This window comes from Vulpes lagopus, chromosome 5 (genome assembly GCF_018345385.1).
Source record: "Vulpes lagopus strain Blue_001 chromosome 5, ASM1834538v1, whole genome shotgun sequence".
Classification (NCBI taxonomy): domain Eukaryota; kingdom Metazoa; phylum Chordata; class Mammalia; order Carnivora; family Canidae; genus Vulpes; species Vulpes lagopus.
The window spans coordinates 29,513,431-29,994,186 of record NC_054828.1 but is presented as its reverse complement, the minus strand read 5'-3'; the positions used below and the strand labels follow the sequence as shown (position 1 = coordinate 29,994,186).

Here is a 480,756-nt window from a genome sequence, read left to right as displayed (position 1 = left end):
AGTTCCAGAGACACAAAGCTAGTAAGCCTTATTCTTATAAACCATTCCATCCTCAGAGGTTTTTCTCAATATAAAACTGAGTCTCTTCCAAATGACACACCTGCTGCCTTCGTGTTTTCTTTTTACATGCTAACTTATACCCTTAACTTTCTTACTGGCACAGTTTCACTAGGGACAGTTTGGAATGCAGTGGCCAATTTGGGGAAATTTTGACTTGAGTGAGGCTGTTCATTCGAGAAGTGCCTTAGAACAAAAAGAAGAAAGAAACTTTCTTAAGGAAATTGACTCGTTTGTCCAAAAGAGAGAATATTCTGTTTAATGGTAGAAACATCGCTTTCTTTGTTTTCATACTTCAAGAATTAATGAGACCTCATTTTTTGATTTATGGCTTGATAAAGTTGTCAAGGAGTCAAGTTTTGTCAAAACCAACTACATATCACTCTCTTTTGTGTGTATATATCTAAAATTTATTTTTTCTCTATCTAAGCTTTCTTTCCTTTCCTTGCAAAGGGAACATAATTAGCTTTTTACGAGAACAATTTTATATTTGTCTGAAGCTGGTTCCCTCATGTTTTTTCTGTTTCTTTTCTTCTCTCTTCCCTCTCTTGGGATACTTTAAAGATTAATTAACTTTAAAGAAGCAGTCAGTGGTTGATGTGCTCACTTGAAGAATATAGTCCAGATAGGCAGTCAAAAGTATCTAAAAGAAAGAAAAAAGTTATTAAACTATGTTTCTTCTTATTGACACTGAAACAGTATGTTTATACACTCGCCTGCATAACAGCTGTGAGATAAGAACAAAAGCCTTTAATTTTAAAAGAATAATTTTTGTCATAGCTTTTTTTTCCTAAAGATTTTATTTATTTATTCATAAGAGACAGAGAGAGAGAGGGAGAGAGAGAGAGGCAGAGACATAGGCAGAGGGAGAAGCAGGCTCCATGCAGGGAGCCCGACGTGTCATGGCTTTAAAAATTAGTTTACCACATAAAAATGTCAGCCCAACAGTTTGATTTGTTTAAGACCAGAGTTAAATTTCTTGTGATTCAAACTTCTTAAAATTTTTTTATACTGGTTTTATGAATTAATTTAATTACCACTATTTCTACAACTTGCTTTAAGTAAAAAGTTATATTATAAAATTATATTCAACTAAATGGAATGATAATGAATGTTCAAAGGTTTAATTTTATGAAATTCTTGCAATACTACAAATGATAGGGATTTAATGTATTAGCTATGTTATATTTCCAGATTTTTAAACTAACTTTAAAACCTTAAGCAAATCATTAATTGAATTAATAAATAATCTTTGGATGCACAGGTAGTCTCTAAAAGAACAAACAGACAAGGGTGCTCCAGTGGCTCAGTTGTTTAAGCCTCTGGCTTTAGCTCAGGTCACAATTTCAGGGTCCTGGGATGGAGCCCTGCATTCGGCTCCCTGCTCAGTGGGGAATCTGCTGTTCCCTCTGTCCCTCTCCCAGCTTGTTCTCTCTCTCTCTCAAATAAATATTTTTTAAAAATAAAAAAATAGAAGAAACACATACAAAACATTGGTCACTAAACATAATATTTTTATCTTTATTGCTGAAATTGACAATAGATTAACAAAATATGCAAATACATTTAGATGATACAGACACACAATTTATTTTTGCCTCCTCAAATTTGTTAAAATTAAATGAAATAAATAGAATTAAATGAAATAAATTTGTTTCTTCTTAAGAAGAAACAAATAGCTAAACAGCACTTGTTTTTCAATTCTCTAGTTTTGTGTCTGAAGAAAAGGTTACCTTGATTAAGTGTGACAATATAAATGTTTAATTACACTAGATACAATATTATTTTTTAAAGTTTTTTTCTTTTTAAGAGTTTATTTATTCATTTCAGATAGAGAGAGCATGTGCATGAATAGAGGCAGAGGCAGAGGGAGGGAGAAGCAGACTCCCAGCAGAGTACGGAGCCCAAGCGAGGTTCAATCCCAGGACCCAGAGATCGCGACCTGAGTCGAAGGCAGACACTTAACCATCTGAGCCACCCAAATGCCCCTAATATTATTTTAAAATATAAATAGACACAATGATAATGCATATGCTTTTCTGTTTTTTAAGGAAGTTATAGTTTATTTAGGTGGTAAATTTATTATGATATATTTACTTTATTATTGTTAATTATATTTTAAAACTATAGTAAAAGGCTTCGAGTGAATACTTGAATATTTGCATATTTATATATGAATGTGAGAATGAATACATATAAAGATGTAACAATAAGTCCTTTACTGCAGACCATTATGTAATAATATACAAAAGGAGTAATAGAATTTGGATCTTTTTTCCTACAAAATGTTGTTTTATGTACAGAACAATAGAGGTCACCAAATTATTCTGCTCAATTTAATGCTTCCTGATGTAGTCTTAAATCGTTTTTTAAGAGTCCCTCCTGGGATGCCTGGGTGGCTCAGCAGTTTAGTGCCTGCCTTCAGCCCAGGGTGTGATCCTGGGATGGAGTCCCACATCAGGCCCCCTGCATGGAGCCTGCTTCTGCCTGTGTCTCTGCCTTTCTCTCTCTCTGGGTCTCTCATGAATAAATAAATAGAATCTTAAAAAAAAAAAAAAAGAGTCCCTCCTTTTGGGGTGCCTGGTTGGCTCAGTCAGGAAAGCATATGACTCTTGATCTTAAGGTTGTAAGTTCAACCCCTGTTGGGTAGAGAGTTTACTTAAAACTAAAATCTTAAAAAAAAAATCCTTACTTCTAAAAAAAGGTAAATTCCTAGCAATTGTTCATTACTGTGTTTTTACAAATTTGCTGTAAATTGTTAGCCTTTAGTTATTTATTAATCTGCCTCTTTTAATGATTCTTGATGTTACCTTTTCTAAATTCAAACCTCAAATTCTGAATAATAAAACTGGTAAGATGCCTTATGATGAACTATCTTTCAGGTTCCTAAAAAACTACTAGGTAAGAGAAAGAGTTGCTCCATTCCTCTGTAAAAGAAAGGAAAATAGGAATAATCAAGTTTGCCTAAAATTGTCCAAATTGTATTTAATTGGAAACCTATATGAGAATTCCTTTTTTTTTTTTGACAAATTTAGGATTAAGAAAACCCTAATAATAAAAAGAGAATTTATCTTCTTAGGCAAATTATCCTTAAGTAAAATATGTTTCTTAAATACAAGTATGTATATGACTGTACTTTCTAGGATTGTATATTTTTCAAATTTTTATTTGTAAAACATGCTTCTGTATAATAAGCCCAAAGACTGGTACAATAATTATCTATTGAAATGTGTTTTCTAGGATTCTAGATTCATAATTTGTATTTCCCTTTTTGTTTTTTTGTTTTTAAGATTTTATTTATTTATTCATGAGAGACACAGAGAGAGAGAGGCAGAGACCTAGGCAGAGGGAGAAGCAGGCTCCCTGAGGGGAGCCTGATGTGGAACTTGATCCCAAGACCCCAGGATCATGACCTCAACCAAAGGCAGACACTCAGCCACTGAGCCACCCAGGTGCCCCTCCCTTTTTGTTCATGCAAAGTTTGAATAGACACTAGCGATATGAACTCAAATACCTGGTAATTTTCAGAGATCTATTGCTTATTTCAGCATTTCTCCAAGTAACCAAAACATAGATGCCTTGTTTGAAAATGTGACAGGAAAAAAAAAAAAAAAAAAAAGAAAAGCAAAGAAAAAAAATATGACGGCAATAGCAAAATGTGTAAAAGATTCAATTATTTTGTTTTAAGGTCTCCAGTAAACATAATGTTTCCCATGCTATTACAGACTCTTTTTTTTTTTTTAGATTCTTCTGTTAATGGAAAATGTTCATCACTTTTCAGCTAGTCACCACCTATTCTTTATACAAAATTGTATTGCCCTTTCCATCACTGCAACACTAACATAGCCACCATCCTTCCTTTCCACGAAAAAAAAAAAAAAAAACAAGAACTCTGTGATGACTTAATTCCTACCAGGGAACTCTCCTTGTCCCTTACATACCTCGTAGAGACTTCTTTGTGTATCCCTGACATACTTTTGTAATTGTCTATGCTCAAACTAAAAATTGCCTAACAGGTGAGGCTATCACAGACTCAAATTTACCCTGGGAATAGAAGCTTCTCACAGAAATTAAATCAGTTCAGTGACCATGTTAATTGCTCTTGCCCTAGCCTGCCAACGAACAAATGATAAAATATTTGGACTGATAGTAGATATTATTTGGGTTAGTCTATGATTTCAAAATACCTTAGAAACAAAGAAATACCCTGACCACTACAGGAATCCTTATCAAATGGACTGTGAAAGAAAAAACCTTGAAATGTTTTGCTAAAACCTAAAGAGACAGCCACAATAAAAGGGATAATTTAACAAAAATCCTTCATGGAGTTACAATAGCTGAGAGAAATTAGCTGTGGTATAGAGCCAGCATTACTGGGGTAATTTTAAGAAGTACTGCGAATGTATCTAACATACATGCTATTTGTCAAGTATTTATAGCTCATCCCTTCATTTCCTTCAGGACTTTACTCAAATATAACCTCATGAGTGAGGTCTTGCCTGACTACCTTATATGAAATAAGAAACTTCTCCTTCCCCATCCTGTTTTGTATTACTTTATACCAGTTTGTCTATGGCTTTTCTTTCCCAGTATAATGTAATCTCTGGGAGGTTCTTTGTTCTACTTAGTCTCATTTTATTCTCTGCCTGGAGATGTCTAGTACAGAATGGGCACGGAAATAGTGTTTATTAAATAAATAAAATATACCTTCCTAAAATGTATTGCCCTTAGCAGCTTTCATTAAGTCATTCAACAAATAGTACCTTTTATCTTTTAGTCACTATGCTGTGATCTGATGATGAACAGTGAGTAACCTCTGCCTTCAGTCTAGTTAGAGGCAAATGACAAGTAAATTGGCCATTTAAAGCACAGTATAATAAAGGCTGTGATAGGTGGAAGTACTAGACCCTGTGGGACCATGTAGCAGTCTCACGTAGCCCAGACTTAAGGGAATCAAGGAAGAATTCCTGGAGGAAGTACAGCTCTAAGACATAAAAGACAAGGAGCTAATCCAGGTGGGAAATTAGGAGAGTCACGAGTGTTTCCATTCTTGGAAAAGGGTGAACAGTGAGAGGAGATGTTGCCAGACTGAAGACTCACCCTCCCCAAAGGCATGGATTCGTTCATGTGTTCAAGTCTTTGCATGTGTTGTTCCCTCTGCTGGGAATGGCTGGAATGCTACCTATTTACCGCGCAGTCACTTCTGCATCTTGAAAACCTTTTGGCTGTGTGGCTTCTCTTGCCTCCCATAAGCCAAAATAATCACTTTCTCCTTTGTCCCATCTCTATAACCAGTGAGTGTTTCCTCTGTTCCAGCCCTTGGCAATGTTTTTCTTCAATTCTAATTCTAGATGGAATTCCTTAGAGAACAGAAAATATGTCTTTGTATCATTCGGCACTGGAACGTAAAGGGCCTGGCACAGAGTAAGGCACTCACTAAATATTTGTTGAATGGATGAGTGAATAATTAGTTCTGCTTCTGAAGGTCATTTCCTGATTCTATTACTTTGAGGAGTAATGACTGGAAAATCCATGACTATCCTACATCAAAAAAAGAATGACTGCAGAGTGAAAGCTAATATAAATATAGACATCGATAGATCTACTGGTATATCTATTTTGCCTATCTATCTATCTATCTATCTATCTATCTATCTATCTATCTATCATCTCTCTATTTATCCATCTGTTCATTCATCTGTCCATCCATCCATCCATCCATCCATCCATCCATTATTCATGTACTGCTCTTGCTTAATTAGTAAAAAGAGGTGAAGAACTACAAATATGTCTTACCCCATAAACTTGTTAATATATGCCTTCAATTAGTTCTGTGAAAACATCTGTGTTCTGTGAGATGGGGCTTGTATTCAGGATATTTATTAGGGGCCACTTTTCTTTCTTCTTTTTTTAGAAGATTTTATTATTTATTTGAGAGAGAGAGAGAGAGCACACTTGAGCATGAGCAGAGGGGAGGGGCAGAAAGAGAGAGGGAGAAACAGATTCCTCACTCTGCAGGGAGCCCTACTCGGGGCTGGATCTGAGGACCCTGAGATCCTGACCTGAACGGAAGGCAGATGCTTAGCCTACTGAGCTACCAGACATCCCAGAGATAACCTTTCTGATGGAGGTGAGACTCCCCAAAGCCTCAGGAAACACCATGGGGAGTACTTGAGTGCACATAGGACCTCAACTGGAGTTGTCTCACAAGGACCTGAAATACATCAAGAATGCTATCAGTTTATCAGTAGTTGGATGGAAGGGTGTGTTAGGGAAACCCTGAAAGGATAGCTAGAGGTTAATTCTGAGCAGCCAGGGCAGCAAGTCCTTCCCTGAAGTAAGATCTCTGTGTCTACTGCAGGGTTATTTCATAACTCCCAGTTACAGTTTCAAATGAGGTAGATTATGTTCAAATTTCCCTAACAATGTGTCTATTTAAAAAGGTGTGGAAAGCAATAAAGATGGATGATGGAAATCAGTATATTGGAAATAGACTACAAACACATTTTTCTCAGAGACATTATTAGAATTTGAAGCATTGCTGTGTAGCTTCCTTTCTTAAAGTTTCATGGTCAATACTTTTATCCCAGAATTTTGGTTTACTTTATCCCAAAAGACATCTAACATTTTCCATGGTAGATTACAGATCACTCTCTCCTTTGAGGTGCTGTGAATTTCATATTTTCCATCCCCTTTCCATGACATCAGGAGCCAAGTATCCAAACAAATTTCACTTAAACTGATTCATATGGTAACTCTGTACTTTGAAGGGCAGTGTTAATCTTTCATATTATAATTCTTCAAACCTATTTTAAAGCAATGAAACCAACTGGTCTCTTGGAACTTTTTAATATAATAGATATTATTGAAGAATTTTAACATTATAAGAATTATCTCTTAGTGGAGGAAAAAAAAAACCCACTTTCCCTCTGACTGTAAGAATTTTTTTCTTTTGTGCTGTTTTCCTACCTGTGTTATCCTAGACCATTCTGTTCTGTTGCTCTTTCTTCTTGGCTGCATTTCCTATTAGTTCGAACCAATGCTTCACATTTTTCTTTCTTAGCTGTTTTCTTTCATGGCTTGTACGGATACTGTTAACCATATGATCTAGAGGTCATCAATAACACATTAAGGGTAAATACTACATTAAAAAGCATTAGAAAAAAATAAAAAATAAAAAGCATTAGATTCTCACAAACAACTAAAAAACCATCTGCCAGATCCATAAGCTTCAAGACTCTCAAGACTCAGCTGTGTTCTCCTTATGCATTTATGTCTCTAGCTGTCACTCAAGATTGTATTCTTTTTCTCTATTTTTACTGAGCTGTAACACAGAATGGTGTTCAGGTCAGTTCAGCTCAGTTCATTAGATGCTACTTGGAGGACTTCTTTGTCACAGAAGGTAAACAGTGACTAGAAGAATAAAGGTAACCCCTCCAGGATCCTGCCATCTGATGGGGTAGGAATTCACACAAACAGATAATTTCAGTACAAAGTTAAATGCTAACAAAAAGGTATATTCACTATGCAGTAGGAGGACGAAGGAAAGGCACTTAGCTCAACCTAGAGGCTTTAGAAAGGCTTCCAGGGATGATGACAGATGATTTGAGTAAGAGTCATTCAGTCCCATCATACTAGAGCACCGAGTGAGATACAAGAAGGGACTGGAAAGGTGGACTGCAGGCCAAGGAGCATCTAGTGTATTCTAGAGGCCATGAGATCCATGAAGAGTTTAGCAGAGAGGTGCCTTGTATTTTGGAAACATGGCTCTCGCTGGCACATGAAGGATGGCTTGAAAGCAGTGGTTCTCAATGTGCTCTGGACTAGCAGCTGCAACATTATCTGGGGACTTGTTAGAAATGCAAATCCCCAGTCCCCACCCCAGACCTACTGAATCAGAAACTGGGTGAGGGGCCCACCAGGCTGTGTCTTAACATGCTTCCCAGGAAATGTTCATACCAGCCAGAGTTTGAGAACCACTCCTCTAAATCAGCAGGGAGCATCTGACAAAGTCTCTGATTAGGGTGCAGCAAGTGAGAAAGTCAGGTACAAAATTTAAAAGCGTGCCCAAATCATCAGGAATCAAGGGGCACCTGGGTGGCTTAGCCAGTTAAGTGTCTGACTCTTGGTTTCCACTCAAGTCATCATCTCAGTCAAGGTCATAAGCTCAGGGTCGTGTGCTAAGCATCCTGATCTCAGGGTCATGAGACAGAGCCTTGCATGGGGCTCCATGCTCGGTGGGGAGTCCGCCTAAGATCTCTGTCTCCCTCTTCCCCTCTCTCCCCACATAAATAAATATTTTTTAAAATCCTCAGTAATCAAGATAAATCATATTTTAATGCAATATTTGTAAAATAAAAATTAATGCCAAAAATTCACAACGCTATTTGTTCCAGGATGCTGTGTTATTGTGCAATGGGAACAGTTGTTCCCAATCAGCTTGGGGTTCCCAGGCCTCACATAGTGTCACATTCCCCATCAGGCAGATTGGGTAACATGGGATTCAGGCTGAGCTTCATGGATATGAGAACTATGCAGTTGAATAGGGCCCCACATTCAGAAGGACCCTACACTTAGGAAGGCCCCACACTTGGTTTAACATTCTTCTGTCACTGTTTTAAAATTCCTCATCATTTTTAAAGAAGGGGCCCTGTATTTTCATTTTGTGCCGGGCCTTACAAAATTTCCTCTGTAGTGGTTTCTGGATGTCGTTTTGTGTTTGTTTTCTGCCTTTCAAATTTTACATCAGTGTAGAGTGAATTTAGTCTTTTTGTTGTTGTTTCAAAACTTTCATTAACTTTTCACACTTGGTTCAGACTATGAGAGGACATTTTGCTAAGTGTACACAGGGCACACATTTTTCCTTTTACCTCAGGCTCCAATATGGCTTGGCACAGCAGTGGTTTGAAGACATTTTTGATTGCCACGACTAAGGGGTGCTACTGACATCTAGTGGGTAGTAGCCAGGGATGCTGCTCAACATCCTACGATGCAGAGGACACTTCCACAAGGAATGATCCAAACCCAAATGTCAATAGTGCTGAGGTCAAGAAACTCTGCTCTACAGGGACACATAAAGAGGTTGTTAGCAGTGTCTAGCTAGGGCAGTGACAGCAAATGTACAACTATCTAGAATCTGATGATTAATCATCAAGGGGGCAGAGAGGGAGTAGTGTTTGAGGGAAAGAAAGATTCGTGCTTATGTAGGGCATGAGCTCACAAAGGGAATCCAGAAGGAGGAGCTAGTTGGGTGGAAGTGAGGAAAACAGAGAGGAGTTTGTGGCAGGACATCAAATGAGGATGTTTGAGGGGTAGCACCCGGAGCTCTGAAAAGACATTTTAGAACTGTCAGCAGTACCTGTTGTAGTCCTCTGTTTCAGCCAAACCTCTGAGACAGTTCCCTCCCTCTTGCATCAGAGATTAGATACCACAACTAAACCAGGGGACAAGGAGGTGAATTTTGGCTTTGTAAGTCTCACATAATTTCTCCGAAACTCATGGCAAAGAAATAGTTTCGTGTATTTCAAGAATGTAAGCCCTAATGAGCTCCAGGTATAGAGAGCATCATCCTGCTGCACGTAGCAGCCTGGGATAATAGGCAAGTCCAAGTACTTCTTCTCAGAGATGAAATAAAGATGCCACAAGTGGGGAGGAGGAAGGACAAGGGGATGTGGAGGAGGAAGAGACAATAGTATCCGGTGGGACTCAATGGACAGGAGCAGAATCAGCCTCAGGACTGCCCTGGCTCTGCCTAAGCAGGCACCAAGGAACTGCCTTTCCTGACTGTACCAAAGTGCTATGTCTGGGGAGAACAACCCCAAATCAGCAGCCCCACCCCCACCCTGCCACCCAGGAATGACATCTGCCTATGGGCAGCCTTCTTACCAATAGCTCAGAACACTTGCAGGCCCCAGCATAGAGGGAAAACGCCATCACCCATTCTTGGGTAGAGCTGGAGGGATCCACCGTTGCTGCAGAGGAATGCCAAAGTGATCTCCCACTGCTCTAGTTGCATTTCATAGGCAAGTTTCTCTAGAACTGTTTTTGCACAAACTTCTTCCTTCATCATTAATTTTTACATTGTCAGAGAGTGAATTCACTTTGCATCCTAAATATTTTCAACTTTCATTATTGCCATCCCTAAGAAGCAAGGATTTTTCCTTGTTGTTCACTTAAGCTTATGGGATACATTTTCTAGCTACAAGATAATTTTCTAGTTCCTGGATTTTTTTTACGTTTATTTTATTTTATTTTATTTTATTTTTTTAACTCCACACTCCTGGGTGCCTTTGAAGGCAAGGATGTTGTTTTGTTCAATATCACATCCCTAGACCACGGCACGATGCCCAGGATATAGCAGGGATCTGCAGTAGATGGGGTGGTGTGCTTCCCAGATCCCCCATTCAAGACCAAGGCCCTCACTCCCCTAGATGTGGCTAGTGTTAGTGATATAGCTCACTGATCAAATAACTGGTCGATGCAGAAGGACAGAGGCTCTGTCCCTTGGCAAGCCAACTCCAGAGCTCCTGGTAGGATTGGCTAAAGTCCTTTGTGGCAAATTCATTTCCGTTCAACCTTCTCTGATCAGTTGTTTCCCCCAACCCTTCCTGGGGTTTATTCTTAAGAGTACTCCCCAGAAACCCTCTTTTCCACAAACCTCTGTCTAGAATCTGTTTCCTGGGAAACAGACTTAAGACCATGTTTAATAAATATTTGTTGAACAAATGGATGAATGGGCTCTTCCATTGTAAACTATGAGGTTCCTGATCCTGAGCGGAGATTATTGTGGAAAACATCTGACCTTTATCTGTATATTTAACATTTTACTTTGTCATCTCAGGCCCTAAAAGTCAGAGTCCACACTCAAAATCATTCACCCAGCCTTAGGGGCATGCACACTTCTATGTGATGATAATATCAATACCCACTTGTTTTAGTTATATTGTCATTTGACCAGCAGATGGCAGAGGTGACACTTGGAAAGGCACTCTTTCTGGACCTAGGTCACATACTCCAGGATTTAACATTAAATCCAAATTACCCATTTAATACCATCAATTCCCAAGCCTTCGTAATTATGACATTGTTTCATTTTGTAGGAAAGTGTCACCGACACAATTGGCCTCATTTGCATATAAAAAGGAGTGCTCGGAATATAATGGAAAGAGCCCTGGACAGAGTAAGCATCTAAGCATCAGAACCACCGCACACTGGCCACTTTACTCCATTTGAACTGTTTTTTTCTCCAGTAAAATGAGAATGGCACTTCACAGTCTGTTGTGAGGAATACATGAAAATTACTGGGGCCTGGTTGAAGGGAGTGTTTGTGTTCTTCCCTAGTCCATAAGGTGGAGGGACTTTCCTGGCTCCCAGGCTGAGGGCTGGGGGTGGGGTGGGGTGTGATGTCCTGCGAGGAGGTCCTGGCTCCTGATACTCACGCTCCAGTCCAAGCCAGGCTCCTAGGAGCCGCAGAGCAGCTATTCCTGGGCCTGTGCCCCCACCCCTCTGAGGTTCCTGCACCCTGGGGTATGGACAGTTTGGTGTACTTCTTCCAAGGATCCCCAACTACTGCCCTGGCCTGTGTATGTGCTGTGAGACCAAGGAGGGAGAGTGGGGTGTGGCTGGATTTTTCACATTGTGATGGGATGGTCACCTCACTGCCTGGATTCACCCATTGCCACACTGGTGGCAGGCGTTAGGAAGAGGCCAGGGCCAGCCAAGCCAGGGCAGTTTGGGGCAGGTTTAGAACCACGTGCCACTGAAAGTAGGGGATCAAAGAGGCAGACGTGACTGGACAGGCCACCGTACTCCTGGAGCCTGTCACTCAGGGGCCGAGAGGTACCACTTAGAGGAGGATGCTGTCCCCCAAGGGGAGGAGCTTCGGCAGTCTTGTGACACATGAATCCAACCACTTCTGCTGCATGGTCCTCTGTTCAAATCCGGCTTAAAGCAGGGACCCTGCCAGGGATCCAGTGATCCACCCCAAAACAAGGACTGTAGCCTAAATTCCAAAGACCTATCTGTGCTAAAGGAACACCAACGTCCTTGAAACTTGTGATGTTTGTACCGGTTATTCTCTGTACCAGTTTGCTGTGGTTATAAAACAACTAGTAAAAACAGCCTGCATTTGTATTTTCTATTTCCGACTTCTCTGTCCCATGTTTCTTCTCTCCTCAAAATCTGTCCCTTAATTAAAAAAAGAGAAATCTTTTGGAGAATAAGCCCAAAACTCAAAAACTCCAGCAGCATAGGTTTAGTTTCACCAGCTGTGATGGGGACAGTCAGCCAGGCGAGGACCGCTCCCGGATACTGACCTCAGTGGAGGTATGCAGCCTGGCATCCACTCGCTCCTTTTTCAGTTAGGGAAAGTATTAATTTCTTATTGTTACTGCAACAAATACCACAAACATAGTACCTTAAAATACACATTTATTATATTGTAGTTCTGGAGCTCAGAAGCCGCAAATGGGTCTTACCCCGTTAGAAATCAAGGTGTCAGCTAGACTGTGCTCCTTGGCTGGTGACCCTTCCTTCCATCCTCCGAGCACATCACTGTAACCCCTGCTTCTGTTACCGCATTTCTTTTTTCTGATGCTGGTCCCCCTGCCTCTTTCTCATAAGGATCCCTCTGATTACAATGGACCACCCAGGTAATCCAGGATAATCTCACCTCAAAATCCTTAATATAATCCCATCTGCAAAACTCCTTTTTCCATGTTAGGTAAAATATTCACAGGTCCCTATATTACCACATGGGCATCTTTGGAAAGACTTGATGCAGTTTACCAGAGAGAGTTCTGAAAATTGAGAGTGAGTTGGAGAGGTTACAGGTCTAGGGTCAAATGTGAATGAGAAAAATAGCAGATCATTTGTTGAATTTGTATTATGTTCCAGGAACTAGGATAGGCACCTTACATGTGCTATCTCATTTAATTCTCACAGCAATGTAGCAAAGTAGGCATTATTACAGCTGTTTCTTACTTATAAAAATTTTTAAAGATTTTCTTGATTTATTTGAGAGACTGAGAAAGCACAAGTAGGGAAAGGAGCAGAGAGGGAGGGCAAGGGACAAGCAGACTCTCTGCTCAGCGAGGAACCTGATGTAAGCTCCACCCCAGGACCCAGGATTATGACCTGAGCTGAAGACAGGTGCTTAATTGACTGAGCCACTCAGTCTGTTTTTTAAAAAGTGAGAAAATTGAGGCTCAGAGAAGTCAAATAGTTTATAGGTTGGTGGTAAAGCTTCACACTTGGCTCTCTCTGATTCAACCCTTTCCCTTAATCTCTAGGAAAATCAGTTTTCTCATTTGTGAAATGGAGACAGTAACTAGCCATAGGTTTGTGTGAGAATTGACTGACCTGACAGTGTAAAGGACTGAGATGATGTGGCTCCTGCTGAATGCTCCAGGAGTGACAGCCATTGTTGCTACGGTCTGTCAGCCCTAACTGTCCCATCCCTCCCAGCTCAAGTGCTCCCTCTCTCTGGCGGGCAGAGCCTCACCCTGTTCTAAGTTAACTTCGACCAAGGTAGGCAGGAGCCCTGGCATAGTAGTTCTAGGCAAGTAGGCTGTAAGCTCTAAATTTCTATGCTGCCACAGAGGTGGTACCATGCAATACTAGGGCAGAGCATTCAGTTGAAGGAAAATACTATTTTTTTGTGTGTAGTATTTTGTGTATTACTTTAAAATAAAGTTGAGGGGCGACTGGGTGGTTCAGTTGGTTAAACGTCTGCTTTCAGCTCAGGTCATGATCCCAGGGTCCTGGGATTGAACCTGTCGGGCTCCCTGCTCAGCAAGAAGCTTTGGATCTGGCCTTTTAATCATCTTCTAAATCCACTTAGGTACCTTTCATGCCTATGGCCTGCATGTACAGCAGCTGAACATGAGTATTTGGGTTATTAAACTTTGTATCTCCAAAAAAATGACCCCAAACTGATCAGCTCTTGTCCTCAAGGCTGAAAGAACTTGCCCAGGGCTTCTCATTACAGAGAAAATAAGAATATGGAATAGCACGCAGATAAATGGATAGACGGTATGTGTCAGGATCCCCAGCCATGGTCTGACTTACCTGAAGGCTGAGGGATGTTGATCTTGGTGTATTGTTGACCATTTGTAACACCACCAGTCAGCTAAGCATACCATTTGAAATGTTCAGACCTAGTTCATTCCTTTTGTGGCTGGGCCACTCGGATTTGAGATAGACCAATATCTGGCTGTTAGGAGTGAGTTCTGGATTCCCCTGGCTGTCTACTGAGAAGCACAGTCTTTATTTCTATTGGGCTACTGCTTTATGAGCCTAGATCCCTGCCCTGAAGTCCTGCCTACCATTCCCTTGGCACACTCTTCACCCCAGTGGCCAGGCCCTGTTCCTATATATTCATGTGCCTGCTGAGAGCTGCTGTGAATGGAGAGGTCGGGATAAGGTTGCTTATGCCCACTTGGTATTACTGCTATTGGAGTTCTTGTGTCCCTGATTATCACCTAGGTATGATATCATCAATGTGCATTAAGCCCAAGTAACCAGTATTGGATTAGCTAGCTACCTTTATGGTGTCTTAGGGCAAAAGAAAGGTATTACAGCAGCTCCTAGAGTGCAACAGTATAGATATTAGAAAAATAATATTCCATTCATTTGTAGTGAACAGTCCATTCACTTGTAGGCAAGATTTACTTCATAGGTTACCTTCAAAAGTTAAGGATTAATGCTAGTGACAAGCCAGGATCAGAACACACCTTTATGTTTCTTATAAAAAGCTGTGTGAATTAAAAAATAAAATATATATATATAGAGAGAGAGCAGCATGGAACTTACATATCCAAATGAGAATAGTCCCCACTAGAGAAATCACCTTGGGAGGCCATATACTTGTTTCTTCTTTTGGTATAGCTCATAGTTTTGAAATCTTTTTGGATGTTTCTATTTAAGATTTTGACATACAGAGAGCAATAGAGCACAGAGGGAGCAGCAGAGGGAGAGGGAGAGGCAGACTCTCCATTGAGCAGGGAGCCCGATGTGGGGCTGGGATCATGGGATCATGACCTGAGCTGAAGGCAGACACTTAACCAACTGAGCCACTCAGGCACTCCTGGGTGTTCTTTTTAGAACATTTTTCTCAGGATATCCAGTGGTATAGAAATCTTTATCCCTTGTAATTGGATTTGAGTTTGGGGAACCATTAAAAGTAACTGTAAGACATGGCAGATATGATCAAAAAGAGTGATCAATTGATCATCAGCCAAAAGCAAAGTCAGTCCATAAACAGCAAGGCTGATTTTCTTATGCATTCAAAATAACACAAAAAGAATGATAGGAGTTTCAGAAATTTTAAGTAATTGCAGCAAGATTGATATAAAAGTAAAAGGTCTCACCAACTTAGACATACGAGTTTTGGGATGTTCTAACCAATCTGTGGAACAATAAAGGAAATATTTTTATCTTTTTGCACAGTTAGGGCTATCTAAGCAAATTTTACTGGGGACTTGGACTAAAATCAAGTCTTGGAAGGTTAATTTATGATTGACTAGTGGGAGAACTCTGTGACACATGCAGAAAAGATTTACTATACATACATAAAATTGATACAACATTCATTCTGTAACACCTACAGGAGGTAAATTACAGAGATTCACCTCTTGGATATGTGTTTTGTGTTTACACTTCTCGGGAGGAATGAGACTTGTAGGTGCATCTCTGGGTAGTAAAGCTGGAGACAGACACTAGGTTTAACTTTTCCCTGGAAAAATTTATTTATACTCCAAAGGGTTAAGAGAACCCAGGATTTCTCCTATTATATCTCCAAGGACACTCTCTGAGGATAGCTGTCTCTCCCTTCTATTTAAGTGCCGAGATTCATGTTGGGGGGATCCTCACCTATAATACACATTGTTCATATGTAGAGTTTTATTCAATTGGTTCTCAGGTCATCTGAGGGACAAGGATTTGAGCACTGGGGAACCATGCAACTGTTGTTTGCTGGAAGTAAATAATAGCAATCTGCTCTGCTCCAGAAACCTAAAGCAGAGTCAGGATAAGTATGGGTATCAAAAATTCAACACAATCTTTACCTTTTTTCTTAAAAAGATTTTATTTACTCATGAGAGACATAGAGAGAGAGAGAGAGAGAGAAAGAGAGAGAGAGAGAGAGGCAGAGACACAGGCAGAGGGAGAAGCAGGCTCCCCGCAAGGCAGCCTGATGAGGGACTCGATCCTGGGACCGGGATCACGCCCCCAGCAAAGGCAGATGCCCAACCACTGAGCCACCCAGGTGTTCCAGGATTGCTTTTTGAAACAAGAATGAAAAACATTTATTTTCTTTTCAAAAGCATTTTAGTCAAGGATGGTGCTATGTATTTAAAATTTTTGTTTTTTTCTATCTGCGCCCTACACAATTGTTGCCTTTCTTTAAAGGCAGTAACACGGGCACCTGGGTGGCTCAGGAGGTTGAGCGGCTGACTCTTGATTTCTGCTCAGGTAGTGATCTTAGGGTTGTGAGATGCAGCCCTATGTCAGCCTTCCTACTCAGCGCAGAGTCTGCTTGTCCCTCTCCTTCCCCTTCTGCCCTTCTCTACTCACTCCCCACCAAAAAAATAAATAAATCTAAATAAAATAAAATGACAGTAACATAATTCAAATAGTAAAAAATGTTAACTTTTTGGTGATTACAAAAACAGGCCTTAAAAGAAAAGTTTATTAACCCAGTGTTACAACATTAAAGACAGTTTAAGAAGAAAAAATGTTCACTCAATCTTACCAGCTTAATAAACTACTTTTCCAAACACATTCTCTTCCAACCCTTATTCACAGCATCTATATTTTTACAACATTAAAGACAGTTTAAGAAGAAAAAATGTTCACTCAATCTTACCAGCTTAATAAACTACTTTTCCAAACACATTCTCTTTCAACCCTTATTCACAGTATCTATATTTTTATGAAGTTGTAAACATAATGTATAATTTTCTGTTCCAATATTTTTAGGTCATATTATTTTATAAATATTTTTCCTTATTACTTCATTTCTGACTTACTTAAATTTTCTTTTAAATATTTGGTTTTTCGATGTAAAAGGCATAAGCAGCAATAATGATGAATTTTAAAAACACGACATTGAAAACAATTCCATTTATGATTACACCAAAAATAATACCTATGAATAAACTTAGCTAAGGAAAGACCTGTACTCTGAAAACTATAAAACACTGATAAAAGAAACTAAAGATGACACAAATAGATAGATATTCCATGCTAATGGATTGGAAAAGTCAATATTATTAAAATGTCCATACCACCCAAGCAATCTATAGATTTAATGCAATCCCTATCAAAATACCAACATTTTCCACAGAGTTGGATTACTGCCTAGTGCAGTACTGAGCACTGTGTGAATAAAATTGCTCAATTTTCACAAAGTAATCTTCTATTTGAATGTTATATTTCATAGTATATTAACTAATCTGAGTCAACAAGTTATTCTAACATACTTTTGGGTAGGAAGTTAATAAGCTAAAATTTCTTTGTAAATACTTATTTCCTGTATGAGTGCTATATTCCACATGAAAAAACATACAATTATTCAAACAATGCCGAAATAGCATGGAAAATGAGGGCCTCCTGTAATTCTATTCCCCAAAAAAACCACAGACTACAATTTGGTGAATATTCATCCTGGCTGAACTCCTTATTCAAAGGTAGAAATAATTCCATAGTTTGTTGCCACATGGTAGTAAAATAAGCACCACTGCCCATTAACACTGTAAAGAACACGATAGCCATTACCCTAACCCAACAAATATTTGCTGAGCTATTTACGCTCAGCACTGCGCTAGGCACTGTGTAAAGACGGTCCCTGTCTTGGAAGGACTCTTGTAGGAAGACTGACAAGCATACAAATAACTAGCATGTACTGACAAAATGACATTGTTATAACCGAGACAAAAATCTAATTATGACAGAACAGGGATTTCTTGTCAGGTTTCATTGAGGAGGTGACATTTGAGACGGGTCTTCAAGTGTGCTGCAGTTTCTCAGGTGAGAATAAGAAAGGCCCTCTCAGCAGAGGGCACAGCACATGGATGGAGCAGTGCTTTCAGGGACTACTGAGAAGGCCACTCAAGCTGGAGCCTGGTGTATGGGGAAGGAAAAGGAGTGTCACATGGAAGACAAGCCGCTATGTGTGCTCTTAATTCGGGAAGGGATCAGAACAGCTGAAAAAGAGTAAGTTGGAAGAGCATCTAAAATTTTCCTTCCTGGGACGCCTGCGCGGCTCAGCGGTTGAGCGCCTGCCTTCCGCCCAGGGCCTGATCCTGGAGTCCCGGGATCAAGTCCCACGTCGGCCTCCCTTCGTGGAGCCTGCTTCTCCCTCTGCCTGTGTCTCTGCCTCTCTTTCGCTCCCTCTCTGTCTTTCATGAATAAATAAAAAAATCTTAAAAAAAAATTATTTCGTAGTTGTGATTCCTTAGCTAGTACATTTCAAGAATTGAGGAAAACCCAGCAGATGTGTTCTAATACTGTGGTAGCCAGCCTCCAAAATGGCACTCCCCAGTTACATTGGCCTCCTGATCCACTTCTCTGTCAACCCTTCTCACAATGAATAGAGCTAACCTGTGTGACCACAGAATGTTGTTGAAATGGTGTGTAACTTCCGTGGCTGGGCCATCAATGACATCGAAGCTTCTACCTTGCTCTCCTGTGCTCATTCTGGGGAAGGCCTGACACCATGTTATGAGACTGTTTAAGCAGCCTGAGGAGAAGCCCACATGGAAGGGATTGAGGCCCCCTGTCAACAACCAGAGACGCTGGATTAAGTCATCTTGGAAGTGGTTCCTCTTGCCCCAGCCAGATCTTCCGGTGACTGCAGGCTCATGGGAGACTCCTGGCCAGTAGCACTCAGCCACTCACAATGCTGCTAAATTTCTGACCCAGATAAACTGTAAAAAGTAAAAATGTAGTGTTTGAAGACATTAAGTTTTGGGGTAATTTATTATACAGCAAGATAAATAACAGAAGAACTTTGCTTTCTTTTATAGACTAGGAGACAAACAATAACATTTATTAACAAGCAGCAAGATTTCATCTTATATTAAAAAATGATACAATATTCATATTCATAGCTCTAGTATATGCTTTTGGACTTCATTTTAGACATGAAAATATGAAATAAGGCTTTTTATGAGGGACTCTTTATGTAAATCATGTATTGCTTGCAGACTACAAAAACTATTTTTTTTAGGAGGTAATGGGACTATAAAACTGACAGACTATATTATGTTTTTCAGTTATGCAAAACAGTACTTACAAAAGAAACTTAGCTTGGGTTGGTAAGTAGTTTGGCTTGTACAGAGACTTTTATGGATAAGTAATAAATGAGTAAGCAACTAAAGCCTTTTTTGGGCACCCGGGTGGCTCAGTGGTTTAGCATCTGCCTTTGGCTGAGGTCATGATCACAGGGTCCTGGGATCGAATCCCGCATTGGGCTTCCTGCAGGGAGCCTGCTTCTCCCTCTGCCTATGTTTCTGCCTCTCGCTAGGTCTCCCATGAATAAATAAAATCTTAAATAAAAATATCCTTATTTTGTGGCTTTCAGAGATCAAATTTTAATCAAATGTGCTGTCAAGTGTCAAAAATTTTAAAAATCATTATCTGTGAAAATGTGTCATTAAATAAGTATAAAAAAATCCATTCCATAATTTTTTTTTAAATAACTTTTATTTTTTATTTATTTATGATAGTCACAGAGAGATAGAGAGAGAGGCAGAGACACAGGCAGAGGAAGAAGCAGGCTCCATGCACCGTGAGCCTGACGTGGGATTTGATCCCGGGTCTCGAGGATCGCGCCCTGGGCCAAAGGCAGGCGCTAAACCGCTGCGCCACCCAGGGATCCCTCCATTCCATAATTGAGGGGACAATGCTGCTTCAACAGGTGCTTATTTCCAAAGCTAAACTACACTTAACAAAACATGGACATATTATTTTTCATGATTTTATGTAGTCCACTTTTACAATAAGATGTCATTTAAGTGTTTCTACGCTTTTATATACTAAGGATTATGGACTCTTTAAAAATTCCCTAGGAATACGTTTTTACAAATAAATAGCTACTTAAAAGTTCATGGCTTAAATTCATGCTGTAGTCTAGAAAACCTCAAGCAGAGAAGTTAATTTAGTTTCAAGTTGGTAGCTTAAGTGGCTTTGCAAAAACGAAAGGCTATCTTCTCGTTACTATTTGAACCTTTTTTTAAAATTAAAACATTTTTTTTTTCTATTTGAACCTTTATTTTTTTTATTTATGATAGTCACAGAGAGAGAGAGAGAGAGAGGCAGAGACACAGGCAGAGGGAGAAGCAGGCTCCATGCACCGGGAGCCCGACGTGGGATTCGATCCCGGGTCTCCAGGATCGCGCCCTGGGGCAAAGGCAGGCGCCAAACCGCTGCGCCACCCAGGGATCCCCTATTTGAACCTTTAAAACCTAAACCTTCATTGCCTCTAATTCCCACAGTTACTGCTCCATTTATTTGACCCTAATGGAAGTACTAGAGTTGTTTCTACTTGATCTTGACATTTCCTCTCCCAGTGTGTTTTACACCCATTCAAATACACTCCAAATTCTTGCCCCATCACTCCATAATGGCAATTTCATCCTCCCCTTGCTCAAATCAGAAATCTTGGGATCCTCATTGACTCCTCTTTCTTCATCCCCCATAGCTCATCCTTCAAAAAATCCGGTTAGCTTACTTTTCAAGTCATAGTCCAGAACCTGTCCACCCCTCATACCTTCTTTCCACTGCTATCACCCTGGTTTGAGTCACTGGCATCTTACGAGTTTCCAAGAATAGCTTCCTCACTTACTGGTCGTCCAGCTTCCACTACAAAGTAGCTCCAGTGATTCTTTTGAAATATAAACAACCCTATCACTCTTCGGCTCAAAATGACTCCCCATTTCACGGAGTTAGAAGCCCTGACATAGGGCAATGGGGCTTTACATCACTTAACTTCCCCGGCCCCACTGCCCTATGTCAGGGCTTCCCTACAACCTCCCCCGTTGGCTCCAGCCACACTGGCCACCTTGCACAGCATCCGTCTCTATGTCCTGACCTTACCCCGACCCTCTGTCCCAGCTCCCAGCGTAGTGTCCCGCACCTGGTTTCTTTCTAAGGTAATGAATCATCTGATGACTTCTGGGCCACCCGCCTGGCAGGAGCTCGGACAGTTCGCGCTCATTCACCATCTGACGAACGAACAAACGCACTCGGGACACGACACACGTTAGTTCATTTTGGCGCTTCTCGTTTTAGCCAAAACTCTCGGCGTGGCTTCAGCCTAAGGCCCGAAGGATCCCATCTCGCTGCCCCTACGGTCGCCGGTTCTCACAGCCCTGGGGCGGTTTTCTCCCCTTCTCCCGGCTGGGCGGGCCGCGTGGGAGGAGGGTGGAATGCCCGGATGGAGGCTAAAGTGCTGCCCAGGTACTCCAGGTCTACACTGCCCTAAGGCGACCGAGCCCGGAGGGCCTCCCAGCGGCGGGCTCGCCCCGCGCCGCGAGCGTACCCCGCGCGCTCTATTTACAGCCGCCGTCTACCCAAACCCGCTCGCTGACACCCGCTCCCGGTGACGTCACACCGCCCCGGACTCCTGATTGGAAGAGCGCAGCCGCTCAGTTCTCGCGATGACGCCTGTTCGGGTCTCCCCTGCCTCCCTCCCATTGCGCAGACCCGGTAGTCAACAGACCACGTTGCGAGCCACGGAGGCATCGTAGAACTAGACCAGCTTCGGTACTCGTCCAGACGGCAGCGACTCTTCCTAGACGCTCACGGGCACAAGGTTTGGCTCTCAGGCGTCCCGTGTGCCAGACTCGCGGCAGCGCGCGCGACTCGGCACTGCTCGCCTCCGCCACTTTCCTGGGGCAGCCGGGGGATTCGCACCAATTCTCGTCCTTTGCTATCGCGAGGTCTTGGCGGTTGCTATACCGATTTCCGGTCGCTTAGGTCTCCATGGAGACAGCACTTGAACCAGTGTTTTGGGTCGCCTGTCATTCTCCGGACTCCACGTGGTCCGGAAACTGCGCAAAGAACGTTTGTGGGAGTCAGCCAGGAAGGTGTAGATGGGAGCGAAGCACCGGTCCAAAGCGAGGCAGCCAGTGGGAGTACGATTTGCGGAGCATCTTCTGGTCAATGAAGCACTGTTGTAGGGTGGGCACGGGATTTTCCCCGATTGGGGAAGCCCAGTTCATCAGGACAAAGGTTCAGGCGCCTGTTGAGCACGCATAAGCACCGAACCTATTTTTGTGTAGTCTTTAGGGTTCCACGATCGTATCCTGCTGTAAACTTAGCATTTATGAGAGAGTAGTCTCCTCAGTTATCTGTCTCTAGCTCTTCTTAAGTTTCTGTATTGGCCACTTTCCTAGGAAGCGATCCCCAATTATTATTATTATTTTTTGATCCCCCGTTATTACGCTAGACCTCATCATGTCACTTTGCAAATTCTTCCCTTGTCCTTGCCATTCTGGCAGTGTCCGTTTTTATTACTATTTTCTGTTAAATGGTTTTTCACATTCCAGTGCCCTATCGATTTCTTACTTTGCAGACGGACCACAGGTTCTTCAGTGTCAGGACTGGCTTGTCACTTAGATACAGAATATACATAACTGGGTAGTGCACTTTTCTGTTGTTAAAGGCATGCATCGCTGACAATGTTTGTTAATTAATTTATTTGCTTATTCATCAGATATTTATTAAGCACTGGATATATGCCAGGTACTGTTTTAGGAATTGAGAATTAAAATAGTGGGTGAAACAGATGAAAGTTGCTGCCTTCGTGGAGTTTATTACCGGGGGAGACAGACAATATAGAAATAAACAAGTTATTGCGATCTTGGGTAGTAGTAGTACTATGGAGAAAATAGAGTAATGGAAATGATCTGTGAGTTGGAGTGCTGGCATTTGATATAGTTTGAGTGGTCATGGAAGGCTTCTCATTGGAGGTGCTATTTGAGAAGAGACCTGAAAGAGGGGAAAAAGATCTTGCAAAGATCTGGTGGAACAAGCATTAACAGGCAGAGGTATGAGGAAAGGCAAAGCCCCTCGGATGGTGAAGAGAAGATTGATTTGAGATGAAATGCAGAGGAAGACAGGACCAAATTCCTTGGTGCCTCGAAGGCCAAGGTCTCAATTATCAAGTTGGATTTAATTCTAAGTATAATTGGAATCCCTTGCAGAGTTTTAAGCAAGTGAGTAATTAGATTTCATTAGAGTTTTAAAAAGATTGCTATGATGCCTGTGAAAAGCGGGGAGTCCTCAGAATCAAGAGAGAAGAGAATAGACCAGCTGTGAGGCTATTGCAAGGGTCCAGCTGCAGAGGGCTCATACAACTTCTGGTGGGATATTTCCAGGGTGGGGAAATTCTCTGCTTACAAGGCAGTCCGTGCCATACATAGGTGGATTAGAGAGTTCTTTCTTTACTTTTTTTTTTTTTTTTTTTAGATTTATTTATTTATTTATGATAGACACAGAGAGAGAGAGAGAGGCAGAGACACAGGAGGAGGGAGAAGCAGGCTCCATGCCGGGAGCCCGACGCAGGACTCGATCCTGGGACTTCAGGATCGTGCTCTGGGCCAAAGACGGGCGCTAAACCGCTGAGCCACCCAGGGATCTGAGTTCTTTCTTTACATTAAGCAGGGATCTGCCTCATTGAAACTTGCACTGACTTTTCCTAATTCTTTAGCAAGACAGAAAATATCTCCTCTTTTTCTGACAGTCCAAAAACAACAACAGCTGCTTTATAGCACTTGTCCCATCCTTTTGTCTCCAGGCCAAACACCTCTGGTTAACTGGGAAGGCACTGAGGTTAGTTGGGCCCAGTTTACTTTTAGAAAGATCATGCCGGTTTTTTTATTGTTATTTATTACTAAAATGAAGGTTGGCTGTATTTTATTTTTTATTGTAAAATTTTCCTAAAAAGATTTTATTTATTTATTTGACAGAGTGCGAGAGAGCACAAGCAGGGGGAGAAGCAGGCTCCCCATGGGAGCCTGACACAGGACTCCATTCCAGAATCCTGGGACCACGACCTGAACCAAAGGTAGACGTTTAACCAACTGAGCCACCCAGGTGCCTGAAGGTTGGCTGTCTTTTAAAATACAAAGACTGGGTCATAATAGGTAATAGTAACTTTAGACAATAATAAACTTGTTGAGCTTAAAAAATGTTTTTCTTTTTTGGAGCAAAAATCCTTAGACCAGTAATTCTCAACCTGGGGCCACTTTGGTCTCCAGGAAACATTTGGCATTTTTCGATTGTCATAACTTGCTGGGAAGGGGATGCTGCTGGCATCTAATGGGCAGAGGCCAGGAACCTGTTCAATATCCTACAATACATAGAATGATACCCCATGGCAAAAAAATTATCTTGCTCCAAATGCCAATAGTACTGAGGTTCAGAAATCCTGAATTAGACAATGCTTTAAACTCTTCTTTTTTTTTTAAAAAATAAAAAAATAAACTCTTCTTTTTTTGCAGTGACTACCATTAATTCTGTTTAAAATGGGTGTAAAGAAGAAAAAAGAAATGCAAATAACTGCACTGACTATTTGCCATCAAGACCTTGAAACTTTGAGATGTAAGTGATTTCTGACTTCATTACTTTCTTTCCTGGGTTGCAGGGTATTTTTATCTCTGAGACTAAATATCTTGTTCAGACTCTTGCTATTTAATTTTTTCCTTGTTCCTTACATTTAATTTTGCATGTAAAATGGTTTCCTAAAAATTCTGTCTTCAGACTAAGTTCTGCTTGCTTTTTTTTTTTTTTTTTGGCAAACTCATGTGCGTATGTTGTTAGATCCTTGAAGAAATTTTTGTTTGTGTGTTATCTAGTTTTGGCTGATGTGGAAGGAAAGAATTTAGCTTCTTTGCTGTTATACTGTGTACAACTCACTGATGGAGTGTCACAAATCCATTATGTTAAACAGGTAAGACTGGATTGATATTCATGGAATCATCTTGAAGATTATCATGCTGCTATGGACTTTTAAAATTAACTGACAGTTTTTGGCACCCGATTATTTAATATCAATGTGTCATTAAAGAATAGAGGTTTTTCCTTTCCTTTTCTGTTTGTTGTATAATCTCATTTTATTCAGAGTATCAGTAGATGCCATATTCAGCCTTCCACCAACATTGGAGCTAGAAAGCTATAGGATAATGAGACAATTGTGCATATCTTTTCTGTGGAGATAAATTTTTAAAAATTATCTCTATTTGAACCTTTCAAACTTTTTAGCAGACATATTAAAAAGTTAATTTAAAATATAAAGACTCTCCTTACCAGTATTTCAGTATTAGGGTTTACCTTTTGAACTTGCATAATTTTGGGGGGAAGCAATTATATATATTACTGGTTTTTCAGTATTGCAACAGAATTCCTATACCTTAAGCCATTAATAAGTCTAATTCTTAATAGAGGTCGGTCTGGAGAGTAAAATGGGAGTTGGAGATATGGGTTAAAAAGTTAAAAACTACTAAAATAGGTATTTAAATCGGTATCCTCAACAATGCAGTATAGAATATATTTCACAAAAAAAAAAAAAAAAAAAAGAATATATTTCACATTATAATTGAGACTTAAGAGTATTTGGCTATGTTACTTTGCTCTATATACTTGATTTTAGAAAAAATTACTGTGATTTTGAATTTTTTGGATTGTAGATTGTGCCTTTACTGGAGAAGGCAGATAAGAATGGTACATGTGATCCCATTATTCGAAGCTGTTTGGATATTTTAGCAGGCATCTATCTTTCTCTGAGTGTAAAGAATCCCTTGAAGAAAGTCTTAGCAAGGTAAGGATAAAAAAGAAAGGAAGTTAAACATTACAAATGTTCAATTTGACCAAAAGTAATCAGTATTTAAAGTTCTCCTGGCTTGGTAAAACTGAACTGAAATACGTCACTAACAGTTTATATGGTCTCTGTTTTGTTTACTTCTTACAACTTTTTATTTATTTATTTTTTAATTAAAAATTTTTAAAATAAGATTTTATTTATTTATTCATGAGAGACAGAGAGAGAGGCAGAGACATAGGCAGAGGGAGAAGCAGGCTGTCTGTGGGGAGCATGATGTGGGACTCGATACCAGGACCCTGGGACCACGCCCTGAACCAAAGGCAGATGCTCAACCACTGAGCCACCCAGGTGTCTATACTTATTACAACTTTTTAAAAACGTGGAATGGCTTTTTTTAGGTCACAGGCCTTAATAAAACAGGCTATGGGCTGTAGTTTGCTGACTCCTGGTTTAGTCAATTTACATTAATGCTATTATTGGTTAAGTTTAATCTGTCATCTTGCTATTTCTTTTTCCTCTTTTTCCATTTGTTCTTGGTTTATTATTATTTTTTAAAGATTTTTTAATTTATTTATGAGAGACACAGAGACAGAGAGAGGCAGAGACACACAGGTAGAGGGAGAAGGCAGGCTCCATGCAGGGAGCCCAACATGGGACTCGATCCTGGCTCTCCAGGATTACACCCTGGGCTGAAGGTGGTGTCAAGCGGCTGAGCCACCTGGGCTGCCATTGTTCTTGGTTTAAACATACTTTTAGGGCAGCCTGGGTGGCGCAGCAGTTTAGCGCCGCCTGCAGCCTGGGGTGTGATCCTGGAGAGCCAGGATCGAGTCCCACATCGGGCTTCCTGCATGGAGCCTGCTTCTCCCTCTGCCTGTGTCTCTGCCTCTCTCTTCGCTCTCTCTGAATGAATAAATAAATAAATCTTAAAAAACAAAACAAAACAAATATTTTTAATTATACAGGTAATACAGCAATATATGCTTGATGTAAAGGCTTCAAGCAATATAGAAGTGAACAAAATAAGTGAGCCTTCTGGTTTGTTGTTTCTGGCATATCTTACTTTCTTTAGTAAAGGTCATGACTTAACATTTTGGTGTCTACTTCCTGAGGCCTTTTCTTTGGGTTTAGTGTGGGTATTGTATTATAGTTTTCTTATTTTTACATAAATGGGGTTATACTCTACTCACTGCTCTGTAGCCTGTTTTTTTTTTTCACTGAAGAAGGTCTTAGAGAAACTTTCATGTCAGTATAATCCTTATTTTTTTTTAATGGTGTTAAAAAATACACAACATAAAATTTGCCATCTTAATCATTTTTGAGTATTAAGTATATTTACATTGTCTTGCAGTGTATCTCCAGAATTTTTTCATCTTGCAAAACTGAAACTCTATAAACAGTATTATCGGGGCACCTGAGTGGCTCAGTGGTTGAGTGTCTACCTTTGGCTCAGGGCATGATCCTGGGGTCCTGGGATCAAGTCCCACATTGGGCTCCCCACATGGAGCCTGCTTCTCCCTCTGCCTATGTCTATGCCTCTTTGTGTCTCTCAGAATAAATAAGTAAAATCTTTATTTATTTTTTTAAGTAAAATTTTACTTAAAAAAACCCAAACCCAGTATTATTATTATTGTTATTATTTTATTTAAAATAATTTTATTTATTCATGAGAGACACAGAGAGAGAGAGGCAGAGACACAGGCAGAGGGAGAAGCAGACTCTTTGCAGGAGCCCGATGTGGGACTCGATCCCAGCATACCCCGATCATGACCTGAGCCAAAGGCGGCTGCCCAACTGCTGAGCCAGCCAGGCGTCCCCAAACCCAGTATTATTAAATAGTAAATCCTCATTTGCTCCTCTGCCGAGCTCCTGGTTACTACAGTTCTACTTTCTGCTTCTATGAATTAAATTACTTTAGTTACCACATATAAGTGGAATAACTGTGTTTGTCTTTTTTTTTTTTCTTTGATGTTTGTCTTTTTTTTTTGATTGGCTTATTTACTTAGCATAATGTTCTCAAGGTTCATCCATGTGATAGCATGTGGCAAGATATTTGTCCTTTTTTAAGGCTGAATTATATTTCATTGTCCATATGCACCGCATTATATTCATTCATTATTCTGTTGATAGACATCAGGGTTGCTTCTTCCTCTTGACTATCGTGAACAATGCTGCTATGCACATGAGTATGTAAATATCTATTTGAGGTCCTGCTCAGTTCTTTTGGATACATATCCAGAAGTGAATTACTAGATCATATGGTAATTCTATTACTAATTTTCTGAGGAACCTCCTTTATTTTCCATCATGTCTGCATTATTTTATGTTCCCACCAAAAGTCCTTATATTTTCTTACAGCTATAAATATTCCATAATATGGATAATGCCAACAATTTTATGTATATATTTGTTGGTGTTTAGTTAGTTTTGTTTTCATTATTCTAACAATGATGCGTGATATTCTTAATTATGTCTATAATTGTTATGTGTATTTCCCTGAGATAAATTCCTATAGGTGGAATTTCTTCACCAAAGATGTTACTAAACTGTACTCCCCAAAAGCTATTCCAAGTTTATACTCTTACTAACAATGAATGAGAGTGCCAGTGTCTTCATATCTTTATCACACTAGATATCAATCTTTAAACTATTTAAGATCTAATAGATAAAAAAAACCTTATGTTTTACTTTTCACTTCCAGATTACTAGTGAGATTGAACATTTTTTAATATGTAGAGTTTGACTAGTTGTGATTATGTATCTTTTGTGTTTCCTTGTTAGAATGTCTTTTCTTTCATTTATTTATTTATTTATTTATTTATTTATTTACTTATTTATTTTTAAGATTTTATTTATTTTAGAGAGAGAGAGCACAAGCAGGGGGAGCAGTAGGCAGGTGGAGTGAGAAAAGCAGGCTTTCTGCCGAGCAGGGAGCCGGATGTGGGACTTCATCCCAGGACCCTGGGATCATGACTTGAGCTGAAGGCAGACACTTAACCAACTGAGCCACTCAGGCACTCTCTTTTTCTTATATAAGTAAATGTATTTAATGTGTCAAAGAGCAAATGATCAAATAACTGGCCGGTTCTAGGGTTGTGGGGGAAGTAGTCGACAATGTCATAGAGCTTGATATTTTCCATTTTTTCTCCCAAGTGTTGGCCATATATTCCTTCAGAATTACAAGGGGCTGTAGCAGTTACTGGCACCTTATGAGGACATGACAGCATCCAGAAAAAAATAAAGAAAATTTCCTCTTCTCTATTTCTTTTTATTGGAGAGAAAAACACTTTGCACAAGGTTCCAGGACACTTTCCATCACTTTCTGTTGTCAAGATTGGGTCATTTACCCTTCTGGTTGTAAGAAGGGCTGAGAAGTGGAAACTCTCACACCTTTAGCCTCTTTAGTGAGAGGTGGGTTTTGCCAATAAAGAAAACATGGCATGGGTATAAGAGCTCTAAATATATTTCTTTGGTGTTTTTTTAAGGATCTTTCCATTTTGTTTTTAAGCTTTGTATTTTTAATTTAAAGAAAGCATGAGTGGGAGGGTCAGAGGGAGAGAGAGAATAGACTCTGTGCTGAACAGAGAGCCCCATGTGGGGCCCAATCTCACAACCCTGAGATCATGATCTGAGCCAAAACTAAGAGTTGGATCTCAACTGACTATGCTACACAGGTGCCCCATTCCTTTGTTTTATTACTTGTCTTTAAACTTTCTTTATGATCTGTTTGCCTTATAAAAATTACAAAACCTTTCTTAGTAATCAGTCCCACTAATGTTTTTCTTTGTATAGATTTCTGAGTTTCGGGGCACCTGGGTGGCACAGTTGGTGAGAGTCTGCCTTTGGCTTAGGTCATGATCCCAGAGTTCTGGGATCAAGCGCCTCATCGGGCTCCCTGCTCAACTGGGATCCTGCTTCTCCCTCTGCCCCTCAGGCTCACCCTGCTCATGCTCTCTCACTCTCTCAGAATAAAATCTTAAAAAAAAAAAAATTCTGAGTTTTATGCCTTCCTTATTTATGCTTTCTCTACTATAAGATGGTATAAAATTACCTGCTTCTCTGAAAATACTTCATCTGGAGAGCACCTGGGTGGCTTAGGTCATGATCTCAGGGATGAGAGAATGATTGTTGGGTCTATTTGAAGGAAGAGTGTCAGGTGGAGGAAATAGCAAGAGCAAAGGCTTTGGTTTATTGTCACAACAAGGAAGGCCACGTAGCTAGAGCTAAATGAACAAGGTTTGAGATGAGGCTGGTGAGATGATGGTGGGGCTAGAGTGTCTAGACTCTGGTAAGTCATTGTCAACATTATGGTTACTAATTTGAGAGGGACATTGTTGGACGATTTTAGTAGAAGACTACTATGGTATTTTTATAATATCACTCTGGCTACTCTCTTGAGGATGGAAGCAAGATGGAAGCAGGGAGTTTCAGTGATTGGGGCATGTAGTTAAATTTTTCTGGCTGTATTTTGAAGGGGTAGTTCAGAATTCCTTCATTTGTAGGATTCCCTTCCCACTCCATATATCTACTTATCACACGGTTGTCAGATTTTTAATACTTGATTCTTTTTCTAGCTCACTAAATGGCCTACCTGAATTTTTTCTAACTGAGGCTATACAAAGTTTTACTTCTCGTCTTCAGGAAGAATTGAATACTACTGATCTATACTCTTATAGGAAAGTAATTGACAATATATCTTCTTGTATGGAGAACTTTGACTTGGGTAAGCCAGCTTTTTTGTGTATTTTTTTCTGTCATTACATCATTCTTTTTAAATGATGTTAATTTTGGTTCTGAGGCTCCTTACCAGTGTTAATGTTTTTATCCCTACAGGTAGAGCAGGTGTTAATAATCTTCTTAAAAATGGTAAGTCCTGTTATTTTGTTTTATTCTGAGGGGGTAACTGCTTGTATGAGTCATTTTGGAGCTGGTTCTTTTAAGTTTCTTGGCAGTGGGTAGAGTCCTGCAGATTACTAAGATGCATCATGCCCCTTCCTTTTTAATTTCTACTACTATACCATGATATCATTATAGGTAACAGTGACTTAAAATATTTTCTTATACTGACATTAAATTTTACAGTTGTAGGTTCTGCTTTGTCATGATACATTCTTTTTTGTTTCAGTGCTTCATTTTCTGCAGAAGAGTTTAATTGAAATCTCAGAAGAAAATCGGCAAGTATCTGTTTGCATGCTTGTGCATGTGTGGGTGTACACTTGAGGTTGTACACAAAGCCTGTTGTCTTTGTACAAAGGAAATTTAAAGAAAGTTTCCAGAATGTGCTTCATTGTATCCCTCACTGATAATATTGGACCTGATTATTGAAATTTACTTTTTTAGAGGTTTGATAGTTAATTTAAAAAATAAAATAAATTATTACAAGAATATGAGAATGAGCTTCTTCCTCCCTGAGTGTTCCTTACTCATAGTATCATTTTATGAATGAAATATCTGGATATCTTTCTGAGGATATTAATGATAGTTTTTTTTTTTAATAGTTTTCTCATCTTTACATAGTCCTCTTTCTTCTAAGTTGCTTTTTTTCCTGTTTGATGCTTCTAGTCACTGTATTTGTTGCTAGAAGCTTTCATCAGAAGTGATTTTTGGCCAAATGCTTATATTTAAGGATGAGGCACTGAGAGTTGATTTGAATCTGTGCATATTGATGGGGTTTATTTCAGGTTTTTTTATAGGCTACTTTAGGCAGGCTATTTCTTTGGAAAACCTATGATGTCAATATTGTTAGGTCTTTTTGCATGGGTAACAGATTCACCATGGAACCAAACTATTGGCTTAAAATTCTGATTGCTGAAGGAGTGAAGAAAGCTGAGGTTGTGGCATTTGGCATTCATTGTTCATTGTTCATATATTTACCTAATTTTCTTGTTTGTACTATGGTGTTCATGCCTTATCTGTGCATGTTGTTTTACCTTCTCTAGGTAAGCCAGTTGTTTGCTGGTTCTTATTCTTCAACAGACTTGTAGCCAGTCTTCCTATTTTCAGCCTTACATTTATTTCCTTATCAAGGAGTACCTGGTACCAACAGTTTCTTAGCCTTTTGGGGCTGCAAATCAGGTTGTTTTGGGGATGATTCTCTGGCTTACCTATTTACCTTTTAATTTTTAAAGATTTTTATTTATTTAGAGATGAGAGACACACAGAGAGAGGCAGAGACATAGGCAGAGGGAGAAGCAGGCTCCTCATGGGGTTTGATGCGGGACTTGATCCCTGGACCAGGATCATGCCCTGTGCTGAAGGCAGACTCTGCTCAATTGTTGAGCCACCCAGGCATCCCAATATTTACCTTTTAAAAAAAAATTTAATTAATTAATTGATTTTATGGGGGGACAGGAACAGAGGGGGAAGGAGAAGGAGGGGGAAGAATCTCAAGCAGCCTCCACGCTGAACACATAGCCTGATGCGGGCTTAGTCTCATGACCTGACCTGAGCCAAAACCAAGAGTTGGATACTTAATCAACTGAGCCACTCAGGTGCCCCAGTATTTACCTTTTTGGTTTCTGCCGAATCAGTTTTCTGTCTGCTTCCAAAATTTTATTGTTATTGTTTGTTTGTTGCTCTTCATATTTTGTCTTTTTATGTTTTCAATCCTGTGGCTGTTGGTTTACTGAGGTTCTGGGAGAGAATATAGGTAGTATCTGTGTGCTATTCTTTTTTTTTTTTTTTTTTTAATTAGTTTTTATTTTATTCCAGTGTGGTGGTTAACATACAGCATTATATTAGTGTCAGGTGTACAATAGAGTGATTCAACAATTCTATACATTACTCAGTGTTTGTCACAATAAATGTACTCACCTATTTATGCACCTATCCCCCTGCTACCTCCCCTCTGGAAACCATCTGTTCTCTATAGATAAGAGTCCTTTTTCATTTGTTTCTTTTTTTTTTTTTTTTACTTTGGTCATTTGTTTCTTAAATTCCACATATGAGTGAAATCATATGGTATTTGTCTTTCTCTGACTGCCTTACTTCATTTAGCATTATATCCTCTAGATCTATCCCTGTTGTTGCAAAAAGATTTCATTCTTTTGAAATTCTTTTGGCTGAATAATATTCCATTACACACACACAATACACACACCACATCTTCTTTATCCATTTATATATTTGTGGATACTTGGATTGCTTCCATATCTTGGCTATTGTTGCAGTAAACAGAGAGGTGCATATATCCTTTCAAATTAATGTTTTCATATATTTGGGTAAATATCCAATAGTGTGATTACTGGATCACATGGTAATTCTATTTTTAATTTTTTGAGGAATCTCCATGTTTTCTGCAGTAGTTGTACCAATTTGCATTTCTGCCAGGTATACAGTAGGGTTCCTTTTTCTCCACATCTTCACCAACACTTATTGTCTCTTGTGTTTTTTATTTTAGCCTCTGTGTGCCATCTTTAACATGGGGCCTCCCTTTCTCTTTCCAGTAGTGCCTTCTCTGTCTCTTTTTAGATTCTTCTTCTGTTAAATATGGGTTCTATTCTTTTTATTCTATTTGTTTTTACTGCTTAATACCATCTACTTCTGTGTATTCAGGATTCCCAGTACAAAAAATTTGTCATCTATATATTCAGGATTCCCAGATTTCTCACTCCAGGTTAGATCTCTTCTCTGAAGTGGTAGATTCATATAGTCATTTGCCTCTTGGACATCTCAACTTGGATGTTTTATAAGTGCATCAAATTCATTGTGTCTAAAAGAAAATTCACTGCCTTTTTCCTCCTACTTGCTGGTAACTTCTCTTCTTTCTGTTTCTTTGACTTTGCCTATTCTAAATATGTCACATAAATGGAATGCAATATTTGTTCTTTTGTGTGTTTTCAGGGTTAATCCATGTTGTAGCATGTATCAGAACTTTTTTTTGTCTGAATAACATTCCATTGTAATGTATGTACCACATTTTGCTTATCCATTCTTATGCTGATGTACATTTGGGTTGTTTCTACCTTTTGGCTAATATAAATAATGCTGCTATAAACATCGGTATGCAAATACCTGTTGGGGCCCTTCATTCAGTTCTTTTGGGTATATACCTAGAGCAGAATTAGTGGATCATAATTTTATGAGGGACTCAAACTGTTTTCCCTGACTTCTGTTTTAATGTCATCACTCTGTGTTCTGTTATGTTGAGAACAGACTGGGGATGGGGGCAAGGATAGAAGCTGGGAGACCAGTTAGGAGACCATTGCAGTAATCCAAGGGAGAGATGTGAGTGACTCAGACCAAGAGTAGCAGTGGAGGTGGTCTGATTCTGGATATATTTTGAAGGTAGGACCAGCAGGATTTTCTTACAGTGGAGTAGGGAAGGGAGAAGTCAAGGATGATAACAAAGTTTTTGTAGGGTAGAGATCTCAGCAAGTGGAACAGATTTGGAGTTGAAGATGAGTTCATGTAGTTTGAGATGTCTGTTGGACATTGAAATCAAGATATTGAGTAAGAAGTTGCATATATAAGTCTGGGATTAGAAAGAAGTTGAGGCTGGAGATAAAAATTTGGGAATTGTCAGCATACAGATTATAATTTAAAGTTTATACTTATATGAAATCAGCATCAAGGGAATGAAGTAACTGGACCAAAGAGGGAGAGTAAAGACTGAGTTGTGGAGAGCTGTAACATAAAGAGATTGGGGAAAAGTGGATGAACTAGCTGAGGTATATAGGAAGGAGCAGTGGTGAAGTGGGAGGAAATGGAGGAGAGCTTAGTGTCTTGGAAAACAAGTGAAGAAAGTGGATCAAGGTTGAGGGAGTGTTCAAGTTTAGAAATTGTGGCATTCATTTTACCTGTTATTTTTACTATAAAAGAAGAAATGAGATTAGTTGTTAGCAGAGAAGGAGGGATATTTTGAGGTAAGAGCGTTGAAAGTTTGCAATAAATGTCCATGTAATTGGAATGTTATGGGAGTGGAAGGGAGAGGTATAGATGTCTAACATAATCTAAAACAAATTTTGGCCCTTTGACTGAGGAATATTTCTTTTGCAGAGGGATAGAAATGGTGGCATTTTCATGTGACTTCTTTTGGAATAACGTCTTTTTTTCATTATAGAAAATTTGCTGGAAATCGTATAGTTCAGACACAGTTGATGAATGACTTACTGGTAGGCACTAGAGTTTCAGTGATGTTGGTGCAGAAAATACAAGACATTCAGAGAATTCATTTGAAGACTTCCAATTCTCCCACATGGCAAAGTATGTGTGGATTGCTGAGTATTTTCACCAAGTTTTTAAGTGATGGTAAGTAGAAGACCATAAAAATGATGATTATAATTGAGTGTCACTCAGCTTTTGCTAATAATGGTATGAAATGTTTGATACTTACCTGAGATGGAGAACTTCTTTTCCCCCAGCTCCTTAAAATGGGGAAAGGCCCTGGGTTATAAGGTTTTTTAATGCTTTTTCTTTCAAATGTACCAATTCTGCAAGGAATAATGTTGAAGGACTTTTCTAAATGTGTGTGTTTTGTAAAAAACGAAAACCTAACAGTCTTAGGGTTGAAAAACCCCAGACTTTAAAGGGCAAAAGAAAGTTCTCAATAAGAAGAGTCCGTACTTGGAAGGAAGGTCTGGAAAGGTGAACATAAACCATACAGTTCTCCTTAGGAGCAGGCTTCATCCTCAAGTAATGACAGTAGTCCTTGTGGGGGTGGTCATCATTCCCCCTTATATGTCTCATGTGTTACTTCTATTCATGTGATCTGTGTTATCGGGAAGCCAAATAGTAAATGAGAGGAAGTCCCTCTTTCTAAAAGCATTTCAAACTATAAATTAAAATGGCATTACCATTTTGTAACCTGATGAATTGATGTAGGCATTAAGCATCAGCAACTACTAACATTAAAGAACAGACAGCCAGACAGCATGTGCCCTTTTAGAGTCTTGCTTTTACCACCTATACACTCTTTGCAAAGGGGCTGAGCTTGAGACTGATCTTTAGGTCACCTGCCAATTTACAGGAATTACAGAAGACAGAAGAATATGCTGAACTGCATTAGGACAAAGCAGACCCACATCCAGACTGTGGGAAACTGCAGATCAAGGCCAGAGCTCTTGAGTAGAGAAATTGTAATGAAATGAAAGGGGTGGAGAGGGCACCTGTAGATTGAAAGGCACTTAAAAGGTATATCAGATTTTTGAAAAATGGACAGGATTAAACTGTAGTGTCTAGGGATGCACATTTGATTAATAAAACCATTTAAAAATCAGAAAGCCATTACTTTGCAAGTCACGATAATGCTTACTCAGGGTGAGAAAAGGGTTTATGTTTGGGAAGAGACATATGGATGAGCCTTATGGGTTGGGTGCCTGAGTTCGATTTTTCACCTTGGATGCTGGGTACAAGGGTGTTCACTTTCAAATAATTTGTTAAGCTACACAATTGTTGTGGCTATTTTCCTGTATCAGTGTGTTACATTACAATATGATTAATGGAAAAATGATACTTAACACATGAGTATTTATAAAAAGTTAATTACATTTTTACCCTTTACCTCACGTTCTATATGGTCATATATGCATAAATATTAACTTAATTAAAAAATAAATGGTATTGATTTAGAACTTTTGTTGATAAAGAGCAGTAATTCACTCTGGTTTTGCTAGTCTAATGGGAAAAAATAGTACCTCATTGTTTATATGTTTTGAGTCCTAGTAACTAGTAAAAGTGCTAGATATATTGTCAAAATAGCATTATTTATTCATTTATTTATTTTGGCTAGGATCTCAGGTAGTTATAAAAGGAAAGGAGGGGCACCTGGGTGGCTCAGATCGATTAAGCAACTGCATTTGGCTCAGGTCATGATCCCAGAGTCCTGGGATCAAGCCTCAAATGGGACTCCCTGCTCACCTGAGAGCCTGCTTCTCCCTCTCCTTCGGCCTGTTCCCCGTGCTTGTGCATGCTCTCTTTCAAATAAATAAAACCTTACAAAAAAAATGAAAGTGTTATTCTAAGATACAATTTACAGATCTGTTTTAAAAGAGGACATTGTTATCTTAAAAAAAAAAAAACACAACTGATAAAATACAGAGAAGACCTGATTTTAATATGAGGCGGCCTCTTTTCTGGGTGGTTGAGGGGCCTATCCACTGCTGTTCTTCCCCAAGGTTTTAAAGCTTCATCTGTCAGTAAAATGTTTGGCTGCAAGTAACAGAAAACCAAATTTCAGAGACTTAAGCAAATGTGCCTCCCCTCACCCCCACATAACATGAAGTTCAGAGGCAGATGATCCCAAACTGCTGTATGCAGTCTAGGACCTAAACATTTCTGCCTTTCTATTCAGCTATCTTCAGCATGTTGGCTTTCACTCCCATGTTTGTACCTTGTGGCTGCCATTTGACTGCTGTAGTTCTGGAATTATGACTATGTGTAAGGCAGGAAGGAAGGCCAGTTGCATCTTTACCTTTAATCAGGAGAAACAAAAATACCCAAGTACCTACTTACATCCCATTGGCCTGAACCCTCATGGCTACCTTTAGTTGCAGGGAAGATTGAGGAAGCAAGTATACTGTCTTTGGCTGAGCACATTGGTGCCCCAATCAAAGTCACAGTTCTGTTAGCAGGGATAAATGGCAGAATGGATGTTTATTAGGTAGTTTATGGTAGGTATTTATGATTCTTAGCTCAGGTTGAATAATTCACCATATTTGGTAAACTTTCTCACAAACCAGAGGCTGATAGAAAACAAAGAGAAGATAGCAAGCCAAGATTGGCTGCATTGGGTACAGTGCCAGTGATAGCAAAATTTGCAGTTAGCACTTATCCAGGCTCTTTACACAAGCCCTGAAATCACGTTAAAAAAAAAGTAGTATATGTGGGAGTTGGGATGGAGAGGCTGATCAGTGTAGAGGAGACAAATGGTGTTGCTCCTAGATGTGCTGGGGGGAGAGGAAGAGTGAGTGGTTGTTAAGAGGAGAGAGGAAAGAATCACATTTATTTATAAGTATTTATGTGCTGGCCGTAAAGCCTTATGTTAATTATGCATTTAAACATTATAATAATGGTCAGATAGGAGTTACATTTTTTCATTTTACAGAAGAGAAAGCTGGGCTCCTAGGAGGGTAAATAACTTGCCCAAGGTCTACTCAACCTAGGAAGCGGTCATGCTAGAAATTGTACCCAGGACTGTCTGACTCTGTGCTATGTGCTTTTTCCACTGGACCAAAATATCCATTGTCATTTAATACCTGCTCTCTACTTTTTTGCCATATAGATGACCTCTTACAGACAATTCAGAGTACGTCTGGATTAGCTGTTATTCTTTTTATTAAGGCTATGTTTCATCCACCTGAGAAGATTCCTGATTTGGTGAGTGCATCTCCTTTGGAGAATTGTGCTTTATTTATTGAATTAAACACATGTTTTAAAGATATTTTTAGGGCCAACCCCAGGTGGCTCAGTGGTTTAGCACTGCTTTCTGCCCAGGGTGTGATCCTGGAGACCCAGGATAAGTCCCACGTCGGGCTCCCTGTGTGGAGCCAGCTTCTTCCTCTGCCTGTGTCTCTGCCTCTCTCTGTGTGTCTGTCATGAATAAAGAAATAAAATCTTAAAAAAATAATAAATAAAAAAAATAAATAAAAATATTTTTAGAGCAGCCCGGGTGGCTTAGTGGTTTAGCGCCACCGTCAGCCCAGGGCATGATTTGGGATCGAGTCCCACGTCAGGCTCCTTGCACAGAGCCTGCTTCTCCCTATGCCTGTGTCTCTGCCTCTCTCTCTCTCTCTCTCTCTCTCTCTGTGTGTGTGTCTCTCATGAATAAATAAACAAAACTTAAAAAATAAATAAATAAATAAATAAATAAATAAAATATTTTTAAAGAAGTGGATTAAAAATTTCTACATAAAATCCTTCTGATGATCTTTTTCTTTTACAATAAGAGACAATCCAAAAATGCAGAAAAAGCAGAAGACGATAGCAATCACCTATAAATTCATCTCACAAAGATAATCACTATCAATGTCTTTTGGGGTATATCCTTTTAGTTTGTTTCTTGTACTGTTGGTTCAATTCCGTCTCTCAGTATTATAAAAGATAGTTATATTAAAGTTATGCAGAGATTAATGTATAGATAGAAGAAGTCATTACTTTTTGATAAATATGTCCTTTTTATTAGGAATAACCCAGGGACGCCTGGGTGGCTTAGTCAATTAAGCATCCAACTCTTGATTTCAGCTTAAATCTTGATCTCAGGGTCATGAATCTTCAAGCCCCGTGTTGGGTTTCATGTAGGCATGGAGCCTATTTAGAGAAAAAAAACAATAATCCAAATATTGTACTTTATTATTTATTTATTAATTTATCAAAGATTTATTTAATTTAAAGAGAGAGAAGGAACAGGAGGAGCAGAGGAAGAGAGAGAGAGAGAATCCTAAGTGGGCTCAGCGCTGAGCATGGAGCCTGACACCAGACTGGATCCCACAACCCTGAGATCATGACAACCCTGAGATCATGACCTGAACTGAAACCAGGAGTTGGATGCTCAGCTGACTGTGTCACCCAGGCCTCCCCTGACCCCCAAATATTATACTTTTGATGAGAAGTATGTTAGAATCATTTTTTCTGTGCATTTGGTTAGATGGAAAGTATAATTGATAATCTGGGCTAGAATTCTTGTATTCAGTACTAGTAGATTTATTCTCCCTTACTATGTTATCTAGAAACTTATTTTAGTTATTTACCTGACTTTATACAAAATAGATGTATACTTTACTATGAGATCACACAAAGTATTTACCGCTGAATAAAATTTAGCAATCTGATTTCTAAAATCACATCTAAAAAGCATTAGTTAAGTTCATCCACCTGCAGGTGGCGATACGTTTTGCTCTACAAATACATTCAGCCCAGCAGAATTGTTCACGTGCTTAGATTTAATTTTTTTCCCTTTTGATAAAATAATTTTAACGCTTGTGGCTTCTCATCTTTAGGTTCAGTTATTTTCCCCAGTAAGTTTCAGGGGAAAGGGATTTTTGGATTTACATTTTGAAATATCTGAGACGTTTTAGAGGCTTTATAAATGTTAGCTCTGTTATGTTTTTCCAGATTAGCAGTTTGCTTCTCCATTCAGTGGACTGCACCAGCATTCCCGACTGGTTTTTGAACTGCTGCAGGAGCCTTTGTTGTACTGATGTCTCGCAGTCAACCCTCTTATTCCTGTGTCAGGGGACACTCACCATGTTGGACTGGCAGAATGGGAGTATGGGCCTGAGCGGGGAGGCCCTGCTCCTGAATATTGTACATATTTTGTTCACCTTGAGTTCACAGTGAGTTTTCATGCTACTGTCTCATATTTTGTTTTGTCAGACATTTAAAAGACAGCTGAACAGTAGCATACTTAGTAATTCAATGAAAACTGCTCAGGATAATGCTGAATTAAAAGGGAGATAATGAAGTGAGTATGAAGTAGAGAAAATGCGATGATGAGGGGGGAGAGAGTTATAGGTATTATTGATACAAGTGAACCTGTACTGAACATTTCTAATGTTAACATTAACAGTCTCTAATGCTTGCATTTTGGAGTTTATGAACAACATCAACATAAGTAATTCAGTATGAGCCTCATGTGTTTGGTAGATGGAATAGGAAATCTATTATGTCGAGTGTGGAAAGTGAAGTTAGAAAAGTAAATGTTAAAACTTAAGTGTATTGCTATAAGCACCTGAGGCAGAACTGTAACCAGCTCTTTTCGATTTCATGGGATTGTGTTTTGTGTTTTTTTTCCGGTGTTTTATTCATGATGCCTGAAAGTGATCATGTAGTTAAAATGTTAAACCATAGGTACAGCTTGATAGTAATTTACATGTAGGTAAAGGACAAAAGGTACCCTGTTCTAAAATAATTCTTACATGTTTTTCAGTTTATATAGGAAAATTATGCATATTTCAAAAGAATATAAAAATTATTGTTACTATTATTTTTAGACAAGGAATGGGGTGGGTAGAAGGAAAAGGAGAGAGAATCTTTTTTTTTTTTTTTTTTTTTTTAAGATTTTATCTATTTATTCATGATAGACATAGGGGGAGAGAGAGGCAGAGACACAGGCAGAGGGAGAAGCAGGCTCCATGCAGGGAGCCTGATGCGGGACTTGATCCCGGAACTCCAGGATCGCGCCCTGGGCCAAAGGCAGGCGCTAAACCACTGAGCCACCCAGGGATCCCCAAGGAGAGAGAATCTTAAGCAGGCTCCACACCCAGCGCAGATCCCGATGTGGGGCTTGATCTCATGACCCTGAGATCATGACCTGAGCTGAAACGAAGAGTCCATCGCTTAACCAGCTGAGCCACCCAGGTGCCCCTCTTGGTATATTTTAAAACACATGGAACCTGATCAAAATCAAAATAATGAACATTTCCATCACCCAAAAGTTTTCTTGTGTCCTTTTTGGATTATTTCTATAAGATAAAAAGATTCACTAATAAATTTGAGATCTGTTTTGGCATTGTTTGTAATTTTTTGTTGTAAATTTAATAATTATTGAATTTTCTGATCATTCTTTATCTTTTATATTTTTAAAGTCTAGATGATTATAAAATGAGAATTCTGGGTGCTTGAGTGGCTCAGTCAGTTAGGTATCTTTGTTCGGCTCAGGTCATGATCCCAGGATCCTGGGATTGAGCTCTGCATCAGACTCCCAGCTCAGCAGGGAGACTGCTTCTCCCTTTCCCTCTGCCTGCTGCTCCCCCCTGCTTGTGCTCTCTGTCTCTCTCTGTCAAATAGATAAATAAAATCTTTATAAATAAATAAATAAATAAATAAAGTTTCTGCTACTAATCAGTTGATAATAACATGACTCATTTTTCTTCAGGATCAAGGAATCAACTCTGGAATTGTTTCTGTCTAGAATTTTGGCATCCTGGACTAACTCAGCCATACATGTCCTTAAATCAAGTTCCCCAAGCCTAAAGAACAGTCTGAATGGGAAATCAAGTGTAGTTGGGAGACTTTTGGAATATGTGTATACCCACTGGGAGCATCCACTGGATGCTTTGAGACACCAAACCAAAATTATATTCAGAAATATTCTCCAAATGCACCAGCTCACTAAAGAAAAGTCAAACTCAGAAGTGTCAGGTTTGGCTGCCGATCATTTCATCTGTGATTTGACTGAAGGTCTTCTGCGATTGGAATGGCATGTTAAAGGGAAGTACATGTGCCTTGGTTGTTTAGTAGATTACATAGGAATTGGACATATTTTGGCTCTAGCTAAAACTATTCCATCACAAATCTTAGAGGTGATGGGAGACCAGTCATTGGTACCTTATGCAAGTGACCTCTTGGAAACCATGTTCAGAAGTCACAAGAATCATTTGAAGTCCCAGGCTCTTGACAGTACCTGGATTGATGAGTGGCATGAGACTTGGGTTTCTCCTCTCCTTTTTATACTATGTGAAGGAAATTTGGATCAAAAATCTTATGTGATTGATTATTACTTGCCAAAATTATTGAATTGCAGTCCTGAAAGCTTAAGCTACATGGTAAAGATTCTTCAAACTTCTGCTGATGCTAAAACTGGTAAGAAAATGAATCATTCTTTTAGTAATTTCTAGTTAGGATGTTTAAGGGTAGGTACCTAGGCAGATGTGGACCATATTCAAATATAAATACTACCACTTCTGTAAAAAGTGAAAGAGGGTTTTAACAATAGAGATTTCAGATTGAAACTAATGTTCCTGTCAAGAGCAGAATAAAGTTTTTTGGCTGATGTCATTTCTATAAGCTAAGGATTGATTCCAGCTATGATTATAAGGTTCCCTTTATTACTAGTTTTAATTCATTTACCTAGTTCTTATTTGTTCAGTTGTCAGACTGGAATAAAAGTTTGAGTGTTTTATAGAAGTTGCTAAGTGATCAAAACAGTAATTAAAAATTGTTTTAGGCAAGGATAAAGACAAGTAAAAACTAGAGTAGCAAATTTTTGTCTCTGGGAAAGAGACAAAAAATGTAGATGTATTAACCTAAGAAACAACTCTTTATAGTCATTTAGAATAGGGGTAAAGATGCCACTGAAACTTAGTAGCACTGAAGGAATCACTGCATTAAAGCATAATTCAATAATTAATATATAAAGGATGATCCTGACTTATGTGAATCTTAAAATGACTGTATTCTGCTTAACAAAATAGGAATATGGTACCCTACATCACAATTTAAGAATATTTACAGCAAGGGGCACCTGGGTGGCTCAGTTGGTTAAATCTGACTCTTGATTTCAGCTCAGGTCATGATCTCTGGGTTGTGAGATCGAGCCCTGCATCAGGCTCTGTGCTGAGTGCAGAGTCTCCTTAAGATTATCTCTTTGTCTCCCTCTGCCCCTTCCCCAACCCATGTGCACACAGGTACTCTCTTTCTCTCAAAAAAAAAAAAAAAAAAATTTACAATTAAAAATAACTTAAAGGGATCCCTGGGTGGCGCAGCGGTTTAGCGCCTGCCTTTGGCCCAGGGCGTGATCCTGGAGACCCGGGATCGAATCCCACGTCGGGCTCCCGGTGCATGGAGCCTGCTTCTCCCTCTGCCTGTCTCTGCCTCTCTCTCTCTCTCTCTCTGTGTGACTATCATAAATAAATAAAAAATTAAAAAAAAAAAGAATTAAAAATAACTTAAAACTTTCAATACTTCAAAGAGTAACCATGAGATAGCTGGAAAAATCTGATTCCTGTACATAAAAATAAGCCATTATTTGTAGTTGGTTTCTTTTTCATTGTAGTTTTTAACAATAATCGTTCTTAGCTTGGGATGCCTGGATGGCTCAGTGGTTGAACGTCTGCCTTTGGCTCGGGGCGTGATTCCAGAGTCCCGAGGATTAAGTCCCGCATCGGACTCCCTGCATGGAGCCTGCTTCTCCCTCTCCCTGTGTCTCTGCCTCTCTCTCTCTCTTTCTTTCTGTGTCTCTCATAAATAAATAAAATCTTAAAAAAAAAAAGATTTTATTTTGTTTTTCATGAGAGACACAGAGAAAGGGGCAGAGACACAGGCAGAGGGAGAAGCAGGCTCTATGCAGGGAGCCCGACGTGGGACTTGATCCCAGGTCTCCAGAATCAACCCTGGGCTGAAGGCGGTGCTAAACCGCTGAGCCACCTGGGCTGCCCACAAAATAAAATCTTTTAAAAAAAAATTGTTCTTGCCTTTTTGAGAAGCCATCTAAAATTGAAGATTCATGAATCTGTTCTCAAGGCAGTCTCTTTTTTTTTTTAAAGATTTTATTTATTTATTAGAGAGAGAGGCAGATAATGAGAGAGAGCATGAGTGGGGAGGAGAGGGAGAAGCAGGCTCCCTGCTAAAGGCAAGGAACCCAACACACGGCTCTATCCCAGGACCTGGGCATCATGACCTGAGCCAAAGGCAGATGCTTAACTGACTGAGCCACCTACATATCCTAAGCAGTCTCTGTTTTTATATCAGTGTTCCCTTTGAGCCAGCGTTCCCTGTCCTGTTAGTAAAGGCTGATGTCCTAGCCTTCAAAAGCATCAGGTTCCTTGTAATCCTCCTTTTTATCTTTTTTACTAGGGAGAAATAATAACTCCAAGATATACAGAGAGGTTTAGTATTTATTTTTAGAGAAATACTTATATTTAGCCACTAAACACTAAAGTGTTTTTCCTGATTTTGGCTGAAAATCATTTTAGTTATTCTTACTGTTTTTTTTTTTTTTTTTTTTTTTATTCTTACTGTTTTAAATATTTCTCTGCCTGACCTTTCCCCCGCTGAATCATTTCCTGGCTCGTTTCTAAGTGTCAAGGAAAAGATTTAAATAGCAAAAAATAATGATTTCTTTAACCTTAGGGGATTCTGCTTTCTTGAAATTATTGACACAAGAACTATTAAATCCTTTTCAGCAATGGTTATTTTATAATAGAAACTTTAATTTGTGTTAGAATTTAAAAGATGATTTTTATTTCTTAAAATACAATGTTAGTTGCAAAATGAAAATTATAACAGTTGTTACATAGCACAGTAGTTGTCTTTGTTACTGTGCTGTTGAGACAAGAACAGTCTTTTCCATCCTTAGGGTCTTATAACAGTAGAGGGGCTCTGGGAGCTTTGATGGCATGTCTGCGAACGGCTAGAGCTCATGGACATCTTCAGTCTGCAACTGATACCTGGAGGAACCTTGTGTCCAGTGCAAGAATAAAACAAGGCTTAATTCATCAGCACTGCCAAGTAAGTAAAATACCTGGACATTTTATACATACAGTAGAGTTAGCAGTATAATATAGAGGCCCCTATGTCAAGGTCAGCACTGTTTTAAGGGTCCATAAGGATGATGAATGGAAAATGAAAAATGTAGACCTTGTATTTGGGCTATTTCAATTTTAGTTGAAGGAATAAGAAAACCTACATAAAACAACTGGAAACCCTTAGAAGTCAATATAGATATAAGTGCGCCTTTATGCATATGGACTTGGGGGCTCAGAACTGAGTAGGTAGTGGTTGATTAGGAATGTATTAAATGTGATTAAAGGAGAGGAGACATTGGAGCAGCACACAGAATGAGAGAACACTACTGATAAATGAATTCAGTACAGTAGCAGGGTGGAAAATCAATGTACAGAATTCTGTTGCTTACCTATACACTAATAATGAAGCAGCAGAGATGAAAGATCTCTACTCCAAAAACAATAAAACATTGATGAAAGGAATTCAAGACAATGCAAAGAAATGGAAAGATATTTCATGCTCATGGGTTGGAAGAACAAATATTGTTAAAATGTCTATACTACTCAAACCAATCTACACATTTAGTGCAGTCCCTATCAAAATACCAATGGCTTTTCTCACAGAAGTAGAAAAAACAATCCTAAAATTTGTATGGAGCCCACAAAAGACCTCAAATAGTCAAAGTGATCTTGAAAAAGAAGAACAAAACTGGAGGCATCACAATTCTACATTTCAAGTTATATTATCGTGTGGTATTAATTAAAACAGTATGGTGCTGGCAGAAAAATAGACACATAGGTCAATGGGATAGAATGGAAAATCCAGAAATAAACCCACAATTATATGATCAATTCATCTTTGGCAAAGGAGGGTTGAATATACAGTGGGAAAAAGGCAAGTGTCTTCAACAAATGGTGCTGGGGAAACTGGACAGCCACAAGCAAAAGAATGAAACTGGACCACTTTCTTTCACCTTACATAAAAGTAAACTACAAAATGGATTAAAAAAATGGATTAAAGACCTAAATGTAAGACCTAAATCCATAAAAATACTTGAAGAACAGGCAGTAATCTCTCTGACATAACTGGTAGCAACATTTTTCTAGATATGCTTCCTGAGGCAAGGGAAACAAGAGCAAAAATAAACTGTTGGGACTACATCAAAATAAAAAGCTTCTGTACACCAAAGGAAATAATCAAGAAAACTAAAAGGCAGCCTACTGAATGGGAGAAGATATTTGCAAATAACATATCCAATAAAGGGATAGTATTCCAAAATATATAGAGAACTGATATAACTCAATATCCAAAAAAACAATCTGATTAAAATTGGGCAGAAGACATGAACAGACATTTCTCCAAGGAACACAGCTAGATGGCCAACAGACATGAAAAGATGCTCACCATTACTCATCACATCAGGGAAATGCAGATCAAAACTATAATGACCTATCACCTCATACCTGTCAGAATGGCTAAAATCAAAACCATAAGAAACAAGTGTTGGAGAGGATGAAAATAAAAAGGAACCCTTGTGAGCTGTTGGTAGGATTGCACTAGTGCAGCCAATGTGGAAAACACAGAGGTTCCACAAAATATTAAAAATAGAATTACCCTATGATCCAGCTATTTACACTATTATTTACCCCCCAAAATTCAAAAACACTCATTCAAAGGGTACACACACCCCTATGTTTATTGCAACATTATATATAATAGCCAAACTATGGAAGCAGCTGTAGGGTCCATGGATAGATGAATGGATAAAGAGGAGGTGGTATGTATATGTACATACATATATACATACACACACACAGTGGAACATTACTCAGCCATAAAAATGAAATCTTGCCATTTGCAACAACATGTATAGAGCTAGAGAGGCAGCCCTGGTGGTGCAGCACTTTGACGCCACCTGCAGCCTGGGGTGTGATCCTGGAGACCCTGGATCGAGTCCCACATCGAGCTCCCTGCATGGAGCCTGCTTTTTCCTCCGTGTCTCTGCCTCTCTCTCTGTGTCTAGAATAAATAAATAAAATCTTAAAAAAAAAAAAAAAAAGTATAGAGCTAGAGAGTATGATGCTAAGCAGACTAAGTTAGAAAAAGACAAATACCATGTGATCTCACTCATGTGTGATTTAAGAAATAAAAAGGGACGCCTGGGTGGCTCAGTGGTTGAGTGTCTGCCTTCAACTCACGGTCGTGATCCCAGGGTCCTGGGATCGAGGCTCACATCAGGCTTCCCGCAGGGAGACTGCTTCTCCCTCTGCCTATGTCTCTGCCTCTCTCTCTGTGTCTCTCATGAATATATAAATAAAATCTTAAAAAAAAAAAAAAAAAAGCAAAGGAAAAAAAGACAAATGAAGAAACAGACCCTTAACTATAGAGAACAAACAGATGGTTACCAGAGGGGGAGGTGGTTGGGGGGAAGGGGAAAATAGGGGATAAGAATTAAAAAGTACTATTGTAATGATGAAGAAAAAATAAATAAAATGACTTTAAAAACAAACAAATGAAAACCCCAAATGGGAGAATATAAAACAAGGTCTGGAGGATAATTCAGGATGTTGTTTGGTGGGAGTAGAGAGGCCTCCAATGCTAGGTTGAAGACTTCAGATTTCATTCAGTTGATAACTGGACACAAGCTATTCTGCATTCTGCAAGGAAGTAGAATTAATGGCAACAGAGATGAGTTTCCAGTGTGAGAGCAAAAAGAAACCAGGAGACTGTTTAGATGTGTATGACAGTGACCTAAGAGTGAGATGATGAGGTCCTGAGGTAAAGTAGAGAAAAAAGAATGAACTTGAGCATTACCATGGAATAAGAATTTTTAAGATTGTTGACTTACAAATACCCAGTTTACACATTTAATAAAATAATTCTGTATCATGTAACCCCAGGATCTTTGGGATTAGGGAACTTTTCTGAAGTATACATGGCTAAACTGAGGTTTACTGGTTTTTCCTCCTTTGGTAGCTTTTGTAAATAAACATGTCAAATGGTTTACAATTTGCCTATTTCATTGAAAAATTAACATTTTATTGCTTGATGTGTTTTAGGTACGGATAGATACCTTAGGCTTGCTTTGTGAGAGTAATCGAAGTACAGAAATCGTTTCCACAGAAGAAATGCAGTGGATTCAATTCTTTATCACCTACAATCTTAACAGTCAGTCCCCAGGAGTCCGACAACAGATTTGTTCTCTTCTTAAAAAGGTAGAATTTCTCATCAGAAAATGCAGGATAGTGGTGAACTCTGCTCTGCAAATCAATTTTGAAAAGAGCTAAAAAAAAAAAAAAAAAAAGAAAAAGAGCTAAGATTTTGGGAGAGTATAGGAATAATGATCGTGGGATTGGACTGCCACATTCCTTCATGGCCTTTCTGTGAACCATTCTATGATTCCCATAAAGTTTACATTTGAGATTCAAGCCTAGGGTATAAAGTCCTTTCATTCTGGTGTAAAATAAATTGAACTTGAACTTTTTTTTTTTTTTTTCTGAAAGAAAAAAATGTAATGATGGATCTTTCATATTTCAAGAAAACTTTGATGAGAGAAGGAAAGATGCCCTTGTAGTTTTAGCATTTAAGGGTCTCATGAAATGGTCATTGTAAGATTAATTCAACTCAAATTAATCACATGGCCTCATTTACAGGATGAAGAATTTGGAGAGAATAGGAGTGAGTATATCTCTAGCTTCATGCCAACCTAAAGGAAATAGAACCATGATTTAATGACTGTATTCTGGTTTGCAGTAATATTTTGTTTTTGATTTTTAAAAATATATGTTAATTTTCTGTCAGAGAAACTGTATAAATATTAAGAGTTTAGAAACCAGTACTCTCCTTGCCTGAAGCTCTAGTCTAAAGAATTTAGAAAATTTCTCCTTTGCTTTTTTTTTTTTTAGGCGGACAGTGAAGATTAATATGGCTTACATATGCTTCATTTTTCTTTTTCTCAAAAGTTGTTCTGTAGGATACAGGAAAGTTCTCAGGTGCTTTATAAACAGGAGCAAAGTAGATCCAAACATGAGCCAGAGAATGAGTTAACCAAACAGCACCCTTCTGTTTCTTTACAACAGTATAAGGTAGGTGATCTATTTCTAGCCATACGAATATTTAAGAAGCATAGGACAATTGTGAATAAACAATAGAGGGAAATAAATGGAAGTCTTGTAGTGAATGGTGTTTCTGTGCTTTTTTCCTTCAAGCTGAGTTTTACATATTCCTTCTTGTGCTTTGGTACTTCTCTTGAGGTATCCTGAGCTGCAGAATTGGTGCTGGACTTAAGGCCTGTTTCAGAATAACAAGAATGGGTTAACCTCAGTTGTTCACAGCTTCCTGTGGGCCACATTAATTTAGTACTTTAACAAAAAGGTACTTGCTGGCCCTGAACTCCTCCACCCCTCCTCAGAGTGGAAGATTGCTGTATCTGGGCCTGCTTCCCCTTTAGACTAATATGACTTATAGTGGCTTGATATTGGTGCCTCCTGGTCTGTGGTCCAGTGATGCAGGTTCCTGTCCATCCCATTTTGGAGAAGAGTAAGGGTAGGTTTCGGGGCACTGTATTAATGGGATGGATGTGGCACCAGTCTGGGGCCAGAGCTCAAGTTGACAGCCTTCCATTTCTGTCCATCAGAACAGAATGAGTTTTTCACTGGTTTCTTAATCCAGACCTAGCCTCTCAGAAGCAGAAATCTTACTGTCTTCTAAGACTCAGATAGTGAACAGAGCTCATCTATTGTATTTCATTTAGGGAAACAATTGTAATCAAGTAATGATACATTAGAGCCATATTAAACTCCCTACCTACTCTAATCATTAGTATAGATGGCCCTTAGTTTTCAGTTTTATAATTAAAAGACAGAAAATCATCTAAAGAAGACTATTCCTTTACCAAGGCTGAAGTTAGCTTCCTCTTTGTAAAATACCAAAGTGAAGTTTGGAAAGGAATGACCTAAACTTGCAGGACATGGGTTTAGTCCCATTTCGGCCACAGACTGGTTGGCTTACTTGATGTCTCCTGGACTCTAAGAGAGATGAGTAACCTCTCTGAAAAAGCTGAGGATTTGAGGATTAAATGAGAAAGCTGATTGTAAATTCTGAATCATCCTACAAAAAGCCTTGCTGGAAGTCATTAAAAATGACTGGAGTGTATTCTGAGCACTTGCGTTGTGTGTGGAACAGGTTTTTTTTTTTTTTTTTTTAGCCTTTCTTAGATCATTTTTAGATGATCTAAGAAAACACAGCCCTTTTGCTGCTTTTTGCAAGGGATAAAATGACATTTGTGAAAACTGAGGTACTTAGAACACAAAACCCATGTAGTGGATTGACGTTCTGAATTTTCATGTATGTATGGTTTCTTACTTGTCCTTGCGAATATTTGTGTTTTTGAAAATTAGCCCTTTAGAGTCTTAATCTGAGTCTATCTCATGGTTTTGATAGTTCCTCCCAACTGTAGTCACCTGTGGCTTTTGGAGACGTGACTTTGGCACTAAATTACTTATCATCATCTTTATAACAGTGGGTGTCATGCAGTATGTGGTAGGCTTGGTGCCAATCAACAGTCCTGGGGGAGAAGAGGAAGCTGTTAGTTAGAAAAGATGTCTTCTAGTCTAGTGAAAGAGATTATTTCATACCTAAATAACTAGTATTATTAGCTAGAGTACTTTTGACAAAATACTTTGTACTCACATTCTCATTTAAATCTTTAATAACAAAGCTGTGATATAGGCATTAATTATCCTCACTTAACATATGTGAAAATTAGGGCACCTGGCTGGCTCAGTCAGTGAAGCATGCAACTCTTGGTCTCAGGGTTGTGAGTTCAAGCCCCATGTTGGGTGTAGAGCTTACTTGAAAATAGGAAACTGAAGCTTGGAAAAGTTGAGTAACCTGCCCAAGGCCCCACAGCTACTGAGTGATAGGGGCAGCCTCCTATCTGAATCTGCTCTCGCTTCTAAAATCTAAATAGTTTTTTCCAAGTCCCTGCTTAATTGAAAGCTTGGAGGTAAGAAAGTACAGGGAGAATTTGGGGAACAGTGAATTCACTGTTGTGAATGACATATAAGATACTTGGAGCAACAAAGGAGGTGAGTAAAAAGAAATGAGTTAGAAAATCAAGTTGGAGCTGGGAGTTGGAATTTTTTTTCTTTTTTTCTTTGCTATGATAAAACAGCTTAACTAAAAAAAAAAAAAAAACAGCTTAACTAACACACATGTATTTACAAATAAATAAAGTTTGTTACCCTAAGAATACAAGTAAAGTATTTTTATTTTGATCTATGAGGTAGCTGCTGTGGAAATTTCAGGAATTTCATATTGTAGTTACATAGCTAACAAGTGACAGAGCTGAAGTAGAAACCAATTTCATATCTGTAGTTGGGTTCCCTCTCTGCTAGCCTAATTATTTCATCTCCTATGTTTGAAAATGTAGTGTAACAATAGAATTAAGGGTATCTGCAATTTGAAATCTATCACTTTTAACAATTTTAAGGTCACTTTTTGATAGCTTAAGCTATAACATGTCAAAAAACCTTAAGGGCAAGTAGAGAAAATGCCTGAGTTATCCAGAGAGATTTTGAATGCTAGCCTAAGGTATTTGGAAGCCTCACTAGGAGCTGTTGAAAATGACGAGAGCATATTATCGAGCCTGTTCTGTATGTCTAGGACAGTATGCTTAGGACTAGGGATATAAATGTATGAACTGTGGTCCCTGCCTCCACTGTGGTTACAGTGTGGTGGAGGGAAAGAACTACTTCTAAAAATATAAATGATACTGCAGACAGGATAAGATCATTCCTAAAGGATGAACTTGTTGCCCTTTCATGTGAATACTGTACTACTCATTTATATTTAATATGAGTTTAACTAGAATATTTTCAATAACTATTCCCTTGAAACCCAATAGATTTAATAAAATAACAAACTCTTAATGAGGGCTTGTAAGGGCCTATAGGATAAATCCTCAAGATTGTGTGTCATTGACCAAAGAAATGAATGCTGAGATCCTTTCTAGAATCAGGACTAGAACTGCTTTTGTGCTGCTCAGTTAAAAACAGACGTTAGGGCATAGCAGTATATGTAAGATGCTTGAGGATCACAGCTTTTTCCTTCTAAGTTTTCTGTTTGGTTTTATACAGGAGCAATGATAATAATTATTATTTTAACTAGAGGAAGAAGACTTTATCTTGGGTAAACTATTTCCTATTCTTTTTTTAAATTACATTTTACTAAGTTTCTATTTTTTAAAAAATCGTTTCTATACATAGAATGGTAGAGCAAGAGTCTCAAAGGGGAATATAGAGGACAGGAAGACAGTGGAATAATTGGATCTTTTTATGAATTATGTCAGCCACATTTATCAAGTATTATACTTACCATATTTATCAAGTAGTCTGTATTGGATTTTTGTTGTTGTTATTTAAAAACTTTGAAGCCTGAATATCCCTGGTGAAGAAAACCAATATTCATACAGCTTTAGAACAGATCTTGCTTTCACCAAAAATGGGTTCTGAGTGTTGTATTTTCTTTTATGGACCAGGAATTATACTTCCTGTTGACCCTAGAAACATAGGGTTCATTGAAGTCATAATATAACTTATGGTGAGGGATACCAGTCTGAATTGTCAAGCGAAGTGAACAACTAGTATTGTTTTAAAAAATCTTTTCCTTGTTAATTAAAAAAGAACCCCATCCTTCCAGGTGGGGGTTACTTTGAAAATAACCTATTATAACTCAATTATACTTACGTAATTTTTTTTTTTTTTTTTTTTAAGAATTTCATGTCATCCATTTGCAGTCATCTTTTTGAAGCACTGTTTCCTGGGTCTTCCTACCCAACTAGGTTTTCAGCTTTAACGATTTTAGGCTCAATAGCCGAAGTTTTTCCTGTCACAGAGGGTAAGCTTTCAGTAATGTTTGGGGAAAGTGTTTTTTTTTCCTATAAAACACATGCTTTTTCAACATTTTATTTTACTTACGTTTTAGTTTTGTTGTCTTTTGTTTACATTCTTATGGAAGATTTTATTCTCAATATGTAGTTCTTACTTGGACATAATTAAATTTGTCAGTAAAAGACACAAGGCTGAGAAGTTGTTTTCAGTGCTCATTGTTTCCCGACCCAAAACTCCAGGTTTCATGGATTAATGCTTATTACGAGAAGAGTTGCTTTTCTTAACCCCCAGTTCATGTGTTGCTGTTTGAAGATAGTGTAAATCTGTTCTTTAAGTTTTAAAAATTAAAAAAATAATAGTTTCTTTATGTATAGCATTTCTTAATGAGTCTTTGTGGTTAAAATGTGGTTTCCCTTATATGCTGTCAGTTTCATAAGTCTCAGTCTGGTTTCAGGAAGACAAAATGAGGATGTCATTTCCAGGCATTCTGGTTTAGTGATACCCTTTATTTCTCCTTTAGGGTACTCAAGAGGATGAACATTTAACTTCCTTTTGAGTCGTTTTTTTTTTCCTTTTTGACAACAAATAGTTCTTTTTATATCTGTTTTGAGTGTGTATGTTTTGATGTGGATTTCTTGTTTGTGCTCAGTTTTCCTTGACTGTGGTCAAATAGAAAAATATCCTGCTCAGCTGTTTTGTTGGAGGTCCACGAAGAGGACCAGAGAGTTTTACACTATAGTTGCCTTATTTATTATTATTATTACTATTTTTGGTTTAAATTTGTAGACAAAGTGTAATTTCTTGGCAGGAAGAAAGACAGTTTTTGCTGCTAATACAGCCTTCCTTCATTTGAAGGATTCAAAGATTCAAACCAATAGCAGAGTTTTAAGGATATTCATGAACAGTCATATACCTTCTACCTAGATTCATCAGTTGTTAATATTTTACTATATTTGGTTTATCTCCCTTTCATTAATTTTTTAACCATGACACAGTGATCAAATTCAGGAAATTTACTGTTGACATGATGCTATTATCTAATATATAATCCATAACAAAATTTGCCAGTTGTCCCAATTAGTGGCCTTTTTTAGAAAAAGGAATTTTTTACTGTGATCTGGGTACCAATCCAAGATTACACATTGTGTTTCATTGTTATGCCTCTTTAGCCTCCTTTAATTTGAAAAATTTTTAATTTCATGATATTAGCATTTTGGGAGAATGTGTCTCCATTTGGGTTTTCCTTACTGTTTCCTCATGATTGATTAAGGTTGTGCATTTGGGGTAGGGATATTGCATGGGTAATGTGGTGTTCTCAGGGCATCATATCAGGAGATACGAGTTTGGTTTGTCCTGTTACTCTTGATAAATTTGATCGCCTGATTAAGATAAATGTGGTAGGTCGAAAAGCAACCTTTCCTTAGAATCTATGAATGTGAACCTTTCGTAGAAAGGGGGCCTTTGGGGATCCCTGGGTGGCGCAGCGGCTTGGCGCCTGCCTTTGGCCCAGGGCGCGATCCTGGAGACCCGGGATCGAATCCCACGTCGGGCTCCCGGTGCATGGAGCCTGCTTCTCCCTCTGCCTGTGTCTCTGCCTCTCTCTCTATCTCTCTGTGACTATCATAATTAAATTTTAAAAAAAATTAAAAAAAAAAGGGGGGGGGGCCTTTGCAGATATGATTAAGGTAAGGATCTCAAAAATCAGATAATCCAGGATTATCTGGATGGGCCTAAATGCCACCACAGCTCTTATTAGAGAGGAACAGAGGGAGATGTGACACACAGAAAAGGAGTTGTCACTTTGCCAGTGGTTGTGGAGATTGGAGTGATATGGCTTTAAGCCATGGGATGCTGGCAGCCACCAGAAGTGGAACAAGGCAAAGAATGAGTTTTCCCTTAGAACCTCTAGAGTGTGCATGGCTCCACTAGCACTTTCGTATTGGATTAATTGAACATTAGGCAAAATGGTTTCCAGTACTGTGAAAACATAGATTTCTGTGGTTTTAAGCCACCAGGTTTATGGTAATATGTTACAGCATGCGCAGAAAATGATTACAGTGATATCTCTCAGGTAAGGGAATTTTAATCAGACTACAACTGAATTTAGAAAATAAGGTTTTAACCGAGAGTGTTTGATTATCCATTTAACAAAAATTTTTCTGTATGTTTAGTGTAGTTATGGTTGTACCTAGGTGTATGGGAAATAACACTAGGCTGAGTTGTACTGGTAATTTTTAATTTTTATTTATTTTTTTTCTGGTAATTTTTTAATTAGAGTAGTTTAAGTATACTTAAGTGTACTTTAAAAAATGAAAAACCTGAGTCATCTTCCAAATGAATAAGTCACATATAATTTGGCAGTGACTGATATCACAGTAATTATGTTAATTAAACAACTGGGAGGTAATGCAAATGGAGCAAGCCATACTTTACCCATTAACTTTATTTACTTATTATTATTTTTTTTTTTAGAGAGGAAAAGAGGTGGGAAGGAGTAGAGGGGAGGGGGTAGAGAGAAAGAGAATCTAAAACAGGCTCCATACTAGGTGTGGAGCCTGATGCAGGTCTCGCTCTCACAACCCTGAGATCATAACCTGAGTGGAAATCAAGAATTGGACACTTTACCAACTGAGCCACCCAGCTGCCCCCTTAGCCATTAACTTTCAAGGAAACTAAGGATGCATGATCATGAATTACAGGATGGAAAATAAATTCATGGGATCCCTGGGTGGCGCAGCGGTTTGGCGCCTGCCTTTGGCTCAGGGCGCGATCCTGGAGACTCGGGATCGAATCCCACATCAGGCTCCCGGTGCATGGAGCCTGCTTCTCCCTCTGCCTGTGTCTCTGCCTCTCTCTCTCTCTCACTGTGTGCCTATCATAAATAAATCAAAATAAAAAATAAAAAAAAAATTTAGAAAATAAATTCATTCTTCACCTTTATCTCAAGAACTTGAATGTGGGTTTTTATTTTATTGAAGGACTGTGGTTTGGGATTAGTCAACATGGTTTCTCCCTTAAGTATATTCTAGTGCAAGAAGAATAAGCTGCATATACCTTTTTCACTTAGAATAAATGTCACAGTATTCACGGTTAGAAATTGGATTCCACAATTACTTTAAAAGGGTTTGCCCAACAAATACTTATTTAATGCTTATTATATGTCAAGCAGCCAACAATATGCAGTATACAAAACCAAATGCTTCCTATTTTTGAGCTTAGATATTTTAGTGAAGGGAGACAGACAATAAATTAACAAGTAATACATAGAATATCAGATGGAGATAAGTATTATGAAAAAATATTTCAGGAAGGAAAGTGGTGAGAATATAGTGTCTACCTAGGAGCATGGGGAGCTATTTCATACAGTCTTGTCAGAGAAGGTTTCAGATTGGAGCAGAGCTATTAAACAGCTGGTGGGTCATAGAAGAAATCATAAAGGAGGTTAGAAAATACTTTAAGAAGAGTGAAAACAAGAGCACAAGTTACCAGAACTCATGTGTTGAAGCAAAAGCAGTGCTCATAGGGAGCTTTAGAGCTGTAATACCTAATTAAAAAGGAGGAAAGATCTCAAATCAATAAGCTAACTTTACCCCTCAAGGAATTCGAAAAAGAAGTGCAAACCTTACCCCAAGTTAGCAGAAGGAAGGAAATAATAAAGATTAAAAACAGAGATAAACGAAATGGGAAATAGGAAAGCATTATAGAGAATCAACGAAAACAAAAGTTGGCTTTTTTAAAAGGTCAACAAAATTGACAAAATCTTTGCTATACTAAGAATAGAACGAAGGAAAGTGCAAATGACTAAGATCAGAAATACAAGCAGGGACATTTCTACTGACCTTATAGGAATAAAAAGGATTGTAAGACAGTATTATGAACAATTGTATTTTCAATAAATTAGATAACTTAGATGAAATGAACATCTAGATGCCTAGAAACATACAAATTACTGATTTAACAAATAGAAAATTTGTTATCTATAGCAAATAAGAAGTGGGGTCGTAGTCAAAAGCCTCTCAGCAAAGGAATGTCCAGAGGGAGGGGCTTCACTGGTGAAGTCTACCAAACATTTAAAGAATTAACATCAGTCCTTCACAAACTCTACTAAAAAATTGTACGGGAGGGAACATTTCCGAACTCATCCTTTGAAGCCAGCATCACCCTGATACTAAAGCCAGAGAGAGACACCACAAGAAAACTATAGGCCAGTATCCCTTACGAACATAAATGCAAACGTTCTCAACCGAATACTAGCAAAACAAACCCAACAGCATATTAAAAGTATTATACCCATGACTAAGTGAAATTTATCCCAGGAATGCAAGGATGGTTCAATGTAAGAAAAAAATAGTCAATGTAATACACACATTAAAATGTTGAGGAAAAAAGCCCCATGATAATATCAATTGATGCAGAAAAGCTGTTGACAAAATTCAACATCCTGTTATAATAATAAACACTCAAGAAACTAGGAATAGAAGGGAGCTTCCTTAGTAGGATAAAGGACATTCATGAAACACGCACAGTTGACACCCTACTCAATGATAAAAGACCAAAAGCCTTACCTTTATGATCAGGAACAGGACACAGATACTCACTTTGACCTCTGCTGATCACCATCTTACTGAAAACTTTAGCCAGAGCAGTAAGGCACGAAAAAGGAATTAAAAGCATCTGAGTTGGAAAAGAAGCAAATTTAAGCAGAGGTGCAAATGAAGTGACAAAAACTTCATTTATTTGCTCTACAGGGTTTCACTAACTTGTGAGTTAAGATTAAATAAGAAACGCATATCATATTGAACATCATTCCTCAAATTAGCATAGGAATGTTTTCAGGTGTTACCAGAATGGTAAATTTATTAAATGTTGTTAAATGTTCTTTGCATTCTGCTATGAAACCTGTTGCCATTTTTGTTTAGTCTTAATCTCAGAGTTAAGTAGATTTGATAACTACTGTCCTTCTTTTGTGATAGTTTTGTTTATTTATTGGTTTGCTGAAATTTATCTTTTTTTTTGAGAAGAGTTTTTGGGGAAATTTAGTTCTTAATTTCTTACTATTCAAAAATGCTGTGTTTTGCATTTGATGTTGGAGTAGGATTTTTTTTTTTAAGATTTATTTATTATTCAAGAGAGAGTCAGACAGAGTATGGGGCGGGAGGGAGGGCGGGAGAGAATCCTCAAGCAGCACCCTCCAACCCCCTGAGTGTAGAGCCCAACATAGAGCTGGATCTTATGACATTGAGATCATGACCTGAGCCGAAATTAAGGGTTGGTTGCTTAACCAACTAAGCTACCCAGGCACCTCTAGAGTAGGATTGATGTATAATTTTTCACCACAACTTTCTCTGAGGATGTTCTAAGCATTGCTCCAGTATCTTATAGCACTACATGTTGCTAAGGTGAAGAGTTAAGCCAGCTTAATTTTTTCCATTTTGGAGATGTCACTTGAGCTTTGTGTTTGAATGGCCAGAAGATCCCTTTATCTTTGATGCCAAATAATAATATTAGGATAAATCATTGTATCAATTATTCTGTATAGGTTTAACTAAGACGTTGTAGGACTTTAGATTCTAGGACAAGACATTTTACGAAGATTTTTTTAAAAGACGTATTCCTAAATTTATTTCTTTTCATTTATTTAGAAACTAACTTAGGGGGGCACCTGGGTGGCTCAGTGGTTGAGCATCTGCCTTGGCTCAAGTCATGATCCCAGGGTCCTGGGATAGGGTCCTACATCAGGCTCCCTGTAGGGAGCCTCTCCCTCTGCCTAAGTATCTGCCTCTCTCTTTCTCTGTCTCTGTCTCTCATGAATAAATAAATAAAATCTTAAAAAAAAGAAACTGGGATGCCTGGATGGCTCAGCGGTTGAGCATCTATCTGCCTTTGGCTCAGGGCCCAATCCCGGATTCCCAGGATTGAGTCCCACATCAGGCTACCTGCATGGAGTCTGCTTCTCCCTCTGCCTGTGTCTCTGCCTTTCTCTGTCTCTCATGAATAAACCAATAAAATCTTAAAAAAAAAAAAAAAAGAAACTAACTTAGGAATCTCTTGTATAAAATACAGTCTTTTGAAAGAGAATGAAGTGGTTTTAAACAAAATTTTAGGAATATTTTTTATTTGGGGAACTTTAATACTTATCATTTTAGGAAATAAATTAAGGAAAAATTATTATTTTAATGCTAGTGTGGGTGAACTATGAAGTGTAACTCTTTGCACCAGTTTTCTGTAAATGTGGTCAGATAACTTCAACATGTTGATTTCCTTTTTCTTTTATTAACTTTTTAAAAATTTTTATTTATTTATTTATTTAAATAGGCTCCATGCCCAATGTGAACTTGAATTCATGACTCTGAGATCAAGAGTCACATGCTCTACGAACTGAGCCAGCCAGGCGCCTCCTTTTGTATTCACTTTTATTTATTTTAAAGATTTTATTTATTTGAGAGAGAGAGAGGACAAATGGTGGGGAGGGGCAGAGGGAGAGAGAGAAGCAGACTCCCTGCTCAGCAGGGACGAGGGACTCCATCCCAGGACCCTAGGATCATGACTGAGCTGAAAGCAGATGTTTGACTGAGCCAGGTACCCCTTGTATTCATTTTTAAATCTTTTTCTTTTTTTTTTTAAATTATTCTTTTTTTAAGATTTTATTTATTTATTCATGATAGACATAGAGAGAACGGCAGAGACACAGGCAGAGGGAGAAGCAGGCTCCGCGCAGGGAGCCCGACACGGGACTCAATCCCGGGACTCCAGGATTGCGCCCCGGGCCAAAGGCAGGCGCTAAATCACTGAGCCACCCAGGGATCCCCTCTTTTTCTTTTTTTAGGTCAAGTCCAAGCAGTGTATCAGCTGAGTCATGATATTGATGTTGGTCGTTTCCAAACACTGATGGAATGTTTTACCAGCACTTTTGAAGAAGTGAAGATTTTAGCATTTGATCTTCTAATGAAGTTACCAAAGACAGTTGTACAAATTCAGGTATTTGGACTTTTCCTGTATAAATGTGAATGTGGTATATATGCATGAAAACTTTCAATTTTAGCAGCAAATCAAGCAATCTGTGGACTATGCAGGTTTTTTGCACCTACCTTCTTACGTCTTCTGTTTTAGTTACTAATACTTCTGTTGCAGGGAGGAAGGTTGGAGGAGGTAGGGCTGGGTGATATAGAAGGAGGAAATATCATAAAAGAAAACAAAGCTCAAATCCGCCAGCTTTGCTTTTCTTACTGTTTTAGACAAAAAGGGAGGTGCATGAAGCAGTAGTTTTACTGCTCACAAGGTTATTGGTAGCTTTCAGTTACCAGCAGTCTCCCCAGTTCCCGTGGACATGGTAATATTCTGTCAAAACACACCACTTACAGTAACTTGCATTTTTTTTTTTTTTGAGATAAGATCCTTGCTAAGTTGACGAGGAAGCTGAGTGTAAGTGAGGCAGAGAGCAGGTTTCTGATCTTCCAACAAGCAATAGCTAAACTGAGACTGAAACTCTGAGTACTTGAGGTTAACAGCGGTTTTCTCCTCCAGCCTTCTCCCCCATCCCCAGCCCCTACTCTCTTCCTGACAGCTGGCACTGCCAACCGTGGGGTGGGAAGCAAAGGTGGGCTTGGGAGTGAGGGCACAGCATGGGGATGGAAGCAGCCACCCCCTCCCCTTGAGGTATGTTCTGGGGCTGTGAGATCACCAGCAGCTGTGGGTTTACTGGTTGCAGAGCCTTTCTGTGGCTTTCTTTTAGAGCTACATAGAGGTCAAAGGCACCTACTAGGGCTGCAGCTGAGCTATGGTCTGTTCTCTGGCCTTGAGGCTCTATTTCGGGCAGGACAGTTTGTAGGTACAGTGGGATTCTGTAGGAGTACATGTCAGAGAGCACAAGGTGTCTGGTTCCATGGCTTCCAAATGGCACTGCCAAGATCCTAGAGCATTTTTTCTAACTTGGGTCCCTATTAGGAGTTGTTCTCTAGCGTCCATTTATCCTTGTGGGTGTTTCAGGTGCCATGGTAAGCAGAAGCTTCTTTTGGTACTTAGGCTTCTAACTTTTGTACCATATAGAGTTTTTAAAGGAGATCCTTTCTCTTCCTTTCTCCTCTTCCACTTTCCCATCCTCCTTGCCCCTTGTATTATATTTATATATAATATATATTATATATAAATATATTGTATATAATATATATAATATAATAATTTAAACATATATATATATATATATATATATCTGACACATTCCTGGCAAACATTTTGGGAATATCTCAAATATAGAGGGGTATATTATAGCACCTATATGAAAGACTTAGTCCTTTGAGATAACTTTAAAACATTTTTGAATCTTAACTACTCTCTCAAAGGACCTGTGTATATACATTTTTTTTTTAATTTATTTATTTATGATAGTCACAGAGAGAGGGGCAGAGGCATAGGCAGAGGGAGAAGCAGGCTCCATGCACCGGGAGCCCGACGTGGGACTCGATTCCGGGTCTCCAGGATCGCGCCCCGGGCCAAAGGCAGGCGCCAAACCGCTGCGCCACCCAGGGATCCCATGTATATACATTTTTGATGGCATATCTTTGTAGTACATAACTTTATTTCTCACATAGTCTGTTGGCCTTTTTTCTCGTGGAACTACATATCCAAGGTCTTTATATTATATTTTTACTGACCTCAGATGATAGAACAAATGTATTTTAAACTTCAAAGGCTATTTATTGTGTTTCTTAGTAATTGTTAGTTAAGCAGTTCAGGGATTTAACTATTAGTTACCAAAAAATGGCTTTTAGTTGTTTCGTTCTAATATTTATTTAGATTTAAAATTTTGACCACTATTTTTTAAGTTTTTTAGGTCACAGAAAATTAAACATATCAAATGGCAAAGAATTTAAACTAAAAGAAACTGGTATTTGAATCAATATGTTTGATAACTATTAGAAATGAATAGATTCCCAATTAAAGTAAACATTGATGTACCTATAACCAAATTAAAAATTAAGCTTAGAGTGATCTTTTCCCTTGTATTATACAATTTTGGAGCAATCCTAATAGAATTAATATTATTGAGCAGTGAAACCCTGAGACCCAGTGTACTGAACATGCAGTTTGACAACTGTGGAATTGGGATGAGGACCCATGTCTCCTGACCTCAGCCTAGTGCCGTTCTATGTGTGTTACAGTGAACTTCCTTTGTTCTGTCTTTAGGACATGCATGTGGGTAGGTACAGGTGTGGGAGATACATGAGATACAGGTGTGGGAGCTCTGATGCAGAATTTCTGAGACTGATGTGATCACTTTATTTTCCACACATATACATGGATTTTCACCAGGAATAGCCTGGTGGATTTGTACTTTTGTGTGAATTTGTATTTTTTTTTTCCATTGAATTAGCTGAATGGAAAGGGGATGGGGAAAGTACAGGACTATGCTGCCCAGGTAAAATAAGCTTCAATGTACAAAAAGACCTCTGGTCTATATGGAAGTAACAAAGATGATCTGGCCATAGTTATAGCAGAATTTCTACAGGAAAAAGCATACTTTTGCTGGAGAAAGAGGTACTTAAAAAAAAAAAAAGCTTGGGCAGCCCCCGTGGCGCAGCGGTTTAGTACCACCTGCAGCCCAGGGCGTGATCCTGGAGATTCTGGATCGAGTCCCACGTTGGGCTCTCTGAATGGTGCCTGCTTCTCCCTCTGCCTGTGTCTCTGCCTCTCTCTCTCTCTCTCTCTCTCTCTCTGCGTCTCTATGAATAAATAAATAAAATCTTAAAAAAAAAAAAAAGCTTTATCAATGTGGAATTTCCCAACTGAAATTATTTTCAAGATCCTCATTACTGGAGCTGAGTAATAATAATCAGTAATTATTATTAAAAAAAAGTCTAACCTATATTCTGGGAATAAGGGAATTGAATTAATATTTATATTGAGTTATACTTATGTGGCAGGCTCTCTTTTTAAATATGTACTATTACTTCAAATTGAACTATTTCAGTGACAGTTACTGAGTCTGTGCTTTTTCTAGGATTCAGAGAAACTACAAGGCTTATTCCAAGCAGCATTGGAGCTCAGCTCAAGCACTAAACCATACGACTGTGTGACAGCTTCCTACCTGTTGAACTTCTTAATCTGGCAGGATGTCCTGCCCTCATCTCTGTCTGACTCCTTAAAAACTCAGCAGACTGCATGCGGAGATGGCGATAAGTCTGCTATTATGGTGGAAAGGAACACGTTAATGGGTTTGTATTGAATAAATGACCTTTTGCTGTTGCTTATCAAAACCAGTATCTTATTCCCTCACTACTCATTTAGTTAGCACAGCTAGTGGTTAAACGTTTATTTTTTTATTTATTTTTTATCGAAGGGTTTACCAGCATATAAGAATACTGTGAATTTCTCTTTTGCAGGTAAATAGTGTACTCAGCTATAACACTGTTCCTAAACAGAGGGTTCATGTTAAATAAGTAGATTATACAAATGTACATTAATAAAGCTCTTATTTAAATAGGACCTCTTTCTCTACCAAAAATGTAGTGGTTTTTTGGCAAAAATTTTACTATGACTATAACCAGATAATCTTTGCTATTTCTATAAAGAGCAGAGTTCCTTTGTCTATCAGGTTTATGTTTTAACTGACTGTTAACACCCCTGCCTTTTATTCTTCGCACACAGCCAGTTCTAAAATCTAGTTGGTTGGCTTAGGTTTAGTGATTTCCAACAAATATTTGTTGGGGATTCATGTGCTTAATTTTGTGCTAGTACGGATGCCTGGGTGGCTCAGTGGTTGAGCGTCTGCCTTTGGCTCATGGCATGATCCCAGAGTCCCGGGATTGAGTCCTGCTTCGGGCTCCTTGTGGGGAGATTACTTCTGTCTCTGCCTCTCTCTCTGTGTCTCTCATGAATAAAAAAATAAAATCTTAAAAAAAAAATTTGTGCTAGTAAATCTTCATTTTGTAGTTGGGTTTTTGCATGAATTTTGATAATGGACTTTTATTTAAGAAAAAAGAGAGAGCGAGGTCAGATGCAGGGAGAGTGTTAAACACTGTTCTCTCCAAGATGGTAAAAAATGCCCCAAGAAAGACAACTAATAATGGGAGAAAATTAGGAGGCCATGGGTAGTTTTGGTGGAAATGGGGTTAGAGAGGTGACAGTGCCATGGAAGATGGCACTTGTCCACTCTAGTTGCTTCAGGGCTAGATTTAAAAGGAGATCCTGATACTTGACAGGAAGAGGTTTGCACTTAGGGTAAACTGTTCATGTACAGGCTTTCAAATTCAAGTCATTTAAAAACTCCATGAAATATTTCAAGCATTCAAAAATAATTAAATATTTATAAGATTTAAATGGTAAGAGTATAAATATGTCACAAGTTTTATTCCCAAGCCAGATGATAATATTAAGAAGTACAACAGCACCCATATTTTTTTTTTAGCACCCATACTTATCTTCTATCCTAGCTCCCTCTCCCCGCCATATAATTACTGTCCTGTGTTTTATCAGTCTTTCATTTTGTTTTTACCAAGATTTTTATCACCCATGTATATATCGTTAAACAATATGTTATTTACTTTTACTTGATTTTTGAATTTTATATAAATAATACCATAGGTATTTTACAAATTTACTATATTTTTTCAATATATTCTCCTGTTGATTGACTTTTTTCTAAATAAATAATGCTGATGTGAATATTCTCGTATATATTTCTTCTAATAGATATGTCTAAGAGTTTATGGTAAACAAAAAAAGTAGAATAGTCTAGTCATAAAGTATGTGCATCTTCAACCTAACTAGACAATGCCAAATTTTTAAATTACATTCCCACCAATAAATTTTGAGAGTTGTGGTGTGTTACATCATCATCATGACTTGCTATTGTCATATTTTAAATATTTGCGGAATATAAAGGTATCTTGTGGTTTCATCTTGCATTTTTCCAATTGCTAATGTAATTGAGCATCTTTTTTACGTGCTTATAAGCCATTCATTTCTCCCCTTCTGTGAAATGCTTGTTCATGTTCTTTGTTTGGTCTTCTGTAGGGTTGTTTGTCTTTTTCCTATTGATTTTTAGGACTTCTTTGTATATATTAAATGTTAGTAATTTACTGGTTATACACAGTTCTAAAATTTATAACTCTTGAGTGGTGAGAGGAGACATTGACTATGCTGGGATAATTGGATAGTTACATGCAAAAGAATGAAGTTAACTCACCTACTTAATGCCATATACAAAAATTAGTTTAAGATGGATCAAAGACCTAAATGCAAAAACTAAAAACAATAAAACTCTTAGAAGAAAACATGAGTATAAATCTTTGTGATCTTAGATTAGGTAGTTTTTTCTTAGATCTGACACCCAAAGCACAAGCAAAGAAAAAATAGATAAATAGGACCTAATGAAAATTTGAAACTTGTGTTTGTCAAGGGTGCCATTAAGAAAGTGAAAAGACAACCTTTTGAAAGGTTGGGAAATAGGGAAACCTTTTGGAAAGAATGAGAAATATATTTGTGGTTCCTTTATCTGATAAGGGACCTGTATCTAGAATATATAAAGAATTTTTACAACTCACTAGTAAAAAATGTATAACCAAATTTTAAAATGGACAAGGAATCTGAATAGGTATTTCTCCATAAAAGGTAAATGTGAAAAATAATCACAGGAAAAGACGCTCAGCATCATTAGCCAGTAGGGAAATGCAAGTCAAAATAACAGTGAGGAGGGATGCCTGGGTGGTTCAGTGGTTAAGCATCTGCCTTGGGTTCAGGGCGTGATCCTGGAGTCCTGGGATCAAGTCCCGCATCGGGCTCCCAGCATGGAGCCTGCTTCTCCCTCTGCCTCTCTCTCTTTCTCACAAATAAATAAATAAAATCTTAAAAAAAAATTACAGTGAGGAAGCACTTCACACCCAGTAGGGTGGCTATAAACAAGAAAATAGACAACAGATGTTGGGATGTGGGAAGAGTACAGCCCTTGCACACTGCTGGAAGGAATGTAAAATGGTGCATTGGAAAACAGTCGGGCAGTTCCTTGAAAAGTTAAACATGGTGTTACCATAAGACCCCATAGTTCCATGCTCAGGCTGCTGTAACAAGACACCATAGCCTGGGCAACTTAAACAATAAACATTTATCTGTCAGGGTTCTAGAGGCGGGGAAGTTCAAGATTAAGGTGTAAGCAATTTCTGTTCCTGGTGAGAACCCTCTCCCTGGCTTCAAACAACGCCTTCTTGCTGTGTGCTCACATGAAGGAGTGAAAGCAAGCTCTGATCTCTCTTCTTATAAGGACTATAATCCTGACATGAGAGTCCTACTCTCTCATGACCTCATCTAAATGTAATTTCTTTCTAAAAACTCCACTTTCAAATATGGGCTTGGGGCTTCAAATAGGAGTTTTGAGAAGGACAGAAACATTTAGTCCATACTGGGCACATACTAAGAAATGAAAACTATGCCCAAACGAAAACTTGTATGTGAATGTTCACAGCAGCATTATTCATAATAGCCAAAAAATGGAAACCACTCCCTTATCCATCAACTGATAAATGGATAAATGAAATGTAGTATATTCATATGATGAATATAATCAGCCATAAAAAGGAATGAAATAGTTGTACATGCCATAATTTGGATGAACTTTGAAAACACTAAGTGAAAGAAGCCAAGTATTTTATGATTCTGTTTATGTATATCTCGAATAGGCAAATCTATGGAGACAAAAAATAGATAAATATTTGCTTGGGGCTGGAGAAGGTAAGAGGTGCAGGGAGGGGAGTGACTGACAAAGAGTGAGGGTTTTTGAGGTGGGGAGGATTAATATTCTAAAATTCATGGTAGTGGGATCTCTGGGTGGCGCAGCGGTTTACCGCCTGCCTTTGGCCCAGGGCACGATCCTGGAGACACGGGATCGAATCCCACGTTGGGTTCCCGGTGCATGGAGCCTGCTTCTCCCTCTGCCTGTGTCTCTGCCTCTCTCTCTCTCACTGTGTGCCTATCATAAATAAATAAAAATTAAAAAAAAATAAAATTCATGGTAGTGATGATTGCATAGTGTGTGAATATATTAAAAACCATTGACTTGTACACTTTAAATGTATAAATTACATGGTATGTGAATTCTATCTCAAGGAAGCCATTTAAAAACAAAACAAAACAACAACTGTTCAAATAGCACATGACACATGGGCCTGTATCTGATACTCAGAGTATATCTAGGAGGACTGATTCAGAGTAAATGATGAAAATGGATCCAGGAAGTTAGAGACAGACACAATCTGTCTTAACTGGAAATGCCTAACAGGCTAGATAACTTTGAAAGATCTCTTTTTAATATAAAACCTCCAACATGGGTGCCTGGATGGCTCAGTCAGTTGGGTATCTGCCTTCAGCTCAGGTCATGATCCTGGGATCCTGGGATTGAGTCCTGCATCGGGCTCCCTGCTCAGTAGGGAGCCTGCTTATTCATCTCCCTCTCCTCCCCTTCCTGTGCTTGCTCTCTCTCTGTGTGTCAAATAAATAAATAAAATCTTAAAAAAAAACCAAAACTCTGACAAAGTTTGGTTGATATTGGATGTTTTGTGAGGACGTGTAGCTACTCCCAAATTTACAACTGTGTTTTTAAGCTGGCATTACTTTGGATTTTTGTTTGCTTTTTTTAGTTATCAAATGCTTGTTGGAAAATCTTGAGGAAGAAGTATCTCAGGCTGAAAATTCTCTGCTTCAGGCAGCAGCATCATTTCCACTGTATGGGCGAGTCCACTGTGTAACAGGAGCTTTGCAGAGGTTATCTCTAAAGTAAGTATAGCCACAGCTCTCTCCTGAGCACACATTTGAGCTTTAAACTCTTATTGGAATGTGTCCTAGGAAAGGAATGGATTGCCTTAAAGGTAATTAAAAATTAGATTTTAAAATGTACCTATATACACATATTTTTTAAATTTTAAATAATGCATAGATTGTACAAATTTGAAACAGATTTACCTTCTTTGATGTATTCGTTTCCATTTAAGGATTTTGAATTTTGCTTTTAATGTAAATTTCCTTACTGCTCTTATTGCAGCAACCTGCAGTTGGTGAGTGAATGGAGACCTGTGATCGAGAAGCTCCTTTTGATGTCATACAGGCTTTCTGCTGTGGTGTCTCCGGTCATTCAGAGTTCCTCTCCAGAGGGTCTCATCCCAATGGACACTGATTCAGGTCAGCAAATGAAACAAGCTAGAATTTCTGTATTTTTTTGTTTATTACCCTCCTTCTCCTGCAAATCTTTCCTTTGGGAAGATACAGTAGCTAACTAGGTGGATCAAGAAATTATTTATTCTGACTAGTGATAATTCTACCACTTTAGTAATGTCTTTAACTCTTAAAAAAAGAACCAAAACAAATAAGTAAACCAGGTGGTCAGCAAGGTACTTCCTTTTCTGGAGTAAATTGGATTTTCTAATATTGTCATTTCAGAGCACCACCTACCAGGTAGCTGCTGGGGCTGGGAGTGTGGGCACTATAAATTAGGGAGTTGGGGTTTAGTCAGAGATGGCAGCTTGTTAGGAATCAGGAATTGGCAAAGAGCATTTGACATACAAAGACCATTTAATTAAAAAAAAAAAAAATAGAAGGAGATACTCAAAATGCCCTAAATTGAACTCATGAACTTTCATCTGCCTTTTCCCTCCCAACCCCTGTGTCTTTGCAAATGGGCCTCCTGTTTGTTTAAGTCAGGATCCTAGAACTGTTTTTTTTTTTTTTAATTTTTATTTATTTATTTATTTATTTATTTATTTATTTATTTACTTACTTATGATAGTCACAGAGAGAGAGAGAGAGGCAGAGACACAGGCGGAGGGAGAAGCAGGCTCCATGCACCGGGAGCCTGATGTGGGATTCGATCCCGGGTCTCCAGGATCGCGCCCTGGGCCAAAGGCAGGCGCCAAACCGCTGCGCCACCCAGGGATCCCGGGATCCTAGAACTGTTTGACATCTCTCTTTTGTTTCTTATATCTTGCCTGTCCTCATGTTCTTTCAGTGGTACCCCTTAAATATCTTTCAAATATGTTTTCTTTTTATCTGCATCATCTTACCTTACTCCAGGCTTTTATCTCTCTTGTCTGGATGACTCCAGGGGCCTCCCAACTGGTTTCCCCCCATCTACTTTTAGCTCCTTCCATTTTCTTTTTATACTGTATTCGCAGCAATCTTTTCTACTTATGTAATTCATGTTACACATAATCTCTACTTAACCCTTGTGCTCTATGCCACCCCATGCCCCTTTTTAAAAATACTTGAGTGACCTCAGACCAGGTCCTGTAGTAGTTGGGCTTTTTGCCAGTCTTGTCTCTTTTTCTTCCCGAAGTGTTTTTCATGGAGTTGTTGCAATTTAAGAGAGATTTTATCAATATTTTCCTCCCTTGTCCTTAGCAAGTGCCTGGTAGAAATAGGTACACAATAAATATTTGTTATAATGAATAAATCAATGAATGAGCAATTACTGAAAGTGATCCCACTCAGTGCGTGGGATGTCATAGGTGGCATATATATACCTGCACTGTAACAGCCAGAAGGGATTGGTTGTGAAAAGTACACATTTGGTGTTGAAACAAAGTTTGTGAATGCATTTTGGAGTACAAATGAGAGGCTTGTATTGAAAACACTCTGAGCATATCATAAATACCCAACTAAGTAACCTGGAGTTGTATGTTTGCACAGAATGTTTTGTTCGTTACCAAAAATGAATTGGCAGATTGGTGATGGTTCATGATACTAAGACACAGTTACTTGTTTATTTTAGCTGGTAGTCCACCGAAATTTGGTGATTTAGTTTTCCTACTTAAACAGTACTTGAGAAAAAGGAACATCCAATCTGAAAGCTAAGATTTGGATCAGGCAAGTACCAGTATATTCTGGATGAGAAATCTTGAGTATTTGTCACCTACAGAGTATGCTAAAATTCTGTTTATGGTTAAAGTTTTAAAATATCTGTTGGTCTCAAAAACAGTCTGTGGCCCACAGACTTTTCCTTGATTTTGCTTTTCTTTTCTCTTCTGGTTGTCTCCATTTCTGTTTCTGTCCCACATTATCCACCATGCATTCTGAATTCCTTGAAATCTTTCCTGAAAGCCATAAAAATGAATGGGTAAAATTTTACTCTGATCATCCTTTTTTTCTTAGTCTTTCCATGGTTTGTATTTGGAGCCAGTGTTACTTTTTCATGGCTGTCAAAATTTGTTTTGGCAATATTTCTTGGAAGCCACAAGTGAACATAAGATGTTGGTTGAATCATCATGACAGCACTTTGGGTCTTTGTATCTCCTATAAGACCTAAAATGTAAGTGTATTTAATAGTTGTTCTTTGATTTGTTAATTGATTTCAGGTGACTAGCCGTTTTTTGTTTTTTTGTTTTTTTTTCTTAAGCCGTCTGAGCCTGGCTAGCTCTTTATTACCTTGTTAGCTGTTCATTCCCTTAGTCCATGTTACTGAACCTCTGCCGTGAGCCAGTTTCTGTTGTAGGCTCTGGAGACTCAGCAGTAAACAAAATGCTGCATTTGCAAAGCTTAACATTTCCTAATCCATTGAGTGCTTAAGGAATAAAAATGAAGTTCAATATAATACTAGGACTTATAAATCATACTTAGAAAGCAGTATATTACCTAATGCATTTCAAAGTCAGATTTGAAGTCTGTATAACATTCCTGGGCTATAAAAGATTTTTTTTTAATTTTTAATTGAAGTATAATTGACAGTCCAATATTGTATTAAAGATTGTTTTTGTTGTGGTGGTTTCTTACCTCTTCATACAAAATTGCCTGAAGTTTAGTGTTCCTTTTTCACATGCTTGAGCACCATATTTGAGATTCTTGGAAAACACTAAGAAAAGCAACATAAATGAGATGGTGGTCTTTGTCCTATGAAGAGTTTCTGGTGGTTGTTTTGTCCTGTCTTTAGCCAATGTAAAATTTTTACTGCATTTTAAAAGCACACTCAAGTGTCATGAAGACCATATGTAAATAATTTTCTCATTATCTACCCCATGAGTCCCTTCTAATAGACCTGATTATCAAGTGTTAAAAATTATAAAATTTGGGCAGGCGCAAGCCCAGAAGATGGCGGTGGCTGGAGCTGGCTGTCTGAGGCAGGCAGCGTTGGCCTTGCTGCTCCGGAGCCCACGCCTGCCTGCCCGGGAACTGTTGGCTCCGGCCCGGCTCTGTCACAAGAAGGTTGTTGATCATTATGAAAATCCTAGAAATGTGGGTCCCTTGACAAGACATCAAAAAATGTTGGAACTGGATTGGTGGGGGCTCCAGCATGTGGTGACGTAATGAAATTACAGATTCAAGTGGATGAAAAGGGGAAGATTGTGGATGCCAGGTTTAAAACATTTGGCTGTGGGTCTGCAATTGCCTCCAGCTCCTTAGCCACTGACTGGGTAAAAGGCAAGACGGTGGAGGAAGCCTTGACCATCAAGAACACGGACATCGCCAAGGAGCTCTGCCTTCCCCTCGTGAAACAGCACTGCTCCATGCTGGCCGAAGATGCAATCAAGGCTGCCCTGGCTGATTACAAACTGAAACAAGAACCTAAGAAAGAAGAGGCAGAGAAGAAATGAACCCTCAATGAAGTGTCTGACACCTGCCACGCAGTGTCTGTCCACCCGCCACGCGGTCACTGTAGGTGTTCAGAAGCCTCACACTACAGTAAAACAGCTCTGAGATGCACAAAGCATTTGCTGGTCACATGGTGGCTCCAATGCAAGCAAAATACAGTTTATTTGTTCCAAGTCCTGTGCTTTCTTTCAGCCCACTTTATCGCCTTAATCCAGTTTGTGTATATTTTGAATTGTGTGCATGGCCTCAAAACTGAAATCAATCACGAAGCCCCAAGTGTGGTTAATCCACAAAGTGCACAAATACCTAATCTCACCTGAATCTATCTTGAGGAAGATTACTAGTAGAAGGCCTTGGTATGATTATTTGATAGAACCAATTATTGTACATAAAACATTTACATATATAATATATATAATAAAGGAACGTAAGATCAAAAAAAATTATCAAATTTGGAGCACCTGGGTGGCTTAGTAGGTTAAGTGTGGGACTCTTTTGATTTTGGGTCATGTCATGATTTCGGGGTTGTGAGATGGAGCCCCGATGAGCATGGAGCCTACTTAAGATTCTCCCTTTTCGGGATCCCTGGGTGGCGCAGCGGTTTGGCGCCTGCCTTTGGCCCAGGGCGCGATCCTGGAGACCCGGGATCGAATCCCACGTCAGGCTCCCGGTGCATGGAGCCTGCTTCTCCCTCTGCCTGTGTCTCTGCCTCTCTCTCTCTCTCTCTGTATGACTACATAAAAAAAAAAATAAAAAAAAAAATAAAAAAAAAAAATAAAAAAAGATTCTCCCTTTTCCTCTCCTTCCTCCTCTTCCTCTCAAAAAAAAAAAAAAAAAAAAAAAAAAAAAATCCCAAGGGCCAATACTCCAAAGGGAAATCTGCATGGGCTGTGGAACCGGGGTTTATGCACTCCTTTCTCTCTCCCTCAGAGTCAGCAAGCCGCTTACAGACGATTCTAAATGAGATTCAGCCACGAGATACTAATGATTACTTCACTCAAGCCAAAATACTCAAAGAACATGATAGCTTTGATTTGGAAGACTTGAATGTCAGTGTGCAGAATATTGGTGCTTCCGCAGAGGTCAAAGGTAGCATGTATAAAGTAAATATTGTAATATTGTAATGGGGATTTCAGTGACATAATGTACAAAATGTGCTTTTTATATATTAAATCAGGCTGCAGATGTTTGCAGAACATTTCTAGAAAGTAAAGTCTTTGAGCTGATCAATGATTTATTTTGGAGAATAAGTTCTAAGACTTTTCCCAGGAAATGGTGCACCCTAGTGCAGTATATAAGGTGCTACAACAGAAAGCCTTTGAGTGCTAACACCTGTCTTGGCAGTCAGGTGATGGAAGAGCAGTGACGCTCCGTCAGCTTGGGTGACGTGCTCTGTCAGCTTGGGTTCCAGCCCCGGTCAGCTTTTCCCAGTGGTGTGCTTCATTGTCTGCAGTGAGGGTCCTTATAGTCAAGCAGCCTTGACTTAAGGGAGATCAGCCTTATTACCCAGTAAAATGTGAACTGCTCTGTTGTATCAAGCCTCCAGAAGTTGTGTTCTTATTGCTTGTTTTCTCATTATTTTATTATTTTCTATAATGTTATAAGAAGTCATCAGCAGTAATATCTTAGTGACTTATTACATATTCTACAGTCTCCACTAGATGGAGATATTGTCATAAAAGTTTCTCTGTGATTTTTTTTTTTAAATTACACACTATAACATCTAAATACATGCTTGTTGTAATAGTTTCAAGCAACCCAGAGGTAAATTTGAATTAAAAACAACTTAGAGCCTTAATTAAAATTTCAGTTCAGTGTTTACATTTTATCTTTAAATAAAGAACAAAAAAATAAAATCATTTACTCCCTATCCCACTTCTTCTCTTTTGAGTGTTGTATGTGCTTTTAGGTCTGTTCTGTGTATTGATGTATATGTACATTTATTCTCTTAGTTTAGTGGGCTCTTAACACAAATGGTATTATAAATATTGGTTTGTTAACTTGCCTTTTAAATTGTCTTGGATTTTTTTTATGTTAATACCAAAATATTCTAAAAGCTAGAAAAAGAGAGTAAGCATAATTGGTGCTTATTGGCTGTGGAGCTTAAATATATTTTGAAAGAGAATTTATATTTTCTTTTGATTTTAAAAGTTTTATCCTGCCCCTTTACTGATATAACAGCCACCTTCACCAAGATGTATAATGAAGTATATTTATTATAGTCATAATGTATGGATGACTAAGAGGCAGAAAGAGTTTGTGTCATTAATTTCTGAAAATTAGAAATTAATTTTGAAATGGTATTGTGTTTTATTTTAAAATTTATTTTGAAAATAGTATATCAAATACTTAGCATGATTCTTACTTGGAGCACATGCTCAACAAATGTTAGTTGTTTTCTCATGAATAAATGTAACAATTGGTTTGTTTGAACAGGTTATTCTTGGAGAAATCATGAATAATCTTATTCTAAGAAACGTGGAATGTGAGTAATCAAGTGTCTAGTGTTGCAATCAATTTTTTTTTTTTTAAGGTAAAGAAAGAAAAACATGTGATGTAACTGCTCAGATGGTGCTGGTATGTTGTTGGCGAAGTATGAAGGAAGTTGCTTTACTTTTAGGCACACTGTGCCAGCTTCTCCCCATGCAGTCTGTGCCAGAATCTTCCAATGGATTATTGACAGAGGAGCAGGTAGGGTAGATGTTTATTCCACCTGCTATAACATCGGTCATATAACTCAATTTAAAAAAAGATGAGTTTTGAATTTTTCTTTAATACAATCATACAGATGTCAACTGAAGAAAATTCATGGTGGTATAGAAGTTAGACCTCGTAGTACGTTTCACAATTGTGGCATTTTTAGAACTATTTTTATTTTCCTAAATTATAAATATTGTAGACTTTACCTTCTAACTTCAGTATGGTCATTTAATTTTTTCTCCATTTAGCGCATATAAATTTAAATGACATTGTCTAGTTAGTAATATCCCACAAACCTCTTAAATTTCACGAAGGAAAAAATGTAATATATTGGTTGATTATGGATTCTTGTTTCCCACTACATTGAAATAAAGTTGTAGTCGCTTTGGTTTTTTGGCTGACTTTTATTTTAAGACCACAAAGTCAGTTCACCATCTGGGACTGTTCAAGTGACTTGAGTGCAGTGTTTACAAGAAATTAGCTTACCACAAGCATTTCATTTGGAAATATTTTAGATTTATTAGATTTCTGTTTTTAATTGATTCCCTCTTCCTTTCCATATGGTTTCAACAAATCTATTTCCCACCATTTTCCAGCAAAGATATATAACAAATACTTTCATTTTTAACCTTTTTCAAATAAAGATAATTTTTCCCCTAGGGAGTTACAACATTTAGGAACAAAACAAATATTGTAGTACGCTAAATGCTGATTATTTCTATAATAACCATGTGACTAGTTCCATGGAAATAATGCTAATATTTTTATTCTCACACTCTCTGCAGCCATGTGCTTGCATCTGGTTAACAGCTGGGCCTGTGATGTTGCAAGGCCCTGAGACCAGCCGAGGGGAACAGTACACTGCCGGCATCATTGTGTTCCTTATTCTCTTCCAAATCAAATAGGCGTCAGTGTTCTAGAGTTACTTGTAGTCATTGCTGGTGACTAGCTGGGGTGCCAATGCCAACATCTTTGCTGAGGAATCCAGCTATGATTAATGATTACTTCACTGATGTTCACCATCTTACTAAGAAGTAAACATGTGCTAGAATCTCTTTAGTGTTCAACTCTTCTTTTCAAGGACAAGTTTAAAAACATTTAGTTTTTTGGGATTTGTTGAATAGTGTTTAAAACAAAAATTCAGGGAAACATATTTTGCTTTTACTGTAGTTGAGAAAGACCTGAAAGCTTCCTGTGAAAACCATCTGGCCTTGAGATCTTTTACATAGCATCCAAGTCCTCTGAATTTATGTAGGATAACCTTGTTGGAATTGAGAATTTATATAAAATAAAAGAGATGTTTGTAAACAAAACAAAACAAAACCCCCAAAACTGAACAGCAACAATAACAAAGCAGAGAACTCTTCTATTGGCTGTTTTCTTGAATAAAAAAAAGAATCTCGTTTTTTTCTGTAAAATATTAATTTCTTTCCCTAGTGAGATTCAGTCATTTTTCCATGTTGCTGTTCATGTGGTGCCATCACATTTTTGGTTTGCGAAGAAATTAACTGCTGAATGAGCAATCAAGAGTGTACTGTTCCAACCTTGAAACCCTGCCGCCTATGGAAGACTTTATTCTGGTGTCTGATGTAACTAGAAGAAATGCCTCCGTTTAGGAGCATTTAGTCAAAATCAGTCATCAAGAAATTAGTGTTATTCATATAGCTTGAGAATTCCTACTTTCAAACCTCAGATTTTTTTCCGTGAAATCCTTTTAAATTAAAAATACTCCCTTGCACTTAAAACTTTGAAGAGTTAAAAATATGTACATGACAGAGAAGAACATAATTTGCATTGGAGTGGCTGGGCCATCCTGAGGTCCACTATCCTTCCCAGAGCACAGTCACTCTTACCACACTGCAGCTTGTGTGCACCTAGCAGCAAAACTAAGAATTTAGGAGTCAGTATCTTAGGTGATGGTGACTACAACAGATGTGCACAGACAGAGGCAGCAAAGTGACGTAGAGGCAAAAGTCACTTTGGGGAAGAATCTGGGACTTGCATTTCTTATTCCCAAGAATAATAACAACTGTGCTCTGCTTTTCTCTCAATGGTTGAAGGAGGCTGTTCCATACCTAACCTAAAATATTGATAGTCAGCTTCATGCTTCTTTTACTCTCCATTTGCCCTTCACTCTTGAAAAAGCAATGTGATTCTACTAAAATGTGAAATCGGATGTCTCAAATGTAGACAGCCGGGAGAATTTCTTTTGTAGCCTGGTGCCTTTAATCCCATCCTAGTTTTAGGGCCACTTGTTGAAGGGATGACCACTGAAATCCTGCATACATGAGGGTGGTTTCTAACCAGCTCACAGACCGTGAGATACATTTTGAAGATTACAATTTGCTGCAATAGGAGAAGGACTGGTGCCCATTTGCAACCGAGTATTCCTCGCTGTATTCACAGACTATTAGAGCTGGAAGAATCACAGGGATGATAGGATCCAGCCCTCCTGTACAGGGCCAGGCTGAAGCCCTCAGGTGTTACCTGGTTTTCCCAAGATCACAAAGCTGGTTTGTGGCAGTTAGGGGACAGGAACCCAGCTCTCCTTTCCAGCCTGTGTTCAGATACGGCACAGTACTGCCTTTGTTCTGAGCTGCTCATTTAATTTTTCTTTAAATTTAATTTTCCCTGCTCCCCATACCAACCAGACTTTTACAAGCAACAGGACAGTAAGGTAACTTGCTACTGAGCTTTTTAGCAAATGATTCATTTCCCTAAATCACTTCTTGTGAAGCAGTGTGTCCTCCACGGCTTCAGCAAGAGGAAAATGTGTTCATTCAGAGGCGTGTCTAACTTTCCTCCTGCAAGGTAATCACCTAATGAAAGGTTCTTTCATAATGTCCCTGTATAAGAGGCAGAGATAAAACCAACTTTGAGGGATGTAAGTTGAGACCCTTAAAGAGTGGGCAGTAGGAGCAACCTTATCTCACAACTTCCTGGCTGATGTGTGTTGTCTAGGTTTCAAGCTGGATATTTTGCTGATGGAGAGCTTTTACTTGACACATTTTGTTGGTCCTCTTTCCAAGGGATATTGGATACCCAGTGCCTACTGACTTTTTTAAGCAATTTCCTCTGTCTAGAGTATCAACTCATATATATTTCCTCTAATATTCTTAAAAAAGAAGCTTTGGGGTAGATTTTTCATATTTGCTTTCCCCTTCCTAGTAATTATCACCACAGAAATCACCTGAATAAAAATAATTGCCAATGGTTAGAAGTTAGCTACTTTTTAAAAATTCCTACTGTAGGGATCCTTGGGTGGCGCAGCGGTTTGGCGCCTGCCTTTGGCCCAGGGCGCGATCCTGGAGACCCGGGATCGAATCCCACATCGGGCTCCCGGTGCATGGAGCCTGCTTCTCCCTCTGCCTGTGTCTCTGCCTCTCTCTCTGTGTGACTATCATAAATAAATAAAAATAAAATAAAAATAAAATAAAATAAAACCAACAATGAGTTTTAAAAAATAAATAAATAAAAATTCCTACTGTAGATTTTGTTATAATTTTTATGATGTGCATGGCTAAATGGGTTTACACATTTTCTCAGTGTCTTTCATTACTGTGTTAAATTTTCTATAATGGGCTGCAACAGGGGATATGTGTATTAGCATCTATAAGTCTTAAACTGCCTTTTTTATTTTGCCAAGTTTTATTTTTTAGAAATTATGAGTAAGTATTCATTGAATTGTACTAAATGCAGGTTACCAGTTTTAAGCTGTGAAATGGATTTTTTTTTAAAAGATTTTATTTATTCATGAGAGACACAGAGAGAGAGAGGCAGAGACATAGGCAGTGGGAGCAGGAGGCTCCCTGCGGGGAGCCTAATGTGGGACTTGATCCCAGGACCTTGGGATCACGAGCTGAGCTGAAGGCAGACATTCAACCACTGAGCCACCCAGGTGCCCCCGAAATGGAATTAGACACATCTTTTAGTCACCTGTTTATTGACTATTGTACTACAAGGGTGTTGTGGGAACATAAAGAAATGTAATATGTGGTTCTCTGACCTGGAAGGGCTTAGAAATGTAGTAAGGGATACTATCCAAGACAGATTCATTTAAAAAAGTAAAGGTCATCAGTTAAAATGACATATGGCTAAGAATTTGCTAGAAAGCAAAGAATAAACTGCTGGTAAGAAGATGTATAAAAACCAGAAAACTATTTTTTTTTAAGATTTTATTTATTTATTTATTTTAAAGAGAGAAGGAAGGGGGAGCAGGGCAGAGAGAAAGGGAGAAGCAGCCCTGCTGAGCAGGGAGCCGATGGTAAGGGAGGGGGCTCCATACCAGGACCCTGGGATCATGACCTAAGCCTAAGGCAGACGTTTAACCAACTGAACCACTCAGGTACCCCTCAATACCAGAAAACTATTATCTCTGTTGTTATTACATAGGGGAGCAATGTTTGGGCTTTGAAGAATCCTCACTATTAGTAAGGAATACCTGTTGTAGAGAGTGTACAGTTTGAAACATTAATTATCTTACTGTTATGTAAACTTTTATAAACTGTTCTATTTAACCAAAGTGGAATTAGTGACATTCCTAAGTTTATAAGAAGTGGTTGTGTCCTAAAGTCAAAATTAAGGTTAATTTTGGGGATCCCTGGGTGGCTCAGCAGTTTAGCACCTGCCTTTGGGCCAGGGTGCAATCCTGGAGTCCCGGGATTGAGTCCCATATCAGGCTCCCTGCATGGAGCCTGCTTCTCCCTCTGCCTGTGTCTCTGCCTCTCTCTCTCGCTCTCTCTCAGTCTCTCATGAATAAATAAATAAAATCTTTTAAAAAAAGAGATTAAGTCTCACTACTTGATGATACAAAATAAAAACAAAAATGGACATTTATTGTTGGCTAGTCTGCCAGGTACTCTGCTAAATGCTTATATGTGTAATCTAACTTATTTCTCAGAATAATCCTTTGAAATAGGTTCTAATTTTATCCCCATTTTACAGATGAAGGAACTGGTTTAATTAGCTTATATTAGTAAGGTAGCTGAGTAGAGTTCCTGCACTTAGCCCTCCCGGCTCCAGAGTATCACAGCTTGACTACCACATGTGCTTTTTGTAGAAACATTCCACCAGTACTTAAAGCCTCATGGGTTGATCTAACTTTATAATGAGTGGAATTAGCTTTGATTTTTCAGCTGTATTTCTCTCAATAGATAGAGGACAAATTTTTAAAAATGCATTTGCATTTGCCCTTTGTGGGTTTTAGGCCCTAGATGAGCATTTAGCTCCTCTAATTTGTCCACTGGTGAATTACAGATGCCTAGAGACATGGCAGGTAGCTCTTTTCCCCTGTGGAAATGTATGCCCTGGACACCTAGAAAGCATGTTAATTGGCCTTAGAAATAGGTTTTGGGACGCCTGTGTGGCTCAGCGGTTTAGCGCCGCCTTCAGCCCAGGGCCTCATCCTGGAGTCCCCAGGGTCAAGTCCCACATCGGGCTCCCTGCATGGAGCCTGCTTCTCCCTCTGCCTATGTCTCTTCCTCTCTCTCTCTCTCTCATGAATAAATAAATTTTTAAAAATATTTTAAAAAATAGGTTGTATGAAAATTTAGAACGAGGATCTGCAAATTTAAAATGATAGTGACTAGAATTTAATTTTAAGAATAGAAATCGGTGCCCTTTTTTTTTTGGCATTTTTACCTTAATTCCCTTTTAAAAATCTCCAGATGTGTGTTATTCATTAAGAAAATACTTTGTGAAAACCTCATCCATGTTTTTGTGAACTTTAGATTGGACCTGAGTGGCATCTAATAAAAAGACGATTGGGTCAGAGTTTTTAGAGCATTTTTACATTTTAAAAATAAATTTTAAAATTCTATTTCTGATTCTAACTATTGTCATTAATTTTCTAAGTTGTTTGGACCAGATCTGTTGCTTGTAGTCTGATTATCCAGTGGGAGGTGTTAGCATGGCTCTTTTTCCTGTCCAATTACACACTGCCCTGCTGACTCCTCCTACCCTTGTTAATGGGGTCCATCCCCAACTTGCAACCATCTCTTCCACTGTTTTCTAGTATGAAACCTTACAGTCATTCAGCCAGGCCTGCTAAACTTCTATATATTCTGTGTTCATTCATAGAAAGATCTCGTAAAGTGTCTGGCAGATAGCAGGTACTTAATAAATGTTTATTCATTCCTTCTAGTCACCCAGCCCCTTCTCATGTTAGTTACCCTCTTCCATTTTGGTTCACCCACGTGTATCCGGTTCGTCTGAACATGAAGCTTTTGAAGCTTCTTGTAATAATTATATTCCGGGGCAGAAGGATCTTTCATTTATTTTTTTAAAAGACTTTATTTATTCGTGAGAGAGAGAGAGAGAGAGAGAGAGAGAGAGAGAGAGACACACAGACAGACAGACAGGCACAGACACAGGCAGAAGTAGGCTCCATACAGGGAGCCTGATGCGGGACTTGATCTAGGTCGCCAGGATCACACCCTCGGCTGAAGGCGGCGCTAAACTGCTGAGCTATGTGGGCTGCCCGGATCTTTCATTTCTTGGAGCTGTTAGGTGTCTGATGGGTACCACTCAACATATTGGTTTTGTCTGAACTGAAAGCCTCTTGAAGACAGTTGTCTTGTTTTGTTCTTCCCTATCTACCCTGGTGCTAAGCTGCTAAGCATTTGATTAGGTGCTAAAGAAATATTTACTGTCTGATTAATAGACATTGTATATTCTCTTCAAAGGCAAAAATTCATAGTATTACCTAGATGAGTTTGTTGGGAGATTATGTCCAAAATGAAATGAGGGAAAACTATCTACTTTTCACTTGTGTCTTTAGAACCTCATTCTGTTTCCTGAGGCTAGGATTACCTAAAATTCAGGCCCACCCTTAAGAAGACCATCTACTGGTCACACCTCTGAGATCCTTGATTTTATTATATGCTTTTTGGTGTAGGACCCTTTAAGCAGTTAGGATAAAGGAATCTGAAAATCAAATTTTTGCTTAAGAACTAGATGGTGAAAAAAAAAAAAAAAAAGAACTAGATGGTGGGGCAGCCCCGGTGGCTCAGCGGTTTAGTGCTGCCTTCGGCCCAGGGCCTGATCCTGGAGACCTGGGATCAAGTCCCACGTCAGGCTCCCTGCATGGAGCCTGCTTCTCCCTCTGCCTGTGTCTCTGCCTCTCTCTCTCTCTCTCTGTGTGTCTCTCATGAATATATAAATAAATCTTAAAAAAAAAAAAAAAAAGAACTAGATGGTGAACTCTAGTAAGTTCACAGAGAAGCACTTTAATAGCTAACATTTGTGTTTTCTTGCAGTATGTTTTACTATCTAACATTTTAGAAAAAAAGAATTGAAGAAGTTAGACCCATCTTTAGGGCTTCCTGTTTTTATTTTCTGTGGCTTAAAAATACCTTACTGGAAATCTTCTTTTATTTCTCTAATAGAAATGATTTGCTAAGTGGAGTTTTTTCTGGTCCCCATTTTTGTAAGATTATTGAGCATTAGATCTAGCTTAGGGATTAAATTCAGATTTAAGGCTTGATAATTCTGGTCAAAATATGCTCTGAAATTACTGGATTGAAGAGAAAATAATAAAGCTTGCCCTGACTGTGGTTTTGATAGCTAGTAGTATGTGGCTCTTAAAAAATATGAAAAATTAGAAGTATCATCAGATCTTTACCTGAAAACTTGAGCTGAAGAACCTGACCTGGCATTCTTGGGTTATTTAAAGTGTTAGGTTTTTAAAAATCCTATTATGTATTGCTTTTCTGATTCTTTGTTGTTTTATGTCTGATTTTTATCTCTCTAAATGTATCACTTGTTACCTCTCTATAATCAAATATATTTTGAGTATGGAGTACATCTTTACTTATCCTCTATTTGGAAACCTAGAGACTGAATTGGATTATAGGTTATGGGCCTGTTCTGAACTTTTAGGTTTATTAACTTATTTTAGTATGCAACATTCGTGACAAGTACTATTGTTATTCCTAGTTTATAGATGAGGAAACAAAGACACTTGCCAATGGCCAAATGTTTAACTATACCTTGTACTGTGTAGTATCTCTAATGTGTGCAGAGCACTAGCCTATTCACTGTGCTGAGGGAGAAGGTGTTCTAGGTAAGCATATCTGAGCTGTCTTAGGACAGCTTGCCTTTCTACCGTACTGTGATCTGCTGGGGAGACTTGAATCAATAGAGCCAGTTACAGCTTTGGTTCTGAGCTTTATACAAAATTTGGATTTTCTAAAGTTGATAGCCACCAAATATTCCTGGTATAAAAATATAATTAGCCCAGTTTACCAGTTAATTCTGTGCAAAATCTCAACAACTAATTGTTAGTCATGCCTTCTTTAAAATAAATTGTCACGTTTGTTAATTTGTCTGAACTTGCATGCAGAAAGCAACATGTAAGAAAGTAATTAGGTAGCATTCTGGAAAATTCCATAGTTCTGACTCAGAGTGAAGCCTGTCAATTTTCAATTTTCAGGAGTCCCTTTGCACAAATCTTGCATTGCCATTAATAATTATATGTTTCTAAAAGGTGATTACTAGGAGTTATTGTTTAATGGACTGGAGTTTCTGTTTGGGAAGGTAAAAAAGTTCTGTAGATGGGTAGTGCTGATGATTACACAATAATATGAATAGCCTGAGTGCCACGAAACCGTACACCTAAAAATGGTAACAATGGTAAATCTTGAGTATATTTTAACCACAATAGAACAAGATTTTTTTTTTAACACAAAAAGGTAATTATTTCACCCAGGCCCAGATGAGTGAGGGTTGTCACTTTGTGTGATTTGCTGTTGATGTCGGGTGATACAAGCTAACAGAGAAAACAGCAAGGTTTGTGAAGCTGGCATAGGGAGGCAGTTCTAGTTTAGTAGTAAAAAACGGTCAACTGGAGCCAAACTGCCTGGTTGTATGTACCGGCTCTACTACATACTTGCTGTGTGACCTTGAATAAATTACTTGGCCTTTCTGGGCTTTGTCCCAATTGAAAAGTGGGGATGGTAAGAGTGCTTATTTTGTGGAATTACTGTGAGGATTAAATGTGATAATAAAAACACTTAAAATACTACTGGTCACAAAGTAAGTGCTAAATAGATAAAGAAAGATCTAGTTCTGAGTTCTACATGATATTACTGACATAAATATATCTATAAATGTAAGTAAGTATAAATCACACATTTATTTTTTATTTTGTTTTAAAGGTAAAAGAAATAGGGGATTACTTTAAACAACACCTCTTACAGTCCAGGCACAGAGGAGCATTTGAACTGGCTTACACTGGCTTTGTGAAACTCACTGAAATACTAAACAGGTAAACAAAACAAATATCCTTTTGTGTATGTATTTAAAAGACTAAGTGTATGAACCATGAGTCTTTTGATGTTTAAAAGAATAAGAGTTAGTTGGCTTCAAACTCTTGGAAGAAATTGTTTTCTTAGGTTTCATTGTATGATTTACTGCAGATGATTGAGTGAAATGTCCAAACCAAGTTGTTCTCTCATTGAAAGGTGATTTGAAGCAAACTCAAAGATTTTGCTAAAAATAGTTTTGAAGTTACCATTTCATTTCATTGAATGAAATGACTGTTTTGTATGTTTGAAAATTACTTGGCATTTGGAATAAAATAAGCCTTCCAGTTTTTTGGATTTGTGTATATTACAGACAGAGAAACACTTAAGGATTTTGTATTTTTCTTCATAATTTTATCTTATAGAAAATTGTAAAAGAAAAGTAAACAGACCAAAACCGATCAAGGGTTTTTCCCCCTTAGCTGGAAAAATACTTAGGTAGATTTCATATATTTAGCCAAATGTATTTTTTTGACGTTATAGGTGCTGATAATTTCATTCATTCATGTAATAGATTTCCTCCAAAGAGCTTGTAAGGAAACCTTAAATTACTTAATGACTAAGTGTTCATGGCAAGTGTTCTCTAAATAAAAGGTAGTATTTTCCAGGAAAACATTTCCATTGCCTGGAAACTTTTTGAAATGAAGCAGAGTTCTGCCAGTCTTGTAGCCTCAGCAAACATTTTATTTTGGGCTGGTAAGACATCTACTCCCTGAATATTTTTGAAACATTTTTTTCACACTCCTGGTAAAAACATTTATAGAGCATTTTGCAGTTATGGACTGCACAGAACATCTTTAAATGATACATTATAAAATGTCCCTGAGGTTAAAATGCTGATCTTGAAAATATTTTATTATCTTTTCAATTCTTTCTTTCCAGTGTAGACGTGACTTAGGAATATTTTTTTCTCGTAACACAGCACACTTCATTCCCTTCAAATCAGTTGTCAAATATATTTTGGATGCTAGTTGTGTGCTTAGTACTGTGTTTGGTTTGAAGGATATAGGACTTCTTTATAAGACAAGGGTCCTGTTATTTTTCTTTTTTTTTTTTAGGGGTCGTGTTCTTAAAGAGCGTATTGTTTAGTGTAGGAAATAAACAGGGATGAAATTCAAAATATTTAATAGATGGTGCGTCATGAGTACTGACTGACCAGAACAGACACTGGCTGTCAGCACCCAACATTGCTATACGTATGGATGTGTGTTAGCTAAATACCAGCCTGGAAAGTAAGACCAACACACTTGGGCAGCCCTGGTGGCTCAGCGGTTTAGCGCCGCCTTCGGCTGGGGGTGTGATCCTGGTGACCCGGGATGGAGTCCCATATTGGGCTCCCTGCATGGAGCCTGCTTCTCACTCTGCCTGTGTCTCTGCCTCTCTCTATGTCTGTCATGAATAAGTAAATAAAATATTAAAAAAAAAAAGACCAACACACTTGAGCAAGATAAACAATCCAATGTAATTGTCAAAATTTGACTGAAATTTACAAATTCTGTAGGAATATAGTGAGAGAAAGCAACAGAGGCTGGTAGGGCTTCATGGAGGAGGTGGCATTTATGCTAATGCATGATCAAGGTTTAAGTAGATATCAGGAGAAAGGAAGAAACTTTTGAGCAGATGTACAGAGGCTAGAATCAGAATGGCATATTGTTAGGGGAGTGAATAAGCCATCCTTATTGTGGTGGTGGTGGTGGTGGTAGTGCTGGTGGTGATGGTGATGGTGATGGTGATGGTGTTAGTAGCCAATACCAAATAACTGGATAGATTGAGACCAAATCAAGGATGTTTAGAAAGTAGGTTTGCTGTAGTGGGGAGGGAAAAAGACATTGACCATTTTTTATCTGAAATAGATGATAGGAAGCATTGTAGAACAGAGAAATAGTAAATTTTGACACAGCGTCTTAGTTCTGTTTATATTCATTCCATTTATTGGCAGTGAGATTGTTTAAAAGTTAATCTCCTTAGCTCTGATCTCTCTCTCTTAAAGTAAGGAAAAGAGGAAAAGAATAAGGAAAAGAATATTTTCCCTATTGACAGCTCTCTGGCTGTTGTTATATAGATGAAGTTTGCATTATAAAACTTTCTACAAGTGGAAAACATCAGTGAGATTGGTGCTGATTGTGGTGTTGGTGTGTAAAAGTAGTTTTCCAGTTGGAACTACTGGGTTAGATAGATTGTAATGGCAGATTATAGTGAGGAGAGCCTGGAATCAGTTATAATGATCTAGGTCTAGGGTGACAAGAGCTTCCTCTCTGGTGATGGCCTTGGGAATGGAGGGAAAGAACTGGTATGTCAGTTAACATTTAGCCCCACATAGTAACAACTCTACTTACAACTTACTGATGCTTTGAAGGAAGCTGTGGATTTTATTATATTTATAATATACATTTATATAATGTATTTCATGATTTTATGTGTCAAGAATTAGGGGCATGGCTCAGTTGGGTGAATCTGCCAGCATACACTAAATACAGTATGGTGGCATAGGGCTGGCAGATGAACTGGTCAAGAGGATCCAGGATGGCTTTATTCATATTATGGCACCTTGGTGGGATAGCTGGAAGATTGGGCCAGGTTGGGACTACATGTGGTCTCTGAGCAGGACAGTGTTAAGGTAGTTGGCATTCATGTGTGCAGCTGGCTTCCCCCAGAAAGAGTTCTGAGAGAACTAGGCAGGAGAGGCACAGGGTTTTCTTTTCTTTTCTTTTTTTCATGGTCTTTTCTGACATAACCTCAGGAGTCTGATAGCATTGCTTCAGTCACATTCTTCTGGTTGTAGGTGAATCTTAAGGCCAGTCCAGATTCAGGGAGAGAGGAATTAGACTCCACTATGTGTTTGATGCTGAAGTGGCAAGATTGTGTTGCTGAAATACATGTGGGATGGGAGATACTGTGGTGGCCATCTTTGAAAAATGCAATCTGCCACATGAACCAACTGAATGTGAGTGATGGAAGGCACCAGGGAGTCCATGATTGTTTCTATGGTTTGATTGATGGTGACCAGAACAATGGGATTAATGTTAACAAAGACAGGGAAACTGAAAGAGGGAATTAGTTTGATAAAGATGAATAAATTTGTTTCGTATGTGTTGTATGTGAGATAATAATGGCATATCCTGGTGGAGATATTTAAGTCAAACTTGGAGATAGGAGATTAAGTTTGGGAGATATAACAGAAACAGAAATGTAGGTTTAGGAGCTGTCACTGTAACCATCATAGTTAGGAGGATTGTAGTCTTTAGGGGATGGTGTAAAAGGAGAAAAGAACAGAGGACCAAGGACAGAGGCTTTTGAACAGCTGTATGTTGGGTGGTTGAATGGTACAGTTGAAGGTATTCCAAATAAATGGAACAGAGAGACTAGGCAAGGCCCAGTGCCCAGTATCTCAGGCACTCCTAATCTGCTTTAAAAAATCGCTTCATGGTTGTCACTCTTGGCTTTTAACCTGTTACAAGTTCTCAACTGTTGCTTCCAAACCAAGTGGTTCTTGGTCCCTTTGGAGACATTTCAGATCTGCTGAACAGAATGTTTTGCAAAGAACATCTTTACAATGTGTGTGGCTTCCTTTTGTTTGGTTTTTATTTTTAAAAGAAAATGTGTTTCTTTTGGATCCTTTTGAAAGCTTTTTATAACCTCTTAAGTTATGAAAAAGTTATTTTTCATACAACTTTTTAGAAGTTTGCAAAAAGAAATCTGGGCTTTCATGAAAATCCACTGATATGGAGGCCAACTGCTGGCCACCTCTTGAACTACAGCTGTGTTGGGAAGGAAGCACTTAAAGAGATTAATGGATAAATAACTGAAGAGTTAAACATGAGCCACATTGTTTGAATTGGTTTTTAATAGGATTATTCAAAATGTCTTCAGATGTAAACTGACTTCACTATTAAACAATCATCTAAGAATAAATGGGAATGGGAGATGCTATTTTTCTTTTTCTGGAAACTTTTCAAAAGCAACATTTGCACATATACACACATAAACAGTATATTATTTTTTTAAAATATGATTTTTGTATATTGTGCTTTCTATTTAGAATTTGATGAAACATGTATACTCTGAAAACGTAAGTACGTGCCTACATATTTGATTGAAGTGGTTAGGAGCATTCAAGTCATAACTCGAAGCTTAAGTTTCTGATGAAAGTTATATTTGCTTGTTTACCCTTTATGACCTTTGTATTTTAAGTTGTTTTTTCAGTGAAAATGAATAGACTCTTAAAGTAGGGTGTTAGGCCAGGGACCCTGGCTTTCATTTGTACAACCATGAATTAATCTTAACTAAGGGGACTAAATTATTGACTACAATTCTTAATGTAGAAGGGAGATTCATGAATGCTTAATACTGTCTTCTGCATATATGTGAATTGTTCTGTGTATTGAAATGTAACTTAACCTACAACCATTTACTGCAATAATTACAATCATTAATAATTATTGGCCTGAAAATATGAACTACTGACATTTAGCAGAGTTTGTCATAAAATGGTAATGCTAACTCGTGGACGTCAACAATGATGGTAGACAGAAGTAATTTAAATATGTATTTAAAATTTCATCAATTAATTATAGCTACTATAATTTAAACTCAATAGAAGACTTCTTATGAACAATTGAATTATAATAATGAAAATATAATTTCCTTTACTTCACTGGAGAATGAAAGACTGAGTCTCTATGGAATATGTGATTGAGAAAGAAATAAATGTAGACTGTACTGTATGAGATTTGGTTAAAAAGTCATTCAACTCATGATATACAATCTTGTCTAAACTTTTATTCACATCTGCTTTGGCAAATGTGTCTAAATAAAACACTTTTATTTCTTAGTGCCCTATGAATTTTATTTAAAACATTAATAATTAAATAAAGAATAAGGTACAGTCTACTCTGGAAAACCATATTTAATCTTTATATAGAGAGGAAATCCTTTAAATTTCCCATTTCTGTAGCAGATTGAAAGGATTTGTGGAAAACTAGGGTGTTTTAACATTTAAATTCTAAATCTTGGTGTCTTTGGTTTTCGGCCTCTGAATTTTTATTTTTAAGCCCACTCCATAGTTGAGTCAGGTATTACCTTCTTTCTGGAACTTTGAATAACTTGTTTTTAAAGTTCTTATAGTAATACTGAGTCATTTATACATAATCACAGAGAACTCTTGTTCTCAGTGAGTAACCTCTATCTCAGCTCTGTTAGTAAAGTCCCAAAGTTTTCAATATTCATTTTTCTCCTTGATCTCAGAGAATGGTTATCTTAAATATTAAGGGAACCAACAATCTAATCTGCCCTTCTAACCACTTTTTAAAATCCACTGTATCTTGCCCTTTCCCTATGGCCTTCTTATTGGTAATTCAATTTAGATTTGGTCACTGTTGTTACTGCTTGTGCCTGAAGCTCAGTCTTCAAAATAGCCCCCTGATGTTTTAGCCTGCAGTAAACCTCAACAATATTTGATGATGGTGAGGGAGGTTAAGATGACTTCTGTTGATATGTAGCTTTCTCACTGGGTCTCATTTGGGCAAATCATTTTTCAGGCTTAAAGTTTCTCCATGCTTCAGGGTTATGTTACCTTTTTAAAATGTGTGTGCACATGCACACAACCTTCACAGACATCTGTCACTGTTTAGTTTAATTGAAATAATAAACATGAACCTTGAAATAATAAACATAATACTTGACCAGAGAATGAATGGGAATTTAGCTTATGAAATAATTGGAGATTGGGAAAAATCTCTAAGTTAGGAAAAATAACCATACTGAAAGAGTTTGAGGAAATGAAGATAACATTTCTCAATTAACAATAGTAATAAAACTAATCAGAACTCAACAAAAAATAACTGTGTTAGCATACTTAGGTGGACGGATGAAGCCATCGGAAAGCCACTTTGTAGCCAGGGAACCTGATTTACTGGCACAAAATAGTCTAATGACCAATTAGTTGGGTATACAGCATATATAATTTGATTTCAGTCTGCGGGTTTTATGCTTATCTTAGAATACTTATCCACTATGAGTGAGATAGCCTTGTGGATAGAAAGTGGACTAATCTGCTTATGGAACAATAATTTGCTCCAGTGATTTGTTCAAGACAACACAAAGGCCTAAACAGTAGTGATGGCCTGCCCTCTTCATTTCTCTTACTTTTAGTAGAGATTCAGGCCATAGCCCCTTAACATAGGAAAAACAAAAACCAAAAAACATCTCCTACCCACGGCAGTCTTTTTTTTTTTTTTTTGGACACTGTTGAACAGGATAATCAGAATGATCTGATTCCTCCCACCCCATGCTCTCAACCACCACCTTCTTCTGTGTTTAGAAGAAAGAATATTGAGGTATGAATTGGAGCTGAGCTCCATCTACCAGCTTTGTTGACAAGAGGAAAGCTATTTAACCTCTTTGGGTCCTCTGTCCTCTCTGATGAAATGAGAGGGTTCAGCTTTCTCGGGTGTCTTTTAGCTCTGAGTGTACTACTCATTGTACAGTGCTGCTCTAGTTTCTGATTGGGAAAGTCTAGTTTGATAGAGGGCATGAAAGATTGGGGGAAGTTGGATCATTTTTAGTAAACATCCTTTAGAACTGGTAAACCATCTCTTAGGAGTATTTTGTGGATTAATGACATTTAATGAGAGGTTTTTATGAAGAACCTTGAATCCCTTGTAAGAATGTTACAATTTGTATGATGTACTCAAGACTTAAAGACATTGTGTATTTTGTATTAAGTTGACATGGAAGTGAAATAAAACAAATGATCCTTCAGAGGAAGAGGATGCCGTTCTTTGAGTGGAGAGGCCTTTGCTAGCAAACGCTGGATTGGAATTCCCCATGGCCGTGGCTGGGATTGCATAGAGCTGGCTGGCACAGAGAACCAAGGACTGCTTCACTCAGGAACCTTTCCCTTTTCCTTGCTGACCTCTGGAGGGTATAATGAGGAACCAAAACAAATAACTAGAGTTGTTGCATTGTTCTTGGGAGCCTTGCATGGTTCCATTTGTACCTCTCAATTCCTTCATTATCATAGGACCAGCAACTCTGGAGTTTTGAAATCACTTCCTTAGAAAGTCATCTTTCCTTGCTGGGGAGTAGACAGAAGGTTCATTGACTATTCAGAGCTCTAGTTTAGGCTGTTGTGTTTTTATAGGCACAGTGGCTTCACCATTAGAAGCTTTAAACTTCCAGCCCTCCTTTTCTACACCTGTTTTGTTTTGTTCCAATTATCTGCCTAACTGAAGGCACAGCTAATGTGCAGCCTCTGGCATCAACATTAGTTGTCTTTGCTTAATCGTTGGATAAAAGATTTTTTGAATCTCTACTGTGTACCAGATGTTGTGTTAGAAACTCTCTGTTTGACCATTGAGAGTATGATGTGGTGGGCCAGAGAGTTGCTGTGAACTTAGAGAAAATTACTAGAATCTGAAGTCAAAACATTTAACTCTGTAGAATTAAGACCTGAACAAAGGACTAAGGCCATGATGGGGCTGTGTTTTAGGGGGAATTCTTTTTTTTTTTTTTTTTTTTTAGTTGGTGGACATTCTTATCAGGAGCTTTGGGTACTTAATGTAATTTAGAGTCAGTTCTTGCTTTTATTTGGAACAGGAACCCAGGTAATAATGTCTCATTGAATTTCAAAGCAATTTTTTAATTCTTTTATTTTCATTTTTAGGCACTAAAAAATCAGGCGCTTTGTCCGTAGCCACACAACTAGTTAGTGACCAGTTGAACTAGCACTAGAATCCAACCTTTTTTGTAACTTCATATTGCTTCAGGGTGTAGCAGTTCAACAAAAGCTTCATTGATCACCTGTTATATATAAGAAATCGTGATGGGCAAACATCATAGAAAAAATGTTGATAAGACATGGTTCTCGTTCTTAGAGGAACTTGGAGCCCAGCATTGGAATCTTTGGGATTAGAGAAGTAAACTAGATGATCTACAAGGCAGAAATGAAAGGGTCAAGAAAACATTGTACTTGCTGAGCTTTCTGTCCCAGGTGATGAGAAGAATAATCAGGGTTACCTCTGGCTTTAATGGTGGCACCTCTTATCATTGGAAAACACTTTTGTTCATAATTTCCTTTCCAGTTACCATACCCCTCCTTTCTTTGTCAACCTGTTTTTTTAGAATGGCACCCTTAACAGAGTTGCTAAGTTATGGGTCGTTCATTTCTTCAAAAGGTATTTATTGAGTTCCTAATTGGGTGGCAGGCAGAGACAAGTAGAGAAGACAGAGAGTGTCCCTGGTATGATGGAGTTTATAGATAACTCCATGTTAAAGGACATTTAGAAATTAGTAAGAAAACTATCAGACAGTAATAGGTAATTTGATGTGATAAAGTTTGGTGGTAAGGAAAAATATCTCTTTCCTTTATGCTAAGGAAGCATGTCTTCCTTTTTTTTTTTTAATTTTTATTTATTTATGATAGTCACAGAGAGAGAGAGAGAGAGAGAGAGAGAGAGAGAGGCAGAGACATAGGCAGAGGGAGAAGCAGGCTCCATGCACCGGGAGCCCGATGTGGGATTCGATCCTGGGTCTCCAGGATTGCGCCCTGGGCCAAAGGCAGGCGCCAAACCGCTGCGCCACCCAGGGATCCCCCGCATGTCTTCCTTTATGGAAAGGAACCATTTAAGGAAAGGAAGCATGTCTTTTCCTTTATGCAAGGCTTGAAGGACAAGCAGCAGCAGCTTTCTGGGAAGAGCTTTCTCAGCAGTAAGATGAAGTTGAATGAGCTTATTCCAAATATTTAGGATTTTGTGAATCCTAGGATAAGGACTCTGGATTTTATGCCCTGGAATTTTTTTTTTTTTTTTTCTGAGAGTCTCCAGTCACATGGATATAAAAATAAAAGGTATCTTGAGAATTGTGCAAACATTAATATATATGGATCCCAGTAAGTAGTTTTAAGATCATCAACAAATAAGATACATAGTGTGTGTTGTGGGGTTATATATAGAAAAAGACAGAGGAGCTAGGATAGGACATGTGAGAAACAACATGAATGTGTAAAATAAATGGAGATAACGTTTTTGTTGCCAGAAAGTAAAGTATGCTATATCTCTCGATGCTGTTTTTATTCTCCTCTTGACTCTTTTCTTACCCTGTACTTGGAATCTTAGATCCGTTTGTTCGGTGTCATCAGTGGATGATTTTTGGCTAGTGCATGGAATATTTATTTATTTATTATTAAAAAAATATTTTATTCATTTATTTGAGAGAGAGCATGAGTGGGGAGAGGAGCAGAGGGAGAAGAAGATTGAGCAGGGAGCCCGACTCAGGGCTCAATCCCAGGACCCTGGGATCATGACCTGGGCTGAAGGCAGATGTTTAATCGACTGAACCACCCAGGCTCCCCAGTACATGGAATATTTAAAGCATGAAGCTTGTGAAAGGAAAAATTTCCTTTTACATTGTGGGTAATTTTTCTCTTCTAAACCTAAATGGTATGCTGCCCCAAGTGTAAGGGTGTAGCGCCCCAACTCCAGTTCAAAGTCAACAGTCAAACTGGTTTTATATTGTAAGCAGCTAAAGCTTTGCTTTACAAAACTTAGAACTTGAGTGAGTGAGAAAACTGGCATTGCTCATGACAGCATTAATATGGTAGACATTTGGAGATGATTCTAAATTATCAGATTATCCTTCTACTTTCCCTGAAATCCTCACTCTATTTTTGTTTGTTTAAGTGTAATTAGGTACGTGTTTTTCAGTTTCCTTTGTTTTCATCTGTATGAAGGAATCAAAGTCTTATGTCTTTATTTTGGATATCAGACTAGTACCAGTTATTACCTCCATGGTTGCCTGTGTATCATTTACTCTGATGTGATATGCACTATTCGAGGATTCTAAGTGTGCTGTTTTCAATAGCCAGGCTAAGAGTGTTATTTTTTGAAATTATTGTTCGTAACTGTTTTCAGATGGTGGTTATGACTGATGATGTTCAACTTGAGTAAACATGCATCATTGGCTTTGTATCAGGATTGGGAACAAATTCTGGTTTTGACCCCCCAAATAAACTCCTTTTTTTTTCATTATTTAGAATTATTTAAATTATTAGCAAATAAAAATAAAGTGTAATGAGGAAGCATAGTAGGGTAAAAGTTTATTAACAATCAGTAAATAAATAGCTTTATTTTCATTGACACTCATTTTTCTCAAGCCAGTAACTTATTTAGTTGAATGAAGTTTCATTTGGAGTTGCTCTTACACCTGGCAAAATGGAAGTCTATGTTTATGGGAAAAGGAAAGGATTTTCTTCCTTCTTGTGCCCTTAGTGATAACAGCTTGGTAAATAAAGTATTATTTGGGAAATGAAGATATTGTCAAAGGCTTGACCTTTACTCAGTTGAGGTTACATATAATTACTTTCCTGGCAATTGAGTCTTGATAATTTTCTGGGAATTTTGTTGTATATTGGATTTAAATGTACTTTGCATTTAAAATGTGAAATTAGTTGCTTTGTGTTTGCAGGTGAAATAATTTCTTTAAGCCAGTGGTGAGTCATTCAGTTAATGTAGGAAAGTTTATTAACAGTCATAAACGTTCCCAGTTGTCCAAGGGAATTGGAATACTTCCAGAATGAGTGAGACAGAGCTCGCGTCAAGTCAGTTACAAATAGTTATCTCCTGTGGTTTTTCTGTGGGATGTTTTAATTCTCCAGCTAGCTTTCCATCCATATCACTCAGTTTGTTTAAAAACAACTCTAACCCCCACCCTGATAGTATATGTTCAGGGATTCAAATCAATCTGAAGGATAACCTGAATAAAACGTGATTAGGAAGGTAAATTTCTTAAAATCCATATACTCTGATAATACATTCCAAAGTCACAGGAACATGCTTTCTGAATTAGTGTGTGATTTGGAATTTTTATTTTCTTTTCCCTTTCCTGAGCATAGCATAGTGCCAGGCAAACTACTAGATACTTAGTAGATCTTTTTTCCAAATGAATGAATGAAATCCACTGAAGCAAAGAATAGAGGGTTTATAGTATATCTGTCATGGGCAGATTGCGGCAGATACAGAACTGAATATAGGACAAGCACCTTCAAGTAAGGGCTTTGGTGTCAATCTACATTTTAATTCTCCCTCTGTCACTTACAAGCCTTTTAATGTTGGAGAAATTATTTAATTTCTTTTTTTTTAAACTTGATTTTAAAAACTAGGATTAAAGATTTGAATGTACTGGTAAGTATGGTGAACTAATCAACAATTGTATAGCTGGAGGACGACTGTTCCAGGTAGAGAGAAGGTCAGGTGCCAAGGTCTTGAGAGGCATGAACTTAGAGTATTTAAGGAACAGCAGGCAAACAATTTGTGACCAGAGTAGAATAAGAAAAAGAATTGTAGAGGATAAGATCAAAGAGGTAATGAGGACTAGATACTATAAGATGTAGTAAGGACTTTGGCTTTTATTCTGAGTAAAATAGAGCCTTTGGAGGGTTTGTGAACAGAGGAGTGTTATGATCTGGCCTTTTAAAAGGATTACTTTGATTGCTGGGTTGAGAATAGACTATAAAAATAAAAGCAGAGTTAGGAGGTTACAGTTTTATTGTAATTTAAGAAAGAGGTGATGATGGCTTTTGAAGACTGGTGGGGATGGGAAACAGTGATCTGAATCTGGATGTAATTTGAAGGTAGAACAGAATAGACAGGATATATTGACCGATTGGATTTGGTATTTGAGAGAGAGAAAGAAAAAAAAAGAGAAAGGATGATCCTGAAACTTTTGACCTAGATGTATCTTTCATATGATATGATGGGGAAGACTGTCAGAGTAGATTTTTCGAGGAAGACCATCAGTTTAGTCTGGGGTATGTTGAGCTTGAGGTGTGTCTAATAGATACCTCAAGATTGAGACTGCTCTGGGTCTACTTAATTTTGCAGAAGCATGTTCTTTAGAATTTTCTTTTCATGAGGATCTCTGGGAGGCCAACTTACTATTTGTCTCAAATTGTCTTTATCTTACCTTCACTTTTTTTTTTTTTTAAGATTTTATTTATTTATTCATGAGGGACAGAGAGAGAGAGAGAGGCAGAGACACAGGCAGAGGGAAAAGCAGGCTCCATGCAGGGAGCCCGATGTGGGACTCGATCCTGGGACTCTAGGATCACACCCTGGGCTGAAGGCAAACACTAAACCGCTGAGCCACCCAGGGATCCCTTACCTCTACTTTTTTTTTTTTTTTTTTTTAAACAATGATTACCTACTATTCAGCTGAACAATCTATTTTTTTATTTTTATTTATTTATGATAGTCACAGAGAGAGAGAGAGAGAGAGAGAGAGGCAGAGACACAGGCGGAGGGAGAAGCAGGCTCCATGCACCGGGAGCCTGATGTGGGATTCGATCCCAGGTCTCCAGGATCGCGCCCTGGGCCAAAGGCAGGCGCCAAACCGCTGCGCCACCCAGGGATCCCCGCTTACCTCTACTTTTGAATGTAGTTTAGCTGGTTATAGAATTCTGGTTAACAGTTATTTTCTCTCAGTGCTTTGAAGATACTATGTCTTTTATTATTGCCAGTGAGAAACTTGTCTTTGGTAAAATTGATTTCCTTTGTAAGGTATCCTATTTTTTCTTTCATCTTCTGTGGCTTTTAAGGTTTTCTTAATCACAATTTCACTGTGACATGCCTAGGTATGGGTTTATTTACTTGGAATGAGTACTTGGAATATACTTGGAATCTAAGACCTTGTGACTTTCTTCAATTCTGGAAATTTTCTAGATATTTCTTAGAGTATTTTTCTTCTAGACATTCCCACTTTATGTAACCTTGCTTAAAGTATATTTGTTTCTCTGGAGCTATCATGTGTATGTATGTACACACATACATATATGTGTGCACATATATGTTTTGTGTTTTTGTCTTCTTTCTCTGTAATGTTCTGGGTATATTTCCTGGAAAACTGTTGTCTGAGTCATTAATTCTCTAGACTTTATCTTATCTGTTACCTTTTTTGGAAGTACATTTTTATTTCCAGTGTTTCCTGTATCTTTTTCTTTTATAAAGATTTTATTTAGTTAGTTAGAGAGAGTAAGTATGAGCAGGGGAGAGACAGAGGAAGAGAGAGAGAAAATCTCAAACAGACTCTGCACTGAGCCTGACTTAGGACTCCATCTTACAACCCTGAGATTATGACCTGAGTTGAAATCAGGAGTCAGATACTTAACCAACTGAGCCACCCAGGCATCCCCCAACCCCATTTTTCATAATTTCTTCCTCTTTTTAAATAGAAGTTATTCCTTATCTCTTGAGTATTCTTAACAGTTATTTTAAGGTCTTTGTCAGACTGTTCCATAAAAATAAGTTTCATATGGAATGACTTTATGTTCAAATTACTGCTTTTTAAAATTGATTTTCTTAATATAAAACATCTCTGTGTTTTAAATTTTGATTTACTGACTATCTAATTGGGAGTCTTTTTGGTCTCTATTTATTTTCCTTTGGCTCATTCTTCTCCATCAGAGAAACTAGATTAGATAGTGGCATTTTGGGTCTCATCTCCCACCCAAAGTTATACTGGGAATATTACAGATCTGGTCATCAAGCTAGTAGTCAGCCTGGTTTGGGGTTTCCCTGGGCCCGTGACTTTTCCTACTGTTGCAGTTCTGGCAATAGCCTTTCTCCAACTTCCTTTCATGGGAGAGGAAGCCCTAAAATTTCCCACTTCCTGGGCCTGAGGTGAGTTACCCTTCAGGAACTGACTTCTTGGCCATCATTGCTGCTTTCAGAGCTGTAACCCCAACAGATCTCTGGTATCAGCACTCTTGCTTCTTTGCATTTCTATTCTGTTTTACTCAGAGAATTACCTTGTTTTTGACCTCAGTTGGTTTTGGGGTTCTATTTGAATATTTTGGTTATTATTAATATGTTTTGGGGGGGCATGCCTTGTTAAAAAGTAAACCAACTGTTCCATCTCTATCAGTTCAAGTGAAATTCTTTAAAGCTTGCTTTTCTCATAATAATAATTTTATTTTTTTAAGATCTTACTTTTTAAAGTAATCTCTACATCCAAAGTGGGGCTCAAACTTATAACTCCAAGATCAAGAGTCACATGTTCCAATGGCTAAGCCAGCCAGTCACCCCACTAATAGGTAATAATTTTAGAAAACCTGTTCAGTACATATTAAATACTTCACCAGGACAAACTCATTTAATCTCACCCCCCCCCCCAAAAAAAACCCTTTCATTTTATAAAAGAGGAAAGTAAAAAATGGGGAGGTTTCATAACTTGTCCTGGATCACACAACTATTAAGTGGCAGAGTGAGGATTCTAAACTAAATAACTTGGATCTGTAGTCTGTCTTCCTAGCCACTGTCATGTACTCTCCCACCTGGCAGTTGGGGAAAATCAGACCTTTTCACAGACTTGTTTGTTGCAAAGTAAGATAAGATGTGAAAAGTCTAGTGTTGTATCTGATGTATAATAACATTGAGTAAATGTTTATTTTTCTTTCCTTAGTGGCAGGCAAATATATTTTCGGTGTGACAATTTAAACAAAACTTGTAAGTTCATTTAGTTTAAAATATAGCATGTTTCATTTTAGTAAGAAGGGTAGGAATTCTATTATTGGACTAATTTTCTTGTGTGGCTGTGGGGACAGGACTGGCCTGAGAGAGATGCAGAGCTAGGAAGCTAGGGAATCAGAGAAATAGGGTACAGTGCAAAGTCTAAATTGAAAACCAGACAACTGAAGGATTCTACAGAAAAGCTGGTGATCCTAGGGAATTCCAGATCAAGATACTGTGTGGACTAGATGGGAGGAGCTGGTGCCTTGAGCATTTCCCAGAGCTCCTGAGGTTCCTGTATCCTTGGGAGTGAGCCAGAGAGGACTTTGGTGAGGGTACTTTGCCAGCCTTGACCTCTTTGAGTGTTCACTAACCTTTGTTTTCAATTCCCCAAATTAACAAGGAGCATTTAGTCTTAGTGTGCAACACTCAAGGGAATAAATCAATTGGTTAGCTGTTTATAGGTATGATAGCCAAGAATCTAAATTAGGGAATTGCCTCTGGGCCCTGAAACAACTATTTCTTCCTCTCCTGCTTCGCCAAGCCTACACATCTGGGCCTTCCACCATTCTGCCTACACATCCTCCGAGCCCAGCTCAAATCCACCCCTGTACTGACCCCCTGCATACCTTGTGTCTAGTTCCTTGAAATACATTAGAGACTTTAAGAAAGGAAATGTCCTTGTGAGATATAATATTTGGAGTAAGTTTTATTGATTTGTATGAATAGGGATAAGTTTGGAGATCGTAAACAAATGCTTAGTTGGGAATATGGAGTGTGTGTGTGTGTGTGTGTGTGTGTGTGTGTGTAGCATGTGTGTTAGAATGGGGACCGGCAAAGTATACAGCCTTGCTAGAACAGAAGGCTATAGGAATGTGGAAAAAATTTTAAGGTTAGACTCACGCTGGAATATTTGATTAAGATGGAAAAGGAATTAGATCAAGATTTGTTAACAGTCATGAGCCCTTGTAAATTCAGGCAAGGAAGGATGATGCATGGTGAGGTGGCCTGGTCTCATCTCAGACCTGCCTACCCTTTTCAGATTGGTTGGTTTTGCTAGAACCTCTGTGTGCTAGGTCAAGCAGGCTCAGGCGAGGCTCATGGGCAGTGTTGAGGAGCATTACTGAGCTAGTATTTATTGTACTCGTATTTCAGTCACTTGAAAAGAAAATAAGGAAATAGGAAAATACCCCTTCTTTCTTACAGTTCCTTTTCCCTCTTAGTTTTTCCTATATAGTCAATCCCTATAGAAGACTTGACCATAGACTGCAACATTATCTATAAGCCAGTCCTACATTGCCAATGGCCCTGTGGTGGGGAAAAGAACAGGTAAATGAAATCTATATGTAATCTTAGATCAAGTAGTTTTTACTTTATTTACGTCTGTGACTCCAATTTTTTGGATGGATTATATCACAAAAGATGTCTTTTGCTTTGATTTTCCTTTTCTTTTCTCTGTTTACCCATTGCGGAGTAAATTAACCCAAATATACTTAAAAGACTGTGAAGAATGAGCAAAGGAAGATTATAATCTATAATCTTCCATATCATCAGCATTTAAGAGCTCTGGGAAATTTGGATTTCAGTTTTTGATTGAGTAACTGTATGAGAATTATACCATGCTGGCAATGTTAGTAATAAACTAGATGATTCCATGAAACTCAAGGCATTTATCTTAATTTTTAAAAGATACAAATCCAACAATAGTAACTTCAATTCTTATGAATATAAAAATGCAGGAGGACTATTTTTATTATAAAAATTTCAAATATTACACACATGGATTTTTATTATGAGAAGTTTCAAATGTAAATTTTAGATATACATAATATATAAATATATAAAGCATATAATTTCAAACATACATATATATATAAATATATAAAAGTAGAGAGAATAATAAAATGAACCACCTTTGCCCATCACCCAGACTCAACATTTATCAGAATTTTTTGGCACACTTGCTTCATCTATACCTTTCATTATGGCTTACTGAAGTGTTATAAAGTACATTCCTCATTTATTATTTTCCCTCCTAGACACTTTTTAGTATGGATCTCTAAACAATATGGACACTTTCTCTTATGTCCTGACACAGCCTATAAATAATTCCTTGGTGTCGTATAATATCTAGTACATGTAAATTTCCTCTGTTATTTGAAAATATCTTTTTTACATTGGTTTTGTGCGAGTTAGAATCTAAACAAGGTTCACACTTTGCATTTAGTTCTTATGCCTTTGGATCTCTTTTATTTCTGTAGTTCAGATTGTTGATGGCTGGTTTTGGCGGCTGAATGGGATGAAGCACAGGTGGGATGAATTTTGTAAGCCATGTGAGAAGAAAACTTGAAATCACAAAGCTTGGTGGGAGTGGGGAGATTGATTGTAACATTTATGGCTGAAATAATATTTTTAGGCCCATGCCAAACTTAGAAAAAAGTCTTTCAGAGTAGTAGTATTTACATATATTTTGTTTTATGCAACTAAATTGAATTGCTATTTGGAATATTTAATTAGAAACTGAAGTTGTCTATCTTATATCAAACTAGAATAAGAAAAAAAATCCCACATGTGTTTCTGAGAGATCTAATTCTCACTGCAAATTAGAAATCAGTTATCTTTCTACAGAATGTCTTCCACAATGTAAGAAAATATTTTTTCTTTGGACTTTATCGCTTTATTTTCATGTATTAATTTTAGTTAAATCTAATTACAATCCTCCTAAAATAATTGTCCATCTACCACTGGATATACGGTTTCTTAAGGTAATGTTATAAAATCTAGTAAGGCCTAAGGTTAAAATTTTTTTTTAAATAAAATGTTCTTAAGCACTCTAGAATAAAAATATAATAGAGCAGAATCTAACAGGAATGTCCAAATAACCTCAAATTGTTTATGCCAACTTGCTTTATTGATTCTCCATAGGATCTTGTTGAAAATTTTGTAGTAGGCCACATCATTTTGAAAGACATGGAAGTGATTATTAAAATATACCTTAAAATATACCTTAATATGTGTTTTCTTTTAATATAAATAATCTTTATAAAGATAGAACATAAATTATAACAAAGTTATATTCTCTTTGTTGGAAATCTTGAGTTTTGCAGTATAGATTATAAAAATTTAATTAATGTCAGAACACCAAAACATTTTGACTGGGTATAAGCCATGGTATTAAAGCTTATTTTGCAGACAAGACACATGCTTTATATGCTTTTGTAGGAGGTGGAATCTTTAGTAGCTTCAAATCTTAAGACTTGTAATAAAGAGGAAAGGGAGTGAAAAGTAGAAAGAGACAATTTTTAGTTTCCCTCCTTCTAAATGTTAAGAATATTTCTTCCTTTCTAACAGTGTTGATGTGTATCAATAGTTTGTTATACTAACATACAATAGTATGTTATACTAAACTATAAATAGTTTTTACCTTCTGGTACTTGATTATTCCAAATGTTTGCTTTATATATGCCTTTTAGGTGCCCCAATGTGAGTTTGCAAAAGCTACCAGAACAGTGGTTATGGAATGTTTTAGAGGAAATTAAATGCAGTGATCCTTCATCTAAACTCTGTGCTACAAGGCGCAGTGCTGGAATTCCTTTCTACATACAGGTACCTATTCATGGGATATAGCTGTTTGTCTTTTGATAATTTGTTTTGTCTTTTGACAATCTCCTTGATGTGTGAGTTAGCATATTGTATAAGGGACAGCTCTGTCTTTTAAGTGCTATAGCATTTGTGGCTTTGTTGTATGTGTGAACAATGTGTTCCCATGAGAGATTTGTTCTTGGAACAAATCCTCTACAAGATCAGTCTTGTAATATGAACAGAGAGTGGTATAGATTTCCGCCTGTGTATTAAGTAGGCAGACATCACTGTGGCACATTCACTGCTCACTTCTAGGAAATATACATGTTGCCTTTTTTGTTGAATTAGAAAAAATAGTCTTTCTGTTATTTCAGGACCCTTAAGACTCTGTAAGCAACCAGTATTAACAGTTTCTTTTTAATCCCTCCATAAAATGTCCCATGTGCAAAATAATTTTAATCCTAGTAGTAGCTAGCAATTATAAGTGGTTATTTCACATATAATATCTTATGTAATCCTTTTCAAGCCCTATGGGATATGTCCTTTGATCATCCATATATTGTAGAAGAAGCTTAGGAAAGTCAAGTTAACTTTCTAAAAGCCCCAGAGATAGTGTGAGCAGAGTTAAGACTTACTTGAAGCCCAGGCAGCCTGATTGAATGGGTATGTGTGAGTGTGTTTTCTTTTTTTAATGCAGAAGAAAACATTATACACACTGTTTTGTCCTTGCTTTTTTTTCATTTAACATTATACCTTAAAGAATACTACATATCAGCATGCCCAGATATTACTAGTTGATACAAAAACATTTTATTTCCACAGTGTTGAAATTAAGAGGCTGTCACTCTCATAAATGCAATGAATAAAAACCAGAGCCCTCATATACTAAATCAGACCTGAACCTAAAAGGTCTTTGTTTAATATTCAGTAAGATATAGTCCAGGAATGGGGGCAGTATAAAAAAAGCAAAAAAATAAGTGAAATGAAGTCTTTTTTTTTTTTTTTAATGCCCCTACCTACGTTTTTTTCCTTCTTTTTCTTATTCCTTCCTCAAATTTCCAAAGTCATTGTTGTCTGGTAACAATGGACAGCACTTACAGAGGTGGTTGATTTGATCCAGAGATCATTGAGGTAGTTCTGCTGGATGAATTTTGGTGACCTTCAGGAATGAACTCCTCTCTGATCTGATATCAGTTTGGTTCATGTTCTTCCTGTAATTCATTCTGACCTCATTCGTGTTTTTGCATCATTCGTCTGAGGACAAATGTTAATACAGTAGCAAGGTCTAGTTGCATGTTTGTGCTATATTTATTCCACTTCTGGTTCCCATTTCGCACTAAATATTAGTCACAGTGACAGAGCAGTCAGGACATGCACTTTCTTAGCCCATCCTTGTGAAGAGCGTTATAACTATGCACACAGTTCTTGACAGAAAAAAAAACATGATTCCAAGGAGACATTTTAGTAATTGCATATACCTTTATTTATGTTAGTTGAGTAAAATCTAAATTATAAGAAAAATCAGAGAGGTCCTATTCCTTATAGTATAACCTACCTGTAAGTTATGTTCTCATGGAAACCTCTACTTACTGTTAACTATGGAGAAAAACTGCCCTACTTAATGAACTTATCTTTTGTGCAGATAATGAAGTTTTTTTGAGTGATCATTAGAAAAATAGTGTATATGTTTTCTAAACTTAAACATACTATGATAAAATTCTTTTAAATTTATCTATTTTGGGTATTCTTCTTTCATGGGTTATAAAAACCTCCAAAGATGCAGAGTAGCTTGAAACTTTCACTCTTGGGAGCTAGTAGCTACGTACAAATGAAATAATCACTGCTACTCCTACTCTTAGTTCTGTACAACCACTAATCTATTTTCTGTTTCTATAGATTTGCCTATTCTGGACATTTCATATAAATGGAATCATAATGTGTGGCCTTCATGTCTGGTTTCTTTTACTTAGCATGTTTCAAAATCCATCCATGTTGCTTCATTCCTTTTTATTACCTCAGGTAGTTTAATATCCTATTTCTATGTTATCGTATACTGAAAAAATGTTACACACAAAGTAAACAAGCAGCTCTTAGAAATACAAATATAGGACTCCTTTGGAGTTTGTAGTATATTTTTTTTAGCTCCATGGAAGCTTCCTGTGCTACAATTTGATAGTACTCCAAGATGGAGAAGAGACTCTTTAGTAAAGAATTAAAATTTTATTTATTTATTTTTTTTATTTATGATAGTCACAGAGAGAGAGAGAGAGGCAGAGACACAGGCGGAGGGAGAAGCAGGCTCCATGCACCGGGAGCCTGATATGGGATTCGATCCCGGGTCTCCAGGATCACGCCCTGGGCCAAAGGCAGGCGCCAAACCGCTGCGCCACCCAGGGATCCCTTTAGTAAAGAATTAAATAATTGATCAGTCTCCAGGGAGTTTCCAAATTCTTGCTAGAAATTTAATCCACAGGTTTTGTGTGTGTGTGTGTGTGTTTTTTGTCTTTTAAATAAAGGAGAATTTTCTTGTTGGTAAATATATTATAAAAATGGGGATGCCTGGGTGGCTCAGTGGTTGGGTGGTTGCCTTCAGTTCAGGTTGTGATCCTGGGATCTAGGATCGAGTCCTGCATCTGTCTCCCTGGGAAGAGCCTGCCTTTCCCTCTGCCTATGTCTCTGCCTCTCTCTTTCTCTGTGTCTCTCATGAATGAATGAATAAATAAATAAATAAATCTATCTTTAAAAAAATAAAAAATAAAAACAGATTTGCTTATTGTATCTGAGACCTGCCACCTAGTTATGGTCCTAAAAGAGTTGTCAATAAGAGCTATTCCCTCAACCTCTTAAAATTATACAGTTAACCAGCAAACCTGGAAATGATCTTAGAGATTCCATGATATCAGTCTCATTGAATTCTACAGATGAAGAATCTAAGGGATGGAGAGGTTAAGCTACTTGCCCAAGGCCACGTGGCTTAATTAACTTACTTGATACCTCCTGTTTTTATAGGGGGATTTTGCACTTTGGGATTGATGCTGGGAAATAGCAAATAGGTATATGTAAAATAAGAGCCCCATTAATTTTTGCCTTATTTTTCCATAGGCGCTATTGGCATCTGAACCTAAGAAAGGCAAAATGGATTTGTTAAAAATAACAATGAAAGAGTTAATCTCCTTGGCTGGACCTACAGATGACTCACAGAGCACAGTCCCCCAGGTAATAATGGAAATATACAAAGCCTGCTAAGAAGGAAGTGATTTTAAATCTTTGTTGTACAAAAAAAAAAAAAAAAAGTATCTGCTAAAGATACAGAATTCTCGAAAATAGGACAGGCATTTGAAGCTTGATCTGGATTGTTTTGATTTGTTTTGTTGGCCTTTCTTGTCCACAAAATAAACCATTGCTTTACTTGATATATATTAACCAAAATGAACTATTTTTAAACTCTGGTAAAAACATCCAACTTAGATAAGGTATTTTATAATACTATTCTTGCATCTAAAAGTTTTTAAGGGGCAGCTCCGGTGGCGCAGCGGTTTAGCGCCGCCTGTGGCCCAGGGCGTGATCCTGGAGACCCTGGATCGAGTCCCACGTCAGGCTCTCTGTATGATGCCTGCTTCTCCCTCTGCCTGTGTCTCTGCCTCTCTCTCTGTCTCTATGAATAAATAAATAAAATCTTTAAAAAAAATAAAATAAAAGTTTTTAAATGAATGTGCTATCACTTTTAAATTTCCCATGTGCTTCTTTGAGTTGCTGTACATGTTGTAATTCAGTACCTGATCTTTCCCTAAAATGAAGTATCTAACTTTTGGTATATTCATATTTTAATTTTAGCTTATATTCAGTCTCTTTTAATCACTGCTACAGCTGGGTTAAGTGTGTGTGGGGGGGTGTATGTGTATATGAGTGAGAAATTGAGGTAGGTATCCTTGCAGCTCCCCTCCACTCCGTGATGGTGAATATCCTCAAGGACACCTTGTCTAAGTTTTCTTAGTAAATGCTTTGTAGTAGGACTTTCCTACCCAACTGTAGGAGGCCCAGACTAGGTCAGGGAACAGAAGAGCTGACGTGTCAATCAAGCATAATACGTACATACATACGTGTGGTTTTACTTAAAGAGCCTGTGGGAGGTGTTAAAGGGGAGCCCATGGGCCAGAGTGTGACTAGTGGGAAAGAATGGGGTTTATTAGCATATGCCACTTTCTGGCCTATGACTATAAGATGGAAAATATCCTCATTTCTCTACAACTTTTAAAATGTTGCTAATCACCTTTCAGAAATTATTAATTTTAGATTTTTTTTCCCCAGCAAAATGTGAAAAATATAATTTGGTTCCATTTTCCTAGACTCTCACTTAAAAAGAGAAGTGCTGTTTTTTTTTTTTTTTTATGAGAACATATGAAAATAATGGAATTTTATTTTATTTTTATTTTTTATTTTTTTTTAAATTTTTATTTATTTATGATAGTCACACGCAGAGAGAAAGAGAGAGGCAGAGACATAGGCAGAGAGAGAAGCAGGCTCCATGTACTGGGACATGTACAGTACGTGGGACTCGATCCCAGGTCTCCAGGATCGCGCCCCAGGCCAAAGGCAGGCGCTAAACCGCTGCGCCATCCAGGGATCCCTGGAATTTGATTTTAAAGAGTGTTGGATGATTATTGTCCTACCCTGCTTCAAGATCATTCATGGCATTTTAGTGGTCATTTTTATTAAGTTGGTAAGATTTAAAAATTTCATCTCTAACCAGCCTTCTAGGCATTAGTTGATAACTTGCTTTCCTTCTCCCCTTTTGTGTTGTATTTCTTGTTATTTTTATTAGGTATCTGTGAAACATTTCAGCATATAAAAATGTACAGTGAACAGTGAACATCTATAAAACCACTTCTAAGCTAAAGAAGTAAAACATTGCACATAGAATCATATGTGCTGTGGGGTCCTCCACAATTTGTGCCCCTTTCTTCCCCCTCAGCTATAATCACTAAAACAAGTTTTTCCATTTTGCATTCTTTTATGACCCTTTTTTTTTAAAACATAAATGGTATCATCCGTACATCTTTTTATAGTTGGGGTGTTTACAATGAACATTATTTTTCAATGAATGAGCTGTAAATCCATAAGTTCATTATAATTTTTTTTTTTTTTAAGATCGATTGATTTTAGAGAGAACATGGGGGAGGGAGGGGCATAGGAGAGGAAGAGGGATTGAGAATCTGAAGCAAACTCCGTGCTGAGCATGGAGCCTGTCAAGGGGCCTGATCCCGTGTTTGGGAGATTATGACCTGAACCAAAACCAAGAGTCAGACACTTAATTCCAAGTTTATTATAATTTGGCATTCCAAGTTTATTATAATTTCTGAATGGTGTTACACTGTACATAATTTCTACCTGGATTCTGCTTCATGTGAAATGGCGCTTCCCAGTTTTATTTCACATTTCTCTGATACCTGGCTAGCTTTAACATCTTTTCCTGTATTAATTAGTCTTCTGGATTACTTCTGTGAATTGCCTATTTAAAGACTTTTGGCTACCTTAAACTGGTTATTTGTCTTTGTTTTGTAGGAGTTGGGTTTTTTCTGTTTTAAAATGATTTTCCTGGGGCCCCTGGGTAGTTCAGTCGGTTTAACGTCTGCTTTCAGCTAAGGTGATAATCTCAGGGTCCTGGGATCAAGCCCTGCATGGGTTCCCTGCTCAGCGGAGCGACTGCTTCTCCTTCTCAACACCCACTATCCCTTGATCCCTGCTCCTGCTCTCTCTCTCTCTTTCAAATAAATAAATAAATAAATCTTTAAAAAATGATTTTCCTGATAACTGTATTCCTTTCTGGTTATTTGAGTTACACATACCTTCTCCCAATCTGTGACTTCTCCTTTCACTTTGCTTATGCTGTCTATTATTGCATGAAAGTTTTAAATTTTATTATTATTTTTTATTTAAGTTCAATTTATAGTACATCATATTTATAGTATTCAAATGTAGTGTTCAGTGTTTTATCAGTTATGTATAACATCCATTGTTCATCACATCATGTGCCCTCCTTAATACCTATCACCCAGTTATCTCATCCTCCTACTTACCTCCCATGCAGCAACCCTCAGTTTGTTTCCTATAGTTAACTAAGAGTCTCTCAAGGTTTTTCTCCCTCTCTGATGACTTCTCATTCAGTTTCAGATTTTAACGAAATGGAATATGTCAGCTTTTTCTTTTATGGCTTGTGCATTTGGGTCTTGATTAATAAATACCCCAAGGTCAGAATGATATTTTTTTATTTCTTTTTAAAGTTTTAGAGTTTTACTTCTCACATTTCTGTCTTTATACCACCTGTAATTTGATTTTGTTTGTGTATAAGATAAGAAAATAATTTTATTATTTTCTACTTAATTAATATACAAGCATTTTTGATACAGTATATCCTTTCCCCTTAATTTATAACACTGTTCTATCTTTCATGTACTGTTTTTTTTTTTTTTAAGGCATATCTGTTTGTGTGCTGTATTTTATTGGTCTATTAGTCTGTCTGTTCCTGAGCCAATATCATTATTTTAATTACTGTCTTTTTAATGAGTTTTGGTATCTGGTAGTATGAATCTCCCTTTTTTCCCTTTGGAATTGTTTTGGCTCTGTTTGTTCAACTGCATTTCCATATAAGTATAGAATCAGCTTGGTCAGTTCAACCCCTTTTAGAATTTTGGTTGGAATTTAAATTTATTGATTTGTTTGGGAAAGGTGACTTTATATTGAATATAAGCACAACGATAACCAAAAAAATTAATTGTATTTATACACACCAGCAACATACAATATAATCTTTAAAATACCATTTGTAATCACTACAAACATTATAAAATATATGGAATTAAATCTCACAAAAGATCTATAAGATTTCTAGAAAATTATTTTTAAAAACAATGAAAGACATAGAGGAAGATCTGAATAAATGGAGAAAAAAGTCATGCTCATGAACTGGAAAATTCAATATCCAAAAAGATACTGGGGTTGACTCGTTCGGGTGTCTGCCTTCCTTTCCGCTCATGATCTCAGGGTTCTGGGATTGAGCCCTGCATGGGGCTCCCTCCTGGCTGGGAAGCTTGCCTCTCCCTCTCCCACTCCCCTTGCTTGTGCACTCTCTTAAAAAAAAAAAAGTCATGCCAACAATTGCTATACTACAACTAATGTTATGTAAATTCTTTTGGATTTTAGATTTTCTTTGTGGATAACAATATCCTCAGTGAATAATGCTAAATGTGTTTTATCTTTCTAATTTTTGGTCATAGAACATTTTTCTTATTCTGCTACCTGGAACTTATAGTATGGTTTGTATAGAAATAGATTTAGCAATTGGCCTTGTGTTGTTTCTGATGTTTGCTGTAGGTTTAAAATCTGTCTTATATCTGATTAAGGAAATCAAATTTAATTGAATCCTTTCAAGTATCTTTTGAGATAAATGTTTTCTTCTCGAATTTGTGAATATGAATATAGTGATTTTTCATACAATACCATCTTTCCATACAGAGACCAAACCCACAACTTTCACATGATGAATATTTTTTACACATTGATAGATTCACTTAAAGGCTCTTTAAAAATATTTTTTACATATTTTCACTGGATTCATAAATGAGGTTGGCCTATGGATTCTCTTTTTTGTGCTGTACCTGTCCTTTTTTTTTTTTTTTAAGATTTTATTTATTTATTCATGACAGAGAGAGAGACAGACAGACAGACACAGGCAGAGGGAGAAGCAGGCTCCATGCAAAGAGCCCGATGTGGAACTCAATGCCCTTACCCCAGGGTCACGCCCTGAGCCGAAGGCAGATGCTCAACCACTGAGCCATCCAGGCATCCCTGTCCTTATTTTTTATGTAAAATTTTTATTGGATTATAACCTTACAAAGTTGTGTTTAAATCACATGTATACTGCAGTAAATTTCCACAGGTGAATACACTTCTGTAACTAGCAAGAGACAGAACATTTTAGTACCTCTAAGTTTCCTCATGTTCCCTTCTCATCAGTACCTTTTCCCCAAGGGTAACCACTATTCTAACTTTAACACCTTAGTTTTAGTTTTACCTGTTTTTTAAAAATTTTAAATAAATGAAACCATCCATTATATACTTTTTTGATATGGCTTCTTTTGACCAATGTTATGTTTATGGTATCTATCCAAGTTGTAATTTATTCATTTTCATTGCTATATAATATTATATAACTTCTTCATTCTTCTGTTGACGAGCATTTGTGTAGTTTTTTTTTTTTTTTTTTTTTCATTTGTGTAGTTTTTTAATCTGGATTATTAATCCAGGACTTTTAAGAACATTCTTGTACATACCTAATGGTAAAGATACATGTACCTTTCTTTTCAGTAGATACCTAGGAGCGGTTATTTGGTATGTTGTATATTAGCTTTAGTAGATATTACTGTTTTCCCAAAGTGGTTGTCCTTACTTTATTTTTGGACTGATAAAATAAATTTGGGAGTCTTTTCTTCTAGTAGTTTATATAAATTGGGATTATGTGTTCTTTGAATATTTGGCAGAACTTACACATAAAATGACATGGGTCTGGTTTTTTTGGTAATTAATAGGTTGGGTTTGTTTTTCTGTTTTTGGTGTCTGGGTAGGATTTTTATCTATTGATTTCCTTTATGTAATAATAGCCTCTATCCAATTTTTAAATTTCTCCTTGAATTTGTTTTGATAAATTCTGTTTTCTGGGAAATTTTTCATTTTGACTTAATTCTTCAAACTGATTTAGGGTAGTATTATAGTAGTTTTGCTTTATTCTCTGGTATATCTGTAGTCATGTCATTTGGTATTCCCATGATACTGCTTATTTTCTTCTTTGTTCTTGGTTAGTCAGAGGTTTGTTTTTATTTTAAAGAATCAGCTTTGGGTTTTGTTAATGATCTTGCTTATGTTGTTGCTTTTTTCAAATTTTCTGCTCTTTTAAATTTTCTCTCTTTTGAATTTATTGTTTTCTCTATCATCTTAATTGGACACTTAGCATATTTATTTTTAGTCTTTTTAAAAAATAGAAACATGTAGGATATGCATTTCTTTTAAGTTCTACTTACAGTGTATCTCACAAATGTTCATGTGTAGCATCTTGGTTGTTATTCACCTCTAAATATAAACAATTTTTTTCCTTTGACCAGTGTATTTTAAAAGTGTCAGTTTTAATGGTATTTAAAGAAATCAGTTTCTAATTTAATTATACTATAATCAGAGCATAATCTGTGAGATTTTAATTATGTGGTATTTGTTGAGGTTTTATTTGTAGATAGATTTAAGTCATTTTAAAAAATAGATGTTTAATGTGTACTTGAAAACAGCACATTGTCTCTATTTGTTAGGTATAGGATTTTGCATATGTCCATTGGACCAAGCTTTTTTTATTGCATTGTTCAAATCTTACTTTTAAAAAATTGATTTATCAGATAATAGTTGTTTTATTAAAATATGCTATTTTAGGAATGCCTGGGTGGCTCAGCAGTTGAGCAGATGCCTTTGGCTCAGGGCATAACACTGGGATCCAGGATCAAGTCCCCCAGAGGGCTCCCCAGAGGGAGCCTGCTTCTCCCTCTGCTTGTGTCTCTCCTTTTCTCTCTCTCTCTCTGTGTCTCTCATGAATAAATAAATAAATCTTTTTAAAAATGTGCTGTTTTTTCTGTGGATTACCTATTCTTGTAATTCAGTAAGTTTTTTTTAATTTTGAGGTTAAATTATTAGATATGTTCAGATCTAGAATTACCATGGTCTTCAACCCAAAACTAATTTTCAGATTTTTATTCTAGGTTCATGCTTTAAATATTCTTAGAGCCTTGTTCAGAGATACACGTCTGGGAGAAAATATTATTCCGTTTGTTGCTGATGGAGCTAAGGCTGCAATTCTAGGCTTTACATCACCAGTCTGGGCAGTAAGTGCTTTTGCCATTTATTTTCATTCACCTAATTATAGTTCTAAGTAGGTTTTAATAAACTACTTTTTATCTCCTTTCTTGAGTTTTTAGCCATAACTCTTTGCTTTCCTATTTAAGTGATTGCATTAGGGATTTTAGCATGTATCTTTAGCCTCACAGTCAACCCTTAAGTGGTATTTATCACTTCAATTGAAGTTTAAGACTTTATAAGAACCTAACAATATAATACTTCGATTTCTCTTCTCCTAATCTTTGTGCTTTTATTACACATTTCACTTTTATGTGTGTTACAAACCTATACTACATGGTTGTTATTTTTGTTTAAACTGTCATTTGCTTCTTTTTCAAAATGTACCATTTTAAAATGTACAGTTCAGTGGCATAAAGTACATTTGCAGTGTTGTGCAGTCATTCCTGCTGTTTTTTAGAGCATTTTCATCATCCTAAACAGGAGCTCTGTATCTATTGAACAGTTTCTCTTCTCCCTCTTCCCCCTTTCCCTAGTAACCTCTCTTCTACTTTCCAGGCTCTGTGAATTTGCCTATTGTTAAGTACCTCATATAAGTGAAATCATAGAATGTTTGTCCTTTTGTATCTGGATTGTTTCACCTAGAATAGTGTTTTTAACATAGTGTGTGTCGTAATTTCATTCCTTTTTAAGGCTGAAAGATGTTCCATTGTGCATATATGTGACATTTTGTTTATGCATTCATTTGTTGATAGACATTTAGATTCTTTCTTTTTGGCTATTGTGAATATGCTACAACAAACATTGGTGTATAAGTACTAAGTTTCTGATTCTAATTCTTTTGTGTATATCATATGATAATTCTGTGTTTAACTTTTTGAGAAACAGCCAAACTGTACCATTTTATACTTCCATCAGCAATATACAAGAGTTCTATTTTCTTTACACCCTCGCCAACACTTACTATTTTCTGTTCTGTTTTGTTGTTGTTTTGATAATAGCCAACCTAATGGGTGTGAAATGCTATCTCATTCTGGTTTTGATTTATATTTCCCTGGTGGCTAATGATGTTGAGCTAGAAGTAGAACAACTCTTAGTATCTTAATGAGTTTTTCTTTTGGATGCTGTGGACTCTGAGTATCTGTTGAGTAAGTGTTGTAAATATACTCTATTAAAGGGTTAGAAACAAACAAACACAAAGTATTAAAATGGAAGAGGTTAAATATTGAGTCACTTTTTTGTTTGTTTTTTGTTCTTTTTTTTGTTTTGTTTTGTTTTGTTTTTGCAATATGATCACTGTTTTGGACTCAGAACTCTAAAGATAGCGGATAATACCCAGGATAGTAGCTGTTGGGTTTAAGAAGGTCAACTTTCATGACTCTTAGGAGAAATACCATGATTTTATTGTCTTCTTTCCAGAATAAAGGAGACTAAACTGTGGTTTGTGAGTACTTGACATGTGGCTTTAAAAAAAAAAAAAAAAAATCAAAGGGAGAAGAGGAAAGAAGCTAGACCTTAACATGTTACTTTCAAAATGGAGAATTTGCTAGAAAGGCAGGTGTTCCGGTCAGTGATCCACACAAACCATTTTATAACTATAAGATAAGCCTCTGAGAGTCAGTATATCGTAGTATAGGCAAAGTATAGGCATAAGCCTCTGAGAGTCAGTATGTCATAGTATATATAGTATATTAGGAGTCAGACTCCTAATGTGAAGAGGAATCCTCAAGGTTGCCAACTTCTGCCTGGAAAATTGGGCGTCTTCCTGTAAGAAAGACAAATGTCTAAAATCCTGTCTAGGAGCATTGCCTAACTACTCCCAAGGACACAGTGTTTACCTTTTGCATTTTCAGGAAGCAGAGAGCAATACCTGTGTACCTTTAGTAGAGTCATAGAGGTAGGAATGTGGCTTGACCATCCGGAAAACTAGAGATCGTAAAACTGATTGCCAGAAATATCAATATTGTTTTCTTTAAGTCATAAATTCAAGATGAACAAAGAAATCTTTCAGAGAATGAAACCTGGTGACTTTTCCAACCTTTTAATAAAACTGAAAGTATCAAAAATGAGTGGCTCATTTTTTTTTAAAAATCTTTTTTTGGGGACCTTTAAAACAGTAACACATGTACCAGAGAAATTTTGAAAATAAAGAAAAGCATTAAAAGAAAAGTGATCAAAAAAAAAAAAATAAAAAAAAAAATAAAAGAAAAGTGAAAGTTACCTGTTTAACTACCATACATATATAGTCATTATTAATTTTCTGCCTTTTTTTAAATGTGGGTTTTGTATGTTTGTAGTACTCAGATACACACATATATCCACAAAAGACTGTGTAAATATGTGTATGTGCTCATGTGTAGTTTTATTTTTGGGAATCTTCCTTACTAACCCTGGTTATGAAGGAATCTTTTTGGTTCTGGTTATTTCCTCAGCTGTACTAGAGGAAGTCAACACCATAGCCCTAATGATCAATCTATGACTTTAATATATTGATTGTTACATTTTTTTCTTATAAAAACTTTAATATATTCCAAAATTATAAATAAACATAACCACTGAATGTGAAGAGGGCTTCATTTTAAAACGATTAAAATTTACAACAGTTTAAAGCAGGTTACCACAGGATTCTCTGTTGAGGTCATTTAAAGAATTGATTTTTCCTGAATACAGGTGAAATGTGTTTTAACTTAGAGAAATGTAATTTGTGTGTATCTTCTCAGGAATGTATTTTGTGCCTAAAGATCACCACATCTGTACTTCTGACTTAACTGTTTTCCCTTGGTGGAGAGGAAAAAAAATAACAAAGCACAAGTAAAATTAACTTAATTTAAATTTTGCAGTAAAGGGACATTTTCCAACAAGCATTCGTATATAATTTTATTTTTACAGATTCCTCAGTCTTTTGTATTAAAACCAACAGATTTTTTAAACTTTGCCACTTGTTGGACATTTTTAAAATATAGGGGAAATGTATTGTAAACATATTAAACATTAGGCACACCTACTGTGTGGCAGATGATATATTAAACACTAGAAATACAAGAATAAATAAGACATAAACATAATAATGGCTGTCCTGTTGAGAATTTTCTGTACCTGGCATCATTTACTTTGATAATATCTGTTAATGCTCAGGACAGCTTTGCAAAGTCAATTCTATTACTATAATCTCCATTTACAGATAAGGAAGACGAGGCTCAGAGAGGCAAAATAACTTTGTGTAAGGACACACAACTATTATCTGTCTGACTCCAGAATCTGTGCTATTATAGGGGAAAGTTTTTGGTGTTGTAGGAATACAAAGAAGGTGCATTTTACCTACCTTGTAGGGTTTGGGTTCTTTTCCTTAGAAAACAGAGCTGGAAGTATAATCTAGGTGCTAAGGTTTCATTGAATGGTACAAACTCAAAGCAGCAAGAATGAAGGAAAAAATAGGTGAGACAAGGAAAGAGGAAAAGTATTACTGAGCAGGCCTTGAACTTGCAGGAAGACTGAACTAGTTGTCTGGTCTCGTGATAGATCTTCAGGGCAGGCCATGTGAAACTGCCACCTCTTGGAACAGTCCCATCTCCCCTCTTACTGGTCAAAGGTTAACACTTGGGGCATTAGCACAACTCAGACAGGTGCTGGCACAACCCTCGGGCAGCTGCAAGAGAAGGCAGTTCCCATGCCCTGTGGTAGCATCTCGTCTGAGTCTGGAAATGGCTGGATGAGTCACAGCCTCCATAGATTTAGTTGGGACAGACCTGGGCTTTGGAACTGTGGCTCCCACTGCTCCCACCTTTATGAGAGAGCTTCTCAGTAGGAGAGTGCTGGAATCTGATTGATGTAGTTAAAAAGACTCAGTTGAAAGGTGGCAAGAGGGAAGGAGGAAAACTAATCAGGAAGCTATTGTAATAGTTCTGCCAAGAGGTGATGATGGCTCAGAATGGAAAAATATTAGTAAAAATGGTGACATGTGATGATTTTTGACATGTATTTTAGAGGTGAAGCTAGTCAAGTTAAAGAGCCTGGGTGACTCAGTTGGTTAAGTGTCTACCTTGGGCTCCAGTCATGATCCTTGGATTCCTAGAGTCAGCCTTCTGGGCAGGGTGCCTCTTCTCCCTCTCCCTCTCCCTCTCTCCACTTCCTGCTACCCACCATGCCACTTCCACTGCTCATGCTGTCTCTCAAATAAACAAAATCTTTATTAAAAATTTAGGTAAGAGTAACTTACAGGTACATGTATGGAAACCGAGACATTTCTGGGCAGTCCCTTTTTTTTTGTTCAGTGACTGGAAAACCTGATCTTTCTCTGCATCCTCATTGCAGGGCAGGTAACTCATCTTCCCAGCTTGCCTAGAAACTCCACTGAGTGTACCATTGTAGCATCCTACTAAGACCCACACTGGTCTTATAGTTCTATCTGGTATATCGTTAGTTGTTTTCCTCAGGCCAGCTCTGGTCTGCAATATGCAGTGGGTTTCAGAGGAGGAAAAGGAGCCTTTCAGATATTTCCAGTGGCACTGCCACGTATATACTCTGTGCTCTGTTGGTATGAGCATGTTCAGAGTCTCTGGTAGTTGTGAGTTTGCTACAAGGGTTCCAGGTGGAAGGCTGTGTGGTACTTAAACCTAGCCATGCTCTCTACTCATTACATTACATGCCTTGGCATGGAGCTTTACTCACAGGAAAGGTATCTTAAAAAAGAAATCATGCATAGGTGGTGTATTGAAGCTCTGTCTCTCTCTTTGCCTCACTATTTTGGAAGGAGATTACCACGAACTCCAGACTTGGCTGGCCCTCCCCTTAATCTTAGGCCCAGAAATCTCAGTACAGCTTTACTGGATTACAGATGAGGGATTTATGACCTAAATTTTTAAGTGTCTTTTTCATGGTCACATGGCTAAGAAGTGATGAAAGGCAAATTAAAATCCAAATCCCATTTAATTTTTCAGAAAGTATTTTTTTCTATTATAAACTGGCACCATGTACACTAGACAAAATATTTTATATTACATGCAGATCCCATTCTTAGGGATGTGACCATCTGTTAAAGGTAAAGGTGTATGATGTATAAATGACTATACCACATAGTGATTGCACATGATAGTTTCTGTCTGCATTTTTATTTTATTTTATTTTATTTATTTTTTTAAAGATTTATCTATTTATTCACAAGAGATATAGAGAGAGAGGCAGAGACACAGGCAGAGGGAGAAGCAGGCTTTTCACAGGAGCCCGATGTAGGACTTAATCCCGGATCCCAGGATCATGACCTGAGCCTGAAGGCAGCCCAACTGCTGAGCCAACTGCTAAGCCACCCAGGCATCCTTGCATTTATATTTTAAAACTATTTGTCAAGGGAGCATTTATGTTAGAAAAGCCATATACATGTAAGAAAAATGTGTTATGTGCACATATACATTCACAGAAGCATACACACTTCTACACACACACACACACACACACACACACACACATATTGCTTTGTGAAACCTAATTTTCTTTTCCTTTATCAAATCCTTCCATATTTTATACAAGTCTATATGGTTAGCTTTTTCATGCTTGAAAGGAAAGAAAATGTTTATGTACTTAGTGAATAGAAAGGAAGAATTGATAGTAATTGTTAATTTGTAGCAGAATATCAGGTCCTTATCAACCATATGTTGGGGGCTTGATGGAGAAAGAAGTAAGAAAACAGGACTGTTTTCTGGTATTTTTCTTATGATAAGGATTGATTATAGCTGAAGTTATTTGGCAGCCATTCTATTCTCTCCATTTTTTACTACTACTTTTTTCTATTGTCTCTCCTTTTTACTTGTATTCTCCTTGATTCATCCTTCCCAAACAGGACATGTTTTCATTGTTGTTACTATGAAGAGTTTTTCAAAGTATATTAGTACTGATAATGACCTTTTTCATTACCTACATTGATATGATATCAAAGATTCATATTAGCATCTACAATGAATGATTTAGGAGTTGGTAATGCAGTTTGTCAGCCAGTCTTAACCTCTCTTTCAATTGTACTTCTACATAATTTCCTTCTTTAATTAGCTTTGTAGTGGATTGGGACAGAAAATATGGATGAAAATAAAAAGGAGTAGCTTAAAAAAAAAAAAAAAAAGGAGTACCTTAACCAGATGTCCTGGAAGCATTTATACTCCTGCACCAAAAAACAGGGATGCTCTTCTATCTTAAGTAACAAGTAGTGTCATCCATGCTAGTTATTTGCTCTGTATTTACATTAGTGTTTCTAATGTTATGCTATATAACTTCTACACATTTAAAAATATAGTTTATATTTCAACATATGAAAATCAATATAATGTACCATAGGAATAGACTGAAGGATGAAACCACATGATCATCTAAACAGGTGCAGAAATCCAAACACCATTTCATGTTATAAATAACAATTAACTAGGAATGGAAGGGGACTTTTTCAACCTGACAAAGGGTACCAATGGAAAACCTGTAGCTAATAACATACTCAATAGTGAAAGACTGAAAGTTTTCCTCCTAACATCAGAAATAGGACAAGGATATCAACTCTTAACCATATCTATTCAACATTGTACTAAAAGTTGTAGGTAGGGCAATTAGGCAAGAATAAGAAATAAAAATCAGCCAAATTGGGATGTCTGGGTAGCTCAGTGGTTGAGCGTCTGCCTTTTAGCCCAGGGCATGATTCTGGGATCTGGGATCAAGTCCCACATCAGGCTCCTTGCAGGGAGCCTGCTTCTACCTTCTCCCTCTGCCTGTGTCTCTGTCACTCTCGTGAGTAAATAAATAAAATCTTAAAAAAAAAAAATCAGCCAAATTGGAAAGGAAGATGCAAAACTTACCTATTTTTCAGTGATAGTCTTCTGTATCAAAAGTCCTGAGGAATAAACACACACACACACATTAATAATACCATCAAAGGGAATAAAATACTTGTATTTTGTTAAATACATTTAACAAAAGAAATGTTAAGACTTGTACACTGAAAATTACAGAACATTTTTGAAAGAAATTGAAGGCTCAAATAAGTGGAAAGATATTTCATGTTCATGAATTGGATAGCAATACTCCCCAAATTGATCTACAGATTCAGTGTAGTCTCTATTTAAATCTCATCTGAATTTTTTGCAGAAAATGACAAAGTGATTGTAAAATTCAGATGAAAAGCAAGGGACTCAGACTAGCCAAAACAATCTTGAGAAAAAAAGAGGACTCACATGATCAAATTTCAAAACTTATGACAAAGGCGACAGTAATCAAGATAGCATGATATTGGCATAAGGATAGACATTTATAAATCAATGGAATAGAATTAAGTGTCAAGAAATAGAACCTAACATTTAGTAAAAAAAGATAATTCAGGGAGGGAAAGAATAGTCTGTTCAGCAAATGATAATGGGGCAACTGGATATACACATGAAAAAGAATGAATTTGCTTCTTATCTTACGCCATATTAAAAAATTAACTCAAAATGAGTCAAACTCCTAAATGTAAAAAGCTAAAATGGTAAGACTTTTAGAAGAAAATATTAACTGCCAATCTTTGTAACCCTGGGTTAGGTAACAGTTTCTAAGATATGACACCTAAAGCACAAGCAGCAAAAGTAAAATGATAAATTAGACTTGATAAAAATTTAAAATGTTTATGTTTCAAAGAATACATCAAGAAAATGAAAACACAAAAGACAGAATGGATAAAATATTTGTAAATCCTATATCTGATATTTGGTTAATATATAAAATATATAAAGAACTTTTTTTAAAGTAGGATCCATACCCAGCATGGAGCCTATCATGGGGCTTGAACTCAGGATGCTGAGATCAGTACCTGATCAAGATCAAGAGTTGGATACCCAACCAAATGAGCCCCCCTAGTGCCCCAGAATATATAAAGAACTCTTAAGGGGATCCCTGGGTGGCTCAGTGGTTTGGCACCTGCCTTCAGCCCAGGGTGTGATCCTGGAGTCCCAGGATCGAGTCCCACATTGGGCTCCCTGTGTGGAGCCTGCTTCTCCCTCTGTTTGTCTCTCTCTCTCTCTCTCTCTATGTATATATATATATACATATATGTGTGTATATATATATATGTATATATATATATATATCTGTGTCTCTCATGAATAAATAAATAACATCTTTAAGAAAAAAAAAACTCTTATTTTTTTTTTTTTTTTTGAAAAAAAAACTCTTAAAACTCTGTGAGAAAAATTATGGCAACCTGGTTAAAAAATAGGCAAAGAACTTGAAATTTATCCAGAAAAGATATGTAAATGTACAATAAGCACATGAAAAAATACTCAACATCATTACACAGTAGGGAAACAAAAATACTCAAATCATTACTCAGTAGGGAAACGCACATCAAAATCACAATGAGATACCATTTCACAACCATTTAGAATAGTTCAAATCAAAAAGATGGACGGTAACAATTGTTGGGGAGCATTTGGAGACTTGGTGACATCAGAACCCTCATACATTGCTGGCACAAATGTAAAATGATACCACCACTGTGGCAGGTCCTCAAAAGGTTGATGTACAGTTACTGTTACCAGTGGGGACATCTGCATTGTGTGAATGGAGGTTTTGTTTCTTGGATTTCCCATGAACAAATTTACATGAGGATCCACACTCAAATCAAGACAGCCAGAAGGAAAGTAGCAAGCACAAAGCAGCTTATTAAGGACATTATACTCTCAAGGTGGGAGAGTAGGCAGGCCCAAAAGTGGCCACTGTATAGGAGTTAAGGGTATCTTTTCTTTTTATGTTTGCATATGTTGTAGGTCATAGCTAGAGCAGTCTCTGACTGAGGTTGTTTCCAGTCATCTAAGATACTCTTGATGGAACTGTCATGCCATCTTCTGCTATGGGGATGAGTTAGGGGTAGGTTGAAGAAACCACAATGTAAATATATTATAATGAAGCTATACCCTGGGGGCAGAGATTGGAAAGGAGAGTGCATATTCTGCGCCTGTGGCTCTTGGTCTGTCAGCCCTGGGGCGTTGGAAGCCATAAGGCCAGGATGTTAAAAGCCAGAAAGTCAGGATGCTATGCCCCAGGCTTCTAATACATCACGTATTTATCACTGCCATTGCCTTTAACTCATGTCTGACTGCCTACTCTATCATTACTGTATGACCCAGCAGTACTATTTGTACCTATGTACCCACAAGAAATGAAAACATGTTCACACAAAAACTTGTATAGGAGTGTTCTTAGCATCGTTATCCATACTAGCCCCAAATGGAAATAACCCAGATGTCCATCAGATGATGAGTGGATTTTTAAAATGTGGTATATCCATGCAATGGCATATTTGACAATGAAAAAGAATGTCATACTGAAACATGCTATAGCATGGGTAAACCGTGAGAATAGCTAAGTGAAAGAAGCCAGATGAAAAGGCTGCCTATTGCATGATCCCACAAATATGAGATGTCCAAATAGGCAAGTCCATAGAAATGAAAGTAGATTAGTGCTTGGCCTGGTGTGGGCAGATGCGTAATGACTGGTAATGTGTATAGCGTTTCATTTTGGAGTGATGAAAATACCACGTTGTGAATATAATAAAAAACCACTGAATAGTACCCTTTAATATGGTGAATTTTATGGTATGTGAATTTTATCTCAATAAAAGGAAAATTATCTTTTCAGTGCCTTAAAAATCATTATTTGGGGGCAGCCTGGGTGGCCCAGTGGTTTAGCGCCACATTCAGCCCAGGGTGTGATCCTGGAGACCCGGGATGGAGTCCCACACTGGGCTCCCTGCATGGAGCCTGCTTCTCCCTCTGCTTATGTCTCTGCCTCTTTCTCTCATGAATAAATAAATAAAATCTTTTTAAAAAATCATTATTTGTTGGCCCTTGGGGGTTGCTATGTCATGAACTCATTATTCTGCAAACTGGTAAATTTATGGAAATGATTCTTTAGTAATCAAGAAACGGGGTAACCAAAGAGCTGATAAGGGAAAACTTTATTTTTCTTAAAATTGTATCTAATTAATGGTAGAATATCACTGTTTTGCTACATCTGCTGGAATCGATGATGATGATTATGGCTCCTAATAAGGGAACTTGGTACTGAATTTATCAGGCTAGTACTGTTGGAACCCTCAGATCCATCTTAATATTACTGAAAGACTGTCTCCTGCCTCCAGCTTATTGAATCAGACAAAGGGATTTTTTTTTTTTCTGGGGGTACCGATTCACTTTGTAAAACAGTCCTCTAAGTTTTGGTTAAGGTGTTCCTTGGCAATCATCCTCTTTCGTCTCCAGGAATTCCTATTTTGTCTTGATTGCACTTGGCAGCCTTTGTTAGAAAGTTTGGCTTAGGGGTAGGTTGGAATTTGTGCTTCTGTTTTTCTGTCTTTGTGTGATTCCTGAGAGGAGACAAGGTTTCATATGACCTTACCAAGTCATTGTAAACCCAAGAGTGTTTGGGCACTAAGTCAATAGACCAGGTGAGAGAGAATCAAGATCTGAGTGAGGGCAGAGGCATATTGATAGTGTAACAGGACAGATTGATTTGTTGTTTGGGGACATTAGGGCAGATAGTAGGTTCTTCATTAATGTTGACTGTGGAATGAACATAAGTGAATTTGTCCAATTTTAGGGTTTTGTAGCAATATTGGTATGAATTATGCCACTTTGGTATGAATTGTCCACTTCCAGAGTTACCATGTGTGAATTGAGTCAGTCTTGGGCTTCAAGAGGAGAGGTTGCAAACCGGTGGCTGATAGGTCAAATCTAGCCTACAACTGTGTTTTATTTGGCCTCGTTGATGTTGGTTTTTTTTTTTCTCCCTTTATTTTGTTGCCAGCATTTCAAAATAGTGAGATTTCACATAAAAACTGGGTTTTTTGGCTTCTCTTGAAAAAGCAGATCTGGCAACACTGGGCTTATGTTCCCTCATGCAGCTCAGCTGAAGCTGAATAGTGACTGCATTAGACTCAGCCATGTGCTGCCCCTGTCACTCACTGGTCCCTGTGGGCCTTTGAATTTGTGACCCTTATAGCAGTGGTTTCAGAGGGATCTTTTGTAATCTTACATTGTTTCTTTTAATTATTTTTCTTATGTTGTTTAAACATACCATATGATTATGACACCTATCTCATTAAGATACAAGTTCCATATTGGCTGTAAGTGTGTCTTCTATTGCTAGATATCTTCCATGGGGCTGGCATAGTGACTTACATCCTATAGGGAAGTCAGTACGTATTTATACATCTCTGCTCTGATTTGGCAAGGTAATCGAGGAAGCCCTTTATGCTGTGGCATTCAAGATGTTTTTATGATCCAACAAAACATCTTGATACGTTGGTTTAGAAATAGGTATCTCGGGATCCCTGGGTGGCGCAGCGGTTTGGCGCCTGCCTTTGGCCCAGGGCGCGATCCTGGAGACCCAGGATCGAATCCCACATCGGGCTCCCGGTGCATGGAGCCTGCTTCTCCCTCCGCCTGTGTCTCTGCCTCTCTCTCTCTCTCTGTGACTATCATAAATAAATAAAAATTAAAAATTAAAAAAAAAAAAAGAAATAGGTATCTCTATTATTGTCATTTTGAAGAAATGATTTGTGTTTATTAATGATCGTTCCCTCTTACTTTTATTAACCAGTTGTCTCAGACAATTATAACAGACAATTTATTAAATTACTACATTGTGGGGTTAATAAACAATACTTTGGATATTAAATATTTTCTTGACCATATTAATTAATGTGGATTAAGTTAGATATCATAAATATTTCCCATAGGTAAACAATTACAGAAAATAAATGGAAAGAGCTGAGCTCTTTACTGGGGTATCTCTTGTCAGAAATAATATAGGAAAATGAATTTTTTTAAATTTAAGAATAGTGTTATTTGATGATACAAGTACAAAGAAAACAATTGGTAGTAATGTTAGGAGTACAGGAAAGAGCTCTTGTTGTATGCATGTGGTTGGATTACAAAGTTTAGTGTAAGAGGAAGTCATTGAGTCAGCTACTGTACAGTTTTTGAAAATTATTTCATGAACACAAACCATATTTTCTTTAGCCCCACATTAGCCAATTGGGTAAGGACTTTGAATGTCAAATTTGAACATGGTAAATGTTGGTTTCATGCCATATATATTTCTTAACCCTTATTGTGCATTTATTTTTACATTAGGTGAGAAATTCATCCACACTTCTTTTTAGTACCTTGATCACAAGAATATTTGGAGTTAAAAGGGGAAAGGATGAACTCTCCAAAAAAAATAGGTAAGCTTCATCTATTGCTAACTTTACTTTTTACAAAATATTGTCCTGGCCAAAAATAATTTTTGGAAATTTGCTTACTTTTATGGATTTATCTAGAGCATAAAACTTTTAAAATGCTATAGTAAATTAATCTAGGCTGCCAAATTGTAAGCTATTGGGCAAAAATACCTACCGTTTAATTAGAGTACCTTTTAAAGCAACAAAAATACGGCAAGGTAGCAAGGGCTGAAATGTGAAGCTTGTTTCTCAGTGCAACAGCTGAAGATTTTTTTTCTTTGCATCCTCAGGTATTCCTGAAATGTCCTAAATTGCTTTTTTTTTTAAATGTGTTTGTTAACCAAGTACTAGCTTGTGTAGTATCTTTGCTTTTATATCTGGAAGTTTAAATGTTTACAATATACTTATCAGAATGTGTCCCAGATTACTTTTGCATAAACTCTGTAACCAAGGGGAGCAGTTACAGATAGATGTTGGCTACATGGAATAAACACGCTTTTTTCTTTTAGGTCTTTAGTGTTATGGTTTTCCTTTAAGATGTTTTCCTCTTAAAGTTTTTTTTAATTTCTGGAAGGAAACTTATTGAAACACTTTGATGATGGGTCATTTTTAGATACAATGCAGAAGTTCCATTAGTTGGGTTTTTTTTTAGAAGACAAGTTTTGAATAGTTCTTTCTTCAGTAGTGGGAGAATTTGATAGTAATCTAGTGGCTTGCAAGTGCTGACACTAGATGTCACTGTCACTGCATGTTTAATTACTTTCTTTACTTCAGAATCTGATGAGGCCCAGTACTGCCTCTGAATGATCTATAGATAACTAAGGTCCTATTCCTCTCCTACCTAAAAAGGCTGATTATCACATTTTAAATTTAGATTTTAAGCTGTTACTTGGGGAAATACTTTCTTTTGATGGAAGTGAGTTTTAGGAATTAGAAAATGTCATGAAATAATTTTATGATGCACTATTGATAATTCTAATGAAATCTGATAGTTTTGAATTGCCATTTAAGCTGCTGCTTATCACCTTATGAAATTTAACAAATATTTTAAAAGAAGGCAATTGGCTTCTTTTAATTCCTTGAGTGTTTTCAGGAAATACTGGAGAGTTTTTTTTTTTTTAAATCAAGTTGTATTTTTTTTTAAATAATGCTAACATTATTCCTTTGATATGATTACGATTTTTACTATTTAGCCAGTTTATAAAGAAATTGTTTCAGTAATTTGAAATCACTAATATTTGTTTATCCTTGGCTTTCTTTGTTAATAATTCTAAAAAGTGTTAAGGTTTAAAACAGTTTGGTCATGTTATAAGGCCATGATAAATAATGGCATAAATAAAATATGAGATAATTAATAGCGAAATTGATGTTTAAAACTGAACATGACAATTAAGAAATACTTTTTTCCGTTTTACTTTTATAGTGTGAGTATTCTTGGATGCGTATACAGATTTTACTGTGTATAGGAGGAAATGATCAGATTCATTCCATGTAGGTTACATCTGAAGGAGGGTGGAAGAGTAACACAATGAAACCATCCTGCTTTAATCCTTTTGCCAAAGGCATGCTGATGGGAGCCTCCATTATAAATTCATTCTTCTTAAATAGGAAAGGTTACAAAATATGTAACTTTCCTAGAAAGAGAGAAATTATTCCATTCATAAAATCGTTTTGAATAAAGTTGAAAGGCGAAATGAAGGAATTAATAGTTTTTTTTTAATATGATGAACATTCTTGGTAAAAAAGAGCCTTTATTTTAATAATCTGAAGATTGGTCTGTATCATTATGTATACAAGGCTTCTGTTTGCTTAACTCTTAAAGAGTATATTTCCTGGAAGCATCTAGTAGATTTGCTCTGCAAAACCTTTAGTGTCTTAAATTAGCCATTATTTGTAGTGGTTATTCTAGTCGTAGTTTGTTTAATTATGTCACTTTTTTGTTGAAATGTTTATAACCCTGTTCCCTACAATATTAACTCCCTGAGGGCAGAACCTTTCCCATCTATTCTGTGTATACATAATGGGCACTTTAAGAATGCTAGTAATAATGATGTCTTGTTGGTTGGTTGGTTACTCAACCATCGAATAACTACACTTAGCTGATGAGACCTCACAGGCCAGTTAAGTCTACTTTCACAGCCACAGATTGTTCTGCACACCGTCTTGCAAATGTGTGCTTTTGGTCAGAAGGGAACTGGTCATAAAAAGAACATCTGCCTTTCCCATCTAGTGGGAAAAAAATGTCTATCTTGGAGTAAACAGACTTGGTTTCTAGGCATTTTGCTGCTGCTAGAGATGACCTTAATAAACTGCCTCATCCTCTTTGTACTTCAATTTCTCCATCTATGTAACAAGAATAATAAGATCTGTACTCTGTACTCAGGGCTATGGTGGGGATAAAATAAATGATTAACCATTTATTTTCTTTTAAAATGTTGGAAGTTGGGTGCCTGGCTGGTTCAGTCGGGTAAGAGTCTGGCCCTTGACTTCAGCTCAGGTCTTGATCTCAGGGTTCTTTCTGAGCTGGAGTCCCATGAGAGGCTCTAAGCTCAGCACAGATGGAGTCTGCTTGTCCCTCTCCCTCTGCTCCTCCCCTGCCTTGCAAGTACACATGCTCACCCTCTCTCTCTCTCAAATAGATAAATAATCTTTAAAAATAAATAAATAAAAGATTGGAAGTCCTACACAATTAGAGACAGAGTTTGCTTTTTTCTGTTACCACCTCTATTAAGGTGCTTATCCCATCATCTTAGAGTTAACTGAAATTTTTAAGAACAGAGTCAGTATCTTACCTATTTGTATACCTGGCACTTAACATATGTGTAGCTAGCACACAGAAATAGTTGCTTAAAGAGTAAGTAAATTTTGTTACTAGAGGAGAGATAAGAAATCTCGTTTCTATTCCCTGCCTTTGTTGCCATATAGCCACAATAATCAACTGAGACAAATTAGTTAACCTTTCTGGACTTTGGTTTTCTCCTCTAAGATAAGAGATTGGTCAATCCTGGAGGTCTCTTATTTTTGTTAAATACTAAGCTAAGGCTTTATGTAATTGTTACTAAAATTGTAGGTTTGGTAAAGTGCTCTATTCCCAGTTCCTAAAACAGTACCTGCCTTGTAGTATAGACAAGAAGTTCCCTTTTCATATTTAAAGAAGGGAGCAGGAGGTTCTGCATTCCTATTTATAAGTATGTAGAGTGCACTGGTAATGACTGGACTCTAGAGCTCCTTAGTCTTATTCTAGATATATTTCTTGGATTGTAAAGAATGAGAAAAGTTGTTTAACTTGGTTTTTTAAAAAAATAATGTTAACAACATTTTAATTTGCTAAATTTCCTTTCCTTTTTATTTATTACTCCCTAGTTGACTTGGCCTGACAGACTGAATCTTTGATCCTATATAGGAGCAGAGCTTGCACAGCTCTGTCATCTGGGGATTGTGCTGGGCTTCCCAAAATGGTCTCCATCAGCAGTGTTGTGAGTGGGCACCCTTGAACCCTTCCTTGTTCTGTACAGGACAGGAGCTAAACCAATGTGTTAACTCTAGGTCTTTCTCTTTAGCCCCTACAAGCATTAACCTCCAACTATTCTAGTTTCAGGTAAATGACAAATGTCAATATATAGCAGCCTGAAAACTTTAATTTAGATTTTGTCAAAGCTTCATATTGGTCCTCAGTGTAGAGAGTGTTCTATAGCTTTTGCTTTCTCATTTCATTTCATTATTTTATTTTATTTTATTTATTTATTTATTTTATTTATTTATGATAGTCACAGAGAGAGAGAGAGAGAGAGAGAGAGAGAGAGGCAGAGACACAGGCAGAGGGAGAAGCAGGCTCCATGCACCGGGAGCCTGATGTGGGATTCGATCCCGGGTCTCCAGGATCGCGCCCTGGGCCAAAGGCAGGCGCCAAACCGCTGCGCCACCCAGGGATCCCCATTTTATTTTATTTTTTAAGAATTTATTTATTTATTCATGAAAGACACAAAGAGAGAGAGAGAGAGAAAGAGAGAGGCAGAGACACAGGCAGAGGGAGAAGCAGGCTCCATGCAGGTAGCCCAATGCAGCACTCGATTCCAGGACCCTAGGATCATGCCCTGGGCCAAAGGCAGGCGCTAAACCCGCTGAGCCACCCAGGGACCTCTTATCTTATCTTATCTTATCTTATCTTATCTTATCTTATCTTACCATCTTATTTATGTATTTGAGAGAGAGAATGACAGAGTGCATGCACACGTGCATGCAAGTGAGAGAAAGGGGAGAGGGAGAGAGAGATTTTTAAGCAGGCTTCCTGCCCAGCACAGAGCCCCACACAGGACTTGATCTCAAGACCCTGAGTTCATGACCTGAGCCAAATTCAAGAGTCAGACACTTAACCAACTGAGCCACCCAGGCGCCCCTCTCTGTTCATTGTAAATCAATTAATCAGCCAATGAGAATTTGTAAGCCTTTGTCATGAACTCATTGACACAATAGGGGAGTACACTTGGACCTTGCTCAAGGAGCTTATGTTTGTTAGGGGAACAAAAATTATTATTTGCAAAAGATATAAGTAGAAGACCGTTTGTAGTAAGCTGCTGCACAGTGTGACATGATCAACAGATGCACTAGAAAATCATTAATGGGAAAGTTGCATGGGATATTTGGGGGAAATAGTGATTCTTATAAAGCCTTGGAAATGAGTAGATCTGGGCTACATGGAAACAGGTAGATTGAAAAATGGAACAATAGGATAATAATCTTGGTTTTTGTGTTGTTAAGTTATAATAACCTCTATTCTGTCTTATTAGAGAAAGCTCATATTTAAATTGATAGCTTGGGATGGTTTAGCACAATTTCAGAAAAATATGTTTATAAAAGCACCACTAGGTCAAGTAAAATTATTTCTGATGACTACGTTAGGAGATGTTGAATTGTATTTATTTTACTTTTCTGGGTGTAAACTACAGAGAATTATTTTAGTTTATTTCTCTTAACATCGTAGTTGTGTAGGTCTTAAAGGATCCTCTTAGGAGCATCTGATCTGATCCAGCCTCTGCTTATAGATAGAATTTTAGGCAGTTTCCAGACAGACTGGCTTCTCTCCTGTTCTTCATGTTTTCTAGGAAAAGAGATTCCACAAGTTTCTGTGGTTACCCACTCCATTGTTTAGGGAATAATTGGATTCTCAAAACTAAAATTGAGAGCTGTAGGGCATTTGGGTTTTCATATTTTAGAGAATGTAATTATTAGAATTCAGAATAGCCTATTTGCTTTGAACTATAGAATAGTTTGTAGCAAGCACCCATTTGGCCAAACTGAAAATCAAATTTTTCTTTGACTGTGGCCAGGATAATCGTAACATCCTCCAACACAAAGGATTCTCATTTTCTCCATTTAAAAAGCACTTATTATGTGTTTACTCTGGGCCAGGCCCTCTGCTGGTCACTGAGATCCAAAGATGAATCAGACGTGCCCTTGGCACTGGGGAACCTGACAGTCTCATGAAGAATATCTGCGGTTATCTGCTATGCTTGCAGTCTCTGTTCCACGGATGCAGAAGGAAAGGGGTTAGCATAGCTTCCGTGCTTGTTTGTGTGGTTGGCCTCGCCAGACCGTTGATGGGTGTATAATTTTGCCTCTGTTGTACCCCTGCAGAGTGGATAGTCATCCTAATTTCTCAGAGAAGTAAACTAAGGTTAGCAGATTAATTATTTGCCCCAGGTCATACAGCCAGAAAGTGGCAGAACTAGAACACAAATCAAGTCCATTTGCAGGATGCATGCCGATTTACACACCAATACACGTAGCCCCTCATGAGCAGTGAATCAGCTTTTTAGAGTCTGACTGTAGGTTTTATGTTGTCAAACCATGGGAAATGAGCCACGTCCCCTAGGGTCTCAATGTAGAGCAAGAATCTCACATCTCCTATGTGGTCTGTTGTTTTTAGGAGGAAAGGTGGGAAGGGGGCCAATGGAGAAGTTTGTTTTGAGGTGACTATGAGACCCCTTCTATGGATGGCAAAAGCCTCTGTCCCGTGGATATTCTCTTCCTAGGGCACTTCACATTCTGTTTTCATGCGGACACACAAGGGAGGAGCAGGTCACAAGGCTTCTAATGTCCTACTGTAGTGTCAGGAATGTAGAAATCTTAGTTTTCTGGTTGCAAGTAGGAGATGAATTAAATTACCTCAATAGGGTATCGGTGTGGTCAGTAAGACATTCACCTCTTGTATTTGATGATAGTTTGGTGCTATAGGGAGAGGATTTGGGAGTTTTGTGATAATCCTTGTCTGTGGTATGATTGATGTCTTCTTGACTTAACCTAATGTTTTTCAAGTCTGTGCTTATATTTTTCATTCATATCTTTAACAAAAATGAGAGGAGCCTGGATGGCTCAATCAGTTAAGTGTCTGCCTTTGGCTCAGGATGTGATCCCAGGGTTCTGGGATTAAGCTCCAAGTTGAGCTCCCTGCTCCATGTGGAGTCAGCTTCTCCCTCTGCCTCCATGCCCCTCCTCCCCACTCCGCCCGTGATCTCTCTCTCTCTCAAATAAATAAAATCTTTGAAAAGCGATAATAAGAACTGTTGCTAGTTTTTATCTTTGAGAGAACCTAAGGTGAAAATTGAGGTGTGGAAAATTGAGCAGTTTGCTGAAGGGTCACACAGGTAGTGCTGGAAATGAATTTAATGATTACTTTTAGCTCGGGGTAAGCTCAACTAGAACATTTTTTTTTTTTTTTAAACAGCTGATTATTTATAAATGGAGTTTCTATTGGCAACAATAATACTAGTTGGGATTCAAGTAATTTGAAATTAAATTAAGAGCCCAAGTGTTTTGATATGGTCTGGAGGTGTCATTCATGCATTTTCCACGGTTGTTCAAGAACATTCAGTCTGGTTCTTTAGGCCGAGTTGATAAATGAGTGTTTTTGGACACTGAGAAGTAAAGTACAGGTTTCGTGTAACCCTTGTTGAGAAGTCTTTAAAATCAGAATTAAGTCTATACTGACACTTTGGCCTACTGGAGAGTTTCATGTTTCAAGTTTTTGTTCATTCTTAGGTTCATGGATCATAAGTAGGGAAACCACAAATAAAAATTTTAACCAAAAAGAAGCTCTTAAAAAGAAATATGTTCATGAACTTGAAGTGGGAATTAGTCATTGTGTTCTTAAATATTGACTCTTGCATGGACCAAGTAATCTTTGTTCCTAAGTACTGCTTCAGGCCATTGCCTTCTTTAATAACTAAGGCATTGTTGCTTTAGTTTGAGCATGTTCTATGGAATTTTGGCAATGCATGCATCCTCTCTCTGCATCTTAGTAAAAGCATGAGTAAATATTTTTTCTTAGCTTTGGTATTTTTGTAGCTTACATTTTATATGAACCAGACTAATATAATGTAATACCAGGATTACATAATTTAAGACGTCAGGATTGCTTCCAGGACTATGAGATAAAGTCTTCCTTTATCAGGGGGTTTACAAGCAGTATTTGTTGCTCATTCAATACCTGTAGAGAAATACCACAGAGCTATTTTCCAAATGAGAAAATGAAGTCAAAGAGGTTAAAGTCAGAGGGAATAGTTTCTTTAGAACTTGGATAACAAAAAAAAAAAAAAAAAGAACTTGGATAACATTTTTTCTTAATTCAGAACTTGGTCCTTATAACTACTGATTTTAGTAATGTATAGGTTTAGAAATTCCAAGAATTTCCAGTTATTCTTGTTACACACTGATTTTTTTTTAAATGAAATGTAATGAATAAAAATTTTTCATTGAATATTTATTGTTCTACCTTGGCATTCTAATACATACAAAAGTAGTTTATAACATAGTCTCGGATTTCAAGGAGTTCATCATTTACTGAGAGAGAGGACCAACATGTGAACTAATTTAGGAAAAATGAGTATCAAACTCTCTAGTACTGTCAGGGGGTAGGGGATCAGAAGGGGACGAGGCCAGGCTCCATACAGGAGTTAGTGCTTAATCTACACCTGAAAGGATGGGCAAGGGATGCCTGTGTAGCCCAGCCCTTGAACTTCTGCCTTCAGCCCAGGGTGTGATCCTGGAGTCCCAGGATGGAGTCCCACATAGGGCTCCCTGCATGGAGCCTGCTTCTCCTTCTGCCTGTGTCTCTGCCTCTCTCTCTCTCTCTCTCTGTATCTCTCATGAATAAATAAATAAAATATTTAAAAAGGGGGGGATGGGCAAGATTTAGACAGGTGGAGAGGAGGATATGATGGAGATATTCATCCATTCTTTCATTCATTCTTCGAGCAATGATTCATTGACCACCTACTTTGCTGTAATCACTATTCCGAGGTTCTGGGGCTATACCGGTGAGTAAAACAGATATGTCAGGGAGGCTAGTTTGAATCGTACATGATATTAGGAATCATTTAGAAGTTTTTGTAATGTAGTATTGCTATATAATAAAAGCATTGTTTTTGGAATCATTTGAGAAGAAATTATGTTCTGTGTCCCTGGCAGATGGAGAATATGAAAGAAAGTTACTTAAGAATAACTACTAGTCTCTGTAGATTGTTAAGGCATAGTTCTAGTTGATGTGGTTATTTTAGTATTTGTTCTTTTTGTTATTTCTAAATTGAGTAGTGGCTGTATTAGAAGGGAATGTGTCATATGATAAAGATTACTAATTTCCTCAGATACTGAAAGATATTTAGTGGAAAAAAAATCTAGAGTCAAGCAAGTTTCAGAAACATTGAGTTAAATAAAAATCTCTTTATGACAGGACTTCTCAGGACAGTTCATATACTATAATATATTTTGTGAATCTTCAAAAGTGGGATATAACATGCAGTAGTTCCCCCAAATTATTTGACCTTGGCAAACTCTCTTTCTTTTTTTTAAAAGATTGATTGTGGGATCCCTGGGTGGCGCAGCGGTTTAGCGCCTGCCTTTGGCCCAGGGCGTGATCCTGGAGACCCAGGATCGAATCCCACGTCAGGCTCCCTGCATGGAGCCTGCTTCTCCCTCTGCCTATGTCTCTGCCTCTCTCTCTCTCTCTGTGATGACTATCATAAATAAATAAAATTAAAAAAAAAAAGATTGATTGATTGATTGATTGATTTGAGAGAGGAGTGAGGAGAGGCAGAAAGAGAGGGAAAATCTCAAGTGACTCTGCACTGAGCTTGGAACCCAGTTAAGGGCTTGATCTCATGACCCTGAGATCATAAGGTGAACCAAAACCAAGAGTGAAACACTTAACCCACTGAGCCACCCAGGCACCCCTCTCTCTCTTTTAAAGAACATTTATTACCGTCTTGTGTTCCATCAGATGTACTTTAGGAGTGACTACTTTCGGATAACTGATCAAGGCAGGTGGAAGGCATGGTTCCGATCATCAGGAGCAGCACTATTTGTGAGAAAGGAAGATATTTCAGATATACCTCAGTAGGAACAGAAAAACGTACATTTACTTGCAGTTAAATATACTATAAATTATTCCAGATTTTCAGATAAATATTCAAAATGGCATCCTAACATATAGTAGATAATCAATAAATATGAATCCATGAAAATTTCATAATCTTAGACTGTTTCTAATCTTAGGATATTTAAAGTGCCTCTTTGGGAAAACTTTATATTCTGTGTTAGACTCTTCTACTGTTTTGTCAGAAGATGTCCATTTTCCCAGATCATTAGTATGAGGATGAGGTCAATTCCAAGCCATTAGCATATGATGTATGTACCTGTGTGTGTGTGTGTGTGTGTGTGTGTGTGTGTGTGTGTAGAGTGGGTAGTTAGGGAGAGGGGAACAGAAGAGTAACCAGCTTTGAAGTATAATAGGTAAGGCTTTAGGATCTACTCATGTAGCTGAGTTTTCTATCTTTTTTTTTTTTTTTGAGTTTTCTATCTTTAAACTATATGTCTAGCTAGTAAATTAAGCAGCATATTCTGTTGTTGTCGTTCATCTCCCAAATAATAGCCATTTGTTATAATTTAAACAGAGACTTGAAATACTTCAGACTTGTAGCAGTTAGAATGCTTTTGACTGCAAGTAACAGAAAACCAAAATCAAAATTTAAAGAATAAGGAGAAGTTATTATCTCATATATAACCAAGAAGTTTTGAGGGGGAATTGATTCATTCTAGGTTGATAACACCATCAAAGACCCGGGTTTTTTCGTTTTTCTGCTGTGTCATCCTTGATGTAATGACATTGGCCGCAGGCAAGCTTCCTTCATGGTTGCATGATAGCTGCAGTTCCAGCTATCACATCTAGATGCAACAGTGTCTAGGCACAATATCCAGTGGCCTTGCACCTCTCTTTTTAAAAGTGACAACACCACCTCCTGTATGTTCCCATGCTCTCAATCCCACACCCTGCAGACTTCCCTTTGCATCTTTTTGGCCAGAATTAACATTTTAGCATGCCCCAACTTATCCCTGACAAGGGAAATGAATACACCATAATTATCTTAGACTAATCAGGATTCTCCAGTTGGGTCTGGGGTTGGTGCCAATCTTCCCTGAAGCATATCAGAGCATATTCAGCATACTCAGAGAAGGGTATATACCAAACCAAACTCAAATACTGTTAAAAGGAAGGATGGGGTGGGGGAATGAATTTTTAGTAGGCGACTAATGAAGTCTGCTGCTACGTTCTTCTAGGCTATTTCGAAAGCTTTGAAAATGTTTTCATTAAGAACAACGGCTTAATAGGAAGATAAGTAGTATATGTAGTATTTTAGCCTAATAGGAAAATGTGATTTTTTTTTCCTTATGCAATTCCTTCATGTAATTTTAAAAAAGATATGAAGTAGTACGAGTGTGTCTGGCTATATGGTTATATATAATTCATTACTGTTAGGAAGCTTGCATTATAAAAATTTTACTCAAGAACAAAGTATATGCCTTTACACATGAAAAAAGTTTTGTAGAGCATTAAAATAGAGGTTCCAAATAAAATACAATTAACTTCTAAGTCAGAAAAATGCTACTCTGCGATATGAAATGTCTCCCTGGTTCATGACTAATCTCTAACAAGCTGACAGAATGCTAACACTGTTTTTTATTAGGAACTTGAATTCATTTTGGAATTTGACCTCTATATTACAACATTGATGTTATTGTGTCGCCAAATCCTATGAAGTCAGATGATCTTTCTAAATTTATTGGAATTGGTACTTAATTATTTTCATTTATTAACCAAAAATCCCTATTTCATTTAAACCCAGTGTCATATTTTGATGTACTTTTTTGGCCTCTGAAATCAAATTAGGCCATTTGTTTTGAACAGTCTCACTTTCTCTATCTGCCAAGTTTCTTTCTTTTCTCTCCTTCAAATTGTTACTGTTTTGTTCTGTACAAACAGCCTCTGTAGGAGTGGACCATGAGGCTGTCTGGGTCACGGCAAACCTTTGGGCTGGACAGAAGATGGAGTCAGACTGGCTATGTTTGATGAGGACCTTTAGGTGTGATTAATTTGCTGAATCTTGGAGGTCTAGAGTGTTCTACCCTATAAACACAATTCTAGAGCCATCCATCGCTCTGAGTACATCTCTTTCTCATGTTTATCTCTGTGATCACTCAAGCTATGGACAACTGATCTAGATACATATAAATGGTCAGTTACACACTTCCTCCCCTTAACCCACTTGATCCTCTCTTTTACCCCCTGCAGTCAAACTCCTCCTCAGCCATTGGTTCTGGCCATAACTGGTGGCCTGTTTAGGTGACCCGATCTTTTTTTCCCTTAATCACTATTTCAACAAAAATGCTTACTTAGGTTCAAGACTCTGAGTACTGAGAGGAATACAGACATTTATAAAATGTGATCTAAATATCTGAAGAACAGTTGAAGAGATAAGACTCACCTGTACTGCAAGGTGGAAAGCCTTCAGTACTCTCTTAACTCCCTTTGTCTCCCCCGGGGAGGAGGCTGCCTGCCCCACTCCTGTGCCTCTTCACTTTCATGCCGCTGTGTGATTGCACCTCTGCGGGCTCTTCATCACCCTCTTCAAACATGTGGCCCCTATAAATGCCACTGCCCTCCCCTTCTCAGTTCTTCTGCCGTTCAGGCAGGAACAGCTCACCTGATCACTTCTTTATCTTACTACCTTCTTTTGTCCTATCTATAGGACAATCAGCGATTCAGATCCTCACATTAAACATTAAAGCAGTATTGGCGGTCTGCCTCCTCTGTCTATATTCAGAAATCAGATTCTGTGTGCTAAAAAAACAGTGTCACTGACTTCTAAAATAAAAGTGGTAAGTATCCAGTTTTCCCCAGACACATAGCACAAGTCATCATCTCTTTTTTCCTTTATGCTTTCAGTAAACCAACTTTTCCATTAGCTACAACATGTTAGGGCAATAAAGGAGAATTTCTCGGGGTGGTGTGTGTGCTCTCATTTTGATTAGTTACAAATATTGTAATAGAGGCTTCAGTTTTTTATCATTGTGAAAGTATAATGTTTCAGCGGGGGAAGTAAATAGATTTATGCCTTGGGAAGAATGTATTTCAGTTGGCATATGATCATTTATCAGTTGTGGCCTTTCCACAGATGGACATACCATTCTTAAATACTTGCTTGTTTTCAGCCCTAATTGCCTTCAGAATTGTTCTGCCATGCACTGCCAAACCGTTTGGCTCACCCATGAAAATTGAATTCCATGGGATCCATGGCATTTTCTGTGGAGGTTTCTGTCTCTAGAAATCTCTTCCTGCTCCTGCCCCTCACCAAAATGAAATGTAATCATTTTTCAGGGTTTCATATGTAATATCAATCAAAGTAGCATTCCTTTAATGGACAAACCATGATTTACTTAGTATTTCTTTTATTATTAAATATTTAATTCCCCCTCCTAGGGTTTGTTTGTTTTTTTTTTTTTAATATATATATTATTAATAATGGTGTGCTGAGTACTTTTATTTACAAAGTGTTTTAATATGTAAGGTTATCTCACTTGGTGTAATTTCTGGCTATTACAGTATAACTAGTCTTTAGATTCTGTTTGTGTGTTTTCAGATTGCTTGGTAAACCGATCTTCTTGAAAAACAGTTTCCCATTTCACCTTCCTACTCAGGAATTTTCACTAGCTCACTGTTGCCTCTGGTCTAAAGCCCATATCGGCCTTTCCTATTTTGTTAAACTTTTTCCTTTTTGTTTTAACCAACTGCCTAACACTGAGCATTTACTTTCCACCCAAAGTTTTCCACATATAAAAAGTGGTACAAGGTATATCCTCATGCATTTTAGCTTTACTTGTGTTTTTGGATTATTTCTTTGGGATAAATTATCAGAAATGGAAATACTGTGTTCAAGAATGTAAACATTCCAGAAAACTCATAGTTAGGCTTCTTTTAAATAAGAAGATACAGGGAAGGATCCCTGGGTGGCGCAGCGGTTTGGCGCCTGCCTTTGGCCCAGGGCGCAATCCTGGAGACCCGGGATTGAATCCCACGTCGGGCTCCCGGTGCGTGGAGCCTGCTTCTCTGCCTATGTCTCTGCCTCTCTCTCTCTGTGTGTGTGTGTGTGTGTGTGACTATCATAAATAAATAAAAATCAAAAAAAAAAAAAAAGAAGAAGAAGATACAGGACGCCAGTGTGGCTCAGCGGTTGAGCGCCTCCCTTTGGCCCAGGGCATGATCCTGGAGTCCGGGATCGAGTCCCACATCAGGCTCCTTGCATGGAGCCTGCTTCTCCCTCTGCCTGTGTCTCTGCCTCTCTGTCTCTGTCTCTCGTGAATAAATAATAAATAAAATCTTTTAAAAAAAATTAAAAATTAAATAAGAAGATACAATTCATAAATTCACTAGCATGTGTAATCTTCCCAGTAGTGGGTATCATTAATCTCTAATGCAAGTTTAAGAGAGTGTGAGGGGGAAATTACCATGTTGTTTCAATTTCTGTTGCTTTTATTAGGAGTGAGGTTGGACACTGGCCCACATAATTTATTAACTAATTGTATTTTCTTCAACTTAGTTTTCAAGGCCCTCTGTTAATTTGGACTTGCCCTTTTCACCTTATCTCCTATTATTCAAACCCACAAATATTTATTAAACTCCTACCAACTATCAACAAATACGTATACTCCAACCAGGCTAATCTCCCTACTGATCCTTTGAATATGGTATGGTTTTCTTTTTTGTTGCTTTTGTGCCTGCTTTTTCTCCTCTGGAAGTACCAGTCCCTTCTCTTCTATTTACAGTCTGCTAGCTTTTCCCATTCTGTGGGGGTTAAGCCTGAATCTTTTTTCCTCCAGGAAGTCCTCCCTAACCTGACTGTGGCTTTCTTGATAGCGAGGCTTGTGTCTGATGCTCCTTTTTACCCCAGTGCCTTATATAGGGGACAAAGAAGTGATACATTGACTTCGCTCAGAAAATGCATGTTGAGTTAGGTCTACATTGAACTTCCAGCTCAGACTTTGGGCTAGTTATTTAGTCCCTTGAGTCTGAGTTTATCTCAGCATCATCATATATTGGGGATGGTAACAGGACCTATCTCCAGAGTCATTATGAGGAGTAAATAGGAGTAAATGTCACAAAGGCTTATAAAGGGTCTAGGCTTGGTGAGCATTTAGTGAGAATTGTCTTTAAATTAGCTGAACGAATAAACGGGTCATCCCTGGACTCACTGCGCTCCCTTTCTTTAGGACTTTCCCTTAGATACCACAGATGGGGCATGCTCTCTTTCTTGTGTTGCTATTGCTTCTTGTGAATTAGTTATGGACTCTGAACTCAATTCCAAGTTCTGAAGGAGAGGGCTTGTCTTTTAAGTTTGTTGCATGTCCTAAAGCACCGAGGAAATACTGATGTGTTGAGTATGGTTGAGTAGCTTTGGTAGCAGTGATGAGCACCTCATTTGCCGTCTTTAAATAGAACCTTTACTAGGAAAAATTACTTTCTCCTAGGGCCTTTTAAGAAATGTTTAGTTTTGTTACTTACTCAGCCAAATGGAGTTAGTTATTCAGTAGAAAATGGTAAAAATATCCAAATAACACCACCGGATTTCACTTTTCCATATAGTGTTTCAAAATGTTGCATTCATTAGTATTTGTGAGAAACCTATGGTTAATACCACAAGAAGTCATAAACTAAACCAGATTTTTCCCCTTTTTAACTTTTACATGCCTTGGATTAACAACAGTGTTAGTCCCTAATTTACACCTGGGATTTCCAACCTTCTCAAAAAGTTGAAACAATGATTTATATTTAGTCACCATGTGACTGGGTTATTTTCATTTATTGAAAACATAAACAACAAAAAAATAGCCTGGATAAAGATCTCCATGTATTTTAACTAGTGACAGATGCTATGATCAGAATTTCTACTTAAGTCAGGCATTTTTGACATACACCTCAAGCCTCGCAATTAAGCTTTATGCCTTTCCAAACATAACAGTTAACCAATAAACCAAAATATCAGCCTGGTCTGGCTTAGCTCAGCGGTCTTTTGATTTCTTCCAGTCTGTTTGATGTGGAGGCTTATTGAGATTTATCTACTGAGCTGTTCATAGTTTGTAGGGCTGAGAGCACTGGCTATATTATATAAGATTCCATTAATGACAGGAGAGTGTAGACAGTCTCTACAGTGTAGATAATTTAGTCGGTTATGTTGGTAGTGGTTTTGTTGAAATTTTTAAGACTTTTGTCAAGCTTTTTTTTATTAATACTCAATGATTTTTCCTTATTTCCAAGTTTATACTGTGAGTCTCAAAACAGATGTAGTTCAATTGGTTCAATTTAGTAGAATGTTTTTTAACTTGCAGTAGAAATCTCCATGTAGATTTGAAAGCTTTTCCAATTATTTGGACCAGTTTATCCATAAGGAAAATAAAAATAGAAATCCATAGTAACAAATTATAAATATTTGCTAGTAGGGAGGTCAGACATCATTCCATTATATTGTTTGTGAAAGTAATGATATCAGTATTCTCAATTTTATAACCTAAAGGCTGCAAAGAACTTTCATATACTTACCTCATGTAATTGTGGTAGGAATATTCAATAAGATAAGTATAACTGTCCTCATTTTAAGTAACCGTTGGAATTTAGATTATTAATTTGCTACATGTCTCATATCTTCTAATATGAAACAGAGCTGGTTTTCAAATTCAGATAAGAGTCCTAATTCTAGTTATTTTCCCTTTATACTAAAGCTTTTTTGTTCTATAACATAACAGTATTTCTAAAAGTAACAATGTTCTGCCAGCTTTCCATTGGTTTGATCACATCCTCTTTCCTAAGAAGCAGGGTAAAAATACTCATGTTTATGCTGCTGGAAATGAGAAAATAAGATTGTATGGGAGGAAAAATGAAACATATTCACTCCTCCTGCCTTGGTTGCCCCATGTGTCAAACGGGAAAAATACTAGCACTCACCTCCTAGGATCTTTGGGTGGGTTAAATGAGTTAATACATGCAAGGAGATTAGCAGATGCCTGCCACAGAATAAATGATAACACATTTAGGTATTGTTAGCATTCATTTACTCAATAGGGTTTATTAATTCACTGCCACGTGCCAGATAACCTGCTGGACTTTGGAAGATAAGTCAGTCAGCGTCTTTCCCCTCAAGGGTCTCACAACCAAGTACAGGAGGCATACTCCAGACTGCATGCCATTAGCATGAAGGTTCTGTATAGGGGCGTGCAAGGAGAGATCTGGAAGCACAGCGTAGGCACAGGTATCTATTCTCAGGGGCCTTCCTGTAAGAGGCAAGGTCTGAACTTGAAGGATAAGTAGAAGTTAGCCAAGTGAAGAAAAGCAGTTGGGGAAAGGGAGCCAGGGGAAGTGATGATGGTGAAAGGTCGGTAAGAACATGTTTCTTCAGGCCAGGGGTTCTTGAAAACTTTAATATGCTGGTATGTACTGTGACTCTGCAGTCACAGTGCAGTTACTCACTGAAAATATTGAATCATAGAATCCTTTTTTAATGGAGTATCTTGGGAAGAACCATGTTTTAAAGAACATACTTGAGGAAATTCTGGGTGGGCTGGGTGGTAAAAAAATAATTTAGGTCAGAAATGGGGTGGGCAAGGAGGACGGAACAGGGGACATTGATTAGAGTAATTAAGACAATAGATTTGACAGGACTTGATGAAAAATGAGGGGACTGGGGAGGAGGAAAGATGGTGGGATAATTGGAATGATAATGCCATCAGCAGAGGTGAAGATTTCCGAGGATAAGCATGTTGTTGAAGGATGTGGGGGGAGGTTGGTGGATAGCAAGTTCAGTTTGGAGTCTGTGTTTCAAGATGCCTGAGGGACATCCAATGGAAAACATATTCGTGAAGCATTTCAGTATACTGGGTCTGGAGCATAGGAGAGAGTCCTGAGCTGTGTGAAGGATTTGTCCGTGTGTAGATGGTATTTTATGCCTGGAGAGTGAATGAAATAACCCAGAGGGATGAGGTAGACTCCTGGGGCATCATCGTTTAGGTGACCTGTGGAGGAAAGAGGATCTCTCAGCAGAGATTATTTCAACAACCTGGTATTCTTTGGGACATGCTTGTCTGTTCTCCTACGAACCATGAGTATTTTGTTTTGTTTTGGTTTTTTTTGGAGAGTGCCTGACTCCACCCATGCAGGAAATCTACTCTGTGGGCTACTCCTTCTCCCAAGAATCTTGGTAGTTGCAGAAAGAGGCACTTCACCCACACCCTTAGCTCTCTGAGGAGAGCTGTGTGGTATCCTGCCCAACCCTTCCGAGTTCAGTGCTGGGAGGTGGAGCCATCTTGCATTGTTAAGTTTTTGAGTGTTAGGTCCTTAAATGTAACTGGAGAAATAATGAAAGAGAAGTATTCCATTGGGATTAAACAAGTTCAATGGATTTTAATTTTCCTGATAAACTATTATTAAGAAATTGTTTTGGAGATTTACTCTCTGAGTAGGATTAGCTAACCTACGTTTTTCATTTGGATAAGTAGTTCTTTAATTAGCAACCAAGATTTAGGGAATAGTTTCCCATTGCTTTCTAGAGTGTAGGGAAGGTATGTGAAACTGCCAAATGAAGGTTTTCCTCATGATAATGAGGAGCAGGGAAAACAAGAGGAAATTATAATATGTTAAGGGAAAGGATTCTGTTCCTCCAGTGTGCCTGCTTTTATCTTTAGTTCTGGAAGTCTCTGCTGGCATGGCATTTTTTTTTCCCCCTATTCTTGTCATGCCAGAAGTTGCATATTTCTGGCAAAATGTTCATTACTGGCAAAGGGTGAGCAAGAAATCCTTTGCCAGAGAATTAAGCAAGCAGAAGTCTGTCAAAACAAATATTCTAGTTTGAAAATACAGTCCTGCGGGGGAAGGGGGAGGGGTGGATATTGGAGGAGGCCAGGGCATGTTCTAAGGCTGTGTATTTATTTCATAAGAATTCTGTGTTCTGAAAGACTGTTGCTTGTAGGAATGCTAGAGGAAGCAAGACTGTGGTACATTAAATGTACTGATGAGGAAGGATGGGTTTTCTGGGAATTTGGGGTTCGCTTTTGTGTTTGGAAATTCAGACATATGATGGCAGCCTTTGCTAAGAGTGAAACATTTTGATAAGAAGTAAGCTTTTTAATTTTATTCAAGAGACATTTAACAAAACTTATGTTTACATGGAAAAGCTCTCCAACTGAGGATATTAAACATGTATAAACAGCCATGTGCATAAACACATGGTCTACTTCATAAGCATTTATTTGGCTGGAAAATGCTAACTTTAATATAATTTCAGTCTTAAAAGTATTGGCTGATTGATTCAAAAGGGAAAACTTGGTTTTTCTTTCCCCTCCTAACTTCCCCTCTACTTCTTCCTTGTTACCTTAAAAATTTCATTTTATGGAAGACTAAAATTATAGATTGGATAGATGCAAGGTTTTTAGATTTTTTTGCTGTGTAGTTTCTTAAAGCTACTATTATAGAAGTTGTTCTTCTAGCTGGAGAAACAGTGTGGCATTTTTGCTTTCCACTGGGATGGGAGTGGGGGCTAATCATATTAAACCTCAAGAATGAAAACCATTGCATGCAAAAGTGGATTTTGAGGATTTCCTGACCACATATCTGTATACAGCTGACATCATTTTTTGAAAGAATTTTTAAAACAAAATATATTGCATTGTGCAATGTTGAAGTAAATGATCATGATAGGATATATTAGTAATAAAAAATAATAGTCATAAAATACAAACCAGTTTATTCTTATCTCCTTTTGGTGAATTTTAGACTTGCTACCCTAATCAATTCAAGGAACACATGCCTTCTTCCGGAGCAGTGGGAGGAAACCTTCCTGTTCTTTGATCCTCCGATTTGATATACTTTAGTTACTGGAAGAGACATTAATTAATGTAAAATTTCTTTAATTTTAGTAATTCAACTGAATAAAATGTTTTTTAGGGTTTGAAAAGATCATGGTGCACCATTGGAATTTGCCTTTAGTAAATGTAACATTTGTTTTCTAAAGAATTATAACAACATACTTAAATTCCAGAACAGTAAGCAAAATAGCTTAAGTTCACTGACTTGAAAAAACATTCTTTTATACTGCACGGTTCTAAAATAAATACTTAAAAGAAACAGAGAGCAGGCCATTCTATCTTGGATTTCATTTTCCTTCAGATAGAACAGCTAGAACAAACATTCTTGCTAGTTAACATTGCCTGTGTTTTTATGCAGTTAATAACTGACCTGTCAATCACGCCCTATATAAATACGGTAGTTGAATGCTTTCTGCTTTAGAAGCACTTTTATTTACAAGAGCTGCCAGCCAAGATTTCCAAAGGACTCCACGGGCTGTTTGCTTTGATCTGTTTTGAGGGCTGGTCTCTTTATACCTGTTGGTTTGCTATTTATGATACCTTTGTGTAATCAGGTATGGGGAGAGCAGATGTGCAGAATAAACACGTCTTAAGGAAACCAGGGCTCAAGAGAAATCATGTAATTATGCACCAACAACTTTAAAAAGAGAGAGAGAATATTTTCTTGAATCAACTCAGTTGCTGTTTTGACAAGAAAACAGATGTTACGGTATTCACCCCAGAGAAGGAAAAGATTCTCTCTTAAATCTGTTTATAATGAATGGAGGTGGTGTGTGTATCCCCACCCTTCAAAGGGTACTCTCCTTTAAATTTGTAAATTGCTAAGATGTTGCAGCTCTTCTCAGTTGACTTTTACCTTTGACCTTTTTTCATTTGCTCCTTCCCTAGGAAATGTTTACCACATGTCTCTATCCAAATAATTGTCTTTCTGTGGGAATAGTTACCTTTGCATTTTCAACATAAAAATGCCTTTTAATGTTTGAGACTGGTTTCAGAAAAGGATGGCTTTTTGTTGTTGTGTGTTTTTATGATATGGTTTTGGGGTTCCTGCTTCTCCCCACTTGCCCCCATCCCTGTACTTAGGGGACCTGAAAGCCAAATTTATCTTTGCATCCCCACAATGCCAGACATAGTGCCTCTAATAGCATAAGGGTTCAGTGAAAGAATGGCTGAAATTAAGAGAAACCAAAGCCCCTTTGGTCTTGTTTCCAAAACGAACTACTGAGTTTAGTTCCTTCCATCTTTCGATTAAATGTTGCCTTAATAATATTATATATATTTACTGCTTTTCTTTAGGAATCTGAACATTTGAATATATTGGGGAGGTTGTTAACTTTATTTTACTTTGAAGTTACAAAGATACTTCTACCTTTTTTGAATTAAAAATTTTGCCATCACTTTGTAGTGCTTTTGGGGATAAGACTTAGAGATTTTTAGGCATTTGGAGTTGTTCATCCTACTGCACTGGGAAATTCTCTTTATACTTTTCATATTGATTTTACTGACCTTTTTGGTCAGCAACTTTCCCTTTTGTGACACTGGTGTGAATCTTAGATTTTCTGTGGAAGAGTGCCTGAACACGTCCCAAGGTTTAGAAAGCAGGTCTTTTGTTAACCAGAGTTTTCTCCTTGCTTTGTTGGTGCTCAGAAAACTTTGAAAATCCAGTGTCTGTAACTGGTACTATTGCTGTTTGGTTCCTTGTTTACATAATTTTTAAATGCTAGTATCTATATGATAATGATTATAGTATTAATGTGTCAAGTATAAAACGTAGCCCCAAATACCTTTGGTTCAGCAGGCTCCCCCAGATAATCACCTCCCAGAGTAAAATTATTTCGTAAACTTTCAGGTAGATTAAAGCTTGGCTTTAAACTCTGTGTTCCCTTTACCCAGCTTATGGGGGTCAAAGGTGGTAAAGCCCTGGGGTTGCCTGGAGCCAGCACAAGCCAGTGCAGTCATGCTGCCTTTGTTGAGGCAAGAGGCTCTAAGAGGTATGAAACTGCCAAAATTACATTTGAGCATCTTTGGGCCTTTGATTGCAGAACCTTTGTTGGAAGTTAAGTGGTACAGGGCAGCCCAAGATCAGGCCAGAGAAGCAAGTAGGAGTAAACTCGGGTCGGCCATGCCTCATACACCAGGGTAGAAACAGCCTCGCCAATGATGCACACAGGAACAGTTTTGAAAGCCCGTGGTCCTGCTTAGTTGGCAGATTAGCAGAGAGAAAGTCCCCTCCAATATTTTCATTTTACATTCATCTAAGGCTCAAACCTGTTATTAAAATTTCTGAACAAAGGCCCTATTAACATACACCATCCAGATTGATGACTAACAGCTCTTCCTTCTAGGTACATAAGGAAATCTCTAACACTTAAAGCAAAATAAAGACCCTAGCCAGGTTGGGGGTGGGTGAAGTAAGGGAGTGGGCGTAGTAAAGGAATAGTTTTGCCTTTCAAAGTCACTTTTCAGTGCTGTTTAAAATGGACTTTTCAGGGGCGCCTGGGTAGCTCAGTCGGTTAAACATCTGCCTTTGGCTCAGGTAGTGCTTCCAGGGTCCTGAGATTGAGCCCCACATCAGGCTCCCTGCTCCATGTAGAACCTGCTTTTCCCTCTCCCTCTGCCTGCTGCTCCCTCTGCTTGTTCTCTCTCTCTCTCCCCCCCCCCTTCTGTCAAATAGATAAATAAAATCTTTAAAAATAAAATAAAGTTAAATGGACCTTTCAATGGTTGCTGCATTTTCTCAACTATGCGTGATTTACTGAATAATCTAAAACTTAGCACAGTGATAGGATTTTACTCAAATATCCACGAAAATATACTGTTTTTTAAACTTTCAAAAATTGTTTAGAAAAATTCTTTTTTTAATTCTTTTGTATGGGCAGTGTAGACTTATGTGAAAATGTTTAGGACAAACCCAAACACAATTCATCATGTTACTCATTTGCCAAAACTTTAAGCCGCTTTCCAGTATTTGAGAAATATGGTTTAAATTCACTAGCTTGGCATTCAGGGCCTTCCACAGACCAGCCTATTCTCTTCCACAGGAGACTTTTTGTTCCAGCCCTTTCCACTGCCCCAGGCAGGCCTCACACATCTCTGCCTCAGCAGAGTCCTCACGCTATCCCCTTCTCCTGCACACACTCTCTTCCTCCTCCCTCAAACTCTTTACTCCCCAGAAACAGTGAATCCTGACCATGCTGCAAGGCCAAGGCTCACTCAGACTAGTTTAAGACCTCTCTTCCTCTGCTTTCTTAAATCTGTCAACCCCCTGGCTGCCTCGCTTCTTGTGAAACTAGCCTTCCCTGAACATTCCTCTGTAGGTTCTCCCTTCTTCTTCAGCTTCTGGAGCAAGGTCATACCACTTCTTTGGCTCCTGCCATGCCAGTCCTTCAATCATAGTTTGTTTTTTTTTTTCCATGGATTTCTGTCTTGTTTTTTAAACTTGAGCTTTTAAGTTCCGTGAGGCTTAGAATTGCAACTTATATGTGCTAGAGTCTTCCAGAGCACTTAGCCCAGTACTTAATACGTGTTTGTCAGTTGGTTGATTGATTGGTGCACGTCGCAGGCCCAGGGCTTGACATATTTGCAGTCTGTGAAGACAGCAAGCTATTTTCAGAACCACTGGGTACCTTTGTACCAGGTTTATTTTTTGGCTCATGCTTGGTATTGGAGATGTTAGGCCTAGTTCTGTCCAGAAAATCTATTTTCCAAATCTTTGCATCAACAAAATGGTGTTATAGTCACACCCTGGGGCAGTTTGACGCCAGTATTGCCAACTCTTTCTTATGCTGACTCGTGGACCCTGTTGAGTGTTCCTCAGATCTCATTTCAGCTTTCTGTGTTACTTTTATTTTTAATTAAAGGAAAGCTTATGTCTAAGCCCTTTCTTCAACCAAAGGCAAGTGAATATTCATTAAATGTTTACTTTCTTGATTTTAATTCACTTTAGCAAGTGATAACTCAGGTGGGATTATGCCCTGACAGAGATCTGACAGGGTCCTTGTTCGTGGCAGTTATTGACTTTTCCAGCATTAACCTTTTTGATATAGCATGAAGCCAGCATTCTGGTGTGTGCACCATATAAGGCACTGGCTTTCTTTTAATTTTGTGTTTTGAGTTTGAAGAAGATGCCTACTCTGCCAAGTAGGGACTTTTGAGACTTCAGTGCTTAACTCATTTGATCTGAAAATTACTGGTAAAATTACCACTTTTGCTAAGTATTAAACCAAGTCTTGGAATAGTGAGTGCCCTGGTGTGATTGACACAGCATGCTTTGAGGCTTCTGAAAGCTCAGGCCAGGCTTGAAGAAGAGGTTTTAATGTACCTGTAGGAACCCATGCTCACGGAGGTCAGTCCTTCACATCTGTGTAGTGCTTTTTGACACTCCTGCCACTTACTCATTAACAGATATCTTTTGAGCATTAGCTAGGAGCTAGGCATTGTGCTGGGTGGCTATGATGATGAGCAATCACCAGATATTTTACTTCTCTGTTATTTTGAATTTTAATTTCTAGTCTGTTTCCTCTTACTAACATGTCAGCTCCTTGGGGATGGGCTATGTCTCCAGCCTTTTTAGCAGTCCCTGACATATAGCAGAAGCCCAGTAAACATTTATCAGCATTTGGATGAAGTTCTGCAGTGAGGCAAGTTGGCATTGCTATAAGAGCACATGGAAGGTACATGTAACCTGGCTTGGGCAAATCAAGGAAGACATCCCAGAGCAAGAAAGATAATGGCTGAACAGAAAGATACACAATATTTAGCTAGGAGGCCCCTGGGTGGCTCAGTGGTTGAGCGTCTGTCTTTGGCTTAGATCATAATCCTGGGATCCTGGCTTTGAGTCTCGCGTCAGGCTCGCTGTAGGGAGTCTGCTTCTCCCTCTGCCTATGTCTCTGCCCCTATCTCTGTGTCTCTCATGAATAAATAAGTAAAATTAAAAAAAAAAAAAAAAGAAAGAAAGATACCATGGAGTATCTTTACATTACAAAAAAAAAAAAAATTAGCTGGGAAAGAAGAGGTGAGTTAGGTGGGAGACTACTCTGGTGCAAAAGTCTAGAGGTGACACGAGCCATCACAAAACATGATTGCTGTGTAGAGTACAAGGGAGGGGGGCAGGAGGTGAGGTAGGGTCTTTGTCAGCCAACTTGAGGATGTGGGAGCAAGGAAAGCATTTTGAGCACGGATACCACAGGACTAGATTTGTTTCAGTTTGATCATTTTCACTGTGGTGAAGAGAACACACTACGGTAGCTGAATTGGAAATGAAAGCTGAAGACTGGGAGATCAATTTGTTGGAATAGTTTTGTTTGTCAGGATAATATAGACTGGTGGTACTCAGACTTAACAGATTTTATGAACCAGCAAACTTCTTTTTTAAATATCGAGGCTCAACATAATAGAGTTGCTGACCTTTTCATTTTGTTAAGTAGAGACATTAAGCAAACAAACAAAAACCACCTATCAGTATCATTTCATAAAGTAAAGGACATATCCACAAATCTACACACCCCACTCACACAGGAGAATCTCAAATAAACGTTAGCTATCTAAATGGAATATATTTAGCTTGATGAAAAACTTACTAAATGGCCCTGTTTTGTCCCCCTTCTCCCTTTTCCCCATGATTGGGCACATATGTGATCTGATATTTGTAAACCAGTGATCAAGCCTAGGAAAAAATGTTGGCAGTCTGAGTTAGAGTAACGACGATGGTGATGGGAAGACCACAGTTGAGAGAAAGAAGGTGGAATCAGTAGAAGTCGGTGATTTCAAAGTGCTTTCAGATCTCTTACCTCATTTGATCCTATGGTAGCTGTGTGAGGTGGTTAGGTGTAATTATCCCCACTTCACAGATGAGGAAGCTGAGACCCAGAAGTCAGGTGACAAGTCACATCTGGTAACAACCCCCTGAAGTGGGACTCTGGATGCGTGGCTCCTCCACTCTGCCCTTTTGGGTTTGCTCAGATTTCAGGGAAGAAAGGAAAAGGAATCATGGGCTCCCTGTGAGTCATGTCTTTTAGGACAAAACATATGATATAGTCCATTCTTAGGATAAAACAATATTTCGGGGATGACTCTTTGATTCATCCTCATTTCACAACATCATCCATTACCAATCCATGAACTTGAGTAACCCTATTTAAATTAGGCCAGAGGAGACTAAGAGGCTTCTTTGGCTGTATTTTCATTTTTATCCTGTGTTACCCTTTGTCCTTTCTATAAATAAGCCTTGGCCACGCTATTTATGGGATTTTGTGGAGGGGGGACAGTGAGGAGGTAATGCTCTATGTGTATATAAGGATATTTATCTCCTACCACCTGGTTTGCTATGTTTATTTCCCCCTTTTGTTCTTTAGTATGCTTGCAGATTAAAGTAATTTAGTGCTACCTAAATTCCAAAAAGACTGTGACACACTTTATAAGGGACTTCCTCTTGTTGATGGGCAAAGAATGGAAGTGGAAGTAAATAAAAACAAAATTGGGCTTAAATGGGGGGAAAAATGAAGCAATAACAATTTGAATTAGACAAAAGGAAAAAATGTATTAGAAAATATTTGTGGGTAGTTCCCTGTAAATGGCGTTATAAACAACATTTTTGGTGTACAGTCATAAAATCCTCTGACCTATGAAACACCAATTTAATGGTATCAATTAAAAAGAAGACGGAATGCCAAAATTTACATATGAAAACTATCACCGACTTTTCCTTCAATTAGTTGTTTTTATTTAGGCTTTATATCAATCATTTTGTAGGCTGCCTGGTTTCTGACAAATTTGGAGACTCTCTGTAAAACTATTAGAGTGACTTTAAATTATTTCTGTACAGACTCAACTGCTAGCCAGTCTATTGTAATCACAAATGATCAGATGAGAAATGTGGTATTATTTTCCAAGATGAAATATATTTTTTGAAGCATCTACAGCTATTTCTGTATATTCCATTATGGAAGTGTTTATTTTTGCTACTAGAGTGAATACATCAAAAACAAATAGTGTTTTCTGAGAATGTGTGAGTGGAAGAGTGTGAGAGCAGCATTGGGTACTGTCATTGCCTCACACATATCGTGTGTGTGTGTGTGTGTGTGTGTGTGTGTGTGTGTGTATGAGAGAGAGAGAGAGAGTTTGTTTAGACACCCAAACCATGTTTTTTCTACCTGTGTGGATTCACCCATTTCATTTTATAGCTTTCTTTCTCGCCTTTGGCTCTTACATATATAATTTAGTGTATGATTACTGTTAAGTATAGGTGTTAACACATTTAAAATATTACATATATTTTTTTATGTGAAACCCAAATTTCACCCCTATTTTCAAATGCCTCCACTTAATGTATTTTTAAAGACTTATTTGTATAGCAAGAATGAAAATGACCTATGTTCTCTGGTACTCTTGGATCTTAGAATCTCAGAGTATGTTGACTTTAGTGGTAATTTATACCGATCTCTTCTTTGTTCCTTTCATCTCTCTTTAAAGTGGGGAGAGAAACAAAGAGGGTGAGGTAGCAGGATCCAAGGCCTAAGAACAATGCACATATAATTTGTTAAGAAGGTACAACGTTAAATTTGCCCACATATTATCTCATTCCTCACAATAACTCCACAGAATAGGAACTATTATTCCCAATTTATAGAAAACAAAACAGAAGACTCAGCAGGGTTGGACAAATCACTCAAGGTTATACTTCTTATAAGTAGTACTGATCTGCTCTGGCTGATTCCAAAACTTTGCTCTTTCTGTATATTTTATTTCCTCATTCCCACTCCACCACAGAGTAAATAATAAATGGGACATGGTTTTAAATTTTACTGTATGATGTAGTAGCAGCCTTTTCTAAAATATGATGCTGTGCATATTATTTAAAAAAATATGTTGCCTTTGGAAATAGGCTTAGTTTAGGAAAATAAAGAATATTTGAACTGGGGCACATGGGTGGCTCAGTTGGTTAAGTGTTCGAGTCTTGATTTTGGCTCAGGTCATGACCACAGGGTCATGGATTCCAGCCCTGCATTGTCTTCTGTGCACAGCAGGGAGTCTGCTTGAGATTCTGTCTCTCTTTCTCCCTCTGCCTCCTCCTTCCCCATGCTGTCTCATTATCTCTAAAATAAATAAATAAATCTTTAAAAAAAAGAATTTTTTAAAAGATTTTATTTATTTATTAATGAGAGACACATACACACACAGAGGCAGAGACACAGGCAGAGGGAGAAGCAGGCTCCATGCAGGGAGCCCGACGTGGGACTCGATCCCGGGTCTCCAAGATCACGTCCTGGGCTGAAGGCGGCGCTAAACCGCTGCGCCACCCAGGCCGCCCCAAGAAAGAATATTTGAACTGCCTTAGTTTATGGTCATATTATTACCTGTGTTAGAACTCATGGCATTATTTTACTTTAATTTTTAAAAAAGATTTTATCTATTTGATTTTAGGATATGTGCTACCAAAGCGAGCACTGTTTATCTATTTGAGAGAGAGAGCACATGAGTGAGAGAATACAAGCAGTGGGCGTGGCAGGCAGAGGGAGAAGGAAAACAGACTCCCTACTGAGCAGGTAGCCTGTTGTGGGATTCAATCTCATGACCCTGAGATTATGACCTGAGCTGAAGGTAGCCACTTAACTGACTGAGCCACCCAGGTCCCCTGGTAATATTTTACTTTAAATGTGATTATATAATTGAGATGGCTTAATTTGGGGGAGTTGCACACATTTTTAAGACTTTTCTTAGAGGTATTTATATACTTCAAATATTTACCGGGAAGTATCTTTGCAAGGTTAGGTAAAACATTTTACCAAACTCCTAGCTTCAACGACCCTCTGTTGGGAAAAGTTAAATAGCACTGTAGAGCAGTCTTCTGGCATTCAAGCAGTTCCTCTGCTCAAATAACGGTGAATATAATTGATGGTCTTAGTAATAAGGTCATAAAGTCAAAAAGAGTTACCACAATGTGTGGTCAACATTTTGACCATAAGGAACAGTATGTAAAAGTTGGTTAGCTGAAAGGGTTTCCTGCCTCCTTAATAACTATTGTGTCTCTATTTCTTTAGAGTCATAGCCGAATTGGAAAGAAGGGAAAATTTTTTTAAGTAGAACATTTTGTGTTTAGAATTGGTGTTCTTTAAATTCATAGAATGAAAAGCTTCTGTGGATGAATATAAGCCAGACATATCCTTTGAATAAAAATACCTTTCTGCTATGTTGCTTATTCAGAGTGGTCTTCATTTGTGCTTTCTTGTTGACCTGTCTGTAACCCTTATTTGACACATTACTGAATTTCATGTTTCTGTTTTTAACTGGTAGAATTACTCGTTGCATTGGAGTATGTGTACGTGTGTATTTGTGTGACAGGGAGAGAAATACTACAACCATTCCAAGAAACAGCTGCCATCTAAAATTACAATCAGTATGAGAAAAAGAATAGAGCTTCTTTAAAAAAGAAAAAAGAAGAAGAATTAAATAGAAGCAGACATAATATAGGGACCAGAAGAAAACTTTTAAAAAGGTTAATATTCTCAGAGAAATAAGATGAAATTGATTACATGAACTACACGAATTAAGAACAGAATGGTATCTTAAAAAGGAGCAACCAGAGAATAAGAAGGAGCTCCAGAAATTTAAAAGTATGATAACCCAAATAAGATTTCAGTACATAGTTTGGATACAGAGTAAATAACTCTTTCAAAGGTCAAACTAAAGAGAGCAAGAGGGATGGAATGTGGAAGAGAAAAAAAATAAGAAAATTAGAAGATTATTTCAAGCAGTTCACATCCAGCTTATAGAAGAGCTGAGAAAATTGAGAGCAGGAAATTGTCAAAGGAATAATAGCACAGGAAAATTTCCTGAAAGTAAAGGACATGAGTTCTAGTACAATGAATGGAAAACAGTCCACACCACACATCATCATGCAATGTCTTAAATTTTGTAGGGGAAAAGAACCTCAAATAGTTAACATTTAGAGAATTAAGAATCAAAATGGCATGAGACTTAGAAGACAGAAGTTAATGGAACATTACCTTCAAAATTCTGACAGCATGTGATTTCCTTTTTCTTATTTTGTGTTCAGCCAGACTATTGATCCAATGTGGAAATAAAATAATTGAATGTACTCTTATTTGAAACATTTTTTAAAAATTAAGAATAAGGAAAACTAGATTTTTTTCTTTCTACTTCCAGAACACAAATGAGTGAAGGCACCTAAATATTTTATAAAGAGCAAGTTCCTAAACAACATTTGTTCAACACACCGATGTCTGCACTCCTCCCAAACCACTTTGTATATTGAATGTATAATTTTAACATTTTTTATATGTGTGTAGGAAAGGTTTAGAATGGGGCAGGGTGAAATTTCTTTTACTACTTACTCTATATATTATCTGATTTTTTAAAAAATGAGTATACATTAATTGTAATCAATAGAATATAATTTAGAAGAGAGGAAGAAAAGAGACATGACTTATTCCTTCATTTATTTTTAAAAATATGGGAAGTGCATGCTATGTCTGTCTCCTCTATTGGGTTCTGTAGGAGATACAGTTGAAGTAGCAAACACAGCCTCAGCCTTTGAAGGATTTTGGGTCTGGCTGTTAAGGGGAAACACGCATGGAAGGGAATGGCTCCCAGCCGTGTTGAAAGTCTGCCTCTGTGTGATCTCAATGTACAGGCTACTCTCAGGGCCAAGCAGATGGCTTTCCAGGGTCTGCAAAGAGATGGCAGCCTACTTACTTCAGAGTACTTTTAAAAAACCAGCATTCGTGAGAACACCAAACACAGGACCCTGATCTTGGAATGTCTAATTTAATAACTTTCATTTGCATTTCTATAGAAACCAACATGCTTCCTGCAGCCAACCCTAGGAGCCAGAGGTTAGGGTTTTTAATAATAATAACAATAATGAGTTATACTTATTCCAGATTAGTTTTCTGGCTTTCCAAAAAACAAATGGCTAAGATGTCCAAAATGTTCCTTTCACAGCTCTGCCAAGTGCTGGCTTCTCCTCTCTGTCTGGAGATCCAGCCAATCTGTTGAAAATTATCCTTTTTTTTTTTTTTTTTTTTTTGAGTACTTCCAGGCAGTTCAGAAAGAAGACTAAATCCTACAGGCTGAGATGGACAGCCACAAATGGAGACTCTTTTCCATACTTCTGCAGCAGAGGAAAATGACACTTTGTGTTCTGAGTCTTATTTCATTTCTTCTAAGTTCAAATTTGGGAAAATGTACACTGGATATCACATCATACCTAGTTGTGGACAACACTGTGTATTAATTGGGAGTATAACATTTGCCTGGTGACTCTTTTTTTTGTTTTTGTTTTCCTTGTAAATAAGCCTTGGCCTAAGTGTTCACAAACGTACAGAAACATGGATTCAATGGGGGAAAAGAAGCATTGAGCCTAAATAAGAATAAGTCCATACTCTCTTTTCTGGTTTGATTTGCATGAGAGTTAGAGGGGCTTTGTTTTTATTTTAGTTTTTGTTTTGGGTGGTGTGTGGAAGGTGGTTAGAGGTATTATAATGAATTAGTAAGATTCTCTTAATTTGAATACAGAGAGACTTGAAACTTATTAGACCAAATGGAAGATCAGTGGTCCCATGATCTCCAAAAATACTTTTGTAAGAGCAGATGGATAGATTTTTTAAAGATTAGTTTAGTTGGCATTTTACCTGCTCATCTACTCCCTTTAAAGTCAGTGGATGGGCCTGGCTCAGTGCATGGGAGTAGAAGCTCAGGTTGGGAACTATAATCTAACGTGACCAGGCTGATCGACAGCAGTAGAGAGATCGCTATCTGACCCAATCATGGGACATGTACTCCTGTGAAAACTGGCCTATCTGGGCCACATTGTCCTCTGCTCATTAAGTGGATGCCTCACACAGGGATGGTTGGGTTCCCTGTGTAATAAAACTTTGAAAAGTCTGGTGGCTAGATTGGGGAGCAAGAGAATTGGGTTCTAGGCCTACACTTTCCCCCTAGACTGTATTTTGATCTTGGGAGACTCCCATAATTCCTCTGGGCATCATTTTCCTCATCTGTGAGATTAAATGATCAGAATAGTAGATTTTTCTGAAAGTCCTTCTAGTTTGAATATGTTCCTTGAAGGCTGGGGCTATATTGGCACCTTTCCTTTGCTTTAATAATACAAATTGGCAAATTAATACCAGCCTTAGTGAAAATGTCTATAGGGTTTGGAGTAGGATATTGAAACAGTTCATTGAACAAAAGCATTATAGGAATAGAAACCAAAAAACTTATTTTGAAATATTGGACCTAATGCTAAATTAGCATTAGCATTGTTAACACATAAAAAAAACTAGGTGGTTTTTTGCTAGCGTTTTGGATGAAGCAGGTTTAGCACTATTTGAACTGTTTGCATGTTTAGTGCATGTTCTTGACTAGGGTTTTAATACTTACACGATGCTCTTCAAAATTATCTAGTAAGAATTTTTTCAGCTCTGCACACATCTTTATAGAGTCAGGGGATAGGACCCCCTATGGTTGAAGAGAGGATAGCCCATGGTTAATTGAGGCAAGATTTGTGGAGGGAGTTCTGAGAAAAACATTAAAAGGCAGCAGGTATTTACAGAGCGCCTCCTAGGTGTTGGCACCATTTTACGTGTTGGGATTGGAGCAGAAACAAGACAGCTTTCAGTTTCAAGGAGCAACTTCCTAGTGAGAGGAGACGGACTTGAAACATGTTTAATAAAACAAGAGTTTTTGTATGGAATGGTGAGCAGTGGTGGATGAAGTGTGCTTCTTTAGCTAGAGAGGTTGGAACAACGGGGATAATAGGAAGGGAGGAGGTAAGGAATGTGGACTTTGTCTTGCAAAACCTTCAAACTCTAAAGTGTACCTCTTGAGTTCATGGAGGTGTATCTCAGGGCCTATGCTTGCTAAGGATAAGGGGGAGGCCAAGTGTGATCACTCACCTCACAACCCAGCTTCAACCAGAAAGAACAATTTTGGCTTTGTTTTGTTTTAAATATTGGGATTATATTTGAAAATAGTGCATTGCTTTAACGATTTGAAAACAACTGCCTGGGAATAAACCAGTTATGTCATTCTTGCCTGTTAGTGTCTTAGCTCTTATGTTTTGGCCACTGTGATAAAAAGGCAAAATAACACCCCCCCCACACACACACATGAAGTCCCAATCCCTGGAACCTAGAAATACTATGTTGTAAAAACAAGAGCTCTGTGTCAATTAAGGCTCTTACAGTGGAGTGATTATCTTGGATTGTTTGGGTGGACTCTAGTGCAATCACCGATAAGGTGAAGGCAGGGTGAGGTCTGAGAGACAGAAGAGAACACAGTGTGACCACAGAGGCAGAGATTAGAGCTATAGAGCTACAGGTCAAGAAAGGCCAGCAGCCACCAGAAGCTAGAAGAGAATCAGGTTCTCCTCTAGAGCCTCTGGAGGTGCCCTGCTGGCACTTTGATTTTGGACCATTCATTTTTTTAAAAATTTTTTAAGACTTTATTTATTTTAGTGGGGGAAGGGCTGAGGGAGAGAGAGAATCCCAAGCAGGCTCCATACCTAGCGTGGAGCCCAAAACACTGCTCAGTCCCACAACCTCAAGACCATGACCTGAGCTAAAGTCAAGAGTCAGATGCCTAACTGAGCCACCCAGATGCCCCAAGACTTTATTTTTAAGTAACCTCTACAATGAACATGGGGCTTGAATTTACAATTCTGGGATTAAGAGTTGCATACTCTCTCTACTGACTGAGCCAGCCAGACTTCCCTAGACCATCGATATTGTTTTAGATTTCTGGCTTCTAGAGCTGAGAGAAAATAAATATAGTAGTTAGGATAGATTGTCTCTTCCTTGATACCAGCATCCCTTTTATTCAGTATTACCTTTTCCACAGAGTCTAAGTTGGTCGCTTGAGTATCATAGCTGTGTTTTAGTTACCTGTTGCTGCATAACAGGCACCTTAAAATTTAGTGGCTTAAAGTAACAACTCATTATTTCTCATAGTTCTGTGGGTTGACTAGGTTCAGCTGGTTCACCTTCACCACGTGGTGTCATCTGGGATCACTCAGGTGAATATCTGAGACCTCAGCTGGGACTGGAATGACCAAGATGGTTTCACAATCACATGTCTGGAACCTCAACAGGGAGCAGAAATGATGGGTGTGGGGGGTGGAGAGGGGGCGGCTCGTGAGGCCTCTCTCTAGCAGAGTAGTCAAGTCTGGAACACTGTGAATGCGGAAGATGCCATGCCTCTTGAAGCCTAAGGCAGAACTGGCACAGCATCACTTCCTCTGCCTTCTATTGATCAAAGAAGTCATAGGCTAAACCAGAGTCAGAGGGAAAGGAAATAGATCCTACCTCTTGAAGGGAGGGAGGCATGCACATATAGCAAGGGTAGTAGGAGTTATTTTTGGCCATCTTTGCAAACAGTCTACCCTAAACTGTTTAGAAAATGATTCTCGAATTAACTATTGGAGATGGACTGATTGTGAGATTTTATAGATGACAGGATTTAAAAAGAAACATTCTCTAAGAAACAAATTTCTGAGGTAAAAAAATCCATATAAGCTACCCAAATAGGACCTTGCACACATGAGGAATTCAGGAGATGCATGTTTACTGACCATCTGGCTGTGTAATGAGTAGAAATGTATGTCCAGGGTCACCCTTGGGCCAATAATTTCTACAAGGAGAATAGCAGGGCATTTCCAGAACCAAGAGTTGCCACTTTCCTCCATGGGTTAGTATGGTGATGGCTGATTTTGTGATTTGAGAGATTCTCCACCTGGAAAGCAGCTCCCAAAGGGAAGGATTTGGAAAACTTTCAGGAAGTTCAAGAATGTCATAGCTGTCTACGGAGGATCTGGGGGGAGATGATATTGGCAGGAGACCTGGTCGGAGTCGGTGCTCTTAGAATAGAGACTCTGAAGAAGATGCTCTTCCTTTAACTTCCTTCATGGTTTGCCTGAAATTTAGTAAGAGGACTTCCTGATGGAACCATTGCCATAATCACAAGTCTTGCTAAGTGTGAGATTCTGGCCCTGGGGCCTCTGACATCTGTTCAGTCTAATCACTCATTCTTTTTAAATTACCACTACTCAGTGGAGAAATGCTGGTGTCAGGCCCACTCACAGAGGTGGGGAGAGGATTCTAGGAACAAAGTCAGAGATGGATGGTCCTCCTGGTGGGGTTCCAAACCCAGATTTCTTTTTTATTAGTTCTTTCTGTTTTATTAGTTTGCATTTGCTCCTCCTTTGAAATGTATGTGTGCTTTGTCTTCTTTGTAGGTTTGTTTCCATTTCGGGGTACTGTTTTTCTTAAGATGCGTTAACTCTTTCTATCAGCAATCACTGTGGCAAGGAGACACAGGCCCGAAGCTGATTTCTCTCCTCTAGAGTGGTTTTATAGGCCAGAATCTGGGGAGTAGCTAGGTTTTAATAGTTTATTGGGTTCTCATTTGAAAAACCGACTAAAAACCTCCAGGCTTTTGCCTTCAGTGTTTGTTTTCATCTAATGAAACCAGGTTTATGGTGTTTGCTCCATGGCCTGTGAATAAGTCCTGTTTTGTGTTTTTTGTTTTTTTAAAACCAGGCACAAGCTATGCCTTTGCTGCTGTTTACTATGGAGTTCCCTCTTCTGCATGTTTTTGCTTGCCTTTGCAAGCTTTCTCTCTTTATATCTTTGTACATAACTCTCTTGATTCCTGTTCCTGAGATGACTCAAAATGATAGGGGATCTGTATATAGGAATTGGGGGGGGGGAAGAAAAGGAATTTGGGGGGGATACCAATTTTTACTTGTGACACCATTCACAAAGCACAATCATTTTTTTTTTTTTAAATCAGGATGCTTTTGTTAAACTCAGAAGCATTTGCTTTCAGCAATTCAATTTCCATATGTGTGGCAGATCTTAGGATGGGGTCTCTAAGAGAAATATAATCTTGATTCAAATGAAGTTTTTCCTAGGCTTTTAGATGGCAGGCGGGATTCAAAGACAGTCAAAATGATGAAAGCATAGATGCTCTCAAAAACTAGAGCATTACCATTACCTCGGCATTACCAAGATTAGATGTGGAATGTGCAGACCAAGGGAAGCTCCGAATGTGGCTGGGGTAGGGACGGCCTTCCATGCATGGCTTGGCCAGGATGGGGACGAGTCATTCTGGGCCTGGTGTCTGGGTTAGGCCCCCGGACATATGTTCAAATGTAGGAAACACATGGAGAGTATACTGCACTGAAGCTACTGCATTCAAATGGGTCCTGATTGATATAGAACAGTGTTCTTGATAAGTGTAAAAAAGCAGGGGGGAAAAAAGAATATCTAAGGAGAAGAAACACATAGATAGGCAGACATCGGAACAGACTGGCAGCCATCTTTAGGTGATGGGTTCATGGTGGTTTTCAGATTTTTCTTTGCAGTGTCCTTTATTATCTGATTTTTCCTCAGTAAACAAGTAATGCTAGAATAATTTTTAAAAAGCTTTTAAGGGGCGCCTGGGTGGTTAAGCATCTGCCTTTGGCCCAGGTCATGATCCCAGGGTTCTGGGATCAAGCCCCGCATCAGCTCCCTGCTCAAAGAGGAGTCTGCTTCTCCCTCTCCCTCTGCCCATCCCCGTAACACCTTGTTCATGCTTGCTCTATCACTCTCCAAAAAAAAAAAAAAAAAAAAAAAAAAAAAAAATCTTTAAAAAGAAAAAGCTTTTAAAATAAGACAAAATGGTGCTGGGCAGGCATTTTCATTCATTCAGTCAACCTCTGTTGCCTGCCAGTTTTGTTCACAGACTTGGCTGGGCTCTGGGGGAGCCCACCACTGAATGGATCAGACATAGTGCCTTGGAGCTCACAGCCACTCTGCTGCTGGTGCTGGGTGAGTGGATTGCTTCAAGGAGCTTCTGTGTTTCCCCAAGGGCCTCTCCATGGGTTGGGCCTGCATAGTTCTTACCTGATGGGATGGGGAATAACTCACCTTTTGTAGAGTAGTCCCAATTTTAAAGCTGCCTTATTCTCATTCTCTATCCTGGCTTGTTTGTTTTCACCTTTGTCTGTCTGTTTTATCCCATTCACAATATTTGGTGGTCTCCTTTTGTCTTCCTTGAAGCTTGAATTTACAGAGATTCTGTTTTTCCTTTTTGGTTATCACTTCTTTTGTTTCCATAAAGTTGCAGGGCTAGTTTTTGGCCACATAGATAAACAGGTTTGAAATGCCTGTCACTGGAGAATTTACCCCCAGGGCTTGCTATATTTGTGGAGGTGACATATATCAGCCTGTTTGCTTCTGTGGGTGAACTAGAATTGAACTATTTGTAAATCAGTGAGACAAACTTTATATATTTGTGTTTAAGAAATTTCAACTATCGATTTATTAACTCGAATCAGGATTCTGAATGTCCTTAGATACATACAGCTAACGATTCACTTTAAGAAATTTTTAATTTGTTACCATTCTTAGTCATAATTCCTTTTCTCCTTGATGAGGAGAAATTGTGTTGAAGTTGGATGGGTGGTTAGGTGTCAGTTGAGGTGGGGGGTACCAGTCACTGAGAATAGAAAAAAGGCTTAAGGCAGAGGTTAAGGTCATCTATATTAGGAATGTTTTTCCTCTCTGGCTAATCTTACCTATTCATTCATGGCCAGAATATTTACCAGTCAGCCAACGTTTATGCAAAATTGTGGTTTGTATCAAGAGTGATACAGGGAAGTATGAATATAATCCTTTCCCTATAGATATTTATGCTATAGTTGAGGTAAAAAGGTATTCAGTGAATGTCCATTGGGTCACCGTCTTTCTACCCTCTCTCTAGTCCAGATCATCTGCTCTTGTCATCTCTCTCTGCTGTTCAGAAACCTTCAATGCCTGTAAGACGCAGGCTAAGCTGCTTAGTCTGGCATTGAAATTTCTAAAAACTTGTATGCCATCCTGCCTTTTCTATCTTGTCTTGTCACGAAGTCCTCTTTTCATCCAGCCAGTTTATCTACCCAGTTAGTTTCTGTAACTACACACTTTCTCCATGCTATTTTCTCTTCCTTTTAATCCATTCTTACCCAGTTTTCCAAAACTCATCTTGGTCTCCCATGTTTCCCACACACCATTCCCTAACGTTTCCAACTGCCAGTGATATCTTTCCCAACTCTCCTGTTCTGGAAGCTTCAGTTATTTGATCCTTGAAGCAGTTTGCCTTACCTAGTTACAATCTATGCATATGCCTTGTTTTCCTAACCAGATCTTAATCCCAAGAGCAGTGACTATCTCAAACTGTAGTGTCTTCTGTGCGACCTAGCAGTGTTCAACGTGAAGTAAGCAGGTATTTAAAATATTTGCTGCTTTCCTGAGAAAACTATGATCAAGCTATAGTTTTTTATTTTTTGTTTTTTTAAGATTTTATTTATTTAGGGACACCTGGGTGGCTCAGCGGTTGACCCTCTGCCTTTGGCTCAAGTCATGATCCTGGGGTCCTGGGACTGAGTCCTACATCTGGTTCACTTCACTGCAGGGAGCCTGCTTCTCCCTCTGCCTATGTCTCTGCCTCTCTCTCACGGTGTCTCTCATGAATAAATAAATAAAGTCTTTTTTAAAATGTTTAAAAAAATAAAATAAAGCTATAGGTTACAGACCTATATGGGCAGTCCCAAACCTGTGAGCAGCGTATCCCTTTTGCTATAGTTGAGAATCAAGAACGAGAAGTTTGAATAAGCCCCTTAGATAATTCTGATATCTTCCTATGAGTTACCTCTTGAGGTAAGGTTTTATAAAACACAAGAATTGTTAATAGTGAATATCCTTCAGGCAGGACTCTGTACATATTTAGCCAAGTCTTTACTAGCCATTGGCTGATGCAGAAGTGAGATGATGCTAATCTAGCAAGTACTCAGCGTTTCTCCATTTGCAGTGAATTGGAGCCCTGGCCAGAAATAGAGTTGACTTCTTTCTTTCTACCTTTCTTTCTTTAAAATTTTATTTATTTATTTATTCATTTAGCCCATCTCCCACCCACCTCCCTCCATCAACCCTCAGTTTGTTTTCTGTAGTTACGAGTATTTTTGAGTTGACATTTTCTTAACAGTATTGAGGAGCCTGAGAATGCTAGAATAGAAGGCAACTCCTGTGTGCTCAGAGTGCCTAAGCAAGGTCAAAATTCTCTGAAATTAATTTTGTTTTTTCTTAAACTCTGACAGATGCACAGTTGATGCTTCAAAGTCCTACACCATTAAGCATGGACACAATAACTTTAACAGAATATTTTTTAAAGATATAGCCAAAACCCACAAAATTATTAAGAACAAATCAATTCCTTAAAACATTTACTGAATGTTTAACTTTGAGTAACATAACTTCTTCATATGATGTGCAACATTAACTAGTCAATAAATATCTGCTAAGGTAACTGAATAAGGTAATTCGCTGTTTGGGACAATTAGTTTTAATTCAATTAAGACAATGACTTTAATTTGAGAATAGTAGCTCCACAGCCCGTTTCTCAGGCAGTATTTGTGGTCAGCAGAGCCTGTTATTTATCAAGGCAATTTCTAGATCATGGTAATGCAATCACATGGTCTGCTTACATGAGAATAGTTAATCTCTCTAACACTACCAAGAGATATCAGACCATTGAGGAATGACTTACTGGAAATATGGATTCTTCAAGAAGACATATCCACAAGGCTTTATGGTATAGTTGGAGAGATTCTATATGCTATATGGGCAAGTACATGGAGAGATCTCAGTACTGAATTCATACACAATTTTAAGTGACTCCACTAAAAATGGAAACTGATGTTCTTGATCAATTTTGCTTAGTGATACTAAAGAATGTAACAATGGCCTATAGTGGAATGGTTTTGTGATCTCCCTGTGTAAAACATTGACCCTGCAAAGCCCAGGTTTGCCATTTATTAACAAGGAAATTTACATTTCATTGTTTGTAACAGTAAGGTGATGACCAAAAGGCCTATCATTTGGGATCAAATCAATTACACTCAACATACAATGGATTACCCTTCAGCCATTAAATGGAAAGAAATAGAATGGTGTGCTTGATCCTGAAAGATTTCTCAGATACAGGTCAAATGAAAAATAAAATCAAGGAGCACAAAAAAGGGGGTGAGGCACAACCATATGTATAATATGTGTATTTGTGGGGAAAAGGAGTAAACTAAAAATACGTACTTGTATAAACAATTTTTTTAAAAGGAAAGCTGAGGTGCTTTTGCATAGTTGGCTATGAGGAGGGGCACTAGGAGATCTAATATGTGGGTTTTTTTTTTTAACATTTGTGTTCTTTTTTCCACAAAAATATCTACTAATTTAAAAAGGAAATGAGCACATTTTTTGCATGAATGTCCAATAAATGTTCAATAGACCTGTAATTTAAAAGGAAGTAAAGACTTTCTCTTCTTTTTTTTTTTTTTTTAAATTTTTTTTTAATTTTTTATTTATTTATGATAGTCACAGAGAGAGAGAGAGGCAGAGACACAGGCAGAGGGAGAAGCAGGCTCCATGCACCGGGAGCCTGATGTGGGATTCGATCCCGGGTCTCCAGGATCGCGCCCTGGGCCAAAGGCAGGCGCTAAACCGCTGCGCCACCCAGGGATCCCAGACTTTCTCTTCTTTAAAAAAAAATTGGTTTACAAATGTGAAATAGGTACAAAAGAAAATTTATATAGTGTGTGTGAACTATAAAGGGTAACTATACAACCAATACCTTTAGATCTACCACCTAGTTAAGTAACGGAACATTTCTTTTGAAGCCCCTTATATATTCTTTCCTGATCCTATCCCCTTTCCTCTCCACTTGGAGAAGTGATTGATTATTTTTGCCAATTTTGTTTTTATTTATTTCTTTGCTTTTCATTTTTTTTTTATCACTTAAGTTTGTTTCTCTAAGCAATGTATTATTTAGTAGTGCTTTATTATAAACTTACATAGAAAGATTATATTTTACATGTATTCTTCTTTAGCTTACTTTATTCACTTAACATTATGTTCCTGTGTTAATACATCTGTAGTTCATTCAGATTTACTGCTCTACAGTACTCCATTGTGTGAGTGTACAGTTTATTCACTCTACTGTTGATGGACATATGGCTGCTATGCATATGCTTGTACAAGCTTTCTGGTGCCCACGTCCAAGAGTTTATTAGGCCATTTACCTAGAAATAGCATTTGTGAATCACTGGCTAAACATATCTGTGACTTTCAAGAAAATGCCAATTATTTTTTAAATTGTTGTAGTAATTTTTGTTTCCATCAGAAGTGTCTAAGAGTTACAATACTTCATATTATTGGACTTTTCAATCTTTGCCAGTTGATATAAAATGGTCTCTTAGTATGATTGAACATCTTCTGTTTATTGGTTGCTAATGTTTATTTTCTAAGGATTATATTTTTAATAGGTTTTATCCATTTTTATAAAATTCAGTTGTTTGTCTTTTACTGATTTCACTGGAGTTCTTCATATATTATAATACTAATTATGTAATTCTCAGTTACACGCATTACATATTTTCTCCTCATTTGTGGCTTGGCAAATAAAAACATTTACTTCCATCATTTTAAAACCTTTTTATTATGGGAATTTTTAACATATGTAAGAATGAAGACGATAGTACAACTAACCCCTGCATATCCATCACTCAGCTTCCACAATTGTCAGCATCTGGCCAATCTTATTTTGTCCATTTCTTGTCTTCCCGAGGAGGTCACAGACACCATGTCCTTTTTTCCGTAAATACCTCAGGATGCATGACTGATTTGATAAGAGAGTTTAAAAAGAAATAACCATCATGCTATTATCACTTGTAACAGAGTTAATAATTCCTTAACCTTCAACTTTTCCCAGTTGTCTTAGAAATATCTTTTTAAAATAGGCTTGTTAGAATCAAGATCCACATGTGTTTAGTCTTTTTTGACCTCATAAGTCTAAGTCTCTTAGTGTCTTTTTTTTTTTTTTTAAGATTTTCTTTATTTATTCATGAGAGAGACAGAGAGAGAGAGAGAGAGAGAAGCACAGACACAGGCAGAGGGAGAAGCAGGCTCCACGCAGGGAGTCCGATGTGGGACTCGATCCTGGGTTTCCAGGATCACACCCTGGGCCGAAGGCAGGCGCCAAACCGCTGAGCCACCCGGGCTGCCCAATCTCTTAGTGTCTTATTTCATAATGTTTGATACTCCTCCTCTGCCAAAAATACTTTGTACATGTATTATTTTGTGTTTTTATTTGTGCCTTTTTTGTGTGAGTAAAATTTTTTTAAAAATATTAACTGATGTAGTTGAATATATAAATTTTTCCTACTAGTTGATGCTTTGGGGGTCTTGTTTAATAAATTCTATTCTCTACAGTTTTCTAATGACTTTAGCAGTTTTGCCTTTTACTTTTAAGTCTTGAATTAACTAGGATTTAATTCTGTATGTGGTGGGAGGTTGAGATCCAGTTTTAATTTTGTCTGTGTAGAAACCTAGTTATCAGAGCCCCTGAACTTCATATTATTGTCATCTACAGTACCAACTCTCTTATAAATCAGGTCCTCATGTATGCGTTCAATAGCCTACTTGTCACCATGATGTCCTAATTATTAAAGTTTTATAATATTTCTAGCTACCTGATTGAGTAAGTCCTCTATATTTGTTCTTCAAGATTATCTTTGCAACTCTTGGCCTTTGGTGCATCTATATACATTTTAGAATCTGCTTGTCCAGGGGCACCTGGGGGCTCAGTTGATTAAGCATCCAACTCTTGATTTTGGCTCAGATCATGATCTTAGGGTCATGAGATCAAGCCCTGTGGTGGGCTCTGTGCTGGGCAGGAAGCCTGCTTGGCATTCTCTCCCTCCCTCTGTTCCCTGCTCCCAACTTGCTCATGTGCACTCTCTCTAAAAAAAAGAATGAATCTGCTTGTCCAGTTACACACACAGACACACACACATAATTATTATTTTTATTGGAATTGCATTGAATTTGGTGAGAATTTCCTCATTGTATTATCGAATCTTCTTATTTATAAACCTGGCACATCTTTCCTATTTAAGGCCTATATTTTTTTCTTACAGCATCTTCCTATTAAATTATGATACGCCAATGTAGAAGAGAAAGAGTCTTGCACCTGAAACTAATGTAACATTGTATGTCAACTATACTTCAATTAAAAATAATAAATAAATTTTTAAAAGAAAAAGATAACCTTTGCCTCTACCTGACACCATACATAAAAATTAATTTGAGAGGAATCATGGACCTCAAGATAAAAGCTAAAACTATAAAACTCTTAGAAAAAAACAGAATAACTTTGTGATATTGGAGTAGGCAAAGATTTCTTAAGCCACAGAAAACATGAAATCTTAAAAAAAAAAAAAAGGATCTAATTATTGGACTGACAACTTCTTCTCATGAAAAGACATTATTAGGAAAATAAATTGGCAAGCCACAAAAAAAGGTATATATAATGCACATGTATTGCAAAGAAAACAAGCAACCAAACATAAAAATGGGCAAAAATTTTGAATAGATACTTCACAAAAGGCCATTTCAATAACCAAAGGACATAGTGTTTAATATCATCATTAGTCATCAAGAAAATGCAAATCAAAACCACAGAGATCTACCACTAGGTTGGCTAACGTGGAAAAAAAGACAACTGCAAATGTTGGGAAGGACATAGAGCCTTGGAATTCTCATTTATTGTTGGAAGTATAAAATGCTATAATTATTTTGGGAAACTCTCAGTTTCCTAAAATGTTAAACATACTGAAACTTTATTCTCAGATACTTAATTCAAGAGAAATTAAAACATGTCCACAAAAAAAACCTATGTAAGAATGTTCCTAGCAGCTTTATTCATAATAGCCTACAAATGGAAACAGCCCAAATCTGTCAAGAGGAGAATGGATAAACAAACTTATATATTCATACAATAGAATACTATTCAACCAAAAAAGAAACTATTGATACATAAGTAACATGGTTAAACTTTATGCTCAGTGAAAAAAAAAAAAAGCCAGGTATAAAAAGTTATGTATTTATTACATTTATATGAAATTCTAGAATAGACAAAAGGATATTGGAATAGAAATAAAATCAGTGGTTGCTTTGGGTATTGAGAGTTGACTGGGAAGGGGCACAAGGAAACTTTTCTGAGTCTTTATAGGAGTGGGTTACATGAGTATAAGCATTTGTGAAAACTGATTGAATGGATCTTATAAGAATTCAAGAGTAGTGTTTATAAAGATGGAAAGGTGATCCTCACAGATTATCAGCTAGGATTGAATATCTAGAACCGTATACACCAAATCTGTGCTTCTGATAACCATGCTCCAGACCAATGTTTTTCAACTAGGGACCATTTTGCCCCTCAGGATGCATTTGGCAACATCCAGAGACAGTTTTGATTGTTGTAACTTGAGGGGAAAAGGTATATTATTGGCATTTGTTGGGTAGAAGCCATGAAGGCTGCTAAACATCCTACAATCACATGAGATTCCTCCACAGCAAAGAATTGTCTGGTCCAAAATATCACTGGTGCCAACTTGGGAGAAACCTGTTCTAGACCTGTTCTTATTATAGACGCTGTCAGCATTAGCCAACCAGATGTTGACTATATTCATAGTCCAAATCAATTGTGGAAACTTGTCATTTGCACAAATATTTCTTCCCCAAGAGAATTTAATATCAAACATTTGCAAATACAAAGATTATGTTATACATAATCTTAAATTTGTAGATAAAATCCCCTGTGTTAAGAGCATTTCCGAAATCAAAATTAACTGTATTATTTCAATTGATTGTGAAATTTTTAAGATGGTTTATTCTTAACTTTTTTTTCATTACATATTCAAGGAAATGACTTTGGCTATCTTCCTTTAAATAAAATAAATTAAAAAGGCCTTATTATTAGATTAGAGGAAATAAATGATAGTAATTTATTTTTCTTCCCTCTACAGAATGACAGGCAGCGAATTTTTTTCTCGTTTCCCAGAACTCTATCCCTTTCTTCTCCAACAGTTGGAAGCTGTAGCTAATACTGTGGACAGGTAAGAAGAGAATAGGGTGGGACGCAGTGAAATCAAGGAAGTGAATTACTTCATTAATTGAGATTTTTGCCTCCAGGCAACAGTTTTTAATCAACTCCTTCCTTGTAACATAGATGAATTTTTAAAAAGTGTTTAGTACATCATGTTGCCTGACTCTCTACAGTAGATTTGTACTTGAAAAGTTATATAAAATCCTGTTTGTTTTTGTTTTTGTTTAGAGGTGGGGGATGAAAAGAGGGAGAGAATCTTAAGCAGGCTCCGCTTCCAGCACAGAGCCCCAGGACTCGGGGCTCTTAATGACTCTGAGATCAGGTGCTAAGCTGAAATCAAGAGTGGGACACTTAAACGACTGAGCCACCATTTAGCCACCATTTTAGATGCCTCTAAAATCCTGGATTTTTTTTTTAAAGATTTCATTTATTTATTCATGAGAGACACACAGAGAGAGAGGCAGAGACACAGGCAGAGGGAGAAGCAGGCTCCATACAGGGAGGCCGACATGGGACTCGATCCCAGGTCTCCAGGATCAGGCCCTGGGCTGAAGGTGGCGCTAAACCGCTGAGCCACCCCGGCTGCCCCAAAATCCTGTTTTTATAATATATTTTTAAAATCCTTTTTTATATTGTTTTTTCAAATTTCACTCTGTTTTCAGTGAACATTTTTCAGAAATTAGCTTCTTATAAGCACAAAAAGCATTTTCTTCCCATGATATTTAAAGATCTTTGTGTTTACCTACTGAGTTTGCTGTAACAAACAGCAGTCTTTTTTTTTCTTACTGGCTTGTTGCAGTTGACCATTGTGAGAGTAAGCAAATAGCCGGCAAACAGGTGACCAGAAATGGCACTGGCATACCTAACCCTGCAAACACAAAATACAGCTCTTCAGAAGGCTCCCAGTCAGATCAGGGCACATAGAAAAGTTTACCATTGTCCTTTCAATCACATCCTGTATCAATAGTAGAATTTTTAGAAAGGTGTGTTGGAACATGTGCTTTTTTTTTTTAATTCTTCTAGCAATATTTGCACTTGATATGCACTTTATTAATAGGGAAGTAAAATAACATCAATGAATTTTATTTCTGTTTATGATACATTTCCTCACATTAGTAATTTGTACAGACAGGCTTTTCTGGCCCCAGTAAGTGACCGTTCAAGCTTTCATAAGTACATTTAGCTGTTGAAAGTTTCACATTTCATACTGTGGAACTCCTTTCTGCTGTATGAACAGCCCAAATCAAAACACAGACAAGAATTAACAGTTAGCTTTGAGAAGAGAATCGTGTGCAAAAGCCCAATCCATAGCTTTGCCAGTAGCTCTTATTTGCATGTTAGAAATACATGAAATGAATGGAGGGAAAAACACACAAATGAAAGAATGATGTGATCATCCAGAGTCTCACTTTATATTCATAATTCTTTAATGAGAAAAATGTTTGAAGGCAGTCTCACCTCTCAAATTATAAATCTTTTGTGTACAATAATTTTTTTTCAGTGATACAGGAGAACTCAACCGTCATCCAAGCATGTTTCTCTTACTTTTGGTGTTGGGAAGACTCTACCCTTCTCCGATGGACGGCACTTACTCTGCTCTCAGCATGGCACCTTTCATTCCCTTCATTATGAGGTAGTGTGTACTTCATGGAAATAATGGGGTAGGCATGGGGGCTTTATGGAGTATTTTAACTTGTTCTTATTTTGGAAACTATGTCGTTTTTTGTTTTTGTTTAATTTTGAGAGGGGTCTTATGAAAGCAGGGCCTGGGGGTTATTACCGTTGCCCCCCCAACTGGTCTCCAATGGTTCAGAGGAAAGTGCTTCTTTTGTGGGTGCAGAAGCCCATACCCACTGTTTAATTAATGTTTATTTGGCACTCTGCCGACTAACGGATGTGTGGTGTTGATAGGAGATGCCTGCTTTTGAAAACCATAGCCTAGGTGTTTGCATCATCCCTGGGTTAAGCCTCATCAGCATGAAGCAGGCTTGGTACTGGCATTATAGCCTCCTGTCCAAGGTTTCAAGAGGACATTTGTCTCTTCACTCTGAAATCAGAGTTTGCTAGTGGGTGCAAGGGGTAGCATCCAGGTGGCAGTGCAATGTGGCACAAGTTCACTTCCTCGTCATCTTTTTTTAGCACGGAGTACCTGAGAAAAAGCCATGCAGATAGATTATACATGGAATCAGATGATAACAGGCTTTTCTGCTCTAGAGCTTATTGCCACTTCCTCTGTTACAGTTTTTGAGGTATTTCCCAACTTCTGATCACCTTTTTCATTTTCGATCAAAGTAGGCCTCTAAAAAGTATTAAAAATTTTCTTATGGAACATTTCAGAAGCCCAGTGATACTAGTCAGCTTTTACCTTTCTGCTTATGTCTCAATAAAGCAGCACTTTCATTTTTATTTATCTACCAAAAATTGAGGTAGACTTGGAGCAAAACGTTAGAGATACAGCAAACTCAAGAGAATGTGTTTGTTATTTATGTGGCACCCTGGGTTCCACTTCCTGGTTTCACAGAGCTGACTGATGCATTTTAATGTGAGAAACCATTAAGTACAAGATGCTGGCATGTGATTGCTGTAGCCATTTGTTTGCGACAAGCTCAGGCTGTGGCTGTGTTATCTCTGATCACAGAGATGACTCACGCGGATCGGTTTTTGTTTCCTGATACACAAGGTTACCAGTCTCCTGTATCCAGCATTTGGTGATTCATTTTAGGAATTTGGGTTGTAAATTTTACTTTCAGGAGCATTGAAAAACTGTACTTTCACATATAACTGGAAAGAACTAAAAAATGTTTCAAAAGGTTGACGGGGTTAGGGAGAAAGGCACATGCTCAGAATCACAGAAGGACATGCTTTAGAACTCTTGTCATTCTGTGCTGAGAACATTCAATTTGTGGAAGTCTATTACTAATCAATCTGTTATGTGTTACATCATAGAAACCAGAAATTACTACATTGAAAGTATTCTTCCTGTTATTGATAGTCTACATATAATCAGAATGCTCATATTGCTAATTATATTCAGGACATTTATTATATAACAGAGATTGCACTAATATAGAAGATTTAAATAATGCCATAAAGTTATACGCTCAAAAGGCACAAAGAGTCCATTGCATGGTCCTTCCAGGGAAATTGCCTTGGTCAGTAGTTGCTTTCTATGCGAATAAAGCATTCATAGAGTGCCACCAACAGCACAAGTGCCGCAGCTGATTCCTTAGAGTGTCAATAGGCCCTGTTATTGAATGTCCATTTGTGGTATAGAACAGTGTTTCTCAAACTTTAAGAGATAAACCTATCACTTTGGGAATCTCATAAATTCAGTTTTGGAAGGTCTGGATTCGGGCCCAAGGATCTACCTTTCACACAGACTTCCAGGTAACGCTGATGCTGCTGGTCTGTAGATACACTTTGAGTACCAGTATTAAATTTGGGATATTAAATATTATCACAACCCCTCTTTGCCCCCCACCATGTACATGGTTTTAACAAACTAGACAATAGCAGGGTCACACTTGGTACTTGATTAGGCTACTCCAGGGGTTTATAAGAAGTAGATTTTGACCCAGGAATTTAGAGAACAAGCAAGAAAGTATTCTGAGCAGAGATGTTAGTAGAAAGTACACCAGCATTTGTTGAACTTTGACTATTTTTTAGGCGCTGAACCGGCCATCTTGTTTACAACGATTCCAAGAGGACGTGTTATCACCTCCACTTTCCTGTTGAGGAAGTTGAGGTTCAGAGAGCGAGTCAGTAACAGCGCTAGAATAGGAACCCAAGAGTATAAGGGTGTCAGGGTGTTGGGTACTCTTTCCATTACACCAAAATAACCAGCTTCCTTTTGTGCAGCCAAGAGCAGTGGCTATGCTGAGTAGGCTTGTGGGCTCAAATTGATATAATTTAGAATGAGGAGGAGCCTATCTCCAGAGTTGGTGGATCCAAGTGTAGACTGTTTTCACGATATAGAAGTCCTGTCCCCACCAGCAGTGGGATCTGCTTCTTGCTTTGCTTTTCCAGTATTGAGGAGGATGGCTTCTCTTGGGTTCACCTCTGCAGGACATTGCCTGAGGGTTAGTCTGTGACGGGTGTGGAGGGAGGCTAGTTTAGCTAAGCCCTGACTATCTTCTGTGATACAGTGGAAGGGTCCTAGACTTGAAGTTTAGTCAAAATCCCAGTTTGGGGTTTCATCAACCCAGTAGAGGGGCAGCCCTGTACTACTATAAAATGTTCGCAATCACTCACTCTGGGCAGATAAACCATAAAAATGGTGATTTTGATAAAATTGTACATATTTGATTTAAATTACTTCTGAGAAAATTCTTTGTGAAGGAAGTGAAAGATTGATCATAAAACCAGGCAGTATTTTTGGTTCTAGTGATGATAAAGGTTGGGCTGTTTTGACTTGGGATAATAGCTGAAAAGATGGATGTATGCATGAGTGGTTGGGTGATGCTTTATTCTTGTAGCATTGCCAGTGTTAATTTATGTACTTGGAAGAGTCTAATCAGGATCTTGGATATTCTGAGTTTAGTTAAATAAAAATTTTTCAGCTAGTGGGAGTAGCATGAGGGTTGCTCTGACCGTGCTAAAGTGAATTGCACAAACAGAAGATTAAAAGCCCCAATAATAGCTTCTTATTTCCCTTTGATTTATGTATGCTTACCTGCCATTTCCTTCCTCTTTGTAAGATGTTTGTAGGTATTGTTTGTATTTTTGTTCCTTATCCCACATTTAGAAGTATAAATTTATATCTCTATTGATCTACTTTGTTGACTGAAATCTTAGAAGTTCTGATTTGGGTTTTCCAAAGTTATGCGTGTGTGCAGTTATGATTGTTGCATCACCTTGGAACAGAAATGATAATGTTAATCACAATGTTTTGTTTGCAAGTTTTTTTTAATCGAGTGTATTTTATGTGCCTGATGCTGTGAGGGATCCAGATTCACAGCCCTTTACCATGCAAATATAAGGTCTGCAGTTAAAGACCATTCACCCTTCAGTTCAAATACCACCAAGATGAGTGACTCATGCTTTAAATGGGACCCCCAACAGGCTCCTCTGAATACACCTTGTCTAGGGCTTTCTAGAGACCAGAGTATCTCTCTACATGTACCTTTGAATTCTGTTTTACAAGAGAGTTTCAAGTGTGAATTGAAGAACTACAGGAAACCAAATATGCCCCAAACTGAGGCCACAGCATGGCATCCTGAATAAAGAAAGGCTCTGGATTTAAGAGACCAGTTCTGTCCAAGCTCTGCCACTTACTGACTGACTGACACTTGGGCAAGGCCCTCTACCCTCTTGGAACCAGTGTGGTATCACTGTGCGGGCGGGTGTCCAGCTGAGCCAGAAAGCCCTTTCTGGTGCTGCCAATAGATCTCAACATTGGATTAATATCTTGGGAGAAACCTCTCCACTGTTTTTTATTTATTCTTTGTGTGCTTTTAAAAGGATCTCCCTAAACCCCTTGCCTTTTTGGGAGCTGATCTTTTTTTTTTTTTTAAGATTTTATGTATTTATTCATGAGAGACACAAAAAGAGAGGCAGGAACACAGGCAGAGGGAGGAGAAGCAGGCTCCAAGCAGGGAGCCCAATGCGGGACTTGATCCCGGAAATCCGGGATCACACCCTGAGCCAAAGGCTGACACTCAACCGCTGAGGCACCCCGGTGTCCTCAGGGGCCAATCTTCATTGCAAATGACTTTCAGTATGTCTTTCCTCAAATCATTTCATTGTTTACTGTTGAGAACTTTTTGGTGAAATCTGCTCTTCTTTTCTCTGAAAAATACTGAAGTGCTAATAACAATACAATCTTAAATACGTGGCTTTGGAAATCACCCATGGGGACCTATGCTGTGGACACTTTTATTTGTTGAGATGTTGAAAAATCTAACCAAGAATTTTAAAAAATGGAAAATACATGTTTTGTACATTTAAAAAATATTTCATAGGATCTTTGGATTGTACCGGTCTTAAAAATGGAGGAAAGGTAGAAGGTATAAAAACTGAGTTAGGCCTTTTAAGCCTGTGATATTGAGAAATAACATTGGCCCTTGTTTTCTTGTCCTTGAAAGTTACATAATTCAAGGATTACCACATTACTCCTTTCCCAGGTTGTGGAGCTGAAGGAATTTGTTTTCCATAGTGTAGAGTTGGGGTTTTGCAGGAGACGGTAGATGGCTTCTACCTTCACTTGCAATTGTAATACCAGGAACTCCTCTTCAAGGCTGCAGGGCACGTTTCTCTCTGCTCTGTCTTCTCAGAATCCTTGTAGATAAGTAGAGGGTAGGCTTTGCTTTACAGAGACATAAACAGGCAGAGAACAGTTGAAACATTGCTGGGAAGGAAGACTTGCCCTTCTCCCTTTCTCTTCATTTCACCCCTGGTTCATCGCTCTCTCTGAATGGCTATAACATTGGTTACTTAACCTCTTATCCTACTATTCATCACTGCTGTAACATACATAACTGTAATTTGTGTGCTTGGTGCTTTTTCTCTCCAAATAAATCTTAACCTCTTTCCATGCAGAAGCCATTCTGGGTTTTTGGTTTGTTTTTGTTCTTTGGTTCCCTTCTCTGCCTCAACCAGGTTTGGGCACAGAGACTGAATTATTAACCTAGAAATGAAAGTAATCACGAATTGAGACATAGCAGATTGGTGTATCTGTGAAGTACTTAGGGACTCCTAGTCCTCCTGTGTTAGAGCCACATTTCATATCCCACTGGTTACCCAGCTCAGCTGGGTCTTGTGTTTTACTGGCCCTTTGAGGGGTCTTGTGTTCCAGGATGAACTCTGGACATTTCCCTTTATTTTAACTTCACCTCACTGACCCTCTGTTTCCTTATCTGTCAAAGTATTGAATATTGCCTAGGTCCTCTCTGGCTTCAGGAGCCTATGAGCGAAGTATTTCCTGGCTTCTGAGCCCCTTTCCCCTGACTGCTGTCCAGCAAACTGCTCTGGAGGCCCACTTCATAGCTATCCTGCTGTAGGCTTTAGTGCCAAACGAGAGGAGCCTGGATTGATAAGAATGGAAGAAGGAAGAAAGGAGGGAGATGTCATTTTTTTGCTGAAAGTCAGAGAACTATCTATATATGCAAGCCTTCCAGATTATTATGGCACAAATAGGAGGGCCCCTGTGTGCTTCAGGCTCTCAGATTGTCTAGTGGGGCTGATACTGCTTACAAAATGGCAGATAAAAGGCCCTTTGGTTTGTTTTTTAAGAAAAATTCTGTAGAGAAGAAGGGGTTGATGGTGATAGAAAGAGGGCAGACTTTTAAAACTCCTGCTTTGGCTTGTCCCAACGAGTTAGCTGGAAGGAAGGCCCTAAAGCCAGATATAGGGGGAGGAGATTAAATAAATAAATAAATAAATAAATAAATAAATAAATAAATAAATAAATAAAAGAGCACTGTGTTGTCCTGTTGATGGAGGCAAATCTCTGGACCCAGGTAACTTACAGCCTCAGGTACATGTGAGCCTAGAACCATGTCAGTAATTTGGGGGAAATGTGGGCTAGCCATGTTCTGCTGGGAGCTTGGAGAAGGATTTTCAAAAGAGAAGGGGAAAGGCGTATAGGCGTATCTTACCAGTGACCAAACAATTGTATTGATACTGATTGTTTTAGACTGGATCATTCATTGTATTACTTGCAAGACCTTTACAGTTTGTTTGCTGAGGTTGAATAAAAATGAGTCCTGCCTGAGTTACCTCACTGTTTCAATGGTATTATCAGCCTGATAGATGATGACAATGTTGCTTGATTCAACATGTGAATTACTTACTTAAATGAATGCACCTAGATTGCATGCTTATCAGGTTTGTATATAACATAAATATTAATGGTGATGGAATCAAAATTCAAAATAGTCTTTTTTTTTTCTTTTTTTTTTCAAAATAGTCTTTAAGCATGGGATTGACAAACACAAAATCAGGCTAGTGGCCATTCTTTCTGTGTGGCTGGGGAAGAAGGGGCTAAACTGGAGGAAGCATATACTAGAAGCTTTGGTTTTATTTCTGATGTGTTCTTAAGCTAGATTCCAGACAAGCGGTTGATTGTCATGTTATTCTATATACTCTTCTTTATTTGATATGTCTGACATTGTCCATAATTTAAAAATGAGATTCAAAATAGCCTTGGATTGATGGGCTGAGATTATCAAGATGTTGGTTAATAGAGATATGTCATACTCTGATTTTCTCAAGAAAAGTCAAGATTCTGTACATACAGGATGAGAGTTGTCTGGCTCCCTAACAGTTTTTATGAAAAAATCTTGGGAAAGAGGATTTCCTGGTGAGTCCTGAGGAAGCAGTGTGACACAGTTGCTGCTTCCAGATAGTGAAGACTATGGTTTCCCTGAACTGTGCCATCAGATTAAACCTACATCATTTGCTTATTCTGTTACTCTGCTCTGGGCTTCCCATTTTAGGAGGGTCACTGATAAACTAATATCTATCCAGAGGAGATAACCAAGATGAGGAAGCTAAACATCTGGAAATAGTTAAACTGGAAAAGACTTAGAGGCAACATGGTAATGGTCTTTACATACTTGAGAGGCTGCCATATGGCAGAAGGCACATAATTTCTTTCTTGTGCTCCCAATGGGAAAGTAAGAGATAGATTTCAGATTTTAATATAAAGAAGAATTTTGTGAAAGTTAGCATTCTCCATCAAGGGAATCAACAGATTTCCATAACACTGAGCTGCTGGTCATTGAAAGTATTCAAGGAAAACTGATCACATGCTGGGCTTTCTGCAGTGCATCTGAACTAAATGACCAACAGGGCATCTTTTTGAGATGTCTTATTTTGGAACAGCCAAACGACTCAGTTGTAAATTCTAAATGTGCAGTGAAGGACATGGTAAGCCTCTGAACCTGTAACATGTCATTTGTACATTTTTATTTATGGGCTCCTCTGTCTCCCAAAGAAAAGAAGTTGGGGTGCCATTTTTGGCATGGCCCACAAGGCTACAGTGGTCTGGTGCTACATGGTGCCCGCCAGCAGTTAATTCACTTAAATTTAGCTTCTAAGTAACTTCTATAGCTTTGTCCCAGATAGTTCTGAAAACATTTTTTTGGCCTATGGGATGTTATGTCTGAAAAGCATTCCTTATTAATTTAATTATCTTTTTTTGTGGTTGCTATATTTTTTCTCTATTCCAGATGTTGGCTTAAACCACATTTGTTTTCTGACAAGTACAAGGAACATCTGAGGTTTTTTTTTTTTTTTTACATCTGAGTTTTTTGAGAAAAGTCAGAGAGATGCTTTTCTGAAAAGTGATTAAAATAGATAACTCTTTGCTGTCCAAGCTTCCTGAATGCTCTTCATTGAACAGAGATGCTTATAGAGAGAATACAAGAGTCCTGAAGCCTAGCCCATTATAAGAAGAGATAGCTGGGAATAGGTCTTTGCCGGTGCTGTTAATGTAGAACTTGTTCCCACTTGGCCATGCTAGAGGACCAGAACCCTACCGCTCCTGTGGTTACTGCTAAATTCCGTGCGCCTTTGAGATTGAGATTAAAGGTTAGGAATGTCCCTATACTATCCCTATCTGCTAGCTATGGTTGGATGAAAGAAGGGAACTGCCATCCCATGAGTGTGTGGAAACTCTGACCTCTGGTTTCACTAGTGTGACTCTGATACCAGGTCAGGCTTTGGGCAAGATTATCAAGGTGGGCAAGATTGTCAAGGTGCGCATGTTCAGTTCTGCTCAGAGATTTTTCCAGCTGCTCCCTTTTCCTCCTTGTCTATAAACCAAACCTGTGCCCACTCCTTCCTTCCATATAGATGTGTAAGTGACCCTAGTTATTAGCTTCTTTGGGGCTATTTGTTGTGTTACAGACACATATGTTTTGAAGTATAGCAATGAAAGTTGGTGTTGGAGTTTGGGACCTTAACAGAGAGGAGGGAGGATCTAAAAAGCAGAGACTGGAAGGTTGTTTCCTAATGCTGGTAAAATCACATTTCAGGTCGCTACCTACTCCATCTCCTTTTTACTGTGGTCTTGCTTTACCTAGTGCTTATTCTGGGATGCTGTGCTTACGGCCTTTTGAATTTCTGACTTTACCCAGGGGTAGCTAAGGTTCAACATGTGGAATGAAATCATGTTTCCGACATTGTGGGCTTTTTTTGCAAAGAGTGCTGGCATAAAAGGATACTCTGTCATCTGTCACTGATTTTTATCTCTTAGTTCCTAGAGAGGGGCCTGGCCAACTTCATTTCTGGGACCAGATCTCTTTAAGACTATTTTCTAAATATGTTTTTGAGCAAAAGGAATGAGGAGTTCACCTCTTATGGAATGCATTGACAAAGCAAGCTAAAAAAACAAAACTTGTAGGGACCAGCTTTTCTTCAAGTGTTATCTGTTACTTTAACGGGCCAATTCAGGTCATGTTAGAACAAGTGATTTGATCTGCAAACAGCTTCATTCTTAGGTGAAATTTTTGACAATGATGATAATCCATGGCCTATTGATGCCATTCACTCTCAAAGTTAGAATCCAATCAGTTAATAGATTAACAAAGAAGTTGTTAAACATACATTGCATACCTAGCTAGTATTAGATCTTGGGTAGGATGCAAAGTAAAAAAAGGTCTTCATCCTTGAGGAACTTACAGTCTAGCTAGTGACATAAAACCCATGCTTATGCACCTGATGTACTGAATTTTAACCACTGAATTGTGTGACACATACACTAAGGACCAAGGGCCTATAAACAAGGGGAAGAGCACTAGTGCTCTTGGAGAAGTTCAGGAAGTGTTCCCAAGTAGCAAGGCAGGAAAAGAATAAGAGAATTCAGGCCACTGTCTTGAGGACCTTTAGAAATTCCCCATAGTGATTAGTAGCTCACGCAAGACAAGAGAAAAGTCAGGCTATCTACTCTGTAGATGATTAGATCCAACAAGGGAAAGATTGATAGAGTCCTATGATTCATAACTTGGAAGTCATCATAAAGAGCTTTGCTTTCACTTGAATCAAGGGTGACCCAGGAAATTCACAAAATACTTGATTTGCTGCCTAACAAGAGAAACCAATGATAGAGACTGCTAATTTTATTAAAGGATGGTATTTGTTCTAAGTTACACATTTAAGGCACATGAAAATAATAGTAGTAGTAGAAAAAGTATTACAAACAGTAATATTTACATATTAAAATATTTTAATGATATCTTTCCCTAAGGAGCTTTTATCTCCTTGGTCTTAATTATTTTCTTAATAATTGTAGCCAAGGTGCTCAGCAGGCATTTTAAATGCTGAATTAAAGGCTTTGATGGTAGCAAGCCCCAAATGCCAACTGATAGGCAGTCATCTTATCCTACGTGGTAGGGAATATTGTAAGATAAAAAAATGTATGTCTTTCTCTTTAGGCAGCAAATACGAATTAGGGAATAGAGTAGTGAATTATAGTAGGCTTAAAATGAGGACAGGGGAAAATAATGACCCAGCATGTTTGAAATATCTTTCCCTGACTGGCACAGTTTTTTCCTCCCTCTCCTCTGGGCCTTGACCCTTACCAGTCTATTTATAATCTTCTAGTTAAAACAAGTTGCATTAGTAACATCAGCTGCACAAGATACATTCATCCTCATATTCTTTTACTTTTTCCTTTGCATTTTATTTTCCTCACTCACCTTGAGCATTGAGACTCTTGACTGCTCATCTTGCCCCCCCCCGACACCAGTTACAGATATCCCCTTCTTCGCCATTTATTCATCTTTCACTTTATTTTGTGAGTGTTCTTCGTCATCAGTTCATCTGTCCATTAAATACATTTGCTGAGGGCCTACTTCATGTCATTGCCCAAACTCTCACTTTCATCACCTCCCCTGTGCAAGAGAAAATAGAGGCCAACAGCCCTAGACTCTCCATGGAGGCACCCACTCTACCTCCCACCATAGTTCTCTCTCTTGTTTTATAGCCAGACACTTGGAAAAGGTTTTCTGTGTTTAGACTTCACTCCCTCCCCTCTTATTCATTCCTTAAACTACTGCAGCTGGGATGCTGCTGCCACCAATTCACTGCAGCTGCCCTTACAAAGGTGCAATAGGAGTGACCTAGTCCCAGAAGCCTCTGGATGCTTTTCAGCGCTCATTGTTCTTTACCTTTCTCTGGAATTTGACACTATTGCACGCTCCCTTTTTCGTGACACTCTTTCCTCTCTGGCCTTCTTTGGCCATTACATCTCTCCCCTCTGGGAGAACCCCTTCCTCCTGCTGCCTCCCAAATATTGGTGTGGCTCTTTGCCCTTCCCTCTGCCCTCTTCATTTTCACTTTGCATGCACTGTCTGGAGTTGTTCCTCACATATAGTGATGACCTAGATCTAGAACTTGTATGGGTTCATAGATTCAGTGTTCTGTTGGCCAACTTCTTCTGCGTGTCCCATAGATACCTGAGAAGTGTCTGAAAGTTGGTAATTTCAAAACAAGGCCCCAGGAATCCCTCTGCACCCTAAAACTCGGACAGCCATCTCTTAGGGCCTCATACAACATCTAACGTCGCATTCCACCTGGCCAGCTGTAGTCAGAAGACCTCTTGATAGGAAACATGTTTGAATCAGGACTCAGGATATACAAGGATCCTCCTGATGTCATTGACTGTGTTCATGTGTACTCAGTAACAAAGAAACATTGGCTTAAAATTTCATTGACTTTTAATATCCCTCCAGTAAGTTTGAAATGATTTGCTTTTTTTTTTTTTTTGCTTTCTCTCTTACACCAGTGATGATCAGTTTGATACCTCAATGACAGGTGTTGGCACCTTTCTTTGGGCTCTGATTTTTTTTCCATCAAATTAGTGGTAAATGATAATAATTAACAAATGTTTATTATGGGCCAGGCATTATTTTAGGACTGGACACCTACTGACTCATTTAATCATCATAACACTATGTGGTCTATAATGTTATTATCCCCATTCTTTTTTTTTTTTTTTTCTATTTATATTTATTTATTTATGATAGGCACAGAGAGAGAGAGAGAGAGAGAGAGAGTCAGAGACACAGGCAGAGGGAGAAGCAGGCTCCATGCACCGGGAGCCTGACGTGGGATTCGATCCCAGGTCTCCAGGATCGCGCCCTGGGCCAAAGGCAGGCGCCAAACCGCTGCGCCACCCAGGGATCCCTATTATCCCCATTCTACAGAGAAGCCCAGTTGGGCCATAGAAAGGTTTAGAAACGTGCCCTAGGTCATGCTGCTAAGAAATGATAAGGCTGGGATTTGAACCAGGCAGTCTGGCTCTGAAACCCAGGCTCTTTGCCACTCCCTAGCTACACCAGTACTTAACACCATAGTATGCCTTTCTACTCATCTGTTTATGATGCCACGTGGCAAGGTAGTTCTCAACATGCCAAAATTAACCTGCAATTTTAAATAACTTTGCTTCCTTGAGATCTCCTCCCTCCACCCACCTTGGGCATTGCTTTGGCAGTGGTCACATTTTCTAATCTGAAATCAGCAGATAAGGAAGAAAAAGCTTGCAGTTAAGCCCAAGTGGTTATGACAGGTTGCTAAATAAAACTGGCTCAACTGAAGTTCTGAGATTCTTGAGAAATACTACGAATTTCTTACAAAAGAAATTTTCCTTATAATAGGAAATCATGGGTCATTGCACAGTTTTAGTGTCTTAGCAAAGAGAAAATGTATCTTGAAGCCCAAGAAGCATAAAGTCTTAATGAGATTATTTGTGGACAGCTCCTTATGCATAACTTTTTAACTATTAGAGAATATATTTTTCATCTGTCTCTACCACGTTAGGTTTCCACGGTTGAAACTTTGCATAACTTTGAAAATCCTCAGAGTTGTTGAAAGAAAAAGGAAAAAACATACAGCAACAAACATGTATATAAGACTTTGACACACAGTAGCTTACTTGATCATCCTCTTTTTATTCTCTTGGAAGGAAACAGAATCTCCAGGCTATCCAGCACATGTTGAAATTTTTTTAAATTGTCAAGGTTTTCTTCTGTGGTAATTCTAAACTTATCTGGAAAAATGGCCAGTCTGAATCAGTGTTCAGACTACTGCCTATTATGAAATGAAAGTTTCATTACTCCAAACTGCATATAGTAACGTTCGGGAACTACACCCGTGGGTGGATAACTATCATCTGGTTACTATACTGGTCCATAACCCACAGCACAGAGCCCCTGAGGTGGGTTTAAATCCCCACCCCACCCTTGCTTCTCACTTTCACATTTTTCATATGCACAGTCCCACCTCCCTCCTTCACTAACCAAAGACTCTTAGCCAAAACCTGTTGGAAAGCATACTGAGAGCTAAACCCAGCCCCCTGTTTTTTTTTTTTTTTTTTTTCTTTTCTTTCTTTTGTATCAGAGAATTCTTGGCCTGGGATGTTCGTGTCCTGGCCACCAGTCCCCAAGAAATGGCCACATTTCTCCTATAATTTAAATGAAAACTCTCAGTCTCAAAGGTAAACTTAAGCTGGTCCTAAGTCTAAATAACTGCAAAATTAAAATTAGGCGGGCCCACACAAATGAGATTTTTCTCTTTGGTCTCTACAATGTCCTGAGCCTTAACAAAAATATATATTTGTCTGAAGGGGTGCTGCTGTGTAAATAAGTATCTCCTTTTTTATTATTACAATCGCAACAGGAAAAGGCTGTTTGGGTAGAAACTATGGAAATATATCTAGGTAACCAAGGAAAAGCTGAATTGTTACTGAAGGATGTGTCACACAGACAAGAAAATAATTTACAAAGCAGTGGGTAGAAAATATTTTTGAATACTAAACAAGTGAGTCCCTTAAGGCTGTCCTTTTGGGTGATGGGTATGTAGTGTGGGTTTGTTTTTTGCTTAACTGTTTATTCTATTCTCTTTTTTTTTTTTTTTGGCCAGAAGAACATTTTCCCTGTAAACCAGAGTTTAAGGTTCAGCTTCTTTTCAGCTTGGATGAAAAAAAAAAAAAGTGAAATTCATTTAATACTATTATAACCTGCATAAGTCCAGTGAAGAGAAACTTAAGAAATGTAATTCTTGTTTTCTAGCTGAGCTCCAATGCTATATAATTAATATAATTCAATCACTTTTGCCCACTTTTTCTTTCTGCATGATTTAAGACATCAGAATTTAATTCATAGCCACAATAAAAACCGGACTTAGGGAAAACTTGAAAAGACTAAAGAGGGATTTGCATTCTGCTGCATGGTTGAACACATCCCGAAAGTAGCAGCTTTAGAATGCCATGTCCTGATAGAAGTCCCCGCTGAAAACTGGCCAGCAGAGAAGCTTCCTAGCACTGTCCCCTTGTCTGGGCTACTGTGAACTGTCTGTCATGAGGGCCCTGAATAGAACCAAGGGGCCTCCGCAGGATTGCTTCACAGCCCAACAGAAGGGAGCAGTATCACAAGGCAAGCTGTGCTCTGGCTTTATAAGCCCTAGGCTGTGGCTTTTGGAACTCACCAGCCACCCTGGCTCAACCCTGGGTAAATATCCCTGGTTCTAAGTAGGTTGGAGAATTCAAAGCCCTGCTTTTCCCAAGTCCTTCTACCACCAATCCATGACATGTTATGAGGTCTGAGTGGAATGGCCATGTGTGGAGGGAAAATAAAGGAATGCTTTCTGCTGCTTATTAACATGAACTCCCTAGCAATCCTTTTTCCCCTTAGGAATGAAGCCACTCACAGGGCCAGATTCTGACCCCGCCGTAGCCATTCACCCAGACCAGCTTTACTCCTAGAGTGGTTGAAACCTGTCTGAAATGATTTCAGAAGTCTTAAGAGGTACCTTCTATTCGCCCAATTCTCTCAGGTGCCTTTTCCATTTTGAGCTGAACTTGGAAGTTGCACAGGTAGATTTTCATTAGTTAAGTATATGGTTTCGATCCCTTCTGAAATGGAAATAACACTGTGAAGCATATTACTTTTAAGCGATTATTAGTTATACCACAGTACGATTTAGTTTAAGTTTCCTGGGTTTTGACAGGAAGAGTAATAGAAGACATTGGTTGGGTGAAGTGTTGGGAATAGGATAAGGCAGATGGGGGAAGAGGATGCAAAACTTGAAACTAAGGCAGAAAGCATGTTGCCACCTTCACACATGTGGCTTGGGCAAGGACTGTGGTGACTTCTTCCCTACTGGGATTTGCTCTCATATTTTCTATTTATGTCTCCCTTCTGGCAGGGGAAGACTTAGAGGTGTTTTTCTGGTGTTTTTGTTTTTTTGTTTTTTGTTTTTGTTTTTTTTGTTTTGTTTTGTTTTTTTTACAACTTTGACTCTTCCTAATCCTTCTAGATGTGGTTCCATTTCCTTTCCAAGATGAAAGCTGGTCTTTGTCCCTTCCCAGAATAGTTCCAGGCAGCAGAACACAGTGAATCCTTCCAGATAAAAGACCCTGCTGATAAAATACCAGATTGTTATCAGAGAAGTGAAGTGAGGGGAATTAAGTCCCTACCATTAATTACCTAGTTACAGCTCTGTTTATATCCTGTTCGTTTGGGGGCATGTTTTCCTTGGATAGTTTCTTGTCTGTGTTCTGAACTGCAGTCTGATGTTTTTAAGAATCCCAAAGGTCAGGGAATAGTGGGTTCCTTATTTTCCAAAAGGTTTAATGGCAAGGAAGAGAATATCAGAGTTTCTATCTTCAATCTGGAAGGAAATGGACAAAGGCTTGAGTTTGGTGCTTCATTCCTCACCTCAAGCATGCAAACCCTAGTGTGCTGAGTGAACTCTGACTTTGAATACTTAGCCAAGAAGTTACCTGGAAATAGAATGACATTTATCTATGTGAAAATAGGAGTATCAACCAGTGAATGACTGAGTACCTAGACATTGAGGCCAGAGTCTAAAATGTCCTAAAACAGCTTGGAAAATGTACTTTATGCCACCGAACTGTACACTTAAAAATGTGCAAATGTTGTGTTATCTCTATTTTACCACAATAAAAATTAATTAATTAATTAATTAAAAATGCTTGCTTCCTGGCAGCACCAGTACTTTGGTCACAGTTGGAAATACCAAAGGGTTGGGCTGCATGGTCTGCTTTATTTTGAATGGAATTTCTGTTGCATGTAAGACATTATTCACCCTTTTAAGAGCTGTGAGATTGTGAGCACAGAGCCCTTCAATGAACACAGGATAAAGAAACTGTTTTGCCACCATGATATGGACATACTGGGAAATTGGGGCACTGAAAGAGCCCTATCTGGAAAATGATTCTAAACCACTATTGCCACTTTCCTTCCACAGAGGTAACAAAACAGGGGAATAAGGTTTCTTGATGGCTAGAAAAGTAACATCTATTTTTTTTTTTTTTTGAATAGTAGCATCTTTTGCTCTGATTCTCATAGAGTAGCACTGAAATGTTCCTTGACCAGAAGTAGTATTAGGTAAGTTAACCTCCTCTGTGGTATCTGGCAGTCATTAAGTGGTCAAGCACATGTTTCTTCACCAACTTAAACTTGCATCTGACCTTATGCTTTCCTGTTAGGTTCTGTCCTCAGCCCAACCCATTTTTGTTACAAGGTTCTTGACCTGTGACTCAGCCAGTTCTTTCAGCTTTACTAGTGATGGGGTTCTTTTTGAGGGTGACATTTTGCCTTTTTTTTTTTTGCTCAGCCAAAAAACTTCTCAAGCCCTGCAAACATGTTCCCTGGTGACCTGGCTGTGGTATGAATTTCAGGATAGAAAAAAAAGAAATACAAGTATAACCCTATTGCAAATCTGAAACTTTTGGGCAACCTGAGTGGCTCAGCGGTTTAGTGCTGCCTTCAGCTTAGGGTGTGATCTTGGAGACCCAGGATCCAGTCCCATGTCAGGCTCCCTGCATGGAGCCTGCTTCTCCCTCTGCCTGGATCTGTGCTTCTCTCTCTCTCTCTCTCTCTCTCTCTCTCTCTCTCTCTCTCTCTCATATGAATAAATAAATAAAATCTTAAAAAAAAAATCTGAAACTTTTTTTTGTTGTTAACCCTGGGAGCGCCCATTTGAACTCAGAACCCTGACCAAACGATGCTTCTTTTTTCCTGTGTAAGTGTGTGCATATGCCCTCGTTCCTGCCATCTTTTTTTTTTTTTAAAGAAATGAATTTCTTATTTATTTTTTTTCATTCATTCATTCATCCATGAGAGACACAGAGAGACAGAGAGGCAGAGACACAGGCAGAGGGAGAAGCAGGCTCCATGCAGGGAGCCCGACGTGGGACTCGATCCCGGGTCTCCAGGATCACGCCCTGGGCTGAAGGCGGCGCTAAACCGCTGAGCCACCCGGGCTGCCCCCTGCCATCTTTTGAAGGAAGTTGTGAGACATTCATCATGGCTTCAATACTTTTCTCAAATTTAGTATTTTCCATAGAAAAAGCAAGAAAATATAGGGGCCTACAAAGAAGTTAAAGTAAATTTAAAATATATAAAACTCATTTTGAGTGAAACCAGTAAAAATAAGCCCTGACCTTTTCTTATAGGTAAGAAAAATTGGATTTTTTTAAAAAAGTTTTCTTACCGGAAATAAAGGTTTTGCCAGAAATAGCATTGGTGATTAAAGCAGTCTAATGTGGAAGATGCATCTTTAAAAATCTCCACCTTAAAAACTAAGATTTCTTTGCTTTCTTCTTGACTAATGGTTTTGTCAGAATAATCATTTAAATAATAAATGAAATGCTTTGAAGTATATAGGAGAGTGGAGGACTTTTCGGTGCCTTGTACGAACTGGCGATACTGATTATAAACAAAGTGATGGCAAATTCCACCAGCTTACCCAGGATCTAAATATTAGCAAATGTCGCCAAAGCCATAGAAATCTACTGGTGAAATCATGATGATGAATGAAAGTGATCCAGATTGTTTAATTTTCCTTTGAAATGTTATATTTATTAGATCTTAGCACCCAAAAGTTAAACAGTATTGAGTTTCACACATAGCGCTTTATTTTTAATCTTAGGTTGAAGGTTATATCCTTGGCATGATTGAAGAATGACTCATATAATTTGCACTGACTTTACTACTACTACTACTACTACTACTACTACTACTACTACTACTACTACTTCTTCTTCTTCTTCTTCTTCTTCTTCTTCTTCTTCTTCTTCTTCTTCTTCTTCGATGGGCAAGGAGGGAAGCTTGGAAGTAAGATGATACAGAATTGAGGCTTAATTTATTAAAATCAAATGGAAATAAATAAGTGCCACTTAATTTTCTTGTTTCTTCTTATATTCATGTGTATATCTTCTGTAAAGATTCCTTGGAATGCTACTTTTACCTGAAATGCAATGTAAAATATCTCTTGGCCACTAAAATTAGCAGTGAGAATTAGTGAATTTTTTTTCCAGTGAATATATCAAACTGTGTCACAGCCCAAACCTTTAGTCACGTGTACTTGTTGGAAGATGTGGCCAGAATTCTTTATTGACATGCTCCTCATCTTAAATACAATCACCGTGAAATTAATGTATTAAGCCATAGTCACGATCCAAGGAAGTTCTTAAAGGTAATGTGATTCTCCTTATAATTAATAACCTAATTAAATGCTGGAGAGCTTCAGTCATATAGCAGTGTACCTTGCTTCTGAACAAAGATAATACCACCACTGAAATTGTATAGTTGTAACACTAGTATATTTTTAATTAGTAGTAGGGTGTGTGTGTGTGTGTGATCAGTTTTGTTTCATCTTTAAACTTTGCACAGTGGTCTCCATTGTGTATTCATTTGGACTATATTAAATTACTTGGCTTCTGTTTTCTCAGTAATTGACATGATTCAAACTGGGATGAGTTGAAATTTGACTTTTCACTGTGGAATAAGCAAATTATTAAAATAACCAAAAATAAAAGATATTAGGAAGCAGGTTTAATCTACTCAAGATGGGGGGGAAAATCTGTTTAACCTTAATAACCACATGGAAAATCCTACTGCTAAATGCAGATGTGTTTATTAAAGCTGGCCCAACATATCTGATGTTGTTCAGTTGTATGGTTTGAGTTGTCAAGTGTATGTAAGTGTAATGAAATTGAATTTCTTTTAATATGTTTTACTGCTCTTCAATCCTATGATGGTAAAAAGGTCTCATAGTTGAAGCACGTTAGTTTTTGCAACTAGCCCACACAGTAGAGGCAGACAGATTTGATTTTGAATATCAGCTTGTTCATTCACTCCTGTTCTAAGCTTGAGCAAGTCACTTAATCTTTCTAAGCCTGTCCTAGAACAACATGTTGATTTGGAACATAGTTCCAGAAAAAAAAGAAAATTCTTTTTTTTATTCTTATATGATTAATTGTTAGAATTTCAGTGTTTATTGATTTGACTATTTAAGAGAGCATAAGGAAAAATTAATTCTGGTCATAAAAGTTCAAAGGAAATAGCTGGGCCTGTTTGATCTGAGGAAGGGAAGACTTGAGATGTTGTACAAGTGGAACTGGAAACAGAGAAGGAAAACCAGATGGGATGTGGATAGCTTAGTAACTTTTCTAAGGTATGTGAAAGGTTATTCTTTAAACCAACGTTATGGAGGTACAATTGGTGTAAAATAAAATGCATGTTCGTGTTTAATGTGTACTATTTGATAAATTTGTACACCCATAAAACCATCACCCTATCAAGATAGTGAACATATCTATCACCTACAAAAGTTTCCTTGTGCCTCTTTGTAACCATCTCTAGCCACTCTGCTCCCGTCACCTGGCAACGGCTGTCCTGTGTTCTATCACCGTAGATTAATTTGCATTTTATAATTTCCATTCATAAAAATGGAATCCTACAGTATGCAATCTATTTTGCCTGGCTTTATCACTCAGCATATTAATTTTGAGAGTCATTCATGTTATTATGTGTGTCTGTTCTCTTTTATCACTAAATAGTATTTCATTGTTCAGATGTACCACAATTTTTTTTTACAGACTCACCTGTTGCTGGACATTTGTGCTATATCTTGTTTTGACTCTTACAAATGAGGGTACTAGGAATATTCATGTACAAGTCTTTGGATTGACATGTTTTCATTTCTTTAGCATAAACACCTAGGAGTGGAATGAGTAGGTTGTATGGATGGCATATGTTTAACTTTATATGTCAAATGTTTTCCAAAGTGATATACCATTTTATGTTCCCACCAGCAAAGGATGAGAGTTGCAGTTGTTCCATATCCCAGTCAACTCTTAATATGCTCAGTCTTTAATTTTAGTCTTTCTAGTGAGTGTGTAAGTAGTATTTCATTATGGTTTTGATTTGAACTTCCCTAACGACAAAGGATGTTGAGCATCTTTACCTGTGTTTATTTGCCATCCATATATCTTCTTTGTTGACATGTCAGTTCAGAGTTTTTTTTTTTTTTTTAATTCAGTTGTTTTCTTATTATTCAGAATATATTTTGGGCGCAAGTCAGAAAGTTGTGCTTTTAGATGTAGATTCATTAATTTCCCTGGCATATAGAACCAGCAAAAAGAAATTAAGTTGCAGCAGGAAAGAGTATAATTATACATCAGTACTTTTTGATTGTGACACTAATATGGGCTTTGGGGCAACCAAAAGAGGATGTAAAACTTTCCCTGAAGGTATTCAAAAATAGGGCTGGCAATGGTCTGTTTGGATGCTATAGGCTTGCTGATGTATAACTCAATTTACCTAATTGCAGTCTTCATTTGAGGAAGGAATCTTCCCTGGGGTAGGTCTGTTGCTAACATCTCAGTATTCCTTGCTTTTTGGTGCTCTTTTTTTTTCAGGCCCCAAATATGCAGTTTCTTGGAATTTTTCAAAACTTTCCATGTAGTTTATGGTTTTTTAAAATTCGGTCTCTCTGATTTTAGCTTGAAATGTTGCTACGAAACATAGGAGGGTCATTCAGGGGCATTAATTGGCCTTCGCAAAAACAAATTGCAATCTCTGGAGAGTAATCAAATCCGAAGAAATGCTCAGATTTCTAAATTTCTCTCACAATGCAGTAGCACAAATCATTGTTTTAGCTGATAGTATTGGGAAGATTCTTTTAACTCTTTGTAGAGGCAAAATAATTAACTAGATTCTAGAGAAGAGGTTCTACATTGATTAAAGGAGTTGGGTGGTTTTAGCCTGCGGAAGGGAAGAGCAAGGGGTGATTTAATGACAGGATTCCAATACAGTTAATGAAGGGTTTTCCTGTGTGTCGAAAACACTGGTCATTTGTTCTCCAACTACAGAAAAGCTCAAATGAGAGAAAATTGGCTCCAAGTTTAGAAAGATTGAGTGTGGGTAGTGTTAGACATAAAACTTTTATTATTGGCATCAATATTATTATGAGATTAAGCAATGGAACAAGTCAAGAGAGGTCATAAAGATACTTTAAAATAAGAAGATAGCTATCTGCCTAGGATGTTTAAATGTCCATTGAATTGTAGGATTCGGTTATTGAAGAGGACCTTAGAGATCACTTATTTTAATCTCCTTTTACAGATGAGGCTATGAAGAGACATTATGTAATTTGCCTGTGGCCACATTGCTAGATGCTAATATTTTACTCTGAGGATGTCTTAAAAGTAGCCTCACTCCAGAGACACCACGGGGCCCATGTGAGAGTTTCTACTCACACCAGCTTTTACTCCGTCATAATCGTCACTTAAAGCTGATTATTATGTGTATTATTTTTTCCAAGCCAGCGAAGAGCCAGTGTACTGACCTGCATGTGTCTCTTCTTGTCATTAAAAATGTTAAGGATTTCTATTCTTGGACATTTTGAACTTGTCTCTAAATAAATGCTATACTTTAAATGACTGTACATGATTTGACCAGAGGCATTCAGTATTGATTGAAGTCAGTAGAAGACACTGCCACAACCTTTGGGGAGCCTGTGCCAGTCTGATATGGGGTTCTTTGTTAACTTCTGGTTGATGGTTGTGCTACAAAGACTCATTTGCTGGATGACTTTGGGTCAGTTATTGTGTCCTGGTGACTAGTTTGCCTTCCTTAAAGATAATATACTATAAAGCTTTAGGTTTCATTTTGTAAAACACTATTTGGAGCAGTAGGAAACCTTTCTAGGCCACCAATTCATTATGTATAGGGTCTGCAAATATGATTTCTAACAAGTGGGATTAAGTGGAATAAATTGCTTACAGAGGATTACACCTCTATTACCATAACTGAAAGAAATTGGCACAATGCAATTTATTTAATTGTGGTTACATTTTATTTGATAACTCATCATTCTATACATGTTCCCACTAGACCATCTAGAGCAAAAACCTACATATTTATATAGTATTATATACTTATTTTAAAGGGTTTATATAAGTACTAAAAAAATGTCATAATATATTCAAAAATATCTAGCATATTGCCTGAAATCTAGCAGACACATAGTGAATGATCCTACCTTCATTTTTTTTCTTTTCTTGGGTTTTAGTCTTGGGTATTGGAGTCCTTCAAAAACCTAACAAATTCTTGTCAAAAGGGAAGTTCATAGAGCTGTTCATATTTAAAAGTGTTTATTTAAAAATTATCATAAGTGAAAAAAATTAAAAATAAAAATTATCATAAGTGTATGCTAAGCAGTTGATTCATAGGATATTTAGATTTTATAAGATTTTAACATTTTTTTAGATATAGTCACCTGAAAAGTCAGGTTCTATTGGTTCAAGAAAGATTTACTTGGCACCTGTGATTTGCTCACTCAGTCTTGGGCTAGATTGAGGATGCTTTGAATGCCAGAATGAGACATTTATATTTAATGTGCCAATAGAGAGCTGTCATGGGTTCTGAAACATTTGAAAGCTACAAACAAAACTTTTTCAACTGAACCAAAAACATTCCTTTCTAAATGTTCCTCTTATGTATATGTATTAGAATAAGAAGAAGGTAAATTCTCTCTATACCTTTGTGTAGTCCGTTGAGTTGACCACCCAGTCCTGTGTTTGTGAACTGGAAACCACCCATGGTAAATATGGATCCACACTCTGTAAAGTTTAATGGAGTGACTTTCAACGGTATAAAACTGCTTTGAGAACTTGGCCTTTGAGCAGTGACCATCCTCTAAGGAGACCCTGTGTATTCAGGACTATTTCCTCTGAGCCTCTGACTACCGGCAAGGAAAGAAGGAAGACATCCTGGAGCCAAGTATTATGTTCAGTCCCTTTAGAGAGTCACTGGCTGCCTGAATGTGCTCATCGCTCAGCTTTTTGTAGAACCAGAGAAGAAACAGTATGAGGGCTTTTGCTTTTGAGAAGAATGTGCAGCTCTTTCCCTCAGTCTGCATGGGCTGCCGCTCTCAGCTCCTGCCCTGCACACAGCTTATCCCAGCCCCGGGAGCCCTGAGGGTAGATCCAGCTTTTCTAGCTGTCCATAAGGAGACCAGTAGACCAGTATGCAGCTTATTGATTCAGTGTCAGAAAACCCGCACGTGCACAGGGAGGGAAGATTATACCAAAATTTCAAACTGTATCTACTGATTATTTTTATTGTTTTGGAAAATTTTGTACTTTTGATGTTATATATCTGTATTTTTTTCCCTTCATAAATACTCCATCTTATTTTGGGTAAAGACTGAAATTAATTATTCCTTTTTAATCTCTAGTCTTCCAAAGTATTTGCATTTCTGTTGCTATAAAGTATTTTTCATGTTTTTTTCCCAGAGTCAGGAAAAAAATCATTGTGAAGGTACACCACGATTCATTGCTCCAAAGAAAAACCCCTTCTTTCCAATTGTCTAGACCATTTGGTTGGAATCTGAAAAATTCAGTTTCAAATTGAATTTATTGTTATCTAGGCAAAAAAAAAAAAAATGAAAGAATGGAATGAAATTTCAGATGAAGTATAATTTTCACACTTTGTATATTTTGATCTCAACAAGTAACCAAGGATTCACATTCAGAAATCATGATCCTTTCATTCAAGACATGATTATAATTCTAAATAATTAAAGAGCAGTATTCAAAGAGCTTTTTGAAGTAAGTACCACCCTAGATACCTTCTTCTGTCCCTGTTGGACAATGCCCTCACTGTATTTCCTAATACCAAAAGAAATGGCATGGATGCAAGTAGCCATTGTCATTGCACTCATGCCTCCGTGCATTTGCCACATACGTGGCCTAATGCTGTGCCCAGCTCTTGCAGGAGCAGATGGAGGGGTGTCACTGCAATGGAGGCCGATTCCCAGCTCCTGGCAGCTGCCATGTTCACCACTTTGGGATTAGCAGCCTGTGACTGGTCAGTCTGCATAAAACTTTGGTAACTTGGAGGTGGAGGGCAGGTGATCTTAAGAGAATGTGCCTTCTATGGCTTAACTCTGTGGTTGGGCTGTCCCAGGTGGTTACACGCTGCTGTTTTCAGATGTTCTCTTGTGGTTTGTTATTGTCAGCATTTCTTCATAAAAACATTTTTTAAAAAAGGTTCACCTGTGTTGTTTGGAGTTAATTTGCAAAGAGCAGTTACTGCTGTGAGCTACCCAGTAGATAAACATTTAAACTTAGCATTCTGCCTGTAGATACATATATATACATATATATATTTGTCCAGGAAAGCTGGAAATGTTCCATTTCTAGCTTAGCTGCTGCCTACTGCTTTTATTTCCCTCTTACTACCCAAACCAAAGACTTTAGAAAATCAGACTTCAAAAAATCCTGAACCCATTATCCTTCCAAGAAATATATTTGAATAAAGAAATCCATGAGCTGTGCAGAGGGCAAGATTACAGTAAATGGTACTTTTAAGTGCTAGTGGTTTGAGTTTCAGGAAAAGGAACAAGGAGTTCGGGTGGTGTAGGGCTTTTGATGAACTGAAAATTGGTATAGGAAGGACAAGTAGAGAATCTGGCAACCTTGATGGGTACTAAACTCACCTGAGAATGTGGGAGAAGGGCTTCAGGAATGCCACATGGTATAACAAAAACATAATTAATAGTCACAGGACATGCTGAAATGTCTGCTTCTTCAGATTCACTGGTACAAACTTATTTTTGTAGTGGTTTCTCTCTTGCGCATGCACACATACCCACACAAATGTACATGTTTCCGGAAGGCAAGATTTGAAACTAAGAACTATACACAATGAAAAGGAAAAATAACTCTTTGGTGAAACAGCATTAGACACAGGTTAGAATGGAATACAATTTGGATCCTGGACCTGAAGAATAAAGGCAGTGGGCCTCACATAACTAGCCAGTTGCCCCCAAAGAAACTCAATCTCCCATCCGTCTTTTCCAGCTCCTTTGGTGGGGAGGGGGAAGGGTAGCCTTTATAAGCCCTTGAAGCTTGTTTCGTATAAGCAGGGCTCTGGGTCCTCAGCCAGTGGTTGAGATGGAGTTTGTACCCGTGGATAAAAAGCTTTTAAGTTTGCGAGGTATTCCACCTGTTGCTTCAATGATAGCTCCCACTTACTGATCACTAACTTGTAGGTGTTGCGTCTCATATGCTTTAACTCATTTAGGCTTCACAAGGGCACTATGAGGTTATTTCTCTTGCCCATTTTATTGAAGATAAAAATTTAGGAGGTTCACTGACCTGCCCAAGGTCATACACTAGTAAGTGGCAGGACCTGGATTTAAACTAAGGTCTTCTAGATTCCAGGACATGTTCTTGGCTCCTGTCCTATGTTTCTGCTCTCTTGCGAAAGACCTGATACCTGAGCAGAGTTCAGAAGAAGAGGGGTCCCCCAAGTATAGAGGGTGAAAGGACATTCATTCCAGTGAGAGCGAATTACATGGGCAGAGGTGCTAAGGATGAAACAATAGTTGGTTTGACGGAACATACGCAGTTGACCCTTGAACAACTCCAGGCTTAGGGCCACTGACCCTTCTACTGCATACAGTTGAAAATCTGCATGTAGCTTTTGGCTCCCCCAGAACTTAACTGATAGCCGACTGTTGACTGGAAGCTTTGTATTGATAATGAACAGTTGACTGACACACAGTTTTATATGTTATATATATTGTATACTGTATCCTTAGAGTATACAATGCCTATTTTTTTCTGAAAAATTTTCAGTATCTCTAGGCTATATAGTTCGTCTGCGAGTTTTTCAAATTATCACAAATATCCTCCCCCCAATTTTTTCCAATATATTTATTGAAAAAAATCTGCATATTAGTGGGCCTGTGCAGTTCAGACCCATGTTATTCAAGGGTCAACTTGTTAGCAAGATTTTTCTTTTTAGAACAGTATCACCTGAGGTCTCAGCCTCTGCCTTCTCACCCAGCCTGCAGAGATATCCTGCAAGGTAGGATTATCGCAACTTTTATCAAAAGTTGACCATTCCCCAATGGCAGATGGCGCTGCTGCGTGAGAAACAGACCATGATGGCAGGGCATTCTTGAGTAAATCTGGTGAGGGACCTGGAAGTAAGTCACACATAGCTTCTTTAAATTCAGCCCAGCTCCCAGGATGTCAACCCCTTGGTCAGGTAGGGGCATCTAGAAAAGGTAGATGATCATCTTCATCAGCAGCAGAAGTGTGGGGGCTTCTGTTTTGTACAAGATGCAGCTTGGCCTCCAGAAAGTGAGGATAAGACTGGAGCTGGGTCTGGGAATGCAGAGGAACTGGAGGAGCATTAATTATGTCAGTAAGGGAGAGTAGAAGGAGATACTAGCTGGATTGTGAAGTCATTCTGAGACTTCTCGGAAGTCTGGCACTCTGATCCTCATGAAATGAGGGATTCACATGAGGTCACTGAACCTTACGAAGTCCTTTCAAAAATGCTTCCCTCGCATTGCCTAGAAGTGTTCTCTCAGCCATTCTGTCTTGCTGTGAGGATTTTTTTTTAAGATTTTATTTATTTATTCATGAGAGAAACAGAGAGAGAGGCAGAGACACAGAGGGAGAAGCAGGCTCACTGTGGGAAGCCCGACGTGGGACTCGATCCCAGGACCCCAGGACCTGAGCCAAAGGCAGATGCTCAACCGCTGAGCCACCCGGGTGCCCCTTGCTGTGAAGATTAAATGATGTAATACACGCAAAGATTTTAACACTAAGTCTGGACCTCTGTAGAAACTCAGGAAGTGGGCAGCCCTGGTGGTGCAGCGGTTTAGCACCGCCTGCAGCCTGGGTTGTGATCCTGGAGACCTGGGATCGAGTCCCACGTTGGGCTCCCTGCATGGAGCCTGCTTCTCCCTCTGCCTGTGTCTCTGCATCTCTCTGTGTGTGTGTGTCTCTCATGAATAAATAAATAAAATCTTAAAGAAAAAAAAGAAGCTCAGGAAGTGTTAGCTATTGTCAGCATCATTTTTATTGTTGTGCTTCACATTCTACCAATTAGAGACTGGATGGTTCCATAAACCAGTCACACTTCAGTGTGACTAGGGTGAGCTTTTCCAAAGCTTTTCCAAGGCTAAAGATTTTGAGGCATCTGCATTGTCAAGGCTTAGAAAGACTGGATTTTGCAGGTGGACAGACCTTAACTGGAATGCAGGATCTGCCACTTGCTATTTTTAGGATCTCAAGTATGTTGGGATCACTTTCCTCATCTTAAGAGAGGGATGATGATAATGACCTTAAATGAAGATTCAGTGAAGTAAATGAAACAGCATGTCTAAAGTAAACAGCCAATCACAGTACACAGTAGGCATTTAGTAAAATTCAGTTCACTTCCTTCTGTCTGGATACACAGAGGGGCAGTTTGGGTTTATGTAGGGAAAGACACAGGCCAAACCCAAATGTTCTCTCCTTTAGCCACTGTTTCATCCCAGCTGGACCATATCTCCCAGACTATCCACCCTCTTGTCTGTGTATCTCCCCTTAGCTCTACTACAACAGCCTGTGTTTACTTCTTGTGGCCCTGAGAAGCACTGGCTGATTGGCCTGTCTTTCCCACTGCACTGTAGGATCCTGGGGCATGGGAGTGGCTTTGCTATCTGATTTTCTGGTACCTATCCCAGTGTGTGCTTGTGCTAGGCACTCAGTAGATGTCTCAATGCCTCGTCTAGGAGATAAGGGTGAACAGAGACAGTTTGGGTGATGTCCAGCCACTTACCTGTGAAACCTTTCAGGAAAATTGGAGCAGATTCTTAGGGTAAATATAGAGAGGAAAACCTGGATAAAGCTCAGCCACCACTCTAGGAAACAAGGTGAACTGGGAGGAAGATCTCAGAAGAACTCTTGCCTGCTCAGGATACCATATTCTAAACTCTTCAGGCTTCCCCAGGGTTTCTGAAGTCCAGAAGGATGTATTATCCTCATTTGAAGGTCCTTTATGTCTTCCAGAAAACCACTCCAACTCTCCCTTCTGCTTGGCTTCTCTGTGCTGCTCACAGCCATGTGTATCTCCATGGGTACTACTGGTTTGTGATCATGGGGTTATCTGTCTGGCTTCCCCCTTGACTGGTGATTTCCTGTGAGTGAAGTCCTGTTCTCCATCTCCCTATCTCTAAAGCAGAGCACATACCTGGCAGTCACACTGCGTGTAAAAGAGCAACAGGAGATTCTTGCCCTGGGTCTGGGAAACACTGCCCCAAGGGTTTTGGGTGTGTGTCATGAACTTCTGAAATTATATGGGAAATTGCATGTATATGTTTGTAAATCTGTTTCTCTTTTTTTTTTTTTTTTTTTTTTTTTAATTTTTATTTATTTATGATAGTCATACAGAGAGAGAGAGAGAGAGAGAGGCAGAGACACAGGCAGAGGGAGAAGCAGGCTCCATGCACCGGGAGCCTGATGTGGGATTCGATCCCGGGTGTCCAGGATCGCGCCCTGGGCCAAAGGCAGGCGCCAAACCGCTGCGCCACCCAGGGATCCCTCTGTTTCTCTTTTGAGAGCACCACAGTGTACATTAGATTCTGAAATGTTGTCATGATCCCACAAATATTAAAAACAAAAAACTCAACACACTCATTTAGAGATTTTCTACATAACTTGTAAAGCTTGTGTTTTTATTAGCTGGGAGATATTTTTATGCTCCCTCCATTTCCAGGTGTGAGCTACAGCTTGGAATAGCTCACAGGCTCCATCTCGGAGCCTTGGATAGTGGTTCTGGCATGGGTGCTACTGCTTGTATATCCTGAAGGGTCCACTTAGCTTCTCTGAGCTTCGTTTTATGTTTCATCTGTTAATTTAGGTTTATAATGCCCTCATGTCCTGCAGGAATGTTGCATGATAGAGAAATATGGGTGTGCAGCTGTTTTATAAACTGCCAAGGCTATATAATTGCAGAATGCAAGTATTATGATGACAGATGTGTCATTTTCATGTTACACAGTGCTGAGAACACAGGAGGTGCTCAGTAAATATGAGATTAAAATGAACGTGGAAATGGTTAATTGGAGTGAAAGGTCTAGAGGTTTGGGTATCTGCATGTCCTGTACATTCTGTGGAAGGACTCAGTATTCAGGCCTAGAATATAGCTGGGGCTACTGAGGATGTGTTTTTCAAACAATAGTTAAAGGAGAAATGACCTTCCAGATCCCAAATCCATTTGCTTTGTTTTCCAGAAGAAACTGAGGATTAGAGAGACAGAAGCAGTTCCACTTCTTTTCAGAAGGGCTTGACATGCCTCTTCCTCTCTTTTAATGGAGATACACACACACACACACACACACACACACACAAAGCCCAAAACAAAACTCACTACCTTCATATCATCATTCTGTCATCTTATCTTCTTAAAAATGGTCCAGCATTCACACCACAGTCCTAATTCTCTCATTGAAGCCATTTAGAGGTGTACAAACTTAGAACATGCTGGTCCTGTACTGGGCACAGGTACATTGCACTACGGAAACTTTGTATCAACAAAGCATCTTTCCTCTTGGAATGTTCTTGTAGACATCAGATGAAAACACTGGGTATAGATTATTGCTACCACTGTCGGCTCAACTGAGACCCAGAGAGGTTACGGTGACTTGTCCAGGTCATAAAACGGTGTCCAAAAGCAGGATGGAGACCCAGGTGTTCTGATTTTCCATCCTTTATAGCCACTACACTCTCTAACCCCAAAAAGCATCTCTGCTTGGTTTTGGCACATTTACTGAGTCAGACTAGGAGATTCTATCCAAAGGAAAGATAGATTTAAGCTTCCTTCAAATATATTCTGCTCAGGGCTAAAAAGACTATGTTTATATCCCCTCACACTCCAGGCCATATAGAACCGGAGAAAAGCTAAATCTCATCAGACCCCTCCCAGCCCCCCAGTACGTGACAAAACAGTAACCTGGAAATGTTTTTTGCTTAATGGGTATGGGTGTGTGTGTGTGTGTGTGTGTGTGTGTGTGTTGACTATAATCTATCCTTCCGTTTTTAATAATGTGCAATAGAGAGGAGTTTTAAATTACATTTAATCGTTGTTTCATAATGAGTGATAATTAAATATTACTTTTAAAATAAGCTCTTTTTCTGTAATTGCATTACTTTTTTAGGGGAGATTTTGTTTTGCTCTTTAACCGGATTGTGTGCATTTGGAAAGTACCTTAGCACAGAGTATCCAAAAGCAGAAAATTCTGGCACTTTTCCCACTTTCTATTATTTCTCCTGTATGGATGCCAGATTCCTTTGGGAAATCATCATTTGCTAAAGGTCAGGAGCAAAAGGAGGGGCCTTCTTTAGTGTACAGTTACTGCTAATTAGAAACTAAACATCTGTGACCATGTCAGAGTTATTTGTATTTGAAAAGAAACATTTATATACAAGAGCCCTGTTCGGTAACATAAAACACCCTCTACCACAAAGTGTGTGTGTTGGAGGGGTAGGGGACGGACAGATGGGGAAGCTCCCGACACATGACTGGGCTGAGTGAGGTCATTTGCTAATTAAATCTCAAAGCATTTTCAGAGTATTTTCTTTTCTCTGTCAAGTGAAGTTTGTCACTCCCCCTACCCCTTGCACCATGGGCCAAAGCAAACATTTTACCAATTTAATTTGCCAATTAAAGATTAAATATTTAATCATTTTAAAGGAAAAATACATAGAAAATGGGTGGTTTGGCAAAACCTACTCAAAGACCATTGGGAAATTTCTAGTGACTTACTGTAACATCAGCCCTCAGTATCTTCTCAGAGTGTGCTGTAAGGTGAGCTCCTCTCAATCCATAAAGTGTGTGCTGAGCTGATAGGGGGGAAATGACACAATGTTTGACTTACCCTGTGCCTCTTCCTCCTCTCTCTCTCCCCGCTCCCCATGATGAAATTCTGTTTGGGGTATTCCATTTGTATAGAAATTGTATCTGTTCTTTCATTGTCCTATTAAGATAAATGTCAGTGATGCCTCTGGGATATTAGAAATGTTTCAGTCATAGGGCTTCATCCTTCCACATGCGAAGCCTACATGGCCCGGATCTTACCAATAATTCCTTTTGGAATACTATTTAATTTTGAAAACGAAGCAAGAGACCATCTCTTTCCTTCACAGAGTCTGCTGTCTTCTGATCTTCCCCATCCTTATCTTAGCATCCAAGATATTTCTGTAAGTGGAGTTGCTTTTTGAATTGGATAAAAGATCATGGTGTCTTAATAAATTGGGCCTTCCTCTCAAATAATACTATCTGTGTGAAGGCTCTGAAGTGCACAGTTTCAGCAAAATGGTTGTGGACTCTCAGGTTCTGAGTGTTTACAAAGTCAAGAGGCCCTTAGATGACCTGCCTTTCTAATGACCTATGTAGAATCTCAAAGTACCACTTGTCCGTGACTTTCACTGATTTAAGAACTGGCTTTTATTCCAGTTCTTTGGGTGTGAGTCAGCCTAGAGGGAAGGATTCAGTGACTTGAGGGTCTAGCTCTTACTCTTGACAATAAGTTTAAGATCATGTAGTCTGCCATTTGTGGCACTACCCAGTCTGGCCAGGCCCACTTCTCAGCCTGAAGTTCCACTGTTATTTCTGAAGCCTCTACTTCAGTCAGACACATCTACTTATACCTTGAGCATTTTTACCTTTACTCTATACCACTCTTTCTGGTTAAAAGAACTTCCTGGTTTCAGCCTTCTTAAAATCATGCTTGCTTTCCTGGATTCTATCCCTCTCGATACCACAACCTACAGTCTTATCCTCATGTAGCCAAAATTTGACAATCACTTGCTTATTATTTTTCCAGGACTGTCTTGTGCTTTTGCTCATCTTCTCAAATGAACTGCTCATCTTGCCATCCAGAGTGTAGGCTTCTCAAAGACCACAATGACTGTTTTATTTCTCATGGCACTTATCATTTGTTCATTTTGAGTACCCAGTGAACAGTTGTTTGATTGTTGAGGAGGAAGTTCTTTTTGCTACTACCTGTTATTCAATCATTCCCAAAGCCAATCTACATTTATCCCTGTGATAAAATCATAGATATTAATGAGACTTATATGAAAAGGAAAATCACCTGTAGAGCTAACACTAACACACATTGACAATCCTTGGAATAAGAACGAACTCCTATATCCTACCTCCTCCCAGCTCAGATGTCCCATCTGGAGCTAGAGAGAATATCAGCATATACAAAGGCATGGATATGGAAATGAGTATTGAATGGTCTTGTGGTTTTTATGTCTCCCCAGATGTGGTCGCTCACCTGTCTACCGTTCCCGTGAAATGGCAGCTCGTGCCTTGGTCCCATTTGTTATGGTAGATGAAATCCCCACTACCATCCGAACTCTGTTGGCCAAACTCCCAAACTGCACTGACCAGCATTTTCGGCAAAACCATATTCATGGGACGCTGCTCCAGGTAAATAAAGCTACTTTTTGTCAAACAGCACAAGATAAACTTTGGTTTCTCATATACTGTTAGCAGGCAAAGATTTGATACACAAGCTTTTTTTTTTTTTTTTTTAAGACTTTATATATTTATTCATGAGAGACACAGGGAGACAAAAAGAGACACAGGCAGCGGGAAAAGCAGGCTCCATGCAGGGAGCCCGATGTGGGTCTCGATCCTGGGTCTCCAGGATCACGCCCTGGGCTGAAGGCAGCACTAAACCACTGAGCCACCTGGGCTACCCGATACACAAGGTTTTAACTTTATCTGAAGAACTTTTTTCTGTTGCTGAAAAAAACAGGTATTTCCTGGGTAATGTTTTCATTACAAACAGGAGTACAGCGACACAGATCATCTTTTGCATTAAATCCTGTTTTATACATGCTTTCCATTTGGACTTACCTCTCTGAACCATTTATAGAGTTTTGTCTTTTCCATCAAGTGCCATTCTCTGTTAGGGGTGAAGTTGTGAGCATTCCTTGAAAGAGAAGTTAGCACAAGACACAGAAGCAGAGTTATACACATCAGGGAGAGTTTGCTCTGCAGTGCAACACCATAGTACATGGGAAGGTCTATCCCTACTTTTCTGTTTTCTCTGTGCTACAAAAGAGACTTTTTCTTTCTAACAAATACACAAGTATACTTACTGCTTCTAACTTAACATTTCCTCTAGAAATGACTAAAGTACAACAAATGAGCAAGAAATAGACTTACTGAAACTGTCTTTTTTTAAACCCTAATTATAAATGTGGGAACAGGTCTTAATGGTGAGATCTGTTCATGTGTCTGCTGGGGTCACTCATGGTGGGTCAGGATTGAGGGGAGTGGGATTTAAATATCAAATCATGTTTCTGGTTTGTGAGCAGAGTTGAAAGGTGGCCTTGAGATCTCAGTATATGCTATAAGCTTGAGGTCTACACTGCTGACATGAGAGGCAGTGTATATAGTGGTTATCAGTATAGGACTCTGGAGCCAGACTGTCTCGGTATCAATCTCAAATCTACTACTCGCTACCTGCACATCTGTGTCTTCATTTTTTGAAATTTTTTCATTTTATAGTATCACTAGCATACATTGTTCTGTCTTTGTTTTTGAGATAAGGGTAGTAGTAATGCATACCTGGTAGGGATTTTGTGAAGATTAAATGAATTAATGCATATGAAGTGCCAAGAATAGTACCTGATACATAATGTGATACATAGTTACTATTGTTGTTATCATAGTTTTAATGAGCTGGTACTATAATATAGAACACTAATATCTTTAGTAACTAATTCCCTCTAGGTGAGAATGAATGCAAAAGAGACCTTTCTTGCCTTCCTTCCTTGGTTGTTGTATATATTCAGCAAGTAGTTATTGAGTGCCTCTCCTACATACTGCTGTGTCCGTCAGAACAGTTCTTGCATTCAAGGAGTCAAAGATAAAAGATCTGAAAATGGGCAATCATGATGTAGCATGCTAAGTGCTAGAGGAACACATAGCAGAGCCACCTGATTGGTTTCGGGGAAGTCAAGGAGACCTTCCCAGAGAAAGTGACATCTAAGTAAAGAGCAGAAAAAGTTAACCAAAGCAGAGGAGGGAGGGAGAGTCCCCCATGCAAAGAGAACAGCATATAGCAAGGCTCAGGGTGGGTGGGAAGTTGACCTACCTAGGACCTGCAAGCTTCGGTGGGACCAAGTTCTAGGTTGGTTGGTCTCACACTGGTCTCAGGACCTCTTTAACTTCAGGAAAGTCATTGAGGATTCCTGAGAGATTGTCTGTCAATATTTAATTAGAAACTAAAAGAGAAAATCTTAAAACACAAGAACTCACAAGCACACATTCCATTAGTCATTATTAGAACAAGGACGTCATCACACACCTTGTAGCCCTGGCAAACTCTTCTGTGTGCTGTACAAGAAGGAGAGCAAAGGAGGGAAGGAGTGTCTTTGTGGCATCTTGAAAATAGGTTGATCTTGCAGATCTCCCAGAAAGACTGTGTGACCCCAGAGGCCCCAGAGCAGACCCTCTGGTCTGTATTGTATATGCTGCAGGTCTCTAGTGGTCTCTCTCTCTCTCTCTCTCTCTCTCTCCTCTTTTTTATTTTAAGATTTTATTTATTTATTTGACAGGGAGCACAACAGAGGGAACTGCAAAGGGAGAGAGAGAAGCAGGCTCCACACTGAGCAGAGAGCTTGATGGGGGCTTGATCCCAGGACCCAGGATTATGGGCTGCAGGCAGACACTTAACCAACTGAGCCATGCAGGTGCCCTTCTCTTGGTCTCCTTAGTGCAGACTCTTGAGCACTTGTCTCACTTGGTCCTCATTATTATCTCAGTGATGAAGAGATGGTTGGAGGGATAATTATCTTGCTTTTAAACGTGGGACCCTGAGGCCCATACAAGTTAGATGACTTGATTCTGTCAAACTCTGCTACTTTGAAGGGAAGGAGCTGGCAATGAGTAACGAAGGCTTTTCAAAGATGCCTAGATTCTGTATCTGAGTTAGAAGAGGGGCTCAGATGGTTGAGGGAGGAGGGGAGATCAGCCATCAGATCTTCTTTCCTGCAGATCCACTCTCGGCTGAATTTTTGTCAGAAGTAATGAGGTTGGAATTGCTTCTTTGGCTGTCTCACCACTTGTACAAATGGGCCTCCCAGCCTTGTTTCCCACACACAGCCACTAACAGATCTGGCTTGTGTCTCACCAGTCTGCCTGGTGACAGAGCACGGTCTTCTCTCTGTCTCTGGGCTGCCTTTAATATCCCATACTCACTTTTTCTGTTACCTAAAGTGTGAAACACCATGAAAGGTAAAAACCCTGTAACTTCAGGTTGGTTGCGGCTGTTGCTTTTATTCCTGATTGTTGGGAGATGAAGGGCTTGTTGAAAACAAAACAGCATGGGCATTGGGTGTTGAGTATCGTGTTCATGTTCGCCCAACCAATTGCTGTCTTTACCAAGATTGGTTTGTACCCTGGTTGACGAAAGGAAGTCAAAGGCATGTGCAAATCTATCTTTCGTGTCCATTCGGGTGTCTCATCTATGTTGTGATAGCTCGGTTTCACTCTGTTGTTCTTTGTGAGGAAAGCATGAGTTAAGATGGGGAGGGCTTTTTCTCATTCCTTTCTGCAGCTTATGGATTCCTTCACTACATAAAGCTACCTTTGAAATCCATAAAAAGCCTGTACCTGGAAAAGAGGTGTTAGGGATTGAAAGGTCTGAGAATCTCCATGGGACTTTCAGAACCAGCTAAGTAAATATAAAATCCTTTTTTTTTTTTTCAAAAGGAGGAAATCATTTTGTAATCAGAAAACAAATTCTTTCACAGAGCATTTACTTGAATTACACATTTCAGCTTCTTTGAACAATGTTTACATACATATAATCCAACCTCAGAGTCTTTCTATAAGATACCTTGAAAATGAGAAATATGCTGATCTCTGAATTTTCTAGAATGATGGAAGAAAGACTCAAATTATAGGACATGCATAAAAAGAAAACATGTGGGAATTGTTTCTTAATCATTTTAAAAACCAGAGGTTTCTAATTGCAATGCTGAGACGGATGGAAGTAACGCACATGAGAAAAGGTGAGATTATGCAGCCGGTTTGTAAGAGCCAGTGGTAAATGACATTAAATCTCCATAAAGGCTAGATAAGAGCCATGGACATTACCTCATTTGGGAACAACACTGGCTGGCAGGGCTACCCTGTCTTTTAAGTAGAATTAACCGTCTGTTTTTGTTGCCAAAATTCTTCATGTTGGGGCCTTAACATTATTACTAGGTTACTTATCACCCCCGAGAAATCATATTGGCATCCAAAAAGTTCTCTTGTGTTGAGGAAGCGTTTTGGCCAACAGTTATGAGGCAAGATTTATTCTGATTCTTGGGTACTTAACTCACATTTTGATGTTTCGTAAGGAAATAAATACCACTTGAAATAGAAACTTGAATTTTGAGTTTTTTCCATTTTCTATTTTGGTTCCTTTTCTCATGATATAAACATATAAGAGGTGGTCCCTGCTTTTTCTTTACTTAAGGAAGCTCTCTGTGAGTACAGTGGACAGTTGAGGCCATTCAGCTTCTGTTGAAGCAGTAAAGCTCCTTTTGCATTATGTGAACATTCTAGGCAAAAGTAAAATTCTTTTTTTCATCAGTCAATCCAAATAATACCTGCAGTTTTAAATATCCCTTTGCTGGTATTAAATTTTCTCAGTAATCTGTTGAACACCTTGTTTAATTCTCTTATTCCTCCACCTTTTCCCCTATGACCCAAATTTGGGCCTTGATTTTTGCACTTGGAGATTTCTGAGCCTCTTTTCTGGCTGTGGAGCTGAGTGGCAGGATTACACACTTGGGTTGACATGAAATATTAGCTGGGGATGGACCTCAAACAGCCTAGGCCCACGAATTTGGTGAGTTGCCAGAATATAAGTAAAATGAACACTTTGAGTATCTCCTGTATACTACATAAATTGCTTATGTGATTTCATTAATACTTTCAGCAATCGTACCGGGTGTTTGGAAAGTACTGCCTGACTGTGATGTGAATAACAACTTTTTATGCCTAGGGAAACCAAAGGAAGAAGCCATCTTCACTCTGTTTTTAGTTTGTCAGTCCTGAAAATCTGATTTGATCCTGGAAACAAAGCAAATCCATCATTATTGTAAAGACAGAGGGATAAAGGAGGTCAGTGAAGCCCTAAGAGGCTACAACTGGTAAAAGACTTTAGTATAGTTGGCACACAATGTTACATTAGTCTCAGGATATAACAGTGATTCACCAACTCTATACATTAACCTAAGAATACAGGATCCTCCATTGGGACCTAGGTTATAGCCAGGTGCAAAGTTGCCATGCCTTCTGTCATCCTTAAGGGTGTGACAAAACCTCTCAAACATAAACACCCACAGGAATTGTGGGTTCTAGGCATGAGAACTGCTGGGAACGTGAAAAAGAGGTCAAGACTGAACTCAGTTTCACACTCAACAGAGTTCTTACCCAGTTCTAGGTACAGATGAAGACAGGAGTTGCCTTTAAGGCTCTTACCTCCCAGTGTGGAGGGCTATGAGTTAGTAGCCAGGTGAGCCAGCCGAACCCTTGGGGACCAGGGAGCATATGAATAACAGAAATGAGGATGAGGCAAAAGATAAAGCTGCCAGATAGGGCATCAGGCATGAAAGGAAACTGAGACTAAGATAACATTCTGCTTTAGTCTAGAACACTCTGTGTCAGGCCTAGAGTTAGGATCTTTCTGGGGGTGGGAACAGCTGTGCTGGGCTGGGCAGGACAGCAGGAGGACAAAAATAGAGACAGATCTTGGCATTACCTTTGTGGAAAAGAAAAACAGAAAACCAGGAAAGAAGTAAAGGTAGGTCAATTCAGCCGGCTACTTTTCTGAAGGAAAAATTTACTGAAGTTTAGGCAACAGGGTAAGACCAACTATCCTTAGCTCTCTGCTGCAAATAGAAGTAGTGGAAACAAAAAGAAAATCTCTGATTGAGGTAGTCTTACGTATAAATTCTGTCGGCATCTTCTAAATACAAGGAAGTGAATGTTTTTAGAAACAGTGTATTTTTTACTAAGTAAAAAAGTTACACCAAAACTTAAAATTAAGTTTAAAAGAATGATCAATTCCATCTTTCAAAAATAGGACCACATAAGACAGCACCTTATGCTTGAAAAATTGTATCCTTTTTATATTTCTTAAAAGTACAAAATTGTGAAACATAAAGTAGAATGATCAAGCTGCCCAGAAATAGAACATTGCTTGCTAGATTCCATTTGGTGACTTAAGGTTGGCCTATCTCCACTGTTTATTTTATACATAGAAAATAAAATTTCAGAATGGAAAGTAAAAACAAAAGCATGAAATTATGCTGATGTTGTAAGTTATAAATGGATTGCTGGTCAGTGTGCTTTTTTTCTGGAGTGAGTCATAAAGAAAATGCTCGCTCTGGTCACTCGTGGCCAGATTCATTCTTTCTTTCCGAGGATTGGTGTTGGTGTGAAAGGAGAAAAATCTAGGTTGCTAGGAAGTTCTCCAGTCCAAGAAGGGCCAAGGCAGAGGTTCTCCATTGGTGTGCTTGCAAACGTGCCAAGTATTTATTGATTCCTTCAGCTCTCAGTGAGTCTGAGTGGGGCCTAGCAGGGCTTGAGGCTCTAGGCAGTCACCTGCAGCTGGGAGCAGCAGCATCTGTTTGTCCCAGAGTGCCAAAGAAAGATTATTTTCTGTGTGTGCCCTGACGTGAAAAGGATTGGGAAGCACTTTAATCTGAAAAAAAAAAAAAAAAAAATTAAAGAACTAAACCTTGTTAAATCTTACCTTTTGGCAATATATTCCTTTTTGGATATAAGCCCAGAAAAGTCATTTTTAATTAAAATGCTACTTCTGAAGATGAATTAATCCTTTCCTTATAAATATCGAAAGGCTTTTATTTGGCATGTGTTACTTAGGGAGCTTTCTCTGGGTATAGGAGACAGTATTTAGCTGCCAGCTCTGGAGCATTGACTGTAGTGCATTGTCATTGTCGCCAGCCAAAAGTGCTACTGCTGTTTTATAGTGGTCTGAACTCATAGCATGTAGAACTTATAGATTTATCAGAATATGTATCCCCAGGCTTTTATTGCTCTTTGAGATTACAGTAGGAGAAGTAATGATGAAAAGAATACACACACACACACACACACACACACACACCAGTTGCTGAGTCCATATGTAGAGTGTGTGTGTGTGTGTGTGTGTGTGTGTGTGTTGAGTGCCTGTGGAGGCTCTTCCTGGTGATGGGTATTATTCCCATTGTACTGATGAGAAAACTGAGAACTGAGGGTAGGAAGGGTTATGAGATCTGGCTAAAGTTATGCAGGGATAAATTAGCAAAAGCAGAGCTGGGAATCAAAGCTTTCAAGCTTGTATAGTTAACTGCCATGCCATACCACTTCTCTGGATGAGGGAAAGAACATTCTGAGGTTAGAGTGACTCTCTCTGAGGCCTTCGAGGTGTGGAGTGAAATGAAAATTGACATTGTCTACTTATTTGTGCATTCTATTGATTACCAACTGCATGCCAGACACTGTTGTAGATACTTGGAATCCATCAGAGAACAAAGGAGACAGGGACACCTAGGTGGCTCAGTGGTTGAGCAGCTGCCTTTGGCCCAGGATGTGCTCCCGGGATCCGGGATCGAGTCCCACTCTCCTTGCGGAGAGTCTGCTTCTCCCTCTGCCTGTGTCTCTGCCTGTCTCTCTGTATATCTCTCATGAATAAATAAATAAAATCTTAAAAAACAAAAAAAGAACAAAGGAGACAGATCCTTGCTCACAGAGATCACTCACTGCTCTCACAGACCTAACATTCAAGAGGCAGGGAGCCGGACAAGAGTAAATGATACTATAAAAGAATCTGTTCTAATTTATTATAATAAATTACATCATTTATTAGAAGGTAATAATTTCTGTGGACAAAAAGAATAGGCAGAGTAGGATAAGGTGAATCAGGAGTTGGTTAGAGAGGAGGACAGATGGCAGTATTCAATGAAGTCTTAGAAGAGTCATTGTTGAAAAGATAACATTTGAGCAAATCGCATTAAGAGATGAGGGAAAACATAAACCTTTTTTTTAAATAAAACATAAACCTCTAAAAAAAATAAAAATAAAAATAAACCTCTTTTCTCTTGAAGTTGGGTTTGTTACACATGCCTGTACATTCAAGGTTACTTTTAACTATAAAGAAGTGCTAACAGAGTAAGCAGTGAGTAGTAAGTAAACAAGGCTAGGAGGGATACTTTTACTTGAGAAATTGGAATGCTCTGTAAAGACCCGGTGCTATCCATGCAGATTACTGGGGACTATATGAAGTCATTTCCCTGAACAAGCAAGTCAGTCTGTCTTAGTTCCCTTGAGCTTAGATAAGGAAGAAAGTATCTAATCATATCTCCTGTCTTCTAGGATAATCTTTCCTTTAACCCTTTGCACATGGGCCTTAGACACACAGAGTTAATACAGAGAATGTTTACGTACCCTTTTATTTAGCAAATACTTACTGAATGATAATTGAGTACATCATACTATGCCAGGTGCCATGGAAGATACAAAGAAAATATATAGCATGTTCTCTGCCCTCAAGAGGCTATGAGCTGCTGTGGAGAACAAGCCATCCACACCACAAACAGCCACCCAGAAATATGTGTGCTGTGGGCCAGACAAGTGGCTGAAAACACACACCTGAGAGGAGAGCTCAGAGAAAGCTTTGTAAGGGCATTGGGTCTTGGGATGAGCCTTTAAACAATTTTCTGTCGTTGACATAGGGACTGTGAGCCAAGGCTCGGAAGGGGGTGTGCAAAAGGTGTTTGTGGCAGACAGTGGGTAAGCCCATCAGGTATTGGAGTGTGTCGGAGAGGTGGACTGTGTGATGGAAAGGTGGGCACAGATCACCATTGGAGAGACCACAAATGCCAGGCCAAGCCATTTGCACTGTATAGGCCCGCAGCCTTCAAAGTGAGGTGTGCAAGACACTAATGTGTGTGGAAGAATAGGTTGGTGTGTTGTCTGTCACATCCTTTTGACTACTATTTTATATCGGATGTATAATAATGTCCGTTATCAACAGAGTAGTATATAATTTCTAAATAAATAAGTGTATAAAAGCTGTCAGCCTGTGCTCAAAGAGGTTATTCCACAGAAGTAGGAGCATTGCCTCTGGAGCCAACTTGTCTCCACGTAGACCCTAGCTCCACTGCTTGCTAGCCATGTTATTTTGGGTGAGTTGATTGCTGTGCTTCACCACTTCCTCAGTAAATGGGAAAATACCACTGTCTCACAGATTGATTGGTCGCGAGGGTTAAAGGAATTAATACATGAGCGGTGCTGGTCACGGTCTCTGGCATGCAGGAGACAGGCCATGAACATTGGTTGTTACCATTCCTACATGGTGCCACCACTACCCTCACAACCAGCCCCAAAGGGGATTTAGGATCCCCAAATGCAAAGACCACTGCTGTTGATGGCGAGTGAAAGATTTGGCACTCGGGGAGGCTGTGTTCTAGAACAATGGATGTAGTATTGAAATAATGCTGTTAACAATGCGAGGATTTCTGTTGATATGTGAGTGTGTGCTTAGGACAGAAATAAGTCGATTTTCAGCAGCCTTGACGGAACATGTTAGCTTGCTCCACAGAAAGGTTCCTTTGGTCAGTCAATGCTCTCTACCTTCCTGTAGATCATATTAAAGGTTGTAAGAGCTAAGATTAGTTCTGATTTTTAAGGGTCGAGTTCCTGCCTTGAGTTGTTATTCACTGCACCTGTTTTGTTTAGAATTACAGCCCCACCCTCAGACCCCATCACAAACCTGATGAGTCAGGAAAGGAACACCGTCACACTGTCTCCAGACAAAGGAGGCTTTCATCACTCACGGGGGAAATTTGAAGTTCAGAAAGTGAAAGGGGGATATAGGATCCTCGTAGATAGATTCATCTAGCACTTTTCTGAGTTCATTTTTCATCTTGGAAGACACGCTTTCCATCCCGCCTAGCATTATTGTTTGGGACTTCTTATGACCAAAGATAATTCTGAACGTGCTTTAAAAACACAATACAACAAAACATCACCTTGTGGGCACACTAGCAGGCTTCTATTGTTTCCCAGAATTCCTATAAAATATCTGATGGTATGTGGTCCCGTTATGTGATGCGATTTGCTTGGTGGGTCTTCATCCTATGAAAATAACATTGTTGTCTGCTTTCAGCTGTGCCAATCAAACAGCAACAGGGCTGTTTAGGGCTTTTGTTGGGGAAGCATTTTTGAGATTGCAGAGCATATGTACTTGTTGCATTGCCCTGGGATTGATTTAGAGCACCCAATATATTTCAGTTACTGAGGACCAACTTGGCTGTTTAAAAGCACTGCGGTTGAGTATAGCCAGACAATTTGGCAGCTACCCCAGAGGGCTGAAGTAAAATCAGCTCATGGGCCTAAAGGAAAGTATAAATAAGTAATAAAATTCCTTCTATTTTAAGCCATATTATTGTTCATGACATTCTTCTATTTCTCAGTGCTGTGTACCTCCATCCCCTCTACCCTGTCCTTCTGTGTCAGGTTTCTCAACATCAGCTGGTGACTCTTTCTCATGTGGACTCTGCTGTGCATTATGATATGTTTGGTAGTAGATTGCCTGTAGTACCCACCCTCCCAGCTGTGATAGCAAAAATGTCTGCAAACATTTCCATCTGGTCCCTGGAGGGGGCAAAATCGCACCCATGGCTGAGAACCTTTTCTACAGGGCACCAATGGATTTTCACTGTCATCCTGTGTGGATAAGGTGTGCTGTGGTTCTTTTAAATACTGATGGCCATGGAAGAAACCATTACTGACCCATGAACAAATTATTGGCCCAACAGACTACAATGAGCTGTGCATGAAATAAGAGAAGAGGAGGGGCAATACAAAATTCAGGCTAGAAATCCCTAAGGAAGCACTTTTCTCCTCTCAGCCTCTCTCTTTCTCTCTCTCTCTGCCAGAAAAGTGCTATGAACATGTAAGCCAACTCTCTTTCAAAATCCTAGCTTTATATCGTTTGCTTTGTGTCCCTGTCCCAACCTGCCTCTGATCTGCTTGCATAACGTATAGTTGACATTTATTTCTGCCCTCCCCAGACTCAGGGAGCATAATAAAACTCTAGGTTCTATTTATCTCTGGGAGCTTAGGAAAATAACACATAATTAAAATTTTCTTACTTCTGTTTTTTGAAGTGCTAGTGTATTTTTATTACTGAGTACACTTGCTGTCTATTTCATTGAGCCTCTCTTGGGCTGGAGGCAACAAGCTGTGTGGAAAGATCTTCCCTAAGAACAGAAGTTCTGCTGAAAACTTAACCTGGAACATCAAAATTTTATTTTTGAGTTAAACATAAAGCTTTCTTCAGATCCCCAGATTCAAACTTCAGGAAAGGAAAACTGGAGGATAAATCTAGATGAGGGTGCTAAACTACATAGTGATTATATTCATTTTATTTTCAAAAAGCTCTTAAAAATTGTGTCTCAGATATATAAATATCTAGAAAGCCTGTAGTAAATTTGTGGCTTCACTCTCAGACATGTTACAATATATTTAAAAATGAGAATTTTAAAAGCACATCCTTAATACCTCTTTTAGAAATTGTCAGATAATCCTTATGTGTGCTTCTTTGTCTAAAAAGATAGCTACAGGGGCACCAAGGTGACTCAGTTGGTTAAGCATCCAACTCTTGATTTCAGCTCAGGTCATAATCTCGGGGTTGTAAGATTGAGCCCTGTGTCAGGCTCTGAGCTGGGCATGAAGCCTGCTTAAGTAAGATTGTCTCTCTCTCTCTATGCCCCCCAGACCTCTCTCTCCCTCTCTAAAAACAACAACAATAACAAAAAGGATAGCTACAGATATTAAAATGAAGCCTTACTTTCTGTTTTTATTAAAGGCAATGGCTGAAAAAATAAGCAAATTAAATCCTAATCAAATTTCTCTTTTTACTGTCAATAACAAGAACTTTCTGTGCCTTCTCTTCACATCAAGAGAATGTGAATGTTTTGGTAAATCTATTCCAAGTTTTGCACAGTTAATTTACCCATCACCCTATTAAGTTAATTATACATCTTGATATCAAAATATAAAGAATTTGTAAGAATACAGAACCAAGCTCATAATACTCCTTAGAGCAAACATATGAGCAGTGGTATTTTTTCCCCATTTAATTAAGGAAATCCATTCATGTAGACCACTGTTGAATTCCTATTTCTTATGAAATATACATTCACTGACAGCATCTCTCATATGTCTTGTGATTTTGCAAAAATACCTTTGAATAATGAATTCCGCCAGTTATCCACAGTTTTTCCTGCCTACATTGGTAAGAAGAAAAAGTTAGTCCACCTCTTATATACATACCTTTTTTCAGCTATATTAAGATACAGTTGACATATAGCATTGTATAAGTTTGTGTACAATGTAGTAGTTTGATACACATATATATTGCAAAATAATTATACCACATTAAGGTTGGTTAGCATATCCATCACCTCACATAGTTACAATTTTGTTTTTGTGGTGAGAACTTTTAAGATCTGTTTTCCTAGCAACTTTTAAATACATGGTACATTATTGTTAACTATAGTCACCATGCTCTTATATGACATCTCCAGACCATATTTGTATTATAACTGGAAATTTGCACACTTTGACCACCTTTACCTGTTCCCCTCTGCCCTGCAACCACTACTCTGCTCTCTTTCTGTATGTCTTTTTATTTTTTTTGCATTTCTTTTTTTAGATTCCACATGTAAGTGAGGTGTTACAGTATTTGCCTTTCCCTGCCTAAATTATCTTTAAAAAGTAATCTTAGCTTAATGCCCTCAAGGTCCATCCATGTTGTTGGAAATGGCAGAGTTTCCTTCTTTTTTTGTGGCTGAGTAATAATCATGTGTGTGTGTGTGTGTATGTGGCACATTTTCTTCATCCGTCCATCCATCCATCCATCCATCAGTGGACACTTATGTTATTTCCATGTCTGGGCTGTTGTAAAGAATGCTGCAGTGAACACTAGAGTGCAGATATGTCTTCGAAATACTGACTTCATTTCCTTCAGATATATTCCCAGAAATGAAATTTCTAGATCATATGCTAGTTCTATTTTTAATGTTTATGTTATTAAGTAATCTCTACCCCCACCATGGGGCTTGAACTCACAACGCTGAGATCAAGAGGTGCACACTCTACTGACTGAGCCAGTCAGGTGCCCCTTATTTTTAATTTTTTGAAGAACTTCCGTAGTGTTTTCCATAGTGACTGCACCAATTTTTATTCCTACCAATAGTGCACAGGGGTTCCCATTTCTTCACATTCTCATCAGCCATTTGTCATCTTTTTGGTAACAACCATTCCAACAGGTGTGAAGATCATATCTCATCTTTTGATTTGCATGTCCTTAATGATTAGTGATGTTGAACACCTTTTCATGTACCTGTTGGTCATTTCAATGTCTTCTTTGGAGAAAATGTCTCCTGAGGTCTTTTGCCCTTTTTCAGTTGGGTTGTTTTGCTATTGAATTGTATGAGTTCCTTATATATATTTGGATATTAACTCCTACTCAGATATATAGTTTGCAAATATTTTCTTCCATTCCATTTTGTTAATTGTATCTTTTGCTGTGCAGAGCTTTTTAATTTGATGTAGTCCCACTGGTTTATTTTTCCTTTGGTTGCTTATGCTTTTGTCATATCCATAAAACATTGCCAAGACCAATGTCAAGGAGCTTATTCTTTGTGTTTTCTGCCAGGAACTTTATGGTTTCAGGTGTTATGTTTAAGCCTTTAATACATCTTGAGTTAATTTTTGTGAGTGGTATAAAATAGAGGTCCATCTTCATCCTTTTGCATGTTAAAATTTAGTTTTGACACCACCATTTATTGAATAAAACCTCTTTTCTCTCTTGAATACTCTTGGCTTCCTTCTCAAATAATAGCTGACCCATATGCATGGGGTTTATTTATGGGCTCTTGAGTCTGTTCAGATGGTCTATGTGTATATTTTTATATTAGTACCATACTGTTTTAATTACTATAGCTTTGTAATATGGTTTGTATCGATCTATCCCTCTATCTATCTGAGAGAGAGACAACAAGAGAAGGGAGGGTCAGAAGGAGAAGCAGACTCTGGGATCATGACCTGAGCTGAAGGCAGAAGCCTAACTGACTGAGCCACCCAGGTGTCCCTGTAATATAATTTTAAATCAGGAAGTGTGATACCTACAGCTTTGCTCTTCCTTTTCAGGATTGCTTTGGCTATTAGGGATTTTTCATGGCTCCATAAAAATTTTAGAATTATTTTTTCTATTTCTGTTAAAAAAAAAAAGGACCATTAGAATTTTGAGGGATTGTGTTGAATCTATAGATGGCTTTGGGCTTTTAACAATATTAATTAATTAATGACTTCTAACGGTATTAATTCTTACAGTCTATGAATACAGGCTATGTTTCCATCTATTTGTGTCATCTTCAATTTCTTTCATCAGTGCCTTATGATTTTCAGTGTACAGACCTTTCATCTTCTTAAAGTTTATTAAGTAGTTTATTGGCTTTGATGTTACTGTAAATAGGGTCATTTTCTTATTTCTTTTTCAGATAATTCACTGTTAGTGGGTAGAAATGCAACCAGTTTTTGTGTGTTGATTTTGTATCTTGAAACTTTACTGGATTTATTTAAGTTCAAATAGTTGTTTGGCAAATCTTTAGAATTGCCTGTATATAAGATCATGTCATCTGCAAATAGAGACAATTTTACTTCTTTTCCAATTCAAATGCCTTTTATTTCTTTTTCTTGACTAATTGCTCTAACTAGGACTTATAGTACTAGGTTGAATAGGAGAGGTGAGTTTTATCTTAATCTTAAAGGAAAAATTTGCAGCCTTTTACTTTGAGTGTGATGTTAGCTAAGGGCTTGTCATATATGGGCTTTTTATGTTGACATATATTCATTCTATATACAGTTTTTTGAGAGTTTTTTATTATGAATGGTTATTGAATTTTGTCAAATGTTTTTTCTGCATCTGTCAAGATGATCATATGATTTTTATCTTCCATCCTATTAGTGTGATGTATCATATTGACGATTTGCATATGTTGAGCCATCCTCGCATCTCAGGAACGAATCCCACTTGATTATGGTATAAATCTTCTTAATGTGCTGTTGAATTTGTCCTCTTAGTATTTTGTTGAGTAGTTTTACATCTCTATCAGGGATGTTGGCCTGTAGTTTTCATGTAGTGTTCCTATCTGGCTTTGATATTGGGATAATGCTAGCCTTGTAATGAGTTTGGGAGTGTTTCCTCCTCTTCAATTTTAGGAGAAGTTTGGGAAGGATTGGCATTAATTCTTTTTTAAATGTTTGGTAGAATTCACCATTGAATCTACCTGTCCTGGATTTTTCTTTTTTGGGAGATTTTTGATTACTTACTCAATTTCCTTACTCATTATTGGTCTGTTCAGATTTTCTGGTTCCTAATTCAGTCTTGGTGGGTTTCTAGGCATGTTTCTAGGAATTTACCCATTTTTTCTAGGTTGTCCAATTTGTTGCCATATAGTTAGTTGTTCATATAATTGCCTTTCTTATTTCTTTGTTTTGCTTATTCCTGTGCTCCACTAGACCCTTAGATGATATAATGCATTTATTCAACAAGATCATGTATGCATCCATCTCCTAGAAGAATGCTGACCCTTCTGACTCCCTGGCTACCCTGAATCCCTTCCTCCATGTCCCACACTCGAACCTTTGTTCTTAGATTATTAGGTTTAGTCTTTGCTCTTGTGCTTCATTTGTCTTTCTTTCCAAATTAATAGTTCTGCTTAATGTAATAGTTGTTAAGAGAAAAAGTTCTGGAGTTCAAACTATCTGGGTTCCTAGTTCCTTTGACAGCTTAGATTTCTTAGCCTTTGTTTTCTCTTCTGTAAAATGGAGAAACAAATATTTGGAGCGGGGGGAGTAGTTGTAAAAACTAAAAGTGAGATAAAATGGAGTGACTCTAATGGCCAGATCTTCTGGCTCCAGGAGAGAGCAGGGAAGAATTTTTTTAGGGCAAGAAAAGGGGGTCTTCTGAAACTATTCTAAAGCCTCCCTCGCTCATAGCCTCAGTGTGCAGATGAGTTCTGGGATCTCTCTTGAATACAGTCTGCTGCTGGGGATTCATAGCAAGTCTAAATCTCCATGTGGTTTTTTGTTGTTGTTTTAGCTAAATGAAGTAGACTATTGTCTTACTCCTTTATTTTCCACTTTTTTTCTTTATTAATGAAGGGGATACATGTTATATACTTGAATTAATGGCACTCTGGAGGAATTGTTAGGTATATACAGGTATCAGATTTTAATTTGTACCCATGTTCATAACTGAATAGGTAATCCTCTATTTTCTTTAGGATCTTGGTCAGTCTCCTATTTGAAATGTCTTTTTAATCTTGATAAATAGACTTCCTGGTAACGGGAGTATCTTTCATTAACTTTCTGAGAATTACATTTCCAAAAAAGATCCAAAGTTGTTTAGTTATTTTTTATATCAAATGGATTTAATGGTTTTTTTTTAAATTGTGACTTTGAAGAATTTATAAGTGCCAGAAAATTCCATCACCTTTGTTAATCTTCAAAGAAATCAGTATAATTAACACCTTCAATGTTAATTTCCCTTTTCACTACTTAAGCCTTTAAAATGTATCTTTATTTCATGTAGATGGTTAAGACAGGTTTTATTATTGTAATTTTAAGTCAGTTTATAGCAAAAAGACCTTATGTCTTTCCTTTCTTCTATGACAGTATATATAGTAATTTTTATATCTAACACATTGTTTCTGAAATGTAGTTGCTCGTTTTATAATTGATTTTTTTTCAAGTATGTAAGATACTAGTCCAGTTAGCAACCTTTTCTTTTCATACTGAAAAGCAATATTCATTGATCACTGATCAGTCTATTTGAGAGAAAATTTAGCCATCATTTTCAGATGTGTGCTCAGAGAACAGAGAAACAATAATTTGTTTTAAAATTTATGTTTGAACATATGTTCATGTGCGTGTGAGTCTGTGTGTGTGTGTGTGTGTGTACATTCAGAATTAAGGTGCTAGAAATTCAAGTCCATGTTCTTCAAAGGAAACCCGATAGTGAATTACAGATGTCATATAATCCATGGCCACTGACTCAAAAGGTACCAGGTGGTAGATTTCTGAAGAAAATCAGTACTAGAGCTCTTCACTGTATAATTTTAGTAGTGGTGAGGCTCTTGCTCATGCACCTCATTCCTCCTTCCAGACTCCAGGGCCTCAGTAGAGAAAGAAGGAGGACCATATTGTTTTGCAAATGTGTCTTTAAGACTCCCTTCATCTGTTTGGAATGAATGTATGATTTACTTTGTTAATGTCCCTTTGGCCTAGCTTTTCCTTCTTTGGTTTCTCTAATGTTTACTCTTTCTCCCTCCTGCAGGAGGGCACAGAGTGAATAGAGATGCACAGTTCCCAGGTGTCTGTCGATTTCAGAAGGTAAATCTCAGCTATCACTGCATCAGTCACAAGTCTAGTCATTTTTAAATTCATACAGAGAAGGGAGAGGTGGCCTCGTGTGTGTGTGTGTGTGTGTGTGTGTGTGTGTGTGTGTGTGTGTGTGTGTACAATGGTGGTGGAGGTCTAAACATACCTATAATTTAGTTTAAAACAAAAACAAAAAGGATACCAAAAAGTCCACCTCAGAGGTCGTGTTCAAATGAATATTTTTCACTATTTTGGCATAGATTTGAGTACTGAAACATTTTCGTTTTACTTTTCCATCCCTGGTTGAACTTTCAAAAGTGGAACAGGTTGCTGTGGAGTGTAGTGAGCACTCATTCCCAGAGGAGGCCAAGCCCAGTCTAGAGAGCCTTGTTGTTCAAGTGTAGTGCCAGACGGGCAGCACTGGCATTGCTACACCAGACCTTCCGAATCAGAATCTGTGTTATCGGGAGATCCCCACTTAAACTCATATGCTCATTAAAGTTTTAAGAAGTATTAGTTCAAATAAGGGTTTTCTAGGATTTTATAGTGGGCCTATAACCCAAAGTTGTAAAATAAATATCCATAACTGATACAAATAAACAAATGGAGGAGAAGAGACAAATCTCCCTCCTATTCAGAATTCCAGATAATTTTATGGAGCTTCTCTCCCCACAACCCTGACTCCAGAAAGTGAGGCTTAACTTCCCTTCCCTCAATCCTTGAGTGTGGGCTACACGTGGTGACTTGCTTCCACAGACTCTGGAAAGAAGGAGGTGAGGAAAAGAACTCCACAGTGGAGAAATCTAGCAAATAGCACAGTGGAGAAATCTAGCAAATAGCACCTTAAGCACCTTAAGTTAGATCAAGTCTAACTTTAACAGTGATAAGTCATGGTGATTGCTTGTAATGTGCCCTTGTTACAATGTGATGAGAATGGCATGTCACCTCTGTGGCCTTCCTCCCAAGAACCTGTGATCCTAGTCTAATCCAGAACCAAAAAACTAAAAAAAAAACAAAAACAAATTGAGGGACTTTTTATAAAATATCTGATCAGTACTCCTCAAAACTGTTAAGATCATCAAAAACAAGGACAAATTCTGAGAAGCTGCTACAGACCAGAGGAGCCTGAGGAGATAGGATAACTAAATGTAATGTGGTAACCTAGATGGGATCCTGAGACAAAAAAAAAAAAAAAAAAAAAAAAGCCATTAGCTGAAAACTAATGAAATCTGGGACCCCCTGGGTAGCTCAGTCAGTTAAGCATCTGCCTTCAGCTCAGACCATGATACCAGGGTCCTGGGACTGAACCTGGTGTCAGGCTCCCTGCTCAGTGGGAGCCTGCTTCTCCCTCTCCCTCTGCTTGCCACTCCTCCTGCTTATGTGCTCTTGCTCTCTCTCTGTGTGTCAAACAAATAAATAAAATCTTAAAAAAAGAAAACTGGTGAAATCTGAAGAAAGTATGTGTTTAGTTAATAGTAATATACCACTTACTACTGTAGTTGTGACACATGTACCATAGTAATGTAAGATGGTAACAGTGGGGGAATTGGGTGAGGGATGGGCAGGAATTTTGTTCCATCTAAAACTCACTGTAATATACCCACTTTCTAGTCCTCTCACTTGGAAGAACAGCTTTTCTCATAGAGTGTAGTGATGAGAAGGGAGCTGTGTGCATCCAGATTGCCAGAGCCTCTGTGCTGGATGTCAGTAATTATAGACATCAGACTTCATTTGAGTGTGGTACTTGGGCCTTGGTCAGAGTCCTCGCTCTTGACGCCAAGCAGGTGCTGTTTATTTTGCTTCTAAGAGAGCTAGAATTAGGCTTCATTCATTTAACATGTGGTCTTCAGTAACTGAGATTGAATGTTTAGAGTATGGATCTTTGTCATTGACTGAGGGTATCCTAGTAAATCCCTAACACTAAATTCATTTTGGGGAAAGGGACATTAATTCTGTGTGTATTCAGCTTTAGAATCATAAACAACTTTGAAAATGACTTGAGCCAACTGGAGACCGTTTTTGAAGATGAGGTGGTTTTCATTAAAAAAAAAAAAAAAAGTTGGCTCAACTATCTCAACTGCATGTAGAAAACAAACCATCATCAAAAGAGTCTTTTTAAAAATTGGGGGAGGCCTTCAAGAGTGTACGCAGCAGTGTCTGTGTACCTGACAGTCCACACAGAAGGCCTGCACTCCCCGAACTGTATCTTTACACACCAAGTAAAGCAGAAGAGAGCACTGCTGGTTATGTGTAGAATCCACAGGGAGGACAGAGAGAAGGGCTGTTCTGTTTTCTGCAAGTACAACTTTAACTCTGCTGTAAATATTGGCTCTGGGAGTTTCACAACGTTGAGCCAGCATCAGGGGCCCTTTTTAGACTAAAATGGCTTGCAGTTGGGTGGTGTTTCTCATGTTGGGTTGTGAACACTGACACCGATTTCACAGAACTCTTGCAAAATGCTTTTGCTTGCTTGTGCTTTGTCTTATCCCTGTTCTTGGAGACCTTCCTGGCACAGGCCCTGTGCCGATTTTCCCCTGCTGTCTTACTGCCGTCAGCAGTTCTGTAACAGGATTAAAGGGATACCTCAATTCCCAAAAATAGACAGAAGTTCAAGAGGTTTATTGCCCAGCAGAGGGAAGTCAAAATAACCAGCGTTATATTCTTTTGGCATACAGATTTCCAGTTTCCCACATTGGGACCTGGTACATACAAAATTAAAACAGTTACAAAATTTTCCTCAGTGTCAAATTATGTTGATGCTTACTCTAGCTTCACTTTAACTCTCTTCTTTATCGGAAAGAATGAACTGTAACAGTGGATTCACCTTGGATGTCTTCCATGACTGAAATGCCAGGTGACTGTGAAAGAGTATAAATAAGACACAGACCCCAGTGTGCTTACCATCTTAAAACTAAAAAGTATAAAGAGAAGATACTGTGTTTTTTTTATAGTCACTTCATTCCTAGATGGTATGTACAGTTGTAATCATGTGCTTTTTTTTTTTTTTTTAAAGTAGGCTCCACACCCAGCATACAGCCCAACGTGGGGCTTGAACTCACGACACTGAGATCAAGGCCTGAGCTGAGATCAAGAGTCAGGTGCTTAATTGACTGAGCCACCTAGGTGCCCCGCACACTGTTCTTATGGCCCTGTTCTTTGAATCTCATTGACATACTAGATTATTTCGTGGGGAGAGGGTAGTATATGAAAGGAGGTTTTGGATCTAGGCAGACCTGGGCTTGACATACTCTTTCACCCATTTTCTAGATATTTGGCCCAGGGCAAATCACTTAAGTTCTAAACTGAAGCTTAACCATTTGTTAAAATAATAATAAAACATAATTTCCAAGGTCGGCAAGAGGAGAGACATTATATGTGCAAATTCCCAGTATAGTGGCTGTCGTGATACACTTTGTTAATAAATGGCCTCATTTATAACTATACGTTTAAAAATACTGTTATGAGGGCAGCCCGGGTGGCTCAGCAGTTTAGTGCCGCCTTCAGCCCAGGGTGTGATCCTGGAGACCCGGGATCGAGTCCCACATCGGGCTCCCTGCATGGAGCCTGCTTCTCACTCTGCCTGTGTCTCTGCCTCCCTCTCTCTCTCTCTCATGAATAAATAAATAAAATCTTTTAAAAAAATAAAAATAAAAATACTGTTATGAGAATTATTTAATGTCATTGAGGACAATAAAAAAATAACTGAAGAGCTATTGTACAGGGTTTGTTTTTGTCTTGTTTTTTTAGTACCAAATTTAGTTGTTGAAAAGTACATCTTATTTCTCCTGACAGAAAGGCTCTGTCATATACTGAATATCCGTATGCAGCTGCTTTTATTTTCTAGATTTTTAGTCTGTTCATTAAACAGTTTGTCTCCTTACACACCAGTTGCACATAGTAGCTCTATATAATATATTTTATAGAGTTTGTTGGAGACCAATTCCCATTCATTACTTTTTCAGCACTTGTGTCAGCTTGTCTAATTCCCTCATCTTCCTTTTGGTTGATTATTTTTACCATTTTATTGAGATAACATTAGATTTATACATCACATTGTTAATTATACATACACCTTTATTACGCTACTGTCGTATTTCACAACATGATGTGCCTTTCCATTCATTTGTCTTTTTTTTTTTAAGATTTTATTTATTCATAGAGACGGAGAGAGGGGCAGAGACACAGGCAGAGGGAGAAGCAAGCTCCATACAGGAAGCCTGACTCCAGGATCACACCCGGCTGCAGGCGGCGCTAAACCGCTGCGCCACCAGGGCTGCCCTCATTTGTCTTTTATGTTTCTCGCTAGTATATTTTAAAGCTTTTCTCATATAGATTTTATGTTCTATTTTTCTTTTTTTTTTTTTTTAAGATTTTACTTATTTATTCATGATAGACACAGAGAGACAGTGAGAGAGAGAGAGAGAGAGAGAGAGAGAGGCAGAAACACAAGCAGAGGGAGAAGCAGGCTCCATGCAGGGAGCCTGACACAAAATTCAATCCCGGGACTCGATCCCGGGACTCCAGGATCACGCCCTGGGCCAAAGGCAGGTACTAAACCGCTGAGCCACCCAGGGATCCCCGATTTTTCTATTTCTTATTATTGTCATCATGAGTCCTTTTCTTATGTTTTAGCTCTGACTTGTGCTGTTTTTACTTTTGAAAGTGATTGATTTACACATATGCACTTTGTAATACTGTTCATCATCACTTATACTTAGTCTATGTTAAACACAGTTTTATGTACTTATGTATTTTTATTTATTAAATATTCATAACAATCCTAGAAGGTGAGTGCTCTTTACAATAAGAAACTGAAGCTCAGAGAAGTTTAGTAACTTACTCAGGGTCACACTTCTAGCAAGTGACAGATCCAGGGTTTTTCAGAGCCAATACTCCTGTAAGTTCTATACTATACTGTACTCGGTCACCTAACTCTTATTTGTAATAATATCATTTGTAAAGATCCCTTGTAATATGTTTTCTGTTGAATCTCTTGAGTTTTCCCCAAAGATACTGTATGTATTTGATAAGACTGAATATCACAGAGATGTCAGTTTTCTCCAAATTTAAACATGGGTTTAATGCATTTCCAATAAAATTTTCACTTGATAATACAATTAAATTCATATGAAAGACCAAATTTTTTTGATTGGGATTACATTGAATCTTTAGTCCAATTTAGGGGAGAATTAACACTGTTAAAGTATAATTTTCATGAAAGTAAAATCATCACTTGCAGGGAAATATAAAATAAACATGTGGGGCACCTTCGGTGGCTCAGTGGTTGAGCATCTGCCTTTGGCTCAGGCCGTGATTCCAGGGTCCTGGGATTAAGCCCCGCATCAGGCTCCCCATAAGGAGCCTGCTATTCCCTCTGCTTATGTCTCGGTCTATCTCTCATGAATAAATAATATCTTTTTAAAAAATAAGTAAATAAATAAACATGTGTAAAATATATTATTTAACTCGTTAATTAATGAAGGGACCAGAAAGATATATGATCAGTTAAAGAGCATCTGACAAACTAGGGCATTTATAGGCAATTTAACAGAATGTTAGAATAAGATTACTAAATTAGATATAAGACAGTTTAATGTCCAGCAGATCATAAATCCCTGGGGTCCTTTGTTCCACTAGAGAGAAATTATTATTATCATTTTAAGTTTTTGTTTATTTGAGACAGAGAGAAAGCACAAGCAGGAAGGAGGATCAGAAAGAGAGGAGAAGCAGACTCTCCACTGAGCAGAGAGCCTAATGCAGGGCTCTATCCCAGGACCTTGAGATCATGACCTGAGCCGAAGGCAGATATTTAACTAACTGAGCCACCCAGGTGCCCCTATTATTATTATTTTCTGGTAGTTTGCATGCCCAATGTGGGGACTGTAAGATCAAGAGTCAGATGTCCTAACCTACTGAGCCAGCCAGGCGCCTCTAGAGAGAAATTATTTTTGTTTCCATCCCACAAAAGCCTACAAGTTCACAACTTCACTAGGCCTGGAACCTTTAATCAGTAACAAGGAGAAATCCATCCTGCCTCATATTTTGTAAATAAAGCCATGCCCATTTGTTTATATATTTTCTATGGTTGCTTTTATAATATAATGCCAGAGCTGAGTGGTTACAACAGAGATCATATGACCCAGAAAGCCTATTGTATTTACTTTCTGGCCCCTTAGGAAAAAGTTTGCTAAGTACAAGCTTACACGATATTTGGATGATGCATCTTAATGTATTTTCTTAGGGTTATCCCAAAATATTTCATGTTTCTGATACTATTAAAAATGTTAACTTTTGAAAATTTCAAATCCTAAGTGCTCATTGCTAGTCTTTAGAAAATATAGTTAATTTTCATATAATGACCTCATGTTCTAAGACTTTGCTAAACTTAGTTTTATGTCTTAAAATAGATTCTTTAGGGTTTTACTGCATCGATAATCATGTCATCTATGAATAAGATAATCTTATTTCTTTCTTTGTAGTTTATGTGCCTTATATATACATATATATATATATATATATATATTTTTTTTTTTTTTTGCCTTATTGAACGGGCTAATCCAGTATAATGTTGAGGAGAAGTAGTGAGATTGGACATTCTTACTTTTTCCCAACCAAAGAGGAAAAGCATTCAGCCTATCATCATCTCATAGGATATTACCTGTAGGTTTTTCCTGGATGTGCTTTATCATAAGGAATTTCCTTCTATTTCTACTTTACTAAGAATTTTTATAAGGAATAGATGTTGAGCTTTGTCAAATGTTTTTACTGCATCCGTTGAGAGAATCAGATTTATTTTTTTTAATGGATTGATACGGCAAATTACATTGATTTTCGAATGTTGAACCAACCTTGCATTGCTGAGATAAATTCCGTTTTTTCTGGATGTATTATCCTTTTTTGTTAATTATTAATTTCATTTGCTGGTTTTTATTGAGTGCTTTTGTGTCTAGAAAAAATTTTTGGAAAATATCAACTTGCTACATCAAATCCTAAAACATTAATATTTGTAATCTTTCTATATTAATAAGAAGTATGCTACTAACTCATCATTAGAAAGAAACATTAGAGGACAAATTGAAGAAACAGACCCTATATATGAAAGTTATATTGTAAAGGTTCTATTATGACTGTAAAGGTCAGTTTTCATAGGGATATTGAAAATGTTGGTCTTTTTGCTTTACTCTTTAAATCACCATTTATGACTTCAACTATACAATGTATATTGTACTTTAAATAACCATGCAAACATGTCATTATTATTTCATACACTTCCATAGCATTTGACTTTAAACCCTCAATAAAGGTTAGTTGAATAAATTAACTAGATTAAGGTTGTTTTTTAAGAATCCAAATGGTATGGTAATGTTTTCCTATTCATAGCATTAGAAACAAGTGTTCTGGGATATTCTAAAGATTTTAAATACTTATTTAGACTCATGGTCTACTTTTGTCACATTGTGTACATTATCACATTGGAGGCTGAACTTTCTATGACTTTGAGATATAGTTTGGATGGCTTTCTTTCTTTCTTTTTTTTCTTTTTGTGACATGGAACATTGAAATGCTGCTGTATGGCAGAACAAGGAAGTTCCCCCTTGATCAGCTGTATTGATTTGGTAGAGATTGAGGACCTTCAAACTTGCAATGTTAAGTTCTCAGAGAGGTTAAAACTCCTGACTTTGGAACTCCAGGTTTAATGGCCACATCAACTCTTAGTTTATTCATTAAAAAGAGTAAGATTCTTCTCGATTACAGAGGAAATCTCATTAATTTGGATTTTACTATTTTAGAATTTTGTTTTTGCAATTCTAACATTAAGACGGCACACAAATTTACTTTTCTCCATTAATGTTCATTACAAACTCATCTTCTGAATTTATTCAGGCTCAGCTTAACAAATATATTACTTGACAGTCATTTGTTTTTAATGTAGTTCATGTTACTGACCGTATTAAGTAATAGACCAGCAACTCTTTAAAAACTGTTGTTTAAAATTATTTCTCGTGCATTCAGGCTGGTCTTTTCCCAATTTTATATTCAGAAAGTTTCACTATTTCTTAGATATTTGCCACTGATAGATTTTTGTTTAACTGAGTACATCACTATTGTAGCCTAATAAAGAAGTTTATATCATGAGGAGGTAACAACAGGCAGTTAAAAGATGGGAGAGTGTGTTTGGACGAGTGGTGACAAAATCCTAACACCTAGGGACAAGTTATCTCAACCATCAGAAATCCAGGATGAGTTGTATATCCTGGGCCTGGGTTTTATAATCCATCACTGGCTTGGGTGGTAGGTATTTAAACAATGGGCAGAGTTAGCATATAAACATAGCTGCTAAAATGACAAGTGATTTCTTAGCCTACCAGAAAAGGGAATGATAGTGGACCTTTTTAGCAATTAAGTGACCAAAAAATTGTGCAGGTTTGGAAAACAGACTGAAGTGATTTGGTCCACAGTCAGTAAAACAGTTTTCATTGGAAAAACCATAAAGGTTTAATTCATTTTGTTTACTGAAGAGCTGCTGTGTTCAGGGTTGAGTTAAAAAAAAAAAAAAGGATCAAAGAGTTTGAAACTCAGAATCAATGATGTTTCTCCTTTGTAGCAAAAGATGCATATTTTGGTCTTTATTTTTTTGTCTTTATTTTTATAAGACCATTTTCTATGGTATATTTTTTTTTCCTACGGTATATTTTTTAATGTAGAGGCAAATTATTTTCTTCTAAAGGTTCTTCCCTCCCCCTCTGCTGCAAAAAGTCAGTGCTATTTGTTGTATTATGAACACTCAGTATCTGCTCTTAACGTTTAAGTCAATATGAGAGGTGAGAGTTCTACCATTTAATCACCAATGCAAAGGAATGTTATAATGTACTTTTTAGAACAAATGTGATAATTTTTAATAATTTTATATAATGAATCATTTGTTGAGTTATGTTATTATAAGTAAAAACTATAATTAGGCAGATATAAAAATTCATTAAGCTTTACACTTCGGACTTGGCACTTTTAAGTTGTATTTATTTCAGTTTAAAGAAAAAAAACCACCTTAATTAGGAATGGTGGCCAGGAAAAAAAAAAAAAAGGAATGGTGGTCAGGGCTTAGGAATTGTGTGATAATCTGGGGAGTTACACACTTTATGAAGAGGATGTTCTTCATTTTAAAAAGTTCCTCAGGGACTGAATCTTGTGGCTCATTAAAAATAGAATATTTATAAACTCTGCCTTCAAATCTGTATATAGACCAGTAGGTACAATTGAAATCCAGCGGCTGAAAAAGAGTATGTTATGGGCATGATTTTCAGTGTTCACTTCAAAGCAGAAATGCAGTATTCATTAATCTTATTCTTTGATTGTGATGTTAGCTCTTTTGTTACTGTCAAGTTTACCTTGGCCCGAGTGCTGGCAATTAAGTGGCACAGTGAAGATGACTGGAAAACATTAACTTGTTATTGTTAGTTGACATCGTGCTGAGGTTGATGGGAAGTCCGAGTTTATAAATAGCCTGCTCTATGCACTGATTTAGAAATCTGCTCAATTTCAGGGCTAGATCTCATCATACGGACCATTCATTGTTTATGTTTGAAGCTTTGTATTTAACAGAGAATGGATTCATCCTTTTGAAAAATGTAATACTGCACATAGCTGTGATAGCACCCCCCCCCTTGAAACTTTTGTTTTCAGTATTAACTTTTTGAATAAGTTGGCTTCACATTGTTTTGTTCAACTTTTTTTTCTGGATATTATGTAAGGAGTAATCTTTCACTTTTTAGAAAGGGCCCTACATTCTCTTCTATTTGATATAATTCATTATATTTTAATCTAGAATGGCCAGGGCGTGATCCTGGAGACCTGGGATCGAGTCCCGCATCGGGCTCCCTGCATGGAGCCTGCTTCTCCCTCTGCCTGTGTCTCTGCCTCTCTCTCTCTCCCCTCTGTGTATTCTCATGAATAAATAAATTAATCTAGAATGGCCTTCATGTTTTGAAGAAGTATGTTTGAAAGAAGCATCCTTGAACGTTTTTACTGTTCAGCATGAAACTACTGTTAGCTTCTTAGTAGTGTTCCTCTGTGTCCTTGCCTGAATGTAGGCCTGCTACTCATATTTTTATGATGCACTATCAGACGCAAATCATTAACTCTGAGATCTCCCCTGCATGACGGTGGAAAGAACACAGGGTCAAAGCAGTAATCCTTGAGGGATGAAAGGAAGTTGACTCTTATGAGAAATCTAGGCAGTCAGACAAGGCATAACAATAGTTTCTAGAAATCTGGGCAAATTGCTGAATAATTGCCTTCCTCTTCCAGGCCAAGAGGCAAACCCTAGGTTTGCATTCTCATTCTCATTAACTTGATGGTGAGGGAAGGATTTAGTGCTATTCAGGTAGTCTCTAAGACACAAGATTTTAGGGTTTGTTTGTTCGTTTGTTTTGAGTTGGGTGGTACCTTTACTGATCAATCAGTTAAGGTTTTAATTAAGTTCAATTAAATGCTCTGTACTGTGCTAACGAAGCACTGAGAGAATATAAAACAGCATAATTTCATCCCCAGAATCTTGCGGTATGACTGGTGAAATACAACCAACAAATCTGCAACCAAAACTTTGGTATGCAGAATCACATAGTATTTGACTTCAAGTCAGTTTATCGGCGCAGTTGGAGTAGGTACAATCTTCATAAGTAAATTCTTAATGATTTAGGTCATCTGGCTACTGTGTCTTCTGTCCTCTGGTTGTTGGGACCCTGACAATAAACAGGAAGATCTGACGGGCTGTCAAAGGCTTTTCAATCTTGCCTGACACGAGGGTTACTGGGGCACTGTTAACATACAGGTTTCCAGGCCCCTGTCATGAGTGTATAGATCTGAGACAGGACCCCAGAATCTGCTTTCTTAGTGTGCAACACAGGTGATTCTTATGATCAGGCAAGTTTGGAAAGCATTGGATTAAGAGTGGAAGAAGAGGGACTCAATGTACAAAACTGAATTAATATAAGAGACGAGTGATTCTTGTGTCAGGTCCAGGAGATATCAGAGATTTATCCCCCAAAGATGGCTATTACATGTCACCTGGCTGATTTGCTGAGACTGAAGGACCATGAAGAGCAGTAAGAAAATCTTGAAATTTCTAAGCCCAAATATTAAATGGGCCAAAAGTGTTCGGGATTTCATCACTTATTTATGCCCCAAACCAGCCCCTCTCTAGGAAGGGTGCTGCTCCTCCTGGTCATTCATGTGGAAAGCAGGCAGGCAGACATGAGTAAGGAGGAAACATTTGAAATAGTAGCTTGGCAGATGTGAGGAGAGACTCTTCCAAGTTTAAAGGGCAGCTGGCAAGACTGTCCAAAGGCAGGAATGGAGGAAGCAGGAGACCCAGTGAGCTGTGTAGTAGCACAGTGTTTTTTGGTCAAGATCAAGAGGCATGAAGTAAGGGTTGTGGGAAAACCTAGGCTGAGATAACACTAATGATACATCTTCTAAGTATCAAGGAGGCCAGCTGTGCGCACTAAGCCTGGGTCCTCATGGCATCCTCATGTCCTCATGGTGTTCTTACCCAGACAATAGAGGGAGGTTGGTTATATTGTTTCAGTTTTACAGCTGGAGACCTGGTGATGTTGGGAGAGGTGACTTTGTCACAGATAGTGAACTAGAGAAAAAAGTAAGAACTAAAACCAGTAGGTTTTCTGATCTGTGGTATTAGGTTGGGTAAGAGTTGGGAGGATGGAGAAGAGGAGGAAAAGACAATCTTGATGTTGAGTTGAGTTGGTGAGTTTGGAAGTTCTGAGCAGATCAGCATAAGTAAATGAAAAAAAGTTATTAACAGGTTAAAAAGTGAGGTGCAATAGGATAATGAAGGGTCTGAAAATGTTGAGGTTTTCAGCTGTGAGCAGAAAAAGAACTATTGAATGGGAAGCAGAGGTGATGGTTCACAAGTGTGTGAATATAAAACAAATTTTTGTGCCTCCTTCAGGTAACATAGAGATGACAAACTATACTGACCATCATAATAGTCTCAACCACATTTTCCTCTGATAAGCATAATATTTTAAAAATAGTCTGCAATGGAAAAAAGTTTTTAGAACTTAAACTTTGTCTCAGAATTTAGTTGTGATGGTGGATTTTTTTTTCTCCATAGTAGTAGAGAGACTGGAAAAGCAGTAGACACTAGAAAAGCAGTAAAACATATCTTTACATACATTCCAGTTGTCTCAGTGTCCCTTGAGAATCATTTCTTTGCAGTTCATATAACCTTGTAGCTTGCCTCAAAGGATAAATAGGACTATTTTAATCAGCACCTGATGCTGTTTTTTAAAGGATTATAAGAAATCAAAATGTGGTTCTAAGAGTATCTAATTAATGCAAGCTCACAATACCAATCAGTACTCCCAAGTAAATGTGTAGTTCACCCAACAAGGCTTTTTAAATAGATGAGGAACTCTCTAATGAGGGAATTTTTAAAATATCCCAGAAATAGCATGAATACAATACTGCAGTATTGTATTGAATATCAGTGACTTGAATGTAGAGAATCTTTTAAAAATTTGTTTTCTAAATTTTTGTGATAAAATACACAAAGAGTTTACCATTGTAACCATTTTTGAGTGTTCAATAATGTTAAGTATATTCACATTGTTGTACAAATCACCTCCAGAACTTTTTCATTTTGCAAAAACTGAAACTTCATACCTGGTAAACAACTCCCTACTTCTCCCTTCCCCCAAGCCCTGGCAACTATCGTTCTACTTTCTGTTTCTATGAGTTTGACTACTTTTGATACCTCATATAAGTGAAATCATATGCTCTTCTTTTTTTTCTGTGACTGGCTTATTCCTCTTTGCATAGTGTCCTCAATACTCATCTATGTTGAAGCCTGTGTCAGGATTCTCATCCTTCTTATGGCTGAATAATATCCCATTGTGTATATATGCATCCATTATCCATTCATTGACCATCGAACCCTCAAATGGCTTCCACCTTTTGCTATGAATAATGCTGCTATGAACATGGCTGCACAAATATCTCTTTGAAAACTTCCTTTCATTTCTTTTAAATCCAGAAGTAGAACTGCTGGATCACATATTTTTTTTTATAATTCTATGTTTAGTTTTTTGAGGAACAGCAGTATTTTTTTTCCTACAGAAATGTACAGAATCTTAATTTCTGGTTTTAGTTAGACAGTAAATAACTTCATTGGGTACCTTGATGGTTTGTTTCTGGGCTTCATTTTCCTCATATTAAGAACTATTGTGCATAAACTTAAGCTTTCTCATTGGCATTCCTCCACTGTGTCATGGGTACCTTCCCTCCCCACTCACCTGTGTACCCCATTTCTAGTAAAACAATTAAATCATCTGTTTTTCCCTGAAATTTTTTGGAGACTTGAGAAATAGGAAGACCCAGGTGGCCACAGAGTGTAACTACCAATTATATGGATGTAATTCCAAATCTCTGTATCTGTGGCTTTTTCCTTATTGAAACTTCATATTCTTCAGAAAATGAGCTTCTCCTTCACCCCATCTCACTTAGATCTTTTATTAACTGAATCCTCATGTGTTTATAGTTTACTAGACAGTAGTTTTCATTTGTTGGTATTTTGCTTTTTAAGTGAAATTGGTTTTATCTTTTATTTAATAGAGTCCCATAGAACCCATTTAACTTGCTAAATCTGTGCCAAGCTAAGAAATAAGAGAGTAAATAACTGTTTGCAAATTGCCTATTAAACATTGCCTTTTCTATAAGTGAGCATGTGTCCTAGAGTGAACAGTGAGATATGTATTAGAAATGTATGATCTCTTTAGTGTCTCTGGCTGTGCTGAATACAGTTCAAGGCAATTTTTCCTGTACACAGTGTTCCCCTTAGCCACTCGGTTTAGACCCTATTTCTACAGAGGGTGAGACTGTATTATACTTATATGCTCTCCTCAAATAAATTATAGACTTCTAGAGAGTAGAAATTATCATAACTTGCACCCCCATTGGACCAAGAGATAATGCCTTTTATCTGAGCAAATGTAAATTCTTTTCCATCCCCTGACCAAGCCACAAACCTGGCACTCTTGTTATATTTCCCATTCTTAGTAAATGGTGCTACCATTCGCTCAGTTGTTAAGATGGAATCTGGGGATCAAGTTTTGATTCCTTCCCCTTTTTTGGCTCGACGTCTAATCCACCAGTATTATCAACTTCTCTACTCTTCATCTCTAAACCACTATCCTTGTCCAAGCCACCCTCATCTTTTGCTTGGACATCGGCATTTGCCTCTCTGCTTATATTCTTGCCCCCTTCAAGCCCTTCTTGATGTAGGGCAGAAGGACCTTTTTAAAACACAGATGAGATTAACTTAATTCCCTGCTTAAAACCCATTAGTCATTTTCCATCACACTTTAAATAAATCTAGACTTCTTACAATAGTTTATAAGCACCAAAATGACATGACCAGCCCTGCCTCTCCAACCTCATCTCATGTTGCTTTCCTCCTTTCATTCAACTCTAACTTCATGAACCTTCCTCTAATACCTCAGCCTTGTCCTACCTTGGTACATTGTCTTCACTCTGCCTGGAGGAGACATAAGCAGGTTTTCAGCAAACATTGTATTTGCTGAGTGAATGAATGAGTCAGGAGCTCCTTAAGGACATAGACTGTACTTAGGTACCATGTCTCAAAAGTAGATATGATACATGGTACAAGTATGTAGATTAGAATGCCTAGTGCAGTGGTTCTCCACTGGGGGCTATTTTCTTCCACGGGGACATTTGGCAATGTCTGAAGATACTGTTGATTTTCATAACTGGCAGTATGTCATCAGCCTGTAGTGAGTAGAGGCCAGAGATACCAGTGAACATCCTATAATGCACAGGACAGGACCCATAACAAAGAATGATCCATCCTCAAATGTCAGTAGTGCTGAGGTTGGAAAACCTTACTTTACACTAAGGTATTTTTTCTTTTTAAAGGTAGTGTTTGTTTTTTTTTTTTTTTTTAAGATTTATTTATTTATGATAGATAGAGAGAGAGAGGCAGAGACACAGGAGGAGGGAGAAGCAGGCTCCATGCCAGGAGCCTGACGTGGGACTCGATCCCGGACTCCAGGATCACACCCTGGGCCAAAGGCAGACGCCAAACCGCTTAGCCCCCCAAGGATCCCCTAGACTAAGGTATTTAAATTAGGAGATGTCAGTTTTAGTAGCGCTGTTGGGCATTCGATAAGTCCATCACATTCTATAAATCGTCTATTTAAATAATACTAGGAATATGAATCTCCTTGATTAAAGACTACTGTCCTGTCCTCAGGGACTGTATGTTATATCCATAAGCACAATGCCCCTGGGCCACAAACTTAGGAATTAAGATTCCTCTATTGGTGAGCATCTTGCTCAATCTCCTCATAATACTCACATGAACTCAGCCTTTTATTTGTTCTTCTAATAATAAGATGACCACTAATCTCCAAAGTTGAAGGCATCCCTCTGGATCAGGTGAGAAATCTTACCCCCCTACCATTTCAAAGATTTATGAGTTCATGTCTTTTTCACGATAGCTAAGATTCTGTTTTTGTTTTTGTTTTTGTTTTTTAAGATTTTATTTATTTATTCATTAGAGACACAGAGAGAGAGACAGACAGACAGACAGACACAGGCAGAGAGAGAAGCAGGCTCCTTGCAAGGAGCCTGACGTGGGACCCGATCCTGGATTCCAGGATCACACCCTGGGCCACAGGCAGATGCACAACCACAGAGCCACCCGGGCGACCCAATAGCTATGATTCTGCCAGTTATGGAGACATAACTTACTCTACTAAGAGTTCATTAATTTCAAGAAGATTGGAACTAACCACTATATTGCCTTTTTTAAAAAAATCAGGAATCTATAGAATTTTAAATACAGGCAGACCTATGCATACACAGATAAGATCACAATGTAAGACTATAGGCTTCTCCGTATAAATACCCAGATATCCATTTTGTGAGGCAAATAGACCCAAGAAAAATGCTTTGCTTCCTTTGAATAAAATGAAAGCAGACTGTCCAGATTCACCCAGAAAATGAGTTGGGTGGAAGCTAAAGTATTCGTTAAAGTGTTACCTGATTTGGGTCATTCAGGAAATACTTAGGAAAATAAGAATGTGCTTACTTAGCTTATTTTAAAGTGTTTGCCTCTCTGAGGCAGGACAAAGGAGCTGGAAATTATTCCTCTGAATACGTGAATTTATGGAGTGTGCTCTGTTGAAAAAAGTCTCAAGAATGAGCCTCTTGAGGATCATATCTAATAGAACTAATATCTTCAAGGGTCACTAAATTATTCTTCTGAGACACTAAATGGCACAACTTACTCTTAGATATAAATCACATATGGGAAATTTAGCTTATGACAAAAAGGGCAAACTTGATAATAAGTATTATACTTCTCAAAGGATTACCCTGAGGAATAATCATTAATTCACCCTTGCCTTACACTTGGTCACTAGTATGAGTAAGATGATTAGTCAGAAAGCACTGTTCCTGGGAAAATCATCAAAGACCACTAAGGAAAATATTGCTGAGGCATAATACTGCACGAGACAGAAGTCCAGTGGCCAAGCTAAAACAACTGCCAAATAAAAAGAATAAAAGCAAGTACCACAGAGGAGTTAAGAAAGCTACTTAATAAGCAGAGTCAGGAAAACCTGGATACCTCAGCTGGATGGAGAAGGGTGAGGTGGGTTTCCTTTCTGTACTAACACCTAGCAATGCCTAAAGTGCACCCAGCAAAATTAAAACCACACATGGGCATCCTCCCCATTAATAAGAATACCTAGTTTGGGACACCTGGGTGGCTCAGCAGTTGAACGTCTACCTTCAGCTCAGGGCATGATCCTGGGATTCAGGATCGAGTCCCACATGGGGCTCCTTGCAGGGAACCTGCTTCTCCCTCTGCCTATGTCTCTGCCTCTGTGTGTGTGTGTGTGTGTGTGTGTGTGTGTGTCTCATGAATAAATAAATAAAATCTTAAAAAAAAAAAAAACCTAGTTTTTTAAGGAGCAGTTACAAAGTACTTTTCACATTAGTTATCTTTTAAACTTCACAAGAACTTCATGAGATGAGTTGTATCATTAGTTCCATTTTGTAGATGAGGAAACTAAGGCCCAGAGAGGTTAAATCATTTTCCTGAGGTCACCAGCTTAAATGTTGACTGCCTGCAAAGCCTGTGCTCTTACAGCACCTACCTCAGCACCACTGACCTTTGGGGTCAAATGACTCTTTGTCTTGGGGAACTGTCCTTTGCATTGTAGGATGTTTAGCAGCATCTCTCACCTCTGCTTACTAGGCACTAGTGGCACCACCCTCTCAGTTGTGGAAACCAAAAAATGTTTCCAGTCATTGCCAAATGTCTCCTGGAGGTAAAATCACCCCCCATTTCGAACCCCTGGTCTAAAGACTCAAGTTCCTGAATGGGAACCTAGTGAGCACCCAGAGGAATATCCTGTCACTCCATTACAGTTGGCCTCGAATCTGGCCAAGAAAGCTTGTTTATGGGGGGAAATGCATACCCCATCCACTAAACTTGGTTTTCACACCCTTCCGGCAGCATAGGGAAAAGGAGACAGGCCAAAATGGATTATGGATGGTTACTTAGAAAGGGCCGTTGTCTTGTTCAGCCAGTTATTCAACAAATAAATGTCGCAGTTCCTGGGAGAGTAGTTTCATAGAGGCACCAGTGTTTGAGGCGAAGTGAGTTGAGAGGGAAGATCACGAGTTTCCTGGAGATGAGCTTGGAGGATGACGAATTCATGCAGATGACACGACATGTTGGTAGGCTAGGAATAGCAGAGCGGGCTGGTGGCCCAGGCCGCAAACATATCCCGTCTTGAGGACTTGGATTCATTGGCCATTTTACTTTGTAAGCCAGCCCATTTGCAAGGAGTCTTGGTGTTTACTTTCACTATTGAGTTAACTATTGCCTTGAAAGTACTGTTTATCTCAGCCCACATGGTAATTGCCTTAAATTTAAAATCAAATCAACAAACTTTTGCATTCCAGTAAGGCTCTGTAGGAGATAAAACGATGTGGTTTACACAAAGAGATAAACAGCAATCAAGGCAACATATCTTAGGTGCCAAATGAGTGGTTCAGATAATACTATGGAATGAGAGGATGGAGAGATTGCACTACCTAGAATTGTCAGGGAGAACTTCACAAAGGGGGCTAATGAGCTGAGCCTTAAAGGATAAATGGAAATACTATGAAATCTGTATAATGGACTGGGGATCACACAGCCCCCAGTGTAAAAACTGTACATTTTAGATACTTATGTTAAAACATCTAGTTTTCTTATTTTGGATTATGTCCGATAGCAGATATGAAATCCATTTAGGGGCTCATCCATGATAATTGTCTAGAACTCATCATCAGGAAGATTCATATGTGAAAAGGGTTTTTTGCTCACTCTCAGGGGACAGACTAGGTTCATGAGGATTGGTTTCACTAATCCCTTTGATCCCATTAGATGGAATCACCCTTCTCTGAACAGAGGTGCCCTCGTTGAAAACAGAACTCAAGATTTGGAGAGACCTTATTGCAGCCTGTCTGTATGGGTTTGGGCATTACACATACTCAGCTAGATGGTGGGAGGCGGTTATCAACAAGGGTGACAGAGGCTTTTGCTTCTCAAAACACTGCCTGGTTTATTCCATGAATCCCAGCCATCCAGGAGACATTTATAATTCTGTATAAAATGGATGCAGCAGATGTTCCTTGTACTCACTGCGGGAGGTGTTGAGTGGCAAATGAACAAACAAACGGGGTGGGGGGGAGCCACCCAAATCTCCATTCCTAGGGGCTTAGAGGAATCCTTTTTCTCCTTCCTCCATGTGAAAATATAAACAGTTGCTTCATAAACAGTTTTCACTTTTTGACTTATAAAGATTTAGTCTTTTCCTTTTGTTTACTTTGATGACCTTTGAAATAAGCTGCAACCCAAACATTCAAAAAAATTTTTTTCCATCTTCATTTTTCATAAAGAGGAGTCTCTGTTACCACAGTGTGCTGGAAGCCAGCAGACTCCCGAGGCTGGCTCTCACCCAGCCCTGGACTCGCAGGGCCTTCTGCCCCAAACCCCCTCGCTGGGCAGCTCAGAGTAATGTGCATTAGCAGCCTGAGAACATGCTAAAGGCCAGTTCTCTGTGGGTCAGCTCTTTTTATAAGGCAGATTTTACAGCTGCACTAAACTCTGGAAAATGCATATTAATATAATAACTTTGTATTTCCTTTGCTCTATTTGCCACCGCTGCACCCCCCCCCCCAACACACACACACACAAACGCACACACTGGGGATTAGGACTACAATTCTCAGGAATGCTGTTCCCCTTCCCCCAAACCTCCACTCCTCCCACCTGCCACCTCCTATGGCCAGCCTTCTCCACCCTCAGTGGGTCTCTCCTCTGAGCTGCTCTTCCACCCACATTGAGCACAGATCTGAAAAGTTCGATGAGAGCAGGAGTAGCCTTGGAAAAGTCTTAACATCTTCCCTTTCATGCTTGAAAAGTTCCTTTTCTTTGAATTCTCTTAGTAAGAAATGCCACGCAGCCGCCTGTGGCAATAATGTAATGTGTGAATTTTCATATTGAGTATGGAGTTGGGGGATACATGATAAAAAGAGTATTGTTTAGCTTTTATTGGTTCTGACTCCAAAATTAACACATTCTTCCTTTGTGGTGCTAAGACAGTCCTGTATCTTAGTTGTGGTGGTAAATTACACAAATCTGTGCATGGGGTGAAACTTCCCCTCCCCCCCCCACATGAATACATGTGAAAAATGGCAGAAACCAAATAAGGTGTGTAGTCTAGTTAACAGTAGTGTGACGGTGCCAGTGTTCTGGCTCTGATATAGTACTACAGTCATGTAAAAATGTCATGGTTGGAGGAAGCCGAGTGAAAGGCACACCAACTCTACCATTTTGCAACTTGTTATGAAGCTGTAATTACTTCAAAATGAAAAGTTAAAAAAAGTAATACATCCTTGCTGTAAAACATTCTAAATTCCACAAATATGTGGCATTGAATGTAAAAATTCTGCCCCCACTGTTAATAATTTGGCATCAGTAAAAATAAGATCATGCTATTTTTGCAGCTTGCTTTTTCACTTACCAGTATGTCTTGAAGATCATTTCATGTCAGTCCATATAAATTTATAACTTATTTTTAATGCTCTATAGCTTGGCCATATATGATGGGATACTTGAAGTAATATTCCATAATTTTTCAACTGATCCTGTACTGGTGGTTTCTAAATTTTCCTGTTCTAGTCAGTTCTGCTGAGGATCATCCTTGGGCATCTGTATCTTTGCCCATGGCTCTAAGTGTTTCTGTTAAATACATTTCTAGAGGTGGGTATTGCAAGACTGAGAAAGTGTGCGTTTTCCATTTTGATAGCAACTGCCAGACTTTGTCCAGCTCCAGGGGTTACGATTTGTACAGAATACATCATATGTGCAAAAAAATGGCCCTACCGATTACCCCTCAAAAAGACCGTGATGATTTATACTCCCACCAATGATGAATGAGAGTGTCTGTTTCGTTATCCAGTTACTAGTTGGGTCCCACCCTTAAAAAAAAAATTCTGTGCAAATCAATGTTTAAAAAAAATTATTGTTTCAATTGCACTTCCTTAACCATTAATGAAATTAAACATTTCTTCATGTGTTTATTGTCTATTTGTATTTCATCTGTGAATTGCTTGTTTATATTCCTTGCAAATATTTGCAGTTCCCAAAGTGTGTGCCAAAGTACTGTGGGATATTTTAAATTTTTGTGAGAAGCATGGTGACACTTGCCATCTGTGAGATACTATGTGAACTACTAGCTTGAAGTAATTTACAGTTATCAATGTTAGCTCACACTGTATTCCTTTTGATGATGCCATACGTCTTTGCAAAGTTGAGTATTTGATAGTTGCTATAGTGAAAAGCAAGTACCATGGAAAAAGCCATGTAGAACAGGAATGAGGGTGGTGGAGTCCAGTGACTCCAAGGCTTGGGAAGTTATGAAGTATCCAACAGGCATACACATCTCATTAGTAAGTAATTGTGATTATTATAGAATGAAATCAAAATATTTTTTCTTTCAACTTATGTGTATTATTTTTTCGAACAGTTTCTGAGTTGTTATGGGATAAATACTTATTAGGTTGTTTGGACCTAACTACTTAATAAATGGAACTATTAGGTATTTCTTTTGCTTAGAGGTACCATGAAAAAATTATTGAGGTGTAAGGGTGCTATGAATGAAGAATTACCCAGAGTAATTCTCTGTCATATTTCATTCCATTACTTTCATTTTTGTTATTGATTTGCAAGAGGTTTGTTCCTTGGAGGAATTAACAGATGTGCTTGTTTTTTACTTTTGAATATACCTATTAATTTTTGCTAGACAAAAGATTTCAGTTGTTATGTTGACATATCTCTGCATCTTTTATTTGTGGCTTTGTGTTCATTCTTAAAAAGCCCATTTTCACCTTAAGATTATAAAATATTTTCCTGTTTTCTTCCAGCACCTTTATAGTTTCTTTTTTTTACATTTGATTAGCTCTCCATCTGGAATTTATTTCAGTGCAAGGCTTTGGGTAAAGAACCAGCCATATTATTTCCCTAAGACTTAGTTGGTTGTCCTAATACCCTTGTTAAACAAGTCGGTCTCTTCACTATTATGTAAATGTCACTTTTACCATCCTCTGCATTTCTGGACTCTGAATTCTCTCCTTATAGTGCTTAGTGTTCTGTCTTAGATTTTATGCATTTTCTTTATGTAGGTACATAACTTCCTGCACTAGATCATAAGCTTTTTACACTTATTGCATCTCTATGTTCTATAGCTATTTTCTTTTCTCTTTTCCTCCTCTGCTAAAGCCTTTTTCTGAAGCTTTTATTATAAAAAATTTTAAATATACACAAATGTAGGCAGAATAAAATAATGAATCTCATATACCCATCACTCGGCTTCAACAGTTATCGATTTATAACTAATATAGTCTCATTTATTCCACTACCAACTTCCTCCCTCCTGTATTGCTAAAGTTAACTGTCTTGACTGTACAGATTATCCGTGTTATTGTTCATTAATAAGTTTTGGTATCTTTTTTTTTTTTAATAAGTTTTGGTATCTTAAAGATGTTCTTATTGATCTCAGTATTGTCTTTAAAGAAACCCAATAGTTGAAAATCCAGATAGATAGAAAAGATAAATTGGCAAGTTTAATAAAGCTTCTCCTAAATAAGTTAAGCTGGGATTTATTTTACAAAGAAATAATGTGTAATTTAAAGCATTTTATACAGAGTTTTACAGAAATATATCTGTGTTTCAAAATTAGGAACCATTTGGTTAGGAAGATATTATATCAGTGTTGAGTAAATTGTTTTTGTTTTTTTAAGATTTTAAGTAATCTCTGTACCCAATGTGGGACTCAAACTCACAACCCTGAGATCAAGAGTAGCATGCTCCACTGACTGAGCTAGCCAGGTGCCCCAGTAAATTGTTAATTCTCTACTTGAAAACCTTTGTTTGTATGCTGGGTTGACACTGAATACCCTTGACATCACTTTCTAAACCTCACTCTTACCCTATAGCTGGGGGCCCTTGATGCTTCTTCTGGGTGAGGGGACTCCCAATTGCATTGTAAAATTTGGAGCACTAGGCCAGAAATGATCTAAGATAAATGTATACTCACTATCTCATTAATACTGTGTATTTCTCCCAGCCCCTTTGCGTGGGGACTGTGTAGAGAGGTCACTTTTAGCATCCTGGCTGCTGCTAGGGAACATGGAGGCATGGTACAATTACAAATCAAGAAATGCTCCATTCGTTGAGCCCCCCTGTCTCTACCCAACAAAGCTACATATCCTTGGGGCCCCAAAGACTATAAAGAATAGGACATAGTCCTTGCCTTCAAAGAGCTATACTCTGGGATAGGAAATTGTAGATTGATAACCATGATGACAAAATTTTTTTAAAGTATTTTTGTAATCAAGTGAAATGAGCTGTTGGGCACTTGTAGGAAAAGAGTATGTCCTGGTGGTGAGGAAGGGGATGGTGGTTGATGAAAGCTAAGGAAGGTTTTATGGAGGAAGTTGGCCTTAGCTGGGCCTTATACTATGAATGGTATTTCAATAGGCAGAGTTGGGAGTTGGTGAGAAGGAACATCCTGGGCAGAAAAGCATTTTAACTTGTTGGGAAGGGGAAATTGTCCCATTTAGCCACAAAATAGGTATGTGAAATAGAGGAAGAAGGAGGTAAAACCAGAAAGGTAGATGGAGACTTCCCAGCAGCAAATTCTTTAGGCAATTGGAAGTCATCGAAGGATTTTGAACTTGGAAGTGATACAATCAGGGCTTTAAGGAAGTCTCTCTGCAGCCATGTGTAAAATAAGCTTCGGAGGCAGAGATCAGTGAGTTGTTTTCATCTTCTAGGCATATGATCTTTGGTTCCTGAACTGGAACAAGGGGAGTGTTCACTGAAAGGAGGGAATGCATTGACACACAAAGTGACTTCACAGGCTCCTACACACTTTGTGTTTGTGTACATTTTAGTCCTTAAAGATATTCTTGGGCCCATTTCCTGTGATTCTCTTCCCCAAGCCAGTGTCAGCTAGGAAGTAATTACACTTCGTGATTAGCTCCCTTTTCCTGGCAGCAACAGCACAACACAGCCAAGTGTCACCTTTTGGGACCTTCTTAAGGACGTGTTCTCATCTGATAAATAGGTTGAGGTTTGGAAGAGTACCCACTTGAAGTGCTTCCTGGCCTGCGCTCTAGCATTGGTGGGTAACTGTGGGTGGTACATGCCCACCAGGTCCTTTCTTTAGGAATGACCAGGCTAAGTAGCTGAAGTGTCCCAGGGTCATGCCTCCCATTCACTGGGCTATCAATTTAAAAAGAGAAATATGCTGAGCTCTCTGTACAGATGACATAGGCAGGTATATACACCCAACAAGCACCATGCCCCGCGCTGTGGAAGTTGGAGGTGAGAAGGGTGCCCTGAGAAGCCTGTGGTCTGGTTGAAGATAAGATTAATGGGCCTGAAGCAGAAAACAACCTAACCCTCATTGTAATGATTAGGTAGGGTATATAAGTTAGGAGACTCTTCTGTCTCTTGCTTTCCCATCTCCTGCCCACCCCACACACACACCTTGTACACATATACAAATGCAGTCTACCTTTTAAATAATTTTTGCTCTCTTTCTCCACATTTAAATGATTAAGCATATTTCTGTGAATTAGAAAGTTTAGATTCCTCCCTCAGTCATTCCGCTTCTCACACCCTTCCCCCTTTCAGCCTGACTTAAAGCCATAAAATACTTCTGCCTGCCTGCCTTTCGTTCTGTTTGTATGAATTAAGTCGACAGGATAAATATTCACATTCCCAACTACAGGCTGAAACAATGTTTGCCTGTTCTGCCCAGTGAGTCGAGAGAAAAAGGGGGCCTGACATCACCCTATACTGTACATTCCCGGCATAGATCATTTATTTAAGTCCCTGAAAAAATACAGATGTTTTACCAGCCGAAATAAAATCCTGTGTAAACACTGGGCTTGGAAAAATGTGGCTCTGACTTAGCCATGGGGGTTGGAGCAGTGCAGAGAGAAGCCTAGGCAAAATCGCAGCTACAGAAATTTTATCCTGGGCTGAAGGTGATAGGGGCAAAAGTGTTCTCCCAAAGTCTGCATGGTGCAAAAGGAGAACAGAATCTGTTTTTGAGAAAATACGTTGCAAAAAGTGGGTAGATGTGTTGATTTTCAGAGTTTGGGATTGTTAATGATTACAATACATTGAACTCATTTATATCTGACCTCTGAAATGAACATCACTTTTCTCTTTGGAGTTGTCTTTTTTCACGGCCTGCCTAACCTGGGCCTGTTATTGCTGGATCCTGCTGTTTGTGGAGCTCAGCTGCTGTTGATTTTATAAGGGGGAAAATTGCCTGGAAGCCACGCTTGGTGAAGAGGAAAACCCATCTCAGCGTTGCATTCCCAAACAGCCATATATCATCTTGATCTTGTCTAACACAAGTCACTATTTTAGTCTAGCAGCATAAACCAGACATATTTTACTGGTGTAGTGCAAGTTTTTTCAGGGATCTGCCTCATGACTCTTTTTAGACCTGTGGCATTTATTCAAAGAACTTTACATGTGCTCTTGTGGAGTCGCTTTTAGGATTCAAAGCTGCCCAAATGGACCCCATGCTTCACACAGATGCTTGGGGGCTCCCCCGAGTCTCTCTCTGTGTTTAGATTGGGGATGGAGGTGGGCAAAGAATAACTGCTTCCAGGTTCTCTAGACTTTGCTTCAGTCCTCCCGTTTCATTGGGGCTTGCATCTCAGGGGCAGGAATGCTAGCCTACTCCCCGCTGCTGTCTGGCCTCCCCTCCTGAGGGCAGCTCCTGGCAGTCCCATTGCCTGCGATGGTCATGGGCAGTGCTGCTGGTTTGCACTTGGTTGTTGGTTGTGCTTTCCTTCTGACCTGGTCACAACTGTCATAAGTCAGCAAAGCTTTCTGCTGTTTCTTTTGCCAAAGACACCTCTAATTCCACTCTAGTCTTTCTGAGGGCCTGCAGAAGCTAGAGGCAACCCACTGTCCTGCTTTGTCCCAGAGTGGTCCTTCATAGAGTTCCTTTGCACTCTTAAAAGAATTCTTGCTTTGCAAGATAAATTACCCCTGACTAGAGCAATCATCATGCAGATATTCTTACTAAACTCCCCAGGTCCCCTTCTCTCATTCCCAAACCTGCATATACCCTTGCAGTCCCCATCTTGGACCAGCTGCCTGAGTTAAGTGACTTATTTTGACCTTCAGTTCCACACCTAATGACAAGTTGCCAAATCCTGCTTCTTCCGCTTCTAAAATGTCTCTCAAGTGTACCTGTTCCCTCTCCATTCCACTCCTTTTACCATCTAGATTGGGGCTCTCACAAAATCAGAGTCCTACCAGCTACCCAGCAGCTAAGTGAAAGCTACCAGGCAGATAAGTGAATGAAGGCCCTGTTGATCCAATCCTTTGTTTTTAAACTTTTGATGAGATTTAGATTCAGTAAATACTTCATTTTTCTCTTGACTCTCCAAAAGTTAAAAAAAAAAAAAAAAAAGCATGGAAGCAGTGATAAATAACATTGACACTCTGCCTTAGTCCCACAAGTAATAGGCAATAGTTGATGTGGTGAACCAGCTCCCACAGGTCACTATTGCCCCAAAGGAATGTGGGCCCCAGGTCTTCTGATTTTTCAAAAGAAATTGGAAAGCAGGATGATTTTGGTGTGAAATCTCCCAATTTGTAAACAACAGGTTAAAAATACTGTATTGGTCAAAGAAAACATCTGCAGCCACTTGGGGCCCACTGCCATCCTTGGCTTTCAGCCTCTGGCTTTGACCCTCATCACCTCTAGTCTAGACTGATAACAATCTTAGTTTTTTATGTACACATATATTTGTTTTAATTTTATTTAAATTCAGTTAAATAACATATAATGTATTATTGTTTTCAGAGATAGAGGTCAGTGACTCATCAGTCTTATATAACACCCAGTGCTCATTACATCATATGCCCTCCTTAATGTCCATCCACCCCCACCCCCACCCCCAACAACCCTCAGTAGACTAATAGCAATCTTGGTCATCCTGCCTCTTCTTACCCAGCCTCCAAACCGCCCTGGACTTTCCTTTACAAATTACATATCTGATTATGTGAGCCCTGTCTCTAAAGAAGCCTTTGCCACCTGCAGAACAGAGGTCCCTTGCTGGTTCTATCTAGATCGTCCTCATTCCAACATGACCCCTCTTTGCAGCTGTGTCTCTTACCACCCTGCACATACCCTGGCTGTGTTCTCTCCACATACAACTCCTTGGTGTCCTCTGAGCAGTCCTAATATTTTCTTTCCATTCATAGGTTTGGTTTGTTTGTTTTTTTTTAAGATTTTATTTATTTGACACAGAAAGCATGCATAAGCAAGGGGGGTGGTAGGCAGAGGGTGAGGGAGAAACAGGGAACCCAATGTGGGGCTCTATCCTTGAGGCCATGACCTGAGCCAAAGGCAGACACTTAACCAACTGAGCCACCCAGGTGCCCCTGATAGGGTTTTGTTTTTTTTTTTAAAGAACAATTATAGATTTATAGAAAAACTGACCAATACAGAGAGTTCCCATATATTCCTCTCCTCCCCAGGTGTATCTTGCATCAGAGTGGTATGTTTGTTACAATCAATGATCTAATATTGACACATCATTATTAACTCAAGACCATAGTTTACATTAGGGTTTATTCTTTTTGTTGGCAATATTGCTATTATAATACCCTTTAAAATTTTTATGATTCAGTTTCCTCTGCTTGCATGGCTTTCCCCAGATTCTGACAAGATTTGTTTAAAGGCCAAATAGGAGTATCACTTTTTTTTTGCAAAGCCTTCTCTGAACATTTATTTTTTGAATGGGGCCTGGAAGGGAGGGAGCAGACAAAAAGAGGAAGAGAAGTAACATTTTTATCAGGTGCCTAATGGATGCCAAGTACTATATATTCCTTTAAATCTCTCTACAGTCCTATAAGCCAGATACTATTATAAACTGTTTACCGTGAGGAAACAGAGGTTAAATAAGTTGCCCAAAGCCCCATAGCTAATAACTGGGTTTACACCCATGTCCACCTGGCTCCTAGGCCTGCACTCCTCCCCTAGGGCTGCTTTCCCACCACATATCTAGCCTCCCTGCTCTCCCCACTGCAGTGAGGAGTGTGGTGGTGTTCAGCTGTGTCTCCACTCCTTACACGGAGTTGTAGGAGCTCACCAAACCCAAAGGCACGTGTCCTAAAGGCAGAGTCAGTCTAGGAAGAGGCACCACAGATCAATGTCAATTCAGCAAATGCTGCCGTGTCCTGGACTTGGTCATGTATGAGGTCAAGTGTAAAAGGAAGATGATGGCAGTGCTGCCACGCAGGTGATAAATTGAGAGCAGACAGAGGCAGGGAAGCTATGGATTTTCCGCTTCTCTGCAACTGGAGTGTAAACTGCAGAGAGCAGGCACTCATTTGTTCTGTGCTGCAGCTCCTAGGCTAGTGCCTGATAGTAGTTGTTGCTTAGTAAATATCTGTGGAGTGAATATTTGAATCCTATTGCAAATTTGGGAGAGCTAAAGTGACACTTCACTTCTCAGAGCTCTCACGTGCATTCAGCTGGTCACGCAGCTTCGGTTTCTCTGTTTGGTTTAGTGCAGTCCTGTATTACAGGCTGTTTGCAAATTATCCCAGGTCTGGCCTAGATAGACCACACTCCTAGTCCAGACGTTTTCCTGGACCAGAACTTTCAGAAAAGGGCAAAGGAGAAGGAATTGCCATGCCCCTGCCATCTTTTCTGAGCTGATGGACAAATGACCCTTCCTGGGAGCCACCTGGTGCTCCTGGACCTGACCTTGAACCATAGTTCCAGAGGCCTGGCCCCGCCTCTGGACTTCACACCAAAAGATGGCCTCATTTTTCTTGAACAAATTAAAACAGACCCTCTAAATGTCATGTGAATGTAGTCATGTATTCAAATATAGTCATTAATTTTCTTGAAGAAAAAACAATTATCTCTGACACAGTAGACTTGTTTCAGACATTTGCCTACAAAACTTTTCCCTCCTCCCTGTTCCCTCCTCTCCTTCCCTGCCCAGTTTTCCCTTGACTTCTGTGACCCTATCTTTCACTTCTATTGCTGTCTCTCCCACATACCTCTTTCTGCGTGGCTCTTCTAAGTGTGCCTCCCTCTGCAGTTGTCCCGTGTAAATAGATCGCTCTCTGTTCCTGGTGAATAACCAGGATCACAATTGTTGTCTGGGTTGTGCCCAAGGTGACAGAATTGATGGACCTGGAGGCTGATTTTCATAAACCAGAGCTACCAAGCGTTTCAAAAACAGCCTTGTTTTTGCCAAGTAAGGTGAGCAAATATAGGACTAAGTTTAAACATCCATCAGGAGTTATTTTTGAGGTGATTGCTTCTAAATGAGAGACATTCGAAAATCTCACAGCTTTCTTTACAAGTAAATTCCACAGTCATGTATTTTGCTGGTGTCTGCTGATTAATTACGATCCTGTGACACCATGAAAAGCCCTGGTGGTTGGTTTTGTGCAGCTGTGGAGAAAAGCAAAGCAAGGCCCAGTGACTTTGCCAACTCTTTCAGGATAGTGGGGATTCGAGCAGAGGGAGGTAGTTTTTTTCATTCTGGCAGTCACCACATAAGAACAGAAGCCCCAGCCAGACCCATTTCTCCAGACTTCACGACGGGTGGTTTGGGTCCCTGCGGGGGTGTGGTAAAGTAGTGATACTTGATCTGTTGCCTCTGAAATAACAGATCCATTATTAGAGAAAACGTTTGCAGTCTCCACATCAGGACTTATGTGCATTCTCCTATATAATTATGTCTGTTTAGACCCCCCCCCCCCAAAAAAAGTAGTAACATATAGCAAAGGAATCACAATTTTTTTTTTAATTCTTTAAACAAAGGTGCTCAGGGTGTATTTGTTGTTGGTAACTGCAGATGTCTGACCCAAGAAAACTGCTAGTTCATTCCTGTTTAGGCTCTGATGATTCTGGATCTCTTATCTTGGCCTCTTGCTTTTTCTCATTACTTGCTTCCCTATTTAACTCTCCCGCTCCGCATGCACAGGAGAGGAAGGGAAGAAAAAGTTGAATCTTCCTGCTTTGAGAGAGTCATCTAGAGCTCTGGTGAAGGATGCAAAAGGGAAAGGAAACAAACTAATTATTAAAATGGACTTCAAAGTTCTGGGTGTGTTTATCCATACTTGCTCTGCCCACCTCCTCCGCTTGATTTAGATGAGGGGACTGAGGGATTTCTCTGACATGCGTCATTCTCCTTGGCACTGATTAGGTCAGAGGATCTCATCTGTGCCATAGTCCTTTCTCTCTGCTGCAGGTTTGTACTCGTTGCAGTGTTGTTGATGTCATTACTGAGTGTGAATCCATGATGTGCTTAAATGAGCCACTCACATAGACGTACACATGGTCATGCGTGCTGCATCTGTGACCTTCATTCTAAATAGGGGCAACTAGAGGATTTGTTTTTCTCTGCTTAATTCGAATATATAATGTCCTATAAGAGTAGGATGTAGGATCCCTGGGTGGCTCAGCGGTTTAGCGCCTGCCTTTGGCCCAGGGCGCGATCCTGGAGACCTGGGATCGAATCCCACGTCGGGCTCCTGGTGCATGGAGCCTGCTTCTCCCTCTGCCTGTGTCTCTGCCTCTCTCTCTCTCACTGTGTGCCTATCATAAATAAATAAAAATTAAAAAAAAAAAAAGAGTAGGATGTGTCTGTATTGCTGCTTCCACTCCACATCTCAGTGGAAAACTGCTAAAAATAATTGAAATAGTTTACAAACATCACTGTCCCATGTTTGCAAAGGCAGGCATCATCGTGGCCTGCTTCTTTGGCCAAGAATGTTCTGATAAACCCGACACACAAACCAGTTGGGACTCTGAGACAATTGATTTTGCCTCTGCAGTAAGACTTTGATTTTAAAAGGTCTATTTGGGGCACCTGGGTGGCTCAGTCAGTTAAGTATCTGCCTTTGGCTCAGGTCATGATCCCAGGGTCCTGGGATTGAACCCCGTATTGGGCTCCCTGCTCACAGAGAGCCTCCTTCTCCATCTACCTCTGCTGTTCCCCCTGTGTGGGCTTGCTCGCTCACTTTCTCTCTCTGTCAAATAGATAAATAAAATCTTTTTTAATTAATTAAGTAAGTAATAGTGCATTTGTTTCATATGAGACTGCTAACATAGAGTAAGATATTGGCCTTTTTTTTGCTTAAATCAATTTATATAGGTTGTTGTAACTAATAAACTCTTGTATCAAATGATTGTTAAGTCTGAGAGTAGTCAAAAAAAAGTCTGAGAGTAGTCACTCTTGTTTGGAATTGTGCAGGGGACCTAGAGCGTAGGTAGGGATTAAGGGCCTAGATTTCTTGCCACTTGCTACGTCCTCCCAAACCAACTTGTTTCCTGCACAGAGACCAGAGCCACATTCTGCAGGTGTCTGTTTTCTTTGAGGGGAATATTTTGAGGAAACCTAACAGAGAGGAACTGAACATTTAGGAAAAATATATTTTCACAGCAGGATATTGCTTTTTCTCTTTTTTTGGTTTAGGTTTTTCATTTGTTACAAGCCTTCACAGACTCCAAATACAGACTGAATACATACTTTCAGCAGGAGCTGGCTGACGTTGCTGTTTGTACCAGAGCCAAACTCTGGCTGGCCGAGAGGTATGTTAAAACCCCACATGAGCAAGGAGTTATCAGGGGTTAGGAATACATTGGAGAATTGCTGTTTCTAGTTGTGGGAGTTTTAAAAGTCATTGGCATGAGTTTTCTAAATTTATTGGAGTATTTATCTTTTTAGAACTTAGGGTTGTGGTAAAGAAAGAAAAATATTTTCTTGACAATTTTTCTGAAACTGCTCTATGGCTGGGGGGCATGTAATATGGCTTTTTATCTGTCTATCAATCAGCTTATTTTTATTAATACCTGTCATGCGCCCAGCCCTGTATCAAATATTATGGCAACGAAAGGCAGTAATTGACTAAAATCACGTGATACAAACTCAGGTGCCATGGCAATTCGTAGATTAGAAATTAGGGGAAGACTTGAACAGGCACAGAGAAACCAGTAGGATGTGAATAAGAAAGATGTGCAAGTTGCCCCTTTTTAGGTAGACAGTAGAATAACTTGAATAATCAAGACAAAGGAGGGTGGGTACATATTTTTTTATTCTCGCCATTGTTAGTTTATTCTAGATCTTACAACATTTACTATGTGAAAGACAAAATAAAAAGAATTTCTCATTTAATATGCAGGGAGGCCTCTCTGTAACAATATGTTCAAAATCCATGTTGTAAGACTCTGATATTGACAGGACAGTTACTGCAAAGGGCCTCCCAGTATGTCCTCTGTAAATGCCAACACAGGAGGTTCAGGGGAGGCCCAGAGGCTACCACATTCCATGCCCGAGTATCTTGGATTCAATTAGAAAATCAGTGTATTAGTTGCCTTACATCATGGCCTTTTCTTTTGTACTTCAAAAGTACAAAAAATGTACTTTTGTTCACTTTTGTTGATTCCTCACCTTATATGGGAAGGCAGAAAATGGGTAGTACAAGAACCACAAGTCACTATAATCCTACAGATTCTTGTTGAACACAGGCTACACGCTGGCCTTTGTGTTAGGAGATATAAAGGATGCAAAGATACAGAAAAACTAGCTCTGGCTTTAGGGAACTGATATCCAGGAGGTGAGAAAGATGCGTAAATAAATAATCTTCATCCCGTAAGGCAAGGGTAATAACAAATGTGTGTAGGAAGCACATGAGTAGCCAAGAGGAGGGGCAGGGACAGGTCTTCAAGAGATGAGTAGAATTTCAGCAAGCGATGGGGCAGGGAGGGCATTCCAGGCTCTGGTAGTGTCACTGGCAAAGACACAGGAGAATGAATTGGTAGGGTGAGTGTGGAGAGATATAAAGAAGTTAGCTCCAGGGAACGCCTGGGTGGCTCAACAGTTAAGTGTCCGCCTTCGGCTCAGTGTGTGATCCTGAGGTCCCTGGATCGAGTCCCACATCAGGCTCCCTGAATGGAGCCTGCTTCTCCCTCTGCCTCTGTCTCTACTTCTTTCTCTGTGTCTCTCATGAATAAATAAATAAACTCTTTAAAAAAAAAAGTTAGCTCTTCTGGAACCTAGTAGAAGGGTACACAAGGCAGCAAAAATACGTGGAGGCCATACAGTGAAAACTCCTCAAGGAAACTTTTCCGTGAAAGGGAACCATTGAAGGATTTCTTGGTGTGTGGATACGTGAGTCTCCCTGTCTAAGCACCTATAGCTCTGGAAAAAGATATTGATGGGGAAATTCTCTTATGTCTGAAATGTCAGTAAAGTGATGGTTAACTCTCATTTTTAGACCAGTTTGTGTTTTCTCTCTTTTATGTAGAGAACAGAAGTTGATTGACCATAAACTGCTTCTCTGAGCCTAGTATCATTTGCCTTCCTTGTGACTTTTAGCTAAATCCCCTAAACTGCCTTTTTGGGGAGAATAGGGAGTTGCAATCACATTCCTGCCCTCATCTGTTTATCAATAGCAGACTAGGTCCTCCTAGCTGTTGTTTCTGGGGATCAGGAAGTCAGGGCTCTCCAGGAACCATCCTGTTGAAATTTCAACTTCCAGCCAGGCCTGCCCCAAGACAGAATCCTGCCCCAAGACAGAATCCTAAATCTCCTGTTCTGCAGATGCTGTAGAGGCATTTCTGCCCCCTTAGCCTGCTACCCCTTAATGGGTCTCATAGAAATTCATCATCTACTGGCCTCCTGAGCCCATTCCTTCTTGTTAGATGGGAAGGATGAGTTGGTGTAATAGGCCAGCCATCTGAACAGACCTTCATGCTGAGCAGTCAGTGCCTGAAGATAGATGACCAAGCTGCCATCAGCCTCCTCTCCAGCTGGAGAGGTCCTCCCATCCTCTTTTAACTTTCCCTCTGGTCCCTATTGCAATTTGCTAACTAGGCTTTCAGCATCATCACTGCCCCCCCCCCCCCAACACAGACACACCTTCTTTGATTTTTCTCCATGATTTTCCAGCCCTAGAAAACAAAAGCATGAATCACTGCAATTCACCGCATTTCTACCTTCCTTGCTGAGAGTCCGGGATAGCCACTTTTATGTTTCCAGTACAGTCAACTCTTTATTATTCAAGTGTGAACTTTATACTTTGTGGGTGGTCTATAGGTAGTTCCTAACACCAGGCCTCCTCTTGCTCCCAATGCACTTTTACTATATTAATCAGGATGTGTTCAGAGCCTGAAATAAAGTTTGAGAGGAAAACTCACTGCGAGCACAGTCCATTCCAAAACCACCAATCAGTCTTTCTGTATTATCCACATCATTGACATGATAACCTTGAGGTTCCTGAAGAGGAAAGTAGAGCACCAAATATAAATGATGAAGCTTCAGGCTGTCCTGTGAGACATACCTGCCTTGTCCCTGAGGTCCTTTGAGAGTGCTGCCCTGGGAGGCTTGTGTCTATACTAATACCTCCATGCTCACAGGAGCCCATTCTGGGTCCTAATGGGCCATTCTCAAAGCCATGTTCATATTATCAACTGCCTTTCCCATGAAAGACATTGCAATGTGGAGTGTTCTCAGTTCCACTGCTCAAGAGGCTCTTTATGTCCCTAGCAATTTACATATGAAAGAAGAATAAATGTTCCTTTGTGACTACCAAAGATTTTCTGTATCTTCTGAGTAGAAGCTGTGAAACATTAATGTTACTGCCACACACACACACACACACACACACACACACACACACACACACAAAGCTAGTTTAAATTTTAGCACCGATGGGACACCTGGGTGACTAAATCAATTAAGCGTTTCCCTTCGGCTCAGGTCATGATCCCAGGGTCCTGGGATCAAGCCCCTCATCAGGCTCCCTGTTGAGTGAGAAGTCTGCTTCTCCCGCCCTCTGCCCTCTGTGTGCTTGCTTGCTCTCTTCTCGATCTTTCTCTCAAATAAATAAATTGTTAAAAAAAATTTAGCACCAACACCTTTTTTCTTCTATAGTTGATTTGATTATTAGCCTGAGTTCATTCACCCCAATAAGTACAGACACATTAGTAAGGGTGTCATTTATTTGTCTTTTTATTACCAAAGAAGGTTTCTTTAAAAAAAATGTCATTGGAGCCATTGTATAACCAATTTGGTTTTTAAAATTTTGACCCTGAAACTGAGGGCACATAAAATAAAGACTTTTGTCATATATTTATGTTTTGACTTTGCAAGATTAATTGGGATTTATATGAGGTGGTTAAGCAATAGCCCTGAAGTTGTTGGGGGAATTTTTGGTGATGAACGGCCAGCTGGCAACATGGCCTGAGTAGAGGCCTGGGCTTCTGCTCTTACAGGCCGCTTTTCATTCCAAAATGTCAAAGCCTTTATGGAAATCAGCTCATTAATCCTTCTTGTTCCTTCCTTCCCCTTTTTCCTCCATCCCTCCCTCCTCAGTCCAGGTCAGTGTCTCTCTTATGGTGTAAAGACAGTTTAACAACTACTGAAGGAAAACGAAGCTGACCCAGGCCACAAACGGAGTGCACAGAGAGGTCGGTGGCGGGCCTAGGGAGGCTGGCTGCGGGCACCCAGTGAGGGCACTCAGCAGCCACCCAGCCTGACCCCCTGGGCCACCCTTGCTAACAGCAGATTTCAGCCCTACCTCCCCAGCTGGACCATAGACCCTGCCTAAATAGGCTGGACTTTTTGAAAGTCCTGTCAAATAGAACTAAGAGGAGAAAAGACTTATTATTTAGATCAAGAGTTGGAATTATTATTATATTGGGCTTAAAAGTTTTCAGAAATCAATTTGGTTCTAAAAGGGAGAAGTGTGTGTGTGCACTTTCCTTCAGGTAAATGCAGTGGACTCTTCAGATAAATGCAGTGGACTCTTCAGATAAATGCAGTGGACTAAGTGAACATCAGACTAAGTGCAATGGATGATGTGATGACCAGGAAGAAAAATGGGGCCTACTAAAAATTTTTTCTCTTTTTTTTTTTCTTGGTTGTCACTGTAGCATATACTTATCATAGAAAATTAGGCAAGTATGAAATTTGGAAAGGAAGAGAATATAAGTCTGCTCTTACCAACATCCAGTGGAAGCCACTATTACTAGTTTCAGTTTTACATATACACTTGTTTCATCTTTTTGCCTGTGCCTTTTTTTTTAACATAGTTGTAGTTTTGCTGTACGTAGAAGAGCTCACTTTTTTCACTTAATAATTCATGACAGTGTTTGCCATCATTATTAAAAAAAACTCTTTGTGTTATAGCTACTATGGAAAATAAGATGGCGTTTCCTCAAAATATTAAAAATAGCATTACCATATGACCTAGCAATTCTACTTCTGGGGATAGACCTAAATTAATTAAGAGCAGTTTCGAAGAGATATTTGTACACCCATGTTCATGGCTGCATTATTCACAAGAGCCAGAAGGTAGACATAACCTGAGTGTCCATTGATGGTTGAATAGGTAAACAATGTGGCATATGTGGGCAACATAATATTATTCAGCCTTAAAAAGGAAGGAAATCCTGACACAGGCTACCACATGGATGGACCTTGAGGACCTCATGCTAAGTAAAATAAGCCAGTCACAAAAAGACAAATCCTGCATGATTCCACTTACGTGAGGTTCCAAGAGTAGTCACATTCTTGGAGACAGAAAATAGAATGGTGGTTGCCAGGGTTGGGGGAGAGGGAATGAGGAGATAGTGTTTAATAGGCATAGAGTTGTAGTTTTACAAGATGGAAAGAGTTCTGGAGTTTGTGTCTCTGGGTATTGGCATTTATTAAGTACCCAGATTGGTGACAGTGAGTTTTTGCTCCAGGCAGTAGTTCTTAATGCTGATGGCTGCATATTAGAATCATCTGAAGAGGTCTTTAAACCGAATGCCAGGTTCCACCTCCAGAATTTCTGATTTTTTTTTGGTTGAGGGTGTGACCCAAGGACTGGTAGTTTTAAAATTCTCCAGGAGATTCTAAAATGCAGTCAGATTGAGAACTACTGAGGTGTTCTTATGCATTCTTGTGTCTCCCATCTCCTTGAGCCAGAAGAGGAAGGATGAGCATTGAGTGAAATAGCAGCCATGTTAGAGCACAGTTGGATTTTTCTTCTGAGGCCGCAGACGCAGACTCATTCGAGAAAGACCATCCCTCTAGTCTGCTACCGAGGAGATACGGTGGTTAACACTTTTGTTCCACAGATGGGCCAGTAAGGGGGGCCACACCGCTGTGTAGTTTCACGTATGAGTGAATTTCCGAGGTAGATTACTTAAAAGCTGCCTTAGCAAGGTATTTTAAGTTATGCCAGTTGCCCTGAGAAGTTAGATCTCATACTCTAGTGTGGTCTACCGTCCTGGAAGCTTATGGCTCATTTTGTTTTTGAGGTGAGGCTTGAAGAGAATAGACTCATATCTGTATCACTCCATTCAACAAATACTTACCGAGCCCCACTGTATGCCAGGCTGTATTAAATACAACTGTCTATTAAAACCAAACTTCAGTGTAGAGAAGGCAACAAAACAGAGCCTTGTCAAATTGAATCATAGACCCAGAACTTTAGAACTAGAAGGAATCATTAAGTTTCTTGCAGTCTACTCCCATCCGCATGCATATGGGAAAGTGCAGCCCAGAGAGGTTGAGAGATTTGTTCATTTCCACACAGCCTACCAGGGCAGGGGTAAGATCCTATCTGATAACAATTAACATTTGTTGAGGACTTCTTCCCTGATCTTTGAGAGGCTCTTTGTACTGCCCTCTCCCCGCTCCCCTCCAGCCACCTCCATCTGTCCAGTGTTTTTATGTCAAGGCTTTTGAATGTCAAAGCTTAAGCATTGTCTAGAACAGTGCTTCTCAGACCTTAATGTGCCCATGAATCACCTGGGGATCTGCTTAAAATGAAGACTCTCATTCAGTAGGTCTGAGAGTTCTCATGCACTTCTGATGCTGCTGGTTCTGGGACACAGTACATATTGTGAGGGCCAGGGGTCACTGTGATCATCAGACTGTGCCCCTTTGAAATACTCCCACCTTCACACCCACATTCTCAAAGGCTGGAGCTTGGGTACAAAGGAGAAGGCTAAGACCACTGAAGGTGTGGATGCAGAATTCTTTCCCCATCCACCTGGGATGCCCTGCACAGAGGGGCTGCATGGCTTCTGCACTTCGAATGGGGAGCCCACCTCCCTTGTCCGGGCAGCCGTCCCAGTGGCCTCAGTGCCTAGGGTAGGACCAATGTTTATTGGCATGCAGAGAGTAGTATCATTTTGAAAATAACAGGCTGATACTCGAATGAGAAAAACAGGCTCTCAGGAATACAAGAACAATCCCCAAGGTTACAAGGAAAGCAACCTTGGCAACACATTTTTTAGTAAACAGTCCTGATGGGGAGCATAAATGGTGCAGGACGTTAATGTTTGTTGAAGATCTCTTTATATTAGACCTAATGATTTGTTACCCCAAGTTAATTCTCATTTGCCAAAAATATTGCTGTATGATCCTTCCACTTCCTGATACAGCTTCCCTCCATCAGTGCTCCTGACACCCTCTATTTACTCCTCCACGGACTCCTTGTCTACTCCTCCACCTTTCCAGTACATACCTCTAGCCATTTGTATATCTCCTTCCTTATCCACCCCCTTCTCCATACTCTCATTGTCTCCCCATTTCCTCTCTTAGTTACTGGGCCCAACTAAGAGGAGTGGTAAGCTCCTTAAAGTCCTAGGATTTAAATGCTTGAGGAAAATATGCTTATAGAGACAAAGCTAGGACTGGCTTTTGTGCAGCAATCCCAGTCCTGCCCCCAGGGGGGTCTGTGGCCAGCTGCAGAAGCTCTGGTTTGGGATTCTGTTTTGCCTCACAGCTGAACACAGCATCTATGTTCTAACCACCAGATCGATTCCCACAAGAGACTGCACCTCCCAAGCAGAAACACTGGGGTTTAGGTCTCATTTCGTTTTCCCACTGTCCTTCACCTTTCCCAAACCCTTCGTGCCTCCTGGGCTGCTCCCCTCCTGAAGGAAGAGGTCCTCCTTTCGCAACTGCTCGAAATAAAGAGAGGTCTCAGCCCTTTGCCACAGCTGCAGGTTGCTGTTTCTCTCCCATGCCTCTGAAATGAATCCCGTCGAGAAGGATTGCTAAAATATTCTGATGTTCATGTGGCATTTTTAAGGCTATCATTTGTGGTCCCTGCCAAAACTGTAAGGAAAGCAAGTCTGAACAGGGATGGTTGGTTACATAGCAAGTTTCCAGGCATTGCTGGGGGTTGGGTTTTGCTTTTTTGGTTTATTTCTTCTTCGTTCTTTTTCTTCCTTTCAAAATAAAAGTTTTCCCAGTACTCCCCTCCCACCTCCTCTTTTTAAAAATTGCTTTTCTTTCAACCCCCAGATTTTATGGGGGAGGGAGATTCCTGTTAGGACCACTCTGAGTCCTCCAGCTCGACAGTCTCCTTGAGCCTTATGCATACTTGAAGGATGAGAGAAATTAAGTTGGTGTATTTTAGACCCAAGCTTGTTGACATTTGTTCACTTCTCTTTCAGACTTCTCAGAAATATCTCGGGATGAGATCCTGTTTGTATTTTTTAAAAACAGAAAGAACCATTAAGTTAGCGCATTTCAACCCAAACCAATGGACAAGGTGCAAAACATTTTCTTCATTAGCTATTCCTTTTAAAAATATGTCAAGGCTTGAAGGGATAAGGTGTTTGAGAAGAAGTGAAGCTTGAATATATGAGGTATTTCTTGTTGACAGGCTGAGCTTATGGAAACTAGTCAGGTAAAAGTAGTCACAAGAGATCAATATATTAAACTGAGCCTTTGAGCAAGTTGCCCAAGATCAAAGCTTCTTCTTATTACAGTGAGAAATAAAAATAGTTCTTTCATGCAACTACACATCAAGACTTCTGCTGCCAACTGCTGATGCTTTCTAGTTTTTAAATATAGAAATCTGCAGACCTAACCTGGAAATGGCAATTAATTTGATAAAGGACTCAGAAATATCTGTTTTGCTCCACTTGTAGCTGTTGGCCTATGGAGGTATTGCTGTTGGAAGATTTGGGCAATGTTGTCATTGCCCAGCTTGCAAAAGAGCGCAAGCTTTAAGTGTCCTCAACACATTTTCATAATATTATGTAAAACACTAACATAGTGGCTTATTTTTTTCCTTTAGCATGTAACATGTTCCATCTTTTGGATAAATCAACGCATGGAACCATTCCCAATGAATTTGAGCCAGTTTAGATTCACAAATAGTACAAAGCAATGTAGTAAACACAGTGGGGAATATAGAGATTAATGGTATCGTCCCTATTTCAAAAACCATATGAATAAGACAGGTATGGATTGAATTAACTGTAAACAAGTAAGAATCTGGTAAATTCTGAAATGAGGTCAGAGTGTGTTGCAGGAGCCAGCTTGCGGAGTCAGGGTGCCAAGGAAGTCTTCGAGAAGGAGGAAAAAGTCTTTAAAGGCTGGGTGAGATGTAATTATTAGTTAAGGTTAATTTTCTTATATTGGAGAATGAGTGAGTTTAGACCGATAGCCTGTGTTGCTAAATAAATTGTGAAGTTCTCATTGCCCAAGTACAAAGGAAGGAATCTTAGCACGGTGCTCAGTGTTGTGGGAACCACTTTAGGCATTTATAATGGAGTCTCTATTGTCAGAGTTTAGTGATGATTTAGTCTAGTTGAAAGGAGAGCTTATCCATGTGAAACAACCAACAGTGACGTGCTTAAAGAAGTTCTAATGCTGTAGTACATAGAGAAAGTACAAGAATTCAGGGAAGAATGTAGACTGGAATAGTCAGGGAACGCTTTGCTTTCTAGGGGAGTTGAGTATTTAAAATTGGTCCTAGAGCATTGGTGTGATTTGGAAACACCCAACATGGTAGGAAAAGAACATGTCAAGATCGTAGACAACATGTGCGAGGACATACTGCGGGGAATACATGGGATATATTGTGTGCCAGTGAGGGGATAGAGCTGCAGAAGACATGCTATGTTTTGGAGAGCAGTACAAGATTTGATAAGAGACCAGTTGTGGCAGGCCTTAAATGTCAGCCAGAGGAATTTGGATTTGATCCAAGAGTTAAGAGGAAGTCAGTAAGCTCAGGCTTATACTAGTAAATACGCTGCTCTCGCCATGCACATGAGATACACTGGGGAGTGTATCTCAGAGTATTAAATCTTTGCAGTCTCTCCCAGCGATCAACAAAATTTCCAGCCCCTCCTGGTGGTTAGCAAAAGCTCCCTAGTAACCATCTACCAGCTCTGTCACTGGGAAGCTCCTATTACCTGCCTGGGCAGCTGGTGATGAGAGTAGAGCTGTTGCTTGTGTGCATTTTGGACTGCCTGGCTGTTGTCTTCTCAGCATTGCCAAGAGGACCAGTGAGCCACAGAATTGATAGCAGGAAGGAAATTTAGATATCATCTATCTAGTCAGTGGAATCCTTTCTTCAAATAGAAGCATAAAAGGACGTTCAAGATGTTGAAGATGACACCTGTGGTGCAAGCTGGGATGGGGGCCTAGAGGCCCATCCACATGGCCTTTCACCCATTGGGGTCCCCCAAAAGGGACTAAGAGCATCATGACTTCCTATTTCAAAATAGGAATCTAATCCAAACCAGTATTTATAGATGAGGAATGGTACAAGAGGGCAAGTGACTTCTTTCTTTTTGACAGATGTGACTGATTCTGGAGATGGCCCAAGTTGGGCATAAATAGCAAATTTGCTTTTTGCCTCTTGATCCACTTCCTTCTTCAGCTGTGGCCTGATCATACTCATAGCATATCCTGCAACCCAATGCTCTTGGGCTGTTCCAACATCCTCTCTCTGGGAACTGCCCTTCTTGGACAGGGACCCATGCTCTAGACCTCCTTGCCATCTAAAGTTAGCTATTCAAGGTCCTCTTCCCTTAGAAATCTATTCTCAGCTAGATGACTGCCACTGCCACCTGATCTGACCAATGAGTCATGCTAATGTGTTACTAAGTTCTAATATGTAAACAAGTTAATTCTCCTGGATCATACAGCTGTTTTTCAGTAGTGATCTTTGGAGACAGTACTCTTAACTGAAATCAGTAGCTCTGAAGGCAGGCTTTCAGGCAACACGTAGACCTGGCAGGACTACTTCTTTATACCTCACTTGGCCTCCTGCTTCTCTGCCCTTATATTGAGCCGACTCAACTGCGGTATGTTTGTCCTATGCAGCCAGACCTCAGGCTGCCTCCAGGAGGGGTTTTGGACTGGTCTTATAAGAATGGACCAAAGGAGCAGCTTTAAGAGAAACCTCCCGAGCCTCACTATCCTTCCTACCTCCCTCTCAGCTGCCAGTGATACCCAGGGTTCCTTGGTGATAGGACTGGCCTGCACACCTCTGGAAATAACACTTTTTCCACGCAGTATTGGGAGCTTACTCCAGGGCTCCCTGGCTGAACCCAAAGGCCTTGTGTTTCTGGGTGACCATAGGAGGGGGCACTTTGAGAGGGACTTGGCAAATGGAAAAGCTCTAACCTGTGTATGCATCCTGTTGAAGTTGAGGAGAGGCGGAATATACTCAAGGTTATATAGCAGGTCTGAGTTCTGGGCCCTGTTCAGCTCAAACCAACCCTGTGAGGCCAGCCATTTCATGGGGACTCAGTTTTGTTTTGTTTTGTTTTGTTTTAAGATTTTATTTACTTATTCATGAGAGACAGAGAGGAGACATAGGCAGAGGGAGAAGCAGCTTCCTCATAGGGAACCTGATCCAGGACTCAATCCCAAGACCCTGGGATCACGCCCTGAGCTGAAGGCAGAGGATCAACCACTGATATACCCAGGCGTCCTGGGGACTCAGTTTTTAATCTGTACAGTGGGAACCCGTAAAATGACAGTGGGACACCAATGTGGGCAAGGAGGAACATGGTGAGTAAAGAGTGTGAGAGTATGGAAGAGCTAAGCAAATAGAGGAAATATCTATTGTCAGATAATTAAGTCTTTATCAACATAATCAGCCATGTTGAAAACAGGCCTTTATGTTGGCCTCACAGGAACAGCTGTGCTCGAAGCCCTTGCTTTTCACCAGACTGGCTACGGGACATAACACCACAGCATGTGGCTGCAAACCAAAATACTCTCATTGTTTGGCAAAGCGGCTCACTTTTCATCTGATTGTGTTTGGGACACATAGATACAATTTGTCAAGAAAACCTTGATTCTATTCTTGTTTTTTGCCCTAATCTTGGGTAGGTCACTTGAGCTATATGAGCTACTCTGTTGATATGTAAAAAATGGGAATAATAATGCCTATTTTTCTTCCCTCTTAAGAACTTTATAAAGATAAGGTAGGAATATTTTTTGAAGACAAAACTTCTAATAAAAGGCAGTTGATATTATTATTATTATTATTATTATTATTATTATTATTATCAGTATTACTATTATTGCCAGGGCTAATTTCCAAGTATGTGCTGTGCCAGGTTCACATTAGCACAGTTCTGTTGACTGGGCTGTTGGAAATTCTCACCTTGTGATCTGCATACAGATTTCTGATGCAGCTTCCAGAAGTTTTCATTCGCCTCACTTATTTATCCTTTTTTTATAATCCTGGGGAGAAAGTAAGGTTTGAAAAGAAAGGGGACTTCTGTTAGCATTTTATATAATAACTGAAGCTATATATCCTCCAAGTCCCAAACTGTACAATAAAAGTTTTCTTGGATACTACTTTTCTCCCATAATTCCTAGCACATAGCTTATTAAGTTATTAACCAGCAATTTCTCTGGCAGCATATTAAACTTTACTTTTAAACAAGTCACAGAGGGGGGGAAACATGCATCTCTCATAAAAGGAATAAAAAACATACACCCTCTAAAACGATTTCCCCAGGCTTTGAACAAATCCCAAGCCCCACACAAGGTCTCTTTTTCCTCATTCTCTGCACATAACTTGAGTGTTAGTACATTAATGAGAAAAAGATGCCTAATAGAAAGACGGAAAAATATGAGGGCCTCTTGGGGGGGTGTGGGAGGCTCCCTGAGGGTCCTCTGAAAAGGCAGGTGAGCCTTAATAGAGGGAAAAGGCCTTGAGGTTGTGGGTTTCCTCTTGAGCAGCGGTTTTGCCAGGGAAGCAGAGGCGGCTATGGCCTGGACCCTGACCTATGAAGTGCCCTGGTGCCTTCTACAGACAACCTGGGCTTTGTCGAGTGCCTACCCAGAACCCTGGTAAAGGGGTCAGGGCCCTGTTTTCACAGATTCCATACCCTGGAACAAAAGCTGCTTTTCCAGGGGAAGCCCCAGTTACGCTGTAGCAGATGGCTAGGACATTTGGTCCCTTTCTGGACAGACTCACAGCTCCTGGTCTCTTGCTTTGGGCATAGGCAACTCAGTTCCCTATAAATTGGTCAACCACCAGAGCAGGGCATGAAGATGGCTTCACTTTAAAAGGAAAATTCAAGTAGGAGAGCCACGGGGCAGCTTCTCCATGTGGGTGTGAGTATAAACACTCGCAAAGCTCCAGACCGAGGAAGGCTGGATGGAAGTTGGAGCATACCATAAAAATGCAGCTCTGCCGTCACACCCCCTCTGGGGAGGGCAAGGTAAACGAGCAGTCCTGGGTAGCCAGCCAGACCCTGCATGCCGCTGCCAGCTGGCTCCAAGTGCAGATCTAAATTCTGGATGTTACAGTGGGGGAAAATAACTTGTTTAAAAATATATATTCTGCAATTCATGACCATTTGGCATCTTGGTTTAAACAAATCCCCTATTGTTTCTCCAAGAATGCCATGTGATGGTTGCTTGGCTGGGGGCTGTGGTAAAAATGGAAATGAGAAGGGAGAGAGAGGTTCTTTTTTATTTAATTTACACTTCCATATTTACATGACCTAATGTGGCCTGCATCAAAGAAGTACCTCCTGGCTCCAACCCACAACAGCTCTTCCTTTTATATTCAAATGTAAAGAGAGGCAGCTCTGATGCTGTTGGGGGCAGCTACCATTGCAGGGAGGAGAACTGCCTAGGATTGCAAAGATGGCCATCTTGATCCCTGGGAGACCAAAGGAAGGTCAACCAAACACCCTGTGTCAAGTCAGCCATTCAGATTGTCCTCGGAGGCTGTTTTCTGTTGGTTAGTCAGGAAAAGTTTTCCTAGAGGGCAGGTTTTGAAGTGAACTTTGAATAAAGGATGTGGTGTCGCTGGACATGTGTCAAGTCTGGGGTTCGTGGCAGGATATGGGAACATGTTCCAGACTGTTGACTCCCCCTTTCTTTCTACTACCACCTTCCCTCTCTCATAAGTCTTTTCTTGCCCCTTCCCCCACTACTCCCCTACCTTCTCCCCCCCTGCTCCCCACCTACCTTCCTTCTCCCCACCTACTTTCTTTCTCTTTTTCTGGTTTTCTTCTTCCCAGCCTATTCGGTGCCTGGTAGTAGTCCCCAGGATATCGCATCATTAACTCCATTGCTGGCTCCCTGAAAAGAGGCAGCTAGTGCTTTCTGCTCATTGTCATGGTTGAGAACAGAAGTGGTCTAAATAGGAGTGAGCATGGGTGGGGGCCAGGATTAGAGCCTGCAGTGGGCTACGATGAGCCCCTGCTAGGACTCCAGCTCCAGAGTCATTCTAAGCCATTAAGCTTATCAACTGCTGGTATTCATTCATCCTTGCATGTGGCAAGCATGTTCTTACCATTGTATCTGCTCCAGTGAGCTCTCCTGCCTGGATTCCTTCTTGCCCTTCACTGGCCAGATCCTTCCATGTTTCCAGACCCCTCCTTCCATGACATTCCCTCTGTTTTTTGTACATTTTTTTTTTGTGTACACACACACACACACACACACACACACACAAGGCCATAAATTCTGCAAGGCCAGAACTTTCTCCTTTCTCTCCCTTTCTGTCCCAGGTAGGATATTCCCCATGGAGCTCAGTAAGGGTCTCTAGATTAATAAAGTGAAACCATAAGTCTAATTAGGTTTCTGGAGGGAGTCATTCCCTGGGGATTAGAGTGACCTCAAACCCTGACTCTGTTGAAGTCCAGATAACAGTCTCTTGACATAGAGACTTAACAGACACTAGCAGCCTAAAGTCACAACAGCTGTCTCCAGCCCTCTGAAGATGTCAGTGAATGCTTCTGGAAGACTACAGTGTGTCCAGAATGACCTCTGTCCCTTCTAGGGGACCCACCAAGCTTCACACTAGTAAGTGGGGATCCTCGCTTTGCTGTGTAGATTTGGCCAGTGGGGTCCCACAGGTGGCTTTAATCCTTTGGAGCTTTGGAACTCTTAAAGGTCACTCCTAAGCTTTCCTTTTGAGTGTTTCACTATATCATTTCCTGTTGTCCTTCCCCTTCCATATCCCCTTTGTACTTCTCATTATTCTCCAAATGTGTCATGTACCCTGGTCTTTGGACTTGCTACTTCTTCTGCTGGGGTCACTCTGCCCATGTTCCTTATTCCAGACTCCTCACTCTTCAGCTCTTGGCCAAGTCACTTCCTAACTTACCCAGGAGGACTGGGCAGGTCCCCTCTTCAGCCATCCTTAATTTTTACTGTGTCAAACTCCTTGTACTCTAGCATGATTGGTTGCATGTTTCTCCTGCTAAAGTAGTGGCTTTCAAGGTTTTTTGACAAGCACTCAAAACAAATACATTTTACATATGACCTAATGTGTATGTGTGCCATATGTGTCTATGTGCACATACATAAGAAATCTTACACAGTTTGAAATTGTGATAATATCTATATGAGATATGAACAGTCTGTAAGAAAAAAATGCAACAGGGGAATTTACTCAAGTTGTAGCACGTTTCAGTTCAGGAATGTTTGCTTTCAACATACCCACCATCACTTTGGATACCAAGCATAACCCTGTTGATACCATTCAGTATGATTCAGGATGGCTTATTACCAGGAAAGGAAAAAGAAAGGAGAACAAATCAGTCAATGTTTTTACTTAAAGGAGTACCCGGGTGGCTCAGTGGTTGAGCATCTGCCTTTGGCTCAGGTCATGATCCCAGGGTTCTGGGATCGATTCCCACTCAGGTTCCCTATAGGGAGCCTGCTTCTCCCTTTACCTATGTCTCTGCCTCTCTATTTTCTATTTAGAAAATCTTTAAAATAAAAAAAATTAATTTTTTACTTAAAATGATTACATTTCATAAATTATTTACCTCTAACACCAAAGATAATTTATTAAAAATTGATCTCAGGCAAGGACTTTATAGCAACAAGTGAAGGAAACAATACTTACCTTGACTGCTTTGATGCACTCTGATTATAGTTGATGCACTCCCTCCCTCCTTCCCTTCCTCTTTTCCTCCCTCTCTCTGCCCCTCTTTTCTTCCATCTGGCTCCCTCCCTCCTTTGTGGCCCCAGATCCTCTCTGTTTCCCCTCACCTCTCTTCCCCTTCTTTCTCTCAGTTCCGTTCTCCCTGTTATGCTGGTCACCATTCACTAGTTGATTTCACAGTCAACATAATGGGTCATAACCTACAGTTTGAAAAACACTATTCAGGACTCTAAGTTCCTTGAGGGCAGTAACTGTGTCCATGAATCATTTTATCTTCATATTTCCAAAGCCTGGCACTATTCCTGAGCTCTCAGTAGCCTCTCAGTAAATGTTTTCCGAATGAATGGGCCTCAGTTAAGCTCTGCAGCCACTGGGATTCCGGAAGGGACAGAAGTGAATAATTTATCACAGACTTCCCAGGAACTCCTGCTGTCCTCTAGACACTGGGGCCATTGTGGATGTGTCTGGGAAGCCCTACTCTCTCTGCCCTGCCTTCTCCCTCCCCCTAGTTTCCAGGAGAGAGGGCAGGAGGTTTAATGAAGTTCAGAGATTTCCCAAGACAAGAAGTGGATTCATCAGGTTCTCCGGTAGGTATTTGTCAAGGGACAAATGGTTTAAAAAATGGAAGAAAGCAAGATTCTTAACAAGCCCTTTGTTTGATTTTATATATGTAAACTTTGTTCTCCTAGTACCTGGATCCTGCTGCTCCTTCTACAGCCACTACTCTGCCATTTTTCAACCAATCTGTTAGACCCTGACCACTTCTGATTTTTTTTTTTTTTTGAGCACTCTAAATCTCTATTATACTGTGCCCCATGCCAGGATTTTTCCATTTGGGGGTAGAAAAAAAATCCCCAAGCCCACCAAAACCCTGTGGGTTGGTTTCCTGTCCAGCTGGCTTGCTGTTCCCCAGGATTTTATTCCCATCATCAAAGTGGCTTGACAGACCAAGAACAAACCTCTGGCTCACCCTGAATTCACAGTGTACCATTTCCAAGTCAGAACAAACATCAAGTAACAGTGAGAGAAAAAGAAAGGGAACAAAATTATTTTCCTGACCTAGAAGCCAGTTCAGAGTGAGGCCCAATTCTGACTCCAGACAGGGATGTTATGTGGCTGTGGCTGTGGCTGTGGCTGTGGCCGTGGCCGTCCTTGAGGGTAGAGCCATGAAGAGTGGACTCCAAGCCAGAATTTCTGTCTGAGTTGGTCTCAAAGGAAAAGCCATAGATGGACTCCTTTCTGGCCCCAGATCTCTGTTTCCTGGAATCAAAAGCAGCAGCATTTGAGGGAGCATCCCACAATCTCATTGCCTACATCAGACTTGGCCCAGAGCCTTTCCATTATGGGGGCAATCAGAGTGGTCCCGAAGTGTTCCCAGGAGACCAGCAAGGTCACCAGCCCATGCCAGGTTCAAAAAAGGATGCAGAAACACTTTAGCCAGGCAGGGGGCTCTAAAGATTGCCAACCTTTCCTCTATTCATTTAGAAATTCTAAAAAATATATGAACTTAGCTAAAATCTCATAGAAGCTAGGCTCCTCATCACAGTTGAAAGTCAAACCAGCTTCCCCCAGATTTCCCTTCATGGTTCTGTATGGCTCTATCAACAGAAAAACATCGGAGAGGCTATGATTCTGAGGCCACATGGGAGTAGTCAGTGCAATTTTTACACTACGGAGCACCCAGTTAGCACGAAGTAGCCCATCTTCTGAAGGCCTGGCCTGCCTTATTCTTGTTCCTATTTTTCAACACATTCTCTATTCTTCCCATCCTGATCTTCCTGGGTCCATAGACAGGCCAGACTAATTCCTTCCCATATCTATTGCCCCCTCTCAAAATGCCCTTCCTGATCAACTTTGTCTAGCTAAAATCTTTCCATCCTTCACAGCTCAGTTGGAATTACATCTTTATTAACCTTTCCCATTTCTCCAATCCACCCTGTTATTCTTTCTCTTCACTCCTTACATCCTGTCACAAAGCTTGACCTTATTCTTGTCTTCATAAATGGACAGAATTCTCTGAGATCAGAAATCAACTCATGGACCTCACTTCCCAGCACTTAGCACAAAGCTAGATGCTCAGGGGATTCTCTCTGCTATCCACAGGCCACTTACTTAGCCCTGTGCTAGCTATTTGATGATTCATTAACCCCTAGCATTGGCTTTTCTCACTTTGTTTCTTGAGTGGCCCTTTATTTGGCAGAGGGAAGTCCTACCTGTTGAATGGTAGAAATGCCAGAATTGCAAATTATGTCATTAAAGAAATTTTCATAAACTGTGGGCCTTTCATAGGGAGTAGAAGAATAAGGACAGGGAGTTAGGATTGAGAGACCTGGGAAAAACTAGATAGAAACAAAAGGGGTAGGATTCGGAATAAAAATTCCAAATAGATAAAAGTTTTAAGCAACAATAAGAAAAAAATGAAACTGTAAAGTTCTACAAGAAAATATGGGAAAATTCTGTATATATACATATATATAGATATGGATATGGATATAGAGAATTTTGAAGAAAGTTTAGACTTTGTAAGCATGATATGAAACCCAGGGGACAGAAATAAAAATACCAATATATTTGGCTGTATAGAACTAAATGTTTTGAATTATAAAAACTATAAAGTTGAAAGACAAAACTGCAAAAATATTTGTAGTACATTTGACAAAGAGTAGATTTCCTTAATATATACAGCAAGCTCCTACAAATCAACGAGAAGACCACCACCAACATAATGGACAGGGAATTGAATACATTTTACAGAAAAAGAAGTTCAAATACCTTTTTTGAAAAGCATATAAAGTGATGATCAGCTTCACTTATAACAAAATAGTTGCAACTTAAAATGATGAGATAATGTTTTTTTCACTTGGTAAAAGTAAAAAAGTTTAATTGTGCACTGTGTTGGTCAGGTTGTGGGAGACTAGAATTCTTACATGCTGTTGGTAAGAGTATGAATTGGTTACAGTCCCTTTGGAGAACATCTTATTAAAATCGATCATAATTTTATATGTGCAAATATCTTGATTCATCCCTTCAGCTTCTAGGAATTTCTCCCCTGAGTACTCATTTATATGCACAAAACTGATGTACATATACATTCTTTATTGTTTTTAGCAAAGTATCATAAACTAAATTATTTCAAAAGGGGATTGGTACCTCTGTAACACAGAGCAGTCTACAGTCATTTAAAAATGAGGCAAATCTCTGTTTTTAATGGAATGATATCAAATATATATAAGTGCGGGATCCCTGGGTGGCGCAGTGGTTTGGCGCCTGCCTTTGGCCCAGGGCGCGATCCTGGAGACCCGGGATCGAATCCCACGTCGGGCTCCCGGTGCATGGAGCCTGCTTCTCCCTCTTCCTGTGTCTCTGCCTCTCTCTCTCTCTCAAGGTATGTATTTAAAGAAAATTAAATTTAATAACAAGTTTCTCTAAAAAAAAAAAAAATATATATATATATATATATAAGTGGAAAAAAGTAATGCCTAGAACTTAGTATATAGTAAACTACTATTTTTATAAAAATAAACAAGTAGGTAGCTATAGACAGATGCTTGTAAATGAACAGAATGTGCCTAAAAGACATACTGAGTAATAATGTGGTTCCTTCCAGGGAACAGAATATGAGTAGAGGACAGTGGATGGCAAAGAACTTAATTTTCACTGCATGCCCTTTGGTACTGACTTATTTTTATACCATGTGCACATTTATCTATTTTTTAAAGCTAATTTTTAAAAAAGAGCTAGGTGGGGACGCCTGGGTGGCTCAGTGGTTGAACATCTGTCTTCAGCTCAAGGCGTGATCCCAGTCTGGGGATTGAGTCCCGCATTTGGCTCCCTGTGAGAAGCCTGCTTCTCCCTCTGCCTGTCTCTGCTCTCTGTGTGCCTCTCAAGAATAAATCAATAAAATCTTTAAAAAAAAAAAACAAACGAGGTGCAGTATGAAATTAGGCCAAGCGTGAGGTATACATATAAACTAGGAATCATGGTAGGGTAGGAGTTGAAGCAAGCTGCTAACTATAGAGGAAGCAAGTCAGTAGAACATAAATGAGACAGGTCAGCCATGGAGAGACTTCGACACAAGACAGTTTTAAGTCAGAAGTATCTGATTCGCTTTTCATGTGAGAGCATATGCCAGCCCTAGAATATGGGCAGTTCAGGCTAGGGTAGGAATAAACTTTAGAGAAAGGATAAAACTGTTAAAATGCAGAGAGTGAGGAGGATGGGCTTAGCGGTCAAGTAAATGCGATTTCCCTAGCCAGAACACTTGTGCCATTCCCTAATCTCCGGTTGGAAGCAGACAAGGGCAGGGAACGAACACTGCGGGAGTGTCTGCCATGGCCCAGCAGCGAGGCGGGCCTTCTGGTTGCCCTGCCACATCCGAAGCTCACAGTGACTCACTACGCAGTGATTAGTGTTCCCATTGTACAAGTCAGGAATATGACTCAGGTCACAGAAATAGGCAGCAAAGCCAATATTCAAACCCAGATCTGTCCCTTCTCTTTTTACTACTTGTACTGAATTATTAGTACACCAAGGAGGGTGGGGCCTTTCTTCATGGTCAGTCTGAACTGAGGCTCAGAATCAGGGGACCTTCAGCAGCACTGTTCTCAGAAGAAAGTCTTCATTCTTCTTTTTTTATCCGGACCCCTAAATCCAAGCCCATACCTTTCCCAGCGTATGGTTCAAAGAGTAAAGTGAACTCCATTTATTGAAAGAGAAAAAAATTCCATTTGCCAGGAAAGGAATGTGTGTCGCAGTGTTTGTTAGTGCTTCCGTGTGTTTGTTTTTCAGCTGGTTATTTTAAGTCCATAGGTCTGGTTTGTCCTATGGGAGTGCAGTTCTCCTTTCTCCAAAATGCTAAGTCAGCGATACTTGTAACCAATGATTCTTTCCCTCCAGATTTGTTCACTAAACAGGAAAAATAATAGAATATAACTCCCCCTGCCAATCTCCTTGTTTTCAAATAACTGGGATAGGATACTGGGTTTTGTTTGTTTTTAGTTTGTTTTATTTGGAACCAGAGCATAGAGTTTTTTATCTGTTTTGTGTATGCATATCCCCAACCTCCACCATATGCTCTAGGATTTCATTTCCTCATTTGACTTACTGACGTGTTTTTACTATTGGTGATTAAATGTCTAAAAGCATTTGCCATGAAGCCCTAGGCCTCATGATAGGCCTATGAGAAAATACCTTTTTCTCTTCTGTGTGACCCAGACCTCAGAGAGAAAAAATATCAATTTATCTCCTGTTCTTTACCTTTCTAGGCAAAATCCATGTTTGGTGACCAGAGCTGTATATATTGACATTCTCTTCCTGTTGACTCGCTGCCTTGACAAACTCACAAAAGGCAACCAGCCAGGTATGATTCATAGTTATATCATATTTTGGAATGATGATGGATCTTTGAAATACAGGTGGGGCTTATAGTGGTTCTACCACACACTACCCCCAGCTTTGACTTTTGTCAAACTAACCACACATCAAAATTAAGCATGGTATCATATGGTTCCCTCATAGAAGCTTCTCAAGGAAAGTTCTTGTTGAATGGGAAGTTTTTCATTTATTTTCTATTTGGTCTTTCAGGAGACAGTGTGGACTCTATTCAGATATCCCGTGTGTTTCAGAGACCTTGGCTTTTTCCCCTTCCGTTGAATTTTCTTTGAAAGTTCATCAATTTCAACAACTGAGAGTCTATGCTTCATTCCGTGGAGCTGAGTTGGGCTCATTTGATCCTGGAGTCTGAATACCTGAGACACTGTCCCAATCTACCCATTACTGCCTTAAGATGTGTTTTTTGGTCATATATGTTTCTATCAGGCGCCAGATCCATATACAATTGTTCTGTTTTAATCATGATTCAGAGTGGTTTTCTTAAAACAGAGAAGGGCAACTCCAAATTAAAAAAAAATTTTTTTTTGATGTGTTTATATAAGAGGCTGCAGGAAGTGCTGTACATGAGTTCCAGGCCACAGACTGAAACTGATTTTCATCAACACAAACTGGAATGCAGGGTAATGAGCCTGCAACTGGTTAAAATCACCCTCTTCTAATTGATTAGGCCTGTCTAAAGGAGGCTACAATTACAAAGTCACATTCTGAGTACAAGCAGGCCAGGCCTTTCCTCTGTTACATTTAGTCTGTCAATGATTTGTTGTCTTCAGTAAATATATTCAGGCTGTCAGAGTCCGGCTCTGTCCATATGGAACCCTGTTCCCAAATTCAAACCAATTTAAAGTGCTTTGAGGGGGAGGTGCGAAACCACCTCACCCGGATCAGTGTGTATTAGCCCACAAAGCCCCTGTGGCCATGCAGAGGTAAGAAGAACACGCCTGGATTTTCATCAGCTCCATATCCCTGCATAGGGGTAGCTATTGTATCCATTTGATGGAATAGGATCATATAGTTTTATAGCTATAAACCAGTCCTAGTTTATGCCTCTTGTCCCAGCATAATTATTAATAGTGTATTAATACTCTATTCACTCTTGAAAGTGTCCAGGTTTGCAGCAGAAATTATAGATCACCCTCTCTGTAAGGGACCTCAGGGTTGCACCACCTTATTTTACACTTGAACTAACTGGGGTGCAGAGATTATAAATCAGATGGTACCAAGTAAGTTGTTCCTGGTCTCCTTTATTTTTGTATTTCAGTTCCAGATTCCATATAGCTTTACAGTACTTCTCTGCTTAGTGGCTGAAGGACTTTGGCCACGAAAGAGTTGCTCATGACTAATGAGTCCAGCCTTTGCGATCCTCTTGGAGTTGTGTGGTTGATTGTAATCATCAGTTTATTTGAATTAAGTTTCTCCCCTCCCTTTTTTTTTTTTAAGATTTTATTTATTTATTTATTGAGAGAGAGAGAGATCACATATAAGTTGGGGGAGGGAGGAGCTGAGGGAGAGGGAGGAGCTGAGGGAGAGAGAGAGGCATATACAGGGCTCCATCCCAGGACCCCAGGATCATGACCTGAGCTGAAGGCAGACACATAACTGACTGAGCCACCCAAGTGCCCCTGAACTAAGTTTCTCTTAATGTATTAGTACCTTTATTCCTTGTCCAGGGGGGTTCACCCTTGAATGTTGTGGGTTTCCCTTCTCTGTTCTCCAACTGCCTGCCCTTTACTGATGATTGGGCTCCTCCATGAATGTGTTGGTCTTTTTGAACCATCCTTTGCTCCAAAGTCTTGCGTTATATAAGAATTTGTATCCCAGTTAAATGTGGTCACAGCTGTCGTTTATTTTATGCAGCAGTATTGTACTTGCATCAATGCATCATTCCTCTGAACAAATTAGTTACTCTGCAGAGTAGGATGCAACAGGGTGGGTGTTCTTGCCTTTGTTCTAGTATGACAGCCATCGCTCTAAATATTTTATCCTGCACTGCCCAGTATGGCAGTCACTAGCCAGCCACATGTGACTCCTAAGCACTTGGGATGTTGCCGATCCAAATGGGAATGTTTCATAAGAATAAAATACACATCCAACTTCAAAGAGTTTGTATAAAAAAAGAATGCGAAATTTCTCATTTACTTTATATTGATTACATCTTGGAATAATATTTTTGATATATTGGGTTAAATTAGATAAATTATTAAGATTAATTTCACCTGTTTCTTTTTACTTTAAAAAATGTGGCTGCTAGAAAATAAAAAATTGCATATATGGCTCCTATTATATTCCTATCAGACAAGTAAGGATTTTATCCAGTCCCTTGGAGTTTGCCCACATAAGCCACAGATGTGTGTGTATATATGCATGTCTATCTGTATGAATGTTATATAATCATATCATTTATCCACACAAACAGTGGTAACAAATTTTCCTCCTTTGAGGATGGAACTGGATATTTAGAACTAACCAAATGCCAAATACAATGGCAATTAAGATGGATGGTACTGTTGAGGAAAAAAATGAACTGTGAACTTAAAGTAATAAAATCTATTCTTATGTGTTTCATAAATTGTTTCTGAAGGCAGTTTGAGCAATAGCCAAACATGTTCCCAAACAAAGCGATCACTTACTGAGATGTGTAGACTTCAGTATGATTTCAAAATAATGTCATGACATTATAATGTGTTACCTTGCAAGTACCTTGAAAGAATGAATAGTGCCTTAGATTCTTTGCCCCTGGGCGGCCCCGGTGGTTCAGTGGTTTAGCGCCGCCTTTGGTCCAGGATGTGATCCTGGAGACCCGAGATCGGGTCCCGAGTTGGGCTCCCTGTATGGAGCCTGCTTCTCCCTCTGCCTGTGTCTCTGCCTCTCTCTTTCTCTCTCTGTCTCTGTGTCTCTCATGAATGAATGAATGAATGAATGAATGAATGAATAAATAAATAAATAAATAAATAAATAAATAAAGATTCTTTGCCCCTCAGCTAAGCACATAGCAAGCCATCATTAAATGGGTTATGAACTAAGTGAAATGCAGAGTTTTCCTCAGTTTTTAGGATAGTAACAGTTGTCATCAAGATACAAAAGTCTTACTGAAATTCATGTATCAGATGTAAATTCATTTTCTGAATTCAAATGGTATGTTGATATCATGTTATCGTGTTCATATCATGTCTATAAATGTGCACATACTTCCATTATTAGCTCACACAAAGCTCAGAGTAGGTAGTATCATTTAGGCTCTGAAGCCATAGCCCTGGGTTTGAATCCCAGATCTGCCATTTAGCTTTGTGACTTTAGGCAAGTCATTGAATCTCTTGGATACAATTTTTCTCAATTGTAATTGGGGGTGATAACAGGATCTGTATCTTAGGGTGGTTGTTCACAAATTTATGTACATTCCTATATAAAGAATGTGCTTTGCATCACACAGAATAAGTGCTCAATAAATATAAGATATTGTTATATTATCATGATCATCATTATCATTAGCTGGAAACATGCATCTAATCCAGTCCCCTGCAGCCCCTCACATTCACAATTCTCTTATTTTAAACATCTTCAGGAAAGAAGAAATGCCTGCTTTCCTAGGAAAATACTGAAACATGGCATAGCCATCATAGAATGTCAGAAAATTGGGCAGCCCAGGTGACTCAGGGGTTTAGTGCCACCTTCAGTCCAGGGTGTGTAGTCCTGGAGACCCAGGATCAAGTCCCGTGTCGGGCTCCCTGAGTGGAGCCTGCTTCTCCCTCTGCCTGTGTCCGTGCCTCTCTCTCTCTCATGAATAAATAAATAAAATCTTAAAAAAAAAAAAAAGAATGTCAGAAAATCCACTTGATTAAGGATGCTCCTGCCCCTCTGATTGATTCCAAAAAAGTATCATTTTTTTGTTGCTCATTTATTTTTTCATTCATCAGAAATGACATGCTAATATCAGACAGATTGAATACCTATAGCTAGAGATATGCATACATGTGTTTTAGGCTTATAAGTAAGTGCAGTAAGGGATTATAGGTGCTATAAAAAGAGTCTTTATAGGATTCATTGGAGGCACCCAAGAATGGAAGTACATTTCTATTTGGGAAGATAGGAGGGCTTCATAGAAAAGAAATGGTTGAGCTGAGTTTTGAGGGAAAGTAGAGATTGACCATATGTGCAAGGTGAAGGTGGGCATTATAGATAGAGGGAGAAGCATGGCCAGAGCCACAGAGGTACAAGTCAGCACAGCCTTCACAGAGCTAGGACAGTGACCCGAGTGTCATGATGGAAATGAGGCTGCAGAAGCAAGAACTCAATCATGAAGGAACTCACAGGCTAATCGAAGAGCTTGTACTTGACCTTGTGGACAAAGGAGAATCAATTTGAAGGACATAAGAGTCACATTGTGTGGTTTTTAAGACAAGGTGACATTTCCTTCTATGCTCCCATCCTTATGAACTAAGTTCCAGTTGTCACCAAGAAAGAATATAACTGAAAATCCATTCAAGGAATGTCAGGGGGATTTGTCCAGACATTGTGATCATCAGCATTGGGGCTCTGGGAAGTGGGAGTGGGGAGCAGAGAACCAGACTGAACGTAAAGGCAATATCGTGCTAAAAATAGTTGTCTTGGAATGATGCCATGAGGGGGGTTTCCTCCTCTTATTTCCATTTTACAAATCTTAAACACCATAATTCTGGTTTATTCATAGGGGAGTATATATTTGTATTTCAACAGTGAATGTATCTAACTATGAATCTTGAAGGTGATTAATTATTTCCAAAAGGAATGAAGTAGTATCCATTTCAGGGAAACTTTGGTTGGAGGAGGATCTGTCCATCTCCTCGCAAACACTATTCGATACATGACCTTGGAAGGCTATTTCCACCCCTACATTGTCTCAGAACCACGTTGAGAGGCTGGGGGCATACACGAGGAGGAGAACCAGTGCAGGGGAAAGGCAGGGAAGATGATTAGAAAAGCTTCAGATAATGATGTGTTTTGTGTGATTCAGACTTTTATCTTAGTGCTTCCCCATCCTTTGAGGTTTCCTCAGCCATTAACTAGGTTTTAAAAATTCCAGATCTGGGGGTTTTGTTTTGAGTTCCAAAGTGATTTAAACCCACAGGACTTTCTGTCCCCTGTATTCTTTTTCCTCTTCTGAATCCAGCTGTCATCATTCGTATACATCAGTTTCCTGCTGGAAAGAAAATTATAGTCTCTGGGTGGAGCTGGGGGATGAGGAAGAAGAAGCCTAACCACCCCAAGCACTCCGAGGCTGTCTTGCAGGCCTAGGCAGGGATGGGGAGACACAGCTTTCACTGTCATTGGAAACCCACCTACAATTCGTCGCTCTCAGGTTGGACATTTTCCATCCTACTCTGCAGTCAGTGTACAGGCTGTTTCCCTGCCCTTGAAATGTTTCTAGGATGCCCAGCGTACACTTATTCTGAGGAAACATTTTCAATACCAACCTCCCTCCTGACCAACAGTTACTGAGCACCTAACTCTGTGCCAAGCATCATGCAAGCATTTTGCCTCATTAATGAGGGAAATAGTAGTGGTCCTTCATGTTAGATGTGAGGACACCCAAGGCGCAGACACAACTTGGCCAAGTGTCCCAAGAATAGTAAGAGAACACAGCCTGAGATTCCCCACCACACAGGGCCAGAATCGGGAAAACCACTACTTCAGTGAGGGTGTCCTGGAACCTTCTGGGTTGTTCCAACTTCCCATTCCTCTTCCTCTCCTGTAGGACCCCCAGGCCTCAGGGACGGATCGCCTTCACAAGGAGCTTCTAGATCACATGCTTTCATGGGGACTTTCTTGCCTGCATTTCTGTCCTCCATGCCAGCAGTATGTGGAATAATGTGAGGGTGTACCTGGGACAGAAGCAGTTGCTAGAAAGAGGAAACTTGACTGCTCCCAGGCAGCCATCTGCCCTTTTCATCTTTGCTAGTGGACCTACGGCCCACGAAATGCTTCCCAGTACCAGGCTGCTGGCGGCTACATTTTGTGATTTCTTTGTTAGTTGGGATTTATAGTTCAAATCTCATCATTCTGCCAAATGCAATAAACATTTTGTTTTACTGGAATGTAACTTTTATTACTGTTATTATTTTCCTTCTTAATGCCTTAAAAATGACCAGCTTGTGGGCGTGAAGTCAGAATCCCTAAATAGTCTGAATGCCAAGTCAGTGTGCTTTGTAGATCAGTATAAGATTAGAAGACAGGCTCTCATTTATTACTACTTGTATTTATATAATGGAAGTTAGGTAATGTAAGCGCTCCCAAAGGCCAGCTCAGATGTTGATGATGGTTAAATGGTAAAACCTGTGACAAGTATCCAACAAGGCCTTGTATTTGTACTGCCTTGAACATGAATAATATATGTGTGACATGAATAAATATAAGGTCAATGATTTTTATGACATACTAACTTCCTTTACCTAAGTTCCTGGGAAATAGAGCCAAACAATTACAGAGAATAAAAACATTGGCAACTTACAAACACCTGCTTTGATTATTTGGTCTAATTAGGTTAAATTTAACCAATCCCATCTGAACAAATTGAAAACAATTCTTATCTGTTCCCTTGGTCATGTACTTTTATCGGTGTTGGATGCAGATGTGTTTAATATGACACAGTTGGTGCTATTCTCTTAGCTCTGGGTGGGAGATAAAAGGGAATTGAGAACATATTTTTAGAGTCTTCTGGGGACTTTTTATTTCTGGGCCTGCAGCTATGAAATTTCAAGGAAAAAAAAAAAAAAAACAGGCTTTGTTGTCAATAAATTAGTTGCTTTTCTCCAAAACACTGAGACTGTCATCTGAATGGTTGCTTTTGCCAGAAATATCTTTCCCAGGGAACAGTGAGCTCCTAAAATAAGCAGATGATTCTAGCTGCCTTTCAGAAGTCAGAATAATAGAGGATGTGTTATTAGATTGCTAGGTTCATGTGGTGTCTACCCCTCGTTAATTCCAAGCGTGGTGCTGAAGACATAGGCCCATGGTTCTTAGAATTTTAAAGTTTAGAGACCATTTAATCAGTAGGTAGAATGGAGACTATACCAATTAAATGACTTGCCCAAGGTCACACAGCTGGTTAGTGAAATAGTCAAGCTTCCTTGGCTTCTGGTCCGATGCTTATTTCCATAACCAAAATTAAGAGCCTCCAGTAGTGTGAGTTGGGTTAAGTGTCTGGATCTGTAATGGAACCATATCTTGAAACTGTCTTACCACCTTTCCACCCCAGGAGTAAAATACTATTCAAACACACAACATCTGTAATTTCAGTTTTTTTTTTTTTTTAAGATTTATTTATTTATTCATGAGAGACACAGAGAGGCAGAGACACAGGCAGAGGGAGAAGCAGTCTCCACACAGGCAGCCTGATATGGGACTCAATCCTGGACTCCAGGACTCCCTGAGCCGAAGGCAGACGCCCAACCTCTGAGCCACCCAGGAGTCCCTGTGATTTCAGTTTTCTTCTGTGTTCTTGTCTTGCTACACTCCAGCAGCCCTCATCACAGATAATCTGATACTAGTTACCCATGTCAATTAAATTAGTTAAGCAGGTTGTTTTTGAAAGCTTGGGATACAACATGTAGTCTTTGTGTCTGGCTTCTTTCACTTAACAATGTTTTCAAGGTTCATCTGGTTGTACATGAACCAGCACTATGCTTTTTTATGGTATTCCATGGGATCAGTATACCACATTTTGTTTATTCATCAGTTGATGGACATTTAGGTTCTTTCTACTTTTTTGGCTATTATGAATAATACTATTATGAGGATTCATGGACAAGTGTTTGTGAGGATGTATGTTTTGAGTTCCCTTGGGTATTGACCTAGAAGAATTGCTGGGCCATATGCCAACTCTAAATTGAACTTTCTGAAGAATTGGCAAACTGTTTCCAAAGACTGCATCATTTTACATTTCTGCCAGCAATGTATATATATATATAAGGGCTTCAATTTCTCCACATCCTTGGCAGGACTTGTTATTGTCCTTCTTTTTTATCATTGCCATCCTGGTTGGCATGAAGCAATATTGCATTATACTTTTGATTTGCATTTCGCTTATGGCTAGTGATGTCAAACATCTGTTCTATTGCTAACTGGCCATTTGTATATCTTTAGGAAAATGTCTGTTTAGATCCTTTGTCCATTTTTAAATTGGTCTGTCTTTTTATTCTTGAGATGTAAGAGTTCTTTATATATTCTGTTAATCCCTTATCAGATATATGATATACAACTATATTCTCTCATTCTGTGGGTTGTCTTTTCACCTTCTTGATAATGTCCTTTGATGTACAGAAGTTGCAGTTTTGGGACGCCTGGGTGGCTCAGTGGTTGAGCGTCTGCCTTTGGCTCAGGTCATGATCCTGGGGTCCTGGGATTGAGTACCACTTCAGGGTAGGGAGCCTGCTTCTCCCTCTTAAAGAGAAAAAAAAGATGTTTAAGTTTTGATGTAATCTAGTTTATCAATTTTTCTTTTGTTGCTTGTGCTTTTGTCATCAAATCTAACAAACCATTGTCTAATCCAAGGTCACAAAGATGTGTACCCATGTTTTCTTCTAAAGACTGTTATAGTTTTATCTCTTAACATTTAGGTTTCTGATCCTTTCTCTTTTTTTTTTTAAGGTTTATTTATTTATTGGGGGGGGTGGCAGTGGAGACAGACAGAGGGAGAGTGAATCTCAAGCCAACTCCATGCTTAGCATAGTGCCCAACATGGGGGTTGATCTCACAATCTGAGCCAAAACCAAGAGTCCTAGACACTCACCTGACTGTGCCACCCAGGTGCCCTGGTTTCTGATCTATTTTGAGTGAATTTTTATATTTGGTGTGAGGTACAAATCCAGCTTCATTGTTTTGCATGTGGTTATGCATTTATCCCAGCACTATTTGTTGAAAAGACTTATTATCCTTTCCTCGTTGAATTGTCTTGGTACCCTGGTCAAATAATCAATTGACCATTAATATATGGATTTATTTCTGGACTCTCAGTTCTTTTCCATTGATCTGTATGCCTGCCCTTATGCCAGAACCATACTGTCTTGATTATCATTGCTTTCTAGTAACTTTGGAAATCAGGTTGTAAACCCTCCAATTTTGTTCTTCTGTTTCAAGATTGTTTTGGCTGGGTCACTTACATTGTTATACAAATTTTAGGAACAGTTTGTCAACTTCTGCAAAAAGGAAAGAAAAACCAGCTAAGATCTTGATAGGTATTGTCTTAAATCTATAGTTGAGTTTGAGGACTATTGTCATTATAACAATATTATGTCTTCAAAAATTCAGATCAGAATACAGGATGTCAAAAAAAAAGAATAATAATAATAATAATACAGGATGTCATTCCATTTATGTAGATTTTCTTTCAGTGGTGTTTTGTAGTTTCCAGTATATACATCATGAATCTCTTTGCTAAATAATGTATTTCTATTATATTCTTTCTGATGCTGTTATAAATGAAATTATGTTCTTAATTTCAATTTTGGGTGGTTTGTTGCTACTGTATAGAAGTACAATTGAAATTTGTACATTAATCTTTTATCCTGCAACCTTACTGAAGTCATTTATTAGGGGTTTTTGGTGGACTCTTTGGGGTTTTCTATATATGAGATCATGTCATATGCATGAGCTTCTTCCTTTCCAATCTGGAGCATTTTATTTATTTTTCTTGCCTAATTGCCCAGGCTAGAACTTCCTGGACAGTGTTAAATAGAAATGACAAGAGTAGACATTCTTGCCTTTTTCTTGATCTTCAGGAGAGAGCTTTCCATCTTTCACCATCAAGTATGTTGTCAGTTGTGGGTTTTTCATACATATCCCTTATCAGGTTGAAGAAGTTCCCCTTATTTCTAGTTTGTTGAGTATTTTTACTGTGAAAGGGTGTTGGAGTTTGTATAATTTTCTTCCGTATCTATTGAGATGATCATGTGATTTTTTACCTTTTATTAATATGATGTGACCCATTGCTTTTTATTGCTGAGCAGTGCTCCATTATATGCATGGTTTGTTTATATTAACGCACCAATTGAAATACATTTGGGCATCTCTACTTTTTGGAAATTGTGAATAATGTGGCTCTGAGCATTCATATAGAAGTGTTTGTGTGGTCATGTTTTAATCCTCTTAAGCAAAACCTAGGAAAGTGATTATTGGGTCATATGATAAGAATTACAAGAAACTGCCAAACTTGTTTTCCAAAGGGGCTTACCACTTCGTATCCCCACCAGCACTATACGAGAGGTCTAGTTGTTCTACATCCTTACCTAGACTTGATATTATCCCTCTAGTAGCTATTTGAGTGGGTATAGTGGTATCTCATTGTGATTTTAATTTGCATTTCTCTAATGACCAGTTATGTTGAGCATCTTTTCAGGTACCATATTTGCTATACATATATGTTTTTGGTAAAGCATCTATTCAAATCTCTTACACATTTCTTTTTTAAATTGAGTTGTTGGGGCACCTGGGTGGCTCAGTTAGTTAAGCATCTGCCTTCAACTCAGGTCATGATCCCAGGGTCCTAGAATTGAGCCCCACAGTAGGCTCCCTGCTCAGCGGGGAGTCTGCTTCTCCCTCTAACCTCTGCCACTCCTTCTGCTCCTGAGCTTTCTTCCTCTGTCTCTCTCAAATAAATAAATGAAATCTTTTTAAAAATAAAATAAATTGAGTTGTTTATCTTATTGTTGAATCTTATTATTGAAAGTTCTTTATTCTGGATATAAGTCCTTTATACAAACAAATAGTTTGCAGGTATTTGCTACCTGTCTATTGCTTATCTCTTCATTTTCTTAACAATGTCTTTTGAAGAGCAAACATTTTTAATTTTGATGAAGTCCAATTTATCAGGTTTTTTTGTTTCATGTTTTTGTGCCCTAGTAAAGAAGTCTTTGCCTATCCCAAGGTCACAAAGATGTTCGCTCTTGTTTTCTTCTACAATTTTGTATTTAGGGTTTTACATTTATATCTTTGATTGACATCAAGCTAATTTTCATGCATCTCATAAGATTGAATTTCTCTTTTTCATTTCTTGCAAACAAATAACCAATTATTCCAGCACCATTATTTCTTCAAATATTTTTTTCTAGTCCTTTCCCTTTTTCTTCTCTTTCTGGGATTCCACTATATGTATATTAGGTCACTGGGAGTTGTCCCACACATCACTGATACTCTGGGGTTTTTTTCCTAGCTGTGTTTCATTTTTGATAGCTTCTAATCTATGTCTCTAAATTCACTAATCTTTTGCAGTATCTAATCTGCTGCTAATTCATCTAGTGTATTTTTTTATTTCACGTATTATCTTGTTCACCTCTGTAAGTTTGATTTGTGTCCCTTTAATGTCTTTCATATCTCTCTTCATCATGTTCCATTTTCCTCTAGATACTTGAGCAAATGTAGCATGTTTATAGTAGCTATTATCACGTCCTTGTCTCTCCTTCCATTATTATTGTTTTTTGGGGGTCTATTTATTAATTTTTCTCCTAGTTATGGGTCATATTTTCCCATATTTCCCACTTTTTTGCATGCTGATAATTTTTTATTAGGTGCCAGACCATATTAATTTTATGTTGTTGAGTATTGGGTTTATTTTATTCCTTTAAAGTGTTGGACTTTGGGGTGCCTGACTGGCTCGGTCACTAGAAAATCACTTCTATCACTTTGTTTTTGAAGCCTGTTGATTCCTCAACTGTAAAATGGGGATAATACCCTCTGAAGACTGGGATGATGAAAGTCACATAAAAAAAAATATGGAGGCATCTGGGTTGCTCAGTTGGTTAAGCATCTGCCTTTGGTCATGATCTTAGGGTCCTGGGATCAAGCCCCAAGTCAGGCTCCCTGCTCAGTGGGGAATCGGTTTCTCCCTCTGTCCCTCCTCTCTTGGTCGTGTTCTCTCCCTCTCTTTCAAATAAATAACATCTTTTCTTAAAAAATGAAAACTTGAAAAGTGATGTTCCAAGAAAGGAAAAATCCAATGTTGGAAGAAAAGAAGCTATCAGGAGTTAAAATTGATAGCAAAACTAAAGAAGTGAGTGATCATCTTATCCAGAGCAGGAGACAGAGCTTCTGCTGGTCCTATGGCCAGGTCCCACATCCAGGCTCACCTCCATTGCTCATATGGCAAAATGTACTTAACTCCTCCCTCCATGTTGGGGCTGGATTTCACGTTAAATAGCATTCCCCAGACTCTGTTGGATTTGCCAGCTATAAACTGCACCTCAGAGCATCATTCCTACAGGTGTTAGAGTGCAGTCCAGTAGTGCCAGGAACTTCTTCAGCCTTACAGTTTCTCCCAGAACTGTAAACTGTAGCACCGGCAGGGGACCGAGGTAGGTGGTCTTCGCTCCTCCCTTACCACAGGAGATCTTCCCAGCCAGCTACTTCCTCTCCAGTTGGTTCACACTGTATCTCATTGCCTGAGGATGGAAGAGAAGCCCCACATCTTTTGGGGGGGAAAGGCAGATCTATACAGGGATGTCGATGGTGTGGTACTAGAGAGATTCCGGATTTCCAAATCTTGTCCTGAGTAGCCTGTCACTGACAAAGAACCAGAAACAGTGTTTGCTTAGAAGTAATTTCATGTTTGTATCTTTTGGTTGTCATGTGTTTATCCACAAGTATTTCCTGACTTCCCCCCTGTGTTGGGCAGAGGCAGCAATGGGATGGTGGGTGGAGTCCAGAAGTAAAAGCTGGTCCCACCCGGTGCCCGATGAGCTCACTTTTAGCTGGCCCAAATCCTTTCAGAGCTCCCACCCCGAGCAGACTCCCAAGCCCAGGAACTGTTTATTTCTTGGGTGGACAAGATAGTCTTCAGATGGTCTTCTGGGAAGTTCATCCTCCTCCCTCAGCCACAGATAAGGAATTCTGTGCTTGGAAAATACATGCCTTTGAGAATATGCTGGGGGCAGAGGAAGGAGGGAATATTTTCAAAGGGATGTGTGTTGGGGCCACACCTGTGTCAGCAGGGCATGAAGGGCTTCAGAGCCCAAAAAACAAGGAGGCAAGAAGTAAGCAGCCAGCACCAGTTCAGCATGCTTCTCAAAACAGTCTCCAGGGCAGCCCAGGTGGCTCAGCGGTTTCTCCTGGAGACCCAGGATCGAGTCCCACATCGGGCTCCCGGCATGGAGCCTGCTTCTCCCTCTGCCTGTGTCTCTGCCTGTGTGTATGTGTGTGTCTCATGAATAAATAAAATCTTTAAAAAAAAAAAAAAAAAAGACACTCTCCAGATCCTTCTACCAGGTCATCCTGCATGTTTGTTGTTGGAGGGGCCCCTGGGGTCAGGATTACAGTGTATTGGGAGGGGCAGAGGATTAAATAGAAGAATGGAATTTCCCTTTGATAAGGAGAAGCCAACGTTTATGAAATCAGTTGAGTTGTTGTTGTTGTTGTTGTTGCAGTTCCTATGGTTTCCTTTTCTCCCCAAATATAATTTTCTTACTGACAAATTGCGTAACAGGACATTAACATTCACAGAGTGTACAAATTATCATCTGATTATTTTTAGAACCAGTTTATCAACTGTTTGAGGTAAGAACTTTTGTTGGATCTGATTACAGATCTCTGACCAGAGCCACGGTTCTTTGAAACAGAAAAAAAAACGGCCACCTTGCTATACATTAGAAGTGAAATCTGCTTTATATTTTCTCACTCCCTACTTTTTTAAGGAGGGTAGAAATTCTGGGAGAAAGAGGGAGCATCCAGGAGACTTCAGAACAGTTACATCTATCTGCAAACTTTTCTTGACCTACTGGTGTCAGAGAACTCAGAGCCTCTTCAATATGTGAAAGAGAAATTTAATCATTTGTTCATTCATTGATTCATCTGAGGCAGAGGGAGCATGTGCAAAGTCAGGCAGAATGGAGAAACTTACTCCGAGTCACAGTGGCAAGTGACCACCACAGTGGCATTGTCAATATCATTGCCACTTACACAGTATCCCAGTAAATGACTTATCCCATAGCAGTGATACTATTCTCTTCCGTTTGGCCTTTTCAATCCTGAGAAGGATCTTTCACCCATCATGAGTGCCGATTGCTACTTAGAACAACTTTGCTGTGACCACTGGGGCTTTGACTTCCCCTAGAACTATCTCTACGGAGCCAAGGAAATACTGTCTTTGGGCGGGCACATTTACTCCCTCTTGCCTATTTTACTTTGGCAAGTTCAGCACAAAATCAGGCTATCTGGATTTATGACTTAACAGTGAAGGCCAGGAGCTTTTGGCTGAACACTAGATGAAGGGGTTGACTTAGGATTAGGGCCTGTGGTGTACAAAAACAAACGCCACTAAACACTAGAGTCACACATTCAGCACAACGAGGTGTTTACACCATGAGGAGCACAGATGAGCTAAGACAGTGGTTCCTGAATAGCAGCACCAGCGTCACCTGGGAATTTGTTAGAAATGTGATCTGGGGGGCCCTGCCCCAGACCTAACTGAATCAGGACCTCTGCAAAAGAAGCACACTAACGTCTGAGAAACCTCTGGTCTGAGGTAGCAGCAGCACCGCCCTTCTGGAAATATGCACAGTGACTAGGGTGCCAGGCAAAACTGCCCTCTATTTTAATTGTTATTTTCCGATCTCTCTGCTGAGTACTTAGAGTTAAATTCACCTAAATTAAATGCTCTTATGGTGCAACTCCACTGTATCCATAATTATGTGGCAATGATATCATCCCACATTTTCTCCCACAATGTCCTTATTAAGGCTGTTTAGATTAACACGCATCTTTTAAGATTATGTTGATTTTTTAAAAGAAATTTTAACAAATCTGCATGAGTAGCTCAGAAAATCAAAGATAAATGACCCACAGGCCTGCCTTTTGAGGATATGCTCTCCTCTGGGGCAAAGATACACTTCCCTAAATGATAGAACAGAATTTTTGACAAAGAATGCTGTCCCTGCTCAGAATATGTGCTGCTTTTAAATCCTCTTTCAGCAGCCTCGTTGATGTTAGCACCCTACCTTGGTTGGTTAGGGAGTGGCAACTTTGAAATTCAGTTAATTTAGCAATCACTGTTCAGGCAGCAGACATAACACTGAAATCTGCAACTTGCCAAAGAACCAAGGATGCTAGAATAACACAAGTGAGATTACCAGAGGGAATTGTGTGAATGGACCACTGTGCTCCTTCACACAGACATTCTGCTCGCTGCCCCGAGGGACTCGGCTGAGTCCCTGTGGTTCCTCCGTAGGAGACCTCTGTTCAGGGTAGTCATGCTGTCCAAACAGATCACACTCAGGAAACTGTTACCAGCTTCCCCAAAAATGCAGTTCCCTTATGCTGGTCCCTGGTGACACTTTCACAATCAAGCTATAACCAAACGATACTATGGGAAATTTTTCTTAAAGCCAGATGTCTTTAAAGAATTGCCCTTTTGGGGCACTGGGTAGCTCAATGGTTGAGCGTCTGCTGGCTCTGGTTGTGATTCCAGGGTCCTGGAATCGAGTCCCACTGCAGGGAGCCTGCTTATCCGTCTGCCCATGTCTCTGCCTCTCTCTCTCTATGTCTCTCATGAATAAATAAATAAAATCTTAAAAAAAAAAAGAATTGCCCTTTTATGATGACACTGGATTTACTACCGGTTTTGCTGTTGAGATGGCCCTTCTTTCATGAAATAATAAAGATGATGGGTTTTTAACATAGTTCCTGGACAAGATAAAAAGTTGGCAATGTGTACCAGTCTGTCACAGTGTTTTTGACATTTTCTTGATCTTTGGATTCCAAACTTGGGAACTATTTCTTTGTTGAACCAGGACTTAGCACAGCAGGAGGTATTGCCCTTCCAAGTGAAGCCAGCCAGTTAGCCATTCCTTTGAAGGCTAAAAACATGCCTGCTCTAAAGAAACAAAAAGTTAATTTCAAAAACAAAATAAAATATAAGGTTTAAAATCAGCCATACATTGGGATCCCTGGGTGGCGCGGCGGTTTAGCACCTGCCTTTGGCCCAGGGCGCGATCCTGGAGGCCCGGGATCGAATCCCACGTCGGGCTCCCGGTGCATGGAGCCTGCTTCTCCCTCTGCCTATGTCTCTGCCTCCTCTCTCTCTCTCTCTCTCTCTCTCTCTCTCTCTCTCTGTGACTATCATAAATAAATAAAAAAAGTTTAAAAAAAATAAAATAAAATCAGCCATACATTCTTGAGTGACTAAAATGACTGCACTGGTGAGAAAGTCAAAAGACTTTCCAAACAAGGAGGACTAGAAGAAACTCCTAATTAATAAATTTATAAAATTTGTCTAATTTATGAAAAGTAAGATGGGGCCACTAAAGGAGGGACTCGATTCTTTCATTGGAACACTTGGCTTTCCAAGAAAGATCAGAAAGAAGAAAAACCCAAAGCAATCACAATTGAAATTGCAAACAGAAATGTTATCTTCCAGAGAAGAGAAGTGCTAAACCTCACACTGAGGAATCCCATCCAAGAACCAACTTCAGTTTTTTGCATGCTGTCACTGCCGGAAATGGAAATAAATTTCCCCAGGTTGATCTAGACTTTGAAATGCATTTGGTAGGGCAGTGCTCAGCCAGGAGGAAGTCTTGGTTGTGAGAACCATTTGGCCAACTGTCTATCAGCTGTGGGGTGCAGATCCAGTAAAGCAGTAGCTGTCAAGCCCAGGGGAATCACACTAGAATCACCTGGTGCTTTAAAACCAGGCTTGCCCCAGACATGCGGTCAAGGGTCCCCTACCATTGTTTTTCTAAAGCTCTAGTCACTAGAGCTGCTTATGTGAAAGTATTTGTTACCTCTAACTCCAGCCTCAAGAGCCCCTGGAGGCACAAGGAAGGCACAGGGGGAGAGGGGCTCTGTGGTCCCCACATTTGTGGGAACTCCGTAAGAATAGAGTCCTGGTCTTTCTGATGTCTCATGGCTACATCCTAGACTGAGAACAGAACCTGGACCCTCTGAGCCACAGTTGAGGCCGACCTGCCAGAGGCCTTTATTCTAGGGCTTATTCATTCTTTTGAATTCTTGGTGGTTTTCCCTCCTTTGATGTCTATTTGTAAGAGAAAAGAGGTGAAGTACCAGGCTGGAATCAAGTGTGCTCTGCTGGGGACTGCAGACCCCTACTTCCCCACCCATTAACCCTACGGACCCCTGTGAAAGTCGTGTCTTAGGAGCAAGGTTTTCAGCTGGGGTACGTAGCAGAATTAGCTGTGGGCTTCTTAAGACTACAGGTGTCTGGGCACCCCCGGTGGCGCAGCGGTTTGGCGCAGCGGTTTGGCGCAGCGGTTTGGCGCAGCGGTTTAGCGCCGCCTGCAGCCCGGGGTCTGATCCTGGAGACCTAGGATCGAGTCCCGCGTCGGGCTCCCTGCATGGAGCCCGCTTCTCCCTCTGCCTGTGTCTCTGCCTCTCAGTCTCTCTCTCTCTCTCTCTGAATGAATGAATGAATTAAAAAAAAAAAAAAAAGACTACAGGTGTCTGTGCCCACCTCAAGCCACCTGACTCCAAATATGCAGGCGTGGGATTCAGGTCCGTGTGGTTTTAATAAGCTCTAGTTATGTAGCATCACTTGAGGGTGGTGGTTTTAAAGCATCTGACCCGGCGGTGGCAGCAGCAGCATCACCTGGGAGCTTATTAGAAATGCAAACTCAGCCTCTTCCCCAGATCTCCTGAATCAGACACTTTGAGGGTGAGGCAGCAGTCTGTGGGTTAGCAAGCCCTCCAGGTGATTCTAGGTACACTCCAGTTTGAGAAACTCTGCTTAGGTCATCTCTTTGGGTCTCAGTGCACAAAAAGGTGCTTTTTGGTTTTTTTTCCTTAAGCAGCAGTTAGGAAAAAATGTCTAAATGAATGTTATTTGATAATTTCCTAGCTTATAGCTCTGACCTAACTACTCCTCTGCTGATACGTTAATTCAGCAAATGAATTCACAGGTCACTCTTTGTCTCTTAACTTCCCCTGGAGCATTTGCCCTTTGCTCCACTAGTCAGCCACCTCTGGGAAGCCTGCAGGGCCCATCTTCAATTTTATTCCCTACTGAAAGCTTTTATTTTGTCTTTTCCCTGTAGAAAATAAGTGCCTGTCACATTTATTTTGGTCCTTCTTAATGGCTTATGTATTCTCTTTATCTCCCATTCCCTGCAACCTTGGGCAAGTAACTTAACCTGTTTCCTCATCTGTAAAATGGAAATAGTACTAGCACCAACGGCTTTAATTAAATGCATTAACTCTTGTTGAGGTGCTTAGAATAGTACTCAAGTGTCAGTTCTAAAAGTAGTTATTATTCCTAACATTAAATAATGGACATATAACATTCTATAGTGCCCGGCACATAAATATAGCTTTCCTCACTAACAATTTTAGGGCACTAAGCATTTGGCACTTTTGGTAGTTGTCTTTGTCCTCTTGTTAGCTGTAAAGCTTTTTGATAGCAAGTAATTTTTCTTTCTCAACTCTGAATCTCTCTCCGAGAGTACCTTATATATGCTCAGTAAATGCTTATGGAATTGTACTGAATTCCAAAGGCAAGGTAGGCTAAGAATTTCCATAGGAGCCCTTCCTAAGCCTGACTCCATCTTCCTTTTCTTTGAGGGGAGTGCCTTCATTCCCTGGGTTCATGATAATATCATCCTTCCTCGAGGCCCTAGAGGAGGCAAATGTGTCTGGGTACCTGGCTCTTGAGTCCAGTGAACAATGCCCTCTGCCTGAAATCTCTTTCAGATAACAGGTTCCTCTGAAAATTATCCAGAATGGCCTAGACAGTCTTCCTGTTTTTAATTACATTCTAAAGAGCAGATCTCTGAGCCATGTTTCTGACTCCTTGCCAAACAAATGAAATTCCTTTTTAAGGCAGTGTTGTCCTGAGGCAGCGGTGGGTGGGAAGGGGAGGGAAGTGGTACCTGAAGACCACGTGGTGCACGGGCCTCATTACTAAATTGTAGTCAGATGGGTTTTTAGGCACCGAAAATAAAAGCATCAAGTTGGTGACACAAGTTGAGGATCCCAACTGCCTGGGGCTTCCCTGCTGCTTTGTAAAGATGAGTGTCCTCATACTTGAACTGACTCTGAATTAAGAGCAGAGGTATGTCTGTAACCACAGTTGGCAGATGGTGGATAGTGTCTTCCATGGGACCCAGTCATATTAGAGCTTGAGCCCCTACTTAGCCTTTTGAGGCAAACTTCTTTTTGTAACAATTTGATGTGTAATGTGAATAGTCCATATTTTTAAATCCTGGATTATTGCAAGTTTATAAGATTTTGCAATTTCAAGTAAGTGTTTTTATTACCATAATCTTTCACATTTCTATTACGTATATGATAGTTTTTTCTAGAAGTCAGTAGTGTTCACCAAGTTATGAGATACTTAAATTTCAGCAAGACCTTTGATGAAGTCTATCCTGATGTTCTTGCAGATGAAATTCTAGGCACAGAATGATCAAGGTAGGAGGATTTAGAACTGATAGTGAGTCGGTAAGAGTTTGGAGTGGGCAGGTCAGGGGAACAGCGGGGGTGGGCAGGGAGCTGCCTCTGATGCTCACTGATGTCCTCTGTCCTCCACGCTGGCCCAGTTCACAGTTTCAGTAATTATTTGATTGCAGGCATTTATGGCATGCTTGTCACACTGAGGTTTACACAACCTCTGTTGGACGATGGATGTGTTCTGTGGAGCATCTAGGTTTGGGGACATACCCAAGACCCCTCCCCCAGTCAGTTGCCAGTGTCACCTGTTTTACTCCCTCACTACTTTCTCAAATCCATCTTCTCCCTATCCCTTCCTTACTTCAGAGCCTCATCATTTCTCCCCTAGACTACTCCTGACTTTGTTGCTTGTAGTAATCCATCAGTGGCATTCCCTAGCCTCCAGAAGAATGCCCAGGCTCCTTCACATGGCCTAGGAGGTTCTGAATGTCCTGGCCACCATACTTCTCTGGACTCGTCTCCTACTATTCCCCACCTCGAACTCCATGCTGTAATGATATCAGACTGCCTGTAGTTCCCCACACCGTCCATTCTGGTTCATTCCTATGGCCCTTTGCTCTGCCTTTGGTGGCTCCAACACATTCTCCCTTCCCTTCCCCTTGAAGACTCAGATTATCATTTACACCACAGTATTGGAATTACCTGGTCATTCCTTTCTCACTCTCAAACTAGACTATAAACTCCTCAAGGGCAGTGTTCTTATTTTACTTAGTGCCCTTCACGCAGTAAGTAGGCAATAAGTGTTTTTTGATCAGAAGTAAAAATACAAAAAGATCCTGGCAACCTAAAAGGGAGACCATAAAACTTAAGAGATAAACTATACCAGTGGTTCTACTTGGGCTTAAAACAAACAAACAAACAAAAAAAAACAGGTCCCAATCTAAGCACTGAGTACAAGGTGGGAGAAAGATGACTCACCACCTTCAGTAGACCATGTAAAAAAAGAAAGGCTGTGGTTTTAGTTGACTTTAAGGTCCATGAGTCAACAGTGTGATGCAACTGCTGTAACCTAGTGTCAGAACAGGGAAAGTCATCGTCCTGTGGTCATACCACATGGGAGAGTCATGTCCATTCTATGGCGTCAGACCTTGAGAGAGGTAGAGCACGTCCAAAGGAGGGCAGCTAGAAGAGTGAGAGAAGACGAACCCCACCATATGGGGAGTAGTTGAAGGAAGTAGGGGTGTCTCCTCTGGGGAAGACAGGGGCTCTGATGCCTGAAGGGCTCACGGAGAACCTCAAAATGCCAAATTAGGCCAGTGAGTAGAAAGTCTCAAAAGAACTCAGTGACACTTGGATCTACTAACAGTGGAATAGTCTGTCTTATGAGCTCTGAGTCACTGTAGGAGTAGATCAGGAGCCTCCGAGGAAAGGTGCTACAGAGGAATCTGAGCCCCTAAAGGAAGTTTGAACTAGATGTGCTTTTATCCTGCTCAACTCTGAGGCTTAGTGATTCAGGAGGTCCCTGAGTCCATAATACTGAATGTTGGGAAGGGGTGCCAGGAGCACATTCTCTGATCCAGGAGCCTTTTGTCCCTCTGGGGGAGACATTATGAATTACCCAAACAGAAATTGCTTCTGAGCAAAGGTAATAAGTGACTAGCCCACTTAGGTTCAGACTTGTGGCTCATGTCTTCAGACTTCTGAACATAGATGGGCTAGTCACTTACTACATCATTCCTGTGAAATCTATCCAAGAATGGCGCCTGGTAGTCCACCCCGTGTACTCAGAGCCTTGCATTCTCCATTGTCCTTTTGTGGAACTTTAAATAAAGTGATTACCTCTTTTCCTTTCCTTTTTGGTTTTGTTTTTTTTTTTTTTTTTTTTTAGCTGTGGAGTGTCTTGGCTTCTGGGAGGATGTCAGAAGGATCATCTCAGGATCAGAGCTGATAACGGGATTCACCTATACCTTCACGGTGCCAGGCCTGCCCCAGTACCTCCAGAGTCTCACTAAACTAGCCATCACCACAGCGGCAGTGGCGGCCCAGGCTGGAGAGCAGGCAGGGAACATTCCCATATCCTTCTCTCAGCTGTTGGAGTCTTCCTTCCCTGAAGTGCGCCTGCTGACATTAGAAGCCCTGCTGGAAAGGTTCTCAACAGCAGCCTTGGGATTAGGAGAGAAGGGGCTGCCACCTTTGCAGCGGAATATGGGGGAGACATTCTTGATGTTGGCTGTGAAGGAAAATCACCCGGAATGCTTCTGCAAGGTAAAGTCTCTTGCGTACTGACTGTCCCCTTCACCATAACAAGATCACCTAGACAGGATTGGGTTGGGCTTCTCCAAGAGCAATAGGAAGAAGGTACAGCATCCAGTGGGCAAGAATGCTCTTCATATAGTGTTTTTCATGGCCTCATGCATGGAAGGGCACTAAAAAAGTGATAATGATGATAATGATGATGACAGTAAGCCAAGACAGAGATTGAGAGGAAGCCACTAGTGCTGTAAGAAATGCAGCATTGAAAATTGGCTGTAGACTGTGGCAGAGGGCAGTCTTTGTCAGTGTGGCTATTTGGGGACAGATGGCCACCTAGAAAGGAAAGGAAAGGGCACTGACCTAGGAATCAGGGCATCTAGACTCTGATCTCAGGTCACCTAGGTCCCTTGGGTGTGTCACTGCTCTACCCTGTCTTGGTCTCCCAAAAATAGTAAGGGAGAAATAAGAAGTCCGTGAGGCTTTTTGAAAGATAGACCCTCTTATTGGTATAAGTGATGATTATTTGGCTTTGGAGACTTTTTCCTGAATAATTTTTTTTTTTTAACACTCAGATATTGAAAATTCTCCATTGCATGGACCCCAGTGAGTGGCTTTCCCACATGCAGCGCTGTATCCACCTCACCCCAAAGGAGTTCCTGATCTGGACAATGGATATTGCTTCCAGTGAAAGGTTTGCCCCTGTATTCCATGTGCAACCTCAGTGTGACACTTGCTCCATCCCAGCAGTCACTTACATAATGAACTTGAGCACAGTCCTCCCCTAAGGGCTTGGGTTCTGGGTTTCCTTCTGAATCTCATGAGCATGTTCTAAGCTCAAGCCGTAGAATGATGTCAGAGTTTCACATTAATAACCAAATGGTAATAACCTCTGGAGGCATTTGTATGGCCATGAGGTGAGCATTTCCACCTTTCACAATGGAATGGATTACAGACTATCTGCAAAAACCCATCCATATGTAAAGTATATTTGGGTTTATTTTTTGTGTGTTTTGGCTTACTTTGTCTAGGTCTGAAGTTCAAAGTGTAGCTCTGAGACTTGCCTCCAGAGTGATTGCCCACCACCTACAGATGTGTGAGGAGGTAAGGCTGATTTGGCCTCTGGCCTAGGGTCTGGGTTTTTGCACCCTTCTTTACTGGGAAGGTGTCGACAAAGGTGAACTGTCTCAGCAAGCAGAATCACTGAGGCATGTATGCGCAGCCTATACAAAAATGTTATTCTTTTTGGTTTTTCACTTTGGGTATAACTTATGTAAAATTTTCTGAGTCAGCATTTCTTTTTTCTTGTCCTGGGCATACTTGATTTGAATCCATGAGGGTAACACAACCTCCTCTCCTACAACACATCCACACCCACACTCACACATTCACACACATGCCCAAACCCTTTTTTTTTTCCTATTTAAAGATTTTAGTTATTTATTAGAGAGAGAGAGTGAGTAAGAGAGCACAAGTTGGGAGAGGGGCAGAGGGAGAAACAGTCTCCCTCACTGAGGAGGGAGCCCAACGCGGGGCCCAATCCCAGGACTGCAGGTTCATGATCTGAGCAGAAGGCAGCTGCTTAACGGACTGAGCCACCCAGGTACCCCTAGACCCTTTTTTTAAAGAACAAGTGAGCAAGTCACTAGGATTGCATCCTGGCCAACTAAGTATGAAAATACATCCCTAAGGGTTAACTATTTCCCCAGAACATGGCCTAGCTGACTTTGGATGGAGGCCCAGATGTGCTTTATCTCTCTCACATGTCCTTTAGGGGAGAGGTGGAACGAGAGTAACCAAAACAGCTTCCTAGGAAGATGCCCTGAGACAACTACATGTATACTTAGGGGCATATGAGAAAGCTGCCATCAGAGAATTATTAAAAGTAGAAGGCAGTCGATACTACAGTAAAATTACCTGAAGCTCCTGGTTACATGTGACCATACTATCATAGTGGCAGCATAACATCGCAGATTCCAGTTCCTTATGGTAAAGTGGCATAGCCAGAGGTGCAGGAGATCAGATGGGCAGGGATAGAGGGACAGTGTCCTGAGTGAGAAGGAGCTTTAGATCATGACTAGGAAAGAGGCCCAAGAAATCCAGAGGAGGAAGGGAGTGTAGGCATGCTAAGGAGAAGACTTCACAAAGGAGGTCGTTGAGTTCAGAGAGCAGGGACTGGGCAGAGGGGACAAAGGGTGAGAACTAAACAGATCCATGGTTTCCTTGGGTCATTCAGAGACATGCCAGGAGGCCAAAGCTTGCTGGTCACTAGGAGAAACAAAGAGCAAAAAAAAAAGTCAGTGGTATGTATTGGGGGTTTAAAGGGGAGAGGTTTGTAGGAAGGGAGAGGATTTGCTGGAAAAAACTACAGCCCAGAGGGAAAAAAATTCTAAGCAAATAGTCACAGGGCAGCCTGTCCCATCTGCCAAAAGACATCGTTCTCATCTACAGGCGTCTACGTTTTCATCTACTACTAACCAGTAGTCATGTGCTTCTTAAAGGCAGTACTTGATACTCGAATGAAACATTTGATAAAATTGGGAGATTTCCAGGGAGAGAAAAATTAACAAAACCATAGAAAAACACATGAAGGAAGTTCCCAGAGAGATCTGGGTTTTTTTGTACATTAGGAGTCAGCCTCTTCCTCAAGGTCTAAGATGCTCATCAGTTTAGTTCCACAGAGGCCCATTAACAGTTATTTTGAACAGTTAAAGAGACTTCTTTTTTTTTTTTTTAAGATTTTATTTATTTATTCATGAAAGACACAGAGAGAGACAGAGACAGAGATACAGGCAGAGGGAGAAGCAGGCTCCATGACGGGAGCCTGATGCGGGACTCGATCTCAGAACTCCAGGATCACGCCCTGAGCCGAAGGCAGGCACCAAACCACTGAGCCACCCAGGGATCCCAAGAGGCTTCTTTAATAGGGGAAGTAAAGTATATTTTGAATAATAATCCCATTTCTAGAATATATAGAAAACCAGGGTTTAAAAGATGGAGACAATCCCAATGTCCATCAACTGATGAATGGGTGAACAAAATGTGGTATGTCCATTCAATAAAATGTTATTCAGTCACAAAAAAGTAATGAAGTGCTGACATATCTATAACGTCGATGAACTTTAAAAACATTCTAAAGAAAAGAAGACAGTCACAAAAGACCACATATTGTATGGTTCACTTTATATGGAATGTCCAGAATAGGCAAACCCATAGAGATAGAAAGTAGATTAATGGTTTAAGGCTGTGAGTGGGGAATTTACAAGATGGGGCAGAGAGGGTTTTGGTAACTAAAGAGTACAGGATTTCTCTTTTTGGTGATGAAAATGTTCTAAAATTGACTGGTAGTGAGTGTACAAACCTATGAGTATACTAAAAACTCAACTATATACTTTAAATAGGAGAATTGTATCATGTGAATTGTATCTCAATTTTTAAAAAGCTGTTACTTTAAAAAAAATAGAGCTTTGTTTAAACAATAATGTTAGGATACTGCTTTAAATGTTACAGCAGAAACACTTAAATACAGTGGCTTAAACTAGATCACAGCAGTCAAAGCAGATAGAGTGGCTTGACAATATTGGGCCCCCAGGCTCTTGTACCTTCTTGTCCTGCCATTCTCAACATGGCTTCCATCTTATGGCCCCAGATGGTGGCTCCAGCTTCCACCATCTTGTCCTTGTTCAGGTAGCAGGAGAAGAGAAACCCAGGAAGGAAAGGTCACATGTGTTTCCTAAGGCTTGACCTAAAAATAATACACCATTAATTAGAACCTAATTACATATTACTCTCAAGTGCCAGGGCGTTTGGGAAATGTAGTCTTTAGCTGAGTGCCTACGCACCCAGCCAAAAATCTAAGGTTCTGTTCCTTAAGATAGAAGGAACCTGGGGTAGGGGACGAGGGGTGGAGGTGGGGGGGATATGCCTGGGTGGCTCAGTCAGTTAGGCATCTGCCTTTGGCTTGGGTCATGATCTCAGGGTCCCGGGATCAAGCCCTGTATGGGACTCCCTGCTCAGCAGAAAGCCTGCTTCTCCCTCTCCTCTCTGCTCATGCTCTCTCTCACTATCTCTGTCACTCTCTCTCTCTCTCTCTCCAATAAAATGAATAGATCTTTAAAAAAAGAAAAAAAAAGGAAGGAGCATCAGGTTATTGAAGAAAATGGTATTATTTGCTGCCGTGGTCTTTTCCCAAAAGGCTTGTCTTTACTGAAGCTATCAAATACACCAATGTTATGGTACCCTTTTTTTTTTTTTTGAAAAAAAAAAAAGACTCCAGGAAACTTGCTTACTAGTTTTAGTGACTCAGTATTACTGAAAGACAAGTCACATTTTCTTCCCTGGGCCTTGTTTATTTCTCCCTAGTTGGGTTGGGAAAGCAACTACAAAAACCTTTCTTCCCTGCAGTAAGAGCTAATTTGCAGATCCTATGTGGTATAGGTGGCTCGTACCTAGTTCCATGTCAGCCCTTAATTGCGTCTGCTCAACTGTCATACACTCTGTGCTTTCAGACCAGGGACTCAGTGGCCCCCACACTGAAGCAGTGGGTTCAGTTGGTCGTCTCATCCTGTGGAGAACACCTTCCCACAGAGTCCAGGCTGGCTGCTGCCGAAGCCCTCACCAGCACCACACCGTTCTTGCTTACCAGCCCCCATCCCGTTCTTGGTAAGTGCTCTGGGCTAGGGGAAGCCCGTTGCACCAAATGAGTTAAAAGTGTGAATAGATACTCCAGAGTAGAAAAGAAGGGAAGATGAAACTGACCCATGTGCACCATACTTTTGCATCTTTCACATGTGTTCCCCCCACCCTCCTAACTCCTCATGTTTCACCAAGAGCCTCTTAACCAGCCTCTTTCTTTCAGCCTTGCCCCCAAAGCCATTCTCCTTATGCTTCCAAAAGCTTGTGTGGTCTTTCCAAAATACAGAACTGATCATTTCACTCCACTTCTTAAAGCCGTTGAGTGGGTTCCCATTGCCTTCAAGATAAAATCTAAATACCCTTCCAAATCTAAATCTAGATTTTAGATTTAAAATCTAAATACCCTGCTCAGCCCTCCCTGCTCATCGGCCACATTCCCCAACACAGGCTCCATACATCATTGGCAGGGAACAGTCCTTGAGACAAACTGCTGCTTGAATGACTTCTGTTTGTCTTTCAAGACTCAGCCTAACTGTCATCTCTTCCAGGAAGCCTGATGCAGTGATCTTGGTGAGAAAGGAATGGTCAGGGTGAAGCCAGGGCATTGAGGAGGAAGAAAGGACATGCTCAAGGAGTGTTTAGGAAGTAACTCAGCAGGACTCCATAGAGGTTAATGTGAATGGAAGATTCAAAGAATAAGAACGAGCCACAGTCCCAGCATCCATGGAGCTGTCAGTGTAGTTGTGGAGAAAGGAAATAATTGTTTTTTTAGATGGTGAGATTCAGATTTTAAGCCAGCACAGTTCAGACCAGTGAAATGTCTCATCCCTGGATCTCCCTGGGAAACAAAGTTGTCTTTGATAATCCTTTTAATTCTTTCTTCTAAGTGACTTCCAGGCATTTTTCTTAGACCCAAAGGAGGACTGGAAGGGGCCTTCATTGGTGGTGATTTTTTTTTTTAAGATTTTATTTATTTATTCATGAGAATACACAGAAAGGAGAGAGAGAGAGTCAGAGAAATAGGCAGAGGGAGAAGCAGGCTCCACGCAGGGAGCCCGACATGGGACTTGATCCCAGGTCTCCAGGATCAGGCCCTGGGCCGAAGGCGGCGCTAAACCGCTGAGCCACCTGGGCTGCCCCATTGATGGTGATTTAATCATCAGACCCAGAGGAATAAGAAAAAAAAAAGTTTTGATGAAGCTTCTCCAATTAGTATATCATTTACAGCATTTTCTGGGTGACTCTGGATACTGTAATGCTAGCTCATATCAGGCAAAATGTATGTAGAATAACCTAGAATGCTGAGTGAAATGTACTAGTTAAAAGCCATGGTTCATAATTAATTTCTGGAACCGGTTATAACATTATAGGTAATGAGGAAGAAGGCCGGTGGTGGTGATGGCTATAAGAGCGTGACAAATAGGTACAGAACTGAGAGACAACAGACATGAAAGTGCATGGGGACAAGTTAAGGACAGAGCAGTCATTTAAGGAAAAAGAAAAATTGAAATGGACTAAAGAAAGAAGATTGAAGATCTCAGTGGGGATAAATGACCAAGCTTTAAAGAAGCAAATATTAAGAAAGGAAAATATTAAACCCTAAAGAACAATTAGAATGGATAGATTCTGAAAGACTGCATAAAATTTAAAGCCAAAAAAAAAAAAATTTAAAGCCAGATTTAAAACAGAAAAGAGAGAACAAAACCCCAGAGAGAACGTTGCTGTTCTTGGTATGACTAACGCCCTGTAAACTCTGCTACCAGGTTCTCTGCAGGCAGATGAGAGAGAGCGTAGTTGGGTAGTCTAAGGAGACTTCGTAGGACAGGGTAGGTACCCCATCGAAAGGTTAGGGATGATGGAGTGATGGTTTCCTGTGGCTTACCCACTGTGACTCTGCCCAAGCCTGGGCCCACCCCCTGGACAGCACATACCCTTTCCATGAGGCACAGCCACACGTTTCCATCCCTGACCTCTCCTTGTCTTGTGTCCTTGGTGTTCCTTGCTATTGCTCAGGAACAAATACTGTCTTTTCCTCTCCCATTGTCCATAGCAGCACCTGGCACAGGGACCACACAGAGTTCCTGCCCAAGGAACTCTGGTGGTCAGATAGCAGGCCCCACACAGACTCGTCCCAGGCTATCATGGATGATTCCCTGCCCTTTTCAGTTCTTACCACCACCACCTCAAAGTATAATCTTTTTTTTTTTTAAGATTTTATTTATTTATTCATGAGAGACATAGAGAGAGAGGCAGAAACATAAGAAGAGGGAGAAGCAGGCTCCCCACAGGGAGCCGGATGTGGGACTCGATCCTGGGACTCCAGGATCACCCCCTGAGCTGAAGGCAGATGCTCAACCACTGAGCCACTCAGGGTCCCCCCAAAGTATAATCTTGATTGAAACTTTGCTTTCAGAATTTATAAGCTCCAGCAGTCACTCAAATCAACACTGGGCTAGTTTCCCCAAAGCATTCTTGATGCATAAAATTTCATTCCTGAGAATCATGAGTCATTGTGGACAGCTGGGGCCAGGGCCTTAGTCAGCCGTGCCGCACCTTCTGGGGGGCCTTGCCTTGGGCTGCTTGCCTCCAGAAGCCTTCCTCCTCAAAAAGACAGACATTTCCAAACTGCCTCCTTAGGGCCCTGTCTCTTCCCTGTTTATCCGACTGCCAAGTCTTCCTTTCTTGAAATACCCAGGAAGAAAAGAATGGCTGTTGCTCATTAAATACTGCTGTCTTCCACCATGGATTTAAAGCACTATTTGTACCTGCTTATAAATTGAACCATAGGTCATTTGAATCCCTTTTGGTCTTAGGATTGCAGGATACACTTGCTCTCTGGAGATGTGTCCTTACCCTCCTGCAGAGTGAGGAGCAAGCTGTCAGAGATGCAGCCACAGGAACGGTAGTGACTGCAATGTCACAAGAAAACACCTGCCGATCAACAGGTACCTCATTCTTACCCTTTTGCAGCAGCTTACTGCTCCCAGACAGAAGTTGGCACACTTTTTCCGTAAGTAGCCAGAGAGTGGATATTTTAGCCTTTGGTGGCCATTTGGTTTCTGTCTCAACTCTGCTGTTTTGATGGGAAAGCAGTCCTAAACAACAGATAAACGTGTGGGCATGACTGTGTTCCAGTAAAACTTTACTTACAGAAATAGGCTGCTGCCCAGATTTGCTGACCCCTGCTCTAAGACATCATGGAGAAAAATTGTCTTCAAAGACAGAAATCTAATAGGCAGTGCTTTTTACTAGTTACATTGTCTTTTTTTTTTTTTTTTTGCCATTCTTTTTAAATAAGGCTAAGTCCTGATTATCTGTGTGGTTACATAACCTGGGAATCAAAGCTCCATCATTTTGTACTTCTATTAATTTTTGCCTGTGATAAAAACGGATGCGTGTGAGTCAAGTTAACTTGGAGTAGAAGCAAGGTCACACCTCTGGACAAGTGGCCAGCTGGGAGGGTGACTGCCCTGGTGGACTTGGATTCCCTTCACTAGGGTTGTCACAAAAGATCTCTGGGTCAGCCATCCCAAGGAGAAGCAAGAACACCATTTGGAGGCAAGAGATCACAGGCCTCTGTAAACAAAGAAGTTTACCTTGATAGCAGAATGGGAAAGGGAATAGCCATATAGGGTTTGTAACAAACTCTGGGCTCCTCATCCCAGTGGTTGGGGATCTTGGGGGCTTCCCTTGGAATATGAACTTCCTTGTACCAGAGTCTTCTGTTGTAGTGGCATATATGGGAGAAGCTGGTTTTTAAATAATCTCTTTGTGATGCTGCTCCAGAGCACATTTGATCAGGACCAGCTTTGCCTCTCAGTGGGAAGACACAGTTTGATCTGGTAGTGATGTGTAAGCTGCCCTCTCCTCACCCCTTTCCCACCCTGTCAGAGTTCCTGGGTATGTAATTCTGCCATTAGTGATTCATTCCTTTTTCCTACTGTGTGTTTCCCTTAGAAGGACACACAGAGCATCCAGCAAGTGCTCAGTAAATATTTGGTGGAGTATAATACTCACCAGATCTCTCTAGGACCCTCTCCACCAAAAATGGGAAAGGTTATTACATCCTGGAACTCATCAGTGGACTTACTCCTTCCTAATCTTGATAACTGTTCCCTGACTATTTTTTACTTCTTTCAGAATTTCTCCCAAGTTCATCTAGAGTAAAAGTGTATTACCACAGTCTTCCTCCTATTAGTTTGAATTTTTCCTCAAGAAATACAAACCAATAATCATATATTGAGTGCCTTTCACACGTAAAAATCCATGTGTAAAGCCTCTGAGGGAAGAATAAATGTAAAAGACTACCTATTTTTGTATTCCTCGCCTTGGCCCATAAAAAGAGGTATGAAAAAGACAAGAGGGATCCCTGGGTGGCACAGCGGTTTGGTGCCTGCCTTTGGCCCAGGGCGCGATCCTGGAGACCCGGGATCAGGTCCCACGTCGGGCTCCTGGTGCATGGAGCCTGCTTCTCCCTCTGCCTGTGTCTCTGCCCCTCTCTCTCTCTCTCTGTCTCTCTCTCTCTCTGTGACTATCATAAATAATAAATTTAAAAAATTAAAAATTAAAAAAGAAAAAGACAAGAATTCTATAATAATTAAATGTGGTGTGCTACCCTGGACCAGGTCCTGTGCTAGAAGGGATGAAAAGCCGTACAGGAAATTTCTAGAAGAACTGACAATATTGAAATATTGTAGATTAAAATCAATGTTAAATTTCCTGTATTTGATAACTGTACTGTGGTTTTGTAAGAAAATATTTTGTTCTTAGGAAATCTACAACAGCAATATTAAGGCATAAAAGAGGCACGACACCTGCTACATACTCTCAGATGGTTCAGGGAAAAAAATTGTGTGTGCATGTAAATAGTGAGCACAGATATGGGGTTACTATACTTGCATCTTTTCTGTATATTTGAAATTATTTCAGAATAAAATGTTTTTTTAAAATATCCAGTTCCACAACTTGAAAACACCAACGCAGCATATACTGCTAGACCATCTGACTGGTTTACCAACAATTCAGCCCATGTGGTGACTCCTTTCCCCTAAGTTATATGAAAGCATCCTACCCACCCATTCCCCCTGTTTTGTTTTGTTTTGTTTTTTGTTTGTTGTTTTTTGTTTTACTCATTTTGAGTGAATTTTTGCATCCAAAAAAATCAGACCCAAGCCAGATTCCTCAAAGGTCTCAGCAACATAATATCACTGTGTGGGGACACTCGCTCACCACTTTCTCATGTGTTCCTTGTTCAGCCTGGCAGCAGTACTTAGACAGAACCTCTGTAATACAGCTTGGTTTTCTCAAGCAAAAAAATATATATCTTTCTGTTTGGAACTGAAAAGTAGCTGAAGGCTGAGGATCACTGATTTTTCGCTTTAGTCAGAAGTTCAGCCCGCTGATTCACGAGAACAATACTGTCTTGTTTTGACATTTCTTAAGGATATCAAGTGGCTGATGGTAACTTTTCTCATTCCTTCAGCATGCAGGGATCTTGTAGACTACACTACTAATGGTTTGCTCTGTGGTGTCCAAAGTTAATCATCACTATTGAGTCTTGAATAGCTTGAGAACACATGTCCTTAGTTTTGTCCCCAAGTCAATGGTTTAACGAATGCCACAGTATAATATTATTAAGTCATGGCAATATTTAATGTTTTCTTTGAGAAGGTTAAATATTGTAAATAATAACAATAATAATTCTCGCTTTACCTCCTAAGAATAAAGTAAAACACAAGGACTCCCTGCCTCTGAGACCCCATCCTATAAGTGAGGGCTAGACGTGGTCCGAGAGCTTTGTACGTACACTATCGAGTAGTGTGCTGGGTACACAGGGATATGCAAGGTGCATCTTGACTGTGTGGTCTAGGGAGGTCCCTGAGAGTGGGGCTGGCCCAAAAGACAGGGTAAATGGGACCCAGAGGGGAGCTTTACAATGCAGAAGAAGATAGAGCCAGAACTTGGGAGAGTCGGGGAGAGCTTGGGAGCCGACTAGGGGGCCACATGGCCAGAACACAGGCAGAGGCCAGGGGAGCGGGGTGGAAGAGAAAGCACACTCTCTTAGGATGATTCGGAATGCCAAGTTAAGGGTCTCCTTCTATAGGTGATAGGAGGCTGGAGAGGGCTCTATAGCTGGGAGCAGTGTTGCCAGTGGCGTGTCTGAGGAGCTTTTTCTAGCAGCTGTGTGCCAGGGGACCTGGGCTGGGGTCCGGGAGGGAGGCCAGCTGGGAGCGGGTAGCAAAGATCCTCCCGAGCCGCTGTCAGTGGAGATGGGAGGGGAAAGCATGGCAGGTCGACTGCTGGTGCTGGCAGGAGTGGGCGAGAAGGGAAAGCAGAGAGGGCTCTGAGGCCTCAAACCTGTGAGGTGACCCTGGAGAAACACCCGGATGCGCCTCTGGCACTGACAGAGCAGTTGAGCCGTCACCTCCCAGGAAGTGAAACTACCAGGAATCGGGAAGGGGACGGAGACTACAAGACACTGTGATCTGGGACAGAGTATTCCTCAGGCCGTGGGGAGATGGGTGATGGAAACTGAGAGGGCAAGAGGGGGCCTTTACCTGCTGCAGGAACAGCTCCGCCCTGCCCTTTCCGGCACACCTCACAGTTATCCTGGGAGCCCCAGTGCGGGTTCTGGAAGGCACAGAAGAGGCAAGTGCTAAACCAGTCATTCAGACCGCATCCCTAGCTTGTCATTTTGCCCACGGCTGGTTTCAGGTGTAGATTTGTGGCATCCGTTGGTTAATGATCCTGGGAGGCCTGGTGAAAATAACCCCATGCTTCATCCCGCATGGTCACCTGGAAAGTGAAACACACAGCCCGTCAACAACTCTCTGAGTGCCCCCAGGGAGCCCAGCTTTGCAAGCATGACCTAAGGAAGCCCCAGCAGCACCACCCTCTCTAGCTCCCTACTCCTAGATCAGCCACCGAGTGCTCTGAGAGGGACAGTGGAAATGGCGTTTCTGGACTCAGGAAGAAGGGATTGAAACTTGCAGGTAGGACAAGAAAGGGTATGGGCAGGGCTCCAAGTGAGGCTCCATCTTCTCCTTACCCTGCTCAGACCCCTACTTCCAGCCTTGGAATGCTCTGGAAAGAGCTGCAGTTTCCAGAGCAGGAGACACTGAAGGCCATCAGCTCTGCGGCTCCTGCCTCCCTGGGCTCTCCGCTCTTGCCAGAGCAGCTCACTCATGCTGGTCCCGTTCATATCAGGATTTCATGTTGGATTCCACTTGAACAGAGCTTCCGTTGGGTGTGAGGAGCAGAGGGACCAACCTGGACAGTATTTACACTTAACTCACTAAATTTGTGTGATTCTCGAGTTAGGCAGACAGAGTTCTGGGTGAGAGCAACAGGAAGAAATTTGAAGGGCTTCCAGACCCCATACCCATTGTATTTAGGTTCAAGAAGGATGACTTCTGGGTAGCAATTTCTCATGTAAAAAGTATAAAGGACTTTTAAGAAACAGAGATGGAAAAAAAAAAAAAAAAAAAAAAAAGAAACAGAGATGGACAGGCACGTGCGCGCACACACACACACACACACACACACACACACACACACAGGAAAAGAGAAGCAAGCCTACCTGCACAAGCACAGCTGGTTGTTCTTTTCCTTGGAGGCCTGGCTCCAAGTAATTCCAATCCCTCTCTCTCACCAGGCCTCTTCCCCACAAAAAATCATGTAAAACTTCTGCTCATCCTTTGTAGTGACACCTTAAATCCCACCTCCACCACCCTAGCTTCCCAGGATCTCCACTTCTCTGAACCCCTGCTGTCTTTGCCTCACGGCACATCGCCCTTCATTGTCTACTCTCTTAGTATTTTCCTTTTCATGTGCTTTATGTAGCTTTGTCTTCCCAGCCAGCCCCCGAGCTAGATATTCTCCTGTTACATACACTGTGGGTGCTCAGTTTGTGTTGATGGACTGCCTTTTGACCACAGTAGGCTGCCTAACAGTCAGGAACTGCCTGGTCAGTCTTGAGATCCTGAGGACATTAGTGCCCTCTGAACCGAGAGAGTGCTCCAGAACAGGCAGCCTGACCCTCTGTGTGAGAATCCGCTCCAGGGGCAACTGGAGCAGCAGTGCTAAGTGACCCACTGCCCAGGTCTTGCAGGCTAAGAGCTGGCCGCCCTGTAGCGCTCAGCTCTTCCTCACCCTTACCTCTCAGGTCTGGGCCTCAGGCTGCGGGGCCAGGGAGCAGCAGGGGAGACACAACAGGAGTCTCTGTGTTTGGCATGGGGAGCCCTGGAGATTCCAGAGTAACAGAGCAGCTTAGCAGGGAGGTGAAAGAGCAGACCAGGAACAGAAGGTAAAATGAGAGTCAGAGGTGAGAAGATGGGGCCGTGGGAAGAATTGCAAGTCATCTAGCCTAGGGCATGGTGAGGAACAAAAGACCCAACATCTGCCCAGTTTCCCCCAAACTGTATTCCTCCCCCGGCACCCATGCCCCTACCTCCTCGCACACATGCACACGTGCACAGTTGCTACCCACACAGAGCCCGAGAGACAGCACGGCAGCACCAACATATCTCACAGGCTCCAACCCTTGAGCAAGCAGGGAGGGAGGCCGGGTCACGTTGACATTACACAGCAGCCCCACGGCAACGCCCGGTCAGCAAAGCCCCGGAGCTGTGGGGCTTCGGCTGAGTCACAGACAGCTCCACCCCCAGAACTTCTAGGACTACACACCAAGGCCTCCAGCCCACCCAGCCACATGCCCAGGAGAGGGGTGGGGGCGTGGAGGCCTGTGCTTTTTTCAATTTCCAGGTGGTCCTGGAAGAAGAGCCCTCAGAGTCTGACCTCCCTCCTCCCTCTGCCTCCCTATAGGTTCTTCCCTGACCTGCTCACATGTGCTGTCCCCACAGTGTCTCCTCCGTGCTGTGGTGCCAGAGCCTGGCCCCAAAAGCAGATTTAGAGGGCTTTTAAGCCCCTTGAGGGTAACCTGAGGTGTATATACCAAGTACATTTTCCTGGAGAAAATGATCCAGATAAGATAACCACCTCACTAGAATGAGCCTTCACACCTTCCAGGCCTGACCTGCCTCCATCATTTCTTTTTGCCTGTTCTTAAATTCCAAATTGTTTTCTCAGTTCCTCCTTCACACCTACCTAGATGGTCCACAGCTTTTTCTCTTAGTATTTAAGTACGAAGCCAAAAGTGGTGACATCAAGCATATTCGTTTAAGAAATAGTTACAAATTGCCTGTCCACCAGGCTTCCCTTCTTTCTCAGAATAAAAGCCACCTCCTAAAGTAACATATAAAGAGCCATACCTGACCTCTCACCCCTGCCCTTCTCCAACCTCATCTGCTACACTCTCTCCCTCTCTTTCTCTGCTCCAGCTACTCCAGCCTCAGGTCCTTTGCACTAGCCACTCCCTCTGCTTGGAATGGTCTTCCCTGGTCCCACACAGCTAACCTCCTTCCTGTCATTTCAATCTCTGCTTCAGTGTCATCTCCACCGAGAGCCTGCCTTGACAAGCCAGTTTAGAGTACCCACCCAATCGTCTGCTGGTTTAACTCTCTGCTTAGTCCTTTCACTGTCTTATTTTACTATTTATTTACTTTGTTCTTTGTCTCCCCCTACCAGAATAAAAGTTCCAAGAGGGCAAGATTTTTGTCTCTTCTGCTTGCTGCTGTATTCCCAGAACCTGGCACATAATAGATGCTCAGGGAAAAAAAAATCACTATCGAACAATCAGTTGAATAAAGGAATGGAGGAATGCGCCCATCACAGTAATTAAACACAGTAAAAAGATCAGTGATTTTAGAAGCAACCGAAGGCAAGGGAGGCAGAGCTCTTTGGATTCTCTTTGTTGTGAAATGGCCTGGAGGTGGCAGATCCTTGTTACTGCAGACCCAGTCGGCTACCTTAGGCCCCACGTCTTCCCAGAGACAGTAATTCAACAAGGAACTGATTGAGCACCTGCTAAGGCAAGACCACAGTGGTAAAGCCTGGACTAACTGTCCCCTCCCTCGCCTTTTCATTTCTGTCTCCCGCTAGATGGAATTTCTTGAGCAAGAATTCCATCCGTAGTAGCCCACTGGGCTGGGACGTGGCCAGCCAGGGGAAAATTCCAGTTGATCCTCAGGCCCCGGCCAGGAGACCGGGCCTGCGCCAGATGGATCCACCTGGAAGGCCTAGAGCTGGTGGTGGCAGCTCTGAGGATGGAGGCCCCTTCATCCTGGGGTCTCTTGCAGTAGTCTCCTCCCCATTCTGAGTAGGCCAGTGGCAGGGGTGGGGAGATGGAGAACATCACCCAGCAGGCACTCTGGCTTCTTTCAATTTTCACAGCCACTCAGAGATATGTTACTTTGCCTCCATTTTAAATACGAATCAGCTAAAGGTCAGAGTTGAAGCAGTGGACCCCAGGCCCTGCGGAGAGAAGTAGTGAGCAGCGATAGAGCTCAGATTCCATAGGGACAAAGGCCTTGCACATTCACTATTTCCTCTGACACAGGAAGGGGACTCTGAACCCAGTCCTCTAGGTTTGGAGCCAAGGAGTTAACTGAAGAGGGATGTTGAAGGGCTTCTAAATTCACTGTTGAGTTTGAAAGGAAGGCACTAGAATCAACCCAGGCAAATGGCTTGGGGATCCTGGAGCTCAGATAGAGCTTATCCCGGGGAAGGCAGTAGGAGTTGGGGCAGCACGGGTGGATGGCTGCAGTGGGAGGTGGCAGGAGGTCCACCATCAAGGTTGATTTGTTCCCATTTCCCAATCCCCTTCCTAAAGGATGGGGATCACAGGACCTGAAGGGTTTAGATGTAGAAACCAAAGGCCAGGGAAGATAAATGATTATCCCAGTGTCACATAAGTAGTGGGGGAAAAGGTCTAAATTGACACAGACCCTCCCCCACCCTCCCGAGACAGAGCAGCTCTTTTCTACTGCTCCCCTGGCCTCAACTTACAGAAGTGACAGAAATGTAGGGGCACCACTGAGAATACTCTGGACTCTTGGGATGGGGCCAAGGGGTGAAGTCGGAGCTGTGGGGTAGGGGCAGAGGAGAGCGAACACTGCCTTGGAGAGAGGGCCTGGAGGAACTCCAGCATCACAGGGCTGGGAAGAACAGAGTGAAACCAGGCATCTCCCAGCAATAAAACCACACCCTGTGGTGAGCCCTGACACTCCACAGCCTTGCTTTCTCTGGGGCCCTGCTCTTAGGGCCTCTGGGTGCTCATCCTTAGTGCCAATAGTGTTCCAGGGGAGGAAACACAACAAGCTGGGAATTGTGATTCTAACTCCCAGGAGGACCTGTGGCACCAAGGAACTGATTGAGCACCTGCTAAGGCAAGGCCGCAGTGGTAAAGCCTGGACTAGCTGTCCCCTCCCGCGCCTTTTCATTTCTGTCTCACACTAGATGGAATTTCTTGAGCAAGAATTCGACAGAGGGTGAAGGGAAGCAGCTGTTGGAGGAGGGAGCCTGTCAGGAGTATGTTCTCTCTTCTCCCGGTGCAGCCCCACTTACCTTGCACCAGACCGCCTTCCCCCATCACCGTGTCCCTGAAAGCCTGGCCGTGACGTTCACCTGCGTCTTGACAAGTGCGTCACTGGCAGCTGCCCCCTATGTGCAAAGACAGATGCTAACTAATGATACTGCCTTAAATCTGGGAGCGGGTTGCCATTGCCACTGAGTACCCTGACTGGGCCTGGTTGCTGGGGCAATGAGATTGTTTCCAGGGCCTCCCGGTGACTAAGCCCTGGAGAGACAACAACAGGCTCCTCTCAAGGAAATGAGGGTCAGTTTTGCATTATTTTGCCTCCACTCTTGCTGCTCCCGAAAGCCAAGCTTCCTGGGCCCAAGGTGACTGATCCCTGAAAGTGATGATCAGCCCACAGCTCTCTGGCACTGACGTGCTTGGTCAGGACAAGCCCAGTGCCCGGTGATCCTCATTCTCCTGCCCCAGCCTCACAGAGAATCTCTGTGCTTTCCTCTTCCAACCTCAGGAGCCTCTACTTGCCTCAGCTAGGCCACACCAGGACTCAGGATTCGTCTTCTGACTATTGTGAACCATCTCCCTTCTGGAACCTAAGCCAATCTCAGGAGTTAGGATCACCTCTTTGTCGGGATGACCAGATGGGTCCCCATCTTCATTCATCCCTGGACTGGCCAGCCGCATTCACCTCCCACCCCATCTCCTTGGAGAATGCCTTCCCTGAGCAATTCCTCCACACCTTTCATCTATACATAGCCATGCACATGACCCCTTTTCCCACCCAAGTCCACTCACCTGCAGACTGGCCAGAGGATGACCTTCTTCCTCCGGTTCCCAAAACAAATGAGTTCAAGTCTGCACTGTGATAACATAACTGCCCAAAAAAGTATATGTGGGCCCTGTAGTAGCCTCTCATGCTTCAGCATCCTGCTGTTATCCCAAGAGCTGTGAAAAGCTGGAAACATTGGAGCCTGGAAAGCCCTCATGCTGCCCATGAAACCTCCAAGTTCTGTTCTCAAGTCTCTGAGCTTGATCACCCAGGCTTCCTTGCTCCCAACGGCCCTCCTTTTTTGTTTGTTTGTTTGTTTAAGATTTTATTTATTCATGAGACAGAGAGAGACAGAGACAGGCAGAGGGAGAAGCAGGCTCCAACGCAGGGAGCCCGATGTGGGACTCGATCCCAGGACTCCAGGATCACACCCTCTGGGCTGAAGGCAGATGCTAAACCGCTGAGCCATCCAGGGATCCCCCAATGGCCCTCCTTTGACTACAGGAATCCACATGCCAAAAGGTCGTGTAGGCAGAACAAAATGGGAGGTGGCTCTGGTGGTGACGGCTTCACAGGGTGTATTTTTACTGTACACATGGAGCGTGTGTGAGTGTGTGTGTGTGTGTGTGTGTGTGTACATTTGGGTACACGTGTGAGCTGGTGTGTTGTAAATCAGGACTCCTTTCAACGTGGCTCTCTGTAGAGGACACAGAAGCAGTTTGGACATGAACATGTACACTGATGTCATGAGAAGAATGAGATTGTAGGGGATATGCTTTGACCAGGTCACTCCAACATCATCTAAATGAGCGGGAAATCCTCATGTAGTTCTGTAAATCAGGTTTTCAAAAGTCGTTTCTTGTGAAGTTGGTCTACAGGAGTGGAGAGCATCTAGTGAGGATCTGAGACAAATGTTGGCCCTGACTGCAGCTTGCCTCCACCCACGCCCCTGCCCCATTTTCCTCTCCACCCACCCCTACCTCCAGCCAAAGTACTCAAGTTAGTAAAGGACAACCAAGGATCTTACTTTGGGGCATATCTTGAGACAGACTTTCTGAAGTATTTTCTTGGGATCTCAAGCATGAAGCAACTGGTGTTCTAGTCAGGGTATAGATTTGGCACCTGTAACAGAGACCCAAGTTAAAAGTGGTGTATACAGGCATGCCTGGGTGGCTTAATCAGTTAAGTGTCTGCCTTTGGCTTGGGTCATGATCCCCATGTCAGGCTCCCTCTCCCTCTGCGGCTGCCCCTGCTTGTGCGCCCTCTCTCTCTCTCTCAAGTAAATAAAATCTTTTTTTTTTTTTTTTAAGTGGCTTAAACAAGTTAGCTTATTTCACTCTTCTCACATAAAAGGCTCATGGGTCACCTGGGTGACTCAGTTAAGCATCCGATCTTGGTTACAGCTCAAGTCATGATCTCAGGGTCGTGAGATCAAGCCCCGCATTGGGCTCCATGCTCAGCTTGGAGCCTGCTTAAGATTTTTTCTCTCCTCCTTCTGCCCCCCATTCACCCCCACCCTCTACTCATGCACTTAGTTGCACATGTGCATGCTCTTTCCCATTCTCTCTCTCTCTCAAAAAAAGGGGGGGGCTCAGTATGCTGCTGTAATGGTCCACAATCACCAGGGACCCCCCCACACACACTTCTTTCTTGGTGTTTGGCTGCTTTTAGTAGGCACCATTCTGCTCATGATCCAAGGTAGCAGTTGCCATCCCACTGCATATCCACAGTCCAATGATTGGGGAGGAGGGAAAGGATAGCCCACCTGGACATTATAAACACCACTTCCAGGGGTGTCTCATCATCCAGGACTTAGTCATGTGTCACATGGTTTAGCAAAGGAGGCTCACAAATGTGCATTAAGTGGACATGTATAGAGGTGAAGAGTCTATTTGTGTAAGGAGGGAAGAATGGATTTGGGGAGATAGGACCTTCACTTCTTGCCCTTTCTGATTTTCTTATTTTCACACAGGTACTAATTATTAAGTTCCTGGAAAGTTCTGACTGCTTGCTAACAGCTGAGGACACAGATGAATGAGATAGAGCCTCTGGCCTTAACTTTTGGGCCTCTGCCCTCTTGGGTGTTATTCCATCTGAAGTCAATAGGTTTCCCTTTATTGGCATCCATATTTTTTTAGTAACTCCTGTGACCATTTTATAAGAAAAGGCAGTAATTAGTAATCAACAATAAGGATTTTCATCTCCGTTTTTTCACCAGCTTGACAAGTTTAGTTGCGTATCACCATTACATTTCTTAGGACCACACACATCAACTAAAATGCCAAAAAAAAACAAAAACCAAACAAACAAACAAAAAACTTTTTTAGAAAACAAGACAGCAGGTTTTGCAATTGCATTACCCATAGCCAGAATTTACTAGAAAGCTATCTCTTTAATGGAGATGTGGGGGAGACCACACTTAGAAGAGACCCAAGAACAGGAACATGGAGGAGAGAGCCTAGAGGCCATCTCTTCCTGCACGTTCCCTGTCTGCCTTCACCCATATGGCCTTGCGCCTGGTGTGTCATCGACCTACATAAATGTGGCTGTTTCCACAAGGTCCAGCCCCCAGGCCCTCCTTTTACACAAAGCCTCCAGGCCTTTGTCTCTCTCTCTCTCTCTCTCTCTCTGTCAGATCCACACTGTTTAGCTCTTACATTGTTTCTTAGTTAGGATCCCACCCACACTGTAAGCTTTTTAAGGGCTGGATCTCCATCTCAGTGAAGCTGCCTGTGTTAAATTCTTGAGTAGCTCACATCAGGCTGACATATTGCTCTAGCAGCATGGTTTTTGGAGATGAATGTGCACATGGGGGTTGAGGTGAGCAGCTGTCTTTGGGTGGGAGAGGCTCCTGCTCATCCTCAAAGTGAGCCCCAGGGTGCCCAGTGATCCATGCTGGGTCTTCAGAGTCAGGCTAAATTGGGATGGGGTGGGGGCACCTAGGTGGCTCGGTCGGTTAAGTGTCTGACTCTTGATCTCAGCTCAGGTCTTGATCTCAGGGTCGTGAGTTCAAGCCTCTTGTTGGGCTCCACGCTGGGCATCAAGCCTGCTTTAAAAAATAATAAATTAATTAGAATGGGTTGGCAAGGGCTCCCTAAGCAATGCAGTCCCATTATGCCAGAAAATGAAATTCGCCTCTTCTTTTAAAAGCCAGACATAGAGCATAGTGGTTCTGCCTCAAAGTCTCAAGTGTGTTAATTTGTTTCAAAGTAAAAGAAAAAAAAATCATATTCGTGCCGCCTCCTCCTTAATCTGTTCCAAATGAGAGCTTCAAGAAGGCAAACTCCCCAGAATTTTCTCTGTTAAGCAAATTGATTTCTGCTGTGGAGAGAAGCTGGGATGGGGAATGGAGGTAGGAAAATATATGCAACCTGACATAAAAGATTTGGTTTTTGTTTGGAGAAGGATTCGGGTTGTTTTCAGGTTTTGAGTTACAGCTTGGGTGTGTTTGAAGAAGCAGAAGTGAGTGGCACCTCGACCCACAGCCTTTGTGGGCTTTTCATTCAGCTCCTCCTGCCTGGGCCGGTCCCTGTGAAAGATGCCTTGCTTGGCAGGCTGGCCAGGAAACCTTCCTTCATAAATAACTCCCCAGGGGAGACAGGAGTGATAACAGACGTTCTAAGTGGGAGCCATGCTGCCTTCAGCACTTACGAAAGTGTGTGCAAGTCTGGCCCTGGGTTTCTCCTTGCCAAGGCGAGGGAGCCCTCTTCAAGTGTTCAATTTGGTTACTCTCGTTCTATTATTTCTCTAACCTCTCTAACCAGCAGGGAGGCTGAGGCTCTGCTTGTGAGTTCTGTTTTTATTTTTCACACTCTATTTTTATACTTTGAAACTGTGGTCATAAAATATACACTCAAAAATGTTGGCTCTGCACCCACAAGACACAGGAGGCTGTCCAGATGCAGTGTTGGGACTGCTCCCAGGAGGGCCCTGCCCCCACCCCTGGCCTCTTGGGGAGGGACTGGAGGGACAGGGGACAGCAGTTGCTCTAAGAGACTGGTCCAACAAGGAGCAGAACTCTGGCCAAGAGTTATAGATTTGACCCTGAAAAACTCTCAGGAATATTTTCCTGAAGGCTTCCCAAGCTCACAATAAGAGGTCAGGACCTTTAGAAGCAGTGTCCTGTAAAGAGTTCATTCACCTCCATATGTACAGTTGTCCTGGCCCCCATCTTCCCTCGCCGTCCATGTAGAAGGTGTGTGGCATGGTTCTTCATAAAAACAACGCCAGCAAAGCAGTCTCGTTTGTTTCATTCACCATCATTTGCTGGAAATGGTTGTCGCATTCATGTTGCTGTAGAACTTAGGAAACAGACATGAGAAACCTTTCCCAGTGCTCACCACCCCAAGTTCTTCTCTGGCCTAATTCCAACCCCTCCCATGATCTTTTCTCCTTCTCTGCCCCCCCCCCCCCCCAGGCTCCTCTCTGTCCTTCCCTTCCTCCAACCGGAATAGATCTAGGAATCTCCTGACGTTTCCACCTTGGCTACAAACAGCGCTGGTTCTTTTTGAACGGATTCATCCATAAATCTTAGATTGTTTTTCATCTTTGAAAAAGCCGCTTCTATCAGCAAGTCATTATTCACATGTAAGGGGCAGGGGAAAGTTCACCAAATTTCAAACTTCAGTTTCTTTTCACTCCATTTTACAACTTCTACTCCCCAGAAACCACAGAAATTTAAAAATATCAGTCCCAATAGGCAAAGTGCCCCCTGACATAGCCTGCAAGAACCAGGGCTGGCCACCTGGGGATGGGAGAAGGAGGGGAGGTTGGCCTAGATCAGAAATGGCTGGCTCAAACCCATGGGGGAGAATAATTGCCAAGTCTCAGAGAACTAAAAGCCCACTGTTCTCATTCTAGAGTGGTGGATTTGGTGGGCAGGGAGATTTGGGAAGATGGGTGACATTTATAAGGACAGGCTTAATGTAGCTGTTACTATAAATTAAAAAAAGGAATACAGCATAATATAGCTAATGGGCTAAAATATACTCTAATTCCATCAGGAATCCATCCCATCCTCGTTGCAGATGAGAAGAAGGGAAAGAAAGGAGAACAGTGAAGGGCTCTAGCCTACTCCCTTTGAAGGGGCCCTCCCAAAGTTCCACAGTGCACTTTGGCGTACCTCTCCCTGGCTACAATTTAGTAACATGGTCCTGTTAAGCTGTAAGATGTGCAGAGGAATGTATTATTTTGGCCTGGGCACATCACCTAGAATTCCCTTACTGAGGAACAAAGGAGCACATTTAGCTACATGCCACATTGATACATGTGATACTAGCTAGAGCAGAGCTGAAGGAAGGGTCAGTTTGGAGAAAGGAGGTGGGAGGAACAGAGAAACAGAGATTCCCAGTCAAAGGCCTGGCTCTTTTTTTGTCTTTCTGCTTTGTCATCCTCAACATGTTGGCTTTTGACCTCATGCTTGTTCTCATGCTTACAAGACTGGTTGCACCTTCAGCCATCCCTTCCAATATTCTAGGTAAGAAGAAGGAGGATAAAATTCTCTTATCTCAAGGTAATTTTCATCCAGGGAGAAAAAATGTCCTCTAAAGCCCATCTCTGTATGTCTCCTTGGCCAGGTCTGGGTAATGGCCATCTTAGCTACAAAGGTATGAGAAGGGGTGAGACACATCACCTGCAAGTGCACATGTCTCCCCCCGAACTAAATTGGACTTATGATAGCAAGGGAGAGGGAGTGGCTACTGGTGGACTACTAGGAGAGGTCTGAGTATGTGCCCAGGGAATGCCCTGACACGCCTAAGGAACTGCAGAAGTAGCCCTCAAAAGGAGTGGAGAATGGGCTGTGATGGAGGAAGAAGCAGAGCTAAACCGGAGAGGTGAAGGCTACATCAGGGTCCAAGAATGCCCTGCTAAGCCCTTGGCTCTCTGTGGGAATCCAGGAGATCAATACACATCATCACCTAAAGGAGGGGAGGGGGCGCGGTGCCCCCTAAAGCAGTGGTTCCACCCTCTAGGATGTACACAGGCCATCTGAGGATCTTGTGACGTGAGCTGGGGATTCAGTAGCTTTGGGGAGGGCATGAGATTCTACATCTCTTACCACCTCCAAGGTGATGTTAATGTAGCTGGTCAAGGGACCCAACTCAGAGTAGCAAGACCCTAAAGGAAATCTCTTCAGAAATAAATGCCCAGAGGTACCTGGCTGGCTCAGTCAGAGGAGCACATGACTCTTGACCTCAGGGTTGTGAGTTCGAGCCCCATGTTGGGTGTAGAGATTATGTAAGGATAGAGTCATGAAAGGAGAGAAGGGAGGGAGGGAGGAAGAAATGACCAAATATGTTTGTTAAGCATTTTAATGCATCTACTAATATCACTGGAATAGGAATTGAGACTCAAATATTAAAGGAAAAATGACAATGACTCTTACATTGAGCTTCTCCCAAAAAGGATGGGGAGCAAAATCTGATATATCTTTTGGGACTCTTAATGTCTACAGGTAACAGAAAAGCCAAAACAGTGGAAGTTTCTCTCTCTCAAGTTTTATGTAGTCCATAAGGAATCAAGGCTTGTCTGGGGCTCTCAGTCATTAGCCCCCAGGCCTAGGCTTCCCGTGTCTTTCTACTTCCCTATCCTAACACGTGGCTTCTATTCTCAAGGGCACCTCTTGATCCCAGATAGCTGCTAGAAGCATTAGCCACCCCATCCTCGTTGCAGTTGAGAAGAAGGGAAAGAAAGGAGAGCAGTGAAGGGCTCCAGCCTACTCCCTTTGAAGGGGCCCTCCCAAAGTCCCACAGTGCACTTCGGCGTACCTCTCCCTGGCTACAACTTAGTAACATGGTTCTTTTAAGCTGTAAGATGTGCAGAGGAATGTATTATTTTGGCCTGGGCACATCACCTAGAATTCCCTTACTAAGGAACAAAGGAGCACATTTAGCTACATGCCACATTGATATAAGAGTTACACCTAAAATGACAAGGAGTGGTTGAAAATAAAGGGATGAACAAAAACTATTCCAGGCGAATGACAACTAAAAGGGGTGGCAATAGTAATATTAGGCAAACTAAAATTTTAGACAAAAGAATAGAAAGAGGAAGGGGGGTAATTGGACCATGATAGTGATTAAAGGGTATGGTCAACAAAGAACATGTCACAGACATGAACCTTTTTACATTAGGTAAAAAATCTACTCACCCCCCCTCCAAAAAACACTGTAAGAAATATTAGGAAAAAATTGTTAATGTTATAACCGCAGTAGGATACTTTAACCCACCTTTCTCAGAATTTATGAGGCCAAGCGGACCAAACATAAATAAGGTTAAAAAGGACTCGAATGCCATATTTTAAAGCTTAAATGTGTATAAAAAATGTACTCTGTGGACAGAAAATAAGCATCCATCTCAAATAGGTACAAAAAATGTGCAAAAATTGATTATATTTCAAGCCCCTAAGAAAAATCTCAATTCCACAAGGTAGGAGTCTTTCTAGGCCACATTCTAACCAAACTGCAAGGAAACTAGACATTTGAAATAAAAATACAACAATAAAGTGCCACAATTCTTTATTTATACACAACCTAAAGAAGTTCTGCCAATGACAAAATAAAAATTAGAGACTCCTTTCACACCACAAACAGATGAAAAGGGCTATCTGTATTTGAGCAGATGAACCTATCCTCAGAGGAAGTGCTTGCACTGTCATGGACAAGTAAAGTGTCCTCCCTAAAAACAGGTAATTCTCTCAAAATCAGTTAAGTGAAGGTAGTGGAAATAGAGGCAAGAGATAAAAACCCAGCACTTCGTGGAATTAAAAACAGCCAAGAATGGTACACACAGGACAAAACACACTCATCCTTGCTAATGATAAAGAAATGCTGACCAACTAACAGTGCCCCGATTCCCCATGTCTTACTGGTTCGGCTGTAAATCGTTGCATTTTTGGAGGGAGCTTAATAGTATCTTAATGATATCTTTAGAGATTTTTAATGTTTTTGTCAATTCATTCCAGTAATTCCAGAGGAATATATCTTATGGAAATAAGTGGACATGTGCAAAGATATATGTACAACTCAAAGGATTAAAGAAACATAATACATGCGTGTACCATGAGGCAGTTAAAAAAAAGTAGATCTATATGAACCGACATCCAAAGGTACCCTTGGCATATTGTTACCTGAAAAAAATAACTGTTATTATATATAAATATGTAATTTTTTCAAGCCTGGATAGCTGTATATCCTGAATTCAGTTTCTGGTGCCCACAGGGACCTGGCATAGGGCATAAATGGGTGAGCCAGCCGAGTGTGCAGTCACAGTAAAGAGCAGGGGCTGTAGTGAGCAGGTGCCTTCTCAATTGTTGTGATTTGTAAACTTGCAAGGTCCTGCCCAGAGTCCATGGATCAGGACTCAGGATTGGCAACTCTTGTGCCCGAAGATGACCTCTGTGGCCCTTTTGTGAGGACAGCAGGGCTAGCCCCTGCCAACATCATCCTGTGTCCTCTTAGCAAGCATAGCGTGAACCTGGAGCTTCTGGTGGCAGGCAGTCTCATTGCCCCTTTCCCGTGAGTGTGATGGTATGGGCTCAGTCCTGTCACTCAGAAAGTTATAGTGATTAAAATTGAGTTTAAGATTTTATTTTTAGGGGGCACCCTGGGTGGCTCCATCAGTTAAGGCCCCACTCTTGATCTCAGCTCAGGTCTTGATAGGGTTGTGAGTTCAAGCCTTGTGTTGGGCTCCCTCTGGGCATGGAGCCTACTTTAAAAAAATAAAAAGATTTTTTTTTTTTCACTTAGCACCCTAGAACTTATGGACTATGTTTTGTTTTGGTTTTACTTGTTCTGTAGTGTTCTGTAAACTTGCTCTCTGCCTAAGAGCCTCCAGAATATTCCAGAATCTTCAGGAGGCCCCACACTGGCCAAGTTACCCACAATCCCAATGTAACCCTGTGTAGAGTTACTCCTTTTCTAGTCTCTGCAACCCTTGGCAGGGAGAGGGGCCAACAGCCCCAGCTGTACTGAAAAAGAATGGCAGGAAATAAACAACTCAAGGAGGAGAAAGCTCAAGGATTGATCTCTTCCAGTTGCTGATTTCTCTCCAGCCTCTATGCTGCTTCACTCCTTATTAAAAGTGACTTTTAACTTGATGTCCCCTCCACAGGCCCCCCGCCCCCACCCTGTGTAAATACCGGCCTGGCCAATTGGGCTTTGGTCCAAAGAATGGTTTGACCTCCAGTATAGGGTTGCCAGATTTAGCAGATAAATATTCAGGTCTATAAATCTGCTTTTCAGAATGACCATGAATAGTATTTTCTGTATAACTATGCCCCATGCAATATTCGGGACATACTTATGCTAAAAGGTTATCCGTTGTTTATCTGAAGTTCTAATTTAACTGGGTAACCCCCATTTCATTCAGCAATTCTAATCCAGTGGGCTTCCATGACTCCCACATTCCAAAAGGGGGCATCTGAAAGTTTAAGGATGAAGATCATCAGGAGTTTACGTCACCTGACACCCAGAACCTCCTGAACACCTCACCCCACTGTTGGTGCCTCCCCCTCCTTTCCTTGCTGCCCCAATTCCTGAGCTACACCTCACTTCCTCCCTCTTGCCTTCCTCTCTTATAGTCTGTGGCTTTCCCCTGCCCTCACTTCTCCTCCTTTTTCCTCGTTTTGCTCTAGCTGGCCCGTAACATGTAATTAAAGTTTGCATATTTGAGTGTTGGTTATAATTACTAAATAAGGTTTTAGGTTCCTTACTATAATTTAAATAGCAGGGGAATTTAACTTTGTGTGTTTCATTTTCCTTTTATTGATAGGTGGCCTCAAGTTCATTTTTAGCTGTATGAATCATTGACCTTCATTCACCTTGAGCTAGAAGAAAGGTCTCCCATTTCCAGAATGAATTCACATGCACTTCCAAAGACAGATGCCAGTAGGGAAGGTGGTAATGGGAGAGATTGAAGTGGGGGACCAGAGGAGGGGTCCTGCTAAGCTGACTATTCAACTTAGAAGAAGGAGCTCAGAAGCCTCTTGTACTGGCCTAAAGCCTCGCCTTTGGCCCTGGGCCCAGCCGCCCAGAGCAGAGTCCAGCTCCCTTCTCTTTGTGATTGATCAACTGGCTCGTTCCCAGCAAGAAGCTGCCTCTGATAGACAGCAAAGAACATATTAGATTTGCAGCTGATAACCAGAGCCCAGTGGCCTTCTGCTTCCATTCCCTCCCTGTCCCTCCTGATGAAAGAGGACTCTGGAAGGCAACTTCATTCTGGCTTCCTCTCCAAAAGGAGTGGGGACAGGGCAATTCTCTGAGCTCCTCCAGAATCAGAACCTCTGTTTTGTAGTCACCACCCTGAGCTACCGTGATGTTTGTGTTTCTTCCATTCTCTCCCTGCCCTTTTTTTCTCCATCCCTGCTGTCCACCCACCATGACCCCAAAGGTGCCTTCCTATCTGGGAAGCAGACCTGTGAATGGCAGTGCCATCCTGGAGAAAGAATAGTGATCTGGGAGTCAGGGAGTCACTTCTATCCTGAACTAGTTGCTTCTAATTGCTTGGCCTCAGTTTTGTCATCTGTGAAATGGGAGTGATCACATGTCTCAGAAAAACTATATTAAAATATGAATAAAAACAAGTGTCAAAAAGTGAACAAGATTCCATCCCCAATCCAGTTGCTAAATGATATTTTTTAATGCTGGAAAGCCAGAAACTTGCTGTTAGCTATAGAATCCTTTCCACTCCTCCAATTAGAGAACGTCACCACTTCATTTGGAAGATGACTTTTTATTCCTTCTGTCTTGGGCTCATAAGTATCTAGTGTTCTTTCCTATCTCTCCTTTCAGGTAGGGGAAAATTTTAAAGAATCTAAAGGAATAGACTCTCCCCCCTTGACATTTCATCATATATTTCAGTAGAAGGAAGTCTGGCTCTTTGAAAAGTTTGCCCTCACTTAGGTTTACGACTGAGTGGAGGTGTCTTCCGTCCGTGGAGGAGGCAGCTACGCCAGTTGGAGGTCAACACTCACCACATGGCCACCCGAAGAATTTTGGAGCAGACGTCTCCACTTTGATGGGAATAAAATAACAAAGCCTCACCCACCCAAGGCCTGTTGCCTTTTGCTGAGCAAAGTCACGTCAGCCGTCTAGTTCATCTAGTTCGGAGGTTTTCTCCCAGCTGGAAACCCAGTAATGAGGGAGGCTGAAGAATCTGGGCTCCCCAGAATGTGTGGGAAACTGAATCGTAGAGGCCACAGCATTCCGACTCTTGATACTTGGACGGAGCTTGTGCATTCCCTTGGTTACAGCCATTTGGGACTCCAAAAGGCACAGAGATTTAGCCAGAGTCTCGTCTCAGTTGCTGTGGGGCCCAAGCCCCCAATCACCTGGGAGTCTGTTCAGCTCTCACCTTCCAGGCTCAAAGCTCCTGCCCCACAGCAGCAAGAAACAATACACATCAGCCACACCCATGGAAATTTGGGTCAGGGAAAGAAGGCAGGAGCAGGATCAAAGCCTCTTGTAACCCAAGAATTCCTCAGCAGCTCGAGTCCCTTAATAATTATGGTCTGGAGATTTGCCAGAAAGCAAAACCACTTAGCATGCCGTATTTAACAATGAACAGTTTTTTGTGTTCATAATAGTCACTGTGCAGAGCAAATAGGCACCTTGAACAAAGGAAAGGATATTTATATGTGTATATAAAATAACCCGCACTGCCTTAAACCCCAAAGCATGTCTGCAGGGAAGAATGTGGCACTTCCTTCTGCAACCAGTACCTGTTTTATGAGTAAGAGTAAGTTGGAGAAAGGTACATGCCCTGTCTCCCCTACCTCCCCACCTCCCGAATTTCAGACAAACAAAAAACCTTTGTTTCACCCAGAATTTTCCAACTTATTTAATAGCCAAATCTTTTGTTTTCACTTTTGGTTGGTTTTGGAGTTTGGAGTTTTTCCATTCTGATTGTTTTGTTTTAAGTATCTATTAGCATTCTAAAAAGCCAGTTTCCCAAGGAAGACATTTTGGCGAATGATAGGCCAAAGAGGGTTGAAAGCCGGGATTTAGACCAGTGGGTGATGGAGAAAATAAATCCCAACTCCTGAGGGACGATGGACATGATTGCTGGAACCCAGCTCTGTACAGCAGTATGGAGTACCCTACCCCCACTGGGCTCTGTTTCTCTATGTCATTTTGTGCTCATTTGGTTGTATATTCAACAAACATTTGTCATTGGGGGAAATTGGAGAAGAACAGCGCTTGGAGGAAGGTTCATTAGAAGTGACTGTTGAAGAGTGGTTATGATTTCAGTCAAGAAAGACGGGGAGCATTCCAGAAAGACAGGGGTGGCCAAGTGTGAGGCCTGCTCAGAAAATGAGTAAGTATAGTACAAGCCTCAAGTGCATGAGTAGGGTGGGATCAGACGGGGCAGGAATGCAATGCAAGACCCCTGGATCAAGTAGGACTCTTCCAAACACACAGGTCACAGAGTCTGACTCAACCACGTGAGCACTGAGGGGCACATTGGGTCATATAAGTGTGAATTCTGGGGCTTGGGCTGGATTCAGATGTGCCAAAATTCAAGAATTCAAGCAGTGTCCCAAGGACCTGATTTCTTGCCATTTCTCCCCTCTACTCTTTCGTTGATTCTATTTTCAGATAAGCTATCACTGCCCTTGCAGTTATAAGGTAGCTGTAGCAGCTCTGGCCTTTGCATCATCATTTGAGGCTTGTGTCAGTAAAGTTCCTTTACCTTTAAATGCTTTCTTAATGGTTGTCATCCAGTTCCAGCCCGTCTCAGAATTAATCTGAGTCAGGGAACATGATGCCCTGATTGGTTTAGACCTGGGGCAGATGTCCATGCCTGGAGTTAAGAGTAGGGCTGGTCCCACCCAAACCACATGGACTAAAAGATATGGAGGGGCTGACTGTAGGGGGAGAGTGGGATCCAGGTATCCTGAAAAAATGAATGGAAATTAGGCCACAAAAACAATAGATGTCCACTAAAACCTAGAATACCAGGCCAATAAATCTGGATATCATTTGTGGCAGAGAACCAGTAAAAATTTCTGAACAAATTATCAGAATTGTGCATTAAGGGCAGCCCGGGTGGCTCAGCGGTTTAGCGCCGCCTTCAGCCCAGGGACTGATCCTGGAGACCCTGGATCGAGACCCACATTGGGCTCCCTGCATGGAGCCTGCTTCTCCCTCTGCCTATGTCTCTGCCTCTCTCTCTCTGTGTGTGTCTCTCATGAATAAATAAATAAAATCTTTAAAAAAAAAAAAAAAAGAACTGTGCATTAAGATGAATTCAGCTACAGTTTAATAATTACCATGTGCTTGGCACATGGTAGGAGCTCAACTATGTATGGAATGAGGGAGATAAGTGGATGGATTGAGGGTGGGGATAGCAATGCCATTGTAGGAGGGTATTGTAATAGTTTCTGAGGGGAGCTAATAAAGGAAGTAATGAGGACTCATCAAGAAAATCAAGAAGTTCCATTGTCATGAAACCCACAGAAGGAAAAATTGTCAAGAGGACAGAGTTGGTCAAAAGGCCAAACATTGTCAAAAGGCCAGGTCAAGGAAGATTGGGACTGAGAAGATGTCAGAAGGGAGAATTGAAAGGGAAGGTCCGGTAGTAGGACAGTCAGAAGCTAACTTCAAGGGGTTCAGAAGTAAGTAGGAGGCTACCCTGTAACATCATCCGTCTTCTCTTCCCCCCTGCTCCAAACTCAGCAAAAACAAAAACAAAAACCTCCTTCACCCCCACACATTTTTCACAAAGCACCTGATGCCATCCCCATGACCTTTATCCAACCATGGTGTCCTTTTCTCTCATGTGTCTTTAGGCCCCCCTCCCTCTCCAGGGCTATCTCTCATATAAATGTTGACATTACTCTCTTGTCCTAAGATGACATTTCTTAGGCCCTGTTCTGCCTTAAATTAATGTTTCAAAAGAATCATTAGAGAAATTTTGAAGTTGGGGAGGACAGAAGTTTGAGCTTAGGTGGAATATCCTTTGTGGAAGACAAGATTATCTGTAAGAATGAGTGGTTAGGGAGTGGGATATAGGGACAGGGAGAAGGTTAGAACAGTTCGTTTAGAGATTTAGCTGTGGGTCACCAAAAAACGAATGAAAGAATTGCCAGGGGCCAGTGGGAGGCCAGCTGAGATTGAATAGTTTAAATTTATAGGGAGCCTAATTGACATACTGCCTCTCTTTGGCTGGAATCAGTGGCACAGACTAGAGCGGTGGATTCCCTTGGATTCGCAGAGAGGTGGTTATGGAGCACTGTTGAGCCTGGTGGCAGGTCAACTTGACATGGGGGTTGGGGGCTGGAAGAGTTATCACAGACCAGGGAGGCCAGGGTATGTAATGAAAAGGCAAAAAAAGGAAGGAAGGAAGGAAGGAAGGAAGGAAGGAAGGAAGGAAGGAAGGAAGGAAGGAAGGAAGGAAAGAAAAGAAGAAAAGAAAAGAGAAAAGAAAAGAAGAAAAGAAAAGAAAAGAAAGAAAAGAAAAGAAAGAAAAGAAAAAAAAGAAAAGAAAAGAAGAGAAAAGAAAAGAGAAGAGAAAAGAAAAGAAAGAGAGACAGAAAGAAAGGGCAAGTGATAGCTTGAAAGAAGAGGCAGGGTCATTGATGGGGTCAGGATTCGTGTGAGGGAGTTGTCTCAGTGGAAGAAATAGAAGGTTAAACAGTTATGTTGGGAATATTAGAGAGGCCATATGGTGTATGATATGGTATATAGACTATGTGGTTTAAATCCCATATCCTAACCTGTGTCTCCACTTAACCTTATTATATAATGAGGCTCATAAAACCTTCAAAAGGTCGTTGTAATTAATACATATGAGGTACTTATGATAGTGCTTGTGTAATAAGTACTCAGTGAATGTTGGCAATGGGGATATTCATTTAAAAGTAATGAAAAGGAGGGGGTACCTGGGTGACTCAGTTGGTTAAGGTCTGATCTCAGCTCAGATCTTGATCTCAAAGTCTAGAGTTCAAGTCCCACACTAGGCTCCATGCACAGCACAGTAAAATCTAGTGCTTTTTACTTTAAAAAGCAAAACAGAAAAATAAAATAAAATAAATAAAAAGCAAAACAGGGGCGTCTGGGTGGATGAGTCAACTGAGTGTCCAACTCTTGGTTTCAGCTCAGGTCATGGTCTCATGGGTCATGAGATCAACCTCCAGGAGAGACTTGAAGTTTCTCTCTCCCTCTGCCCCTCCCGACTTGCATGCTCTTTCAAATAATAAATCTTAAAAATAAAAATTACAAAACAAACAAAAAGTGATGGGAAGCCTTAGAACTTGAGATCTTGAGGGGCACCTGGGTGGCTCAGCTGGTTAAGTATCTGCCTTCAGCTCAGGTCATGATCCCACATCGGGCTCCCTGCTCAGTGGGGAGTCTTCTTCTCCTTCTCCCTCTGCTCCTCCCCTGCTCTGCTTGTTCTCTCTCTCTCTCTCTCTCTTTCTCTCTATCTCTCTTTCTCTCTTCCTCCCTCCCTCCCTCAAATAAATAAATAAATAAATAATCTTATTTTAAAAAAAAAAGAACTTGAGATCTTGAAGTTGAAACAATTCTCAGTAATGCCAGGTTCTCAACTGCAGAGACCTCCACTCTCATGCTTGTGGTGAGTGGAGTGAAATTGGAGATGGAAAGTATTGGAATTGAGAAGGTTGAAGAATGGTGAACCCAAATTCTGGGAGAGACACATTTATGGATATGGAGGTCACCAGTGGGGTGGCAACAAGTCTGTGTCCCTGAGAAAGGCCAGGTCTCTAGCTGAAGTTAACAAAAATGGAGAGGTAGCTACTATGAGCTTCAAGGGAAGACAGGTTGTTGAGAGAGGAGGAGAGAGTGGCTTCTAGAAGTGGAGGAAGGAGGTGCTGATCTGAGTCAGAGACCAAGGAAGGAAGGAATAGCCTCTACTGGAAAGCAAGCAATGTTCTGCCCGGAAGAGATAGGAATGAGCCAAGGATGAAAAAAGTGGAGAATTTGCTCACAGTAGAAAAGATTTGGATTGAAAAGAGGTGTTTTTCCTAATAGCGTTTAAGAAAATCCATTCCCCAAGCCTGAGGGCAAATCTGAAGAAGGCTTGAGCATAAGGGAGGAAATGGGAAGGAGGTTTTAGAGTAGATTCTCGGAAAAGCCAGTAGATGGGGGGCTCTGTTCCCTCACCTCGATTGTAGGATGTGCAGCATTAGACACGCTGGCTCAGGACTGTGCGCTGTGCTGGGTGCACCCCAGCCGGACGCCCACCTGCCCACCCATCCACTCTCCTGCTCTGGGGGTACCCAGTGCTGTGTGCATTTCCCACGTCGGTGCTATGGGGTGCTCTGAGCATAGAGGGACCAGGAGGACTGGCATTGAGGGTTTCTGCTTTTAGAGAGCAGACAAATGGCTTTAAAGGGAAGGGAACGGGACACCAGCAAGCTTCCAGGCCACGTTCACTTCCAAAAGCGCCGCTCAGTAATGTAATTGTGTTTGGACATTTTTTTTGCATGACGTCAGGGAATAGCCTTCCTTAAAAGCTCTCATGAAAAAGCACAACTATAAAACAGACTCAGGCAATGAAATGGAAACCAGACAAGTGGGTCTGTGTAATTTGGGCAAGGAGATTTCTCCTTGCAGCTTTGTGATCTGATCCCTGCTCTCTGCATAAAATTCTATTTCAGGGGATCCACTTACATAGGTCTTACCTCGCAGGTGCTTTTAGACATAATATGTCTTGTTTTATTACCAAATGAATAGGAAAACAAGGATTCCCTCCTCAATGGCTGTTCAGACCACCCTCCTAGGTTTGCCACCTTTTTAGTCCCAACAGGTCCTGTATCTCCTCTCATCTTTGTATGAGCCCAGCTCCAGCAGTGGGGAGGGAGGGCTAATCCCATGTACACCTCCTCTAACCCCCATGTCTACCTTCATCCATCCACCCCTCACAATCCTGCTCAGAGTTAGTCTTGGGGATGTGTGTGCCAGGAAGCACTACTCATTGAGGTGGCTCTTTCTTACCTACCCTCTTTTCTTAAAGCCGCAGGAGCACAGAACTGAATTATCTGCCGTCCTCTGTTCTTAGCACACTCTGGCTCCAGCCCCAAGGAGATCCTTTATTTTTTTGTATTTTTGTTGTCTTTTATTGAGGTAAAATTCACTTAACATAAGATTAAATATCTTAAGTATAAAATCAGTGGCACTTAGTACATTCATAATATTGTACAACCATCCCCTCTAGTTCCAGAGCCTTTTCTTTAAAACAAAACAAAACAAAACAATTTATCTATTTATTTATGAAATAAAGAGAGTGAGAGAGCACACACAGGGGGAGGGCCAGAGGGAGAGAGAGAGAGAAGCAGACTCTCCAAGGAGCAGGGAGCCTGATGGGGGACTTGATCCCAGGACCCTGGGATTGTGACCTGAGCTGAAGGCAGACGCTCAGCAGACTGAGCCACCCACGCACCCCCAGAGCCTTTTCATCGTGCTCCCTTAGCCCCTCAAAAACACCCATGTCCATTAAGCAACCACTCTGACTCCCCTTTCCCTCCCAGCCCCTGGCAACCACCAGTCTTCTTTCTGTCTCCAGCTCTTCCTTTTCTGGGTATTTCATATAAACGAAATCATATAATACTTGTGTGCCTGGCTTTTTTCACTCGGCATAATGTTCACAAGCTTCATCTATGTAGTATGTGGTAACGTGTATCAGTGCTTTGCTTGTGCCTAATACTCTACTATGTGGAGGTACCATATTTTGTTCATCCAGTCATCCATGATGGACATTTGGGTTGTTTCTACCTTTGGCTACTCTGAGTAGTGCTGCTATAAATATGGATGTACAAGTTTTTGTTTGAGTCCCTGATTTCGGTTCTTGGAATTGCTGTATTGTAATTCTAGGTTTAACTGGAGGTCCCCCTTTTTAAAATTTTTTTAAGTAAGCTTTCTGCCCAATGTGGGGCTTGAATTCATGATCCTGAGATCAAGAGTCACATGCTCTTCTGACTCAGCCAGCCAGATGCCCCTGGAGTTTCCTTCTTGATGGACATTCTCCTAGATCCACTCTGTCAAGGAATAGTGGGCATATACCACCCCAGACCCAGACCCCAAGACATGTTGACTTCACTCTGTTAGACCTGGAAGAAACTGAAGGAATAAGACTGAGAAGTCAGGAGTTTCTCTGGAAGTGAATAAGGTCACCAAAGAAATGCTGGTAATCAGAAGGAAGACAGTCTGGGGAAATGATAGGGAGCTAAGGGGCTTGGGGGCCACTCAAAGATTGGACTAAGCCAGGGGAAGAATTGAGTGAGAAGGGAACTCAGTGGCCCAGAATAAAGGAATATGTGAACTTAAAACACCCATGGCTGGTACGGAGTGAAGGAGTGATAAGTGAGGAGAGCAATAGACTGACGATGGGGTAGAGGGAGCCAGGCAGAAAGAGCCCTTCAGGGTGAGGAACTAGGACACTCAGCCTTGAGGAGCCACTGAAGGCTTTTATAAAGGAGGCTTTAGAAGCATCACCTTGACTATAGGGTGGAGGGCGGCATGGAGGAGAGGAAGACAACTGGAAAGAGGGAGGAAGTGGTTGAGCATCTGCCTTTGGCTCAGATCGCAATCCCGAGGTCCTGGCATTGTGACAGCTACCCACATGCAGAGGTGAGGGCGGAGGACACGAGATTCCTGAGAAGACACGGCAGTGAGGGGCAGAGGAGAGAGCTGCAGAGAGGCCCAGGGGCTCCAGAGCACGGTGCCCACTGCCAAAGTGTCCAGCCAGGTAAGAGGCGAAAGGGGTGAGCTTAGGGACTGGGACGTTGTGAAAGCAGGCCAGACTACTCTTTCCTGACAGAGGACTAAAGTCCAAAATTCTAACTAACTAAATACAGTTTTAATCTGTATTACACCAACCCTGATTAATTTTCATCAAGAAATTATTTGTAACTCCATCAGTACAGTTTAATTCTTTGATCAATTTTCTACACAGAGCCTGAAACCATTTCTAATGTTCTCCTTTATTTTCTTAAGTATCAGCTCTTTTAGGCATAAATTTAACAATAAGACTTGACTTTCTGGTTAGAAATTTTAGTCAATAAGAGTTTTACCATACCTGGGTTTTAGACTTCATTTTTGTTTTTTGTTTTTTTTTTATGTGGGTGTTTTTCCTTCGCATTCTCCCCCCATTGCTATTGTTATTTTCTGCAGATTTCAGTGTTACTGACAAAATGACTTCTTTGGTCAGTTGTGAATTTTGTCATGTGCTATTGAGCCATTGTCAGTTTAGTGGTATGTTGATTATTTTCAGCAGTAACATTCATGGCTAGATCAAAACATGCTTAAGGTCAAATGCAGCCCGCTTCTTCCCAGAATTTTTCCTTCTAAACCCCCTTCCACCCTTCCCATCAAAGACTGGTCCTGAGAGAAAAGAAGCAGTGGACTCTTCTGGGCACTCAGAGAACCCAGGCACTCTTCCTAGCAGCTAGTTTGAATCCAACCTACAACAGTTTGACTTTTTCTCCTTTTTTTAGTTGGCTAAAAACCCAACTAACTATTGCCCTGTATTCTCTAAATTGCCATCTCTTCCTTGGCTCGTTGTTGAAGACAGATTTTCTGTGGCCTTTCCATTCCCCTCCCTCACCCCAGCCACCCCATTCCCATCAGCCCAGAGCCATGGCAGCAGTAGTTTCCCATGCCTTTGGGAGGTGGGCAGCAATTCAGGGGAGGCCGATGAGGAGTCCTGGCCACAAGGAACTGATGATAGGAAAGGCCCTTGAGAAGCCTGCGAGTGAACTCACTTTCAAGGTATAAAATTTCCAGAAATTTTGAAATCACAGCTACTTAACATTTTGAGCACTGTTTATAAATCTTAAAATTACCTTGTGAGTTTAGGGATCATTCATCCCTTGATGAACTTGCCATATTTCTGTGGACTATTTTTGTTCTACTTAAAGCTGTAAAAGCCTGAGAGTGAGGCGAGAACTACCTATAAAGGAGCTTTCTGGATTCTAGATAAGGCTAAGAGATAGATGGTAGTGGTAACATCCTCAGGACAAAAATTATCTTCCTGAATTTTTCTGATTTTAAATTTCTAGTCTTCAGTTACATTTCAGGACCATCTGTACCAGTACCTTCCATAGTCCCCTAGTATGTTGGGGAAGGGGTAGGGTGCTAAGGGGTTTGGGGGCCATTCGAAGATTTGATTGAAGCAGAGGAAGAATTGAATGAGAAGGTAACTCAGTGGCCCAGAATAAAGGAACAAACCCCCATCTTGTGCTCTGTGCTTTGTGTCCCGTGCTTAGACCAGACACATGTTTTGGGGAGTTCTGGCTCCTGACTGGCACAGCGCCTTATGCTCATGACAGCTTTGCTAAAATGAATCACTTGTTGGGTTTTCTTCCTGTCTCCCACCTCAAGCCCTAAATAAGCTAAAAGGGTTGAGAATGGGAATGGGGGGACCAAGGGGAGAGTAAGGGAGGTGGGTACTGGCCCTGAGAGTCAGAGAAGCTTAGGAAGAACTCCAACTAGTCAGTCTTCAGAGCTCAGGCTGAGAAGAAATTTCCTTTAAGAGAAAGAAGGGAAATAAACTAAAGAAAACTGGAATGACTTCAAGGAAAGGGAAAAGAGAAAGAATGGTGAGATCCATGCTGGTCACTGCGGAATGTAGACTGTCTGCAGCACCCTTGAACTCTGCCCAGGCAGAGGAAGAGGAGGCTGATGGCCAAAGGGGACTCAAGTTGCCCAGCATCGCCCCCCAGAGCTTCTCCGTCTGCAGGCATCCTCACTGTATCCCACCTCCTCACTGGCTCATCAGGCAGAGTCAGGGAGATGGGGAGAAGGGCTCGGATTGCCCCTCAGATTGGGGTGGGTGACCTAGCAGAAAGGAATAAAGCACAAGAGGTGCTTTATTTACCTTCCACAAAGAGATGGAGGTGATTGAACATTTTGGGAGGCTCCACAGAGCACAAGGGAAGTGCTGCTAGAGAGGGTGGGGCACCTGGGGAGAAGGGCTGACTTTGCACCTGCACCCGAGCATCAGGTGTAGGCCAGATGCTGTTGTCCAGAACATCTCCGGGCTGGACCCAGCCCACTCTTTACCCTGTGACCCCTTCCCACACCAGGCCTTCATCAACCTGCTCTGGAGTGGCCATGGACAAAGCTCACATGCACCTACTCCTTCCCTTTGAGCTTTGGCAGTAGCCACAAGAAACAGGACGGTGAGTTGCACAAAAAACTAAGTACAGCTGAGTACCCTGAAAGGCTTAAGCTGGTGGGTGGTACTCCCCATCTTCCCAGGCTGAATGCCCCTAGGAGAACCCAGGTTTTTTCACAGCCATTATTGCCTAGGAGTGACGTTGGTTTTAATCTATTCCTCATTCTTTGGTGTGGTTGGAAGTGAACAATTGCAAGCATTTTTATAAGCTTTGAGCTGAGTGTACTATTAACCAGCCCTAATTTATTTCATCAACCCCTTTTCAGTGAAGTATGAGCAAAAAGTGCACACTTTTAACTCATATGAAATGCCTATTTGTTTTTATTCATGTTGACTGTATCCATTTTTAAAATTAGGGAAAAATCTACATGTATTTACCCAGTGATTTGAGGTTGGGCCCACATTTTTTAAATTATAGCTTTTTTAACTTTACAAATAAAGGCTATCTTGTCTTTAAAATGAAAACAAAAGCTTTGCCGGATGTTTTCTGGTTTTGTGATGGGTCATCAGGAAAATGTTTACGTCAGGCATATGACTGCATTGGGGAGGGATCCTCAGTCTTTAGAAGCTGGGTCTACAGGAACTTTGGGAACTGGGGCTATTTGTTCCATATGAAAATGGCTAGAAAATTAAGAAAAGGCAAATTATTAATATTTGAAAGTTTTTTCCCCCAACTATTTTTAGAATTTTAAATGATGTTTTCATCATTTGCCTTCAGACCTGGAAATTTTTCCCCCTCCATACAGAAAGGGCTCTGTGTAGTAAGCTGTTCATCTCACGAGGCTGCTTTTCACCTGTTGACACCTCCCTGCGCAGAGAACTGAGGAGGAGGCAGGGAGCTAGGGAGGGCCTTTCAGACAAAAGATAAGTGGAGGTGAGCTGCTTCTCATCTGCCCCAAATAGATCCCTGGGCCCCTAATGCTGGATGAACTGAAGGGTTCCGTCCATCCACCCACCGAACTGTTGACTTGGAGAGACTTCACCGCAGGCAGGGACTGTGTACAGTTGTGTAAGATTGTGGACTATTTTGGGGGTAAGGCAGGGCTCCTGCACCTCAGCACTGTTGACATTTAGGGGAGGTATCGTGTGCATTGTAGGGTGGTTCACAGCATCCCTGGCCTCCACCCACTACATGCCAATTAGCACCGCCTCCTCTGACTTGTGACAACCCAAAACGTGTCCAGACGTTGACACCCTGCAAGGGAATATCATCTCTGGTTGAGGCTGAGAACCACTAGGTGGAGGGAAGCCATAAGTGGTGTTGAAGCCCCTACCACTCTGAGAGCAGAGGGAATGGGGTTTCCTGAACCCAAGGAGGGCTGAATGGGGTGGCGCAGCCACTGCCAGAACCTTGGTGGCTCACAGGGGAGGTTATAGGAAAGAGGTATCCAACTTTCTCTTTCTACCTTTCAAATTCCCAGCGTTCCCTTCCCATTGGATGAATCCTGCCAGAACCCAGGTGGTAAGGAGCCTGCATCATGCAGCCCATAAAGGTCAGCCCCTGGGGCACTAAGCGGGGTGCAGAAGGACAAAGAATGGATGGGGGCACAAACAGCAAAGAACCACTCTACCATCCATCCATGTAGCCATTCAACAACTACAGGCAGCTTAGCAAAATGGTCAAGAAAACAGGCCCTGAAGTCAGATAAGCCTGGGCTTGTATGTGTCCCCTGCCACTTCCCCTGTGTGATCTTGAACAAGTGACTTCTCTAACCCTCAGTAACTTCAGATGTAGGATGGCAGCAATAATTCTGCCTACATATGTGATCTAAGTCTTGCAGTCTTGGAGGTTTCCTATTGGGGAGACACAAGTCCTGAGTAAATTGTTTATATTTTTTTTATTTTATTTTTTTTAAAGATTTTATTCATTTATTCATGAGAGACACAGGCAGAGGGAGAAGCAGGCTCCATGCAGGGAGCCCGATGTGGAACTCAATCCTGGGTCTCCAGGATCATACCCTGGGCTGAAGGTGGTGCTAAACTGCTGTGCCACCCAGGCTGCCCAGTAAATTGTTTAGTACATAGCTCTAATCAAGTACCAAGTGGATGGTATCTGCTTTGTGCCCAGTGCTGTTTTATGGATGATCCTGGAAAAAGCAAAGACATGGGAATGCCCTCTCTCACCATCTGTTAGCACACTGAGTGTTGGACAGATACGAGCAGAGAAAGATCACAGCAGGCTGGAAAAAAATCTAGACCACAGGAACTAAGTTGGGTCCCGGGGGATGGGTAGGCCTGGCTAAGTCAGGATGAGAGAAGATCTAGTAGACCATGGGAATGGTAAGCAAACTGGAGCCAGATTAGGTGGGGGGAAGAAGGCCCAGAGAGCCCCAGAGGGAGACTGGTGATCGAACAGCTTTGGTGGAGGGTCTTGGTGTTTTCATCTGTGAAGATGAGGGGCTGGCTCGGGACCAGTTACCTTCCTCAGTACTTGGGTGTAGAAGTCATAAACTGACACAGCTACAGGACGGGGGAGCAGTAGGATGTGCTGATGCCTCCTATGGGGCGTGGCCATTGCTCTGCTCCAAGCATCTATCACCATGCAGGCCTAGGACACCAGGTTCTGATTTTTGGAATTTTCAAAAGATGGCTAGAAATTTGGATTTTTATGAGAAATCTCTTGACTTTAAAAAAAACCCATGTAAGCCATACCAGATTTGTGTGGAGACCAGACAGCCCATTTGCATCCCTGGCCAGATGTTTCCAATGAGCCCTTTGGGGCCTTAGAACCCTTGAGCTGTGCATTTGGTTAGGTTCTGCCTCCTGGGTACTATCTCTTAAGCAATAGCTCCCAGGGCTTAAAAAAACAAAAGAAGTAGGAAGAAGAGGGATCCACCTGGGTCAGGTGAAGTCAGAGTCCCCCTCCAGACTGGATACCATGGCCAGGCTGGGAGTGGAAGGGAAGGATTCGTGTAGTCCCGAGGCACCAACTTGGAGCAGTGAGTGAGTGGGCAGTAGTCTTGGTGCTGCCCACGCTCCTGGCACTTGACCCAGTGCATGCTGGGCCTGGGGCTGGAACTGCTCTTGAGAGCACTGCCTAGCACATTTGGTTCTTTGATGAAATTTTTTAAGTATTCAAATAGAGAACAAAAACTAATATCATTAATACCCATGTTCCCCCACCCAGACTTCCTGCTGAGTTCTTCAAAACTGGAGATGCCACTCGTTTTCTTTCATTAGGACACAGACCTTCCTCTGGGCCATTTGTCTCGGGTAAAGGTCACCTGGGAGTTCTGTTTAGTGGTAAAGGCTGAGATGGTGACCTTTGGTATAGGTATGACCTGAGATGGTATGAAGTCATGTGGCTGACTGCCATGCCAGGAAATCCAGAGTCCTGGCTCTACAGGCCCTGAAAGCAGAGAGCTGTGGGCTCTAGGGTAGAGGCCCTGGCGAGGCAGGGAGGCAGAGGGGCTCTGGAAGCCTCAGGAAGAGGCTAATGGCAGAGTCAGCAGTTGGACCAAGCATCAGTTCCACGCTTGTTTCTCATGACTGTATAAAATACAGACTCTTGCTCTTGCTGAGGGGAAGTGAAGAAGTCTATGGAGAAGACCGAAAATAATGAAGTTGTCTGGAAACAGCCTTTGCAACCTGAAAATATTTTCTCTCAGAAAAAGAAGACACAGTACTATGCCTTCACTCAAACACTGCCCTTCCTCCCCAGGCCTGCTCCAGCCTGTCTGGCCCTCCAGCTTCACCTCTAGTTCGCCTGGGCAGGCCTGATCTCCCTGCCCCTCTGTCTCGTCCCAGCTGTGCGTGGCCCCTTATCCTTGGCCCACCCAGTTGTCCCTCTATGAAGCTCCCTCTTCCCACTCCCCACATTTTTTTTCCTTTTCTGTTCTTTTATTACTGCTACTGATGGTATCGTCAGGCCCCATCATATACCATCGTGGACTATTTCCTGACCCTTCATGTGTGTCAGCTCACCTCGGACTATGCTCTTCTCTCTCAGAGAGAAGGGACTGGGGTTTTCCTCGTGTTTCACACACACGCAGCAGATGATAGTAAGTGCTGTGGGCCTATAGAAGCCTGAATTGATGGATGAATGGGTAAGTGGATGGAGAGATGGTTGGACGGCAAGGTTGAGGGAGTTCCACAAGTATCTGGAACAGGATACCCCAGAGCCAAGCGCAGGGAACACTCAACCCATCTCCATTTACTGTGCTGACTTGGCCTCTCTTGGGAAGGAGACTTGACCAGTAGCCTTACTCTAGAAGGCATCTCCCCAACGCTAACTTTAGAATCAGATTATGCACTTTTAAACCATGGTTTGAAGCAGTTTTCAAGGTTGGCACCTGCAAATGGACTTTGGCATTTTCATCTTCCTTAGTGTGGTTGAAGACCACCTCGAAGCCTGGGACTTGAAGTGTATCCAGCACACTGTGTGAAGCCTGCCCCCAACTGCCAGCCCCAAGGCGAGCCCCTCACAGAAGTGGGGAAAGAACATGGGCGGCAGGGCTGTGGGACTCCCCAGCTCACCTCAGGAGTATCCTCACGTAGGGTCTTTGGTTAGCCAGGTGTCTGCCTTGGCAGAGGAGCCCCAAAGCAGCTGAGGCAGCAGCGAGAGTGAGTCTACACTGCAGCAGCCCTGAAGCACTATGTTTGCTCCCTTACCCCTATGATCCAAGTTCCATTCACAAGGGTAGAAGGCCAGGATTAGCTAGTTCTAAATGCCGATTTGGGGCAGCCCTGGTGGCTCAGCGGTTTAGCGCCGCCTTCAGCCCAGGGCATGATCCTGGAGACCCGGGATCGAGTCCCACGTCAGGCTCCCTGTATGGAGCCTGCTTCTCCCTCTGCCTGTGTCTCTGCCTCTCTCGGTCTGTGTCTCTCATGAATAAATAAAATCTTTTAAAATAAATAAATAAATACCGATTCATTGGGTTGCCAGCTCATTGCCACCCCTCATGTAGGCCTACCACAGACAAGAGTATGTACCAACACACCTCACTCACTTGCGGCACTCCCGGAGGGGTCTAAGGCATATTTCACTCTTGCTTTAGCTGTGTAGCCATTGGGGGCGATGCTTGATTTTTCCCACACTGAATTCTTCCCTCCCCAGATTCCTGCAGGTCTGGGAATCCACACCACTCTGTTCAGCGCCAGATATCTCGCTGTTGCCTGAGTTTTAGCTTAACCTCCCCTCCCAGAGCACCACCTTCTCAAGTACAGGAGATGTCCTTGACTTGGTTTCCCCCAGGACTCAGCACAGTGCTGGCCACAGAGGAGACCCTGAGCACCAGCTTCCTGATGGGTGAAGGGCCAGGCAGAGATGCGGCTCCTCCAGGAAGCCCTCTCAGGCACCCTGCCCACCCGCTGAGCCAACGCGCCTCTGCAGAGTCCTCCGGCACCCAAGGCCTGGGCACTGTAAGCAAGCACGAGGGCTCAACTATCCTGTGAACTCTTTCAAGGCATCCACTGTGCTCAGCAATCGGAACCAACTTGTACACAGCAGATGTTTCAGTTCCACGGTTTTACTGAGATAAACCATGCATGTACCACACAAGTCACCCCCTGAGAGGGTACGGTGAACTAGTCGTAGCATCTTCGTAGAGTTGTGCAACCATCACCACAGTCAATGGTGGGTCATTCTTGTCACTGCGAGAAGAAACCCATGCCTTCAGCACTCCCCCTTCGTTCTCCTGGGGCTGTTGTAACATAACAAATTACCATAAACTTGGTGACCTAGATGGCCTCATAAGGCCGGAAGTCCAAAATTAAAGTGTCAGCAGGGCCATACTTCCTCTGGAGGCTCTTGGGAGAATCTTGCTCTAGGGAATTCCTTGTCTTTTCCAGTCTCCAGAAGCTGGCATCACTCCAGTCTTCTGGCTTCACATCACCTTCTCTTGGGTGTCAGGTGTCTCTCTGCTCTCACTTACTGGGACGTTTACAATGGCATTTAGGATCCACCCAGATCCTCTAAGATTAATTCCTCATCTCAATATCATTAACTAAATCACCTCTACAAAGACCCTTTTTCCAAGTAAGGTAACATTCACAGGTTCCAGGGGCCGAAGCTATTTTCAGCCTGTCACATTCCCCATGCCCCTGGCCCTAGATCATTCACATACCACAAATTCAGCAAATTAAAGTGTACGGAGTTATGCATCTTAGTATATTCACAAGGCTGTGCAGCCATCACCACTATGTAGTTCCAGAACATTTTTCATCAACCCAAAAAAGAAACACTATTTCGATCAGCAGTCATTCCTCAGTTTCCCCATTCTCCAACCCCTGGCAACCACTAATACACTTTTTGTCTCTATGATTTGCCTATTCTGGATATTTCACATACAATACATGGTCTTTTGTGTCTGGCTTTTTCTACTTAGCATGTTTCCAAGGTTCATCTGTGGTGTAACCTATAGCAGTACTTCATTCCTTTTTGTTTATCCATGTTGTTGATGGGCATTTTGATTGTTTCTACGTTTTGACTAGTATGAACATTTTGTGTACAAGTTTTTGTATGGACATATGGCTGCACCATTTTTATATCCCCACCAGCGGTGTCTGAGAGTTCCATCTTCTCCACATTTTTCACCAAAACTTATTATCTGCCTTTTTTATTATAGCTCTCCTAATGGTTGTGAAGTGGTATCTCACTGTGGTTTTGATTTGCACTTTGGTTAATGGCGCTAAGCATCTTTTCCTATGCTTCTTGGTCATTTGTGGATCTTCTCTGGAGAAATGTCTATTCAGATTCTTTGCACATTTTTTTTTAAGATTTTATTTATTTATTCATAAGAGACACAGAGAGCAAGAGAGAGGCAGAGACACAGGCAGAGGGAAAAGCAGGCTCCATGCAGGGAGCCTGATGTGGGACTCGATCCCAGGACTCCAGGATCACACCCTGAATTGAAGGCAGAAGCTCACCTGCTGAGCCCCCAGGTGTCCCCCTGCACATGTTTTCATTGGGTTGTCTTTCTATTATTTCATTCTAAGAGTGTTTTATGTATTCTAAATATATGTCCCTTGTCAGATATAGGATTTGCAGATATTCTCCATCTCTGTGAGTTGTCTTCACTTTATTAACAATATTCTTTGGAGCACATGCTATTCTGATGAAGTCTAGCCTTTCTTTTATTGCTTGGGCTTTTGATGTCTTATTTAAGAAACCATTGCCTAATCCAAGATCACAAAGCTTCACTTTTATATTCTCTTCTATGTGTTTTATAGTTTTATCTCTTAAATTTAGGCCTTTGATACATTTTGAGTCCATTTTTGTATATGCTGTGAGGTAGGTCCAACTTCATTCTTTTGCATGTGGATGGATACCCAGTTGTCCCAGCTCTACTAGTTGAAACAAACTGTCCTTTCCCTACCATTATTTGCTTTGGCACTCTTGTCAAAAGAAAAAAAAAGAAAAGAAAAGAATGGAATGTAAGCATGAGGGTTTATTTCTAGAATCTCAGTTCTATTCCATTGACCTGTGTATCTGTCCTTATGCCAGCACCACACTGTCTTAGTTAGTGTAGCTTTGTAGTAAGTTTTAAAGTCAAAATGTGTGAGTCTTCCAGTTCTGTTTTGTTTTTCCAGATTATTTGGCTGCTCTAGACATGCAGGAGATTCTTCAGACACAGTGGTTGCTTGGTCACTTGCTTTCTTGTTTTTTTGATGGACTGGCAAGCCTGTGAGAGCCTGGCTGGCCTGCTTGGCTAGCTAAAAAATTCCTCTTCCACTCTTCTGCCTCTCTTCACAAGGCATTTGGCCAGTAAAGATCTGGGTTATTCTGGCCAAGCCATCCTAGTCCAGGGCAAGGTAATAAAAGAGGAAACTTGGTGGGATACATCTGGCCCCTCAAGCAGATTTAAATCCAACTAATTCACCCCACCCTGGCCAGCCTTCTTTCTCCTTACTTCTTCATCTTTCAAAGTCAGTATTTAGATGATTATAATTTTCTCTGGAGCTGCTTCTAGCCAAATCACACCAGTGCTGCTCTGTGCATCTTTCATGCCCATCACTCTCCTGCCACTTCCTAAGCACAATTCATGACAAGGTGGTACAGGATGGAGGTGGCAAGTGCAGCGGCCTGGCTTTCCTGGCGGCATCTCCAGTCACACCCATGTGTTCTTTATGGAGCTAACAGGAGTGTCACCTGAGCTGCAAGCACTGATTTTGTTGGTGGGTGAAACTTTCCTTTCCTGTGGAGTTTCTAATCCCTGTCTTGTGGAGGCCAAAAGGAGGACAGGCAGTAAATCAGAAGTAGAAACTTTTAGAAAAAGGTTTCCCATAAGATGACCCACTGCACAATACTAAGGACTTACTGTATTATCTTCTTTAAAAATATGGCCCCCAGCTGGGAGCTTTTTCTAATGAATAAAAGTGATAAAGCCAATGTGAGCTCTTCATCTCCATGGGGTGCTAGGGGTGTCTCTCCATGGCCTCCCAGCGGGGTAGGAGCAGCCCCTGCACTGAGGCAGACTTAACTCACTGCCACCACTGTTCACTCTGCAAACTTGGATCCGTTACCTATGAGCATAGCTTCCTCATTGGTTAAATAAGGATACCTAGGGCAACCCCGGTGGCGCAGCAGTTTAGTGCTGCCTGCAGCCTGGGGTATGATCCTGGAGACCCGGGATTGAGTCCCGCATCAGGTTCCCTGCATGGAGCCTGCTTCTCCCTCTGCCTCTCTGTCTCTGTGTCTCTATGAATAAATAAATAAAATCTTTAAGAAGAAAGAAAGAAAGAAAGAAAGAAAGAAAGAGAGAGAGAGAAAGAAAGAAAGAAAGAAAGAAAGAAAGAAAGAAAGAAAGAAGAAAGATACCTCCCTGCTCGTGCGGGAGCAGTAAGGGTTAGATAAGCCAGTGTTCATTATTATCCACAGTAACCTAGTTAACCATTTAGTGAATGCTTTCTTTGTGTCAGTCCCTATGTTAGTGTTCAAACTAAATCAAGGCAGGGGTAAAAGAAAAGATTTCATTATCTCTGGAGCCACACATTGGAATATTCTGGCAGTCTGCTATGTGTTTAATCCTATGCTGGTCTTCATGTTTATTTTCAATTCTTTGAGGTATGAAAGATGCTGATTAACTGTACCACCTCCCCATACAGATTCTAAACCATCTGAGAACTACACAGTGGAGTCAGGTAGAGATAAAAAATAGAGGTTATAGGGCAGCCTGGGTGGCTCAGCAATTTGGCGCTGCCTTTGGCCCGGGGCGTGATCCTGGAGACTGAGGATCGAGTCCCGCATTGGGCTCCCTGAGTCCCGCATTGGGCTCCCTGCCGGGAGCCTGCTTCTCCCTCTGCCTGTGTCTCTGCCTCTGTGTGTGTGTGTGTGTGTGTGTGTGTGTGTGTGTGTGTGTGGTGAATAAATAAAATCTTTTTAAAAAGTATTTTAAAAAATAGAGGTTATATAATAGGTAAAGGCTGGAACAACACATGGCCCAGACCTACAGCCAAAATGCACGTTTGCTCCCTGCTTCTCGTCCATCCCCGTCCTCTTTTTCTGTTGCCTGGGCTAAATCCCAGTTCTGACAGCCAAGGCAGCAGCAGCACCAAGGGGCAGGTGTCCTGGGGGATTGACTTGGCAATGGTGACATCAGTCTCGTGGCTGCGCCATGAGTTTGGACTCTGCTGGGTGGGCTCCAGGTGGAACTGGCCCCACTGTAGGGTCACCAACCCTGCTTATCTCACTGGGAAGACCTAGATATCTAGAATGTTGGTGCTAATTCTCCAAATTTGTGCTCAGTAGGCACCATGAAATGTTTTGCCCATTCTGATTATTTACAGCTACTTAAAGTGGGTTCATCTGAGCCCAGGATTCCTCACCTGTGAAGCAGGGGTGGCAATTCCCAACCTGTAGGATGTTGAAGGAATAGACAGGAAGTACTAGGTGAGGGCCTAGCACATAATAGGCCCTCGAGAGGCCATTCTACTTGGGCCGGTTTGGTACCCTAAGAGCTCAAGCTTTCAGTCCAGACTGAGCCCTCTCCCTGTGTGCTGGGCAGGTCTCTCTGTGGGGGCCAATGGTCAGGGCCAAGTGTGTGTCCTAGAGTTGGAGATATGGATTAGGGGAGGATGAGGCCTCAATAGAAGTGCCTCACTGAAAGACAGGCACTGGTACATGGATGGATCCAAAGGGGTTCATTTTGTGGTGATATTTCAGTCCCATATCTCAGACCTCCTCCAGGTTGGGGATGCAATGGCTGGGGTTGTTGGCGGAAGTGTCAACACCCAGAGCCTCTCTTCAAGCCCATATTTAGGACTGTCTGAGGCAAAATGATGAAGCAAGCAATGGTTTCCCCAAAGCACCCGCTTCCTCTTTCTGCACCCCATTCTCCTCTTTCTGCACCCTTTCTCAGCCAGCTAGGAAGACAATTGCCTGAAAAATGAATTCAAAGACAGAAGGCAGATCCATCTTGCCATCTGTTGTACAGCCTATGAACTATGAATGGTTTTTATGTTCTTAAATGGTTGAAAAAAAATCAAAAGAAGAATATTTTATGCCATGTGAAAATTATGTGAAATTAAAATTTTATTGGAACATAAATATAGTTTACATATTGTCCATGACTGCTTTCAGCAAAGTTGAGTAGTTGTGACAGAAACCTGAAGACCCTCAAAGTCTAAAATATTTATTCTCTGACCTTTTAAGAAAAAGTTAACTGGTGCCCTGTTCTCAAATATTAAGAGATTTATGTGTCATGTGGCCAGCAGGATTTGCTTTCAGAGGGAGAGGCAAACCAGTGGAATTCAGGCCTTGTGGCAAGCCTACAGAGGAGACACTGGGCAGAAAGCTTTCTGATATCCTTCTAATTACACTAGATGGACTGATGGGAGCTAAATGTCTAATCTTGCAGGTGGACTTGCTCCTGACCACACAGAGATGGGGCCGCTGAAATGCTGGGGTTTGGGCCTCTGACTCATTCCACCAGAATGAAATGGATTAATAACCTCTGAGGAGCCTATCCCAGCAGCCTCCCTCCAGGCTGGTGACAGTGATTTAACCTGAGGCCCTTCACATTCCCAGAGTCCTGCAGAGACTCCCTGAGCAGCACATTCACTGCTCGCCTCTCTCTTGTTTCCACAGAATTTGCCTTCTGCCAGGTGGACGCTTCAATTGCACTGACCCTAGCCCTAGCTGTGCTGTGTGACCTGCTCCAGCAGTGGGACCAGCTGGCCCTTGGACTCCCAGTCCTGCTGGGATGGCTGTTGGGAGAGGATGATGATTTCGTGGTCCATCTGGAAAACACACATCAGGTAATCCTAGGGTCTCAGGGTAGAGGTGAAGTCAGAGTGGTGGTGTCCTGAACCCACTAGATGCAGCACACCAGGCTTACTTAGACTTCATGTGGCTGCTGAAAGTATGCTTCCGGATACTCACATACAGATCAATAACCAATTAGGAAAGTCTCCAAATGACCACAGCAGTCTGCTAGATGCTGCTGGGAGCACTGGGGCAGCTTTCATGCTGACTTTTGAGGTTCCAGTGGTAAGTCTTCAGATCACCAGGGGAGAGGACTTTGAAAAAGACTCCTTGGTTTCTGAAGCCAGCGGGTGTGCCCCATCCCCTAAACTCTCCAACTGCCTAGCTAAAGCCAGCAGTCATGTCTACTCCACACCCAGGACACTCCTTGATTGCTTGGCTCTCATAGCCAAGGGAGTTGGCATCCTGAACTCCGCAGGAAGGTGATGATCAGGAAGGAAGACAGTTCCTGGCAGTCTACCACCCCCAGGGCACTGTACAGACAAGAGACTGAAACACAACCCCAGTCTTCATGGGAACAAAGCCTATTTACTTAGCCTAGAACTTCAACCTGAGGGACAGGCTTCAGATTTCCCACACATCAAGAAGCTCAGGAGGTGTTCCCAGGGAATATAAGCAGAAGGTGACATCCTTTTTTTTTTTTTTTTAAGATTTTATTTATTTATTCATGAGAGATACAGAGAGAGGCAGAGACACAGGCAGAGGGAGAAGCAGGCTCCCTGCAGGGAGCCTGACTTGAAACTCAATCCCAGGACCCCAGGATCAGGCCCTGGGCTGAAGACAGTGCTAAACTTATGAGCCACCAGGGCTGCCCCAGAAGGTGACATCCTTGCATGCCCCCTTGGCCTTGATACAGCTCCACTAGACCTCTCAGAAAAGAGCTAATATGTTCATCTAGAGCCCCATTTTTTTTCAACAGTTGCCTAGGGGACTAGATCCCTAGATCCCTAGATCTCCTGGCCTGGAGGCCAGCAAAGATTATTGTTGCCATCCCACAGTATAGTATTTTATTTTAAAATCTGCTGCTAAAGGGTCTGGCTTCCAATCAACCTGAAAGCAGGTGCTAAATGAGATTCCTCCCCTTGGAGCACTGACAGGTCTTGGCACACAGTCCTATGTCCCTCAACAACAGGGACATATTAAGAATAAATTCAGCAGTTTAGGCAATCAGAAAAGTTCAAGAGACAACAAAGAACTAGGGCAAGGTTGAATGAGATGTTTCATCACCCACAAGGCCACCCACTCTTCAAGACTGAGAGCTGTTTTGCCTAATACATAGAAACAAACACAGAGTCAAGCAAAATGAGGAAACAGAAATATGTTCCAAATGGAAGATAAGACAAAACCTCAGAAAAAGACCTTAATGATATGGAGATAAGAAATCTACCTGATAAAGTATTCAAAGTCATGACCATAAAGAAACCCACTGAATTTAAGAGAAGAATGGATGAACACAGAACTTCAACAAAAAGAAAACATAAGAAAGTACCAAATAGAAGGCATAGAGCCGAAGAGTACAATAATTAAACTGAGAAATACACTAGAAGGGCTCAACAGGAGACTGGATGAAACAGAAGAATGGATCAGGGAGCTGGAAGACAAAGCATTGGAGCTCATCCAGACAGAGCAGTGAAAAGGAAAACAAATTTTTAAAATGAAGGTAACTTAAGAGAGCTATGGGACAGCATCAGGTGGAATGACATTCATACCATAAGGGTCCCAGAAGGAGAAGAGTGAAAGGGGCAAAAAACTAATTTGAAGAAACAATGGCTGAAAACTTCCCTTGCCTGGAAAGGGAAACAGACATCCAGGCCCAAGGAAGCCCAAAGAATTCCAAATAAGATGAACCTAAAGAGATCTACAGCAGACCACATTAAAATGTCAGAAGTTAAAGAGAGAATCTTAAAAGTAGCAAGAGAAAAACAAATTGTATAAGGGAAACCCCCTAAGGCTATCAGCAGATTTCTGAGCAGTAATTTTGCAGGCCAGAAGGAAGTAACATGACATACTCAAAACCTTCCAACCAAGAATACTATAACCAGTAAGGTTATCATTCAGAATGGAAGGCGAGATAAAGAATTTTCCCAGACAAGCAAAAACTAAAGGAGTTCGTCACCACTAAACTGGCCTTACAAGAAATGTTAAACGACTCCCTTAAGTTAAAAAAAGAAATGGCACAAATTAATAAGAAAACATATAAAAATAAAAATTCCACTGTAAAAAGTAAATATATAGTAAGGGTAGTAGGTTAATCCCTTACAAAAAGCTACTTTGAAGGTTAAAAGAAAAAAATTAGCAAATGAACTAAAACTACAATAATTAAGGGAATCAAAAAGATGTAAAATGTGACATCAAAACATAAAATGGAGTAAAAATGTAGAGTTCTGGAATGTATTCAAATTTAAGTTGCAATCAACTTCAACTAGGCTGAAAAAGGATGATATTTGTGAACCTCACGGTAACCACAGAGCAAAACTTATTTTTTTTTAAAGATTTTATTTGTTTAGGGCAACCCGGGTGGCTCAGTGGTTTATCGCCTCCTTCAGCCCAGGGCCTGATCCTGGAGACCCAGGATTGAGTCCCACGTTGGGCTCCCTGCATGGAGCCTGCTTCTCCCTCTGCCTGTGTCTCTGCCTCTCCCTCTCTCTCTCTCTCTCTCTCTCTGTTTAAAAAAAAGAAAAAAGAAAAAGATTTTATTTGTTTATTCATGAGAGACACAGAGAGAGAGGCAGAGAGACATAGGTAGCAGGAGGAGCTCCTTGTGGGGAGCCGGATGCAGGACTCAATCCCAGGACCAAGACCACACCCTGAGCCAAAGGCAGATGCCTTTGCTGAGCCACCCAGGCATCCCAGCAAAAACTTATTTTTTTTTTTTAAGATCTTATTCATTCATTCATGAGAGACACAAAAAGAGAGGCAGAGACACAGGCAGAGGGAGGAGAGGCAGGCTCCATGCAAGGTGCCCGATGTGGGATTCGATCTCTGGAATCTGGGATCAGGCCCTGAACAGAAGGCAGACGCTCAACCGCTGAGCCACCCAGGCGTCCCCCAGCAAAAACTTATTGTACATATATAAAGAAAACGAGAAAGGAATCTAAACGCTAAAAAAAGTCATCAAACCACAAAAGAAGAAAGAGAAGAAAGGAACATACAGGATGTACAAAACAGCCAGGAAATAGTTAACAAAATGGCAATAAGCAGATATCTATCAATAATTACTTTAAATGTAAATGGACTAATTCTCCAATCAAGACATAGAATGGCTAAATGAATTTTTTAAAAAGATGCATCTGTATACCGCCTGCAGTATCCTGTGAACTGTCCTGACTTACTTCAGAAGTAAGAACACATGCAGCCCAAAAGTGAAAGGATGTAGAACTACATTTCATGCAAATAGGAACAAAAAGAAAGCTGGTGTAACTATACTCATATCAGACAAAATAGACTTTAGAACAAAGACTGTAATAAGAGAGAAAGAGGGCCACTATATTGATTAAAAGGTCAATCCAGCAAGAATATATAACATTTATAAATATACACCCAACATAGGAGCACCAGAATATATAGAGCAAATAATAACAGACCTAAAGGGAGAAGTTATGACTAATGCAATAATAGTAGGGGACTTTAACATTCCATTGTCATCCAAACAAAATCAGTAAGGAAATGTTGGCCTTAAAGAATGTATTAGACCACATGGACTTAATAGGTATATACAGAACATCCCATCCAAAAACAGAAGAATACACATTCTTCTCAAGTGCACATGGAACATTCTCCAGGATAGATCATATGTTAGGCCATAAAACAGTAAATACAAAAAGGTAAAAATCATGTCAAGCATCTTTTCTGACCACAATGGTATAAAACTAGAAATCAATTATAAGAAGAAAACTGGAAAAACTACAAGTACATGGAAATTAAACAACGTGTTACTGAACAACTATTGGATCATTAGAAGAAATCAAAGGAGAAAGTAAGCACCTAGAAACAAATGAAAACAGAAACACAACATACTAAAAGGTATGGGATCCAGAAAAAGTGGTTCTAAGAGGGAAGCTCAAGTGATAAATGCCTATTATCAAAAAACAAGAAAGATCTCAAACAACCTAACTTTACACCTCACTGAGAACAAACAAAACCCAAAATTAGGAGGAAGGGAATAATAAAGGATCAGAGTGGAAATAAATGAAATAGAGACAATAAAAAAAAATAGAAAAGCATCAATGTAACAAAAAGCTGGTTCTTTAAAAAGATAAACAAAATAGACAAACCTTAGCTAGATTGGCCATGAAAAACAGAGGGCTCAAATAAATAAAAACAAAAATGAAAAAGGAGAGGTTACAACTGATACCACAGAAATACAAAGGATCATAAGAGGCTACCGTGAATTGAATGACAGTGCTAAGGATGTGTCTTGGGGCAGGTGGAAAGGGAATGGGAGATGTATATAGGAAGACAGGGAAGCACTTCCCTCTCTGTATTTCTGAAACATTTCACTAAATGATACTTAACAACACATGGTGCTAATGTTTTCTGAACCATTCTATTGGATTATTTTTAGCTGGTTGCAACCCATACTGATCTCATGACCTTTTAAAGGTTATACAGCTGGCACTATGAAAACCACTTTCCCATAGACCTACCCACTTGGTCAGTGAATGCCGTTGACTAGCAATTACTGGCTTTTGTATGTGTAAAGGTTATAGAGTAACACCTTTGTAAAAAAAATATTATGGTTCTAAGAACTGGCTGATAAAACCAGGGCTTTAGGGGCATTTCTTTACATTTTTCTCCTCTGTTAAACTGGAAGCCTTGAGAGGACAAGGACTATTCATTGATCATTGTGCTGCCAATACCTCATCGTGGTGGATGTTCAATAAATAGAGTGAATAAACAGTTTGATGAATGTTACTACAGTACTATTGTTAGAATCCATTTTTCTGAAATACTGGAAGTTATTTTTAAGACAGTTCTTATTTATGATGAATTTAGAAAGGAACTTGTGAAGGATAAAAAAAGAGAGACTACTGTGAACAATTATATACCAACAAACTGGACAACTGAGAAAGGATGGATAAATTCCTAAAAACTTGTAATCTTCTAAGACTGAATCATAAAGAAAGAAAAAATCTGAATAGACCAATTACTGGGAGACAATTAAGAACCTCCCAACAGGGATCCCTGGGTGGCGCAGCGGTTTGGCGCCTGCCTTTGGCCCAGGGCGCGATCCTGGAGACCCGGGATCGAATCCCACATCAGGCTCCCGGTGCATGGAGCCTGCTTCTCCCTCCGCCTGTGTCTCTGCCTCTCTCTCTCTCTCTCTCTGTGACTATCATAAATAAATAAAAAATTTAAAAAAAATTTAAAAAAAAAAAGAACCTCCCAACAGGGACGCCTGGGTGGCTCAGTGGTTGAACATCTGCCTTCAGCTCAGGTCATGATCCCAGGGTCCTGGGATCGAGTTCTGCATCAGGCTCCTCGCAGGGAGCCTGCCTCTCCCTCTGCCTGTGTCTCTCTGCCTCTCTCTGTGTGTCTGTGATGAATAAAGAGAATCTTTAAATTAAAAAAAAAGAAAGAAAAACCTCCAAACAAACAGAAGTCCAAGACCAGACAGCTTCATCAATAAATTCTACCAAACATTCAACGATTTAATACTTACCCTTTCAAACTCTTCCAAAAAATTAAAGAGGAGGGAGTGCTTCCAAGTTCATTTTACAAGGCCAGTATTACCCTGATACCAAAACCAGATAAGGACACCACAAAAAAGAAAGAATGAAAGAAATTTATAGGCCAATATCCCTGATGAACATAGATGCAAAATCCTCAACAAACTATTAGCCAACTGAGTTCAACAATACATTAAAAGTATCATATACCATAATGAAGTGGGATTTATTCCAGGGATGCAAGAGTGATTCACCATCTACAAATTAGTCATTGTGATACACAATATTAACAAAAGGAAAGATAACAATGATGATCATCTCATCATTGAGATGCAGAAAAGCATTTGACAAAATTCAACATCCATTTATGGTTTTAAAAAGCTCAACTAAGTGGGTACAGAGGGTACATATCTTAACATAATGAAAGCCGTATATGACAAACCCGCAGCTAATACTCAATGGATAAAACCTGAAAGCTTTTCTCTAAGATCAAGAACAAGACAAAGATGCCCACTCTCACCACTTTTATGCAACAGAGTCTTGGAAATGCTAGCTACAGCAATTACACAAGAAAAAGAAAAGGCATATAAATTGGAAAGGAGGAAGTAAAATTGTCACTGTTTGCAGATGACTAAAGACTCCACCAAAAAAAAACCTTTTAGAACTAATAAATGAATTAAATAAAGTTGCATGATACAAAATCAATGTAAAAAATCTGTTGAAAAAAAAATCTGTTGCATTTCTATACACTAATAACAAACTATCAGAGAAATAAAGAAAAAAAACAGTTCCATCTACAGTTGCATAAAAAAGAAAAAATATCTAGGAATACAATTAACCAAGGAGGTGAAAAACCTTATAAAACTATAAGATATTGATTAAAGAAATTAAAGAAGACACAAATAAATGGAAAGATATTATTCCATGCTGTTGGATTGGAAGAATTAATATCATTAAAATTTCCATCTGCCCAAAGCAGTCAACAGATTCAATGCAAACCCTATCAAAATTCCAACAGTATTTTTCACAGAACTAGAACATATATTCTAAAATTTATAGGGAACCACCAAAGACCCCAAGACCCCAAGCAACCAAAACAGTCTTGAGAAAGAACAAAGCCAGAGATATTATGTGCCTTGACTTCAAACTATACTACAAAGCTATAGTAATCAGAACAGTATGGCAGTGGCACAAAAACAGACATAAAGATCAGTGGAGCAGAATAGAGAACCCAGAAATAAACCTAAATTATGGGTATACAATGAGGAATGAATAGTCTCTTCAATAAATAGTATTGGGAAAACTGGACAGCTACATGCAAAAGAATGAAATTGGACCACTTTCTTATGCCATATACAAAAATTAACTCAAAATGGATTAAAGACCTGATTGTAAGATCTGAAACTATAAAACTGCTAGAATAAAATACAGGTTGTAAACTCCTTTTGACATCAGATGTTTTTATGAATCTGACTCCAAAAGCAAGGGGAAACAAAAGCAAAAATAAACAAGCGGGACTAAATCAAACTAAAAAGCTTCTGCACAATGAATGAAATCATCAACAAAATGAAAACAGAACCTACCAAATGGGAGAAGATATTTGCAAATGATATATATATATATCCAAAAATTATAAAGAAATCTTACAACTCAATAACAACAAAAAAAAAATCTGATTAAAAAATGGGCAGAGGGGGCAGCCCCGGTGGCACAGCGGTTTAGCGCCGCCTGCAGCCCAGGGCCTGATCCTGGAGACCCGGGATCCAGTCCCACATCGGGCTCCCTGCATGGAGACTACTTCTACCTCTGCCTCTCTCTCGCTCGCTCTGTGTCTCTCGTGAGTTAATAAAATAAAATCTTTAAAAAGAAAAAAAAATGGGCAGAGGATCTGAATAGACATGTTCCCAAAGGAGACATACGGCTGGCCAACAGGTACCTGAAAAGATGCTCAGCATCTCTAATCATCAGGGAAATGCAAATCAAAGCCACAATGGGGTATCACCTAACACCAGAGTCAGAATGACTATTATCAAAAAGATAAGTGTTGGCAAGGATGTGGAGAAAAGAGACCTCTCATGCACTATTGCTGGGAATGTAAATCTGTGCAGCCACTCTAGAAAACAATATGGAGATTCCTCATAAAATTAAAAATAGAACTACCACAGGATCTAGCAATTCCAATGCTGAGCATCTACCCAAAGAAAATGAAAACACTCATTTGAAAAGATACATACACTACTCTGTTCACTGTAGCATTATTTACAATAGCCAAGATATAGAAGCAACCTAGGGATCCCTGGGTGGCGCAGCGGTTTGGCGCCTGCCTTTGGCCCAGGGCGCGATCCTGGAGACCCAGGATTGAATCCCACGTCGGGCTCCCGCTGCATGGAGCCTGCTTCTCCCTCTGCCTGTGTCTCTGCCTCTCTCTCTATCTCTCTGTGACTATCATAAATAAATTTAAAAAAAAAAAATTTAGAAGCAACCTAAATGTGTCCTTCAGTGGATGAATAGATAAAGGGTGTGTGTGTCTGTGTGTGTACACATACATGCATACATTGTGTATCTATTGGGTGTGTGTGTTTTCATATATATATATATATATATATATATATATATAAATACTACTCAGCCATGAAGAATGGAATGTTGCCATTTGAGACAACACAGATGGACCTTGAGGATATTATACTAAGAGAAAGAAGTCAGAGGAGAACAGATACCACCTGATTTCACTTAATATGTGGAATCTAAAAAACAAACAAGCAAAACCAAACCGAACCCAGACTCCTAGAGAACAGATCGGTGGTTGCCAGAGGGAAGGGGGGTTAAGGTGGTGTGAGATGGGTAAAGGAGATCAAGAAGTACAGACTCCCAGTTATAAGATGACTAAGTCATGGGGATTAATGTATAGCATGTGGAATATAGTCACTAAGATTATAGTAACTTTCTAGGGTGACAGTAACTAGACAGTGTGGTGATCAATTCACACTGTATACAAATGTCGAGTCACTGTGTTGTACATCGAGACTAGTACAATATTGTATGTCAGTTATACCTCAATAGAAAAGAAAAGATAGGAAAGGAAGAGGCCCCTTGGAAGTTGAGGGCTTAATTATGGAGAATGCTTATTACTGAGTGTTGCAATAGCGAGAGGCTCGCGCCACAGTTAGGTCTGAAAGTGAAACAATTCCAGAGAATCAGGATCCTTCCAGGGTATTTATTGCTTAGAGAAAACTATTCGCCCCCTCCAGATGAGTCAGCAGACAGGGAAACTGAGGACCGAGGCAGGCAGCAAAAGCATCTTGTCAACTGAAATCTATATCCATCCACCAGTGTCTGATTCAGCTGGCCCTCTTGACATACCCAACAGGCCAAGAGTTCAAAAGGCAGCTTGTTTATGGGAAATTTGAAGACAAGATAAAGTGTCTGTGATAAAATAACCTTGAAAAATCCCCAGCATCATAGAAATTTGGTTTCATACTTAGAGGGTAGTGTCTCGTGTTTGGCAATCCTTTGCTCTTTGTTCTGCTGCTGAGATTTCTCTTTCCTCCCCACCCCCACCCTCTGATTTCTAGATGCACCTTTGGGTCTAGGGCCCACTCCCCTGTTGAGGTCCCCTTCTCAACAGCAGGCCCCCAAAATATCTTGGCTCGGCACCATAAACACATCTTTATCAAAGGTCATGTTAAGTCTGGGGAGGAAAATTCCTCCCTGGTAGAGCAGAACAGCAAATGAAAATAGAAGGTGACCTTCCAGGCTGCGAGTGGCATCTGTATGTGGGTGCTGACAGGCGGGAGCGGGCCCTCCCTCAGGAGGGGGTGGGACTCTGGTCTGGATTGGAGCTGTCGACATCCCCGGTTATGCTGACTTTGGGCTTTGTCTTTTGATTTAGGTGGAAGACTACCTGTTTGAAAAAGCAGAAATCAACTTTTGGGCCGAGACCCTGATCTTCGTGAAATACCTCCACGAGCACCTCCTCCGTCTCCTCTCCACGTCCAGCCGCCGTCCCCTCAGCCCTGAAAGCCTCTGCCATCTCCGCAGGACAGCATCAGAGCAGGGCCACCTCCTTTCGCAGCTCTTCAGAGAGCTGCCCCCAGCTGCTGAGTTCTTGAAGACCGTGGAATTCACACGACTGCGCATTCAGGAGGAGAGGACTCTGGCTTGCCTGCAGCTGCTGGCCTTTCTAGAAGGAAAGGAAAGGGAAGATACCCCCGTCCTCAGGGCTTCAGACTCACCTGCAGAAGCCAATCAGTTTACTCTTGCCAAAACAGAAACAGCTCATTGAAGAAAGACTTTGGGGGGTGGGGTGGGGGCAGACTGTTCCCCCCACTAAATCTGCTGGGAACCCATGGAACATAAATTCAAATATGTTCTCCCTTTGTGGGTCTAGTCTCTCTGTCCCTTCCTGCAGAGTTTTTCTCCAGTTCATTCATTCAGGGCAGCCCGGGTTTTTGCAGCTACTGTAGGAAGTGAGGCTACCACGTTGAATATTTACTCTGCTCCCAGGTGCTGGCCACCTGCAGACCTGAATTCGCCTTTTTTCTTCCTCCACGACCTCGCACATCCAGGCCTAGCCAGCCGGCATTTTCTGCGAACTGACTGTACAGAACTGGATTTTAACTCATGATTTTCTCTTCTTTTTCCCACTGCATAGAAGAGTTGGATTCGTTGGCAGGCAGCCCACTGGGTCAGAATTCCAAATTTTATTCCATTTTAGCTAAGGCAGAAGTATGTTCCGAATGTTGGCTCCTGGGAGAATTCAAGATCAACTGTATAGAAATAGTTTTGTTTTTACTCTCCACATGTGCCCAAGCCCTGTGGCGACCTGCACATGCCATCCGAATTATTAAAAGAGCTCCTACCCACAAAAGTGTTTGTGCTAAGCCCAGGAAACCTGATTTTACCACCCACTGGAAAGCACAGACCCTTGGTTGTTAGAAGGAAGTGCAGGGAAGGGAAAGCCAGAGTAAATGATTTCTTTGATGTCTACGCTGACTACTGTCATTTTCTTGGTGGCAATAACAAGATTCTCATTTAAGATGTCAGAAAACAGGGACACCTGGGTGGTTCAGCGGTTGAACGTCTGCCTTTGGCTTGAGGTGTGATCCCAGAGTTCCAGAATCGAGTCCCACGTTGGGCTCCCTGCATGGAGCATGCTCCTCCCCTGCCTATGTCTCTCTCCCTCTGTGTGTGTGTGTCTCTCATGAATAAATAAATAAAATCTTTTTAAAAAAATATTAGAAAACACATTTATCCATTTCAGTGTTTGAATCTAGACGCCTGGCCTTTGAAAGCCGGACCCAGTCCTGTTCCTCTGATATCCAGCAGGTGTCGCTCTTGCATACATTTTGCTGCTAGTCCTGTGTTTCATTGCCTTGCCATTTTCTACTTAAGATTTCAGAATAAGCGTTACCTACAGACAGCTATCTTGAAATTCATAGCTTGGATTGGCCATAGCCTCATCCATATTCATTTTTCATCCTGGAAAAAGCCATTTTAGTATTATGTAAAGTTGGTCTAGCCTTTTTGGTCTGTCAATAGTTTGGGGTTTTTTTAAGATTTTTTTTATTTATTTATTCATGAGAGGTGGGGGGGAGGCAGAGGGAGAAGCAGGATCCCTGCAGGAAGCCTGATGTGGGACTCAATCTTGGGACCCTGGGATCACACCTGAGCCAAAGGCAGACGGTTCAACCACTGAACCACCCAGTCATCCCAGTAGTTTTAAATATGTCTCAGGTGAGCGGTCACTTGGAATTATGTTAAAGGGGCAGCTTATTATTTTTTTTTTAAGATTTATTCCTGAGACAGAGAGAGAGGCAGAGAGAAGCAGGCTCCATGCAGGGAGCCCGAGGTGGGACTCAGGACTCGATCCTGAGTCTCCAGGATCACGCCCTGGGCTGAAGGCGGCGCTAAACCGCTGAGCCACCCGGGCTGCCTTAAAGGAGCAGTTTAGAGGAGTGAGAGTTTGATATAATTTTCTACTGCAGAAAGGCTCGTATTTTGAATGTGTTCTCTTCAAAAGAAAACCACCTAATACTAAAAATACAGCTGTGCTGGAAATGTAGAGAAAAGGCAGGGAATGAAGGGAAACCTAGAGTCCAAAGTTTTGTCCTAAAGAGAACAGGAGATTCTTGGTGGTTTTGCACTATGCCACTCAAAATGTGTTTTTTGTGATCCTGAATTAATTACCTGGTTGGGCATCTGTGTAGCCCACACTTGGAAAGTTGCCAGTCTAATCTTTTTTTCTTTTTTTAAGATTTTATTTATTTATTTATTCATGAGAGACACGGAGAGAAGCAGAGACACAGTCAGAGGGAGAAGCAGGATCCTCAATGGGAGCCCCATGCGGGACTCAATCCAGAGACCCCAGGACCACACCCTGAGCTGAAGGCAGATGCTCAACCACTGAGCCAACCAGGCATCTCCCCAACATTTCTTTTTGTTCTGCGAAGACCTGACTGGGTGAGAAGTCAGGGAATCTTTGGCATGATGCAGTGATGACCATGGTTCAATAACTATGAAACTGGCCCAGCAAAGCCCAGCTCACTGGAAAAGACCAGCATTCCTTTTTTTCTCCATTTAAAATGAAATAAAAGCAGTTACATAATAATAAAAACACTTTATACCAGCAGGTACTCTGTACCAAAACCTGTACTACAGCATATTTACACATAATCCCCAGGTTCCTTCTACGAAGCCTGCAGAGTGGGTGTTCTCCGGGCTGCCGACTGGGAATCACCCCAGATTTTGATGTTGGCTGGCTGTGGCCAGCCTGGAAGGACAGGAGGGACAGATGTTTCTCCTGATTTTGTATGTGAAATCTTGTTACTGACCTACAATAGCAGTGGCTAAGGAAATGGCTGTTTCACATTGCCTGATGCATTCCCAGGAGAATCTTGGAGTACTACTGTCAGGGCTACCCTGGAACTCCCGTGTTTGGGGTCATTCCAACAAAGAACAAAACAACAATTGGGGTTCTTGGGCACTCCTGGCTGTGTCAGCCACAGTTGCCCAGCACTGCCTGGGGGCCAGTGTAGGCTGGGTGCTGCAATCACCCAGAGCGAAGGAGTCACCTGTTCTGAGGTCACTGCCCTTGGCTCCAAGCTAGAGGGTCCAAGATTCCGTGCCTCGCAGGTCTGCACGCATGATTCTGCGCACCTCTACCCATCTGGCCACAGCTCAGAGACCTGGCTATCTCCATTTCTATGCTTTGTCAACTTGGTTTAATAAACAATAAGGGTTATACCTGTTGCTCCTTTATACATCTTAACAGGTAACTCCTTTGCACCTTGACAAAGATGAGAGATGAGTAAAGCAGGAATTCTCTTAGTTTTATAATGAAATCCACGTACCAAAGAGATTATGTGATTTGCCTAGGATCACATGGCCTGGAAGGGGCAGGGCCTGAACTCCAGCCCTGTTTCTGATCCCAAAGTCCTTGCAGCCCTGTGTGGACTCTAGCTCTGTGGGTGGCGGTGTGGGGAGTTACAGCAGCCAACGGGCACTCGGAGCAGTCAGTTCCAGGAGTGACAGGCCCGGGGCGTCCCCTTCCAGCTTCAGGAAGGGAAAAAACCAGGAGGAAACAGCGAGAAAGATCAACTTTGGGAAGGGGCGTGGGTTGCTTCCTCCCCTAGAGGGACCTGGGCCTTCCAGCAGGCCCGACTGCAGCCTAGGCCGCCAGGTGTGCGAGATCCTGGGCCCGCTCCACCTCTCTTTGGCAGCCTGTTTCCTCGCAGGGTGAGAAGTGTCCTGGACCAGCCCCCAGATCTGCCCGAACCGGGGCGTCAGCCGCTTTAGCCTAACTGGGCGCTAGGGGGGGGGGGTGTCCGCCCCATCCCCGGAGGGAGCCCGGTGGCCAAGGCATTTCCCAGGCTTTTTAGGGTGTGGAACCGGCGGGCGAGCCCGCGTGAGCGTCCTCGGTGCCCAGCCCCGCCCGGCCGCCGGCCCGCCCCAGCCACAGGCTGCGGCCCACCGCGAGCTAACGCAGGGCGCGGCGCCCCCAGCGGCCGGGGAGGGAAGGGGCGTAGAGGGCGCGCCCCAGCCAGCCGCTAGCTGCGCCCCGACTCCGGGAGGGCAGGGGAAGGCCGGGCCGAGGGGCGGCCGGACGCAGCGGCGGGAAGTCGCCTCCAGGCCTGCGCTGCCCTCCCGCCGGCCCTCCCGGCCTCCCAGCCGGCTCCCCCGCCCGGGACGCTCCGCGCCACTCCGCGCCTTTGGCCCAGGCTCAAGGTCTTGTGATGTGATTAGCAAAGCCAGCGCCTTGTCCTCGGACACTCGGCCCAGCCCGGCAGGCCTCGGCGCTGAAGCCCTGTTTACTGCAGCCTGGGCGGGGAGGGGGGCGGAGAATCGGGCCCAGGCTCCTCCGGGCGAGACTGCCGCGGCGGCCGCCCGCGTGGCCGCTCCCGCCCCACCCCCACCGCGCCTCCACGTGCAGTCGGGATGGAGCCGCCACCCACCGGACGCACGCCCTGAGCCCCCGCCCCCCGACCGGAGCACCCTTTGCGAGCCAGCCGGGCCGCGCGGACCGTTGCGATATTCTTGCATTTTGCAATTCCCGCGCCCGGTATAAAAACCCAGAGTGGGAGATAAAAGCTCCGCGATTTTGCCTAGCAGGATCGGGCGGGGACAGACACGTCCAGGGCTGCAGAGCCCCGGCCACGTTAAACGTGCAGGGGATTTCCAACAGCGCGGCCCCGGCGGAGGGGGGCCTTATCTTCCCGCCGCCACCCAGCAGCACCCATCAGGGACGAGCTCTCCACGCCGCCGCGGGCGCCCCGGCAGCCCGCCCCGCCCCGAGGCCTCCCGCCCCCTCCCCCCCAGGAAAAAAAAATTGGCGGCGGCCAATGGGAGGCCACGGAGGCGCTTGACGTCCGCGAGCCGGCGGGCGGCGTTGCCTGGAGACCCCGGCGGGGTCAGCGTTCTGTCCCCTCCCCCGGCACGCCCGCCCCGCCGCTGCCGCGCTCCCGGGCTCTATATAGGGCGCGCGCTCGCGGGCCGCGGAGTTCCAGCAGTCCGCGAGCTGTCGTCGGCTCCGCGCGGGGGGGGGGCGGGCCGGGCACCCCGGGGCGCGGAGGAGCGCTCCCTGCTTCTCTCCTTTCCCCCACTCCGCACTCCCGGGCAGCCCCGAGGACGGTCCGCGCCGCTCCCCCGTCCCTGCCGTCGCGTCCCCCGGCAAACTTTCGGTCCCTCCCCCGCCCCTCGCCCGTTATTCGTCGTGGCTCGAGCCCGGCCGCGCCGCCCCGAGGGCTCCTGCGGACCTCCCCGCTGCGGCTCCGACCATTACGGGATCCAGAAACATGTCGACCACACTTCTGTCCGCCTTCTACGATATCGACTTCTTGTGCAAGGTACGCGAGGGAGCACGGAGGAGGGAGGACGGCGGGCCGGCCTTCAGACGCTGCCTCTGCGCTCGGCTTCGGGCGCAGCCCTCCCCACCTTGACTTTGGGGCCGGGAGGAGTCGCCGGAGGCCGCTGCGGCGTGTGCTCGTGCCGTGTGGGCGGGGAGGAGGACGGGGAGGAAGGGCAGAGCGAGCCGCCGCCGCCGCCGCTGGCCTCCTCCGGCGCCGACCGCGGCCACGCTGCCCGGGGCTTCCCGGACGGGCTCTGCGCCGCCCAGGCCGGCGGCCCGCGGGCTGAGGACCCCAGGGCGAATCCCAGCGTGGCTCGGGGTGGGAGTCGGCCCCTCCCCGCGCGAACTTGATGTGGTTGTTTTTTTTTTTTTTTTTCTTAACTTTCCGCGTGTACGGGTGGAGGGGGGGGGGGGGCCGAGTCGAAAAACCTGCAGAAAGGAAGACGACTCCGGAGTCCCGAAGTTCCTCCGCGGCTCGCCCCGACTCTCCCCTCCCTTTCCGTGCCTCACCCCGTCCTCGCCCCCCTCCTTTTGGCAGACGGAGAAATCCCTGGCCAACCTCAATCTGAACATGCTGGACAAGAAGGCGGTGGGGACGCCCGTGGCCGCCGCCCCGAGCTCGGGCTTCACGCCGGGCTTTCTCCGACGGCACTCGGCCAGCAACCTGCACGCGCTCGCCCACCCCGCGCCCAGCGCCGGCAGCTGCTCGCCCAAGTTCCCGGGCGCGGCTAACGGCGGCAGCTGCGGCAGCGGGGCGGCGGGCGGCGCGGCCTCCTACGGCACCCTCAAGGAGCCGTCGGGGGGCGGCGGCACCGCCCTGCTCAACAAGGAGAACAAGTTTCGGGACCGCTCGTTCAGCGAGAACGGCGAGCGCAGCCAGCACCTCTTGCACCTGCAGCAGCAGCAGCAGCAGAAGGGGGGCGGCGGCGGCGGCGGCGGCGGCTCCCAGATCAACTCGACCCGCTACAAGACTGAGCTGTGCCGGCCCTTCGAGGAGAGCGGCACGTGCAAGTACGGCGAGAAGTGCCAGTTCGCGCACGGCTTCCACGAGCTGCGCAGCCTCACCCGGCACCCCAAGTACAAGACGGAGCTGTGCCGCACCTTCCACACCATCGGCTTCTGCCCCTACGGGCCGCGCTGCCACTTCATCCACAACGCGGACGAGCGGCGGCCCGCGCCGTCGGGGGGCGCCTCCGGGGACCTGCGCGCCTTCAGCGCGCGGGACGCGCTGCACCTGGGCTTCCCCCGCGAGCCGCGGCCCAAGCTCCACCACAGCCTCAGCTTCTCGGGCTTCCCGTCGGGCCACCACCAGCCCCCGGGCGGCCTCGAGTCGCCGCTGCTGCTCGACAGCCCCACGTCGCGCACGCCGCCGCCGCCGCCCTCCTGCTCCTCGGCCTCGTCCTGCTCCTCGTCCGCTTCGTCCTGCTCGTCGGCCTCCACGCCCTCGGGCGCCCCGACGTGCTGCCCCTCGGCCGCGGCCGCGGCGGCGCTGCTGTACGGCAGCGGGGGCGCCGAGGACCTGCTGGCGCCGGGCGCCCCGTGCGCGGCCTGCTCGTCCGCCTCGTGCGCCAACAACGCCTTCGCCTTCGGCCCGGAGCTGAGCAGCCTCATCACGCCGCTCGCCATCCAGACGCACAGCTTCGCCACGGTGGCGGCCGCCTACTACCGCAGCCAGCAGCAGCAGCAGGGCCTGGGGCCGCCCGCGCCGCCCGCGCCGCCCTCGCCGCCCTTCGGCTTCCAGCTGCCGCGCCGCCTGTCCGAGTCGCCCGTGTTCGACGCGCCCCCGAGCCCCCCGGACTCGCTGTCGGACCGCGACAGCTACCTGAGCGGCTCCCTGAGCTCGGGCAGCCTCAGCGGCTCCGAGTCCCCCAGCCTCGACCCCGGCCGCCGCCTGCCCATCTTCAGCCGCCTGTCCATCTCCGACGACTGAGGCAAGAGGGCGCCAGCGAGGAGGAGGAGGAGGAGGAAGGGAAGGCCAGGCCAGGCCAGGCCGCCCCGGGGGTGCTGGAGGGCGCCCCTGCCGCCCGCAGCCCCGGGAGCGCGGGGTGACCGGCCGCCAGCAGACTGCGGGGCCGCACCGAGCACTTGGACTCGAACTTGTGTGCCGGGAGGGGCCCCCACCCCTCCCCCTTTCGGTTTCCTCTCTTTTTTTTTTTTTTTTAATTATTATTTTTATTATTATTACGAAGTTTTCATTCTTGTTGAGCAAAACAAAGCCAACGAACTTTTGTATTGATGAACAAAAATATTCACAACAGGGCAGTTGTGATGCGAACAGAACAAAAAAAAAAAAAAAGGAAAAACCAAACACTTAAACTTTTTTAGGTCTCCTAGGAGTTTGGGACTTTAGGAAAAAAATAAAATAAAATCAACCCAGCACCAGCAGCTACCAACCACCATTCCATATCTTCACTTGAAAAGCATTAGTTACAGTCCAGATGTGGGAACTCTTATCTTGAAGTTCCTAATTGTCGTTTGTCTCAGACCAGTGTAAACAAACCAGCCAGCCACCACCTTGCTAAACCTCTAAGCTTCTGGAATCCAACATTCTACCAGGAATATGCCTTGATTGTAGTCCTCAGCTCCCTAGGTTTTTGTTTGTTTGACACCAAGTTTTTTTTGTCTGGAAAAAAAAAAAAAAACACCTGCATTCCAAAGTTTCCTACTGGTTACTGGTTTCATTGCCACCACTTAGTGGATGTTTAATTTTAGAACCATTTTGTCTGCTCTTTCTGGAAGCCTTGGGCAGAGCTTAGTTCGTAATCGTTGGGGGGAATAACTGCTGAATTTTTAGCTGTTTTGAGTTGATTCGCACCACTGCACCACAACTCAATATGAAAAAACTATTTAACTTATTTATTATCTTGTGAAAAGTATACATTGAAAATTTTGTTCATACTGTATTTATCAAGTATGATGAAAAGCAATAGATATATATTCTTTTATTATGTTAAATTATGATTGCCATTATTAATCGGCAAAATGTGGAGTGTATGTTCTTTTCACAGTAATATATGCCTTTTGTAACTTCACTTGGTTATTTTATTGTAAATGAGTAAAAAAAATCTTAATTTAAGAGATTGTATGTAATATTTATTTCATTAATTTCTTTCCTTGTTTACGTAAATTTTGAAAGATTGCATGATTTCTTTACAGAAATCTATCCTGATGCTGTGGAAGTAGTTTGAGGAATATCTTAAGAGTTTTCTTAGAATGTATAATGGTTGTAGCCCATCCAACTTTAAAGAAGTGACCACATACTTTGCAAATCAGGCTTCAATGTGGCATGCTTTTCTCATTCCAACTTTTTAAATTAGCAAAAAGAAAAAAGGTCTTTTGTTTATTCCACCAATTCTACTGTGACATACTCTGCGTATAAAGACATGTAGCAATAATGGGGTGGGGGGTTAGTCTCACAGTGCCTTTGGAAGGGCCAGAACTTGCCTTAAATCTTCCTCAACCAAATAAGTATTTTTCTATTAGTGCTTGAGAGAATTTGAATGTAGGATGGGTTCAACTGCACAAAAGGAAAAGATATTTACCACTTTTTTTTATATAGATCTAAAGTGAAGAGGCCACCTCTTAGTGCTAAAAAATGGTATGTAGTACATGAATATGCCTTGTTTCATTACAGAAAATTCCAAAACTTGTACTTTTTTTTTTTTTTTTTTTTGCGTGTGTAGAAAGGCAGGAATGCTTTCCTGGACAGCGGATGAATGAGCAGTAGCTTTAGTTTGTTTGTACGTAGGTACAGTTGGAGCACTCTGTATGTATGTACTCTGGACTACTTTGACAGAAGTAGGTTTTTGAATGTAACAAGATAAGTCAACTTGAGTTGTAATATATTTTGGGGAATCAGTTCACTACAAATTGTGACTGTAAACATTGTACTGTAAATGTTTTGTAGTTTCCCCCAATAAAATTTTTGGGAAAAAAGGTACTAATCTGTAAGATTCGTTTTTTTAAACCAGAAACCTTGAGCATTAGCTTGGCACCACTGTCAGGCATTGCCCAGGCCTTGGAGGGGCTGGGGGGCGGGGGTGAGATTTTGGAAGCTTGGCACAGTCGGGGTTCGGAAGGGCCTGCCCCTGTGTATTTTATAGCAAGTTCTTTTAGCTGAAGGAAAATAATTATTTGGACTGTCAAGGGCATTAGTTAGCTGTTCCCCTTGGTAATAAGATGCATCCCTGTGTTGGCTGACTGGCTGGTGGCAGGACCTGGCTGAAGGCCTGAAGGGGTGTGGCCCGCCTGTGAGTCACCAAGTGGATCACGTGTCTGCGGTGGCAGCTGAAGGTCCTTTTTTTTTGGGACGTCCAGGGAATGGACGGCTAGAGCTAGGGTGGTGAAAGGAGGGAGGGTGCTGTGGGCCCCCCCTAGAGGGCTCAGCCGCAGAAGGGGAGCCGATTGGCCTAGACCCAGCCTCTCAGGCTGGAGAAGCAGGGTTTTGCCTGGACTTTGGGAAACCTGGTTGTGTCCTTGTCCGGGGAGGAAGACGAAAACAGGTCAAACTTATATCTGGGTAATGTTTGTTTATGCGGACAGCTTCCTCTGGGAATGAGCACACACGTTATTTATGCAAAAGGATTAGTGTCTGCTTCAGGCGACTGTATGTAAGTGGCCAGAAAGCAAATTCAACCCAGGCCTCTCAGAAAAAGTAAGTTTAAAAAAAAAAAGGCCCCAAAAAAAAAAAAAAAAAAAAAAAAGGCCCCAATTTGCCGATTCACACACAATTGAACAAAACCTTGGTATGGTTGGTTGTTTGTTTTTTTCCTACAATCAACTTTTAATACTTCAAAACCAGGTTCATCAATCAATTCATGTTTTTCCCTGCTCCATCCTCCCCGCCTCCCCCTTCCCCACCAACCCCCAGTTCAGACACTTTTTCCAAAGTAGGTAAAAGATTTAGCAATAGTTTGTTTTCTTATCTACAACAGCTGGGCCCTATCAACCACTGCTTGTACCCCTCTGCCGGGTCTCCTGTGTCTCCCAGCTGAGCCGGGCGGGTGGGGGGTGGTCTGGAGCCCGCCGGGCCCGGGCAGCTGTTTCACGTTAGCGATGATTGCGATGATTGCGCTGGTGTTAACTGGAGCGTTTTGGTGCTTGGCTGCCAAAGGGGCTGGGGAACAGTTTCAAAGTTCTCCCAGATGCTGGGCCCCTGGCGAAGGGCTTCGCCTGGGGGGAGGGGAAGCCTGAGGCCAAGGAGGGCCTGGCCGGCCAGACCCTGCGGGCTCCCTGGCCTCTTCACCATAAAGAATGTGCAGTGGGGAGGAAAAGTCTGAAATGCGCTGCTATTTAGGCCAAGCTGCATTTCAAAGGCCTTGTTTCCACCTCATTCCAAAACTTATTTTTCTAAACAAGGACTTTTGATCGGCTGGAATGTCAGACTTGTTGGGGTAAGCCACATCATTTTTAAAAATTGGGTTGTTTGAAAGCCCAACTGCTAGGATTTGATGTTTTGTGTCTGAGACCCAGTGGAGCATGGCCAGCTGAGGGGGAATCATTCAGAAATTTCCTCTTGCCACAGATCAATGGAGGGTATATAGGTCATTGTCTTTCTGCAGCGGCTGGAATGAACAGCAAACAAAACTCTCTACTATTGCTCGATCACCCTTAGGAAAGTCTCCTTGCAAACCAAGGGGACTAGAAGTAAAAATTGCAAGTAAGGACAAGCTGGGATTCCTGTCACGGGCCAGGGAGCGGAACTGAAGCTCACTGGGTCCAAGACTGTGTTATGGGTCCAAGACTGTGTTATACTCGAGATAAAATTCTTTTGCAGCCAATTGTGAAAATGAGCCCAGGATGGGAGGGTGTTGAGAATGTCTTAATAGTAGCGTTGCCACTGGCTGTTTGAAAAGGAAGGTTTTTTTGTTTTGTTTTGTTTTGTTTTTTGAGTAGCCCATTGAGTAGTATGTGCCACTTTCTAGATTATTTCAGAGAAGGAATGCCCATGTGGACATATTTGCCACCCCTCACTCTGAATCTACTGCTAAGTATATAGAAGGGAAGGGAAAAACAACAACAACAACACACACACACACACACACACACACACGATTGAAAGGCCAAAGCCCCCCACCTGCCCATGGGAATAGACCTGGGATTTGGGGGGGAAGAGATTAGGAGCCCTGCGGCTGCTCAGGAACCTGGATAAAACGGCCAGGCCTTGTGGGGAGCCCAGAGAAGGAAGGACAGACAAACACAACTCTTGGCCCCAGGTCTGGCCCAGCAAGAGGATGGATGCTGGGTACTAAAATCTGCTTGTGGGGGGTGGGGGTCCTGAGAAGACCTCCCCTCAGGCTGGACATGTTTGAGGAGGACACCCTAGAGCATTTGAACCTGGAGGGAATCACCCCCAGGCACTTGGTGTACACTAGCTTTGCTTGCAGTGACAAGAACAAAGATCTAGAGGTGACTCTGGCCAAGTCGTCTTGAAAGCAGAAGTTGGGTCTCTGAGCTTTCCTTGGGCTGGTGACTCGGGGCAGCCAAAGGAGTCCCTGGAGACTGAGCCACAGCCAGGCTCCCCTTCCATAAGAGGACCAAAGCCACTCTCATTGTTGCTCCCCCACTTAAATCATGTTTATTTTTTGTTGTTCGCACTGGGGGTTGTGCAGACCTGTGGCCATCCAGGGCAGTTCCAGTTCCACGCTGCTGGCCAGGCCCAGGAGGAAGGGAGGAAGAGGGAGGGGCCGGGCCAGGGCTGCCCAGGAGGAGCCCTGCTGGCAGGAGGTGGGTGAGGGGGCCCAGCAGGAAGCCCACAGCCCCTCCAGGATCCACCCCCCTGGGCCCCCTCCCTGCCTAAGGGTGTGTCTGTGTGTGTGGACAGAGGTCTGGGAGGGGAGTGTCCCTATGGAGGGGTATGTGTATCTGTGTCCTTGCATGTCTAGCCGGGTGTGCAGTGCGCACATGTTCCCGGGTATCATTCTGTATGCAGGTGTTCAGGGGTCTGTGTGCTGTTGTAGGGAGTCGTGGCATGTGGGGCTGTCGATATGTGTGTGTGTGGGGGGGGGGGTGTATATATGTCCGTAGAGTATGAGAGTGTTGCTGTGTGTGCAGGTGTGTGTTCCAGGGTCTGTGTGTGAGTAGGGGTCCAGGTTTGGGTGTGTCTGTTGCTGTGTGGGTGTGTGTCAGGGTGTGTGTGCATAAGTGTGCAGGTATGTGTGGCTGTGCCTTTTGCTGTGGGTGGCTGTGGGTAGGTGTGTGGGTCTGTGGGGTGTGAGGAAGGATCCGAGGGTGGTGCTCTATGTTTGGGTCTGGATGTGTCTGTGTGGAGGTGAGGGTGTTAACACCTACAGAGGAAAAGCAGCCCTTTTTAGCAGGCCTCTTTCAAGTGAAAAACTGCTTTCAAAACCCGGAAATGGTGACCAGGCTGTCATCTGTTTCCTGCAGGGTGGTGGGCAGACCAGGGCCGAGTGGGAGGGCAGCAGGCAGGCCTCCAGGCCTGTGGGGACCCCAGACCCACCTGACTGCTGGGCGCACCTGTCAAGGACCGGCCACCAGAGCCTGACTGCAGGGACATATTTAGAAACAATGAATTCTCTGGTTGGAGGGGGAGGGGACCCCTTTATTTTCATCTGCACAGAAATAGCTCTCATCGGATAGGAGTTCTTGAGACCTCTGGGGTGAGAGGCAGCTCTGAAATAGAAGGAAAGATATTAAGGATTTTCGACAGACAAGAAAACTCCTGAGCTCGCTGAAACTGAGTTTAAAATATTTCTCTAAAAATAAGCTTTGTTTTCCTTGTGGATTCCTCTGGCAATCAGGCCCTCGTGTCAGGGTGCTTAGCTGGCCTGCGAAGCCAGGCGGAATTTTTAAAAAAGCAAGTGTTTCCCAGCCGTGGCCTTGGAAAGTTTTCTGTTTTCCATTTATTAGACTCCTAGTTTCCAGCTAATTAAAATTATTTTCAAATAAAACTCCACAGCCCAGCAATATTTGACAAAACACAGAATTCCCAGGGACCCCTCCGCAGGAGGCGGGGCTGGGCCAGCGGATGGCCTGTGACCCCTCCGCCGGGCCCTGTGCCAGTTTTATGGGGAGGTGGACCCTTCGAAATGCAGGTCCAGGGCCGTGTGCTACCCTCTCGGTGACAGGTGAGGGGCTGCTTGCGAGGCTGTCTCTGAGCCTGGCACCTCTTGAGAAGGGGCCATGGGGCCATTGGGAACCTGCCCCTTGCCGGCCTACCCACTGAACCCCAGAGGGGCCCACTGGCCGGGAAGGGAAGTGCTGTCTGGTGGCCGCCTGCTGACCTGGCCACTAAGGAAGCTGCAGGTCCAGTCATGCCAGGGTGCCAGCACTTCACTGGGCACCAACAGGATGCCTAGAGTCCCAAGGCAGCATGTTGTGAAGCAGAAATCAGAGACTCCTGCAGGGCGGGAGGCTCCTGCCACGGAGAGCCACACCTGGTGTGATTCAGACTTACTCGCTGGCAGGCCCGCCGCCTCCCTGCCCTGAGATCCAGCCCAGACAGGGAAGGCATGGGGCGCTGGGGCTGCTGGCTGGGACCCTCCAGCCGTCCCATGGTAAATGCTGACAGATGTCACCCCCTACCATAAAGGATGTCCCTGTCTTCAAGGTCCGATCACAACGTAGTATGAATCCGCTTTCACTCCTTTGTATATATAGCGGGATAATATTCCATTATATGTTATATGGATCCACCACATTTGGTTTATCCACTCCTCAGTTGACAGCCATTTGAGTTCTTCCAGCTTCTTGGCTCTTGTTGAATAATGCTGCTACAATCATCTGTGCAAAAGCTTTTGCGCAAACACATTTTCAGTTTGGGTTGTCTACCTAGAAGTAGAATTGCTGCATCGTACAGTAACTCTGTGTTTACCTTTTGAGGAGCTGTCTTACTATTTTCCAAAGTGAACCATTGGTTTTCAGAATTGTTTTTTTTTTTTTTTTAAGGTTGTTATTTATTTTTTTGAGAGAGAAAGAAACACAGGTGGTGGGGAGAGGCAGAGGGAGAGGGAGAAGCAGAGTCCCTGCTGAGCAGGAAGCCAGACATGGGGCTTGATCCTGAGAGCCCAGAGATTATGACCTGAGCTGAAGGCAGATGCTTAACCAACTGAGCCCCCCAGGTGCCCCCAGAACTGTTTTATCAATGTTAGTTTCCCCCTTTCTTGACCTCATGCAGGCTTCATGATGTCCACGTAAGAAAACTTGTACACTTGTTCACCATAGCCAAGAAGTGGGAACAACCCAAATGTCCATCAACGGATGAATAAATCAACCAAAATATGGCCTATCCTTACAATGGAATAGTATGGAGTCAGAGAAAGGAATGAAGTATTGATACATGGATGCTCCTGAAGAACGTAATGTTAAGTGAAAGAAGCCAGACACAGAAGGCCAGCTATCATATGGTATCATATGACACTTCTTACACGAAGTGTCCAGAATGGGCAGATCTACAGAGATAGAAAGTAGAGTGGCAGTGACCAGGAGCTAGGGGACCAATGGGGAATGAGTACCAAGAGATGCGTTTCTCTCGGGGTTGATGGAGATGTTCTGGAATTAGATAATAATGATGGTTGCACAATCTTGTGAACATACTAAAATCTGCACATTCGTGTACTTTAATCTGGCGAGTTTTATTGTATGTGAACAATATCTTTCTTTTTAAGAAACATATACTCGCAAGCTGAAACCTAGGCTGCAAGAGGGAAGGACAGGGAAGAGAGCCTCTATCAGGGAAACCAATCTCACATTAGGGCCCTTCCTGGGCCCTTCCTGGGCCCTAATGTGAGAATGGCAGAGGGTAAGTAACACTGAATGAGATAAAGGGCCAGTGAAAGAGTGTCCAAGTAAAAGGAGCTAGTGCAAAGGCCCTGTGGTTGGAAGGAGCCTGGTTCCAGAGCAGAAAGGAAGAAGGATATGGTGCCAAGGGGTGGAGAATGGAGCAAGGTGGCAGAGTCTGGGGCCAGGGCAGTGGACTCAGCCCCCAGAAGATCTCTCTCCTGCCTTCTGCTTCCCACCAATTCCTCTATTCAAACATTGTATTTTTGCTTCAATGATCTCTACACTCCTGTCTTCTCATTGCAGCCTAATGCTACGTCCCGCTGCCTATGTCGTTCACCTCACTTCCTCTCATCACGGCACGTTTTATCATCTCATAGCATCACAAGGGTGAGTACAGCGCAGGAAGATATTTTGAGAGAGAGATACCACACTCGTGTAATTTTTATTACGGTATAGTGTTACGATTGTTCTATTGGATTATTAGCTATTGCTGTTCATCTCTTACTGTGCCTAATCCATACATGAAACTTTATCATACATATGTGTATATGGGAAAACACATAGTGTATGTAGGGTTCTGTACTATTCACAGTTTCAGCATCCACTGGGGGTGTTGGAACACATCCGCTACAATAAGGGGAGACCACTGTATTACCACGGTGCTTCTTTGCCTTCTGCTTTCCCTTCTCCCCAGCTCATGCCCACAGGTCTCCTGGTAGGAATGCCTTAAAGAGTCTAATAATTACTATTTATGGAGTTTCTATTTTATGCTAAAGCTTTACATATGGTAAGGATAGTCCTTTATGTCTATGCAAGACTGAGGTACTGGTAACTATCCCCATTTCAAAGATGAGGAAACTGAGCTCAGAGGAGTTGTCATATGCCTGAAACTGGACAGGCTGGAGCAGAATTCAAAAGAATCTAAACTGTTGCCCCTTCGTATCACCTGGGGCTACTTCTCTGACTCTTCTCTACCTGCCTTTTCTTACACTGCCTATAAACCCGTATTTCCAAAAAGACTTCCAGGGTTCCAACCCCGGGAAGACTGTATCCTGCCTCATCAGTGCATTTAAAACACAATTAAGGGGCGCCTGGGTGGCTCAGCGGTTGAGTGTCTGCCTTTGGGTCAGGTTGTGATCCCGGGGTCCTGGGATCGAGTCCTGCGTCAGGACTACTTCTCCCTCTGCCTGTGTCTCTGACTCTCTCTGTGTGTCTCTCATGAGTAAATTAAAAAAAAAATTTTTTTTAAATAAAAAGCTTAAAATCTCAACAAGGCCTACAAGGTCCTCATTATCTGTCCCTCCCCACCTGCCCCCTCCACGACCTTTTTACTTACTGACCTTGACTTTACCTTCCCTCATCCTGCACCAACCACACAGGCCTCCTTGCTGGTCCCCATTCATGCTGTGCCCACTCTCTGTCTCAGGGCCTTTGCACTTGCTATTCCCTCCATGCTCTTCCACATGACCCAGTTCCTTCAGGTTCCTGCCATCACCTTTTCAGGGGGCCACCCAGACCACCCTCTCTAAAACAACAGCTCTATCTGGCATTCCTCCCCTCTCATCCTATTTTATGTTTTCCCTAGCATTTGTTATCATTTGCCATATTTTTAAATGCCTTTATGTACATATTGTCCTTCCTTCTTAGACTCTAAGCTTCATGAGGGCAGGCACCGTCCCCAGAGCAGGGAAAGCCACTGAAGGATTTTAAGCTGGGGAGTAAGATAACCTCATTTACAGTTTTTTAAAGTTCATTTATTTATAATCTCTACACCAAACGTGGGGCATAAACTCACAACCCTGAAATCAAGAGTCGCATGCTCTACCAACTGAGCCAGCCTGGCGCCTCCACCACATTTACATTTTTAAATGATTTCAGTTGTGCAGAGAGAAGACTGGAAAAAAAATTTTAATGCTAAAAAAGGTTTAAAAACTCATGACCTAGTGTATCCCTTTCATTCCACAGATGAGAAAACTAAGGCTCAGAGATGGCTGGGGGTGGGGGGCTGGGCAGGGAGGGGACGCCACTCTGGAGACTTTCTAATTTCTGGCTTTCTACAGCAGCCCTGGAAAAAGAGACCACCCAGGACACTGTCCTCCCTAAGGTATGACCTGTGCCAGTAGGGCTGTAAAAAATGTAAATATCATCTCTCACCAAAGCAGACCTAAATCCCTGTGGGCTATGAGGCTCGGAGCAGCTGGTTTCTGGATGTTATGTCCCTCCACCTCTCAGGGCGGGCCTGGAGGGTCCACTGGGTGGACATGGCCAGGACCTTACACAGCACAGCCCTATGAGCCCAGAACTGCTGCAGGGGCCGGGGCTGGGCCATGGGAGGGCTCCAGGCAGGCATCACCACTGCCGTTCAAGGGGCTGGTCACACCAGGGCTACAAGCAGAGGCCCCCAGAGACCTGCCTTCAAACCCCATCCCACTGCCACTCCCTAGCTGCATAATCCTGAGCAGACCTCTGAGCCCCCGTCTCCGCATCCATGAAATGGGGATGATGGTCCAGTTCCTGCTGCACAAGACCCCCGTGAGGGTCAAAAATGATGCCACGTGTGAAGTGTCTAGGAGAAGGCCTGGTTCAGGGTCCCCCAGATGAAACTGTGCAGACTGAGCGGAGTAGTAGCCACCGGAGCCGCCTGGTTCAAAGCCCAGCTGACTGCCGCCAGCTGTGAGACGGTGAGCCAGCTGCTACCGCTCTCTGTGCCTTGATGTCCTCATCTCTAAGATACCGGGCCTACGTCCTAGCGCTGTCACGAAGCTTAAGTGAGTCAACCCATGTAGTGAGAACAGAAGCTGGCACAGAGGAGCACAGTGGACCCTCCAGGCCCTAGGGAGGGGAGTGGGGGGATGGGCAAAGCGCGTGAAGGGGAGTGGGAGGTAGAGGCTTCCAGTTAGGGAACGAATAGATCACAGTATAAAAGGGAATACGGTGTTTTGCGGTGACACAACTACACTTGTGAGCACAGTGTAACGTACAGAGATGTCAGACCACTATATTGCACACCTGAAACTAGTGCAGCATGTGGAGCAACTAGACTTCTAAGTGAATGATGAATCCATACATACATATACACACATACACAAGTGCAATGTAACAGTTTGTTATTGAATCTCTTGGGGTTTTTTTCACACCTAAACAATAGGCACCAAATCTGGGGCGGCGACGCGTGGTGTCAAGAAGGCCACCATTCTGCCTCTACCAAACTCCCCCAACCACACAAGCCTTAAGGTAAGAGCGGTGACTGCCTTCCCTCAGAAATTCTAGATAGATCTGCCTTGTGTAAACTGGCAGGCGCTAGCCACGTGTGACTACCTAAATTTAATTTCTGTCAAACAAAATGTAACACTCACTTCCTCAGTCGACTAGCCACATTTTAAGTGCTCACAGCCACAGGCACTGAACAGCATGGCTATTCTAGAATGTTCTATGAAATACAAATAGCTAGCATCCAACCCTTGAAGGGTTGTCCTTTTCCAAAGGCAGTCCTGGAACATACCCACAATGCCCTTGATGGCTCTCCCTCCCTCCCTGAGCCGAGAGGGTCTGAAATAATTCTAAAACCACCGCTCTGTCCAGTAGACTACCAGTGCCAGTGGAGGAGGAATGAAGGGGCCACTCACTGCATGGTGGCACCTCACAACCCTGCCTGGCAGCCGGGGACCTGCCTCCTCTCAGACACCCCAGGGACATGGACCCCTCTCGTCGTTCCTGTCTGCACAGCTGTGGCACCACATCCACCCACTGATGCCAGAACCTGGTGTCCTCCTGGGGTCTTTCTCTAGTTCCCTCCACCCCTTCCCTCACAGGCGGCCTGACCCTAGTAACTGCTTTCTAACCATGTGCAGGCACTGCCTCCTCTCGCGCGTCTCTACTGCCTCAGCAGCTCACGTTCCCCATCTCACCCGGACAGTGATGACCAGGAGCCCTCAGCTGGTCCTCCTCCTAGCCACCCATCTGTCATTCAGAGCCAGCTTCTCAAACACTCAGGCAGGGCCACCTGGGTGGCTCAGTTGGTTAAGCATCTGACTCTCGGTTTTGGCTCAGGTCACGATCTCAGGGTCATGGGACTGAGCCCCACATTGGCCTCCACGCTCAGCGCAGAGTCCGCTTGGGGTTCTCTCCCTCTCTCTCTGCTCCTCCCCCACTCCCTCTCTCTTTCTCTACAATACATAAATCTTTAAAAATAAAATAAAACTCTTAGGCAATAGTGCCCCTTCTGTCCTAAGTCCCTGAAGAGCGCCCTCACCCCCGGTTCAGATCCAAGCCTCCAAACATGCTCCGTGAGGCTCTGCCTCAACACCGGCTGCCCCTCCCCTGCGCTGCAGTGCTGACAGCTGATGATGCCCCTGCCTGGAACGCACCTGCAATGTCCCTGCTGCTTCCTCTGCCTCCGCAGTCTCCACCTCCAGGCCTGGCCCCTCCACTGATCCCCACCAGCTCGAGGTGCTTGTCCACCCCGAGAAGGCCTCAGTGGGAGCACGGGGCACACTGTCCTATGCCAGCTGGTTCGGGCTCTGTGGGCTCCCTGGCCTGAAAGTTCCTTCAGAGCGAGAACGTCCTCGTGTTCCTCCTTCCAGCCTGGCTCCCAGAGGCCTCGGTAACCGCAGCCCGAGAGCACCTCTGTTCTCTCCCATTTGACAGATGAGAAAAATGCAGCTCGGGGAAAGGACACCCGCCCAAGGTCGGCCAGCTCGTGAATGGTGGGGCCATGCTGCCCCTTCCCATCCTTCCCTATGGGGGCCCCGGCCCTTCAGAAGGGGGATACCAGGTTCTGGCGTCTGGAAAAGTCCCTCCTCACCTTCCTCCTCAATCCCACTTGGCGAAGCTGACTGCTTTGAACCTCTTTGTGTGATGGACTCCAGGGATTTGATTGTGAGGCTCCATCTATAAATATTTACACACACGTTCACATGTTGAACCAGGTCATGCTGGACCTCCTGTCCATCGGCCCACTCCCCACACTCAGGGTGCTAGCACCTTCTTTCGGTGGTGGCATGGTACCTCACGGCATGAGGGCCCTAGTGACGGCCACCAAGGTTGCGCCTTAGTAGGGACGCCAGGGTGGCTCAGTGGTTTAGCGCCTGCCTTCGGCCCAGGGCATAATCCCGGGGTCCCGGGATTGAGTCCCACATTGGGCTCCCTGCAGGGATGGAGTCTGCTTCTCCCTCTGCCTGTGTCTCTGCCTCTCTCTCTCTCTTTCTCTCTCTCTCTCTATCTCATGAATAAATGAGTGGAATCTTTAAAAAGAAAAAAAAAAGGTTGCACACTAGTACGGTTCTGTGGACAGTCCAGCACAAATATCCTCATACCCAGACCCCTGTGTGAGTATTTCTATCAGACAGACCCCGAAGGGCAGCAGAGCTAGGTTGCGGGCAGCTCATGTGTTTCTCTGGAGGGCACTGTGCATTTAAACCCTGACACCTGCCAGCATAGTCGCCCCCAAGCATGCTGTGCCCAGTACCTCCCATCCCGCCGTGCCTCAGAGGCCACCCATTCCACCCGTTTGCTCCCTGTTTGCCTGTTCTGAGTTTCTGGAGTTTGCATTGCAGAGGCTGCCCCCTGGGGTCTGGTCTTTCTCTGTCTCCCTGTCCTGCCCTCTAACCCTCCTGTGGCTCAGCCCCATCTCCCCGCACCTCCAGGATCCCAGAGGGCAGCCTGCGGTTGTCCACCCCTCGGGCTGGTGCCCAAGACACAGGCTGCCACCTGGGAGCCCCGGGCAGGCCTGGGTCAGTCCCATGGGGTTCGAGGGCCAGGAGGTGGGAAAACTCTCCCACGGACCCCAGGGGTGGGGTGGGGGAGGCCCCCATCTAGGTGACTACTGGGCGGGGGCAGCAGCAGAAAGGGCTCTGGGACAACAGTCTTGCCAATGGAGGGTGTGAGACTGCGCAGGTGTATCTCTCTGAGCGTGTGGGTGAGTGTGTGTGCGCGCCTGGTCGTGTGCCAGCGTGCGTGTGTGTTTTAGGGGCGGTTGTGTGAGGCGTTATGTAAGGGAGGCACTCCCTGGGGCCAACAAACCGCAGTGGTGTAACCGCCGGCCGGCCAGGCCACCAGAAGGAAAGGAGGAAAAATGTAAACACCATTCTGGGCCTTTCCCTCGCCTGCCACAAACAGGCCCTGGACAGAGCAGCTCTTCCGGCCTCCATTCCTGCGCCTCGGCGCTGCGGCCTGGCCTGGGCGGAGGTGATAATGCAGGCCCGGGAGCCCGGGCCAGGGGTCGGAGAACTCTCCAGGAGTGAGCATCCGAGGCTCCGCATCCCGGCCCGGGGGCAGGACAGAGGGGAGAGCCCATGGGGTCTCCCTGGGCTTCTGCTGGGTCGGCCTCAGGCCAGGCAGCCCCCACAAACGAGGCGTGCTGCCTTCCTCACCCCCACAGTTGCCTTCTCTTTATTTTTATTATTATTATTATTTTTAAAGATTTTATTTATTTATTCATGAGAGAGACAGGCAGAGGGAGAGGCAGGCTCCCTGCAGGGAGCCCGATGTGGGACTCGATCCCGGGACCCCAGGATCATGCCCTAGTCCGAAGGCAGGCACTAAACCACTGAGCCACTCAGGGATCCCCCAAGTTGCCTTCTCCTTAAAGCCTTTGGAAGCTCCCTGTGTCCCAGAGGCCTGTCCCCAGCACTGGAGCCCCTCGCCCTCCAGTGCAGACTCGCCGCCCGCGTGTGTGTGCTCCCACTCTCGGGGTGACCTCAGAGCCTGCTGTCTCTGCCTCTCTGTCCCTCACGTACACACAAAGGTGCACCTTCCGTGCCTCTGACACCTCATCCCGGGCCGAACCCCTGCCCTCCCGCTGGCTCCCAGCAGCCCGGCCCTTCCACAGCACACGGAGGCTCCCTCTTCCAGGAAGCCTCCCCAGCCTGCTTCGGGCCTTGCTGCTCCCTTCCTGCTCCGAGCTCCTGAGGTGCCTCTGGACACACAACCCGGCACCTGGCCGGGCACCATCGTTCCTTGTTCTCCGGTTGTTCACTTTCATAATAATGGCCACAACTTGTGTAGCACACTCTCAGCTTAAAGTCCCTTAAAGTGGTTCCTTAAAGTGCCCTTGTTCTGACGATTGCACCCTCATGCCAGTTCTAGAAGGTGGCATCTTTACCACCTTCATGTGGCAGGAACCCAAGCAGAGGGAGGTTACGGGAATTATCCATGGTTCTATCTACACCTACGAGTGCCTGGCAGCAGAGCCTATGTTCACAGCGTCCTGTGGCTGAGCCCCATCTCCCCACACCCCCGGGCTCTGGGAGGGTAGGAACCTGCCCCCCACCTCCCTCAGCAGAGAGCCAGCTGGGCACCCCCAAGATGCTTCCCCAGGGCTGCTGTGTCATCGATGCCTTTCATCCAGGTAACTGGCTGAACAGAATGGAATGGAACCTTTTACTCAGAACCATAGAGACTGATACATTCAGAGCAGAGTTTTACCAGAATTGCACAACCCTATGACTTTAGACAACACACGAAACCCTCTGAGTCTCACTTTTCTCATCTGAAGAATGGGAATGCGCCTTCCCGCAAGGATACCGCGAGGATTGCGTGCAGCACTGCCATGTGTGCAAGCCTGTACGTGGGGCGAGCCTGGCCCTGTGCCTGGCACACATCTAGCGGTTGGCAGAGGCCAGCAGCTGCCACTGTTCCCCCTTTGAGGGGTATCGCAGGGGCAAGCATCTTCCCCTATTGTACAGGGGAGGAACTGAGGCCCAGAGAAACAGTTTTCCTGAGATCTTGCAGGGTCTGGAACACATCTGCAAATCACTGATTCCTAGCCCCGACTCTTAAGGATCCAGGTTGGCATTTTTCATCCAGGTCCACGTGGGTAGAGGTGGTGAGGTCGATTGAAGGTGGATATCTTTCTAGACTTTAAAGAAAGTTTCTGATCAGTTCAAGGGCAGTGTTCTCTAAGAAAAATGGGCACTCTCATTTTTCTACCCCAGTGAGGGGAGAGGTTAACCAAGGAGGGCCTCCAGGAACAGGTGGACATGAGAACAACTCTAACTCTTAAAGAAGGAAGACACTGGCACAGGCTGTAATTACTTGGAGGTAGCTTTGGCCTGGATCTCCACATGCCCCATCTGTGCTGAGTTTTTCTCTGATGGCAGAGAGGGAGCCACAGGCCTGGCTGTCACTGGGTGAGGGGCCACTAGAATGGGTCAATCCAGTCATCCTGACTCAGTTGAGCTTCAGACCCTTTGGGAAACGTGCAGTCTTACCCCCTCGGGGTATCCTTCCTGTTAAAATGTCAACTGCAGCGATTTTTGTTTCATCTGTTTTACTATGGCCCCAGTGCTTAGAACAGAGCCTGGCACATAGTAGATGCTTAACAGAAATTCGAAGGAATGATTGCATTATCTCCTCCCTCCTACCCATTGCACACTCATGCCATGTAACTTTACTCCCGCCCTATTAGGTCCCTCCAGCAATGCCTTCCCAAAGCCCTCCTCTGGCTGTATCATGCCACCTCTTGCAGAAAGGTTTCCAGGATTGCCACTGCCTATGGCACAGCCTCCCCTCGATGACCTCATCACAGGGCAGATGGTGCCCAGCCAAGCTGTTCTCCCTTTCTCTAAGTTCAGATCAATTTCAGAAGAGATGAGTGGGCAGGAGTCATGGCAGGAACAGGCATGGATAGTCCCAGTAAGTCTTGGGAGGCGGGACTCCTAATACCTACCGACTTTGGCCAAGCACAGGAGATAAGGCCCATGTCCTTGTCTTTGGACCAACAGGGCCTTTTGCTACAGGTTCAACCCAGCCAGGTCTGTGGTAGAGGAGCGCAGGATTGAAGGAGGTATCTTATAACCTGGGTGGGGCATCCCTGGGTGGCTCAGCGGTTTAGCACCTGCCTTCCACCCAGAGCGTGATCCTGGAGACCCAGGATCGAGTCCCACATTGGGCTCCTTGCATGGAGCCTGCTTCTCCCTCTGTCTCTGCCCCTCTCTCTCTCTCTCTCTCTCTCATGAATGAATAAATAAAATCTTTAAAAAATAATAATAATAACTAATAACCTGCGTGGGCTGGTCAGCTCCAGGAATGCCAGCCTCTGACTAGGAGACTCTAGAGCCAAGGCTCACACCTTGTGGGTCTCCAGTGGGCTGAGAGGTGCAGGGTCCTCTTAACCTTGAGGTCCTTCCCTGAGAACCCTTTGGAGGCGTTGTCACCAAGCAGGCTGTATGTCCTTATGAATGCACAGGAGGGAGGGGAGAGAAAAAATTCTCTCCACTAAGGTAGAAACCCACACCAGGGGGCCAGGTGAGTAAAAACCAGAAAACTAGAAAGCAAAGATGACTCAGGAGGCAGCTATGATCCTGGCCAAAGTGAATGACAGGGCAGGACAGCAGGAAGGAAGGAGGAGCCCAGGCGAGAGGGAGCAGTGGCCTACAGCTGGCTCCGTGGTCACCCCCAGCCCTGCCCTGCAGAGAAAGCCTCCTGCCCACTCACCCTGACCCTCGAGGGCTCTCAAGCCCAGGATCACATTACCTGCCTCCCTCTGTTCCCCTAGAGTGTTCCCCTAGCATGCAGTCCCCTACCCTTGGGGGGGAGGATGTCCATGGGCCAGTAGTAAAACTGTCGTATGAGAATTAAATGCATAAAAGATACCACACCTGGCACACAATGCCATGAAATTATGCCAGGGCCTCTTTCCAGCCCTCCTTGGGCACTTTCCCTGCAAACCTTCCTGCGGTCACTCCTTCTAGCAAGTTGGAGTTGACAGTCAGTCCCCCTGGCCCTGGGGCTCCATGGAGGAGGAGGGATCCAGAGGGGCTTTAGACCCCCCTCACCTTGCCCTGGGATGGAGGTGGGTGAGCTCACGTACCTTGTCCAGTTTGGAAGGTCCTTTTTGCTCCCTTGGCCCCTGTTCACCCCCTGCTCTCTTTCTGCCCAGATCCCTGTGGCTCTCCAGTCCCTGGATGTCACACCAGGGCCAGGCCCTCGCGAAGCTGTCTCTTCACCCGCTATTCCCGAGCACAGCCCCAGAGCCAGACTGAACTCGTGCTATCCCCGCTGTCCCTCTGACCAGCTGTGTGATCTTGGGCAAATTCCTCAATCCCTCTGTCCTCTGTTTCCTCATCTATTATTCTCCTGGCCCTGAGGACCCAGAGGAAATGTTGTCATTTCAAATAGCATCTGTGTTCCAGAACGGTCTATAGGAAGCCCATTCTTAGGATCATACCACCTTTTAAAAATCCCCACCTCCACTTTTTGAGAGGGTCACCCCATGTTAAGGAAACAAAAATTTGAGGTTCAGATAAAACACATGCTTTGCCCAAGGCCATCAGACCTCCCTGCCTCCACGAGCTTCTCTGCCTGCATTGGGTTCATTGCAACTCGGATTCCTGGGATCTGAGATGGGCCACAGAGATTCTGGCCTACGGGTGATTAAGAAGAGAGGTGGGTAAACATTTCAAATGCTTTATCAAGAGACTGGACACCACGTAGAGGCCTGTTCACAGGGGACTGGTCCCACCACAGCTCATTTGGGGGGTGCTTTGATCCACATGGCCCAAGACGGGGTGGTCTGTGTCAGCTGTGAAGTTAAAAGAACAAGGCAAGGGACACCTGGGTGGCTCAGCGGTTGAGCGTCTGCCTTTGGCTCAGGGCGTGGCCCCGGGGTCCTGGGATCCAGTCCCACATCAGGCTCCCTGCATGGAGCCTGCTTCTCCTCCCTCTTCCTATGTCTCTGCCTCTGTGTGTCTCTCATGAATAAATGAATGAAATCTTAAAAAAAAAAAAAAAAAAAAAGGCAAGATCTGTATGACAGCTCAACCTTCTTTCCTGTACATCGTCTTATTTTTTTTAAAGAGTTTATTAATTTATTCATGAGAGGTGCAGAGGGGGAAGCAGGCTCCATGCAGGGAGCCCGATGTGGTGTGTCTTATTTTAAATGTTTCTCTTAAAAATGAATGAATAAATAAATAAATAAATAAATAAATAAATAAATATTTCTCTTCTGTTTGGCTTTCCTACCATGTACCTATATTATTAGTTTTTTTTTTTAATTAGTTTTTTAATTCAACAGACCAGAGCACTTGGGATATGAGCCATGGTGCTCTTTACTATAGTGTCAAAAAAAAAAAAGTAATGAAAGCTGGGAGAAGGGGTATGGTTGTGTTGGGTCTTGCTTTTGAGGGCAGGGCCTGGCTGGGAGCAAGAGGTTAAAGGGTCCATGGACCCCAGAAAGAGGAGGGTAGGAGGGGGCCCTGCCTACTGCTTCTTCTTCCCCATTCCCAACTGGCTCTGGAGGCCTTTGAGAGGCCCAGGCCAGCACTTGAGGCTCTGGAGCCCTCTCTCCTGTTGTTGTTTGAGGTAAGCTCTCCCAGACCATATGCTCTTCTTCTGTGGGGACAAGAACCAGGAGCTCTGTCTGTTTGCCTGAGTTTTGCCTGCAATTTGGACGACCCCACCGGGGCCTGTCCTGCCTTCAGTTGCCCCACCCCGCCCCAAAAGGGGCAGAGCTTAGCCAGCGGGGCAAGCTCTGTGGCAGGTGCTCCTGCTTAGCCCCACCCTCCTGGCCTCGCTGGCAGCCTCCTAGGGCCCTGCTGTGAATACCCCTGACTCTCTCTCCTCAGTTCTGGCCCATGGGGCACCCTAGCTTGCAGTCACAGCTGGCCCAGCACCTGGCTTCACTCACCACGCTCCATCATGCCAAACCATTACCCACATCCTAGAGGACAGAGACCCCCCATACCTCCCTCAAGGGGGAAGAGTGCCTTCAGCTCCATTTCATAGCCTGAGAAACGTGAGGTCCAGGTTGATAAGTGACTTGCCAAGGCTGAAAGCAAGCTAGTGAAACATAACAGAGTCTGAAATCCAGGTATGTCTCCAGTCCTCGATCCTTTAGGGTGAGTTGATTTTAAAAAATGAAGTTAATATGGTCTCAGGATTATTTAAAGAAAAACCCGTCTTAAAAGTGACCCATCTCGACCTCATATGAGATTAGGGAACTGTGGATTAAAACGATGAGATACCACCGCACACCTGTTAGAATGGCGAAAATCCAAACTACTGACAACACCAAATGCTGGCGAGGATATAGAGAAACAATAACTCTCATTCATGGCTGGTGGGAACGCAAACGGTACAGCCACTTTAGGACGCAGTTTGGCAGCTTTTTACCAAACTCAACAAATGTCATACTGTTTATGATCTAGCAATTGCATTCCTTGATATTTACCCAAATGAGTTGAAAACTCATGTCCACACAAAAACCTGCACGTGGATTGTTTATAGCAGCTTGCCTCAACTTGGAAGCACCTGAGATGTCCTTCAGTAGCTAAATGGATAAACTGTGGTACGTCTAGACAACGACATCTTTAGTGCTTAAAAAAAAAAAAAAAAAGACCTATCAAGACTTGAGAAGACATGGGGGAACCTTAAATGCATATTACTAAGTGACAGAAGTCACTCTGAGAGCCCACATACCATTTGATTCCAACTATATGACATTCTGAAAAAAGGCCAAACTATGGAGACAATAAAAAGATCAGCAGTTGCCTGGGCCTAAGAAAGACAGAAGGACAAATGGGCGGAACACAGAGGATGGGGGGGGAGGGCAGCCAAACTACTCTGTATGATACTAGATGGTAGAGACGTGTCATTATACAGTTGTCCAAACAGAATGTGTCGTACATTCTGCAAGAATGAGCACACGTGTTAACTCTGGGCTCCGAGTGATAACGATGTGTCGTTGCAGGTTCATCCCTTATAACAAATGTACCATTCTGGTGGGGGATGTTGCTGGTGGGGGAAGCAGGGGTATATGGGAAGTCTCTGTACTTTCCACTCAATTTTGCTGTGAACCTAAAACCGCTCTAAAAAATAAAATCCAGGGGCACCTTGGTGGCTCAGTGGTTGAATGTCTGCCTTCAGCTCAGGGAGTGATCGCAGGGTCCTGGGATCGAGTCCCGCACTGGGCTCCCTGCATGGAGCCTGCTTCTCCCTCTGCCTGTGTCTCTGCCTCTCTCTCTCAGTGTCTCTTGTGAATGAATAAATAAAATATTTTTAAAAATGAAAATAAAAAATAAAGTATATTAAAAAAGGAAAAAAGTGACCCAGGAGTGAGAAGCCCCAAAGGGCCCTGTCCACAGTGTCTCCCGTAAGAGGACACGGAGGGAGGTGGATTGAGGGATGCTCACGCCTGTGGTGGGCTCCAGGGCCAGGCTGTGGGCTGAGCAGCCCTGTCTTTGCCCCTCCCTCCTCCCCACATGTTTCCTGGAGGAGCCTCAGAGATCCCCGGGGCCGTTGGCCCTCTTCTCCCCAGCTTCCTGTTTGGGTTCCAGAGAGACGTTTGGGCCGTTTGTGCAGCTGAACCGGGAGCTGGTTGGGCTGGTGGAGAGGGAGGACATTTGTCGTTTATCTGGTGGGGGGGGGGGCGCCTGGGGGGTGGCAAGCTTGGGGTGGGGGTGGAGCCTCAGCCTGGGGGTCCCTTGGATACACAAATCCTGACCTGGAGGCCCTGGAGAGGTCAGTTAGTCTGCCCCCTGTCTTGGTACGAGACATGAGACATATCTGGGCCAGGCAGCTGAGGTCTCCAACATCACTGGGCCCATGTCCTGCCCATGCAGGCAGACCTCACCATGTGATTCAAGCAGGCCGCTGTACCTAGAGGAGCCCCAGCTCACCACCTGTGAATGCCCACTCAGCAGGTGCACTCATTCAGAAGTTGCAACGCCCGTGTTGGAAGGGAAAAAATCTCACCTTGCCCCAAGCTCCCCCCTGCCCCTCACCTTCTGCCCAGGCTGGCTACCCTGCCACACCCGTGAGCGGGATCCCAGCTGCAGACCTGCCCGAGGTCATGGAGAGGAGAGGCCTCAGTCCAGTCCTCAGGAAGCCCCCCCACCCCCGCCCCCACCCCAAGCTGATCAGGCTAGAGGCATACAGAGCCAAGTACTTTCTGAGGGAACAGTATGGGAAAGGCCAGACGATCCTGTGGTTCAGGGACCCTGTGTTTTCCTGGGGGAAAGAGACTCTCAAGTCAGATGTTCAATGATGAGTGGAATTAGCCATGCAAAGAAAGATGGGAAGGTGTTCCATTAGAGGAGGCCCAGAGGCAGGCAGCTGCCTGATGTGGGCAGGGCTGTTGTTCAAGAAGGTTCTGGGAGGAGAAGCCAGAGGCCTCCTGTGGGCCTGGGAGGAGAAGCCAGAGTCCCTGGTCTCTGGGGCCAAGGACTGGCCTGGGGTTTCAGCGGGACCGAGCCCCTGCAGCCTAGTGGCCCCATCGCTACATACATGATGATCAGGCTCCTCCAGGTGAGCAGCAGTTCTGGCCCTTGGCCCTGCCTGTGGCTCCAGGGTGGGGGTGGGACGTGACTCAGGCTCCTGGGAAGGTCAGACCATGGGTCCTTAGGCTAGAGAGAGGGAGCAGGCCCTTCCTCCAGCAGTCGTACTCACCCCGCACCCCGTTCAGTGAGGCTGTTTGCAGGCAGGGGAGGCACTGCCCCAGTCTCCTCAGTGGAGTATGTAGGTAGAGGCTTCTCTTTGCAGATGCAAGGAGAGTTGCCTTTGGAGAAGAGCTCTGGGGGTAGAGGGGTACCCAGCTTCTCCTCCCAGCCCTGAAGGACCCCACGTCTCCACCTCTCTTGTTCCTAGCAAGGGTCAAAGGGAGGTCAAAAGTGAAATTCAAAATGTAGGGGGCAGCCTGGGGGGGGCTCAGCAGTTTAGTGCCGCCTTCGGCCCAGGGCATGATCCTGGAGACCCGGGATCGAGCCCTGCATCGGGCTCCCTGCTCAGAGTCCTGTTTCTCCCTTTGCCTGTGTCTCTGCCTCTATGTGTGTCTCTCATGGATAAATAAAATCTTCAAAATGTGGGCTTGTCCCCACCCCCACTGTGCCCTGACAGCCACCTTCCTGGTGAGGTTAAAGTCTCCCTGAGCCAGAGGCTTGGCCTCCCCCATCAGATTAGGGCCTTCTGAAAAAGAAGCCAGGTTTCCTTCTAAAACAGAGCCAGGGGGTCTGCCTCCTTCTGTTTTCCATGCTCTCTGGCAGCTCCTGAGCCATTCTCCCAGATGACATAAGGCCTGGGCCTGAGGGGCAGAGGCTCTCCTCCACTTCCTCATGGGCCAGGAGTTCCAACCATCCCAGGCCAGAGCTTCTCCTGGGTAAAGAGAGGGTTCTGAAGAGAGGAGGAACTGAGGCAGTGTTAGTGGGAGGACAGGAAGGCAGGACCAGGTGCATAATCCGGGAAGTTCATCATTAAATGAAAATTCGGGGCTCCTTGCTTAAATTTTTAAATTTCAGGATGGCATTGACAGAGCATTGTACCGACCAAGCACAGGGCTCTTCTAAGTGCAGGGTCTTGCCATGCACAGGACACGTGCCAATGAAGCCGGCCTGTGGGACGGGCATATGTTGCAGGAGGGGACAGTTGGTCGGGAAAGGACAGGAGTGGGGAGCAAGCATCCAAGCAGCAGGGAAGAACTGGGCCTGCTCAGGGAAAGATGAGGCCGATTAGATTAGATGGTACCAGACCCAGAAGGATCCCGAACAGTCTCAAATTTGAGCTTGATCTTAGAGGTAGATGTTTCCTGAGCCACAGGGAACCAGGAGAGGCTGGGCCGGGGTAGCGGAGAATGTCAAACCTGGCTGGGCCGGTGGAAATCATCTTCTCATGGATGATTTATTGAAGAGGAAAACTAAAGCCCAGAGAGGGATAGAGACTCACCCAAGGTCACCCAGCCAGGGCTGCAGAGTCAGGCCAGAGCTCTGACTCACCTAGAACTATGCCTCAGGTTCTGTGGGGAATAAATCCGACAGGCAGGGTGGGAGAGCAGGTGTCAGGTCATACCAAAATCTGCTTCGCCTGAATGGCAGGACCCACCTTCCCCAACAACCTCGGTCCTGAGGCCATACTTTCCTGGGTATGCTTTTCCTCTGGTCCCGCCTCAGTGTCTCATAATTTCCCTTTTCTCAGGGTCCATCCTCTTAAGTTTCTCTCCTGCCTACCATATTTGGCTTCCAGAAGTATGCCTCACCGCGCACCCGGACTTTTGGAAAACCCATCCTGGCCACCTCCAGCCTGGCCTAGCAGTGGCCTGCAAGTGGAAGGGTGCACAGAGCAGGGGTCCCTGCCACAGGAAGGCAGCCAAGGCCCATGAGGTCTTCTAGGCCCCACCCCCACGGTGGCTGCTCCCCCCCACTCCCTCTATGCCACCCCTAACCCCTCAACTCAGTGCTCCACCCTCTCTCTCCTCCTCTGCACTCAGGACCCAAATCCTGAGACCCACCCCAAGCATTTGAAAACCTCACTGAGGCCTTCCTGCTCCCTGGCCCACAAATCTGTTACTTTTCTGTGTTCTTTGGGAAAATGGAGACCTTCCAAAGCAGCCCATGCAAATAAATGCAAAAAGAGATGCAAATAAAAATGGAGCACACTCCCCACCCCCATTTAACACCAGTGGGCGTCCTCCTGCCTGCACCACTAGATACATCTAAATTTGTGAGTGTGTGTCTGTGACTGTGCTGCGTATGCGAGAGAGAAAGCCAGGATACAGAGTAAAAAGACATCGTGGGGCGAGGGGCCCAGCCTGGGGGTCGGGGGCTCGAGATCTGGGTCTCTGAGCCTGAGTGAAGGTGCAAGGCCTAGACTATACTCCCCACAGGGAGCCTGAATCAAAGGGTGGTTCTTTATGGCTAAGATGTGCATGTCCCCTGGGCTTCAGAGCCTTTGGGAAAACTTCAGGGGTGCTGTCAAAGGTGGGGAAAGGCAGACAGACTCTGGGGAGTGGTGGCCTAGGGAGGGGTGCCACCAAAAGCGGCTGCCGGGGTGAGCCAGGGTGTGCATGTGCTCCAAGCCTAAGACAGACGCTGCGGCCCCCCGAGGAAACCTCCTAGGGTTGGCTTGGAAGTCCCCACCGGTGCAAACTAGAGGCCGTCTCAGCACCCAGCGCCACTGCTGTCCTGAGGGACTCGTGTGGGAGCCACATGGCCAACGAGGCACTTGACCTCCGGGGGCCTGGGTTTCCTCATCTGTAAACACAAGTGATGGTGTGAGGAAACCATTGTGCAATGCTGATTCTAAGCAGCCTGGGCCTGGTAAGATGATTTATAACCTACAGAAGGAAGGCAGGCTGTGAGTCCTTCTAGAAGTCCCTGGGAGAAGCAACTACACATCTTAAAGGGGTGAGCCGATTTGGGAAGGGACTGGAAATCCATTTAGAGCTCCTGAGTCTCCCTGTGGAGTCTCCTTGGGTCACACCCTTGACACTCAGGAGATAGGGAGCACCTTTAGGAGAGTCCCACACACAAATGTTTCTGCGGGATTAAGAGTACAAGTATCGATGTACGTGAGAGAAAGTTAAAGGAGAAAGGAAACACACCATGGGTAAATGGTTTGAAGAGCTGAATGTGGGGTTCAGACAGCTGTGAGAAGAGCAGTGTCAAGGTTTTCCAATTTTATATGGCTTTGGGGTCACGCAGGCCAGCCTCTGCCATTTTTTTCTGGACATTCTGAACCTGGCTGAGTCCCTTAACCTTACCCAACCTCAGTTTGGCCGTCTGTAAAATGGGGATGATAATGCCTGTCACCAGGCTTGCCATCGAAATGCGGTTCCACAAGGCACACAGGGAGGGTAGTTCAAGCCCATGTGGGTGCTTGGCAAGCACACTCGGGGCTTCCCCGTGAACAGAAACTGAGAGCTTTTCAGTAGAGTTGTTACTTGAACAAAGAATTCAGTTTTTCTAGAAAAAGACTGAGTGAGCTCTGTGTCATAGGTCTGTGGTTCTTGCAGGGGGGAAGCTGACCACGGGCTTGCTCACCAGAGGGCAGGCCTCGGGCTTGGGTGTGATGGAGCTGTCCCTGCCCCCAGCCCTTAGAGGGCCACATGGGCTACACGTTGAACTTCAAAGGACCGTTCTAACAGATGCAGCCAGTTTCCTGCAGCTGTACAACAGCCCACAGCAGTCTGAATCACCCCGGGCTGAGGGAAGCTGGAGGAGCGGCCAGCAGGCAGTGCTTAGGGCCAGGTTAGTCTGAGAGGCTTCCTGGAGGCGGCCCCCAGATCCCGAGGGCTAAGAGAAAAGAACGGCTTGGCTGGGGAAGGTGCCACTCCTTTGTGATTCTTCCATGAAATAAATCTCTGCAGCCCCCGGTGTTGGGGCTTGGTATCTGTAGATTCGGAGAGGTCTTTAGGTGGAGGAAGGAGCTGGGAGAGGAGATAAGGACACTGATAAACTAGATCACATGTAGGAATGTAACCTACTGACCCCAGGCCGTCCTCCAAGCCCCAGGAACACACAGCAGTTAGTGGCAGGCCAGTCTTCCTCCTCCGGAAAGCCCACCAGGAGTGCTTTCGGTGGTGTGGTTTGCAGATGCCGGGCTGCAGAAAAACTTCTTGCGTCTGTGTCGTGGGTATGGGAGTGGAAGCAGGTGGGCATGGGTGGGAAAAAGTGGGCCGGGGCCAGGGTGGGGGCACCGGGAGTGGAGGCCAGAAGCAGGGGCTTAGGGGCCTGCACCGGGCCGGCCCACAGCAGGTGGGAGGTATTTTTAGGTAGGCTCAGGTGCAGACATTACGCCATGGCCCGACAGGTGGTTAATATTTAATCCTTCCTTAATCATTAACTCCATAGCTGGCTGAAGAGGAACGAGACTGTTGTCAAATCAGTAACCAGGGACTGGGAACAATGTTCACGGATCTCAGGGCCTCTCCGGTGCTGGGAGTGCTGGCTGGGTGGGGTCACCCCTGGCCCTGAGGGCCCTGGTTCATCTCCTCCAGGTGGTGACCCCAGGCCACGGAGAGGGTATGAGAGGGTCAGGAAGACCACCCCCTCCAGATCCCAGATCCGGATCGCCCTCTGGCCCTGGAGGCGCTTTACTGGTGGAGAGGGGTGTTCTTTCCTGCGTGAGGATGGCGGCCCCCCGCTTCCAGGCTGTGTGACCTTGAGTGAATCATGTCGCTTCCCCGGGCCTCAGTTTCCTCATCTGTGCCATCGGGATAAGTATTCTTATCTTGAAAAGATTCGAATGAGATAATGGGCATACAGGGAAGTATTTTATAAGATGAAGATTGGGACAGCAAACAAGGCGGAAGGATAGAGAGTGGGAGAATCAAAAGAGGAGAGAGGAGAGCTAGCGCGTGCTCTGGTTTTCAGGTACTTAGACGCAGCTCCCTTCCACGCAGTGGTTGTGATCCAGGTGGGTGAGTGTGCTGGCGAGCCTGTGTCCCCCGGTCCTAACCCTGGCTTTGGGGCTGATTTGAAAAGGAGTTAGCCTTGCCCTCAGGGAGCAAGGGTGACCAAACTCCAGGCCTGAACCAGAGCGAGATGGGTAGTGTTTGTGATGTAGGTCAGCAGGTCAGGGCCGCGGGGCCCGCGGGGAGGGCGGGGCGAGGACAGTATGAGCCTGCGGGTCAGAGCCGTCAGAGCCGCTTGAGGGGTGAGGCGGGGCAGGGGAGCGCCCCCTGATTGGGGAGCAGGAGTCGGGCTTGCTGGGGGAGGGGGCATGCCTGCATGGGTGCTCGCACGTAGCCAGGAGCAGTCAAGCACAGAAGTGGACTGTGAGAGGGTGTCTCTGAATCACACTTGCACACTCATGCTCACACACCCATATGCGCGGTCACCCACGGGCATGCGGACACACAGACAAGTGCTCCCTTGGGCATGGATGTGCCTCCTTGCCAGCCCTGCCCTGAGCCCCGCTGACACCCCCCCAGAGGACTGAAGTCTTTAGGGTGCACCAAGAAGTCTTTTATGGCGGGGGGGGGGGGGGGGGCACAGCCTGGGTGGCTCAGCGGTTTAGTGCTGCCTTCAGCCCAGGGATCGAGTTCCATGTCGGGCTCCCTGCATGGAGCCTGCTTCTCCCTCTGCCTCTGCCTCTGCCCCTGCCTGTGTGTGTGTGTGTGTGTGTGTCTCATGAATAAATAAATAAAATCTTTTAAAAAGAAAAGTCTTTTACGGTCTCCTTCAAAGCAGAGTTGCTTTTCTCTGTCCCCCTCTTCAGTAGAGATGCAGCAGGGGTGTGGGGGGGTGGCATGAAGATGGGCATGGGGATCCAGACACACCCCCGCGGAGGGGACAGGAAAGGGCAGGAAGGAGACAGAAGGGCCAGGCTGAGGCAGGCTGTCTTAGAGGAGGTGGAAGTGGAGCTGGCCTTTAGGGGGGAGGGACTCGAAGGGCAGAGAGAGGTCCTGGGGGGCTACTGGAGCCCCACCCCTCGGGCTGCCCCACCCACGTCCCATGCTCAGGCTGGGCCCAGGCCCCTGGAGCCAAAAAGAAACCAGGCAAAGACTTCTGAGAAGCTGGGCTTAGAGTTACCAGAAACAGAATTCTGTTCTCCCCTGGGGAGGGGTCTCTCGGGCGGTGGCGGGGTCTGAGGTAAGGGTCCTTCTCTGTGCTCTCTCAGCAAATAGCAGGACTTCCACAGAAGATGCCAATCCTGGTCTATGCTCTCTGCCCCCAAGGGACTTCTAGTCCAGTGTAGCTAGAACGGGACATACTGCCCCGTGTAAGAGGGAACCCCAAAGGAGGTTTGCACACCACTAGGGGCAGGCCCTTGGTGGTGTAGGCCTCAGGCTGCGTATCTGAACTGCCACCTCCTGCCCCTGTCCTTTTCCAGCTGTGTGGCGTTGGGCCTGTCACCTAACCTCTCTGTGCTTCAGCTTCTTGTCTATAACATGGGGATAATAATAGTAAACTCCTTGATCCTTGTGGCTGTCATGAGGGTTAAGTGAGACGGGGCCCCGTACCATGCCTGGAATAGGGTAAACGCCAAAGCCATTTGAAGGAGAGTGTGTTTTTGACTCCCATGTTCAGGGAAGCCCCTGGAGGAGGAGACACATAAGCAGGCCTTCGAGGGACCAGCTTCCACAGATCCAGGTGAAGGAAAGGTGTACATTCCCTGCGGAGGCAAACATATTTGGGGACCACGAGGAATTCCATGTGGCCACAGCCACTGCCAGCAGGTCGGAAGTGGGGGCTGGGGTCGGGGAAGGTTCGGAATGTCAGGCTGTCCTGGGATAATGGGAACCACAACACTAAGGCTGAGCTTTGGCAGCCAAGAGCTGGCCTCGGCGGTGAGAGAAGCCAGGCCGAAGGCCTTCTGAGGGACAGGAGCGCTGTGGGAGACACGGCCCCAGGCCCTGGGCTTGAGTGGTCTGGGAGGCGGCCTGAGGCCAGCAGGGAAGTACAAGTGCTCAATCTTCATCTCTGGGTCTTTCTCCCCTGGGGGAGGCTCTAAACACAGCCTCTATGGGGCTGCAGCACAGGAGCCCTTGGCCATGCTCTCTGAGGCCTCTTCTGGCTCCTGCATTCTCTGGGTCTTCCCCAGCGACCTTGAGCAGGTCACTTCATTTCTCTTGCTGCCATTTTTTTTCATCCACCAAGTGAGCCGAGGAGCTCCAGCCAGCGACAGTGTATGTGACCCCAAGGCGGGGGGGGTCTGCTGCTTTTCTGGCCAAGGTTGGGCCAAGGGTCAGGCAGAGTGGTCAGGCAGGGAAGGACCCAGGCCAGGGAGTCACCTCTGTCTTCCTGGGGTGGCCCCTTGGTTTATCTGAGTTGGGGCAGGGCAGGGGTAGGCTCAGAGGAGATACTCCTTCAGGGTCCAGATAGTGTGAGGCAGTGATAAAGGGTGTAAGCAACTGGCTTATGAAGGGAGGGACAAGCAAGGCTGCCACCCGCCTGCCCCCTTACCCCACCCCCATTGCTCCCCCCCCCCCAGTTGGGTTTAGCCCCAGCCTCCGACCATCCCTACCACCACCCCAGTGGGGCAGGAGGAGGGAGAAGAGGCCACAGGGACCGATGTTTGCAGGTTGGCGGTGGCCTTTGTACGTGTTACATGGGACTGATGGGGACAGAGGCCAGGCTGGGGGTGGTGGGGTGGGCCTGGGGGGCTGGAGACAAGGTCGGGTGACTAATTTGTCCAGTCTGCCCAGGGCCTTTCCGGTTTCAACACTGAAAGCCTGTCCTGGGAAATCCCTCAGTCAGGATGGTTTGCCTGGGACTGTTCAGGTTTTAAAACTGAAAGTTCCTTATTCCGGGAACCCTCTCGGTCCCGGGAAACTGGGATGTTGGCCGCCCCAGGAGAGAAGGGGTGAGTCAGGTGGGCCTCCAGGAGGGGAGAGCAAACACCTCTTTCCCGAGTTCCCACAGTCCTGTTTCTTAGCTACGTCCCCTCATCTTCAGCACGTACCCCTGTGAGGACACCACTCAGGTGTGACCTCGAGTCCCCGAATCTGGAAGCTCGCTGCCGCTGCACCAGGCGGCTTCTTTGCCAGGCCGAGGGTGAACTGGATAGAGAGTTCACAGGACAATCTTTGCTGTCTGCTGCTCTGCCAGGAGCTTCAGGGGTGGGGATGGGGCTCAGAGCGGGTCCTGGGCCCCACCACTCACTGCTTTGCTTGCCGAGCTGCTACAACACCACAGGTAGAACCAGGGCTCAGGTGTCTGAGATCAGGAATTGCTGAAAGTCAAAGTCAGGGCACCGGCCTGGTATTGGGGTCCAGTCGGAAGGCTTGCTCAGAGCTTCAGCCCCCACCCCCTCTCAGTGCCCCTGCTAACTTGGCCTGCCTACCCTGCATGGGCTTCTGAGGGCCAGAGCACATTCTGGGGACAGGATAGGAAAGCTGGCAGGTGTGTCGGGGAATAGTTAGGGACCCCTCTGTCGAGAGGTTTCAAAGCAGGACAGGGATGTCAGGAGGGAGGCTTTCCACAGCTTGCAGTTCAGGCCTAGGCCTCCCTGCCTCCTAGCCTCGGGGCTTGGTTTTATCCCACACTCATTCTGGAAAAAGGAAGAAGCTTCCTTAGTGGGGATATGGAAATCCTACAGTCCCTTGTGCCCAGCTCTTCTGTCCTCAGAAGGGCTCTGGCCAGTCAAAATGGAGCCCAAGCCCAATGGAGGAGATGAGGGCTTGGGGGATGAAGCAAAGACCCTGAAGAGAAAGGCCTTGGACCTTGCGGGGGGGTGGGGGGTGGTGGTGGCTAAAGGTATAAGACAGGAAAACAGCATCCGAAGCATCCCTTAACAAGGCTCCCTAAAGGTTGGTTCAGCCAAGGAAAGTATTTGAGACTCCAGTGGGCTCCGGGGAAATGTCTGTTCTGTACCAGATGCCCACAGAACAATTATTTCTAGACTTGAAGGAAGGCCTACCCTGCTTCCCCTTTCAAAGATCCCCTGGTTGGTTGTGGGGCAAGTCTGTTAGTGCAGCCAGCTGCGGCCTTGCCATTGACATCAGGGTAAATGGGCCAAATCAGCCGACCACGTTCTACCTCGAGGCTCTGCTGCTTCTGGAGTCTTCCCTGCTTCATATTACCTCGTATCACGCCGGATCGCTTGGGCCTGTTTACTTACGCAGTGCCCTCCCCAACCTGGCATGGTTCCTGTCTGGTCACCTCTGCCACCAAGGCCTCCCAGGTCGTGCTAGGCATATGTCTGGAAGATGAATGTGTGGTCGGCCAGGGGACCCCCAACGGTGACCGTGAAGTTCCAGATGGACAGGGGCCTTGGGGACAGGGGCTGGTGAGGGAGCTCCAGGAGGGGGCCCAGAGGCCAGTCTAGGTGTCCCAGGGGAGAGACGGCAGCAGTGCTGGGGTGGGCCCACCGAGCCCTTTGTGTCTCTACCAGCCCTCCCCGCCCTCCCACATCAGACTCAGCCACGAGACCAAACTGTGTGAGCAAATGGTGCTGATGGTCCCGGGGCTGGGACGGAATCTTCCCAGACAGGCTGGCCAAAGGGGCCAGTCGCCTGACTTGCCAGGTCCGCAGGGAGCCGCAGGGAAGTGGGGGGGCCGGTGGGGGAGGGGAGAGGCTGGGGCAGGGCTAGCCCGGGGGGCGTGGCCAAAGGAAAGGTGCTGAGGGCAGGGGAGCCGGGCCTGGTTGGCCTTTGAAGGGCAGGTCTTCCTGGGGAGGACACTTTAATCGCCCCCAATTAAACCATTGCCGGAAGCTTTTAACAGCCCCATACGGCCTTTCAAGGACCGCCCTTTTGTTAGGCAGCCAAGCTGTTATGCAAAAAGAGAGGGGGCTGGGGCCTCTGACCACTCACCCCAGGCCCCAAGGCCAGCCAGCCCCAAACTCCAGTCAGCCTCCAAAGAGGCTGCTTGTTTGCGAATCAAAGGCTGGAGAACCTGCTTTGATCTGGGGGAAACCCAGCCCTTCCCGGCCTCCCTGGCTTCTGTACCTACCCCCCCCCACCCCCCTCCGCTGAGGGTGTGGGGCCTTGGGGGCCTTCAGTCCCATTTTCCAGATCATTGGCCAGCTGAGCTGATCCCTGGGGTCCCGGGAGTCTGCCCCTGCCCCTCGCTTCCAGAAGCAGGTCAACTGGGATGGGAAAAACTCTCACTGTTCCCACTGCACCCTTGGAGCAAAGAAACCCAGGCTCTACCTTTGCAGGATTCTCTAGGGTCTTCTAGGCCCTAGAGACAGAGTAGTCCCCAGATGGGCGTTATCTGGGAGCCCATCCCAGACCTACTGAATCAGAACCTGCTTTTCACAAACCTCCCAGGTGAAGTTTGAGAAATACTGCTCTAGTATCTTCCCCTCTTTGGATCTCTCCTCCCCCTTCGTCCCCCCCCAAAAGCAAGATAAAGTGTAGAAATGATAACTGTGGTAGATTATGGGCACTATAGCCCTCTGCTTTCCAAACTTTATACAACATATAATTTCTAAAAACATCAACAACAAAGCCCTCTCTGTAAATAGCAGCTTCTAGAGGACCCCAAATGGCAGGTTTCCATTTGGTCATTTGGTTAACATCAAAACCCTCCACCCTTGGTTTCCACATCTGCTCCCTCATTTCATCCTCAGAATTGCCCAAGGAAGGGAAACAGGACTAGCATCCTCATTATACAGAAGAGGAAACGGAAGCCCAGGAGGGTTTGTGGAGGTAGTGGTCAGAGTTGTGGGGGGAGGTGAAGGAAGAATTCAGGAAACTCCATTCAAGGCCTTCCTACTCTAGGTCCAGTAGGGCTACCACAGACAGTTGCAAACTATGTGCACTGCACAAAGGCACCTGGCCTGAGATGGGAGTGAGGGCTGAAGTGTCCCTCTCACTCCACTCAACAAGGGTGTCCTGGTGTGGGCAGAATCCCATGCGCTAAAGGAAGAGGAGCCTTTTTCTAGTTTACTTGAAAACCCCACACAGGCCAGCAAAAGCCCGGATCTTCCTGAATTCTGCAGATGAACAAGCACGAGCCAGCCTTCAGGGTTAGTGCTTTCTTTCCTCATCCCAGTTAGCTCCCAGGACAACTCTTGTACTCATTCTTCTGGATAAGACCCATTCCTTCTGCTTCTTTCCCTGAAGCTGCTTCCTTGAAAATCAAACAAGACCAGAGTATGTATACTCTAGATGAGTCAGATCCCGTCAGAACAAAGGTCTGCAGCCCACCCTGGATGGACAGCCTGGCTCAGCCAGGGGGACAACGGTTGGCTGAGGGGGATTTCCTGTATGTTCTCAGGTCTGAACCTCGAGTCCCATCAGGGGCAAGTCTTGGGACGCTGGGGGTAGAGAGAGGACCACAACCTACCTTGCTTTCCCTCCACGATTCCACTGCAGGCTCAGCTTTACAGAAAGACCACAACCCCTAGAGGCAGGTGGGTATTTAGAACTCATGGAGCTGGGACACCTGGGTGGCTCAGTGGTTGAGCATCTGCCTTTGGCTCAGGTCGTGATCCTGGGGTCCTGGGATCCAGTCCCCCATTGAGCTCCCCACAGGGAGCCTGCTTCTCCCTCTGCCTATGTGTCTGCCTCTCTCTGTGTCTCTCATGAATAATAAAGTCTTAAAAAAAAAAAAAGAACTCATGTAGCTGTAAGGTAAGGTCACAAAGTAAGGCAGGCTGGTGGTGCCTTTTAGGGCAGGGATCAGCAAAACTTCTGTAAAGAGCCAAATAGTAAAAATTTTAAGGTGGTCTCGTTCACAACTACCCAGCTCTGCCACTGTAGTGAGAAAACAGCCACAGACGGTATCTAAATTAATGGGTGACTATGTTCCAATAAAACTTTATTAATAGGTGATGAAATTTTAATTTCATGTGGTTTTCCCACATGCCCAAAGTTTACCCTTTTCTCAATTTTCTTTCCCCAGCCATGTAAAAACCATCCTAGCTCTTGGGCAGCACAGAAGCAAACAGTTGGCAGATTTTTTTTTTTTAAGATTTTATTTATTCATTCATGAGAGACACACACACACAGAGGCAGAGAGACACAGGCAGAGGGAGAAGCAGGCTCCATGCAGGGAACCCAGTGTGGACTAGATTCCAGATCCTGGGATTACATCCTGAGCCGAAGGCAGATGCTCAACCACTGAGCCACGCAGACAGTTGGAAGAATTTGACCGGCAGGGGCCACAAGGTTGCTGGCCTCTGGTTTAGGGGAATCGTTTTGGGATTGGTCATCAGTCAAATTCAGGCCCTGGTTATCTCTCTCACCAATGGTGTCATTCGGGGCAAGTTACCGAATCTCACTGAGCCTGCTTCCTCTCTCTGGAATGGGGATGGTGGTGCCTGTCATTCAGGGAGGAAGCATGATGAAGCATCTAAAAGCACTTCCTAATCTCGGTGACTGGCAGGCGGCAGGCACTCTTTAAATGTAAGCACTGAACATTGCAGCAGGCCCTTGGAGGTCAGTGGGAGGAGGCATGAGGCTGGAGAGGTCAGGGACCCTTCCTGGAGGAGGTCTGGGGTTAGTTGAGCCCTGACTGATATGAGAAGTGTGGTCATAGAAGGAGGAGAAAGGTTGAGAGGTCAGGCCTGGGAAACTGGCCTTAGTCTCAGGGTCCAAGTTGGCCACTGAAGGCTCTGCCGAGGGGACCCTTCAAAGTGGGACTGAGGGGGCCATCTACCTGCGAGGTCTGCCTGACTGCGGGGGGGGGGGGGGGGGGGGGTAGGGGGAGGCTGTCTGTGGGCAAACACCATGGGCGTGGGAAACACAGATGAGGTGACTGGTGAGTCCAGGCGATTGGGGTGAGGGTTGGGAGAAGGATGGTTATCAAGGGAGTCAGAAAGTTGGAACAATAGGTGGCAACGTAGCCAGGTGTTGTTTTGTTTTTAATCACCAATAGGTACCAAATTAGCCCCTTTCTTCTTCTCCTTCTCCTTCTCCTCCTCCTCCTCCTCCTCCTCTTCCTCCTCCCTCTCCTCCTCCTTCTCCTTCTCCTCCTTCTTCTTCTTTTAAAGATTTTATTTATTTATTTGGGAGAAAGAGAGAGAAAGCAAGAGTGGGAGGGGGTGTGGCAGAGGGAGAGGTAGAAAACTCCATCCCAGAACCCGGAGATCATGACCTGAGTCCAAGGCAGATGCTTAACCGACTGAGCCACCCAGGGGCCCCAAATTAGCTCCTTTCTTGACTGCAAGTGCATCTCCAGGTTAATTTGAGGCGGCCACCTACTTATTTGCTGGTAGCAGGCCTCCTTCCCCACCCCACCCTCATAGAGCCTCATCACTGTCACTCTGGGTACCAGCCCCTTGCTGCTCCTGGCTGAGTGGTGCAGGGCAGGCTCCCAAACAGAGCTGAGCTGTTGTTAATGTGGGATGGGAGCAAATATGAGTAAGTCCCTCTGGGGTGGAGGGAGCAGCAGGATGTGAGACGCAGAGCTGTGTCCCCCCTCGAGTAAGGGAAGCCAGAGAATCTGTGAAAAAAGAAATGGTCGTAAGAGGAATTGGGGAGGAGAGGCTTAGTCCCCCAAGGAGGGCTTGGTCAGCCTTTGTGGGGGGCTCGGACATTCCCTCCTTCCTCTCATTGTCCGAGATAACCGTGAATCATTTGAATAAACTCCTCTTTTTCTAAGTGAGTTTCTATCACTTGCAAATGAAGAAAATCACCCCTGAATGTGTCCTCACAGCTTTCCCACCCATCATTTATTGTGCGCTTACAGTGTGCCGGGCAGGCGCCTGGCTAAGTGCTGACATCCATTACTTAACATAATCTTCAGTCGCGCTGTGAGCTACAGATCCTGTGACTTATTTTGGAGGTGGTAACACCGAGGCTCCAGTTTCTCCAGATGCTTAAATGGAAATGGGGTGCTCCTGGGGCCTTGGACTTGGCCCTCTTTTTTTTTTTTTCAAGATTTTGTTTATTTATTCATAAGAGACACAAAGAGAGGGGGAGACATAGGCAGAGGGAGAAGCAGGCTCCTCGCAGGGAGCCCAATATGGGACTCGACCCCGGATCCTGGGATCACACCCTGAGCTGAAGGCAGACGCTCAAATGCTGAGCCACCCAGGTGTCCCACAAATAAATAATTTTTTTAAAATCTTAAAAAAATGTTTTAATTAAAAAAATATTTTAAAGGTATTACAGACATAGATGTCTAAAATTAAACTCCTGCTATCTTCTTCCCTCCCATCAAATCTGCCTCTCTCTTGGGGCCTCCTCTCTATGGAACTAGCCCTGTCTTCCACCCAGCTTCCCACGTCAGATACCTGAAGGTCATATTTGACACGTTCTCCTTCACCCTCCACACCTCCCCTATCACCAATGCCTCCTGTGCCTACACCTTAGGCATGGGCTGTGCCCCCTTCCTTCCAGCTCTGCTGTCTCTGCTACTGCCCCTCTACCTTGGAAGATAGGCTCCTCCTTGGTCTCCCAGAATCCACTCCAAGCCAGTATCCATTTAGCTGCTGGAGACATTTTTGAAAGAGCTCTAACAAAACCCCCCACCCCCACCACTCCTTAAAATGACTCAGTGGTTTTCATCCAAAACCTTTCCCAAAGTCTCTGTGGTCCCATCAGATCTGGTCCTTTCTATCCTCCAACCTCAGCATGAGTCTTGCTTTTGCTCACTCACCATCAACTCCCTTCAGGTACCAAAGTCTTGTGACTTCAGGGCCTTTGTACATGCTATTTCTGCTGTCTATACACTGTTCTCTCCTTCTACTTCCCCAGCTCTTTTCATTCTTGGATGTCCTGGCTTAAATCTCAGGAATACATTCTCTTGAGCCCTCCAGGAAATATTAGCTCATAGTACCCTTCACTCTCCATAACACTCAGTAAATATGGGTTTGGGTATACATTTAATAGTTGTCTCCCTTGCTAGACTATGACTCTACTTCATTAACCACTGCACCTGCAGCACCCTGTACAGTGTCAGACACAGAGCAGGTGCTCATATTTGCCAAATGAATGACTGAATGACAGAAGTTTGGAGAAGACCCATGACTTGTGACCATGGGCCCTAGTGATGGTGAGGGAGGAGAGTGGACGTCAGCCCCAATCTCTTGAGCCCTATTAACACTGTGTGACATTGGCAGCACTAAGGAACCAGGAAGGAAGAGGCTGAGAAGCCAGCCTCAGGCCCTTAGACTCATGCAGGAAGCAGGGTGGGGTCAAGGGTGGAGGTGGGCATCCACAGCCAAATGGAGTCAGTGTGGAAGTAAAGAGATTCCCAGGTCCCCCACAGATGGAGCCTGAGTCCTGCACCCAGGCACCTCTCTATGAGCTTTGCTTGTGTTGCCTCATTTGATCCTCTGATGGCCTGACAAGGTGGGATTATTATCTCTTGTTATAGACAAGGAAATGGAGCTTTACAGAGAGGAAGTAACTTGCTCAAAGTCTCCCAGCTAGTATGCGTCAGGATCTAGATCTGAATCTGAAACCGGAGCCTAAGAAAATCGGCCCAGAAAAGAAAATGGCAGGACAGGTCCCACTGCTGGACTTCAGGAAGAGCTTGCAGTCTTGACCCCCTCCCCCATCGCTTCACCCCTGGGGGCTCCCCATCCCTGCAGGTATCTTTGTGAAATTCCAAGAGCTCTTGCAGGAAACCCAAAAGCCTGTCCGTGCAACCCCTCAGGTGGTCAGACCCTCCCAGGCTGGCGCCTACCTCCCTCGAGGATTTCCACCCCCACCCCACAACTTCCATTTGAAAAGGAGCTGGGAGCCTCAGTGCCTATCCCGCTGGGGCCCATGAATGCCCTCAGCTCTGGGATGCGGAATGACGGAGCTGGCCTTCTGGGAAAGTGGGGCCGGGGATGGGAGATTCCCTCCTGGCCTGGCCTTGGGTGTTGGGCTTATTTTATTTAACATTACTTATGGATCACTCCTCCCAGCCCATTGGACACCACTTTTGATAACTCTTAAAATTTAACATTATTAATGTAACCCGTTTATAAATAGGAGCTCATCGATGTTGACATCAACCGTATGAGGTAGATGCCGTTATCCCGACATCTTGCAGCTAGGAAGGTGGAAGCAGATGGTCAGGGACTTGCCCAAGGTCACCAGCAGTAAGTAGCAGAGCTGGGATTTGAACCCAGGCACCAGGCTCTGGATGTTGTGCTCTGAAAACCCCTCTCCTCCACTGGGGAAACTCTCTGGGGGAGGGGGATCTCAAAGAGTCCTGCTCCAGCTCCGCAGCCGGCCAGGCCTCTGTGGCCTCGGAGATAAAGGGTGCCTCCTTTTCTCACTTGCTCAGAGTTTGTTTACTTCGGAGGAGCAGGTGGCCGCCCCCAAACAAAGGGGACGCGGGCAGAGATAACCCAATCGTTTAGGGCCCGGCTGGGCCGTTGGGAGGGCCGGGATTGAACCAAGCCTGGACTTCGAGAAACTGCCAGGGCTTGGCTGCCCGCTGTTTGTTGCAAAACAATGAGTCAGCCCTGTGGGGAGGAGGGGAGGACGAGAGGAGGGCAGGGGCACGGGGGTAGAGGGGCCTCTCCCCGTCCAGGCCTCCCCCAGGCCTCCCCCGGCCTTTCCCATGGTGGGTCCTGTCCACCCCCACCAGCCCAGCCCTTAGAAGCCTCACCAATTTCCTTTTTTGTTGTTTGGCTGTGATAGGAAAAGTATTGAAAAACAGTAAGTGCCCTAGACAGGAAAACACTCTGAAAGCTGAAACCTGACACCCTCAGGCCAGGGCCAACACCCCAGCGGGGGGTGGTCAGCCAGCCCGGATTCCATCCTCGGGCTCCTTCCCAGGCACCTGCCCATGGTGGTACCTTAAGCCCTGGTGGGTAGGGAGAACTTGGACGACCAGGGGAGAGTGGTGACCGGCACAAGGTCACAGCCGGTGCTGATGGCCAGCAGGGCGAGGCAGATCCTGGGGGAAGGTCGCCGGGACCAGGTTGTCTGAGAGAAGAGCCTGGAAACACAGACCTCCTCTTCAAAATGGGCTCTGCCCAGGGACTGCACCCTTCCAACCCCTTGTGGGAAGAGCCCCCTACCCAGGGCACACCTGGGGGTGGGGCCAGGCTCTCCCTTGGTTCTCCCTGGGTGAGCCCCTTTCAGATCCCATCTGGTCGTGGTGGGTGTCAGAGCCATTCCATTCTTCTCCTGCTCCCGTCTCCTCTACTTCCAGACCTTTCTTCCCACTTACCCAAGAAAGACAGCGTTTGCCCCTTGTTAGAAAGGGACAGAGGGAATGTGCTCAAGGTCACCAAGTGGGTTCCTCAATTCATTCATCAAAATCCTGCTGGGCTGCTGCTCCACAGGGAAGAGGTGGGGGACACTCTCCTGGGAGCCGGCTGCCTAAACCAGAAACAGTTCTACAATAATGCAGTCAGTTCAGACTTACATGCTGTCCATGCAGCGGGGACACGGAAGGATCTGACCCAAGTGACAGGGAAGGCTTCCTGGAGGAGGCAGATAGAGCAGGTCTTGGAGACAGTAAGAGTGTGCTGGGGCTGGGGAGGGCAGAGGAGGGAGTTCTGGGTTGGGGAGAAACCAAATCCATCGGTGCTGGTCTACGAGCATTACTGAACTCCTCCAGTGGCACAACGCTGAGCTGGGACCTGTAAGAGGATGCAGGGTGGCTCTCGCACGGTGCCTACCCTGGAGAAGCTTCCTGGGCCAGTGGGAAGACAAACTACCATCTTGATAATGCTGAGGAAAGCCGGCAAGTGCTGCGAATCCCTACTCAGAATGCACCTCATTTAATCCACAACCAACCCAGACAGTGGCTGTTCATCCAACAGCCACCCACTGCGCACCTACTAAGTGCAGGACCTGTTGGCCCTGGGATGCAAGAGGGAGCTCAGGGCCCAGAGAGGCAGGACTGGACAGTCAGCAGCGTCACCCACGCATTCCTCCCTCCAACCTCCCACAGCTCCAAGAAGGGAAGAGTCCCTGTTTAGACTCTCCTCTAACTGTTTCGAACAATCCCTCTGCCACCACCATCTCTCCCAGGTCCCTGGGAGATGCTGAGACTCGTCTGTCTTCATACATTCCCCTTGGGACCAGGTACAGTACTGAGTACATGACTAAGTGCTCATTTAGTAATGCTGAGACTTATCTCAATGGGGGAAAAAACTATTCTCCAACTACCGACGGACCTTGAACCCAGACCATAAATTCCTTGATCTACCCAGGCAGTGTTCAGAAGGTTCTTGCCAGCCTCAGAGGCCCTGTCCAAGTGTGAGGTTGGCTGACGGGCAGCCTCTGTGAGACCAACGCCTATTATGCGGGGCCTGGTATTAATGACTTTGTTGAGCCTTTAAGGCCACCCACCCACGCACTGGGGGCAGGTCTCTGAAGCCGTCAGTCACCCCCAAGTGAACCAATCGGCACAAGACATCTGGAACTGCAATCAGAACGAGGTGGCGAGTGGGCGGGCCCTGGGCAGCCTGGGTAGGGGTGGGCATCCTGCAGTTCCTCCAACCCAGCGCTACTCCCCACTCTGTTGTGGCCACTGACATACAAGACAATCCTGACCCTTGCAAGGGAGGGATCCCATGAAGTGTCTCTGTGGGGATGCCAGGGCAGGTAGCTCAGGAGGGGGACACAGGGCAGGCCCAGGGGCCCTACGTGGGAACTGACCATGGAGGTCGACAGTGCCAGCATGCATTCTGGGAGCTATTTTTATTTCTTGGACTTGTGTGTTTTTATTTCCTCTTTGTCCTTCCTTGGGATTTACTGAAGCCCTCTGGAAAGTTTCAGCTGCCTCAGCTGTGTGTGTCACAATTGGGTGGTGAGGCCACAAGTGGGGAAGGGTTGTAAGGGTGAAGCAGAGCTCCCACCACCCCCAGCAGGACCAGGGGGTGGGGACACTGAAGCTTCCAGTTTTCACGAGGGCTGCTCTCTCTTCCCCTTCCAGGCCCCATCCCAGCAGCAGGGCTGCCCAGAGCATGACTGGGACTGTTTCTTCCTTTTATTTCTGGCAAAAGCTACAGGAGGGGAGTTCCCCTTCTCTGTTTGTTTTGATTCTGTTGTTTTCTTAAACAGAGGAAGGAAAACCATCATCACTTTTTCGGTTTTGTGAACAAAGGCGGGCAGAGAGGATGTTCGCTGGGGCTGGGACTGTGGGGGCTGGGCCTCACCCCCCCCTCCCCCCGCGCAGCAGCTCTGAGCCCCTAGAACACAGATTGGCTTGCCCTGTGGGGTCAAGTTTAGGTGCTGACTCTGCCTTTAAATAGCCTTTAACCTCTCATCTGTGAAAATGGGAGTTATCAGATCTGCTTTACAGGACTGGTGAGATTAAAAACAAGGAAAATACTAACGTGCAAAAACACAGTGCAATGTCCCAGAGTGAATGCCCCAGGGATGTCTTTCCTTTGCTTCCTTCCATAGTAGGGGTTGGAGGGGTCTTTCCCTTTGGTCCCGTTGTGTGGAATATGGGGATCTTCCCCACTGAAAAAGCGCCCCCTCGTCTTCCTGCTTGTCCATACATAGCCGGCTTCTTCCCCAGCAGGACCTGCAAATGCCCACCTTAGGAAAGACTGCGGGAAGCAAATGCCTGGTGAGGCTGGGGCTCGTCCCTGGTTGCTAGAACTGTCCCATGTTGCTGGGAGACAGGGAAGGCCTGTGAGTTTCCCCTGGTCCCTAAGTTTCTGCAGCCCTGTGCCCCACTGGCTTGGATCCCCTGGGGCCCACCCCTGCAGCCCTGGGGCAGGCTCCCTTTCTTTGATGAGATGTGGGGGGCTGCTCTGACCAGATAAAAGGAGAGTCTTACCCCCACTTAGTAGGGCCCTGGGCCCCAGATTGCTCTGAGACTTGCCTAGGATGTGTGCTACCTCTCAGTGTCTTAGTCTGTGAAGTGGCTTCTGAACTTTTTGAATACAAGGGTTCTTTCATAGAATTGAAGCATTTTGCAGACCGGCTCCCCTGCTCCCGGTGACAGCAGTCGTACTTTTAAAATCCTTTGAGTGAGAAAAAAAATACAAATGACCAGAAGCAAGTATACATTCAGTCAAGCTTTTCAATGAATGTGTGTTTTATTCAACAGCTATCTACATACATTCAAAAACGTGTCCCCTTAGGTGGGCAATGTCAGCACGTAGATGAGGCTGACATCTAAAAGAGCCTGAGGCTCTCGTCTCTGAGGGCACAGGCAGCCCTGGGATCTCATGCTTCCTCCTCGGTCCCTTTGAGGCTGACCCAGGGACTGGGGGACACCTGACAACAGGCAGTCCCGGGCCCAGAGACAAAAGCCCAACAGCGTCTGACAAGAAGGCACATAGCGTAGTGGCTTTTCTTCGACACGTGGACGCTGCCTGGGCTTGAATCCTCAGGCTGCCACTAGCCTGCTCTGTGGCTTGGGCGCCTGTTACTTAACCTCTCTGGGCCCCAGTCTGTCATATGTAAAATGGGGGTGATGGTACTGGTGAGCTTTTGTGAGAATGAAATGAGATAATCAAATCGCAGGACTCCCTTAGCACAGGGCACAGTCAGTGCTTAAGAAATGTTTCATCTGGAAACAAAAACAAGGCCACAGGTACCCCCGCTCCCCTTTTTGCAGTTGCAGCTTGCCATTGTTTGGGCTGGCGTGTCCCCTTCAGGGATGGTGCCCCTGTCATCTCTGGGGACCCCGCCTGGCTCCTGCACCTGACTGCCCCCCTCCACCTGCCCTCCTTCAGGACAGAGCTGGAAGGTCCTGTGCTGTTGCCCGGCGGGGCCTTGCGCCCGGATGCAAGAATCCCAGCCCCCCAGGCCTGCCCCAGCCCCCCTGCCTCCGCAGCCCAGGCCAAGCCTCTGCTCTGCTTCCCAACCACATGAAGGAGAGCGAGAGGCAAAACCATAAACCTAAGCCTGAGAGGGATGTTTGTAAAGCAGGACAGGTCTGTGGCCAGGGACGTGGAGGGAGCGTGCAGAGCCGAGCGGAAGCGGGAGTTTCAGGGGAGAGGGATGAGCACTGGGGAGCTGGCATGGGCAGGGCAGGAAGGAGGCCCATTAACACTTCGGCCCCAACCGCGCTTCCTCCGGCCTCCACGGCGCACACAGGCGCGTTTGTCCCGCTCTCACTGTGGTGCTGTGTTCGAAGCAGCCCCTGACCCCCCCGCCCCCCAGCCCCCAGCCCCCAGCCCCAGGTGGGCGGTGTAGCCTGGGCACAAACGCCCTTTATGGACGGGGCTGTGCTGGAGGGAGACAGCACCTCCTGGGGCCGGGACCACCCCCCAGAATTCAGGATTGAGCCTGCGGATGCAGGCACTCGGGGAGCCCGGTCCCGGGGGACAGAGGGCCATGGCTTCGCCCCCCCCCCCCCCCCCCCCCCGTGGCCAATCACTGGGGAGCCTCCCAGGGGAAGGCAGCCAGGTTTGGAAGGTCAGGGGCCCCTCCGTGTGACGCTTCCCTCCAGGGCCCTTGCTGGGGGATGGTCCCTCACCCTGCCCCTGCCACCTCCTGGGGCTGAGGTAATGGATTTCCATCTCCTTGGGGGGCTCTAGAGGGGGAGGCCCCGAGAAGAGAGGGAAGGCAGGCACACCCCAGTTATCCCTCATCACCCTCCCTCCTCCATCCCAGGGGGAGCAGGACTTAATCAAGCACCCAAGGACAACCCGGCTGCCCCCTCCCAAGAGCTCAGTCCTTGTGAGCCTAGACCTTGAATTCTCAGAGGCACCCCAGTGCTCTTCCTACTGCCAGTGGGTGACGGAAGTCACACATCCCACAGACAGACACACCCCCTCCCCGTCCCCCACTGAACTTCTGTGCCCCATTCTCACAGCTCCTCATGCCCTGGCTGCCCTGTCTTTTGCCCATGTAGTCCACTGACAGGTGCAGGCACGTGCTGGCTGCCTATCAGCGCCCCCTAGAGACGGCCCCAGGACCTTCATACACTCCCACTCCCCACCTCCACCCCCCATCTGGCCCAGAGGATGCAACCCAACTGTTTCTCTGGAGTAGGAGACCTGAGAAGGGAGCGTGGATACCGTGGATATCGAGCTCTAATTCTTGTGGCCACGAGTCCAGGCCCACCTGGGGTACAGATAACCCCTTTCTGTAGTTATCACCATTGCTCTTTTATGCATGAGGACCCTGGGGGGACAGAGGCCTTGCCTTGTGGGGCTTGAGGTCTGCTTGGGAGCAGGGTCAGATGGGAGGGGCTCATAGGTGGGAGACACATGTGCATGCCGGGGGTGGGGCACCCTCTCTGGCACCGCCTCTGGGGTGCCTGGGCTGAGTCCTGCCTGCTGGCCACCCTTCTCTCCGGCTGGGCTTGGTAGGGACCTGGGTGGACTCAGTTGAGGGACAGTAGGACGGAGTGAGAGAGCATGGCCCTGCCTCTTCTCCTAGGCCAAGTGCTCTCTCTGATGAGCTTCCTTGCACACCCCCCCGAAAACCACCCCCGCCCCTGTGAATGTGACAACACTGCCACCATGGCCACCAGTGCTGACTTGGGTTTACCTCCTGGCCTCCTCCGAGCAGGCTGAGGGAAATGCAACTGGAGGGTGTGACACCAGCCTCAGTCACAAACCCAGGTCCTAAAGTCCTTTCACGTCCTGCAGAGCCAGAGGCAGGGCAGGCTGTCCAGGCACAGACACCCTCAACGCCTACACAAACACAGACAGAAATAACTTCCTCCACGCCCAGCACCCACCTCCTCCACAACACGGATTTCCATGCGGACACACCTCAGGCACAAATACACGCTTGCCGCCCACACCCTGCCCCTCGGTGGTACAGACCTGCCACACTTACACCCGTGCCGGCCCACAGCCCGTGGGCCCAGAGTCCTGCCCCCATGGAAATTTCCTCCCAACGCAACCTCACAGACATAGGTCTGCTGTGCTGTCTCCCAGATACCCACACAGACGAGCTCAACCACACAGACGAGCTCACAGATCAGACGCCCAGCACATCAGAGTCTGAGGCACCTGTGTGCTCACACACACAGGCACGCGCACCGTGGATACACACGTGGACCTAAACCCTGAGCCAGGCCCCTGACCTGCCCCCAGCGCTGGAGCGCTGGCTTGAGGCGTTTGTGCAGATGGATGACTTATTTATAGTTCACGGATTTTGAAAGGTGTGTGTGTGTGTGTGTGTGTGTGTGCCAGGGAGAGAGAGAGAGAGAGAGAGTGTGCACAAGGTGTCAGGCAAGCAGAGTGGAGAGGAAGAGAAGGAAGGAAAAGCTCCGTGACTCACTTCCAGCTGAACAATGCCACCTCTCAGCCCCTCCGGTGAGGGGGCTGGGCCCATTTGTCAACGCAGGCTGGGCCTGGCTGTGGGATGGTAAAGCGAGGTCCTGTCCCGTTGGACACGGAGGTGGGGAACCCGGCCAGAGAGACTTGCTCTTCCTCTGTCTCTAGCTGGGGTGGGAGGTGTGAACTGAGCATTCCACCTCCCAACACCTGTCATGTCTCCTGGGTCCCCAGCTCTAGGTGCGCTGGCTGCACTCCCCTTCCCTGACCAAATAAAACCCCAGGGCCTTCTGTTTCCTCATCATAGCTCCTGGTCCCCCGACAGCCTGGCCTACTGCCCCGTCACTAGGATCCCGCCTTTGCCACCCAGTTGCACCCCACGAGCCCCTCCGGGCCTTGTTTCTAGGTGTGCCTGCTGCCTGCAATGCCCCCTGTGCCCCCATGCTCACCCTTGAGGCTCCAGCTCCTTCCTGGATGCTGCCCCCGGCCCCAAGCTCTTCCTGCCCCAAACCGTGGTTTCTAGGCCTTGTTTCCTGGGTAGTGAGCCACCTTCTCCTCCCAGTTAGACGATGAGTTCCTGAAGATGGGGCTCTGGAATTTCTTCTTCTGCCTCCAGAACCTGCCCCTGCCCCTGGGCGTGCCCCCACCTTCACCAGCAGGGCCTCTCCTGGCCAGTAGGGCGGGTCTGGAGCATGGACAGTAAGAGATGAGGAAGGATTGAAAGACAAGGACCTCTGTCTAATGGGATAACTGGTTTCCCTCTAGACTTGATTCTCCTGGACAGGGTTCCATTCTGCTGGGACAGTTCAGGGAGCGAGCATTTCTTTCTTTCTTTCTTTCTTTCTTTCTTTCTTTCTTTCTTTCTTTCTTTCTTTCTTTTTTAATTTTTTATTTTTTCATGAGAGACACACAGAAAGAGGCAGAGAGAGAAGCACGCTCCCCATTGGGAGCATGATGCAGGACTTGATTCCAGGACCCCGTGATCATGACCTGAACCAAACGCAGATGGTCAACCACTGAGCCATCCAGGTGCCCAGGGAGGGAGGATCTCTCATCAGGCACCCCACTTCCCCATCTAGGGCCCAGAGAGCAGGGCCAGGCCTCGTCTGCTGCATACCTATTTAGCACCCTGCGACAGGGGGGCTCTCATTAGCCTCAGTTAACTGAGGCTTCTAGGGGCCGGGGAGTTGCCCAGGCTGCCAGTTGGCAAACAGCAGAGCCCTAGAGCCTCTGCTCCGCGCCCCCCAACAATACCATCCTGCCTCTCAACAGCCTTGCTTCTGTCCCCAGTTTGCCCTCTGCTTGTCACTGGTCTCTGACCTTGAACTTCTGCTCTGCTTTGTCTGCCTGAAAGTCTGCCTGTTTCTGCCCGGAACTTTCCCCTGAGCCCCCACCCCTTTGCCTGAGTGCATCTCCTTTAATTTGCCCCAGAGCAGAAGGAAGTCTTCCCCTGGTTGAGGGCATTTCTTTATTATCTCAATCTCGTGGGGAGCCAGGCATAGCACATGCTTTTCAACGAGGAAGGCTTTTCTGAAGTCTGGACCAGAAGCTGGACAGAGAGACCTGTCCTTTCTCCGCACCAGCAAGGACTGTGCTCACAAGAGATGTTCCTTGTCTGCTTGTAGCTTCCTTTCTGGCTTGCTGTCTCGCACACTCATATTCACACTCACACACACCACTGCAGACTTGCCTCCCCAGAGCGCACACAATCCCTGTTGCAAATGATGATGGAAAAAACAGGTAATGGGCTCTGGGAAATGCACAGGGCACAAACTCAAGTGGCACAAACTCAAGTGTGTGATCCCAGCCCGCAGATAGCATGTAATTATTTGGTAAGAAATTGAATTCCAACCCCGAGCCAGCTGTCCCTGGTTTTCCACCCCCCTCTCCTGTGCTGCTTGCCAGACCCACAGTGCTTCGGTGTCAGACGTGAAATATGGTTGTGATTTTCATGCCTAACCAAAGTCAAAGCTGATTCCTCAATGAGTTCACTTTAGCTGGAAGATAAAGACTGACCTAGATTCTTGTGTGTTGATGTTACAGGGTGGGGGTAGGGGTGGGGGTGCAGGGGCTCCAGAGCTGAGGGGGCATAGATAACCTTTGGATAGGGGGTCGACTCTACCACAAGGGGGCTTTGAGTCACCCTGTTGGGAGTGGCTATTAGTACAGCTAGGGATGGACCCGACCTGCCCATGTGGCCTTCATGACACAGAATTGGGAACAGGCCTAGCAACATTGCACTTCACTAACCCCCGGGGATGAGTGTGGCTCAGTGACTTGTTTTGGTCGATGAAGTGTGAGTAGAATTGACACCCGCCACTTCCAGGTAACAACAATGAAAACCAATGTGTGACCTCTCCTATCCCCTTCTCACTGTGCCACTACTGCCACCGTGGTTGATGGTGAGCAATGGTGTTGCCAGGGGAGCTTCCTTCAGTCTGGGTCCTAAAGTGAGGACAACATACTTCAGAACACTTCAGGTAACCTGCACTGCTCATTGGGCATGAAAAAGAATGAAATATGTACTGTTTTATACCACTGAAATGGGGGCCCCTGGGCTCAGTGGTTGAGTGGGTGCCTTTGGCTCAGGTCGTGATCCTGGGGTCCTAGGATTGAGCTCCACATCAGGCTCCCTGCAGGGAGTCCGCTTCTCCCTCTGCCTGTGTCTCTGCCTCTCTCTGTGTCTCTCATGAATAAATACATAAAATCTTTAAAAACACACACACACAACACTGAAATGTTGGGATGTTTGTTTCTGCAGCACAAACTAGCCTAGCCTGCCTGTTACACCTGCCATGTGGGGTAGATGAGGGGATTCAGAAAATAATGCATACAAAGAGCTTAGCACAGTGCCCCTAAACATGCTGCTTCTTCTTCCTCCTCCTCCTCTTCCTCTTCGGCTGTTATTTTCACTTTTTATGCTTTGAACCAAGCCACAAAAAATTATTAAGTCTCTGGTACAGAGGGTGACAAATATATGTGCAGGTAACTGTTACCTGATGTGCAATGCTGCATTGCCGGTGTGAGTCCAGAGCTAGGTAAGCCCAGGGAAGGGAGATAAGTTTACCGGGGTTCTCAAAAGTAAAGTCTGAACTTGATCACTGGGGAGGGGGGGTTGATTTCTTTAGGCAGAGGAAAGGGATGGGGTGTTCTAATAATGAGAGCATCTGCCCTTTCTTGAGCATGTGTGTCGTGCCAGACACTGAATCAGGCCTGTCGGCCCCGCTGTCAGAGTGACAATAATATCTATGATGTGTATGCTATTCTATGTCCATTTTACAGATTAGGAAACCAAGGCCAGCAAGAGTGCCCAAGTCAGCCCAAGTTGGAATGAGTGTGTGCAAAGATAAAGAGGTGTGGCAACTCTTAACTGGCCTTCAAGTCTAGTGCCTCTCGGAGGGCCACAGGATACAACTCCAAGGATGGTGTTCTGAGAATGTAACCTATACTCCACCCTGTGGCCTGGGAGACATTTCCAAAACACAGCTCTGGCAAAGTCACACTGCTGCTCCTGAACCCACTGTGGCTCCTCACTGCATTCTGCACAAGGGCTGGCAGTGTGGCCAGCTGCTTCAAGCCCCTCTTGACCTTTCCAGCGTTGTCTCTGGCTTTTCCTTTTTTTTTTTTTTTTAATTTTTATTTATTTATGATAGTCACATAGAGAGAGAGAGAGGCAGAGACACAGGCAGAGGGAGAAGCAGGCTCCATGCACTGGGAGCCCGACGTGGGATTCGATCCCGGGTCTCCAGGATCGCACCCTGGGCCAAAGGCAGGCGCTAAACCGCCGTGCCACCCAGGGTTCCCGTCTCTGGCTTTTCCGTTCATGGTCCCAGGGTTCTTGCCTATGTGTGAACATTTCCTGCCATTTTCTGCCTCTTGAATTTTGCTCCAGCGCTGGTCTGGAGTGTCCTTCCACAATATATTCACCTACCTGAGGCTTGCATTTCCTTCACCATTTGGCCCACTCCCCACCTTCTCTCCCTGCTCCAGGTGCTGCTGCTAGATTCAAGCCTTGAGGAGCATCTCCAAAGCTGATTTTTTAAAAAGGATTTTATTATTTATTCATGAGAGACACAGAGAGAGAGGCAGAGACACAGGTAGAGGGAGAAGTAGGCTCTTTGTGGGGAGCCTGATGTGGGACTCGATCCCAAGACCCCGGCATCACGACCTGAGCCGAAGGCAGATGCTCAACCACTGAGCCACTCAGGTTCCCCTCTGAAGTTGATTTGATCTGGTTCAAATGATAGGATGAGAAAATGTTGGGGCAGCCGGGGTGGCTCAGCAGTTTAGCGCCGCCTTCAGCCCAGGGCCCTGATCCTGGAGACCCGGGATGGAGTCCTGCGTTGGGTTCCCTGCATGGAGCCTGCTTCTCCCTCTGCCTGTGTCTCTGCCTCTCTCTCTGTGTGTGTCTCTCACCAATCAATAAATAAAATCTCAAAAAAAAAAAAAGTTCTGTTGGGGTGCAGGTATTTGCTACTATTTAATATATAGACTCTTAGTAGTACATTTATATGATTTATGCATGTGTATGTAAATATATCAAAGGTGTGTGCTTAGAGTTGTTTTTTACTGCTAGCAGTGTGTAACCAAACAAGCCGGGAGACTACTGCCAACAGAGGCTATGGGAAATTGTGGAGGTTTGCCATTTACCAGCTGTGTGACTTGGGAAAGTTACTTCACTTCTCTGAGTCCAAGTTATCCTGTATAGAAAATGGGGATTATCTGGGTTCCTACCCTATGGGGTTGATGAAAGTTCGATGAAATAAAATTTGTAAAGGAAACAAGGCCTCCCAGATGTGTCCTGAATTCCTAGCCTGGGGAGGGGCCTTGCTGGGTGCACCCAGGCGGCTGTTGGCTGCTTCCAGGCTGTTGGTGGGTCCTGATAGAGAGGTGGAGGAGGGAGGCGTGGAGGGGTGCCCCCCATTGATGGTGACTCTGTGATGTAGGTAGGCTGGGCCAAGACAATCCCAGAGGTGTTTGATAAAAGGCGGGGCTCTTCTCTGGTTAAGTAAATGTTGTAAGAAAAGGCCATCCCCAGGGAAGGGCTCCCTCCAGTTCCTCGCTTGAGGGCCAAAGTCCCCAGAGGCCAGTCTGGAGGCTCCTTTTATGTGACTGTAAAATAATCCAGGACCTGGCAGGGTCGAGCCTGGGCGGGCACTGACGCGCAGGGCGGCATTGATGTGGTCAATGATTACCTTTTATGCCTGGCCATAAAGGCAACGGCCCAGCCCTCCGGACAATGCCCCCTCCAGACAATGCCCGGGGAGTGTGGTTGGACATATACACACATACACACACATACACACACACCCTGCTGGGCAGGTACCTGTCTCTGCCTGAGGTCTCTGTGGGTATCCATGCATGGGCCTCTTCATCTTCCCTGGGTGGTCTCTGAAGACTTGACCCAGGAGCAAAGGGGGTTTGGGTGGTTGGAAGTGGGACCCAGTAAGGTTCAAGACACAAAAGAGCTACCCCCAGTGCCTTGGAGCTTGTTCTAGGTGGGTGTATGCCAGAGGGGGTGGTGTGGTAAGACTTAGGTACCATGTCTCAGTGGGGATGACGGTATTCTAGAACAGATTAAAGTCCATTACCATTTCACAGGTAATGCAGGTGAAGCTTGGGTGCCCAGTGACTGGCCCTGGGTCCCGAGGAAGGTGAGAGCAGCTATACTGGGAGTAGGACCCAGGTCCTCTCAGCCAGCAGCAGACCAAGGGGGTCCAGGTGTGAATGTCAGGTGTCAGAAAAGGCTGGGGTCACTTCTCAGAGAAGATATCTCCCCTGACGCTGCTGTTGTGAAGAGATCAAGGATGAGCCCCTCCGGTGGCCATGCAGGGCCTGCTCTCCTGATGGGCACCCACACCCCCTACCCACCTGGAGTGGGGCAGCTGGCTGTGAGGGGGCAGGGCCGGAGCGTAGGTGGCCAGATTAACATACAGCCTCTTGGGCTGATAAGGCTCTGGAACTTTGCTCCAGAAAGAGAGGCTGGAGGGGAACAGGTTTGGACCTCTGGTAGGGGTTTCTGGCAGGTTCAGAATGCTGGGCACCTCTGCGGGTGCCTGAGGCTGGACATCAGGAGGTCCGGATTCCAGGGCCTTCCTCATCCTGGCAGCTCTCTCCTCCCTGGCCGGAGGGGAGGACCCTGCTCTGTCATCTCGGTGGGCACAGTGGAGGCCAAACCAAGACTCCAGAGGGCAGCTCTCAGACAAAGTTGACATTTGGGTTGCTATCTTGAGGAAGAAGGGTTGTTATTCATCACAGTGGTCATAAATGCTTCGTGGAATCAGAGTGGAGTTGCTTTGAGCACCGGCCAGAATGCTCCAATCAACCTTTGGCTCTGATAAAGATAAGGACCCGAGGTGATAACACACAAACCAGAAACTGTCAACAGGTGCTAATTAGGGCCCTGGGAGCTGAGCCACACCCACTACACCTGATGTGGGGAGCAAGCTCAGGTAGGGGAGCCGGGGGTTCCATCTGGGTCAGGGAGGGTACGGCCCCCTACCCCTACCACAGCCTAATTACCGCTTTTGTCACCTCCTCCTCCCATGCCCACCCCCACCCCTGCTTGCATAGCATTACATAACATAATACAAAAGAACAAAATCTATTCAAATGTTATGCAATATAACATGATCAGCATGATGTAACCATAGAAAGAGTCTTGAACTGGGAGCTAGGAGACCTGATTCAAGCCTTACTCTGCATAAGCTTGTGTCATTTTTTTTTAAAGATTGATATTTATTTATCTATTTTTATAGAATCTATCCCAGAGTAACTGCATTCCTCACCCAGGATGTGATTTCTGTTCTTTTCTTTCTTTTGCTCCTTTTTTTTTTCTAAGATTTCATTTATTTATTTGAGAGAGAGAGTGAGAGAGAATGAATGGGGGCAGAGGCAGCGGGAGAGGGAGAAGCAGACTCCCTGCTGGGCAATACCACAACCCAAGTCGAAGGCAGATGCTTAATTTACTAAGCCACCCAGGTTCCCCTAAGATATTATTTTTTCAAGTAATCTCAAGGTGCCTGGGTGGTTTAGTCTGTTGAACATCCAATTCTTTTTTTTTTTTTAAGATTTTTATTTATTTATTCATGAGAGGTACAGAGAGAGAGAAGGAGAGACACAGGCAGAAGGAGAAGCAGGTTCCATGCAGGGAGCCTGATGTGGGACTCAATCCCGGGTCTTCAGGATCACGCCCTGGGCCGAAGGCAGGCGCTAAACCGCTGAGCCACCCAGGGATCCCTGAGCATCCAACTCTTGATTTCAGCTCAGGTCCTGATCTCAGGGTCGTGAGATAGAGCACTGTATCAGGCTCTGCACTGGGCTTGGAGTCTGCTTGGGATTCTCCTCCTCCCTCTGCCCCTGTCCCCGATTTGTTCCCTCTCAAAAAAATAAAAATAAAATAGGGACGCCTGACTGGTTCAGTGGTTGAGCATTTGCCTTTGGCTCAGGGTGTGATCCTGGGATCCTGGGATTGAGTCCCGTGTCTGGCTCCCCAAGGGGAGCCTGCTACTCCCTCTGCCTGTGTCTCTGCCTCTTTCTCTGTGTCTCTCATGAATAAATAAATAAAAACTTTTAAAAAATTTTTAAAATAAAAATAAAATAACCTCTGTACCCAATGTGGGGCTCAAACTCATGACACTGAGAGTCTGAACACTGAGACACTTCTTCGTCTGAACAATGGGTATAGCCAACGGTACTGTCTCGGGAGTGTCAAGTGAATGAACAGAGTCACACACTCTACCGACTGAGTCAGCCAGGTGTCTCGAGTGTCATTTTTCTTGGAACTCATCTGTCCCCTCTGTAAAGTGGGGAGTAGTAAGGGGGACACTACCCGGTAGTCCCCCTCAGGGGTCCCATCTCGGTCTAAAGTTCATTCTCTTCTGCTACAAAACACTGTAATCTGTAAAGCGCACGAAATGTCACTGGTGCCACCCGGCAACGCTGGGGTGTGTGTGACGCTTGACAGAATGGCAAATCCATCTGCAGGAGCAGGAGCAGGAGTCTGTGCGGAGGGCTGCAAGTTGTGGACAATTCTCAGGGCTCCTGGAATCCGTCTCCGTCTCTGAGCCAGAGGCCAGCACGCCTGCTACCTGCTTTGGGGCACTAGGGGTCTATTTTTAACTTGGTGCCCCTTAAATAAATGTGGCTTTGGGGCCAATGGTTCATTGCGCTCCCTCCCCTGCCCCCCCTCCCCTCCACACACACACACACACACACACACACACACACACACCCCGAAGTGGCCCTGCCCCAGAGGTGACACAGAGTGCTGAGCTCCCAGTGGTCAGGTCCCACCGCCCTCCCCAGCTCAGCCCCATACAGATTCTGCTTCCCACCAGCAAAGCCCAGCCTGAGAGCAGGACAGGGACATTTCCCCTAGAAACTGGTGGGAGAAGTGCAGGCAGCATTGCAACCAGGATAGATGCAGGGGTGAGGGGTGGGGGGACAGTGGCTGGGGAATGGGTGAGTTGGAGAGATATGGCCCATTCCCTCAGGCAGCCGAGAGCTGCCCGGGCTGCCAGGTCATCAGGCTCAGTGCTGGGTGGTGAGGCAGGGCGTTGGCTGACACCCTCACGGGGGCCAGGGCAGAGAAGAAAGGCTGGAATAACAGCCCCCACAGAAACCACTACAGGGGCAGTGGCTCCTGCCTGGGGTGTGGTGAGGAGGACAGGGGAAGCTACCCAAGGGGGGCGTTGAAAGATGGCTGAGAATGCTGCATTCCTCAACCTCTCTCAGCCTCAGTTTCTTCGTCTGAACAATGGGTATAGCCAACGGTACTGTCTCGGGAGTGTCAAGTGAATGAACAGACGGAAACCTCTTACAACAGGGCCTGGCTAGTACTTAAGTGTTGACTGCTGACTTTATGATCAGAAGGATAAACAGGGAGGGCATTTGGGCATGTTCATGGTTGGGGGGGGCAGGCGGCAAAATCAAAAGAGAACCAAAGGTCCCAAGCCTAAGGAACTCGGCAGTCCTGGAGTCGCACATGGACCTCCGTGCTGGGCAGGAGTGGGCACGGTGAAGCCGTGGGCCTGGCTACTGCAGCAATTGCTTAGGGACAGTGGGGCCCAGTGGGGCAGGCCTGGGGTGGGGGGATCCCCAGAGACTGGACCAGGAGGCCTGGTCTCAGCTTCCAGGGCTTGAGGCAGGCATGGCTTTGTGGGGCTTCGATACTCTTTTTTTTTTTTTTTTAAGATTTTATTTATTTATTCATGAGAGACACAGAAAGAGAGAGAGAGAGAGAGAGAGAGAGAGAGAGAGAGAGAGAGAGAGAGAGGCAGAGACACAGGCAGAGGGAGAAGCAGGCTCCATGCAGGGAGCCGGACGTGGGACTTGATCCTGGGTCTCCAGGACCATGCCCTGGGCTGAAGGCGGCGCTAAACCGCTGAGCCACCCAGGTTGCCCTTGGATACTCTTTCTATGAGGCTAGTGTTGGGGAGAGGGTTTGTAGAGGAGGGTGGACAGAGAGAGAGAACTGTAGGGTTGGGGGCATATGCTACGGAGCAAGGCCTCCAGGCAGCAAGAACCTGTGCGCATTCTAGGGAGGGATCAAGAAGCATGGGCCTCTTTCCCATGCTGTGCCTCTGCTCTCCATACCAGGAGGCCCTCAGGCTTCTGCCGGGCGGGCCTAACCCTGTGCTCACTGGCCTGCCTCAGCCTCACACCTGCACTGTTGCATCTTTGGTCACAGTGTGGCTGGGGGTGTGTGTGTGTGTACATGTGGGATTTCCAGATCAAAGAATGCTTAGAAGGTCCTGCTAAAGGTCAGGTCAGTGAGGATTGAGGGCCTGGCCCGTGTCCTCAGACCTTGGCATCCAGGTAGCTCCTTCCCACACAAACCTGCTGGGCCTTCGGGGCGGCGGGAGCTGACAGGCCTCTGACTCAGGCGAGGGGGTGGGGCTGGACGTGCCGGGCCAAGGAGGAGCCCTTTTAGCCATCTGCTCAGTGGCCCGGCCCCATAGAGCCCCAGGCTGAGGGGGTGGGGGCAGCGTTGCCGGGCTTTCCTGCACCTGAAGCAATAGCCAGGGCTGGGGCCGGGAGTCAGGACACAGCTAGGACGGGATCGGGACCCCTGCGTAGCAGAAGGACGTTCTGGAAGCGAATCCAGGGTGGCGGCCTACGTCGGGGATTTGCTGCAGCCGCGTTGCTGAGGCCGGCAGCTCCCCGCCCCAGCTCCGGGCTGGGCACACAGTAGCACACTCTCTGCTAATGGGTGAGACTGAGTAGAGCTGGTGAAAGCCGGGTGCTGAAGGCCCAGCTCCTCTGAGAGTCCAGAAGCAAGCACAGTAGACACACAGGATGGGAAGGGCACCGCGTGTATCCCCCCGCCTGCCAAAGCCCCGGCCCCACACATGGGACGAGGAGTAGCCCTGATGCGCCAGCGGACTCCGGTCTTTCTGGCCCCAAGATGCAGGCTCTGTAGGCTGCCAGGGGGGCCCTTCTCAGCTTATCCCAGTTCCAGCTGCAGAAGCCCCGTGGAAAAATCTCCCCTCAAAGAAGCCGTCTTGGAGCTTTCCAGGAATGCTGTCCTGGGATGGAACTGGGGTGATGAGGAGAGGAGGGGCCTGGGGTGGTATGTTCCAGAATAGACTTGGACCCAAACCTGAGAGCATAGTGTTCCCACAGGCCTGAAGCCTGGCCGTGGAGGAAACAGGAGGTCATAGGGATGTGCCTGGTGGCACCAGGACAAGGCAGGCTGTGTGTGTGTGTGTGTGTGTGTGTGTGTGTGTGTGTGTGTGTGTGAGAGAGAGAGAGAGAGAGAGAGAGAGAGAGATATGAAGGGGAGGGGGGAGAGAGAAAGACAGACAGGACTGGGAATGACCTGGAATGTCACGTGTTCATGCCCCTAATGCCAAAGGCCTCCTGGACCAAGTAATCTCATCTTTCCTTTTTAAAAAAATCTTATTTTATTTTATTTTTTTAAAGTAAACTCTACTCCCAGTGTGGGGCTCAAACTCACAACTCTGAAATCAAGGTTTACATGCTCTACTGATTGAGCCAGCCAGGCACGCCACCATCTTTTGTTTTTTTAAAAAATAAGTTTAGGGGGGCACCTGGGTGGCTCCGTCGGTTAAGTGTCTGCCTTTGGTTTAGGTCGTAATCTCAGGATCCTGGGATTGAGCCACATGTGGGGAGCCTACCTGTCCCTCTCCCGCTGCCCCTCCCTCCTCTTGTGCTCTATCTCTGTCAAATGAATTCTTTTTAAAGATTTTATTTATTTATTCATGAGAGACACAAGAAAGAGAGGCAGAGACACAGGCAGAGGGAGAAGCAGGCTCCATACAGGGAGCCTGATGTGGGACTCGATCCAGGGACCCCAGGATCACGCCCTGAGCTGAAGGCAGACACTTAACCGCTGAGTCACCCAGGGATCCCTCTGTCAAATAAATTAAAAACAGTAAGTTCAGGGGCACCACGGATGCTCAGTAATGATCCTAGAGTCCTGGGATCGAGCCCCGTGCATCTTCGTGCATCTTCCCATCCCCTACTCAGTAGGGAGTGTCTCTGTCTGCCATACTCCCCACTTGTGCACATGCTCTCTCTCTCAAGTAAATAAATAAAATAAAAAAAAAAAGTTTAAAAGGAAACAGTATAGCACAGTGGTGAAAGTGTGGCCTGGACCAGAGAACCGGGGTTTGAACCAGGACTACTCTACACACGCCAAGCTGCTAAGACTTCAGGTAAGTTGGTCTATCCGCCTCTATGTCTCTGTTTCCACAGCTGTAAAATGGGTATCAGAATTATATCTTACCTCATCTCAGAGGTCAGGGAGCAAATGTAAATATTAATAGGGTGCTTCGAAATCAGCCTTACACCCAGCGCACACGTGAATAGGTTTGGCCCCTGCCAAGGCCTGAAACCCCATGCCAACCCAGCAGTGCCAGGCCCAGACCCAGGCCAGGGCTGAGCTCTGACCATCTGGGCCCACATGGGGTGTGGCAGGGCTGCAAGTGTCAGCACATCCAAAGTCCCCAGACCTGCTGAGCTGGCAGGGAGCCTGCCCTGGCACTCCCCGGCCCTGAAGAAAGACCTAGAGGAGGGCCTGGGCTTCCCAAGGTGTCAGTGGGTGGAGGGGACAGAGGACTGAGCCCTGGCCTTGGCTGAAGACTCCTTCCCTGGTGTGCTGACCTGTCCTGGCCTCGCTATGGGGCTGGGCCTGGCTGACAGGTCCGTGGTGCGTCCCGTCTATGGGAAGGGAGGTGCAGGGGTTCAGGGCTCACTCCATGGGGGCTGTAGTGACAAATACATGCTTCTGGGGGCTCCCAGTCCTCCAGCCCACGGGTGCTCCCCTCCTCTGACTGGAATTCCATACCAGCAAGTCCACACCGGCCCATCTGGCAATAATTCTTAGCTGCCTTATATTCCTGATGATTTCATCCAGCTACGCAGTTGGGCTGTCAGTCAGCAACGCTTCTCAGGGCCCTGTTGTGTGTCACACTAGTAAACTTCAGGGTTACAGAGATCTCTGTCTTGGATGGTATGACTCGTACATGGGGTCCAGGATTGAGATAGGAAAGGGGTTCCTGTTTGCGAGAATAGTGTGGACCAAGATGTATGGGAAGGAGAGAGCCCATCTGAGGTGTGAAACGTGGCTGGACAGAGGGCAAATGGGAGGAGGCGGGCAGGATGCAGGGTTGCAGGGTGAGAATGGGATGGGCCCTGTGGTCCCTGCTTTGGGTGTCAGCGAAGGGTGCTCACCTGTGCCTGTGTCAGCAAGTGCCTGTGAGGTGCAATACAGCCAATGGCTGCGAGTGCATGTGTGTGTGTGTGTGTGTGTGTGTGTGTGTGTGTGCCATGACTGGGGGACTATCCAGAAGCTGGGGGGCTATTTTTGGAGGTGTTCGCTGGTAGATATGGCCTCCACCCCCACCTCATCCTATGCACACCTGTTCAGGTGAGAACACCTGGAGGTGATTCCACATCTGGGCTTGTATCTGGCTAGAAGGTGTGTCTCTGGGCATCCAGCCAAGCAGGTGCTTGCCTCCATAAGAGCCCGGCCTGGGAAGTAGATGGGGAAAGGGGGAGTCCGGTTGGGGTCTGGGGTGGGAGTAGCTGGGTCTTTGGACTCTTTTGGGGCTTCAGAGAGAGACTTAGAGATGTCCAGTGGCCACCCACTGTCTTTCCATTAGTCCATCCATCCTCCTGTGTCCTTTGGCGCAAGGGCTAATCTGTCCGTTTGTTCACCCACTGGCCACCTGTGTGTTTTTGGTTCTCCTCTCAAATCAGCCTGCCTCCCTCGGGCACCTCATTTGCAATTCCTCAGAGGCAGGCAAGCCTCGCCTTGACCTTTGATAGCTCCTGGGGTCACAGCACACCCTCCTCATCCCTGGTGCACAGCCTGTGGGGGGGTCATGAGGTCCCACACAGACATGGCACTTCTCACAGGTCCTGGAATCAAAGAAGCACAGATGCCTCCTCCCCGCCACCCCACCCCCTCACCAGTCCTCTTCCCAGAGGGTCCTCCTGTCTGTAGCCCATAGGAGGCTCCTCTCCTCCAGGGAGTCTTTCTGGAACACCCTGCTCAGCTCCTGTTTCCTCCAGCCTCACCTGCTGCAGCCGTGTACAGGCCATGGGAAGCCCGGCTGGAGCCCTGTGGAGCAGGGCCGAGCCCTCCTAGGTAGAGAGGGGCCACCTCAAATGGGGAGCTCCCTGGGGCTGGGGGAGCGCCACGAGGCAGGACACATGTCCCTGCCCCGGGATTGCCCTGGGTGTGGTTTAGCTAATCCTTCCCCATCCAGAACCCCAGCACAGTGCTATGGCTCCCCCAGGGAGGTTTCTCCTGCAGAAGATGGGGATTCTCACACTCTCCCAAGCAGGGGCTTTAGGCTGCTGCTTCCCTGGTTCTCCCCCCAACCAAGTTCTCCCCCTGGCCCGGACTGTGGGTGTGGGGACATTGGCCAGGCGAGAGAAGGACCAGCATCTTGGTGCTGCACTCTCCAGGACCTAGTAGAACTAGAGTACTGCAGGGAGATGGGGTGAAGGGGGGGCTTATGCATTATAAAATGTGTGTGCATGTGTGTGTGCGTACACGTGTGCATCCATAGAGAGCAAACATCTCCTGGGCTCCAGGTATATGCCGGGCACTGCTGCAGGCATTGAAGAAAGAGCAGTGGGCAAGACCAACAGGGGCACTGCCCTCAGGAGGCTGGTGTTCTAGAGGGGGAGACCCAGGAGCTGCTGGGTGGGTGTCAGTGAGTGCTGGGGGCATGAGCGTGGCGAGAACATGTGTGGGTGTGTATAAGGGGCCTATGCGTGAGCAGGGTCAGGCCCAAGCAAGTACATGTGCGTGTGAACTTGAGCATGTGCCTTCGGGGGTATCTGTGGGTCCCTCGGGGTCTGGGCTAGGCAGCTGGCTGTGTCTGTGCAGGCCCTAAACTGGTGTGCACATGCACACCAGCCAGTTTGGGAGGCTTATGTGGCAGCCACACCTGGCTGGCTCCCAGGCTGCGGGGCTCTAATTTTAGAAGTGACAGCCTATAGATCCCTCTGCACACCTGCTCAGGTGCCCAGCCGCTGGGGAGGGCCCAGCTGGTCTGCTGGGGAGCAAACCTGTCTCAGCCAGCACCACAGGCTCTCTGACACACAGGCCCACACTTCAAATCCAGCAGCCTCTGGCCTCTAGTTCAACACGGTGGGCTGGGCCTGGGGCCCTGACAATCAATGGGGCATTATATCTCCCAAGCCCTACACCTGTGGCCCTACTTCCCAGCTCCCAGGAATGCCATCCCCCCACCCCTGGCTCTTCGAAAGAGGTCCAGCTCTGGAAACCTCCAGGACGCTGCTGGCCCACTGTGCCCCTGCCCAGTCGCCCTGGCCAGGCTGGGCCCCCCTAACACCTCTGCCTTCCAAGGGACTTCTTTCCTGGCTGCAGGTGGAAGGTCCAGAGAGGCAGAAGCTGCTGGGCTTCCTGTGTGCCCCTGCCCCTGCCTCTGACTCCTCATTCTCCCCTTGTGTCACCTCCATGCACACTCTGGGCCCTCCCCTGCTGCAGAACCTTCCGTGGCTCCCTATAGGCATTTACCGGGGCAAGCTCAAAGCCCTCCCAGGCTGCTGTGCAGTCTCTGTGCACTACTACCATCTCCGATTCCCCAGCAACACCCTCTCAACCGGGCAGACACTTGCTCCTGCTCTGCCTCCGGCTTCTGTGCAAGCTGCTTTCCCTCTAGGGCAGCTAAAGGGCTGCGTCCAGAACCAATGCCTGATTGACTGCATTTCACCCCATCTGCGTCCGGGCCCTGGGAGCTGGGTTTTCCTGCGCTCTCTGGACAAAAGAGGAGCCGGCTCAGAGGAGGGCAGTAGTTTGCTCAGGCAAAGAGGACAAGTGGGATTCAGAACGACTCATCTGTCTCCACTGGGCCATTCGGCTCGACTGGATGTAACAGGTCCTCACTGAGCGTCACAACACCAAATCCTAGGGCAGCAGCTGGAGACAGTATCAGGGGAGGGGACACACAGAAACAGGAGCACGAGGTGCAGACGGGAAGGAGGGGAAAGGTGCTGAATTGCTCACCTCCCAGTCTTAAAACCTTCACACTTGTGACTTAGACCCCTAGTCGGTCCCTTTTAAGGAATGAGCCCTATTTCCCTTTAAAAGGAGGCAAGAGTAGGAAAGAGAAAAACACATTTTGTTCCAATGTCTCAAGATGTCATTTAGGGACAATTTGTCCCTTTTTCTCCGTATCTCTGTCCCTCCATCCCTCCACCCCAGGCTGGTCCTGAGATCACAGATAGAATTGCTTTCACCCCTCCCATTCCCTACCTTGGGTCCACTACCCCTTAGACTTCCCACAATCCCGTGTCTGATGCTGAGCTCCTAGGCCTGGGCAGGGGTGACACAGGAGACAATGTCTTCAGGACAGTCAGGGATCTGGGAGAGAGGGCAGGGGATTTGGGCTAGCCCAAGACTCAGATCAGATCCCCTTCACGGTCTTCCAATTTTTGCTGAGAAGTCTAGCTTGTTCTTGTATCCATGTTCTCTGCTCCATGAGGACAGAGACCTTGTTGGTCTGGTCTCTTTAAGGTTTACAGGCTCTTTAAATGCAAACCACCTTCACTTCCTTCTGGAGGCCCCAGTGAATTCACACAAAACATACTAAGCCTCACTGTGATCCTACACTGAATATAATTTTATGGGCATTTTTTTTAGAAAGGGATTTTCAATAATTACGATTGTGAAATTATCCAACTATACAGTTAATGCATTTGACTTAAAACCAACTCTAATTTCTTGAAAAGCATCACATATACTTGGAAACTCTTTGTAATGAGAATATCTAAACCAACGAATTGCTTTCAAGTATCATGAAATGTTCCTGAGATCCAGGCTTTTCAGCTAACAAGCTTTGCCATAAGATTTTTGGTAGGGGGATTCCTGGGGGGCTCAGTGGTTGAGCATCTGCCTTTGGCTCAGGGCGTGATCCAAGGGTTCTGGAATCCCCACCCCTCACCCTGGATCTCAAATCTTTTTTGTAGGCCCTTAAACATTTTGTAGGTCCCAGACACCTTGCTTAGGACACTGCAAGAATGAGCAGCCTGGTGCACACTGGTTTCTTAAATACTGTTGGAGAGAGGTAAGAGAAAGGAATACGATGGTTTGGAAACAAAATGAAGACTGCAAATTCAAAAGAGATACTACTATTTTCATCTTTCAGATTGACAAAGACCATAAAGCAGTGTTGTTGATTTTTTCAGATTTTACTATAAAGTAATTTCTATACACAACGTTGGGCTTAAATCTACAACCCTGAGATCAAGAGTCATGTGCTTGGGATGGCTGGGTGGCTCAGTGGTTGAGCATCTGCCTTCAGCTCAGGGAGGGATCCTGGGTCCCAGAATCGAGTCCCATATTGGGCTCCCTGCGAGGAACCTGCTTCTCCTTCTGCCTATGCCTCTGTCTCTCTCACTGTGTCTCTCTCATGAATAAATAAAATAAAACTTAAAAAAGAACAGCAAAAATGAGTCATATACTCTACTGACTGAGCCAGCCAGGCACCCTATCAAAGAGTGTTTTTTCATATAAATTGGTGCGATTTTTTTGAGGACCATGGGATGATATCTATTAAAATGCAAAGTGCACATCCCCTTTGCCCAGCAATTACACTTCAAGGAATCTAGGCTCCTACAAATATACAAAGATATATGGGGAAATACTTTCTTGGCCCTGAAAGATTGGGAATGGTCTAGATGTTGACTAACAGAGGACTGATAAAATGGTGGGACAGGGGCACCTGGGTGGCCCAGTTGGTTAAGCATCTGCCTTTGGCTCAATCATGATCCCGGGGCCCTAGGATTGAGCCCCAAGTCAGGTTCCCTGCTCCCCACTGAGGAGTTCTCCCCCTCCCTCTATCCTTCCTCCCCCTGCCCCTCATGATCTCTCTGGTGCTCATTTTCTTTCTCAAGTAAATAAATAAAATCTTTTAAAAAAGTGGTAAGACAGCTCCACTCTGGAACCGTGTATAGCCATGGAAGAGTGCATGCAAGTATTGATACAGAACAAATACCTCAGCCCAATGTTGAGCGAAAAGAAATCAAGGTGCAGAACAGTGCATAAATGCATTATTTTTATGTGTGAAAAAGGCAAATAATATACATGCACATACACGTGTGTGTGTTTATACACTAGGAAGCACCTAGCAATCGTTGGAAGGAGACTTAGAGGTTGGGAAGAGTGATTCTTTCCTAGAGGGGACCTGAGAGGATGGAGGAAGAATTGGTTTTTGCTTTTGCTATGTTTGATTTTTTTTAAAGATTTTATTTTGGGGGTACCTGGCTGGCTCAGTTAGCAGAGCATGTGACTCTTGATCTGGAGTTGTGAGTTTGAGCCCTACATCTCTATACCCAACGTGGGACTGGAACTCACAACCCCAAGATCAAGAGTTGCATGCTCCACCCTCCATCCAGCCAGGCACGTCTACATTCCATTTTTTAAAAATCAGTACATTTCTTTTTTCATTAAAAAAAAAAAATCAGGGCACCTGGGTGGCTCAGTGGTTGAGTGTCTGCCTTTGGCTCAGGGCCTGATCCTGGGGTCCTGAGATCAAGTCCCACACTGTGCTCCCCACATGGAGCCTGCTTCTCCCTGACCTGTGTCTCTGCCTCTCTCTCTGTGTCTCTCATGAATAAAAAAAATAAAGGCTTAAAAAAAGTCTAGTTTACAGACAAATGCCTGGGGAATAAATGAAGTAAAACAAATTCATAAATGAATGCATTCTAGGTCATGTGGAGGAAGAAATCGCACTGCAACCTGGAGCCCAAGGGACTTTGGCCACCCAGTGGAGGAGACTCACAGAAAAGGCAGAAAGCCCCAGTCTATCCTGCTGAGGGAGGTGGGGGAGGGCCTGAAGGCTGGAGAAGGTTGGGCAGATGGGGAGGAGATGGGGGTAAGTTGGTTTTCGTCCTGGGGGGGCTGCCTCTCCATCCCTGTTGCTTTCCCCAGCTCTAGTACTATATTTTTTTTAAGCTTAAGTAAAAATTAAAAATTCATAACCAAAGAGAAACCCACATTACCTGGTAAGGGACACTCTTGACCAAGGTCTCAGTGTGCACGATGGGTGGGGGGCCACTGGGGCCAGGTGACTGCAGGAGTTCCAAGGGGAGCTAGCCGGGTGCCTTAGGAGGCTGTGCCTGGAGAAGGAAGGGCTTGGAGGGACAGACCACATAGAGCTCAGTAAGACGTGATGCATCACCAGGAAAACTGATTACTCTCCTTATGACACTAATAAAGTTGCTTTTTTCAGACTAGAAAAAAAAAAAAAAAAGAAAGAAAAGTTGTACTAGAGAGTACAACTATTTCAAGCCCAGGAAGTCCCAGCCCTTAGTATGATGCCTGGCATATAATCTGTGGCAATAAATAGTGGTTGACTGAATTGATGGAATCACTCGTTGGTTAATCCAGACCATAGCACTAGTCACTCCCGTCCCTTCCCCAAACACCTCCTTGCCACCCAACAACAACAACAGCAAATGACTCTCTCAGGGCTGCTGTGTACAGTTGGGTAGGCTGTCTACTGCACAACTCCAGGAGGAGACATTTTCAAAGACTGGCATGTGAGTAATGCCTCCTGAAGTCGCAGGACTTGGCATACCTGCAGAACACTGTTTCTTCTTTCAAACTCAGGGGAACAGAAACCACACTGAGGGTGAGAGAGGAAAGGGATGGGGAATCCGGACACTACAACGGGTTTCCTTCCCCTTTTCCCCTTCCAATTCCTTAGGCCCCTCCCTTCCTTTGTTCCTCTCTTATTTGAGTTTAAGGTGACTCAACCAAATGTGGCCAATTACTCGGTCCCTCGACTACAGAGTTTGGAGCTTGCTGTATGATCTTGGGCAAGTTCCAGAATTTTTCTGGGTCTCAGTTTCCCTACCCAAGAAATGAGTAAACGTGTAGGGAGCAATTCTTGATTACCCTCCTTGGCTTAAAGGAAGCTCATGGGGATAAAAGTTTGAAGGAATTCTTCCTTATGGGATGCAGCATTCTCAGAGGGTGCAAATCCCCGCATCCTGCCCAGTTGTGCTCTGCCCTGCGTTTCAGGTCTTTCCTTTAGCGTAGGGGGCAGTATCCTGGAATGGAAGGAACCTGTTGGGGGAGGAGGAACCCTGGTCAAGTCCTGCCTCTGATGATACCCACGATGCATTACTAAGCAAGCCACAGCTGCTGCCTGGCCTTCAATTTCCTCTGCTGTAGAATGGGTGCTCAGGCCGGATCAGAGAGTGTCGAAATGCTGCACTGAGTCTGTCATGCCTTTCCTTTTTCTGTTTAATTCCCATCATTTGTGTTTTATTTTATTTTTATTTTATTTATTTATTCATGAGAGACACAGAGACACAGACAGAGAGGGAGAAGCAGGCTCCTTGGGAAGAGCCTGATGTGGGACTCGATCCTGGGACTCTGGGATCACGCCCTGAGCCAATGGCAGATGCTTAACCTCTGAGCCACCCAGGCATCCCTAATTCTGATATAATTTCAAATGTATAAATAGTCACAAGGATAGTACAAAGATCCTGGTAAACGTTTCCTTCAGATTTAGCACTTGTTCACATTTTATCCATTTATTATTCTTTCTCTCTCTGAATACCTGTGTGTGTGTGTGTGTGTGTGTGTGTGAGTGTGTGTGCGTATACAATATCTTCCCAAACTATGTGAGAGTAAAGTGCAGGCCTTATGACCTTTTACCTCTCAGTGAATGCTTCAGGGTGTATTTCCCAAGAACAAGGACGTTCTCTTACAGCGTAGGACTTACATAACCCCTGCCGTTAACAAAATCAGGAAACTTAGCATTGATACAATACTGTTATCCTTGTCCACGCAGTCTATGTTCAAAGTCAATTATGTCAGACCTTTTCATGTCTCCAGACAAAGTAGAAAAATCTGGACGAGGTTTTCTTAAAGCTAACATGTAGTTGGCTTTAAGGATTGCACTTACTCTAAAATCATGCCCTCCCCTACCGTTTTGGCTTTACTGGGGCTTAGGCTGTCCCCTCTTAATGATGGTGACAGCAGACAGTGGGGTAGTTGTTATTTGCTTTTGAGATTCTTGCTTGGCAAAATAAGAAGCAGGTGATCTTCTGCTAGTCCTTCAACTTCTTTTGCAGGGATCCCAAGGTGTGGCCCCCTCACCCCGGGGGCTAATGGTCCCTGGTTCCAGGTGAGTCAGATGCCAGAGACTTTCCCTGAAGCCCAGCTGAGAGCACTGCTGCTCCCATCGCTGCGAGTGCGCACGGATGGGCAGCCAGAGGCCCTGACCCTCTGGGAGCAAATGGTCTCTCACCCAGCAGAGTGCACGTCACCCTTTCTGTGCCTCTCCAGCATCTGTTTGGAGCATCCCTTGCCTTGTGAGTCTCACACTGAGGCAGGGCCCTCCTCCCAGCCCAGAAACCAGACCCTGCTTTTCCAGCCTCCTTTGCAGCTGCACTGCAGTCATGTGACCTGGCTCAGCCAATGGGATGCACCCTCCCATGAACTCTGACTCCACACACCCCCCCCCCAGCAGGTGCTGCAAAGCAGCAGAGATGGGGTGTATCAGAAGTGGGGGCAGCAGCAGCAGCAGGAAGAGTTTTCAAGGGGACAGTGGAGCTGCAGGGCCAGTTGCCTTGTGGTGCTCCCGCTCTGGCCTGGATGTGTGTTCTGGGCTGAGGTTCTGGCTGCGGTGGGTCCTCCCTGGCTCCTGCTCCTGCCTCTGCAGCTGGCTCCAGGCGGCCGTGAGCTTTCTGTTGCTTGCAACCAGGAGCCCTGACCAGTAAATACAGAGAAGTCAGGATGGTGGGAACGGAGGGCCCTGGGGCCTAGAGTGTGGACACACTGGGACTCAGTTCTGTGGGGCTGGCAGCCAGGGAGGAATCCAGCTTCCATATCAGGAATGTGCATGGGGCGTCCCTGTCCCCGCGTCAGGTGGGGCAGCCCAGGCAGGAAGTGCTGTGGGTGAGGGCAGTAGGGATGTGAGAGAGAGAGCCTGGAGCCTGAGGACGGGCTGGGAGGAGGGCGATGAGCTCAAGGAGGGACATTTGTAGAAGGAAGCAGCCAAGCTGGGTCACATGGTTCCATCTGCCTGCCCCACAATATTTTTTGACCTTTTTGTATCTGCCACATGGTGTATTGGTTACTCGAACAGTCTGGGGGTGGGTATTGTTATCCTCATGGTACACATAAAGGAAGGGCACACATACAGGACAATGAAGTCATTCGTACAAGATCAGAAAGCTGAAGGGGACAGGGCCAGAATTTAAACCTGGGCCTAACTCCAACAATGAGGCTCCTAAGAACCTTAACAAATGGTCAGATTGAGGGACCGATGTCTCTGCCTCAATCCCTGAGTTTTTATATGCTTCCCACGAGTGCTTGAAGTAAAATACACTCCTTGAAAGAACTTTGTAAGGCAGTTTGGTCAAGTAATAGAATCTGGGGTCCTGGCTCACTTTGTAAATAGCGATCCTTCCTCCTCTTCCCCCACCAGGGAAAAAGTTCAGGTCTAAACCAGTGAGCTGCAGCACTCATGCTTGGTTGCAGTGGCCTCCCCCCGCAGTCCCTCCTCCCACTACCTGTCCCCTCAGTATCCACTGAGCCCAGGTTTGTTCTAGGTGTCTGTCCTCCTTCTGGACTCAGGGTTAGTACTGTGGCAGCAGTAATACAACTATCCCCCTTGCTTGGGATAGAGTTGGGCATGGGATGGGGCTCAATTCTGGCCAACGAGCAGTGAGGAAGAGTCTGTTAGGAGCTTCAAGGAAAAATTTTCCCTGGTCTTAACAGGGGACACAGGATGAAGTATTTCCTGTTTGTTGTTGTTGTTGTTTTGTTTTGTTTTGCTGTTATGGCCATTATTGTGTGACAATGTGATGTCTGGCGTAGCAGCAGCCATCTTGTGACCATGAGGAAAGCTAGCCAAGGACAAGGCAATATGCTGAGAATGGCAGAGGGGAAGGAAAAGAGGAAATATCCTGAGTCCTTGATGCTGATATTGAGTTACAGGATTAACCTCTGCTGAAGCTACCCTTCCTCTGGACTTTTTGTTCTGTGAGATAATATACTTTCCTTATTGTCTAAGCCAACGGAATAGAAATTCTCTGTTTCTGACCACTAAAGACATCTTTACTGGCACATGAACCATGGGATCAAAAGAATAAACACCTGACATAATAATCTGATATGCTAATAGCTGATGGCAGGGACAACAGCCATTGGTTAAATGAGGAAAATCTGATTCATTGACCATGGCAGGCCCTAGGAACTTCTTGCCCTGTTGGCTCAGAGGCCCCGTGCTCTGCATTGTGTCCAGGCGTGTGGGAGGGCTTCTATCAGAGGAGAGGTCCACTCCTGGCCAGCTGAACTTCTGACTCCCATTTCCTGTAGGGTCAGCAGAGGAAAGCGGCTTTATTTACTGAATCAGAATGGAAAACAGATGTACAGGCACCCCACTGGGCCCTGGACAGAGGCTGGGCCTGTTCTCAGTCCTGACCCACACACCAATTCCCTGTTCCCCATATCGAGTCCAGATGTGGCTTCTTCCAAGCTCTAATAATAATTTTGATTTGTTGCGGTTAAGTAACCTTCGCCCCCAGCTCAACTCTAAACTCTCCAAGGAGAAAAATAGGAGTTATATTATGAAACGTTTGCAAGGAAGCCTGGGTGGGACGCGGAGGAATGTGGACTCGAGAAGCAGACCAGTGTGGGTTCAACCACAGTCTGGTCTCACACTAACCGTGTGATCTCCACCATGGTATCAGTCAACAGCCGCTGGGTAACAAGCCCCCACAAAACTCAGTGGCTCAAATCAGTAAATGTTTATTTACTCATAGTTCCAAAATGTGGGCCGGGCTCTGTGGGACAGCTGGTTTGTTCTCCACAAAGTGTTGTGTTTTGGAAGTGAAGTCAGATAGGACAATGGAGCATGTGCATGAGCAGAGGGGACCTGTACAGTTTGCATGGTCCACCCTGTTCTTTGCTTCCTTGTCCCTACATAGACCCTTTCTTCTTCAGTTTCTCTTAAAATGGTTTGCTACTCGCTTGACCCAGAAAACCCCACGAAATCATGTAAATCGAGAGTGTCAAATCTTTGTGTTTCCTTTAAGAACACCCGGGAAACTGCCCAGGCCATCCTGGATATGCATATGTGAAAAGCCCTCAAGTATATGAAACATGTCACGGAAGCAGTGTGCGCTGTTCTGTAAACAAATGGTGGAGCAGCAGGTTTGCTCACGCCAAGCCTTGAAGGGAGTATTTGATACAGAGATGAGAGGGATTGTTGGTGGCCATTCTTGAGGGCAAAATTCAACAACCTTTGGTCAAAATCTTTCTCCTCTTCAGGCTTCTCATCTGTAGTACAAGAAGAATTCTATTTATTTCCCAGGGTCATTTGAGAATAAAGGGGTATTGTGGTTGCACATCTCCAAACATGGCCCATAGAGCATTCAGGATTGGCTGCTCCCCTTTGATCTGGCTTTATAAATGCTGACCTATTTACTATCTCATCCCATCCATCCATTCATCCGTTTAGTATCTCCTGAGGTACTACCCTAGATGTAGAGGATACAACAGACAAAAGTCCCTGTCTCCATGGAGTTTACATTTTGATAGAGATAAAAGTTATCAAATAAGTGGTGTTTTGGATGGTGAGAGATGCTAAGAGTGGCTAGGGAGTGCTGAGGAGGGGCTGTAGTGTGTGGCCGGGTCCTCTGAGTCCATCCGGAAGGCAGAGCCATGAGGATATTCCAGGCCGAGGGAAGGGCCAGCACAGACTCTGAGAGGAGATGGCCGGGGTGTTTGTGGAACAGAGAGGGCCCGGGGTGGCTGGAGATGAGAACCACAGGAGAGGGGGCGACTCCTCATGGGCCTTTGGGAGGATTTTTGCCTCTTACTGTGCAGGAGATAAAAACACAGGGGCAGGTTTGGAGGAGGGGGCAGTGGGTTGCAGTGGGGAGTCAGGGAGGGGGAGGAGGGCCGGTGGTCTGGCCAGGGTGGTCAAGGGAGAGGTGGGAGAAGTGCCTGGATTCTGAATGGTTTCTTGGAGGTCAGCAGATGGGATTTACCTATCAACTCTCAGTAAATCAACCTAGCATGGAAAGCAGGTATTATCAAACTTTCATTTTATGGAAGAGAAAATCTTTTGAGTGACTTGCGCAATGTCATATAGCCGCTAAGTGGTGTTCCTGGGCAGGTGGGAAGGCTGTGGGATCTGTCTGAGGCTGACTCGTAATGGGTTGTGTGTGGTCTGCGTGTGGGTGTGTCTATGACGTGCCTTCTCTGGGTCTTTTTTTTTGTTACATTAAAAAAAAATTAAATTCAATTTGCCAACATATAGTATAACAACACCCAGGGCTCATCCCATCAAGTGCTCTCCTCAGCGCCCTTTTATTTTCTTTTAGAGAGAGAGAGAGAGAGAGAGAGGGAGAGCATGCTTAGGTGGGGGAGAGGGAAGAGGCAGAAAGAAGGGAAGGGGCAGAGAGAGAGAGAGACTCTTAAGCAAGCTCTGTGCCCAGTGCAGAGCCTGGCTGCAGGGCTCCATCTCACGACCCCGAGATCATGACCTGAGCCGAAATCCAGAGTCAATCTCTTAGCCAACGGAGTCACCCAGGTGCCCCTCTCTGGGTCTTCTTACTTGGCCCCTCATCTCCATCCGGGACCCACTGCCACATTCCATCCTCTCTGTTGTCCTTAAGTCTTGTAGACATACCCCATGCATTTCTGGTGCCCAGGGGAACCAATCTATGTCTATGAGTGTGTAAGTAGGTGTGTGACTCTTGTCATGTGCACATGCCTTATGTGAATGTGCATGACTCCCGGGTCTGAGTGTTACATTGGCCGTGTCAGGGTGCACGTGCGAGTCCCTGTGAGAACCTACATGTGTGAGGGCTTAAGGACCTGAACATGCATGAGCACATGAAGGGTGTGTGTGTGTGTGTGTGTGTGTGTGTGTGTGTGTGTCTGCAAACGTGTGAGTGCGTGGAGGTGTTCTCTCTCCCCTCTACCCATTCAGATGTGCTGCCATCCTAAAAAACCCAGGCCGAGCCCACCTCTTCCCTTCTCTGATTCCTGACCTCCATGCCCCATCTGTCAGAGCCACACCCAGGCTGGCCTCCCGTCCTTTGCTGGTGGTCTGGCTGCTTTAGAGGGGAATCCATTTCCTAGCCTGCAGGGCAGGGTGGGCCTGTGCAGGGGGTTGCCGTGGGGCACATCCCACCCTGGGTCAACTTTCAGCCACATCTCCTGAGGTCAATGGGCCCCTCCCTCTGCCTCCCCTACAGGTTTCTTTACTGGAGGGAGAGAGGGCCACTGACCTCAGAAGGGTCTGGCAGGCGGTTCTGGTGGCCTCCAACAGGCTGAGGCAGGTGGGGCAGAGAGTGGTTGCACCCTCAGGCTTCCTTCCTCCCCAAGGGTGGCCAGCTGAGCCTCCTGGCAGGAGAATAGAAGTCCACACTGCATTCTCTCTATGAGCTCCCAGGTCCCCATGTTGGGATGGGGGCCTGGGGACCCCAGAGACTTGTCCCCACTTAGGCAGGCCCGTGGGCCCTAGTGCAGCTTGGGCCCTAGTGCAGCTTGGCCCCACTCTTGGCCTCCTACCCCCACTCTCTCTTTAGGAGCCACCAGACCTCAGGCCTCCTCCTGAGTACTCCTTCCAGTCTCAACCTTTTCCCTTCTCGTCCCCTTCTCCAGACACTGGTTCCTCCAAGAGAGCCCTTAGGCCTCCCCTACAGGTACCAGAGGATCCCTTTTCTTTAACTCCCTGGAAATTAGACCTTTGCTTGGAGCAAGGTGAGGAGGTGCCTGGAGGCATGGGGTCACTTCCGTCTATCCTCCTGGTTGGCCTGCCCTTCCCTTTGGCCTGGCCAGGCACACTCCAGCTTTGGAGCCTTTGTTCAAGTCCTATCCTTTGTCTGCAGTGTTCTTCCTCAGACCCTTCTCGGCTCCTTCCTCTCCGAGCACTTGTCAACCTATCATCTTCCCAATGGGGCCGACCTGGTCCACCCAATTTAACACTACTGCTCGTGGGCACCTGGGTGGCTCAGTGGTTGAACGTCTGCCTTTGGCTCAGGTCGTGATCCCAGGGTCTTGGGATCGAGTCCACATCCAGCTCCCCTGCAGTGAACCTGCTTCTCCCTCTGCCTGTGTCTCTGCCTTTCTCTGTGTTTCTCATGAATAAATAAATAAAATCTTTTAAAAAATTTTAGAAAACTCCTGTGACCGGTGTGCATGCACACAGCCCCATGCGCCCCTCGCCCACTCGGCCGTGCCCTCTCCTGACCCAGCTCTGCCTCCCTCACGTCTCATCACGCCCCTGGCCTCCTCCCACACACCAGTCCATTCTGTCTACCGTGTCCCCCTAGGAGAATGTTGGCCCCGGGGAGGGCAGGGCTCTTCGGGCTTCCCCGATATTTCCCAAGTGCCTGGCTCCATGTGGGGCTGGTCTCGCTGCTCCGCAGACATTTGTGCTGCTTGTCGCCAGGGCTGCAGAGAGAAGAGGGAGGCTGTGGGAGAAATAGCTGCTTCCCCCGCACCTCCCGGTCGGGGCCTGTGGTCAGAGGGCTGGACTCTGTGCCCTCCTGGCTGCAGGGGGAGGTCCGGCGCCCTCACCCCACCTGCCTTCCTGGGGGGGCACTGGGCCAGGGAACCCCCCTGGGGGCCCCCGCACATGCATGCTGGCGTACACCTGCGCACCCGGCCTCTGCAGCCCCAACACCCACCACCCGCTGACGTGGCTGCGGTTTCGAGGCCCCAGAGGTGCAGATTAGAGACAGAGTGTCCTGTTTTCTGCGGCTTCCTTGACAGGTGGGGGTGGGGGACGGGCTCCCCTGGAAACTGGCACCCGCAGAGGCCCCCTCTCTCCGCCTTCTGATACACACATCACACGCACGCACACACGCACACGCAGTTGGCCAGGGGGCGGCCCGCCAGGCTGGCTGCTCTTAGGTCCTGGCCCGGGAGCTGGGTACCCATCTGTGCCAAGCCCCGCTGCAGGTGGGGGGTGCAGGGGAAGAGGCTGCGAGCTCCCTTCCCAGCAGCACCCGAGATGCCACCTTTAGTGCTTCGTGCCCACCCAGCAGGGCCACCCAGCCACACCTGCCCGTTCTGTCCTCTGGGGGAAGCAGTGCCCTCCTCTGCCTTCTCCCCTCAAAACCACATCCCCATGGGGGGGCCGCATTCCGCCCTCGCCCTCGCCCTTGCCCTCGGAGGGGTGGAGCCGGCCGCCCCTGCAGCTCCGGTGCCCGCTGCACACGGTGGCTGGTGGGGCTGCCACAGCTCCCCGGTGCCCCATGGCTCCAGCCCGACCTCCCGGTGGTGCCTTCCCTGCTCCAGGAACCCCGCTTCAAGGCGGAGATGAGCGCGGCCTGCTCCGGCACCAGGCCTCCCGGGTTGAGTGTCAGCTCGGCATGACCTCGGGCAAGTCACTTCACCTCTCTGTGCCCCCGTTTCCTCCCTGGCAGGGCTGTTGTCAAGATGAAATAGGTTGGGCTACCCAAAGTGCTTAGCCCAGCACCTGCCGTGCAGCGAAGTTGTCAGTAGATGTTAGCTGTCACCCTGATGGTTTCCTGCCTCAGAGCCAGGAGGGCCTGAGAACAGCCTGGGTCAGGCCTTGCAGACCAGTTCTGGCCTCCCAGACGGAGCCGGCAGCTTCCAGAGCCGCCAGGAGCTTGCCGGAGACTGAGGGCCGGGCGCAGGTGGGCTCGGGGAAGGGGCTCACCCCTCAGCCTGCAGCCGTCGGTGGGACAGGAATCTTCTAGTCTCCCAGCCTCGGGCTGGTCCACTGTGGACCCCCTGTTCTCCAAGCCCCACCCCCCCCACCCCCCACCCCACCCCCGCCTTGCCGGGTGTGCCTCAGGCCATCTCCTGTGGTAGGAGCTCCTGGCGACCCTGCTCCCCAGGCACCCACAGTTCCTACTTCCCAGGGCCTCAGGCCCCTCCAGCATGGGAGGGTATAAAAACTCCTCCATCACATCAGGGCAGGTCATGGATGAAGAGTGTGTGGCCTTGGCAGCCAGTCGGGCCCAGCTCTTATTCTTGCCTGCACCCCAAGGCTGGCGGGTCCTGCCTCTGCTCTGGGGCTCCCAGCAGTGGTCCAGGAACCCAGACTCACGGCAGGCCTGGAGAAGGCGCTCATGCTGGAATGAACTGGGAGTCCTGGGAGCTGACAAGTGAGGGGGAGCATGATGATTGAAGCTAGAGGGCTGACAGTGCTCACCCCAGACAGAGCTCGAAAGAAGGAGGAAGGAAGAGAGGACTGGCTGAGCACACCCTGGGCCCCAGAGGAAGTTGAAAGCTGGCTACGGCAATGTGACAGTTCAAGGGCCCGCGCCACACCACAGCTCCCCACCCCACCCCACCTTGCCTGCTGACGTCAGTGGGGAGTGCATGACCCTGCCTGCCCCCCCACCCCTCAGGCCCCCGATCTGTGAGGCTGGGTCCCAGCCTGGGAGCTCCCAGAGCTACTCTACACAGCCAGACAGCCAGCAGGGCTTTGTGGCTTCTGGTCAGCATTGCCCTCTCCAGATTCCTTTAATGAAAGGCACGCAGTTAACAGCACCTCTTTACTCCCCATACCACCTTGCATCTCTCAGGTGTGGCCCTAGAAGATATCTATTAAGCACCTACTATATACAAGGTGGATTCGTATCCACGAGCTCATTTAATCCTTCACAATAACCTGAGGTGAATATTTTCTGGATAAGGAAAACAGCTCAGAGAGGCTAAATGACCTGCCTGAGGTCACACAGCTTGTAGCTGACCAAGCTGGCCTTCCAAGGCAGGCTCCTGTCATGAAGTTCCTTATGCCTCCAGGTGAGTGACTTCATGCTGGAGGAGCCCTTGGAGAGCCAGTGCAGCCAGGTCTCTTGTTTGTCAAGGAGGAAATGGACACCCAGAGCTGGGAAGTGAGTGCCTTAGGCGGTGCCCCAGGCTCCTGGCAGGACCAGGCAGGATTAGGGAACTTTCTTTTGGCATGGGATGCCTGGCAGGAGGTCCTCTGCCAGGAAGCTTTCTTCCTTTATTGCCTCCAGGTCTCCACTCAGAAGCCAACTCCTTAGATAAGGCTTTCTGGACAGTTCTCGCTGAAGTAGAATCCTATCATCCTCCATCTCCTGGCCTGGCTTTATTTTTCTTCATGGCACTTACTGTCACTTGCAGTTTTATGCATCACATTATTTATCTATTGTTCCCTCACCCCTGCCCCAATTAGAATGTGGGCTCATGAGCTCAAGGAGGGTCTACCTTGTCCCCAGGCATAGAACTGTACCTGGCACAAACTCAACAATTTCTGTGGAATGAATGAATGAATGCAGTCAGATGGTCAAGAAAGAAGCTTCTGCTTTATGGGGGAAAGTTTGGTGTGAAGATGAGCTTATTAAGGGCAAACTAAATAGATAATTCTAGGTGGAAGAGGGGAGTGATAAGTAATTTAGAAAAGAGAAGGGGCAGGGCCAGCACGTACAGACATGAGGTCTGGCACACAGTAAGCGGCGATCCCTCCAGTTCACTTCTCAACTTGGACAACTGTACCTGACGACCCTGGGGATGGGAAGAACAAAGTTTTGGCCTCCTCAGCAGCAGACCCAAGGGGATGGGGGAGTGACGGGTCGAGGCAGCTCTACAGGGACCCGCAGCGGGAGAACAGGCTGTACCCACCACGAGGACGCCACGTGGTCGCGGTTAGTGGTCTGCCATCCGGTGGCACTGCCTCCCCAGACGGTGGTCTACAGTTGTGCTGTTAGTGATCTCTGGTACCTGGAGCACCCAGTGGGATGGGGGTGGGGAAACCACCCCAGCGCACCCCACAAACACACACCAAACGCTGTGGACAGATTATCACAACAGTGGGAGGGAGGGCTGTTTCCTGAGCCAGCTGTGAGCTTTGAAGGCAGAGGACACTGTGTTCTGGGGCTTCTCCACTGAGCAGAGGACTCGCTGAAGAGCCTGTCCCGGCCCCCTTCTTCCTCCCCCATCCTACAGACTGGGCACAACAACAATCACCCTGTGATTGTGGGGCCCCATCTTTGATGAGTCACCTTGCCCACAGCAAGCCTTGCGGGGTGATGTTATCGGCTCCTCTGCTTACTTAATTCCCTGGTTGACATCACCACCGCCTGGTCTTCTCGGCACAGCAGCCTGCAGGCTGGCATGTCCTGGAAGGGAGGCGGTGGAGGTCTCTTGCCAGAAGCTACCAGGGCAGGTAAATTGGGGCCCTCGGTCACTTGGCCATTAGCCTCAAGGTGCTTGGCTGAGTTTCTTGACTTACTGGACATGGGCCTCAGTTTACCTCCCAGGAAATGCTGTCTGGAGTCTGCATCCTTGGGGTGCGGTCCCCAAGTCCGGCGCTCTGCTGGCTCAGGCACGTGTTTCTAAGTTCTGTCTCAGGCAGGCCTATCTGCCTCCCAGCCTCTGTGATGGGCCTTTGGGTTCCCAGGCTCTCCCAGGCTCTGACTGGGGTGCCCTGCTGACCTTCCCCCCAGCTCCCCATCCAGCCACTCTGCCCTGGGACCCAGCTCCCTCAGAGGCCCCAGCTCCTTTCTTCCTGCTCCCCCAATCCCACCCCCGGGGGCTGCCTCCTGGGAGCCTCAGCCTGGCCTCCCCCTCCACAGCCTACCGTTCCCTCTGGCCTCCCCTTGCCTTGTCCCCCTTCTCAGTGCGGCCCTGTGGTCAGTGGCACGTGGGAGGTGCCCTGGAATTGGCAGAGCGGTGGCGGGGACGACCAGAGACATGTGCTGCTCCGTGTCAGCCTCACCCTGTTCTCCTCTGCCTCCAGGACGGGTGAGAAGGGAAGGGTCCCCTGCCCACACCATCCTACTCTGGCCCCCGCCTGCCATCCAAGGTGGCTAGTAGAGGAGTGAGTTTGAGAGGTACAGGAGGATCTCGGCTCAGGCCACAGGGGCAGGACCTCAGTCCTTGGTGGGAGGCTGCCCAAGCTTGGTGAGCAAGCGAGCGAGCAAGCGAGGGAGGCAGTGAAGGGAAGTGGGTGGGGTAGGAGAGCCAAGGCTTTGAACTGCCCAAGCAACAAGGGCTTGTGGCCCCAGGAGACAGTGCCTCAAATATCACTACTTGAGGCCAGGGCCGGGGGAGGGGAGGTTGCTCAACACCAGTCACTTTTATGCTAGCTATGTGACCAAAATGAATTGTTCTTAGAAGGGAAAAGAAAAAAAAAAAAAACAAGCAAAAAACCCCAAAACCCACCACTGAGGTCACTCCTATTACCCCCAGCAGCTAATGAGCAGATCCAGAGTAGATAGCATCCTGGGGCCACGGCTACTTCTCCCCCACTCACCCCGGCGGCCAGAAAGCCAAGAGTCCGCCCGGCCCCACTGCACCCAGACACTGGCTGCCTCAGCATCCTGGAACGTTGTAGAATGCTGTTCCAGGGAAGAAGGGAGTGAACCCAGGGAGAGGCCTGGAGGAGCAAGCCTGGGCTCAGCCCCACACACCCCAGTCTCGTTGGGCTTCTGTCTCCCCACCTGTCAAATGGGGGAAACCATTGAGGACCCAGTGAGATAATTAACGTGAAAGTGCTTAGCAGTGTTCACTAGCCAGCCAAGTGGCCGGTGGGGGTGGAGGGTTCTGCAGAGAAGGGAAAAGGAGTCAGGCAGACTTTTAGAGAAGAGGCCACACCTCAGCAATTTAAGAACATTAAATCAGTTGACTCCATCTGCTCTTGGATCTTTTTAGGTTCCCTGTAAGCCCTGAATTGAGTTCTTTTCTTTCTTTCTTTCTTTCTTTCTTTTTTTTTTATTTTTTAAGATTTTTAAACTTATTTATTCACTTGAGAAAGAAAGATATGGAGAGAGAACAAACAGGAGGAGAGGCAGAGGGAGAAGCGGATTCCCCACTGAGCTGGGAGCGCAATATGGGGCTCGATCTCAGGACCCTGAGATCATGACCCCCAGCCAAAGGCAGACACTCAACCATCTGAGCCACCCAGGTGCCCCTTGAGTTCTTATTAATGCTGTCAGGGAGGTGCACACCTGGAGAGTGATGGGCACCAGTGTTGAACACTTAGCTTGTGGTCTGCTCAGACTCCTGGATCCTTTTTCTTTTCTTTTCTTTTCTTTTCTTTTCTTTTCTTTTCTTTTCTTTTCTTTTCTTTTCTTTTCTTTTCTTTCTTTTCTTTTTTCTTTTCTTTTCTTTTCTTTTCCTTCTCTTTCTCTTTTCTCTTCTCTTTTCTTTTTTTTTTATTTATTTATTTATGATAGTCACACACAGAGAGAGAGAGGGAGAGACACAGGCAGAGGGAGAAGCAGGCTCCATGCACCGGGAGCCCGACGTGGGATTCGATCCCAGGTCTCCAAGATCGCACCCTGGGCCAAAGGCAGGCGCCAAACCGCTGCGCCACCCAGGGATCCCTCTCTTCTCTTTTCTTTTCTTTTTTTTTCCCGATCCTTTTTCAAGTTTGAGAACACAGGGTCCTCAGTGTAGTCTAGTGTGCTCAGCTGTAGTCCTTCCGTCCTAGGCCACAGACTGAGCTCAAATTCTAGTCAACCCTGACTGCTTTCTTTAGTTGGAGAGGACATCCTGATTCTGGCTGTTGTTTGAATCCCTTTCCTCCTGAGCCCGAAGCTCACCTCCACTTACATAGCTAGCCCACCCAGACCTCAAACTCATTTATCCCAGACAACTTGTCTTTCTCAGCAGCCCCTCCCTGCGCATGGGTGCTAGATCGCAGTTCATGGTAAGACTCCCCATCACGCAAGCCGGAGGCTGAGTCATCCTTGACCACTGCCTTCTGTCCACCACATCTGATTAGCCATCTCATCTAGTGGATTCTAACACTTCAATATCTCGAGTTTTTATCCTCTCCCGCCCCCCGCCCTCATTTCTGTAATAACTTAGATACTCATCTCTTTCTTCAAGAACAGCCAGTAGAACCAATCACACCTGCTGGCCATCCTCCACCCGGCTGCCAGGGGCTCTCTGTAGATGTAGTGGGACCCTCTCCTCCCGGTGGCTCCTGCCAGCCTCTCTGGCCTCACGGCCCAGCACTGCGGGATGGGGACAGACCATGTGCATGTTGGCAACAGCTGGGCTGAAGCTGCTCTCTTAGGTTTGCTCAGGCAGCTGAGAATGCCCTTCCCCTCTTGTCAGTCTAGACAGTAACCTCCTTCTCCAAGAAGCCTCCCAGGCTGGGTATGTCTGTGTGGGTTGCTCCTTCCTCGGGGCCGGCTCTACCCTTCATTGCATACAGAGTGCGCACTGCCCTGTGGTGCTTCTCCAGCTGTAGACTCATCTCCATCCTCTCTCCTCCTAGACCCTGATTCCACCAAGGGAGCAGTGGGCACTTGTCAGGCAGGCCTGGGTAGTATTCAGTGTCATCCCCTTCCCCTTGGGGACCCCAGACAAGTTATTTATCTCTGAACTTTCCTTTCCTTTCCTTTTTTTTTTTTTTTTTTTTAAGATTTTATTTATTCTTGAGAGAGGCAGAGACATAGGCAGAGGGAGAAGCAGACTCCTCACAGGGAACCTGATAAGGGACTTGATCTCAGGACCCCGGGGATCACGACCTGAGCCAAAGGCAGATGCTCAACCGCGGAGCCACCCAGGTGCCCCTTTCCTTCCCCTTTCTGTCAGATAGTCTGACACCATTACCTGCTCCTCAGGATGGGTCACTGAGCCAGCCCAGGGCTTGCACCAGCGCCTGCACACCACGGCAGTGTAGCAAACGGCGCCCACGCTCTCCACTGCTGTTGCTAATCTCCAGGACTGGGGGGAAGTGCTGACATCTCAGCCTTCTCATCCCTTCCATGGAGTTCTTCAGCTCAGCCCCTTGGCCTCCTCTGACACCTCTCTGTTCACCCCCTTTCTGGCTGTCTGCTTGCCCGGCTGGGCAAGGCTGTCGGGTGGGTCCCCTCTTGCCCACCGCTGCTCCCAGGAGGGCCCATCCCATGCCCGGCTCAGGGCTGTCCACACCTGGCTGTGATGCTCTGTGTCAGAACTGTCCTTGACGGCGCTCCTCTCCTCGACTGCGTTGCCTGGTTTGTTCAACCAGGTCCCGGAGTCTGACCCCAACCACACAGAGAATGCGACACTGTACCGGCAGGCTAATATGCTGGGTTTTCTGGCTCCAAAGCCACGACTGTCCAGTCCGCCCTGCGGCTGCCCCTTGCAGTCTTCTTTGCATCTATACGACTCAGCATTCTCATCTGCAAAATGGGCAGAGTAATCCCTTCTCCTTCTTCATCTGGAGGAAGGGAGAAGCCGGGAGGAGCTGGGGCCCCTGCTGCAGGCCCGGCGGCCAGCCTGGCTGAGGCCAAACCCTGGGCCGAGTCCACAGTGCCCCCTGCTGGCGAGTCGTCCCAGAAGCTCCCTGCGGGCAGCACCAGCCCCACGCTTCACTTTCCCCTAGCGTGACCACCGGGAAAGTGGGGCCCTGCCCTTGGGAGCCCAATGTGAGGGGGGACGTGCCCCCGTGGCTCAGGAAGCCCAGACAGGGGTGGGAGCCAGCACCTCTGTCTGAGATGGGAGCTTCCTTCCTAGGCCAATGGGGTCACCATGCTTCTCCCACAAAGCCACGGAAATCTCTTTGGGAGAGAAAGCTCTGCAGCCCGGCAGGAAGCAGGTATGGGGGACGCCTGGGTAGCTTAGTGGTTTAGCGCCTGCCTTCCCGGGATCGAGTCCCACGTTGGGCTCCCTGCATGGAGCCTGCTTCTCTCTCTGCCTGTGTCTCTGCCTCTCTCTCTCTGGGTCTGTCATGAATAAATAAATAAAATCTTTAAAAAAAAAAAAAAAAAAGGGGAAGCAGGAATGGTGTGCTCCAAGCCCTGCAGCTAGCCCTTGATTGGGGCTACCTCGGCCCCCCCTCCACCCATCCAGGGACCCTCTAAGGAGACATTAGGTGAGGGCAGACACTGGAAAGGGAAGGGGAGGGGCTGGGCAGGTCCCCTGCTTGCACTCGGCGGGGACCCCTCCTCAGCACCCTCACCATCCAGATACAGCCCTCCTGGACCTCAGAGCCCGGGCCTCCTTCCTTCTCCCCAGCCCTTATCTCCCCAGCGCAGCAGCTCCCTCAGCATTTCTTTAGCCTGATTCTGTGATGGGGGCTGGTGATTCAGGGAGAAGCAAGCCCCTCACTGACCCCCAGGAGCTCAGACATGCCACTGTCTCCCCCATCTGCCCTGCGGGTCCTCGCCAGCATCTTCCCTGTGGCGCCTCCAGGGCCTACTCTGGACGAAGGCAGCCCTCCGTAACATCCTCTAGATGGACAGCCAACCAGCTGTGGCCACCTCTCCCTGGAAAGCCTCTGCTGTTCCCCACCCTGGGCTCTGCTCACTGTTTTTGAGACTTTTCCTTCAAACTGTGATCTTCCCAGACTGCCTTTAAAAGGCCGAGATCACATTCCTTCTCCCGGAAAGTCTTCCTGGATGGATCCCAGCCTCAGCGATTTTTCTCCCATGTCAATCTTTTGCATGATTTGCTTTGTCCTGAGTACATGTGTTATTCTATCTGCCCCGTAGGAGCTCCAGGCCTCATCCATGTCACCTCTTTCCCTGTACCACTGGCAAGACCATATATGCTTCTTTAAGTCCACATAAATCAGTGGTTCCCAACTGGGCAGGGTTTGCCCCCAGGGGACATTTGGCAATGTCTGGAGATAATTCTGGTTGTCGTGACTGGAGCAGGGTGCCACTGGCATCTAGTGGGTAGAGACCTGCATACTATCCTACAATGCCCAGAACAGCCCCACAACAAAGAAATACCTAGCCTAAAATGTCAGTAGTGTCGAGGTTGAGAAATCCTGATTTAAATGAATTCACAGATTGGGTATTAAAATAGTGGTCAAGAAGGGGGTAATGATTCATTCAGGAGAAGGGGACAGAGCTGCCTCCCCTCTACTTTCCAGTCCAACTGTACGGCCCCCACTGCTTGGTCAAGTCTTGTGTAAGTGGAGGCTGACCTTAGCCAGAGGAGGAGGGGCCAGGGCTTATCTAGAGGACCCATGGGGAAGTGGGTGCTGTGTAGGGGAACCCTTTGGAAGCAGGGGGGAGCTTGGCCTCAGCTTAGTCATCTGTAAAATGGGGATGGATGTTCCCTCTCAGTCCTAATGGTCAAAGGTCCTAAACCATGCCTCTCAGCTATGCATGCATCCTTTTCCCCATGCCAGCCATCAGCCCCTTGAACAGATGTGGGGGTTATTGTGGCTCTAATTGCCCTCCCAGGAAACAGCTGTAAGAACAAGAATGCTTTGATAGGCTTCATCAAAGCTGCTCCATGTCCCCTGGGAACCGACTGGGTGGGGGCCCTGTGGAGCCTTCAGTTGGGAACAGCTGTTAGCCAGGCCCCCATGCAGAGGTGGAGGCTGGGAAGGGTGCCCCCCACTTTGCTTGGGGTTAAGAATGTCCCAAGATGTTACCCTGACAGCCCTCTCTAGAGGCTCTTTGTGCTCCTACTCTGTGCCCTCCCTGGGTGGGCTTGGGTGACCCAGAGCCCTTGGAGGTTGAGCAGAGGCAGCTTTCCTCTTCTGAAGAGCTCTTGCACGGGGAGGGGCCTTATGTCCTCAACAGGGAGCAGCAGTGGCCAGCCCTTCCAGCCCCTTTAACCCAAAGGGTCTCTAGGTCTCTGGTTAGTGGGGAGAGAGGGCATTCTGAGCAAGTCTCTCCCTGGAGTTCACAGACCTGCCTCACTGGGATCCAAACCTATTGGGGAAAGGCTTGATTTTTGATGAGAACAAGCAGGAACCAAACCTAACTTGAAACCTCTCAGCCAGACAGCACCCCCTCAGTACTTTTCACGATGAAATTGTTGCACTTAGCACACCCGGCACCCTCACCCAGAGGACACACAACATGCACCACACACCCTTCCCGCTGAGCACAAATTATGAGCCCTGGCTGAGGACAGTGGGGACATAGCCAATTTCAGCTGCAGCCCCAGCCATCCTACACCTGGGTGCTCATCCTGAGCCCCAAATGTCTGAGGCAGTTCTGCTAAACTTTCTCCCAACTGTGCCTCCTCAAGCTGCTGCTAAAAAAAAAAAAAAAAAGCAAAAAGCAAAAAAACCAACCTTGAACATGTTCCCAGTGACTTTTGTTTTTCACGCCTGGCTAAAGCAATATAGATTACCTGACGGCTGGATTCTGGAATGTTACCCTGGATGTTACCCCAAAGGGTAATGTTAAATGATGGCAGCTGTAACCACGGTCACAACTGCCAGCGCTGATGGAGCACCAGCTATCCCCCAGGGACGGTGCTCTGCTTTGCTGACACCATCGTATTCAACCCTTGAGCCACCTGGCAGGTAACTACTGTTAGTTAATATGCCCATTCACAGGTCAGAGGACTGGAGCTGGAGGAGCTAAAGGAATGCCTGTAGAGATGCCAGCGTCAGAATGGGGAGAAAGCAGGTAGAAATGTGATGAACATTTCCTGAGGTTGTGAGGTTGTGTCTGCCATGGGACCCCCTGGGAAGACCCCCGAGAGTGCTCCCACCCACACTGCCTGAGCCACCTTGTAACTCTTGGGTTAGTGTTACCCTCTGACCTCCTCCCCCGATAGAGTGGAGTGTGTGGTCAGACGGGGGGCTCTGGGGCCTGGGGTCTGGGGTCTGTAGAGACGGCCTGGAGGGGAGGGCCGCAGGCAGAGCTGGTGACCTGGGGAGCTGGAGGCCCCAGACCTTTTTTTTTTTTTTTAACGTGTGGGAAGGACTCACACAATACAAACACGAACGCAGATGTGAAAGTACCATGAGCAACTTGATAAGAATATTGTCCAAGGAATTAGGACATTATAATGAGGACAGTTTGGAATTCATAAAGAATGCCTTCTTATAGGATATCAACTCAAGCCCCAGTCTGACAGATTGTTAAAGGCTGAACCGAGCCAGAATATCTGCATTCCACATATTTGACACTAGGATTAATCCTGAACTCTCCGTGAATCGACGCTTTTCTTTTTTTATTTTTCTTTTCTTCAGTTTTAGTCAGATATAATTGTATTAGTTTCATAATGTCGAAGTTTAAGGTTACACAATGATTTGATATATGCATATATTGCAAAATGATTATTATAATGGGTTTAGTTAACATCCATCACTTACATAGGTACACATTTTGTTTTCTTGTGGTCACAATCGAGAATTTTTAAAGTTTGTTTTTTTTTTTTTAAAGATCCCATCCATTCATTCATGAGAGAGGCAGAGACACAGGCAGAGGGAGAAACAGGCTCCATGCAGGGAGCCTGCTGTGGGACTCGATCCCGGGACCCTGGGATCACGCCCTGAGCCAAACGCAGACACACAACCTCTGAGCCACCCAGGTGCTCCGTGTGGTGAGAAATTTTGAGAATTACTCTCTTAGAACTTTTTTTCCCCTAAAGATATTATTTATTTATTTATTTGAGAGAGAGAGAGAGAGAGAGAGAGAAAGGGGGAAGGGCAGAAGGAGAGGGAGAGGCAGACTCCCCCTGAGCGTGAGCAGGGAGCCCAATTCAGGGCTTGATCCCAGGACCAGGTTCCATTCCGGGACCCCGGGATCATGCCCTGAGCCGAAGGCGATGCTCAACCAACTGAGCCACCCAGGCGCCCCTCTTAGTAACTTTCAAATACACAATATGGGGACACCTGGGTGGCTCAGTGGTTGAGCATCTGCCTTTGGCTCAGGGCGTGATCCGGGGGTCTGGGGATCAAGTCCTGCACTGGGCTTTCCTCAAGGAGCCTGCTTCTCCTTCTGCCTGTATCTCTGCTTCTCTCTCTGTGTCTCTCATGAATAAATAAACAAAATCTTAAAAAAAAAAAATACACAATATGGTAGTGGTAACTATAATTACCATGCTGTACTTTAGATCCCCAGGATTTACTTATTTTGTAACTGGAAGTTTGTACCTCTTGACCACCTTCCCCCAATCCTCCCCTGACCCCACCCCTGCCTCTGGTAACCACAGTCTGTCCCATGTTCCTATGAGTTCTGGTGGGTTTTTGTTGTTGTTGTTTTTTAAAGATTCCACCCATAAGTGAGACCATCCAGTGTTTGTCTTTTTCTGTGTGACTTGACTTCATTGGGCCCTAGTTCTGAGACAAACTGTGGGCACCTTTGGAGTGAGGCCTGGAAGGAGGAGCGTGTGTCTAAGCCAGAGATGGGTTTTGTCTTGATGGGGTAGGAGTGCATAGGAAAAAAAATACAGGAATGGGGGGAAGGGGAAGCATGAGGAACTTTCTGGAAATCTGTGCCTTTTGCCTTCTTTCTGAACTTCCCTCCTCCTTCCCAGCCCCCTCTCCCCCACCCAGAACCAGGATCCAATTTCCTCTTTTTTTTTTTTTTTTTCCAAATACAACTCAAAACAGATTTAATCTCTGGGGATTGTTCTGAGAAGGAAACCTGTAGAGGCAAGTTGTCTCTGAACTTGCAAGATAAGTATATATATCTCCAGAGTCTGAAAATAAAAAATCCATTTGGCGTATGAAGCTGCTTGAATCTCTGGCTGCTGGCCACCTGTGTCCTGCCTGCAGCAGACATCAGCCAGGGCCCCATTTCTGGGTTAGTGGATCTCTCCTGCCCCTACTCCGTGGGGACTTTTCAGAAATAACCACATGGCAACTCTAAATCTGTGAGGGACCAGCACCCTGTGACACACAGTGGAGGCTAAGATTGCAGATTCCTGGGCTTCCTTCCAACCGAATACACTGGAATCTCCTAGAAGCCTCTGGGGCTTCTGTTGCAGACAACCTGAACAAGTCTTCTCTGAGCAACTTCGGTCCACTAGCCAACGGCCCTGCTTGCTCTGGTCGGTGCCGGGAACCTCACTTACACACCATGCTTCAGAGACTGGGCTCTGCAATGGAACTTTCAAGCTCTTGAGAGCTGCCGCCTGATGTTTCAGTCATTCTGAAGTGAGGCCACATGTGATAGGATGGGTGTTGTTCAGTGTGTGAAACGTGTGACCCCCTCTGGTGCCAGGTGTAGTGAGGGCACAGAGTGGTACAGTGCGACATGCTGGAGTCACCTGACATGTGTCCCAGCCTGTACTTGAGTCGTATGGGAATGATGCTCTCTGACCTCCTCCCATCACTCATGGCCATAGATGTGAAACAGATGGTCCCACATCTGTTGGAAACCTGGGCCTTCTAGCCTCTGAGACAAGCCATCTCCTCTCCACCATGGGCCCCCTACCTGTGTCTATGGGCCTCCCTACTAGGAGTCACCAGGCCAGCATTTCCCAAACTGTCTTCTAGCAACATTAGTGTGTCATGGAATGTAATAAAGCCTCCTCCCTCAAACGTACAAAACTAGCAGTATTTTCCTTTAAAATGTATTTGCAGAAGAATATGTGTATGAAAAGTGGTAAAACTATGAATGCACTTATCATCATATGATAATCCACCTTTACAAAATGGGATGCTCTATTCAGAGATGCCAGGAATTCATGCTCACTCATCACAATATGCTGTGATGGATGGCGAGATCTTTGAGGACAAGAGTCAGGATCAGTGTCCTCTCACATGTTGGTAGACTGTTACACTGGGAGCCTCCCCACATGTGGGCTCAGCATGTGACTTGCTTTGGCCCATGTGACATGAGAAGCACAATGCAGGCATAGATCTGTCAAGTGCTTCTTCTCTTTGGAGGCTTGTTCTCTTGGAACACTCTTGGGGAAGTTACCCACCAGGCTGTAAAGAAGCATGGGTAGACATGTCGCATAAATGATGGGACATCACTTGAAGAGAAAGCAGCCTTGTGGAGGAGCTGAGGCACCAGACTCTTTAGTGGGTCTTCTGGAACTTTCTAGCCTAGCCTATTTGAATGAGTGTGCTGGAAAAGAACCACCCAGCTGAGCCCGGCCCAAATTCCTGACCCACAAAATCGTGAGAAATAATAAACTGTTGCTGTTTAAAGCTACTAAGTTTTGGGGTAGTTTGTTACATAGCAATAGATAACTGAGATGCTTATAGTAGGTGTATAATAAATGGGTATGAAATGAGTGAACAGCAAATCACAATGTTGGCTCTGGTACTAATCCCTTACACTGGTCCTGCATGCTCATTAAGCCTTGATTATATGTACTTTCCGGTGCAGTTCCAATGATGATTAATTATATGTGTCAACTTGACTGGGCCATGAAGTACCCAGATGGTTGGTCAAACATTATTCTGGGTGTTTCTGTGAAAGTATGTTTGAGTGAAATTAACATTTAAATTGGTAGACCAGTAGGGATGCCTGGGTGGCTCAGTGCTTGAGCTTCTGCCTTTAGCTCAGGGTGTGATCCCTGAGTCCTGGGATCCAGTCCCACATCAGGCTCCCTGTGGGAAGCCTGATTCTCCCTCTGCCTAGGTCTCTGTCTCTCCCTGCGTCTCTCATGAATAAATAAAAATAAAATCTTTAAAAAAATAATAAATAAATTGGTAGGACCAGTAGAGTAGATTGCCCTCCATAGTATGAGGGTGGGCCTCATCCAATCAGTGGAAGACCTGCATAGAACAAAAGGCTGACCTTCCCCAGAGTAGGAAAGAATTCTCCTGCCTGAAAGCTTTGGAACTGGGATATTGGCCCTTCCTGCTTCTGTGCCAGCCTGCCAAACCTTCAGACTTGAACTGGAACACCAGCTCTGCAGATTCTGGACTTGCCAGTCTCTATATTTGCATAAGCTGATACCTTATAATAAATTTCTTTATCTGTAGGCATAGATATATAGATATATCCTATTGGTTTTGGGTTTTTTTTTGAGAATTGTGAAAAGACAGATTGTGGTACCAAGAAGGAGTGGCGCTATAACAAATACCTAAAAATGTGGATGTGGCTTTGGACCTCGGTAATAAGTAGATGCTAGAAGATTTTTGAAGTACATGCTAGAAAAATCCTATTCATCTTGAAGGGACTGTTAGTAGGAATATAGACATCAAAGACCATCCTGGAGAGGGCTTAGGAAGGGGAAAAGTCACAGAGAATACAGCATGGTGGTGGGTAGAATGTGGTAGCATATGAATAGCAGAGGTGCTTCTGGTAGGATCTCAGGTGGAAATGACCAAGGCGCTATCGGAAGAGGAAGGAAAGGCAATCCTTGTTATAAAGTAGCAAAGGATTTGGCTGACTTGTGTTCTAGTGCTCTGTGGAAGGCAGATCTTGTGAGTGTCAGCTTTGGATTTATAGCAGAGGATTTCTTTTGACCAATGTGTTGGAAGGGCGGCCCAGTCCTTCCTTACTGCTTATAGTAAAATGTGAGAGATGAGAGGGAGAGAAATTGAAGAATTTTTCAGCAAAAGGGAACCAGAACTTGAAGATTTGGAAAATCCAAAGAAGCCTATATCCATACTGCAAAACTTGAGGAAACGTGTTCCGGAGAAAACACCAAGGATGGGGCTGGAGGATCATTCTATAAAGATTACCCACAAATTAATCAGCCACCTCCACGGGAGCCAGGAATAGAGTTGAGGCTATAGCAGGAGAGGCACTGCCGGCGGGAGCAGGGGCGGGGGCGGGCTGGCTGTGGACAGAGAAAACGGAATGAAGTAAGGCTGTCTGATTTCTGGGATCCACAGTTCAGGGCACTAGAGATCCAGCTTCCAACATGGTTGTCCTTCAAGAGGAGGGAAAAGTGACCATGAAGTTGATTCATCAGGGATCATCAGGGCTGTCCCTCCAGTGCCAGGCCCAGGGGGCACCATCGTTTCCTACTGGCTTGATGGGGGGGTGCAGGATGCCAGCCCAGAGCTGAGTGGGCGGAGCCCCTGCTGGGGGCTGTGGGGTGATGTTGCCCCCCACCCCCTACCCAGTGGGCCTGGGAGCAGAACACTGAGCTAAAGAAGATTGACCTGGAGCCTTAAGATCAGATGGAATTTACCTGGCTGTTTCAGACTTGCTTGAAACTCTTACCCCTTCTTGCTTCCCAATTTTTCCCTTTTGGATGGGACCGTCTGTCTTACGCCTGTCTCACCATTGTGATCTGGAAGCAGGTAACTTGTTTGGTTTCACAGGTTCACAGCTGGAGAGGAGCTCTGCTTCAGGATGAATCATACCACGAGTCTTGCTCATCCCTGGTTTATTTTTTATTTTTTATTTTTTTCATCCCTGATTTAGATGACACTTAGGGAGACCTTGGACTTGGTGGATGGGTCGACTTTGGGGCAGTTGGAATGGGGTGAATGTATTTCACATATGAGACTGGTGTGAATTTTGGGGGCTAGATGACAGAGTGCTATGGATTGAATTGTGTCCCCCTAAATGTTGAAGACTTCACCAGCCATGTGACTGTGTTTGAGATGGGGTCTTTAAGGCAATCATTTAAAAAAAAAAAAAGATTTTATTTATTTATTCATGAGAGAGAGAGAGGCAAAGACATAGGCAGAGGGAAAAGCAGGCTCCCTGTAGGGGAGTCTGATGTGGGACTCGATCCCAGGACCCTGGGATCATGACCTGAGCCAAAGGCAGATGCTCAACCACTGAGCCACCCAGGCGTCCCTTTAAGGCAATAATTAAGGTTAAATGGGAGACACCATTTAGACCATTCTCTAATAGTACTGGTGTCTTTATAAGAAAAGGCACCAGAGTTGTCCCTCTATCCTTGTGGGCACACAGATAAGGCCATGTGAGGGGACAGCAAGAAGGTACACCTGCAAGCTGAGGAGATAGGTCTCACCAGAAATGACATCTGCCAGCACCTTGACTTTGGCCTTCCAGCCTCTAGAACTACGACAAAATAAATTTCTGTTGGTTAAGCCACCCAGTCTGCGGTCTTTTGTTACGGCAGCCTAAGCAGACATTGGTGAGTGAGGAGCTGTGCACACTTGGATTTCTACTTCAGCTTTCATGAATTTACCCATTCGGCCAATATTGAAGTTCTGCTATGTGTCAGACACCGTGCAGGCACTGGTTTCACTGGTGAGCAAAATGGTCACAATTCCTATCCTCACGGAGCTTAACATCATGTAAGGGGGATGCATGTTCACCAAATAACTACTCAAGTAGACATAAAATAATATTGGTGATGAGTGTTATAGGGAGATGTCCCCTTGTCAAGGAGTTCAGGGACGAGTTTTTGATGAAGTGACACCAGACCTGAGACCTGAGTGGTTATTAAGGAGTAAACCGGGTGAAGTGGGGGAAGGAAAAGGGTTCCAAACAGAAGGTACAGCATGCTCAAAGGATGCTCCCACCACGGGGGAGTTGGTGAGCCTTCAGGGAACTAGGAAAAGTCTGCCCTGATTGGAAGGGGAGGAGACGGGCAGGGGATGGGGTTCAGGATGGGGCTGGATCTCTCAAGCTGGCTAGGCCAGGCAAGGCTTTGTCATGAGAGCTGTGGGAAGCCACCGAGATCTCTTAATCTGGGATTTGGCCACAGACAGATTTGCATTTCCAGAAGGTGCTGGTGGCTGCTGCAACGAGGAAGAGCTGCATGGAGACCTCTGAGGGGGTTAACGCAGGAGTCCAGGAGAAGCATGCAGACGGCTTGGACCAGACTGGTGGCTACAGACACGGCTGGATTGGGCAGCTCTCTAGGAGGGTAAAATAACTGACCTTCGGGAGATGTGGGTGAGGGGGGAGTCAGACATGACCTGAGTTCTCGGAGGTGAGCTTGTGGGTGGGTAGTGGTGCTGCTCACAAGGGAGAGAACACGGGCAGGACCAAGGCAAGAGTGGGGGCAACTATTTAACTCATCAGGTGAATTTAGGCAGGTTACTTTGAAACCTCTGCATGCCTCAGTTTCCCTACCTGAGAAAAGTACTATACGTGAGGTGACGTGTGTAAGAGCCCAGCTCAGAGCAGCTGCTCCTGCATTTCAGTGCTTCCCGTCTTTTCCTCCATGAGGTGGCATGGCCAGATGCTATTGTTCCCATTTTCAGGATGAGGAAGCTGAATCTGTGTACGGCTGGAGTCCTGCCCAAAGTCACACACTGTTGGAAGCGGGCTCACAGAGAGGTCGTGGGAAGAGCCTTCCCTCTTTGCCAGGCTGCCTTTGACATCAGCGCGCAGATCCCCAGAACACAAAGTGTTCACTCATCAGCTGCTCAGTCATCACTGGAGGCCTGGGATTGGGCGGGGGTGTGGGGGTGTGGGGATGGGGGTGGGGAGAGAACCAAGTTCAGGTGGGAAATGCAGTGGGGAAAGGGGACAAGGGAGGGAGGGCAGGCCCACTGTCTCCGTGGAGAGCCAGGCAGTTAAACACTAAACTCATACAGTAGCTAACTTCCAACACCCGGGATGGTTATAGGTTTAGTTTGTATTCACATAAAGTCCAAGATGGGAGAGCTCCTGGGTGGCTCAGTGGTTGAGCATCTGCCTTTGGCTCAGGGCATGATCCCGGGGTCCTGGGATCGAGTCCCACATCAGGCTCCCTGTGGGGAGCCTGCTTCTCCCTCTGCCTGTGTTTCTGCCTCTCTTTCTGTGTCTCTCATGAATAAATAGATAAAATCTTTTTTTAAAAGTCCAAGATGGGTACTTGGATTGGCAGGCAGCCTTCCTCCAAGGGGAGATTTGGGCACCCAGGCTCCTTCTATCCTGGGGCTTTGCCACCTCCTAGGCCACGCACATGGTCATAGCAGCAGGGAAAAGAAAGTGGATGAAACACATCTGCTTCTTAATGTCCTTAGCCCAGAAGAGAGACACATTGCTTCCACTCACACTCTACTGGTGACCCTTGATGACAAAGGAGATGGAGATGTAGCCCAGCTGGGTGCCCAGGAAGAGGAAGAAATGAGAGTGGTGACCAGCTACCCCAGCTTGGTCAAGAGGCCAGGGAGCACCCAGGCTCTGCTGGAATTTCCTCCAGACAGGAGGGGACCAGCCCTGGGGTAAGTAAGTTGAAGGAGCCAGGCTTGATCCCAATACACTGGCTGACCGTTGGCAAGGGAGAGCCCTTACTGGGTGTCCTCTTAAGGGCAATGGAAACAGCCTGTAGCGGACACCAACAGGAAAGCTATCCTGAGTTCTTTAGGAGAGCAGGCTGTGAGGAATTAGTGAGCAAAAACCCCTATACTGCACCTACCAAAGCATTTATGGGTTGGCAGAGAAAGAATGTTGTGAACTTTAATTGGGCAGCCCTAGTGAGGTGAAAGCCTCTCTGAGAAGGGACATATGAGCAAAGACACAAAGATGCTGAATCAGAAGGATACCTGTAGAAGGGAAGGGAACAGCAAGTGCAAAGGCCCTGTGGTAGGAACAGGCCCACTATATTCAGGACCTCACTGCAATAATCTGGGCCTGAGGTGATGGTGGTAACAATAAGTGGGAGCAAGGGGAGAAGTAGTTAGATTCTTGATCTATTTTGTATGTTTATCCCTCCTTACCTCACTTCCTTCCTTTTTTAGTTTTCTCGAAGGGACTCATGAAGACACACTGAGGTGTTTCCACATATGTGCCCTTTTCTAGATGGTAAACCCTTTGAGGGCAAGGCCTGGGCCTGACTTCTCTCCTTACCCTCACACCTGGCATGGGAGGGCCCATTGCCAGTGCCTGGCAAACAAGTCGGTGGAGAGACTGCACGTCCTCCTGAGTCATCAGATTTCACGGGGCTGAGCCGAAGCCCTGCTTGTCAGCATATTGCTCACTGATGTGGAAAGCTTTCCTGTGGTCTAGACACTCCTGACTCCCATCTAAAGAGACCTTCTAAAGAAGGGCAGTGTGTCCGATGGAAGGAGATGGGGCTGCCGTGTCCTGAGCCCACAGGGCTACCAACTTCACAGGTTCTATTCAGTCCTGGATGTTCCCACGTGCTAATTTCCCAGGAGGCGACAGGACACGCAGATGGCTGTGCCCAGCAGGGATCCTGGGCCCCAAGCAGCAGGGCTCTGGGCTCCTACCATGCTGGGCTCAGCACTGCTTCCTCACTGGCTTGTGAGTGGGATCCCCAGTGACTTTTTTGGGGGGGAACGCCTTGAGCTTGGTTGTGGTGTGCTCTTTCCTCACAGCCCCGCAGCCTTTGTTTAAGCTGGGCCTTTCCGTGCAATCCCCCTGACTGCCCCCCCACCCGACTTGAACAGCAAGTGGGGTACCACTGATGTTTACAACCCAGGCTCTGGATTTTGAGAGGGTCTTACATTCAACACATTGCTGCAGGCTTCCGGCTTTCTCCAGAGTCACGTTCTGAGAGTCATGTATTTCCTGTGCTCTCATGCCACAAATTAACTGTCTTTTCACTTTTCCCACAGGTTTCATATCTCATCCTGTGTGGCAGGGGATCATGGTGTAGCGGTTACAAAATGTGTGAACTCTGGAGTCACACAGACTTGAGTGGGCATCACAGCTTCTGCTCTTCCTTGCAAAGCCCTCTGAGCCTCAGTTTATTCGTCTGTGAAATGAGCACAGTCATAGTATCTACCCAGGAGCTCGGTGGTGAAGATTAATTGAGGTAGTGACATAATGCCTAGGCCCACAATAAAGACAAGCTATTATTGTCCTTAATCATAACTCAAAATGAGGCGGCTGGAGCTCAGGGCTGGCGGGCGTCCCCTCCCTCCGGCTCTACATCTTGCTCCTACTCCTACCAGCCTCTTGGTCCAGTTCCACAGCAGGCCAGAGCAAAATGAGAAAGCCCTGCATGTTCTGGGCCTTTGGGGGAATCTGTGAATAGCTGAATCCGTGAATGATGCCTCTGCAGGTGCCAGGGCCCGACAGCCCCACCCTCGCCCAGCGCCAGAGCTCTGCCTGCCAGACCCTTGTCAGCGGTTACAACCAACAACTGCCTCCCGCTGCCCGAGTTTTATCAAAAGCTCAGTTGAGAGAAATAAAGTTCATGGGGGTTATTTAAAGGCCATGCATTCCATCCATTCTTCCAGATGAGACTTATCCCTGAAGCGAGTCGGGCTCTCATGAAGCTGAGTTGCTCTTGGACCACATGATTTAGCTGCCACAAAATCTTTATTATGTCCCTCCCTTACGATGGGGCTTTATGGAAAATGACTGGAGGAGTCTGGCTGTCGCATTTATTTTGGGACGCTGCTGTTGCTAATACTTGCTGCCCCAGGCAGTGTTCTCTATAAGACCTAGAAGGAAATATATTTTAGGCTCCAGCTCCTGGCAAAGCTCCGCATCCTCAGAGCAATCAGTGGGCTTCTGACCTCTGGGCAATGGGCCCCGTGAAACTGACTCCTGTTCTCATTTTCCTCGGGCTTCCAGGAAGCTCAGATTCAGGGCTCAGCCTTTACCCTCGCCGATCTCTTGACCTGTGACACAAGGCAGACGATTTCTTTCCAGATGCTGGTTTCTAACAGATGGGATTGTTAGGAGTTATTATTATCATTTCGTATGCATGTTGTCAACTCCATCAGGGCTCTGGGGGGACCGGAGTGGGAGTTTCTATCCTGGAAAGTGGAGGAGGGAGACCTGGCCAGGGTGGGTGGGAGAAGCACCGGGGTGGACCCGGAGGAGAGGAAGTGGCACAAGCTTGACAGCTGAGGGACATGTCCCTTCCTAGGCCACTGCAGAGGTGAGGGAGGTCCGGCCTCCCTGAACCGGAGGGTGTGAAGGGAGATTTTTCCAGGACTTTGAGAAGAGAACTGCAGTCATTGCTCAATTTGAACTTCTCCCTGCGGCCCCCTCTGGCTTTCTGGGTATTTCTGTGATGTTGTGAAACACCGAAATTTGCAGTGTCTTGTTTCTCTTCCTCTTCGCTCCCCACCCCAGGCCCTCCCACCGTCTTTCCCTTTCCCTTCCTGGCCCCCTCCAGCGACCACTGCCCCCCATCCCTCCCATCCGTCCGTGGGCCCTGCTGTGTCTGCGCTGCCAGAGCAAACAGAGGAGGCGAGGACTCTGGATCCCTGCAGGAAAGCGAACGCCAAAGGAACGCTCTACTCCGAGCCACTCATTTAGGAACCAATGTGACTGCCATTTATCTGGTTTATGTTCCTGGGTCCTGTGCCACTGCAGCTGGTGGCACATTCCTGTGCTGTCCTGGCCAGGCCCCCTCACCTGCCTGTCTGTCCATCTAGCTAGGGCAGGCTTCTCATTCTGCACTATTGATATCGGGGGCCAGATGCTTCTTTGCTGTGGGGCCTGTCCTGGGCTTTGTAGGGTAGTTTGCAGCATCCTTGGCTTCTGCTCATCGGATGCCAGGAGCACCCCCCACCCCATGACAATCCGAAAGGTCTCCAGACATCACCACATGTCCCTTGGTGGAGGTGGCAGGGCACCGTCCCCAGGTTGGGAACAGCTGTCCCTTTCCCCCTTGCTCACTGGTATCCTCCCTGGACAGAATCTTCTCTGGGGTACAGACCCAGTTTGTGTTTCTTCCTGCAGCTCTGGTCATCTCTCTTGGGGTCACCATCTCCTTCTGACTAGCAGAGGGCAGTCCTCGCACATTGTGGATATCAGGCCCATGTTGGTTTGGTCTTGTGGGCCTTCTCTCTCTCTGCCAGCCGTCATCGTGCAGGTGGGGCCTCACAGGCACAGGGTGCACGATGCTAGCATGTGGCACAGGCAGGGCACAAGCGCAGGCCTCTGTCCCCAGAGCCCAGGCTCTGGACCGCTGATCTCCAGCAATACCCCTTCCCTCTAGATATGCCTCTGCCAGAAGGCAGACAAGATCAGGCTAAAGCCCAGGGAGGAGAGGGAGGTGGCCCGTTTGAGGTCACGCAGCATCGCCTGGATCACTTTGATGTGAGGCCAAGCGTCTTGGGAGTTGGATTTAGCCTTTATTCTAGTCTAGAAATGGCCAAGTGGTGTTGCTTAAATGTCTGACAGGAGCCCCCGACTCTGGTGAGTGGAGGAGGTGTAGGGAGGGCGCTTTGCTACCTCTGGGAAGGGGACTTGCAGGGCTCGCAGACTCCGAACAGGCGAATTCCTGGCTGCGGACCTTCTGCGCTGGGCCTCCGTGGGCAGCGGTGCCCTCCCTGCCCTGGGCGCTGGCGGAAGAGCGCTTCTTACCAGGCCCAGCGATGATTGATGAAGGAGGAACAGGGGGTACAATGGAGGGGTTTTGTTCCCTAAATGCCATTCACATGACTCTCTGACCTCAGGGCTCTTCCCCTTTCTCTTGTCTTTTTCTCCTTCACTGCATTCAGCTCTGCTACAGTTTCCCTTCTCTGTTTTTCTTTTCTCAATCCACACAAAGCCCTCAGAGGGCTGGAGCGGCCCCCAGGCCTCCTGCCTCTTTCTGAGGTTGGTTTCCAGTTCCTGGACTGCGGTCCTGGGGTCGTGTGCCCTGGAGTGCGTGGGAGGCCTCGGGGGGCCTGGTGGGGAGCAGGCAGGCACGCCTGGCTTGGAGCCGCATCTTCAGTTTCTAGAAGCCTTGTCCGCAGCGACTCTACTCCGCTCAGTCAGAATCACCTGGATAAGCTTCCAAACAGACGGATAACCAGGCCCCACCCTGAGATTGTGATTTCGTGGTTCTGGAGTGCGGCCCGGGATGGACAGGATGTAAGATCTCTCCAGGTGATTCTGACGTGTGGCCAGGAGTGAAAGCCACTGTTTTATGAGGGCCGAGCGCCACACGGAGAACACGGAATGCTGTTTAGGGGAGCTGGGGCCCAGTCACACAACCCTCGGCCAGCCACATGTCCCAGGCAAAGCCCCTTCTCTCTTGGGCAGGAGCCCCTGAAGGAGAGATGACAGATTTGGGGAATTTGAGTCTTGAAAGGGGTTTGGAAAACCAGCCAATCCATTCCTTCTTTCTCTCTCTTTTTTAAAAAAAGTATTAATTTCTTCATGAGAGACACAGAGAGAGAGGGAGAGACATAGGCAGAGGGAGAAGCAGGCTCCATGCAGGGAGCCCGACGTGGGACTCGATCCTGGGACCCTGGGATCATGACCTGAGCCAAAGGCAGATGCTCAACCGCTGAGCCACCCAGGTGCCCCCAATCCATCCTTTCTTTCTATAAACATGAAGCCTGTGTGTGTGTGTGTACGTGTATATGGGGGTGTGTAAGTGGACTGCCCGGGGTCCCTCAGGGCCACAGGGTCAGGCCTGCGGGTCAGGCTTTGGGCTGTCTCCTCCCGCTGACTACACTGTGCTGGGCCCTTCAGGGAGTTCTCTCCAGATTAGTCTGCGGGGGGTGGGGGGACTGTGTCCCTGGGAGTAAATACCAAGGGGTCTCCCCACTGTATACAGGGGGGAGGAGGCTGGCCTGCCAGATCCGGGGAAGGGGAAGCCAATGGCTCCAGCCAGGGGCTGTTGCTCGATTTGCAAGAGAACTTTTGCAGAGCTGCTGACTTTTTGCAGCTGTTTTACAGGCCCTATGGACTGAAAAGGGGAAGTTGGGCTGCATTTAGAAAGTTGTCCACAAAGAGGAATGGCGGGGGTGGGGGTGAGGAGAGTGGCTGGGTTGCAGAGCAGGAGGAGGAAGATGGGTGAGCCGGGAGAGATGCCAGCAGGGCCCTGAAGATGAGGGTTTGACTTGGGCCTACATTTGTCACTTTGGAAGCTCTTGGGGCTGGTGGGGGAGAGGATGAGGGGCAGAGAGGGCTGTTGGGGGTAAAGAGAAGGGGACAGAAAAAGCAAAGAAAAGACGGGGGCAGGGAGAATGAGTTCCCAGTCCCAGAGTCCCCAGCTCTTTCTTGGATTGGAAACAAACACTGAGTGTGCTGGGAGCATGGCCAGTCCTGGCCCAAAGGCCCAACGAGCGGTTTCCTCTAAAGGGGTGCAGGGACATGGTGAGAGGTGCAGAGACAGCAGGAGAGGCTTTGTCAAGTTGGCCCAGCCCCCATGCGGGGGGATGTTGAAGGAAGAACTCCCCACTCCCCCCAAGGTGTGCAGAGATCTCTCTGGCCCTAAGGCCAGGAATGAACCCCACCCCCTCAGGCCTGACCAGGGGCTCAGGCCCTTTGAAGCAGCAATAACAATCCGGCAGAAGGCTCCTAGCCCTGGGGTGGGGCTCCCAGGAGGGGCCCACAGACCTGACTGAAAATATCCATGCCTGGGTTTTTCTGCTCCTGCAAGTAGTTCCCACTGCCCATCACAAGTGTCCTGCCCCAGGTCCCAGGGAGAATAATGGAGCTCCCAGCGACCATTCTGGTCCCCCTCTCCCTGCCCCCACCAAGCCCGCTGTTCCCCCTCTGTCTCTGGCACCTGCAGGGTGCTATGCTCAGCTACCCCCACACTGAGCCTTGGCCACAGTATGGGTGTGAGGATGGAGCGAGGGGGTCCAGGTGGAGGCATATCAACTGTGAGCCTGAGCTCTCTTCACAGAAGGTCCTGCCCTCACTGGAAATGTGCTGAGCAAGCCTTCTCGTCCCAAGTGGCTCCACTCAGCAGAACCAGGAGGAGAGGACTCAGAAGCAGAGACTATCTGTCCTAACACTGACTGTGACACACTGGCCACAAAGATGGTGCCACCGTCTTCCTCAGGGACACGGGAGAAACAGCAACCAGAGGGAACTGCTCCGAGGACGGGCACACAGGGCAGCCGTTGAGGGCTGCCTAGGTCACTGGGTCCCCCTGGGGACACTCTGCTGCCTTGATGGTGAGCATCTGAGGTCAGAAATACAACTCTCAAAGAGCCTGCTCAGTGGGCCCTTGGCACAGCAGGCAACTCGATTCAGCTCAACCAGACTCTGTGTTTATTGAGTGTTTAGTGAGTCTCTACTGGGCACCAAAATTGCGCCATCCACCACGCTAAGTGCTGGGGATGTAGGAGAGTGCAAGCCGGGCATAGTCCCTGGTACAGGTGCCGGAGGGCTTATGTGACTCTGTGTTCCTACTCCCCAGGGGGGAAATGGGAGGAGGCCAGGCCCTTCCCCCTGTGTCTCACTGGAGAGAAGAGACAAGATCCACCTACAGGAAACACTCAGAGAACCAGACACAGTTTAAATAGATACATTACTGGCTCTGCTAACCACACGTGGACATGGCCAGGTCCAGGCCGTGCACGACGGAAGAGCTCTGGGTGCACTCCACAGGCAGCCCTACTGGGGCTGAGTCACTTTCCAAGCTCTACGGAAGGATGGAAGATTAGGGGGGCCTGACTTCTAACCTCGAAAAAAAAAAAATCACATGAGTACGCTGGACTAGGAAGTCTGTATGGACTCAACCACCTTCCTTGGTTCCTTCTTTCCGTTGGCCAGCCTCTCTCTTTCTCCTTCTTCCATTTCACTCAGAGCTGGAAGCCTTCCATGGCAAATGGGTGGACGCCAGGTTTGGCTGAATGCTTCCCGTTCACAAAGCACGGTGCTCGCTGCAGTAGGATTATAAACAACACAGGCCTTACCCTTTAAGGACTTTCAAACCAACTTGGGCTCATGAAATGCTGTAACAGAAGATAGTGAGAGCTGCTTGAGTGGGGGTAGGGGGCTGCAGGAGAGTTGAGTCCCATCCCTGAGTACAGGATTTGGAATATCAATGCTGTGCTGTGTGTGCACGAGCCTGTGCGCACTTCCTGGTTTTTTAATCTCAAACTTCAGAGAAATTATAAGAATATTACAAGTAATTTCTGTCCGTCTTTTCTAAGGTTATTTACATCATCTGGAATCCTTTGAGAACAAGTTAGAGCCATTTTGCCCCTTTGCCTTAAATACTTCAGTGTGCATTTCAAGAGCATTGCTTGACATCATGCGGTTCCCTTATGGCTGAGCCTTCCTCTTATTTCCAGACAGCATCGGATCACTCTAAACTCTAAATAAAACTTGCTTAATGGCAGACAGCTAGTCTGCTTTTCTGCTTGATGCCATGCTGGCAGTCTGGCCGTTGGGGGCTGCCTGGGTCACAGGGTCCCCCAGGGAAGCTCCCCTGGCGTTGGTAGCCGTGCCTGAGTCGGCCTGCAAGCAGACAGCTAATGTGCCCTGTTAGAGCCCTGGCCAGGCCTTGGCTCAACTGCTCTCTTTCCCTTCACTTTGTTTTTGTATTTTCTGTACATTCTCCCACCCATAGATATGGATGTTGCATGATACTGGCTTTCTAGTGTCCAGCATGGCCTGATGGAAGCGGAGAGAACCTGGCTGGGCACTCACTCTCGCTGGGCCTTGGATGGCAGCCTGGGCTCCTCTGAAAGCACAGGGAGGCTTCCTTTCCCTCATTCGTGGGAGGAGGCTCTATGGCTTGGTCTGGCTCTCAGGCCAGTGGCCCCGCTCAGGACTGGCAGTCATCGGCCGAGGGAACATTTTCCAGAGTACAGCTGAGGGACAGAATGTCTCCACGAGATGGGCTGGGATGGGCAGGGCTCTGGAAAGGCCCCTGCTTGTTCTGGGAGGTGTTCAGGATGCTGAGGCTTTGGAAATCCATGGTGGCTGTTCATGACTGCTCCCAGCTTTGGAAGGCGGAATGAACGGGTGCCCGTTTCTTTAGGTTCACTGGCAAAGGTGAAGCCCAGTGCTGCTGACCTGGGACCAGGCCCTCTGTGGGGCCTGGGGAGGGTACTGGGCGTTGAAGGGGAGCACGGTGTAAAGGGCCGGACTCCAGAGTCATGAGATGCTGTTCACGTCCAATGGGCCTTGGCTGGAGCTCCACCGGCACTGGCCTTGACACAAAACCAATGTGATCTCTGGACCTGCACTCAAGCGAGCCTCTGATGGAGCAGGTTGGAGAAGCCCCAGTGAACCGGTGAAAACAGAACATGCTAGAGGCATTTAACTGGGTACATCAGCCCCACGCAAGGAGAGGCCAGGGAAAGGAGACACCAGAACGGGCCTGCACAGTCAAGACACGCTCCAGGGAGGAGGTGAAGCCTCCATTTCCAGCCGCCTCTTCCTGCTGTTCTGCTTTTGCACACAAGCAGCACACCCAGTTCCAGCTCTGTTCTGTTATCGTGGGCAAGTCAGTTTACCTCCTTGGGCCCGTTTCCTCCTCTGTGAAATGGGAAGTGGGGCACTTGTACCATGGGGTGGGGGGTGGGGCGGTGCTGAGAGGGAATCCAACGTGGGTGGGCTTCAGGGGTGCCCGGAGACTTCACAAAATGAGCCCCAGCCCAGACTTTGAGGGCCTGCTTCTGCATAGGTTTTGTTTGTTTGTTTGTCTGGAATGAGCTCCTCCGGTGGTCCTTGGAGCAGAAGCCAGGTGCCTATGGGGTCTTCGCATCCCGGGTCTCTAACTTGATTGACCCCAGGCTCCAGAGACCCAGACCCAGGCCTCCATTCCTTGAGTCGTCCTGCCGGTTGTCGGGGAAGGCCTGGCACGGGTGGGGGCACCCCGGCTTCCCACCGGCCGCCCTGGGCCCTCCCACTCGGGAGCTGTGCCATGCTCAGGGTGGCCTGAATGCAGCGCCCTCTCCCTCCCTAGGAAGCCTCAGTGCACCCATTCCCATTTCCATGGCGCTGTCCTCCCGGCCCCATGGAAATCACGAGGCTTTCTGAGGCCTGTGCAGACTTCAGGGAGGCCCCCGCCTGCCCCCGGGCCGCGGGCCGCCCTGAGCCCGCTGCTCGCCGAGACAGAGCCCCCTCTCTCCTCGCCGCCGCTCGCTCTCCCACAGAGCTGACGTTTCTCGGCGGCCCAGCTGGCTGCAGTTTTTAGAAATAACAATATCCCCGGGGGGAGGAGCGGCGGGTGAATGGGCGCCTTTGTCCGGGGCCCCGCGGAGCCCGATTAATTATGCGCCGCGGAGCGCGGGCAGCGCGGAGGCCCGGCCCCCGGCGGCTGAAAGGCCCGGGCTTGGGAGCGCGCCCCGGCTCCGCGCCGCCGCACAAAGGGCCGAGAACCAGAAAACCGCCAATTACCCGCAGTTTGTATTTGCCCTTGTCTCGCTGACACCGCGGACGGCCCTCCCCGGGCGGCTGCACTTTGAGGGTTTTCAGGCCCTTTCTCGGTTACCAGGGGCGACTGGGCAGCGGGCTGGGGGCTCGGGGAGGGCCGAGGCTTGGGTGGGATCGTGGGCGCGGGGGTGGGGGTGGGGGCGCCCCTGGGGACCTCGTCTCAAATCCAGACGCTCAGGCCAGAGCTGCGGATTCCCGGGCCCCGCCCCAGAGGGCTCCCTGGCTCCGTGGCTCGGGGTGCCCGGGGCATGCTTAACAGGCAGCCTGGATGGTTGCATTTTTTTAAAAAAAATGAAAGGGGAACAGGGAAGTGCCCCATCTTCCGCGTAAGGGTTCGTGCCTTTTGACAAACCTACACATCTGTGTAACCTACACCCTATGAAGCTACAGAGCAATGCTATCATTCGAGAACGTTCCATGGATCCTCTCTCCAGCCTCCCCTCCCCACCCCCACTCCAGCACCTACCGCTGCCCACCCGCCCCGGTGTGTGTGTGTGTGTGGTGGGGGGGCCCAAGGGACCCCTGGCCTGACTTTTAGCATCACGTTCAGTTCCACCTGTTCAGAGACTGTGATAAGTGGAGTCATATGGCCTTCACTCTTGTTTCTGACCTCTCTCGGCATAAATGTTTTTGACATCCGCCCATGTTGTGTGTATCAGTAGTTTGGTTTCTCTTTATTTATCTGTCCACCTGTTGATGGACACCTGGACCGCTTCCAGTTTGGAGTTGTTATAAATAAAGCTGCCATGATCATTTTGTACAAGTCAGGTCCCTCTTGTGGACATCTGTTTTATGTCTTTGGGGTAAATATCTAGGAGTGGAATTGCCGGGTCATAGGGAAGGTATTTAGCGTTAGCGGATACCACCAAACTGCTTTCTAAAGTGGGTGTACAATTTGGCATCCCCACCATCAAAGTAGGAGCGTCCCAGTTGGTCTCCAGTTGATCAGCACTTGGTGTTGCCTGTTTCACTTGAGCCATTCCAGTGAGTGTGAGGTGATCGCTCAAGCTCATTGTTGTTTTCAGGCCAGGTGATTTTAATTACTGATCTCCAATGACCACACTTGGGATAAACTCCTGTCTAGTGCAAGTCTTGCACTTGCCTGTAAGTTCCAGTGTGGTAAATGACCTCCCCAAAGCCCATAGCCAGAGACCAGATGATTACCCAGGACTCCTAACTACCAAACAAGGGCTCTCTCCTTGATATGATGCTGCCTTCTTGGCTTACACCTGGTGGGCCTGGGTACATGTGCTTGTGTGTGTGTGTGTGTGTGTGTGTGTGAGAGAGGGGGGGGGAGAGTGGATCTTGCTTTGCCTAGGACCATTCAGAATGGACCTGGAAGGACATTTCTTTTCCCTTTTTTTTTTTTTTTTTGAGGTTTACTTATTTTTTTAGTAACCTCTATACCCAATGCGGGGATTTAACTCAGAATCCTGAGATAAAGAGTCTTATGCTCCTCTGAACACCCAGGTGCCCCTGGAAGGGCATTTCAGAAGAGTCTCTGTCTGCTACCCAAGCAGTAGGATCCATGGGACTCTGGAGTCAATAGATTGGGCTTGGCTAGGTAGGTGTGGACACATGCACACATAGTGACAAAGGTAGGAACTGGCTCTCCTTAACACTTACTTCCAGGGCACAGACCAATCCCAAGAGTCCCTTTGCTTCAGCCACCCATAGAGAGTCTTAGATATTTTCTGATCAAGCACAGATGAGGTGTTGGGTGATGGGACTGAGGAGGCAGGAGTCTTGGGCCTCCAAAATCACCTTTGCCTGTAAGCGTTTTCCTATGTGTGGTATTTATTTATTTATTTACTTACTTATTTATATTTTTTTGATTTTTTTTCTAGGTGTGGTTTTTAAGACCCTCTGGAACCTGGCCTTATAGCCTTGTATCTGGCTGCCTCCATTTTATATACTATACTCCAGCGATCTTAGATGCCTATCCATCCACCATTGTCCCTCCATCTTATCGATACATACCATGGTGATTGTATTCTCCAAAGGTGACTGCACCAAAATATATATCCCATCCCATGTGCTCTTTTTTTTTTTTTTCTTTTTTTTTTTAAATTAGATTTTATTTATTTATTCATGAGACACAGAGAGAGAGAGAGAGAGAGAGAGAGAGAGAGAGAGAGGGAGGCAGAGACACAGGCAGAGGGAGAAGCAGACTCCATGCAGGGAGCCCGATGTGGGACTTGATCTTGGGACTTCAGGATCACGCCCTGGGTGTGAAGGCAGATGCTTAACCGCTGAGCGGAGGGGTCTGAGCTAACCCAGGCATTGCCCACGTGCTCTCCTTGCAATGTGATTGACTTTCCTCCCGCTGAGCAGAGGGGTCTGATTCCTCTCATTGAACCTGGGCCAGGAGGTTGTGACTGCTCTGGCCAATAGAGTTTAGCAGAAGAAATAATTTAAGACAAGTCATATAACTTCCACCTGGCTCTCTCTCTTTTTTGGGTTGCTCATCCTGGGAACCGAGCCACCATGCTATAAGAAGCCCAAACCAGCCCACCTGGAGAGACCAATGGGGAAAACCGCATGGAGAGGTACTGGGGACCCAACCTCCAGTCAGCATCAGCCACCAGATTTGTGAGTGAATGAGCCTTCAGTGATTCCAAAGCCCAGCCGTGGATGCTTCCAGAGGAGGCCCCAGACAACACGGGGCAGAGACAAGCTCTTCCTGCTGTGCCCTGTCCGGATTCCTGACCGGGAGAATCTGCAAACATAATAAATGGCTGTTTGATGTGCAGCCACAATAACTGGAATGCTTGCAGTACTGGTATTCCTTGTACCCGCTCAATCTAATTTCATAATCCCCTTGCCCTGCTCCCAGTTCTCAATTGACCTCTTTGGTTTCAAGGGCAGCTTGGATGTCAGGAGCACCCCCAGCCTCCCTCTGAGCTGCACTGGGATTTCCTCCTTGGCACCCCAAGTATCTGCTCATCTTTGCCTTCTCCACACTGTCCTATGCCTTCATGTCTGGTGTTTGCATCCCCCATAAAAGGCTCCCTGAGAGCTAGAACAGCATATGTTTTCTCTCTGGACTTGTAAGGGCCTGGCACCTAAGTGTTTGCTGAGAGATGGCATGTCCCTAAAACAGAGGGAGCAGAGCCTGAATTAAGGAAGTCACTATTCTGCTTCCCACTCCTTGCCCTCATTTCTTTAGGGCCGGGACTTAAGCAAGAGAGACAAAAAGGGCAAGAGACAGTCCTTTCCGTCCAGAGGATTTCAGTTTATTTATTTATTTATTTATTTATTTATTTATTTATTTATTGATTGATTTCGGTTTAATTAGGAAGATAGTAATAGAAAGACTAGAACAGACCAGTGTATGATTAAATGAGATTCACAGTCCCCAGAATGGGGAGAGGCCTGCATATGGAATGGGGTGGTCAGGGCAGGCATCCTGGAGGGGGCAAGGGCTTGGCTGTAAGAGCAGAGCTCTGAAACAAGTCTTCCTTTGATAGAACTCCCAGCCTGCTTTCCCCCACCTCCGCTCACCGGGGCCCCAGCTAAAGTGGGGTGTGTGTGTGTGTGTGTGTGTGTGTGTACATGTGGGCACACATGTATGGTTATGGAAGGGCATTGACATGTCTCTCTCCTGGGATAGTGTCTCGAGGACAAGCCTGGTCCTAACCATCTCCTCAGTTTGCTCCTCTTTCCTCCCCCTCACCCGAGGAATGGGATAAGGCAAATGGGGTGGATGCACAGGCAACCAGATGTATACCCGACGCTACGGGTGGACCTTAAAAGTGTAGTGCTGACTGAGAAAGTGAGAAGCAGAATAAAATCTACGGCACCACGTCATTTATGTGAACTAAAAACACACAGTGCCTGCTGGTGGCGGCCGTAGAGCTGTGGACTTGGTGGCTGTGGCCGCTGGGCTGGGCTCGGGGGAGGCTGGGGAGTTGAGCTGGAGCCACAGCCAGTGCGGCGGGAGAGGCTGGGCTGACCACCGCAGCAGCAGAATTTGCAGGCTGTTGTGTTTTGCAAACCATGGGGCATGTGGAGCCTCGAGAAAACGTGTTTCTCAACATCTGCCAAAATCTACCTTCAGTGGTGGCTATTCCAGAGGTGGGTTTGAACCCTACATCACAAGACAGGAAGCAGCATTAGTACTGAGCACAAGCCCTGCTGGCAATAAAAGAAAAAATGAGATGCTCCTTGACAAATGATGCTTTTAAATCACCCAGACAAGGGAGGATCTCTTTAGATCTCAGCCCAGATCAATAAAGCTGACGATTTACTAGAAGATCAAGCTAAAAAATGAAGTAAATGTATGATGAATTCTGAGTTCTTATTAGTTTATGTATATGTATATAAATAAAGTGCCTCAAAGCTAAAAACAAAAACCCTAAACTAAAAATACATGTACATAGAACGACAATGTACATTTTAGAGGGACACATATAAATATATTAATGTGATTGCCTTTAGGAGTGGGGGACACTGGGGTAGTGAAGGAGCATCAGAGGGATAAAATAAAACAAGAGACGGCCTTTGTGCAGAAGGAACAGGGATGAGAGTGTGCCACTGAGAGAATGATTGGCTCAACTAGTGCACCTGAGGTCCAGCTAGAATGAAGAGTCAAAGCCAAAACCACTCTAGGAAATGATACTCCCAACTTTAGGATGGCACTCACATCTTCGCGGGCAGGAGGGAGCAGGACTATGGGCGGGGATTTAGCTGTAGCTGAAATGTTTTATTTCTTTAAAAAAAAATAAAGAAATCTGAAGCAAAATGGCAATCTGTTAACATCTGTTGAACCGGGGCACTTGGGTGATTCGGTGGTTGAGCATCTGCCTTTGGCTCGAGTCATGATCCCCGGGTCCAGGACTCCAGGAATCGAGCCCCGCATCGGGCTCCCTGTAAGTAGCCTGCATCTCCCTCTGCCTATGTCTCTGCCTCTCTCTGTGTGTCTCTCATAAATAAATAAATAAATAACGTATTTTAAAAAAATCTGTTGAACCTGGGGAATGGCCATGTGGGTTTCTGTTCAATTATAATTTTTTTTTTTTAAGAAAGCTTAACACGCAAAGTGGGGCTTAAACTCATGACCTCAAGATCAAGATTCATGTGCTCTATCCACTGAGCCAGCCAGTGCCACTCCGTTTTATTATTTATGCCATTGCCTGCTATGTACAGAGTGAACAGCCACAGGAAACTTTTTTCTGAATGGTTGAATTGATCAGCTATTGACCTTCTTGGGGATGGCAGATACTAGGTGGTCATTGTACAGAACTGCTACAAGTGACCCCTCGAAGGGGAGAGGTTAGGGCCTGGGTTCTGGGAACCCCCTTATATAGTGAGGAGCTCAGCAACTCAATCTATGGTATAGACTATACTGGATGACTCTTCCCATCCCTGGCCACAGCTGATAGGTATGGAGGGAATATCTGAATCAAGCTGATTCAATCAGATTCTCTGTCAAGATTCTGGGATTTTGAACCAAGAGGCAGAGACTGGTAGATGTGGAAATGGGGCTGCTTTCATGGAAGTGTTCTAAGAAGGGGGTTCATGGATTCTAGAACCTCTTAGGTCCTTGGAACTGTCCTGCCTCTGGCCTGTCCTGAAGCTGAGGTGTTCAATCCCTTCTTGAAATTTAATAAATTTATTATTGTTTGCCAGGGTTGATTTCTATTACTTGTCCTGTGGAGTAGGTTAATATAATATCTTATTATATTTTCCAGCTGTCCCCTAGTGCTGCTTTTAATACATATGGTACCTTTATTCAGTTAGAAAAAGGTGCCCCTCTAGACAGACAAATTAGAAAAAGCTGTTTTTTCCTCCAAGCAGATACAGTCCCTCACCAGGATGAAATGTTTGGCCAGTGGAATGTAGGGCTGGGTTTCAAGGGCCACCATTTGTATCCTGGCTGATTTGTCCTCTGCACCAAGGTGTCATTCAGACTATGAAGCATTTATGTCAGATAAGATTTATTAGAAATGTTGGTGTATCATACAAGCCCTGTTTAGGACTTTAATGCTCGCGACCACAAATATATAATTTTTAAACTTTGTGTGTTGAAATCTGTAGAAAGTCAAGCCTTGGGGTGCCTGGGTGGCTCAGTTGGTTAAGCATCTGCCTTCATCTGCCCCCATGATCCTGGGGTCCTAGGACGGAGCCCGAATTGGGCTCCCTGCTGAGCAGGGTGCCTGCTGTCTCTCCCTCTTCCCCTCCCTGCTTCTTGTGCTCTTTCTCACTATCTCTCTCTCTCTCTCTAATAAATAAATAAATAAATAAGTTAAAAAAAAAAAAAGAAAGAAAGAAAGTCAGGCTTTAAGGGAAATTTAGGAAAATACCGTGGCCTGGTAAAGTCAACAGAAGCCTTATCCCTGGTGAGTAATCTTCAGGCTTTCTACCAAACAGCCTGGCAGACATTCTTAAAATGTCAAGCAACACTTCTCCTTCTCCTGTGGGAACACACCTAGCAAGATCAAGGGCACAAGAGCAAGTGAGGTGTCTTGAGCTGTGGCAAGAGTGACATGGAAATCACACCAAAGCATTGGTGGCCATGGGGAAGCAAGCGATTTGAGGAAGGAGAAAATGCTTTGAGAAGAGGCTGCTCTAGCTCTGATTCACTCATTCATTTTATATCCAGCAGCCCCTGCATCTACTATGAGTCCCACTACCTCTCTGAGAGCAAGTCGAGTATAGAAAAGCAAATCAAGAGCTTTCCCAGGACAGAAGGCACCCCCGCACCTGCAGCCTGTACCATTGTTGCCATGTCTACAAGTATAGCAGGCAGTGTAGACTAGCAGTTAAGGATATGAGTCTGGAATCAAAATGCCTGGATTCAAACTTCAACTCTGTCACTTTCTAGCTGTGTGACTTTAGATATGTTACTCAACCTCTTGATGTTGGTTTCAAAACATGTCCACAATCCTTTGATTCTCTTCCCATCACTCCAGTCACTGGAGTCTCTGTCCCTGGCCCTTGAACCTGGGTAGAGATTTGAGAGTGCCTAGGCAAAAAGACTGCAGCAGAAGTGACATGTGTAATTGTCAGGGCTGGAGTAGATAAGACCACATAGCTTCTAATGGCTCCTTTTGGGACACTCATGCTGGGAGCCTTCAGTGGCCATAAAAGAAATCTAGTCACCCCGAGATTGCTTGTAGAGAGATTTCATTCACATCTTATAGGATGCTCTAGGAGCCCCAGAAGTGCTTGAAAACTTGCGGAGAGATCTTGAGTGAGAATGGCCTGGCTTATTTCCAGTCAACTTCTCAGTTCATGAGCAAAATAAAAGTTTTGTTATTAGTTTGAAGCCATTGTTTTGAGATGATTTGTTACAATGCAAAAGACAGTTAATCCAGGTTTTTCATTCCCTGGAAATGGATAGCTGCCATAAGAGAACCTAAATCTGTGGCTTCACATGGGGAGGTGGGCAGAAGTTGTAAGGGTTTTGAAGATATTGGAAGGGGAAACCTGATGGCCCCCGAAGAGGCTGCAGGTGAGGAAGATGTTTTTTGTTTTGTCAATGGTTATAGAAGGATAATTTTTTTTTTTTTTTTGCATTCTGACAGATGACAAAGTTGGAATGAGGAACAAAAGAAACAAAGTACAAGAAATAGGAAGATGTTGGAAGCTGGAGCCAAGATGAATTAAAGAGGAAAATTTAGGGGCGCCAGGGTGGCTCAGTCGGTTGAGAATCGAACTCTTGATTTTGGCTCAGGTCGTGATCTCTGAGTCATGAGATCAGGCCCCACACTGGGCTCATTCACTGGGTGTGGAGTCTGCTTAAAATTCTCTGTCTCCCTCTCCCTCTGCTCCTCCCCCCACTTGTGCTCACACATATATGCTCTTTCTCTCTAAAAAAAAATATCTTTTTTTAAAAGGAAAGTTTAATTTTCAAGCAAAATTGTATAGAAAATGTTTAAAAGCCAGGGATTTTCTGGGTTTGAAAGTAAATATAGTTTCTCATTCTCAAGCCTCCCTAAAGGCGAAAGATTCCCAAAGTCTGAAAGAGTCTCAAGACAAAGATAAAATCCAAGGTGGACCTATGAGACCTTTTGCTAAAACCTCAGAAAGATCAAATGCTTCATAAATCTTTCAGATGGAGAAAGGTCCCCTGAGTATTTCAAGAGCATGCCTTTCAGATTCTGTTTATTAAATAACTGGGCTTCTAAGAATCTTGAGGGGATTGTACCTCAACAGCTTCACCAAAGCCTCAAGGTCAAGAAGAGCTGATCTTTTTTTTTTTTTTTTAAAGATTTTATTTATTTATTCATGAGAGACACAGAGAGAGAAAGAGAGAGGCAGAGACACAGGCAGAGGAAGAAGCAGGCCCCATGCAGGGAGCCCAACACGGGACTCGATCCTAGGACTCCAGGATCACGCCCTGGGCCAAGGCAGGTGCCAAACCAAAGAGCCACCCGGGGATCCCAAGAAGAGCTGATCTTAATGAGGGTTGTAGGACAGCTTTTGGTTAATGGAGTGAAGCTCAGTAGGGTCCATAGGAAACCTACAAAGTATTAAATAGAATTGTATTATCAGCACCATCAGTTGATCCTGAAAGGTACCGAGTAGAACAAAATGAAAAAAGCTCCATAATATTTTTGGACTTTGGGCCCCCAAGAAGGAAGCAAGCTGAGAAAGCTACTCAGTTGTAAACATCAGCAGGTGTTTATAGTGAAGAAGGGTGATTCAGAAAGTGGAACTGAGAGCCCAGAAGACAGAGCCAAGAGCCATTGGGAAACATTCCCAGAACCCTAACCAAGAAATGGGCAATATGTACCTGTCTGGATTTCACAATGACTATAGTCCAGTGACTGCTGTGAGCCTCCCTCAAGACGTTTGAATAGACATGTTTATAGTGATTATCCTGAGCCCTGTCCCCTCATTGCGTGTTGATTGTGTGTGTGGAACAGATAACTTTTCTCTTAGTTCACAAGTCTTTATTTTTTTAAAAAAGATTTTATCTATTTATTCGTGAGAGACACAGAGAGAGAGAGAGAGGCAGAGACATAGGCAGAGGGAGAAGCAGTTTCCATACGAGGGGCCTGACGTGGGACTCGATCCTGGGTCTTCAGGATGAGGCCCTGGGCCGAAGGTAGCACTAAACCGCTGAGCCACCCGGGCTGCCCCAGTTCACAGGTCTTTAAATAAGAAATAATAGTGCTCAAGCAACTGTATCTGAGAAATTGCATTGGAAGAGCCTCCTCCATAACTGGTTTAGATGATGGGATCCCAGCCCTCCCCCTTAAACCTGATGCCATAATAGATGGGACTTTTGGAGATTGTTGGAAGGGAGTGAGTGTATTTTGCATGTGAGAAAAATGAAGATAATTTATGTCCGGAGGATATGGTGTGCTGGTTTTAAACATGGATCAAATTTGTTGACATATTTCCTATCAAGACATAGAATGGATGTCTTCCCTTCCGTACTTGGGTAAGCCTTTGTAACAACCTTAACGAACAGAGTATCGTAGAAATAACGTTACATGACTTCCAAGGCTGGGTTAGAAACAGTGACACAGCTTCTCTCTTGTTGTCTCTCAGGACATATGCCTTAAGATCCCTGAGTTCTTGGAGGAAGGAGTCTGGCTACTATGAAGCTGCCATTTTGCAGAATTCATGTGGCGAGGCCATATAGAGATAGAGATGCCTGAGGAACCCCAACTCTTCTGGCCTCACTTGTTTGAGTCCTCCTAGACCAGGTGCCAGATATGTGAGTGACAAAGACTTTACCTCAGTCACAGCCTGACTACAGCTTCAGGAGACCCCAAGCTTGGGGGTCAGGTATGTAGTAAACTCTATCTATCTATCTATCTATCTATCTATCTATCTATCTATCTATCTATCATCTATCTATCTATCTATCATCTATCTATCATTTATTTAAAGATTTTATTTTTTAAAGTAATCTCAACTTGATGCTCAAATCCACAACCCTGAGATCAAGAGTTGCATGCTCCACTGACTGAGGCAGCCAGGCACTGTTTTAAAAAGATTTTATTTATTTATTTGAGAGAGAGAGAGACAGAGAGAGTCAGAGAGAGCATGAGCTGGGGCAAAGGGAGAGGGAGAAGCAGATTCCCTGCTGAGCAGGAAGCCCAATGTGGGGCTCGATCCCAGGACCCCAAGACCATGACCTGAGCCGAAGGCAGCCACCCAGGTGCCCCTCGTAAACTTTTTGAATGTTACTTATCCTTCACGGAGCTTCTCAGTGACATTTAGTTTAAGTATACTCTATTCAAGAAGGAACTGTGTGCTTGACAGAGAATATTTGTTGAATACATGATAAAGGAAAAAGAACTTTTTTGGTAGTAGCCAGTCTTCAACGATGGCACCGAGAAAGCACGCCTCCTGCCACTTGTTCCCTTGCAGACAGCCCTCCTGCATTGAATCTGGTCTGGGACTGTAACTCAACCGACAGAATATGGCCAAAGTGAGGCTGTGCCAGTGCAGGCCTGAGCTTTCCTAAGGCTTACGGGCTTCCACTTTTGCACTTTGGGGAGCCCTGAGCTGTCATGTGAGAAGCAAGATATCCTGCTGGAGAAATCCACATGGAGAGAAGACTGGAAAGACCACCCAGAGAAGGAGAGACTCTGAGAGCACATGGAGAGAGAGGGAATGCCAGCAGCCCTCCAGCCCCGCCCAGTCTTCCGAGGTCCTTGCCCTGGTGCCCGCCAAGAGAATCTGCCATCTTGACTCAGCCAGCCCAGGCAAGCTCCCAGATGACTGCAGTCTCATCTGCGTCTGTCTATGACAGCATGAGAGACCCCCAGTGAAATCAGTAGAAGATCCAGTCAACTTATATAGAGTCATGAGAGATAATCAGTGTTTATTGTGCATTTTAAGCCACTATGTTAGGGTGGTTTGTTATATAGCAATAGATAACCAAAAAGTACCCGCTCAGGGTAGTATCTGGCATATAGTAGCTACTCAATAAATATTGACTGGCTAAATAAGCGAACCTCTTCATTCTTTTCCTCCTCTTGGGCCTGGTGCTCTGAGTGCCCTCCCGCCGCTGTTCATCCCTCTGTGTTACCTATATCCTCATGCACTAGGAGGACTGAAGTAAAATGGGGCTCCCGTTTGGGCAACGGAGTGCACAGAAGCTTGAAACCAGTTTCCTTTGTGAGGACATTCCAGGCCATGGGTTTCTAAGGCAATGCTTTCCCACTTCTTGGTGTAATAGGAGCAGGTCTCCTTACTTTTGTAAAGAGAAAAGAGAGGAGGGAGTGGCCTCTGGGTTTGGGTTCCAGCTTCTCTGTGTCCTGATTGTGGAAATGAACTGCTGATTTTAACTAACTTTCTTACCAGCAAAATGGACTCAAGACCAAGGCCTCAGTGCAAAAAGTCAACATGCCATCTAGTCATTCAGGGCCTGGAGCATGGTAGGTGCCATGGGGCTGCTAACGTGTCCACCCCCTGGGGATCTCACAGATGTGACACTGTGGGCAAGGGCACATACTCTTTGTGATTTCATTTAAATGAAATCCAAATATGAGCAAATCTTGCTGGTGGGAGAAATTTCTGAGTGACTACCTTTGAGGGGGATGGATATTGAGGGAATCTGCTGGAGTATTCCAAAACTCTGTGTTTTGATTCAGGCGGTATATACATACATAGAGGATTCATTGAGCTGCACCGCTAAGATTAACATGCTTTGCTGTACGTGTGTTACATCTCAACAAAGAAGTTGAAAAAATGTTAGTGTCACCTCCCTTCCTGCAGGAGCAATCTTTAGGAACTCCCTAACTCCCAGGACTTTTACTCCCCTTGGGACCATCTGTCCTTCCCTCCTCACCCTGATTCCACCCTGACAGCAGCCTTGGATAACGCAGGAGGTGGTGGGCACTGCCATGCTTGGCCTGGGGCTGATTCCAGGATGGGACTGGGCTGGTGACTGCTAACCTTCTGCTCTGGAGAGAACAGAGTGGCTGGGCTGTGGGGTCCTAGGTGCCCTCGGGGGCTGCTGAGTGGGAAGGGGGTCCTTCCATCCTCGGCAAAGAATCTGGGACTTTGGGTTTTCAGAAAAAGTGAGCAAGAGGAGCACATCCTTGGCACGATGGGTCTGGTTCCTGGAAGGAGAGGGGGAGGGGGTCGGTGCTGAGGGCATCTGAGCTAGGCCGAAATAGAGAGCTTGTTCTGCTCACAAGCCTGCTATTTGAGGGCCTGGAGCCATGACGTCCCTCTCAGTTTCCATTCTCTGCGCTGCAGCTGCTGGTTACGTGGTTCATTCAAAATGCTTTGCAGGAAGCAGCAGGCTCCACATTCCAGGGCTTTTAGTCATTTTTTCTCTCAGAGCTCTGGGGCTGGGATTAGAACGTTCTTCAAACCACACTGTCCTCGGCTGGAATCCCAAGAGGAAGTGGGTGGGTCCCTGGGGGATGAGAACACAGGCCCAAATTCAGGGGCAGGATGAAAAAAGATTAAAGCCAGCACAAGTAGACTCCTAGAGAGATCACCGAGATGAGGCCCGGGTTTGGCGAGGGCTGGAAGCCTGTGGGTGGTGGTGACACTTGACCAGGGCAAGGGGGACGCACAGTTTCTGGTGCGTGCGTGCGAGATAGAACAGAATTGGCAGTGGCATTTCATTCTGAGGGTCCCACATGCTCGGCCCCTCACTTTGATCACCGCCCTTGGGCTGAGGGAGAGTAGGACTTGGGGCCTCATTTGCTGCAGCGGGGAGTGTTTGGGTTTGGGGCAGGGAAAGCTGCACTTAGCAAGTGAACCCTACAGATACTTGAACCCAGAGAAACTGCAATAAATGTTTGCTGAGCATCTGCTATGCCTCTGGTGTTGGGCTGGGCATTGAAAATGCAAAGGCTATAACATAGACTCCCTCCTGCCTTTGTAATAGGGCCTGGGAAATAGAGCTTGGAAGGTACCCACTGGGATGAGGGAGAGAGAGCAGATTTAGGAGCTGTGGAGTGGTAGGCAGCAGATTCTGGTGGGCAGAGAGGAGGCAAGTGTAGATGCCACCATAGATCATGCGGATGGAAGAGAGGGGCAGCAATGAGAAGGGAAAGGCCGAGCCCAGGCACAGGGTGGATGAAGGGAGAGAAGGGAGGAGGTGATGGACACCAGCCAAGTCCCAGGGATCCTGAAGCAGGAATCCCTCCTCAGGGATCTGGAAAAGCCCCAGAGGCTGGCCTAAGAGGAGGAGGGGGAAGGGCCACCCAGTCCAGTGCCACCTTTCCTCTGAGCCCTGGGGGCAGAAGAAAGGAAACCCTGACCTAAGAGTCTCATCCAGCACTTAGACAAAAATGCCAACATGCTTTTTGCTCCCTGTGGCAGGGAGAAATACAAATATGACCCCTATCCCAGGTTTCCACCCTAATTCCTGAACATGATGAAATATCAAGCACCGGATTCTATAACAGTATATGGCAAAGGGATTTAAAGACCTAATTAAGGTTCTGAATCACTTGACTTGGGGTTAATCAGAAGGGAGATTATCCCCCCCCCCCCCACCCCCGTGCCTAATCTAATCACACAAGCCTTTTAGAAACAGAGTTTTCTCTGGCTGGTGGCAGGAGAGGAGGTCATGGACTTTGGGCATAAGAGTTCTATGTACACTGATGACTTGAAGATGCAGGGGGCCATGTGGAAGAGAAGGGACGAGGAGAGAAGCTTCTAGGAGCTGAGAGGAGCTCAGGAGACAAGCAGCAAGGAGACAGCACCTCTATCCCACTTAGCGGGGGTAGAGTTCTACTAGAACCTGAATGAGTTCAGGAGCAGATGCTTTCCCAAGGCTTCTAGACACAGGCCTTGATTTTGTGAGACCCTGAGCAGAGAATCCAGTGGAGCCCACCTTGACTTCCAATCTTCAGAACCGTGAGAAAATAAACAGAAGCTGTTTTAAGCTGCTGTGTGATGATTTGCTATGAAGCAATAGAGAATGCATACACCCCCCCTTTCTCGTTTCATCCAAGAAAGTCTGGGAGGAGGGTACGATGACTCCCCTTTTGCAGACGGGGCTGGCTGGGTGAGCCGCTCTGTTTGCACGTGTCCAGACCAGAGCTCAGGCCTGAGCCCGACTGAACCCCGGCCACTCGGCCTTGGCCAGTGGTGTCTTGTCTTCTCACTTAGGGCAGAGGAGGAGAGCTGCATCTTCCACTTCCCTTTATGAGAATCACCCAGCAGCGCCTTCTACCATGTGGCCCACAGGCTGCAGAGCTGTCCTGGACCTGCGTTCCCTGCAGAAGAGCCGAGCTCTGGGCAGAGAGAAGAGAAAGGCAGTGACCTCTCCCTCCCCCTGCATCTCAGATGACAAGTCTGGGCTCTGTCAAGGCAGGAGACAGGGGCCAGGAGGCAAGGAGCACTACAGCTTGTCTGTGTCCTTCCCCACCCCCAGAAGAAGCATTCTCTGACTGCTTGGTCGTGGGGATTTTTAAATTTTATACTTCCTCTCCTAATCATTTGCTGGACACATCATCGGGTGCCCCCGGGAGCCCAGAAATATTTGTAAGGAGGGACGTTATGTTTCTGCTTTATTAATTAAAAAGCCCTAATGAAGGCTTTCTCACTTCCACAGGAGGCCTCTTCTAAAAATCTCTGATTCTTCCCAGATGGTGTCCAGCTCTTTCCCCACAGCCCCTGGCAGCGTGGGGCTTTGAAAGTGGGGGGGTTTGTGTCTTATAGACTCAAGATCTTAGTTCTGACATTTCCCCCCTGAGGGGAGGGTGGGGGGCAGGCAACCTCCTCGGCCTCGGCTTCTTCAGATAGACAGTTTATGAGATGCAGTGGGGCCCCCAAAATGCAGTGCCGGGTCGGCAAGAAAGGAGGAGTCACCACTGCTTTCCTTATCGGCCTGTCTTACCGCAACACAACAGCTCCCTTGGAAATATTTTTTGAAAGCTAGAAAATAATTTTTATTCTGAGGACAGGCAGGCCTGGTCAGCCAGCAGCAAAAATCTTCCGTCAGCAAAGTCTGCCTGTGTGCTCCACCTTCTCAAAGCCACTTCCTCGATCTGTATCCCGTTTCCTTCTTTCAGGCTTGGCCTGGCCAGATCCCAGGGCCCTGGGGGTGGACACCCTGGGAAGCCTTTGAAAAACTCTCACAGTTCAGCATTCGGGAGGGAGGGCAATCCTTCGTCTTGGGGGACCGATCTAAACGGTGGAATCCCAGGGCCGGGGCAGCCAGGCAGCCAGGGGACATTTTGGGGTGGGGTGGAAGTGTTGCCAGGTCCCTCCAGATGTCTGTCTGCTGGGCACTGTGAGAAGTGGCCGTGCAAGGCTTCCTCCGGCTTGGTTCCTCTCCATTGCATGTTTGGAGTTTGGAGATTTGATCAAAATCCTCTCAGATGTAGGTTTTGCTGTCAAGGAATCTCTGGGGGGAAAATCTGCTCAACTGAAACTTTTCAAAGTTTCCATAGCGAGGGCGGAGCAGGTCCTGAGAACAGAGCATGGGGTTGTCATGTGTTTGGGGGGTGGGGGTGGGGGTGAGAGATAAGAGGAGCTTCAGGGTCTGCAGGGAGGAAGATAAAGGGATGGAGGAGGAATGGGGTGACTACGTTTGTGCTTTCCTGCCCAGGACGCGCCAGGTGGGCCTGGGTGAAGTGGGGCCCACTGCCCCGGCTGGGATGCCGAGGCTGGGGCCAGGCACTGCCCTCAGCTGCCTCCACCCTCCCCACTCTGCTCTCCCCCTCCCCCCCCACCCTCCACCCCCACATCCCTCCCTGAGCCAAGCATAAAACAGACAGCCTCTCTCCGCCTCTTGGTTCCCACCCCCATCCTGACGGAGTCTGGTTTTCATCACCCATTAATCACCGAAGCTTCTCACAGCCTGTGTCTGTCTGTCCACACTCACCAGTGCCCTGGGCCCCAGGGGGATGGATAGACAGACAGGCAGATGGTCTCTGACTCGGGGAAATTGAGGGTCACATCTCTGTACTCCTGGCCTGGGAGAGGCACGCTTCCTGAGCTTGTTAGGTCATCCCCACCCCCAGCCCGGCCTGAAGCTGCCAGCCTGGCCCACCTCACCCTGGCAGCAGGCGACAGGGGCCATTAGCTGTCCTGTTCACCAGGAAGGAAATGGGTTGGAGGGCTGAGGAATTCTAATTAAGCTTCCCCAGCTGGCAGGCCGGCTGGCGGATGAGAGCTGGCACCTCCAACCCCGCTAGAGTTGGTGCCAGCCCTGTTCGGCCTGGCCTGCTGGATGCCCACCTGCCGCTGTGGGAACCCTGGCTTTGGGTTGCCTTGCAAACCCCCTGAAGATTCGCAGATGCTGACCCAGCCCGGCTCTCTCTGGCCCTGTCCTCATCCTTTCCTTCTCCTTCAGCCTCCTGGCCAAGACACAACTGAAGAAGGTGGTCCCCTGGGGTTGCGTTGTCATGTGGGCCCCTGTCCATGCAGACTGTCATTGCATACCACCCCTACTCGAGAGACGTGGGTTCTGCCCCGACCCACTGTGTGGCTTGGGTAACTCACAACCTCTCTGGGCCTCAGCTCCCTTGATTGTGAGAATCATAGTCACAGTGCCTGCCACAGAAGGTGCCCATCAGCATTGGGAAGCCCCTAGATGCCCCAGTTGCCCTGGCCTGCCAACTCATTTGGGGTATGGGCTGAGGATGCTGGGCAGCCCAGCGTAGGGCTGGGAGTAGCAGTGGCGGGTGGCAGGCAGCCAGGGGCTCCCCGGTGGTGGTCACGGCAGAGAGCGGGGACACAGTCTAAAAATCTGGAAATGACACCAAGTTAGTCTTTCCTTCCTGGCCCAGCCCTCTGTGCTCCCTCAGAGCTGTGTCCACAGATCCCAGGGATCTCCAGCTCTGGCTACACTTCCAGCTCTTTCCCAGGACAGGCCTCTGCCATTACACCCCCCCACCCCCAACGGCCAGGCTCCCCTGGTGGGTGGTTGCAGCCCACTAGCTGGTTTCCACTGGTGCTGGAGACTCGCACAGGGGTCTGCTCCCGGTGTTGTCACACAAGATCTGCCGCAGACACGGCGTCCCTCGGCTGGTAAAGCCCACCAGGACCAGATTCTGAAGTCATGGACTCCTTCCCACAAATCCAACATGCACATCTGCGTATCATTGCACAATGATTTGCATTCATTTGCATCTAAGTCCACAGTCACCCCACCCCATGCTGTTTCTTTTTCCACCTCTAGTTTGACTAAATATTTAACCAGCAACTCTAAGTTTGTAGTGTCTACATCCTCAACCCAATTCCATCCATTTTGAGTGTGTTTTGAGGACCTGGTGTCTGCACAGGCCTGTATCTGAGCTGTCAGGGGATAGAAGTTGGGAAAAATCGAGTCCTTGCTATTGGGGTGTTCACAGACTAGCTGGGGAGACAAAATTCACGGTGGGATCCGGGAAGTGTTCAAGTGTGTGGTTGATGCAAGTGGTGGGGGTGCTGGAAGCAGGGCTGGGAACTCAGAGCGCCTGGAGGAGCACAGGCAGTGAACTCTGGGGTCCCTGGCACAGGGCTTCATACCTGCTGGCCACTGTGTTGAAGAGGGGTCCCTGACATTGGGAAGGTTGAGTTTTCTTACAGAGCCCTGGGTCCTGTAGGGAGCAGACCCTACAAGTGGTTGCCTTGAATTGTGCCATGACTTGCTCTTGGCCTGGACAGATGAGACCAAGCGTGGGGCCAGAGCCAAAGACAGCCTTCAGAGAGATAGCTGATGTGAGAGCTCTGGGCGGGCAGGAGCAACGGCCCCACCCAGTCTGATCCCCTTCCAGAGGACAGGGGTGAGGGCACTGAAGTACAGAGGGGTGAGGTAACATGCTCTATAGAGTCCCCCCAGGATGAGGAGGAGCTGGGACATAAACTGGGTGGCCAGATTCCTTAGGCCTATGCCCTTGATCACCACCCTCTACAGCCTCTTGTGAAGGGATGAGCTGGACTGGGCTCTGGGGAGGAGTTAACAGTCAGGGGTTCATAGGGCCAAGCTCTGGAGTCTGACTGCCTGGGTTCAAATCCTGGCTCCCCCCATTTCCAGCTGTGTGACTTCAGGGAAGCCACTTGATTTCTCACCAGAAGTTTTCTCATCTGTGGACTGAGCCTAGGAACACCACCCACAACATGAACACCTGACTTACTTTGCACAGCACCAGGGAGCTCTGCAATAAGCATGTACTACACGTCTGCAATTGGGTGGGGACTGTGGGAGAATGGGGATGGCCCCCTGTGGGCTACGTGAGGAGACCAGCCTGCCTGGAGCAGGTGCTTCCCCAGGAAAGGAGGGGATGAGGCTGGGCCTGGGGGAAGGGAGCCCCCGGGCTTGGAGCCTTTGGTCTCTGGTGTCCTCCAACATTCTGGAGAGTCGGATGTGGTGATGTGTCCAGAGCTGCCCAAGACTTGGCAGGCTGTCTTTACTGAACCTGCTAGGTGACTCATATGGATGCTGGGCCTCCAGGGGTGGGAGGGAGGGTGACTTGCCTTTTGATTCCCAGGTTTTGAAAATACCACCAGCTGCCTGCCCATGGTCAGCCCTCACGACCCAAAGTGTGAAGAGATTTTGAGTTGCCTGCTATGACACTTGAAAACAGTGCCTTAAGGTTAAGTCTTGCCCTCTCTGGGTTCCTTAAAAAAAAAATGCCCATGAAGAATAAGGACTTAGTCTCTCCATATCATTGTGAAAAGATAATCAGCTGCCCATTGTCAGGGCAGGAAGACTAAGGTATCCGTAAGGAGGGGCAGGGGACGCAGAACAGGAGCAAGAGAGCAGAACGAGGAGGGGCTGGGGTGTAGGAAACCAGAGGACCCTCTTACAAGGTAACACAATATGCAGAGGCAGACACACACTGAGATGTACATCCTTGCCCACTCACAGACCGACGGACTGTCAAGAGGCTTGGGTGGTGGGCCAGCATGCAGTTTTCTGAAATGCTTTATACAGAGAGATTGTGTCTAGGAGTTTAGTTTCTGATAAAACAAGGCAGCAAGAGTTAGCTCTTTCCTTAGACCTTTTATGTAAGCACATCCAGGGAGTTCATCCATGCTATTAACTGGGGCTAAAAGACAGGCATGCTTCCTAGTTTCTTCCTTGCCCCAAGGCTATGGGAAGGAGAGAAACCTGGACAAGATGGATGATCCAAGATTGGCCTCCACCTTGGGCCCAGGCCAAATGCATTGGCATTTAGCCCTTTCAGAGACCCATGGCAAGGTAACCTTACCTGGTCTGGCACATATTGGGTTAGATGGAGGGTTGGGTCCCTACCCTCTCCTTGATGGCAACCTGTCCTTGGTCAAGTCCCTCAGCTTCTCCAGGGATAATGCTCTAGGCCTTCTCTTTTCCACCATTGGCTCCACACTATTCCTGTTCTCTGACCTTCCTCCTGCAAACCCTTTGAGCTCCCTTCAGAACTCCTCCTTCTAGTGTGGGTTAGACTCTTTTGGATTTGGGTCACTCCCTTAGTATAACTGATGTACGACAGAGTCAACAGAGCTTAAGGAGACAGCTGGATGAATTGCCGCATGTTGAAACCACCAGATTGGGGCAGCCCGGGTGGCTCAGCGGTTTAGAGCTGCCTTCAGCCCAGGGCCTGATCCTGGAGACCCGGGATCGAGTCCCACGTCAGCCTCCCTGCATGGAGCCTGCTTCTCTCTCTGCCTCTCTCTCTCTCTGTCTCTCATGAATAAATAAATAAAATCAGAAAGAAAGAAAGAAAGAAAGAAAGAAAGAAAGAAAGAAAGAAAGAAAGAAAGAAAGAAACCACCAGATCAAGATATTTCAGCTCCTCGGAAGGTCTCTCGTGCCTCTCCTCAGTAAACGCCACCCCTAGAGGTGACCAGTAGTACTTTCTATCACTATAGATTCAATTAGCCTCCTCTTAACCTTCTACAAATTGTACTATGTAGTCTTTTCACATCTTATTTTACTCAGTGCCTAGGAGATTTGTCTATGCTGCTGTGTGAGGCAGAACTTCTTTGTTGTGTTTGATCACCATGTGCATGTTCCATCAAATGAGTACACTACAGTCTGTTTACCCATTGTCCTTTTGGCAGATATTTGGGTTGTCCAGTTTGGGGTGCTGTGAATTAAGCACTCACATGCATACGTATTTGTAGACAAGTGCCCTTGATCATCCCAGGTAGCTAGGCAGGAGCGGGCTTGCGGGGTGGCTTGGAGTTTTGAGAGATTATGGTCCTTCCTTCCCAGTTGCTAGACCTCAGGACACAGCAGTGTTAGTAAAATAAGTTGTCCCTCCTCCCAGTGCCCTCCTGCCTCCCCAATGAAGTTTCCTGGGAAGGTCTTATACACCCCCAGGTGTGAGGAACTGGATGAGCCATCCTGGAAGGCTCTGACCCTTGAAGAGTCACACGAAGAGGCCTACAATGCTACAGAGGGCATTGTGGGCTCCCCTTTGGGGGCGGAGGAGGGTGGGATCTAGGGCAGCCAGGCAGGAAGGATGCGATTGCCTTACTTAAGATGCCAGCAGAAATCAAGCTCCCTGGTTACCGACCTGCCCAAAGTCACACAGGCAGCATGTGGCCAGGAGGATTGTCAGGCCCAGGAGGGCCTCACTCCAGCCCAGAGCTCTTTTGACCACAGCAGGCCACCTTCTCTATGGGGGAGGCATTTAGGGACACTTAAGGGTCAGGATCATGGTGCTGCTGGGTGTCCCATCCAAAGATCAGAGTCAAGCAACTCTTTCTTGGGCTTTCCAACCCTGACTGCCTACCTGCCCTGCTCCTGGTCCAGTCTCCTCCCAGGGAGACGTTCACAGGCCTTGCATAGCCTGCATCATAGCCACTGGCTGAAGGAAAGACAGATGGAGCCTGGGGGCTGGCATTGCCCAAGACCCTGTATCAGGACCTGTGGCTGAGCCATCTGTGGGTGAGTGGGGGCAGCCCCCAGAAAACATTCCTGAAAAACCGTTTGCCTGGCATAACTACCTCAGGCTTTCTTGGCCAGAACATCATATTAGGACTGAGGTTAGCAAGGCTGGTGCGATGAGTTTGTGCATCTGCTGAGACCTTAGAAGAAGGGCTGTCCTGGCCTCCTGGGAACTGACAATGACCATCTTCACTGGCAGGTTCCAGATGATGTGTTCTCAACCAGTACCAGGTGTGGTTCACGGTGTGAAGACTCTGGGCTGTAGAATTAGGTATTCTCCGACTTTGCAGTTCTCCAGGAAGAAGAGAGCCTGGGCACACGTGCATGTCTGTATGTGTGTGTATCCATCTACTGCTTAGCCATTCATTTTGCCAATAGTTACTGGTTGCTTATTATGTGCCACTAGGGACTCTGCAGTGAGTAAGAGAGACAAGATCCCTATCCTCAAAGAAACATGTCTCGGGGATCCCTGGGTGGCTCAGCGGTTTGGCGCCTGCCTTTGGCCCAGGGTGCGATCCTGGAGACCCAGGATCGAATCCCATGTCAGGCTCCCGGTACATGGAGCCT

At 43.4% G+C, this 480,756-nt stretch overlaps 2 protein-coding genes, 3 long non-coding RNA genes and 2 pseudogenes across 8 annotated transcripts; 6 read left to right on the top strand and 1 right to left on the bottom strand.

The window, feature by feature from the left end:
* The first annotated feature begins 21,746 nt into the window (after window positions 1-21,746).
* Window positions 21,747-351,543, top strand: THADA (THADA armadillo repeat containing). Of its 2 annotated transcripts, XM_041754451.1 has the most exons (39): window positions 21,747-21,871; window positions 24,030-24,127; window positions 24,564-24,663; window positions 24,918-25,012; window positions 25,749-25,879; window positions 30,454-30,602; window positions 30,713-30,745; window positions 31,005-31,053; window positions 34,941-35,128; window positions 38,100-38,194; window positions 39,929-40,149; window positions 41,691-42,397; window positions 44,892-45,043; window positions 48,100-48,255; window positions 49,003-49,125; window positions 52,816-52,939; window positions 59,759-59,910; window positions 62,930-63,143; window positions 67,560-67,695; window positions 67,961-68,097; window positions 72,427-72,585; window positions 74,030-74,187; window positions 83,352-83,461; window positions 101,470-101,602; window positions 104,681-104,794; window positions 111,373-111,495; window positions 123,604-123,695; window positions 167,824-167,913; window positions 169,405-169,536; window positions 201,274-201,442; window positions 249,626-249,741; window positions 270,593-270,687; window positions 291,961-292,337; window positions 292,898-293,016; window positions 293,354-293,426; window positions 296,831-296,984; window positions 299,771-299,902; window positions 341,322-341,491; window positions 351,060-351,543. In XM_041754451.1, the coding sequence occupies exons 3-39, from the start codon at window positions 24,588-24,590 to the stop codon at window positions 351,450-351,452; spliced, it is 5,847 nt and encodes a 1,948-aa protein (XP_041610385.1). In that variant the 5' UTR covers window positions 21,747-21,871; window positions 24,030-24,127; window positions 24,564-24,587; the 3' UTR covers window positions 351,453-351,543. The 2 variants fall into 2 exon arrangements, with proteins under 2 accessions (XP_041610385.1, XP_041610386.1); XM_041754452.1 differs by lacking the exons at window positions 21,747-21,871; window positions 24,030-24,127 and adding an exon at window positions 24,159-24,206.
* LOC121490629 lies at window positions 70,626-71,939 on the top strand (annotated as a pseudogene).
* Window positions 118,295-135,584, bottom strand: LOC121490630. Its single transcript, XR_005987733.1, has 3 exons — window positions 135,509-135,584; window positions 132,949-133,044; window positions 118,295-118,331 (listed from the first exon to the last, which is right to left on the bottom strand). It is a non-coding gene; the product is annotated as an uncharacterized LOC121490630 (long non-coding RNA).
* A 4,835-nt stretch (window positions 351,544-356,378) lies between the features above and the next one.
* On the top strand, window positions 356,379-360,453 carry ZFP36L2 (ZFP36 ring finger protein like 2). The gene is made up of 2 exons (XM_041754453.1): window positions 356,379-356,511; window positions 357,052-360,453. Exons 1-2 carry the CDS (start codon window positions 356,461-356,463, stop codon window positions 358,441-358,443), a joined length of 1,443 nt encoding a protein of 480 aa, XP_041610387.1. The 5' UTR covers window positions 356,379-356,460; the 3' UTR covers window positions 358,444-360,453.
* A 7,870-nt stretch (window positions 360,454-368,323) lies between these two features.
* Window positions 368,324-370,299, top strand: LOC121490561. Its single transcript, XR_005987713.1, has 3 exons — window positions 368,324-368,358; window positions 369,403-369,488; window positions 369,840-370,299. It is a non-coding gene; the product is annotated as an uncharacterized LOC121490561 (long non-coding RNA).
* Window positions 370,300-458,242: 87,943 nt separating this feature from the next.
* LOC121490582 lies at window positions 458,243-462,214 on the top strand. Of its 3 annotated transcripts, none has more exons than XR_005987724.1 (3): window positions 458,243-458,514; window positions 461,294-461,449; window positions 461,947-462,214. It is a non-coding gene; the product is annotated as an uncharacterized LOC121490582 (long non-coding RNA). The 3 variants fall into 3 exon arrangements; XR_005987723.1 differs by having other exon boundaries at window positions 461,944-462,214; XR_005987722.1 differs by having other exon boundaries at window positions 458,244-458,514; window positions 461,929-462,214.
* A 938-nt stretch (window positions 462,215-463,152) lies between these two features.
* On the top strand, window positions 463,153-463,719 carry LOC121491751 (annotated as a pseudogene).
* Window positions 463,720-480,756: the final 17,037 nt, after the last annotated feature.

Coding starts and splice junctions, on each gene's coding strand:
- THADA (XM_041754451.1), top strand. CDS start 24,588: ATGGGTGTAAAGAAGAAAAAAGAAATGCAAATAACTGCACTGACTATT. Junction 201,443..249,625: donor TTCATGGGACGCTGCTCCAG/GTAAATAAAGCT, acceptor TTTTTGGTTTAG/GTTTTTCATTTGTTACAAGC. Junction 296,985..299,770: donor CAGCCCCCATCCCGTTCTTG/GTAAGTGCTCTG, acceptor TTTTGGTCTTAG/GATTGCAGGATACACTTGCT.
- ZFP36L2 (XM_041754453.1), top strand. CDS start 356,461: ATGTCGACCACACTTCTGTCCGCCTTCTACGATATCGACTTCTTGTGC. Junction 356,512..357,051: donor ATATCGACTTCTTGTGCAAG/GTACGCGAGGGA, acceptor TCCTTTTGGCAG/ACGGAGAAATCCCTGGCCAA.